This window comes from Melanotaenia boesemani, chromosome 16 (assembly GCF_017639745.1).
Source record: "Melanotaenia boesemani isolate fMelBoe1 chromosome 16, fMelBoe1.pri, whole genome shotgun sequence".
In the NCBI taxonomy this organism is placed as follows: domain Eukaryota; kingdom Metazoa; phylum Chordata; class Actinopteri; order Atheriniformes; family Melanotaeniidae; genus Melanotaenia; species Melanotaenia boesemani.
This window is the reverse complement of record NC_055697.1, coordinates 19051974-19628689: the sequence shown is the minus strand read 5'-3', so window position 1 is coordinate 19628689 and position 576716 is coordinate 19051974. Positions and strand designations below refer to the sequence as shown.

General features: G+C 37.7%; 17 protein-coding genes and 2 long non-coding RNA genes across 30 annotated transcripts; 11 read left to right on the top strand and 8 right to left on the bottom strand.

Moving 5' to 3' along the window:
• The first annotated feature begins 1684 nt into the window (after positions 1-1684).
• On the top strand, positions 1685-94294 carry LOC121656015 (cGMP-dependent protein kinase 1). 2 transcript variants are annotated; one of them, XM_042010971.1, is made up of 18 exons: positions 1685-2323; positions 11007-11173; positions 33561-33674; positions 60929-61034; positions 67515-67578; positions 70985-71062; positions 72370-72464; positions 80994-81059; positions 82732-82806; positions 88313-88409; positions 88509-88648; positions 89913-90002; positions 90240-90381; positions 90842-91005; positions 91188-91310; positions 91390-91452; positions 91541-91607; positions 91704-94294. In XM_042010971.1, the coding sequence occupies exons 1-18, from the start codon at positions 2067-2069 to the stop codon at positions 91800-91802; spliced, it is 2007 nt and encodes a 668-aa protein (XP_041866905.1). In that variant the 5' UTR covers positions 1685-2066; the 3' UTR covers positions 91803-94294. The 2 variants fall into 2 exon arrangements, with proteins under 2 accessions (XP_041866905.1, XP_041866904.1); XM_042010970.1 differs by lacking the exon at positions 1685-2323 and adding an exon at positions 5403-5994.
• Positions 94295-95999: 1705 nt separating this feature from the next.
• LOC121655755 (dickkopf-related protein 1-like) lies at positions 96000-97882 on the top strand. Of its 2 annotated transcripts, none has more exons than XM_042010579.1 (4): positions 96000-96369; positions 96507-96648; positions 96824-96958; positions 97065-97882. In XM_042010579.1, exons 1-4 carry the CDS (start codon positions 96145-96147, stop codon positions 97328-97330), a joined length of 768 nt encoding a protein of 255 aa, XP_041866513.1. In that variant the 5' UTR covers positions 96000-96144; the 3' UTR covers positions 97331-97882. The 2 variants fall into 2 exon arrangements, with proteins under 2 accessions (XP_041866513.1, XP_041866512.1); XM_042010578.1 differs by having other exon boundaries at positions 96000-96384.
• Positions 97883-134934: 37052 nt separating this feature from the next.
• On the bottom strand, positions 134935-384864 carry pcdh15a (protocadherin-related 15a). 4 transcript variants are annotated; one of them, XM_042010341.1, is made up of 39 exons: positions 384466-384864; positions 331418-331529; positions 305892-306010; positions 291751-291765; positions 290479-290544; positions 265552-265712; positions 264448-264603; positions 263718-263837; positions 263518-263628; positions 261197-261367; positions 250120-250228; positions 249875-249987; positions 246348-246554; positions 244222-244356; positions 239513-239662; positions 237908-238101; positions 236900-237032; positions 236548-236627; positions 228886-228979; positions 218524-218652; positions 208850-209155; positions 206186-206416; positions 202903-203019; positions 196964-197104; positions 194352-194464; positions 179709-179818; positions 178962-179102; positions 171426-171553; positions 160982-161197; positions 159090-159178; positions 156544-156720; positions 153701-153919; positions 152332-152340; positions 151511-151630; positions 143672-143693; positions 142999-143031; positions 142786-142859; positions 140342-140456; positions 134935-136388 (listed from the first exon to the last, which is right to left on the bottom strand). In XM_042010341.1, the coding sequence occupies exons 3-39, from the start codon at positions 305980-305982 to the stop codon at positions 135780-135782; spliced, it is 5205 nt and encodes a 1734-aa protein (XP_041866275.1). In that variant the 5' UTR covers positions 305983-306010; positions 331418-331529; positions 384466-384864; the 3' UTR covers positions 134935-135779. The 4 variants fall into 4 exon arrangements, with proteins under 4 accessions (XP_041866275.1, XP_041866277.1, XP_041866276.1 ...); XM_042010343.1 differs by lacking the exon at positions 291751-291765; XM_042010342.1 differs by lacking the exon at positions 331418-331529.
• LOC121655588 lies at positions 213887-235531 on the top strand. The gene is made up of 4 exons (XR_006013246.1): positions 213887-213995; positions 218268-218272; positions 233697-233702; positions 235522-235531. It is a non-coding gene; the product is annotated as an uncharacterized LOC121655588 (long non-coding RNA).
• Positions 384865-411793: 26929 nt separating the features above from the next.
• plek (pleckstrin) lies at positions 411794-419030 on the top strand. Its single transcript, XM_042009506.1, has 9 exons — positions 411794-412020; positions 414390-414545; positions 414796-414977; positions 415286-415377; positions 415475-415659; positions 415844-415948; positions 416482-416565; positions 416657-416726; positions 416834-419030. The coding sequence occupies exons 1-9, from the start codon at positions 411979-411981 to the stop codon at positions 416971-416973; spliced, it is 1056 nt and encodes a 351-aa protein (XP_041865440.1). The 5' UTR covers positions 411794-411978; the 3' UTR covers positions 416974-419030.
• A 9522-nt stretch (positions 419031-428552) lies between these two features.
• LOC121656126 lies at positions 428553-430182 on the top strand. Its single transcript, XM_042011179.1, has 3 exons — positions 428553-428568; positions 429156-430102; positions 430138-430182. The coding sequence occupies exons 1-3, from the start codon at positions 428553-428555 to the stop codon at positions 430180-430182; spliced, it is 1008 nt and encodes a 335-aa protein (XP_041867113.1).
• A 1756-nt stretch (positions 430183-431938) lies between these two features.
• Positions 431939-440569, bottom strand: prokr1b (prokineticin receptor 1b). Its single transcript, XM_042010628.1, has 3 exons — positions 440256-440569; positions 438903-439518; positions 431939-433200 (listed from the first exon to the last, which is right to left on the bottom strand). The coding sequence occupies exons 2-3, from the start codon at positions 439367-439369 to the stop codon at positions 432495-432497; spliced, it is 1173 nt and encodes a 390-aa protein (XP_041866562.1). The 5' UTR covers positions 439370-439518; positions 440256-440569; the 3' UTR covers positions 431939-432494.
• A 10346-nt stretch (positions 440570-450915) lies between these two features.
• LOC121655788 (filensin) lies at positions 450916-461797 on the top strand. Its single transcript, XM_042010629.1, has 8 exons — positions 450916-451289; positions 452725-452785; positions 452889-452984; positions 454986-455078; positions 458285-458398; positions 459191-459411; positions 460168-460259; positions 460396-461797. Exons 1-8 carry the CDS (start codon positions 450916-450918, stop codon positions 461322-461324), a joined length of 1980 nt encoding a protein of 659 aa, XP_041866563.1. The 3' UTR covers positions 461325-461797.
• Positions 461798-463164: 1367 nt separating this feature from the next.
• On the bottom strand, positions 463165-493927 carry pcsk2 (proprotein convertase subtilisin/kexin type 2). Its single transcript, XM_042010865.1, has 12 exons — positions 493399-493927; positions 491616-491720; positions 484889-485002; positions 484328-484436; positions 483011-483048; positions 476993-477069; positions 475979-476067; positions 475321-475496; positions 472497-472712; positions 470580-470680; positions 469094-469321; positions 463165-464477 (listed from the first exon to the last, which is right to left on the bottom strand). Exons 1-12 carry the CDS (start codon positions 493576-493578, stop codon positions 463988-463990), a joined length of 1923 nt encoding a protein of 640 aa, XP_041866799.1. The 5' UTR covers positions 493579-493927; the 3' UTR covers positions 463165-463987.
• Positions 493928-514864: 20937 nt separating this feature from the next.
• Positions 514865-524481, bottom strand: LOC121655581 (otoraplin-like). 2 transcript variants are annotated; one of them, XM_042010336.1, is made up of 5 exons: positions 524460-524481; positions 516401-516516; positions 516094-516233; positions 515677-515787; positions 514865-515557 (listed from the first exon to the last, which is right to left on the bottom strand). In XM_042010336.1, the coding sequence occupies exons 2-5, from the start codon at positions 516513-516515 to the stop codon at positions 515534-515536; spliced, it is 390 nt and encodes a 129-aa protein (XP_041866270.1). In that variant the 5' UTR covers position 516516; positions 524460-524481; the 3' UTR covers positions 514865-515533. The 2 variants fall into 2 exon arrangements, with proteins under 2 accessions (XP_041866270.1, XP_041866269.1); XM_042010335.1 differs by lacking the exon at positions 524460-524481 and adding an exon at positions 516651-516689.
• On the top strand, positions 518161-528878 carry gtpbp2a (GTP binding protein 2a). The gene is made up of 12 exons (XM_042010334.1): positions 518161-518572; positions 519563-519589; positions 519963-520147; positions 520408-520516; positions 520630-520827; positions 521050-521224; positions 524143-524362; positions 524492-524627; positions 524726-524784; positions 524873-525044; positions 526409-526573; positions 526905-528878. Exons 1-12 carry the CDS (start codon positions 518381-518383, stop codon positions 527085-527087), a joined length of 1821 nt encoding a protein of 606 aa, XP_041866268.1. The 5' UTR covers positions 518161-518380; the 3' UTR covers positions 527088-528878.
• Positions 528879-529327: 449 nt separating this feature from the next.
• On the bottom strand, positions 529328-533967 carry polh (polymerase (DNA directed), eta). Its single transcript, XM_042010333.1, has 10 exons — positions 533656-533967; positions 532972-533106; positions 532590-532846; positions 532267-532445; positions 532081-532184; positions 531862-531981; positions 531144-531267; positions 530926-530991; positions 530650-530822; positions 529328-530552 (listed from the first exon to the last, which is right to left on the bottom strand). Exons 1-10 carry the CDS (start codon positions 533790-533792, stop codon positions 529634-529636), a joined length of 2214 nt encoding a protein of 737 aa, XP_041866267.1. The 5' UTR covers positions 533793-533967; the 3' UTR covers positions 529328-529633.
• Positions 533968-534804: 837 nt separating this feature from the next.
• On the top strand, positions 534805-539830 carry LOC121655808 (polymeric immunoglobulin receptor-like). 2 transcript variants are annotated; one of them, XM_042010653.1, is made up of 10 exons: positions 534805-534860; positions 535088-535414; positions 535512-535856; positions 536003-536087; positions 536330-536421; positions 536649-536683; positions 537249-537320; positions 537430-537495; positions 537613-537699; positions 539375-539830. In XM_042010653.1, the coding sequence occupies exons 1-9, from the start codon at positions 534815-534817 to the stop codon at positions 537670-537672; spliced, it is 1128 nt and encodes a 375-aa protein (XP_041866587.1). In that variant the 5' UTR covers positions 534805-534814; the 3' UTR covers positions 537673-537699; positions 539375-539830. The 2 variants fall into 2 exon arrangements, with proteins under 2 accessions (XP_041866587.1, XP_041866588.1); XM_042010654.1 differs by lacking the exons at positions 537430-537495; positions 537613-537699; positions 539375-539830 and having other exon boundaries at positions 536330-536425; positions 537249-537290.
• A 768-nt stretch (positions 539831-540598) lies between these two features.
• LOC121655828 lies at positions 540599-544317 on the top strand. Of its 2 annotated transcripts, XM_042010689.1 has the most exons (8): positions 540599-541271; positions 541475-541795; positions 541903-542199; positions 542301-542361; positions 542515-542609; positions 542719-542753; positions 543340-543408; positions 543747-544317. In XM_042010689.1, exons 1-8 carry the CDS (start codon positions 541226-541228, stop codon positions 543807-543809), a joined length of 987 nt encoding a protein of 328 aa, XP_041866623.1. In that variant the 5' UTR covers positions 540599-541225; the 3' UTR covers positions 543810-544317. The 2 variants fall into 2 exon arrangements, with proteins under 2 accessions (XP_041866623.1, XP_041866624.1); XM_042010690.1 differs by lacking the exon at positions 543747-544317 and having other exon boundaries at positions 543345-543405.
• Positions 544318-546524: 2207 nt separating this feature from the next.
• Positions 546525-555938, bottom strand: LOC121655827 (histone-lysine N-methyltransferase SETDB1-B-like). 4 transcript variants are annotated; one of them, XM_042010686.1, is made up of 9 exons: positions 555533-555938; positions 555354-555376; positions 554242-554328; positions 553563-553916; positions 553256-553429; positions 550087-550288; positions 549924-549997; positions 548786-548976; positions 546525-547419 (listed from the first exon to the last, which is right to left on the bottom strand). In XM_042010686.1, the coding sequence occupies exons 3-9, from the start codon at positions 554321-554323 to the stop codon at positions 547306-547308; spliced, it is 1191 nt and encodes a 396-aa protein (XP_041866620.1). In that variant the 5' UTR covers positions 554324-554328; positions 555354-555376; positions 555533-555938; the 3' UTR covers positions 546525-547305. The 4 variants fall into 4 exon arrangements, with proteins under 4 accessions (XP_041866620.1, XP_041866621.1, XP_041866619.1 ...); XM_042010687.1 differs by having other exon boundaries at positions 555354-555373; XM_042010685.1 differs by lacking the exon at positions 555354-555376.
• LOC121655832 lies at positions 553532-573416 on the top strand. The gene is made up of 4 exons (XR_006013315.1): positions 553532-553542; positions 554822-554824; positions 559265-559272; positions 573228-573416. It is a non-coding gene; the product is annotated as an uncharacterized LOC121655832 (long non-coding RNA).
• Positions 558668-563822, top strand: vdac2 (voltage-dependent anion channel 2). Its single transcript, XM_042010691.1, has 9 exons — positions 558668-558811; positions 560057-560128; positions 560237-560286; positions 560646-560798; positions 560925-560977; positions 561631-561858; positions 562295-562445; positions 562561-562618; positions 562831-563822. The coding sequence occupies exons 2-9, from the start codon at positions 560062-560064 to the stop codon at positions 562920-562922; spliced, it is 852 nt and encodes a 283-aa protein (XP_041866625.1). The 5' UTR covers positions 558668-558811; positions 560057-560061; the 3' UTR covers positions 562923-563822.
• LOC121655826 (neurofilament light polypeptide) lies at positions 565639-568903 on the bottom strand. The gene is made up of 3 exons (XM_042010684.1): positions 567355-568903; positions 567151-567275; positions 565639-566906 (listed from the first exon to the last, which is right to left on the bottom strand). Exons 1-3 carry the CDS (start codon positions 568282-568284, stop codon positions 565652-565654), a joined length of 2310 nt encoding a protein of 769 aa, XP_041866618.1. The 5' UTR covers positions 568285-568903; the 3' UTR covers positions 565639-565651.
• On the bottom strand, positions 571382-573757 carry comtd1 (catechol-O-methyltransferase domain containing 1). The gene is made up of 7 exons (XM_042010692.1): positions 573625-573757; positions 573423-573541; positions 572831-572936; positions 572242-572360; positions 571835-571889; positions 571613-571746; positions 571382-571538 (listed from the first exon to the last, which is right to left on the bottom strand). The coding sequence occupies exons 1-7, from the start codon at positions 573680-573682 to the stop codon at positions 571386-571388; spliced, it is 744 nt and encodes a 247-aa protein (XP_041866626.1). The 5' UTR covers positions 573683-573757; the 3' UTR covers positions 571382-571385.
• Positions 573758-576716: the final 2959 nt, after the last annotated feature.

The window sequence follows — 576716 nt, the reverse complement described above, 5'->3', positions numbered from 1 at the left end:
GAATTGAAATATGAATGAAGTTTTGAAATTTACTGTTTCAGCAGCTGAAGCTTCAGTGAGTTCTATGTGATCAGTATCCACAATGAAGCTAATCTGTTAAACTAGGTTACATCCTAACTGTGAGATGGTAAAATAAAAAACAGGCTTTGATTATAATAAGAAGTCTAAATGAATCCATTCTTCATTTCAGCAGGACCATATGGTCTGTTTCTATTCTCTGTATAAGAGACATTAGATGTTCCTGAATAACATGTTTTTATTAAAAAGCCTACAGGCATTATACGGTCAAAAATGTGAAGCTTCACTTATGTAACCAATTTATTTAATCAGTGATTTTGATAAAAAGAAAACAACTAAATATGATGCAAATCTTATGAAAGAGAAACAGTGTGAAACTCTGTTATATACTTCTAATTGTTATTATATTTCTTCAAAATACAAAGATGATCATCTGAGCACTTTTGTTGTCCTCAGCACTGCCAAAGCTGAAGATTTTGATGTTTAGGTTATTTTGCTGCAGAGTATCATAACTGTTATCTTCAGTTCTCCTTAAAGAGATGGCTGATCTCTGTCCTGTACTTAGCTCTTTTTATGAATTGTTTTTGAGGATTATTTTTTAAAAATGTAAACCTAAATTTTCTTTGTTTTCTTAGAAAGAGAATGATACAGTAAATTGTTTTTAAGTGGTTTTTTTATTTTATTTTGACCCTATAAGGGATTTTTCCATACTGCACTGAGGACAATCAGTTAACTATGTTAACATGACAAATATTTCTTCTTTCCCACTAAAATCAGTCAGAGATTCCAGTTGACATGTTTACACAGACACTACCTGATCAGTGAGATTTAATATGATTGTAACATTTTAAACACTTGCAAAGTGGACCGATTTGGAAAAAGACAGTAAAAAAAAGATTTGATCAAATATCTGTTTGAACGACTCGTTTTGAATCTTTCGACCATTAAAATGCTTAGTAATCTGTAACACTTTCAAAGTTTCCAACTAAAACGTTGTCCTCCACAATTCAGTTGTTTTGTTTCCGCCATTTTTTAAATCTTTCCTGAACTCATCATGTCACTTAAGCCCCACGCACGTGGTTCATGAGCAGAAACATGCACCACAAACCATCAGAATCAGTGTAGACATGCTTATTTTTATTTTTCCCCCAATAATCAAATCGTGGAAAAGTTTAAACTAATTCTTTTGATCAGATTGAAAAGTCATTCTAACTGAGACTGACCGGATACACTGAGGTGATTACATGATGCATTTTATGCTGATTGAATGTCAGATCAGCTCAGAAGTGCTCCATGTACACTAAACTAATGGCACCCTGACTAGACTATTACCCCTCCTTTGCCACCCCATGTAACATTTTTTAGATCCGCCACTGGAAAAAAAACCCAAACAAACAAAAAACAGAAGCCAAAGTATTGGAATATGAAGGTCATGTGCCATAAAGGTGGGTTACTTCCACTTCACTGATGTGGGCATATACCAATAAGTGAACACTGCAAACGGGCTCAAAATCTCTGTCCCATGACGCGAATGCGAGTGCGGAACAATTGATTTTTGCCATAGGTTATGTCAGGGAGGTGATGCGTACGCTTTTGTCGCCCAAAGAGGATGTGCACATAAACAAATATTGGTTGGCAGCAGAAGCGGCAGCGGCGGCTTCCTCTGTGGTGTGTTTGCAGCGTGCGAGGCGGTGAACTGCAGGAGTTGTCTCCGCTCTTCAGTGTCAAGTTTGACGGCCTGCGTGCGACCTCTGAGTGAAAGGGCTGTTGTAATTGCGTTCTTATTCTCAATGAAGGATCTTCAGCAGCTCCCAGGAGACTTGGTGGACCGTGGCGTGGCGCTGCTCCATCAGCCTTCCGCTCCCCAGCTTTAAACGCCCGCTTTGCTTTTTTTCGTCTGAAATAAACAAGTGGGCAGTGAAGGGGACTCTCGGAGCATCATCACCCTGCGCGTATTAAGACAGGGATTTGTGTTTACGAAACCTGTGCGAGTGCTTTTTTGGACACATCGCGGGAGAATCGCGGCAAAGTAAAGTGCAGATTTCAACATGAGTGACCTGGAGGACGACTTCGCCAAGATCCTGCTGTTGAAGGAGGAGAGGATACGGGACTTGGAGAGGCGGCTTGCGGACCGGGAGGACGAAATTCACGAACTTAAGAGAAAATTGCACAAATGTCAGTCTGTTCTGCCCAGTGCTCAACTTATTGGACCTAGGACCCGCAGGGCGCAGGGCATCTCCGCGGAACCCCAGACGCACCAGGACCTGTCAAAGCAGACGTTTCGGAAATATCCCAAATCTGAGTGGTAAGAGAGTTTCAGCAGGCTGTGGTACTTTATTACTCCCCTACGCCCATGTGCCCGCTGTGTGTCCCATCTTTCTCTTTTGCGTTTTCTTTCTTTTCACAGGCGGAATCAAAATATTTTCCATGAAAGCTTTAAATCAATACTCGGCTATTAACACTGTTTCACTTTGACAAATGGATGTGCATGTACTGATAAATTCTACACGCTCAGACACATAAATACACAAGTTAGTAAGTGTCTTAAGTTTCCTCTCTCCACATTTTTGTTTCTTTTTTGCCCAAAAAGAAATACTGTGAGCCCCCCCCCGTGCGCGCAGCACACACACATACACACATCACTTTCTCTTAAGAGAAATTGAGAGCTTTGCCATGAATGAAGGAGCATTTTCATTCTTGGGGCCGATGACGCAGCTTCAAGGCGAGCTCCAGAAAGAGCTCCTAATTGATCAGATCCATCATGGCAGTCCCACGGGACATAGCCTGGAGGAAGTGCTATGCATTATTGGCTTTTAGTAGCTGGACGCTGTGGACCCAAAGTGCATGTCTGAGGATATTTAATACTCCATTAGAAAATGCTTTGTTTGACCATATGCTTCCTTCATCACCTTTAGATGCTCTTTTTAGGTTTACAGTGGCTAATTTAGAGGGTTTCACATGAGGCCTGAAGCTGAAGTCATCACATCCAGTTCCTATCATATTCAGTATCATCTTCATTCTTTTCTGTTTTTACTTAGAGAAAAAATGGTCAGTTTCTATAGTCATAATCCAACAGGATAAATGACTTGTCACTCTCACAGACTCACAAACACAAGAAGCATCAGTCTGCTGGCACACCACAACATGGCAATAGGGTTCAAATATCAAGGATGCTAGACAGTTTACAATCTTTATTTGCATTAATAAAGTACAGGGAACATCCTCATTGTACTCATTAGCAGATGAGATGTTCAGTGTACCTTCAAAGAAACACAGAAAAAGTCCTTGTCATATACAGACCAGACCATTCATAACTGAAGGATGTCATGAATGGTCTGGGTTTCATTGAGAAATTCTAATAACTAACAAGTTTGTATAGCTAATAACTAACTAATAGCTAACACACTGCATTTAAGATAATGGCACATGGACTTATAATCATCTATTGCAATCCTTTCTTTGACCTACAGCCAATGAAAATAGTTAAATTAATCACTTGAGCAGATGATTCATGGGCATTTCTTGAATAGGTTTTCAGTGAACAAATAGGTTAATTGCATGTGACCATAGACACAGAAATAGACGTAAACATGTTTGGATGCACGCAAAGCACTAGTTAGATGATTGCTCTTGGTGCCACTGGTATCTGGAGGAGGCCGTCCATTGTGCAGGGTCGGAGACAGTGTGACCTCCCATTAGAGTCAGGACATGGCACCAGGCGGCGGCCCGCCCTGCTCCTCAGATTACAGCAGCATGGAGCAACGGATCCAGTTTCTATTGATCTGCATAGGAAAAGGGCTGAGCTGGATGACTAGAGAGGTGAAATTTAAAGCGCAGAGGATCTTTGAAGGACAGTGGGAGGGCCTTCTGATGTTGGATAGATCCAGGGATCCAACAGTTTGCAGACTGTAGCTGAGCCAGAGGGCACCTGCAGTTTCCTGATGGGAGTTAGGAAGTCAGCTTTGCTGCTGCTCAAGCTTCTCTTGACAAAGATAAAAAGTAATTTAGGTTTTAATGAACTCAGAGCTGAAAAGATTTTGCATTACTTAGAAAATGTGTTTTTATTAAGAGTACACAAAACAAATCTTTTGGGAAAATTGGGCACACTTGCTTTGTTACATTAAAGTTTCATGGAGTGCTTTGATTTGTCTGTGTGATGTCTGGGAACAGCTTGGCAGTGTTTGTGTTTTGATACTGATATGTTTTTTTTCATATTTGTTCTGGGGACACCTCTAAATACATTTCATCACTTATGTTTTTACTCATATTATAATGACAAGTTGCACATTTTCTATTTAATTGCATGCGTCACAACATTCTTTTTCTTAATCATATTGCTAAGAAGATAGAAATCAAACAATATGACTCACGACACAGAAGGAACTTTAATCATTTTTTAGCTCTAGCAGAGGGATGCTGCCTTGTAATTTTTTTTTACCTGAGTTGATTGTTGAACTTACCACAAGAGGGCAGCTGTGATCTTCTATTAAGTATTCTACCTCCATTCAGATTTTGTTTACAAGCATTATGTTAGGGAAAAATGCCTTATGCCACCACACAACACTCTAGACACAGCCCTAGAACACACCACAGCCCTGGAAATCTCGTTCCCCCAGCTCTCTGCGCTACCTGTCAAACAGAGCCACCCAGCAGTAATTGCTGTTCTGCCCTCAGTAAGCCCCAGTCCTATCAGATTGTCCTTGGCAGTTTATTCTCCTCTGAATTTGTCCAGCGCACATGGGGCCAAATGCTGCTCTTCGAGCTTCAGATGACTCATTGGGATCATGTGGACAGACACCAGCAGCCTCTGAGTGCAAACAACATCAGATTAGATGAGGAATGTGAAGCTGCTGTGAGGAGTCCTGAGCCTGTGGCATTGGCATCTTCATCTCTAATGTTGCTGTTTGACATTTTTAAAGATAACTGCCTCTTGTAGTCACAAAATTTATTTGCTGGGGAAATGGAGCTACATGCTTTCATTGATTTATGTTTTTTAAAGCACCAGTTGAGTTTAAATATATATTTTTCATATGTTGTCCTTATGCAGACAAAACAAGTTCGACACAATACAAATAGAACCGCCTCCTTTCCGAACTGCGCTGGGGTTCATTAAGTTTTCCATCACCTTCAATTTCCATTAGGGCCCCTATCCTCAGCAGCCTCAGGGCAAGTAACAGAGGTATGATGACTGAACTGTGGCTGTATTTGCAGACTTCATTATTTATGTGAGAAGAGAGCTGCTCTTTCTGGAGTGGCAGGCTGCACTGTGCCACGGATTCCTGTAGGCGCCCTTCTCGCCACGCGCTCTCCCCGGGTCGCAGCCTGACGCACTCGGGGAGGACTGTCACACCGCCGAGGGAGGGGAGGGAGAGAAAGCGAGACAGAAGAGACAGAGACAGTAAACTTTACATGATTGTGCCTAAGATGCTTTATGAGTTCACCTTGGCAATAGCGTTTTAACAGACTGCGCGTTCTACCCTCAAATCATCAGCATCGCCTGTGACGGACAGTGCTGAGGAATCTCCTCGCAGCAGAGACAGGAGCTGCTCTCTCTGAAGCTGTTCATGCCGGATAAAGTTTGCGCGCGGCGCGGTAGAGGAGAGAGGATAAAGACTCAACTGTACACCGTTCGGTGAACTTATTGGGAAGTCTCTCGTCGCCGCCGCTTGAAATGGGCACATTGCGCGACCTCCAGTACGCGCTCCAAGAGAAGATCGAGGAGCTGCGCCAGAGGGACGCGCTCATTGACGAATTGGAACTAGAGCTCGACCAGAAAGATGAGCTTATACAGAGGTTACAGAATGAGCTAGACAAATACCGCTCTGTCATCAAACCGGCAACCCAACAGGTCCACAAGCAGAACGAGCTGCAGGAGCAGCATCGGACAAAGAGGCAGGCGATCTCAGCCGAACCCACTGCCTTCGACATCCAGGATCTTAGCCATGTCACCCTGCCTTTCTACCCCAAAAGCCCACAGTAGGTGTCCAAACTCAACTCTGACTTTAAATAATCACCATAATATAATTTAGTCTTAGTTATGTGTGTCTTCGTCTTTTACCACCTGTGTGATCCCTGTGCGTAATGCTACGTATGGAACAGCAGATATTTCAACTGTAGCGCGCACACGGAAGGGGTTCTGATTTCACACCCCCACACAAAAGCAAATGCGCGCGCGCTTTAACTTGCACGCATGCTGGACATACTATAATGTGACATGATGTCTGCTACTAATTGAGCAAAATCAGGAAAATATAGTGACAGTTATCGATAGTAACACGGTCGAAAGTTCAATATCAGGAAGCACGCAGGTAAATAAATAAAGAATAAAAGGAGAAGAAACAGAAATGCCATCCTATAACTGGAAATTAGGTTGGTGGTGGCAGCAGCTCTGTGTTTTGTCCCGGAGTTGGTTTTAAACAAGTTGTAACTTCATAACAGTGTAATAGCCTCTCTGTTTATGTTTAGGCTGCCTTTTGGCTGGCTAATACCTCACTTTTGTTTGCAAAACTCGCAGACATGTCCCTCTGCTCAGTTTGGTGGTCTGGATCTCAAACTTAAGGCCATAATTTTTTTTTTAAAAAACATAACTCACCTGACAGTTTACAATTAAAGGTTGAGCTCTTTGGAGCTCCCCAGTTGGCAACAATATTTATTCTTCATTCTTAAATCACTTGCTAAAGTATATTGAACTTGCTAGATGTATTTCAACACTTAAATGTGGTAGAACATGTGGTATGCACTGCACTAGCACTACATGACAGCACCTGGGTCCAACTGGACTCAAAAGCGGTCTGACTATCACTTAATTATGACGTCCCATCTTGTTTGAATTCATGCTTGTGTTGTTCTTCCTCTCAAATGTAAGTCGCTTTGGATAAAAGCGTCTGCTAAATGACTGTAGAAAAAAAAAAAAAAGATAGAAATAGAACATCAGAAAAGAACTTTGAATTTAAAATATATGGATACTTAAATAAAACTTTGCAATTCTTATCAAGATATTTCCAGCATAAGAAAAAAACACCACTTTCAGATCTTGAAATGTAATCAGAAATTAATTTTGTTATTCTGCATGCACGCACACACACACACACACACACACACACACACACACACACACACACACACACACACAGACACACAAAACTTAAATGATTTTATAAAAGTAGATTGAAAAATGAAAGGTTTTATTCAGCTGAGCAGCAGAAAGATCGTTAAACTTTGCTGTAAAACATTAAAACAGACTCTTCTGTCTATTTTTTCTTTTGGTGTCACTTTTGCACATAATTGTTCAGTCATAGTCGCTGGCTTGGAAATGCAGATGGGAAGCCACACCTGAGTGTCCATTCATGTATACAATCATCCACACTTTAAACCTACATTTGTATGAGATATTGTGCACACACCCTTATCAAAGCATGTGTAAAGTACCAGCTCCTCCAAAAACGTGCTGGATTGCGCTTCATTCTGATCTTTTCAAATACTTAAGTCCATGTTATGAGTGATGACTTTATGAGGTGATTTCATTTGAGGAACAGATTAAGGATTGGAAAACTTTTAACAAAGCCTTAATGTGACATCAGCTCTTGTAATAATCTTCACAAGAATACTCAAAGTATAAAATGACCTTATATCTAAAAGCTTGCTGTAAAAGCAAACCTAATGGCAGCTTCAACTGCCACACATTTTCACACTGTTCACTAGCTAAATGATGGCATTTAGTTTTTATCATCTCTCTTCTAATAAGCGTTAACATGAAAATTGCAGTGGAAAAACAGACAGGCCTTGAAATGCAAATAACCAGAGCAGGTTTAGGCACTGTTGTCTTGTTACTTCAGCGTTACCATTATCTACCAATTATATTGGACACTTTTGCTTCAGCAACTTAGTAAAGTTTATGTTTTACTTTGCAGATAAAGAACAATTTGAATCAATATAATTTGGTTCCATTAGTCTGCCTTTTGTGAGGCATTTCAAATATTCAATTTTGTTAATTGCTTAACCGGGAGCAGATTTAATTTATCCATTTATTATAAAGTACACAAGTGTCCTCGCAGGCAAAAATGCTTCATTACATTTCCTTTGTTTTCATTGTTGAAGTGCAGCGATAATGCTTGTTCCATTTGGCCAAGGGTTCCACTTTTTTTCATTCATTGTTATCAACTTTATCCTTTTTTTTTTTTACAAGGCCCATGGTGCATTCTTTGCACATAAAATATCCATCCCTCTCTCTTGGTGCCTGTGTTACTTTTTTGCCACCCCTCTTCTTTTTTCCTTCTAAAAGAGCATATTTTCTCCTTTTAAGGAAGGCTGAACTTGCTCAGCCCAAACTTCAGTGGATGAAAGCAAATATGTCATTCTCACAAAGCAGTGGGAGGCAGATGTTTTTACAAGGGTCTGGTTGGAAGAGGTTGCTCAACTATGGCCATGATCAGGATTGAAAGGCTCAATGTCTCCTGGGTGTAAATATAACAGAAACAGGGTCAACGAGGCACATTTCCAGTGCACTGGAGGTCAGCTTTCGGAAAAAAACAAAAAAGAAAAAAACAACAACAAAAAAAAACAACAACAAAAAAACCCCCAAAAAACAAACAAAACAAAAAAAAAACAAAACAAAAAAACCCCAAAATCCAGCTTGTTCTTGTTAGAGTTAATCTGCTTTGCGTCTCCACAGCAATGCACGGAATTAAGCCTTTACTGAAGCGTCACCATTTCAATAAGGTCGTCACAGCCCCCTAAACAGCCCTTCTTTATTGAGGGTATCTTGCAAAAATTTAATGAGAGATGAATATTAAAGCCAAATTATCTTCTCTTCCTGCTGAAAAAAAAGGGAAGCTTGAACAAAGATTGTGGGGTGAAAAAATGATAAAAGTGCAAAATCTTTATCCTTCCTTTAAAAATTTGTAGCAGCAATATGTCTAGACTTTTTTTCACTTTAATATAAAACGACACAAAATTCATGTATTTAACAGCCGAAGTTCAAACCAGGAACCTTCTTGCTATGAGGTGATGGTCCTAATCACCACACCACTGTGCAGCCTGTGTTTAAGTCATGTGACTTATTTCCTTTATATAAAGCCAAAGCTAAACTGAGGAAACAGAGTTTGAATATGCTGTTCCCTCTATGTGGAATCAGTGAATCCCTTGAGCATAGAGCTGGTCTTGCTCAATTAGTTCCGACAAATTTTAAATTAATTTGTGTCACGTACATCTGGCTGTATATGTTATGACTGATCCTTCCTTCCTATTATAGACCTGCGATGACCGTGATGGTTCATTTTTCTTTTGTTTTATATGTCTTAAGTTGTTTCTGCAGTATATTTCTCAATGCAAAGCACAAATCCAATGACCTCTGCTATTGATATATTAGCTTTTGAGACTAATCCAAGACTAATAATCCAGCTGATGGTAAAAAAAAAGAAAAGAATCAACGTGCTTGAAATATGTAGATGCTTGTGTTTAGAACTGGGATTTACAGAACGTGGCAGCAGTGAAAACTGCTTTTCACAGTATACTGGCATTTCTCCTCACACTGTTTTGGCAGTTTTACCACACTTGCACACTTTTACACTGTCTGTCTCATGAGAGGCAGATACACGTGACCTTAAAAGTTCAATGTGAGGAGAAGTCATATGCTGACTATAAAACACTAAGATATAAACACATGAATGTGCAGAGGGGTTTGTTTTAATAACACAGATACAGAGCTTGGCACTTGAATAAACCTGTGCACTGCTGATATTGAGGCTTGATGCTCTGTTTGCGCAGTTGTGTGGTTTGTGGGAAACACAGCTGCTGGCTGGCCTTAGTAGAGAACTGCTTCATATATGTCTTCAAGACTGTTTGCCCTTTCAGCAGTAAGCTTTCCAGATGATAAGCATCGACAATGCACTGAAAAAGGGCAGTTCTCAAAAAGGCATGAGATGGTTCACTATATTTTCTGAATCCTTTAAGCTAGGGATAGTGGGTGTTTTCTGTGTTATTAAGGTATGAAAGCTTCCCCTCTTTCTAAGAGTGTTCTCATCTGTCGATGTCACATGTAATAAACCTCATTCATTTAGCTGCCATGTTAAAAACCAGCCTCACAGCGCTCAGTACAGAAGCTCATACTGTGTGGTGACATACTTTAATGAATGAGTGATCCCAGCTCACCCTGGGATCTCACCCATCTCATCACCTCTATCTATCTATCTATCTATCTATCTATCTATCTATCTATCTATCTATCTATCTATCTATCTATCTATCTATCTATCTATCTATCTATCTATCTATCTATCTATCTATCTATCTATCTATCTCAGAGAATCAGACTGGTGTTAGCTCTGAGGATTCAAACTTTACTGCACCTGGCTTTTATTCACTTGCTGTCAACACACTGACACCTTTTCTGAACAAATATCTCCCCATCAGGACAATCAGCTTCGTCTGATGTGTACTCTTTCACTTCCGAGATAATCCTCTTCAATCATAATGTCCTCTGCCAAACATTTACCGTGCTTTTCCTTTTAGCCTGGTTGAAAAGTACTCTTACACAAATGCATGTAAGCTTTAAAGTTAAAGTTAATTTCCTCTCTTCTTTGCATAGCGATTGCAGAAAATGTGTACAGCGGAATACCCTACTGACTCTGCAGTCTGAAGGCCAAATTGGCTTTCAAAAGGGCCGTCTGAATGGCAGCAATCGGCTTCCGTTAGGCATGGATTTATCAACTTGTTCCAACATTTGAAAGGGAATAAAAAGGCTTCACCTTGACGAATTTAAAATGAGCATAAGTTTTTAAAAAGCTGCACTGCTGTTTGAGTTAGGCTGTAATTGCCATATAAATAGTCAACATGCTGAAGAGATCAACATCCTTCAGAATATTTTAATGCCAGATACATTTTTTTGTTCTTGCTTGAGCTCATTACAGCTTATCAAAATGAAATATGACTGTTTGTACAAGACATCTCTTGTACAATGTTGGCCTAATTTTGTTTGACCTTGCTTCCAGGTCTAAGGATTTGATCAAGGAAGCCATCTTGGACAATGACTTCATGAAGAACCTGGAACTGTCGCAGATTCAAGAGATCGTGGACTGCATGTACCCTGTGGAATATGGAAAGGACAGTTGTATCATCAAGGAGGGCGATGTGGGCTCCCTGGTGTATGTCATGGAAGGTAAATGCACACACACACACACACACACACACACACACTGAGGCAAAATATTACATCCACAGGATACCCAAACGCATTCAAATGAACATCACCAGAGAGTCAAAGAGCAGACAAACTAAAAAGAATTGTATAAGTATTCTCTTTAAAAGGGCCTTTCTTGGATCTGTGTGTGTCTGTTTTTAAAAACGTCTTCATGGCAATCACAGAGAAGAAATGAAAAGGCATTATTGATGGGTTTCTGCAGGGTGATGAACTAAAACTCAAACACTTTGTGAAGCCGTATTATTCACTCATGTCACATTGATTTTATATTGTATAATGGTGTGTGTGCCCACTGAGTTCTTTATGCTTCATTTAGTTTTAGCAGTATTGCTTCAGCATGTGGTTTATTTTAATTTTTATGTAAACTGGAGTGTGACTGATGTCAGGAACAACAGCACAACATCCACTCTGACACAGATTTGACAAACACTTGTGTAATTAAGTTGTGTTGTGCCATTGTCCTTGACAAAAGGTTTGAGCTCAGTGTAAATGGCCTCACTCAGTGCCTGGGAGAGTAATTGATCATTATCTGGAAGTGAAAGTAGACATTTACAGACACAGAAGGTTTGGCTAACCATGGCCTAAAATTCTGTTATTGTGATTAACTCAGATGAATTGCTTTAATTATGAACAAGCAAATGAAATACGTTAGTTCACAACAAAATTTCTATTCAGAAGTTGAAACTAATTAAAACAAATTAAACTTGTCCAAATTAAATGAATCCTTAAAAGTACAACCCAAAATTTTGATCTATAATTAGCTCTGTCGGGTGCAGATAAAAATAACTTTCAACTGAATTTAGTTAGTGCTGTTGTGATGGTAGTGTATTTTTATGCATGCCATCAACTTTGCATGGATGATTTTCCCTTGGATAAACATAAATGAGTTATTAAAAAAATAATAATTTGGTCAGTTTTTCAGTGATACATTGCCATCGCCAAACCAGAAAACTAAATACAATTCATGTGAAAAAGTTCTCTGTTTTTCTTATTCTAAAACACTCGTTGAGTGTAACACATCATTTGAGATTTGTGTTTGAGGACATTAAATAGTCTGCGAAGAGTTAGTCAGTTCTTCTTTGGGATGTTTTCTGGTTCTTCAAAATACTTGGCTCATCTTGCCTGCACTGATCTTTGAGGTCTTAGTTCATGTTGCTGTTGTCTTTTGACATTTATTTTGATATTTATTTCCAGAAATTTGTTGGTATTTTTAGAAATTTTCCATTCTAAGATTTAAATATTTCAGATGCCACGAGTTGAAACTCAAGCTAAATGCACGACTGGCCCACAAAACTCCTTAAAAATCAGCTCAATCTCACAGAAAACTGTGTAATAGACATGTAAAGAAGAGGTGTTTGTCTTATTGAACAGAAGTTATTCTGCATCCTGTTTATCTCAAAGATCTTTGCTCATACAACCAAAAGATCCATTATACCTAAATCATTCCACAGGACTTGTTTCCATAAATACATCAGGCTTGTTTAGGGGTCAATGTGCAAACTTCTGGTGCCAAATATGATGAAGATGCAGCAGAGATTTTCTTCTGAAGACTCCTCCATTAAATTCATATTTGATCAGGTGATGCTGCACAGTAGACGAGTGCACCACTCCAAGACTTCATGAAGGATTTGTCAAGCTGAGTTATAAATTTGCTTGTCAAGCAATCCTGTTACGTCATCCCTAAAAGTTTTCTCGACCTTTCACACCTCAACATTACCTCCAAAGGTCCTCTTTTTCCCCCTCCATTTCTTAATTGTACTGCAAACTTAGAAGAGTCTTTGCTGTGCTTGTAGTCTTTTTGTTTGTTATTTCAACTCAAAAGGGACCCACGACTGCCAATACTTTAGGGGAGGCCTGAGGAACCAGTTTGTGTATTGAGCTTTAAAAGTTGTATCGCTTAGCCTTTATTAACTGGAGCAATAACAAAAAAAAAATCACCTTAACCAACAAATTAAAATTGGATTCAAAACATCTAAGGATATCCAGTTTTTTCTTACATAATTTTCCTTTCCAACAGGCAACTTAACTCATAGAAAGAATGTTTTATCTTAAACTTGCCTTTTCAGGACCCCATCATGTTTGACTAACTATAATTATAGTAACAAAAAGACCATGGATGCCTAAACATTTGCCCCACTGAACCACAGATTAAAAACAAGGAATGTAAAATGTATTAATATCCACTATTACATGTCTCTTTGATAAACCTTTTTGAGCACTTATTAGTAACAAATTTATTATTACAGACTAAATCCTCTACAAATTTAAAGCTGAAGCAACATGAAATCAGAAATCAGATCGAGAGAGAACAAAGACAAAGCTTGACGTTGGTTGGTCTGTGTAGAGGTAATGGCATTTAAAGGTTGATATTTCTAGAAATGAATGGGAAAAATTGATTGTTGCCTCAGTTGTTGGCCACCTACCTTTATTATTGGGTTGGTGAGTCATTTCCTAGATGATCCATTTGATCAAACGCTTTTAAAATATATTTACGACAAAACCAGAACACAATAAGGAGACAGCGTCTTTACTAAGCTAAAAAAATACGTTTCAGTTCAGTTCCACCATACAATACAATAGGGAGGTTTACAAGTTGTTCCTCTCAAAATCATCCAGGACTTTCTTTTGTTTAGACTGTGTGAAAAAACACCCTAAGGGTTCAATTTTACTTTATGCTATGCTCTAAAAGGTTTACTAGACATTTACATAACTCAAAAGTGAAAGGTCACACACTTTATTTGGTATTTACAAGGAAAACTTTAAGCAGATGTAAAAAATTTAGTAGATGGTACTGAACATCTGTACTTAAAGCAGGACTCAATGGCAGGATTCTTCTAATGAAATATCTATGCTAGTTTTGCTTAAGCAAACTGTATCTTCCTGCCTTGTTCGTATTCACTTTGACCTTATCTTTTGACAGAAGAGGGAAGTCAAATATGCAGAGTTTATGCAAATCTAATGCAAAACTCAGCTGTGGATTGTACACCAGTAATCTGAGAAGAAATGTTGGCATTTGGGAAGTGTTGGGACTCAAAATCAGGGATTGTATTTTTATTAAACTGATAGCTAATTAAAGAAAACAGGATTATAGCCTACTACATCACACAGGCCTGGTTGAGTACAAGAGTGATGGGTTTAAAAGTGCCAAATAAACAGTTCTTAAAAAGGCAGAGTACAAATCTCTAAATACTGAGCCTTGATATATACAGTCATGGATTTTGATCTCTCCCTTGTGATAAAGGTTTTGAGAAAATGATTTTTCCAGAGGTGACTTGTCATACGAGGTCACCAATGAGCAAGTGTCACGCTGACATGATGAATTGTTTCCTCTAGAGCGCAACAGAAAGAGAGGCAAGAAAGATACATATCTGTAAGAGAAGTAATTGTCGTGGGGCTTTGTGGTTTCCTCTTTGACAGTGATAAAAGAAAGAACACCAGTGTAATTGGAAATAGGGTTTTAGTTCAACAGTAGTCATTTACCACTTAATGTTTGGTTAATTATTTTCCATTTTCACATCCACGGGCGGACTAAGCACATTTATCTGCAGTGAGCATTGGCATCTCTTTCTGGTTGCCTCTTACTTGTTTCTACTTTTTTTCCAACTTCCTTTTGTCTGTTTCTCTCGTGTCAAATTGTGTCCTCTGCCTGCGGTTTTTCACTTGAACTGTCCCCAGCCTTGTTTTGCATTAAAACAAATGCAAAAAGCATTCACAGCCCAAAGGGTGGACGACTTTGCGGCAAGGTCTGTAAAAGCCCATCAGAGTCTGCGACTTTTTAATCCACGGTGACAGGATGTCTGACTGTGCCATGCCATGTCAAACACACAGCTGCGTCAGTTCAACATTGGGCTTCATTTTCTTGGCAAATGAAGTGTTCATTGCTCAGGCAGTTGTGTCATTTATTACAGACTTAGCAGGATATTCATTACAGCTTTGCCATGGCACTGACATGGTTCATTATGCATCCTGTAGCTATATGAGGCTCAAGTAAACGTGAGCATTTCATTTACCTCTAAGAAAAATGCAAATGAATGGTGAATGGTCATTACTGTCACTTCAAAAGTATTTTTAAACATAAGAGTGAATAACTTATTAGCATTTGTGAGAGGCTAGATTGATATTCCAGAGAATATCAAAGTGTGTTTCAACTACCTTAGTACAGTATCACTTGTCACAGGTCCACCTGATAAATGAGAATCAGATGAAACACAAGCTGGGGAAACAGAATGGATCCTGGCATTGGTTTGCCACGGTTATGAGGCTGCCTGCAAACCCACTGATGCCTTAATGAATGTTTGTTGTATTTTGGCCACATTCACTGGGCTGCAACAAACATCTGTCCTCTTCAAAATACTGATTACAAAAGAGAGAGAGATTCATGCTTCCAAGGAGATGGAAGAGGTTGTTAATTGTCATTTCTGAAGACCCCCACAGGTGGCTAATGGTAAAGATAATCACCAGTATAATCACATCCAATTAGTATTTTTATCTAAATTAACCCCCCCTCGCAATTTCTTTTAGAGTTTGCAGCCTGCAGTTTTTGGGTAATGTCATTACACCTAAGTGAAAGAATTTGTAGATGTATTAAATTTAGGTTTGTAAATAATGCTAATAATAATAATAAAGATTAATTTACAAACTAATCTTCATTTTTTTAAGCTTCTCTGCACATCTTCTGGCAACAATAGAGCAGACCCCCCCGGTGCCTCAACTTATGAACATCAGGCTTTCAAAGCACAGAAGATAACTGGAGGAAGACAATAATTTAACATTAACATTTCCTTTTCTTTGGAAGAGCTAACATTTGTGAATTAGGAAAATTTTCAAGACTTTAAATCAAATGGTTGTTAATTGGCATTGATCTGCTAATTTGACCAATTGTTTCCACTACTGTTATGTTTAGAGAGCCGTCAGCCTGGATATGGAGATGTTTAATGCCATGCTTTAAATGATACGTGGACATTTAAAGGATCTTAGCCAGAAATTTGCAGACATACAGTACCAGTCCCATTAAATCTAATGAGAAAGTGTGTCCAAACTTTTAACTACGTTAAGTTTAAATTTGTTTTGTTTTTGTTGGTTTAATCTTAGGCAGATCTACCCGATTGTCCTTGCTGGATAATTTGATATCTATGGTAGACGTAGATTGATTTTAGACAGAAAAGTGAGGCAGGTGAAGAGCGGTACTGCTGCAAACCCCAGATGCTCACGGTACTTTGACAGCTTCTTTGACATACTGCTATATTCAGTGCAACTGTGGACCACTTGGTAGAGGCATTCAGGGGATTTAGAGAGTACCACTAGGATTTGACATTTTGGCCCAATTATTTTATTTGACCTGCTGTTAACTAAAGCAAACACAACATTCTGACACATTTCTTCCAGTAAATTTAAACAAGGTTTAAGTGAGGCTTAAATGGCATTCTTGTATGTGTGAATGTGATAGAGACGAATGTCACACAATTGGATGGTTCCTGGCAGTCATTTCCCTTCCTGCAGACTTACCTTAGAATAACAATGAATAGTTTTTACCCACTGTGTATTCACACTACTTTGCCTTCAGTAGGAGAGTTTTTGTGTTGGAGATAATAAGCAGACGTTATTGTGTAACTAAGCGGATATAAAGAATTTTGTGAAATGAGAAACACATGTTTTTGTTTACATAATTTCTTATAATACATATTTGATCCTGTAATAATCCCCTTTAGCTGCTACAAGCACCTTCTGACATCTCTTTCACCTCAGTTATCTAAAATAACTTTGAACATATTTTTAGTTGATTTTTTCTTATTTTTTTGGAAACAAACTGTGAAATTTATTCATTCACCAGCTGAATTATACGAACCAACAAGCCTAGCAGCAAGTGGGAAGCTGGCCACTTTTAAAGACTCTGTACGAGACAAGAACAATTAATGTCTCTGTTTGAGAGCCTGACAGCTGTTACGGGTTATTGGACTCGTCCTCGCGCTATGCTCTGGGCTGGAGTCCTTACAGCAGGCATGTCAAACTGGTCCAGCAAAGGGCCGTGTGGCTGCAGGTTTTTGTTCCAACCAAGCAGCAGCACACCAGATTTGACTGATTCAATCAACTGATCTCAGTCTTCAGACAGCTGATTGGTCAAACTGTGTGCTCTTGGCTGGCTGGAACAAAAACCTGCAGCCACACGGCCCTTTGCTGGACCAGTTTGACATGCCTGCCTTACAGGGATGCTTTCTGTGCTCAGTCAGGCAGAGTAAAGAGAGACGGGGTCCTTGCTCATGTTCAGCTTGGAGATATAATCAGCAGAAGCACCTGAGAGTGACTCAGCATTGTAGGTGTGAAAGGACACTATGTGTAAAGCAAATTGGAAGCACTATGTAGTAATACTTCTGGTTCCATTGTTATTCCTTATACTTGTAGTTGTAGCGACTACAGTGACACAAGCTCCAGAGGACTTTAAACTATGAGCTGGCTCTTTCTTTTAATTGTGTGATATGAAAATGAAGAATTTAAGGGATTGCAGGGATGTTTGTAAACACACTGCATTGCATTGTTGCCTGGCAACTTAGCTAATGCATACTGTCAAAGTAGCATCTTGGTAGGAAGGTTTCAGCCAAAAAAAGGTGAAAAAAGCTTTGCTCACAGATTTTGGATTAATTGGTGCTAGATGACAAAGCATGAAGCTAATATTTTACACAGCAGCTAGTATACTTCAAAACAGCCTTGTAGACTAATAATGAACAATAACTCACTGCTGGAGCTTAGACTCACCCAGATTGCTTTAAAGGCACCTCAAGAAGCTCAATTTCAATTATTCAGGACTAAAATAAGGTAAAAGATTGACTCTGGGTGTTTGTGAGGTATATATGCTCTGTCTGAGAATAGAAGTTCAAATGAACAAAAAGCCAAGTAAAACTAATTTCAAAGCTTTATGAATCCTCCTATTCTTCAAAACATGCCCCAATACATAGCGACCATTGCCTTAATACAAAGCTCCCCTGCAGTCAGAAAAGAGTAGAATAACTGATGCCTACAGAGGAGTAGAAGTCCATATGAGGGCAAATGTTGTCATGTGGCAATTTAATAAGTTCTTAATTTTTTATAAATTTGGCACCAAACGTGAAGCTAACAACAACCCCTATTGATAAAAGATGGTCAGGATGATTTAGTTGTAAAAAAAAGTTGTAAAAGTTGGTTTAAAAGAGAAATAAAGCAGAATTTAAGGAAAAGAACAACTCTCTTACTTCTAAACATGTAGTTGAATCGATTTTACTTGGGTTGTGTGGTGCAGCCAGCAATACAAGGTACTTTTCATTGCTAGAGAGAAGAGTAGATTCTGGTTAAGCAGCAATTCTGAAAGCCAACATTTCATTGTCTGTTAAAAAACTGAAAATATAACTAGGATGGCTCTACAACAAAATAGACAGACCTCTTCCCCATGTACCCTTTTAGAACCAAAAGGAAGATTTTTTCATGGCACTCACAGTTTCCTGACCTAAACAAAACATTTGTGGACAGACTTTAAAACAGCAGTGCATTCACAGGCTAGCTCAACAGTCTAAAAGAATTAGATGTGTTTAGCATTAAGAATTGGTGAAACTGTAATTGGAGTTGCACACATGAAGAGCTGTTATGATCAGATAGTGGCATTCCTGTATCTGTCCACTTCAATGTGGTCCCCTCTAAAATTCCCCAATGCACTGAAAATGGAGAGTCTAGTTCCATTTTATTAAGAGAAATATCTGTAATGACATTTCTGCACTACTGCTGCCTGAAATGTCACAGAGAAATAGACACTAACTCACCCTCACCCTTAAAAATGTCTGTAACTGCAGTTATTTGCAATTTTATTGTTATTCACTTGATTGATGGTATTGTTGGTACAATACTGAGGCAGTATTGTGAAAGTGCCTGAAGAAAATGTCTCATTTTCTGAAGGCTGGAATTTTTTTCTCTTTTAAAGATAAAAGTGAAAAGACATGACTGTGTGTGCAAAGAAGCAAAAAGAGTAAATAAACTTCTAGATAAACTGCCCCAACTTAAAAGAGCTTGTTGACTTTTTAGAAATGTAGGGATTTATTTACATACAATGGTCCAACTATCTGAAATACTTCCATTTAGAAGAATATAACGTAGCCATTTATATGCAAATGTTGAATGATGTTGCACACTAATAATTTCACCTATGCTGAGCAGGGCACCAACTACCCAAGAAACAGATCAAAAATACTCTTTCTCTGGCAAGTGTCTGATATGATTTAGGTTCTCTGCCACTGAGAAGTTCACTTTCTCTCTCTTCAATTTACTCACATTCCCACAGAAAGACTACAACAAATTTATCAATTCAAAAAGCACAAGCATGAGGCTAGAGGCGTTTCCTTCTTCATACTTCACCAGCTTTGACCCCACACACTGTCGTCTTGAAACTGTCCTTCTCAACCTGCTCTGTTGTGTTCCCTTTATTCCCCTTCACCCTTCTGCCAATCATGGCGCATTTTCATTCTGCCTTTCCTTCATATTCCTTTATATAATTTTTCCCTTTTCATGCATTTTCTATGTCTAACCATTGGGTGATGGCTTTTGTTCTTCTTATCTTGAAACCTAGAATAAAACTTGATCCTTATTGTCCCTCCACAGATCCTGATGAATACCCCTCTGAGACACAATTATAAAGTAATTTGTGAATGATCCCTGAGCTTTTATCCCCTTTGAGGCTAACCTCACTTTTCCAGGTTCCTCAGCTGGAAAGACGATGAAAGTATTGTGTGTGACAATAGAGGAAGAAAAAGGAAAGGCAGACACTGGGAGAAAAAGAGCTTAGAAGCATTATATGAGTTTGATATGCAAATGTTTCAAAGTCTATTCTTTGCTTTGACTGAACAGGTCCTGTATTGTAAACCTGCTGCTGTCAGAATGATTCTGTGTGAGTGTACAGTATGAAAAGGTGATGGTTGTAGACTGGCAGTAATATTCATGGTCTGCCGTGACTGGATAAACTGTGTTTGCTTAGGTTCAGACTGAGAATACAAGACAGGCCAGAAGTAATCTGCTATGCTACTGTGGCAGACAAATCCTTCCCTACACTGCAAGACAAGGACAGTACACTTATAGTGTTTACATGGCTAAAGACTTGTGGAATTGCTGCAGAAGAATAGGGAAAAAAAGACAAAACAAATGTTGGGCATGGTGCTGAGCAACAGTAGCCATCTTTTCATGGACACAAGTATTCAAATTTAAAAGCCAGATTGAAAAATAAAAAACTTCATGTAAATATATCAATCAGAAGATTCAATCACGTTCATTTGGACTACAATTTTATTTTAATTAATAGGGTGGGTTATGCTAATTGTTGTTCCAATCAGCCTGCATCAAAACATGTTTTCCAAATGTCGTGTAGAAATGATCTTTACATCATACCTGTGACCTCAGCCGTACGGTTTGTATTGCATGGTTCGCTTTGCTCAATAAAGTTTATTTGAAAAAAAGAAAAAGTTACATGTAGTAGTAGACAAGATGAGACCAAAACTGAACTAATTGGTGTTTGACACAAATAATCTTCTTTAGATTTTAAGAGTTTAAAATTATTAAGGGGTAGAAACAGAATCACTGTTTCTTCTTCTTCTACTACTATTTCCGGTAACTCAGACAGCACACAATTCTGCACATGTCCAGATGATTTATTCATTCAAACATGTGATGCATGTAAATATACATCATGATCAGAATAAGAGTACAGGTCTGATTGGAACTGTAACCCAACTGAAGAGATTTGGCTCATGTAGACATGGCTAATGTTACTTGAGGGCAATGTTACAGTCTCAGACTAAAGTGTATTTGGTTTTCATTTAAAGGTGTCTTTTTTTTTACTTTGGTCTTGAAAATTATAACCACAATTACTACATTACAAATAATTTACTACTGATTCCTTTAATTTGAACTGCAAATTGATCTATAATGCAACGAAAATAGCCAACAAATACTTTAAAATAAGATGAACATACAGTAATTTTGATGTTCTTACCAAAAATGTGCAGGCTAGCCAAGACAAGATTCTTTTACACATGTACAGTTCAAATAAAATTTGACCAATTATTTGCACAAACATGACAGCAACACCATCTTTGTAGACCGTTTTGCATATTGATTTAGTCACATTGGCACAAGAAAGACTTCCTTGTTTGCCTGTCTCTTCCTCTTTTCATTGCTCACTCAAACTAAATGGAGGCGGCTCAACACCACATTAATACACAAGTCAACATTGCAGAATCAATAGAGAAAATATAGCTGTACCCACAGAGTTAACTATACAGGCTTTTTACTTACCACTCTGGAAGAACAGTTGCTCGTTCTCCATCAGATTTCAGTCATTTAATGACATTTTTTGGCAGAAAAAAAGCAGCATGAATATTTATTGTATGTTAGGGTCTTTTTATTACTTTTTTTTTTTTTTATCTCTGATGCGAAATGCAATTTCTCTGTGGGAGGTGGTGGGTGAGAAGATGACATTCATTTGCCAAGAGCTGCCTCCATTGTTATAATTAACTATTTAGTACTAAACACTATGGTGACACATGTCCCATTTAATAGTACAAAGGGAACAGCCCCTTAGGTTTCCCAGTAAAATGTCTCAGCTGCATAGTACTAAGGTGTTTTAAGACTTTTCTCAATTCTGTTAATATCACAACTTTTTTTTTTTACATATAGCACCTGTATTTCCCACTTTAGTAGTTCTTAATTGCCTAAAACTCATTTGTACTCCTAATAAATATTCTCATGACCTCAAAATGACCCCTTTGAATGGTATTATGGGAATATTGTAATCCTTTAATAATAATAAATCATAATCTAACTTAGTATTTTTAATTTATTCTTTTCATTTCACAATAGTTTCATTAACTCTTCTTGTCATGCATGTGTAGATGGACCCAAATGCAGGCTTATGAACAGGAGGCAGGAAGATGAGAAAAAATAATACATTTTATTTCAAAGCAAACAAAAGGTGCTCCAGTGGCAGGAAATCCTAAGAACAAAAATCATGTAACACAGATTAAATTGGACATGAACACAACTTGGACCAAGGTGTTACATACAGCAAAACAACAATGATGAATGATGAAGATCTGGCTCTGGATAAAGGAAACCAGGGAATATTTATACAGAGAGAGCTAATGACTAACAAAGGGTAGGCCTTGTAAATGGATAACTGAATCCTAGTCTGTGGGGGGAGAGCAAGAGTAAGACCAGACTAGATTAAGACATTAACAAGCAAAACCGAAAACCCAAGATGAGCTTAATTAATTCTAGCACAGAAAACCTTGGAATCAAAATGACTTCATAATATTAAAAACATAAGAAAATCCCACAGACAGCGACAAATCCAGTTCTGCCACCATGTCTTTGCTGTGCAATCATTGCCTGTAAACTAGGGTTGCACGGTGGTGTTCACTGCTTAGCTAGCTCCTGGCTTACAGGGCTCAGCCTTGCTTCCATTCCTAGCTCCTCGTTTATCAGTTTCCCGTAGTGCACGCAAAATAACTTTACAGCCCTATCCAGAAAGAAGTCATGATTGGTTCATCTAGTCTTCTACAAAGAACACATGATCCATTTGATCTCAACTTCCTGAGATTGTGGGTAGTACAGAAATCCAGCAGAAATGCACAGCCAAAAAAAGATGGACAAGATAACAAGAGTAAAAACTTCATTTTTATTGGATGGGGATTTTATCTCTTCAGCATGAAAAAAGCTGAATACATTGAGCTTGGAAAAGCTGCTTTTACCAATATGTCACTGAAGTCAAGTTTTTACAGGACTTTGAAATAAGGGTTTATTTTAAGTCTATCTTCTCTCACTTGAGACTTTTTTCTTATCAAGACCCCTGTGTTAAAATTCTCTTTGATCTTTGATTTTTTTTTTTTTTTTTATTGCTTCCACCAAAGCTATGAAATCCCATTTCCATGGAAATTCTCTCTATTTTATGCACTTTTATGCACTATGCATGTGTCTATATATCAACATTTTAAGATGCTATAAGACTGGACTGATTTTTGTTCAGTAAAACATTGTTATAATTAATTAAATTGAAATAGTTTTTAATTAAAATATGTGCTATCTTAGCTTGTGCCCCTGACATCTTTGTCACTCAGCAGTGACTGCTGCTACTTCTATCACATCAGCTAGCAACTTAGTGGTTAAATTTAGGAACTTTTAAGTCTTCCTTAAGGGTTTTGCTTTACAACATATTTCTTTACCTACACACTGTGCAGCAAACATCATATACACCAGGTGTGCAATTTGAAAGTGTTTCAATTGACATTTAGTTGAAGCAGACGGGATTATTGGTTGGCTCTGGCTGGAATCCACTCAAATGGGAGCACAACACTTAGGTGTATTTTACTGAGAATGCAGCGATCATGGCTACAAGAGTGAGCATACTTCAGTTTTTCTTTACAAAAAGACAATCACCAACTGTAATGTCTCACATGGAGGCTCTGAAACTGTCACGACAGCTCACACACACACACACACACACACACACACACACACACACACACACACACACACACACACACACACACACACACACACACACACACACAAAGATAATCACTTGTAGAATCTGCAACACAACCGCCAGCTTGCTCTCAGTGCAGACTTCAGCAGTTCCGTTAAAAAAAATAAACTGGCTTAATTATTTTTTAAGAAATATGTGATTATCAGAAACTGTGGTCCGGCACATTGTTGTCATAGTTACAGGTTTGCCAGGTTTGGAAGGTAGTGGTAGTTAGTGGATGTGACTCTGGCTGGATATATACTCTCAGTGTACCGAGGGTAAACACGATACTACTGGCAAAGGATTTAGTGAGGAAAGGATTGTTTTAGTGTGTGTAATTTTGTTTAAAAACTTGTTAAACATGTTAAACATGTCTCTTTTGGTGGACAAAACCAACCTTTCCTCACACCACTGCTGCAAGAGGAAGCTTTCACTATTTGTTGTGAATTACAGCTGAATATCAGAGACCAAACGGTGGTCATCACAACAACTGTGTATAACACTAAACTACAGTACTGAATAAATTGGATATCATGCCCTCTAAATAGTAGAATATCAACATTTAAAGCTCAGAACTGCTAGAATTCTTTGAATACTGTCATGTAAACTGTATATATTTTCGTAACTTTCTAGCAACAGCAATCCATGAAATTATTCCTTAATGCTCTCAAGATCACGAGGTAATTATTCTTATCTTGTGATAACAAATCCTGTTTTGTTGTGACAACAGGTTCATTTCTGTCATCATCTCTCCATTTATTGGAGCAGCTGCTGGCTGAATTGATAAAATGAGAATTACTCAGCATCTGTTTGCTTATTTGGAGACAAAACTGTCAGCTTTATTGCAATAATTGCAGCAAGCAAAACTATATTTATGCCTCATCTTTCTAATTCTCCACAACAGACATGACAAAGATCCTGAAAGCGGAAATCAAGAATGATCATGAAAACAGATGCTCATTTTCGAGTTTGTTTTTCCAGTGATCATTGAATAATTATGAAAGAGCAGATTTTTTTAGCATAAAAAGATAAATTAACTTGTTATGACATAACCTCCGTTCTTATCTTAGGATATATAAATGACCAAGTTGTGGTCTTGATATACATTTAATGGCATCAAACATAATTGTAGGCACAGTCTTTAATCCTATATCCCAGCAAATGGTTTCTTAATGTCTGTGGTGATGTAGCACATAACTGAAATGAGAGTATGCTGCAGAAATGAAAGAGACTCATCACCATATTGCTTTGCATGCCATTTAAATCTGTATACTGATGTTGTAGTTGTCTAATTAAATCTGAACTGCATAAAAGAAATGCTACAGTATGTGCACATGGCAAGAACGCTTACTACTAATTACAGAGCTACGATTTAGAGTGTGAATACAAAATGATCATTTTCACTGCCCCCTGCTCAGGCAACCAATCAACTTGTCAACACGGCAGCTATAATCAGATGCTGATGAGAAGTAGAGCACCAGCAATGGAGCCAAGTTTATGATAATGTTTTAATAAAAACAGAGAGGAAAGATGGGCTGGCTGTTATCTTACACCACATGTCCTATCTCTTCCACTAAAAGGAAGTAACTCTGTGGGAAACTGAGGGGCTCTAAAAGTAGTTATATGGTACCACAATGTGCTCATGGTGAATCCGTCTCTGAAGAAAAATGATGTAAAAAGGTTGAAAGCTGCCGCCCTGTGTATCCTGTTGGCAACACACTGGCTATTGTCAGCTGGTCTCTCAAACTTCTCTTAGAAAGCTGCAGCGTCATTTTCCACTATGCTGACAGCATGTAGCCGTGCATGAAGGCACTTCCGTTGAACTCAAAAAGATGTGCTCTCATTTTGAATAATGTTATGTTCGGCTGTGCTTACTAATAGCTTCAGGTGTCTCCCCCTCCCTTTTTTTCCTGCGAATTGTTCTCCTGCTTTCCCTGTTTTTAATATCTTCTATTCACGCCTGCCTTTCTACATCTCTCACCCCGCTCATCTTACTGTGCCTTGTTCCCTGCTTTCTTTGTTCTTCTTTTGGCATGCATTTAAGAGCACTGTTTGACTTCACCTACACCCTGGCACTTCTCATTAAAACCAAGAAGTTCAGTTTTAGTTTCATCTGGCCATAATACTATTTTCAGCACCCTTCTGGCTTGTCCATTTGATCTTCAGTGAACTGGAGACTAAATTAAAATAAATTAATTTTGGAGAGAAGATTTCTCTGTGCAGCACTTCCAAGCATACCACTGCTGTTCGAAGTCCTCCTGATGGGGCACTTAAAAATGAGCTGGTGTGAGTGTGGTTGTTTAGTCTTTTTGAAGTTACCCTGGGTTTCCTTGTTTATGTCAGACAACGATGATCATTCCAAGAAAAAGGAGAGATGTTGTTAGTTGATCACACTGAGATTAAATTTCCTCCTCATACTTCCACAAAAAAGGTTATGGCAAAGAATAATCCCTTATAATCACGTGGACTGCTTATCAGTTATGATTTTGATGGCTTATTTAGTCACAAAAATATTTGTTTTTTAAAAATAAATTAATACAAACACAGTTGAGTTCATTAGGATTTCTTTTCAACTATATAAAATGTCTATAAACGTAATGATATGTTAGATAATTTTTTTTAGAAATATAAAATTAATTCCTATTAACTTTGAGGTGTATATTAATACACAGTCAAAATCCAATATTAGCTAAAATGCTTCTTTGAACTAACATCTTTACCACGTAACTATATTTCTAGTTGCAATCTGCTTTATCTTGTTGCATGATAATGTGATTGGAGTAAGTGTGCAGCAGAAGGCTGCAGCATGCTGTGCAGAAGAATTGTTAACAGGATCAGGAGCGAAGTTGCACCCTGCTGATACACATTGGAAACACAGCACTTCAACATCACCAGGTGGCAGGGGCAGAGTTAACTGCTCACTCTTTAGAATATTTAGTATTTGTCTTCCAGAGTTTAAAGAACACATCTTTCTTTAAACTCTGTAAATCACACTGGAGTTTTTTGCACTCCTGCTGCTTTATCATTGTGTGAACACACAGTTACATAAACTGATATTGGCTAAAACAACACTTGTTTGTTTTTTTTCCAGTGCCTATAAGCTGAGAAAGTTAAAACAAGCTGTTCCCATTTTGAGCCATCCTCTCTAATTAATAACCTCTCAGTGATCAAATTCCCTCTCTCACTGCCTCTTTTCTGTTTGTTCCAGCTGTTGGCTTCAGCTTACATTGATATTTTATAAACTGAAAGGCTTATTTTGTTTCTGACTGAAGGAATGCCTGAAAGCATCTTGTCCTCATTTCTGTAGCAGGTCTGTGATCATTAGGAACCAAGTCTTTCTTTTGGATTTTGGTTAAATTAATATGATTTGCTCTTAATTAGCCTCTAAACCACACACAAATTTTGACTTTGAATTTTCTCTTTGTTATGTTTAGCCTGTTTCTTATTTTTTTAATAACTGGGCAGCCCAATTGTTTTTGCCGATAATGTTTTCTTTGTGTTCTTTAAAAAAACAAAAAAAGAAAGAAAATGGAAAAACACAGAAAACTGCTCAGGGCTAATAAACTAAAGGGATTTCAAGCGTTTTCAATAAAAAATTATTGACTCTAGAAACCACATTTTGTTTCCCTGAAATAAAAAGCAGATTGTGAATTTTTAAACCCTGGAATTTTCTGAGCCCCTTTTGGTCTCTGTAGAATAAATCCCACACTCAAACCAAGAGAGCTTTCAGCTTTAGACTAGTTTCTTCCATGGCTGTAACTTCACTAAACCATTCAGGCTGCAGAAAGAGTGTAACTTATGTTGTTTTAGTGCTTTTGTAAAGTCAAAAGTGTCAACTTGGGTGCTGTACCACCTAAAATTTTCAATGCTAATCACCCTTTATTTAATGTCAGAGGGAGCAGGATAAAACAATGCTCTGCTTAAACTAGGGTCACTGCTCTCCCACTGCTCAAATAGAGAGTGACAGCAATGTGTAATTTGAGCCCCGAGCTGAGCCAGAGGAATATAGTCCATCATGGATGGGATGTCCGTTGTATTCTCTCCTACGGGACTTGAACTCCCTTACATCCTGTTTCCTGATGTCAGCTTTATGTTTCTTTAAAAAAAGACAATAAACTTAGTGAATGGAAGAAGTGGGAAGAATCAAATAGTGTCCTTTGCCTGACGTCTAAAATTCAAATTTATTTATAGCTGGTCTTATAGTTCTGGTGTGAAATGAAGAGGTGTCCTATTTTTCTGCAAATTTAATTTGGGCTGAATTGAAACCTTGTGTCTCATGTTTCCTCCAGATGTACAAACCAGTTGATTTATTTTTATAAAAGCATTTGTCTCCAGTAGGGTTGCCATGATACTGGAATTTAAGCAATTACTTTAACACAGGAAAATATGCAATGGAGAACTTTTTGACACCACAGAGGGAAAAATAACATTTTTAAATAACAATTTGAACAATAACTACTTTATGTTCCTTTAAAATTCAATTGAAAAGTCCATTGAAAGAGCGCAGGCAAACTTCTTGAAGGAAAGGGAAGCCAACCAAAAGTTTGGAAAAGGTCTGTAAAAAGAAAAAAAGCCTATACATGGAATCCATGAAGCATCCAACTAAGTTAAAAGAATGGATTTATTTATTTATTTTCCTTCAAAGGCTCAAACAGTTTAAGGTACACTCCAGGAGGAGCCCAACACACAAACAGTATCTCTGCATCTCTGAGGACTCAGTTATAACTTGCAGGGTTGCTGCTTAGAATGAGGTGGTGGCTCATGATTTATATATTTATATATTATATATTTATATATATAATTTATATATATAATTTCTTTTCCTGTTAAATTGTGTTATTTTATGTATTAGTTATAGCTGCTAGCTGCAGCTTAACGATGACTTAATAATTAGCTAATAATGCTTAAGGCTATTTGCTGGTAGTTTCATTCATGTGTACCACCGTCCAGGTTAATGCTTATGATAACTGTTTAATAGCTCAGTGTTGTTGAAATGGGAAACAGCAGTTTTCTTCAAGATGCTTTGACAAGTTTGTTTTACTGATCAATTTAGTCTCCACTGAAGCATTGTTTGCATAGACTTATCAACATCCTTGGTTTTTCCCTGGGCTTAATCTTACACAAAATGGTTCAATACAACACTTAGTTTTTTTAAATTTTTGACTAAAACTGAGCATTAAGGCCTTTCAGCAGCAGCACTTACTGGTTCAGTTTTTTCATTGACTTGGTCAGTGTTGTTAAAGTCGTTCGTGTGTTCAGTTGGTTGTGAGAACGAGAACCATGTCCCCATCTATCTGTTGGTGTAAATTTGTACGTCAGCTGAAGGAGGTAAAGAAAACACTGTGTCTTACAAATGTATGTTGCAAACTAATTTTTTATTCAGAATCTAATTTTCTTATTTATTTATATTAATATAGATACAGGAATTCACGGTGGTGTGGTGGTTAGCACCGCGGCTTTAAAGTTTGCATGTCCTCCCCGTGTATGCCTGGGTACTTTGGATGAAAGATATTGGATGGATGGATGGATGGATATTATTATAAATAATCATATTTTATTTGTTAGTAGTACATTTATTTATTTATTATTATCATTCAGTTAGATTATTTATAAAATAAATGGTTTAAAATTTGTTACGATACCCTTGTAGATCACAGAGGAGAATTTATATTACACCTGATAGATAAGTAGGAGCACATTAATATTTCTTCTTATCGGTAAAGTCTTTAGCACCAGCGTTCATTTTTAATATAAAATGCAGCCAGTGTCATCTGATCCGGAGCCAAAGTCTGCTGCCAGGTCTGTCCTTATGGTTTGCTATGTGAGACTTACTGCTACGGCATTTAAATGATCAGGTATTAACACAGCTACTCACCCTCAGGCTTGCTGTGGTATATTGACAGCAAAAACCCTAATAGCAGTAAACACGGTACGCATGTTACACATTTTCTTATCACATTTTTCATTTGTTTTTAGACAGCGATGCTGTTGTTAAAAAGGCTTACTGCATGTAAATGTGCTGTATTTTCATATCAGGTTGTCTGCTAAATGGAGCTGTGTGTATTTGCATGTGCTTCTGTTATTTGAATAAGATTTCAATAGCTCTGGGTAGATATGAGAGGTGAATATCAAGTGAATTTGGAGCCATCCTGACTAACAAAGCAGGATGATAAAGCTGGTCTTATTAGACCCCAAAACAGGAAATAAGCTGGACAGTAGGTTTTTATGTGTGTGCATGTCTGGAAGGATGCATGTGAACTTCTGAATGACAGTTTCGAAAAACAGATCACTTGTGGAATTCCAATAAATCAGTAATTGATTTATTTTTTTCCCCCTGGCAATTCCTTTACTGCCGGCAGTCGTTAAGCTCTCCAAAACAAGCACCATGCATCACTACTCTCTTCTCTCAGGAATTTATTTCATGGGTCTCAGTCCACACAGGAAATTATTAGTTTTGTGCGTAGTCAGACATCAAGTTTTTGCAGCCTAACATGTGCTTGTCTTTGATCTCATTCTTCCACAAGAACCTTGAATCTCTGACTGAGTGTCTAGCCTGTATTGATACTTACATTGCATCTATTTTATACTGACGGTAAGTTAAGAGATGTGAAGAGTCCTGTTTTGATATCAGTACAATTCTCTGTTTCTGTTTGACTCATTTGATTTCAGTGGCTTTCCTCAAACATCAATCTAATAGTCAATAAAGTGCAATATTTATAACCTTTATACACACTCAATGGCTAGACAGATACTACCAACCTTATTTGAGCTACAGCTACAGTACAGCTCTTGTAAACAAGCATAAGCTGTTTCCCTTTTCCTCTGAGAAAACTAGAGGTGCACAGGAAGAGATGTATCATACACATGACAATGATAAATATCAGCTTGTTCATAAGGAGCAGAAAATAAAAGAGACAGTTTACAAAAGGGGATGCCATTTTATTTTCTACATGTGATGAGAATTGAATTTAAAAGTATTCTTCCTCGCTGTAAACCAAGAAAACCTTGGCCATTCCTGCTGTAATAGAACTGCTTTACATATTTTCAAAGGAATGTGGAATAGTTCATAGTTTTATTTAATCAGCCAGACTCAGATTCAGACGTTATCAGTCTGAATCTGAAAAAGTCTGGCGAGGTTTCAGAAAGTGAACAGCACAGTTATTAGGTTGTGTAATCACTGGAGTTGATTCGCTTCAAACAAGAGACTTACTCATTTTCTGCATGAGACTTATTTTATTTCTTAAGCTAATAATAATAACAGATGAACAAGCATTGCGTTGTTGGAGACATACATGGGGCTTTTTATGGGAATCTCCAGTTTTCTGTTACAGGAATTCGTCGATAGAAAAAAAAGGCTGTTGAACGGGGACATGGAGAACTGCAGGAGTGCACACAAGGAGATGGTGACACACTTAAAGAGCTGAAGATTTCCTCTCAGTGTACATATTCGTGCTGGGTGTTGATGGATAATATGTTGTCGACTGAGGCGAAATTAAGGGCGCTACAGTTCCAACACGGTGGAAATAACCACATAGTGCAGAGAAGAACGGGTCCTGAAATAAGGTGCAATTTTTTTGGAGGAGTTCTGTCAAAGGGGGTCATGGCCATCTAACAAGATAAGATGTCAAACTGTTTTCTTTGTAGATTATCCGCCCACCCTTATCATCTTGCCGTATTTCATCAGTTGCCTTGGGCAGACTTTTACTGTTTTCTTTGGATTCAAAGTAATGATCCTGCTGGAATACTGAGCTTCCAGAAAGCATAGATCCTTGATGAGGCTTGTCTAAACGCAGTGATGACAACCACCAGCTGAGTCACAGTGGCAATGAGGCTCGTTCAGTGTAAGAGAAAAATATGGATTTATTTGCTTTCAGCTTGTGGTATTACTCTGTGGGCTGCACAAGGATAAATAAACAGAGGTGTTTTCTGTAAATACATTCAGGTATGGTTTACATGATTTACTTAAACATATTAGCCAGCAGGGGCCCAGCGACTTCCAGCTCACTATCATACGGTAACGTCAGCAGATGAAATAACAACTTAAGAAAATTTATATCAACCAGTAAAAGTATCAACCAGACACCTAAAAGAAAATGTTACTAAGAAAATAAACCAACAAGCTAATGTGAACGACTTAATCTGATATGGAAGCACCATAATAGATGAAAACATACTTAATTTCTTTGCTGGACACAGATAAGTCAGCGTCAATGTAGCTACATGTTAACAATACTGGTATTATCTACACCAAGGCCATAGCCTGATGCATCAATACAGAAAAACAGGTTTAAGTTACATCATAGGTGATTTTCTGCTCTCTGAAGGCATCTATTCAATCCTTCAGATTCAGTAGACAGCCATTTACTTTGCTGTCTTGTCTATGTTTAATTTATTATGAACTCTGGGAATTTTTTTTAACCAGTTTCAGTCCTTTTTGTTTTTTTAGTTTCCATCTTTCTGCCTGATGTGAGAGCATTGCTACGTGTGTCATCACAGACCATAACCCTGCATTCTATTTACATTTTAACTTCAAATCTTTCATTTATTATCATTAAAATGTAATTTATCATTCTAGCAAATGATTGAATGAATTACATTCCTGTATATGGAATTGTGCTGAAACCGTCATATCTGTCGTTTGTTCATGCCCTCCAATTCAACTCCGATTCTATCCTGTAAAGTGCTGCCTCTACCAACAGCATGAGGGAAATATGCCTCATTAAAATGTTTACGCATCGGAGCTGATGATATAGTCTAGTTTTAACAGCGACAAAATCATCCTATAAGGAGTAAGGAGAGGTGGTTGGATGAAATGCCTAATTGCAGCACTTTCAACTATGAGTTTGTCTCATGCAACTGAGACAACATATGTTACATCTCTAAAAAACCATTAATCTTTTGATGTAATTGCACCCTCTCATAATTATATCAATGTGGCAGAGGACACAATTCTTTCTGTAACATGCACCTCTTCCATTTGTAGGATTGTCTATTTCAGGTGGTGCAGGATCAATCTTCTTGTGCTTGATTATGCATTGGACTACTATTAGGAAGGAATTACACCAAGGGATATGGTCCAAGCATATATATATCACAAGTTGAGAGTGGAAGCATATCTGTAAACTGAAAAATTAAATACTAAAAAAATTTGGTGCACTGACTTTTCTGAAACCCATCCCTAACACCCTCATCTATCTACTGTTATAAAAACATTTTCTTGTATCTTTACATTGGCACAGTTCCAGTTTCCAGGGTTTGCTTTGATGTCTAGTCCTATTGTTATTCGACTAAATAAGATTAATTTGATTAAAAGCTTTTGAAATTCCAAAGACTTTTGGCCGAATAAAAATGACTTCTGTTGACTTTGGAGGCAAAGTGTGTAAATCTACATATCGTGAATTTATAAAGATTCTTGGTAAATGCCTCAGACTTGTTAACAAGCAAATCATTTTACGAGGAACATTTTCAGTATGATTTTCAATTCGAACCTTAAGGCACAGCATAATGTGTCAGTGAGCTCATCATACTGGTCATGGTCGGAGGCCAGCAGTCCTGGGAGACTCCACACTGCAAAATAATCGTATATTTTTTCTAGCCCAGTGACTTGAGATCACTCAGGCTGGGATCCTTCAGAAATGAGTAAAAAAGCCTCCAACACCTATCATCCACTCCATTTCTTCACTTAGACTAGTTTGCTGTCTACATACTGACTGTCAATGATGGACTCACAGAAATGGATAATCAGCCTGGAAAACAAATGTGGAATTTAAATGGCATTACGCTAATGGTTTGCTTGCTTTTTTGTGCTTGTTGCAGATGGGAAGGTGGAAGTGACAAAGGAGAGCCTGAAGCTCTGTACCATGGGGCCGGGGAAGGTGTTTGGAGAACTGGCTATTCTCTACAACTGCACCAGGACTGCCACTGTCAAGAGTGAGTTTTCACAGACTCCTGAAAGTATCCTCACAAGCCTGTGTTGAATGTCCATATGTTGCCCAGGTGACAGACAACTTCCCCTGCATGCACACACATGCTCACGCTTCAACACACATCCAGTAAAATCTGTTGCCTTGGTGTGAAGGATTAGGGGTCTTTCGGGATCACACTGTCACAGTAGGAATAGGTGTGCAGAGCACAATGAAAGCATTGTTCCTGACTCGTGATCTAACCCTGCCCATCACCAGTATGTGTTTTCACAACACTCAAGTTAAGTGTCTTTTAAGACCCCCAGTGAGCTGAATGTCAAGGTTTACTGCCTCTGCTTTGTCATGTGTCAAATCTCCAGTTTTGATGGATGCACAGTGGGTGAGTAGGTGGTCTATCAGATTGGCAATTTGAATAGTCAGCCTGATAGAGTAAAGAGAGGAGACTGAGAAAAGACAGGACAGATGGTGAATAACACACATTTGTGAGCTAGTAAGATAATGTGTCAAGATGAAAAATGTGGGTTCAGATGAGGCAGGAAATGGGACATAGTTAAAAATGTGTGTTTGGGTGGAATATAAAATAAACCAAAAGGTGATATGAGATGATGCACGGTGTGGTGGGTGAATGCGTTTTTGTGTGCATGAATGCTGCTCAGATCAAGATAAATAAATGTAGGTCAGAGTCTGTGGGAGCTGGAGCAGAAGAACACTGTATCCTAATTCTCTATGACCTGGTGAGAGATATCTACACGTTGTAAGGGTTGATGATTCTCCTCTTGGGGTGAAAATCAATATTGTTAGCCAGGTATAAATGAATGTACGAAGGGCATGGGTTACCTTGGGCTCTCATGTGAGGGCGAGTTGAAGTGTGTAAGAAGTAAGGTTGAAAATTTTGTCGTTGCAAGGTTACGCACCCCGCACTGACCCCTCTCGAGTCCCAAGCATTCATACCAGGAACCAGCCAAACTGACGAAACTACCAGCTCCTGTTGCTATGGCAACAAGTGCCCACAGGGAGATGAGCCAACTCTTATGGGATAAAATATTCCCCTTCCCACTGGCGACAGAGTGTCTGTCCTTTTCTTTTGTGTATTATTTTGCCTGTCACCAGCTCACCAGACCGCGCTTCCTTCTACGATCTTTAGATGAGTACGTCAGTGCCGTTTAATAAAAACTCACGCATGGAACAAATGATGTAATTGTCTACATGGGCACAAGTGTGTTTACAGTTTAACAGGGTCATTGGCACTGTCTCTGAGAATGACTATCTTTGCTTTAATGCATGTCACTACACATAAATGTACATAGGAATTTAGATGCCACACTGGCTGTTAGAAGTGCACTCCTAATGGAAATCATTCAGCTACTAGTGTGCATAGATATTAAGCATTCAATCACACAATTTAATTTGATCTGTGCATGCAATCCTGTAGGAGATTATATCTTCAGAGTGATTTCAGTCACATTATGTAATGCCCTAAGTCAAATGCATGAGAAATTACATCTTTAGAGCTTATATGAACCTATTAGAGGTGTTTTATCCTTAAATTTTATGCAGTATCACTCCTCCAACTTTCAACTTCCAATTTAGTAACATTATTGCTAACAGTAATGATGAAGAGATCCCTGGGGACTGTCACCAGTGAAGAAAGCTCACACAAACAATTAAGTACCATTATGTGCAGCAACTCATTTGCAGGAAATGTGTGCAGTTATGACAGTGTTTTCATCTCAGTCTGACAAGTCAAGAACAGCCCAAAGCGTTTCTAACAGTATTTATTGACTTAATGGTAACATTTGGAGTGTCTCTCCATTTTCAGAGCAGTTTGTTGTGTTTTGTCATGCTGCAGTTAAACAGACATTAATATTTAACAATAATTTATTTCAGCTGTTTTTTGTCTTGATTGATTAAGTATTCTACACAGTTCAGATCTTCAATAAAGTTTGTTTCAGGAATTTCTTTTTCTTTTTTATTGCCAAAGATAAAAATTCAAACTGGTTTTATTTATTTTTTTTGGCAGCTCATAATGAACAAGCCTGCTTTCCCAATTAGTGTGTGATCACAACTATTTTACCACCAAAGGATGTTTATAGCCAACAACAACAACAAACATCCATAAAGTGATAGATTTTGCATTCATTTTCAGATTTGTGCAGGCTGTTTGTCTAACAAGATTAGTTACCCAAAAACAACTATTCATCCATGCATTTTCTGATACTTATCCAGGACTGGGTCACAGGGAGAATGGTCTAAGTTGAAATCCTTAAACTATTCTACAGTCATTTAGCAGATGCTTTTCTCCAAAGTGACTTACATCTAAAGGTGGTTAGGCAGTAGCGTTAAGGCTCTTGCCTAAGGGCCCAACTGGAAGGTGTTAATATTTGTCCCTTGTGGGATTTGAACTATCTGGCCCCCTGGACCTATCCAGCTGCTTGGACCCTTCCTCCCATCCACCTCTTCCAGTTTTGGGACTTTGAAGAATTCCCTCCCCAACTGGGAGTTAAATTATCTCCTTGGTTCACCTTGAAGCCTCCTTCTGGTGGGACATGCCTCCCTCTGGGAAACATCCAGAAAACATCCTGAGCACATGCTAAAAACCATCTTTTAATGTATCACTATCTCATTCTTTCAGCCAATACCCATTTTTAATGACCATAGGTGACAGATTGACATAGATCAATGAAGCATTGCATTACAGATAAGCTCTTCTTGTCAAAACAGTGAGTTGCAATTTCTTTATCACCACAGACACTGTCCCAATTTGTCTGTCAATGACCACAGACACTGTTTGGAAGTTATTTTGGTCATAATAGACTGATGGAATGAGCCCCTGTGATTTACAGACTTGTAAAATGTGTAAAATTTGGAGGATTATGGACACATTAATGCACAAACAGAAGGCTCAGGAGTAAAAAAGATGAAAATTAAGACCCATAGTGCAAGTTTAAACCTTGAGCTTATATTTAAGTATATAAATACTTAACTGCTTTTGGGTTAAAATAAATGGATTGAAAAATTCTGCAACCAGTTGTGCAATTACACATAGTTTAATGAGATTTTGAAAAATTGCAAGTTTGCCTAAATAATGTTGTAATTGGTGGATTTTGTTTTTTAATTTCTACATTTGTATAATTGCAAATTCATGCAGGTAATTAAGAATAATAAGAATATTTCCCTAAGTCCCCTCCATCGTTTTGGTATTGTTTGAGCACTTGCTCACAGACTCCCAGAAGAATTAGATCCTTTAAAGTCAGTTATACAGGCATCTTGAGTAACACTGACTCCCACGCAGTGTTGTGCATCTTTAGCATGCCGCACCAGTCAATATGTTATGTTTAGTTTCCATATAGAGACACTTTAGTGTGGAGCTATGGCATCATTTGGGGTTTGGTTCAGCCAGTCTTGGCAAATGAGGTGGGAATTAACACGCCGCCTGAGAGTTTCCTGAGACTCTACAAAAAATTTCCAGTGCCATAAAATCCATATCGCATCATTTTCACATGACAGCAGTCGGGGAGATGCTGGCTGTAGAGGAAAAAGGAGGAAAAAGGTTGAAGGTAGAGACAAAATAGAGAGATGATAACATGAGAGCATTGACAGCAAAATGAGGGTGAAACCTTCAGGGACTGGAGACGAAATTGTTTTATTTTGTCTGCAGACAAGAGAGTGACAGTGCCCTTCTGGTGAAAAAAATATTCTCATAGCATGAAGACCTGGCCAGAATATCAGTAAACCATTCAGTACCGTGCCACACAAAGTTGTGTGGCATTTCATTGAACCACATGAGAACATCAGGACAAACATCTTTTAAATAACATTTTTATTCTGTTTAATAAAAACCTGTTCTATACAGTTTTATACTTCAAAGCCATATCTATAGCTTAACTTAAAAAAATAATACAACCTGAAAGGGTGGGGACATTCTTTAAATTTGAACAAAATAAAAACTAAGAGACTTTTAAGTCACAAGAGCTACAAACAGAACATATGCGACATGACAAATGCTTAAAGTGAGAAATTTGACAATTTTATGAACAAAATGATCTCATGTCAAATGTGGTGCTTGCTAAATATCTGAAAATAGTTGGAACTGGGCAACAAATAGCTGAATTAGCAAGAAAGTTAAAAAACAGATTCAGATGGGAGAACATTCAGCGAGTACTTAAGTTAAGTAATATCAGGTCTGTAACATGATTGGCTTTAAAAGGGATGTTCTAGAGAGGTGAAGCCTCCCAGAAGTAAAGATGGACAAAGGCTCTCCAATTTGTGAAAAAGTCTGTAAAAAGATTATAGAAGACTTCAAAAACAATGTTCCTCAATGTCAAATTGCAAATGCTCTGAAACTCACCTACAGTGCATAACAACATCAAAGGATTCAGAGAGATCTCTTTGTGCATGAGGGGCAAAACCGAAAACCTTTATTGGATGCCCATGGTCTTTGAACCCTCAGAAGACACTGCATCACTCATTGGCACAATTGTGTCACTGACATTACTAAATGGACCCAGGAATACTTTCAGGAAGCACTATCTGTTCAGCCGTGCCATCTGGAGATGCCAACTCTATCATGCAAAACGGAAGCCATATCTAAACAAGGGCCAGAAGCGCCGTCGTGTCCTGTGGGCCAAGTCTCATTTAAAATGGACTGTTGCAAAGTGGGGAAGTGTTCCATGGTCAGACAAGTCTAAATCTGACATTTTTATTTGTAGTCATGGACACCACATCCTCCGGGCTATAGAGGAGGGAGACCTTCCAGCATGTTATCAGCGTTCAATTCAAAAGCTAGCATCGCTGATGGCATGGGAAGGTGCATAAGTGTGTACGGTATTGGCAGCTTGCATGTTTTAGAAGGATTTATGAGTGCTGAAAAGTATCTAAAGGCTTTAGGAGTACATATGCTCCTGTCCAGACAATGTCTATTTCAGGAAAGGCCTTGTGTATTTCAGCAAGACAATGCAAAACCACATACTGTAGCTATTACAACAGCATGGCTTTGTCTGAGACAAGTCTGGGTGCTGAACTGGCCTGCCTGCAGTCCAGATTTTTACCTATAGAGAATATTTGGTGCATCATTAAACGAAAAATACTTCAAAGGCGACTGCATGTCAGGCAAGACCAAATTTTAACACCACACTCATACCCTTGATGCGCAGACATCTTCAAATTGTCCTGAAAAGAAAAGGAGATTCTGCATCATGGTGAACATACTCAACTACTTTGGGATCTGTAGCAAGAATCACATTTAACATGAAGTCATGTTGTGCATAAAATGGTCAAAATTCTTAGTTTAGACATTTGTTATATTATGCATGTTCTGTTGTGAATAAAATATTGTCTCATGTGATTTGGTGGTCTTTAATTTTTCTTTTTTTTTTTCAAATTTAAAGAACATCCCAACTTTTCTTCGGCACAATTTAGTTTGTAGTTTAAATAGAGGCTAGTAATAAAACTAGTATATCATCACTGTAGAAATTGCTTGATTGCTCATTTGACTGATGTTTATTAATGGACAAGTGGCTTTAGTCTTAATTTATGCCCCTAAATGTTTCTTTATAAGTAGTTTGCCTAGCAGAGAAATGAACGTTGTCACACATTGACAGTTATGTGTGACAATTCTCTTATTTATATCACTAAAATATGGGCCTGTAGTGTTTTATCATTATTTGATTACCTTCAGTGGAAGTATAAGATACACATTTTGCAAAAAACTGGTAAACTGATAATAACACCAACATTTACTAAATAAATATGTAAATCAAGCAGCTTTAGGGAAACAAGGGTTGTTCAGAAGCAGGAATGAGATTACTTGCTGACTGTACTACTCATGACCCATCATTCTATGAGTTCGGTCTCTCTAAAATGATAATTTAGTAGGGCTGTCAAGTTATTAAAAAACTTCAATCAAATTGATGACAAATTCTGAGATGAATTAACTTAAATTAATTACATGCATAAATCTTTGCTGTTATGGTATTAATAAATAATTCAATTAAGTTTTAATTAGGCAGATAAATTAATCTATAAAATTAGAAACATAGAATTTGAAGTTCAAATTATATTTCTTTTCAACCCCCCCCTTTTTTACTGATAATTTGAAATAATTTCCATCCATCCATCCATCCACCCACCCACCCATCCATCCATCCATCCATCCATCCACCCATCCATCCATCCATCCATCCATCCACCCATCCATCCATCCATCCACCCACCCATCCATCCATTTTCTGTAATTGTTTATTCCAGTGCTGGGTTGCAGGGGGCATCGCGGGGCCACACAGAGAGATCAGTGACCATTCATCTTCAGTCTCCCTCCTAGGGAGAAAATAGAATCACCAGTTTCCCCCCCCTTTTTTTTCTCTTTTTTTACTTTGGGAGGAAACTTGATAACCTGGAGAAAATCCATGATGCATGGGGAGAACATGAGAACATGCAAAATTCACAGAGAAAGACCCCAGCCGTGGTTCAAACCAGGAACATTCTTGCTATGAGGGTTGATCCTAATCACCACACCACTGTTCAGCCTGTGTTTAAGCCATGTGACTTATTTCCTTTATATAAAGCCAAAGCTAAACTGAGGAAACAGAGTCTGAATATGCTGTTCCCTCTATGTGGAATCAGTGAATGGGTTATTTTTGTGATTAATCAATCCAATTGAATATGTTTTTTAACATTCTTAAAATTTAGGCCATTATCTCTCCAACTAAATCTCAATTTAACCCAAACCTTATTCTAGACAACATAAAACAAGCCATTGTGGAGGCGTTTTTTATCACAGTAATATCAAAGAAATAATGTCATTTGTATCTCATCTGGTGTTGTACGTTTTCATGTCTTTCTTAGCTGAACCAGATGACAGGGCAATGCTTTGAGTTACGGTATCCTCAAAGAAGTCATGCCTTCAACAAACAAGGAGGAAACAGTGATGAGAAATGATGCACATTAGAAAGGGACTCAGAGATGGATATTAATAACAATGCTGTCTCAAAAAAAAAAAAAAAAAAAAATCTTGTGCAAACTGCACAACTATTACAGATGCAGGTCACGCCACACCATTGCGCGCACACAAGTTTATTCAGTCATAGTGTGTCTACAAGACTGACAGGAATCCTGGCAGTGTTTTTATACCAGTTGTCTCAAAGAAAGTGATGTCACTGCCACTCACTACTAACATAATCAGTGAGACTGATTATCTACAAGCTCCATCATAATAATTGTGGTGTCAGTCATCATTGCAGAAACTGAGCTCTCAGTAAGCTGGATTTCTGCTGATGACTAGATTATAATACTTTTCTAATAATAACAAGGCCATAAATCATACCAAAATACCTGGCTGCTAAGAGCATTCAAAGGGAGATTTAGGTGAGGTGTGGACAGTGTGTGTTTGAAAGGAACCATTAATCTAATGCTGGGTATTTCCCAGCAGCACACACACTTTCTCTCTCACACACAGACACACTTTTTCTGTCAGTCACTTTCTCGCTCATGCATGCAGAGAGGATTCTGTGCAGTACAGTGTTTTAACAAGCATTAAGGTCCATGACAATCACTGTTGAAGGAAGGGGTGGCCTTTTTATTTTACGCTACCACCACCTTTACTTTCATGCTTGCATGCTAATCAGCTGTTCAAAGACATTTGCATATACTGAAAAAAAGAAACTGGCATATTAAAGAAAATGGCAGACACAAATTGAAAGTGAACCAGACGTTGAATGGCAGCTAAAAGAAAAGGTGGTTATTCTAAATCTTTTAACTAAATTTGCAGATTATAGCATTTTCAACCCTCAGATAATTCCATAAAAGCACCACTAGTGCCATTTTTTTCTCTTTCCTTTTATTTTAGGCATTAACCAACTTATCTTTGGAACAGTTTCAGGCATCGTAAAAAAACAGGACTCAGTTTTGCCTATTACTATTTTTGATTGCACAGCAGATTCTCCTTGAGGGGTATGTTATGTTTACCCCAGCGGACACTTCGTTTGCCAAAGAGCACTTGGAAAAACAGTTAATCTTGCAATTATTATTTACTACCATTTTTAGTCAGATAACTATGCATAGATGAAAAACAAACATCCAAATAGGCTTAAAGTAGTGTGAGTGCTTCATCGCATTGCATTGAAAAACTGAGGAAAGCTGCTACATAGAAATTTAAAACAAAATGAAAAATAAAGAAACATAAATAACCCCATATTTTGTTTGGGCCACTACAGTGGTGTTAGTGATGGGTTCCTTCCTATCAAACAGAGCTGTATGTGTATACTCCATCAATCTAAAGAGGTAATGAACCACTGATGTACTGCACTGTATTTGCCTAATGAATAAATGCATTAGATCCATATTCATGTTAACCAGGCTATATTTATACATCATATGCTTGGGATCAGATATTCTTCTCAGACTGACATTTTCTTTCTCCTAATGATCTCAAGTATTTGACATTTTATGCCCTGAATGTCTCCTGACTAATGTTGACTCTCATTATGATGAAAGATTTATTTTTCCTTTAAATAGTGACCAACCAAGCTATGAATGAATCTGCCCTTTAAGATTAAGGACATCATTTACACTAGTACACATTGGCTTGTGGGGCTTTACACCAGCCACCCCTGACTATGAATGAATATGACTATGAATACAGATCTCTATACACGTTAATTCCAGGAATTTAAATCCTGACCATTTATTAAATTATACAGATCCATGCAGGACTATTACATTGAGGACATCAAATTTTCAGTTTACACGTGAGAGACCACAGCCTGACAGACATCACAGAAACTAAGAAAGGACAATGATTAGTGGAAATGACTGTCAGACAGACAACAATTTGTGGTGTGAAGAGAACCACTGGGGCACTGAGCGAGTGTGCAGGTGAGTTATCTAAGTAAGCTAACAACTGCTAGCATTGTGTACACATAATGCAGTACAGTAAGTTTTGCCATCCCATATCAGAGCTTACCAAAACTGAAGACAGCCTTTTAATACTGGAATAATGATCATAACCCAAAACAGAACTTATTAAAAAATCTGCTAGTCATATTAGACATTGTTCGCTATGAAGCAACATTCTATTACTGTTCCAGAGACATTCCAGCAAGAAGGAAAAGGTTGATCATGAGATAGATGAAAGTTGAAGAGACTTTCCCTTATAGACTTCTCATAGTTCTGCCACCATTCTGCATCTTGGCTTGCACACTGGTGTTATAGCTTCTATATTACTGCAGGATTCGGGGTTGCTGCTCATGATGGCACCGATATAGTAGAGGAAGCCATTAACAGCAATCAATTTGACAGTGTTCTGACTCGGATATGCCATCTAGATCTCCATCAAATCTCCAGGTACACTGTGCTCCTGTGTATAATGAATGCAGCACAACCTTGGGTTTTGTTACTGACATGGTCTTGAAGTCCTGTCTTCACCTGTATAAGATACATCCAGGCAAGAGTGCTAACTTTTTGTTAAGCCAGAAAACATTATGTCCCATAAAGTTGGAATTTATGCAAACTGCTGAAATAAAATCTTCACCGTGTTGAAGATCAGAAAAAAGACCAACTAATTTAATCTGAACTAATCTGGGACTTGATTAAAAAACATAATTAAGCTCTAGTAATGTTTGGAAAATGCACTTAATTGCATTTCAATTCAAAACTGTAAAAAAGAAATAGAAAATATGAATGAATACCTTAAAGCACTGATACTACTAACGACTCAGTACTGAAACTGTCTACACTGTCTACAGATTAAGTACATGACAGAAAAATATACTTCTCTGTCAGTTGCTACCCATCTGAGCTCCACATATGCGTGTTGGCTGGGTAATGGTTTGGAATATCAGTTTTCATACTGTATATACAGTGCTAAAGCATACAATTTAAGAGAAAAATCTTGTTTTTCTATACCTGAGAAGTTTAACAAGCAAGTCAATACAGTTTTTAAGGTCAGTTTTTCATGACTTCTGTAGCCAAATCAATATTGTTTTTATTATACAAGGACCTGGAAACATGGATTCATGTTTTTAGCACCTCCTGAACTCCTGCTTCACCTTGTATTTGTAGATAACTCAATGCAAATCATATTTAATAAAGGTCCTTGTATTAAAATGTGCTATACAAAGAAAGGTGACTTGACAGAATATTAAGCAAAAATAACATTGTTCTGGAGACTTCTTAGAATAGTCCTTGTGACAGCATGATAGCTTAGTGGCACAGTATAACCACCCTTCCTTCCGCTGGGAGTGAGCAAACAGTTGTGTTTCTAATCAGTCTGTGAGAGGAAAATGTGCATGTGAGAGTGTGTAAATGTGTGAGTATGTGTGTGTGTGGAGCAGACAATCTCTGCACAGTCTCAGGAATCAACCTGTCCTCAATGAGTGAATCTTGTTTTGGCAGAAGGAGAAAAATTACCGACCTGATTTCTTGGAGAACCAGGCACCAAGTTTTGTCATGTTTAAATAATAAAACATATTACTCGTCAGGCTGTCAGTACACACTTTTTTTTCTCCTGCTCTTTGGTCCAATGGCAATAAAAATGTCTCTGATCTCTTCTGGTATTATTTCTCACATTCTCTTTCATGAATCATGGACACATCTGCCTCATCTATGTACCATAAAACAGAGTTTCAACAAAATGAACATTTGAACATTTTTTCATAAATACCTGAGAAGTTAACAATGAATCCTGTCTACCAGATTCTATAATTTCAGTCCACATCTGGCAGAAAATAGAAAGCTATTTGTTCAAAATAAAAAGAAATATATATATATATATATATATTAGTAAAAATGTGTTCTGATTTTAAAGTGAATGTAAGTCATCCAAGCAGCCCTCTAAACAAAAGCCATTGCTTCTGTGATTGTGCATTTTGAAAACCACTTTCAATTTGTACTTCAGAAATTATTTCCAGTAAATTGAGTCAAAACTTAAAAAAACCGTCACATTTACATGCCTCAGATTTAGCAGCTGAAACATGTTGTTGCAATTTATTACTTTTATTATTATATTTTCTGTCGTTCATTATTATATATTTTTTTTATTATTAGAGACTGATTCTTTGTCACTCCCGTTAAGTTTCCCAGCAAATTTTTGTTGTGTTACTTATGATGCAAGTAAGGCATTAATTTGAAGACAGACTTGAGGCTTTTAGCTCTTAATTTGTTGCTGTCCTGAAGACTGTAAATAAAATGAATAGAAGTCATGTGTCATTTTCTGTAGTCTGTAACATTCCTTGCAGAGCAAACCATAAATATAGGAATCTGTAAACAGTTTGGTGAAGCCATGGTTTACTAAAAGGGAGAAACCTCATCCTGATTAACCTACTAAGCTATAACTGTGCAGTGTCAGATCAAAGATACAGATTAAAAAAACATCAAGTGAAGTGGGTGACAGGAGAGGCAAAGGCAACTGTTTCAAATGTAAGCACAATGTTGTGCTCTCTCATATCAGTATATAAAAAAAACAAAACCCTACCACATTATTTTCAGTATTTTTCATTTCATTTTCATTTCATATTGTTCTAAATTTAGGCAACCCAGTTTCACTGGAGAATGTGTCAGAGCTACATCAATCCACTGTCAAAAAAGACAGTCACACTTTCTGGGCTAAAAACAACATGGCTATGATCCACATTATGTGAAAGTGACACATACATTGCAGACTGTTGTCCCACAGAACTTTGAGCCCCGTCTGACCTAAAGTAAACGTGGTCATCTAATGAAAAAATAAAAGCAAAATTTGTGAAATGAAAACAGTCAATGATTTTCCTTTAATCAACAATGTTTAATTAGATAACCTTGTATGGCAATAATCCCTGCTGCACAAACACTTATTCTTAATTCATCATGAGAAAAATTAGGGTTAAGTTTTATCAGTGTTCCTCTTTAACTTTCTTGGCTGTTTAACTTTGCACATCCATCACATCTGGCGATTTAATGACTTTTACATCCTCATCAAAGAATATAAACAGTTTGAACAAACAAATATTTTCACCCACACAGGCAGTTGGTGAGATGATGCTGTATGCATGATGCATAATGATCAGGGATATGGTAGTGTTGATGTAAAACAACATACGGAAGTACATTACATGCTGCATTCACTTGCACTTGGGCATCTAAGGTTTAAATGGGTAAAGTTCAGTCCAAAAAATGGTTTAAACGGTTTGGGTTGAATATTCATAAATAGGTGGTGAAGAACATAACCATGTCATATATTCCTGAGCCTTGACTGTTATATTTCTTTGTTTTAGACACGTGGACAAACATACCTTGTACATATTTTCCTCTGAGGCTTGACTTCAGGAAACATTTCTGACACAGAAAACATTTTATCAGCTTCATTAACTGTACTGATGTTAGTTTTTTTCCTTATTCCTTGTTCAAAAGCACATTTTTACTAGTTTTATTTATTTTTATATTTGATGTTTTATAAAGGAAAATTAATTTAAAAATACCAAATATGAAACTATAGCTACCTGCAGTAGAAAAAGACTAATATGGTAAAATTTCTAATGTATTCAGTCCACTGGCAAGTTATTTCACACTCCAGTATTTGAAAATGAAAGTAAGAGCACAGTTGTGCACACTTGACTAAGTAGAGTTGTGACTTCAGAGATGCACGTGTGCAAAAAATATGTGTAGACACTACATAGACAGAGAATTACTGGTGTGTTTCAGTGCTATCATTCATGATCAGGCAGTAAAACGTTGATAATAATCAAGTAGATCTTTAACAAGAGAAGTTTAACAAGGAGTGATGGCATACTGCTATACAGTTTTTCCATTTTTAGAGTGCTGACCCTAATTAGAGGTTCAACCATAAGCAGGGAAGGAAAGGATGGATGAGGAGGAGGATCATGCAAATGCTAAAGTTAGAGAAATGGCTAATTGACTGTACAGTTTGTGTACGCTAACAAGCAATTAGAGAAGCAGAGAATTACAGATAACACCAATAGCTGTAAGCTAGGACCAAAGAGAGCCAAATAAATTACAAATTATTGTTCAAAAGACAAATTGTTATCTTAGCTGTGATGACTGAAATTTTGCTGTTAAAATTTAAGGCATGATAATGCTGTTATCTTGTTATTCTACGTTTCAAGCTAGGGACGTTGCCATAGGAGAAAGGATTTTACAGGATCACATCAGAAATCGAGGGGATAGAGTGAAGAAAACAGAAAGAATGACTTTGGCAGACAGAATTCCGTTGGGAAGAAGTTGGAAAAAAATCTGCTCTGTTTCCATGGCTGCCATAGCAACACTGTTGCCAGTGTGCAGCAAGAAATGGGGTGGTAACGTGGTGAGGGTAGCACACTAGCTCCCACCCAGCTGTTTGAAGTCATTGTGGTGGTCAGTGTGTGTATTTTTCTCTGATGTCTGTCTCCACATCTTGATGATATGACTTTTTTTCCTCAGATGTGATTTAGTTGGAATTTTGTGTACTTTTGTGCTCTTGGACTGAGGGTCCCTGCTGCTGTTGTTCTCCTTACTCTATGCTGGAACACAGGTGTGAGCCCGGAGCTAGAGGCTCTTCTGGGGCTCTAGACAACTTGAAAGGTTAAAACACCCTGAGAGACAGCTTTAGACAGCAGCAATGTACAGTTGGTTTTGAAAACAGGCCTGCAGGTGCAGACATTTTTATGCTTGTCTCATGAGACAGTAGGAATAAGATAATGAGATAATGTGAACTTAAATTTTGCTGTTGGGGTAAGTTAGGTAACAGAGGACAGACCTCTGCATTTTGTTGTCTCTCTACTTGTTTTGCATAACTTGCATCATTATTTGCATTGCTTTACCTTCGGGCACAAAGGGCATGTTTCTATATTTATCTTGCCCTCTGAACTTGGTCCAATGGACACAGGGAGTTAAGGATGCAACCAGCACTGCAGTCTGTGTGAAAGCCAATAAAAGATGCAAGTTATCACAAAAAGGCAAAATTTTACTGCAAAAAGAAGCAAAAATAACAACAGATACATGATTATAGAGGTAAAAAATGACCACAACACGATGCAAAATTATTACAAAAAAAACAAAATGACCCCAAGGAGCAAACATAATCCAAAATCACTACAAGCTGTCATAAAAGCACACTGCAAAGAACCTCCCTCAAGTAAAGTCAAACCATTTCTGCTTAGTTTAGTAGTTGTTTTGATAGGTGGGGGAGTCAGCTTGTGCCCAGAAGCCTGTCATTTTATAATTTGTAAGTGAAAAAATGTGACTTAGCATTACTTTTAGACAGCTGCTTCTTGTTTGGAATTTCATAGCACATTTAAACAGTGTGTGTCTTGGGAACAGTTGAGGAAAAAATTGGTTCAGAAAGCTTTTGAGTAAAATGACAGATAAGAGTGTAAATGCATCCATTCATTTGACAACTGTATTTACTGTATTTCAGAAAGTGCTCTTCCTGGTTCTGTTTAACAGAATTCAGCCATTTAAAAACTTCCACCATCCTGTCTTTGACTTGTATGGGTCAGTCATAATTGACAATGAGTTTGCTCATGTCTTTTGTATTAAAGTGCAAAAGTTAAATGTCTTTTGACATTTTGACAATTTCTAAATAATTTCTTCAGTTAAATCACGACTCTATAAGAGTAATAGTTAGTGTGGAGGACAGCAGATTATAATGTCATCTGTAATGTGTTCATGAATATGCCTGCTTGTCTTCTGTGTCATTTCATAGGTACAAAACACCTGAAATGACAATTACAAATTTTTGCTTTTTTTTTTTCCTTTACATAAAAACAAAATTGATCACATGAGCTATTTGATTACTATAGTGATTTTACTAACTTGTTGATCTGTCAATGAGGAAAAAAAGAAAAAAAACAAACCTATGCAGCAGTGCAATCAAAGAGGTATACCATGTGGCCTTTTGTTGCCAAGTTGGTAAACAGTAATTAATACTGAACAAATCCAGGAGAAAAATCAAGATTGATCTTCCATTCAAGAGGGAAGGAGTGATTGCTGTTTTGTAACAGTTTTTTTAAAAAGGGAAGCAACAGAAGACTCTGTATGGCTTAAAGTGAGAGCAAAAACAGGGGGAGAAAAGGACAATTATACAGCTCACTACTTAGTTCTTGATGTAGAACCATTTCCTTGCATTCTTGCCAATGATATTTAATGTCCAGCTGGCTTTGGTCTTAGCTTGCAAGGGAAATACGTAAATGATGTCTTTCAGTGAGGATGTCCCTGATGTTAAAAGATCCAATTTGTTAGCTTCTACTCTCAAAAACAGGCTTAATTTCATGCTTTATGGGAGCTAGATGATGGTAAATAATCAGTTATGTTTATAATTTCTCTTTCCTTTCTGTGTCTATGGCCTCTAATAAATTCAGAAGATATGAAATAGCACAAGATAAATAAAGTAAATCAGAGCGAGATTTTCAATGCTTTTTATTACATTCATCATCCTTTTTTTCTATTTTCTATACCGCTTATTCCAATTCAGGATTGTGGGGAAGCTGGAGAAGCTTTTTATTATAGTTTCGTTTATTCAATGCCACCAGGTTAAGTGTCTGCTTGGCTGTTATTTAATACCAAGCCACATATTTTTTCCTAGAACCATAACCGGATATTTTCTTTTCTGATCTTAACCAAGCTTATTTTGATTTGTATTTAACAGACTTAAAAAAAAAACAAAAAACAAAAAAAAAACGTGTCTTAAATCCATTAGCCACATTTGTTGGTAGAGAAAAACCAAAAGTCATTTGTAAAAGTAGAATAGCTACATAAGGCAGACCGAGTGTTTCTGTATTTAAAAAAGACTTATAATACTTGCATATGGAACAGAACAAAGGTGGCGCAAAGGTAAAACGGCATCTTTGTCTGGCCAATAATTAGTCCCCATGTGGATTTAACTAAGCAAATAGTTAAGGTTGTGTTTTCCTGGTGACTGACTCAAAATTTCCTGGACGAGTGTATGATGAAATTAACTTCAGATATGTGAAAATTACTGCTGAGTGACTTTGAGTTTTCCCTGTTGAAATGATGGATAGGTTCCCTGTGAGTAAATTACTTAGTATCATTACACACAGGTAAAATGAGTCCATCTGAGTGTGAGATTTGACAGAAAAAGTAAAATATATATATTTTTTTAACCTTTGGTAGATTTAAAAAAAATTTTCATCATAAAATGAATAGATTTTTTTTAATGAAGAGCAGATGAAGAGTAAATGAGACATAAAGAGAAAAGTAATGAACAATTTATTTGCCCATTACCTCATTCATTCATTCATTCATTCACCATCCATACCCCATGTATCAATAACTCCTTTAACTGTGTCCTATTAAAAAACAAAAGCTAGTTTTCTCACCTTGTCAGTTACCTGCTTTAGTCCACGAACAAATAAATAAATAAATAAAAATAGTTTTGTACATCAAATGTTTAGCTGGGTTATTTACATTTTTAATTGTGTGACTCAGACAGGAATGTAATTGCTAGACTGGTGTATGAGATTGAATCACAGAAAACTGAATATTCCACAAAGTCGAATGAATTTAGGGTGCTGTGTGAAATGTACATAAAAACAAAGTGCAGTAATTTTCCAAACCATTTGAAATGGCTGCAACGTTACATTCAAGCAAGAACAAGACGTCATCTGACGTCTCAGTCAGCCGAGAGTTGTGTTGCAGTGAATAAAAAGTCACTGCAACACATATGCAAACATCCTACTTTTCCACTTTGGAGTAAACATTGCTGACATCAAATTTAAGATTTGTAAATGTATATTTTTTAAAGAATCTCATTTTTAAAATGTATGAAGTTTTTGTCTATTTTGAATAAAATGCAGGTTTTAAATCTTCATGATCATTACTTTCTGTTTTTATTTACATGTTACACTTTGGGCCTTTTTGGAGCAAGGTTTTTATAAAAAAACTGTAATAACATAACCACAGGACTCAAGTATCTTTTGGATAACAGAAAACATATAAATATATGCCTGTCAATACATCCTTAATTGGAAATGTGACAAAACACTGGACACAACATTGTCCATTAAAGTGCCATGTGGCAGAAGCTATACAACACAATGAAACTGACATTAATGGCTGGTAGAGAGTTAATGGTGTTTGTGAACTGAATGTTAAGTTGGAATTGTCAAAAGGACCAAGAAAACTAGCAAAGAACAAACATTATCATATAAAAAAATTATAAATCTAATGTAATAGTCTCTTAAGATAAGAGCTAATAGTCCAATGTGATAGTTAAAACTTCAGAACTATTTTTCCTCTCAAGAATCTGAACAGAGGGAGATATTTCTAATCTCTGGGCCACCCACTGGTTTGACTAATGTTTCTTTGAATATTCTCTTCCTTCCACAAATACTTTCTCTATGGATTTCACAGAAACTGCACTGAATGCTGGAGTTCTGCAGCGTGAGGAGGTCTCTTGTTAGAATAATTCAAGTTTCATAAGAAAACATGAAACAAAAACAGCGTATTCACATATATTCAGTGATGACTGTGTTCGCTGCTGGAATTTTGGCAGTCGCTCACACACAGACTCAAGCTTGTATTTATCACACTGTGGCAAAGAACGGAGGGAAATCGTCTCTGGATCGCTTTATTTTTGGGTGCAGCGTTTTGATGTTTTTTCCTAAGCAGGTCACAAAATAAATAAATAAATAAATAAATAAAATCTTCTCTGACTGACATGAAATGCAGCATTGAAAATATAAGGAGCTCCTTGTTCTTGTTCGGCAAAAACACACTTGTGCTCATTGTCATTTTAATGTAGATATTAAAATAGTAAGTTTATTTAGTAAGTCAGTGCATTATATAGAATTGTTAAAGGAGCCCTGACAATGTGTGAAACAGCGCTGTATTTTAATACTTGGGAAAATAATTCTGCATATTTCACTGTGGAGTTCGAGTCACCCACAAAACATGAGCCATGTACATAAAGAAAATGTCACCTGATGCAACCTGGACCAAGGTCTAAAAATAACCGACCTGCTGATGAATAGCAAGCACACCTCATTTCCTCCATTTGATTCTCTACAGCCAGACTGAAATTTATCAGGTTATTCAAACTGATTTCCTTTGTGGCAAATAGTTTCTGGTTGATTGTCTTTAATGATGAGGGCAACAAATAATTAAAATTCATCTCACAAACAATCGAGAGAGCAGTTTATAGTGAAAAGGTACATTTTTTTATTAAGGTTCAGATGCTGCAGAGGAAAACAGAGCTGTTGTCTTTATCACAAATGTTAGCAGTTCTTATGTGACACCATCATGAAATGGATTTATTGCTTTCAATGAAAAATATTCTGATTATGTTTATTTGTTTGGGATAAAAACACTTTTCAAAGGGAGCCATTTCTTTTGTTTTTCCTTGTTATTTTTATTTTATTTTAATTTTTTTTTACATTTCTTACGCAGTCATTACACAATGGCTATTACTACAGTTTTGTCCAGTTGATACAGAAAAACATACCTAGTGGTAACTTTTCGACATCCCTCCATTTGTTTTTATGTCAACAAGCACTTGTTGCATCTTTAACATACATGAAGCGGAACTGAGAATTAACTGTTCTGTATTTATTACGATGTCAAATTGTTTTCAGGGTGAACATTTTTATTTGTTGCAACTAAAAAGACTAAATACAGAATCATGTAGCTTGCAGCTGCAGTTTTAACATACTAGTAAAAGCTTTTTCTAAAGCATTTTTTTAAAAGTACTTTTTACTCGTCTCCATTTCCACAGACTCCCACACTCTCATTACAAACAGCATTTTGTGAATTTTCTGATCAAATTTGCTAAGTCATCTCCATGAATGTTATTGTTGCTGCATATGGGATAAACCCAAGTTTATCCCATAGTTGCACCTCTTTTAAATCTTTATAAGGAATCTATAAAGAATTTGAATTACATCTGCTATGATCTGATTTAATTTAATATTCATTTATTGCCATAATTTAAAAACCTATAGAGAAATATTTTTCCTATTCACCGGAGCATTGCGACTGCTTTATTTCTCTTCTCCTTGCCCTATGCACACTCTATGAATCATATTTGTTAATACAGCAGTTATAATTGTTATGAGTCATAAGATTGCTCTCATCCTATTACCCCCAAAAAACTTTACAGCTGTTGACAGTACCATTCTGTCCTTTTTCACATGGAAAATGTGTATTTTTGCCTAACTTAATGGGATGTTTTTTAGCACAGCACTCCAGCTCTTGAGAAGAGGCTTCCTGCTTGCACACATACTATTTTCTACTGATAATTTGTATTCTGACAGTGTGGTTTTAGGAACGGCAGCTTCAGTGTACCTGACTATTGCAGGTCAGTTTACATGGAAACTTTTATTTGGTTGACTGCTTTGCTTGAACTGCTATTGCAATAACTACAGTGCTGCATGGGATGCTATTAAATTTGCTGCAGACATTTACAGTCCTCTGGAGATCCATTGTAATGACTTTTGCCTTTGTCATTTGACTTTTTCCTTTAGCATCAACATTAGGCTGATATTTATACTTGATGTTGAAATTGTTCAGTTACTATAAGATGGATGTTTGTGACATTTGGTTTTGACTCTTATATCATCTAAAGCATTGAATGGAATAACTTTCAACCCTGACCTTTTAGATCCATCATGTATTCCAGATTTAATTTTGTTTAGTGCTTCACTTTATGGCTGAATTCTAGATAAATCAATGATGCCCCCCATTAGTTAGCTGCTTTGTGTATTTATCTCTTATTAGCAGACATTGGCATTTTGATGTGCTAAATAATGTGAACAAGGTCACCAGTGTAAGTACTATATATCAGCATAGTTTTGATTATACTGTTGTGAGTAGTAAGCTGGACGAGACTTTAGTCCTGTCCTTTTTAAGATTCCTTCCAGCTCAGTTTAAACCAAGTATACTTTAAGTGATGACCTTAAAACAAATAGATTTATTAGTTGTTGCCAAGTCAAACATGATAATTCCCAAAGAGTTCTTAAAGAGTATAATGTAACCCTTTTTTGATAGCATAATTTTAGTTTAAAATAGGTTTTGCATTTGTTGCATCTTACAGATTCACCGCTCAAGTTTTCAGACTCTAATACCTGGAAAAAGTTTCTGTAAAATGTTTAATGCTTAACTCCAAGTATGAATAGCTGTGAGCCTGCTAGCTTAAGGAAAATGTTGGATGGATTTTTCTGGATAATGGACTGCTTATTTAAACAGACTGGACTCTATTTATGTTGGACTTTCAAACAAGTCCTGCTGTAAATGAAGGATAAAAGTTGGAGCTTCAAGGTCTGTTAATGTTACATAGATGTTTTAATCTTTGGATTTGGTGTGACAGAGAAAGCCAAAAGCCCATGTTACAGGTACACTCCTATTCATTTGAAATTTCTCACTAACAACAATATTCTGTCTGTGCTCAATATTAGATTTATGAGGCACACTTGGCTATCTTGTATTTTTAATAACGCACATGCTTGGATATACTGTATGATGTTCACTTTTTGTTGCACCGCTGACAATAGGTGTGCAACATAAAGCAATTTGATCTGCTATGCTTCATAAAACAAATAAAGAATGCAAATCTTCTGTGTTCTACACAGCAAAGCATATGGGAGTATTATAGGTGGATGGCATGTGGGAAGATGATCAGCTCAATATTTCTCAAGCAGCAGCTGCTCCAACTATGGACTCCCACATGAGGCTACTGTTGGCAGAACTGGCAGGTGGAGATTACATCTGATGAAGCCAGCTATTTTTTCTGTGGAAAGATTCACTGAGATATGACAGCTGTAACAGAAGCACACTCTACCTTTCTACATGGCAGACATTCAATGCTCAATTTTATTAGAAAACATTACCAACTTAACCTAGAATAAGAACTAATAGTCATAATTTCAGCTATAATTATGAAGAGAATTACAGTTTCTTTTTCTTCTGGCTCTTTAACAGTGTTTGGAGTAAATGACCTGGCCTGGTTTCTCATGCTCTAAAGAGCTAAGCTTAATAATCAGACTTGGCTGATGTTATTAAGGACTTACGGTAAAAGGAGAATTCTCTCTTCCACACCTCCAGCCCTCACAGCACTATGCTGTCTTGAGGCCTGTCAAAGCAAAAATATAGAGTTCATGTCACTTTTTGGTTTCATGATTGTGTTTGTTTGTGTGTCAGTCACACAGGAGAAAAGGTTATTTTTGTCATTTTCCTGGAAGAAAAGAAGGGGAATAACGAATTAAATTGCAGGAGTTGGTAATTCATAGAAAAAATGTTTGCAGTGAGGGTGAAAACCAAATTAAACATCCTCAGACCACTGCTGTATTTATGACAGGAAATTTGGTGAGTGCTCTTATTATGTAGTTTGGAGAAGCCTCTTCTCTTAGAGCTGAATAGGTTAATTTTTTTGCTCAGGTGATCATTTAATCTCACACATGTACTAAAATCATGATACCAGAGACACATTTTTACTACTTCTGAGGTTTGTAAGACATTTTCTTAGCTACATAATTTAATACAGCTGCTGTTACTTTGCTGTAGCAAACTACTGATAGTAAAATATTTGACATAATTATAAAGAAAAATATATTTACTGTCAAAGATTCTTTACACAGGGATGTACACTAAGCATGTGCTTTATACAAAATCAATTTTTGCCATCAAAGTGAATGTTTTACATTTAATTTGTGATAGTTGTCTAATCTTTGAATACCATTTCCATGTAGCCCTACATCACTTTAGCAGAGAAATGTGGATTTTCTGTAGTACAAATGGCAGGTGCATTTAAGTCAAGTGAATTATCATGCATTTGGCTTAGAGTGCTTTGAATCATTGAAATCCCCATTTAATGTGATGCTCACAACAAAAATTAGGATTAAAGTCACAGTGATGCAGAAAGTTTTAATGTTTCGTGACCCCTGATGCTGTGGATGTAAACTGGCATGATCAGGAGAAAAAAATGTTGTCATTCTATGTTTATATAATTTAACAAGCAATAATTAGATTACAAGAGCAAGCACACATGGTACATTTGCATAATTCTCCTGGCTGAAATTCAGTTACAATGAATTATGACTGAAGCAAATGAATGCGTAACTTCCACTGCATTTATCTTTCTTTTTTTTTCCTGCATCCTGCATCTTAATGACAACATCCAGACAAACATTGAAGCTCACTGTTTTCCTTTGGGTTTGACATGGCGGGGCTGATTGTAGTTATGGCAGCATTTACTATCAAAACCATTGATCTATTCTTTAATATAATTAAAGGAAAAGATGGGAAATAAAGGATAGTTATATATAGCCATCCATTATTTCAAGGAGCGATAACATCCATTTAGAGGAGCCTTCACCAAGACATGTGTAGGTGTTAAACACTTGTCAGCAGAGTGCAATAGTGGGGGTAGATTGGCTTTAATTCAAGAAGTAAAATGTAAATTAATTAATTTTCTTTTTTGTGTGTGTGTGTGTGTGTATGTGTGCTTAGGAACTACCCTAATCTGATTTTTGATAAGGACAGCCACACTTGATATTACCTTAAACTAAGAAATTTGCATAAACTTTATTCCTACCTTAGTATATTCTGGCCATTGTATTTATATGTCTATATGTAATGCATCTGTTTGCATAAGAGCTTGTCTGGCAAGAGGCTTTAGATGATTGGCATGTTGGTGTTGTTCTTGCAACATGATATTGTTTGTCGCAATGCCGTCATTGGAAATAATAAATCATGTCACAAAATTTTTCTGATTAAGTTCATATTGGAATTAAGTTGAGGTGGTTAATTAATAAAAAGTCTAGTTTAAAGATAAAATTTGGTTAGCTTTAGGTCCATCCAGGAATCCATGTTGACTTATTTTCTGAGAGAAATTATGCTTCTGGTAAAACTAGAGGATATCCGGAAAATGTTTGTGACTTTGTGTTCTGTGCAGAAAGGTGGAGGTAGATTAGATTAGACTTTATTATCTCACAGTGGAGAAATTCACTAGGCGGAGATGTATGAGATGTATGAGACACGTCAGGTGAATGCGTAGAAAAGAATCGGATGATCTATCAGCTTTTGTGGTTTGGCTTTGTGGTCAACTCATGTTTTAAGATAAGAGCTGAGCTTTAATAGGTGTCTTACGGTAACTAATACTATGCATTAAAAAAGAAACTTGATATGTGGTTGGTCAAATCTACTCTGATGACAAAGAGACAAACGAATACCAGAAACCTTGACAAAAATTAATTAGCATTTTTATATGAAATTCCCTGTTTACTCAAGCTCTTTTTTAAGCTATTTAAGCTTAGGAAATGGGAGGTGTTGTTTGACCAATATGTGACCTTCATCAGGATCATCACAAAACATCTAAAAGTCAATTGTTAAATCACGTATAAAATAGGCACAAATCAGAACAAAAGGGGAAAAAAAGCAAACAAATCAATTAGATAAACCCACATAAATAGTCCCATAACAAAAACCCATTACACAACAGTAAACACAGCCTTTCTGCTAAAGCATCTCAGCCAGAAAGGCTTTCTAGCAGCTCTAAAGACAAACTTCTTCTACAAGTGCCTTGTTTTTGAGTAGCAAAGCTGTAGTATCACAAGGTGAATTTTCAGGCGCAGTCATGTTCCTGGAGCAAAATTCATCTTAGTATTGCAGGAACAACAGCAACATGTTGATATTAGATTGTGCTTGCCATGGGCATCAGCTCACTCACATGAAACACTTCAACACTCTGCAGCACTGTCCGTGTGTGTTATACTGATACATTTTTAAGTATCTGTTTCTCTTTTCTCATTTTTTATATTTTTTGAAGTGATGTATTTTAAAAGTTTTTGTGCCTGTGGGTTTTATGAGTGATACATTCACAATTTAATAGCGATGAAGACTCACTGATCACAGAAACAACACAACTCAGTTTCTCAAAGCATTAAAGGTCTCCATTTCTCCAGCGCAGCGTGCTCACAGCTCCAGAAAGCTGTGAAGTTAATGGTCAGTAACCCATGAGCATTATTAAGAAATTTATCTGCACCCTCAGCACTGGCCAACTAGCTCCCTGAGTCTCACCGCAATTTAACCAAGTCTCCAAATAATAGGGTTACCTACTGCAGTGTCCCGCAGGCTCCCTACATATCTTATTTCCCAGTGCCCTATTCTCCCACTTTCAACCAAAGCACTCTATTGCATGCTACATAGTGGGCAGTGACGTCTAACCTCCCACTAGTTGCTTCTGGGTCAAATAATTTCTCTCTTTAGTCCTGCTTTTACACACAGGATTTGCTGGGCCTGCACTAGTAGTTGAAGTAATTTGTCTCTATTTTCCACATCACCCCAACAGAAATAAGCTTTTTGGTTAGATAAGACGGACCTACATCCGGACATGGTTGAAACTAATAACACCTTCATAGGGCTTACGAGAAGGGAGAAAAAGATTGTAGAAAATGTGTTTGAGCTCTGGAAACAGTGTTTATAATCCATGTTGCCGGTAGTATTACACATGTCTTTTTTATGTGTATGTGCACATAGCACCATAGGTGTATTTTTACTGATAAAAACACTTGCATGTCATTATTTTTTCATCCTTGGATATTTAGTGTACATATTATCTAAGATTTGTATCTCTATACATTTGTATGCCATGCTGTGTGTTTTTGGTTCCTGCTCTAAGAAAGTGTCCTCAAGTAAAAACAGCGTCTCTGTAATGAGAGCATCTCTCCTGTGGTTTGGCCCGATTTTAAAGTGCTGCCAAACTGTTGGTCTGGAGAGAGAAAGAATTGTAGTGTCTGTAAGACTGCATATGCACATAAAAACTACACTTATTGTATATTAATGAATGTATAGGGTGATGTAAAGCACAAGAATATTTTACAAAAAGATCTCCAACACCCAGAATTAACTCCCAATAGAAAACACTTATTATAAGTTTGCAGTTTTCGGTTGTATCACATTTATTAATAGTCAAGTTACTGATTGTGTAAACCTGTAATGATGCACTGAACTTCCATCAGCTGCATTTTGCATTTCTAACTTAATCATTATAGCCAATAGCAGAACAAATATTCTTCTATAGCCATTATTCTTAGAGTAACCAGACATTCGTTTTTTGTCTTTTTTTTTTTTTTAACCTAGACATGTCCTCTTTTTGAGGGCTAAATCAAACAAACAAAAAACATTGTGAGGTGTTTTACTTCCCACATTTGGTAATTATTACATTCTCTCTATCCCCATAGCCGCTTGCAGCATAGATAGAGTGGAGGTGAGTAGGGGAGGGGTGACTGTTTTGGACAGTCTCTCTGCAAGTCCCACCCACTTGCACAGTCTATTCCTGAGAATTACCATCATTGGTAGATCTACTCTCTTCAAACATGTGATTGGTCAGCACCACGAGGAGCACCATGGCTGCCCTCAGCACGCGTTTCACTGTTTACACCATTTGCAACTAGAAAATGAAAAGACAAAATGCAATTTCATGGTCTAACTTCAGAAAAAATACCCAAGCTTTTGTCTTGGTTGTGCTGTATGAAAAGCTCAATGCATGAAATGCAAAGCGGGTTGCCAGTGATCTGAAAACTCACATCAGTTCTAGTTTTTATTTTTTATTTTTATTTTTTTAACCCTGTGCCAAACATCATCTTCTTAGTGTACATTAAAGCCAACCACTATAAGTGGACCTTTCATTTTCATTTCATTTTCAGTTCTTAAAGACCAAAAACACTCATTATCATACACATATATATGTAATTAAGTGGTCATGGCACCACATTCGATACACTACATCTCTCCACCCCCAGTCTTCCCCCAGCTACTGAGATCACTCAAATCTAGTCACCCTGACTTTACTAAACTAGATGTTTTATAATTAAAACCTTAGAAGGTTTAACAAAGAGAAGATGAGCATCAGCAACAAGTAGAATTTTATTGTATATATATTGTTTTGTAACATTACCACAAGTCACCCTGTACATAAGACTCATCAGCATTTCTTTGTGGATCAGATAATGGATTGCTTTTAGTTTCTCTTACCCTCTATTGAACAACTGCTCTTCAAATAAGAGCCTTGTCTCACAGGAGACAATTATACAAAAATCCAATCTCTTTTGCAAAATGGGATTGAATGGGGAAATCAAAATGACATTCATCTGTGGGTTAGACTTCCATTGCTCTGATGAAAACCCACATAGCCTGGTTTTCAACAGAGCCCGCCTTTACAACAGCGCTTTGAGGTGAAAGATATTTGGATCAAAATTGATTGTAGGGGACTTCTGAGAAAGAAATGCGGAGGCTCAAAGCTCCTTAAATAGCAAAAAAGGGAATTTTAAAATACTCAGGTCTGCATCAATCAACAGCCAGGAAGGAAAGTTGAAAAAACGATGACATCTTGCAGAATTTTTGCTGTTTGATTGTCACTCTGTAAAGACTGGTGTAGAAAAATGTACAAGAAGTTTGCATGTTAGCACTGACTTACAGTCAGCATACTTTAAAAAAGGTTGACACAACAAAAAGAACCACTGCTTTACAAAGTAAGAGGATTTCATCTGTTTAAGTCGATGCTCAAATTTGGTGCTACTAAAATTAGACACACTACTGGATTTAAATAACAAAATATCAAAACCCTTGCATGTCAACAACTCAACCTCCATCTAGTATGTCGCAGCATGATTTGCTGCAGTTACCTCAGGGTGAGTGCAGATTAAAATCATTGTAGCAATTAATTCTAAATTATGGCAGATAATTGTACAGAAGAATATCCGGGTAGCTGTGATTTGTAACCTAACATAACTTTCCGTCACACATTTTGATAATTGCTTATGGAACAAAGAGCAATCAGTTATTCCAGGGCTTACATTAATGAAAAAAAAAATCATATTTAAGTCAGATTCCCGACCCTGAACCAATTAAAATGTTACAGCATGACTTGAAGCAAGCCAGTCATGCCGGGATATTCTAAAAATACCTATTAACTCCCAACCACTGTGTAAGATGTAATCATTCAGAATAGCTCCTATTTGCTCCACAGACATGATCAGAGGCTGGAGGAAACACACAAATGAAGATTATCACCACTAAGAGAAGCTAGGCCTAAAGGTTAACATATGTGTTTCTGCTAACCTCTGAGCAATGATATCAGTAGTTCTATTTTAAATTTGCAACACAACTGTGATTCTTTTCCCTTTTCAAGTATATCCATTGCTTTTATCTTGTGGGTATACAGTACAGAAAGCCATTTCACGTCATGTCGTGCACAAACTGGATTTCTGTTGTGTTTTCCAGATCCCCTGTGGATAGATTAGGTCTCTTATGACATTGCTTGTGTCTGCTTTTCTTTCTTTCCAGCTCTGACTAATGTAAAGCTGTGGGCCATCGACCGGCAATGTTTTCAGACGATCATGATGAGAACAGGTCTCATCAAGCACACCGAGTACATGGAGTTTCTAAAAAGGTGAGGAACCACTGCTTATTGTCCCACAATGACAGACAAATGGCTTCAACCGGTCTTTGATCTATAATGCAATGAATGAATTAGCTAAATTAATTCAGGAGGATTGTTTGAGCTTTTTCTCAGAAGGTTATTTACTTTTTCTGTGTGTCAAAATTAGATAACTGAAAACATGCGTCACAGACGATGCAATTCATCCCACTGGAAACATACCATGTATTTTTGCCATTGATTTTTAATGCTCTTATTTATAAAAGAAAGGCCGAAGCAATAATCACTTCTCTATAGAGCAGCTAATTATCATTTAAAAGGACGTTTTTTTTTTTTAGACTTGCATGAAGTATAGGATAAAAGAAAGACACATAAAAGACAGAGGACGACATGCAATTAGAGTATAAATCACTCTAACCCACTCTTCAACTTTCATCCACTTTGGACTTTAAGGCAATTATTAAGATTATGTAACAGCTATCTAATATGATATGCACCAACACATTCTCTCATGACTTAGAAGTTGATCCTACTTTATCTCACTTATACACTCTTCTGTACTTATTTGTTTACATTTTCCCAATCATATAAGCACATATTCTGACTGAAGTATCATTTTACTGTACAAAAGCCTGTGATCATGATTGGGGGGTTAGGGTTGGGGTCCAGGCATCTGCTTTTGATTGCACATCTCCAATAGTTATAATGTCAAAACCTGCCGACGTGCTGCAGAATGTGTTTGCTCTGATGTGCATCACTGGCAACAATGTTATATTTGCATTTGAGAAAATAAACTTTAGAGAATGTAAATGTGTGAGTTAAACAAGTCAGTGAAAAACATTTCCTTCACAGGAGTCAGGGAGCAATCTCTGATGTTCATGTTCTTGGTCCGCCCAACCAATCACATTCACATTTTAGCTAGACCAGGGTGATTTAAAGTCAGGCACAGTAAGCCATCCCTCAAAAACGATTTGGAAAAAAAAAACACCACACTTACACAACCTTTTTTTACTAAATTAGTGGATGCTTATATGATCCTTATTATGTTTTTTAATCCCAAACACACTTACACACATAGAGCAAGTGTGCCAACATAACCACATAATACTGTTTGACATATTAAGGCTCCACTAAATAAATAATGGTATTCATTAGTTTTTGACTGTGTGGAAAACAGTTATATTCCTGAGCTCCTAAGCCACTTCACATTACTACTTTACCACCTCCACTTACCCTTGGAATCCCTCTGAAACTTTCTGGAGCCCCCCTGTGCAAGCCCATCCCACACTTTGAAAACTTCTGCCTTAGACTAACCTTTTTGTAGAAATATAACAAATCTACACTGTTATCTACCTTTGTTGTTGAGAACATAATGATTTCTCATACAGTCATAAAATCATATTACAATCTCCCTTCAAGTCACCTCAGTCTGTTTTGTATCTACCATACACTTTTAACATTCAAGACAGACAAAAATATATTTCTAACATGCTATACGACACTATTAACATTTCACATTAAAGACTGAAGCTATTTTAGTGATAACAAGGGGCCGTTCTCATGATGCCAAATTGCAGTGAAACCACAAAAGTATTGTAGCAAACCACCTTTTCATCCCCACAAAGCCAGGGAATAGCCTCCATGAAACTGATCATGTCTGAAACCAGGTACCAAGGTGGATAGTAGTGATGTGCCAAGCACGAAAGAGCTGGCTCTGAGAGCCGATGCTTTGTAGAGAATCAGAAGGCTTGCATCGAGTGAGAGCGGCTCCCAGTTTTTTTTTCTTTTGCTGCGTGCTTAGGTCTCAGTGCTCAGCCCCGGGTCTGCCCACGGTACTGCTTTATTGGATTGGCCCGCATGGACAGGGGGCCAATCGCATATACATCATACCATTATGTAAAAAACTGGGTGGGGATATAAGGCGACAGCCGACAGCTGTGAGGAGAGTACGTGATTGAGTGTGTCATGTCATCAAACCCTACTCACAGAGAGGAGACAACGGATCAACCCATCCAAAATGAGGCATCTGAGTTTTCTGAATGCCAACCTGCACTGAGGTCATTGATGCTGCTTTCTTGAGTTTGGTTCTCGTTCTGCTTTGTGGATTTGTTTGCTGTATTTTTTTTTCATCTGTGCTGTAAGAGTTTTGTTAAAATATTAAGCAAAAGTAAGCTGTTTTGTATCAAAATAAATGCACAAAAGGAGGCAACTATAAAGCTTCTTGTAAAAAAGTTGAAAACATAAGGGTTTTCAAAACACAAACCATTAATTTTTGAGAAATTAATGTAAATTATGGAGCTAAAAAAGATGCTAAAGTAAGAGCGTTGTGGGAGCCAAAAGAGCCGGCCTTTCTTTGGGAGCCAAAGCAAAAGAGCCGGCTCTCTGAAAAGAGCCGAACATCCCACCACTAGTGGATCGGTTTGAAACCTCCACCATCTGTGGTGTTGTGCAGACACTGTAACCGCACCACTAGAGGATATGATGTCAGTGTGATGAGCGCACGCCAAACACAACAACAATGGCGTCCGTGACCAACTGTCTTGTGGTGCTGTTCCAGTCAGTCCTGGCTTGTGTACAGCTTTAGCACCAAAATGCACTGCTTTTACAACACAGTATTGTACTACTGTATCCTCAACAGCGGGAGCAGATATGTCATTATCTGTGCATGCACTACGTCTTGTTCTAGCTCTGGAGTGTTACTCTTTAATCATTGTTGCGCCCCCCACAGCCTTGTAGTATGTACTACAGCAGTTTCGTGCAGATGTTGAAGCCCTTCTCCCAGTTTTCACCACCGTTTTCACACCTAAACCGGCTTCGGTGCCGTGTGGGCATAGCCTTAGACCAGGGGTGGCCAACGTCGGTCCTCAAGGGCCACAATCCTGCAGGTTTTCCATGCATCCCTGCACCAACACACCTGACTCAAATTAAATGGATCCAACAGCCTATAAGGATCTGCACAATGACTCATTAGTTTAAGTCACGTGTGTCGGTGCAGGGATGCATGGAAAACCTGCAGGATTGTGGCTCTCGAGGACCGACGTTGGCCACCCTTGCCTTAGACTATAAAAACAGCTCAAAGCGTTCATAGTCTCTTTTGTATGTTTGTTAGTATACACCATGTATCTGTATGGAACCTCTTGCTTCAAAGCAGGTCTTGCATAACAGTCCAAGCGTTAAGTAAATATTTAATAGATGTGCTTAAGCTTGTTTTAGACTGTGTGTTTAGCATATAAAGGGATGTCTAGTGGGAGATGGAAGCATTTGCTAATAAGCAGATAATTATATTCCCATTGTGCTCCTCTGAAGAAGATCTAATGATAGAGTTTTAATTTAAGTGAAGAACAAAAATATTGTAGTTCTTGTGAGTCCTCTACCCACTCTTAAACTGCTGCAAAATATGTATTTGCGCTCATAGGATGCAGAGAGGGAACACTTCTCTGTGTGGAAGGAAAAACAGATCTGGCTTTATATTACATACAGCAGTTGAGTGTACTTATGGAGACTTATTGCCTTTCACAAGCATGTATTTCAATCACTAAAATGCATTGTTCTGGGAAATGTAAGGATAGTGTCTAATGGACAAACTCAACTAGTTTACAAGAGGCGTATTTCTGCAGCTGATATTTTTAGGATTGGCGGGCTATTACTCAACCCACAGCCATCTTCCACTTTAGATAAGAGCCTAGCTTTAAGGCATGATAAAAAAAAAACAAACAGTCCACAAAGCTGCTAGTAATGAGCATGGGAAAGCTTTCATAAAACTTTGAAAAAGTGTACCATATTCTAGATGTTTAAAAATCTCCTTTGATTAACGCTCGCACAAGGCAGCAAGTGTAACTTTGAAATCATCACAAAGACTAAATTAATGGAATATCTGCTGGACTGACTGGATCAGAAATCTACAACCAAAGCTCTTCATTTCATTCTACAGCTTCACAGCTTGAGGGTTAAAAATTCTGTATGTTACACATTGAGTCAGGCTGCCTGGTGAGCTAGCAAGTGCCACTGCTAAGGAAGGAGCAACACAAGGATCAGCACAGTGGTCAGGCTCTGGGTCTGGAGATCGAGACAAGATGGTCCAGATTACTGTAATAAAACATGGAAAATGAGGAAGTGTTGGAGGGGGATGGAGAAACAGAGGGAGGGAGATGATATGGGGAGATAAACCCTTTGTTCACCAACATGAGCTATTTTCTCTCCTTGATAAACATTGGGCCAGTTTTATTTAGTACGCTTGATAACAGGCAGATTACATTCATTCAAGCTGCCAGGAAGCACCGGAACAAACATTACTGCCTCATAATGACGTATTCAACCTTTGCTTCTAATGCCTTATAGTTTAACTACACAAGCTGCTGAGTTGGTTCTGTGTTAGCTATATATGCATACTGTAAGAGAATACTACAGTATACAGAGCAACCTCTATAGAAAAATATTGATTTTCTGTATTCCTGCTCCTATTTAGGGCAGACTCATATCACAAGTGTGATTTGACTGAAAGCAACTGAGTGCATCTCATTAAAATTTTTCCTTATTGGCATAATTGGACAAGCAAACATTTGACACATTATATCCAGATAAACGTTGAATGATACTAGAAAAAAAAAGTTTTCAATTATGGCAAAAAGATCAAAAGATGCTATGTTTTTCTGTGTTAAAATGAGCTCGCTCTCAGCCTCAGAAGCTTGTATTTTCCTCCTTTCCACCTACAGAATGGTCCATCAACTTGTTAAATTTATTCTTGTCCACTCTTCCATGTAAAATGACTTTAGCTGGATGGTCTTGGGAGGTTTTCATGAGTGCAGTGCCTGGTTGAAATCTCCACACACATTTCAATGGGGTTCAAATCTAGGTTTCGACTTAATCATTCCAGTAGCTTGCAAATCCCTGGTGGATTTGGTAGTGTGAAGAGGAACCTCACAAGCACAGGACAGATGACCACTCAAACACTCTTGTTTGTGTAACATAAATGTGCATGTTTAACAGTTGTCATGAGGCTATGCTATTTAAAAGCTATGATTGATTTGTGTCTTTTGTTTGTATTGGCATCTTTTATTTGGCTTTCACTCCAAACTTATCACATACTGACACCTAATCAGAGTTTTAAATATAGAGGGTACCTTAAAAGCATCCTTTGAAGGGTTCCTTGAGCTTGTAATGTAACGGTGAAGGGATGCATCTCTATGGCAACATGTCAGTGAAGCTTATCAGGATAAAGTATTTAGCATTATGTTTTTAAATGTCAAAACCTTAAGTCTATTTAAGGCCCAAAAGAAGTAATAGAATTGTAAAGAGAGGAAAAAGGAAAAGGCTCAAGGCTGGACTTTAACAAGAGTCACATGCTTGGGAGTCAGGCGTCTATCCTCCTCATCCAATCTGACCTCTTTAGACAATCACAAACATTGTAAAAGGAGGTTTTCCTGTTGCTGTTTACTCGTGCCATTCTGCACTGGTCAGCAATCTGTGCCACTTAATGCTTACAGATTTCTAACTGGCAATATATAGCCTTAGAGCAGTCCTCTGTGCATCAGAGCAAGGGGCTCTTAAGATTTGACAGGTTGGGAATAAGAACTCTAAAGTGCCTGGTCTTTGCCTGTATGTTCACTGGTAAACAGCATCTTTGCTCTAATGGTAATTTTGGACAACAAAGGCTTTCTCCTGGTCCACCTCCCATGCCCCCATGATTTGGTTAATTTCCTTTAAAAAACAGTTATTGCATGCATTTTCACAACAATAACTAAGAGTTACTTGCAGGTCCCATGATGAATAAAATGTGAAGTTCTTTGAGACCTCTTTGATATAAAGATGTTTGCTCTTGGGCCAAAGCTGGGTCTGAAAGTCCTGGATAATATTGTGGTTGTTTGAAATCGATGTCACTTGAAGATGGTTTTCCTTACAGTGGAATGATTGATTTCAAATAATCTTTTTATATCCCTTGCAAGCCTCAGAGGCACCATCCACCTTTCCTGCGTAAGCCTTGGAGAGCTCTTTAGATTTAGTCATGATGGCATTACACACTTCAATAGCAAGACAACAGGCGGTCTTAGATGTCAGAGGATTAAGTAAGACTTGGCCCACCTGTCACTCCTTAAGAAGGATCTAAATATTAGCACTTTATGTACAAAGCCTGCATGGTTTATTAGTTTTTATATTACATGATTATCAGTTTTATTCATTTAGACTTAGACTCAATGATCATTTGTTGGGAAATATAACCTTTATCTATTGGCACTGCAAAAGGCATGACATGTTTGCTTATTCAAATACAGTATGTTAAGTAAAAAAAACAAAACAAAACAACAACAAATATATATATATATATTCAGTGGTATGCAGTCTCTCTTTTTTTTTTTTTTTTTACTGAATACATAACTGCTAATTTAATTTTTTTCAGCAAATCATGCTACAAATATGAAACTTTGTCATTAATCTATATGGACCTGTTTACTTATCTGCTGAAAAGCTGTTTCTTCTTTTTTTCTTTTCCTGCAGCGTCCCCACATTCCACGGCCTACAGGAAGATATCCTAAGCAAGCTTGCTGACGTTCTTGAGGAGGTAGGGGCCTTATTGTCTTCTGGCATCTGCAGTCCAAAGTATTTCACTCATCCTAATAGATTGCCATAAAGTACAAACCGTTTCTTTTTTGCTGCAGAGGGAGTGCATTTTCCAGTTAATGTTAACTGTGACAGCAATTGGAGATTACTTTGCGAGGCCACAGTTATCCACAGTGGGGATTTGAGATTAATTGTTGCTCTTATGTATGTGCTGAGTGTGGTTAGGTTGAACTAAACGGCCCACTTACTGCGGCAGTTAATTTCACAAACCTGTTCGGGAATTTGGTGCACTGCAGCCACAGGCCATCTCAATTTTCAGACGTGGTCAATCAGTCTAAGCAAGCAGTGGCCTTATGTAATGCATTTTATTTAATGGTGTATTTTGGTACCTTTTATTACTTAAGATAGAAAAAAAGAGACACTCCAACATCTGGAGAGTTTTATGTGAATTTCATAAGTGGACTAAAAGCATCATTGATATGTTCTTTTGATTGTCATCATTGTCATTGTGCAGATTATTATTTATTTATTTATTTTTCGCATTTTGGTATGAGTCACAATACCATGATTTCTTTCCATCTGCACACCACTTCGTTTGATGTTGTCTTCAGTATAATTTATGCAAACACATTCTCTTTTCCACTTTTTATGCTAATTACATTCAGGATTTTAACATGTTGAACTGTAGTTAAGTAAAGCTTTTTCCTAGCTTCTAAGTTAATAAATATGTAAAGGGGAGCAGGTAGCCAACACTAAGCTTTAAAATATAGAGGATCATAAACTATGTGAACTTTTTCCTAATTTTCTTTATCTGATGAAAAAAAAAAAAAAAAAAAAAAAAACTGGGAATGGAGTAAACTAGCTAGGATTCAGAAATGGTTAATAACATTTTTAGTTTAATCATTTGCATATTTTACTCAAAACAAACATAAACTGATGAGCATCCTTGTTTAACAGAGACTGAAAAACCTGCCCACAAGCAAAATAAAAACCTTAAAAGCATAGCTCTCAAAAATTGAATGTACAATTAGTTTTTGCACATTAAAAGCATTTCTTGTTGCTGTTACGTGTAGTTTCAATGGAAATTGACTGCTAAGTACTTGAATTTGTAGTTAAATAGTTATTGATGATGAAAAACCACCACATATTATGATATAGATGAAATTGCCATTTTTTCTTTTATCATTTTGTCATTCATCATTTATGTCTGTGGACTTCTTTTTATTTGAAACCATGAGTTAAGAGTGGATCATTAATTACAGACTTTTATGTAGTGGTTATAAAGGCATTATGTCTCTAAAGTTGTGGTAGCAGTTACCAATTTAAATCTAACATACTATCAATCAACATAAACAAACTAAAGATGCAAAATTCGGTTGCTTTACAAATTTACTTTATCTGTGAATGTAAGATTTTGTTGCATGTACTGGTTTATATTTATTTACTTTTTTTAATGAGCAACAGGTGTCTACAGTGAGCAATCAATATGACAGTGGATTTCCACAAGATTAATTAACGTTGGCTTTTAAAAACGACTGTTGCGGTAGCCTAATCAAGTAAAAATGCTCATATTATGTGCACTCAATTAATTTCAGCTCATTGTGAGAGTCTGTACAGCTGCTCTCTTTATCCATGTTTTTTTTTCTTGTTGTGAATGTGTTAGCTACACATATTGTTTGACTCCACTCATTTGTCTGCTGTCTTGGACTCTACTCTGTATTTTGTTTTCTTTGAAATGTATGAATCCTGTTTGATATGTCTTCTTAACGCAGTGCACAGAGAACAGATTCAAGCACAGCAGACTCATAAAGTGCAGAGAAGAGAATTGACAGCTAAAGATTAGCTAGGCTGGACAAATCACATCCATTAACACATGGTCGCAATGTGCTAATGCTTTTGGGTGGGCATGCCTGAGTAATTGTAGAGACAGTCAATTAGCTATTTGATTGGTTGGTGCCTCTACCTTCAGAGGTCAAAGATTCAAATACATCTTGGAGATTTGAAGTACAAGAAGTAAAATGTCATCCAAGTAAAATATTAGCTAAAGTATACATGTGTGGTGATATTGTAGAGTCTGTATTAACTTGATGAAGTTACTTTATTGTGTCCTTAGACAGATCAAAACATTGATCAAAGCTTGTACAGGTATCTGAAACACACATTATTTATTCTACAGCTGATAAAATACTAGAACATTTATAATGCTCCAAAGTAAAAAATAAAACAACAACAAGCAAACATAGTGTACATCCATGATCATGGCAACATCAAACTTATGTGTGTGGGAAAATATTAGAATCTTCGATATGTGGCAAAGATCCAGAGTTAAATAGCCTGCAGAACAACAGGTTGAGAATTAACTGAAGCAGTAGAACCAAAGGATAAATCAAACAAACTACATATGGCCTTTACAGTGAGCGACAACTCCAAGAAGATTTATGGGAAAATAAATTGGCACAAGGAGGCAGTAATCTGTATGCCTGCTTCAGGAAAACAGTTTTGGTAGCTGACTTAGTAACAAAAAGGACTAAAAAAGGCGAACACAAACATAACATAATACTACTTTTAAATGACATCTGTTGTCTTAGAATAAGATCACCGATACGTGCCCCTCAGTGTGGATAGCTACAAAATTGCAGTATTATAAAAGCAGAAAAAGATTAGCAAAAAACAAGAAATAAGTAGGAAACAAAATTCATGGGTTATAGTGTGATTATAGAATGGATGGCAATGTTAGCTACTGTATGGCAATATAGCTTTTGATCTTCCAAGTGTTATGCTATATATTTCATCTAGACAAAAGCTCTGAGCCTTCTGTGAATTATCCTGAAAAAAAGTTTACATATGTTAGTTTATAAAACCTACAAGAAGATGACCTTAAACTGAATGCATTTTTTACTGAGTTTGTGTTCAACACGTCACACGAATGCAAGTGTAAAAGTGTTTTACTATCTATACAAGTGTCAGCCATGACTGACAACCACTCCAGAGCTAAGTGCATGGTATGATACATTCCATCACCCACAACTCTGAAAAGGATTACTGAGGGATAGAAATTGGATTGATGAATGGATATCTTGCATCTATTTTTACTCTGGAGGAGCTGATTTTTCCTTTAAATTGAAATGCAGTTGCATTCATTTATTTTCTACACCTGCTTCTTCTCATTCAAGAACATATCAAAGTAATATGTGGGTGGAAGGCAACAAAACAGCTTGCCACTCTGGGGTTTCAACAAGAAAATGTGTCTAATTGTGATTTATTTTGCTGCACCAAATTCAGCTTTACTCCCTCTTAAGAGTGCTTAGAGACTGTCTGACTCCCAAGATGAGAAAAAAGACAAAATAATTACAATGAATCTGAGTAACACTTCTCTTCTCCGGTCTGCGCTTACATTTCTCTGACAGACACATTATGAAGATGGAGAATACATCATCAGACAGGGGGCCAGAGGAGACACCTTCTTCATTATCAGTAAAGGAAAGGTGAGGACAGTCCTGCCAGCCCACACAACGAAAATAATCCAAACCACAAGGCTGAGCATCCATGACATACGCAGCAAAAGATGCCTATCTTCGAAGCAAAGGAGGGAATTTTTTTGAGTGAAGTTGTCATCAGTCATGCGGAGATAGAGATATGAGACATGCTGAAGCTCCCTCTTTCATCATCCTTTGCAGCAGCAAGAAGAGTATATCTAGAAAGGAGAATTGAGTCTTTGATTTCCCCTTTCAGTAATTAACACTGGCTTTCAAATGTCCTCCCCAGCTTCAACGCTGTTGGGGAGCTTTCACGTACTTGTATTGTGGAGACCAGATGAGTGCTAGTCTTCCTTATTTATCACTGTTATTTATCCTCATTTCCCTGCTGAAGATGAAGAGCCACTTCTTCAAAACTTGTTTCTAATCCATTTCATTGTTCTGCTGTACCATTTGTTTGTGCTCACCTTATACACGGCAACATCTAGTAGTTCACACTGTTGACAACCTGTAGAAATGATAGTGTTTATGAGCGGTGTCGACTATGATAACGATGACATGTTGTAACCGGAAATTCTTCAAATCCAAGCTGCTGACTCAAATTTGCAAACATTTTTTTTATTGTGCTGCTGTAAAAGAAAAAAAAAGATTGTCTTTTTTACTTTAACTTCCTCTTTGACCCCACACAGCTGTGTCACATCTACACTGTACAGTTTTTCTCAGGAATATATACTTCTGAATTTACCAATGCTGTCTGTTTTCCACAATTCTCACTTTGTCCATAGAACATTCTACCATACTCCACCCTCTGATTCACAGTATCTACCTCCTCTTAATTCCCTCTTTGCTTTTTCTGTGCTAAGACGATCATACATGATTATGAGTTATTATCCTGTCACTCAAGTGTACACAGCATTCCGGTTTGCTGTCGCAGGATACACTGCTACACCTAATGGATGATCCAAGATCCTTCATTAGGTGAAATGATTGTCTCCATCCACTTCCTCAAAAATCTACCCAAGTGCCATTTCTTTGATTTGTGAACTCTTCAGGCACATAGTGCCATTACTTTTAGGTTGTCTTGCTAATTAAGTACTCAGTGGTGCCTCTCAGGTCTGGTACAGTGATGACTCCTACCTGTTTTGTCACTTCAGATAATTTGAAAGATAATTTAAATGTCACTTTTATGGAATGATGAGTATATAAAATTTAATCCCTCCTTTCCTTTACACATCTTTTTGTCTTCAGTCTTGCTCCATTCTCTTCATGCCACACTGTTCTGCTGTTTAGCTCTCTTCCTGCCTTGCTTTTGGCAGGTTAATGTGACCAGGGAAGACTTGCCCAACGGTGAGCCGGTCTACCTCCGCAGTCTTGGAAAAGGAGACTGGTTTGGAGAGAAGGCACTGCAAGGGTAAGCTATTCCTGATATCTTAACTGCTTCCAATAGAAATCTCCTGTTGCATTTAGTTATAGCTGTCTAATTTTTACTCATATGCATATCCCTCCTTATGAACATTCATCTTTAATTTCTCAATATGCCTTAAGCCCTTATCAGTTTTATTCCCTACATAACACTCTTGTAAATGTTTTGAACTGCTTAATGACAGATTGTGAAGCCCCAAAGACATTTTTATTTAATTGCCACCTGAAAATCCTCCTCAGGTTCAGTCAGTAATATCGAGCCTTATCCACAAAATGTCTTCTATGTGTCTCTTATCCAATTAGCCCCAGGGGGAACCAGTAAATTAAGTCTCGTTATCACTGGGAAAAAGTGAAATTAAGTGCTACTCCATCAAGAACTGACAGTTTTCTGATGTAAATTAAAGAAAAAAATAACACTGAAACCATTAGTAAGTGATGTTGATGATATTGAACTCTTACAAGAGAAATAAAACAAAACATATACCTTATCCTTTCTGGAAACATTTTTTTCAACCTGAATGTGAGTAAGAAGCCATACTAACCATTCATGTCTGTCATATAACATAAAGCTGCAGCAAATTCTATAATGAACTTTAAATTTCATTGATTTATTTATTTTACAGATGTTATTATTCTTCAATAAGTTTAAACTAATAAAAAAGCTGTCACAGAAATCCAAGTAGATGTTTTTTCTGCATTCTTTTCCAGTGTCTTAAACTCAGTTAAGCTTTGATTAAATTTAACTTAAAACACTTTAAGATGACAGCTCATGTAACTAGAACAAAAACCTTACAAAGCAATTATTATCATTTAGTTCTTGCTCTGGCTTGCAGTCCATCTCTTCCTTCATGTCCGGTCCTGCTGCAGCGGTGTGTCTGATGTAATCAGGAAAGAGTGGGTTTATTAAAATGGAGAGACGTTTTCTGTCTGGCAATTAAAAAAGAAGAAAAAAAACCAACATTTCTCTTTGTCCGTCAAAACCCATGCAAATGGGCAGAAAATTATGGTTTCTGGATGGGAAACTGCTCCCTTAAGATTATGAGAAACATATATAAATATATAATTAAATGCAGCTTTATCCTGGTGTATATATATTTTAAGGCAATACAGCAAAGTAAGACATTTAGATTTTACAAACTTGAAGCATAAATTGGGACTTCTTTTGCCTCTGCTTCAGTAAATCTTGGTCATAGGGTGGACACGGGAAGCCATAATTTGTGTTTACATATTTTTTGGATTTTGTGTACCTGGTCTTTAAATTGCTTTTTGTCTTAACTGTGTTTGGTGGTCATAGAAATGGTTTTACTGAGCTGTTAGCTAGTTAGTTAGGAGATTCTGGAGTTTCTGTGGATATCACACATATTAATAGTTACATGTACAGACTTGACGTTACACCTGTAAAACCAGATGTTAACCCCTTAACTCCCAGTACCAGAAGGTGCAGACACAATAGGTTAAGCTAAACAGTAAAGCAAAGAATATACATATATATATATATATATATATATATATATATATATATATATACATTATATAAAAACAAATGTTACTGGTACTTTTAGAGTCATTATGTTGTGGAAATACAATGTAATTATTCCATGAAAAAATGCTAAAAACCTGCATTTGTTATTATATCAATATTTCAAAACATTTGTCAGTTCTTTAGCCTTTTAAGCCATGTAAGAGCCATTGTGAAAGGTCCAGAGAGTCACTTGTGGCTCTGGAGCCGCAGGTTGCAGACCAAATTTACATATAGCATATATATACATATATACATATATACATATATTTCATATAGCAGTAGACCTTCTTTTAAAGGAAAAAGACATTTTGTTTGCAACAATGTGATTAATAGCAACATTTCATGTGATTAATTGTGATTAGAAAATTTGAATTGTTGCCCAGCACTAATCTGTTTATTTACTTCCCTCTAGTCCTTTTCACAAGTATAGATGAGAGAGCATTTACTATATCACACCCTCGCCTTATTCATGCCTTTTCTTTTGCCTAAAAACAAAACAAAACAAAAAGAACAGGACAGTATTTATGCTGCACAGCAAAGATCCCTCTCAACCACATGAAGTGACAACCTGTCTTTGGTACTGCATGCACATCTTTTTATACAGACAAGAAACTGCAGGAAAGAAGTCACCTATTGTGACTGGAGGTTTTTGTTTGACTGTCAAATAGTGTGCAGCCAGCTGAAATTTCATTTAATTTAGACAAGAATCTTCTGCCATTTTTCTTACTTTCTTACTAGTAACAGCAAGAAGATTGTCATTCTGTCCTTGACTATTTTAAAGAATTTTCACTGTCTCTGAATACCTTTTAATCACCTGTATGGTGTAGTTCAGCATAACTGCTGCTACTAAATAAACATACTTATGTTGGCAAGAATATACCTGGAATAAGCAGTAACCAATAACCAATCAAGATTTCCAAATATTATACAGTGAAGATTACCTGTGTGTTCTAAAAATGATTTATATATGTTCTAGATTCAAAGATTGCTGCCCTGCAGTGAACTTTTTGTGCTATATTTGTTCTGTCTTGTCATAATTGTACCTTTCCACAGAGGATGTTTTATTTAAACTGAGGGAGTGCAGAGGCAGAAAATAGTCTTAAGTGTACATCTGTGATGGGTCAGGTAGAAGCAGAAGATATCCACTTAAGCGCATACATATGAAGTGCATGTTTGTGATCAAAAGCATTAACATGACAGTAAATGAAGATATCGCCATCTTGTGGCTGCTGAATGTGAAAACGTTCTCATAATGGACCTCAAATGCTTCCCTACTTTAAAATACAAAGAGGCTTAAGCTAAGCTAAAAAAAAATCCCAGCTTAGGTGCTGTTAAAATTCAACCAGGTTTATTTTCAAAGGGAATACTGGAGCTACTGGATGTGATGCTCAGGCAACAGCTGGAGCTGCACAGATGGCTGGGCTTTCCCCATATGTTTAGGCTAATGACTATAGGATATAGAGGATGACAGCATTAAAATGCATGTGGGTCGTGTGAAGCTGGGAAGTCTTGATCTGGATGCAGTGGGAGGAACACGTTGTTCCATATAGAAAATCTGATCCTTTTACATGAATGAGGCATAAAAATGTGCTGTTGATAAATGAGGGGATGACATAAAAAACCAACTTGTATCACATTGAGCAGTTTTGCTGCTTTTGTGTTGAATAACTTGATTTTTCAAGGAATTCACTGATATCTGAGGATACTTTTTCAGTTTTCTTTGGTAAAATTAAAAAAAACTAATGTTTGCATGTGGCTTGATGCATGATATATAAAGTTGTTTCTCTTCATTTGTTTTAAAATAAATAGTACTCAGCAGTTTTGAAAACTCTTTAGATCCCCTTTAAGAGCACCCCCTGATTTGTTTAATCAAGAAAAGCATATCTTTTGTACAAGAAGCACCTCAGTGCCTATTTGGTATTGTTATTATCTGCTGTCATAAATGCCTTTTGTCTTGGAGGGTCTTTAGTGAGATAAGCTTATTCAACAATACCTTTGATAGTCTTGCAAATTTAAATACTAAAGATGCTGGCCATCTCTGCAACAGGCTTTTGATCAGAGGGCTCGTCTGTTGGTCATCTTTCTAATTAAGAGTTAACTGTGTGTGTCCTTGCTCATGAAACTCAATAGCCCCACTCAGAGGTTTCTCTGTCCATCGGAAGATGCTGGCTTTGATCTCTGAGAATTTACAAATCAAAGTCTGCTCTACTGCCACTCACAGTGGTTTCTTGGAGCTTGTGTGAGTGTTAGTGTGTGTTGTGTTTAAGTTAAAACAGCTGAACAAATATCAGATTACATGTTTTCCTCTTGAGGTTGTTTATGTATAGCCCTGAATGAATGTTACTGTATAAGAGTAGTACTTCCCACTAGGTGCTTGTTCCAGGAAGAGGTGTGCTTCCAGGCTCATAAGCTGCTTGGACTTTTTCAGAAACATATCTGATGTCACATTCTTCAAGTCATGGAGAAGTATGATCTTTAACTCACAGAATAGATCTGTCAGTAGTGTGGACAATGTGTGTCCTGACCTCTCTTAACTGGATTTTGTGTGTGTATGCCTGGAGGGATGTCCCTGTTGATTTGAGATGCAGTTAAAAAAAGTCTGTCACTGACATGAAATGTGATAGGTGTCAATGTCAAAACACTTTCAGACCAACCGAGGTGCTATGTTAGATTATCTTCAGTGAGTTAGTGTGGGAATGTTACCTCATAATGAGCCAAATAAGCAGTTTTTCAGTTCAACCAAAAAAAGTTAATTTTCAATTAATTTAACTCAGTAAACAACACTGCACTGGTCAACTGTCTCTTAAATTCATAACCAAGATAAAGTTTATTTATTACTCCTTTAAGACAACATAAACCTGATGCTAGTCCTGACACCACCCACCGGTTTATTGACTCAAAAACTCAGTATTTACTACACGTTTATCCACAAAATCACTATTCCTCTCTATGTTTGGTTTAGTTTAGATGACTGAAGTAAAAAGGAAACAGGTAATTGGTCAGTTTGCAGCCCAGATTCAAGGTTATTACACAGAAACTACTGTTTCTGTTATTTTGGTTTTTTTATTTGTTTGTTTTTCAGAGACCTGGATGCAGCAACAAACATCCAAAAAGAATGTTTGGCTATTTGGGATCAATTACAAATTCTACCTTCTTATATGTCATGTCAATGGTTATTAATTGACATTCAAACTATTTATAAATCATCTTCTTTTGCTACATTTTGTTTTATTGTTATTAAATCATAAGTACAATAATGGGACTCTGCTAACAGTGTTCTTGTCTCAATTGTCACTGATATAACCTTATATAATCTTAATGACAGTAAGTTACTAGATTTTAAGAATACTATTGCCAAATATTTCTGGTGTTTTGTAATCTTTAAATTGCTTCTTTGTTATTACTTTTAGTTTCCGGGCCTTGATTAGCCCGTAATTTTCTATTTCAACAGTTGTTTTTGTCGCTGAAGTTCAACACTGACCATCACTTATAAATCCTGTTGCAAACTGACTCTATCAGCTCTGCTTGAATTATACACAAACTGCATGTAATATCATGCTGGCTTCATAAAATGGTTTTTCATGCTGCACCAGGCAAAGCAGAACTTATTAGTCTGAGCAATGCAATATAGATTTATCTCTTGTCTTCACTCCAAGACATACCATTTTTAATAACCACCTTTCTCCAAGTTACAGTTTGACCTTTTGCCATTTACTATTACCTTCAAGTCTATTTAATATTTTATATTCCTGTCTTATGGTTCTGTCTGTTTCCTCTGTATATTCTATATTCCTTTACAACATGCTGTGAAAATTTTAGACTGTTACACTCATTACTTCTGCTCCCAGTATACCACCACAACATGATAACTGCTAAAGATCTGAATATTTATTTTGAGAAAGTAACAGTCATACACCATGTTTTCTTTCTTTCTTTCTTTTTACTTTTGAAAGCATGCTTAGTTTTTGTTTAATACGACAGTTTGGAACAAGGAGCGCTCTGACACGATTTCCCATGAGTGAAAATTTCTATTTTGGATGTTGGAAACCATGGAGGGTGGCAGTGCAAAAGAGAGGGGAAAAAAAGCAAAGCACTGACAATGAGCTGGAATAGAGCCCAAAACATTTAGGCTAACCAAGAATTTCACAAGACAAATTCAAAGATTATCATTGTTAGAATAATCCAACATGGACAGCATTGACCATGTTGTTTAACACATTATTTAATAGCAGAGCTCATTGCTTAAATATAACACAGCTAGAAAAGCGAATGTGTGTAAATAACAAGTCCTAAAACATTAAAAAAAACTTTTTATATTTCTTACAAATTGCAAAGTAGTCTGTAACAGGAGGAAAATGTGTTTCACAATGTGTGTAATGTTTGTCTATAATGGGAAAAAGGTTCACAAACACTGGTTGAGTCAAAGTGCTTTAGGAAGTATACTAGAAAAACAGAGTAAAAATGTTTCACAGAAAAGTATCACCATGAATCTCTCTTAGTTAATTACAAACAAAAACCACCCTTCATCAAATGCCAAGGTTTTAACAGTGTTAAATGTAGATATGTAAATTAAGTATTGAATAAATACAAATGTTTTCATTGGTTCACATAAAAATGTAAACACTGTTCAACAAAGTTCAGGATTCTTGTCAGCTTTTTTATGGATTAATAGAAAGTGTTTGCAAAGGGAATTTTGGATATGAATATCTGTAGATTAGAAAAGAAAACAACAAAAGTTGGGAAATCTACTTTTTTGTTTGTTTGTTTTGAATAATTCAGTTTTCTATAAATTCTACTACAAATAAAATATGAACATTTCCTTCTATTAAAAGATTCAGAAATACAAATAAAACTATAAAGTTAATTTGTTTGCAAAAAGAAATAATAAAAAAATAAAAACCTTTTTAAACTGGCTGCAAATTGCCTTTCAAAACCTGAATACATTAAACATAACACACAAATCCTTGTGTATATGTCTCAAATCCACATCTTGTTCTTGCTCCAGTCCTGATCCTTGCTAAATGTCCCTCCCTTCAGTCCGTTTAGCTGCTGCTCCTCTTAATATTTTCATAACCCCTTTCTGAGGACACCAGATCGCTGTCTAATTACCATGTTCCTTGCAACCATCTACTGGAAATCAACACCGCAAGCTCCCGTGTAAGCCCAAAAGGCATTCCAGACACAGCATGCAGCTGCTTTTAGTGTGTTGTGCGTGTGCAAACATGTGTCTGTGTTCCAGTGCATTTTTTTCTTGTGCCACAATTAACAAGTGCATACCCATTGTGAATGACTTAGGCTCAGCAGTGTTCAAATGAATCACACTGACAGACATTGCTTTGAGATTGTGTTTCATATAGAACATTGCTATTATCAGTGCTGGGGAGCTCCAATGTTCTTTTCCACAGCTATAGCCGAGCAGCAGGAGACAGGTGTAACAACCCTCGGACTAATATGAAACCCTACAGGTCTCCTAAGGATGAGTTCTGCTTAAATAAATGCTATTTCAACACAACCTGATATGTTAAATTGTTTCGTTGAGTGACCGTAGTTATTAAATGGCACAAGCATTTTTCACTTGTTTTAATGGGAGAAACTGTCACATGTAACAGATCATGGGTGTGGATGTTGCTCATCCTTGATAAAATGCTTGAAGCATGACGAGTTGGCTCATATAGATATTTAAAAATGTTTAAAAAATGTGATGTTACAGCTTGTAAACACACCATATTCAAAGTGGCTTAAATTTTTGACACTCTTAAATAATCAAACCCTATTTCATCTGTTAATACCATCAGCAGGGCAATGTCGGTGGTGCCGGATACTGTTGTGGATGAAGAGGCTGTGTGCAGAATTGTTTGCTAGATTAGTGTGTTAAGACCATGAATACAGATCATGGAGCCCTACCAAAGGCAAATTTAACACTGCATGTGCTACTCTAGCCAGAGGGCCTCAGTGGTCATCTGTTGATATATCCTCTGCCCCTGTCAAACGCTGCCAACCTCTCCCCTGCTATCTCCTCCGCTTTAGTTCTTGTCTTTCAAAAATTGTTGTTCCCCCACCAGCTGCGACCTTTATTCAAAGGGGTCATCAGAAAGAGTGAGTCAGTGTTATCGTGTGTGTTTGTGAGTGTTGGGAGGTTTGTATGAGGGAAGGCAGAGGGAGTTCACATGGCATGAGGAGGAATTGCCACCTCAGTTTATTGAAATAGGTTGCCATATGTCTGTGAGTCCAGAGGAGACAGAGCGTGATTGTCAGTTACTGTTAGCGCTTCAGCTGATCTGAACCAACTCTTTTTGATTCAGAGCAAAGCTTGTTCTAGCTTTTGACTTCCTACACACTAGGATAAATACATCCAGTCACTTATTTTTTCTTTTTTCAAAAGAAATTACAGGTTATAAAATAGTCTGCTTATGGGATATACCCAGAAGAATCTCCTCTCTTTTTGTAATATTTTTGGTTATGTTAGAAAGGATTCCACTACACCTGGACTGGACCTTTACACAAAATTACTACACAGGTGTCATTTGGTGGAGGACTACCCTTGGCAGTGTGCTGCTTCCGAGTTAAGGCTTATCCCTGTGGGACTCTGTGTGCTGAACATTTTTCACAGTGAAGGATGGATTCTTGGAATACGGACTCAGAGGACTCATGCAACTGGGGTGACTCCTCTGAAGAGGAATCATCAGAGGAAGATGAACTTGATCTCAAATACAATAAAGAGTAATGCCTATCCTCCAGTTGTGTGTGTTGTTTGCTTTAAATGATGCTTTCATTGTGTGCAAGTACCACTTAAAGTCAGTTCAGTTGAATTATACAAGAAACTTAACTGTCTATTAGTCCTCTGATGAGGCATTTAAAATTAATATTAATGTGATTTGATAGTGGTCATATGATGAGTGGTAATTTGTTGTCTTTTTGAAAATTCTCAGTTGGGGATTAATAAAGTACGTCTGATCCTTATTCTAAACTGTGTATTCTTATGTTCTTTTTCTCCAGGGAGGACATAAGGACAGCCAGTGTCATTGCAGCAGAGGCAGTTACCTGTCTAGTCATTGATCGAGAGTGAGTATAAATAAGGTTTAGAAAAAAACTTAATGTTTTCTATTCTGTTTCTATTCATTTTTCAAGAATTCATACAATATACATTTGGATACTCATACGAGAGCAAACATCTGTAAGTTTTTTGAAGATGTCAGCAAATCTGGTATAAAAAGTGTCTCAAATCCAGCCTCAGTTTAGACTGATGCTTGGGGAAAGGGGTGTTTTTATTTCTAGTGGCTTTTACTAAATGATCTCAGAACATACAGTAAATATATTTTCTAGATCCACATCTCAGCCCAAACATTTGCTTGCTGAGTTTTCTTGGTACACTAAATCTGTACACTAAAAAATAGTTTTTTAACAGATTACTACCTAAGAAAGCTGTCAGCCTCTGAGCATCCTTAGCTATGTGGTTAAAATAGACAAGTAGACGGGTTCGGCATGGGGAGGACATGGTATCATCTTACCTATGGCCTCCCTCTGGCCTTGGGGAACAGGCACATCCTGTCACAGCCAACAGGGGGTATAGTAAATGAGGCATTCAGCAAAAGTGATTATGCCTATCATATAAGCAGCTAGTGCTATTGTGGCTTGCAGACCTGGTTCATCACGTGTTACCAGCCAGACCAGTTTTGGTGCATACGTTTGTTTGTAGATTTTTTTTCCCCTGCATGATTTTAGTGATTCTCTATATATCCATCTATACTTCAAAATGAAACTGTGCAGCTTAAGTGGTAAGACAAGGATAACGGTAGGAGTCATGGAAAAGAGAGATGTAATAAACACAAGCGACGGGGAGTCACTGAGTCTGTGCAATAGACAAACATTTAAACAAAAGCTCCACTCAGAAAGAGTCAGCTAACAGACTTTATTGTCTCAAGAGAAGAAAAAACACCAGATTTATTGCATCTTCTGCTTGAGAGCTCAAAGGGTCTTTCATGAAAAACCGTCTCAGCAAGTTTCTTTTCTTCAGAGAAAAAAATTACACCCATTAGGATAGACATAAACACAAATGTTTTAGTGAGAAAGCATTTTATTTACTCACTATCATGTATTATTCTGCAAATAAAACCTCATGAAAATCCTTCTTTAACTTTTCCTTTTCAGTCAAACCCTTGAGTTTATAGATTAACTTTGACTCTTTGCTGTCTTTTTTGTTATGATGACATTAAAAAGATGGTTTCCTTGTTTCTTTTACTTCAAAGAGTTAAATGACTTTATTCTGGAAAAAAAAAATCATTGCAGGCAGTTTTGCCTAATGACAATTTACATAAACTCCAATGACTTCCTTATCATTCTGCACAGTATTTTTTATAATTCATTCAGTTGAAAATGAATGCGCTTTCTACTCTGGTCTCAAGCTTCCCACTCACCCACCAACTGCTGTCACAGTGTTTTACATCTCTTCAGGGCAGCTCTGTCTTCTCCTCTGGGATTTTTAAAGGCTTGTCTCTAAAAGCAGGCTGATGAATATTTAATAGTAACTGGCAGTGTTTTTTTGGTGGTCTCGGCCATGCACTGCACACAGATCACCTGCGGTGTACAAACTGCTTTTCCTGGAACCATAATCTGTTAATTCATTACCCGTCGAACAAGAGAATTTATGTAATACTTTAAACTGAGTGCAGATTTTTGTATAAAAGTGTATGAAAAGTTTAACCAAGAGCTTTTTAATATTTACTGTCTGTTTCAGTTCATTCAAGCACCTAATTGGAGGTTTGGAAGATGTGTCTAGTAAAGGCCACGAGGATGCTGATGCCAAAGCCAAGTAAGCCAAATGAGAATTACTGTTTTGCTTAAAATATCTACCATGTATTGAATTATGGTAGATGTCTTAAGCCATCATTGATTTCTAAATATTTTCCTTCAAGCAGCCAGACTTTTTTGTAATTCTTTAGTGGTTTTATGAAATAGTGAAGTTTTTCTTTGAACATTGGCTGCTTTTTTATTTTTTATTTTTTTACCTATTTCTGTTCATTCCTTGTACCCAGAAATTTTAAGAGGAATGGATTTTGTTTGTTTGCTTTTAGTTCAACCAGTTAACTCTATGAATCATTAAAGTTTTAAAAAGGCACATATAACTCATGAGGTTGTGTCTACACTTAACAGACAAAAAATTGTATTTTGAGACGTTTGTTACTGGGAGCCTGCCATAAACACACATTATTTGTTTCCATTTTTAGTTGCATCTGTGAAAAAGGCAACAGTTTTGGCTATTTTTGGATATATATTTTTTCCATCAAAAAAGTGATACCTAAAAAACTATTTTCCAGTTTCTTGAAATCCTCTTGTTGGCATAATGTTTAGTTTGTGCTCAAAAATATTGAACATGGGGAGGGCTAAAGAAGAAAAGACAGGCCTAAAACTATTTGCAACAGATTCACCATACCTGCAAATGATTTCTTTTAAAAAAAACAAAACAAAACAAAAAAAAAAACAGCAAAGACCCCCATCAGAAATGGTCTCGGGTGGCTGTCGAAGAAATTCTTAGAGACGTAAAATAGGGAGAAAAGCCTGAGATATGCCAAGTTACACAAGAACTAGACTGAAAATCAGTGGCAACAGGTCTCATAGAGTGATGAATCCTCCTTGGAGCCCAGATTTCAGCATTACTGAAGCTGTGTCGGATCATCTTGACAGAGAATGGAGAAAAAGGCAGCCAACATCCAAATAAGAGTTTTTAAATGTCCTTTAAGAAGCCTGAAGAACTACTCATAAAGACTACTGAAAGAAATGATAAGAAAGCTTGTCTAAGAATATTAAGAATAAAGGTTGTCATATCAAATATTGACCTTCAAGTTTTTTCCTTATTCTGTATACCATATTTCTTTTTATGTTTGTCCACATTTAAATTCCATTCACCTATTTTGTTTTTTTGACAATATATAAAGAAATTAGAGGTGGCTCAAGAGTTTAGTACAGTACTGTTTATACCAAATATTGCACAGTTTTCCAGTTATTCTCCTTTTTATTTTAATTTTTTTTGGTCTCAGCTGTCTTCTATAAAACAGTATCTTGACTTCTGACTGGCTGCTTCATTATGAACTATTCTCCAGGTCCACTGTGAATGCTTGGTGCCTGTACATGTGTTGGATAACAAGACAATAGACAAGCTACAAACCACAAATCAGAGGTTACGACCTCTGCCTCTATTTCTGGAGGAATTAATATGTACAGTACTCTATTTGTTGTCACCATGGAAACAAGAAATTAACACCATAGACGGAATCTTGGGGTTGTTTCAGCCATGGTATAATCAGATACCTTCCTCAGTCTGCATGATGTTGTGTGTCAAGGTAAGGAGAAACAAGCAGCCATCAGTGACATATTACAGACGTGCGAGACCAGAAGCAGTTTATCTGATATGCAGATTGATGCCCGGAGTGAAGCGAGACTGTGAGAGAACAAGACATGTGACAAGCAGGGAAGACTTCTGTGCAATGCTTTGGGTTTCTAGCTGACTGCTGAGAGTGCCAGTCATCTTTTGCAAGTCAGTGGCATTTAGCCGGAAAAGAGCAGAACACAGCACCAGCTACAGAGTTGGAAAGATGTTATGAGGAAAGAGCGGTAGCATGGGTATAACGAGGGATGTGGCAGCTTACGTCTGGCATTCACTCCCAGTCAGGTACCCCTTTATGGCTCACTGCTGGTGGTGATGGCTCTGCCAGCAAATGTGTGACAAACAGAAACCTGCTCAACCCATTCTTCTTGGTCTTTAGGGAAGTAAGTTTGATTCTATGGAAATCAGTAAGAATTTATACTTTTGCTTGATTTGTTATATTATCATAAGTCCTGTTCTCTCACAGAAAGTCACTTTAAAACAGAACCACTTACTCCCCTGACTCCCTCATCAAAGCTGTTTTCAGCTCTATTAAGATAGATTTTCCTGCTGCGTGCTTTATGTGTCTTGTTCCTGGCACTGCTTCCTCAGCAGAGCACATTTGTTTCTTGGTGAAGAAAGCCTAAGTCAAGATCCCCAAGTAATGGAAACTATCGCTAATTAGTCACAGCAGATAAGCACATTTCAACCCTTCTGTAACTGTACAGCAGGCTACAGCTGGTCTCTGTGAGGTTGACAGGTCTTTTCTTTAAAGGCTGCCTTTCTGCTTTGTGCTGCTTGCACACAATTTGATTGAGGTGGTTCTTCTGTTGGCAGGAGAAGCATTGTGGAACACAAAGCAGAGCAGATAAATTTAACATTTCATTTTACTATTTTTACATGCTTAAAAATGTTTTTCTTTGTTTGGAAGGTGAGACAAGAGTCTACATGTTTTTAAACCTATTTAAATTGTCTTATAAAGGGAAAAAAAGTTTAATTGTTTTGGATTGTCCTCAAATATGTTAACATTGCTTTCATTCTATACTTTTAATGGGGTTGGTCATTTAGAATTGCAATTTTTACTAGCCTGCAATTCAGTTCCAACCTACAAAATTCCCTCCATGATTAAAAATTGATTAAAAAAAAAAAAAAAAAAAAAAAAAAAAAATACCCTGTCTGAGTTTGTATATACCATGTCTTTTGTGGAAGTGTGGAAGTTCAGTAAACAAGAAATACTTGTAAATAAAAATGGCATTTAAGGAGCGCTAGCTTTAAGGTCACAAGTGCTTTCTTCTTCTGTCTCTGCTCCCCAGACTCAGGCTGGGGAGTGCGTAACAGGAAGACTGGGAGCAAAGTAAATGAGAATGATGGCGCACATACACACTAACACATAAAATACTCACACACTTAGGCTCATGAGGATTGCATCATTTTTATGACCTCATCTGTGCAGTGATACAGATTATTGCCCACTGGAGTGCTACATGACCACTGCAGAAACGCTTTCAACTGCAGTGCTGTCATACAAAAGACCAAAAGATACATTAACTGTGTAAATAAACAGGATTATTTTACACTGTTGGATGCAACTGAGTTCATTTTTAGATTTCATGCAAGATCATGGATAACCAATCTTTTTAAGGTGGCTGGATGGTTTCAGTCCCATTGAATCTGCTTGACAGTATTATATTGTGTATCTGAAATTCCATGTCGTCATTAAACCATATTAGATTTTTTTTTTTTATCTAACTACATTTGGCTTGATTCTTTGGTAAATATCTCTACATTCGATTCATGTGTCTTTGAATGACAAAGTGAGAGATTTGTTCTTAATATTACAATTCCTTGCAAAGGAATGTCTGATTTTATGCTTGTCTTTTTAATTTTCTTAAAAAATGCAATCAGTGTTTCTGCTGAATATAATATGATACTCATGATTCTTTCATTAGAAACTGGCTACAAAAGTTTTATTTAATGGATGAGTTTTGAATTATGTTCAATTTAGCACAATTTGTTTTTGTGCCTTAATATATAGCTGTGCTGCCATCAGGTGGCCTTATACTGACACTACTAGTGAGCCATGTTGGGTCTTTTACACCAGTGTTTCTCAATCCTGGTCACAAGGACCCCCTGCCCTGCATGTTTAAGATGTTTCTGTAAATTAACACACCTGACTGAAATGAATGACTTATTAGCAGGCTTGCAAGGAACTTGGCAGGCAGTTCAATTGATCTGAATCAGGTATGCTGGAGTTGGAAACATTTACAACCGGGGTGTCCAAAGTCGGTCCTCAAGGGCCGCTGTCCTGCCGGTTTTCAATGTTTCCTGCTTCACCACATTTGACTCAAATTAAATAGCTCCAACAGCCTATTAAGTTTTGCATAATGACTCATTAATTTGAGTTGGGTGGTTTTGGAGCAGGGATATATCGAAAACCTGCAGGATTGTGGCCCTTGAGGACCGGAGCTGGACACCCCTGATCTACAATATGCAGGGCAGGGGTTCCTGAGGACCAGGATTGTGAAACACTGTTTTACACCATAAATTTTTTTCTCTGATTTCTGATCAATGTTTATCTTAATAGATTTGAGAGATTCACTTTATAAACAGAACGTAAATTCATCATGTTTGTAAAATCCCACAGATTTTGTATATGTCTTCCGTGTCTCTGAACTCTTTAATCCTGCATCTTTGGAATTGATCTTGTTGATAATCCTGCCCCTGTCCCACAAAGTAATTCATTTACTCTTAGTTCCTTCTCTCCGTCCCTCACTTAAGCAGAGATGATTTTTGGATTTGCAGTCTTTCCTGGGCCAGGCCACATGAGGAGAGAGGAGAAAAAAGATGAAAGGATCGCCTGCAAATGTCACATGATAGTAGTAGTGCCTACATAAACACAAATAAACTGTGAGCGTCCTGGTAACCTGATGTGTTTCTGAGAAACATAGTACTCAGTAACCTGCCAACACGTGCCATCACAAGGCCCAGTGGCATGCGGCTTAGGGGAAAGGTTGAATTGTTCTGGCATGCAGGGTAACCGATGAGTCTACTGGGTAGGATACAAGTGAAATTCCCCTCTCACATCTAAAATTGCCACATAATGATAGTTATAAACAAAGTGAGGCAAACCTAAAACATCTTAAATGCCATTTTATTAATTGAACTTAAACTTGGAACAGAACTCATATAATGAGCCACTGTTACATAAACCATTTTGGTAAGTAAACATAATCCCAGATACTGCATGAAGGAGTTGCTGACTTGTTTAAATAAATCTTTCCCGTAGGTATTATTTTTGAAAATGAACATCAAACTAGCATACTTTAAACCATTTTAGTGAGTGTAAAAGCCTGACATTGATGCAATACTCTGATCTGAGTGACCCAGAAAGGCCTGTCCAGACTCAGATCCATCCAAAGCCCACTGATCCAGACACTGAGCTGATGAAACTCTGTCAAGATCAAACAATAACCGGGGAAGGCAGGGGGCATCTGGGGATAAGGGATGGACACTTGGAAACAATCTCCTGTGCCAGCATGTGCAGGTCACCATTGGCATATTGTGATGTTACAGTTACAGAGCCAAGGCATGTCTTCACAGCCAGCTGAGAAGTGTGGATTGTGTTACAGATATCCAATTTTGTTCTTCCCTAGCAAGAATGAGGACAGGCTGGGGGACAGTTAGTCTATGTTCAAAGAGGTCAAAATGATTCGCCAGAGGACTAAACTCAAACATCCTGTTCATGCCTTAGCATTTATACACTCCACATCCTCAAAAACATCCTTGATAGATTACTAGAAGTTAAATCCACTAAGATTTGCAAACAAATGAGCTCAGGAAGAAACGGATATTTTGTCTCAGGTTGTTGAAAGTGGATTATGTGTTCTTTCATCCTTCATCTCTTTTCTAATCCTGTTCCCATGTTTTCTTTTCTCCCATTTTCATGGCACTGCAGGTATGAAGCAGAGAATGCCTTTTTCTTCAGTCTCAACTTAGCTGACTTCAACATCATTGACACTCTAGGAGTTGGTGGTTTTGGACGGGTTGAGCTGGTACGAGACATTAACATGATAAACAGTAATCTTAAAGATTGCGTAATAAGATGTAGAGGCTCTCATGATTTGAACCCTCTTCTTTCTTTCTTACTGCAGGTTCAACTTAAGAGTGATGAAAATAAGACCTATGCCATGAAGATCCTGAAGAAGCGACACATTGTTGACACAAGACAGCAGGAGCACATTCGTTCAGAGAAGCTCATCATGCAGGAGGCCCACTCTGACTTTATTGTTAGGTACACACCCTGAACAACTACCTTGAATGGCTTTATCGATCATAAAACACTTGTATGTCTGACATGTCATGAGGATCACTGCTTTATTACCTCAGAGCCATGATACCTAAGTTTTATTACCAGAACTTTCTGTGTAGGACTTGGTAAAAGTTTCCTACTACATTTAACAAAACTCACAACAAAAGTCACCTTACTTTTGACCACAACTAATTATACAAATTGTAATTAAAGCTAACTGCATGAACAGAATTATTTAAAAAGCCAGTGCACAACACAGTTTTGCCAATTTGGGGTCAAGTATGTTAGTCTGTTTTAACATGGTACCTTGGAAACCTCATAAAGACTGGAGACAGCACACAAGCATCAACAGGCTACTGAACCTAAGCCAAAACACAGTTCCAGTAATATTTCAAGGTACAGGCAGAATCATACTCCCAATAACAGATCTTCCAATAATATTGTATAATTTGATATTTACTTAGAGAAAAAGTTTTTCAAGTCAGCCCTTTCAGAAGAAAGCAGCTGCACCAAAAACACAGGCAGGTCAGACATCACACTGCATGACAAGTGTCTGAAAAACTTTACCTGATAAAGTATGACACCCAACACAGATCCAAATAATTGCCTCTAGAGGATTTAAGAAATCTCTCTTACGTTAGTAATGCATAGAGGGTAGACTTTATAATAATTCTCACGTTTACAGCCATGTTTACAGGCAGCAGTTTGCAGGAAATTATTTAGTATAGGCACTCATTTTCTTGCTGCTGTCTCTCACGCCACAACTACCAAGTATCTTCTGATTGGCCAACTCCTGGAAGCCTGTCACAAGGCAGCATCTGGATGTGTAGTGCCTGTAACAATTAACTATGAAATATTGTCAACTTGTGAAATTAGAAAGAAAAACAACAATAACAAAAGAAAATAACAGATGGAGCGTTCAGAGCAGTCTGAAAACTGAGATTTTGGGTCACAGAGATTGCTGGAGCCTTCATTTTTAAAACTTTGGCTTTGGCTATCCAGCAACTCTGTGTGTGTAAATGAAAATAATAATAAAAAAAAAAAACATGTCAAATTCCTTTTCTTAGTTGAATTTCTGGTAAACTTATACAGAGCAAGGGGTGAACTGATTGTATGTTGCAGTCATTTTGGTTCCTCTATCAATTTTCCAAAGTAACTATTTGCTTTTCTACAGTGCAGCAGTCAATAAATATTCATTAATTTTGCCACTGTTTTAGTTAACAGTTAATTGTTTGTTGTTTGTCAGACTTTATAGAACCTTCAAAGACAGCAAATACCTCTACATGTTGATGGAAGCCTGTTTAGGAGGCGAACTTTGGACCATCCTTCGAGATCGGTAAGCTCTGTCGCCACACTAGATGTAATTGATTTAAATCATTCACACACCAAGGGTGAGGATAGAAAATGACTACTGTATGCTTACTTTTGTATTTCAACACCTAATTTAAAAGTTAATAGGAAACCAATCATGTAGCCCTGACCTGACTGAGTCTTAGGAAAGACATCACTGCTGTTCTGTATATTTAATCCTTTTATTCGTTATTCAGCTCAGGTTTTCCTGCTATGTTTGCAGGGGCTCTTTTGAGGACTCAACCACCAGGTTTTACACAGCTTGTGTTGTGGAGGCTTTTGCTTACCTGCATTCCAAAGGCATCATCTACAGAGACCTGAAACCAGAGAACCTAATATTGGACCACAGGGGATATGCTAAGCTGGTAAGAGATCAAGGTGTAATAACCGACCATCATAACAAGGTTTTCTCTGTCTTTTTTTCTGCCTTGTCTTTTTTTAACAGTTGAGATGATGCAAGTGGGAGAAATGTAATCTTTCTCTGATGTTAAAATGAAGTATAAAAAGAATTTTGAACACACAAGAGCTCACAGGAGCTGTAAACATAAAAATAATCACTCTATGATTCAGGTTAAACTGGGTTCTGTTTTTAAGGCAAACTCCTGTTCCTTTTCCTCCTCACAGAGGCACCTTTGTCTCCTTTAGAAAAACCCAATCTACTCTCTATCAATAACGGCAACACTTATACGGAGACTCCTTCCACCTACACCAAAATAACACATAATATTAATGTAATATAATGAAATACAGGTGAAACTTGTATTAAATAATTATTCTGACTGTATCCCTGATAACATTTTTCAACAAAATATTTCTCCTCTTCAGGTGGACTTTGGCTTTGCCAAAAAGATCGGCTTTGGGAAGAAAACGTGGACCTTTTGTGGGACGCCAGAGTACGTAGCACCAGAGATCATTCTGAACAAGGGCCATGACATCTCAGCCGACTACTGGTCTCTGGGAATCCTCATGTTTGAGCTCTTAACTGGCAGGTACACACAAGCCTGGACATGTTTGTAAATGTGTTTATGAAGCACTCTCGGTGGCTCACATGACCATGCAAAACTCTTTCAGAAACACTGAGCTTTCAGAAAACGGGGTAACACTTCTGTACACAAAGAAATGGTAATGCAGTTTCTATTTAAAAACTAATATCCAGGCCTTTTTTGTACAGTCCTCCATTCTCTGGTCCTGATCCAATGAAAACCTACAACATCATCCTGAGGGGCATCGACATGATTGAATTTCCAAAGAAAATTACCAAAAACGCTGCCAACCTAATTAAAAAGCTATGCAGGTAAGTGTTGGCTCCTCCAGCCAGTTCACTCCCAGTAAGTCATTTTCATGGCCTGATACTCATGGTTTTTCTAATTCAGGGATAATCCTTCTGAAAGACTGGGAAACTTGAAAAATGGTGTCAAAGACATCCAAAAGCACAAGTAAGGGAATTTTTTTTCACTTTCCGATTTTATTTCCCCTCACAGTGTTAAGGTGTGTTATGATGAACCAATGCTGTTTTTGCTTCAGGTGGTTTGAGGGCTTTAATTGGGAGGGCTTGAAGAAGGGGACATTGACACCTCCTATTATCCCTAATGTAAGTGTGTAGTTCTACTATCCTCTCTCAAAATCCAGTTGATGTCGGATATTGTGTTTATTCTATATGTAAATGAGTCTCTTGTCTTTCTATCAGGTCACATCCGCAGTTGACACAAGTAACTTCGATAGCTTCCCAGAGGACAACGAAGACCCACCTCCTGATGATAACTCTGGCTGGGATGTAGACTTTTGAAGTCCTCCTCTCCACTTAAAACCAAAAGAAACTCTTCTTTTGTTGGTTTTTGATGGCTTGGAGACCAGAGGCCATCTTAGAGGACATGGTTGGTTATAAAAATAATAAAAAATGTTGAAAAACAACAAAAACTGCATAAAAATGAAAGTGGGATATGGAAAAGAAGACAAACAGATGGATGGCAAGCCCTCTAGGTCACCGATATGCCTTTATTTCACTGTGGCCCTGGATAAAGCATTTATTATGGGACTGCTGTAGCACTTCTTCAGTGTTGTCTTACACTTAAGTTTAAAGGCAAAGGCACAGAAAGTACAGGGATACACACAAACACACACACAAACACTAAACAGAGGCTGATAATAGAGCCAGATTTTCCCATGGAATAGGGAAAGACGTTCAGTGGATGAATGAATGTGTAATAGTTTGTCTAAATTTTGGTTTGAAGTTAAGTAAGAGTGTGAAAATGCAGAGCACTGTTTAAATACCGATGAAGCAAATGTTAAATTTCTTTCTTAAAATTTTCTCCATGTGGTATTTGAAGAACTACTTGGTAGACTTTGGAAGGGAACATGATTTGACTACAGTAGCTGCCTGGTTTTCAACATGCAGCCACTTGCTGCAGTCCACAGTACTTTCAAGAGATCTACAAACTATTATTTCCAAGTATCAAGTGCTCAAGACTATCTTGAATGTCACAGATTTTCTTCTTATTTAAATTACTTATATAGCATACAGTATGTATGGTACATAGTATTTGAATTTACAGGTTAGGCTGTCACAAATAAACTCAACTGGGATAAAATCAAATACTTAGTACACCTTATATGAGATTAATCTACCTTGAAATGCACAAACACTGTGCATTCAGTGGGAGGAGATGTGACTCTTTAAGTGCCCTGCTTAAAGTTTAATGAATCACACACCGGCACATATGACATGCTAGTATTTCCATGAAGCAATGTGTCATTATGCACTTAAGACCATAAACTGAGAAAATTAGCAGCTCATTTTAAGCTTTAGTATAAGTAACACTCTTTTTTTTTGTATTTTAATGCGCTTTTAATCACACATATAGATGCTTCTCTTGCAATATTCTCCTTTGGTTTGTTGTTCATTTAAATGCCTCTTCCCATTCATCCTGACCAGATGTCCTTTGTTTCCCCCTGTACAGTTCTGACACAACTGTGAACATGGTTTCAGTGTCTTTGGTGCTGTTGATGAATTATAATACGCAATGTTGACAGTACTGGTTATTGTTTTTGTATTGTGATTTCTTTGTGCTTGATTACTTTGTAATGTACTTGAAATCATTCTTTAGAAAATCGGAGACTTGTATAAGTTTGTAAACATGTGTGAAGAATTGTTTTATATCACTTGAATTGTGCTAAGTGGCATTTTCAAGGGATTAAATGAACTATGTTAAGTTCATCCTTACAAATTTACCTACATTGGAGCTAAATTTGACCACATTCACATTATCATAAGACAAACAGGAGTCATCATCCTCTTTGTGAGAATTTTAACATACCTCCTAGAGACAAAGAGCAAAAGGAAACAAATATATATTTTATGAAGACTCAGCTCTGCACCGTGATCTTTCAAGCATAACCCAGCTCATCACCTCCTACATCCAAAACTCAGAACATTAGGTCAAAAGGATTGTAAGTGCCTTAAGTCAATGGCATAAAGAATTAACATCATACAACCTTAGCAATGCTGCATGAACACATAAACACCTCAAAAACATGTCCTCTTAGATGGCTGCTCTTCATCTTTTGTTATACTTAATAAACATTAATCATAATGAAAATAGAATCCTTAGTCATTTGATGGCCATCAAAAGTATATATGAAATCCATTTCCTGCTTATGCCTTTTCTATCTCACGGGAACATTTATGAACAGAAAGATGATCACAAACATGTCCTCCCTGATATGACTGCAATGACATGCTTTTCTCTACTTATCCGCTGTGATCTTTAAACATCAACCACTAATGGCCTGATATGAAATACCAGTGAGCATTAATCACCTGTTCCAGCCATGAAATCTGAGCATTTAGAGAAAGCAAGAATGATTTGCAGTTTGAACATAAATCTCTTGCTATTAGTTTTGACAATCTTTAACTGTAAGATAGCATCAGTCACAATGCATCATGATTCAAATTCTCACTTTATCATTTGATCCTAAATAAGCTGGACAGGTTTGACTTCAGGAAGCTGAGCAGAAAGACACATATTTTGACAGAGAACTAAAAAAAATAGTAGAAATCTTAATTCTGTAAATATATCAAACGTATTTTACTGTGTTGTTTGTCACAAAGCCTTATGTTTGTCATCACTTTCCAAAACACTGGTTTTGACTTTCTTGACTGCCTTCTGCAAAGTTACCTGATGTTTGCCTTGTGTTATGTTGTTTTCTGCTGTAAATTAATTTTGCAGAGTGCCATGTGTAAGATTTTTAAAACTATAGAGTAAAAACCAATAATTTTAAGTGAATGCTTGTCTCTTAATTCTTTTAAACAACCAAAAGCTGTTTATAGAAAGCTTGGATTTTGAAGATTGCTGCAGTTTGCGGTAATTCCCACAAGAGGGCGCTGCTGGTAAGAAAAATGTCACTTAACCGAAGAGCCTCATTTTGGTATGGAACTTGTAAGAACCCCGGTGATCTAATACTTAGTCCTGGAGTTAATTTCAACCTCTTAAATGTAAGTGGAGATGATTCAGCTTCTCCTGGTCACCGTGCTGTATGCACAACAAATTTGTTGGGGGGGACAGGGAAATGGCTTCAGTCATAACAACAGGGTGACACTTTTGGGAGATCAAAGAGGATCAAAGTGCCTCAAAGGAGTTCACCTTACCAGCACTGACATTTAGTAAAGTGGAGATAAAAGCTCCACTTCAAAAGATATGCAGCAATTCAAACGCGCAAAGTGCTAGTGTGTTTGTCTGCTGTCCTTGGAGTACATTGTCTGTTCAAACACACACACACGCACAGCCTCACACGCATAGGCTACAGCTTCACACCCAAACGTGGGCTACAGGTGACCAGCAGATGATGTCCGAGTGCCAAGTTATTTTCGCGCAAAGACAATTGCGCACTTCAGAGCCTGTGCGCCTTCCTTCCTGTCTCCTTAAAGTTTATACCTAAGAATATTCTAGTATTTTCAGACATGCAACTTTAACATTTTATGGCATGGTGTTAACTGTCAGACAATAGGAAAATGGTGAAGTTTGGTTGACAGACTGATAAAATACACGTTTTTAAGATTTCGTTTGAATATAGCACAAAAATAACTAATTGAAGCGATTTTTTCAGTGTTGGAGCCCAAAGGGGTCAAAGAGAGGCAGATCAGAGTCGCCTTTAATCTCAAAGTGCCAGTCAACTCAGAAAGGCCTCCCCGCGGAAGTCCATTAATTCGGTAAACTTTTCACACCCCTTAATGGTCTGCATATCCTACACATCGATGTCCGCTGCTGGTGTAATCAAACACACTTTGGGGGATAATTGCTACCTTTGCAATCAGGAAGATCAAATGAAGTAGTTAATCGACGCAAGTAACTTCAATCACTAGTCTTAAACAAGCCAGGGGGCAGTTAGTCAACTTCGACGTCAAAGGATTTGGAACAACTAAACAGCCCTCACAAACATGGGCTCTGCTCTAATGGAAAATACTGAAAGTATGGAAGAAACGAAATAACGAAATATGAAATATGCTGATGCTGTCATGTTGAGTGACACATGCACAAGGTTTATATATATATATATATATAAAGAAAGAAAGAAAGAAGATTTTTAAATCATTTAATGATATGAGTGGGACTAGATACATTTTAATAGATTTATGGTAAGCCACAAATAGCAGATTAAAAGGAACGACAGACTAACACTAGTTTAGTCTGTCGATTTTTTTTTTTTTTGTGTGTGTGTTTAAATAAATAAATCTGAGCTTAAACTCACCCAGTGACAAGTATATAGGTATATTATTGCATGTCTTATGCGCTTCGGTGATGGGTATTCAGACAGGCTTTGCAGGTCATTATCATTCCACAAACAACTCGAAACGTAGTGCTGTGCAGGGATGGCCATTTCCGTACAGTGGGTCTCTGTTTGAAATTCCACCCCTCCGCCTTTGTTGTGCACAGCGAGGGGCGGGAAGACAAACAGGTCCACATGTATAAAGAGATCATCCCAGGACTGTGAGTCAGGAGACATCCAAGCATCGTTGTGCAGAAACTTTCTGGAAACTTTGGGATTCGGAATCAAGGCTTTTTGGACTTTGTCACTCAAACAGTTTTTCAACAGAGGGACTTTTTTTTCATCTGTTTGCAACTGAACTCAAGATGAGAATCGTGCAGATCCCATTCGCACACCGCTTCTTGGCTGTGTATCTTACGCTGTTTGGATACTTTGGGGACGCTTACGCTGGCGCAGTCCTGATGAACTCCAACGCAATCAAAAACTTGCCAGGTGCTTCGGCTGGCAAAGGCACTGACACTGTCAGTCCGAGTCCGCGCACCTCACCCTCTGGCAGCATGGGACACAAATTACCCGTGGACACCTTACAGGTAATTAGCTCTCCGGTGCGTAAAAAAAGTAAACTCTGTGAGCTAAGTTAAGAAATGCTTTCATGTAAGCTTTACGACAGCACTATATTTTGTGACGGGTGTTTTTTTTTAAAATTATTACTATTATGCTGTAGCAGTCAGGTGTTTGCTCCGATGATGAAGATTGTGGGGGTGATGAATTCTGCAACGACGCCCGAAGTGTCTGCCTCCCCTGTCGTAAGAGCAGGAAGCGCTGCGTAAAGGACTCCATGTGTTGTGCAGGAAACCGCTGCAGCAATGGTGAGCAGAAACATCTAAGCTGAAATAAATATTGACACTTATGACTGTCATCTCGTTGCTAATGATGTAACTGATAATATTTAATATATCTATTACTGATATTTATTAATAATTTGAGTTTTTATTTCTCTGTGGCAAATGAATGTTTTATTTTTTTCCCTTTGCCTTTTTTCAGGTGTTTGTCAGGCAAATGACTTGTATGACACAGATGCATTTCTCAGCACTGGCTGGCACAAACACAATACCACCTTGGAGCATCAAGCCAAAAGGCCCCCCACTGCCCCCGGTTATCAGCCAAATGCAGTCAAAGGTGAGCTTTTATTGGGAATAATCACTTATTTTACACATATTTTATGTTTTTACTGAGACCAATTTCATGTAACATATTTTCTTGTCATTCCATCTTCTATCTCCAGGCCAAGAGGGTGATACATGCCTGAGATCGTCAGACTGCTCGGAGGGTCTGTGTTGTGCCAGACACTTTTGGTCTCGCATCTGTAAGCCTGTGCTGACAGAGGGCCAGGTGTGCACGCGCCACCGCAGGAAAGGCACCCACGGCTTGGAGCTGTTCCAGCGCTGTGACTGTGGCGAGGGCCTGGCCTGCCGACCAGAGAAAGGAGAGCGAGATCACAGTGTCAGCAGGACTGCAGCCCGGAACCTACATACCTGTCAGAGACGCTGACACAACTACATGGATACACCTTCTGAGATGGAAATACGCACCCACACACAGGCACACATCAATAAACCAGTGACAGACACTGAAAAATACTTCTCTGCCTTGAATACACCAAAGATGCTGACAGACACACACAGACACCCAACACCTAAGACATTCTTTCCTGCCAAAGTTGCTGATGCAAACGCATCACCCTGAAGGATAGACATGAATCCTGGAAAAGTGATACACCCGGTGGGATGCAAAACGAACTTGATCCAATTCTCCACCAACTGACGATGAATCGGAAGTTGGGAAGAGACATTTAGATGTATTTGGATAATTGATGTCAGTAGTGGCACAGCTATCTTGTTTCACTTTTCATGGAACTATGTTATTGCAGTAAATTACTGCCCTGTAAACAATATCTTGCTGTACTTATATGCCCTATTGAATTATGTCAACACCAGTATTATAAAGACATGGTGCTGCATGTTTTGTAAATATATTGTAAATATTATATATTGTTTTATAAGAAAATATATAGACAAATATGAATATTTGTTTATTAAATATCTTGAAAAAAAACTTACCTCTTCCTGTCCGTCACTATTGACTAACTTTTCCAGGTCATAATATTTAAGATAAGATAAGTTGAACATTTTATCTAAATATACATTACAAATGTTTCCAGCAATATAACGTCAGCCTTCCTCTGGAAAGCAAGGTTTGTTAGAGAATTCACTCTGCTGTTTAATTCACAACCCAGGAAGAGTGGCTTCTTTAAATGATTGACTCAAAATTCCTCTCCACCTTCAGAACTCTCAATACTGTTGAAATATGCTGAGAAAACAATCACAGATAAAGCAGAAACTCATAGCTAGAGCCTCAATGGTTGACATTCTGCCATGGAAGCAGAGGATGGTCAATAAACGCTATGTTCCTCATCAGATGAACATCAAATACAGGTCAGGATGTGGCCATATCAAGTAATCTGCAGAGGTAATAACAAAGTATGTTAGTGTTTGCTACCTCTACCTTTGGTGTTGGCTAGTGTCTAATTATACTTCGTTGCCTTTATGTTCAGCAGAGCAGATAGCTAGATACCCAAGTTAAAGCCTCTAATTACTTCATCTTACTCAATCTGCACAAGGATTCATGAAATGAGGAGAAGGGCAACACTTTAGTGATGCAACCTGAAAAAGAAGTAGAACAAAAGTAAAGGATGGTGCCTCTGCAACTGCACAGCACAACCCATTTCCTGACATGTTGTGCAATGGATGTGCTCTAATATGTAGGCTATGAATCCACTCAAATACACCTTGGTGCCTGTAATTAGACCTGTTTAGATTAGAAGATGGTGAGGAAATTACTGTACTTTTTGCTTGATTCTCTTCTCAGATCAAAAGGAGCGTAAGGCACTCTTGATATCTGACTGAGCCAGATAACCTCTTTATCTGTTTACACCCAAAGACACTGATCCTAAGTTTGTCTTTGGAAGATAAGGAAGAGGTTTAACCTGACTGTCACTGAAATGATGAAAAATTGCTAAGGACATAAGTCAAATGCTCTTATGAGACACCTTGTACTTTAGTTGAGGAGAACTGTATTTGCTACTGGGTAGTCTATACAGAAATATATCCCTGTATAAAATAATAATAATAATAAAATTATGTCAATGTATGACAAATAATAAAAAGTATGCTATGGTTTATGACAAGAGCTATTCTTCCAGTATAATACATATTTATTATAATAAATGTTAGTTATATTTAAGCTGAATTCTACTTTTAATGAAGCATTGAGGCATTGTGGTTTAAGGAGAGGATCTGAATAAATGCTTCCCCAGAGAAGCGACACATTCATTTAAACAATTTAATATCCATTCTTTTGAGTAATTGAGAGAAATTGGAGCATTGTCAGCAGCATAATATACCACACAGGCCCAGCCAAGTCATGTATGTGGGGGTCCTGGAATCTGTATGAGTATTTGTGAGGCTGTCATCATTACACCAGCCACAGACTAACACAGGCCACAGGCATGTGCCCCAACTCAAGGATAGCCAGATTATGTGTGTGTTGTGTGTGTTTGCGAGTGCTATACACATTTCTTGGACTCCAGAGAAGCAACTGTGACAATATTGCACACTATAATGTCCCAACATGCCGTTTAACAGCTTTTATACATTTATAAACACAACCACATGTGTATACACACATTCTTACAGAGGGAATATTGGGATGTAAAAGGTTTGAAAGAGCAGCACTCTGACCCATGCTGGGACATCTCAACCATTAACATTTGGTGCTGCTGTAGAACAAAGATGTATCAGCACGTACACTAGCACATGTTCTAATGTACTTAAGAAAATGCACCAAATACAGACCAAACCACAAGTTAGCTTATAGTAAACTTTGTTATGCAACTTAATAGGTAATAATAACCAAAGTATTTGTTTACACTACTCTTAAAATGTACTATCTACCCACACAATCTAAGATTAATAATAAACCTTTTATCTGCTTGAGTACCTGCTGTATCTATGATTGTTATTCTAGCACTGCTGCCAAATACCCTTGACTGACATCCCAGAGTTAACAAATTCATGAGTGAACCATCAGAGATCAAAAGCGAAAAGAAACGAGGCAGAGTACACAGACGCAATGCATGTTATTCTGTCAGATGAAAGAGATGGCATACTTCTGGAATGAGCATTTGGATCAAAACCGAGCCTTTGCAGAAACAACATTTCACATGGAGGTGTCAAACTTCTGGTTGCTGGCACTGATCATTGCCTAGAAAAGAAACACAATGCTCACTATTCATCTTTGTGAGATGACAATCTGCCTGACTGAGCAATAAAGGTAAATCTCCCTGTCCTTGGGAAATAATAATTAAACAAAGGGCAACTCATTCAGCACAATGTGTTGAGTGTGTGACTGCAGGTGAAGAACAGGTTTGCTCCGCTTATTTTAGTCTTGGGTGATGTCAACACAGCAAGGCAAACAAGGGTTTCACATAGTGAGGTGATGACGAGCTGTACCTTGATTGGGTTTCATGTTACCTTCCAGAAAATCTACCAGTGACAGTTATCCGGACTTGCTTCGCATGTCTTTGTTGGTTTCTTCTTTCTCTGTCTTTAGGCATATTTGAACCCAAAATTCAAAGGGAGATGGGAACATCAACATCACATGTCAGCATGCTGGGAAACTGGAGTCAGGACCTTTGGAGATTTACTGTAAAACTGTGGAGTAGGTTAGAGACTATTTTAGACTGAATGGCAGATGTGGCCACAGTAACATCACACATTTGCTTTTCTTAAGCCACAGGTTTGATATTTTGACTATATGTGGCCATCTTTATGAAAACATGATATGCATGCCCCTTGTGGTGTACCTTAACAAGACAAGTTAGACCTGTCTAGTGGCATATTCTGTTTTATTGCTATGGGAACTATAAATAGGACAATAATTTACACAATAAACACCATGCTGCATCAAAGAACACTTGAACTAAGCAATTAAGACCATAAATTTATTTGGAAAATGTTTTTTTGAGGAATAAATTAGAATAAGGAATGGAGCGAGTTTCTTCTGTGCCATCTGATATCTTTGTGCAACCAGACAAGTAACATTTTTCTGTCTAGAAAGAATGGAAATAAAATATTAAAATGTTCTTGTGTATTGGTTTCGCTTGAAGGCAACACCTATCTGTTTTTGGGCTAAACATGTCAATTCTCTCTCTACACTGGCTATAGTTTGAGACTTTGAGAAATTATCTTTATTTATTTATTTGTTTGTTTGCTTGTTTGTTTGTTTGTTGTGGTTACTAAGACCAGAATCTCCACTTTGCTTTTGTGTAACAAGATTTAACTAGTTAATTACAGAGATTTTTACAAACTATTTTAATTGCTTCCCCTTCACCTCCCTTCTCTCATATTTCACACTATGAGAGCCAATGCATTCTTATTCCCTACCCACAATATACTGACTCTTGGTCAAGAACGCTTCGTGTCAGTTTTCAACACACAGGGAACTGCCATCCAGCTGCATATTACCACAAGTAATGTCCATTGCATAAGTAACACATAAGCTTTTACAAACTAAAGCATTGGGGTTGTGTTGGAGTTCAGTCGTGTTTTTTCATTGTTGTTTATTTTCATTTTTGATGTCCCACAACTATGAGCTTAAAAAAACCTCAACATCCAAATGTGATGCTAGCAGGTACCCTTCACATTATAAAAGGACTCAGTAGGCTTCTGACCAATTATCAGTAAGCTAAGAGTTAAAACAGGGAGTAAAAGCGCACAAAGAACACAAAATATCTCCCTGTGAAGTATATCTGTTAACAGCAAATGCATAAAAAGTCTGGACCAAATTTAATGTATTGTATCCCAAACTTTTCCAGTGTTCATATGTGAAAAGACCTTAAAGCTCAGCCTGCTCTGTTTCATCTGCTTAAACAACCTGCACTGGCATCTGCTATCATTATTAATGAGTTTCACTTAAACTCAAAATTCCTTGAAATCTCTTACTGAATACAACGGTGTTGCATGTTGTGTGTGTTTTAGTCATTGCTGTTTGTAGTTGCATCAAAAAAGAAGCCGATGAAAATGAAGGTTGACACACACTGACTAGTAGTTTTGCACTCCCCAAAAGCTTTCAGTAAAAGAAAATAGATGTACAAAGAAAACTGGGCGATTACAAGAAAAAATAAGTGGCATGCTTATAAAAATATCTATAACAGATTAATGGGGTCTGGAAGTGAGACCCTTAAAAAATAAGATAAATATCCAGCAAATACCTGGCACAGGGCCTAAGAGATGCATTTAGCCTTTCAGTGGATCTATATACTGTTCATCGAAGTCTCATCAAAAGTAGTCTCCGCTGAAAGGGTAGATGTCAAGAAACCATTTCAAAGAATGGAAAACAGGAAGAAAAGGCCAGAGTATGCCAAATTATACACAAAGTGAGCTAAAAATCTTAAAAAATAATCATATCATAATAAATCAAAATAAATAAATAGGAAGAAAGCTACTCCAAAATTGTTCAGTGTTAAAGAATCCATCCATCCATCTATCCATGCATCCATCCATCCATCCATCCATCCATCCATCCATCCATCCATCCATCCATCCATTCATCCATCCATCCATCAATCCATCCATCCATCCATCCATCCATGCATCCATGCATCCATGCATCCATGCATCCATCCATCCATCCATCCATTCATCCATCCATCCATCCATCCATCCATCCATCCATCCATCCATTCATCCATCCATTCATCCATCCATCCATCCATCCATTCATCCATCCATCCATCCATCCATCCATCCATCCATCCATCCATCCATCCATCCATCCATTTTCTATTTCAGCTTATTTGAATGCACAAACTGCACAAATTCTGATTTTTGTCTCATATCTGTGCCAGCATGTTTCAATGAATTGCTGCATTTTTTTCCTGTTTCCCTGTCAATATATAAAGAAACGAAGACTATTTTAAGAACTTTGCACTGTAATATGATGTAAAGTAAATAAATAATAAATAAATAAATAATAATAAATAAATAATCTTGATATGAGTCCTCTGAAAGGGATCCGATTGAGTAGATGTCCAAACAAAGATTTCTTCTGAGACTGGAAATGTTCACCAGGGGAGGCTAATGGATGACTTCTTTGATCCATCAGGGTGTTCCTTTTATCTTCCCTTAATATTTCTCCTTTGGTCTCAGGAACCTCTCTAATGAAATCATACTATTTCTGAGGCCATTTACCACATGAAGGAAATGTTCCTGTTCTGACTTCTGTAAAGGCCTGAAATCTGTTAGCGTGTTGGACTAAAACAGAAACAAGTCATTATATAAGCTTCCTGTATAGTAACGCAACATGAAACCAAGTAAAGAAATAGCTGGTGGTGTCAATATAGCTGGTGTTTTGCAATGCTGTTTCCCCTTGGACTGGTGCACATGTTTTAGTTTAGCTTTTATACAGTGATTATTTCAGAAAGCCCAGTGGCAGCAGGACCTTAAGACCACACTGGCATTGCAGTTCAAGCTCCACCACCTGGCTCCTTCAGGTGGTTTCCCACACTCTCTTCAGCCGCAATGTCTTCAGTGCAAACAAATAATCTGACCATTGTTTTTACAAATAATATCCCAATAAGCAATGTCTGCCGACTATGCCAGACAAGCAGGGGAGCAAACAGATGCACCAAGAGGGGGGCAGAATTTCATTTGAGGATAAAAATGCCTACTATTCATTATGGTTGGTCCAGAAGCTTGCTGCTGGCGGCCTGAGGCTGTGACTAGGACAAGGGCCAGGGCCAGAACTGGCTCAGCTCCTAGCTGCTATGTAAAGTCTGCCTTAGCCACAACCACATTGCGCAAAGCTGCTTCACACATGTAATTTACTTATTATTTACAAAGTTTCAAAGAAAGTTAAAAAAAATGCTTTGCAGAATGAGATAGTTGTTGGAAAACTAATGCAGTCTGAGTTGATATTCACTAAATGATAAAGTTATAACCAGTTATATAATGCTGAAAGATGACAGGCTTATTGAGTCACAGTAAGTTATCACAGCCGATTAAATTGAAGGGACCACAGAAACCATATGCTTTGTAAAATAAGCTACAGCTTTTAGGAAAAACAATTTAGGCTGTGACTGGCAACATCCAGCACAAATGCATGCCATCAGTAAGAAACTGCTGGTGACCGTTCCTGATTCAGTATGCTCACAATAGACAGGCAATCAGTTTTATGGGAAGCAGGAAATAGAAACTCTAAGCCCATGGTTCATACTAAAAACATCCTCAACAGGAGATGACTGCATCTCTGTGAGACATTTTTGTGCAGGAACATCAAAAGACCCTTTTGTTGTATAATGGCAAAAGTTTACTCAACAGAGTAGCATCCTATCAAACAAAGGCACATTAATAGCCCAAATGATTCAACCATTGTCCCATTAACAGTCATCAGGCTTTAATCAGAGCTTTTCACCACTCACCATTCCTTTATCCAGCCTCCCCTAAGTCAATCTCTTCTCCTTTAACACTCAAACTCTTTAATGTCTATGCTTGTTTTCCATCCTTTCAAAAACACAGTCTTTCACTCCACCAAAGGCAAAGCTGATGCGCAATCTCATTTGTGTAGGGACTTTACAAAGGTGGAGTCCTTGATAAAAGATTGGAGAGAAGGAATGGGCTTTGATCTCTTTAGGGGGCAAATGGATTGGATTGTCTTACCCCTACCAATGGGGCTAAGCTGGGGACAGTGAGAGTTGCAGGGGGTCATATCAAAGGTAGTTATCATCTGAGGGGCCTTCTCTGCAACACATTAGTACTCTATCTAAATGTTGATTTGTTTACACCAACATCTAAGGAGCCCTAAATGAGCTGACAAAAGGGAACACCAAGTGAATGTAAATGAGCAAAGTGGTCAAGTTCACTTTGCTTTGTGGGTGTGAGTACAGCTCATCTCCTCTTCTATCAGAGCACTTGTTGATATATAAAAAGAGCAGCTGAAAAGGTCTTAAGACTGAATATCACAACTTCAACAAACACTAACTCAAATCTGTTTTATTTCCTTATACATTGCATGGTCCTTTTACTCCTAAGACCAAACAGCATGCTCATCGTCTATGTTGTGGGTAAGAAAATGATTGGGAACACCCTATGGTCACAGCAAACATTCATGTTGAGGTTGCTGACTGTGTGTGTGTTCCTCCGTTGTGGGTGGGAAACATCATATTACTGTCACTCTCACAACTCTCTTTTAAGAGAAAGGTATAAATCACACATATGCACACACCCCAACACCCTCTTCCAGCCGCAGCCAGACAAAGAATTAAGTTTATTATGCATGACATCTTTTCCCGTAATTTGGTAAACTGTGGACATCGAAAAGATCTGTTCTCTGATGCCCCTGGTGTTACAAACCACAAACTACATGTATTTGCTTGAGAGAACCACTTTTGCATTTAAGATTATCCTGAAGCCATAAGTATCATGAAAGACAAAATAATAGGGGGTATTTTATCTATCTATCTTTTTTTTTTTTTTTTTTTTTTTTTTTTGGATTGAAGGAAAGCGAAAAGCAATTTAAACAATTTTCATAGCCGAGCAGCACAAGACTGTTATGTTTGTCACGTGTAAAACAGATGTTAAATTACATATTTCCATGTTTATTATTTCAAAATATACCAAGCATGTTGGAGTGAATTTTCAACCATAAGAAGGAAAATTAAACTCTTTGCCTGGTGTAACAGTTTACCACTCTCTGTGTTCATGTCCCAAATGTGGGACTGCAAATAAGCATCTCTCACTTTAGGATGTTTAAGACCAGTAGCACTTGTCTGGGTCACTCCATATCATTAGCAACAGCTTCAGAGATGAACAAATTCTCCTGGCACTCAAATATAAGTCTTGTCCTTTAGCTTATTGCACCACGAATCAAGGTCAAGCCAAAAATCTTCCTTGTTGGTATTAACCTTGATGTTATTTTTGAATCCCTACTAAAATTTGGGTTGACACGTTGATTTAAAATACCTGCTACTTTGTGGATCTTGCACATCAAATGTCCCACTCAGCAATTCCCTAGGGGGTTGAATTGAGCTCAGAAGCCTCAGTCTAACTCTCTGTTATTGAAATGCACATTTCAGCCCTTTTCTATATCCTCTGTACTCAGCCATAAACCACACTAGTTGTCCAGGCTATTATCCTTGTTTTTTTCTGTTGGTGAATATTTGCTATATTGGGATTGCATTTTAAATTTGTACTCTTTTGCAGTTATTTTTAAGCCATCTGGTGTCTTATTTAAACTGATCACATAGTGTATTTTGGTGATCTTGGCAAGGATTGGCCTCTCCATGACTCTAATTAGCATTCCTTCCAGATAAAACAATGATCACTTTAAGACTTGAAGATCACTTGAGCAAAGCTTGCAGGAAGTGATCTGAAGAACTGATAGGACCTCGTGATTACCAAGTAAGTAATTGCAGTCCTCCTTGCATAATGTTTTAATTCAACATCAACCCCATCACCTCATTTTGTCCCATCACTAATCTTGTCTTAAGTTATCTTCAAACTACCGCTTTGCCCTGTGGCTACAGGCCTTATCACTTATTGATTATGTCTCTTAGATTAAAGGAACTGCTTTCATTTCCACAAGAATGTGCTCCACTCTTTGTGTCCATATGGAAGCATTTGCTGGACAGATGGTTATTTTCCCTTCCAGACAAGGTCCTACTGGTCAGAAGGGGATTCACAGAGAATTGGTAAGCAATGATGCTGTAGATAACCAATTGTTATTAGATCCAATTGCTTACTTTGAAGTCCTACTACCAGGTGATCTGTAATTGACCATGCAAGAAGAAAATAACAGGACAAAAACGTCAATGCAGCAACAGTGTGAACTTTTTTTCTTTTTTTTTTTTTACAAAAATTTTACAAAAAGTTTTGCATAAAGTCATTTTAATTTATCCAGATGATTCAGGGCTGTCAAATGGTTGCATTATATTATCCCAAACCCCCTCAAGTCTCCCAGACATAATTCCATGTGCTGAGAAGCTGAATTGCCTGAATGTGGGTTGCACACAAATGACGGACATTTTGTCTTGGGGTAATTACTAATATGCCACTGTTGTTGCCCAGGCTGCCTGTATCTGGCTTTTGGTTTAAATGTTGGGTTTACTCTCCCTGGGCTGTGTGGTTTTCAGCAGCTTAATCACAAAGCCACAAACATCTCAGCCATTTTGATAGGAGCCAAACTGGGAATGCTTCATAATGTAATGCTGCTTTTGCTAGTCCTTCATATATCAGTCTTTCCTGCAGCATCAGCAGGGCAAATACATTTAAGTAATTCATGTTGATGAAATTAAAATGTGATTTCAACCTTGTTATTTCAAAAGGAGTTAAAATAAAAACTGAATACTATGCAAATTGTTTAGACATTGCATTAAATTGATGATATTAAGAACACTGTTTAATTATGGTAGGTTTATTGTGTGAATTTAATTTGCTATCAGAGACAAACACTTTTTGATTCCAAATTTATCTTTGTGCTATTGCTAATTTGAATATATTTTAAGTTATTTGCAAAACATCACATTCTGTTTTATTCACAATTACACTGATATTATTTTTTTGAACTGGGATTGTAGGAAAAAATGGCTTAGTTGTGAGCTGTGAAACATTGCAAACTATTGTTTATTAATGCAGGGATAGACAAAAACTGAAATCATTTTCAAGCATTTTCAGTCTTTGATAATGAAGGAAAGGTAATAATAATAGAGTACTGGGTAATAATGTTTCCATGTGCTGCTGTTATTGGATAGCTTTTTCTTTTTTTGTCTTTTTGTCAGCAACACCAGCTGGAGCATCTGGAGACAGTTTGGAGACACATTTCAGGTTTAAAAAGAGGATGAGTAAGAAACCAAAGCATGGCTTCAAGATTAAAGAGAATAAAATGATAAAAGATCCTTAAATGGACATTTGAGAAGCAAAAGCTTCTGTGAGATAACACAGATCACCGGTCTGGAAAAACACATGGATGGCATTACACTTATCAGGACAGGACAAACTTCTCAGCAATCAAGTGTCCTGAACACAGACGATATTTTCCAGCACACAGGTGTTTACAATCCATTTCAAATGACCTTGTTTACAAAAGCAACAACATTAAAAAAGGATTCCAAGTTACAAGCAATGAGGCAATTAACGCCTGTGTACCACGTCGAGCGCCTCCACGCACTACTAATGGTTTGAGGCTGAGTACCAAGTCTGCTTTTTTATTGTGTTTTCTGGTCACAAGACATCCAAAAGTTTTCTCTAGGGAGATTTTCAAATCTTGGCTTGCTGGAGACACAGAGGTATTTTTGTTGTGCTGTGCATGTAATTTACAATCAAGTTTAAACTTAGAAAACTTGCCAGTGTTGACTCCAGCAGAGCAATCACATAAAGTCTTTTTTTTTTTTGTTTTTTTTTTTTTTTGGTGCACTTTGGATGTTGGGAAGGAGCTGTGAGAGGTTACCATCAGAACTTTGCCAAGTTTGAGCCTCAGAGCTGCTGTTTTTCCATAAAGGAGAATAGCTGATTAATTTGAAGAAACCAGTTAGTTGCACATATATTTTAACACTAAGGTAATTTTTTTCTTTTCGATTAAAAAATTTAAGAATTGTTAATTTAGAATGATTACCGTTATTATCATTGTGGCTGCAGTAAATGTAGTTATCTTATAATAATTTTTATTTCTCATTTGCAATGTGTGTAAATAAACTTTAGGACATGATGTGTCCTCTCTGACTATGACCCACTGGAATGTTAAATGGCAGACATGTTTTACATTTATGTGGTTAGATTTACTCACCATAACAATTTGGTTAGTTTTAAGGAAAGATCAGATTGTTGGTCCAAAAGTGGCTAGCAAAAGGAATCATATTATGGTTGTGGAAAAATTAATCACAAAAAAATGTTAAGTTTTAGCTTAAAGATGCACCAATTAACTTTCCATTTTCTCAGTCTAATCAGCTAATTCAGCATCCAACTTGCATCCTACTTGTACTGTGAGCTCTCTCCAGATAGTTAAAAAAACAGTCTGATGTTGACTCTTGTCTTATCTCTTGCTCTGTCTCTCTTTTGTTTCCTGTGTTCCTCCAATATAATACAATGCTAAACAGCTTTGGTTTCTACCACATCTAAATATGCTGCATCAGATAGAATATTTCTATCAAAGCTTTTCCCAAATTCTTCAGACCGCAAGCCATTTCGTCCCTCCAGAGCCACTAATTCCCCCACAAGTGCTTATGTTTTTGTTGTGTTTACCCAAGATGCCCTACGTTGAACCTATAATGCATTGTTTTTTGTACTGTTTGGTCCACTTGAAACGGACCAAACAGGAGAGGATTAAAGTATGCTTCTTTGATTCAAATCAGAATTCATTTGTACATTCACAATACCCCAAATGAAGCAGACTTTCCAAGCAAATGGACTAGGATTCAAAATAAAAAGCTGTGAATGCCCCTTAGTATCATGGATCATTGGTTTAAAATGGGAAAAGACAAACCAACACTTCCTCCTTTGCTCTTATCACGTTTACTACACTCCATAGAGAGTAGTCTAACAATGAAGTGTAACTTACAGGAGGCAGTCATGCAGTATATTTACATGAAAAGCACCTGTAGCGCCACTATCTATGTCTCAAAAGTTAAACCAAGCTAATGGAAGCAAGGGACCAACATTTGCTGCAAATGGAAGTATAAAATACCTTGTTTCTCATTCAAATTATTTCCTCTGTAAGCATGTTTATGGTCTAAACAATTGTTCTACATATTATTTAGTAGAGTTGTCACAATACTAAAAATTTCAAACTCAATACCGATACTAAGTAAAATCTTTATGATTCAAATGAATTAAAATCATTAAAACTGATTAGCTTTGGTGAACCTCAAGTCTGATCCAGATAAATCCAGGACCTACGTTCGAACAAATTTACCCTGGCGCCACGTGGCTGCCTTTTCATGGACATCTCTATAATCTTTGAGTGAAATATTGTAAAGTATGGGAAAGTCAGACAGCTAGAATCTGTTCTTCCATGTTGAAAGTGTTTGTAGACTGGCTGTCTAGCCTGCTCTCAGCTCATTGGTCAGTCCATGAAGCCCCTCGCTGGTTGGTTGTAGTGCCATGCAACAGCAACAAAAATTAAATTTTTTTCTATTTTCTTGTGTCACGTTGAAAGTTCCCTTTTGCACATTTATGTGAATGAGCGCAACATTTCACATTCACGAATGTCGCTTGGCTGGAGGAGGGTAGCGATTTTCGCCTCATCCCGCAAGTTCCATAGGAAATGAATGGAGGAGTAGCGACGTCGCCTCCCATTTGTCGAGCCCATAAGTGTTTTTATGTCAGTCTCAAAGTCTCCAATAACACCAGAAAAAGTCTTTTTTTTTCTTTCTTTTTTTAAAAGTGCCGCTAGAAAGGTCTAAAAACTTGCCAATTATTGTAACAAGTTGCTAAGTCTACAACACTAAAAACAATATATAAACTGCCTGCTGCAGTGCCTGTTTAAAATGGGTAGAGGTGGCTGTTTTCTATTCATTTAAGTATCGATGCCCGTGCCAATTAATAAGTAACAAGATACGAAATTTTAAAATCTGAGAATCGATTTTTTACACGATTATTTAGTACGACACAATGTTCATTATTTCAATCATAGTTCTATTTGAGAAAAGTAGATAATAAAGCAGGGTATGCTTTTGGGTAGGACATCAAAATAGGTGTTGACAAACAACTGATGTCACATTGTTTATGTATATTTTTGAACTGTCTGTTATTATACACTGCTCAACAATTTATGGGACTTTTTTTGAGAGGAGAGTCTCTTGCCCTGTATGAAGTCCTTTTACACCCACAATGAACCACATGGACATATTTCTCAAGCCATGTTCATTCAGACATCATCTTGTCATCATGTTATTTCATGGTCAAATTAATTAGCCAGATTGGACATTTTGCAAAATTTGGACTCCTTTCTAGCATTGATTAGTGAACATTTGAGTGCAGCTAGAGTATATAAACATTTGAAGAATTCATAGGAAACTAGTGTGTTTACTGATGACAATCCTTTAAGGCTACAAATACAAATCAATAACAAGTCAAATATCTGTTAGGTTGGATGCTGTCACAAAATTTTGTCACAAACAAAAAGTTTTACTTTTGTCCACTAGATGTTGGTAAGGACCTATTGTCCTAAAGATCATGTGAGAAAATGGCTTCAATTTGTATTGTATCACTGATTCTCTCATCCCTGTGTGTCTCTCCATTATTCTCAGCTTTCTCTTCTTCTTCCCTGTGATGTGTCACAGGCATTTCAAGGAAGCAATGGCCCAACTCCTCAGAGATCGTGAGTACATTGTGAGGAATGTGTGTCCTTCCTGACATTACAACGTTCTTTATCAACTAACAAGTGGAGTAGGAGGGGAGTGAAGAGGAAGAGAGGAGGATGTTGGGATGTTAGAAGTAGTTTGGGAGTGAAGGAAAAAAAAGAGAGCTCTTTGTGGCTGCTTATCTGACAGGAAATGAAGCAACTCAATGGCTTTGGCATTTGGCAAAATAGCTTCCTTCAATGGGCATTCACTTGAAGAGGCATCCCTTGACATAAGGCCACATATGTCTGAGCAGCTGACGGTGAGAAACAGAAAGAAAGAGGGAATTTCAAGAAAAGACAGCCATTGGGTGTTTTGGAAGTTCCGTATTTTGTTAATTGCCCATGATAAGATGCAGCAATTTGCCGGTAGTTGTGATGATTATCAATGGCAGCAATTTAACAGATGTTTGTGCACTTTTGGAGCTTTAAAATACATCAGCCTTTTCGGCACTAACTAAAGAACAATGGACACAAATTTCCAATACAGGAGCAATTAAGTACAAAAGGAAAATTTTAAAGTTGAGGAAATAACTCAGCAAAGGATTAATAGGTATAAAGTTCTGTCTACATACACAAACATGAATAAGGGACAGCACACACGCTACAGTTTGAGTATTATTTTTGTTAATGGGATCTAAGGGGAGATCGTTTTCCTGATGTGGTGTAATTGAAGCCGCTGTATTAAAGGGTTGTGTTCCTCTCCTGCTGCTGAGACACAAAGTAATGCAAACCTCATCCCAGTTATTAACCCAGGAAGTCCCCGTGGTGCACTGCACTCTAATGAGAGAGGCCGAAATGTATTTTATCTATTTCATTGAGATGCTGCTCTTTTGACCTCTGTGAAGGTCAAAAGAGACCTTGGTCCTGTGAAACTTATGGTGTCCAAGTGCCTTCAAATTGTCACCTTATAATCTATGTTCATCTTTCTCTTTTAAATAATAAAAAGAAAAATACAAAATTACACAGCTCCTCTAAAGTTTTGTGATATCATTGCTTCTTTAGGGACAGAACTTAAAGTATCTGAAAAGAAAAGAAAAGAAAAAAAAAAGATATGTTATTGCTGACCTGACCCGGCGCTTGTATAATTTGAACTTCAAGAGAAACCTAAACAACAACAAAAGGATTAACCATGTCATGTAAAAGAAACAAATTTATACCATCTTATTATGTGGTTAGAGCATGATTTGTATCACAAGCAGTTCCTTTTCAGTCATTCAGTTACATGTCAATATCAAACTGTTTACATAGTTTTTAATGCTCTAGCCTTCAACTACATAAGAAACCACAATTTTAATTAGCCGTGTGTGGGTTTAGTCTTTTATAATCCGCTGCACCCATGCATTTTCCATTTATTAAGAAATGATGTTTTTATCTGCCAAGATAAATCTAAATGCCACTGTCCACACCCAAGTCAACACAATAGTCCTTCTTCTCTCTAAACAACAGCTCATTGTCTTTAAACAAATTAACACTAATGTATCTTAATTAGGTTGAAATTATAACCCCAGGTTGCCAGAGGGCGATTTCTGACAGGGACTTGTTATTCTTGATCTAACCAAACATCTGGAGTTCCCCTTAATACAGCTTTTATTGGTCCTCTGGCTGGATATATATATTTTTTTCATCTGATCGGCTTTGTTTCCTACAGTGTACCCCCTGAGGAATGCCACCACTGTTGTGTATCCAAAGAAGAGATTAACTCTTCAGCACTCAAAACACTCCCAATTTTCTCACACAGGGCAAAAACCAGTCACAGTTGTATTGTTTCCTTTGCTTTGATGTAGGACTTGAGCCTTGACGGACGTATAATATCATTTACAGTCAAAATCAGGGGTGGTCTTTTATGGGTGTCAACAGCTCACCCGGCTTTTGTCCCATTGATTCCAAAAGACCAGGTTTTTTCATGCTGTTGAACGTGCACTGAATGGTTTAATTGCAAGCAGACTCAAAGAGATGAATATTTGAATCGTGCCAAGTAAAATATGGCTCCATCTGGATTTGATACGACCATAAATAAATGCCATCTGATGCTTTACACTTCAAACAATTACATTAAATCCAGGGCACCTTCTATATTTTGATTGTGGAGTGAAAAGGACACTAATCATAGAGCAGACACGTGGTTAGAAAATATGCAGTTTCATGTTGTGAACATCCATCCCAAAAAGCATATGTTTGTTAATAATAGATGAAACGACCCCCCCCCCCCCCCCCCCCCACACACACACACACACACAAAAACAAAGTATGTACTGCCATACTCGACTCAACAACATTGATACACCAATAGTTCTGATAGCAAGAGTTCATGAAATGTGTCAAAACAGGCTGCAGTTTAAGCTTGAATCTATAATTATATAGATGGTATAATTATGAACCTTATTATGATATGCCACTAATGGTAACTGAGAGTGTGGAGTTACTCAACATGCAGACAGCTAACTACTGTGGAGGCCTGGTTAATTGGTTATGCTCTCTGTTTAGAACAGGAGCCTGATCAGGTTGGCAGATTTATGGAGCAATGCCTTTCTTTCTTTCTTTCTTTCTTTCTTTCTTTCTTTCTTTCTTTCTTTCTTTCTTTCTTTCTTTCTTTCCTTCTTTCTTTCTTTCTTTCTTTCTTTCTTTCTTTCTTTTTTTTATTTCTTTGTACATTTCAACTGTGTTGACAAGAACTGGTGAGAAATGTGTCACAGAGGGTTTGAACAGAAAAGTTATTGCTAACCAACTGGAGTAACAAAACTGGCTGACATATGCGATACTGAAACTTTCACACATTATAAGATGACACAGAACAGCCATGCAGAGACATCCAAACGATTAGCTTTATGGTAGTAGAAAATAAAAGTGTTCAGATCACCAAAGCGGCTTGGTTTTGTATGGAAACAACTGTGGTTGGATGTTTGGTTCTCATGGAAGCCACATGATGGAGAGGTCATGAGAAAGACAGCAAGCCCTGCGCTGTGTGCGATCTCACCACACTCGTTCTCCACCGCACTTTTGATGTTTCCCTCCTTGACTTTTATCATTACTCCTTGAGAGACCTCAACTCTCACTGTCAGGAAAGCAAACACACATTCACTCACATTCCCCTTGCTCCTTCTCCATCTGAGCTTGGCTACTGCCACCCATTTCCAACTTCACACAACTATTTTAACAAGCACAGAAATCATTTGGCGGACACTTTCCTGGATCATAAAATGCCAAATGATGGCTTTGGGATCTCAAGCTTTTATTGATCTGTGTTCTCTGATCAAATGTGAACACCCTAGGCCAAGCCTTGTCAGCTTTGAGGAGAGGAAGTGGGGGGATGGAGGAGATGAGGTTTGGGTAAGGAGGGGGGACTCATGTGAGGCTGAAATGTGATATGAAGCCTGCGTCGCATTAGCCTTAACGGGCCGTGTGGCAGACGCACTGGCACCACAGAGTGGAGAAGACTAGCGGAGGAGGAGGAAGACTGAGAGGAAGATGAGCGAGGCAAATCGACAGACGGACGCACTGACGCATGAGTATGAGGAGCTTATACAGCAGGAAGGAATGTCATCATATCCAATGGAGTTTTTACTGGCACCTCCTCCCCAAAAAACAGTGGGGGATGGGAGAATGATGCTTATCCCTGGATCTAAGTCACCTTTGTACCCAGCACACACACATCATCACACATCCCGTGTCAGCCTGTCATCCCAAAGGGTCACGGTCAAGCTGGCGCTCACTCTGGGTCATGTTATCTCTCTCCTTCTCTGTAATTTCCTTTTTTTCCCTCTCCTCCGTCCCGGAAAGAATGCGTCTCCCGTCTCTCCACCAGTCAGTGTCAGGGGGCAAAAACAACCCATTTCAGTGTCTGAGTCAGTTATGGAGTCTCTAAGGTGCCTGAAGGATTCCAAGAATTCCTGCTTTCGCTCCCTCAACTATGACGCTACCTGAGGCAATGCCATAGAAATCATACCAGACACTTCCTGTACACACTCAGGAATTATTTTCCCGCTGTGTCGTGCTCAGATGAAAATAGTTAAGACAAGGCTGAAAAACAAAGGATAACACATCAACCTAAGTTGAATATTATACAAAACATTCTTGTTGTGCATGTGTGTGACTATAAATGGAAGGAAGAGTGATGAAGTTGGAACAGAGGCAGAAAGAGCAACAGAGGAAAGGAGAGACAGAGCCAGAGCGAGAAGAGTGGAGGGGTAATGACTAGGTCTGCTCAGGACAGACGAGGCGACAGAGGGGGAAGCGTCTCCGATCGTCTCCTCGTGGCTCCTCTTTGGCGTCTGTGATCCTTGGACCCTTCACGCAATCTCCCTTATTACAAGGCTTCCCCTCTCCACACGGGCACCACTACAAAATGGAGCAATTACATTTAATTAGGCTACAGAGGGTAGCTAGCCTGCCCCATCCCAAAACCTCAGAGGAGCAGAGACTTCAGGTAACACAACGGTCGGGGAGAACTTCAAAGAGATGCAAAATTACAGCGCCATTAGTGGAGCCACCGCAGAACTGCTGTGAAGCCAGGGAATCATTTGACCCAGAGAGGTAGATTCAAAGGAGTTAAACTGAAAAGCAGGCCAGTAGAGACAAAAACATGTCAACAGGAAAGATTAAGGGGCAGACTGAGCACTTATTTAAACATTGTTTGTGTTGTATGGTAGCCTTGAAAAATTAAGGTGTCTTAACAATGCCTTTAGTTATGCTGTACCTCTGTAGTTTTTCTGGATGGAAACTCTTTAGGGACATATCAACCACGTGATGGCTTTAAAGAAAAAACAAAACAAAACAAAACAAACAAAAAAACACATTTTGCTCCAAACCAAACAAGAGATAAGTAACTTATTAGACCTTTCAGTCTGGCCTAGACAAATAATACGCAATGCATCCCTGCGTTACCTGTTTGCAATGCTGCCTTCAGCAGGGGGCATAATGACTTCAAAAATTATTGTTGATGCTGACTCTCTTGGTCTCCAACCAGAGTGGAAAATTCTGACTTTCTTTTAGATCTACATTAAAGACCAAATGACTCTTGTTTAAATACACAGCATCCAGAAAGGTGAGCTTACCAGAATGACTGTATTTTCCCAAAAATTTCCTCATTGGCTGTAATGTAATTAGGGCACTGAGTCTAGTAATGAGTAAAAGCATTTTTTTTTTCAGCAGAGACACAAATTAAAGGAACAACCTTCAGTTTGTTATGTTTTTCCAGAAATAAGTGGAAGAGCATAAGAAGAGTGAATGTTTACATCCATACAGATGGTCTTTGTTAGACGAGAAATAAAGCAGCTCACTAAAACTTTCACCTTACTCATGTTGTTTTCACTCCCATCAGTTGCTTTCAGCATTACAAAACTGAGGGAAAAAAAGAACTCCAAGCTGAATAGTCACATTTATTGCAGTAACCAGGTCAAATCTCTGTTGCTATTAAAGCCCCAACGTGTAATTATGCCATATGTGCTGGCTTATGGCTTCTTTCTTCTTTTTTAACTTTTAATGGAGGTTGATAGTGAAGAGAAAGACAGCAATGCCTGGGCACTTATCGTTAGGTTACCACAGCACTCATGCATAACCTCTTAAAGGCACTTTATGAAACAGAATAAATTTGTTTGCATTTTTCATGTTTGTGATTGCAGCATGAGGATAAATTACAGCAGGACCTAAAGTAGCAATGCATAACTTTCCAACTTTAAAACCCCATACTTTGGTTTGATAACAGCATCACAAGGCTGAGAAACCACATTTCACAACTTTTTTTTTAATTTCATGTCGGTGCATTGATTAACAGCAGCATTTTGCTTTATGGCACCACATCACGCCATAGCAACTGGACCTCAACACACTGGCTGTTATAAAATTCAGCATGTTGATTCAGCAAAGAAATTCAAGAGGACAAGAGGGAGGAAAAGAAAGAGAAAATGACAGAGCAAGAAATAAAACAAGAGTTAACATTGGAGTATTTTTTGCTGGGATGGAGAGAGCTCAGAGAACACACAGTGTGCAAGGTGGATGTTGAATTAGCCGATTAGACTGAGAAAATGGAAAGTTTATTAGTGCATCTTTAAGCTAAAACTTAACATTTTTTGTCATAAATTTTTCCACAACCATAATATGATTCCTTTTGCTAGCCATGTCAACAAAGAGGCACTTTTGGACCAAAGACAAAAACTAACTTGTGTAAGTGTTTTTCAAACTGTGCCATTTCCATTAAACCATTTCTGATTCCATCTTTACAATTAGGATAAAAAAAGAAGTTGATGGAAACCAAACATGGCTAGCATCACCCCAGTCTCTTCTCCCACTTCCCTTTAGCTGCATCCCTCTAAGCCTGTCCACCTCTGAGCATTTTTATTGCAAGTGTAGAGATTCATGAAATTACAAATACAAGATGATTTTGTTCTGATTCTGAAGCCATAAATGTCTCTGTAATAAAATTAGAGTGACATTTATGCTGTGTACTGTTGCTAACACATGTCCTGGGTGTTCCAGTCTCAGTTGGACAGAGCTCAGCATAGACGTAAGTGCTCATGAAAGATTAAGAACACTTCAGATGCAGAGGTGGACAGGGACACTTGTGATGATATATATAAAAATATATATATATATATATATAAAAGTATAAACACAGACGTGTGTTGGGCTTGACTTAAGATAACCATCTCCTCATCTGAAGTGAATTCAGGCAGGCTGTAGTTTCTGTTTCTTGTTTTCAAATCCAAATGTACAGGATGCATATTTCATAACAAAATAAAATAAAACCTACAAAACAAACAAACAAACAAACAGAAAAAAATCCAAAACATCCTGCTTTGTTCTTTTTTGCAGCAACAGTAGTAGCAGAATGACCGAATTATCAGGTGTTCTTTAGAAACTGGGATGTAGAGAGCAGAGAGTTGCAAAGCTTTGATTTGTGTGTTTACAAAACTATGTTAAGACATTGAGCTCTGAAACCTCACATCAGTTACCTGCTCATTTTTCCCTCTCTGATTATGCAGTCATAAGAACAGATATTAAAAATGTTGCTCGGAATCCATCTCCTCTCAGGTAAATGTTAATAGCATCCTGTTTGTTTCCCACACTCGGTGAAAATGGCGTCATGTTTATTTGTATAATGAGCTGGGAAGTGACATTCAATCATAAGCAATATCAGGTGCAAACTTTTACACTCAAACATGTCCATGTCCTTTAAGATGTACCCTACATCTCATCTGCTAATGGCTGGGAGGTTCCTGTGACCCTGAATTTGTATTAGTGATATAAAAAATGAATGAATGTCCACTTGTGTTTAGATCATGCAGGACACATGTATAAACCAGGTGTAAACACCCTTTTAAAACTGTAAAGCAGTTATTGGTCTAACTGTAAAGAGTGCTTCTGTGTGCCATCCTGCTTATACAGTTTAGAAAAATGCTGGATCTCTGCAAACTGAAGCAAATCTTGCCGCTCATGTTGGCACAACACCTCTCGAAGCAACAGCAGGTTTTTTTTTCTCCAGCTTTTTGTGGCTGCTCCACTCTGTCTCGCTGCCACTGAAATGTTCTTTTGCACATGTTATATGTGTCTTTTGTAGTTAACTGCGACTCCATAAAGAATTAAAGGACCAGGTCTTTTTTTCCCACCACAAATTAGTCTCATGCCGCGTCATGATTTACTGTCTCCGTTATAGTAATCACAACCAGATCTGTGCTCACAGAAGACTTTGACCAACTGTTGGAAACTTTGACAGACAGCCAGTGGTGCTGTTGTCGTCTGAGCCACCAGTGCTCAGAGCCTGAGAGAAGCCATATTTCAGTGACTGGGCTGATGCTGAATACAGTGTTTGGATGTATTCACTCTCCAGATTTAATATTTGTAGTTTTTTTTATGTTTGTAATGGTAGAATAAATGATCGAGATATTCCTCATAAAATACAGAAAACAACTAATCATAAAATAAGTGGGTGGATGCTACTGCTGAAAGAAAAAGAAAAATACTGCTGGAAAAGGCTGAGGCTTGAAACAAGCACACTGGAACATTCAAATAAATGAGCCAGGAGACTGAAATCCACAAAGTGCAGCAAATTTTCATCACTTAAATTATACATAAATAGCCAGCATGCCCAAACAATCTATCTATATGGGAATTTGAACCAAGTTTTGCCATTATTATGTCCCAAAACCAAACAGAAATAATGATGCTACGTAGGATGACTGAACTGCAAACTCCTCCAGTAAACATTGTGTGGCCATATCTTTATGACAACAGGTTACGATTAAAAGCATTCAGCTCAACAAGGCCTGCCGCTACTTTAAACATCACAGATCTCTTTAAAAAACAGACCTTTAACTTAAGTGCAGTGTCTGTTGATGGGTGAACTATGAATGATATCAATAACTGAGAAAGTGGTAATTAGTTTCCTATTATTTTTCCACAGTCTCCTTGCTTCAATTTATTCAATTAGATACAAACAAGACATGCTTAATCAATGTGTGTACCAAGATTTGAATAGTTTTACAGCAGAGGACACTTTTCCCCTAAAAGTTTTGGGATTTAACAGTGACTGACTAAAGTCAAACAAATCATATTTAAAACTGTGTTCATTCTAGATAATGAAACATATTTGGAGGATGCCTCTTACTGGCAGCTAGATGCCCAAGCCATGAAAGAAATGCCGTATGTGGGTCCGAGTAGGCAGTATGTGTTGGGTCTTGGCTACACAGAGTAATAACACAACACTATGTAAATCCATACTCTTGCTTACTACCAAGTTCCCTGAGGTGATTATAATCAAGTTATTGTGGGCCATGTAATGGACAAGAGGCTACACTGACACCCAACTCCAGCCAGTCTAAATGCCAACTCTCAATCAACCCTGAGGAGACCTCTTTTCTGCACAAACACTGTTGCAACAGGCTTCCATACATGAGGCGTTTAAGCAAAGGTAATTACTTCTGAATTGCAGTTTGGAGAAAGAGTGTGAAAAAGGAATATATCTCACACATTTCTGTCAATATCAACATAAACTAACCCAAATCAAAGATCGTACCTGGTACTTATAATTCATTTTCTTTTATTTTACTTCAAATTGAATTTGCTGGGGCACAGAGCCCAAAGGACACTAAATGTGCAAATGTCCACATTCTTGCAGTCTGAACTTCAGATAAGAAGCCAGTAGAGTGAAACAGACAGGAGCAATATCTTGTCTCTGAATTGCCCATGTGTCCACGGATATGAGGCATGTGTTGTCCAGCTGTGTTTAGCCTGAAGCAAGTCAAGCTTTTTCTGGCAAGAAATATTACTTCAATAAAGGTGTTCCTCAAGTGTTAGGATAAGCTCATATATTCTGCTCTATGGAGGGATACGACTAGATTTATATATCAGAAAATTAAGAGAAATGTAGTGAATCAAGATAAAGAAATATAAAGTGGCCAAAGTCAGGTGATTAAAGGTGAGCTGAAGCAAAAAATAAATAAACAAACACAAAAAAGCACATTTTGCATTGCTAAACAAGATATTTATGCTGAGGATTAAATTTAAAATGTCAGGTACTACCTTATGTCAAATCCTGCAGCCACAAACACCATTTGACATGCTCCCTTTCACAGACCTCTTGAAGGTTGGCAGACCAACCTTCACTCATCAATTTTAGCTTGTCATTGGTCACATATGCATGCCATTAACACAGACAAAAACAAAGCATGGGTGTACCACAACGCCATGATTATTCAGATTTATTAAAATGCAAAATATGATCCCCACACCATAAAAAGCTAAATGGATTGATGTTTAATATAGCAGCATTTCTTGTTGACAAAACATTTCTCAGAATTATGGATGCCGCCATGTTCTTTGACATGAATAACAAGGGTAATAGAAAATATTAAATTTACAAAAAAATACATTAAATAAGAACAACAAATCAGAAAGGCCACAAGGTCATAAAAATATAGGAATGGCCATCTCTGCACAGTGATGCATTGTCACAGTGACATCCTCCTTTGATAAAAAGGTCTGACTTGCTGCTCTCCATCACAACCCCAATCAATAAAACTGAGACAGACTGAGAATACACTGTGCCTCAATGACCTACTATATAATAAATCACAACTGAGACCACCGTGCTTTACCAAACCACACCACATTACTCCTAAAGAGAGTCACTTACACTCAAACCCCTGTAAATGATTAAGAGCTGAGGTCATGATCGGTATTTTACACATCTACAGTCTGGAAATGAACACTTCTCTCAAGTTTCATATTTTTCATATACAACGATTTGCCAGGAGAATACCTTATCATGACATATATAGACATTTTCCATCTCTAAATTTTTAACAAATTTAATTGATTTTGGGTGAGAGGCCTGTGTATTCTGAGGACAGATGCAGCCTTAACTGCTGTGACACCTCATGCTGTTATAAAACGAGAAAGCTTCGAGATTTCAGGTATAACAAACTGAAAGTTTATCTGACAGTCATAAATAAAAGAAAACTATACATAAAAACATGGAAACATTGTCTTATAAAAATTACACAGAGAAGAAAAATGAAGATGATGCAAAACTAAAGAAGACTAAAACACAACCACCAATGAAAAAGAGTAATAGGCTGAAACTACAAAGCAGTTCCCTGCCCCCCAAATAGTAGATAAATAGAGAAATAAATGCAAAACAAGCAAATGAATAAATACTGAAAACAGATTATTCAGAATTTTTATTGACAAAAATAAAATATCAGTGACTCTTTTGGCAGATGGGTAGACTCATGGCTGCTTTGCTAATGGCCTTATAGTGAACTACAAAGGTGTTAAATGTCAATATTTAAGGTGAATCATCTGCAAGGTTTACCGTTTGTTCAAAAACAAACAAAAAACAGAATTAGAGATAGTTAAAATGCCAAGTTTCTCTTTGTCTGAATTAGCTCAGCCATAAAATGCAGGTAAATGCCTTTTGTCTAGTAATTGTGTCTAGTAGCCAACACTTTGCTTTGAACTTAGAAAAAAATTATTTTGGACTCATTTAATGTTTTGCATTTTGGTTATATGTCAATAAACAAAAATCCTGCATAATGTTATATCATCTGCAGATTTATATACTTCAGCCCTGATTAACTAAATGCAATAGGCTCGCTTGGTGGGAACCTGGACAGGTACAGGTTGCATAGCTCTCCCTCTCAAGATGTCTTTCTCTGTTTCTTTTTCTCTCTTGTCCTCCTCTCAGTAAACACATCTACTTTGACACGAGTGGCAATTTTCATTGCACTGATTGAAGAGTAAAGCTACTGCTGGTCCGCCACACAGACTCCTGCCCTGCCTTGCCCCCTCTCACACTTTTCACCATCAGTCATTTAAAAGAACCTCCCCCATAATCTTAATCCTTCAAGTCTCAAGGCCCCTTAAGGACTAAAGTCTGAGTCTTCGGTGTCTCCTCTGGTCTATAGTCATTTACTCTAGAGATCCTAAGCAGCAAAAGTGAGACCATTTCAACTTGTAAAACAGTCACAAAGTAATGTAGTCACACACAGCTTTTCCAGGGGCGTGACTTTGTGCATAAATCTCCACATGTGAGCTAATAAGTCATTTAAGACCCATGAACAACAAACAAAACTTTTCAAGCTTTAATGAGTCGACTGCCTGCAATAACACAAAGAGCCACTTCATTTCTCCTCTCTTAATCTGCCAGAGACCTGTCCCTTTAATAGCACTGCTTAATTGTAATGACTCTGTCTGTTTGTCTTGGGATGACTGAGGCTCTTGGACAGAAGGGAGGCGGCAGGCCTAAACCACATCAGCAAGGCTGGGCAGTGGTGACGACTAACAGCTCATCAGTATTGGAAATGAAGGGCACTTCATCAAAGAGTAAATCAACTAAACTGTCCCCCACAGATTAAAGCCACGAGTGGCCGAAGCCTCGAAGCAATGACTTAAGATAATCTTAACCTCACCAAAGACTTAACTAATATGAAGAGAAAACACAAAACTAACCACAGATTGTGTCTAGACAGAGCCTAATCTACTCCGATGACTTGTTTAAGAGCTTGCAGATGAGTATATTGACATCAATGGTTTAGTTAAGGAAGAGCAATCCACATAAAAACACACAATGATAACTTAATTGATTTATATTCCATATTTAATAACACAAGGGAAGTACAGAAATAACAGTGCAAAAACACTTACTTTTTATTTCTTTTAAAATTTATTTTAAAAAATAAAACAGCCAGGTGTTCTTCAGGACCACAAGTCTCAGCGTCAGAGCTGGTGGAACCTTAAAGCTAATCAGTAAAATGTTATCTCAATAAAACAAACTGGTAAGTGATTTTCTATAACTGTTGACACATTTTGAACTACATTACACCACGATGGATAATTGATTTAATGGAAATGATAAATTTAGTTTTTTCTTTGTTGCCCATTCAGTGGAGGAAACAAGTAACAACTATAGCTAAAATAATGATTAGATTTGATAAAGAAAAAAATTGTTGGATAAAGGTTGATTAATATGCTTTGTATGTCATTTCTTTTAAATTTCCACCCACAAATTAATAACATAAAGTTAAATAGAAAAAAAAAACTACTCATCCATTTAGTGGAAAAGCAATAATGTATAAGTCTTTCTCAACACTGACTCTTTTACTGTAATATAATTTTCTTTTTTTGTCAATGCATATGGCTCTATGAGTAACCTACAACAAAGTTTTTGCAATACTTTCCAGTGGTTGGAATTAGTGGAATGAATATAAGTTAGCTTTAGATACTGTATTTGAGTAGATGGACAGGAGAGCAGCTACAAAATAATAATTAGCTCCAAGGATAACTCCAGACTGTGGCCTGCATGTGATGATAACACCATGTTTGATGAGAGGAGCAAAACAGCAGGCCTCCTTTGCATTTCCCTCACAGCCTCAGTTGATGTTCCTGCATGATGAAAGCATCCCATAATCCCGCTGGAATGACAGTGGACAAAACACGGATAAGACCAGGGAGGAAATTGCAGTACAAACAGCCTGATGAGTGCCAGAGACACGGCCCAATGAGTATGGTCTGATCTTTGTTTGTACAAGACCGAAGCATGCAGATTGAAGCTCAAAGCCTTTGTGTGTGTGTAGGTGTGTGTATGTGTTGGGCAACAAGTTGAGGTTGATGTACAAACAGCCAACAAGGGCAACAGGTGATTCAGGGGAAGACACTTCTACAGAAACAGATTCCCGTGGGATTTGTGGTCAACTTTTTTCCCCTCTGCCTGTTTCCTCTCACAGATCCCATAGGTGTGATCTGAATAACTTTATCTTAGATCTCTTGTGGATTATTGACAGGCAGAAGCTGAGTCACAATAAACATTTATTTTTTTTCACATGAATTGAGCAAGGCCCCAGGTTTTGGATGATAATCTTTTTTTCCTCCCAGAAAGCGTCTAATTGCAATTGACTGGTAAGCCCACACAGAATGGTATGCAGGTATGAATGATGTGTTTACGCAGGCCGTTTTTATGTGAAGTGTATGTTTGCTCTCATATTGCATATAATTTGCCCAATAACACTCACAGCTACTATTAACTTACCACAATGTTACTTCAGGCAAAAATAACAAAAAAAAAAAAAAAACAATCAAGGGATTAACTCTTTATGCTCAAGTTTTCAGCAATGAAACTCAAATGTAGGTTTAGTATGATGAATTCAGCTCTTGTGAACTGCAGACATCCAAATCCTGGTATTCAACTGCTGTTTTCTCAACACCTTGTCACTTGCAACTAGATCAGGAGTGGCCAACGTTGGTCCTCAAGAGCCACAAACCTGCAGGTTTTCCATGCACCCCTGCACCAACACACCTGACTCAAATTAAACGGATCCAACAGCCTATAAGGATTTGCACAATGACTCATTAGTTTGAGTCAGGTGTGCCGGTGCAGGGATGCATGGAAAACCTGCAGGTTTGTGGCACTCGAGGACCGACGTTGGCCACCCCTGAACTAGATGCACTATTTAAAAAAAGCATTTGGCAACAAAAGTGTCTCCATTTAGAGGTTGGAGGGGTGGTGGAAGAATAAGCTACAGACCCAAAGGTTTAATAAAACAAAAATCAATTCTTTTAATACTTTGCCTCTAAGTGACAGCTGAAGCGACAATAGGTAGATACTTGGTCTACAGAGCTGTGGAAAGTACAAACTGAACTATGGACAATACAGTTTACTCTATGACAACAAGCTCCTCCCCATTAATATAGGTTACAATAGCAATGACTTCAGTTATAGTGAGCTTACCAATGGGAAACTGTGTTGCTATGGTGTCAAGTTCAGATACCTGATACTTATTATTTAGATCAGTGTTAAATCCTACACATTGAATGCTACAAGTTACCCTATATATTATAAAGTTGAGAGTAAGTTATTTTTCTGTAACACCCAGTTACCCTTTTGGGTGGCTGAGCACATTCACAACCAAAACAGAATAGTTGTAACTGGCAGATAGTGTCTATTCCCATGAACGCATTGTCCCTCAAAAAACTGCCATGGCTAAATCAGTGGCGCCACAGCCACAGAAGCAGGTAGTAATAAGGCTCTGGATGGTGGCCCATAGATGTGTTAGCTGATGTGTTACTCAGAGGGCCCCTATGAAAAGACCCCAGGCGCCTATCCCAGTGCCTGTCTCCACAGCACTAAGCGACCATTAGGCTGGATTTAAAGGGCAAGACATTTAGGCTGCTGTCATCTTGTGTCAGTCCACCACAGGGACCGCGCCGTGGTTAAACGCGCTCGTAAATAAACACCGCAGGCATACAGGCAAGAAGTTGTGCTGTGGTGCTGCTGCTGCTGGTGGTGGGGGAGTTGACCACAGGCTTGGACTAAGACTCTTTTCAGCGCCCCTCTTCCCTCCTCTGCCAGCAACTCCATGATTGCCAGACCTAGCCTTCAGCTTCATAAGTCATCTGCTAGACTGACAGCTCCCCACACAGTTGTTTAGTCCCAGTCTTACTTTCTACTCTCCATCTTTTCTTTCTCTTCCTCTCCCCCCCACACGCACACAAACACACGCACACATTGACACAAACACACACTTTGCATCTGCTTCACACTGTCCCCTGGCTTTGCTCCGAGGCCACACCACCATCATGGTGGTGGCGACAGCAGTGATGGAAAAACTGAGGGCGTCTTTCTGAACAGTACCGGGGTCCCATCACCCTACCCCTCCCCTGTTCCTCACCCTTTCTGTCTCTACCCTGTCTGTCTTCTTCTGGAGTATGGACCACACAGATGTTCCAAACCACATCCAAGCAGTCTGGCTGTGATGAGCACATTTGCACACAGAGTGTAAGCTAACAATCTGCCAACAGCTAAAATGTGTCTGACTATGGCCTAGCACTAATCTTCGTCTAAGACAACGGCCACTGTAACTAAAATTGAAGCTGCTTACGTAACTCTGCTAGACTTACCGGGAGATGTACACACATAATAGCAAATTATTACATGGAACACAGGATGAGCTGTTGCTTTGGAAACAAGGCGAACAACTTAATGCCTCTGAATTGCCTGATGAAGACTCAAATGACAGCACTAATGTTTTGATCATCAGAAATGAGACCAAGTATAACACTGTTTACTGAAAGGCTTCTGCCTGAAATCACTCAAGAAATGAATATACTGAACAAGAAAGCTGTGGATTAAGAATGTATTAAAGTCAGGAACAGCTTAAACAGTATGATTCAGGCAAACTCCACCAAATAAAGAGGAATTTAATAAGAGTTACTGAATGCCACGTCCTCTTTGAGTAATCAGCCATCTTTACCAGCCTCTTAGACATCAATGCAAGTATGTCTCAGCCCCTGTCATTTAAAACAGCTACTGTTTTAATGCACCAAAAACTAGTCAAACCCCTCAATTACTCTTCATGTGAATACTCTGTGTGTGTGTGTGTGTGTGTGTGCAAGTCTGTGTGTGTGTGGTGCACATTTCTGAAGTCTGTGGTTTGGTATAGTTTGGTGGGTGTGGGAAAGTGTGGTTAAAGCTACACTCACACAAATAGCGGTTTTCTGTGTGAGCAGACAGTGAAATTCTCATTTTAAGACGACAACAACACAACGTGTACCTCGAGGCTCGCCAATGGCCAAACCACACAATGTTTAAATAATTTTGGCTTAATTGCTTTTTAACAAGGCTCCCTACTGCGTTGACATTATACATTAACACTGTGGGTGCTGAAAGCTCACAGTCTGACAAGTTTGGCCAAGTACAACTGCGCCTGACTTACAATAACACAAGAGAAGCACATTATGTGCCGTTTATAAAATTAACAACAAAGAGAGCATAAAAATGTCTCCAAAGATCAATCAAAATCACATTAAAAAAAAGTAGTGGCTTCATGTCCTGGAGTAATGTCTCCACTATGTCTAACAGACTGAGCTCTTCCTGCAGACTTGCACAGCTGGCAGATATAGGATGAGATACGATCTGGCCTTGTATCCAGTGATAAAGTGGTGCATGATACATGGTACTAACACAGGACTACCAGTCATACACCCCTTCATTAGTAGAGCCAGACAGTGTGGAGCATGTATTTTACTGCACACCCAACATTTCGGATAGAATATAACCTTTGGGTGGGATGTCACAGGACTGGGCTCACAGAGCAGCAGTGTGTAAGAGACCTGTCTGTCAGTTAAATCTTACTTTGGGTTTTGAGCACATTTCCAAAATAACAATGTGCAGCATAGAAATTATAAAGCACTCAAGATGTACAATATATAGTTATGGAAGCCCAAAAGCATCTGAGATGACTTCTAAAATGGCATTAAGTCAGAGGGCGCACGCTCTGCACACACAACCGTCAACAGAGATATAGAAATGTCAAAACAAAACATTCGGCGACATCCTAATATCCTTGAATTAGTATGAAAGCAGGTCCCCGGATAGCTTTGACTGTGGTCATCGGGCGCCTGTTTTGGAGAGGCACAGTCTTAAATAGCTGCAGGAAATGAGGAGATGATGATGGACTTCTATTCCTAAGTACAGCTCTACAAAAATAGGAGTGATGTGTTGTTTTCAGCATGCCAGCGAGAAATATGAAAATAATCAGTTGAAAAGAAATGTTCACAAATTAGACAGGAGGGAGCAGCAACAATTCACTGAAGCAAACATTAGCATTATGACCAAATTTATGTGGAGAAAATACATAAAAAATTCAGTTAATCTCATGATTATTTGAGAAATGTCCACTTTGCACCCACAAGGCAAACCAATTAAAATATAAGCAAAAAAAACAAAACAAAACAAAAAAAAAAAACAACTTTTGATACAGAAAGAAATGGCAGCTAAGTTAAGAATTAGTAGCAGCTTCATTAACAGCACTTACATGTTAAATCAAGAGCCATGCTGCATTGCCTCTAATCTACAAAGACTGTAAGTGAAATATATAATCTTCCATTTCCTTTTCATCACTATCTCTCTCTCATCACTTCATTTGCCTTCTTGTCTCCGTGCAGATGTCAAGCTTCAGCTGTGAGCAACAGGCGCCATCTAGTGGCTGTTCATGTATCACACCCCTGAGGATGAAAAGGCTTCATGAATTAATTAAAATGCTTTCAGAGCACTAAGGGCACGTTAAATAAATAAATAAATAAATAAATAAATGATACATTATTTGAACATAAATGCTTACCATCCATATTTAAAACAATGCATGACATCATTTCTCTGTCAAATGCATCACAGAGTAAGAAGCCTCTAAAATGACAACTAGGTGTTTGTTTATGTAACAGTGGCTAATCGGTCTGAAAAATACTAGAAGAAGATAAAAACGCCCAACATTGCTAAGTCATTGCAATATTCATTATCATCTGTCCTGTTTTACGATGTGGAAATCAAATGTTGTCCTAATGTATTCTGTATGAGTGACAGCAGGAAATCCCAGTAACTGGCAGATGATGAACATTTCAACAGAACACTGAATAATGTTCAATAACTATATTCTTCTAGAGGAGCGAAAGCAAAGACAGAAATTGTGAGTCCTTGAAAATATTAGAAAACTCTTCTGTGGTCTCATTTCATGCATTTTTCTCCCTGCAAATATATTTAGACTATGAAAACAAAAAGTTGCAATTCAGTGGTCATTTCTTAAGGTGCCCATTTTTGTGGGATTAACAGCTTGTATTGGATCACGTTGAGGTTTCCAAAGTTACCTTTTCTTTGTATCTGTCTGATCAGTTATGACTCCTCTGCTCTCCTGAGGAAATCTAATTAGTAAGCATTGATGTGCTGAAATGTGAAAAAATGGAGTTAAGTGTAATCTTACAAGGTGGCTGAGCTGCAGGGCAAAACTAAAAAAAAAAAAAGTCAAATCAATCATGAAGAAAATGAATGGCCTATGGGTGCCCAGGTAAGAATGTGTTTATGAATTTAACTAAAGTGCATCCAATAAAGTAATGTCTGATGGGGAAGCTTTGATGAATTTAGCATCGATCAGAAAAAGCCAGAGCTTCCTATAAAAACTTGTCAAGCTGAGCTACACAGAGCTGCAACATCACAGTTTGAAAATGATCTCAGCTGTGTAAGCAGTCCAGAGAAAAACACTAAACAATATAAAACTTAATCTGTGAATTCATTTAGACCATTTTCATTTTAACCAGTATCAACAGCTTTCTGAATCAGTGTGAGCAGCGACATCTCAGAACCAACAAAAAACAAACAACAACAACAAAAAACCACAACACTTTTGGTCTTTATCAAAGCAATGACCCCTGCACCAGGTGGTGCAGCCAATGTTTGATAACACTACTGCACAGCACTTTCTGATATGGCTCTGTTGTAATATCCGAACTGCAACAGCTACAGTCCACCCTGCAGTACTGAGCTACCCCTATATGTCTGTGTGCTGCCTTCAGGGCAGATCTGATCTGATTTAATTGATTTAAAAAAAAAAGTCAGAGTTCACCGATTGACAAAAATAATGGCACAGTGGAGGCCTGTCATGAGCTGTTATATCACCAGCAGCTGTGATGTGTGCTGAAAAACACACACTGCTTCTTTGTTGTTGTTTCAGGATTATATACGGCAGAATTTTACATTTTTATCAGCCTTTTTTATGTGTGTATTCACATCTTAAGCAGATGCTTTTTTAAATACTTCCACAGTGAGATGGATCATTATATTTTTGGAGTCAGGCTTTAGAGAAAATAAAGGGTGCAAACCTCCAGGTCTGAGCACGCAATAAGCAATGGTGATGGATAAGGTATTATGAGGCGTTTCCTCCTGCCTCCGTTTAGGATTTACGATAATCTCCTTTAGAATGAGTCATAGGTAGATTACCATATTGACTGCTGTAGGCCAGGATATCCTATATAGGCTGTGCTTATAGGTTATACTCAGGAGGCTGGATAGTGAACTTGGAATGACAACAGTGTTTACCTGAACCTGAGCAGCACATTCTTCTGTGACTATTAAAGCATAAGCCTCTCCTACTATGCAAACAGAAGATCTCATCTGCATGCTTGTTATGACTTCATCTAACAAACATCAGCTTACCTACTTGCAAGAGTCAATATTCACCTGTGATAAAAGTGTGGCTACCATGTTTGCTTCCTCACACACTCACTCTGGAGAAAAGATCTGCAAACAAGACCAGACAAATTAAATAGTAATTTCAATACTAAGAACAAAGAGCAAAGATTTCTTATAGAGATAACTGTTCCAATTTGGCCAATCCTAACAAAGCCCTTGCTAGGTTTCAAAGTAGTTTTTTTTTCTTCTTTTTTTTGTCTCAAAATAACTGATAAAATGATTCTATTGTTTTCAGAAGTTTGTCAAATGACTCGTAGCTTTTTAATTGCTCTTCTTGGCTTTTTTACATTAGTGATAATTGCATGAGATATAATCATTGTACTGCTTTTATGGGTGTGCAAAACTAATTGTTTTTATCCTTTTTCTGACAAGACTGCAAAAGAAATGCCAATTTTAGTCCCAGCAGGAAATCATTAGTCTGCAGGGTTATAAGTAGCAAACTAATGACTCTTGTGTATTTGAGAGAAAATAACAGTTTGACTGTCTGAATCCTGACTCCTGATTGAGCCTCTGCCCCTGTTTTACATTCACTATGAATATTTAATTGGAAGGCGATTTATTATTGATGTATTTCTGTGAAATTGCTCTTACTTCTTTTTTTTTTTCCTGTCAAACTGAATGTTAACATATCAGGAGCTTTTTGGTTCTATGTCCTGAAGAGACACAGCATTCTTAGAAAACCTATGAATTTGTACACTACAGAGGCATCAGAGATATATGTGAAAGCATGCTTTAGCTCTTTGCACTGATTAGACCACAGGCTAGACAGAAAGCCTCCAAAGGCCAATTAGAATAAGTAAACTGTCTCCATATAGACAGACCGCGACCTCAGTGTACCTTTGTTTGGTTCATACGTAACACTACTAACTTAGCAGACTCCTGAGAGTATGAATAATTACCATCCATAAAATCTTTAGAGATTTATGAATCTCTGTAAAGTACAGCAGTATTTCTGTGTCATGATTTAGTTCCACAACTCTGTTACAGAATTACTGCTGCAGAAAATGACTTCACATAAACACAAACTTTGGCAAAAGCTGTTTTAGAGGTGTATGTATAAATACGTTTAAATGGACCCTGGGGTGAAGATTATAAGATGCAGGAGTAAAGAAAAACTGCTTGCCACTTCTGTGATTAGTTCATAAAACAGAATTTTTGCATATCTTGTTCACTGTTAAACCAAGATCCCTTCTTGTAGAAACAACTTACGGTTAGCATTTTAAGTGTGTGCATCACATTAACCATTCATGTTGGGAAAACTCAGTCAGTCAGTATACCTTTAAGCCCAAATAAGTCACCATCTCGGGAATAGGATAAAACAAGGTTTCTTCGTTGCAAGTTTTTCATGATATTTGTAAATGCTCCTCATATTGTAGTCTTTGATAAAAGTTTTCCATGTGCTAGCGTCAGCTGCCGATGATCGGTATCCAACTTAGACTTCCATCCTTGCCCATTACACACCGAAATGCATTGATTCCTTAAATTGTTTAATGATATTATGCGCTATTGAGGAATAAATATGTAAATCATTTTCAGTCTTTAAATGAGAAACATTGCTGCAAGTTTCTCATGCTTTGTTGACAAACTAAAGATCTTTTGCTGAAGCACTTTGAATTTGTGGATATTGCTTTGGGGCCAAAATATGATTTTAATCACTTGACAACACTTAGGAACAAAAAAACAAAACAAAAAACCACCTCATTCATCATCCTATATTGTTCCTGTCCAAACTGCAGCATGTAAACCTTTAATGAACTATTGTGATACATCAAGATAAATTCAAACCAAAGGTTTAAAAAATGGTTCAATGTGTTGGTTTTTGGTCATTTTTATTCAGCTTTCTATTATACTTGTTTTTGCTACATAGGCACTAAATGTAAAATACAAATGAATTTGATAAGAATGGCATTTATTTTTGCTGGTATTTGGTATTTACTCAGCAGGATAAATTGAAATTTTACCCTGATGGGAGTGCTGGATAAAAAGTCACCAGTGGTGTTACACAACACTCTGAGGAAGTGAGAAATGCACAATTGAGGCAAAGAGTTTTTTGCCATTTGGTTTCCAAGTCAGATCTTAATGGAATCTTGAAAACTTTTTTAAATATCAGGTGTTGCTCACACAATTTTTAACAGTTAAACATGGCTGAAAGGATCTTGCAGCTACGTGCTAAAAGACATTCTCATTTTTCTGTGAACTTTAATAAACTTTACATCTCCACACACTTTATCTTATATTCAACCAGTTGCAACCTGCTTGTTTTGTTATGAGCTACTTAATTTAATCACATTTTTCATTATTTATAGCTTTTTAAGATTTTGTGTTTTCAATAATTCAATGCTGATTACATTATATTGATGCTTTGTTGCAAATAATGACTTTTCCTGCAGCTTTCTGTACAGTCTATTTGCAATGACAGTGAACATTTATGAAACCTAATATCTGCGCAAAACGAGCAGTATTTCATCATTTATAGACAGAAAAACATCTAAATGACAAGTAGTTTTCATTTGAGGAGATGTTGGATAGTGTGTTTGTCAGCTTATAAGGAATATGTCCAGTCTTGGTGCAGTAATTTAAGTGAGATGACAAAACACATCCATTATTCATTGTGGAAGCTTTAATCCAATTTATTAGCAGTTTTCAAAGAGGTTAAAGCTGCTTTGTGTTTGAAGAGATACCAATAGGTTTCTTGGGCAAATGTTTTTTTTTCTTTTTTTGGTTTGATTACTGTTTTCATTTTAAGGCTTACATTTATACTACATACAGAACAGATTTACAGTGCATGAATCTGAACGATAGCACAGCTCTTTGCCCAGACATGTCTGTATATGTATGCTGTTCTTCTGTTTAACAAAGTGCAGAGTGGAGCTGGTGAACACCAGAAGAGACAAATATAATTAGCAGAGGCTTGCATTTTTCTTTTAGTACTACTTCTTGTGATCACAACTAAGTTCAAGTTGTTAAAGATTAAGTCTCGCCCCCCCCCAAACATCAACTTGTTTTGGCTCAGTGAGACAGCTCACATTAACTATAACCAGATATGACCTATTCTGACAGCCCTCTGATGTGAATGTTACAGGATGCAAAACCACCAGCTGATAAAAAAAAAAAAAAAAAAAAAAAAAGAGCACATTGTCCTGTTAGTCACCAATTTGTGACCTAATGCAAATGATAATTAAGATGTATCTTTACTTCTAAAACTCAACAGCATAAACCACATTTACATCTTCAACCAGGTTGCACTTTAAAAGCTTCATTATGTTGGATTTGTAGTGAGACATCTGAGTCTCTAAATGCCTGCACACAAATCCACAAAGGATGATTTATGCACATTTTAAACCATCTCAAGGCTAATGTTTAAAAAAAAGTATTTACATACAAATATTTGGTTATTTTAAGAATCTGGTCCTTTATAAATGCTTTTTCCTGTGAATTTCTGTCTGACTAAAGACTTTTGTGCAGGTCTATTTAGAACTTGTAGGATTTAAGGCAGGTTGCAGTGGGAACAAGTTTCCCTGCTGACCTATTTTCTGAGAATCTTTTCAAGCAGGTTCACTCTGGCATTCAACTCCTGCTTATTTCTGAACATCAGAAAAATATGGAGTACTCTAAATTTGACTGGCATTCTCTTGGTTTGACTGATTGTCCCACACATTTTGTAAATGTCATTCTGCATGTGTGATATGTGTCACTGATAAACACATCAAATCTGTTCTTAAAGTTTCCATTTGGCTTTTTTCAGTATAATTGCTGCAAAATGTTTTTTTTTCTGTCTTTTTTTTCTTGTTAGTTATAGAGGTGAGGGTGAGGCAAGGGTGCTCAGTGCTGCTATTTTGTGATAATTCCTGGCACACTTCTCACAGCTTTTCAGAGATATTGCAACTCTTCATATGCCAATTTTTGGTGACCTGTCATAACTTGAAAGGCTACTTCACAGTGAGGGCCTCATTCTGACAGAGACTTGAATGTAATGAGAACTACAGCTTCCAAATGCACTCTTGCCATTCCACTTTCACTTATTGTTAGAAAATTTAAGGACTGTATTTAACTGTACTGTATTGTATTTAATAACATAAAAGTGGCATACAGTGATATGTGAGCACCTACTTACATCATCCAGCTTCCTAATGAACTTCCATAATGCATTTAAGGCTGTGTGACTCCAACAATTATAATTCACAATTCACAGTAAAATAGGTTAGAGCTTTATTGTTGAATGTGATACCATATTTGGTATTCCTTTCATAATTATGACATAAACAGAGTGAATCTGCATCATGTAAAGGGATTGGAAAGATCACATTCTGTGGATACAAATGTCCATATAAAAAAACACATTGAACATACTGTCATACTTTGCTGATGCATTTCAGCAGTGACAGGCATGTGGGTATCATATCTTTATTTGTTATATGTTATATTCTCCTTCTCTGTGAGATACAAAATAGACAAAAATAATTTACTATATTTTTCAGAAATTTTCAAAAACATTTTTCAGTGATCACAACATGAAATAATCAAGGACAATTAGAATTATCTGAAGATAAAATACTATTAGTAAAATAATTTTCCTTTACTTCATCATAGACCATATTGTATAATCACAAATTCTTGATCTGATCATGATTTCTCTGTAAATATCATTAAAAGCACTGTGACATGAACAACAATCTCTGATCTGTGGCAGGATTTAAACAAAAAGAAGTAGAAAAGATGAAAGTAAAACAAGGAGTCACTCAAATAAGAAAAAGGTCCATCTAATGCATTCAGTAAAATGCTGAAATTACAGTCAAGTAAGGTTCACATAAAATTTCATTGAGGCACTCACTGCCTGTTTGCTTCATATATCTATCTGCTATTGCCCTGTCGGTGGTATATGTTGGGTACAAGTAAGCTTTAAGTGATAATTATTAAATAAAATATGAATATAAGTGCAATCACGTGTCAGGAATCTGAGCTTTCCCAGCTGAGGCACACATTTTATGATGTTTTTCTTAGCAATTCAACAAACAGGAATTTCATTTTGTGCATGGCCAGTCAGAGTTTAGTCATTGGTATGTGCAGGCTGTTCCAAGGTCCCATCCACAATTCTTCCTCATCTGATAATGTGTGGTCACTGTGCGACTCCAGTGTTTCCCTACTGTTTTTGTGGTTGTCAACAGAAGTCTCTTGCTCCTCAATGACACATGAGCTGTTTTTGTCAGCCACAGCCTTGACAATATTGGGTTTGGACCCAAAACTCTTTAGATCTGTAATGGTGGACCCCATTGAGCCACACGTGGACAGAGTGTTGAGATTTACATCCTTGTTAGAGGGAACGCACATACCTATTCCATTTTCTGTGTTGTTTTCACAACCTTCAATGCTAACACCAAGAGGAGGTTCTTCATGAGTCACACCTAACTTGTCAAGTTTTTTGAAATGCTTACTCAGCCGGCATGGAGAACCCATCTTTAGGTTGTTTAGATGGGGTGGCCGCCTAGTTCGGATGATTGTGCCATTCTGTGCAAGGTAGATGCTCCCATTGACATGATTGTGGCTGTTAGGGAGTCTGTTCCGCTGGTTCTCTGTAGTGCTCTCCTCTCCTGTGGAGCTGGTCTCATTCTCCCGATCTACCACAAGTTTAATCCGCTTCTTTCTCCCGGGCTGAGGAGCAGAAGGTGAACAGATAAGTATCAATGTATGGATTACTTGAAAGATACAATATACTGAACACAAGTCAATGAAAAAGACAAAAGGAAAGAAACAACAAACAAAAAAACAAAAAAAACAACAAATAAACATGGAAACAAAAAACTGCAGCTATAGTACGTTCTGAACTCAATAAACATAAATAACCAAAAAATTAGGCATTAGTTGAAGAAATCAAATTTTCATTCAGATTTAGGGTATTGTACTTTACAACAGAGGCTTATTGTTATTTTTCCAGATGGTTTCTTTATATTTGCTAAAAAAAATTAATCAGAAAAAGATGATTGAAGCTTCATATTAAAAAAAGAAAAAAAAAACTCTTAAAAAACTCTGACTTAACGCTGGCTTTTGTAGTTTTCTCAAAATAACTGAAGTAAATCAAGAGAGATGGAAAACCAATTACCCCTTAATGTAGCAAATGTTTTTATGCATTTTGACCAGCCACGTTCCCAATCAGCTTCTACAAAAGTAGCAAGGCCAATACAATCAGAGATGAAAGAAGAATGTGTCCAATTGAGGACTTATCTTTGTTTTTCTCTGGTGTATGGATCTTTGCTCTTCTTCCTTAGTTTCTGGTTAGTGACCTCTCCATTTTCTATTTTTTTTTATTACAGTCTTATGTAGCACAAGCAACACATATTGTAACACAGTCTCATTAATTTGCTCCAAACACAGGAACAGAAATTTTCCAACCATGCATTTTTTTTTTTTTTTTTTTTTTGCAACATTTCAAAAAGTTTGCCTCAGATTTGCCTGGTAACTAAATGGAAATGTGTACATAAAAAAAAAAAATGAAATGGATGTATTGAGATAAGAGTTTTTTTCTTTGAACTTTAATTAAGAGATTGTCACCACAAAAATAAAGCAATAAAATGGTTTTGAAATTTTTCAATTTCAAGATTCCTTGGACGAAAAGTAATGATTTTATCATGTAGAAGATGAGAGTTAGTGGTATATTGCTGCCTTGATTTTTGGCCACCCTGAATCTAAGCAAACATGATAAAACAACCATGGTCACAAAAATACAAACCAGCTAAACTGAGCCATCTGTAGGCCAGCTGTCTTTTGATAAGGAAAATTACTGTTATTGTCAAAGGAGTCTAGTGGCTTCTAAGGCAGGCTAAATGGATATAACAGCTCCACTTTCCCGTCAGAGAAAGCTCTCATAACAAAGTGCTGAAATTATTTTAAATGCAGTGTATACCTAAACTGATTTCTTTTTAGGTGGCTCAAATATATTTTCTTGCTGTCCAAATGAAAAATTATTTGCCAGTCTTTTTGCCTGCTTTTCCAATCTCAAATATTATACAGGTAATACAATTAGAATAAAAAAGTCTCATTAAATCCCAATTAAAACAAAGCTAAGTATTCCTGCAGTGAAGCAAGTAATGCCACATAACTATGATTGGACTAGTTATGAGGTGCTGTCTCTGAATGTCATAGAATACTTGCACAAAATGAGAATGAATCCTGTTTAATGATCAAATCGTTAGAACCTAATTTGTGGTGAGAAACATCAAGGGGATAGGCTAAGAAAGAAGATAGCAATGCAACATGCTAAATCTGACAGTAGAAACAGGAGTTTAATGCTATACAAAAATGCAAAGGCATAAAAAAAACACTCAAACACATTAAAGAGAGGAATAATTCAAACATGTACTGTAAGAGAAAGACTGGGATTCAGATCATTTGCAGCAGAAAACCACTAAGGGTTCTCCTTGCTCAGAAGAAATGAGAAAAAGTTGGACGTTTGAAACACTCTGTAGAGGCAAGCAATATTTCTTCACTCCCATGCAAGGGTAATTGATTTTATTCACTCTTACTTCACAGGGGGGCAATATATCTTTCTAGAAGGCTGTTGAGCTCCCTTCAGACTCCGTATCAGCATCTGTTTCCTCAGTTTCCTCCGAGCCCTTTGATGCAGTGCCGGTCCCTGATCCAGAGCCACTGACTGAAGATTTGTCAGAGGAGATGGCGTCCTCATCCACTTCAGTAATAGGGGAGAGTCCTCCATATGTCTCTTCAGAGGTACTTCTGATCTCAGCGCTGTAAGGAGGACCACTGTAGGGGGCAGAGGGCCCAGGGTCTGCCGAAGCCACACTTGACCTCCTAGATGATGATTCATCACTCACCTCACTACCAGACTCTTTGCTCTCATCAGCAGTCTCAGATTCTTCCTCCTCTTCTTCACTCTCCTCTGTGATTGTATCTTTAGAACCACGGCTAAGGAGGGACTTCTGGGAACGCCGACTCCCACTAGTGGACCGGGAACCAGCTGAACTTTTTACACTCCCCAAGGAACTCTGGTCTGTCATCTGACTGCCAGATAGAGACCCCTCACTGAATGCTGAGCCAGACATCTTTCTTTTGCTGGACCCACGAGATGAAGAGCCTTCAGCTCCAGACCCAGACTCCGCCTCACTGGCTGTTCCTGTCCCTGACTCTGCATCGCTGAGTTCTTCGCTGGATTTTTCTGAAGTTATTTTTGATGAGCTGGTTTTCTGGGATGACCTAATGCTTGAGCCAGACAAAGATGCAGCACTGCTAGCACTCCTGCTAACACTGCCACTACCACTTCCACTTCCACTTCCACTTCCACCAGAAGCACTGCTCCCCTTACTGGCCTCAGTGGCCGAGGATCTCATAGAAGAGTGTGCAGAGGATCCACTTTCTCTTGAGCTGCCTGAAGCCTCTTCCTCTTCAGACTCTTCATCAGAATCTCTCTCTGTTGCTGAACCCTTTTCTGTACTTGTTTCCTTTTCTGTTGCTGTGCCTGTTTCTGATTCTGTATCTCTCTCAGATTTAGACTCTTCCTCAGAATCTGACTCTTTCTCGGTTTCTGACTCTTTCTCTGTAGCTGATGACTTTTCTGACTCTGATTCTTTTTCTGAATCTGACTCTTTTTCACTTTCAGATTCTTTGTCACTAACAGATTCCTTCTCTGTTTCCTCTTCTTCTGATTTGGACTTGCTCTCCTCATCAGAATCCCCAGGTTCTTCATCTGGCTCTTCCTCTGAATCAACAGTACTTTCGTTTGTATCATCCCTATCTAAATCTACTTTAAGATGATCTCTGTCAACACTGCTTTTCTCTGAAGATTCATCATCAGAGCCTTTCTCCTTACTGCTTCCACTTGCACCTGCTTCTGGCTCACTTTCAGTCACACTAATAGATACTTTAGACTTTCTTTCATCTTCACTGGCTGCTTGTGATGCCTCCTCATCTCTCTCGCTGCCTGTGGCAGAGCCATGACTCATACTACTCTGCGACTTCCTCCTGATCTGCAACTTGTTACCTAAGTTGATTTTCTTTAAAACTTTGCTGAGCCTACTGCGGGCATCAGACTTGCTGTCTATCGGCCCCATAGGTGATGGCCTGTCAGTCAGACTCTCTTGGCTGTCAATACGACGGGCTGACATCAGTTTGGCGTAATCCTTGTCCTTCTTACCAGCGCCAAACATCTTGAGCATCTTGGCTCTCTTCCATGCAGATTGGCCAGAAGGGCCGGTGTCAGACGGCTCCTCTCCTCCCTTGCTGGCTGCCAGTAGTTTGCTGAGTTTCATGACAGACTTCAGTCTCTTGGCAGCCTTAGAAGGCTCACCTTCCTCTGCTGGCTCAGCTTGTTCAGTTTCATCCTCTGGTGGGAGGTCCCTAAACGCAACTCTCTTCGGTGGACCTCTGCCTCGCATGCCACCTCTGCCTCTGCCTCTGCCTCTGCCTTGGCCCTAAGACAGTCATATTTTATTAAGCAACCTTTTGTGATGACAAAGCCACAATACTGGAGTGTTACACAAGGCTCACACTGTTGTTTCAATAAAACACAGAACATTCAGCCTGTAAGGATGGCAGTGGATATTCTTGCCATTATAACTGTAGCTCTGACATTCATATTCATGGAAAGGTATTACCTCAGGGCCATGTGGACTGTAGTAATACCCATCATCCTCCATGATCACTTCTCCATATTCATCATACATGGGAGGTATCAGCCTCCTACGACTGCCATACTGAGGAAAGTCATACCTGAGAAACAGATTCATACAAAATGCTCAACAAAAAATTATGTTTAGGATTACACACAGTAAACTGATAGCCATTAGCTTTAACTAAAACATTCAATTAGACTGTAACAAGAAATTTCATGAAAAAATGTATTACTGAAAAAAACCAAACACATTTTGTTATTGTAGGCTTCTATCATAAAGCATAATGAGGCTGAAGATTCAGTGTGAGAGGGAGTGATATTGAGAATCTGCTATGGAGATAAGAATAGCAACATCAATGCAGTCAATGTGTAAGCTTTATTTAACCTATACATGCATCTAACTATTCTAAGAGGATTAATACTGATTTAGCTGTTTCCAGTAATATGTCTGTTCTGTCACAATAACACAAATTTTTGTATTTCTCTGCATTATTCTTAATTCCTTCTCCTACATCTTCATGTTATGCTATATAATTGGATCATGATGGTCCCATTTCTTTCTGCTTTTAGACCTATTTTTTTGTTTATTTAGGGACATTTTTGTTCCAGGTACATAGTAATTGCTTTGGTGATTTGCAGCACATTTTTAGAAAAGACTTTTCAGTTTATGGAGAGCAAAATGGAGTGTGTGTGTGTGTGTGTGTGTGTGGCTTTTAAAAAGCTTTTAAAAATATATCAGAGTGAATGTGCCAGTGTTTTTCTGAAGTCTGTTACATTAAAAGAAAACAAACACAAACGCTGAGATGAGAGCCAATTAACTGAAAAGAAGAACACTAAGAGATTCAATATCTTAAGGATATCATGTTTGCTTCCTCTTTGTTATTTTCCTCCTATTAGTGTTTGCGTTGGAAATAAATCACTTGACAACAAAACACAAAGGTGCATTAGATGGTTCCATATTAACCCATAATGGTTAATATGACCCCCAAATTTGAGGTAATTCTTCTAGATGTTTCTTTAAAGAAAGAAGTTTCCATCTTTATAATTAGCATAATAATAGCTGATTCTCAACTTCTGTGTAACATGAGACATTGTGCTTCAGCTTAGCAAATTGTAAGAAGTATATATCAATGTGTGTGTGTATATAATTTGTTTTTATGTCAAAACTTGTGGGTAGGTGATTTGACAACCATGTTTCCCAGTGATGCAATCAGTTGGTCATCTTTGCAAGGGATACAAAGGTCCAAATCTTCTGGTGGGTTCTTATTGCCAATAATTTACCAAATTTGTGCTTGTGGTTTGATGTCCAGTGCTTGTAGAGGTCGACAAACGTTTGCGATCACCCTGGATCCTGATTAGCTGTTCCTGTCTCTATTTTCTATTAAGGAATTTCACGGTTGCCAAAGTTTTAAAACAAAATTTGAATAATTTGTTTGGTATTTCAGCAATTGTATAGGTGGTGTAAAGTTGCTGCTAATATAAATGGATGATATTGAAGATATTTCATCTCCAGTGCTAGAGAAGCACCTGAAAGAAATAGGCCAGTGGCAAGTTATGTCTGTGCTACTATTGACTGCCATGAGACTCACATGGTCTGCTGACTGTTGGATTAAAAGCTTAACAACTGAGTAAATGTGCCTGTTATTGTAAATTAAAAAAAAAAAAAGATCAAAAGGTCTAATGTAATTGGGATGGTACGCTCATTGGCATTAGTAGCTTTTCCTATAAACATTGTGACATATAATTAAAATATAATGACAACCTCTTGCAGATGAAGGACAGAGTAATTCAGACACAGTAATTAGTATTAGCAAAAGTGACTTGTAAAATAAGCTTGTGACTTACTGGAAATTACAACACTCAACTTTCATGAGGATAGTTTTAAACACCTGTTTAATCTTCTTTCTCTGATCTAAGCCAGTAAAATGCAGAAGCATCCAACTGTTCTGAAAAACTTGCAATGTAATTCCCCAGAGTGGTGCAAGTCACCTGCTGCAGAGCAGGAGTGTCTAATGAATAACAATTTCTTTGCAGCTGTTACGGCTTTAAGTTCTATGTATTTCCTCTTTAGACCATATGGGCAATGTAACAGGCAGCCTAAACACCCCCATCTATTAAGCTATGGAAAACATATTCAAAGTCTCAGGCGCCCAAGTCAAGCTGGCATAATTGATCCCATTTGGTTGGAATAGAGGAGGGAATAATCCAATGGTTTGTAATACTGAAGTTGGAGAATAAATCTAATTTAATTTATTCTAAACTTTTTAAAAATAATCTCCTCTCCCAAGGAACTCAATACTAAGAGGTGGAAGGTAAGGTCATGATAGATAATGATGAGATATTTTTTTAACTTCAAATGAGCCGATGAAGATCAATTGCATGGATTAGAGTACAACTAATGAGACAAGTGACTGGCTGCATGCTCACCCTTGGTCATAATTATAGTAGTCCTGTGAATAGTAGTCTTGGCCTGGGTCGATACCTGATTCCATGGAGAGCTCCTGCATTTCAGAGAGGCAGACAGAGAAATTACTCAGCATTCCTCAGATAAAAACAGCAACAGAAGAGCAGCAGCAGCAGCATACAGAGCGAGTATACAACAGTATCCCTGTGAATTAAGAAAAGCAGGGGGGTTTCTACCTCAGGTCTTAGAAGAGATGGCCTCAGCAGTTGCTGCCAAAGATTAGTACAGAAGAGGGATAAGGTAATGGAAAGAAGGGATGATCAGGAAAAACTCAAACACAGAAGGAGTTCACCACTTCATTTTTGATTAAAAGCCAGAAAAATCTGCTCTCTTTTAAGTTTGCTGCTCAGTCTTTGCTATAAACCAATGGAGAGAAACGTGGAAATACTGATAAAATATTGATGGAAATAAAGCAAGGAAAGATAGATGCTAACTTAACAATGGAGGGGTAAAAATGGCAACAAAAATAATGTTATGTTTTTATTAGATATTGGCTGTTCAAGTGTTATTTGAAAGTGAAAAATAGATTTTAATGTCATACATTGTTGAATATAGATTTTGTTAGGTCTTTTATGTTTTTACTATAGAAGAGCAAAACTCATTCAAGTGCTTATCTATTTTTTCACATGAACTACAGAGAAAAAAACAACAAAAACAAATCAAACCTAAACTGTAATGTAAGTGTTATACGTTGCTTCACTCTGATCTCATCCTAATCTAATTCAGTGTTTTCCATCAAGTCAGCTGAAGATAAGAATAATGGGATATAAACTGCCTCAAGTTGCCATCAGTGACAAAATGTCTCAGCACAACAATAAAATACAAACACATCACAACAAGACTGCTTACCTGTCTGCCAAAGCCTCGCCTCCTGTGTGTTGCAGAAAGGAAGAAATAAGACAGAAAATGAATATGGACTGACAGTAACATTTCAAGTGCTTTTAGATGAATGCAATGTTGAGGCTACAGGACTAATGTGTCTACATTCTGCTGACCAGAGAGGAAATTGCAGCTTTACTTACTGTGCATTTTCATGTGCTAAATTGCAAACAGGAGTTTGCAGATATTGTTCAGTTTTCAAAAGAGAGCCTAAGGCTGCAAACTTATAACGCTGGTGTAGACTTTTCCCTTTGTTATCTCATTCGAACGGAAAGAAAGAAAGATGCAATAAATGCTAAGATCAAAGAGGCCAGTAAGATTAGAAAGTAAAAAAAAAAGAAAAAAAAAAAAGTCATGTTGAGATAATCCACTGACTGATCTGAAAAAGACCTCGCAATTAGGGGACAGATTGCCTTGAGTTAATTAAATTGTCTTTATCATGTCATCATATACTCACTGAGCAACACTTGTAAAGTGCATAAATCAGTCAAGTTCAATTCTATCAATCATAATTATCACAGATCTGTTCCTGAGGACAAGGATGCATCTGCAGTGCTTTTAGTAGAAATCATTGAGAAACAGTCAGTAATGGAATAGCTGGAATAGTTGTATACAACTGTGACTTGTCTGGGCCCATAAATAATGGCAACTTTCACACACATGGATATATGGCCAAGCAATGATGTGACATTCCTCTGGAGAGCTGTAATCTGTTATTATGGGCAGAGGCCACAGGACAGGGAAGAGCCATATGCCACACCTCCCAGGCAGAATGGATGTTGGTAGAAGGATCTGATGGATGACCTGTTGGCTTGCCTGCTGGCCACTGCTACTTCATGAAACATGAAGAAAAATGGGCTAGTGGACAGTAGCCATAGGAGGTTTACACAAAAGAGGCCTTGGTGGGAAATGGGTGATAAAGAAATGTATAAAAGACATGTAATTTAGATGCATTAGAATCAAAGCATGTTAATCATAATATTGTTGAAAATAACTTAACTTATATAAGATGGAAGAGACAATGTTTATGACTATTGAACCAATAGAAACTTTGCATGAACTCGCAGATCTTTGAAAATAAAATAAATAAAACTAATTAGCTGCAGGCAGAATGCTGGCTATCGAGTTAGCTTTATTTGCAACCCTGATAAAACAATAGACTGTTTAATTTTAGTTAGGTGTAGTGATTATGCTTGAGCAAAAAAGCATGCTATGTAAACACAGCAGCCCAAGGGGACCAATCAGTGTATGTGATGTCCGTGTTACGCCTACACCTCAGGCTACAGGGGATCTTGTCGTAGTGTCAGGGCCGATATTATCTTACAGCTTGAATAAGAATAAATAAATAAAATAATAATAATAAAACAAACCCCAAAACCCCTTCAACGATTATTAGTTATCCGGACAGTAACCTGTTCTTTTACACACGGGTTTATTCAGACATTATTTGGACATTATGCTAGGGAGCTGGCTGGGTACAGTCTGCCCAAAGAATACTTGCTTTCTCCTATATTGTCTCTCTGAATAATGTCTAAATTTCAGGACTAGAACGCATGTGTAAAATCTATTTAGCAGTAAACACTTGGTGTAAGAAAAGGTTGCTATGAAACAAAGTATATTTAAAATGTGCATACTGTATGCATGTGAATATTTACAATGCCTATTTTTCTCATATATTTTATGGTTACTGGTTTACTTCAGATACGATGAAGATAATTAATTAGGTGTCCATAAATTTGCACATTTAATATCAAACTTACCTTTTTTTCTATCCCTGATCTTCCCAATTTTCACAAGAGACATATCCCTTTTCTGAATCATCAGTGATGCCACAAAGGAGTTTAATAAAACCAATTATAAAAATTGAATATCAAAAAACCCCACCATTATGGCTCGCTGTTTTTGTGATGACAGGAACAGCATGTAAACTGCTAGCTTTTTTTACAAAAGAGATTACCCCATGTAGTGAACATGGAATACTAAATTATCCAACCTTCGATCTGCTCATCAGGGAGAAAACGTGATGAATCAAACATGACTTTGCTCTGGATGTGAGGTATGCTAAGTCCATTTGCCTTAGGGCATGGAGAGTAAAATAAAAACATGAGGCATATGTAGCTGAAAAATAGAGAGGGTAGAGTGAAAAACTTGAGTACACAGGATAAAAGGAAGCAAGAGAGAAATTGCATTGAAACAAGCCAGAAAACATTAATAGTATGTCTTGACAACCACAAGTAAAGATGAACAAGACGAGGTCAAGGATTGGAAAGCTTTCTAACTAACTGACGGGAGGGGGTAAGTAATTGAGAGAAACACAGACAGGCATAGGGTCAGAATGATGTTAGAGGAAAGGAAAAGGTAACAGTAGCTGACAGTCCCACAGGCAGCAGCCTTGGTTAACGATTGATTGGTTCTCTAATTAGCCTTTTTCACTGTGCAGACGGACATCACAGTGACTACTTTATCATGCTGAGAAGATCTCTGGAGAAGTGTGCAAAGACAGATTTCATGGGGGGTCAGTTCTCTTAATTCAACAAGAGCCTGCTGGGTGCCCTGCCAGCGTATTTAACTTTTACCACAGACGTGCCTGGTTTTGGTACTCTTTAATATTCTTATGTTAATGAGTACCAATATTATGAGTAATAATATCACAGTTATTATAGTTATTATTCTTTAATAAAATTTCCACCTGTTGCCTCTCTTTTTTTTAGAAAGTTCTACAACATTCAAAGTCAATAAATGTTTTAGTAAATGCATTGTCCACAAGTATTCAAGATGCGTCTCTCATTACTGCGGTTTACAACACACTTTGATTCATTTTTGTATGCAGTTAAAAACAATGGCAAATAACAAAATGAGAGTTTAATTCACAACAGCATATTGTAAATATGTTTAATCATAAAATAAATGCTCACCCTTACTGAATCTGCAGAAACTTTTTTTTTAACATTGGTATACCTTGAGGGGAACTGGGTAAATTTTCTTTTGTGAGACAAAGAAAAAAAGAAAAAAAAGAAAACCTTTATAATTTGAAGGAAGGAACGATATCCTACATTTCAATGCACAAGTTAAAAAAAAAAAAAAAAAAAAAAAAATCAAGCAAACATATTAAATTATTAAGATGCAGCCAGTAAGAAACAGACCCCAGGGCTGTGGGAGTTTCCAATATTGGCATTTAGTATAATGTAATTAAAATATTTTTGGCTATGAAACTTCAATGCAAAGCTTATGCTTTTTGCATGATAAACTCAATAACCTGTGAACTCTAGGGAATATTTAACACTGTCAGACATTACACCAGTTAAGTAAAATAAATAACTAAATTAAGTTGAACTCATATTGAATATTCAAGCTTCTTTTATCTCCTAATGCAAACCTATAAGCATATTCTACAGTCAGTGGCAGACCTGAGCACAATTCTTGGTTGCTGTCCAGAACTGATTTCCACACAAAATTATCAAATAAAAAACAACATAACAAAACACTTTTTTCATGAATAATATCAGTAATATAGTTTGATATAACCAGTTTTATATAAAATACTGCTAAATGTGCAAAATGTAAACAACAGAAACAGAAGAAAACAGGCTTGAAAATGTAGAGATGGAAATAATATGATGAAACAAGAAGAAGTCATAACACTGTAGACTGAGAAGAAAAGTGTTCACTGAGCTCAGCCGTGTTCGAGATGTCTGAGTTCAGTTGGCTTATCTGCTCAACCGATTCTGCTATGTTCTGTTGACTTCCTCTGTTTTCAGCACAGTTTATATTTGTAAAATCGATTTGGACTTCAGAGCTGGAGTCAGTCATATCTGGCACACTCTGCTCATCGCCCGAATCAAAGCTTTGCAGTTTGTTCACACTCTCCGATTCCTCAGTCACTTGCGGTTTCTTGCTAAACTTGGGCACCTTGCAATTTTTGTCTACTTGACTGTAGAGGTTGGCAACAGATCTTTCGATGTCAGCTAGATTCTGGATGTTTTTTAGGATCCCTTTAAGCTCTTTTTTACTCCCAACGTCAGTTTCCGATGGGGTAAGACGAGGTGGGTGTTTTCGCTCTGAGACAGGACGAAGAGAGGACACAGGTGGTAGAGAAGTTGGGACAAACTGGACAACTGGACGGGGTTGATCAGTAACAGGTGAGACAGGAGGAAGTGGTGGTGGGGGTGGAGGAGGAATAGGTTTATTGGTTGGAGGAGGAGAGGAAGGAGGGGTAGACTGCTTGTCAAAGTAAAGAGGTGAAGATGGCGCAGAAGGAGTTGAGGGAGAAGATGATGGAGGGGATGTAAGTGGGGATGGAGGACATGGCTGTGGAGGAAGAAAAGAAGAAGGAGGAGGAGGTGGAGGAGGTGGGGGATTTTCTGGTGGGTCTGGTATGATCTCTACAGTGATCTGGCAAGGCTGCACTGTCATGTAGCTGGAGATGCTTGAGCTGAACTTTCTCAGAACAGGGGGTGTAGGTCTCTGATTGGCTGATGGCCATGACTCATTAGACTGGGTGATGATAATACTGGGAGGTATATCTCTGCCCACAGAAATTGGGCTATGTGGGTAATCCATGATGGAAAGGAGCGTTTCTGAAGTCAGCTCCAGCATGTCATCACTCTCCATATCCCTGACAAGGATGGAAGAGATTGAGCCAAGGGAGTCCCTGCTTTGTTTGAGGGTTTGTTCATGGAAGGCTTGTTGCTCAAACTGCCTGGCCTGCTCACGAACTGACAACTTATTCTCCAAGCTGTCACTCAGATGAAGCATATCCGAACTTTTCGGCCTTTGCTTGCTTCTCCCAGCTGCTTGAAGTATTTTCAGCTCCCAATCGGCTTGATCCATTAGACCTTGTCTTCTTGGCGATTCGTAGCCTTGCAGCCCTCCGTGAATGCGAGCAGGCATTGACCATGTGCAGCCTGAACCTGCTGAGTGGGAGGGAGAAAAGGAGAACCACTTTCCAGATGGACTGTCCCCACTTGCAAAGATGTCCGGACTGCCAATGGGACGGTTACCATCATAGATGGGGTTGTGGGTGGTGAGTGGATTGCCGTCAGAGAGGAGGGTCACGTTGCTTTCGGACTTGGGTAAGTTGAAGAGCAATGCTCCGTTGCTACGGGCTGCAATGGTGCGACTGGCAAAGGAGCTAAGAATCCTCTGGCGGTCGGCCTCCTCAATGACTGACTTTTTAGCCCTGTTCCAGTGAAAGGTGAAGGTAAAGAAGAAAAAAGACTTGAAACTGATGAAAACTGATGGTTTAGGGTTCAGCGAAGCAAAGTAAAAATGGTGGTGCAGAAGCAACAGTGCTATTCTATGTTCATTTTTCACCACACTGTAAAGTGACTGATCTTAACAGGAAAACAAAACAATGGTTTTGTTTTTCATTAATTGAATGAATGGTTTTGTTTTGTTTTATTGGACAAACACAATACTTGTTAAATAATAGTCTGATATGGCTAACATTTTGTGGTTGGATTTTGAAGTTATTTTCTCTCTGGAAGCAGCGGAAATTTTATAGTTTTGGGTGTTAAAAGTCTGCTGAATGGAGAAGAAAAACTTAATCTTGTGTTCTTTGAGGATAATTAAATGAAGGTGACCCTTCGAAACATTTTAATCTTATGCAAAAAATGTGCAAATAGTTGTATAATAGTTGTAAAAAGAGTAAAATTATGAAGCTCATAGAAATACTTGGCTTTGTTCCAGAGTGTACAACTGAACAACACAAACCCATACTGGGTGCATTAGTACAATCAGTCACAACACAGAGGATTATGAATAGATGTGAAAATAAAGTGGACACCACACACAAGGAGACAGTAATCTAATGAAAAGGGACATCTATAGGGACATCTCTTCTCATGTGCACTACCTCTAAACAAAGGGAACTATGCTTTTCCTAATAACACAGAAGCAGGTTATACTGAAGTTGTTTGCATATCAAGTTTGTATCTTTCCATGTAAGATGTTTTATATACTTGTGCTGCAAAGAAAGCAGCACCCTGGGTCTGATGCATTTTATTCCTGCAGCAGTTGTAGATATTTAAATATGAGGCTAAATCAAGCAAAAAGCGCAACCACCATCTGAAACACCTTCTGTTTCTTGCTGAACTTATAGAAGTGTTACACTTGAATGTCCTGCTGATCATGTTGAAACTCCTCATTAAAATTAGGACCACCAAGTACTGCAATGCCTTATCCAAGTATTCTTGATATTTGTCATAAAGTGCTTGGTGCTGTGAAACAAAAATAATTTATCCATAGACAGATATGATAAGACCATAATGTAGGGTGGCTCTGACCAGTTAAACAACTTTCAGGGATTTGATTGTGTGAGAAAAAAGGAGAAAATCAAAGCTGCTCTTATAATGTTAATGACGGACAAGGGTTTCAGCATCAGTGTGTAAATATAATTGACGTGATGGCATATTTATTTTGAATTGTGTTTAAATGTCAGATGACAAATACTTGGTATGCAAAAGCTTGAAAAATGGCATAAACTTTTCCACTCCTTCCAATTGCTAACCTTTTAAAAAGTTTATTCACGGTGCTGGTTTATATGCCTACATATGTTTAGCAAAACCTACAAGTAGGAGTGAAAACCAGGGTGCAGCTGTTGGGTGATATTTACACACAATATTATTCATCTTCATGGACCTCATAAGGCAGGATTACTTACTGCAGTCTGAATCCAGAGAGACAAGGGAATAGAAATGATGGAAAGATAAAAGCACACAGATGGTAAGAGGACTAAAAGACAAATGTCAAAAGACTTGATGAGAAATGAGGACACACCAATGACGTGTTGATACAAAGTGTACAGGAAATTTCTGCTTCCTGAGCTTAAGTGCCACACTGACACACACAATATAACTTTGAGCAAAGAAAGTCTTCCAGTGTTTTAAATGCAACTGTTCGGACACAATGTAACTTTCTGCATATAAAGTTTTAAAGTAATTTAAGTGCCACTGTTTGGGACCAGCTCCTCTTCTTTCTGTAACAAGTTGGGAAATGAACCGCTAATAAATGGCACTCTGCTTACAATGCAAATGAGAGTGAGAGAGTTTCTGCTGCAACTGAACAAAAAGCTGCTTGTTGCATCCTGTTGGTTAACATCTGTTGTGCTCGATACAGCTTGACATTAATTTGTCATTTTCTTTTTCAAACACCATTTGCGACAGTGCCAGTATTCTTATAATACACTGTCAATCAAAATAGCTTAAACCCTTAGGGCAGGACACAATTTTAATCCATACTCCTTTGACATGCAGGCATTAAAATATCTTGACTAAAGACAGTTTTTAATATTAAAGGTGAAATTTCATTTTGCTGAGGGGAAAATACTTTGGATTTACTGTATGAGGGCACTCAACATATTGGGGGTATTAATTAAAGCAATTTATGGACTGAAACATACTCTTACCTCGAGAGAGGGACTTGCAAGAATTCATACACATTCACAATAGAAACACATAAGCTAATGTCTAATTGCCAGCTGGCGAAATTGCAAACATCAAGAGTACATTTAGAAAGCAAAGCAGAAGAGAAATTCAATGGATGCAGCCACAAATATGTCAGATGAAGCAATGAGATTTATGAGGTTAACATCCGGAGCTGCTAGTATTAATTTAAAAGAGATGGCTGTTATTTGGATCTCAAACTGTTTTTTTTAATAAGCAGGAAAAAGCCAAGATAAGTATTTAAGCACTTCTTCTAAACAACAGCTGAGAGGAAGCAAACCTGCTTAGCCAGTTCCCATGCCTGCTGACCATGGGAATTACTAGGATGTGCAAGCTGAGAGATAAATAGCAATGGGACATGACTCACATGCTACTGTCGCCCAGCTCTTCATAGAGGTTAGCACTGGGAGTAGCTGCTGGAGCTGCTTTCCCTCCTGGTGGTAAAGCCATCTGAATCCTAGCAGTTTTGGCGCACTCTGCCTGTCGCCTGGGCAAAGCAATTCACACACATCATTAAAGGTAATCTTAGTTTCCTTGCAAAACTTATAAACACACATGTTTAGTGCTTTTCATGAAGTCTCTAGGTTGGATTGAACATGTTTTCATCTGTAATATTTGCAAAGAAAGTTTAACTGGTAAAACTAAAACTACCACTAGATATGGTCATGTTTTAAAAACATTTTGGGGAAAAAGAATGAATTTTTTTAAGGTACCTTTAAACATAAAGCACTTATCTCAAATCTCTGATTTGTAAACACTCTTCTATATTTAAAACTGCCATCTGTGCCATTTGTTATTTTCATGGAACCAGTAGCACATAGCTAATTGTAGACAGAGTTAAGCCATGGAACACTTGATAAATGATATGGCAGAGTTAAAGTATGTGTCAGGATGGCTTTGGGTTTATTTTCCTTCTGAATTTTATTGGATTTTCCATGTGAAGAGAAGCTGTTCTGCTAAATTACACATTCAGGTAGTAATCTACAAGCTGAGTCTGTGTTGTTTCATGTCATTATGTCAGCAACATTATAGGAAAGTTGAATTAATGAGCACAAGCTTAGTTTGTCACACTGTCACAACATTCAGCCCATCTTTAGATAACTAATAAATAACAAGTGAAAGTGTACTTTTTACATAGCCATGCACATAGTGAGCAAAAAAGCAAAAAGAAACAAAAGTATTACTTACTCTTTGAACCTGATGACAGTTTTTATGCAGCAAAAAGGATATACGAGAGAAAGGGAAGACAAAAATGAGTATATATACATATATATTTAGTATTTACAACTACAACAACCTAGAAGAAATTTAGAAATTTAATAAAAAGAGGTGAATATTATTACCAGTACTGTTACTACTTATACTATCCTACTTTAGGAGAGCTTTTAAAACAAATATATGTGCAATATTTAGAAATTTACATGATCCTTAATAAAACCAAAAACCTATATGCTAAAATCAAAACTGATGTATACAAAGATGGATATTGCTCCTAGCAGTGGCTGCAGGGTCACACAGAAAAAAAAGCTAACTAAACTAAAACAGCAACAAAATCTGTTGCATTGCCATCTGAATGTTGTGTGTTTTATATAGCCATTACTAACTGACAACAAAATGTAATTATTCCACATGAGTGAACAGGTTGATATTTTAAGTATTATTGTCATTTCCAAATTTACATAACGGTTTGTTATGTTGACAAACACAAATGAGAAAATTACCTTTACCATAGTGATGCCATCACTGACATCGTGCCATCTGCCTCGACAGTTTGTGTGTTAGGTCTAATGTCATCATCAACAGTTTTCTGCTGTGTCTGGTCCGTGCATTTGGATTACAACCACCCCTCTACCAATCTGCTGTGTCTAAACGTTTGCCAAACATAACCTTTTGCAGGATACCAACAATGATACGGGCAAAGAACCTTGCTCCTGCCAAATGAGAGTTTGTTTTCTTCACTAAATGGTGCTTTAAACAAAAAGCATTGCATTCTTTAAAACTGCAGTGTGGGCATCATAGAGTGCAACAGAGCCAGAAAAACAGAGGGAAGGCTGCTTTGTGTGTGTGTGTATGTGCGTGTGTCAGGCAGAGATGATTAAGTATTGTGAAGACACACTGTGATGATCACAATTGGCTGTAGATGTTTGTCACAAATGAGTGTTAATTAATCAGCTTTCACAGAGCATGAGCAGGGGATTAGCCCAGCAAAGTGCGCAGTCAGCATGTGTGATGGGAGTTACATAGCAAGACAGAGACAAACACATGCATACTTAACAATTGCATTTTCATTAATGCTGTTAGTTTTTTTCTTTTTTTTCTAGCTCTGCTATAAAGGCCACAAGTTGCAGGATATAAATAATGGATTAAATTCCAATGATAAATGTCTGATTTGTCTGTGCAATGCAGTCAAACCTTTGGGCTTACTGTGTGAACGTAGCACTATATCTCCCAAGACGGTCATCAGCTTAATTGAAATGTATTTCTCTTTTAATTTCCTGAAGAAGATGATTAATCGACTGTAGGAGGTGGTAATTATTACTAAAACAAGGGTACTGACTGTTTGTAGGTGACCATGACGATGAGGATGGCAGGGATGCAGCAGAGGATAATGATGATGGCCAAAGCCAGAAGAGCTCCTTCTGTGTAGCCCACAGCCTGTGCAGCCTTCTTAACACTGGCAACGACGTCCGGTGAGCGGATCTCAAGGATGCGGCCGCCCTCTCCCAGATATGGTTGGAACTCTTTATTGATTTCCAGGACATTACCGTCTAGAAATCTGTAATTTATAAAATGCAAGCAGAACGTTGACAAGAAATGCTTTGAAGCAGCTAAGTCCCTGTTTAAAATTTATAATTGCACTAATAAATGCAGGAATCTCTGTTCACTTGAGGGCATAACTGTAAGCCTTTGCTAATAACTGATCCACTTATCTACTTTATATTTATGATGGGCTATTATATGTTTGACTGAGTACTTTCTTTTTTGCCCTGACTCGTGTTGTATGTGCACACTTTTGTAATTTTGCAATTATTTACTGCCTCTGTGTGTAAATGGCCCACAGTCCCACTCCCTGGGACTGTTTCACAGCAGGTTCTGTGACATTCCTGAGCATTCAGTATATTGTGGGCAACCTTTAGCTATACATCAGGACCAGCAGCCCCACAAATTAAAATGCAAAGAGGTTTTTGGCTCAGAGCTCCAAGCCCCAAGCTACAAGCATGTGCTGGCTTGAAGATAGCTCTAGCCCGCAGTGGCTTGGTGGTATGAAATGGCTATTGGTAAATTGTAGCCTCACCACCCCTCACATAATTAATTTTCCAACCAGAGGGAAACATTTCAGGAAAATGAGAGCACCATATCACCATAATCTTACGCTATCGGCACTGTTAAGGTTTCCATTGTTTCAGCTCATTATTTTGCTTTCTAGCCTTTATTATTGCTTTGTGTTTTACTCTCACTGGGCTCACAGTGTCATTTATAACCAAAAACAACAAAAAAAGAAGTCTAAACACTTCACATAGTGTATGGTCAGCAAAGCTCAGAAAACAGATATTCAACAGTACTTGATTGATAACCAAAAAAAAAAAAAAAAAAAAAAAAAGAAAAAGTCAATATTGGACATTTATCACAAGGCTGAGGTTATGATAAATCAATATTTTGTATGCACAGCTTATTTCTTCTACTTAATCAGTCAAACTAAATAAAATAAATAAATGAATAAATAGTTATTGCAGGTTTGAGTATTTAATTTGTTAAGAGAAAATTTCAAGGTCAGTGTAAGAATTTAGATAATTACATTATATGAGATTTAAAAGCAGCAGGGAGTTAAAATTTATTTATCTAATCCAGATAATACACATTTTTTTATGTGTATGTGGAAACAAAGGCCACACAGTGTTGTTTTTAACTTCTCAGTTTAAAGTAAAGCCCCGTGGCCTTAAATTGTATCAACACTGTGTAAAATGTATATGCATATAATAAATCTACCCACAATTATTATTTTCCAGGATTATTTTGTGACAATAAGCTACAGAATAGCTTTCAAACATTTTGCATCACATAAGGGTTAAGTCACTGCCATGTCCAATTACTGTCATTTTCTGTTTTTCTATAGATAGATAAATACGTGGAGATGAAGGTTATTGAATGGACCCTGGCAATCCATCCTCTAGAGACATGAAATTGTAGCAACAGCTGCATTCAAGGTGGAGTGGGGACAGGGTGTAATGCAAAAACCCACTAACAATGCCATTTTTCTCCTTCTGTGATCCAACAGCAAAGCTGCAGCTATATAACATGCAATTACCCCTCAACACCATTAGATGTGCACTGCATGCATAAAAAAGCCTTTTTGTCTCTAATCTGTATTTTTCTGAGGAAGAAGATACTTATTAAAGCAGGAATGCACCAAACTTCTTTCAAAATGTGCTTGGCTCCCTCAGAGGCTGCCACTAACATGATAATATCTGGTTTTGATATATTAACAATATTAACCATATATATATATATACTATTACATCAGGAGCCACCCCTCTCATGGTTTAGTCTCATACTAAGGTTTATGAGAAAGTAACATGAGAGGAAGCCTTTTACAGTGTCAGAAAACAGAATTGGCAGTAACCATGGTTTAAAAAAATAGAGACAGGAGATGATGTTAGGCTGATAAATCTAAAGAAGCCCAAGCATAAACTGGGAAAGCATGAAGGGAACAACTCAGTGGAGGTATTTCTATTGATTGGAAACTCTCATGCTCTGGTAGAGCCAGCGATTGAAGATTGGCGTCTGATTGGTTTGACAGATGGAATAAGAAACATGACAACGGTAAGTGCACTACTGTCCTGTGGTGCCAGCTCAGGCTAAGGCCCTTTTTTTCCCTTATGATGGGTAGATAAGACATCTTGCACGCACATTTCTATGGTGCTTTGCCCTCTTTGGTGTTTTAGCATGCTGTCTTAGATAGACAGACTGGGCACTTTCTAGCTCTGCATCCTGAAATAAAAGGAATAAAATGTTTTGCTGGCATGTCTCCCAGCTCCCAGAACAGCCTTTGAGGTAGTAGCATGATGGGTTGATGGACTGATTGAAACACTCCCTGCTAGTTTTTCATTTTGTCCCTTTCTGACCTTAACCTGTCCTCTTCTTCTCTATACTATATCATCCCTCATTGGCAGATATTGTGCCTCTTCAAGATAATCAGTGTCTTATATAAAAAAGCAGCAAAGGCATTGAGATATAGCAGAATATGAAACCAGGGGGACCTTTCCAAAGAGATATTTGCTGTTTGAACAAACAGCTAAATAGACATTACAGAAAAAAACCTCAAACATAGCAGGGATATTAAGGCATCAGTATAAACCAAATGGTAGATTGGATTTTTTGTAATAAAATTCCCAGACTTACTTAAAGAGCTCTTGGCGTGAAATGGCCCTGTTGGTGACCGGGTCAATGGCGTACACCATCAGGTCCGACTTACTGTAGTCTTCTAGCTCAAAGCCATCACCATGACGTCGTGGTCCAATGGACTCCACAATCACTTTGGCTCCAGGAATCTGATCTTGGATGTGGCGTTCCAGAATCCTGAAATGAGATCCAAAATCTCCAGTTTAACATATACATTTAGTCTTATATAAGCCAAAACTAAGGTTTACATTAATTTAAAATAATATCTGGCAATTTAATTCCCTAAGTATATGACAGCCACTGATCCTAAGTGCTCCACTCTGACAGTGACTGTCCCATTGTGGAGCAACCTGCCTCTCCACACTAGGCTCCTGGCAAAATTAGGCTATGATAATCTTTTTTTGGCAGGGAGAAATCAACACCTTAAAATACAGCTGATAGTGGAAATCTTGGCATGGTGGATAAATTGTTTAAAGACTCAGGTAAAACGGTCTTGGATCCTCATCAGTAGTCAGCAAATAGGGAGCTTTCAAATAGCATCACCGTAAGGAGCTTAGCATAACAAATGTATGCGTTTTTTCTTAAGTTTAAAGACCAGTGCCACTTATGTAGAAGAGACATGGTAAGCTCTGGAAGTACTACTATTAGCTCCCATTTGCCTTTCAGATTAATTTGGTTAAACACTATTCCCCTCAGAGGCAGAAAAAAGATGAGTCACGAATGTCTACCATTAATTATTTGGCCTAGCAGAACACACTCCAGTAGAGAGACTTAAATACACTAGTTTAACTCCCAGCACATCACACATGATGCCCCACTGCTACTACAACCCCCTTACATTACAACAACATTACACAGCAGGGCATTTTAGACACAGCTTCATTAATCTGAAGTGGGGACACATTTGCCATTATACAAATAACCACCATAGACAAGCAGAAGACAGAAAATAAAGACATCAAATGCAAAACAGGTAAAAATAAAAGGCCATAAAAACATTTACAAACTTTATTTCCAGCTGCAAGCAACAACTGACTTATAGTCTGAAAGTGATCTTCCAAAAAGTTTTTAGGGTATAAAGACAGACCTATAAGAACATTTTTTCAAACCCCTAAAATTTTCTTGAACATAAAAAGAAAATGGCCTCTTGATAACTCAGGAAAGTGTCACCAAACAAATTAGGAAGGTGAATGTCCACAGATTTCCTCTGTGGGAGAACATTCTGCCACTGTGCTAAACAGCTCAGTGTGGTGATCAAAAAACTGTTTAAATTGTGCCTGAACAGTGGATACATTCCAAAATTGTGGAAAACCTCCAACATTATTCCCTTGCCTAAATCTAAACGGCCAAAAGAATTCAGGCCCATAGCTCTCACATCCTTGGTAATGAAAAACTTTAAGAGAATCCTTAAAGAAATTCTCTTTGGTCATATTGGTGACAAGCTGGGGTTTGCCCCAGAGCTGTGTTCTCTCACCCCTGATGTACATTATGTATATGGACATTTGCAGAGACAACCAGGAGGACAGTTATCTGTTCAAATTCTCACATGACATGTTATTTTTTTCTCTTGTTGTCTGATTTTGTCACATGGTGGGTGAGACAATTATCTGGAAAAAAAAAAAAGAAAAAAAAAAAGATAATTTACCTCAGGTAACACTTGTGCCTGGATCATGTGTGTGTATATCCCTGATTTACACTCTCTGTGGAGCAGGCAGGTGCTCAGGTTAAGCAAAGAGCATCATTAGTCACTCCGATCATGTCCTCAAAGAGAGGCTTGCCTTGATGCCCTCTGGGAGGCGCTATCTGGCTCCCAGCAGGAAAACAAATAGATATACGCTAATCCTTTTATTCCTCTTGCCATCAGGCTTTTAAATGCTAGTTAAATGTTGTGTTGTTTTTAGGTTTTAATCTGTTTTATCTATTTATTTCTATTGTTTCACTTTTCACAGATGGTGAAACTGCTGCACTTTGAGGCTGGATCTTTTAGCTGTTTAAGTTCTATCCTGAATACTCACTGATCTATGCGTAACGTGGAATGTATGGATAATGTCCTGTTGTTTGCTGCAACTCATGTCTGCAAACTGAATTGCCCCTTGGGGATAAATAAAGTTTTCTGAATCTGAATCTGTCTGATGCAACAAGAATGAGAATAGGAAAAAATAAAGTGACTCACTGGCTCATCCAGGGGCTTAATAGATTCATCATTCTCATCAATAACATACAACTGATGAAAAACAAGATGAAGCAACAAAAGTTCTACATAATATGAATATTTTTTATTGGCATAACTGATGTGACCACATCACTGTGATACTTAAAAAAGTAATGAAAAGAGTATTTAGAGGCCAAGAAAATGTACCATAGAATAATATATTATATTTAGAAGCGTAGCATTACATACATGATTAAAAAAAAAAAGAAAATAAACGTTTTATTGCAGCATGCAGTTTAATATAAAATGTACACATAAAATAATTTCTAGTCATATGCAAACACCAGTGTAGGCTGTTTCTCATAAAACAGAAGCAATATGACTTTTATCTTACTTTATGAGCTCCTCCTTATTCTCTTCCACTAAAGTGGGAGGGACAGTGGACACAACGACTTGCATGTCCAGTGCATTTACCACAGAGACCTGCAGCAAACAGAGAAAGAAAAACGTACTAACAGGTTAAAAAAAAAAGTCTGCTGGAAATTAAGACAATTTTTGATTAAGTCAGTTATTCATGTGTCCCACTGTGAGTTTGGTTGAATGATTGAATTGATTCTTTCAGAGCACTAACTAAGTCAGGCCTTCTAATTGTGTGATTGTATCGGTGCCATGCGGCACACCTCACAGGGCATAATTCTGATGCCACAGTTAAGTGCATAGGCATCCGCCTCTGTGCTCTGAAGCCAAATCTCCCATGTGGCTCCTGTGAAATTAGCTTTCCCCTTGAAAATTAACGAGTGCTGTGGTTAAGCACTCGCTTCTCTCTCATATTCAGGCAATGTCCCAGACCACCCTTCTGTCTCATTAGAGACTTGTTAGCCAGACATATTTCACTGGAACGAAAAATAAGCCTGCCCACAGTCAGGAAAAAATAAGCACTGAATTGGGGGCAAGAGCTGAGTCCAAACAGCGGGTGTGTGTTGAAATTACTTGGAAAAAGGCAAACATACAGGACAGCAGATGCACCTAATGTGTATAAAGTTAATTCTCAAGGCTGAAAGAATTACTTTAATTGGATCATCAGCAAGTGGCAGAGGCCGAACGGTGAGTGTTTTGTACCTTCTGTGAATAATTCAACAGAATAAAATGAAAACATTTAGTGGTGAGTAAACAAAGCAAATACAAAAGATATATTTAATAATTTCAGATCATAATGACAAGTTATCATGATAACAAAACAGCGATTAACTAAAAATGCTCTAATATAAAGCTTGCATGTTCTTTATAGCAGACTTTGATGAATTGGTGGGAGAAAGCTCTAATTTTTCTATCATGACATGATCCCAAATGATTAAGCAGCAGTTTGAGATAAACACTACTAAAGAACATGCACAGTTGAAGCATTATACAAGGATATAAATCCTCTTTTTTATAAAAACATAGCGCTTTAAACCTATTTTCTTGTTAGATGTTCAAGTGACCCTAAACAGGGTTAACAGGGGATAAAAGAAAGCATATCATCATTCATTTTTTTTTCTTTTGTGAACATTGCTTAGAGATGGGAGCTAGAGTTGAGAGGTTCCTAGGACCTAAGAAATCAGAAAACCTTCATGTTAACTCATAAAGATCTGAAGCATTTCTTGCATCAGGTCATAATGAGCTAAGACTACTATTCTGTTTGATGTGAATTCACCTTGATATACTTTCATAGCATATTTTTTCATCATGTTTTATAATCAAGCACAAATATTTAAGAGGTTCTAAGATCTCTCATCAAGTTTAGAAAAACATCAATATTATAATTTCTTTTAAAAACAACTGCTGCTTTTTCCTGGCATAGACAGTTAAATAAATAAATAAATCTTCCTTTCCAACAGATCACTGTCTTACTGTATAAGGTCCTCTGTCTGAGATTGATACAAGTTATTTAAAAGAAAAAAAAAACAACAACAAAAAAACAAAAACAAAAATGTGTATTGAACTGAAATCCCACTGAAATTTCATGCAGGGAAACTTTAACTACACTTTAAAACAAAACCCTTTTCATAGTGAACCCAAAACATTCAAAATGACACTTCCATCAAGTAGGATGTGTGAGACGAAAATGCAGAGTTGAAAATTTATGCAGCAGAGGCTAAGTTTTTTTTAAAAAGCCACACAAAGCATGCATCAATAAATCTCTGCTGCACCAGTGACATATAAGCCAGGGACTGGAAGTGTATGTGCATCTTGTATACATTTATTGATGACCACACACTCAAATGCACACTCACACTGGATACTCACCACTACATCTGCACGGCTGCTGAAACCTTTCCCGTAGTCATCTGTGGCAATGACTTCAAACTTGAAGTAGGACCTACGCATATTTCGAAACATGACTGCTGACTTTACAATGCCAGTGTAGGTCTCAATGACAAAGCTGTCTTGACCCTCTGCTGTGGGAGGGATAATCAGCCGATATGCCATGGCACTGAAATTCCCAGTGTCCTTATCAGTGGCCTGTAACACACATGTAGCACATGATATTAGATTAGACAGGCAAACAGAAATGCTGGTGCAAGGTCTCATGAAAAAAAGACTCAGAATTAGGTTTCCATTACAAATCATCCTGAGCCAACATCCACTAACCACAGACCTTTCTCACAGCAAACATTTAGACCTTTCACATGGAGAGTACAGCTGCAATGAATGAAATAAACAAGGATCCTTTCAGTGCTTCTCTTAACCTTGAAAATGAACCAGGATGCATAACAAATGCCAAGTTTTATGCTGCCACCACTAATACACCTGTGCTTTTTTTTCTGTGATACACATTGTCAGCTGTAAAAAAAAAAAGAAAAGTTTATTGCTTGAGCTCTTGACCATGCCATTGACTGTTTAATTCAAAGCATATTACACCACTGTCCTCTTTACAGTAAGAATTACCGCAAATATACTGTACATATACATTTTTCATCTTTCTTTTAATTCGTTTTTTGCATATTATATGTGGAGAACCTCTGGTTATCAAATGTTCTCCCATATTCACTCTTTTGTAGTTCACAAAACCCTATGGGAAACTATCTGGCTCTTTAGCTGCAAAGTGGTAGACTATGTTTTCCAGCTTGTTGCTGGGGTTGATCAGGTAGTGTACAGTGAGGTGTTTCCTGGAAAACAGCTGCCTGCTGTGTTTATAAAGTGCTGAGAATGAACCAAAAGAAAAGTTGTGGTCAGACAGCTAAACAATAAGCTGGAATTTGCAATAAAAGTGCCATCAAGCTAAATCTTTTTTTTTTTTTTTTTTTTTTTTTTTTAACTTGTCTTGTCCAGCATCGTTGCAAACAGAATGATTGTCTGGCTGCTGTCTGGTGCTGGGCAATTTTACTCTATCAAGCAGGGATTTATACTACATGTATAAAGTCCCTCTTGATGACATGAAAAACTTTATTAAATCAGACTCTTAATGCTGGACTCGACCGGAGGGGACAGAGAGAGAGAGAGATAGAAAAGAAAGTAGAGAGAAGAGGGAGGGGAGAGAGAGGGACAGAAAGGGTGTGGGGAGTGCGGGTGGGGACTTAAAACATTATACAGAAAACCATGTAATCCATACTACTTGCAACATATATTGCTAAGATCATCCTGGCCAGTAGGTCATTACACAACTAGTTGATAATAGTAACAATAATAATAATCACAATAATAGTAATAATAATAATAGTAGTAGTAATAATAATAAGAGTAAGAGTAATAATAATAATAAGAACAGAAATAAAAAAAAAAAAAGAAAAAAAAATATGATAATAGATATAAGTGAAACTGCTGTATTCAAGAACACGCGCAGAGAAACCTGTGTGGATATGCTGGAGAACTCGGCCACATGGCGACGCAAAGACTGTGTGGAGACGTTCAGGAAGGAGTGACCATGCAGAGTGATCATGCAGATGCCACCTCACTTGAACAGAGGCCAGAGTCAGGCCAGCGGTCCCGAGACCCAGGCCACCAGCCCCCCCGTAGGCTACAGATCCCGACCGGTCCACAGAGACGACCACTCGCCCGCCCAGGAAGGCAGCAGCAGGAGACCCCAGCAGGAGCCGCCCCGCGGACACAGGGCACCGGCCCCGGCAGGCCGAGGCCAGCAGTCCCCGACCCCCCCGGGCACCGGCCGCCCGGGACAGACGGGGCAGAGGGCCCGGGCCCAGGAGCGCAGGGACACCCCCCACCCCCACAGGCCAAGGGCCAGCACGCCACCCGGGGGGACCCGGCCCGCCCAGACGGCCACCGCCAGAGGCCAGCCCCACACCCCAGCGCCCAGCCGCACACCCCGAGAACCAGTCCTGCCCCCCCCCCAGACCAACACACACAAACACACACACTCTCCTTCCACTCCTCCATTCATCCTCCCACACATACACCATCCAACCCTTACATACTCTGTCCTCCCACACACACACACCATCCTTCCACCATCCATCCTTCCACACACACACCATCCTTCCACCATCCATCCTCCCACACACTCACCATCCTTCCACCATACACTCTCCCACACCTACCCCATCCTCCCACACACACATCATCCCTCCACCACTCATCCTCCCACACATACACCATCCTCCACCTTCACACCTCCCACACACACACACACACACCATCCTTCCACTACCCATCCTCCCACACATACATCATTCTCCTACACATACACCGTCCTCCCTCTCCTACACCAAACATCCACCTTCACGTACCCCATCCTCCCACACACACACACACCACCCCTCCATCACCCACTCTCCCAAACATACACCACTCCCCCACACACACACCATCCTCCCTCCCATACACCATCCATCCTCCTGCACACACACCATTCTTCCACCATCCATCCTCCCACACACTCCCCCTCCCTGCACCATACATTCTCCCACACATACCCCATCCTCCCCCACATACATCATCCCTCCACCATTCATCCTCCCACACCCACACCACCCCCCCTCCCACACACCACACATCCACCTCCACACACCCCACCCTCCCACACACACACACCATCCCTCCACCACCCATCCCCCCACACACACACCACTCTCTCCCCCCCCCCCACATACACACACACACACAAACAAACACCATCCCCCCACCACCATCCTCCCGCCACCCCACGCCGCGGGGGGACAGCCCCAGCCAGGAGGCGAGGAGACACGAGCCAGGCCCCCACCCCCCCCACCCCGCCCCAGTCCCCCACTCCCCACCCCCAAAACAGCACCTTCCCCCCAGGGCCAGCAGCCAAACCCCCCGGGACAGCCCGCCCACGCCCCGGGCCAACGCGACAGGCCACCCGGCCCGCCCCGCCCCCGGGCCATCCATGGAGACAGGGGCGCTTGAAGACCCCATCGCCCCTCCCTCCCCCACTAGTGAGGGAATATATTATGTGCTGTTTGCAATTAAAAAAAGAGGGTTAAAATTGGGGGGCAGTAACTGCATTGAGGAGGGGGTGGGGCCACCTGAGCAGTCCCACCCACCTGACCTCGCATGTTCCACCCCCCAAAACGTGTTTGTATGTTGCAAATGTTATTTGTGCTCAGTGACTAAGTGGAATTAAAAGCTGGGAGGCATGCTGCCGCTCGGCGAAGCAACGGGGCCACTATGATGACCCCCCCTGCCCCGCCCAGCGCAACAAGCACACCCCCCACGGCCCTACCTGTGTATGTAGTGAAGAGTGGGGAGGGGAGGGGTCAGGAGATGTAGGTCCAGAGGGGGGTAAGCCTCCCCCCTGGAAGACGACCCGCCAGTGGCTTAGGGTGCCCCCGTCCCCCGCCGGCCCCGAAGGGCGTCACAGGCCCAGAGCAGGCACCCCAACCCAGGCACGCCACGAACCCCCCCAGGGGCCAGCCACCAGCCCAAGGGGCCACTTTCCTCTTTCTGAGTGGGAGGGGGGCGAGGCGAAGGAAGGGAACCCCAGGCCCCCGCCCCCAACACCCAGCCAGGGCGCCCCCCAGAGGACACGTCCTAACCCCCTGCAAACGCACACACTCCCTTTTTTTTTTTTTTTTTTTTTTTTTTTCTCCCCAGCCACTCACACACACTCTCACACACCTCTATATACCAACACCTCAATACGTGCACATACCTCCACACACACACGTCACGCACATACCTATAAACACACACACCGGTGCCCACATACACACACACTCTCATACCCCTCCATACACATACACCACTACACACACACTCACATACATACCTGCATATACACACAAGCACCTCCATACATACTCACGCCTCCACCCACTCCTTCACTCCTCCACACACACCTCAACCTCCACGTGCACACACTCATATATACATACCTTCACACACACCCACATCCCACATAGACCTCCACACACACACCCGCACACTACTCACACACACACATACACGCACACACCCAGACCTTCATACACACCCACACACACATACGGCACACACGTCCCTCTACACCCACCCACACACCAGCATACCCACAGACACACACACACACACACCCACACACAAACACACCCCCACCCAGGTTCCGGGGCTGCGACCAAGCACCAGGGCACGGACCAACCCCCGGCACGGCACATCCGGACGGGCCCAGCCCCCCCCAGCAGCGGCAGACCCCCCACCCCCAGGAGCGGGGGGAGACCCGACGCCCCAGAGCCCGGGGCCCCCACCCGGCCCACCCCGGGCCCGACCGGCCACCCGGCCAGGGGCCGACGGACACCGACCCAGGCACCCCGGCAGCCACCCCCCACCGCCACGAGGCAGCCCCACCCCGGGGCCCACCCAATGCCGCCCGCCCAGACCGGAACCCCCAGCCGACCCAGCAGCGGAGCAGCCTAGATCCCCACCCAGGAGACAACCGGAGACCTGAAGCCACCAGGGACCCCCCACCCACATCCGCCCCCATCCCAGCGAAGCCGCAATCCTCCACCTACATTAAGTGATGTAGCCAGTCACAGGGGACCAGAGGGAATGAAAGTCATCTGACTGGTTCCTGGAGGAGGCAGACATTGTCTCAATGCTGATGTGATCTAACAGGAGATTTCTAAACTGCTGGATAGACAAATTATTCTTATCTTTCCAGTTCACAAGAATAGTTTTCTTTGCGATGCATAAGACTGCGAGGACCAAGTTTATGGAGTGTATTCCTATGTTGGTGTCACCCAGGTCGCCCAGTAGGCAAAGTGTGGGGTTTGCAGGAAAACTAGTTTTAAACCATTTTGAGAGATCTTCACACACCTTAATCCAGAACCTTTGGACAGGTGTGCAGGACCACAGCGCATGGATGTAGCTATCAGAGGTGTTCTCAGAGCAGTGTGGGCAGATATCTGATGGTGAAAGGCCCATCCTGAACATCCTGTGTCCTGTATAATGAGTTCTATGGAGAATTTTGAATTGTATTAGTTGTATATTTGAATTCTGAGTCATTTTAAACGTGTTTAAACATATTTGTGACCATCTTTTCTGATCAAAGTTATTAGATAAATCATCTTCCCATTTTGAAGTCGGGAGAGATATCCTGTCTTCTAGCTTTGCAAGTAATCTATATATTTTTGATAATAATTTTGGAGTATTATGATTCAGGAATTCTGCTATTCTGACAGGAAGCTGCAAGTCTAACTGTACAGGGGTATACTTCTTACATATAATTGATTTTAGTTGGTGGTACTCTAAGAATTTATTGCTGTTGATTCCATACTGTGAGACAATTGTGTTGAAAGATACAAAGTTTCCATTTTCTATTATCTGTCCTAACTGTTGTATTCCTTTAGTCTTCCATTGAGTGAAGTTTATCATCTTTTTGTTCTGCAGGATGTCAGGGTTGTTCCAGATGGGTGTAAGTCTACATGGAAAGAGGGAAGATCTGGTTATCTTACAGAATTCCCACCAAGCCATTAAGGAAAAACGGATGTTAAGGCTTTTAAAGCACTTATATGGTTTAATGGTTGAGCTGATGAACGGCAGGTCAGAGATGACTAAGTCCTCACACAAAGCCTGCTCCACATCTAGCCACGGCTCATCCAGATAACTGGGTTTGAGCCACTTGGAGATGTACTGCAGCCTGTTAGCTATAAAGTAGTTATTAAAGTTTGGTAGGTCCAGTCCTCCTCTATCTTTAGTCTGCTGTAAGGTTTTAAGACTGATACGTGACGGCTTGTTTTTCCAAAGAAACTTGGATATGAAAGAGTCCAGAGATTTAAACCAACTGATGGAGGGTTTAGTGGGTATCATTGAAAATAAATAATTAACTTTAGGTAGGATCATCATCTTAATGGTGGCAACTCTCCCCATTATTGAGATGGGTAAGCGCCTCCACCGTAAGAGATCATCTTCTATTGTTTTTAGTAGCTGAACATAGTTTAATTTTGTTAAATCTGATAATCTGGGGGAAATATTTATACCTAAATATCTAATGTTTCCTGTCTGTATTTTGATATTAGGGATGTTTTGTAGGTCACAGTTGATGGACATGGCTGTAGTCTTAGACCAGTTAATAGAATAATCAGATATTGATGAGAACTTATTAATAACCGTGATTGTCTGAGAGAGTGATGTTTGTGAGTTCTGAAGGAAGAGTAATACATCATCTGCATAAAGACTTATTTTATGTTCTATATTTTTGCCCTGGATTCCTTTAATTTCTATATTTTGTCTAATAGCAGCTGCTAACGGCTCTATGAAAATGGCAAAAAGTGAGGGGGAGAGTGGACAGCCCTGTCTGGTGCCTCTCTGTAAGCGGAAGCTTGGAGAAGTTTGATCGTTGGTTTTCACACATGCATTTGGGTTATTATATAATATTTTAATCCACTCTATGAAAGAAGGTCCAAACCCAAATTTGTCTAGTGTTGCAAATAGAAACTTCCAGTTTACCCTGTCGAAGGCTTTTTCTGCATCTAGAGAAATGATTGTGGATTCTAGATTATGTAAAGTAGAGTAATCAATGAGGTTAATTAGTCTACGTGTGTTAGTAGATGAATGTCGACCTTTTATAAAACCTGTCTGGTCCGGATGTATTATAAGAGGGGTTATTTTTTCTATCCTTCTGGCAAGAGCTTTACTAATTATTTTCAGGTCTACATTTATTAAAGATATGGGACGGTAACTGGATGGAAGTGTGGGGTCTTTGCCTGGTTTTAGCAATAGTGTTATATTAGCTAAGTTCATATTTTGCGGTATTTTTTGTTTTTCCTGTATTTCTAACAACATATTATAAAATGTAGGAGCTAGCGTTGTCCAGAATTCCTTGTAAAATTCTGCTGAGTAACCATCTGGACCCGGGGCTTTATTGTTGGGCATATGTTGGAGAGCTTCGTGGAGTTCATCTACAGTAATAGGTGCATCTAAATTTATTTTATTTTCATTTTTTAGTTTTGGTAGATTAATGTTGTTTAAAAATTGTTCAATATGTTCATCTGTTGGATTAATCTGTGATTCATATAATGTTTTATAGAAGCTTCTAAACGTGTCATTTATCTTGTCTGGGTCATGGCTGATGTTTCCGTCTTGATCTTTAACAGAGGAGATTGTTGTTTTCTCCTTGTTTGTTTTTAGTTGATTTGCTAAAAACTTTCCAGATTTGTTACTGTGTTCAAAGTTCTCCAAGCGAAGTCTTTGCACTAAAAACTGTGTTTTTTTATCTATAATTTCTTTAAGCTGCAATTTAGTTTTCCTTATATTATTCATTGTGTGCTCTTCGGGGGAAATGCGGTAAGCCTCCTCCAATGATTTAATCCTGAGTTCTAATTCTAAAACTCTTGCTGTTTCCTTCTTCTTCTTATGTGAGGAGAAGGAAATTATTTTCCCTCGCATTACTGCTTTTCCTGCTTCCCATAGGAGACACGCTGAAGTTTCAGGCATGTCATTTTTTTCTATATAAATTGACCATTCTTTTTTAAAATAATCAATGAACTCAGGATCTTTCAATAAAGAGGTGTTAAATCTCCAGCTTTTACCAATCGGTTTATTATTTTTGTTTCTCAGAGTGAATGAAACTGGTGCGTGATCGCTAATGCTGATTGGATGTATCTGAGTCTCTGAAATGTCGCCATCAAGCTAAATCTAATGATCACAGTCTTCATGATGGTTATGAAACCATTTTATCTGGTAGTAGAAAAGTCCACAAACCTGCCTTTCAACCTCTGAAGTAAAAATTTTGATTGGCCACTGGTTTTACATGAAGGCATCAATTCTCTGAGTGCTTGTCTGTGACCGGTGACACTGATAAATAGGAGCAATCTCTTCTTTTTTCTCTGGCAATTGGCACAGGAGGGGTAGGTGGTAGAGGGCCCTGTCCCAATGACAGGACTGCATAAATCAACGCAGTCAGATATTCTCACAGGGCACAATTTGACCAAATATGTGTAGCAACATCATTTATGTAGGACAAACCTTTAAAAGTTTTATGGACACATGGGGGAGAAACTGTCGCACAGTGAGGTGTGGCTGCATGCTTTCACAATACAGCAATGGGAAAAATGCATGGTTACAGTGGTTTAGCCTACAGTATTAAAATAATAATAATAACACAAAACAATAAACTTTTTTTAGGAAAGAGCTGCTTCTCTTTTGAAGAAAAAAAAAAAGAAAAACACTATCATTTTTGTTACATCAAGAAGAGCAGGCAGTCTAGGGGGAAAATGACAAAAGCAATTTGCCTTCCCACGAGTCCTCTTACTTACTGGTTTGACATAAGTGCCACTTAAAGCAGCACGTAATCATCTAATTACACTCATTTATTAAAAAGTTTTCACTTTACTTTCCCACACAAACAAAATTAGACTTTGGAAAATTCACCAAATTTCAAACCACTTGTGACTATTTGTGTTGAAACTATTTCTGGCAATGAGACAAAAAAAAAAACATAACAGAAATTTAAGTGTTAAAATATAAAAATGGTAATAGGTTCTTTTTATTACATGGCAATCTTTAATGATCATCTCCAGGGAGGTTAAAGGGCACTTGGCTTCATAACTTATTAAGTAGTGCAAACAGTTTACACATGACAGATGCCAAAGAATTCTTGGCCGCTGATAAAGGATACACTTGACTCATAAATGTATAATCTATTGAAAAGATAGACACAGATTTCTAATTTAAGCAACTCAAGGGTTTTCATTTTCTAATGTGATAACAGTGCCACATCTAAGAGTTGTTTTATACTTTAATGGACGTCCCCGTTAATGGTGCTCTCAGTCCAAACAGATGGAAAGGCGTGTAGTCCTCTAAAAACCCAACATTGCAAAGCCATCAGAGCTGCTGCTACATGTTTGTTGATTGGCTAGAAGTTAGCTTGACAGAGCAATGCTAAAGCACCAATCGAAACATCAGCACAATTAAAACCAGCCCGTAGCTTCAACTATTTCACTTATTTCTGTTATTACTAGTAAGTGGCAGCAAAATGGTAAAACATAAAACTACACAAAGTTACAATCAAATTAGTTTACAGTTTGCAAATCATGTATTACACAAATACTCAGTCGATTTTCTCCAGCTTCCTGATGACTCTGAATTGGAATGAGCCTTATAGAAAATGGATGGATGATGATATGATCTGATGAGCTAGACTGTATAATGCATATGTAGAACAAATAACAAATTTATTTTTAACTTTTTTGATACCTACACCTGTAAATGCCTGTAAATTTGAGGAAAATGTTTAATAGTCCACTCTCATTCAGGTTGTACAAAACACTAAATATATACTAAATATTTTTTATTCATCCAGCTTTGTTCTCAATTGTCAGACACAGAAGTGCATACTGGGGCAATGTGAGGATCAATGCCATGTTCAAGGACACATTGACATGTGGAAGAGCTGGGAATCAAACCACCCATTCTCTAGTTGGATCGCTGGTTCAGAGTCATTCATTCATTGAACTGGAGCGACTGGTTCACAGCTTACTTTGATTATATAATACTGAGAAAATACAGATAGACTATATTAGGTTAGAGTATCTGTTCTGTGACTGTTCATTTTGAAAAGAAATGATTTAAAACAGAATGACTTCATGCAGTCTAATATTTGATCCTGAGGTCTGCTGTGGCTGATGTACTGTTTGTAATTGGGATATGCATTTCAAGTAACAAGACTTTTGAAATTGGGAATTATTTGACAGTTTTTGAACACATACAAAATAGCCACTGACAGCAGTTGTTTTTTTTTCCTGCTATTACCTTATTTAGTGATCCAATCTGAAGTTAAGATTGTTACATAACTATACATTTTGTCAATAGACACACTTCAATAATGGTTGCACTTAATCCTCACAAGCCAAACATTGTATACTGCTTCTTAATGACTTCAGAAACAAACATAAGTGTAAATACATGACAGCTTCATGTACTTGTTCGAAACAAAAAACACAGACAAAAGCAAAATAACATCCTAAAACATCCTTGGCAGAGCAGGCTGATCAGCAGGCTGGATGTCCAGCCATGCCTGTGTGAACATTAAGGGATCACACCACTCAGCTCTATCTCATCCCACCTGCTTGTGAACAGAGCAGATAGCAGGGAGAACGAAACGGACAAAGAGATGAAACAAGTGATGGTGGGGGCAGATCAAATTGTGCTGCACAGAGCTGATCTTATTAATTGTCACATCATGGCTACAGGGCAAGTGTTGAAAAAGTTGGAGCACAATCAAGCTAGTCAGTTTCAACCCGTCTCCACATATGCAGATCCAAACACTAGTCAAATCACAGGTCAGATGTTTCCTTACCACTATCTTCAGCACAGAGGTGAAAATCTTGGTGTCTTCCGTCACACCACCTATGTAGTGCTGCCTGGAGAAGACGGGAGGGTGGTCATTCTCATCCTTCACCTCAATGAACACCTTAGCCGTGTTTGCTGCAAAAAAAGTAGATGATGCAAGTATGAATAACATCCTTTGATAGGAATTCTCTTCAGCCACATTTGTTGGTTTTATTTAAAACCAATAAACATGGGACATTTAACTGTAGTCTGTATACTTTACTGCAATTCAAACATCTGTGAAGTCAGATTTGCTTGACCTTCTCAAATAAAGAATTGGGATTTATCTTAGAAAGTTTGTCATCAGCAGCGAGCAGAAGCTTAATATATACCTCTTGTTCAGTCATACCTCTAGATGATCAAATGCTGCATGATTTTGCCTCAAAACTATCAGATGAGAATAACTTTTAGATGAACTTTTTAGATGATCATCAGCTGGTCCCCATTTCTGAGCTTTTTATAGACTAAAATTTATCAACTACTAAAAATATCATATGTCAAAAAAATAAGCTGTTTAAAAGACAATATCATCATCATCATGTAACTTAAGCAGTATGATTATATAGTGTTTGTAATTGCATGCTAAAGAAATTTTAAAAACATTTATTTTTACTATCCATTTGTAGAATATACCTCTGAGGTCTATACTGAATTGTTTTCCCACAGCTGCATGCATGACAATGTAACAGGTATTCAGTTTACACATCACTAGGAACAACTATTTGCAATACTCAGCTTTTATTTGTTCATATTGTTTTTAGGTTTATTTTGATTTAATTTTTACTTTTTAAAGGTGTATCTCCAGTGTTTTTCTCATGGGGATCCTCTTACACCAGAGGCTATGCCTTTTTGATCTGTAGGGTTGTTGCTGTGGAGATCGACCCGGTCAGGGTGGTTGGAGGGGCCTTGGACTGCAGTCCTCGTGTTGTGGGCCCCAACCTGCTCTTATCTGGATGGTTCCTGTGGTGACACCTTCTATAGTCCTTGGTGAAGTGGCTCTTGGTGTGGACAGAGCCCCAAGATATTGTTTTCTCACATCAGCATCAAGCCAAATGTTAATCTTCAGATGTTTATCTCCAGTTTTATTTTTATATTATTATTATATACTATTAGTTAGAGTTTGTGCAGAGAGGGGTGGGGGTTGTGTATGTGCACTGTGATGATGTGTGTGAAAAAGAGAGTATTATTAAGGGTGTGTTCTTGAACTTAGATCTTTTATACGGTGTGTTAATGTGCAAAGGTTTGTGTGTGTTTTTTAAATATGTATTTTAAGTTTTTTTTTATTATGTAAAGCACCTTGCTTTGCTTTTGTATTAAAAGTGCTTTATAAATATAGTTCTATTTGATTTTATCAGAATAAATAAAAAAGTCAAAAATAAGAAGACAGAACATTTACTAAATACTAAAAGTTGCCAGTTAAAAATTGGGTAAGATTGCATGTAATGTTTGAATGCTTAGACGGCTGTAGCTCAGGAGGAAGACCAGTTTTCTACCAACCAAACAGTTAGTGGATTGATTCCAGGCTTCCACTGCCATGCCAAAGTGTCCTTGCGCAAGACACTGAACCCCATGTTGCCCCTCAATGTGTATCTACCGATGTGTATCTATATGAATGTGTGTGATTGGAGAAAGCACTTGGTATATAACAATAGAAGTGCTCTATGAGTGTGTGTGTGTGAATGGGTGAATGTGACATGTAGTGTAAAAGTGCTATGAGTGGTCAACATGTGACTAGAAAAGTGTTAGATTAGTATAGTCCATTTATCATTTAATCGAAAAAAAAAGAAGTCTACCTTGAAAACGGACTCCATGTTTCAATGAGATTACTTGTATAAGCAAAGGTTAGATAGAAAAATAAAATAGACAAACTGCACCAGCTGTAACCAGCTGAATAACCCCCACCTACCCCCTAAAGTGCAGTGGATGCAGAAAAACAAACTAGCATTTGGTTTGTCGCTTTTGGCTTTCTATTGTAGTAGGTATGGATGCGACATGGCAGAAGAATGAAAAAGGCAACCCACAGTCTGAATTAAAATAAGTAATGAAAATTACTATTCTTATTTATTGTGACTCTAAACTAATAAAAATTCCAAAATGATTATAGATAGCATCATCAACAATAGATCCTTATGTGTTACATGCCGGAACGTTAACTGAAAATACTAAAAATACTGAAACAAACATTGTGTCACTTTAAGGAGAAAATGCAGTTACAGTCAGTATAAACCTTCTTCCCCCTAATTTGTCACAGTTATGCCTATATGCAGCATAAATATGTAGTGTGCAAAATCCTTCTAACTCTGCAGTTTAGATGAAAAAAAATGCAGTGTCAAGGACCATTTTTCTTCCTGCAGTATACAAAAATGAAAAGTCGTGTGGCGCTGGAACTAAGGATGCACCAGGGGAATTGGACAAACAAAACACAGCACATCAAATTACATGTACAATAGCAGTAGTGTAAGGCACAGAGGGAACGACTCAAGGGGACGGGAAAGAGGTCTGCAAAGTTTAGTCTTCTCCTTCTCTTTGTAAAAAGTGTCCATATTCCCTTGGGATGAAAAAACATAAATATAGTTTATCCCCTGTTACACTCCACTCTACTTCACTTACTTTCACAAACTCATAAGCATGCATGAAAGGAACAAGTCCATTAAGAGGAAGGATTTGTTCTACAGCAGAGAAAGTTGGAGTGCACCTAAGAGCCCATTATCATTTTGAAAACATACAAGTAAATCTTGATTCTTAGTCTGGATTAAAAAACATGAATAAAAATGTCTGTACTGTATGCATCTATGCATTCTGGTTATGTAGATACATACACAGTGTACCACTCCTAAAAGTAATGAGGTAAGCAATATAACAAAACAGTCCACATACACTACTGTTCAAAAGTTTGGGGTCACTTTGCCATTGGATTCAATAGGGAAGTGACCCCAAACTTTTGAACGGTAGTGTATACTCTGATAATTACAGTAAGTTAAAATAATTACAAGAAAGATGGTTTTTTTTTATTATTATAAAGCCCACATGCAATAAGTAAGAAAGGAGCCAGTGTCTGTCCACTTGCTGAGAAAAGCTCTCCCTTATACTTGAGTCTCCTGCTTTAAAACTGTTGCAGTGTGTGCCTGACAATTGTTTACTTGTAATTACTTTTATTATTATTTGAGAGACACACACAGTAAGGAAAAGATGCAGGAAGAACAGGTCTTAGATTATTCATTGAACCATATTTGTTTCTAACACTTCATCCATCATTATACAAAATATGCATGTCAGTAAACAGGCCATGAGCAAGCCTAATGATATTCCAGCTGAAGTATGGGCACCAGACATAATGCTGCCTCAAGTCTTTGAGTGATGAAACACAGTGCTTTCTGCATGGCATTTGAAATCTCTTGTTGTAAAAGGGGAAGCATCCCACTGCTATTTACACAACATTCCAAAACAGACTACTCGACATTCACTCCCAGTATACAGCAAGGACATGTATAAGGATTTAAAATGATAACGTTCCAATCTCTACCTGAAGCTCATTTCCCCTATTTCTGTATGCACTATACAACTAAGCACAACAATGATTACCTTTGATGAGACACTATCTGAAAGCAGCTATCAATCAGACTCTGTGCTGTATGCAAATACATTTTGATCCAGTACACATGCATTTGCACTTCATCTCGACTATGTCCTGAGTGCTGCTACAAACAGAAGAGACTAAATACTCAAACAACATCCGAAGCCCCATCCACAAGTGCTGCTGTCATTTACCGACACATGCTTTCAAGCACACTAAGACTTTAAGAATGGGAACACACATGAGTTCCATTTACTGAAAGATTCTCATGATTAATGTTTTGCCACCCACCCACATTCTAGCGGTGGCCTCCCTAAATTAAAACAGATGAGCCAGGGGGAAAAAGTATAGATAAACAAACTGGGATAGTAAACGTACAGTATATAATTCTGCAATTCACTGAGTTCTGGTGGTACCCTGTGTTGTTCCTGCCCTTTTAAAGGCACATCTGAAATTAGCAATCTTTAATTAAAAAATATACTGAGCTAAACATAGAAGCTCTTAGTAAAAAAGTCCTTTCAGTCCTGTCTAATGACCCAATAGAAGGTTGTGTTGGTGTTGGTGTATTTCTCTGCAGAGACATGTCTCTCTAGTAGTATTTTTTTATTTTTTTCTTTCCTATCTTGCTTTATTGGGGATGTTTGTGGGCTGTACATTCTGGGCAGATGATAAATAAAAACCAACCACTGTTCAGTAGTTTTGTCCCTCATCTCCCATTTTTTTTGTAGAGTTTTTTGTTTAAATTACACAAGATTCATTGGCTGACTGCAGACTTTGACATTAAATTCAATGGAGTGACATTTTCCTATAGGAGTGTGTAAAGATGTGGATATGTTTGTGCTTTGAAATTTAATCACAAACTTATGCAACAACAAACTTATAGTAAGCTGTACAAACAGTGGCGCAGACTAACCCAAGTTAAAAACAACAGTGTGAATGTCTTGTCTTTACTGATTTCATTTGGTGGAATCCATTTTGTGGATCCTTGTGTTTTATGAATCCTTTCCCTCTGCCTATTCACATCCTCTGGGCCATTTAACATCACCTCTGCTCCACCTCAGAGGAGAAGGATCAGTTCTACGAGGTCCTGGATGAAGTGATGTCCAGGATCTCCAGCACTGAAGGACTATACCTGCTCAGAAACTTGCAAAAGTGAGAGCTGACCATCAGGTTTGACACACCTGCATCAACTATCACGGTAGGGGGAAGATAAATGAGAATGGTCAACGTCCTTTGGAGAAGTACTGTTAATATTGACCAACACTTTCTTTATAAGCAAGAAGATTCACAAGGGGTCATGGAGACACCCACAGTCATAGCACTGGCATCAACTAGACCTCGTCCTTACTAGGAATGCAAAACTTCCACATCCACAGTTATCATAGCACCGACTGTGACATGGACCACCCCCTGGGGACAAGAAAGGTACGAGTGACCCCAAAGAAACTTCATCACTCCAAGAAGAAGGTCCGTCCATGCATCAACACCTGCTGTGCAAGCAAACCAGAGAAAGCATAGCAGCTCATCAAGTACTTGCAGCAGAAGAATCTCACAGAAGAGTCACAAATTGTTGACACAATCGACTCCAAGTGGTCTAAACCTGAGATGCTGTGTAGGCTGTAGCCATCACTGCCTACAGGAACAAGGCACACAAGAGTGCAGATTGGTATGAGGCCCACTGGGAGGAAATGCAGCCTGTTACTGTGGCAAAGAGGAAAGTCCTCTCGGTCCATAAGGCGTTGCCAAGCCCAAGTACACTTGGAGCCCTCAGGGTTGCCAAGAGGAATGCCTAACAGACTGCCCGCCACTGTGCTAACACCTACTGGTTAAACCGGTGCAGCAGTGTCCAGACAGCTGCCGACAATAGCAACAAAAGAGGCCTTTCCAATGAGATAAAAAAGGCGACAGGTCCCTCCGCCATTAAGATCACCTCCCTTAAGTCCAAGACAGGTGAAGCTATCACACACCAGGGGGAGCAGCTGCAGCACTGGGTTGAGAAATACCTTAAACTGTATGCAACCCAAAATATCATCACCAACACTGCCCTGGATGCCATCCCAGACCTTACAGTCATGAAGGAGTTAGACACCCCACCCACTCTGGAAGAGCTCAGCAAAGCCATTGATTTTCTCGCTTGGGGAAAGGACCCTGGGAGCGACGACATACCACCAGAAGTCCAGAAAAGTGGGAAACCTGAACTGCTTCAGCCCCTCCACAAACTTCTCTGCCTATGCTGGGATCAGGGCCATCTCCCCCAGGACACGAGAAATGCAAACATCATCACTTTGTACAAGAACAAAGGTGAGTGCAGTGACTGCAACAACTACAGAGGCATAATCCTCCTCAGCACCGTTGGCAAGGCATTCACCAATGTTGCCTTGGTGCGACTGCAGACCCTAGCCTCCCACATCTACCCAGAGTCCCAGTGTGGCTTCTGAGAAGGTCAGTCAACTGTACACATGATCTTCTCACTACACCAGCTGCAGGAGAAGTGTTGAAAGCAGCAGATGCCCTTCTGTATCACCTTTAGGCTACTGCAGAAGATTGGCTGCCTCCCACAGTTGCTAGCCATTGTCACCTCATTCCACGAGAACATGCAGAGAAGTCTGTTTCAGTGGGGCAATATCAGAGGCCTTCCCAGCTAGCAGTGGAGTTACACAAGGCTGAGACCTTGCGCCAAAGCTGTTTGGCATTTTCTTCTCCATGCTCCTCCAATATGCCTTCAAGGATTGCAGCAAAGGATTATACATCTGCACCAAGGCCATTGGCAAGCTGTTCAATATCGCTTGTCTTCACACTAAGACCAAAGTCACAGTGGTACTTATTCGTGAGCATCTCTTCGCCAACAATGCAGCCTTGACGTCCCACACAAAAGATGATCTGCAGCAGCTTGTCAGTTGATTCTCCCAAACCTGCAAAGAGTTTGGACTTACCATTAGCTTAAAGAAAAAAAAAGGAAAAAAAACTGAAGCCTCAGTAGGCATCGGCGTTTCTCTGCAGCATATGCAGCAGAGACTGTCATTCAAGAGCTGGACTATTTAGCCATTCGAAAAGGAGCAGATACAGAAAAGCCAACCAGAAGCTACACCACCGTTACTTGAAGACAAAAGGATGCCAATGTTTTGTGACTAGTTAGCTGTATTTTGCTTCCTAGCTTTGAAGTACTACTTTCCCTTTTAAATTCATTATAACCATCCAAGGGCATTCACAATAGTTCTCACACAAATGTCAGTGTTTTGTGGCTCTTAAGAGATTCTTTGGGTCCTTGATGAAGCTAAGCTTTTGAGAGATTACTGTGTGCATTTTAACAAGAGAGATTATAATGATGAAGAGAAATCACAGTTTTATTATGAAAGTAAAGTTTGTAAAAGCTTGTAAATACCAAAATCAATCAGTTTAATCCTACTGTTTATAGTACTGATTTCTGAATGTACATATATAAACAAAATGAGATACAATACACCACTGAAATTTGTCAACTTGTTTGACTAAATTCACCAGTTGTCTTAAAAAAAAAGAAAAAGAAAAGAAAAAAGTTTTTTATTCAATGATCTCTTCTGACAAGGCCACGCAGGCCCTCACCTTGTCAAATTCACAATGTTATGCTTCACACACCAGCAATCGGTGATACCACTGTGGTACCAGCAAGAATGTATGTTTTATATTCATGCAGTTCTTACGATTTTCCTTCACTGAGTTCCTTGTAAGGCAGAAATAAGCATGCAATAACAAATGTACTTATGAAAATGTAAACTACGAACAGGTTGATTTAAATGCAGTAAACACACAAATAAATTTAAAAGATAAAACAGGCTGTTGTAAAATTTCTGCAACTTGATTTAACCATAGTAAGTCATAGTCAGAAAAACCACAGGATTCCATCAAAACAACACAATAGAATCTTGTCATGAAACATCTGATATTTCTTACTTTTAGAAGGCACACGCAGGTTGGACATGACGACTATCATAGAGTCTGCCTGGACCCTGAGGACATAGCTGGTCACATTTTCATAATCCAGAGGTCTTGCTGTGGAGATTACACCTGTTTGGTTGTTCACTTTAAAGTGGCCTGAAAGCAAGAAAATTGTGATTTCATGAATAAATAAAAATAAATAAATAAATAAAAACAAGTCTGTGACATGGATAACAGAATTAGTTCTGATTCCTGATCAGCAGCATAGCATTTTTAATTAACTTTGTTGTGTTCACAGTTATGTGGCTCAACTTTAACAGATCAATCTAAAGGTTGCTAAAATGCACATTAAGAAGGGACTTCTGACAGCTACCTTCTTCTCTCTTTACTTTCTTCTGAATAGCCAGAGCTTACCTTACACCTGGTTGCTATTATCCCACAGCCATGGTGTTATTACTATCTCCAGAGTCTATCAACCGTGTTAAAAGCAGTCTACAGCTGTGAGTTTGCCTAAACTGTCTTTTCTACTTCTACATTTTTGCTGCTTACATAGAAGTGGTAAGACATATGAGATATCGACATTATGATAAAACACATAAAAAATGCAAATACAAGAGCACATAAAGGTTTGGTTTACTCTCGGAATCTGAGAGTGAGTGTTTGCCAGAGTGTGCTGGGAAACAACACAATCTTGTACAAAAATCTGAGAAAACATTCGGCTATGGCTGATTTCCTTCATGATATATCATCTGTTGCTCATACCTTGTTCATTTCCTGCAACAATAGAATAGAAGATGGTTTGATTCATAGCAGCAGCAAAAATAGTCCCCACTGGCGTGCCAATTGGCGCCAGCTCTCTAACTGGAGAAAACCTGGAAAGACAATGAATACAAATCATAAGACAAACAGTATTACCCAACAGAGTGGCAACAATCCAATATCTCAGGTGAGGAAGATGGAAAGACGAATATATAGGCTGCTGAAAAATAATTCTGAGGTGTAATCGATTATGGTGACTGTGTAAATATTTGGTGGTTTTATGGATTCTTTTCATGACATTTTACAATATCTTAAAAGGAAGGAACTAATATGCCAGAGTCATGACCTTTTGGCTACAAGTGAAGTAAAGCATCGTCAAGATACTTGGAACTAACTACCAGCTTCATCTGCTCTTCATGTCTGCTTAGCACTATATATAAAGTGTGTTAGAAACATTGTTATAGGTGCTTCCTATAACAATGTTAATGATGTATAACATCATTAAACCTCTGGATAACAAAATGACATCTTTTCTTTCCTGGTAAATAATTATGTCAATGATTTGTCTCTACAGGAGAAAAGTGTAATTTGTGAAAAAAAAAAAAAAAAAAAACCCAAAAAACAAAACAAAACAAAACAAAACAAAAAACAAACAAACAACTTATAAATAAATAATTAAGCACTTCTTGGAGTGGTGCCAGATCTCTCCACATATCCAATAATAGCTACAGAGTAGAGCATCAGAGCGCTGAATTTAATGGCTCAGTCTTTACTTTCACTCACATTTATGGTCACAAAGTTCAGTGAAGATTACGACCCAGTGTTACGACGGTCATAACACTGGCCAGATTCTGCATAATATGGACATTTTTAACTGAAAAATGTTCAATGAACGTTAACTGTTTTTAACTGGATGCACCGATGAATTCTTTGAATACGATGTCCCTCAAGCAGTTTGGAGCAAAGGCATTTCACCCTTTGTTATACTCTTAGCAAAAAATCTCTGATAAGCTATATTTGAAAATTCTTGGTAATCAGGCATACTAACAACATTCACTTCATGTTCCAATTTTTTACAGAATTAACAGTCACCATAAATAAAAGGGCACCCTGCAGTACTATTTTGGTGAGAGATGATTTAAGACAATCATGTCATGCCAGTGTGACAATCTGTTGTGACATGGTGACTGCTTTTTCGCTTCTTCTTCATCTTGGCATATGAGGTAGGCTTCAGTGTTTGGGCATTCATGGTGGTGTGTCCTCTGCTGCAGTTTGCACTCAAAGTTTGACCACAATTCACATCAGCAGCAGGACATCTGAGCCTTGTTGTGGGAGTAACACTTACAACTATAACCTGTAATTGTTGCATTCTATTATACAGTCAGTGTCAAGGTTACAGAGTATCTTTGGCACTATCATGTCAGTCTAACTTACAAACTGAGTAGAAGAAGTTAGATGCCTCCACTCTCTGTTCGTCACATTATTTAATGCTTCTTTTCTTTCTGGCCTTCAGTGACCAATTGGTTAAAGAACCATTAAACTGTGAAAAAGTATATGAAAAAAAATAAATAAAAATGGAAAAACAAAAATGTGATCAGTCAAGGTTTCTCTTCAATGTGTCTAGCAACTCTGACTTAGAGATTTGCAGGTCAGAGAAAGGTTTCAAAAGGAAAACACAGATCATTTCTAAGAGTAGAAAATTAAAACTAACAAGTAGTTAGTTCACACAAAGACAGAGACAAAACAAATGCATTTGCCACTCCCAAAGTCTTTGAGGCAAACAAAGGTAGAAACAGTGTGTTTTTGAAGGGCAAAGATGAAAAAAAACAAACAAAACAAAATAAAAAAAAAACCCATCTATTTCTTGTGTGGGTTAGTTACTGTCATGCTCCACTCTGACAGTTACTTTCCCCATAGACAAACAACCTCCAAGGATATCTCAGATTGAGAATAAATTTGGAGTATAGCAGCCATTCTGTTGTACAGTGGATGATATAGCACAGCACACCATTCAAAGACATAATATTGGGAAATTTATGCTGCACTGAAATGACCAACCTGAATGTGCTCATAAAGCCTCTTGTAAAAAAATACCTTGCCATTATTGACATGTGTGTTGTTTGGATAATGCTTAACGACTTCTTTTCAATTTCCCTCTGGGTGTACTATTGGGCTGTCACAAAATAATTGGTGTCTCAATGGATTTCAGGGGCAAGAGGCAACACAACGCTCCACCCTGACGGGAACCAATTTATTAATGTGACCCTCACATAAGTAGATTACTTGCTTGGCTCAGGAACAGGATGACAAAAACACAAAAGCAAACCTTGAACAATGTGAGCACAGTGATGTCTTGGACAGCTCAAAATGTGATTTCAAATCAGACCCATAAATATCTAATTCATTGGAACTGAAGGTTACACAGTGATTGCTTCCTATGAATTTATTAGGTATATAATGTTTTTTTTCTAGAGATGAGAAATGGTAACACCATCAGACATATAAACAACTATTTTTGTGTCTGCTAAGCCACAGGGTTTGAGTCTAAAATAAGTTATACAAACATTGTATATAACATACAGTAGGTTATAGGGCCTCTTCAGCTGGCAGATTAACAGTCAGAAGGTTATTCTTGTTGTAGAGGCCTGGACTGAGGGCTTTTGACATCAACATTTTGTATTGTCAAGTGGACGATATGAAGCCTGCTACTGTATTTATCAATTAGGTCTTTCTGTTTTTGGTTAACATATACAAAACAGTTCTATTAAAAATAATCTTTATCATGTCTAATGTTAATATTTTATTTTTGCTCTGCATATGTCCACCATTTATTGTGAATGCCAGCTAGTATCAGCCTCGTATAGCATTTTGGAAGCCTGAAGCTGAGTTTTGTGCTATTTCCGTCTCAGCTCTACATGCAGTTACTGCAGCCAGAAAATAACACATTTGGTCCAAAGTGTGGAGCCTGACTTAAGTTGAAGTGGAAGAAAAGCATAAATTACTTTTAGTTTATAATAGGAGAGGCCCTGCAATCATGACAAGAAACACCAGTATTTCCAAAATCCCCATTAAAACACAAATATATTGTAATGTGAGACATCAAACCCCAAAATGATGGAAAATGGTGCAAACAGTGATGGGTTTCATGCAAGGACATTCTTATGTAGTTATCCTATATGGTTTACTTTGTTCTGGTGTGATTTAGTTTACAATAAAAAACACCAGAAAATAGAATTTTTCAGTTGCTTTTTGTTATATTGGATAATTGGGGCATTAATTTCTGGTGAACTGGTTCCATTTCAAGGTTTTTAAATCAGTTAAATTGTCACACCTTAACCAGGATTGTACAGTGAAATTTCTCCACAGTGGAGAAAGGTAAACAATCTGTATGAGACACATTTGCACCACTTCAGCCCTGGTGGGTGGCACTCAGTAAAACGTTGGACCATGGCAAAGCTGGATGACCTGTGCTGGCCTATTCATAGATTTATCTCAGGTTGCTCTTTAGATCTGAGTGGAGTATAAAAGGCAGTTTAGAGCTAGCACTGAGCTGGATGATGTGATTGCCAGAAAGAGGCAGAGCTGACATGTTATCACTTCCTTACAAAGTGGCTCTGCCTGAGGGTTGTAAACTGGTGAGAAATGCCACGGTGGGTGTGAAGGTGATTGAAGGGTACAGATTAGTATAAACATGTATCCCATGTAGACAGAAAGTATGACAGAAAGGTTAGTAGATACTGACAGACCGACAGTCAGTCGGGCAAGCTAAATGAATTGCAGACTGCAGACACATGATAAAGATCAATCTAAGTGGAATGGCTAACCAACCAATTGAGCAAATGCATTCTAATAACATTTGATAATTACATTATAGGAGCTTTAAACTGGCTTATATACAGAGACCTAAAGTAGATTACACTGTAGAATGTGTCACGTGATGACAGCAAACTGTAGTAAATCCAAATGTACTGTTTTAATTTTTTAGATACAACTAACTTTTTTACCATCAAGTTAGTTTTTCAAGAAGATGTTTTATTGCTGGCTTGGAGGCTGTACTGTTCAAGTGATTTCTCCATGTATTTTGGACTTTTTCAAGACAATTCTGATAAGTTTTCATGGGAATGGAAGAGTTGTTTACTGGCAGGATCAACTGATTAAGCTCTCCAAAACCAAGATATCAGCAATATAACACACTGAATCCTAAATGAGTTAAAGAGAAAGCAAAGTGGACGTAGAGGAGGAGTGAGTAATTTCTTCCAACCTTTCTGACAGGTAACATGAGATTGCTAGCTATCAAAAATGGACAAGCTGGAAGTGCTAACACTGTCTCAAAAAGAATACATGGAACACCATATTATATGATTCACTGAGACATGGTTGCATAAACACAGCCTGGACTCTAATGTATCTGTACACTGCTTTAAGACTGTGCAATCAGGCTCCACAAACTCCTGTTAAGAGACAGCCTACATCAGGAGAAATATTTTCGCAGTGGATTCCGTATGATAAAGATTCAGATGGAAAGAGATTACAGATGCAGTTGTGCTGCATATCTCTATGAAGGATATGAAGCTGTTTATATGATGGGAAAGTTCAAATGTTATTTACTTTCTTTGCTGTCATTCCTATATACAAATAAACAAATAACACATTTTGCATGCAAAAGCTTTAAGTTTAATATTGTTTTCAAGAAAAGGGAAAAACCGATTACAATTGGAAATTGGATTTGGTTTGTAAAAATCTGAGATTTTAACTTTCAGGCCACATTGCCCAGCCTTACCTCACCTTGAAAACAAATAAAATAAAAGAAATTATTGTCGACTTCAGGAGGAACAGGAAAAAAAGAGGTGGAGAAGTGGAGGTAATGGAGGAATACAAGTACCTCAGACTTCAGCTAGATAACAGGCTAGACTGGAAATACAACACAGAAGCTTCTACAAGAAAGGACAGAGCAGACTACTTCTGGAGGAAGCTAAGATCATTCAATGTATGTGCCAAGGTGTAGCGTATCTTTTATAAGTCTGCTGTGGAAAGTGCAATCAGCTGTGCAGCCATCTGCTGGGGCAGCAGCATCAGAGCTAGAGACTGAACAAACGTCAAGGAGGGTTGGTTCTGTGTTGTGGATAACTGAAGCCGCTGGAGCAAATTGTCCACAAAAAAATGCTGTACAAGCTGCTGAAAATAATGGATGATTCCTCCCATCCTCTACACAACACTGACGAAACATCAAAGCGTGTTCAGTGAGACACTTCTTCAACCCCAATGCAAGGCAGAAAGACACTGGAGATCATTCCTCCCACTTGTCATGACCCTCCGGAGCAAGAAAATTCAATTCAATTCTTTATTTCAGACTCACAATTTGGTCCATATAAAAAAAAAAACAAAACAAAGCAAAACAGACAAAATACAAAAAGACACAAAGACAAAAAGGCAATACAGAGAGACTATAAATTTGATCTATAATCCATACAAGCACTTTCTCCAGTGCTTCCAGAGTCCAGAGTTATGTCGTACACTACTCTGCTTAGGCGTTGTTAAAACCATAATAATATTTTTAGAATCCTCAAGTTTCATAATGAATTTACAGTGGTCCCTCGACATATCCCGGTTCATCTTCTGCGGTCTCGATGTTTGGCAGATTTTTTTGTATGCAGCACTGCATATTTAAGTATATGTAAATCCTATTTCAACCATTCTTTGTCCAAATTTTACTGTTGGAATCTGCCCACTGTTCTTTGTTTCTTGACTGGGTCAGTAAACATCAATGCGCTCTTAAGATTAAGATTATTAAGAAATTCACGTTGTTAAATATATGTAGGTTTTTGAGAGTGTATAAAGTGTGTGAGAATGTTGAAAATGTTTATTATAGTTTGGGAAAGGTCTATAAACGCTCCACAGAGGGATAATTAGGCCTTAACATGCATTTGAATTGTGAAAAATTAATAAGCTCGTCATTTTGTGTATTTCAAATATCGCGGGGTGTTTTCAGAACATAACCCCCGCAACAAACCAGGAACCACTGTATATACAAAATTTCTAAGAACAGCATATAAGGTGGGCACAGCATGACTGGCACTCGTCCATCAGGGACCTTCAGTAAAGTCATCATTAAATGCAACTTGCAGCTTAATAAATTTAGCTTTACTATAGCTGGAACATAAGTGGGCAGTGTACAGAGATGTACAACAAACTTTAAACAATGCAATTTTAACATTATAAGAGCACATGCTAAATTTATGTGCCAGCATATTTGCCCGTGCATGCAATTTACAATACTGTCTCTGAATATCATCATTGTCACAAATTAAGTCACTTAATTGTCATTTAATTTTTTTTATTTTTTTTATTTCTTTAACTTTATTGCCTTAGAATGCAAAATCACAGGCAATTAACATAACATATTAACAAGCATTAACACGTGTTGAGACTGGGCTCATCCTAGTAGGTACAAAAAAGACAGGAGGCATATGCAGGATGGGAGAAATACACAACATACAGTGCAATACAAAACAAGTATTAGTCAAAAAGAGTAGACACTCTCGACCATCTTTTTGAAAAAATATCCATTTTCAGTTGTAGTTGGGCAGTCAGACATTCCATCAAATAAACCTGTTTTAATTTTTTCGTCCACTGAGCTATAGTTAGTGGGCAAGGCTTAAGCCAATTTAGGGTGATGGTCTTTCGTGCAACCAAATGTAGGACATGCAAAATATAATGCTGATCTTTGGTGAGAAGGTCTTTGACATGTATATCCTTAAAGGAGTTCTAAAAACTAGTTTTTGTTTTCCAGTCAAACTCTCTCCAGAGTTGGCTTCCAATTCCTTTGTGACAGTCAGAACATACATTTTCCCACATCTCATCTGTTAAAACTACATTAATCTCAAGCTCCCATTGGTGTTTAATATGTAGGGTGTTGTCTGACATATTTGCCATCAGTTTTTTTTATACATTATATATATTAATTTCTTTGCTAATGCTTGATTTTCAAACAGGTTAACAAAAAAGGATTCAATATTAGTAGGTTCCCTCATAACCATGTCCCACTCCGAATGTCTTGTTTTATAATCTCTAACCTGTAAGTATCTATACAAGTCGCTTGAAGGCAAAGAAAATTGTTCTTGTACTTGTGAGAATGATTTAAGTGTCTGTCCACAGAACAAATGATGTATAACAATCAGTTCATTGTCAGCCCTTTTAAAGACCATATCTGATATAGATGGTAGGAATTCAATGTTACCTACGATGGGCATGGCACGAGATAGCCCCATTTTACCTCCTAGACGTTTCCGAATTGAGTTCCAGATCTTAAGTGTTTGTAGGATCCATGGATTATTAATCTTGGCCTTTTTCCTAGCATGCTTGCTCATGAATGGGAGAGTGTGCAGCAGGAAGTGAGTTTTGTTCAATTGATACCCATTGAATTTCCCGATCATTAATCACCCAGACAAAGATTGTGCAAAGTTGTGTTGCCCAGTAGTAAAGCTTTAAATCAGGTAGTCCAAGCCCTCCCTGTTCTTTGTTTGTCATCAATACTTTCAAACGTACCTTGGTTTTCGATTTTGCCAAATAAATCTGGATATCATCTTTTCTAGTGTTTTGAATGTGGATTATGGCACAAAAAAGGGAAGAGACTGAAATAAGAATAAGAGTCTCGGTAAGACATTCATTCTCACTGATTCTATTCTGCCCAGAAGAGACAGTGGGAGTAAATCCCATCTGTCAATGTCTCTTTTAATTTCCTACAGTAATTTTCCATAATTTGAAGTATACAATTGTGTGATTTTAGGTATAAGAAAAATGCCAAGGTACCGAAATCCTTCTGTTGATATTCTAAATGAAACCAAGTTGTCTAATTCTGAGGGCCATTCCCCTACAATCATCATTGCTTCTGACTTATTTGTGTTAACTTTGTATCCTGAGACATCGCTATATTCATTGAGGTATTGTAGGTGGGCAGGAATGGAGGTGACCGGGTTTTCAAGAAACAATAAGATATCATCAGCGAAGAGCGCAAGCTTATGTTGCACATTTGCATCATCCCTTATTCCCTGTATACAAGGATTGGCTCTTATTAGTTCTGCCAATGGCTCAATACTAAGAGCAAACAAACAGGGGGAAAGAGTGTCCCCCTGTCGCGTGCCTCGTCCCAGAGGGAAAAAATCTGAACAATGGCCGTTTACTCTGACCCTGGATCTGGGATTTTTGTAGAATATTTTAATCCAGTCGATAAATACATCTTTAAAACCCATATGTCTAAGCGACTGCTCCAGAAACAGCCAGTCCACCCGGTCAAATCTATATTTTCACCTCCTTCTTCTGCATTAAACATAGGTATACAACTTGGAAGATTTGTGTCAATAACCATGAAATAACAGTAGCCCAATACCAATCTCAACACTAAACGAACACAGAATACAGTATAACAGAACATAGTAAGTAAAGAAAACTTCCACATACCCAACCGGCATTTCAGCATAATTCTGTAAAATACCAGTCCGTCAAAGTTCCGGGCAGAGCATGGTAACAGCTCCTCTGTGGGAAACACACTCCGTGCGTGGCTTTGTGCATCCAGCTCGTAGTGTCTTCCACACTGCTAATGCGGCCCTCTGCTTCGCAGTCCTCTTTTCAAGTTTAATCATGTCACTTTTCAGTTTTTGCATCGTTACGTCCAGTTTAGTTAGCGATAGCTTGGTTTGCGAATGTCCTTCTCTGTTCTCCTGCCTTAACTTCTCCAGTTCACACAATATTCGGTTCTCTGCTTTACTTGAACTCACGGGGTTATTAACGTCGGTGTTGCTAATCATAGCCTGCGGCAAAGTTAGCTGTTTTAAATTTTCGTTCTTTTCCATTGTGGCTTCTTGTTTGCTTGAGCTTTTGCTTCTTAAAGATGTTGCCATGTTGAATTTTGCTGTTATGCCGACCAGTTATGTTTTTTGTTAGGGTATTTGAGGTTTTCAGACGGAGACCTATTTTAGGCTGTTATCTCCAACATGGCGTCACCGGAAGTCTGATTTATTTCATTTTATTTAAAAAGAAACTAAAAGGTAATATTTTAAAGATTGGAGTGGTTGGCATATTCAGTGAGTAATATATAATGCAACTTAATATGCAACTGAGCGGGACCAAAGTAACTTTTCATATTTAGAAAAAGAAAACCTGAAGGAAGACAGGAGTGGTAGAGATAAAAAAGAAAGATACTGACATGTCTATAGGCAACAGAAAGTCCTCTTGTCAACATGAGACATGGTGAATGACATGCCACTGAGAGGCGTGGGTGGCTCACAGGTGTCAGCAAGCACTCTGCCCCAGGGCCACTGGCAGAGTGATGCTTACGAGAACAGGCAGAGGCGGATAAAACTTGTTATGTGCCACAGGCGTCGATGTTACCATGTTTACCATCTACCACTTTCTGCCTCCCCTTTTCTTTCTAGGCATTGCAGTACAGACTGAATATGAGGCAATGGACATGCCGGGGAGATGCAAGGAGTGACCTTGCTTGGGCCCATGTACTAGTTCTTACACTGTGGATTGCTACTTCAAGGTCTCAAACAATATCATGTGCAGATGTGAGTCACTTGATTGTAAGCAAGAATGTAAATAGTGCACAAACAACCATAAATGCATGCTTAGAAATATACTACAACACATTTCTGCTTCACCATTGATCGTGGTATTCTACTGTTTGTCAAGCAGTTGAATTAGTTAAATGGCTGAGGTAATATAATCATGATGATATGATGTAGTATGTGCTTGGAAGATTTTTAGTCAGCTGATGCATCAACCTGAAGTTAACTTCTCTTTTCCTGCCTGGATGTAAAATCTAAAAGTGAAAGACAAATGATTAAACTACATCACAAATTAGTATTTATATATTGGATAGGCATTTCAACACCCCAAGAACATGCCGGCAGAATGTATCCAGAGCTTTGGGCTGTGCACTTTAATGTGCATATATATATATATTTTTTTATTAATATTTCCCTTTACTTATCGCTTACTGCTTCTTATACTCATTTGAGTCTTATATTTCATTTTGTATTAGATCATTTCAAATTTGGGTTACAAATTACAAAGAAATAGTAATTAGTGTCAGCTTACACATATTTATCTAGAAAATTAGTCTGAGCCAAAAATGGTAAATCATGTTGCTTTCTTCAATATGCATCGACCTTTATCTGATATTTCGGCTGCATACAATGAGTGTGACTTTGTGTCTGTTAGACAGTTAAGTGATGCCTGTCTATTTTGCAGACAAGTGAAAGGTCAGCATGCCTCTGGCGTTTTAAGGCTCACTGCAGCAGATTCAAACCTGCGGGCTGAAAATCAATCATGCCTTTCAGAGGCATGAAAAAGCTCCACACCTTAGGGCTGTGATTTAGAAGAGGAGTTTGCATTGAGTCATGATGTTTGCATATACGGGAGAATACTGTACAGTTTACAGCTTAACAATTTAAATGCCTAGCAATGAGCATATATGAGTATGCTTTGAGCACATTCATCTCTTATCCATCTTGGCAAAACATCAGTACATGAAGGAATGTTGATTAATGAGGTGATGGCTGGGAAGTGCAGCGTGGCTGTTTCAGGTTTTGTAGGGCCATTTATGAGTGAAGAACACTGACTATGTCACAGCAGTTAGGAAATTTATGCAGGTGTATGTCAAAAGATGTGATCTATCATGTCTCACAGCATAAATATTGCCACTACTATTGATGAACAGAGAAACAAGAATGGAAAGGGAAACTTTATCTAGTTCATCCAAAGGCAACTTGTTGAAACTTGTGAAGAAGCAAAGACAAGGAGATTAAAGTAATGTTGCTGTTTGAAATAATGCTAAGTTGAGACACTGAGACAATGAAGTTTCTTCAAGTAAGTATTTGCTTATTTAAGCAGGACAATACAAAACCACAATTTTGATTAAAAACTATGAAAAAAAAGAATCCAGGTGCTAAACTGGATTTTCCAGCAGTTCAGAATTGCCATCCATTAAAAACATTGGAGCACTGTGATGTAAAAATTACACCAAATGAAACCTTGAACTTTGGAGTAGCTAAATTTTTTTAATTAAATAAAAACAGGGTTGTGTTTTACTTATAAAACTACAGCAATTAGTCATCTCATTTCTAAGTTGTCTGAACATGTCTGAAACAGTGGTGAAAATCTCAGGGGGTTAAATTTCTAAATTTTCTTTGGGCTGAAGCGATCATGTACAGCCTTTCAGTACAAAATTAATGAATATTTGATGAAATAAAGCAAAACTTAACTTCAACTGTTCACTGACTGAGCTACCAACTATAAAAAGAGGAGAAACACAAAGGGAAGACAAAGTGAAACAGATAAAAGGAGACACACATGTTTAGTGGAAAGACTGTGAAGGAGTGCTCAGAAGAGAATGAGGAGAAGAATGTAAAATGGTACATTCAGAGGCAGAGACACAAAAATCCCCAACGATTTTTGAGGTAGCTTTAGAAGCAGAAGTGCTGTGGGGGTATAAGCAGCAAAGAAAACACCTTAGACCACAGGTTAGTATCTCTGGACAAGAAAAATATCATGTAAAAGTGGGGTAACATTTTCCTATGTTAAGACTTTGTCAGACAGCTGCCTACCCATCAGTCAACAGCCACACAAGGAAATATAAATGTGCAGTTTGCTTTCTTTGGGCCCAGTGTTTAACACTCTTCCAAAGGTTGTGCAGCCAAGGTCTGTGTAAAAATACATAAATAAATAAATAAGATTAAGGTTTAATGATACATTTTTTATTACCCCAAAATTACTTTAATATAGCACATTACCTAGAATAACCCACCATATTTTAAATTAAATAAAAAATACACTGGGGAAAATTGAATACACAACTAGTTAGAATTTAGTAGTGGGCAACTTTTGCTTCTAATCATGCAAAGTTATTTACACAAAACCATGGTTCTTTTTAATTTTATTCAACAAGCATGAAAGTCTCAACAATAAAGTGTCAGGTCAGACTCTATCAATAAAGGTCATAAACAAGGAACACAACGGTGGGAAGATGGAAATGCAAATGAACAAAAACACAATTTAATTCTGTCTGATATGAAAATCATTTAAATAATCTTGTGGTTGTGGGAGAAATATTCCAAATAGCAAAATCAAAAAGTGAGAAAAAAACAAACAAAAAACTAAATCTTGCAGTACAGAAAGACTCCGATCTGATAGAAGCAAAGTATTCAGAACTGAACTCCACTATGTGACTGAACTTCTTCAGTTTGCTCTTGTTGTATGCTTTTATTCAATGATAACACCTGTAACTGAATGTCTCTTGACCCAGTGTGAAATGTCAAAAAAGTCTAAGATTTCTCAGTCCATGTGTGCAAAGGTGAAAAGACACATCAAATGGTCCAGCAATGCCATGATAGTAAAAAATAGGGAAAAGACAACAGTCTAGATGTTTAATGAAATGCACACAGAAACAGAATATATTGGAGTCCCATGGTCAAGCAAACCAGACACACAGTGAAAAAAAGAAGTGAGGTTTGCCTTGTTGAGGTGATAAATAACAAGATTATCCCAATAAGTAAAATCTATCAAAACTGAACATTTGCAAGTTGGGGCTAATTTTTTTTGTCTCAACTAAATAAATATTATCAGTCTCAGCAACATAAAATCAATTTTTACTCCTCATATGCATCAAGTTAGTATATGCTTCCTGCTGGGCTGTTAGTGCACACTTGACTGAATCTAGCTTTATTGTATACATGCGGGGTTAACGAAGGTATTTAGATTCATCATCATCTGCTTGAGGCCAAAAGATGTGAAAAAGTGAGATTATATCCAGGGTTATAAATAAATTTTGGGGTGGTTAATCCAAGTAGTAGAAAATTTAAAACATAATTTTTGCATTTCCACAGAAACACCGTGAGATGCTCTTTTTTCCTCCAGTACTTCTGAAAAGCAGGTGGCAACATGCTGCTACAATAGCAACAACAGCATAAGCCATTTATTCTAGCCAACAATGACTGGGAACCCTCATTTCCCTCTGACAGATGGAGGGGTGATACCATAAAGCAGGAGAAGAAATCATTAAGTCAGCCAAAGCCCTGCAGAGTTGTTTTTAATTGCATGCTCTGGAGCTGTAGGCATAGCTTACCTGATTGCTGCTATAACTAACTGCCATCACAGAGACAAACGAGACCTTCTGTGGACATTTAGAAAGTGATTTGTGTTCAGAAGGTTTCTTGGGGAGAGGACAATGCTGAGAGAAGCAAAGAGTGAGCAGACAGTTCATAGCAGAGCAAGCAGACTGGATACTCTCCACTGGAGAGAAGCTTGTCCAACAGGACAGGGTTGAGCACCTGGCTAATGCTTTCATGACTTATGATTTACTGCAGATGTGCCACTGTGCGTGGTTAGCATTGTCAATGTAACACCATACAGCAGTCTGCGCCTGTGGTCCCGACCTTTTGTGTGCATTTCAGACAAGCCACTCATTCAAAACGTTAATCAATGCCCTTTCAACAGCTATGCAGCTGTTCCATTAATACATCAGTAAATAAAGCTGAGCACCAGAATAATATCAGCGCAAATAGAAAGTGCTGGATTATAAACCATCATGCATACACACACTGATCTAAAGAAGGAAATGCACACATGGAGACACACACAAGCATGGATAGATTAACAAAAGGCCATGACATGTGAAGACAAACATGTGCAGCGAGACATAACACCTCAACTGAAGTGTTGACAGGTTGGCCAGGACTTACATTCCCAGTGTTATGCATAAAGGCATATCAAATTAAGTAACAAAGCACAGTCTGCCAACAAACAAGCAAGCAAATCAATCCACTTAAAACAAGCTTTACTTTAAGCTCCTAATAACTGCTTTGTGCCAGGCAACTTTGCCATCAAAAGGCCTTAAAGCCTTGCAGTCTGGCAAGGATCCTCTAAACACTGCAGAACGATACCTGCCTTAATTCTAGTGTTGCCTCATCCCAAAATATATTTCAAAGCAGCTGCAACCGACATGTTATTAATCTGTTTATTTTAAATAGAAAAAAGACTTCTTGGCCTCCCTCCAAGTCACAGCAACATCAGTAGAGACAAATTCAGTACAACTGCGTGTCACTTGTGAAGCAGCCTGTCATTTCAGAGCATTATGGATGTTGTTTCCTTACCCTGCATTTTCTCTGCTTCTTTAATCCTCACAACTGGTAATCTTGTCAAAAGTGACTCTTAACATCGTCAGAGGGTAGGTCTGGTATTCCCTGAGACTGAAGCAAATGCTCTTTACTTTGGAGGTTTTATGCAGCATCCTCTGTACCCTGAACTCCTAATATATAGTTCTATATAAAGCTGGAAACTCAGAAATAACAATGATGAACTGATAACTATCAATGCTACAAACTATTATATTCATGAGGAACAGGGAGTTCACAGCAGTTCAAAGTAGAATGTATAATTTACCAAATGATTAAATATTGATCAAAATATTACAGAAGGTCAATGGAAGATGTGACTGCAGATGTAAATGTGTGTCAAAGTGTTCTTGTCCACCCTTTGCAACCATTTTCAACATCTTCCCCTTGTCTGGCAGTCCAGTCATAGCTGCTCTAATGTGTGTGAGGTTACATGTGCAGGCAGCTGCATCAACAGTATGTCAAGAAGACTTACCTGTACTCTTCCTCACTAAAAATTGGAATGCGAGAAGGCTGAAGTACAGTGATCTCAACCAAAGTACTGTTAGTCTTGATTGGCTCTCCATCATCAAAGGCTATCACGTACAGCTACAGAGGGAGAAAGAAAACCAATGTAAACAATGCAAACATGCAAATCCAAGCACAAAATTATGGCTGCTCTACCAAAATTATTCTCTTTTTGAGATTGTGGTCAGCTACTTTTTGGTATACATGTTCAGAATCCTAATAAAGACAGGCTGGCAAAACAAGATCTGGCAAGCAGCCTGCAAAGAGAGGGAGTATGAAAATGTATTGATTTTCATTCATAGACTGTGGGAAGGGGCTGGGAGAATGGGCCAGCAGGGAAGGAGAGATTTTAAAGAAACAGGGAACAAAATAAACAGAGAAAAAAAGGAGACAGAGACAGTCAACAGAGAAGGGCAGCAATACAAAAGCACCGCACATACAACACCTACCTCACTACAGGCTTAGATCATGTTTACACCTGGCATTAACATGTGTCTTGGGGGATTTAATCTTAAGAGGTCAGCTCTGAGCATACCAGTTTACACCTGGTATTAAGCTGTGTCTCAACATGAGTCTCCTGTGACCACTTGTGAGCAAATCACACTTTTTTGCTCTATATGTAAACTAACAAAGAGCTACAGCACACACACACACACACACACACACACACACACACACACACACACACACAAATGATGTTATGATTGTGGATTTACTCTGTTCTGCAAAGTGCATAATTCACAAATTAAATTGTATTGTTCTGGATTTAGATGATGATGTTTCATATCTACTTAGGCAAAAATAAAAGGAAAATTTTGACAAATATTTTCAGTTTATACAATGTAAATACATATGACATAAAGGAGAAATTAACACTGTACAATGTTAATTCATTGTTTTTCATACAACCATTATCTCTGTGTCTTTGTTCAAAAACACACCTATCCTCCTCAATGCTCTTTAAATTCCACTAAAATACCATTTCTATGAAACAGATATATGTAAGGCCTAGTTCTATATTATGTATGTGAGGACCAGTGTTGGGCTAGTTACTAGTTTGAGTCAGGCCAGGAGATCATTAAAAAAAAAAAAAGTAATATAACAGCTGCTCAAAAATTAAATCTATGCTGCACATTGAACCCTCCAATCTTTCTCCTACTCTTTATTATATTTTTATTTACATATTTCCTTAGTTATTCGTGGGCATTGTTACTGTCTCTCTATCAAGTGAAGTTGTGCATGTGTGTGTGGGTAAGGGTGTGCTGGTTTGGACGACCGTGGTAACCAAGGAAACGGTGCGGTGGACATTAATAAAGGACTGTTGCATTTACGTTTCCATTCTGCCTCCAGGGATTATTGCTTTGTGGACAGCTATGAGAGAATGAGGAGGACTTCACAAAGGAAGCAGACGAAGCCTCAACCTGCAAGTGATGATGTTTAAAAACGACTTCACCAAAAAATAACCCCAACAAGTGGAATTTGCATCACTGCACATGTGGTGCTGCATCACCCCTGTAAACAGGAAGAAGCTCACAGCTGGTGGCCAAAATGTATTAATTTAGCTAGAAACGGACAAACGCACCATAGGGTAACTGTAACTGAGTTACTTTATTAAAAGAGTAATGCATTAGATTATTAGCTACTGACAAAAGTAACTGTGTTACATTAACATGTCACTACCCAGCATTGGTGAGGACTATGGAGCAGGAACTACAGGACGGGCTTAAAACTTTGGTGCTGCACACTTCACCAACAACAAGGACAAATAAGGTGAAAGAAGTTTTCTGTGAATGACCTTTGAAGTGTGTTGGAACTCAGTTTTACATAAAAATCACTTTTTATTGTTATCAGATGGGCAAAGAAAAAATTAATAATAATAATAATAAATAAAGACCTGCAAACCAAGCACACACCGTAAGTAGGTGTAGGTGATACTTCATAGTGGGACAGGACAAACTTGCAATTGCAGAGTTGTATGTGACCATAGTATGCCAGACCAGCTCCGAATATGCTCTCTGGATCTCAGTCCATCTTATGCCTTCCATGTTCCTTCATGTCTGTACTTATGGCTGTTTGCTTATGACTAGGTTACCGAAGATACATGATAATATCAGGTGTAACCAATAAAAATAAGCTTTGGAAAAACTGAGTTTATGCAGGAGCACTTCTTCATTTGCAGTTGCAGTACAGGATCTGACTTTGAGGATGCTTATACTCATAATTAACTGTGCTACAATCATATCATATATTTATATTTAGCTGTTTCACCAGCTGAAAACTAACAACTTGGAACTGTTTTATCACCTTATATGTCTCACTCTTTCACTGTTGGCAAATTCAAGTCAACACTTTTTGCTGACAAACAACCACAGCTTCCCCCTTCTGTGCTATATGTAGATGATGTGACTCAGCTTGGATTCCCTGAGAGCTCCCTCAAACAACAGATTCTTTTAACTAAATATAACCGTGCAGCCCTACACTGATGCAATATATGCATTAAAACCTGGAAAAGAAAAAAGGCAACGCTTTAAGTAGAAGTACCATTTTGTTATTAGTGCCATCATAAACACTGCCACTGACCTTGAAGGTGACACTGGGTTCTTCATTGAGGTTGACTTTAGTGATGACTCTTCCAGTTTCCTTTTCCACATCAAAGATGCTCCCACTGTACGGTGACCTTTCCAGATCCACTCTGTAGCGGACAAAACTTGCTGGAGTACCCTGCAGGAAGGAGAAGAGGCTCATGAGGCTCATGCAGTAAGTCTAAGTAGAATCGACCAAAATAGAGACAGTCTTTTTCATATATAAATTCAACTTCAGGAGAAGGAGAAAATGTGTGTCAAACTAGTAAGCTTGGTTTTGCAAATCCAGAAATATTGTTTCATTTGAGTTCATTGAGCAGTAGAGCTATATGAGAAAAGCTTGCTCTTTTCTTTGTAAGCTAAAGAACTGTCCTAATACGTTGCTGTGTCCTTATCTGTTTAAACAACTCTCAAATGGCCATAGCCCCTATTAGTCAGGTCCTTATCAGGCATCCTTACAAGAACTCACTGTGATTCCTTGAAACATTTTCCTTTCATCTTAAACACAAACCTTCTTCATTAAATGCATCCCTTTGGTGCAGAGTAGCACACTTGCATTCATTAGTGACACCCTACACTTTAATATGACCCTTTGATTAAGATAATTAAGGGTCCTGATTGCTAATCATCTCTACAGATCATCTTATTTCAATTTAATCCCTCTGGACCTCGAAATAAAGTGGTTTTTTTTATTTTATTTTTTTTTATAAATTTCATGAAACTTGGCTATACCCATGATGTGACTTTGCTCCCTAGGGACAAAGTAAAAACTTAAGGCCAAAGAGAGCAAAATTCTGTAGTAGCAGTGGATCCCTTGGGAGGCTCTCAAGTACAAATGTTTTTCTAAGAGGTTACACAACTATCAGAGTGAGTTTACTGAGCAGATTTAAAAGAAGGGACAAAAAAGAAACAAACCAAAAAATTATCTCTATAAGCTCCACAAATTGTTTTCTAATATGCAATAAACAGAGGTTAAAAAAAATAAATAACTAAAACAACCTTCAGGTCTAAGATCAAAACATAGGTGGCAACAGTCATTCTTTTGTTTTTGTCTTTCCTACCTTTACCATTAGCATATACTCTAAAACTGAAAAGTCAAATTTAGGTCAGTCACATCAACACAGTTCTTTACTAAAGGATAACACGGAGATTATAAAATGGAAAGTGTATTTACAAAGTCATTTATATTTAGCTAATGTGAAAATAAGACTGGGAACTTGATATACTATTAGACTACTTGGAATAATTGCTGTTTACTTTAAAATAAGAAAAAATAGTGACTGGAACTACTTGATGATATAAATACCACATGTATTTGAACTTGCACACAGTAGCAAGGTGCAAACACAGCAAGTCTCACATCTGCAACTCCCTCAACTTGCTCATTAGCAAGAAATTCTTTAGAATACCTGCTGCTATGTTTGCACATTGTCTCAATCGTTTTGCTTCAGCGATTTCACTGGAGGGAATGGGTGGAAAATCTCCAAGATGTCAAGCAAATTTTGTGGACATTTGAGTTCTCACATGGCACCACTTTTGAACATCTGCAGAATTATTTCATGAGTCCGGTGTATATGTGAAATAACCATGAAAATAGGGACTGAAAAAACTAATACACTTTATTAATTAATTCACTTGTTTAAGCTTCTTTAAAAATCCTTTCCTCTTAAATATCAAATAGCCTCTACATGAAGTAAAGAACTAATTTGACTCAGAAACAATAGCAAAGCTTGCTCTGCTGTGTTGAACTAAGCCATAAAATACTTTCATTTTGAGCCACAAAGAACAGTTTCCACAAATCTCGCTCTTAGCAATTAGAGCCTCACTGGAACATTTGTCTCCATGACTATATTTTTTTTCAATATGGTATTAACCTTGAAGTTTGAGAGTTAAGTAGTTCGACAAAGATGTGTTTTTTTTTTCTAAAAGCCAATCGGGTTTCAAAGTATAGATGCTTTATAGAATCCTATCTTTCATTATTTACTGCTCACATACAGTATGTTTCATCAGCACTTCAAATCTGTTTTTATCTTTCTTCACCAGTTTTAACATGTAATAAGTGTGCGTAAGAAAAAGAGAAAAAGATTTTAATGAAGTACTATGAGCTCTTATATTCAAGCCCTTTAAAGATTGGGCTTGTTTGAAAATCTAATCCCTCTGTTTGTCACACATTTTGCCTTGCTACTCTCATGCCTTTAGCATTGCCGTTATCCTCCTGGCAACACAAGAATGATTTCTTACATGAGCTTTAGCACTGCTTGATACTTTCTAATGTGAAAAAAATATTGCATTAGATACAGATAAACAATGAAAATGAGATATTAAGATCACAAAAACAATATAATTTCTGCATTATAACAACAACATGGTTGGGCAAGAAGAGCAGAGGAAGTGAGTATCTCTCTCTAAAAGAGAAAGTGAGATGTACAGCAGCCACTTTATGGAGATGTACCACTACAGCTGAACCTGACAGGCATCTGTATCTCTGTGGTCATGTGTAGCAGAGGGGCAAGAAGCTTATTCAGCCTTTGTAAGACCCCACCAGCAGGAGGGCCACTTAGAATCAGTAAGTTCAGTCATGCAGGAATTAAGCATTCTTAAGAAACTGCACCATCTGTATCACTTGTTGTCTCTTCTGTATTGTGACACTTGGTTCCTCAGTTTTCAGATCCCCTTTAACATCCCCTTGCAGTTAGAATTAGCATAAAATGCAGATATGTACTGTAGCTTTAACACTAGAACCGCTTTTAAGCTTTTTTATTATTCAGAAGTAGAGACCGCCTCAATAAATAAATTATTAATTGATTAGCATGTGGGATTACTTACTAGCTTACAATACTCACCAACATCAAACAAGAATCATTGTTTACATAGGTATATACCATGGTCTGGGTGAATACTCAATTCTGATTGGCTGGAGGGTGTCCATTAAAAAGTGATAATGGACACCTATAAAAGAAGTTCCGGCCAAATAGACTTATTGTTGTAAATTATTGCGCTGCTTAAACGGTAGTTGGTAATTGTGGCAACAGAAACTCAGACACCGGGCTGCAGACGCGCCAGATCATGTCTGTGACGGCGCATTGTTGTGAAAGCAGGTGCAGGTTTATTGGGCTCCGTCAGTCCAGGTGAGACGAGAATGGAGCAACATTTTGTCATCCCGCAACGTCCCAACCAGCAGTGGTCAGGGTCCACAAACGTTAAAACTCCGTCCTTCAAACGCCACTATGGACATGCCAGTATCTTTATGAGATGTTGCGATCAACGGCAATGTTGCTTTTATTTTTAACTAGGTCGTCGCCTGTCTTTCTTTCATGATTGCCTTATGTGGTGGGGTGGTGTTGGTAAGGCGAAAAAAGCAATAGTTTCTATACAAAAAAGAAGAAGGTGACAACCCAACTGGGGAGTTAAAACCCACAATAAACCTAAAAAAGGGTAGGTTCAAATAAAATGCACCTTGGCAGGTGGATTCCCATAAAAATGACATTTTATTTAAACAATTACTTTTAAAAAAATTAATAATAAAACATAAAAACTGACAATTTCCCAAAACAACCCTATATGCCGGGGTTTAGATCGTACGGAGGGCAGATGGACTGGAGGTGCTGGTGGAAATCCAAGCAGTGACAAAACAGCAACCTCTCACGCACAGTATAGCGTAGGGCACGCTATTTCACTTGTCTAAAAAGAGGAAAACACACCAATCATATGATGCAGATTAATGTCCTGCTCCGTCTGACGAGCAAAAGCAGTCTTACCAGCACATCCCAAAATGGGGAGGGAGAGAGAAGAGACCAGGAATACTGCGACAGGTCCCAATGAGCTGCCCCAGCACCAAACTCAGTCACAACCCAGCAGTGCACCACAAAGGTGAAACTGCCCGTCATGCAGCTCTCCACACAGCTGTGACAATCAGCACACCGCAACGCTGCAAAGGAACATGCGGGTGTAAATACCCAAGGACCGCCACGGCCCCAGCAGAGAAGGAAAGAAATTATGGCACTTAAGACCGCAGGGGAGGTAATGTTGACACTTTGGCACGCTAGCCACAGAACTGTCAGCGTACAGCTCATACTAAAGGGAAAAACACCTGCCCGGATATAAAGGCACTCTACTGTGCCCCGCAATTACTGCCATATTTGCTACACCTTGTGCCTTCAATGGGAGAGCGAGGAGATTGGAGTAAGAAAAACCTACTCCACCACACTTACTTTACTTGATACAGAGTGAATGGTAGATAACATTATAAAAACGATTTAGGATAGACTTACTTGCTTGATCTACATTTAATGAATAGAGTGAATGGTGGATAATATTTCTTGCAATAAAAACGATTTAGGAAACGATCTGTGACTAAAACAAAATGTCGCATCATCCTCTGGACACACACCCGCCCTCTGAAATGATATTTTGTCACGTAACATAACGTGAAGCAATCATCCCCCTTCTCTTCACTGATTAGGTCTAATACAACAGCTGGTTGTTCTACAGGTTCTGTGTCATAGCCGGTTACCTTGGCAACGCGTAAGAACAAAATCGTCCACTCAGCCGCTTCTTGTGAATAACTTAGGTGATTTTAACGGTGAAAAACAACATTAACACAATAATAATTCATTTAATATTTTTTTCTTTCGTAAGTGACCATGGTATAAGCGGGATAATGCCCTCCGAGGTGTCCATTATCATATATATATATGATATGGTATAAGCGGGATAATGCCCTCCGAGGTGTCCATTATCATATATATATATGATAATGGACACCTCGGAGGGCATTATCCCGCTTATACCATGGTCACTTACGAAAGAAAAAAATATTAAATGAATTATTATTGTGTTAATGTTGTTTTTCACCATTAAAATCACCTAAGTTATTCACAAGAAGCGGCTGAGTGGACGATTTTGTTCTATATATATATATATATATATATATATATATATATATAAATTTTTTATCACTTATTTTAGGGTGAACAATTAGAAAAAAGTATCATATGCTGGAGCCACAAAGCAGACCTGATACTGATTTATTGTATCGTATGTCAGAAATACATGAGACAATGTTTCATGATTAATATTTTGGAAATATTTATATGAACATTAGATTTTTGACTCTTACAAATAGTTATGGAAAGGTTGATAAAATTAATCAAATGATTAAGGAAACAAGTGAGCGACATGCTTTAAACACTTGCTGTACACACTTGCTGTACACGACCTACAGACTGCTCACCGGCACTTCATGCATATTCTTGTGGTTTTGTTTTTTGCCCACTTGCGTTTGATGCCACAGTTTGCCATCTTTCTGCTGCTTGCTGGTGATGGGTCTACGATGTGCTCACTGCACTGCTGCTCAAAGAGCTGAAGGATGAACGCTGTGTCCTTCTGGCATCGATGCAGATCCGGTGGAGGATCCAAGCATTCAGTGGGGCAATGTCCAAAGCATTATAAGAAACACAACAGGCTATGGAGCAACACTAGTTGTAGCTCAAGATGAATACTACTTCAGCATCTTGTTAAGGATTTCCACTGCTAACTTAGTCCTGTTGTAATTAGAGGAGCGGATTATTTCTCCCTGATCTTTGTCTCTGTAATTAATTTGTTGGTGCATAGCAAAACTTCTGCATTTATTCTTCTGCTCCTGTTAGTGTTTTTTTTATTAGTATCGAATCCATTATTAGTCTATAAGCAAGATCTAGGCTATATCTATTCTGGCATGAACAATTTAAAAGGCTATTATTGTTTCATCAAATTGATAAGCTAGGTTGTATCAGTCATTCATAGTGCCAGCACCCGGTTGCCTAGCATCTGTGATGCTGTGGCAGGTCTCAGCATTTTACATTGTTTTCTATGGGGTCAAAATGACTCCCTTGGTGGTTCTAGGTATAAGTAAACAATCTTTTTATTTTGTATCCAGACATTTCAAAATATACTCACTGGTGGATCTTGATCCTCAGCAAGAACAGTTGTGATGACTGTTCCTTTTTCTGCATTGGGAGCAACCAAACCCTTATATAGGTCTTGAGTAAAGATGGGGGAGAAGTCATTCATGTCCTGGAATAAAAAACAGAAGGAAAAAAAGACAGACTGAAAGTTAAGGTACTGATGATAAATTTCTAGCACAGTGTTCACCTCAACATTACATTTCTAATGCAAATAAACATAGTTTCTGCAGAAAAATGCATAGTTACCCTCCAGCAGAGGCAGCAATAAGGAGTCAGCTGGTGTAACAGGACTGTGGTGGTAAAGATTTTTCAGTCACAGCCTTGTTTGGATTAATTTACAATATGTGAACTGACCATCATCTCTCAAATATTTGAATATACTCTATGTGAATCTAATAAATCGCAATATGAATTAAAAAAATACATACTTGTTTGGGTAAGTGTCTTGGGTCATTAATTAAGATTTAAAACTGAGAAAACATTGACTATCCCACAACTGCAGTGATATTACACAGACACATTTTAATCTTTAGGCTATACTTAGATGGCCTATAGAAAAGTATGACTATTTAAATGGCTGTTCAAAGGCTTAGTTGAAAAATATATACTATGTCCTGTTCAGAAATTCTCACACCACTGTGCTCAAATGTTAAAGTGTTAATGTTAAAAGACATCTTCCAGTGGAAATCAAGTGCTTAGCCTTGTTAACGACTCTACTTTTTCTCTTCTCTTAATAGGCTTAAGGACATATTGAGGGAGAAAAAGCAATCAACACCATAACTGAAAATTACAACCTTGGAACTGCATGGTAACAAAAACAGTCTAAAAAATCACAGAATAAAAGAGCCAATATTTATTATATGACAAATGTCATCAACTCAAAGGGCTGGTATGAAAAGAAAAAAAAAAGAAAAAAGAAATCACAACTGTAAACACAGATGCAACTCTAATAACACAGCAGTAACTGCTGGATAAGAGTCAAGCTGAATAGAGTTAAGCTGAGGTGGAAGGTGAAAAGCTGTGGCTAGGTAAAGGGTAGAGATCAAGTTTAAGATAATTAGTATATCTAGTATTTCCCACACAGTGCATTAACTCAGCTTCCCCGTGTACCCAACATGTATGTGCACACACGTATAAAATCCTCCCCTGTCCTCATACTGCACCCATACACACCAAATCAACACATGATAATGTAGAGGACTTAAAAATAAACAGATACATATGTATAGTAATGAAGTAAATAAATAAATAAATAAAAATTACACCAGTGTAGCTATATGTACAACTCCAGACTAGCAATAACCCCCCCCCCCCCCACATTATCTATAGACCTGTATATCTAAGAATATTAAATATAGTAAAGTTATCCATTTGAAGGTATGAATAAATTTTCTGTAAAGGAAAAAAGGAGCACCCAATCAAACGAGGACAGAATGAAAGCCTTATCTTGTCTGAAAGACTTCAATACACCATCTGATATTCAATAGAAAAGTTCTACCTTTAAGTGTAGACTTCAAATCAACTGATTTCATTTAAAAACATGTCCTATTACCAGAAAAAACAGAGAAAAAGTAAAAAACAATAACCATGAAGACTTGGCAGCTGAAAAAAAATAGCATAAAATGTTCTGGCATGTGTAAAAAGAAACTCTGATGTGGCCCTTGCTGTGAATCACACAGCATGAAGACAGTGGAATCAGAAAAGTAGATACTGATCACAGCATTTATCATTTTTCTCTGTTTAAAAAAAAAAACTCTTTTAGCGATCAAATAGTTTGTTTTTCAGAGCCACTGAGAGAAGTTAATCATACTGCTGCAGCTTATCACATAGAAATAAAATCGTGTTAACTGCAAAACCTCGCTTTAGTATGTGAAAATTATAACTCAGTAAGCCATTCACATGTGTCCAAAGAATAATTCAACTCTATAGAATAAGTATGGGAGCGTGATCTTCCTTCTTCTTGGGTTTTTTTTCTTTACTTTTGACCGTTTTGGCTGAGCCACAGGCAACAGTCTGTGTTCTATGAACTCAGTGGTGGAGGGTAGTCTCACTTTGATCTATACACAGGTTTAGTGTTTTCTAGCAGAAAATCTATGATCCAGAGTTTGCTTTCAAACACAAAGCCTCATCCTTGTGTTACAAGTGTTCACAAGGGGAGCTGCGACAAGATGCATGCACATTTGTGCTTGTTTAAAATATGCTTGTACTAAAAGTACACAAACAAAAATCAATCAATAAATAACATAAAATAAAGAATATTTTATCTCCATACACACAGAGGCACAATCCCACAGACTTTTCTCAAGTACAAAACAGAAGAGAAAGTATGAGAGATTAATTTGGAAACGTAAGAAAGATATACAGTAAAAGAGACAACAAGAAAACAATAAAAGGGAATTAAACACATATTACTTCAAATGACTATTTGGAGACATCATATGAGAAAAGAAGCAGAATCAGTGGAATCGGCCCCATCCCTGGTCCCCTTGAAGCTTGCATGAATTCATTGAGCTTATTTTAAGTCATTTCATGTGACTTGATATCAGTGGCTGTGCAATTCCTCCTTCTATCAAACACTGTTTGTGAGCGACAAAACTCAGAGCACAACACAAGTTCTCCTTATCAAAGAACAAACCCACTAGGTTAGAAGACCTTCCTGAATAAGGCATTTCTGCTCCTTCCTGTGCAACACTGACAGCTTAATTCTGCCGAGTTTGAACGGTGTACTGAATTCACAAGCATAAATGAATGTGCACACATTTTAAGGAATTCTTAAGAGCAAAAACGCACAACCATAAATTTGTATAGTACACACGACGAGTATCACAACACAATCCCTTTGTTTGCTCAGCTTTTAATCACTTAAAAAGCAACAAAGGGAACATGAGCTCTCATAAAACTGGGCATAATTACTGTCACAAAACTAATGAGTCATTCAAAGATGGAATAACAATGTGTGGGTGACAGAAACACCTATCTGTTAATTCTCTTTCAATGGAGATGCAGTAGGGGCAAACAGGTCAGGAGGCTAAACTGTGTTTTAAAAAGGTAATGCAATCACCTCATGTACTGACTGGCGAAGCGCAGTGCAGTTCTGTATCTCTTCAAATCCCTTTTGTGTTACAGTCTTTGATCGCTATTACTACTGTAAAGCTATGCTAATGATTCACCACGTATTCACTGCCAGTGCTGCACGTCCGGGTAAAATGAGGATAGATGAAAGGCGAGCAGAACACAGAGAAGTAATGATAGACTGGGTATCTGGGGGCTCTTACCGTGATGCGGACTGTGACAGTAGCTTGCCCCGGGGGCATTACCCCTCCTTGGTAGACAGCTTCCACCTGGAAAGTGTAAGATGTCCCCATGCCCATAGCCGCCAGGCCCTCAAAGTCCAGGGTCTGCAGCACAGCCAACTCCCCTGTGACTGGGTTCAGAGAAAACAGCTGCTTGGCAGATTCAGTCTTGATCCGATATGTGACATTGGAGAAGAGGTCTGCATCCACAGCCTGGGGAAAGGAGGAAAAAAAAAAGAGGAGTGCATACTAGTCAATAGAAGAGAGTACTAGGCTTGCTTAATAGATTCTCAAAATTGTGGCCATACCATTAAAATAGAAGCTATCAGGTATTGGTTGTAGACAATTAATTTTAATATTTCTATTTCAATTATGCATATTTTCTGCTGCAAGGGTTTGCTTCCATCAATCATTAATCAGGCACCAATAAAATTAAGCCACTGAGGGGAGCTTAAGTTCACTGAATTAAAACACAAGCCTTAAAGCAGAAATAATATCCACAGGCTACTCCAAGAGATTATCAGATTAGACATAGATAAAACTAGAATTATTCATTCCATGGCCAAAGGTTATAGAGATGATTTATAAAAAAAAAACTTTGCTCCAGCCTGAAAATGACCAAAATTAACAATGACTTAAAAAACACTGCATAACTGTGCTGTCAGTTTCTAAATGACATTGACTTTTATTTTGAAATTAGAAAAAAAATTAAACCCTTACTTTTGAAAATGGAAGTTTTTACATCTGCAGTGGAGAGATAGAGACCCTGCTTACACCACAATGCTGAGACTATAAAATGCCACATTTTGGTTGTGTTCTGGCCTCTTGTTTACATGTAACAGAGTTTTGTGTGGATAAAACCAAAAAGATTTGTTAACAGCCTCCAGAGTGAAATTTTATTGCAATGCAAGGCAAGTCAAGTCAGTTTAAATGGAAACTGGATTCTTTTCACGACGATGGCGTTTTCACGTCTTCTTGCGCTTGTGCCCTGCTTAACCCATGAAAGGACAAAAACCACAATGGCGGACGTCTGTGTCATGTTTGTGCTGCTGCATTTTTTGAATTTATTTGGTCTGTTGAAGCAAAACCTGTTTCTGGTAGAACATTTATGCCGCCAGTGAAGATGCTTAGAGGAGACCTTTTTAAATGCTGACAGTGCACTTTGAGCTCTTTGCAACTGTTTTCCAACTGAACTGAACTGAAATAACTATGTGGATAAGGATGCGGTGCACACCTGGGTGTGTTGTTGCAAAGTTTCATTGCCCACTAGAGGCCTGACATGTTCACTACATAGTTTCTGGTCCTATTGGTGTATTCTCCTGCACTGAGATAGTTTTCATTTTGCTGTTGTGTAAATGCATTTTCTTTTTTCCAAATATGCAAGGGAAAAAGTTTTCAGGGTCAGGGAATGTGCAGAGTTATCTGTGAGCACATGCAGAGAGAGCTCAAGTGTCTGGAGCAGGAAAAGGGCTAAAGAAAAGGGGAAATGTTAAATATTGGCTGTCTCCAGGGACACTACTGGTGGGAGAACAGTTTGATGTTTGAATTTATTACTAGTTCACAGTTTTCTTCAGTAAATGTAAGATGTTGTAGAACTATAATGTATAACGGTATTATATTGTCCTTTAGAATGCACACAATTGTTAAATATTCTTAAGTATTCCTCTTTTTTGAGAGTCACCCACAGGACCACAGATCACCATAATTCTGGTATCAGCTTCTCAAGAAAGACTTTTACTAGTCTTCATGGACTCCAGGGAGGGAGGACTCTCCTTCACCTGTGCCCTTCTGTTTTATCTTAACCTATGGGCCAAACCAAACTAAAGCTAATATTATTAGAAAAGTGGGCTACAGGAAAGCATTTCATTATGAGAGTAATTCAGAACAAAAATCTGGTCAGTTTTATAATGAGTATTTTTTAAGATTATCAGGATCCAGCTATAAAAAAAATCAAGCAAACAAAAAAATCAGACATTCTGACATTTTTTCTTAGGTATCTTGCCAGCCATCCACGTCCTTTTAGTGTTGAGGTATCGTTGTCTACGACATTATAGTTTGACACTGCCACTGAAATTCAAACTCCCCACCTTCTTCTCCCGTCCTCTCCCATTTCTCACCACCCAACACCTCCTGCTATATCCTATCTGTGAGATGTCACTCACAATATGCCTGCAATTATTCGCCCTTCTACTCATGTTTGCTCTGCGTGCATAAAGTTTTCCATACACCTCACTCCAGTGCAAACATGTGCATATCTGACAGTGTAGAAGCTGAAGGAAAATTTCTCCCATTTTTAAGTTTTTCAAAATTCATGGCGTATTACTGTTTGTCAGAAAAGATGTTTTTTTTTTTTTTTTTTTTTTTTTTTTTTAACCAAAGCTTGGATATGAATAGAGAAGAACAGCTTTAAGCCTTATTCTGTCAAAAGCTCCCAGAGGCGTGGAATGTCTATAGTGGAAATGAGTCTGCTATGTATAAGGCTGCATTTTTCTGTTTGTCTAAATGTTTTAGTCTGGAAGCATTTCACATTTTAAATCACTAAACTGCCGACTCATGAGGTTTAAAAAATACTTACAGTCTGATACTAAGGGACACATGAGACATAAAAATAAAGAAAACAAGACAATTATTTTGGTAAATACTTACGCTTAGCCTCAGCACCACAATTCCAACAGGGCTGTTCTCAGGTACATTCACCACATAGGTTTCCTGGGAGAAGACTGGGCTGTTGTCATCTATATCCTCCACCTGGACCAAGAGAGTCAACGTGGTCCGTCGAGGGTCCACTGCTCCATCTGATGCCTCTACTACCAAGTTATATTGGTTCTTTAACTCTCTGTCAAGTGGTACTCTTGTGTAGATGCTTCCATTACCGCTGATTACAAACAAGTTAGGATGATTCACAATCCGGTAGTAAACCTGGCCATTAGCGCCTGCATCTGGATCTGTTGCCTGGGGAGAAAGAAAACTATCAACAGTGGCAAGACTAATCAAAGTCAATGTGTCATTTGTACAGGAAAATACAAAATATTAAAATCTGACCAGCTTGTCCTCATAAATTATCTGCTTGAATTATTATTATTATTTTTTTTTTTTTACTTCAGTTTGAGTCACTTGGTGTCAGCTACCTGCAGCATTTGCTGTTTTCAAGTAATAATTTAATGCCAGGTTTCCAGTGTGAGCAAGGGCACTACAGTGAGCAGAGTTAATTGCACCAGCACATCTACAATTGATGAATATGGCTGTGCAAACATGAGCTGGACAGACATGGTGTATTATACAGCTTAGATAATCAGATGGAAGCATAGTTGGCTAATGATCTGTAAAATGAAACATAAACTAGTCGGCTGACAATCTGCAGGAAACAATGAGAATTAATTTGCACACATTGATAATATAAGACAGGTAAATGAACAACATATATTAAAATAGAAATGCAGAAGGATTTCACTTCTTGTAAATATCAACTGAAGAGGCCTTGATTCATTACACGATTCATTAGAGCTTGGCTTTATCTTAACACCCTGAGTGTTTGTATAGCTTTCAAGTACAAAGCCATGTAGGCTTCAGTAATGCAGCAGAGCCAAAACAACTCTCACTTTTTAGGTATAATTTAAAAGCATATTCTTTCAATAAAGATTTAAATAAAAGAGAAAAAATGAAAGATGAAAGAAACAAGCTAAAGAGAGGCAAAGATGTTTATTCTAAAATGCTGTAATTATTCAACATGGCTAAACTAAGTTAGTTACTTTACTAATTTTAATGAGCCTAAACATGCATGTGTGATTTAACATTATCCTCTGTGGTGGTGCTTCATTTTGTATGCAAATCAGACACAGAGAAGAAAAGGATGAAGTTCAAAGACTGACCTAAATCAAGTTAGATTTCATCTACAGTATTTTCTAGTAAAAAATAAGGACAAAGAATCACAGAGGAAGAATAAAAAAGAAGTGTATAGAAGCAGTGGGGGAGGAAGTAGGATAAAGACGCACGACTGCTAAAAGCTAATATTAACTTTAGCATTAAACCCAAATAAAACATTTTTCTTTTGTTTAGTTGATGGGGAGGTCAACCAATGACATTCAAAATGCTGATATAAAAAAGTTATGTGCCTCTTTTTGAGAACTTTCTGCTCGTTAGATAGATAGATAGATAGATAGATAGATAGATAGATAGATAGATAGATAGATAGATAGATAGATAGATAGATAGATAGATAGATAGATAGATAGATAGATAGATTGATAGATAGATAAATTGATCACGCACATTTTTTTTTATCATAGTAATATAAAGCTTTCAGTTGTGGAAACATACATATTTTATATGTGGTGTCCCCATTCACATACTTATGCTGATATACTGTGTCATTTAGACTTGATTTCAGTTTGGATTAATTTGCTTTAACAAATAACACAGTCTTAACCCTCTTACAAAAAATTCTTGCAAATTCTTCAAGTAGTCTTCAGAAATAGTTCTTTGGCATACCAGAGCCATGTGTCCCTGTTTCCTTCCCTAAAAAAACATTTTTTGGATGTATGATGGCTATTTCTGAAGAGGCTTCAGTGAACGGTACATTGATCAACTGTATGGTTAATGCATCTCTCAGGTCCTGTGTAAAGTCTGCTAGATTTTGGCTTATGTCTTAAGAGAATTATTTTCAGATACTTTTCATCTGCTTACACTTCTTCTTTAGTCCTTAACTTCTTCAATTTCCTCAGTATTCTTAAGTACATACTACATATGATTCTGAAATATATGGCAAGTTTTCACCCAATAGCTCTTTGGGATTTATTTTGTTGTCAAAAAATTCTATGTTATGCCCACTGAACTGTGTTATTTTGTGCATTTAGCATATTGCAACCAAAGAAAGTGGAACAAATGATGTGTCTTTGTGACAGGCTGCTGATAAAGTGCCTAAAGATACAAATTTTACATTGGTGCTTTGCTAATTTGTCAATTATGTGTCAAATCAACACTTAGTCCTTGTGTTAGATGCCTTTTTAGATGCTTCAATGACTCACAGGTCAGTGCTAAAGTGAGTGGCTTAACAAACACAAAACTCTGTAAATTGTCAGGTAAAAGTACAAAAGTGAGTAAAAAAAACAATCAATGTCCAAAGAAAAAATTTAAAGAGACCTTCAGAAAGCCTGGAAAACTATTGCTCAAGAGCACTTTAAAAGATTACAAAAAGGTCTGGTTGCTTACAAGAAAAATAAAAAAATAATGAGGGCTGTTCAAGGCCTTGTGCAGTGCTTTAGATTTCAGTCTAAAGTGTCCACTTACATTGGAGGCAGAGTGGGTACAAACTGCAAAACTTAAAAGTGGACGTTGACGTCACCATCTTAACACTAAAGAAAAAGAGCTTCCTGTAACCAAGTCAAATAGCATTGTTTACTTTTTTTTCTTGAACCATCTGACACATTTTGAACTCACTGATTAAAAGATAATTTGCAGAACAATCAACAGCCTGACTGGTCAGGAATATTTCACATGATGTGCCTTTGGTTTGTCTTACACAAGACCTCATGGATTTGTCCACCAGTCCTCCACAATCTGAGATTACGGCCCTGCTTAACAGTAAAGAGAATGAGCTATTATATGGTATTTGTCAGTGTCAGAATGGAGGAGTCTGCAGTCAGCAGTGATAACCTGAAATATTGTATTTAATTTTTGTGTGTGTGTGTGTGTGTGTAAAATAAGAACAGATGGGAACCAGCTCCAATTACAGCAACGATAATCCACAATGCTTTACAGCAAGCAGTAAGCTACTTAAAAGCATTATACATTTGCACTGCAGTCATCTTCTATGTTGGCAGCTGCCTGAAGCCTTGAGACTGGCTGTATTATGACTCCCTCCCTGCAGGTGAATTCAAAGCAGTAACAAATAGTGAGCTGATTTTAGAGTGACTGCAGATTTAAATGTAAAACACTCGAGTGAACAAACACAACCAGTCAAAGTTTTGGACACATTTTTTTCGTTAGATTCAATGGGAACATGTGGCCAAAGTGTAAATAACAGACTAACTCCAGCAGTGTGAATCTCATCCATTCCCTTGTCTGCCACTCGGATTCTTAGAGTGTTATGAGACAGTAAGCTGTAGGCTACTGTTTTGATTGGGGTAACATTTGTTACACAAGACAAGACTTGTGACGGACATACACTTGCACAAAGCACAAAAATCTGCACAGCACACGATGTAATTCAGGCCTGCGGAAACAGGGCTAACACTTACTGATCATTTGTCAGCCTATCAGAGGGAGTGATGAAACATAGAGAAACAGTCACTGAACATTAAATGCTGTATATTAACATTGAACAGTCTGCACAGACTGTTACTTGTCAGTGTTAACAAAGTCAGGTATAGTCAGTTCCATATATATGCATTTGCATTTGTAATCTGTTGCTGTGGACCCACAACATGCAGTCAAAGGAGTTCTTACTAGATGTGAAACAGATCATCCATAAGCTGGAAAAAAGAAGAAATCCATCAGAGAGGTAGTAGAATGTTAGGAGGGATTAAAACAACAGTTTGGTACATTCTGAGATAAAGAAAGCGCACTGGTAAGCTTGGGGACACAGAAAGGCCTGGATGTCCATGGAAGAAAACAGATGTGGATCTTTGCAGGATCCTTTTCATAGTGATGAAAAACCCCTTTACAACTAGGCCTGTCGCGATAAGCAATAAGTCAATTAATTGAACGATAAGAAAATAAGAGCACGATAAGTTTGCTGGCCGCGATAATTTTTTTTTCGTCCCCCCTTTACCATAGACTGTGTATGACAATAGGTTTCACTATGGAGTATTTCGACTAAACGCTCTGGTTTCTTGCGGAGTGATCTCTCTAGTGTCACACTTGACTGCAGCATGTTGCAGCACGAGCCGGTAAGCCGCATTTGTTTTGCACGGCTGCCAACACGCAATGGCCGTGAGACTTGCGTATTTAAGTGGCTTCTCACGCTCTCGCGCTAAACCTCCGATTCTCATGCTGAAATATGTAAATAATAGATGCAAGCATCTCCTCTTTTATTGTTTCGCTGCTTCCCACATGTAAGCAGAACACACACATTCTAGCTTACGACGTCAGTACAAAGCCCCCACTTCCTGGTCTACCGTAATAACCCCTGTAATCCGCAGGCACATTACGCAAATAGAATCAGCCTATATACTACCGTATATGACAAAATACACATTAAGAGCAATGCCGGCTAATCGAGAGGTTTGGGAGGATTCCCAGTGGGCCGCATAACTTTTGGGCCGGTGTCCCGGCGTATGTGAATGTGGTATCCCAGCTAACTGCTGGGTTGTAGTTACTTATAAGGCCAACAGAGGGCAGAATGACTTTGTTTCACAAGCAGTAGATTTTGAAGAGCAGAAGAAGAACACGGGTTTTTGTTCGATGTAAAGTGCTGAAGTTTGGTTCGTCATTAAAACCGGCATGCTTGTCTACTTGTCTGGAGTTTATTTGAAGATGCAACAGTGAAAAAGGCGCTTTTATTTATTTAGTTTATTGACCTTTGAAAATGTGTACTTGCATTATTACGGCATATGTCACTATATTAGTTGAGAATGGTCTCAAAATGACACATTAGCGCTTTGCGCAATATTATCGTTTATCGCGATAATTTCTGAGAAAATTTATCGTACAGCTAAATTTGTTATCGTGACAGGCCTATTTACAACATCCAGCCAAGAACACTCTTCAAGAAGAAGGTATATCAGTATTTAAGTCTACCATGAAGAGAAAACTTCATGAGGGCAAATACAGTGGTCCCTCGTTTACTGCGGGGGTTACGTTCTGAAAACACCCCACGATAAATGAAATCCGCAAAATGACGACCTTATCAATTTTTCACAATTTAAATGCATGTTAAGGCCTAATTATCCCTCCTCGGAGTGTTTATAGACCTTTCCCAAACCATAATTAACATTTTCAACATTCTCACACTATACCAACAAATTTATGGGTGTTGTTGCTGGAGATTATTAAAAATCTAGATGTACACACTGGACTTCTCAAACAGCTTTGACTCAAAGCACTTTCTCAAAGGAAACACAAACAAGGGAAAATCCCTTAATGAATTGTGTTGTTATAGGGCATGTTCAGTGTGTAAATAAGTGCATCTTAAAGTTGAACAGTTTCTGGGAAATTCTCACTACAGGGATGTTTTCATCAGTAGGCAGTACAGAAGCTATATACAGCTTTTTTGACTCCAGGCACGACTGCATGACTACCTCCTAAAGATCTAAGGGGCCCACTGGGTTTGTATTTTTCAAGCATGTCAGAAATTTATTTATGGTTTAAGCTTGTAAGTGATTTATGAAATGAGTGCAGCTCTTTTGAAATTTAATCTATAACTACCTGGAGGTCAAGCTGGACAATTTAAGAGGAGCTATAATATACTCAGTTCTCCTGGATTTTCTTGGAACATTAGTTGTAATGCCTGAAGTAGAATGTAGTTTACTGCAGGTTTATAATGTGTTTCTTTATAATACCTGCTGCAAAGCTACAGCTTTAGCCAATTCATGGCCAAATTAGTCTGTTAATGAAGTGCTATTTATTATATGTGACACATGCTGGTTGAACATCATACTTAATATTAGGCCATTATTTAAATAACCACAGTAAACAAAACCTAATATTCTCCTTCATGATATGTGGAGCAATGGTTTGACTGTCCTTGTTGAAGTTGAGTAAAGCAAATACAGATATTTTCATGGAAATGTGTTTATGTGTCAGACATAGCTGTTTAAAATATGCTTTAAGACCAAGAACTATGCTTTACTGAATTTAGAGATTAGTTGCTAAACAGTTTTTCATTGATTTTCTGTTAAACATTCTTAGGACAGGTCTAAAAATCATTACCACGACAGAATGGGAATATTAGAGGTGAAATAAATGTGTTAGCATCAGACCGCCGACTAGCTAGCTAACTGTTATGTCTGCATCATTGAAATGTGCTTGAATAACAGACTTTGGGCTGTTCACTTAAATTGTACTGGGAACAAAAATGAATAATTTCATGAAGTGTAAAGCTAAAATGTGGCACCATCACAAACCTGGTAACAAACAAGCTCAGAGAAGGAGATATGTGCTCTGTGGATAGAAGGGCTATTGCTGTACCATGTTGTCACTGTACATATGCTCATACACTGCACTTACAACACACTTTTTATTAATATTTTGAATACCCAACAGTGCAGTAGAGAGATTCGACGGTGCACTTACGAGAATTTTTTTGAGAGCAGAAATTTTGGAAGCAACTTTGATCTGTGGGTGCTGTGTGGATTGGTTCCGTGCAGAAACACAGGAACAGACCTGAGACTCACTACAAACACTCACTTCATTTTTCTCCTGGTTATTATTCAACCTTTTACTAGAGAGAGCTGAGACTTAGCAGATCTCAAAGAAGACTTTGATACATTGCTGTGATTGCTGTTCTTACCCCAGTTGGTGTGCTCATGCTTCCTCGATATCTCTGCTGAATCCAGCATGACTTACCTGACATAGAAATGCAATTTAAAAATGTCGACAACTTATTCCAAAGCTAAAAGATGACTGACACACTTTAGATCTACAGTGTGCATCTTTGATTTCACAGCTTAGCAATTTACTTCAGTTATAATGAGCTCTCTTTGATCCATTAGTGTTTGAAGTCATCTGAGATCTGTCAATAAAGGTGTTGGGGAGACCCACCCCTGCATCTCAGAGTTGCATCTCAGCTCGTTCTCTTATGGTCTTGAGGGATTATTTTATTTACTTTGTGACAGCTTTAATCATTGACATTTGGCTGATTGGCTGAGTTGTTAATAACCTATTTTTCTGAGATGTGACAAATAAAACATAAATCAATGTCTGCTTTATTCAGACCTTTCAAAGGGCTCCATTCAGGGCAGTTGATTGAGAAATTCCAAATGCAGTTTTTCTTAAGCAACGCCCTAACAAGGTTGATAAAAGAGCAACATGATTCTCTGTGTCATCTCTGTAGCTACAAAGATAAATGTTATGTTATGTTATTTAACTTTGATCAGGTTCCAAAAAGTGAAGATATTAAAGCTTTTCTGTTTGAGCATTTCTTTTTTTTAAATGAAGGCATGACATGTTGCCTTGTTTAAAGTTTTCCTAATGGAAATGTAAAAAGTCAGACATGTGAGTGGTGACTACAGCCAGCAGAATTAGTGGAAAAAAATCAATTCATAAATGCCACATAATCTAATGTTCTACAGGACTGTTATAATCTCTAATTGAAGTTTACTATATGCAAGATGTTATCATAGCCTGTGCCTTTTGTATGTACAGTGATTTTACAAAACAAGCTCCTCAAAATTCCTCTCCAAAAAAAAGCTGCCATACCTTCTTAATAAGCTAACACAGGATAAGTTACAGCCTTTCTATGTGCATGGAGAGCAGAACTAAATACTGTAAAGAGCTTTTCTTCTTAGTCAGAATCTTGGCTCAAGCTGGCCAGATGCCAGCTCAGAAAACCTTCCAAAGCAGGACAGAGGGAGAGTTGGTGTGATAGACTAAGCCCCATTCTAGCTGCTGGATGCATTTCTGAGGAAATACTTGTGAAGGAGACTTGAGGCTGCACACAAAGATCCAGCTCCCTGCATGTATCATTTTTCCCTTTTTCCCAGTTGTAGATTCATTTATCCTCCTACCAGTATAACAGGATGCTTATAGATGAAACTACATATTCTGAGAGCTGACATACCTCATTGTTATAAGAATGAATGCTTACCCATAGTCTTTTATTTACATGATCAATTACACCAACATAACAAGGAGCTAAAATGACACAGAGATGAATACGGTAATCCAAAATTGACTCATCTTTATAAACGGATAATAATTAAAAACAGCAAGAAGTTTTATATCTGAAAAACATATATTTGGAAATATCAGCACCTACACAAAGATACAGGTAGGGTTTAGAAACCTGGTAGACTGAGGGTCATTATGTTACATCTGTCTGCGCTGCTCTCAGCTTCTGCAGAAAGAAAGATTTGGTGTATCAGGACACAGATGGCGCCACACATAAGTTAAATGTTGGCAGGGTGAAACTTGCTTCAACCAAACAACATGAATCAACCAAACCTAAAGATGGAAACTGCTGAAAAGATAAAATAATCTCAGAACACTCAAAACAAACAAAAGAACACGAAAAGACAACATTTGCACAGGACAATCTTCATTATTTTAACACTTAATTTTACTCCATCACAAAGCAGATCTTTGTCCACTTGAGCTTTGCTCTGCTTTGAAACACATGTCAAAGGACCAACACAGCCAAGAGCAGGAAACACATACTTCTTTTCGCATATTTCTAGGACTGCCATCAAAAGTTAACAGAACATTTTATTGTGTAGAACTGTGTTTGCCAAACCCAACTGCATAGAGGTTACAGAAATGCATTCAAGGCATTCCTATCTTACTCTGACAAAAGTTTTTTTAGGGTATGAGGATAAACTGCACCTCTACATCCTTCTTAACGTGTGTACCTTTTAAAGTTTAATGCTGAACTATGAGCTATGCTGCATTTTGAACTGTTTCAAAACAATGAGTTGGACATAAATGTGGAGATTTGTATGATAACTTATGCTCATCAGTGTGAAATTGTAGAAGAAATATACATGTGAAAAAAAAAAATTAAACAAGAAGCCTGGATGGCTTGTACTCCCTCACTTGCCATGTTGAAAGCATATGCATACTGATAGATGATGTCAGCTATCATAATTTCATGATTAATCCCCTGACAAACATCAATCCAATTAATCTACAGCAGTAATTAGAAAAAATCTGGCTGCTCACTGAAGCTTAGCCAAGGCAGCCAACAGGGAGGCAGCTTTGGTGGACCATGTTGTCTAAAGCCATGTCAATTTTAATGGGTAGCAACAATACAAACTGAGCTGATCATTCTTCTACGGCCACTCAGAAAAAAGATTGGACTTCAACAACTGAAGAATAAATAGTTCAGTCACGGTCTCTAGAGTCAATGTGTCAAAGTGTCCTTGGGCAAGATATTAAAGCTTATTTCGCCTTCATCGTCATCAGTGTTGAGTGCAAGTAAGAAAACTACTTCAAAGGTAAAGACTGAATAGACTTAACATTGATGTTTGAATGATTGTGTGAACCAGTGAATGTGGCTTGCAGTGTAATGCACTTTGAGTGGTTAGGAAGGCAAGAAAGGTCGACATCAGTCTTGTGACATCTCATATATAAACATGATGACATGCAACAGTGAAAATTACGACAAATAGGCAGACATTTCATTCCAAAAGGACAAAATTATTGTTTGAATGAAAAATTAGACTTACCTCAACTTGTCCTACATACAAATTGGACTGTTCTTCCCGGACTGTAAAATTAGTGGTGATGTTGAGGTTAAATGCAGGATCGTTGTCATTGACATCAGTGACCACTATGTTCACAGTAGTAGTGGATGTCTAAACGGGGGGGAAAAAAGGACCAATTTAAAAATAGTTTATACCATGCATTTTTTTGTGAAACAAAGACCATAAAAAATAGAAAAACAGAAATAGAAATTGGATAATGCCCCGTGTTAAAATTTGGAACAATTCAGTTTACCTCAAAAGATACACTTTAAGATAAGTGTTAAAAAAAAAAAGACTGAAAAGAGATATAGCATGCTATTTTATTTTTTATGCATATTTTTGAACTATAAGATAACCCCTGCACAAGGGATACTTTACTTGTGAGCAGACCCAATAAATCAAAGATGGGAGGAAAAAAAATTGACTTTTTTTGTTTTATTTTTTCCCTGAAATGTCATGGTTAATACTTAAGCAACATTTAAAATGACATTTTGGACATTATAGTGAGAGATTTCCAGTATGTAACAAAAATGTCTTCCAACCATTACATTAAAATAAAGAAAAAAAGAAAAAAGTTTTATTCACTGGTTCACCTCCTCGTGTTTGATCAAGATATTTGGGGAGAAGGCTGTTCCGTGCATCTTGTGGATTTAGGGTCACCTATGTGCCCTCTGTCTCTTTGTGTATTCCTTTTTTATGTTAAAATAAAAACAATACCAGACTCCCTATTTTTCCTGGCACTAATACCAGTTTGTTAGACTGAACAGTATGTTTAATTCAGGTTCAGATTCAGATTCAGTAAACTTTATTTATCCCCAAGGGGCAATTCAATTTGTAGGCATGAGTCGAGCAAAAGGCAGGACATAATCCACACATTCCACATTACACATAGATCATTCAGTGTTCAGGATAGAATATCAACAGCTAAAAGATCCAGCCTTAAAGTGCTGCAGTTTTACCATCAGTGGCAACAGTAAAATAAATAGCTAAAAATAGATTAAAAACCTAAAAACAACACATGTAACACCCCACACTAAGCTAACTAGCATTTAAAAGCCTGATGGCAAGAGGAATAAAAGCGTTGCCATATCTATTTGTTTTCCTGCTGGGAGTGAGATAGCGCCTCTCAGAGGGCATCAAGAGACCTCTCTTTAAGGACATGATCTGAGTGACCAATAATGCTGTTTACCTTCTGGAGCACCTGCCTGCTCTACAGAAATCTGGGATTTGAACACCCATGATCTTGACAAGTGTTAACAGTGCTGGACAAGCTGTTTTTGTCCTTTACTGACAACCCATAAAACCAATACATAAAAGAAAAAGTTAAAAGACTCTCAATAAAAGAACAATAAAAAAGAATTTAGTTTCAGCAGCAGGTAGATACGCTGTTGGCCTTTTCTTTTGCAATAGCTTCAGTGGTTTTATCAAATCTGAGCTCGGAATCCAATATTACGCCCAATTGTGGAATAGGGATCCACAGTTTCAAACTTTTCTCCACTGATGACACTGACATCATGCTGAAAGTTTTTTTTCCTGAAGTCAGTTATCATTTCCTTAGTTTTTGTCATGTTGAGATGCAGATAATTGTCTCCACACCATGTGACAAAATCAGACAGAACCCTGCTATGCCCTGAAGTCAAATCAAATGAAATCAAACTTTATTTACAAAGCGCTTTCATGCTGAAGAAAACACAAAGTGCTTTACATTAAAAAAAAGCGATTCATGCATATTAAAAATAAAACAAACCTTTACACACATCAAAATAGATTACATAACAATAAGAAACACTCATTAAAGTCTTTCACACAGTCGCACACACATGCATACACACAAAGCAGAATAAAAAGTGAAGATTTTTGGAATTACAGTTTAATAATGTAGAAGAAAAGCCCCTAAATATCAACACTTTTGTTAAACTACTAGTATGGTTTTTTGCTGCAAAGAAAAGAAAAAGGCAGCCAAGTGTTAGAGTTTACAGATGTTTCAAGGTTCTTTCTTTGCATTCTTAATGCATGAACTCTTGTAATGCTTGTTGGTTATCAATCAATATTTAACAATCTGAAAGCATACACATGTGCTAGCTGGCACGGATACAAGCTTAATTTACTGTGACTCTCATGTATGGTCACTATAACAACAGCTATTTCTCCAGAAAAAACAAACAAAAAAAAATAATAATAATCAAATTTAATAAAAGCACTTAATAAAAATGTGTTGCAGTATTTCCTAAGATGGTGCAGAAACATTAAGAGAAAAAGAAAACACATATTCATAAACAGCATAAATGCACCATTACACAACTATTAGATTGTAAGCTTAATGCATAAAATTAGATGCGTAACAGCTTCATCCTTTTGATTATATTATCCTTTTGTATTTTACTTTAAACAAAGGTTTAACACTCCAAGGACACAGACTAAAGTTATTCAACAAAATTATATAAGTAGGAACTTATTGCATCATACGAATACTTAATTTTATATTGTGTTTTACTCATCACACTGTTTATACTAAATTAAATAATTATTTGTTAATCATTTCTATTCTCTATTTGATGTGGAGGCTTTGATTGCAAAGCTCACTGGGCAAAACCAATTCCCCCCAGCTTTATTTCATGTTATCATTCATTTGCAAGGCCAGCATGGACAATTGTGCTGCTGTTAACCTTCAAACAATGACATAGTTCATACACATACAGCACTTCTATAAATCAACACAGGGAATGGCTGAATATGCACAATCTATAATCTCTCAGTGCCCTGAGGCGAACATGCCTGCAAATAACAAAGTGAATGGCCTCCTTTTGGGAAAGAAAAGATGGGTGGTTGGGGGAGGAGCCGGAACCAGCAGGATAAAATACTCCAGAGAAGACAGCTGTTTGAAGCTTCCCAGGCAAATTAGATGTTTGGTGCATGTCATAAAGAAACGACCTAGTTAATGTCACCGTCATCTCATTGTCCATTGGGGAATCCGTAATCATTGTTGTTCTTTATTGGAACTTCTTAGATGTGGATAATGATATAAGACTACTCCTGGTAACCCAACCTGAAAACAGTCCATGCCTCTGCAGCTAACGTATGATTAAAACAGTTGTAGAATAAGAAGATACAGTTTAAAGTGAAATGTCAGGATGTTTATCCTCAGCTCCCAGTGATTTCCCATGAAGCAGTTATCATATCACTGATGATGCCAACCAAATAATAGAAACGGGACAAGCAACAACGACAACTATTCACATGTATCCAAGCCTCAAGAGTAAAAAGAAGACAACAAAGAAGAAACCTGGAGACAAGGCTCAGAGTGATCTGGAGGAAGCCAGAGACGGATACAACTCTGCCATAAGACAGATATTGGCCAAAGCAGAGAGGAAAGGAGCAGAGCTACTAAAGACAAAGGATCTCAAAGATGACACTTCTGATAGCTCTGACACTGATAGCGAGGAAGAAGAGAGTGAGGGCCTTTCAGAAGAGTTCTACCCAGCTACCACAAGTACAGGAACCAAAGAGGATAGCCAACAAGTGCTGATAGAACTTGAAAAGAGTGTAGATCGATGTCTTTCATATTTGGAGGAAGCCAGCAGTCAAGAGGACCGACAGGCGCTTGAGGACCAGTTACAGGAACTTCGGATACAGAAGAAGAAGCTGCAGAAGAAGCTCTCTAAAAAGCCGCAGGCGACATATTTCCTCCGCCCAAGAAGAAGAAAGTCGGTCGGCAAGATGTGTCCAGTGGTCGTCCGAGGACAGAACTTGGAGTATAAACCCTGGCAAAACACTGATTTGTCTGACATTTTGGAGAAATTACCGTCTCTTCACGATGGAGCACATCCGTGGATTTCTAAATTGGAGCAGATCTGTGTGGGAATACAGCTGGCTACAGGAGATGTAAAACGACTTTTGGCTAACATCTTAGGAGTTCCTGCTATGGAGGACATTCTGCAGAAAGCGGGACTTGTTCGTTATGTGGGGACATCTGTAAACGACCCAGAACTGTTTGCCGCAAATCGAGGCAGAGCATGGAGAGCTCTAAAAGAGACATTTCCAACAAATGTCCACCCTGACAACATTTTTATTGAGCCATTGGGCCAGGAGGAGAATCCAAGATCCTATGTCTCTAGAGCTCATCAAACATGGAGAGATGTAACAGGAAATGATCCAGATCTGAACCAAATGGAACAATCGATTCTGCGGGCCAAGATTCAGAAGGGGCTGCCACAACCAGTGAGAAGCAAGCTTGCAGAAGTGGTCGGTCTTAATAGCATGACCAAAGCAGTTTATACAGACCACATTACTCACCAAGTGGAATTGTTCAGGAAGAAAGAGCATGATCAGAAAGAGCAAGACCAAGAGACTCTCAGGAAACTGAATCAAATACAGCTGGTGGATTCGAAAAAGAAGGAGAAAACACAAGCAGTGGTTATCCAGAGCCTGCCCTCATCAAATCAACAATCACCACAGCAGCAGTCTGATAAAGTACAGTTCCAACCACCTCAGTCTGCACCATGGCCTCCAGTCAACTGTTTCCCATCACTAGTTTATGGCCCGCCACAGACCTGGAGAGAAAATTTCGGGAGTGGAAGAAATTTTGCTCCACCCTTTCAACAGCAGCCTGAAATGTGCTATAATTGTGGTTTACCTGACCATTTTATTCGCAACTGCACAGCCTGCTGAACTTGTAGGTTTAACTGAAGCATATCCGACCAAACACAAAGATGCACAATCCGTGGCCAAGTTTTTGTGTCATGAGGTCATAAGCAGGTGGGGACATCCAGACAGGATATCCTCAGACAATGGCAAGGACTTTGTGGATAAAACTGTGAAGTTAGTTTGTATAATCAAGTAGGGAATTAGATATCATATACTTACTTAATTATCATCTATATTCAACTAAACCTATGTTATGCCTCATTTTTATGCTTGAAATATTTTTGATTCAACCTGTTATTATGACAAAGATACTGGTCATTGTTCTTTTTCTCTCTTCTCAGTACACATGGGGACGACCACCCGGTGGGTGGTTAGTTATTCAGAGGCCCCAACATTCTGAATGGACTCAAAAGTATATATAAGGACACTAAACATGGACAGTGAACCCTGAATGTCAACGCGATGACATCTGCGGACTGAACCATCATCACCATATCGATTTACCCATCTGGAGGTTTCGGAGCCATATATTTTTGTTTGCCTTATTTTGTTTCAATGTTTACTCATATACTGTATTAATCTGAGTGTTAATCTGAAGTTGTTGTGATGTTATGTGTGCTATTGCTATGTATTTCCTTTTTAGGTAGATATAGACGAGGTTTAGCATTAGGCGAATAGATAATATTCTGTGACTCTTATTATGTGGATACATATGGGTGACCTCGAGTGCTTATTTTTTTGTTTCGGGAGGTGAGAATTGCTAGGCAGGACTTAGGCCCGGAGGGGTCCGATGGGTCGACTAGCCTCTTTTGGGCGTTTTATGATTTCTTTTGGGGCTCTCATATGTGTTTATTTAATTTGAGTCTTATATAGTTCGTTTTTTTCGGGACTGTTAATTCCAGTCCCGAAGGGGGGAATTATGAGGTATCTAAGCATAGCATTTGTATGGTACACACTTAAGTTTTTACCATATGGGGTTCTCTGTCCTACAGACTGGATTGACACACAAACATGCATTCCATGCAAATGAGCATCCTATAGGCAAACTCTATGATTGGAGGACACAGCACTGAGGAATTTTCTTTGTTTAAACCCTATATAAGACAGAATGACACATCAAGTCTTTAGGTCTTCGTTCTGGCTTTGGGACCTCCAGATTTTGCTGCAGAAATCTGTTTTGATGTCTGAACTTTTGTAATAAACTTCTTTTTATTATTCAAGTCAGCGTCCAGAGACGTTTTTGCCTGAAAGACAATTTTTCCACATCTCCTGATCAAGATACATCAATGCCACTGTTGTATTGAGATTGACTCATTTTTCATTTCACTGAGGACCTCAGGATAATTAGTATCTTCTTCCTAATGTGAGTGTTCTAACCCATGACAAAAGAAAAAAAAAATCCCACCTCTATGGACATGGATGTTAATTAATGAGCTGCTATTATTTATTTAACATGAAATAGATGAGGCTTTGTGATGTCTCAACTTTGGTGCTGTGTGAAAGATTCAGAGGTGGCTGATAATGTTTCTGTGTGATAAGTGATAATCCTGACCAGAGACCCTACTGCAAAGACAGATATTAAGAGAATCAAGCTGTCGGGAGCTATGTACTTTTTCCTGCCATGGGCAATCCAGCGTGCTTGGATGAAATTTAGGAAGCTGAAACTGCTTGGCAGCTCCGATGATAGCTTTTGTTAGTGAGAATACACAATACGTAATCTTTCAAATACAGATGAGTACATTTTTTTTCATGCAAGAAAAGATGAGGAGCTTTTGAAATAAGTTTTTTTTTTTTTTCTTTTTGGTGTGTGCTTGCTAATTTAGCTGTACACAAAGGAGGCTTTCTTCAATCCTTGTGTTAGGTTTCCTTGGTGACCAAATTTCTGTGTAAATTACATATTAAAATCCCTGTTGTAAATTTTCTTGTATCTATTACACTTCATGTCATTTCTGTTTATCTATCTAAATTTAGTAGTGGAGTGCAAATGTATGAGCATGTCTGGTTAAAGTTTCAGTTACTGTGAAGAACTAAACAAGAAAAAGATTTTCAAAAGTAGCTCATCCAGATTTCCAGAAGGTGAAAAGTCGAAGATGCTTAATATTCTGATCAAGATCATTTTTCCATTTTAATTTTTTTCATTGGGATAATTGCAAAGCTCACTGGGCACTGAAATTTTCTTTAAAATAACCATTAAATAATATTTGTGTGTGGTCCTCCAGACATCAGCCTGACCTTTGCAATTTCTTTACAGTCTGAGCTGAGTTAAGAACAAACCACTTGAGAATGTTTTGCTTTTTGCTTATCACCGTTTCCTGCTTTGTGAGAATCAGTTATTTAAGCCTAGTACACACATAAGGATTTTTTTAAATTTTATGAGATTTTTTATCGGTTCGAGACCTCACATGTGAAGATAAAAAATCAGGCATTTAACAGTTTTGATCGTACTGAGTGTGGTGTGCTCCGATAATCTAATCACAGAACAACACACACATAACGATGCTGTCCCGCAACCGTTCTACAATCTAGTCCTACGAGCCGGACATCTCACGTGACCAAACGTGATCTAATAAAAACATATGAGAAGAACTGGGAAACACAACACACAGCATGAAAGAGGATATATAGGACTAGGGAATGATGTTGGTCTTGGGACTATTGTTAACAGAAAAAGCCAGAGCTGAAAAAAATAACAGACTGGAGACAGCTCGCTCTCTGATTGGCTACATTCCGTGCCACATCACCATCCACAGAGTCACAATACATGAGTCGTCAGCTTTCCTCACACATATGAAGATATTGGGTCGTAAATATTGAACATGTTTAATTGGGAAGAGGCAAAATCAGGACAAAAACAGCCCAATAATCTTTATGTGTGTACCAGGCTTTAGGTAGCTGCATGGAGGAACCAGTGGCTGCTAATAATTGGAATACGGCCAAAGGAATCAGAGTATTTATACAGCTTTGAAATTAGTATTAACTGCCCTTTTTCTTGAAAAAGCCAAAGCCCTACAGGGTAATTAAGATCTGAGGCCCTGATAAAAGACAAGCTTAACCTTGTCAGAGTACCCAAGCTTTTGCATTGTGCACCTTTGCTTTTTCCCCCACTCTCCACAAGTGTACAGAAGAAAAATAATCTTGCTTGAGGTGCATTTTGATCTTTTCCCTGATTCAGGTCTGAATGAGATCTTTACCTCTGCACTCCCACAAACCTTCACTCCTCTCTCTTATTCAATTTCCTTCCTGTTATGACAGCATTTCTTCCAAGCTGTGACTTGCAGCCCACACAAATCAAACATCAATATACTCTGTGGACATGATGTTTCACAACACAAGCATGTATTGTACAGGAAAAGGTTGTCAGTTTGTCTATCAACATGAATGCAGAATACCAGCTTGTGGTTACTTTACTTTGTGAGGGAAAGCTTCATCTTACATTTATTTCCTCTTTCCTCCCTGACCCTGTCACTAACCATATATTGCGTTACTCAAAATATGTTACATAACACATGTAGGACATATACAGTATAGGACATACAGTTTTGGTTGCCAGTGGCTTATGAGTGTGGAGATGAGAGGGGCAGTAATCGACATCAGTCTTGTGACATCTTATCAGTTAATTCATTACCTATCACACACTGCATAAAAAGGAAACTGCATTTCACCTCTACCTGGAACAGACAACTGCTGGAACTGAGCCAACTAAGGCGAAGTCTGATTGAGTTAAGACAGTTTATGTTATTATCAGCTCCTCGTGGGAAACACAGCAGACAACATTCATACTGGACATCTCTGTTAAAGCAAAGTAAAGACCCAGAAGTCTTCTCAAGTGGTTGCGATGAAACTGAAAGTGTCACAGCTTTTGAAAGGGGACTGTAATGATGTTTAAAAGTTTTCTATCCATTATCAATATAAGCTAACTCATTCTAATAATATAGCAACATTGCGAGGGCCTCGACTTGAAGATAGATTTATGAAGGACTGTTGGTCTTAAAATTCTCAACTTGAAGAGAAAATTTTGCATTTACTAGAAAAGGGGCCTGTGATGGACTGCAACCTTGACTCAAATCTACACAGATTTGGATTAAGCATGTAGAGGAAATGGATGGAAATATCTTGATAATTTAATAATGAGTGTTGTCATTTTAACATGCTATTTCTAAAATGACTTTTTTGTATGTACATATACATGTAAAATACTGTGCAAAAGTCCAAGTGTAGCCTTGGACTTTTGCACATATTTTTCTTCCAAGTAGCTAGGCTTTCTTGTAATCTTTGAAAATACTTTTGATTGATGGTTCTCCAGGTTTTCTGAAGGTCTTTGGACATCAACTACTTTTTTCAGTCCAGTCCTTGTACCTGACCATTTTAGATTTTTTTTTGTTTTTGTTAAGTCACTTAACACTGACATATGAATAATTCAAGCATAAAAAAGCTGTGTGCAGTGTGTCCTTAAAAAATCTAAAAAAAAAAGTGAAGGGCAAATGAAAAAGTAACAGGCTTAAAGAAACAGTCAAAAACAGATAAACAGTATCTGAAAGTAATGTCCCTAAGAAAAAAGGAAAAAAAATCCTGCTAAGACCTGTCACAAGATGTGATAGATTCATCTGACCCTTCACTTGATCCATCTACTGTTCACTGAAGCCTCATCAAAGATGTCCTCCAGAAAAACAATTCTTGAAAAAGAGAAAGGGGGAGAAAAAGCTGAGGTATCCTAAATTATCCAGGACTGAACTGAAATTCAGTGGCAATAGGGCTTATGAAATGATAAATCTTTTTTGGAGCCCAAGATCTCACCATTATTGAAACAGTGTGGGATCATCTTGACACAGAATGGAACAAAGAGCAGCTGACATCCAAAGAAGAGCTTTGAAATGTCCTTCATGAAACCTAGAGAACTATTACTGAAAGTACTGGTTCTCAGAGGAAATATAAAAATGTTTTTCTGATGAGTTCAGACTATTTTGAACAAAAAAGTCAACTAAAATTTAGATTTCCGAGTTAAAACTGAACAAAAATTAATTTTTGCCTTATAAACTGTATTTCCATTCATTTTTGCTCATGTTTAAATAAACTTTACTCTTTACTTGCTTTCAATGAAATATACTGTATTTGCAGTGAAAAATTAATTTGATTGGTCAAACAAGATATACGTCAGTAGTAAAAATGACATAGCAGCCATTTTTGCAGTATAAACAGTGAGGCTACGTGCACCACTGTGTAAACAAACTTAGCACTTGCCATTCATCTTTTATTTGATTGTGTTTAAGCCACAATCTTGACTAACTTTTGGACTAACATACATGACTCCCAAAGGTTCCAAATGTTTAAATGAGGGTATGATCGTATTCACATTGATTAATTGTAAAGTGATTTTCATCAACAGCTTAGCAAAGAGCCAAAATAATGATTTTCACATGCAGATTAAGAAGGAAACTGCTGTTATTAATAGTGTTGCACTGGTTTAGTTCTCCTTACTATTAAAACTACCACAGATTCTGACACTGACATCTGACATGACTCTCAGTATTAAACTCTGAACTCAAACAAATTATTATCAAAACTAAATTAATAACTTTAGTTCAGTTTGTCAGCATTTTAAGCTTATAAGTGCTTTTGAGATGATCTTAATTTGTTCAGTAGTAGATCAACAGCCCTGGGGAATCAGGTCAGTAGTATATTAAGAAAGAGGTTGTGCCTTACCCCTCCAGGTTGGCCATCTGAAGCTGTGACAATCAGACGGTACTGATCAGTGGTCTCTCTGTCCAGAGGTTTGTCCAAAAGAAGAAGGCCAATCCTGCAGAGAGGTCGGAGAAGACACTTGTATTAGGATGGTAAAGGAGGCACAATGTGCTGCTCTGAATCATTCCCTGCATGCTGTGTTCATTTAAAGAAATGGGGTCAATACTTTTGCTAATGCAATAGAGTAACATAGAGGAAAGCGTATTTGAGAGTTTACTTAATGTCAAATTTGACAAATTTATAAAGCATGGTCAATGATCAAAGAGGATGGCTTCAGTCCGAAGAGCAGGTGGGAGTCTAAATGCTTCCAATCTGTCTTTCTCTTTGTGCAGCTCCCAAAGCACATGGGCTACAGACAGAAAGATTCATGTTTTCCGTCTAATGACTGCAGCAGGCAGAGCAGGCCTCCTGCTCATTCACACGGTATAATTTGGCTTTCTGGCATTCCAAACACAAAATGTGGATGGATTCCCGTGCAGAACGCTGAATTATCTTTGTTTGCACACAAGACACATGAGGGCAAGTCGTGCCACACACAAACACACACATTTTTCTGCTGCACTCAGGAGAGGCTCTGCCAGAAACCAAAGTGGAAGAAAAGATGAATGCAGCTGAACGCACCGCTAAATTAATGCCCGCAGCAATTTCCTGCTGTCCCCTGCTACTTCACATTTCTGATTTAAAGCTCTTGTGGCCACACAGTCCAAGCAGAACCTGACCACTACGTCTCTCCTACTTCTGCAGCGCATGACACTAAACATTACAGAGTCTCACGTTTACATCAAACAAGCAAATTACTGAAACCTTTATCAATACCATCTTTTTTTTTTAAACACATCACAAGGTTATAGTGAAGACATGCCATAATTCCTGGGTCAAGAAGAATCCGATCAGCTCACCAAAACACCATAAAGGAGGTGTACAATCCTTGCTGATTTAAAAATCCCTCTGTACTTTACAGAAGGTACAGTACCCTTTGATGTGAATACGATAATGATGATTTCCTGTACATTAGTATGGAGATAATGATAATGATCTTGATGGTGTTGATGACATAGATGAGAATGATTAATGCTGCCTTTGTAGCCTGGGGAGTTTAAACCTCGCTACAGCAGAAGTGTTGGACTACACTTGAGTGAATGAGTCTGAGAGGTTCACTGATCATGTGTGATAATGCCCTGCCTCTTTCCCCAGCCACCACAAATGAAAAGATGTTGTCAGATCTATGGGACACTATTAACAACCTTGTCTAGAGTGTCAGCAGTGTGGTCCAGAGGCTATCCTCCTTGGTGACAACAGTTAATCTTTTATCCTGCTCAGATCGAGTCTCTGTATGGTAAATTGGAATTGATGCAAAAAGTGCAAGTTCCCGGTGATATGAATGTTTTACTTGAAGGGAAGTCTGGCTTTCTTACTGTATTTGCTTCAAAATCAATCTCACCTTGGAAAGTATAAAGTTAAACTTTTTCTGAACTCCACTTAATTTTTATTTCAAGCAGTCGAGGTCAGTAGTAATAGTAGTATATCTGCCCTGGCTTACCCTCAGATATTAATGCCTCTTAATGTGTGTCAGTTTGAATGAAAACACTTAAAAACCTAAAAGGTACTGTAACATGCTGTAGACTCCTAATTACGGAACAACTGGAGCTATTAGTTTAAAGTACTTAAAATAGCACTTTAGCTTTTATTAATTGAGCTTGAGTTTATTATGTTGTTTGTGTCTGCTATTTGATTCAGTCATCCACTAAAATCCATTTAAATAAAAAAAAAAAAAAAAAAAAGTTGCTCTTTGGGGCAATTATTGTTACGCGATTAAAATATGATTAATGGAGACTAATTAATTATACACCCTCTCATTAATTACACACACACACACACACACACACATATATATATATGTGTGTGTGTGTGTGTGTAAAAGGCACCAGCACATATTTACCCAAAAATATTGTTTTCTGACGTGCTAAATATATTAGTCTCATGTCAGTCAGACCCATGTCACTGTCACGAACAGCCTATTTCAGTTAGATACTGTTTGCCTTTATTATATATAACTTTTCAGTATTAATGAGGTTTGCTAGTGACACAGCTATAAATGTACTAGTCATCAAAGAGCCATGCACACATCTATGAAGATAGATCAGGTTCAGATATCTAGTGAAAGTAAAACAGCAAAAGGAAGCAAGGGGACGTCTTCTCTAAATCATTGGTGCTGTGCAAATGTTTGAGACACAAGTCTGATCATTTAGGGGCCATGAATGTGGTGAAAGAAATTTTGTTGGCACAAATGAGATATTTTTAAGGTCTTGATTTTATGTAATGTTGAACTGATTATTACAACTAAAGTGATCATCTAATTTAAAAAGCAAAGAAAAACACAAGTGACTTGTTCTTTCTACAATACAGTAAAAGCGGGCCAATTTTAGGCATAGCCGTGAATGGTGATTAATCATGTGTGTGTGTGTGCGCCATGTGTCATGTCATGTTCTGTATGTATACAGATTTCATGTAATTTTTTTTCATACCGATATCATGTCAGCGTGGCAGTTGCGCAGCTACTCAGGAAGTAAAGCTAACTAGTCACAAGATGCCTCTCCTCTCTCAAGCAACTACTACAAACTTCTACAGAAGCTCACCATGCTGGAAACAAAGATTCAACGGTTAGAGAAGAATGTGGAACTTAATGGATTATGTGGAAATGACACAACTTTGCAATTGACAAAAAACAGCGGACAAGATCTTGCTAACACACAGCTAATTAGCACAATCATGACTGGGAAGAAACACGAGCACAGTGTACAAGGTAATAACTCTTTCACTGATAGTCCTCCCTGGAATGCTCTTGGTGCAAAGCCAAAGAGTAAATCATCTCATGGGAAAAAGGGAGGACAAATAACAGGCAGAGCCCAGTTTACTAAGCTTAGTGACGAGAATGGCTGGCCTGCACTACCATCCAGACCAAGAACCTCCTCAACCCTGCTCCTTAGCAGGACACAGTTATGGCCAGTAGTCAAAAGGAAAACTAACAACAAGCCTCCTCCTCAACAACCAGACATGCAACTACAGAACAGGTTTGCTCCGCTGCTGCAGGATTATGGATCTACATCTGATGACCTGCTTGAAATCTCCCTACATAACTGGGAAAGACCAAAGAACAACTCAGAAGGTTGGTGACTTTGTTGTGAAAGACTTGAAAATGTGTGTGCAAACATAAAACGTATTGTGTGCTTTACCAAGGATATGGTATCAATTGTGACAGACAAAATTACGTAAATTATAGGTGCGCACCAAACTGTGAAAAAACCTCCTACTGCATGTTGGGTCGAAAGATGTTGTATAACAAAAATCTGAGGTGCTGAACTGCTAGAATTATTTATTTATTTAATTATTTCTATAAATTGTCCTGTCCAGCATTGTAGCAAACAGAATGAGAATGAGAATGGCTGCTGTGTTGTGCTGAATAAATTTGCTTGCCAAAAAGAGCTTTATAATCTGATCTTTCTATTTCTTTATTTGTGTAAATATATTGTATTATCTTATTTATTTGGGATTATGGAATTTATGTAATCTTGCTGGACCTGACCGGAGGGGACAGAAAAAAAAGGACGGTAATGGAGAGAAGTAAATAGGAAAGTGGAAAAAAGGAGAGGAGACAAAGTTACTGTAGATAGAGGCAATGACCTTCAATCTAACTTAACACCAGACAACCAACTGCTACACCTGTACAGAAACACAGCAGAAAAGTTCTTACAGCTTTTACAGGTAAACTAAGCTGACAGCCATTAGAAGTTCCTTAAAAACAATAACCAAGACAACAACATAATGTATCATAACAACAACTAAAGTACCAAAGACACACACATTAAAAAAAGACAAGAAAAACTTTTAAAAAAAGGAACTTGTGTATAAACCCACTGGACAACTTAGTTTGAGGAATGAGGAGAGAGCAGAAATTAGTGTGATTGTGCAAAATGTGACCACGCCTCCACAGAGGCTAGAGGCAGACTAGGGCAGCCCAGAGACTTGGGCGATCAGCTGCAATCCCGGAGCACAAACCCAACACAGGTCACAGGGCAGAGGCCCTGGTGGGCCAAGATTGGCAGCTGTTGACCCCGCCAGGCATTGGTCATCCAGGGCGGCTAGAGCGAAGGGGTCCGCACCCCAAGAGCCCAGAGGCAGCAACCCCGTCAGATTACTGTTGTGAAACTATAATCTGAGGTGCTGAACTGCTGGGTTTAAAATGGTATGGAATGGGGACAGGACCATCTCTTGTGGCACCCCCGTGCAGCTAATGGTTTCTAATTCCTCAGCCTAACATACTGTGGCCTGCCTGTGAGGTAGTAGTGGATCCAGGCCACAAGTGGAGCATGCACTCGGAGTTCCCCAAGGCTCCATCTTGGGGTAACTGCTGATCAAAATCTACATGCTCCCACTTACTCAAATTATGAAAAACAACAAAATCTGTACACAACCATCTCACCAAGACACAAATTCCTTCAGTTAAATAAAGACAAAACTAAATTAATAGTTGTTGGAGCTCAAAAAAAAAACATTAAAAGTTAGCACTCAGCTTCAAACAGCTAAGTTCAAAACTAACAACAATGCCAGAAATCTGGGTGTGTTCTCTGTCCTCAGACCTAAAATTTAGCAAGACAGTTGTGAAGTTAGCCTTTAATCACTTAAAGAAGCTATTGATGATTAAAAGACTGATGTTTCAACAAGATTTAGAAAAACTTGTCCATGCATCCATGCATCTGACTTTAGTAGACTAGACTATTGTAATGCTGTTCTTGCAGGTCTCCATAAAAAGTCCATCAGAGAGCTGCAGTTAGTCTAGAATATCGTTGCTTGAATCCTCACTAAGACCAAGAAAACGGATTATATACTGTAACTCTGGTCTTCCTGCTATTAGTTTACAAAGCACTGAATGGTTTAGGGCCAAAATACTTGTACATTCAGGATCTTCTGGTTCATTATGAAACAACCAGATCCCTCAGGTCATAAGGGTCAGGTATACTTCCAGAACTAACATGGAGAGGCAGCCATTCAGCTTTTATGCTTCACACATGTGGAACAAACTCCCAGAAAACTGCAGATCTGTTGAAACTGTCTGTTGTTTTCAAATCAAGGTTAAGAACTTTTCCATTTGCTGCTTTTTTTTTTTTTTTATCAAAACAACAGTTAATTCCTCACACTGGAATTTAATTTCTTACATTTTATCTCTTTATTTGTTTTTATTTAATTCCCCTTTATTTATAAGAAGTGTTTTTTTTAAAAGTACTTTTTATGCTTCTAGCACCCCACTGTAATGCTTGTAATGTTTCACGTAAAGCTCCTTGAATTATCTTGTACATGTAATGTGCTATACAAAAAAACTTGCCTTGCCTAAAATAAAATTTGAGCAGTTGCCCTGGATGCAGTTAATGACTAATCAGCTGACAATAACAGACTACACCGTTTGAGTTGGGGAGCATTAAGGAGACACCAGGTAAAACAGAGTACTTTAGCAACATAAAGTATGCCTTAATAAATAACCAAAACAAGATAAAGAACTTGCAAATGTTAAAATATGCTTATTATGTACAGCACTTTGTTTCAACCGTCGTTGTTTTAAAGGGCTTTATAAATAAAGTTGAGTTGAGTTATTTGTCCAAAACCTTGTAGAGCACTTTTGTTAATACTGCAGATAAAAATAACTAATTTCTTGGGAAAGAATTTTATGTAGAACTGACACATGAGAGGAGACATAGTGATGACTGAATATGAAGTATTTCCACTGCCTTCCGATTAGCCCGCAACATATATCAGGGGTGCTAGATTGAAAAGCTCATTATTCATACTACCTAGATTGAAAAAAAAACCCTACACTTAGCCAGAATTTTAACATGCAGCAATTCAAAAATCTTTTCAGTAAATCACATGACCTTGTTGGGCAGATACAGGGAGAGTATGAAGTAGCATTTCATATATATTACAGTCATCAAGTGTAGCAGCTAATCATTTCTTGATTTGTCTTGTGCTACATCAGCTCCTGCTTGAGGTTATCATTATATTGATAGGCTCCTGGGAGCCTGTGACGTGACTGATTTTTTTATTTTTATTTTTGGCCCCACATTGAGAATGCCCTGAAGGAAAATGTGCCTATTTGTTTTAGCAAGATTTCTGTCATATCTGTTTTAGGAAATTGCATTAGCAAAGCCAACAATAACAATCTCCCCTTCTTTTGATTATGCACAGTGCAGCAACACAGCTTGTTCTTTCGTAGCTGGGAGAATAAGGATGCAGACAAAATAGGCTTCAATCAATTAGGGAGAAATATGTCTGGCAGGGTCCTGCATTTTCTGTCTCCCATGTGTGTTTCCTCTCTTCATATTTGCTTGCTTATTTAATGGATTGAAAAAGGCACTAACCACTCCAATATTTTATGCCTTTTCCTCGTTCCATATTAGTAGTTGAGTGGGGAGGTTTTTTTGAATGCTGATGTTGACTGAGGTTTGTGCTCCAGTCTCTGTCTCTGAGATATTTGCTTGTTTTGTATGAAAAATAGGGAAGTTAAAAAGAGGACACAGCTGGAGAGAAACCAGAGAGATAAACTAGAATCAGTCTTGTATCATCAAATTAAGTTTTATTTTCTCTGATTAATTATACTGAATTACTCTTCTCTACTCTTTCTAAACCATGTGTTGCTTAAACCCAATGGGTACAAATTAATGTCACCCACTGTTCTATTTCATGTTACACTGCAGGTTACAGCAGAACACTAATCATAGAAGATAATTAAATGATTATATGATTAACATATGATTAACAATTTGTCCTTCTTTTATCTCTACCTTTAGAAAATTGCACCAACAATCAACAAATGTTTAAACTTAAGTAGAGTTAGTAGTGAATAGACACACTTTTGATATAATAACATTTATTAAAAAGATAAATATTAGGTGATAAATCAGCCAAAAGGATGTACTCCTTTTATCACATTTACAAAACTCTTGTTCTCTCATTCCTTCTCCCCCCACCACTATCGTTTGCGCTGTTTCATCTCATCAGAGAGCAGCTAATAATGATAGACCGAGTGGCTAATTTGATGACTTTCTGCTTATCAAAGTGAAGGAACAGTGTTGCCTGTGTCGTTTGATTGTTTTTGTTAAGCCTTTGCAGTGAGGGAAAGACATGAAATAACAGTGCTGTCAAAGACTTTCATAGTTAATTTGTCCTTTTGAACCAACCCTTGAATCGTATGTTCAATGCAGCTTTTGATAAACCAAAGGTTCTTGTTGGTACAAGATCAAATCCTCAATAAACTTTTAACAAATGCCAGTATTAAAAGAGGTCCCTATCAGCACAATTAGGATTAGAATCCATTGCTTTCAACTTGTTATTTTAGTTGAAATGCAGTTTAGCAGAGCGTTCTCTATTCATTCATCAAACTTCATTATCATTCATCATTCATTATTGCCATTCAACATGTGCTGGGAGATAGGTTGGCTAAACCATCCACACAAACACAGTCACACAAGAAATATATATATATATATATACAGCCTTCGCTTTATGTGTGACCTGAATGTTGCTGAACTCTGAAAGAAAACTAATGACCCAGGTGGGAAACCTTGCACTTACGTTTCAGAGAGGTTGAAAACCTTCTGAGAATCCCCACTCACAATGCGGTACCTGATTGGATCGTTCTCTCTGTCTGTGGCCTGAAGGAGAATGAAAAAGCATGGTCATGTAGCTGAAGGGCAACATGGCAGCTGAATCAATAAATACCTAAAGACTGCAATAAAATAGAAGCATAACATGAGGTGGACAGTCAAACATGAGAGAAAAGAAAAAACAAAAACAGCTCATTCTTAGCAGTTTCCAAAAAAATCAAACCAAAACAAAACAAACAAACAAAAAGGGTCAATAATAAAAAAAAAAAACACTACACAGTCACAATAAAAGTGTATGAAGGAGTGTATTTGTGTTTCACCTGAAGATTTAGAAGAATCGCTCCAATCCTCATGGCTTCGCTGACCTCTAGGCTGTAGATAAAGAGAGGGAAGCGTGGAGGGCTTTGATTGTTGGGTGGCAAGACCTCAATGTAGACTGTGGTGATGGAGCTCCTGAGAGACAGAGAAACAACCAGCCTCCAGCATCAGTTACTGTCTGAAAACCTGTTGAGCTGTGCTCATGTCGTTCACCCATAACAATGAAAAATGTTGAGAACAGATACAAATCTTGTATCAAAGCTCAATATGAAGACTTTAACTGTAGAGTTTTCTATTCTGATTCAAGCAGATATCAAGGTTGCTTCTTTTTACACAAAAAAGTCAAACAGGGCAAATCTGTCATTCATAATTTGTTCAAGAGTGCTTGAAAAAAAGGCATTGTGTTTACAGAATCACATGAGCATGGAGCTGATTGCTTCAATTACCTATTCATTTACTTGTCAGCTGTCTTTGCAAGAGCTTCAACTAAAGTACCTGTATAATTGCTCTTGAAGATGAGTAACAAAAGTACACATAAGTGCATTTTTCTACTGTTAACTTGTAGCCTAATGTAACTGACTACTGAAATGTGCTTCAGCATTTTTCCAATAGGAAAAAATAATAATACTGACAAAAGAAATCCATTCCAACCTTAAATTCAATATCTTTCAATTTAAACCAAGATAAGAAATTTTGTCATTTTGCACAGAGTAAAGACAATACAAAGAGGAAACAGTGCATGAAAAACTTCATAACACAACAGCTTCTCAGAAATGTACTCTTCATTATTCTGCCCAGGGAAGGTGTTTTGAGTCTATCAAAGGCTTAAGTAGGAATTTCTTATTAAATAAGACTTGTAAAACAATTCATGCTCTAATGCCCTACACCTTGAGAAGATATACAGAAATTAAACTGACTGCACACTACAGAAGAACAGGAACAAATCTCCTCCTCATTAAAATGTATTAACTGTTCATCCCATTAATCATAATACAGCAGTGCTTCTGTACCTCCTCTGGCTCTCTGGTGCGTTGTCATAAGCCTTGACAGTCAGCGCAAAAGATCGTCCAACAGTTAAAGTGACACCCGGCGCCACAGTGATGCGTCCAGTCCGATTATTAATGATGAAATTTCCTTGGGCACCAGCCAGTATCTCATAGGTCACCAGACCATTTAGTCCCTCATCAGCATCTGCTGCAGTTAACTAAGAGAACAGAAGGAGACAGAAAAGAAGATACACTTTATAAGCATGGTGTGTCTGCATTCTCTTCTGCACTTTGTAGTTTTTGGGGTTCGCAGCCAACATGATTACTGAACCAGTCAAGCAGTAAATGTTTCTCAGTCGGGGATGTGGCTGACTTCAGTCAGCTGACAAAGTTTTCACGGTTTCACAATGCGGTAATCTGATTTCAAGCTGCTGACTTTAAGGATCAATTGTATGTGTTCCTCAAGATAAAATGGATTATAAATTTGCAATACAGCTGCCAGGTATTGTTCTGTTAAAGATATGCTGAAAAATAGCGTTATGTAAATATATCTCTTTTATGTGCTTATATTAAACAAATTAGGGAACCACTGTTACCTTCCAGCCAATTTGGGCATCCTGCTGCTTGTAATTATGAGCCCTCACAGTGTAGTCTTCTTCATATCTTAAAGGCCTTGAAACTTTAATCCAAGCTACCCCGACCTCCTTTTCTATGCTCCTGACACTGGAGTAAAGCTGTAGCATCAAATAAGCAGCCGACTTCTCGGGAGGCCTCCGGCTCTCATAAACAGCTTATAAAAATCGGTTAAGCGGTCACAGCAGACTCACTGTGACCCCTGGCCTCATTTCAGGAAGGATGAAATGATGTGGTAAAAAAAAAAAGAAAAAAAGAAAAAAACAACAACAACAAAAAAAAAACCCAAAAAAGACAAAAAACAATTAAAGCTGACCTTTTAAACATCTGACATTTCTTTTTTTTTTTTGTAGAGGCAACGTCCAGAGAACCGATCAGCTTAAAAACAAAAAGATCATGCACCATGAACCAAGAAAGAGGCAAAATGAGGTTAGATGTGCATTGTGAAGACAATATGTGCATGTAAATATGACTTCACATATGATACTTTGGACTTAGAAATACATTTTTCTTTGTGTGTGCATAACGGGGAAGAAAAAGATTAAGACCTTTAAAGTCAGTGCACTAATGAGAGCCAAACAATTATCCCAATCCAGAAAAACAATCAAATCCGAATTTAATAATCAGAAAACAATCATACTTTTAAGCCAAATCCTTTTTATGCATGACAGAGGATTGACAAATGGTAATCACAGAGTCCATCCACAATGAATTACCCAGGGCTGTGCACTGACAATAGAGATAAAAAAGTCTCTGACTTGCCTGTTATGACTGCAGATGAGACAAAGGCAAATGTTCCTGGGGTTTGCCTGTCAACACAATGCACTGGATTGTTGTGGTTATTCTCTTTGAGCATGAAAGCGCATCTGAGAGAAATTCTGTGTGATGGGGACAAAGACGTAGGGGTACAGAAGAGTGCCAGAGCAAGAGACCGAAAGAGAAAGAGAAAGGGAAAGAGAAAGGGAAAGGCGAGAGAGCGATTGTTGGATTGATTACCTGTAGCACTGTCTCCCCTGGCTGCATGTCTGTAAAGACTTCAACGCTGTAGGACACCTCAGCAAACGTGGGGGTATTGTCATTGGCGTCAATAACCAGAATGTTGACAGTAACTGGGCTACTTTGCTGAACACCATCTGATGCCACCATCTGTAAACACAATAAACGGAAGCACTTATTATAGGAACTAAAGACCCATAAACAAAGTCAATTTGCTTCGAGGAATAACTAATTACTTTTTCTATTTAAACTTCAGCATAATTGGCTTTGATGGGTCAATGTGTCATAAAACAGCCTGTTTTTATCGTCACAATAACATGACTTTAACTTTGCCAATGAACATCTTCATTTTTCATTCCAATGAAGTCGGTAAACCCTTTAAAGATTACACGAGTGCTTGTTTAAAGTTTGCCTAAAGGACAGTTTTGAAACTGAGAAAACTACATAATTACTTGTCCGTGGAAGTTCTCTGATCTTCAGTACTTGACAAAGGAGTAAAAACATGAACTGAGCAATAACAACAAATGAAGTGTAGAGAAAAGAGGCGATCTAAACAACTATGGCAGCAGTAAGAAATACATGTTTCACTACTTGGGGGAAGCCGCTCAGATTATACTGAACATCAGGAGGCTGCTGTTGCAGCACCAAAACACTCACAGTGGAGCTGTTTGACAGAATCATATGATATCAGAAAAAACAGTGTTTTCTCTCCTCGTAACACATTTCTGTTCTGCAGCCAGCCGCAGGAGAGAGATGCCAGACAATTTTTGGGAGATGGAGGGGAAAGTACATTTGGATTTCCTGAGTCTTTCTAACTTTAAGCAGACACAGTCTGTACTCACATACATGTGTAAGAACTGACTGAAGTAAACAATGTCATGCAAGTCTGCTTATCCCTCTAATCCCCTCTCTTGCACACACAGTAAAAGTAAAAAAAACAAAACAAAACAAAACAAGACAAAACAGACAATCTTCTAGGGAGACTGGTATCTGTGTGAGGCGGATGTTTACTCTTCGTCCGGTCTAGGGGAATTAAAGTAATTACGCATTTAATTTGTGACTTGCATTTAAGCAAAGATCTTCTCAAAAGCCATTTTAATATATAAATTAACTTCAAACCTAAATCCATTTATCTTGTAAACATGTTAACAAGCTTGTGAGTAATAACTCTGAAAGCCTTTACTTCAAATATCTGATTACATTAACAACTTTGATTATTTTTTTCTAATTTTGAACATTGTTTTCAGATAGCAGAAATATTTTAGAGACCCCAAAAAAACAACAAAACAAAACAAAACAAAGCATGAGTCTTTTATCCCAGAAACGTTTAGTGGTCCATTTGGTTTCTGTGTCTGCTGTGCAATTCACTAAGCCTTTAAGCATCCATTGTGTAAAACATGTATAAACCAATATCAATACACACAAAGCTTTATAATATACTTATGCAAAGCATGAAAGACACACATTGTGTTACAGTATGAATACAAAGACGAATGGAGTAAAAAAGAGGAATGTACAGTGGATGTGTGAGTAAAACACTCTTCTAAACTCAACCTGAACAGACATCTTGTTAGTGTATGTTAAAGCTTGAGTAGCATGTCTGGTAATTTGAGAAATATAGTGTCATACAGATAAACTTGGCTCAAGTGGGCACTTAATACTGTAAAAACCTCTGTTTACCCACTGCTTAATGTCAAAATGCCTGTTATGAAAAAATAATAATAATAATAAAAGGTTTTGGTCAAACATATCAAGGCGAATATATAAGAAATTACAGCAATCATTTCAATGTTCCTGCTTTTAATAGTGATTATGGAAACAATCTCACAATATGACACCACTAAAACACCAAAACACAAAGCCGGATGTTGATTGTTGACATAGTTAACAGCTTTTGTCCGAAAAATCTGTTTATTGTTTTGCCTGGATCCAAATCTTTAATTCAGCTCAGTGAACTAAGTGGACTAATTTGTCTGGCACTGTGACATGAATGAATTGTTTTTCTAATAAAAGAGAACTGGTACAGCAAGCCCCAAGCTCTGCACTGTAAGAGCCGTGCTTTAAACTAGCCACACTTGCTTTCTCCCCCAAGACTACACAATGACAAATAAAGGAACACTGAACTGTATTTACATTGCTTCACTCTAATATTAAAATCTGGAAAACGAGGAGCCAGTTTAGAATTATTTAAAATTCAGGTAGATATGTAGTATGACTGGTTTGGAAAATCCAGGACACCCAGAGTGGATGAAATATCAATGTGAACCTGGTTATGGTCTATTGTACATGCACAAGACCTTCTGAAGGATTTTGTCATCTAATTTATGTTAAAAATACCCTAAAAAATATTGTAATTCTTGACATAAGAAATGAGTTATTCTAAGCGAGGGATATCATTGAATTGCTACCACATTGTCTGATTTATTTATTTACCACGAGTTTGAATAGACATACATCTGCCTGCTTCAGCCCTAGGTAATTTATATGACTCATTCCCCTTTTTAAGTTTTTCTAATTGTAAACAGCTGTCCCAACTTAACATGCAATGAAAACAGAAAGATGATGTGGGCATCAGTAAAATCATCTGTGATGACACTAACATTCCTTAATAACATAGTTTTCTATGAGCAAATTCCAACAGAAGAATTATAGTATGTAATTGTTGCAAGGTAACACTTATCGAGACTAGGATCTTTAGCTTTTTATTAGCAAAAACATTAACTGATGACAGAAATAGATGGTAGCTAACAAATGTTAGAAACCTAATCCTGCCTTAATCTTTTCAGAAATATCTAACCCACTTACCCAAAAGTGTTTACTCATGGGTATTTGGCTAGAAACATGCAACAGACATGAGTCATGGTAGAGAGGAGTAAATATTCCACAACATGGCCTCATTATATAAAGAAAAATGGCAACAGAGCTGGCTGCCTGCATGATAACAGCTTCCACTGTAAATTGTTGGCAGAAAGGATCTCAAGGCTAAAAGCTTCTTAGCTTAGCTTGTACAGAAAACTACATTGTATCAACACAGACAGCATGAGAAAGGATGACTGTGTACATGATATGAACATATCCTAGTTTCATAAACTGCTGATGTCCAAAGCACTTCTACCAAGCAAACCCTGTATAACATTAAAACACAGTCAAATGAGTCATTCTTTGTCACAAACATCTGCAGTTCCCTCAGAGCACACTCTGAATGCTCTGAGGGAATGCTCTCATATTCTGTATGAAAGTAGCTCTTATATTTCCAGAAGTAAGAACCTTTGGTAAACTAGACTGATGACCAAGTGTGTAGTGTGAATAATCTACAATCTTTAAATTAGTATAACACTGCACTGTGGATCAAACACTGACTTGAAAGTTAACTCAATTTATGGCTATGAAAATGCCAAATATAGAGTTTAATGATGCAATACAGAACTTTTGCAATTTTCTCAGTGACACAGCCCATATCAACGGCTAATTCAGCATCTATCTTGCATCCTACTAGTACTGTGAGTTCTCTCCAGCCAGTAACAAATAATCTTATATTGACTCTTGTCTTATCTTTTGTTCTTGCTCTTTCTTTTCCTTTATTCCTCTGATTTTGTCTTCTTGCATTTCTTTGGTAATCAGCCAAGGTGCACATTGAAAACGGCTGACGTGTTTATATCCGTTTGCTAGTGTGTGGCGCTGTGCTGTGACATTTGTAGAAACCATATATCAGTTCTCCAACTACTCCTCCTTGTTTTTAGAAAGGTAAGACACCATCAGTATCTAAGGATAAATAAAGGCAGTCTTAATATAAAATCCATCATAAAATTGGTTAGAAGCTGCTTTCTGACTGGGTAACAAGTGTTGACTCTTGTGGTTGTATAAGCAACTCAGTTATCTAAAAGTCTAAAGGCCCATTTTTCCTCGACACAGAAGACAGATACACAGACAGACAGGTCTGTTCGTCTCCTGCATGGGTTAGTCATCTATCGCCTGACACAGAAAATGAAGCAATACCACAGGAAATTGCAGGGGCAGTGCTGAGCAGAATGCCTGACATGTGACCAACAAAAGAAACGAACCAGAGAAGAAGAAGAGGAAGACTCAGAAAAAAAGGGCGGAAGAAGGATGAAGACAAGGAAAACTGTAGAAATTGCATGTGCTTTTGAAAAAAGACTATTAGGGCCTGTTGGGCAGTTGGAAACAACTTTGTAGCGATACATTACTGCTGCCAAATGGTATCTGAAACTGACATTGGATCATGGGAATGAACTTGGACCTCAGCACTGCCCACTAGTGGAGGAATTGCTTAAAAACCATGACAACGTAAAAGATGCTTGGAAGTATGAGGATGCCGACGTATGACAGCGTTTGAATGTGACATCCCTATTTACATACGTAAGGGAGAATAAATGGGACTTAAGAAGAAATGATCTTACTGAAACAATATCTTCATTTAAATTTTGCACATGTCCTTCTTATTTTCTTGACAAAACAATGGAGATTATGTTTCCTTGATGTGCCAGTCTGTTAAAACAAATGAACAGACTGTCTTAGTTTGATGCTTCTTGCCCCTTAAAAACAGGTCATATTGCTCTGAAATTGTCAAGTCAGCTTTGTGTCCCCAAGTGCCTCTTAGTTTAGCACTAACCTGTGACTTATACTGGAAAATGTAGGTCACTGAACTTGGAGGCGGTCATGCAGATAGTTAAACTGAGTTGGAGACTCACCGTGAAAGTATAGGCTGACTGCTTCTCCCGATCCACAGGTTTGAGGAGCCTTAGGTAACGGATTATCCCAGCTGGGGTAAGGCTGTAAATCGTGGTGTAGTCATCCAAGGTAATCTTCAACAGTGGGTCTTTCGTCTTTGAAAGGAAAAGGTACGTCAAAAGAAACATGGTACCATGGTAACATGAGTGTTTCATCACTGTTTTTTTTTTTTTTTTCTCCCCATGGCCGCAGGTGTGGAGCTGAGAAACCTATCAAACAGAAAATTTTTATGTGCCAAAGAGTTCAAAAGTAATCTGCTGGCAGGTGTCCCATCTGTCTTTAGAAACCATTCGAGAACAGGCAGATGACAGAACCATAAAAAAAATATGTCTTTTTTTACAGCATAATTGCATCAGTGACAGGTTTTTTCTAACTTGATTTAGTTAAGAGGACAAAGAAACAAACAAAAAAAAACTTTTACTGTATGTTTGTAAAAAATGAGCTGTGACAGCTTTTGTTTAGTATTCAACAAGAAAACAATTAGAAAACACTGCATTAAGAACAATTTACCAAAAGCACCAAAGATTTGTAATCATTCCTTTGTCAACAAATATAGTCGAGAGTGATCCATTGCTGCAAGCCAGCTTCGATTCACCATCTTCCATCAATGAGTCTTCTTCAGAGAGTTTGGACGGGGTGGCTAATTGGATTTGTTGTCTCTGTCTCCACTTTGATTTGTTAATCTTCTCCACAGACTGAGTAAAGAGTTATATTGAAAGATTAACCAAAGGAAGTGATCATTTGTTTTGGATGTGTGTGTACAGTTTCTTTTCCTCCATCAGAGTTTTAGTTTGTAGATTCAGAAGAATTCCACACTGTGTCGAATGAACACAAAAATATGCACACACACACCAGTTTCTGAACTCTGTAAAAGAAAAAAGTTAGAACACATCCTTCATCCAAGTATACAGACAAGAACCAATTCCTTAAAGAATATTTTTGAAAAGACAGTAGAGAATAACTGAATACATTTTAACTTATAAATTCATTTCAATATATATAAACCCAAACACTTCAAACAAACTTAAACACACTTAGATCCAAAAGTCAAAGGATCAGCTAAATTATTATTTGCACACACACCAACACGGATCACTACTGGAGAACTAATTTGTATTCATTAGTAATTAAAATATTTTTTTCTCCATAATGGAGTTATAATTAAACTGATGACTATGAGTTAAAAAAATATGTCCAGTAGTGATGAATGCCTTTAATTTGTTAATATTTCATAAAGTTATGCATGCAATCAAAGAAGGGATGTCCCATGTCAGTTTGCAAATAGAGGAAAAAGCTGATCAAGGTTTTGTTCATGAATCTGAAATAAATTAACAAACCCTGATCCTTTGCTAATTGTAACTTATTGCAACTCAAGTATGCAAGCTGTAAAAGCCAACTCTTTTAAAAATAAAAAATACTGGAAATGTGCGCCACATAGTGAGCTAACAGATGGCAGCCATCAGTTTAAAGATGACATGTATACTGACAGTGTGCTACAGCAGGGGAATTAGGTTATTTTTTTTTAGGTCAATTACACAAAGAGAGTAAAATAAAAGTGTTAAACCTTAAGTAAGTAGAGATTAAACAAAGGTATCTCTCCAAAGGGACCTTTGTATATAAAAGCTCCTAAGGAGACTATATCAAATGTGAAGCCAGGTTTATGCATAGCTATTAAGCCATCAAATTCCTAAATGAAATTTGTGTCACTGATATTTAATATTGGCCTACTTTAAGTTATAAAGTCTGTGCAGCTGTGTATAATGTAGTAAAACATAAATATTGGATTAAACTCTGTATCAGTAGATACTCAATATTCAAAATGACTTAAATCGGAAATTAAGAGCAAAATAATTAGGACAGGACATCCCTTTGTTACTGTTTGTCATTCCATTCAAAAGCACACAGTTTACCTACAGGTTTAGCACCAGGAGCAAGCTACAACAATAAAATAAAATTGAGCATTTTCTGTTAATAGACACCACAAAAAGATGAAGAAATATGGATCTTTAATCAGTTTTTTAATGATTTGTATGCACACATACTTGAATGGACATAAGATATGAGTAACCCACAGTTTTATATTTACCTCTTCAATGTCGTTATCCAAAGCGATGATTTCCAGGGGGGTGCTGAGGTTAGCACTGGCGGAGATAGTTGTACCCACTGGGGAGGACTCACTCACATATCCCCGATAGGTTGCAAATTCAAAATACGGTGCCTGGTTGTTCTCATCCAGGATTTCAATGATGAGGTCAGCAAAGGCTGGCAGGGGATGACCATTGTCCTGTTCTGCCTATAAACAAATGAATAAAATGGAATAAATTTCCCTGTGGGAGCAATTCCAACATAACTACTGGTCTGGAACGTTATTCTGTCCCATTGCAGGCACAAATATAAAGAGATGTTTTCTCAGTGTCATTGCAAATACAAAAATGAAGGTCAACAAAATTTAATCAAGGCCCCAGTTAGGATTAGAATTTTGTAATTACCATGGCACTTAACACAAATACCATTATTTGCTGCAAAGAGACCAAATTAATGGCTCTTTTGTTCCAGCAAATAAGTGACCATTTGTTAGGAGGTTCACAGAAAAAAAAAAGGTCAAAATTAACCACTTACCTATTAACTATACTACTTCTTCACAGTCAATGCAGTGAGAGAGAAAACTCAAAAGGAATATAGTAAAGTGTAAGTCACTTTAATAATGGGGGGTTGTAATGTTATTCTCACTTACAAATTCATAATTACTATTATTTTTCTTTATTTCTGTTATAGTGTACACTGCTGTTTCGACTGTTTGGCTGCCAAATTGGAGGAGGCCAAGCAAGCTGCCAAATCATTTGAAACAAGCCAATAGCAGACTTACAAGCACATAAACAAGCAAACAAATAAATAAGTTCCTCCAACATAAATTCAACAGTTTTTATTTGAAACGATCAAATCTTAGAAAATGCTAGATCATGCAGTTTAACAAAAGAACATGGTGAGTATCACGTGATGACTCAGGCTATGGATAAAGGGTTAAGCATATCCAGGTGAAGACTTTGTGTTTCATGGATCGCCCATTGTTTAAATGCAGAAACATATAAATAAGCTCATGTAAGCCTAATTATCACACATTATCTTTATATTTCATTTATATTTTCATTTATATAGGCAATCAAAGTTAGCACAAACAATTTGTCAAAACTTCTCAAATTTCAAATAAAACCTGATGTTTTGCCTTTTACCTGCAGATTCTGAACACAAGACAAAGAATCTGTTTACACAGATTACATGCAAGCTAAGCGGACATAAACATTTTAGTACAGCTAAGATTTTGCAAGAATACATTATTATACCTGTATGTATAATCAGTTTATATTTAATTGACATGTCACAGAACATATTGAAGTGTGTAAACCTGTAATAATCACCAGAATGGAAAACGTTTCCCTTCATTTTCCTGCACACCTGGTTGGTGACAGAGCAGCTTCAGTAACACAGTAACATGGTACCTTAGTACAAAGCAGTGTCCCATTGGGCAGTGTCAAAAAATTTTAAGAAGCTGTAAATGAACTTGTAATTATATCTGACACCACCACAGAGACCAAACCAAATGAATGAGATCCAGTTGGGCTTTCACTGCAATCTCTCCTCTCTTAAGTACGTATGTCATCACTGCCTCCCACACTGGCAGACTTCAGAAACATGAATGCTTTGAAAATCCATATGGAGAGGGGGACTGAGGCGGCAGTTTAAGCCAGAACCTGGAACTAATTTTGCACATTAGCTCCATTTTCACCGTCCTTGTGTTTCAGAGTGTGGATGGTAACATGTTCATGTATGGATGAATGGAAAACCACATGGGTCAAAATATCTTTTTCTTCTTGTTTGTTTGTGGATACCTTTATAAAAAGGGTTCTTGTAACATAACAACATTGAGACATCCAGTTGTGCTCCTTTTAGCCATGGTTCACACTTCTTATTTCTACCACAATGTAATATCAGACTATCTTTTCTAAAAATCCTCTGTATTATATTGTTGTCTGAGTGATAATAGCGATTACCCACACTATACCAACCCCAGAGATCCGGTCTGCACACGCACACACACCTGGGGAAAAGTGCTTTCATTGACAGAACTGATGTGCATTCTTAGATGTTATCTCTTTCCTTGACATTTACACACATAACACACATATTTCTGTCTGTGAGAGACAAGACGGGATGCAACATTACATTGTTGCCTGGTGATTCAGCTCTTTTGCAGTGTCCCTTTTTACTGGCGATGGTGCTAAATGACCTGCTCTCTACATCAACAACACACAGGCCAGCTTGAAACTCACTGCTACCAAAAATCAGCGTTTATCAATCAATCTTGATCCTTCTATCCTGATTCCTTCATTCTTTAAGTGTCATACTGCACCTCATCTTCCCGTCTTTATTTATTTTTATCTAATTTACCACAATATTTTGCTCCATCTCCATCCGCCATTCTCACTTGTCTTCATTTCCTCCGAGTCATCTGGGTGGATGTGTCTCGATCAGGATCAGTGATGACTATTAAAGAACAGATGTGTTTTCTGAAATATGCCTGTGACTCTATGGGTCACTTACCATCTGTTTAACCAAACGCATTAGGTATATATTTCAAATAAGCCAAATCTAATGTATCAGTACACTCTCCGTTCCTATTATCTTGCTCTTCTAAATCCTAAAAAAAACAGCTGCTCCTCCTCCAAATGACTCAGATAAATACGGCTCCAAGTAACCACCACACACATCTACCATCTATGTTTTTTTGTTCCTTCTTCCCTTTTCAACTCATTCCATTCCACAAAATCCAGTCCAAAGCAGACAGAGACTATGTGTCTTTGCTCTTCATTTTTTTCTTGTAAATAAAAGGTTATAAGTACTCAGATGTGTCGGGAGGTTAGTGACAGGTAGATGGAAAGTTCACATGAACCGTTGCTCTGCACCAGCATCACCGAAGCAAGCTCTGAATTAGGATTCATGAGAGTAGAACAGCCTATCCTCTAGCTAAGTCCATAAATCATAACATCTTTCTCACCCACGTTTCTTAAGCCGGTGAAGATAAAGTTAATGGCCTTCAGAAATGAGATTATTTGAGGTAAAGCAAGTAAGAGTGCATAATAAAGCTATCAAAATGACTTACACTTGAGGTGGTACAAAAACAGCAAAAATATAAAACATAATAAAAAAAAATAAAAAAAATTGGAGATTTAAAAATAGGTAAAGATAAAAAAAAAAGGAATTGGAGAAATAAATTATTTACTTTGGGCTGAACCATGAAAAAATAAAGATGCTACATAACTTTAAGCAAGTTATTTTTGTCTTTTTTTGCTTTGATCTTTAAAAGCTTTAGAAGTTTTTTTTTTATCTAAAAAAAATTCAGAGCTATCCATTTCAAATTCTGCAGTAATTCTCCCTATTGCATCACACTGTTTTCTTTTACATTGTGCTGAATAGGTAAAACCCTACAGTAAAGGCCGTAGGGTTCATTAAAATCCTCAAAATAAATCTTATAGCTGACATCCTACAAATATCAATAAAATAAACACTGTTTCAGAGAATCCAACAAAAATCAAGTCAAACAACTTTATTTCTCACCTTGATAATGAGTGTGAACCTCTGGTACAAATCCCTGCTAATCGGTTTCAGAACATTCAATTGTGCAGTGGTTCTGTTCAAGGTGAAATACTCGAGATATGTACTTGGTTGACCTGCAATAAAAAATTAGAAAGTATAGGGTTACATCAAGAACACCAGAGAGAACAGTCAGAGGACGAGACATGGCAAACGGATCCAAAAAGCATTAAATGTGAATAGTCAATGAGGATACATGAGGAACGTACCAACCAAGATGTAGTAGAGAATGCCGGGTCTGTCTGATGGTGGCTGTATGTTTCTGTCCATGTCCACAGCCCGAATGGGTGGGGTCACGTTCAAAGGGTTCAGTTTGCTCTACATATGCCAGGAAAATCAGATAAAAACACATTTATTTTATCTTAATGTTGCAAAGATGTCATCTTCAAAAAAAAAAAAAAAAAAAAAAAAGGCAGGTTTAGTGTTTGCTTTTCATGCACTCTGCTTTTATATACAGACAAATATTCTAATATGGAAGATTCTGCTTATAAATAATTATTCCCCCAGAAAATATTTTTTGTGCCTCACACTAATATTTTGACTATGGCATATAAACTGTACATTATTCACAACTCTATGTTTCCACATAAACCAACATTCTCTGGAGAGACTGATCTTGTCTCTAACTGGCCCATAAAGATGTTTCTGCATGTAAAGGGCACGAGAGGAGCTGCTGTGATTGGGTGTCACCCCAGCTTCTATTGCTGATAGCATATTCCATTTATGGAGGAATATATACTTAGCATAAACGTTTGCAAATTTGTGTTTGGTTGATTATGTTTTTGTTCTAACAATGCTTCTTTGCAATGAATCCAATGTAGTTGAACAGCTATTTGTTTTTTCCCTTTTAAAAGGAACCACATTTGTAAGGAAAACACATTGGTGGGATGAGTAGCGGAGTTGAGTGTGTGGGTTGCACACATAAAAATCTTGCGAATCCATCTCTGCTAATGCCAAACAGCTTATTCTGCTTTTGACGTTTGTTTAAAGCTTCTAGTTCCTCAGGTGCACAGCAGTCAGCTGGTTTATGCTTGGGACATTCCACATTTGACACCAAGGACTCTCTATTCAATGAATCTGGAACAGATTACACACACACACCAAATCTCCTGTCTCATAGTAGTGCTAGGACACCTGCCATGACTGCCCTTCCACACCATGCCCATTTGCACTGATCTTGGCAACATATGCACCTATGGTACCTGGACATGTGGAGGAATGTTATGTTTAGCTTTAAGTTTGTAACAATGCAGGCTGCATCTCCCTCACTGGCAGAACAAAACTTGCCATCACTGGAGGTACTATCAAGACAGATGTCAAGATGAGACTCTCCACAGTCTGGGACAAAACTCAGTTATCCCAGGTGACAACGCTCGCCATCACAGAGCAGGGCTCATCAGGGACTATCTCCAGAATTTATAACAGAATAAGCTGTTTTGAACTGGCAGAGAAGGAGGCAAATTTTTCATTGGCACAACTCTGCTGCTCATCTTACAAATGCATTTTCTTTACAAATGTGGCACCACTTAAAAATTAAATCCACAGGTTTTCTAGTGGTATAAAATTTAGTGCCAAAAAGCATCATATTTATAAAACTCTTCCCTCACCCAACCTCCCATCTCTCCTGGGTAGGCTGGGTAGCTGTTTATCTGAAACTCAGGTCCACTACCAGAGTTCTGGGGAGCTTGAGAGTCCTATCCAATGCCTTAGCTGTTCCTAGGGCTTCTGGATGGAGATGTCTGAGGTTTCTCCAGGTATCTGTTGGAGCCACTTCTCCAGTGTGGGGGACACGGCCCCCAGTGCTCTGATAACCATTGGTACTACTATTGCCTTCACCTGCCAGGCTTTCTTCATCTCTTCAATGAGTCCTTGGTATTTCTCCAATATATATATATGTATGTGGTGGAATATATAAGTGAGCATTAAAACCTCCAAAACATCAGACATTTCTGATTTATCCGATATTGTCTGGTTCACTGATGTTGGTCCTTGCCTTCACAGCCACAGTCCTTAGCACACTGGCAAATTATTTTTTACTTTGTTAAAAAAAGAAGGTGCTCTTAGATCTATTTCTAATCAGCATGCTCATAATTACGGTTAAATAGTAATGAACATCAAGGGTCATTTGTTTGTGGTCCTTTATGATACTTCTCCTGCTCATGCATAATTATAAACAAATAGTAAGGGTGTTTTACACCCACATTTTTTCACCAACATTTGGGATAGTGGGAATATGTTTAATTATTTGCATTTAGGAATGACTCCACTCATGCAAAATACTTTTATAACCCTGTTACAGTATTTGTGAAAATGTAAATAGGCCCATGTCGAACTTCCTTAGCACAGAGAGGCACATGGCCAACAGCTTTCTGGTAGAGGAATCCCTCCCCTAGGGGCATATTTTTATCCCTTAGCTCTGGAATAATCCTTACACCCCTCTCCAATCAGCCCTCTCGCTTTTACAATGTATGAAGGTGCACTAAATCAAATCCCCCTAGCTCTGCACAATGATGATTAGCTTTAATACCCTCCTTCAGCAGTCATTATCCTGGGGACTCCAGAACCCACACTATACACCCCCCCCCAGGGCAAAATAAATAAATACAGATCAACTTAATAATGCTTGTCAAACCATTGTCATTAATTATAATACACTCATCAATTATGTGTAGACAAATCTCCCGGTGGACAGACATGTTAGCGTAACGGTTCAACTGCAGAATGGAGAAAAGCCAAAAACTGACTGCAAACTGTAAAGCCAGGCAGTACGCGTGAGATTCAAGAATTTCACACTTCTCTCATGTTTTCATGCAACACATACATTTTCTCACGCAGAGGAAAACAAATTTACAACTGACACTGTTGCAGCATGAAAAGAAGAGAATGACACAAAAAGAAGCAATAATGATGTTTACAGACCAATCAAGAGGAAAGTGAAAAATATCCGTTATAAGGAACATAGAGTTGTATACCTCAGGACCTGTATGAACAAATAACTGTATTTAACTTGGTGGGTAACACAAAAAATCTGTAGTACATGGAAATTAGCATCGCAAGAGCACATTATCTCAAACTGTTTTTCTTTTTCTACCTTTTAAAAGAGATATCTTATTGGTATTTTTTCAAACAGGGTTGTGTGATCATTTATTGTAGTTCGCTTCTTATCTGCAGCAGACGGAGGTCAGAGTTCTCTCTGTTTGGAGATTTAAAAGGGATTAGGAGGGGGGAAGCTACGTTGACACATACAGATTTGGGCCACCACAAGAGTGAATTTTTAGCTATCTAAAACAACTCAAACATAAAAAATTTCATGGTGATTCAAGTTATCATATTAATGATATCAGCACTGCATCTCTTCTGGATGAGACAAAGCACTCACATTGTGTCAGATTGCTGATCATATTACATGAAAATATATAGCTTGAACTCCTAAAATAAATTTGAGATCTGACTTTCCTTATTTTTTTTAACTAATAAACTTCTGTGGTCTACTAGTACTGTTAGTTTGACTCCCCCATCAGAAATCCTTCTCTAAACTAAGAGAGCTCTGACCATTGTTTACAGAAGGTAAGGACCTATCAACTCAAAAGTACTTTCCACAACCCCACATCCAACCATTATACTGTAGATTCCATATTAATAAAGCGGGCAAGTACCAGTCAGGTGCTCATAATCAAATGCACTCAGACGTGTTTTTAGCCAAGGAAAAAATCAAAAGCAATGATGCAACAGAAGCAACTGACCAACAGACTTGGTAATAATCAGTCTGGGAAAGGTTATAAGGCCATTGCCAAACAAATCCAGTATTTAATAAGAAAGATTATTCTCAAGTGGGAAACAATCCAGACAGCTGCCAATCTTCCCAAGAGCAGATGTCTTAGAAAGTTCACCACAATGTCAGACTGCAACGATCAGAGAAAGTGCAATAGACCCAAGAGCAATATCTGAGACTCTACAGGCCTCATTTAGCCTGCTATATGATATAGTTCATGACAGTATAATTACAGTAGTAGCGGTTTAAAAGTTCCCATCCAAGCTGAAAGCCAGCCGAATACCTGCTGGCTTCCAGCCCAGTTCCATTCCAGTTCCAGCCAGCTGCCTTCCAACTTCCAGCCGCCAGAGAGGCCCCCTCCTTCTCCTGGGAGTGTCGATGTTTTAATCAAACTCCACCCATTCCTTGTAATATAGGGTAGACCCAGAAGATGGCGCTTCTCTCACAGACTTCTCATCGCCCGTAGTCTGTCAGATTTTATCTGAATTTACACTGACCGGCAGAGGCGCCACTCAAAGCACCTCTGATGGCCAGTCACAATTCATAAAAATGCATAAAACTTAATACATAATCATCGTTTGACGTGGAATGTGAAATTGTAACATGCTTGTGCGCTGCCAATTGTTTTATTCAGAAATGAATGCTAGTAGGTTAATAAAACCTTTCAAATACTGGATCACAGCCCCTAGCTCTATTCTCAATAGGATGTATTTATCATACTGATTAATCTTTTAATATTAGCATTATTAACATAGACAAATCAGATTTGGATCAAGCAACACAGAATCTGTTTGAGGTAGCTAGGAAGGGTTATTTTATTCTCATATTATTTATTTCACCTCCATAAGAAGACAGGGCGACAGATAAAAGCCCCACGCAGGATCGGAGATAATTTCTTCCACTTCAATGTGTCTAATCGCGGGGGGACATCCAACACTCGCTGTGCTGCGACTTCCTGCTCGCCGGGAATCCCGATTACGTCACCCCTCCAGGTGGGCTATTCCCCGACACGCTCTGATTACCATTCCAAAAGGTACTGTATGCAGCCCCCAACTTGAACATGCGCCTTCTTCAACATTCGCACTTGCTCCAGAAAATTACCATCTCTTAGGCTCCTCCACCACCACTTTGACTGTGGATTGATACGTAAATGAGCCGCAATGAGGCAGCTGAACAAGTGACCCAGTTTTGTGATTGTTGCACATTGGGTAAGAGTGGTCAAACGAGTCCAGTTTGTGTTGTCATGCTACCAGAAATTCAGTAGGCTAGTCGGTCCTAATGCAGTGAATTTCCATGTTAATGTTGCCAAATTCAATAGCATAGCAAGAGATGAAAAAAGAAACAACGATATTTCTTCAACATGTTAACCAAAATATTTACCTCTTAAAGCATAAACCAAGTATTTACAACAAGCAGTGTGCTTTTTAACGTTAACGTGTGCCATAGACTACTGCACCGCGGTTCCTCCTTTCGAGTCTTCTTTTTTATTATATTGTTGTTTTATCATCTGAATATACTACAACAACACAGAGAAAATATATGAAAGTTTATTTTACGCTGGTATTTGCGCAGCAGAGTTTTCTGCCGCCGGATTTGTAGTCCAGGAACGGAGAACACAGCTGCTGCCAGGAAAGGTGGATTACATTTTGTTAAAGCACAGCAATCTCCGAGTAGCCTATTATAAATACCCTCTCAGTGGCAAAATAAAACACACTGGTCTGGTTTAGTCTTCACTCTGAAATGGTTCAGTCAGAGGAATATAAAGCTGTTTTAAAAATGTTGAGCAAGCTTAAAATAAACATTCATAGGCTATCTATGTGTTTTAGATTAACACAATGATAAAACAACAATAGGCTATAATAATGGAAAAGAAGCGGTGCAGCATGGCAATGATGCGTTAATGGCTCGGGTCGCGGGTTAAACATCAGTCTGGTTCGGATTTAAATGGAATAAATACATTGGTGACGAGTCGGGTTCGGGAGTCATTCTAACGGGTTAGGGCAGGTATGCGTAGCAAAACAGAACCGTGCAGGACTCTGCTCTAAGCAGTTCGGACTTGGTTGACCTGGAACCATTTGACAATAAAATCTGGAGCCATCCTGCAACGCGCTCGCTTAGGCGTCCAGTTAAACCGTGTTTATTCAACCAGTCCCTACTTCATTGCATTCATTCTTTCCTCATAGCCTACGTGCACATTTTTTTCAAGATTGTTTATGTCAGTTTTGTTTTGGAAAATGAAAAAGGAGTCTTTGCGCAGAACTTATAACATTATTCTAATCTTGCCACTTGCCTATTTTATTATTGTGTATTTTTGTAATAACATGTAAATTCACTGCATAGGAACCAACTAGTCTACTGAATTTTGTGTGACAACACTAACAGAACTGTTTTGACAATGCAACAATTACAAAACTGCGGCTCATTTACTTATCAATCAATAGTCAAAGTGGTGGTGGAGGAGCCTTGGAGATGGTAATTTTATGGAGCAAGTGCGAATGTTGAGGAATTTAGCCTTTGTTCAAGTTGTGGGCTGCATATATGCAGCCCACAACTTGGTATACCTTTCAGAATGATAATAAACAGAACAAGACACACCAAACCAGGAGCTAAGACCACGAAGTTCAGCATCATGCTTATCTATCTTTGGCGTTTTTACACCAACATTTTTATACACTGGATAATGATAATAATTATCGATTAAAGTCACGGATAAAACTGCTGTTGTTAAAACACACCCATCTCTTACAAAATCTAAAATGTAAAACAAAAAAAACAACAAACAAAAAATCTGGATCACTGTAGAAATATCTTTATTCATTGCTGATCATCTGGCCATTGAAGCGTTTTTATTTGGAATTGGGAACAAATATTTTCCACCCTGTTATATTCTGTTCCACTCTGTTATGTTCCATTCCACCCTGTTAGTAAGGTGTTTTTTAATTTTTTTTTTTTTTTACTAAAAACATTGAGGACTGTGAACCTTGTTGCACCATATTAGGAAGTGAGGAACATTAAATTGATTTTGCTTTTCTGTTCCCAGGTCAAAAGGAATGTAATTATCTCTCATTTGAAATACTTGATTATGCTTTCCTTCTTGCCTTTGTGGAAACAGAAACGTGATAATCTCTCACTTGAAAGCAAGCTGGGCGTACAATAGTGTGATGACGATGAAAACTCACATGACCAATGCTCAATAAAGGGTACATGAAAATGTGAGAAATGGTCAAAAGCACAAATACCGTTTGTGGTGAGTGAAACTACACAGCACAGTCCACAAGGCTCTTTTCAAGCACACTCCTCCCCCCAAGGAGTATGCTTGAACAGCTAACGGCAGGTAATGGCTGTGTTTACAAATGTAAAGGTGCTAATTGTTGGCCATTGAATTGTTAATTTCAAACCGGGCAGCCTTTTGGTTGTACTCTGGGCATGGTAGAGGGGTAAGAAATCTCTGGGTTTTCTAGTGTTAAACACTGGAACCGTCGCCAGCGGTCTTTTGATGACCGCCAGTCACGCTACCATGCTTATAGTGTATTAAAAACTAAACGGCTGAACCTGGTATTTTAGGACTTTTATTATATAGTTGTTGTCTATAGTTTTACCTGCTTACTTGTTTGGAAAAGTAAACACATCAATATTTACGAGCAGTTTAGCACGTCTAAACTTCCACAGAGCCGCTCAGGGAGACTCTTTCTCAGCCAAACTGTCGTATATCACGGCTATGGAGTTGTAATAAATGGCCGCCCTACTCTGCTTCTGATTGGCTGTAAGATCACAAACCCTGTGTGATGATAGGCTGCTGGTTCCTGTCATTCCTACCAGCCTTTGCGCATGTGCCTGCTTCAGACAGCGGGAAGGCAGCTGTCCCACCGCTGAGACACAGTTGTATGACGTTTTATCACGTTTTATCACTAGATCGCTATGAATAAAATCCAGGGACACTTCATTTCACAGTATAAACCATTTATTTACTTATCTACTTAGGATAATAGCACTTTGAGGCCTAATTCAGAATATAGGTTGGGCTGGGTCCGGACTTTTGTGATCCCTGCTTTACACATTATCAGTATTATGTTATTTTTACCTGCCGATATTACGTTATGATTTTGTCAATATTCAGTTACGCAGCAGCTGTATCAACCCCCACTGTGAATAACTTACGTTGCAGTCAAATGACCGCTGGCAGCGCTCCTCGGGATGTTTAGAAAGCTCGCTGCTAGTGACATTCACCACTTAGCCGACTTGAGGAGGTTGTGCTTTGCCTCATAACACCATTAGCTACACATGTCGGCTTTTTTGATACATTTATTTGACGCCATTTTCAAATCAAATCATTTTTTAAATGTTGGCAAAAATGCAACAAATGAGCGACACAGCTCATTATAAACTGTTTAGAGCAGGCATGTCAAACTGGTCCAGCAAAGGGCCGTGTGGCTGCAGGTTTTTGTTCCAACCAAGCAGCAGCACACCAGATTTGACTGATTCAATCAACTGATCTCAGTCTTCAGACAGCTGATTGGTCAAACTGTGTGCTCTTGGCTGGCTGGAACAAAAACCTGCAGCCACACGGCCCTTTGCTGGACCAGTTTGACATGCCTAGTTTAGAGAGCAGCAAGATCAAATCACTGCTCCTCCCCGTGGACAAAAGAGGGATTGCAGCTGTTTTTTTACTTGGGCTGCTTAGGGGCAGAGCCTCGCTGACGACGTCATTGCGGGGGATTACATTACCCCCACAGACCTGTGAAGGATCGGCCAAGGATCAGTCAAGGACCAGTCAAGGACCAGTCAAGAACCAGTCAAGGACCCATCATGGAAACAGGGGAACTTTTAAACCGCTACTACTGTAGAAGTACACTTAACAAATATAGCTTGCTTGGAAGGGCTGACAGGAGGAAGTATCTTCTCTCTATAAAGACCATTACAGAATGGCTTAGGTTTATAAAGTTGCATCTGAACAAACAACAAGCAAGCATTGCTCTAAATGCAGAGATCAGTTTCAAACTAAATTAAAATTGATCTTTCACATCTTTTTCTCTAAATTAGTAGGTTGGATAATCAAAAAATTTATGACAAATTTCACCTTCTCTGGGACCATGAATTCTAAGCTACCTGGTGCCTTTTAGTAAAAGTTGTAAATGAAGAGTAGCTCCAAAATAACAAACAAAAAAAACTGTAGTTTATGACAGCAGCTGGCAGACACAGTAACAAAACATGGCTGTTAATTTCCTAGTTGTGGCATTCTTAAGAACAATTTTCAGTGAGAAATTGGATGTAATTGCCAAAGAGGATGGACACCTACAAGACTTTGGTGCAGCCAAGCAAGGTTTTTAGAGACAGTTCGATGACAGGGTCAGCTAGTCTTTCCCCTTCTGGAAATGTTTACCACATTCCTGGAAAACAGTTGGGTTTTTACTATTTAGAAATGGTCTCCCATTGCCATCAGTTCTGCCATCACATGGTAAGATGCAGAAAACGGAAGTACATCTGCAATGCTCGAACATTTAAAAAGGAGGCACGGCAGATTTTCATAACAAGCTAATGCAAGATTTCAAAGCTGAAAGTGAAATAAGATCCATTTATAATAATCATGAGGTACATAATCCGATTGGTCGACTAGTCGTTTTAATAGTCGGTGACTAATCGACTATCAGAATAGTCATTAGTTGCAGCCCTATTTGAGAGTGATAATGACATACAGAAAACAATTATTTCATGTTTTTTGCAACATAAGGGGTTTTTTAAAGTTATAAACTCAGGAGTTTACTTCCCATCCAGGGTTTTACACATTGTATTTGCATTTTTGACTCAGTCTTTGTCAAACTGAGGACATGTATTATGCCACTAATGTTCATCACTATGGTGATTCTTAGCTGCTCAGTCATTTTTTCTCTGCTTTTTTATTTCATTCATTCATTCATTCATTCATTTTCTATACTGCTAATTCCAATTCAGGGTAGCTGGGAACTATACCAGCAATTAGCAGGTGAGACGTAGCTACACCCTGGACAGGTCACCAGTCCATTGCAATGCCAACATATAGAGGCAACTATTTACGCTCACACTCACTCCTTTAGAATTTAGAGTGACCGATTAACTACATGCATGTCTTTGGATGGTGGGAGGAAACCAGAGACCCTGAGAGAACCCACGCACACACGAGAAAAACATGCAAACTCCTTTGTCATGACACCCTCTAGACATTAGGATATATACCTGCTGGAAATTAGTTTTAAATCACTTAATTACTTAAAATAATAATTTTCAAATGTGTTTTATCTTTTTTTATTGTTTCAAAAATACATGCCTCTTGGTCATGCGTGCTTAACAGTTCTGCAACTCTCTAGTTTAATAAATTTTACAATATAAGTACAAGTTCTACATAAAAAGCTGAACAACCAGCGGTGACTTACAATGTGACTGCCTTATCCACGGCCAATTCCGAGTATATGCAGCACATACACATATTGCACATGTTTGTTTTTCATTACTTGTCTCATCTTATTGTAGGCCTGAAGCTAACAGTTCCAATATTTTCAGCCATACTATGTACAATATTGTATATCCCACTGTGATTTTATTGTAGGCTTTTGGGTTTTATAGTATTTCATGCTCTGGGTTAATTAAATTTAATTCTATTAATCTCAGTTGTTCAAATTATATCACCTAAGCTTCACCCATACCTGATGCAGTAATTTTTTCATGAGTGGTTAAGAGCTCCGCTAAACACTTTCCACATTTTTATCACACTTGAGTTTCATCAGAACAAACGTGTTATTTCTAATGCAATCCACTCTTTAGTAAAACAGATGTAACATTGTGAGGATCATTTCACATTTACATGATAAAGAGCATTTATACAGGAATGCACATTCAAAGTTGAGTGCAATTAGTGTTTCTAATTCATGCATCATATGATGTGTTTGAAGTACAGGAGGGAACCAGAGACATGATTAGAATCCTCATAACATTCAAACTGTCATGCTCAGAAGGTATAACAATGCCAACTGGATCATAACATTGTATTATGATATTAATTTCATGCACAGAATTACTCAATAAATATAAGACATATTGCTAAAAAAAACAGATCTACATGCAGTTTTTATTGGTTTACTGCTTACTCTCGCCACCTCACTCTCAGATATTTTATTCTCAACTGCCATGCTATCTTCCTCTGTCTTCTTCTACCTTCTGTGAATTCTGGAGGTGCTTTGCTGTCAAAGTCAGCTCACCTCTCAGCTCTGATTGCAGGTAAAACAGAGCAAAAAATCCCAATGGAATAGGAATGCTGAGGCAGAGATAGCAAAACCTACTCTGTCTTTAGCTGAGGAAGCAAGATGAGGTGTAAGCAGGCAATTAGGGTATTCAAATGACGCATCACAAATCTGAATCAAATGTGCATAATACATAATACAGACAAAAACACAAGCTTGCTGCAGATGGTATTAACAGAAGGAAAAGTATTGACCTTGTTGAGCAGCAGTGTTTTCACACTTGCCTGTCTGTCTGATTCTTACCGGTGCAGTAAACTCAGGGATAGCCACACGGTAGGTGAGAGGGTTGCAGTCACGAGTGTTGTTCACCAAGATACAAGGCAGGAACATGGGGCCCAGATCATCTCCATCCAGGACGTCCACAGTCAGTGTCGTAGTAGCTGTCAGTCTGTTTGGGGGGTATGGAGCGCGGTCCTGAAAGATACACAACACTTCCAACATTCAAAATCCCAAATGCTTTGCTGCTTTGTGTAATGGGGCAGCACACAAGCTACAATCATTAAGTATCTAAAGCTTTATGTTGTGGAATGAATGATTCTGTATTTATAATTTTTCTTACTTAAAAGAGGGATTTTTTAGAACAAATTACAGTTAGCTAAAGACAATGTTGCTTTTTAGCACTTTTGTAAACAAAGTGGGAATACTGAATGTGCTGTTGCAGACGGGGAGGTTTCCTGCCAGTCACCACCAATCCCAGCTTTGCACTGCTGCAACTTCTCATTGTTTTAATTACCAATGAGTTGAGACAGCACTGGTCACATCAAGGAAGCCAAAAGTGAAACTTTCTCCCTGTAAATACTGAGATCTGCTTGACAGGGAGTTTTCAAATAATCAGACAATATCTATGTTTACATGGACACATATTTCATCTATGCAATTGAAATCAATCTGATCGGAGATCATAGCTGATATGTTTACATGGATGGTAGATGAAGGGATCTGATCAGTTGTATTTACATGGACAGGTTTAATACAATTGCAATGCTTTTGACATGTGCACTGCCTACTAGTTTGGAAGAAGTGTTGTCATTTATTTTTAATCTTTTAACTATCTAAATGCTTAAATATCCTTAACATGTTCAGTTTCTAAAGTCTCGTTCTCTTATGCAGCCGCCATTGTTCAAGTTTTCCCTGAAATGCATTATATCACGTGACCCCCACGTGGTTAAAGCATGCGCAGAGACAACGTACCCTACAAAACAATCGGAAGGAGCGTATACATGGATATTTTTTCCTGCTAATCCGATCATGACAAGGTTTAAACCACCCTTCTTGATCGGACTGAAACTTCTTTCCAACTGAGGCTGATCAATTCAGCTTACATGTTTACATGATGCATTTTTATTCTGACTGGACGTTTGATTGGATTGAAAGTGCTCCATGTAAACATAGCTATTATAATCTGTGTACATTAAAAGGAGAATTAAGTCCTATGAACTGATAAAGTTAAACTCATGAGGTTGAACCTGATTATGTTAAACTTGGTGATGATGGAACTCTATGTTCAAAGAAAAATAGCTACAGAATTTCATGAGATCATGCTTTTACAGCTGTTTAGAAAACAGTATTTTTACTTGCTAACGGTGTTTTTTGACCAGCTTTTACAATCTTATTGTTCAACATGAGCAACTGGAAAATTATTATTACAATGTGAATCCTAATAACTGTTCTTTTTTTGGATGACATGCATTCAAGACATGTTCGAAATAGTGAGACCAAACTCCTGCACAATAAGGTGAGCATGACAAATCCTTACTGTAGATTCCAGCCTGGGTATTTCTCTAATTGGTGTCAGATTCTTAGCTGGTAGCTTTGCAGTTGCTCTTGGTCAACATGCATTTACCTTTTGTCAATATGACTAGACAAGGAATATAAACATGCCCTCATTATAATCCACACTGCCTTAATGACATCATTAGGATTACTTGCTTAACTATTTTTTTTGAGGAAAACGCATCCCATCAAGTAAAATCCATAAATGAAATTTGATATGCAATGCTAATCCACTTCACATTGAGTTTTAATCCCAGAACATGTCAAAGATAACTTATATCAGAAGTAAGTTTCAGTAAAGTGTCAACACTTTCTGTATTGACCATTGTGAGCTATTTCTGAATTTGTACTACTTAAAAATAGGTTACCTATAACTGACTTTCACTTGAGAAAACCTCAGGTTTTTGTTATCACTTACATAAATGTTAAAACTTTTAGTACTGGTAAATCTGAAAATAAAAGTGAAGTGAACCTGATTTTGACAAGAATTTTAGAAAAAATAGTTTGCCTTTAAAATACACACAGGAGGGATTATGAAGTTTACAAACTTTAATACATAAAAACAACTTCTGTAAGACACCCACAATGTAACAACTAAAACATCTGCATATCCTGAGATATTAGCTTAAGGGCATTAAAAGTACTTTACCCTCTGAGTCAGATCTGAGGCAGACAACCTCAGAAAACACATGCAATTCAATAACTATTTTTAACTTGCAGATGCTGCCGGCTTGCTTGTTTCAATATCTGCAATCAAAAGTAGCTGAGATCATGAAGGTTAGTTTACTTACACTGGCTTGGACCAAAACCAGATAACGAGTTCTCTCCTCATAGTTTAGCCTCTCTGCCAGCATAATGAATCCTGAAAGGGTGTTTCCAACCCTTACTGTGCTGTTAGATTCCTTAAAATGACAAAGAAAGGGGTCATGATTGTAGAGGAAATTTTCAATGTTGCAAGGAGCCTTTATTATAGTATGACCTATCCATATACCGGATCTTTGGGGTTGTAAAGGATGCTGTATTCTATATGTCCATTGGGCCCATCATCAATGTCTGTAGCACCGTTATTTCCTGAGAAGCCGGTGAAAATGGTTGTTCCGACTGGTGTGAGCTGGAAGGAAATATGAGAGTAGAGAAAAAGAAAAGCCAACTGCTCAAACAGCCCCCTGTGAGCACAACATCAACTTAGAGCAGAAAACCTATTCATGTGGCCAGTACTAGTGCCTCTACATCCTATTAATATAGAAAGAATAAAAATGTAAAATGTTGCAGTCAGCAGCAGTCTGAAGGCTTCCGTGCAATGCTGACAGAATAACAAAAAGTAAGTATGAGAACCACTGCTGTTCCCCAGAGCCCTCAGCAAAGTCCACAGGACCAGGCAGCAGGCGGGATATGCTCTTCAGGAGAGTTGACATCAATGTAGAATGACTCACTATACTCTAGGGGCAGTTGCATATGGCTTTTTTAACACACAGTGACAAGAACTTGGAACATGCAAACCACACAAACTAAACAATAAAGACTGTAGAACTCAGCAGGTAATTATTTAATCTCAAAAATATATGATTGAAAAGAATGAAGATTTGATGAATTGTCCAGTTACCAGTTGTATAAGCTGAACAGAGTAAGGAGCAAGAAACAATGTTGGCATACTGCACATAACTGCTGCAGAAGGCAAAGGAACTGCAGTTGCAATTATTACTCAATTTCTGCTCCCTTACCTCATTTATAGCAACATAGTAGCGTGGCTGCTGAAACTGAGGGGCATTGTCATTCTTGTCCCTCACAACAATCCGTACTTCATGGAAAATGACAGTACCAACCAGCTCATTGGTGCACTGCACCTGAACAACAATGGTGGTGATGTAGTTGGGAGGCTGAAAAATAGAAACAAAACATATGTCACTGAAGCGTTGCAGTGAAAGTGATTGTATAGCTCTAAATCTCTCTGCCTACAGCTGATTCAGGTCATGAAAAATGTAATAAATAGCACCATCAGTATTCAAAATTTCCACAGCATAAACATACTGAGTACAGATAATAAAATGAGAGATTTAATGTTCCACTAATTAATCTTATTAATTATCATGACCTTATACAATAGAACTGGTAAAAAGGAATAAAGACTATTGTTATAAATATTTTCGGGATGTTCTTAGCAGATTTTTTTCCCCTTTACATTCAATGTAAAATCTTATGTCATGTTCTGTCCAGGGCAGAACAGAGAGCAGCACCACATATAAGGATTCAGTATCATCTTAATTTAGCAACAAGGGTGAACTTGCCGTAGAATAAAAGTAACAAGCTATTCCTCGAACCACAACTTATCCCCTTATATTTTTGCTTCTACCTTGTCTACCTTTTTCACTAATTGATGGGATAGAATTCCCATCAATAGCTTAACATCCACCTCACTCCACTTAGTCCGGTTAATCTAAACTGCCTCTAATGTGTTAACCCCTCTGCACCCTAAATCTTATCTTGTACCATTTGGGCTTATTTGTATGCGTAGCATGTTCACAGAGTACCCTGGGGAGCTGGAGTGAGGATTTTGTGTACAGGCACAGACATGCACATAAGTGTCTGCATTTATTTATACACTTATGACACTTAGCACTAAAGGGGGGATTATTATGCTTTACTGACACAAATTGCTTGAAATTACCCATAATTAAGTTGTTAAAACATCAGTAGTATCTAGTAACTTTTTGGGAATTTTTATCTGTTGCTAAAATGAAGTTCCAAATGAAATGCAAAAAAATAGGATACTTTTATTTAAAAGTACCAATAAACCTGTGTGTGGTCATCATTTTCCCTGTACTTACATCTCTGTCCAGAATACGCCCAGTGCTGTTGAGGTAGAGTCTCTGTCGTGCTGGTTCCAGTATCACCCAGTAGTCATAGTTGTCAAGCAAGGTTAGTGAGATGGTTCTGCCGGGGTCCTGGGCTCGGCCATTAATTTGCATGTTTTCCACCAAAACAGTACCTGTAAAGGCAGAGCAGTCTTTATTTAGAGAATGGCTCCAATCTGAGAAATACATTCACTTTAGAACGCATTTTCTTTTTATATCAATTGGTTAATTTGTTGGTTAATTTAAACATTTTTCCAAAGCAACAAAAAATCATTTGCTGTAGTCAGCTGATCATAACTTTGTTCAGTAAACATCTTCTCCCACTAAGGCAGAGGGAATTTTCTGGGATTGTTATTTGATAAAACTTTAAAAAATTAGGAATAAGGTTTAGTTTTTCTTTTCATAAATAGTTTTAAATACATATCAACTAAGTAAGGTTGTTGAATCACATTTCATTGCATCATGATAACATTATCAATTTTTCTCAATGAAATTGTGGATTTAATGTTCTGAAATGTAACAAATATTGTGAGAAATTGAAAGGTGATGTAAAACAGTGGTAAACATGCTTACATTAAATATTTTTTCCAATTTTATTTACAGGCTGTTGATGAAAAGAACAATTCTATACTTTAAAAGAATGTCAGATTTTATCTATGCCTTCTCTATGTTTACTAGATTTAAATAAACACTTGTTACAACTAAACAAAATACTGACTAAAATTAGGAGTTGCAAAGGTACACTGTGCTGAAAGTGTCCATTGCTCTTGCTGATTCTGGCGGGTGCTTTTATAAACTTGGCTCACTGGGTCCCTTAATTACCACACTACTTGGACTGGTCTGTAATAGGGCACAGTGGGGTGTTTTTGACAGCTGCTGGGATAAATAATTAAATTTATGTGTTAGGGATATTTGTGTCACAGATATTATACTGTGAAAATAATTACACAGCACCTATTAATTAAAAAAGGAGAAAAATAAATAAATTGATGCTTGTTGATATCCATGCAAATTGCTTGACTCAGGAAATGGATCCATTTCTCTGATTATGTGAAATTTATGCATATGTACAAATTATATCAAGTTATTTATTTGCAATCATAAACGTCTAATTTCATAATTAATATAAAATAACTTAGATCTTTGATAAATCCTTCCTCTTAGCATTCATCTTGTTTCATGTGTAATTAAGCTGATGATTGAAAAGTTCATTGTTTTCTCCATAAAAGTGACTTTTGAGTGCCAGGCAAGTAACCTAAAAAACCAAGAAAAGAAAGTTTCTTGCATGCCTTGTTAATTCATCAGCTGTAAAACTTTCCAGGATGGTGGTGCTTTCAATGTGTTATTTTAATTGCCACCCGTAGCATCTTGTACTTCATCATTTCATAAAGCAGGTTCAACCATCTAGTCATTAGTCACACAGACTCTCAATGAAGGAGAAGCACATTTGGAAGTATGATGGAGGCTTTCTCATTATAACTTTAATAGCCACGGCTGCATTTTCATACTCTTATTAATGACAATGTTTCATGTTTGCAGTAGTCAAGGTTTGATATATTTGTGTGTTGTGATCACAAGGACTCATAATTATCTGTCTCACTTGGACTAAACTCCAACTGAAAAACGATCCTTCTAAGAATTTAATTTAAAAGTCAAAAGAGTCCCATGCTGCTAGTTCATTAATCTAAAACAGAGCTTTTCATAAATATATCTTTCAGTAACTTGAGAGGTGAACTACATCTTTTTGAAAGTCTCAGGTTTTAAATGGTCAGGCTGGTAATATTACGAGGGAGGACAGATAATCTGCCTTCTTTTTCAAATTAATTGAACCACAGCTTTTCTGCAGTGACAGGCAATACTGCCCCTGCTCTGGCTGTTTCCTTACTCAGTCTCATCCACAAAGCAAAGTTGGCTCACTCATCAGTCAAGATGATAGCCTGGAAGACATGCTCAGAGGAGGAACCCAAAGTTCCACATGTAGTATACCGGATGTAATTCACTTCTAAGTAAACAGAATAGAGTCTCTTTAGTGGCCTGTGGCTCAGTTAGTGTAATTTATAGTCAGAGATGCCTCTGATCTGGACTTCACAGTGGACTAATCCCACAGGGACAACACAGAGGGCTTACTTTAATCCAAAATATCAATAATGCTGGCATCCATAGAGGATGGCAGCAGATAAATGTGGAGGACCCCTTCTGATAGGTTTCCAGGCACAGTATGAAAAAGTTAAATGGAACAAGCTCCAATACAGTCATTAACTTGGATAAATCAGAGTTTTCAATGTAAATATGAAATAAGTGTAATGTGACTATACTTCTTGAAAAGAAAAAGTGGTTCATCAGATTTGATCTTTAAAAAACAATGAGCGGAAATTCAAGAGTATAGCATGAGGTCACACAGCGTCTCTGTGTTGATCTCCATGTTTACCAGCCGGGCCGGCCACGTGTTCATGTACGTTCGTGTGAAACCTGCCCCCCTATAAAACACTGGAGCAACAGAGCCAGCTCATATTTTCAATGGAAAATGGTGGAAAACCAAACTTAATGTTCACCTGCCAATGACCAGAATCCGATGTTACCTCTAAAAAAAAGTTACAGTTGTTGGGGAAGAAGTTATCGAATAAAGAAAGGGACAGGACCTGGGTTAACATTGGCCTTGCATTTCCAAAGTGGAGAGTCCTGTAAGAGCTGAAGTGGCTACAGCTCTTCTTCTGGACAGTAAGTAACAACATAAATGTTAAAAGTTACTCTGACATGTTCCACAAAATGGTGATAATGTTTTGCTCAGTGTTTGTACTTTGCACACTAGTTTGCAGACGAGAGGAGTTAGGATGGAAAGAAGTAGAGGGAGGTGTTGCTCATGACACTTTGGTTTAAAGGCACAACAGCAAACCTTGCAGTAAAACGATTTAGCTTTTTAACCTCTTTTAAGAAACCGGAACGTAAAATAGAAGAAAAAATTAACACAAATTACTCCAAATGAGTACAAATCTGGAAACAGCGTACATTTTTTTTTTTTTTTTTTTTTTTTGCCTTTATGCAATATTTGACTAAATTTCCCCTCTGATTTCTTCTTGGTTTGCTTTCTACCTCCCTTTGTTTATGACAACATATAATAATAATGTTTGTTATTTCCATGTATTCATATGAAAAAGCTGATATAAACTTTATATGACGGGCATTTGTCTGGAAGCGGTAAAAAGGTTCTTCCTGCCTTTGGATTGTGGTAATTTTACATGAATCCTTGCATCAGTTCAGTTTAGAGCTAACAGACAGACTTGAATAAAATAAACATTTTATGTTCATTACATCTCTTATTAGCATTCACAAACTTAATAAAGATGGGAAGTTTTTACTCCTCATAGGTTCCGCTTTGTTTAGCATATTGTAATGTTTATAAAACATTTTTCTTGTTTTCCGTCAGTAAGCCAAAGGGAAAAATATATTACATCTGGGGCCCTTCCTAAAATGAAAACAATATTAATATGCAGACAGGGGAAAAAAAAATCAAGTAGTTTTCACCTTTCTTAAAAAAAAAAGAAGAAATGTGCAGTTTTTACTAAAGCCTATGCACAAAATCATTATATCACACACCTATTAGGCCTCATATGACACTAAGAGAAGGGGAAGATGGATGATCTACACCTGAGATACTTAATGGAAAAACATCACTGCACTCCCAAAAAGTGATGTTCAAAGCAATAACTTTGGAACTGACAATGAGTGAATATGTTACTGTTTCTAAGTACAGAGGAGATTTTTCTCAAAGCCCCCAACATCTAACATTTTCTTTAAAATGTTAAGCTGTCTAACTGAGTTGCTTTCTGCCTGTCATATGTGATCACTGTTGCCACAGACTTGTGCAGGCAGACACTCTCATAAGCACACAAAACAAATATGCGCCAGCTGTCAAAGTACCCAGTGGGTGGCATGCAAAATTAAAATATCATATGTGCTTTAAAGCCAACACCAAATGAGTAAAAATGTAATATCCCTGCAGTCTTGGCACTGCAAACGCTTCATAGCCACTAAGTACTTTTGATGTCATTTAGGATCGAAAACATCCTTTTGTGCATCCTTCTGGTATATAAACTGGGGTCAAAAGGAGAAAAAACAATAATAAAATAAATAAAAATAATAATAATAATGCATTTTATTTATAACACACTACATGTGTGACACAAATCTCTAAGTTCTACACAAGAAAAAAATAAAATAAATAAAATTTATAAAATTACTATATAAAAGAAAAAAAAAGGTTGACCCCAAACATCATCACAACATATACTGTGTATTCTAAAAAGGGTTATTCTCTAGATAAATGTTTAGTTTTTGTTGTTTTTTCTCTTTTGCTTGTTTTTGCATACAAGTAGCCTAAAGCATACATTAATTAAAGTGCAAACAATATTCTGCCCTGTCCTAAAGTGATTTGATTTCAGCTAGAGAGAATTTATTTTCCACCATTTTGGCAGCTAATTTGCACGTGTGGGCTGTTCACAAAGCCTAAAGACAAACACAATTTTCTCATATCAAACTGTCAGAAAATCCAAAGACAAATGATAGAAGCCTACTCTCAAGTAGATGCAGCTTTAACTAAGTCTGAAACCACATGCTGTTTTACTACCAAACTTCTGAGCATTTCCACTTGGAAAAGTTGCAAACTCTTCACACATGATACAGTTTTGGTTTACAGTGAGATTTAATAATCACCATTTCCATGTCTTTATTTACCACATTTGTTGTTTTCATTTTCATACTTTCTCACCACCGAGATCAGCTGTTAATTAAAGCTATCCGCTCAACTGAAAAGGAAATGCCGAAGTGACAACTTTCCACTTTATGCTTTTCCAACCATGGCCACCTTGAATGTTCGACCAATCACACAATACTTAAATAAAGCCCCTTGAGAAGAAAGTTCTGCTTGACTGACGTGTCAAGAACAAGCTGCAAGATGTCCCGACCACATCTGCGAGAACAAAATGCATTTTGTTCTCGTGGCTTTGAGGAAAAAAAAAAGTTCTTGCTTCTCGCGGAGTATAGTTTAACAAAATTATTATTTTTTTGTTTCTTTCCTTTTTATTTATTTATTTATTTTTGTGATAATGCCATTAGATTATTATAAATTATCTCTACAAAATGGTTTCAAAACAGTGAAAGCGGATGAATTTCATATCATTTCAGTTTCACCCAAATCCGTCAAAATGTCAGAAATGAATCCAGTAAATAGGTTTTGAAGTTGCAGCTTACATAAATGACATCCATCTATCCAGTTTCTACCACTTATCCTGGGTCAGGTTGAGGGGGTTATATATATATATATATATATATATATATAACCAAAATTTGATGTTTTTTATAATAGCCTTCAGTGTCTTAACATGATGAAATAAGCAGCCCCTCTGATGTTTAAATGAAAGGAGATATGCTGCTAATAGTCACATACAACAAACCACAATCAAGTCAGGGAGACTTAATTGCTGAATAATCTTTACACTCTTTACATCATCCTAAATCCAGGATATGATGTAAATCTTCTAACTATTACAACTACAGTGTAACTGATAATGATGACAAAATAAAATGAACCTATTGGACAAATCAAATGTTTTTTACAGAATGATGCCTACTGCTTTTCTTGAAACTGTTTATGGAGTTCAACACTTGACATTAACATTTCATAAAATGCAGTAAAGCAATGACATGTCCAAGGACCAGGTCAGTTAAAACAGTTACCGACGTTGCCTGGCCAGGTAGTTCAGGAACTTTTACTGGTCCCTCGAATTGCTTCAGGGCAAAACCTTTAAACATGAAACTCGTTGCCAAGGTAGAAGGGGTATTCATTACTCTGACTATAAAGTAAGACCTGATTCAGTTCAACAAAGAATGGAAAGCCTTTCTCTATGACTCAAGTCCATCAATGCTTAAATGGCAGATAGCTTTGGATATATCCACACTGCCATGGTGATGAACAGGTGTGAAAAACAAACAACACAAAGTGACCAAATGGTAAAAAATAAATTAATTAAAAAAATAATAATAAATGTAAGATAAAAATGTAAGTTAAATGTAAGGTTGGTCATGCAAGATTTAATACCTACCAATATATATATAATCAAATAGTTCCATCTACCTACAATACACAGCTGCAAACTACACACTCCAAGTACATAGATACTGAAATCCATACATTAGTACAGACTTTTCTCCTCAGTAGCTCCAGAGTCCAGTTAAGAAAGCAACCTTTGTATATGTTGTTCCTAAAGTGTGTTGTAATTATCAACAAGTTAAAAAAGAGAGAAAAAAAGATAGGTATATGTTTATCTATCTCCCTTTTTGTTTGTTTGTCAGTTTTCAGTGTGTTTAGAATTCCTTTCATAGCCTGATTCACATATCCTGTGGGAAGGTTTATAAAACTCCTGGACATGAAGCACTGCATGCTTGTAATCAAATGAGAATTCAATTCAATTTCAGTGAGGCCTAACAATGACACTAGCTGACACTAGCAGCACTTCAAATGTCTGCAGTTAAGCCAACAATGGTCTAATCAGGTGATAAACCTCTGAGGTGGTGGCTAATTGTTGTTACAACTCAGGTAACGCTGTGTGTGATATGTCGACTTTAAAATATAGGTAGTATCCATGGCTTAAAGATCTAAAGGAAAGAAAGAAAATGTTCGTCATGCCAGATGACTAACAATAGGTTAGCCATACAGCACGATGAATTTAATCACCCTCTTTGTAATCCTTTGTGACTTTTTGATGTCTCAAGAAAACTTTGTTTTTTTTTAAAGTTTTTTTCCAATATGCATTGGCTACTGAACTCTGCATCTTTGCACATACAATTATTTATTACAATAAATGTCAGGTGCATGTATTAAGAAGCACCTAACATAAGACAACTTGGGTCAGAGTTGTAATACTTAAAACAGGTCGCGCTTGAAAATGACACCTTATGTCTCAATGAGATTTACCTGTATAAATAAAGATGAAATAAAAAATAAAAATCAATGTACTTAGCAATCCTGAAATTCATCAATCTAAAAATATAAAAAAAAATGTCTTAATTGAGACTTAGATCCATACTTTTTACACTTTAATTATGTCAACAAAACTTTAAATTTAAGCCTTAAGCCTCCTGTTTTTATGGAATTCTGATTTTTCTCCGGGACTTGCTCCACTGATATTGCATTGGGGGAGTTAACACATTCACACAATGATTGTTTGTATGATGTCTTGAGTGTTCAAAGTGCCAATTTCTTTAAAACACACTGCACAACCACACACTGGCATAACATAAGAACTATTTTTCTTTTTCTAAAGTTTTGAAGTAAGTGGAAATTATTCTCCAGTAGAGCTTAAACTGTTACAGGACAAAGAACTGAAAGTTAGATTTAAACACTGCGTTTTTCAGCAGTGTTGATATATCTTAGTATTTAGTAAAGGAGGTCCCCTTTCTCAACCAAGTCATAGTTCAGAACTGTACAAACTGTCTTAAAAGAATGCAGGGCTCAAAAAAACTTCTGCTGGACTTATATTTGTTGTTCAATGAGGACAAAAGTAGCTCCTGCGAGTTTTATCAAAGACTGGGTTGACAACAAACAGGTTACCGCAGTGCAAGTAAAATCTAATTTACTGCCTTAACCTGATAATATTGTTATGTGTGCATGTATTTACTGCTTTGAAGAAAACGCCCACTCACAAACAGAGGGCATAAATCATTTCTCTTTCATAAACACATCATCAGATTCTCCATCATTTTCAACATAACTAACAAGTAAGAGTGCTAAGAGGTCAAGGCAGATGGCTTGAGAGTGACGGTCTTGGTTACAGGACATCAAGCCTCTTGATAATATCACATCCATGATGACAAGCGATGAATGAGTATGAATGAATGAATGAATAACTTTATTGTCAGTGTACATTATACAACGAAATTGAGTGCAGTCCTCCTCGGTGCATATGTAAATAAATAAATAAATAAAATCAAATAAAAACAAAATTAATAAATTACGAGATAAAAGTGCAAAGTTAAAAACAAACACACACATCCATACATCCAACTAATTCATTCATGGCTCCCTAATATTGCACAACAAAGTTGAATGTTGCATTAAAAAAGGCACTCAAATTATGGCAGCATTTAAAACTACAATGGCTCTTGGATAAAAACTGTTCTTTAGTCTATTTGTCCTTGCTTTAATTGTCCTGTATCTTCTCCCTGAAGGCAGCAGTGCAAAGAGAGAGTATCTGGGGTGGGATGAGTCCCGTAAAATGTTTTCTGCTTTTTTGAGGCAGCGGGAACTGTATAGTTCCTCCAGAGATGGGAGAGGGCGGCAAATGATCTTCTGTGCTGTGATGGTCACCCTCTGGAGCGCTCTCCTGTCCGCCGCTGTGCAGCTGGAAAACCAGGCACAGACACAGTATGTTAAAACGCTCTCAATGGAGCAGCGGTAGAAGGACACCAGCAGTTTCTCATCCAGGTTGTTCTTCTTTAAGAGTCTGAGAAAGTACATTCTCTGCTGGGCCTTCTTCACTAGAGCAGTGGTGTTAGCGCTCCAGCTCAGGTCCTGCTGGATGGTAACACCCAGAAACTTGAAGGTAGCCACCCTCTCCACACAGTTCCCGCCGATGTACAGAGGCTGAATGTCCGTTTTCTTCCTCCTGTAATCCACTACCAGTTCCTTGGTCTTGGTGGTGTTTAGGACCAGGTTGTTGTCCCCACACCAGACACAGAGCCTCTCCACCTTGTCCCGATAGGCGGACTCATCCCCCCCGGAGATAAGCCCCACTACAGTGGTGTCATCAGCAAACTTGATGATGGTGTTGCTGGGGTGACTGGAGGTGCAGTCATGGGTGTAGAGGGTGTAGAGCAGGGGGCTCAGCACACAGCCCTGTGGGAAGCCAGTGTTGAGGCTGAGGGCTGTGGACATGTGGGCGCCTACTCTAACCCTCTGAGAGCGGCCTGTCAGGAAGTCTAAAATCCAGAGGCAGATTGGAGAGTCCAAGGGTCTCTAGTTTGGACTTCAGTCTGTGTGGGAGGATAGTGTTAAAAGCGGAGCTGAAGTCTACAAAGAGCAGCCTCGCGTAACTCCCTGACTGCTATAGGTGTGATAGAGCAGTATGGAGAGTGATGGTGAAGGCGTCCTTTGTGGATATGTTTGCCCTGTATGGAAACTGGTGACTGTCCAGTGTAGGTGGGAGGCAGGAAATAATGTGACTACGTACCAGTTTTTCAAAGCACTTCATGATGACCGGGGTGAGTGCAACTGGTCTGTAGTCATTTAGGCTGCTGATTGTGGACTTTTTGGGCAGAGGGATAATGGTTTAAACTTCAGGCAGGCTGGGACAGTGGACTGGAGTAAGGACTGGTTGAAGATCTGGGTGAAGACCCCCGCCCGCTGGTCTGTGCAGTCCTTCAGCACCCGTCCAGCAATGCCATCTGGCCCAAGCAGCCTTCCTCGGATTCACAGCCCTCAGTGTGTGCCTCACCTCATGTTCCTCCACAGTGAGGGAGGGGCAGCTGAGGGCTGGTGACTGTGGTGCAGCTATCTCCAGTGGCTCCATCTCGAAGTGGGCAAAGAAGAGGTTAAGCTTCTCTGCTAGCGAAGGGCCCCCATCGACAGCAGCGTGGTTCGGCCTGTAGTTGGTGATATGCCGGATCCCTTGCCACCCCTGTCTTGTGTTGTTCCTGCTGAAGTTGTCCTTAATCCTCTGCCTGTAGTCTGTCTTAGCCCGTCGGATGCCTCTCTTCAGATTGGCTCTTGCAGCACTGTATAGCTCCATATCACCAGACCTGAAAGCCATATTTCTCTCCCTCAGCAAGTGCTGGACCTCTCTGGTCATCCAGGGTTTCTGATTGGGATAGACCTGGATGCATTTGTCCACAGCAACAGTGTCGGTACAGTGTTTGATGTAACCTAGGACTGCTGCTGTGTGCTCCTCCAGGTTCGGGTGGTGAAAAATGCCCCAGTTGGTTCTCTCAAAACATTCCTGCAGCTGGTGAGAGGCCTCTTCAGGCCAAGTTTTAACAGTCCTTATTGTGGAAGGAGCCTGTTTCCTGAGGGGGGTGTATGCTGGTGCTAGGAGTAGGGACATGTGGTCTGACTGGCCCAAGTGTGGGAGCTGTATAGCCCTGTAGCCATGTTTTATGTTGGAGTAGACCTTGTCCAGTGTCTTAACTCCTCTAGTGGCACATTTCACATGCTGATGGAACTTAGGGAGCACAGTTTTTAATTCAGCATCGTTAAAGTCCCCAGCAATAATATGCACTGCCTCAGGATGCTTGACTTGCCAGCTGCTAATGGTGCTATGGAGGAGCCCCAGAGCAGAGTTAGCATTAGCATCTGGTGGAATGTACACGGTGGTTACCATGACAACAGTAAACTCCCTCGAAAGGTAAATGGGTCTGCATTTAACAGTCACGTACTCCAGGTCCGGGGAGCAGTGACTGTCTACAGTCTTAGAGTTAATGCACCAGCTGTTGTTGACATATATGCACAACCCCCATATTTTGCTCTTATGGGAGTCCCTGCTCCTGTCGTGGCGGTGTACAGTGTGGCCTGCTAGCTCAATGGCTACGTCCGGTATGGATGAATGAAGCCAGGTCTCGGCGAAAAACAAAACGCAGCAGTCCTTGACGGGCCTGTTCGTTGCCGCTTGAAGCTTCGGTTCATCCATTTTGTTGGCAAGGGATCTTACGTTGGCAAGAAAGACGCTAGGGAGTGGTGGCTTGTTCAGGTTCTTGCGCAGCCTCACCAGCACACCTGCCCGACAGCCCCGTTTCTGCCTTCTATCCCTACGCTGCCTTCGCCTCCTCCCCGAGGGGATGGTAATCCACGGAGAGCCGGGGTCCTGGCTATATCCACCGGGATGCCGTGGGAGAGGAAAAAGTCGGCTGTAACCGCTTGTCTGCTCCGTGACCCTATCTTTAGAAGCTCGTGCCGGCTGTAGATGTTGTCCGCCTAGCAGAATGTGCTCCAGACGAGTAACAACACATACACAAACAGCCATACAAAACACCGAAAGAGAGAGCACTGAGCCACTGCGTCCATGCGCGCCACCATCATAAAAACTGATCAGGTAGTTTGAGGTTGTCTCAGCAGTATCCTCTCTGTTGTTGAACAGCACATGCTGTTCTCTGTCTGTTGATTGAAAATGAGTTCCATACTAAAACATATGAATGACCAATCATTTTAACGTCTGCTCAGCCTAATAAGAGGATTAAACAAACCCATTATCTAATTATAATTTGCTGGAAATTAATTGATAAATCCTCTGCATCTTTAATACCAGTGGAATGCAAATTACCAACCAACACACATACAGTAAATCCAGCAATAAGGACAGTTTCATATTGCAGGCTTCCTTAAAATTACATTTGACAAAATAATGACGGAAAAATGTTAACTAGTAAACACGCATAGACATATTTTCTTAGAATAAATTTATGCTATAACCCTCTTTCAGACGATAAAAGATATTGATTAGACAAGAAGAATTACACATTGTATAAACAGAGAATGAGTATAAGCCTTCCTTTCCTTTTTTCAGTTTATTAGGGCTTTACTATTACAACTGGATTGCAGTTTCCAACCTGGTCTGTGCTACAGTAAAATGTGAAGAACGAGCAATGATCACTCTGCTCTAAAGTCTCTTCACGTATATGAAAGTTGAGGCTGCAATGAAAGAATGCTGGGATTCCCTTAGAGAGATGTGAATTAAAAAAAAAAAAAAGAAAAAGAAAAAAGAAATTCTTTGATGATACTACTAATCTAATGTGACAATTCCACCATATTCTGGGAAAAGTCAGCGGCATAATATAGTGAGGGTTGTGTGATCACACTACTCACAAAAAAAGCCATTTCCTTATGAAAGAAAACAGCACTGTGGAGGACGCTAAGATGTTGTGATTTTGTCTGATAACACATAAACATATTTAAATGAATTAATAAAGTTGACTCAGTTTATAAGACAGAGTTTTTCAATTATATTTAACCCCCCAAAACAATCCAAAAACTTGCCAATAATGATAAAGTGCAGTGTAATACACAAAAGGCCTGTTTTTATGGGTTAATGAGGATACGCACAGAAGTTTACTAGAGGAACAGAGGTAATTATTCTTATCTCTACAACGTACTGTAATTGCTGTCTTTATTTCCACATCAAACACTAAAATATGTTACCACTTCCAAAGACAAGAAACACATTAACACATTAATAAGGCCATGTAGACAGGGAGGCTGTTGCATGCAAGTCTAAATCTTACAAATAAAGACACAAGCAATGTTGCTGGATGGTGGTTATAAACTGTGGTACATTCATAAGGACTTGTGAAGTACATACATTTTATGTACAAAGGTAGTCACAGTGTACTGTGTGAAGTGTATAACAGAGCCTCACTGAATATTCTATCCGCCTGTTTTGCTCTCTAATCCACAAGGAACAGGTGTTGTGCACTAATCCTGGCCTTTCAGCTACACCTTAATTATATATTGATGACCTAGCAATCATCATACCTGGATGTGATCATACCTTTGTACAGGGAAAAAAGTCAAGTATTGAAACTCTAATCAGACATCTGCAGAAAATGTTTTGGAAAAAAGTAGAAGTCAAACTACTGCAACATGTCCCTATTCATGTATTAGTCACTAGAACACTAAATGTACTTGAAAAGAAAAAAGTAAAAACATGGATGCACACACACTTTACAAATGTATATGTAAACAAGGCAGCAGGGGTCCTCTCATCCAAGGAACAGATTCATAGATTCACACCATCAAATTGGCCACTTGGGTACATCCCACTTGGGTGATTTGTCCATATGTTTCAACTTCTGCTAAGTTGCAAGTATTCAGCACAGCAGAAATGTCTAAAAAACCCTAATCAGCAGATTTGAAGCTAACCTTGCGAGAATATCATCACAGATTTTCAATGTGGGCTAAAGAAATGGGCCATTTCAAATCATTCCAATTACGGATAAAAATGCTTGGGAATGAACCTCAGATGCACTGACAAAGCTAATTATGTTTTTAATGTCAAATATGGTTCAATTTGACATTAGGGATAAATTATTTAAAATAAAAAAAAAGGAAAAACAGGAGCAAGACATATACAGCAGCATTGAAAAAAATGTGATCAAGGGAAAATAAAGTGATGTCCACATAAAGAAAGAAAGAACTTTGTATAGTTTATATGGTTAGTTGTATATTGTGACACTATAGGTAAACCTGCAGCAGATAATGGGATTGTCAAGACTTAGCATCTAGCCACCAGCTTTGGTTATTATCAGTCCATGAAATCATTAAGACTACCAGTGCTGATGTTTCGGTGCGTAGGGAGTTGGGCGGTTATCGGAGACTTAAACCCAGGTCTTCAGAGTTTTTTTTCTTCCCATCATTACATGTGGGGGTTCACCCTGTCTACCAAACGACACCCCTCCCTCGACATACACTAAGGTGTAACTTAAAATATACAATAATCATCAGCAAAACATTGGCCATAGTTTATGAAGTACACTGTTGTATTGACAACATGACTAAGCAATTTGACTGTCTTCTCCATATTCAATGACACAAGAGCTTGTCATTCTGATGGCACTGACGTCTTCATTGACACAGATATTTACGTAAAATTAGTCTGATAATTTCTGAAGATGCACCATGATTTCAGATGAAGTTTAAATTGTTTTGTCATCATGTGTTATATTCCCACTGTAATGTAGTAATGGGCAGGTTCCCTGTTACAGCTACATAGTTCATGAGTACGTGATTCAGTAGAGCTGATTTTAAGGTTGATGAGGTTTACATCTGGTTTATTAAGCCTGTATGTAAGTTACACATATGAAACTGACACTGAAGAGCCAAAACAGACTAATTATTAAATCAGATACTGTGTCTCTATTTCAGCACAGTGGGGTATCACCATGGCAAGTGCTTGAGTCAGTCATTCAAAGCTTTCACTCTAGCTTCATCTTTGTTTTCAGATCTAGAAAATTCTCCATCAGTAGGCTTTGCTACCTAAAGTGTAACTACACCCCCTACTTTTTGCATAACTCCACCCACTGCTGAATTTGAAAAATTGCAAGGGTTTGGGTTGGTAAAGGTTGGTTGATCAGCAAACAGAGAGTGGGTGGGTCAGGATGCACAGGCAGAAATGATTGACAGACAGCAGCTCAGCTCACTGGCAAGATGCAAAGAGAGATTCACTAAACACCTACGGCACAGAGCGGTCTTTAAGGTGGAGGACTTTTCTCCTCCTGAATCTCCTCAGCTACACATAAACAAGGTGGTCCTGAATCGTATCAGTCCGAGTCATTAGCGCTGTTATGCTGGCCTGTCAACAGCTCCAGCAGACTTTGGAAAGCTGTGGAGACTCGCAGCAGGTTGTAGCAGCTGCAGGAAATGCCGCTGTACTTTACCATTGCCACAATTTGAGCTGCTGTCTGTCGCCAGATGAGGATCAGCAGGTAAAGAATCAAGTCCAGTGTTACTTTTACACCCCTCAAAAGCACAAATCCATCTCATTGCAGGAATATTTCATCAGAAACTCTGTGAAAGAATAGAATTCTGAAAATAGCAAATCTAGACATATAAGTTCACATCTCTTCATATCCGTTGGTGGGTGTGTTTTTATATGCCTGCAAGGCGAAGACCTTTGGAGATTTGGAGGGAAGGGCTGTGGGGTTTTAAAATTTTCTCATGATGTAGACAACCTCTCTGTGTCACGAAAAATATAATCTGGTTTCAGCCTGTAGAGGGAGTTATGAGCTACTTTTTACCCACAAAATCCCACTGTGCGGGCTGCACGGTGGTATGGTGGTTAGCACCGCAGCCTCACAGCAAGAAGGTCACTGGTTCGAGCCTCGACTAGGGAGAGGTTTGAATCTGGGGGGTGGCGGCCTTTCTGTGTGGAGTTTGCACGTTCTCCCCATGTATGTGTGGGTTCTCTCTGGGTTCTCCGGCTTCCTCCCACCGTCCAAAGACATGCATTTAAGGTTAACTGGCCACTAAATCATCCCTAGGAGTGAGTGAATGTGTAAATGGTTGTTTGCCTCTCTCTGTGTTGGCTCTGCGATGGATTGGTGACCTGTCCAGGGTGTACCCTGCCTCTCACCTGCTAAAATGCTGGGATAGGCTCCAGCTTACCTGCGACCCGTAATGGACTAAGTGGTAGATAATGAATGAATGAATAAAAAAAAATATCCTATTGTTAAAATGAATTTAAAAATACCAATTTTATCAACAGTATATGTGGTTTTCATCACAATTAAGTAATACTGCATTGTTTACAGCTCAAAAAACACATTTTTGGGTGCATTATTCTGTTAATCATTAATAATACTGAATGTGAACTGACCACATAGCATTAGCCAAACCTAGCAGCAATGTCTGGAGTTATTTGGCTAAAATTAATTGAAATTAAAACAAATAGTAGAGACTTAAGAATCTCATAACATTGCAAAATATGCACTTGAGTGAAAAAAGTGCAGCAAAGGTGTTATTATGCTTAGGTGCATGTATACATTTGCAGACGGACGGATGGACAGAAATGAATGAAATAAGAATATCAATAAAGAGTTAAGAGATATAACAGTAATAGTTTCCAATTATCGGAAAGGTTATAGGTTATGTATATGTTATATAATAATTTGCGCATAAATATATATAAAAACACAAACGATTCACCTTGGATTTATGAGCTGCTGAATATGTATTCAGAACAAGTTAAAACTTCATTAACCTTTTCTTTGTAAAATGGTCAAGAAAGAGTCAGAACACTGAAAAAAAAGAAAAATATGCAAAACAACCACAGCTATGTTCCAAATAACCACTGTGAATGTCAAAGGCTGCTGAGAGTAATACTAGTGGTTCTATTTACTTATTATTTGAGGTTTCTATATAGGACATCTTAATTTCTTCTCAAAAGAAGCAAAAGTACTTAAAAGGAAAGGTAGAACACTCTGTCTATTTGTGGAAAACAGTGTAACACTTTGGCTCATTCTCTTGATTTCAGGGATCAATACCTTTTCACCACTCCTGGTAAAAGAGCTACAAATGATGCCTTTGCCATCTGTACAAGGCAACACTGAAAGCTGCATCTATCAACTTGCACCCCTGCTGGCAACTTCTATTGTTCGAATCCTGCAGCATTCAGGGCTATAGGTGTTGGAAGATTCATCAAAGTGAGCTACTTCACTGTGCGAAAAGCCCGTTGCTGGGCTATCCTTTGACAAAATGCTATTGCCTTTCAGGCACATTTAACAAAACACATCAGTGGATTCCTCAGGTAGTTTTAAATTAATTAAAGCAACTGACCCTAAAGTTAAAGTATATATTAGATTTTCTACAACTAAGTGCTCGCCATGGTTGCTGTGTCAGACAATATAGAAAGTATATGACAATAATACTAAGAAAAGGAAAGAGACTTGTACAGTATGTAAGGAATGAAGAATGGCTGAACCGATGTCATTCTGTATGGAGAGAAACAGTGTGATGGACAGAAATAACTTTAAGGTAAAGAACTAATGAGTCCTAAGTACCTGCGAAAAAGACGTAAGCTGGTTCATGTAAATTGTTTAAATTTAACATATTAATCTCTTCAAAATTACTCAAGAGGAAAACAAACATTTCTGGAAGAGGAGATAAGAGTTGGAGGATGAGGTGAGAGACCTTTAAGTAGACATGATATTCAACTTTGAGACTATATTATTCAAATCTTTTAATGTCATGTCAAGTATGCACTAGCTAACTGATAAGGGACTATAAACAGAAGCAGATTCTAAATATGAGACAACTCTCAAACACTTTGCATAAGTGTTTTACTTTGTTCATCTGACAGACTCCGGTGTTGTTGCCACTTTATTTTGTCCCTTTTAACTGTGATTTTGACTTTTGTACAAATTCTGATAACAAAGCAAGAAAGGGACCTTGTTTTATTTCTAAGAGGGTAGTTTGTCACATGAAAAATGAATCTCAGTACTTTAGCAACAAAAGAGTATAAAATGGTAAAAATATTTGTGCCCCAGTTCTTTTAGATAGTGACACACTCAGAAGTTTCAACGTTAAGCAGTTTCATGAGCTTCTTATTTAAATTGTTTTATTTATAACTCTGTCCAGGTTCTGTTTTCAGCACCTTTTTTATTTTAATTGAAAAGAGGAAAAAGTGAATTTCACAACAGCTGATACAGAAGCATCCCTGATTTATAAATATTTCAAGTGTTTAAGTACTGAATGAAAACGTTTCATTAATCACAGCATAGCTGTGGAATAATAACAATCACGATAAATCACATTTAAAAATGTAAACACCTAGTTTGGTCTGCGGAAACCTAGGTGTTAAACCTGAAATTGTGTTTGACATCATTTTAATTGATTGTTCCGTCTTCATTTTTTTAATTAATTTATTTATTTTAATTATCAAACTTCCTGTCTAAATGACATGTTTTACAGATTCTTCCATCCCAGTCTGGTTAAAATCAGAGATCATACTGATGAAACAACTTTTTTTTGGCAACGCACATGCAGGGATTTGGTGCATCATTGCCACCAACTGAAAAGGAGTAGGACTGGGTTAAAAAAAATCAATTCATCGATTTTAATAAATTTCAATTAAATTAAATTAAAACTGTGTGTGGTCTGCTCGGAAATGTAATCACGGAACAACACACACATGACAGTGCTGTTCAGCAACTCATCTACAATCTAGTCCTCTGAGCCAAACAAACGTTGAAATGTAGAAGAAGAACCAAAGCAACTATCGGCAAAAAACGTAGAAGAAGAACCATAGCAACAACCGGCAAAAAACGTAGAAGAAGAACCATAGCAACTACCGGCAAAAAACGTAGAAGAAGAACCATAGCAACTACCGGCAAAAAACGAAGAAGAAGAACCATAGCAACTACCGGCAAAAAACGAAGAAGAAGAACCATAGCAACAACCGGCAAAAAACGAAGAAGAAGAAACAGTTACAATCGAAAAACACAACACACAGCATGGAAGGGGATATATAGGACGAGGGAATGGTGGTGGTCTTGGGACTATTGTTAACAGAAAAAGCCAGAGCTGAAAAAAATAATAGACTGGAGACGGCGTGAACACGGACTTTATTTACTTTACTCTGATTGGCTACATTCCGTGCCACGTCACCATCCTCACAGTCACAATGTATGAGTCGTCGGCGTTCTTCAGAAATCGGCACTGAAAGATTAAACATGTTCAATGTTCCCAATTGTCGGCTACGACCCGTTTCAGAGCGGGTTAATCGGCTCGTAACACACCACAGACCAAATGATGATTGGACAGGGAAAACTCACGATGATCGGGCGTTTGCCGGAGGAAGAGGCAAAATCGGGACAAAAACAGCCCAAATATCGTTATGTGTGTACCAGGCTTAACGCTGAGACAGCAGCACTCACACTAGCAGCTAATGCTAACTGGCGCTGTCATGTTCACAACAGGAAGTTATGTCACTACGCACGTAGTTTAAAATAAATCCAATATGGTCTTTAAGTCACATTTTGTCTAGAACAGGTTTACACTTTGTCCTTTTATCAAACAGTCTGATGCTATTTATCTGACAACATGTCATAGCTGCTCTTTGTGTGCACAGTTGTGAGCACACACACACAGAGACAGATGTACGCACACAAAGGTACCATCAGAGGACAGAGTGCAGGTGTCAGAAAACACTTCAGCCAACTGAGAATCAGGCAGAAAAATTTGTTTTCTAGATTCTCTCAGGCAGGTGGGGACAGAAACATCTTGCTCCAGTGAGGAGGAGATGGAGTATTTCTCCTGCTCCAGTGTTACGCCGATAGCGTCATGGTCGTCATGGCAATGTCCACAGCGGAACAAGGCAAATCTACATCACCGTAGGAATTTCTGGGTCGTATCAGGGCATTAAATGGATCCAATATTCTTCATAGGTTTGTTAACATCAACACATTATCTGAATGTGAAGATCTGAACTTTAAGAAGAATTAGAGCGACTCCACTGAATGAAACCGTTTCATCAGGACATTTAAAAAGTTTTTTTTTTGTTTTTTTTTTTCATGTCCTGAGGGCCTTTTTTGTTTGTTTGTGTGTTTATTTTTTATTTTTTTTGTTTTCATCACAGCATTTCTGGATGTGAATCTGGGTTTAATCAAAACTAAATCGAAATCAAATTAAAATAGGCTGTTTGAATCGAATCGAATCACAAAATTAGTGACGATACTCAGCCCTAGTAAGGAGTGTGAACCAGAATGTCCGATGAGACGACTTGGTGTTTAATTGTGTGATATTTCAAATGGGTCACATTGTGGATGGCCATTCTCTATATATAAGGTTTGACAATTGTATATAAGTATAAGTATATAAAAGTATAAAGCAGTTTTTGGTAGATCTGATTCACTGCTGTGTCTGGGCATCTATATCCCCAAAATCAGCTTCTCTCACCAGGATTGTGTCAAATTTTGATTTTTAAAATGGCATGAGTAAAAAGGTGTTTTCTGGACACCTGATGATTAAAATTTAAAATGTTAGGCTTGAAAACTATCAGAATAAATTAGGAGGAAAAGTGGTTTTTCGGCCATTCGGTGAAAAGGCACCTACATGCCCAAAATGAGTTTCTCCCGTGGAGGTGTCAGATGCAATGCCAAAATTGTGTTAGTAATATGACATGATTAATAACTTTGTTGTTTATCCATTAAATACAAATAATTAACGTATTAAGAACACAGATAAATCTTCTTGCATTAATTAAACATTAATTATAATTAATTAATTACAAAAATTAGCGCATTTAATCACAGTTTGCATTCCAAACAACGCGGAACATTTGTCACGGCACGGATTCTGGTACACCAAAAACAGCACACACATGTCAGAGCTTGGGTGCTATATTTAGCGCCCAAGTTTTCAGACTAGGGATTCTATTAAAAAAAAAAAAATAAAAATAAAAATAACGAATAGCAACAAATCTAGAGACTTTTTCTGGCGATATTAGAGACTTTTTGACATCGATGTGAAAGGATGGAACGTTTATTCTGAGCAGTGGTGCTGACTCAGGCCCCTCCCCCGTCCAAAAGCTCTTAACAGCCTTGGTCCTTGCGCAATCCCAGCTCACAGCTCCAGAGCAGGAGATGTTTATCTTTGCTGCGTTACCACTGGCCGATTCCACCATGGCTCACTATCAGATAATAATGCCTATTAATGAAGAGTGTGGACAAAAACAACTAAAAATTTAAAAGTACTGTAACATGTTGTAGACTCTTGATCAAAGAACAGCTGGCGCTGTTAGTTAAAGTTCTTAAAATGACAATTTAACTTTAGTTAATATTCATTCGTGACCAGGTATATTTTCTGCTGTTTTGAAACAAAATGGATTGGAATGGATTTTTCCAGACATTACTAGAGCTCGAGTTTACAAAATTAATGTCTGTGTCTATTGTTTGATCCATTTGTCCACTAAAATACATTAAAAAAAAAAAATGTTGCTTTTTGGGGGCAAATATTGTTATGCAGTTACAATGCAATTAATCAAGATTAATTCATTATAAAGCCTGTTATTAAATAAATTATTTTTTTAATCAAGTCCCACCCCTAACATATGTATACACATATATACACACAATATTTTAATTTGGTTATATAAACGCATTTGGAATATTTTCAATTCCAAAGGGCAAATATAAGGGATACATAGCTGAAAAGATGAATGACCAAAAAGCCACATCCATATTTCTACATAAATTTGATGGCTGTTGAAATTTAAATTTCAATTTAAATTGCAAACTTGCACAGAAGAGTGGACTGCTGACCTTGTAGCCAGACTGTGTTTTCTGAAAGGAATCTACTTAATAAATCTTCTATAGACAATGGGAAAGACTTATTTGCTGGCAGATGAAATAGGATAAATAACTAAATAAATAAATAATACACATGCCTCAACTAAAATATACTTGGCAATTTGTAAAACCTAAGCATAATTTTATCTATTCGGTTAACACTACACTAAAAAATATTTTATAATTATTTAGAGCTATTTAAAGTTGCTCTTTACATTCTTGTATTTTATTTCCTGCTGCAGCTGCACACATAGTTTCCGTAATGTAATTATGTCACTTTATTTTGATGCAGCCTATATCACAATAAACGGATACTGGTTGAATAAGATATATCTCTTCCAGCAGGTTTATTTCTAACCATAATCTTGGGCTGCCCCTTGGAGGAAAATTCAAAAATAAAGTGGCAGTGTCTGTTTTGTTTTTGCTCCATCACAACAAGGACACAGTGAACAAAGACCTGCTTTGTGGTAAAGTGATACTGAAACTACTTTTCACACTCACTTCTTTCATTTCATTTCCAGTAAACTCTGATATATATATATATATATATATATATATATATATATATGTGTGTGTATAGATAGATATATAGATAAAAAGATGGAGAGAGAGAGAGAGAGAGAGAGAGAGAGAGAGAGAGAGAGAGAGAGAGAGAGATTACATTCAGATGGATGTAAGCCATCTTTCAACTAATCAGCATTTAATCTAGACATAATGTCATCAAGAGGAGCAGCGTTCTCACATCATTTTGGAGGACTGTACTTAGGTCCATTTCTATATCCTTACCATAACCATAAATTGATTGTGACTGGGCTGCAGCCTGGCATGTGAAAGAGTGCTGCATGACATTTTAAATGTGACAGCTGACTGGCATTACATGAATATAATATGAATAAAAACACTATCTATAGCAGCAGCATTAATTTCATAATGCGCCAATTATTTTCAGTGAAAGTTCTCAACTACAGGCAAGCCAGTCTAGCACTGGACTCTTCTATGAAGCCATGCTATTGTAACAGATGGACTAGGTTTTGAGCTTTTACACATAGAAGACAACAGTATTTCTGTGGTATGGTGATCTGTGTTTCTACACAATTTTCCAAGTCTTTGTGTAACATTATGCTGAACTTGCCTTATAATTTGTAGCCCACTTATTTGCAAAATATGGAATCTCTACTTATCTTTATTCCTGAGAGACTCTGTTTCTTGTAGGTGCCCTTTTTTTATAGCCAGTCATGTTATTGACCTATTTGTACTAAATTAATTATAAGAGATTCAATGTTTTCAAACTGGGCTTGTAACCTTTGTTAGCTGGCTGGTAAAAATGATAATGAAAAAAGAAATAAAAAGTATATTTAAGCTAATCGAAGGGTACAGACTCTTCTTTTTCAGCATTTGATCTCTGAGTTTCTGTGTTGAAGAAAATACGTTGTGTAGTTTGATTTCTTACTATTCTATATTTAAAAAGCACACATTTTAGTGATACAGTTACTTGCATGATCTGCCTGTAAAGGATATTTATTTTGATTCCTTCATTCAAGTCGGTGCCAGCTTTCATGAAAATGCAATTATTTATCAGCATTTAAAGTGACTCTACCTTGGCAGCACACTGCATAAAAGAGTGCTAAATTGACTTCCCTTTACTAAAGCCCTTCAGTGACACTTATTTCTGATATCCTGCTACTGTTCAATATAAAGATGGTTGAGAGGAAGCTGATATGCTGCAGGCAACAGTTGATACAAATCATAAATTTGCAGAGACAAGATAAAAGCTTGAAGATGGCATCCTCATATATAGACACTGATTTCCCACTGCTGTTCCAGGAAGCTTTTTTGTCAATGAAAAAATCCCCACTCCGTCTTTCTCTGCCCATTTTCTCTCTCCACATATGCAGCTGGCCCAACACTATCAGATAAAAATCTTTTCAATCTGATTAAATGCTTTTGGATTTAGCTCATAGGCTGAATAAGCAAAGGCACGCTTAGAAAATAAGCTTTGTCTTCCCAACAAAGATCCATTCCTAAAGTGAATGTGACTTTATATGTGGTGTATGGCACCTGTCAGTGGATCTGCAGAAGCAGTGGCTAAGATAAATTAAACATGTTACGCTTCATTTGAGGAACTGGCTTGCAATCCCCTTGTGGCTTTTCCTTTTTTTCTGAAGTAAAAACATTCCAGATAAAAACACAGCAAAATGAAATGGGGAAAAAGGACCAAAAAAGGTGCTCATTTCTCAGCATCTTCATGTAGTTGGTTTGATTTGGTTAAATCTAATTATAAAGTGACAATTAGTGAAAAAAATTTGATGAAGTGCTATGACTTCAGTACTGAATGTTCATAAGCAGCACACATTTTCCACAGGGGATCCTATAGTTTGTTGGCTGAAGCCTCAGATTAGATATATTCTTTCGAGAATCCAAGAAAAAAGGGATTACATATTTTTCTCTTATTTCTCTTTTGACCCTGAAAACAAAGCTAGGCACAAGTAATTATTATGTTATCTTTGCTATCTTTACACATCAATGAACATAAAGGCAATGGTCAGAAAAGATGGGATTTTATAATGTGCCATTTGTATGGCTTCTGTGTGACAGAAAAAAAAAAGAGATGAAACACATTAAGAAGGATAATTGCTTTGGTCAATAATGGCAGGTCGCCTATTTTACATTCCATTATGATGAAGATGGGCTGTAGCCCATTTCTAGACAAAGAACACCAGATAAATAAAACGCCGGTGGAGCCAGAGGAGGCCCATATCCCAGGTAAATGAGAGCTTTATGAGAAAGATTAGCGCAAATCCCTCACACAGTGCACGGGAACATGTGGGGTGAGACAGGCTTTCAGATACAGACTTGGCTACCTCCATCTCACAAATTCCCCTGCTAATCGATCAAAGCCCCAAATCAGAGCTGCACACACACAAGGAAGTGTTATGCAGGAAGGAGGAAGGAGTAGCTGAAACCAAGTGATGGCCTGAATTGTTGGCCACTGTATTGACGAATAAGTGCCTTGATTTGACACACAGACACCCATTCATACACTTGGTATGTATATGCACACAATTTTTCTCTAAAAGACACATAGCCACCCGCAAAGCAGCACTGTAGATACACTTTTACAGAGAAACAACATCTGTAAAATGCTTTTCTGACTATATAAATAAGCTTTGGATGCCATCTGTAGTGAGAGCTGATCATTAAACTCTGTTAACCTGCAGTACTAATATCTGCAGGGAGAACTGAGAGAGACAAACACACACCTGCTTCATTTAGAGGAAAGCATTTCTCATTCCCTTAATGAACATATAGCTCCTCCCCAAGCAGCAGTCAGCATCCCTATGCCATACACACATATCTGCAAGAACACATCCACAAAATGATAATACCAAACACTCAGCAAAGATAACCATGGCGATGAGCAGAAAAAAACAAAAAATTCAGAAAATGAAAAATGGTTAAAGAACAGGTGCGAGGGATGGTGTGACCAGAAGGAAGGTGAGGAAAGAAAAGAGGAGGAAAAGAATAGTTTGATCTGACTCATTCAAGTGCTGCATGTCTTGTGTATGCTTCAGTGATTCCTGTGCTGCTGTAGCGCAGGTAACACAGTAAGTACAACCTGTGCAGGGAGCATACAACTCATTAATGAAGCCCCAAATCAGGTTTTTGTGCCAAACACCATCTGTATTCACCAAGAACCACACAGATACGCCTACACATTTCCACTTTACTTTGCATGAGCAAAACATACAAACTGCAACTACAAATAAATAAAAATTCATTTTTAATTAAAATGTGACCAAAATTACACTTCAATGTGCCTATCATAACATCTTTAATAACCAGCTTATGCCAAGAGTCCTCAACTGAGCCACTGCATACTATTACACTATGGAGCTCAACAGTCTCATGAGGCAATATAATAACGTACATCATGTTAAAGCAACACTCACTGTAGTACAAAGCCAGTCCAACCAGAGTTCAAGTTTACATAAGCACAGCAGCATTCATCACTCTGCATCACTGGGATAAGCATGACCTGGAATACATAAACATCATGGGGAACTGTTAGGTACGTACCGTTAGGACTTTCTTCGTCAATGGTCACTATGGTTGCTGGGGGGCCTGGTCGGGACAGCTTACATTCTGTACGTACAAAAAAAAAATTAAATTAACACCAAAAAATTTACTCTTAATCTAATCTAGTTTAAAACATAAATAATCTATGCTTTGTGGCAGCATTAGCTTATGTTTTGTTATGCAAAAATAGCATGCTTGTCTTTTTTCACTACCAACTCCGGGCAACATGTGGTGTTATAACAGTGTGTCTGCAGTCTTTATTTTTATTACATACCATGAAATCTAATACAATCAAGCCTCACAGCTATGAACGCAATGATCCTGAGAGGTTGATGATTAGGCCACAGGGTTACAAATGAGATTGGTTGCTTTCTGTCTGAATGTCTATTTGTTAAAAAATGGCTAAATTAAATTTCATAAAACTTTAAAAAAAAATTTAAAAAATAAGCAAAGAAAGAAAGTTTGGAGTTTACCAACTATCTATCATTTTAACTGAATGGACTTAACCTTTTTTGTCAGCTTTGGTAAAATAATGTGAGTTCAGCTCAGAGGGAAAAATTCCCAACCAATCCAACTGATTCTATGTAATTAAACCCAGCTTTGCCACAAACTTTTTAAGCTATTAAAAGCCTGTTTCATAAAATGTCATAATGCAACTCATACCAATTTAGGCAAAGGGGCATGCTTTCAAAAGAACAAATACTTTAGTTCTGCTTACTTTGAGAAAAAAATTATTTTAGAAATGATATATGGTACAATCCAAGTATTGCCAACAGCAATATGATAACCAAAACTGCAAAAACAGACACATTAAATATTATATTGTTGTGAAGAAATAAACATTAAACTGCAATTATATTTCACGATGTCTAATTCTGCAGTAAAGTGGAATCATTGACTGTTTTAGCAGAAACATAAATGGGACACCAGACAAAGTGATTGTGGAAAACATGAGGTAACATCATAAGCAGAGCACAGGTGAGTGCAGCTTCACAGATGGAGGTCACAGCAGCTAGATGGTACAAACACATGGGACACAAGTAATGACAGCCTGACAGACAGCACCAGATGGGGCAGCAGGGGAGCTATGGAGAGGAGGAGTCAGGAGAAAGGAAAGTCTATTCTAGAGAAAAACAATGTGTCATGCTGCTGATGGGAGGAAAGTTTGGGATCAAATGTATATCAACACAGGGAAAGAGTGGGGGAAACAACAAATCACATGAAGGTAATAATACAAAATGAAAATAGAAAAATAGATCCTTGCCCTCTTACCCTCATACTGCCAGTCTGTAGGGGTCAGGGGTTAGTTTAACCAGAGGAAAGCAGAGCAGAAGCATGAGAGGGAAAAAAAGCATGAAAGAGTTAAGGAACAGCTCTGAAGTTAGGAAAGAAAAGAACATTACTGCAAAAAAGAAGGACTATTAGACCATAGAGGAGAAGAGGCAGAAGAGGAACAAAGATTTTGGGGTGAAAACACTGAAAAGCCTCTCATTAGAGAAATGGTGGATGTTAGTGATCCACACACAGTTTTGCAGATGGTCCGCAGCTCTCTTCTTACTGCCAGTAGCTACTGGCTGACAGTGTTTTACAAGAGAAGCAGTGGAGTGCATTACAAATATGAATTCAGCGCAAAGATCTTAAAAGGACAAAAAAAAGAAAAGAAAAAAAAAAAGAACCCATTTAGGTGGTTACTCAAATCTTCTTTAAAAAAGAAAATTTAAAAGGCACAAGGCAGCAACTATAGCCTTAAACACAGAGCATTTATCCATCTGTCTTTTAAATTTGCTCTGCCTCCATCTTCTAAGATATTGAATCTCAAGCAGCTTGCTATAAGGTGGTGTCATCTTAAGTCACATGTAATCAGAGATGGACAGAACAACGGCACATCAACAGTCACCGCTCTAGCGTTTCACACCCACCTTCTGTTGCAGACTTTAGTTGTGCAACCATGCACCTGTTACCAGGTGCAAAACAGTGGATAGTTTTCCTATTAAATATGCATGCCCATGGGCCTTCACTAATGTAGTGGCTTTAAAAGCACATATTAATCAGACATAAAAACCTAGATGTGGTGTGTCTGCATTCATATCATGTCTGTTTCTAAAGTTTACTTCCACACAAAAATTAGCAAGTATAAAAAAAAAAACAAAACCCCGAAGCTATAACAGAAAATCTTTAATGAAAATTATTCACCCCACTTCAGGTTTCTTCTCCCTTTTATTATGAGCAGGTCTTACATTCTGAACATTATTTTATTACAAAATATGTCTGGAGCTCACATTTATAAACCATGCAGAGATCCATGTCCTTGCTGCTTATGTTACTGTCACTGTGAGGATCCATTCTCACAATGTTAAAAGGCAAACACGACCATTCCTAATCCCAAATCCAACATGCACCGATATTGTTAGGCTAATCCCTAATACATATTCACTACTCATATTCAGATTTGTAATTTTAAAGCAATTAGCAAATCTGTACCTGCATGCTAAAATAATATCTCCTAGTAGCATGATGAACAGAGCAAGTGGGTCACGCCTTGAAATGTGAGTCATAAACAACAAGCATAGTTAAAATAAGTATGCAAATCTGCTCTGAGAAGACATCATTTTTGTGAAGCTGAAGGGTGTGCGCGTTTGTGTGTGCTATAAAAGTTACTTGTGCACATTTTGAGAAGCTTTTCAAGGGATCACAGAGGGTATGTTCAGATAGCTTTTCATGTGTGTGTTCATCTAGAAATATATGTGTGTGTTTTATTAGTGCACATGTGTGTGCAGCTGTAGCTGGTGGTTGTGGGAGCAAGTTCTGAAGAGTCTGGTTTAAAGACAAGAAACAGCCAAGCCGAGATAAAGAATAGCGCCTACATTGCAGTGACAACACCTCTATACGATGATCACAGCACAAACATGTTGCATTCAAATGCATCTGAATACAAATACAAAAAACTCAAAAGCAGCAACTTCTGCTCACAGTCATGCTTGCTACAAAATTAAAATGGTCCCAATTTCTAGCTACATTAATACATTTTAACAGTGGGTGATTTTTGAGAGATTATAAAAGATGTTTTCTGGCCCCTACACTTCCCCGTGGCTCTTTGGCATCACACAGGAATGTGTCAAATCTCCTGTGCACCCACTCCTTCAGTACACACTATAGTAATGCAGCTAAAAATGCACAGACTGAAAGTAAAAGAAGACAGCCACATTCTTGAATTAGCATTCATTGAGGTGTAAAGAGAATAGCAATTAAAGAGGATAATTGGACGTCTAGTTTAAACTATGTAAAAAAAATATCCATCTTATATAAACAAAAAAAAAAAAAAAGATGGAGTGTATACAGTAGCACATCTGTGACATGTAGCGGTACAAGCTAAAAAGCAGATAAGGAAGGAATGTGTGAATATTTTATAACCCTTGCCCCATCTCCTGAAGATATCTGATGCAGTTTAAAAATGGTAAGAGGTTGAAAACAACACAGAGTTGTGGGAGCTACAGAAAAGACACGACTGATCGCAGAGCTCAGCAGGAGGGGTATGCAGCAGCATGATGCCCCATCCTACAGCGGTCTGTAGATTATCAACAAGTCACTCATCAGTCAGGCTTGTATTTTGAACCTTTATCTACAGCAACCATGTGACACACTTTTTCACACTTTTAGTTACACATCATATTGTTCATATTAAATAACTACATCTTATTAAACTTGAAAGATGTAGTACTGTATCTTATTCAATGCAATGCATTCATAATGTGCACATTTGCCGAAAAATAACTGTGCAGATGCCTAGTATATTGACAATGGCAGAAATCAAACCTAATTCATTTTGATTATCAAAAGAAAAGCCACACACTCTTTGCCATTACGCTTCGACTCTGATGTGGCTTTCTTCCAGGAACAGGTGTCAGTAATGTTGGGTTTCAGTAGGAGCAAGTCTATTAATAAGTGTCTATGGACAATTATTAATAAAAGTATTAATCTAAAACATTACCTACAGGGCACCGCTGCAGAAATTCCAGAGCTAATAACTATACCTTAATATCAGTTTCGAGGGTGTGTCTCTATATTCATCAGTCTTGGACTGAAATTACATGCATAGAACAGACGATAAAGGCTATGAATGAAAGTTAGCAGGCTTTGTCCTCTTGTGAGGCCTGGGGGGAAAACAGAGTTGCTGTTCTTTGGAGCTAGGGGAGGGGTGGGGCTAGCTTGATTTTCCAGGATCAGAGTAGGGAATGGTGCCACCTGGTCAAAGGTATGGCCAAAGGACAGAGATCGAGAGTAGTCTTGGGAGGTTATCCCGAAGTTGGAGGAAGTTGATGGGAGTGGCAACCTAGAAAGGAAATTTGTTCCCTTTCAAAGTAAAGGTGTTAATTTTAATCCACAAATGAGATCTTTGGTTCTGTGGTGTCCCATCAGTTTTGTGAGTAAACTAAAGGAGACATTGGTTTTAATGATTTTGTCTAAAAGTAAAAGATTATCCAATAGCCTTCCAAGAGTCTAATAATTCCAATAATTTTGAAAGTGTCAGTGGAGTTGTGATGGTTTCATTTAATATGTACATGTGCATGATGTAGACATCTCAGTTACTGATGTTTTAGCACCCTCTTTTGGTGTCTGTAGGATTCAGGAAGTTCAAGCATTATGGGTAATAGACAGTTTTCCGGTCTTCTTGATGTTTGGCTCACATAAGCCTGTACGTGTTTTGTTTCCTTAATAAGCACATGTAAGGCAACTTTATGAGTATAAAAACTTCCATAATTGATAACGTTTTCGCAGACTTGTGTGCTCATGTGGAATTGATTTCTATGTGAATTAGCATTAGCATACTAGCGTGCACGTTAGCATGCTAACAGGCCAAGCAAATCGTTTTCCATTGAATTTAATGCAAGTTAGCATTCGAGGTTAGCATTATGCTAACGTTCACATGCGGGATACAATTGTGTAGTTTCTTTTCATGTGTTATGTTGTTTTGCAAAGAACGGTTGACTAACCAGTAACTGTTGTTTAGATAATGAGTGAGATGAAACATTAATGTAATTCTCTGTTCATTTCAGTTTTACAAAAGAGAATCTCATGGAATAAAAGCCTTGAAGTTACTCCATGGACTGTTAACTGTCTGTCTAACAAGATAAGCATCCAGCCAGCTCCACATTTTGTGAGGACAGAACAGGAGTCAAAAGTTTTAAGAAGACATTATTTAGAACAGATTAAATAAGCAGCATCCAATCACTAATTAGTAATCACAGCACTGTACACGTCAGGAAACATACTCAATAATAATCAAAACCTTGTAATTTTGACCTTGTGATAATTCACATCAAACTAAAAAGATCATCTCACTAATCAACCAAACAATGCCGCCTTGAAGATGTAAAACTTCCATCACAAAATGATTACTGCTAGACTTGAGACAACTTAGGCAGAAAAATGATTGCAGTCAAGCCCCAATCAATTTCAGGAAGCTTGAGGTGGTACAAAACATTTTCTTCTGCTAAACTGTAACATGTGATAAAAGGTTGGAGAGGTGAGGAGCAATAATCGCACATTATGTCCTGGCCAAGAACAACATTAAAAACATGTTCCTTGAATTGTGTAGGTCCACCCAGTACTGAATGCTTAAACAGCATGTTATGTGGCATAAGATATCTTGGGAGTGTCCTGAGGTGCGTGGCTCATTGGCTGCAGAGCATTCAGACTAACCAGTCCTTTTATTAAGTACACCTGTTTAATTGTTTGTTAAAACAAATATCTAATTGTCCAATCACATGGCAACAACTCAATACATTTGGGCATGTGGACATGGTCAAGGTGACTTGCTGACGTTCAAACTGAGCACCAGAATGAAAGAGGAAGAATAAGGGGTTTAAGTGACATTGAACATGGCATGATTGTTGGTGCTAGACATACTGGTCTGAGTATTTCAGAAACTGCTGATTTACAGGGATTTTGATACATAACCATCTCTAGGGTTTACAGAAAATGGTTTAAAAAGAGGAAATATCTATTGGGCTGCAGTTCACTAGACCAAAATGCAGAAGATCACACCAGATAAGAACAGGAAACTGAGGCACAGGCTAACCAAAACTGAACAAAGTTGAAAAACATTGCCTGGTCTGATGAGTCTCAATTTGAGCTGCAACATGACATTCAAGGATATTAGGGTCAGAATTTGGTGTAAATGACACAAAGTATGGATATATCTTGCCTTGTACAAACAGTTCTGGCTGGTACTAGTGATGGTAAGGGGAATTTTCTTGGCACACTTTGTGCCCCTCAGTGCCAATTGTGCATTGGGTAAATACCACAGTCTACTTGAGTAGACTGTGGTATTTAACATAAGATTTGTGGAACATAAGATTTGCATCATGGATGTGTAGCAGCAACTGCATGATGCTATCATGTCCATATGGACAAAATTTCTGAGGAATGTTTCCAAACTTCTTGTTGAACTTATTCTTTTGCCATAAAGACAAATTCTGAAGACAAAAGAGGGTCATCTTGCTAGTGAGTATTTATTCACTGGATTCGCTGTTAAAGCCTGCATAGATCAGGCTGTGGTTTATGGCCTTACTCTTTAATCTAATTAGGCTCATTGGAATACAGATGCCAGTTTAACATTAGACCCGGATAATAGACAATAGAAATAGCTTAGCCCGCTTAGCCTGCCGATACCCATCAACTGCCTCTGGAGTGCCACAGGCCAAAAAGGCCCGATAGGACTCCTTCTTCAGCTTGACGGCATCCCTTACTGCGGGTGTCCACTAACGAGTTCGGGGGTTACAGCCATGACAGGCACCAACGACCTTACGGCCACAGCTGCGGCTGGCCGCCTCAACAATAGAGGCATGGAACACAGCCCATTCGGACTCAATGTCCCCCGCCTCACGCGGGACATGGTTGAAGCTCTGCCGGAGATGGGAGTTGAAACTCTTAATGACAGGGGACTCTGCCAGACGTTCCCAGCAGACCCTCACAACATGCTTGGGTCTGCCAGGCCTGATCGGAATCCTCCCCCACCATCTGAGCCAACTCACCACCAGGTGGTGATCAGTTGACAGATCTGCTACTCTCCTCACCCGAGTGTCCAGAACATGCGGCCGCAAGTCCGACGACACGACTACAAAGTCGATCATCGAACTGCGGCCAAGAGTGTCCTGGTGCCAAGTGCACATGTGAACACTCTTATGTCTGAACAAGGTGTTCGTTATGGACAGTCCATGACGAGCACAGAAGTCCAACAACAAAATACCACTCAGATTTAGATCAGGGGGGCTGTTTCTCCCAATCATGCCCCTCCAGGTCTCGCTGTCATTGCCCATGTGAGTATTGAAGTCCCCCAGCAGAATGAGGGAGTCCCCGGAAGGAGTGCTCTCCAACACCCCCTCCAAGGACTCCAAAAAGGGTGGGTACTCTGAACTGCTATTTGGTGCATAAGCACAAACAACAGTCAGGACCCGTCCCCCCACCCAAAGGCGGAGGGAGGCTTCCCTTTTGTCCACCGGGGTAAACCCCAACGTACAGGCGCCAAGTCAGGGGGCAATGAGCATGCCCACACCTGCTCGGCGCCTCTCATCGGGAGCAACTCCGTAATGGAAGAGGGTCCAGCCCCTCTCAAGGACAGTGGTTCCAGAGTCCAAGACGTGCATCGAGGTGAGTCCAATTATATCTAGCCGGAACCGCTCAACCTCGCGCACCAGCTCAGGCTCCTTCCCCGCCAGAGAGGTGACATTCCACGTGCCTAGAGCTAGCTTTTGCAGCCGAGGATCAGACCGCCAGGGTCCCCGCCTCTGGCAGCCACCCAGCTCACACTGCACCCGACCCCTATGGCCCCTCCTGCAGGTGGTGAGCCCACGGGAGGGGAGGCCCATGTCACCCTTTCGGGCTGAGCCCGACTGGGTGGGGCCTCCGTGCCCCACCTCCAAGCCTGGCTCCAGAGGGGGGCTCCGGTGACCCACGTCCGTCCTTGCTTTTTCATCATCATAGGGGGGATTTGAACTGCACTTCGTCTGGTCCCTCTCCTAGACACCTGTTTGCCATGGGTGACCCTACCAGGGGCATGAGCTCCCGACAACATAGCCGCTAGGATCGTCAGGATGCACAAATTCCTCCACCATGATAAGGTGGCGGCTCAGGAGGAGCGGTGTCCCCATAATAACACAAAATAAAAGCCTACATACAGATTGCATACAACCTGATAAAACCAAATAAAAACCAAACTTACAAGCTGTTTGGAATTTTTTGATATGATGTTCAAATGAAAATTCTCAAACAACCTCTAAAGCAAATCATCTTTACAAGGCAGATACACTGTTACACTGCTGAAACAAGAAGGCTGAGATGAGACGGATTCTGCTCATTGACATTTACTTTCAAAAGGCATTTTTACCTGCCACTCAATTCAATAGCCTGTGCTTTCCTGTGGCTTCCTCTGTAAAAGCACCTTCTTAACAACCAATAAATCAAACTGCTGCTGCCCAGGAGTGTAAATCTAAAAAAAAAAACTTTAAAGGACACCTAACCTAACAAGCAATGTGGTCCAAGGGTAAGTACTGTGTCATTCAACCTGGCATAGCTTTACAAGAAATCCAGTGACTCGTGTAATGTGACACCCCCCCTTTAGGTAACATTGAAATTCAAATATTTTCAAAAACTGCAGTGAAACCTGCTTGTCAACTTTACAAAAAGTAAAAATTATCTGCAGAGGGTAAAAGTGAAGAGGAATGAAGAGGAAATTAAAAATATATTTCTCATCCTGTAAAGGATGGCAAACTGCCAACCCAACACAATGTTCCTCTTATCATAAAATGTCTCATACTTTATGTCCATATGGAATCATAAATGCTTCTGCCCTTGCTGTAGTGATGATAAGAAAATGTCTAACAGAAAATGACTGACAGAGAAAGAAAAATCTCAGTGGGCCTGCCATTACAACCAAATTACCAGTGGTCCACTTAAGGGAATGTCTGCTGACCCCTGGTTTGACCAGGATCCACTAAAAACAAACAAAACAAAAACTGTTGGCGGAAAGAATTATACACAGTCCCTGGGATGGCAGACAGCAATATAGAAATGTGGAGAAAGAGCAAACCTGTTGGAATAATATAGTTTATAATACATGGACCATCCCATAATGCAGAGTGGCATTCTGAGGGAAGTTCAGTAGTGCCTAGCAACAGACTACTGTCTGGGGACGCACACTGCCAGTTAATCGCTGCTTATGAGCAGGAAGCAGGTCAGATCAGTGGAGCAGGTTGCCTTACAGTAAACAAGACTAAGGGTATTTGTCTGCAGGGGTTACCTATCTAATTAAACAGCCATAAGAAATTTACATTTCATAATTGCTCTCTTGTTTCAAATTATGACATTGTTTGTTAAAACTTACTTGATTATCCTAAACTCCTGTGTTCAATAATAAGGCATTAACACTACTAATCTGTCAAGCAGAAGCTTTAAGTTGTTATCATTGCTATGTTCAGTGTGCCAAAGTACATTTTCATCTCTCATTTCCATAGTCACACAAAGCACTGGCTTATTATTTGGACTTCAGTGCAGTTTTAAATTAACAGACACTTGTGCACAAAGCACTCATTGGTTTATAAAAATACTTGTTTAATTTCTAAATTTGCTCAGTTTGTCCACAAATGCTTTCAGAGGTAGTGTTCCAGTGAAAGTCTTTCATACCTTAGAAAGACTCGGAAAGCTTAACGCTAGGGCTGAATGATTTTAAATCTAAGATGCAATTTTTACCGTTGCAATTAGCAAATTCCAAGGAGAGCATTTAATTTTCATGTTACACAGCACTTATCAAGATTTTAAACCTGCAGCATCCACAGTATTACAAATCCACTTGTTTCACTTGCAGTTCCTGTTGTCTTCCGTGCGCAACAGTCATTTGAACATCATGTGACAACTACACTCAAAAATGACTGAAATGTTGTGAAAAAACCACATAGGATAGATAATAGTGCAACTTCTGATATCCAGAAGAGCATTTACTGAGTGGAGTAACTAAATATTTTTAAAGTTCAGTTCTCAGATAATGGGATTATGTTAATAAAACCAACAAAGAATATTGGATCCATTTCTGAGCATTATGAAGTGATATATTTTCTGCCATGCATTCTCAGACATTTCTGCTAGTTGGGGTGTACTTGACTGTGTGTGCACGCTTGGGTGTGTGTGTGAGCACTGGAGAAGGATTCCTCCGTGTACAAGACAGAGAGCATGTAGAGAGAGAATTTACATATTGTGGTGTAAATAGGATAAATAACATCAGAATGTTTAGTTTTTAATACAAGGACAAAGTATAAACCTGTTCTAGAGGAACTGTGACCCAATGGCCACATTGGTTAATGAAGCCATTCATATCAGAACTTTGCATCCTTGCATTAGAATATAGAGCAGTTTATATTTTGTTGTCACCTCATCTAGTAATGTGCTGTCTTATTTCATAATCATATTTCTCCATGAGCACTTAACGGAAGCTGGAATAAATTGCAAACTGTGATCGCAATATTTGTCAAAAATAATCGCAATCAGATTTTTTTCAAAATCATTCATTTCTAATTGATACCCTCTCATAACTAAAGGAAACTCTTCATAAATCCATCATAGAGTGAAATTTAGCAAAGAAAAAATTGATTCCTGCTTCTTGCTGGTTTAGTTCTCTGGCACCTTTAATTAGCATACAGCTGACGTAGACCATGATTGAATGAACAACTAGACTTCTTTTGAGATGATTTTTTTCTCAAGCTTGTTGTGAAATTTTACAGAAAGAAAAAGGAGATTGACAAGAAGTTAAGCTGTTCAACAAATAATCAGGTAAAGATGTAGCTTTTTGTCAAAGCTGCATTGCTGTACAAAAAATAAAGAAAAGCCTAGTGATATGAAAAAAGTATATGAACATGGCCTTGACTGATAAATGGAAGAATATATCTCCTCCATCTTTACAGCATTACAGAATGGGGGCTTATTAATGCTTTTGCACCTTCATGCAGTTTGTTTTATGTTTAACATGCACCTAACTTGAGCTGTCTGGTGTGGCAAGTTATATTTATTGGTTGCTTACAGCATCAATTTAATTAAACTTCACTAGTTTCATAAAAGTAGATTATTTTCATCTTTATTTTTATTTATTTTTTTATCTATTTTATTTAATTTAAATTTTTTGGTCAGTTTAATATCCGTCACTAAATTCCAGTGTTTTCTTTTCCTCAGAGTGATTATTGAGGGTTTGGACAGAGCTGGTCAAATACATTTCTTTTGTATAATATACATTTTACTATTATTAATAATACGCATATTTTGTCATAAAATAGTACGAGTTCTTACAAATTTTAGTCCTTACACAAATAAACTACAGCATGCATTTCCAAATGTGTACTATTGTGAAATTTATTTTGTGTTATGGTAATCTTATAGCTTTTATGTATTTCTCAAACATAATTAACCCGTTGCAGGATTATAGTAGCCATAGTAACTAACTTCAATACAGCTAATGCTTAACCCCACCCAATGCAGTTGAGATTCTGAGTCAGTTCTGCCTTGCTCACAACCAAAATTGAAACACATCTCCACATGAAAACATTTGGCAAATCACTATTCCATGAGAGAAAAAAAGCAGCCGAATCGATGTGGAGACAGGCTGTGCGATGTGCTTCCTTTTTGCACTCTGCCAAAGCTTAGCATAAAGAATGCAATCACTGTCTTTCATTCTTTGTATTTCTCCCTTTTTCCTTAAAAATTGTTAAAAATGTGGCTTTTCATGTGTGGCTTCTTTCTGTAATTGTGTGCATGTTCTCATTTTTAGTGGTCACATGTGGGATAGAATTTTTGTTTATGGTGCGAAATAGATGGGAGATGGAAGGCAAGAAGGGAAATGAGGAGAAGAGGAGAGGGGGCAGCTGCTGTGACTAAAAGTAGGAAGAATGCCAGAGAGACAGAGGTGGAAATTAGAAATTAATGCCTGAAGCATCGTGTAAATTATTAGTGGTTGATCACGGAGGACAGAGAGGGGTACTGATGTGTTATCCCTTGCAGCCTCTCCTTCTTCACTTAAGACCCCTCTAGTTGCTCTCCTGTCTTTATCCCTCTGTGAGGTTAACCACACAGACAGAAGAGCAAAGGTTGCAATCACACTCCAAGCACACAGTTCAGCACTCGCATGCTCACATAGTGAGCTGCAAGATGGCCCTGTTGGTACAGACCAGCCCTGTCTTACCAAAAAGACCCCCCTCCCTTCTTGTGCAGCCCAGAGCCTGATTACAGCATAGTGGTGAACAGATTAAAAGCCTCCCCCCCCCTGTCACTCCACTGCTCTCTAACTCCACAGTCCTCTGCTGCTGCCAGACACTGTCTGCACATCTGGCCCCTAATCAGACAAACCCAAAAATAGACAAACAATTGTGGGTCAGAATGAATGTGCAGATGGGGAAAAATGGGAACGCGAGTCACAAGCAGAGATGGGAGCAGAATTCAAAAAGAAGGAAGGCCGATGGCAGAAGTCTCCACAGCCATAATACACTAATACACACCTCACCAAACACACACAAAGACACCTGAGCAGAGTTTATCATGTGTGCATACAGGCATTTATTTTTCAACATCTGGATTTAGTAAATGGAGGATGTGGAGGACTGGACAGAATATGTTGTGCTTTAAAAGGGGACTTAAAGTACAATTTGTCCATGAATGTGGGCTGTCAAAAATATGTTTCTTTTGTGAGAGATGATTAAGCTTACGGTGCAGCAGAGTCAGAGCCAGATGCTGCAGGTTAAGAGGGGAACATGAAAGGAAGGCATATGGAAAAGAGGATTATTAATGGAATCTGAAAGCAGCAAACATGTTAAGGAATCAAATTTAAGAACAGAAAGCAGATGCAATGTGGGAAGACAAATTATGATAGAATTAAAGGAGAAAAGTATCTGATTTTTCTCCTTTATTGTGGTAGGGACTACTCACACATTTTCGTTTTGACATGTGCAGAAATTTCTTAAGTTTTTTTTCAGTGAGTGAGCCATTTAGTCAATTACACAAAAGTGACACAAAGCAGAACACATAAATAAGGTCCCTGCATGAAGAGATTAATGTGAGAATAATCAATCAATTTGCATTTTTTTCTCCTTTTTTCCATTTTCATCAGTTTGTATGATGAATGGAAGAAACACAGAGATTTCTGAAAGCCAGGCTTATTTTCTCAGATGGTGTTCACATTCATGTTAATCAGAACTATGAGATTTATTAAATCTCTTCTAAATACACTTGAAAGGTACTGTGACATCCACTAAATATATCTTAGCCCCTCGTAGATTAACACCATCTAAAAACTAGCTGCTATTTTAAATAGAAAAGACAGAGAATAAACAGGCTAACAGAGCCAAAAGCCAAGGATGCCATGATTTGGGGAGAGTAGGGACATTTATGGGTGAAATGATGACAAATGTCATGGTGGGGGATGTTAACATCCTAAATTCTAATGCTAAGATCATGCCTGGCCTACGTGACTGGCAAACAAGGTAACAAGCACCACATCCATTCTGAGATATAGTCTTAGTAAAACTCAGAAGGTCATTTGCTGGAACACACTGATCCAATCAGAGCTCAGTTGCAGGTCCTATAATTGTATGTGCAAGAAGTCACATTACAGGCTGCTTCCAAATCCACAATCAGCGGAAAAAAATTCTATAACAAGGTTATTGATTGATTGCTTTATTTTGAGCAGAAAAAAGTATGTTCTACTATCAAAAATACATATATATTATATTCAGAAAAGAAAGGAAAAGAAATAAATATAAACCAAATATATGAAAGAAATTAAATTTAAAGGGCCCATATTATGCAAAATTCACTTTCTAAAGGTTTTCTAAAAGTCATATGTGTCCTCATAGTGTGTGTATGAGGACCAAAAATGAACAAATCTGTCACCTCTCTCACTTCCTTGCTCCACTTTTTAGCAAATGTGTGTTCAAACAGGTGAGTCTAAGATCTTTCCCTTTGTGACCTCACAGAGGGAAATAACCTCTACCCCTGGTAGTGGATACTGCCATTGACCTGCCCCCCTGGCTAGCTGAGGCTGCCCTCTAAAATCACAAAGCGGGTGCAAATGAAAGCCGGATCTTCTCCCAGAGAGGGGCGTGGCCAGGCACTACTCACGGACATTTATAGGTTCTGATCATAGACTGTATATAAAAGATGGACAGAGCCTCTGTGACGTCACCCGGAGGTTTCTGGAGAGCAAAAGTGAAGCTCGTTGGACAGCTCGCAGGGACAAGTCTAATCACTTGTTCTTTGTTCCATTTCTGAAATTTCTTTAAAATTTAATCAAAATCTGTCTATAACAGAGCTACTCAATTCGGTCCTACGAGGGCCGCAATCCAGCAGGTTTTCCATGTATCCCTGCACCAACACACCTGAGTCAAATTAGGTGGCTCTAACAGCCAATCAGGTTCTACACAATGACTCATTAATTTGACTCAGGTGTGTTGGTGCAGGGATACATGGAAAACCTGCTGGATTGCGGCCCTCGTAGGATCGAATTGAGTAGCCCTGGTCTATAACCTTTTGAGTTATGCTACTAACAGAAAGACTGACATAAAACAGAAACACTGAACCAAAACACGTTTAAATATAGAAAAATATTGAATAGTTAATAAGTTATTTCAACTATATCATTTTGTCTTTTTTAAGGTATTTTTAAGGACAGAGTACAAATTCAGTTGTGTAAGTACTGTATATACTGTAAGGTCATAAAAACCCCTTCCCCTGCTCAGCAGAATATTTTCTCTCTGACTCCAGATGAAAAAAAAGGAACCATGCCAAGACTTATCTAACCTACACTAATGTAAACTGAGCTAAAAACTACTAATATTGTACTACTAATAAACAAGAAACTGTGCTAAGCCTGCTGAAGAACTGTGGTAAAACCAACAAACAAACTAACTGGGGTAAAACTATTGATACTACTTATAAACTCGTTATAAACTATATGCATATAAAATGTATGTATATATTAGCAAATATTATTTGCATAACCCCATTATTACAGCTAAATTACTGTTGGGAGCACACAAACAATGAACTGCCATTAAAACAAAATTGGCTTTTGGTTTTAACAGACACAAAGAGGCAGATCTCTGGAAACTAGAAAGTCAAAGATCTATGATCTAAAAAGCTGTGTTTTTGGCCAGTTTGTCAAGGTTTCTGTAAGCTTGTTGTTCAGAGGCTTAACACTTTGACATGTAATTTAACAGAAACAATGATGTGATTCAATGAGTAAAAAAGAAAAAAAGAAAAAGACAATTAGCTTTTCCACAATGCTGGACCTCTGAAAGTGAAAAGAAACATGCTTCATCTAAGCAATGCTATAAGTGACAAACAGGAAGGCGGAAGGTGATGGGCTCAGAGGCTGCTCATACCTCCTGTGTCCTGTCCCCAGCTGTGGATGAGCAAAGAAAGGATTGCCATTCCTGTCCCCAGCCATCTGACGAGCCACCACCCCCGTCGCATCTTCTGTCAAGCCTTATTGCCTGTCCACCTTAACAGAAAAAAAAGAAGTATGTTAAGAAAAAAAACAAAACAAAAAAAAAACAAAACAAAACAAAACACCATTCATGTCTCGCCAAACCCTCAAGGCTTCTTACTGTGACCAACCAACAACCAACATTCAGCTCTACTTAGATCATTTTCATAAGGTTAGTAGTAGGGATGTGCACAACTTGTCGATTAATTGATTAGACAAGATAGTGCACAAAGTCAACAGCTTTTTTTTAAGTGGACGTTTTGTTTGGAGAAGTTATGTGTCAATGTGCAGAGACATGGTGGTGTTTACAGTGCTGTGTTTAAAAAACAGCGTGGCCCCTTTAAGAATGGTCAAGCTAGAGAGGAGAAGAGATGCCTAGCGCAGGCAGTGTTGCCAAATTGGGTGGTTTCCTGCCCAAGGCGTTGGGCGTAAACAGATTCACAAGACTTTCCTTACATTAACATTCCAGAGGGTAATAAACTTTTGAAAAAGTTTTCTATGTCCACCAGAGAAAAGACATAAGAATGAGGAAATATCTACCTTGCCACTAAAATATTGTCCATATGTTGTTGATAAGCTATTTCAATTTGTATTTAGATATGCAGATCGTCATCAGGATTGGTGCAATGTTTGATCACCATGATCTGAAACTTCACTCACCATTCCTTATTGTTTGAATGTTTAATAACATTCATTGTGTTTTGCTTTAATTGTGTTTTGATGGCTGATAATGTTTCTGGACAATGACCATCAGTTTATTGTTTTAACAATGACATCACTGAAGACTTTAACATCTGATAATAATAATAAATAATAATAATACATTTTATTTATAAAGGCGCCTTTCTCACACTCAAGGTCACCGTACAATAAAACACAACAATGAATAAATCCAAATAAAATACAAGAAAAACATAAAACAGTGATTGCAACAATGTACATATTATAATGAGTAAGCCAGTTTAAACAGATGTGTTTTCAATTTGGATTTGAACAGATGAATAGAATCAGAGTTGCGGAGGTCAGGGGGGAGTGAGTTCCACAGATGAGGAGCAGAGCAGCTGAAAGCTCTACTCCCCATGGTGACAAGGCGAGCGGGGGTGAAGATGAGGTGAATTGCAGAGGAGGATCTGAGGGAACGGACCGGTTTGACAACACGGAGGAGATCAGAAAAATATGGAGGGGCGAGGTTGTGTATGGCCTTAAAGGTTAACAGCAAAATTTTATAGTGAATGCGATGGGTGATGGGGAGCCAGTGGAGCTGCTGTAAGATGGGGGTGATATGATGGATGGATGGGGTTCTAGTGATGATTCTGGCTGCTGCATTCTGTACCAGCTGAAGTTTATGAATTGATTTCTGGGGAAGACCAAACAGAAGGGAGTTGCAGTAATCCAAGCGTGATGTGACCAGGCTGTGTACAAGTATGGCGGTGGTGTGAGGGGTGAGAGAGGGGCGTAGGCGGTTGATATTGCGGAGATGGAAGTATGCGGACCGTGTTATGTTATTAATGTGTGATGTGAAAGAAAGAGTGCTGTCGAGGATGACACCCAGACTCTTTACCTGAGGGGAGGGAGAGATGGAAGAGTCATCAATGGGAATGCAGAAACTATCAGATTTAGAGAGGGTGGATTTGGTGCCAACTAGTAACATTTCGGTTTTACTGCTGTTTAATTTGAGAAAGTTTGAAGTGAACCAGGACTTAATGTCATGAAGACAATCTGTGAGTGAGGTAGGTGGGAGAGTGGAGTTTGGCTTTGTGGAGAGATAGAGCTGGGTGTCATCCGCATAACAATGGAAATGTATGTGGTGTTTTCTGAAGATATGACCAAGGGGGAGGAGGTAGATGATGAACAACAGGGGCCCCAGGACTGAGCCCTGGGGCACACCTGTGGTGACTGGGAGTGACTGGGAATGGGATGATTTCAGCTGTACGAACTGAGTGCGGCCAGAAAGGTATGATTTGAACCAGTTAAGAGGGGTGTGGGTAATGCCAATAGAGGAGAGTCTAGTCAGAAGGATGGAGTGGGAAATAGTATCGAAGGCCGCACTCAGATCGAGAAGGATAAGAATGGATAATAAACCAGAGTCAGCTGCTAGAAGGAGATCATTGGTGACTTTTAGTAATGCTGTTTCAGTGCTGTGGAGTGGACGGAAACCAGATTGAAATTCTTCATATAGATTGTTAATGGATAGATGGGCTCGGAGTTGTGAGGAAACTATTTTTTCCAGTAGTTTTGAAATAAACGGCAGATTGGAGATGGGACGAAAGTTGTTAAGGTTGTTAGGGTCCAAGCCGGGTTTTTTAAGTATTGGGGTGATGGCAGCAGTTTTTAACAATGGGGGGACCAGACCAGTGGTGAGGGAGGAGTGTATGATGCAAGTAATGAGCGGCGCCAGTGAGGAAGCAGATGCTTTTACTAGGAAGGTTGGGATGGGGTCTAGTCGACAGGTGGATGATTTTGATTTCCTTATTAATTCAGTGATGGCAGTGATAGGGGGGAGAGTAAATGCAGAAAGAGAGATGGAAGGAGGCAGAAGGGGAGGTAATGGAGAAGGATTATAAGAAACATTTGGAGCGAGATGTTGATGAATATTCTGGATTTTGGATGTGAAGAATGAGATTAGACTGTTACAGAAAGCAGATGAGGCCATGTGAGGTGGAAGGGAGTCAGGAGGTTGTGTAATATTGTTCAAGAGAGAAAATAGAGCCTTTGTGTTACCTTCATTAGAATTAATTAAACTAGAATAATAGGTGGATTTGGCAAGTTTGCAGCAGTCCCTATAGTAAGTGATGTGGTTTTGATACATTTCCTGGTGGATAGTTAAACCAGTTTTCCTGTAGAGTCGCTCCAGTTGACGTCCTTTGGTTTTGAGTTTTCTGAGAGCAGGGGTAAACCAGGGTGAAGAGCAGTTGAAAGTGACTGATCTAGTTTTTAGAGGGGCCAAGTTATTGAGCAGATTCTGAAGACTGTTATTGTAATGTGAGACAAGATCATCAGGGCTAGAGAAACTGTCAGGATGGGGTAGAGCGTTAATGGCAGTAGAGAGAGTGTCCAAGTTAATGTCCTTAATGTTACGGAAGGATATGTCACGTGAGCGCTTGTTTTTTGCAAGAACCAGACTGACAGAAAAAGAAATGATCATATGGTCAGAGAAGGGGAGCACATCTGTTTTGCAACCAGTGGGAATTAAACCTGAACAGCAAACTAAGTCGAGAATATGACCTTTTGAATGAGTTGGAGCAGTAATAAACTGCTGGAGACCAAAACTGTTAAGACAAGACATAAAATCCCTGGTGAGAATATTATTTACATTGTCCATATGGATGTTAAAATCTCCAAGAATTATTATGTTGGGCGATCGTGAGGAGAGATCAGCCAGAAATGCAGAGAAGTCATTTAAAAAGTCCTTATTGGGCTTGGGTGGACGGTAAACTGTGGCGATGAAGGTTGGAACAGGACCAGGCAGCAGTAGGACCATTGATTCAAACGAGGGAGCGGAAGGGGCAGAGACCTGTGAGACTCTCCACTTCTCACGGGCAAACAGCGCGAGACCACCTCCACGGCCGGAGTCACGTGGTTTGCAATAGTAAACAAACCCAGGCGGGTTAGCTCCATTTAGGCAAGTGTAGTCATTTGGCTGCTGCCAAGTTTCAGTCAAACATAAAAAATCCAACTCACGGTCGACGAGAAGATCCTGGACGAGATGTTCCTTGTCAGTTAGTGAGCGGATATTCAGAAGACTGAAGTTTACGGTGGTGTCAGAGTTGGTAGCCGACCTAGCTAGGTGGGCTAGCACACTGTGATCAGCAGCACGACCGGTGTTCCGATGAGGGCGCCTGGATGTGGACCAAATGGACTTTATCTGTTTGGAGTTGTCCGAGTGGTAGTTCCGCCGGGAACCCCGGTGAATGGTTCTCCGCCGGGGAAAGACAGCCAGGTCAGGATGGAGGTGTAGGCATAAATCTGAGGGTTCATACTGCAGTGGCCAGCAGGAGGCGACCTCAGCGGCGGTGGAATGTGCAGTCATCGGAGAAGAAGAGGCAGAGGTCACAGTGGGGGCGTTTGATGTAAATGTAAACAGTCATGCACGTGTGCAAGTTTGCACCGCGTGTTGCATATTAGCCGCAAGTATGCGGCAACCCGACCTGTTCGGATGAAGGCCATCTCCACAAAACAGTGAGGCACGGTTCCAAAATAAATTAAAATTGTCAATAAAACTAACATTATGGGAGCTGAAGATTGAGTGGAGCCAAGTATTAAGTCCAAGTATTCTGCTGAACCGGCCAGCGCCGCGGGACAACGTGGGAATGGGGCCTGAAATGAAGACACTCAGTCTTACAGAGTCGAGGAAAGTGAGAAGCTCAATGAAGTGTTTTTTAGTGATTTCTGAATGCTCGTGTGCTGTATCATTAGTCCCCACGTGAATTATGAGCCTGTGGACTGTGACAGGAGCTGACTGCAGGATGACCGGGAGTTTACTTAAAATATCGGAGACTGAAGCACCAGGAAAACAGTGTGTAACTGCATTGAAAAATTGGATGTGTTTTATGATTGAATCTCCAACTATCACCGTAGTAGGAGAGAAGAGTGGCCTTGGTGGGGACGAATGTAGGATGTCCTGGGGTTGTGAAGATATTTCAACTGGATTGTATTTTCTCATGTCGGAGACAGGCTGTGGGACAACAGACTCGAGCCCCGCGCATTGCGTTGCCAGAGGTGGTGTGGAAGAAGGAAAAACACCCCCGGAGCGCCGGAGCACAGCCTCCTTGAGGAGCCTGCGGCGGCGGGAGGCCGAAGACATAGGCCGGGATGTGGAACGCTGAGGGATCCGGTGGTGTTCGGACACTGGGCCAGGAGATGGACGAGTCTCGGGCTCCACCAGAACTGGAGCAGCATCAGCCAGCCCATCACACAGCAAAGCAGCACAATCTGGGGTACTCCTCCGGAGCGCAGGGAAGTCAAGAGAGGACTCCAGGTCTGGAGGGACCTGTGCCGTTCTGCTAGTACGAAGGGGCGCTGGGGAGTCGATAGCCAGGGCCGCGTATCTGTTCGACAGGCTCAGGGGCGGCGATCGGGACGTATTTTCTGATATCCTCTTTGGACTGCGGACAAATACCTCTTCATCTGATATCAACCCTGGCCTGGGAGTTGAACAGAAAGAGGGCCGTGGGCAGATGGATGGATCCCACGGAGCAGTGTCCTGAAGAGCAGCGCTGAGTGAGGCAAGACGCTTGGATTGTCCACAGGCCACGTCCATAAGTTTGTGGAGGAGTGCTTCTTTTTTCTTCAGCTCAGCTTTGAGACGCCGATTGTCCTCCTCAAGGTCAGTAATAATACCAGCAGCTTTTTTAAGAAGTTCTGTATCATTGGTACTGTTATTTGTAGCATTTACTTTGCATGATGTGCTGAGACCAAGTGACACGTCTGAGCTGGGTGACGCCATTTTTGATAACTAGAGATGTAATAACAAATGTTTATCTGATACTTTTACAAAGGGAATCAGAAAGGTTTAGCACTGAACCAGCCCACGTAGGTATCTGATCGCCAGCCAAACTCACAGAGCCTGCCATTGGTTGAAATGGTAAGCTACACTTCCTTGTGGGCGTAAAATGCCTTCCAAGTTCTGAGTTCTGAAGATGCTTCAAAAACGTCTTCGGTGTGATGTCTCTGGGGTAAGAAGTCTCTTCAGAAATGGAGAGAAAGAGCAGCAGAAAAATTTGGTTTTTGCCATGATGTACCTTATATATATATAGTTAAACTCTGTTTGGTTTATGTTCTCCCTTTCTATACTGATTTTTGATAACTAAACAGACTGCAACATCAGGCTTCAACCAGTTTACCAAGTTTTTGGCTAATCAAAGCTGGACTCTTGACCTTTTTGCCAGAACACAACAGACAATTTTCACTATCCACCACCTCTTGACACCACCAATCCAGTAGCGTCTCAGGATGAGGCCGAATAAGCAGACAGAAACTTCAGGCCCAAACCTGCAGACCATCCTGTGTGACAAACCTTCAGCCTTCATGAAAGATTAGCCAGGATCCAAACCACCCATCCAGGCTTTCCTCCTGTGTACTGGAGTGCCACCAAAACGGTCGTACGTGGGTCGACTCGATTCAAACGGAACCAGACGAGTCCTACGAGTCTTATTTCAGATTAACTGCTAAGAAGTGGCTGGTTGCCTGACAGAGTCGGTTATAGTGAAAAAAATTGCTTAAACAGATTAGACACTTTTTAGCTTCATCGGATTCAGAAATCCTTTTCAGCCTTCCCCCTAAAGAGTTTAATTAACACCACAGGTTAATTAACTTCTGTTTTTATTTTGCTCCACACCTTACATGACCTTACAATAAGATTCTGGTTTGAACCTCACACTTGCATTTTATAGTGTTTGTTTGATTCGTTTTTTTCCCATTTTCCTTTTCATTACATTATGCATATTTAGACTAGTCAATAAATATTTACATGTATTTTAACTAGTTGGTTTGTGATTTTTTTCATGTTTTGGTTCCTTCAAATGAGAACTTATGTTATTAGCATCTTGAGACTGATTTGATTGGATTCACTTAAATTAATTAATTTAGTTAATTTAGTGGTTTTCCATGCTTCCATTATAAAAAGCCTGGATGGTGCTCCAAGGTAACCGATAATAATTAATATTTTATATTGATTATTAAAAATATCATTTTATTTAAACATTTTTAAAGTTTAATGACGCTACATCACTGCAATACCATGAGTAATATATTTGGGTTTAATAAGTTTAACAAACTAGATTTAAAGTAAAGTCACCAAAGGAAATTTCTGGTTGTGTCTTGCAGTTCATCACAGATGCAGCTAATGAGAGGAGGGATGAGTGTCAATATGAGTAATACAGGAAGCTGTCTGAAAAATTTCATGTTGCACCTTCCTAATAAGGCTTCTTCTTAGAGCAGGTGATAAGCTCTAAAATCAAATCATATGCTAAGGGGTATGAAAAGCAGCGCACATGCATCAACGCTTTATATAAATAAAAGCATGTTTGAAAAATTTAAATGTTTGACTCACGTTATCAGAACTTCTGTAGCTGTAATTCTGTTCTACTTCAGATATTTTCAGACATGAGCATCTAAGTCTGGAGAATCAACATACAGTTTCGCCACCATACCTAGTGAACATAACAGATTATCTCAATGACATACTCTGGAGTGAAACTCATGTAGAGTACAGGAATGAGAATGCTGCTAATGAATTATCTATAGCGATAACATTTTTTGCTTTCAAATGAATACTACATGTTAATTATTGAGGAGTACAAGACATACAGTGAGACAGAAGGTTATGAATGAGCATTCATAGTCACCATTTTTTATCAGTTACCTACTCTATTTACACATGGATTCGTTTGCATATAAACTGTCATTTTTACAGATGCATTATTGTTATTTTTCATCCACTTTTATTTTAAAACTTCTGCTAAAATATGACTTGTCAATTCTGAGTATACATTTTCTTTTTGAGAGTTCTGGAAGTATACATAAAAACTCTTGTAATTTGCTTAAACGGAAGCCAGTCTTGCAACTTTCCAAAACTACAAAAATTAACAGAAGCTCTTTACTCAAAATGAAGTAAAGGTTGCTGAAATATTTTATGTGTACAAACACATAATTTAATTAAAAAGAAAATCCTCTACAGATAACCTACTTTATCTAATGTGACAGTTAATGCAGCCTCCCACTCTTCTCACTTCTCACCAACCTTTTAAAAAGATGGCAACGTGCTTAGCTTGTGTATGAATTACAGCACATTTTGGAAAAAGAAAATGTCCATATTTGTGTCTTAAGTAATAGTGAAGACCTCCCACACTCCCATAGTAACTATTTCCTTAAATAGTATTGATCTACCCCTGAGTGGACAGCATGAAGGTAAAGTGAGGCATTTCTGCAGCAGGAGAGAGACCTTGCTATTGAAGGGCAGCACTGGGCCTGATTGTCTTAACGGATACTTGGATGCATTGTGTCACATTTTTTAAAAAATAAAATAAAAAAAAAACACTTGGAGTCTTGGAGCAAAGTTGCCAATATGGCAACGTTGTCAGTGGGTGTATTTGTGAGTTTGATGTTTACTGCCTGTGACACTGTTCATATGATCTAGAAACCTTGTATAAAAACCACTTGAGCAGTATGTGATATATGTGTGTCAGGTTCTAGTCAGCAACAGATCAAACAGGTTGACGACAGACTTGTGAGGGTAAACTGCACAAAGTCTGGTCTGACTGCTTTGGACATTAGCACTATTACAAACAGTCCCATCACATACAATAAAAATAATTTCAAGGTGGGAATGCAGGTGTGAAAACATTTAAACATTCACGAAACTGTATGTCTGTACTTGCTTTCCTCTAAATCTGTAAAGACATACACCCAAACACATTTTATACCAATTCAACATTTTGTATGTGCACTGTGCAGACAGCAGGATACTGTTGCGTTCTCCTCTCTTTCAGTGCAACAACAAGAACGATTTCACACTGGTTTCCCATTCAGTGACTGCCCTCTCATCTCTCTAGCTCCCAGTGGTGTTCCCTTTTGAAGCAGATTTGATTCCTCACATTTCATACATCCATTTTTCTTAAGGGGGTTAAGTATGATTGCTTTGATCCTTTTCACACGAGAAAAACTCCGACCTGAACCACCAGCCACCCTGAAGAGAGAAGTCATTGCTTCCTGCAGATTACCGCAAATCTTCTCCTGGTTGATGTGGGAACACTGAGTGTCATTTACATTTGCTGACAACAATGCTTCTGTAGGTTTTATGAACAGGGAGACTGGAGATTTCTGACTGAGTGATGAAAGAAAAATGGCTCCAATACTTTGTTTAACAGTCGCCTCATTGGTCACAACATGAATGGAAATTCATACTTTCAGTAACAGCACAATGCTTTGACAAAACTTCACCGGCAACAGTTCAGTTCTACTCTGCTCTACCTTAATGCATACCACATCAAAGTAATTCAATCCTAGCTCCTTGCAAGCTGAGTGTCTCTGCTTAATAATAATATTATTTATTATTATTTTTATTATTATTATTATTATACAGAATCTCAGCCATCCTATATGTTTGGTGGAAGAGAAAGAGATTAAACTTTGGGAAAGGACAGAAACCCCACACTGGGAAGGAAGGGGCTAAAAATACTTCCCTATCTCCTTAAAACTAAAATATGCCCTAAAGGTACTTTAAAAAAAACAACAGAAATTGATCAGTTCTCTGTTTTATATTGTGTTTATGTTCCTTAGATTGGATCTTATACACCAAAGTCTACTTTTCTTGTCTATTTCTGTACATGTTCTTTGGCTCAAATCACTACTTTTTTCACCTTTAAAGCCAAATTAAATCCCAACATCTTTCTTGATTTCAGTTTTTTCTTAAAAGCAATAAGCCTTTATATTTCTGTTTTACATCGTGATTTGAATGGATTATTGTGGCTGTACTGTAGCCATATGAAAAGCAGAGCTACAGGAAAAGGAGAGATTTTTTTTAATCATGTGCATTTCCCTGCAAACAGAACTCTAAATTTGACTTAATAAAGCTAACAGCCTCCTACTGGACTGAAAACTACCTGTATTGGTTGTATCTGAATTTCAAGCTGAATGTTCCTTTTGTGAGTGATCTGCATGAGTTTTTGTGAAATTTGTTGTTGCTTTACCTGCTTCACAAAGAAGAAAAAAGAAAAATCACACATCTACAAAAATCAATGAAAGTGCCAGACATCAGATGTGCATAGTTAAAAGTTGTCACTGAAGCAGTCATGACACCTCACTGATGTCTTCCAGTTGCAAAAAGAAGATGCTGATGTGCCTATTTGTTGATTACTGAGGGTGGAGGATAGTACTGAGCAATATATCGAGATTTTCAAATATATCGACTCTTTTTCACACAGGATATGACGAAAGAGCGTTTATACTGAGACAGCTTGTTTTGATTTAAAAGTATATTTTTATTTTTTTTGCATTTTGCACATGTGTTTTATGTTAGGGTCATTGAAAAGTATTTATTCATTTTGTTTTAAGAGCATTTAATTTAAAATACAGCTACTTTAATTTCAGTCAACCATTTTAATGCACATGTGTTGCTGATCATAATAAAAATGCATTTAGCACTCAAGGCTGTAAATTACAGCTGTCTCTTAGATTACTTGACTAAAAAAAATCTCTATATATTGAGTTATATATATTGTATATTGTGATTCAATTAAAAAAAAAAACAAAAAAAAACAAAACATTGACATATGAAATTTGGGTCATATCGCCCAGCTCTAGTGGAGGATATTTTAGTGGGTCAGTACAGTCCCCGTTAAAACATGTATGTTAATGGACTTTAGCAGCTTAAACAGCAGGAAACAGAAATAACTCACAGTTATGGGACAGATTTTAACACTCCCACAACTCCTGATCTTGAATGTCAACTAAGCTATCACACACAATCCACAGTTTAATTGTTAAATAGTGCTGTATAAACTTGGAAAATGCCTGGAAATCATTTGTTTCTCATATCATTGTTGCACATAACATGAAACATGTAATGAATGCATCGAAGGCATTCAAATATTTTTGGATCCCTTTTCAACAGTGTTTGAAATTAAAGCTTTAGATAACCAGTATGTCTTTAACTTGGTATCACTTAGAAGTCTGCTAAAGTCATTTGAAACTGAGTCTCAGAAATGAAAAAGAAAATAAATGAATAAAAACAAACCTTCCAGCTTAGAGAATATGCAAAATAAATAGAACTTTAATTGTGCCTCACAGCTGTAAAATTAAACTCTCAATTTAGAACTATACAGCTAGCTGGAAAGTCTTATTCTATAACAGGTTTAGAGATAGGAAACTCAAATCACAAAGTTGTGCTTTGAGTAATCTGTGGTAATATGCAGTGTACTCCTAGTATAGATACAAAAAGTGAACAAAATATAATCTCTAAATGAACAAACATGAATTTAGGACTTTTGTAAAAGCAGACTTTAGGTCAGGCCTGAGTGACTGGTAAGTACATCAACTACATATAGAAAGAAAACTGCCTGTGGCATCTAAATATGAGAGTAAAATGAAGACAGCATCGCTCAAGTAAGATCAGTTTTCATTATGATATTAAATCTAAGTTCAATATGCAGGTATGAGGAAAATATAGAGATCTTCTGTGTGTAAATTGTAGCATTGCAAGCTCATAAAAAATTTATAAAAAATCACAACAAATTAAATGTATTTTAACATGGATTATGATCACAATGCAGGAGCAAACATTTGTTTTAATAGTGCTGTATTTCTATGTTTTGTTTTGTTTTTTTGTCCAGAAGTTTATTTTATTGTCAGTGAATCTTTCATGCCTAAAATGATATGGACTTCGTTCAAATTAAAGTGCTGATATTTGTAAGGTTTGTAGCACATAATAAACAAACTAGCCAGAGAAGCCGTTTGGCATGCTATATCCATTTCCCTGTTGTTCAGCCCAGTATCAGTGTTGTCAACATAGTAGAAAAAAACAGTCATCAACAGTCATCATTCACAGAAACGGATTGATAGAAAATATTTAATTTACAATCTTTGATGTTGTAACCACACAATTTCTTCATTTGTTTTCCTGAAAAGTCAGCCAGAACAGGTTAATCTATTGTGCAAAGCTTAGAAGACATTATCTACTTTGAAATCTTAAACTGATAAAAATTCTAAGAGCCTCATATCAAGTGGTGAAAACCAACGTGACATCTTCATTAATCTCACACCAGTTTCCTCCTCTTTCATTATCGTGCAGATAATGAAACTTCAGACTCATCAGTTTGACATAAACACCAGATTCCATCTTTACCTGCTCCTCCTCATCACCATTTACAATAAAGTCAAGCCAATTAATTGATTAAATGACCAGATAATAATATTAAAATAAAACAAACATGTAGTTATAAAACCTGAAAAATTGTTGCTACATGAATTCAATTAGATTTTAAAGGATGTTATTTTTACTAATTATAGCTGGAGTGAACAATCTGCCCTGCATAAAGTATTTGTTTAATCTTCATGTTTACAACCTTACCACATCCTCATTAGATTTATAATGGCAGCAGATTGTTCTGCAATATCCAAATTTCATACAGCTGCTGAACACTTGTTGGGTTCTGTCACAGGTTGTCAAAAAACAGAAAGTGCATGATGTTTAAATGATATGAATGACCTTAAACAAACCAATAAACCAAGCTGGTCCCCAAATTATGAACCAAAGAGAAAGAAAGTAAAAGAGGAGTAAAAATATAGGAGAAAAAATATGCATCATTAAGTCCTTCATGAACATTGTTTGATGACTGCAAAAAGATTGATCCTCTTGGTATGTAGTGTCTGTTTTACCAAAATAAAGCATCACTGAACTGATTTCCTTATCAATACGCCAGTTACTTTTTCAATGTATTACTGGTCTGAACTGTAAATGTCCAAAAATCCTAAAGTATGCATCTGAAATTTTCATTTCAATGTGATCAGTTGAGGAGTTTAATTTTATCTGACTAGATATTTAGTTACATAAAAAGTGAAACATAAATTAAACAAGCCTAATACCTAGAGTAGGCTTAGACAGATTAATTACCTTTCAGTTGCTGATAGTTTCTCTGCTGAACAGCTAATTAAATGATTCCTGTTTTTACAACTTTATACGCTGAAAAAATATTCAATTATTAACAAAAATAGCTGGAGCCTAAAATTGAATATGTTGCATTTATAGCTCTTTGTGGTTTGTATCCCAGTCACCTTCACATGTCCACAGTAACAGCCGCATGCTCCAGTACTGACCTTACTGTTAACGGGTTCAGTGCTTAAAAACACTTTAGCATGTGGACAGGCACACTTTACCCACTGAGCCACAACAACCCATTATTAAGAGCATCCAGTACACAAAGTGGGTAATTGGAAGGGGGTAGTTATGGTCTTCCAGCTGCAGTGTTCATCAATTTTTAGACCTAACCAAAACACTTTACATCATAGGTACGTAATTTACCTGAAACTGTAAGCTGATATTCACAAGGCAGCAGGCTTTAAATCCAATACATAAAACATCTGTCACAGCAACATAACACGACTCTGCTGTGTAACTCAAAGCTACGCTGCTTAAATGAACCTGACACCACTTCAGGCAAGGCCACTCGTGGACAAACATGTGCACATGCATATTTAGACAACTCACACAACTCAAACAGAATAATTAAGACTTAAAATATTTTTTTTCTTCTTAATAACATAACTATACCTGTGATACCTTGAAATTTACTGAGAAATGTTATCAGACGTAGCATGGGAGCACGTTATCCAACGTGACTGTTGTATAGTAATATAGGATTATTCAACATGTTCAACTAAATCACAAATCATCAAGGGTGCTGTAATGAGTAAATACCACGAGCTCTGAGACTGGCCTACACATGGCTAACACAGAGCTAGAGATTCCATTCAAATGCCAAACAGAAAGAGATCGGACTAAACACCCCAGTAAGCATCCGGTGCTAGAGCTTTATCTCTCTCCTCTTCTGTGTTTATCTGTGCAACCCACCTGCAATTCACAGTGACAATTCATCAGCTGATTGCCATAAGGCAGTAGCTTACTGAGACAAGGAGACTTTTAAGAGGACTGTACTTCACTCTGTGCTGCTGGCCCAGATGCTGGAATTAGTTATTGAAAAACTCTTCAAATTTGAAAACTGCCTTTTAATTAGCTCTTAAGGTCACAATGACCAAAAGAAAAAATACTTTTACAACTCATTAATTTTTCCATTTTGCGTGCCACCATGCCATCTTCCCAAATGCCAAAAAGCAAAACAAAAACAAAAAAGAAAACAGGAAATTAATTTTTTCCTCTACAAACCTTAATTGAACTCGCTTTAAAGTGCAACATTTCTCATGACTCATTTCTAAATGTGCCTAAATTACTTAACTATATCCTGTATTTAGCAAAACCTGTTTTAGTGTTCCACTTCTAGCATACATTAGTTCAGCCACAATAACCCACCTTCCTGTTTCATTACAACTTAACCTATCAGGAGATCATTATAATAACTGTTTTTTGACTTTTGCAATTATATGTTACTGCTTTATGAGGGTGGAAACTGGGGAAAACTATGAGATGCATGAACATAATCATGTATTGCACAAATAAGGCTACTTTAAAATATATATATAATTATTCAAAATTGAACTGAATTTATTAATTGTCAAAGGGAAATTATTTTGTTGTGTTAAAAGTCACTGTGTTAATTATGTACGGCTACTTCTGTCAGAAGGAAAGACCTCCTGTAACAACACTGTTGTACTAATAAGCAAACAGAGCATTTAAACAGCAAATCTTTCTTGAGGAATGCTGCCTGTCTAGAAAAGTAAAACCAGAAAACTCCTTTAAGATCAACCCAAACAGTTATTCTTTGGTCTGAATTCACAGGCAGCAAACATGTAAAATGCAGATGATGAATCCAGTGCACTTAATTTGCCAAAGAAACATAAAAGAACTGCAATTGCTCAGGCTTATTAAAATAAGTAACAGACGATTGTGTTTAATTGTACTGCCTGCTTTCCAATTCTGACACAGTGCGCTGAATTGTGACCAAGTAAAATGGTTATTAACACAGTGCTGAGCATAAAAAAATTTCCAAATACCAAAAGTAATGAATACTGATATCATTATGAAGAGCTTATGCATCAGAGAATTTGTCAACAGGCTTCAATAAACCTCCATCATAATGCTCTCAAATTTAATTTACTTGTTCAGTCACCAACTGTGCTGGTGCCTCCTGCTGCAGGACGACATAATTTCTACTATAAGATGAGTGATTCCTGAGTGAATGGTCATCATACAGTTGTGGCTGTGACATCGAGTGGCCCTGAGTGCGAGCACTGATCTCTGTGTGCACTTGACATAGAAAGGAAAAGCTATTATGCAGTTCGTGTTCATTCAGTTTTTACTGTTAATGCAAATCCTCCCCTATAACCCACCTGTGTCAGGAGGTGTGCTCTAAAAAAATTACCCATGAAAAAGCCTGCTGAGCAGACTGGTTTTAATGTTAACCACAGACAAAAACTCAAGGATGTTTGCTTGAATATTGTGACTGGGAAGGCTGACACTAATGGAAAAAGTGCATAAGCGCCATTATGTGACACTGCGGTTGTGCTCGCAGCAAATGAAAGATTTAATGTGGGCCTCAAGTGCTCTTGTGATTATTGTGATAGACTGGGATGGTTCAAACATAATAAACCCACTGCACCTGCTTATGTAATGTTCTCTCACAGGTAAAAAAATAAGCTTGTTCCAGTCAGAAAGTAGGGCTCTTGTTTGTCACGACAGAAATAATGGCAAAGACTGACTCAATAAATATGTAGCAATGTGGTTGTGGTGGCAATGAGCAGTATTTAAAAAAACATGAGACATCTTATGGTGACTCAAGAAGACAAATTACCTAGTCAGTGCAGTTTACTGTAGCTGCTTTCTGAACAATCTAAAAGTCATAGCAGAGCAAAACATGCCCAAGTCCAGTAGTGTTTTATGAAATTATAGAGCAACAAAAAAAATTGCTTATCATTTTAAGGTTCTGCCCTTTTTTTTAGAATCAAAGCCTGCCTCTAAGTGTGCAGACAGATGGAGAGAAAATAACTTCCATACGCAGATTTAGTTAGAAGCTGAACAAGTACTGAGAACTGAACATGAGGAAGCATTAGCACAAGCATATCAAGACCAGACAAATGTTTTGTTTTAGAGAAGAAGCTCTCCCACATCATCCTCTTAATGAATTTTACAAACACAACTCCAACAGTGTGGGTCAATTATCTGGTGTTAATATGCTGCAGCAATTTCTTCACTGCTTGTCATAGCGCAGTGTGATGATGCAAGCATCAGCATGGGAGAAACCTTTTCCAGAAATATGGTCTTTTCATAGATCCTTTCCTCAGTGCCTTCCACCTTCACCAGAGGAACTAGGGGCTAAACAGTGTGCCAGCCAAAAAACTGAAGTCCTACAGGGCCACAGTAAGGAGATAGGATTTTTCAGATTACGTACTGACAGGAACATGCACATTTGTTAGGCTTTTGCACAAAAATTGCATACCCATAATGAAATGAGTACATCACTGCAACCACAAGGTCTATCTGAAAACTTTTGGAGTCACAGTAAAGGGATCACTTGTTTAAACAGGAGTACATATGTTAGTGTGAAGGCTATATTAAGATGGCACACAGCACAAATGAAAAAAGCTTCAGGCATGCCTAAAAAAAGATAACCTTTTGGGATGAAGAAGAATATCCTTTTCGAATGATGCAGCTGTAGCTCTAAAACTTTATCAACCACTTGAGAAGCTGGAACTGTTTGTACACTCAACATTCTAACGCCGACATCTTTCTTGGAAGCTTCAGGATGAATGAGTGGTTAGATCTCACATTGTGACAAGAAAGTAGTGGAAACAGAGCAATAAAGCAATCTCTCATGTACAGTGGTTATGCTCAAAGCAACAAATGAAAAACATATGGAACCCCAAAGAAATGTCTAATTTAGATTTGGAGTTAATACACGTAAGTGCACTTTCTAGGTCACAGCCTGCAGATGCAATAGTAAAGATGTGATTTTGAGCAATGAAACATTAACATCCATCTGTTTCACAGCAGGTGTCCTCTAATGCACAAATACATGCACCCAAAATCCCATAAAAATACAGCTGAAGCAGAATTTCTAGTATAATTGTTTGTGCAGGCTCAGCGTGGCAGTACCGACACTGCAACGAACATTGCCAGAGACGTGACACACTTCAGCAACCTAATCTAACCTGAACTGTAGTCCTTAGTGATAATGCATCAGACTCAGGGCTGAAATAGTCTTTGATCCCTGGAGGAATTATCCTTGGGTGCTGTTGGTCAAAATACACCTAATGGCAGGCCTGCACGAATGCAGACAAATAAATTAGCAAGAAATCTTACAGTTATCAGATATTTTATATGAACATATAGCAAAATGCAACAGCCAACATCAAGGTAAGTTTAACATAAAGAATAAAATCGTGAATAGTATAAAAATGTTCACTACTATATTTTTTTATATGATAAAAGAGACTGTAAAGCCAAAAAAGACTTGAAATCTGAGCGTAATAAGCTGAATTCCATTGCAAACAGGAAAAAAAGTGCAAATGTTGTAGCCATGTTTGAATAAATCTTCAGCATAATAATGAATTCAGCTGCTGCATCCAATGTCAACACAGCCTGGTGGTCCACTAAAGCTCCCACTTTCTTTAATTCAGGGCAAGAGAAACCCAGATCTAAGAGGCTCTAATCCCTCTGTCTTAGTCATCTCATGACCGCATTATAAATCTCTAAACCCTCGTTCAGTTTGGTCTGTGCCGGAGCCACAAGCACTGCATCTGCTTAGCATCAACAATGTCCTATCCATGTCACAAGGCACACTGCTCTGCACAATAGCAACCACTTAGCCACATGGTCTTAAATACATGCAGCTGATCCCAGACAAAGGATTGTATTTGACTTTTTATAAATCCTTCACCCCGGTGTCTGACGTTTACCCCTACTAATCGCAGAGTGGCTGTGATTGTCACAAGATTTGTCTCAAAGCTTTAACACATAATGGAATGACTAATCCTCACAAAGAATTTAAAAAAGAAAGGTATTGTTTAAATGTGTTCATTTTTATGCATTTATATACATATCTTGTTACAAAGACAAACATAAAAAGAGATGTGCCCATAAAATAAAAAAAAGGGATCAAAATAACTTAAATAGGCAAAGTCAGCACAACCACTCATGCAATCTTTTTTTGAAAATATATATCTGGCAGCTGAGTTATGCTGTATAGATTTATGGGATGGACTCCACGATAAGATCTCTTTATCCTATAATTGTAGGGAAAGTTTCAGATACACTGTCAACTTGACCAAGCTCTCTGAAATAAGACCTACATTTTCCAGGTAAATAGCTTGTTTAAAAAGTTACAGACCACACAGCACAGTGAACACCGTAACGTCCTCTGACTCTCCCAAATACCTAAAGGGATTTGGTAAAAAAAAAAAAAGTGCTTTTATGCCTCAGAACAACCCTGTGACTCAGAAGAACATTTTGAGAATTTCTACATACATCTGTATTAAAATGAGAGCAGACCTTCACATAATTTACATAGTTCATTTTACACACTTTATTCTTTAATGAAAAGCTGTTCTGATGTTTAAAAACACACCTTTGAGAAAAACCATTGCTGTAGACTTAAGAAGGCAATTGCTGATATGCAAAAATGTCAGAAAGTTTAGATATTGATCAATACTCAGTTGGCATTTTAAAATGACTCAGTGAGGTTAATAGAGCAGCTCCTGGCTTTTAGCAGTATTTGGGGATAACATCTCTGTTTCCATGCACATTGCACTGAACACTAGAGATGTGGACAAATTCTCAATCCTAAGACAAAGTGTATAGTTCTCCATTAATAATCGAAGTTGGTGTAAAATACAAAAGAAGTAGTAGTTAGATTAAGTAGCTCCAGCGAAATACTGAAATTCCTGTGATGCTTGATGGAGTAAAAAAAAAAAAAAAAAAAAAAAGGGCCAGTAGACAGTTAAAAATACACAAAACAAAGTTTTTTAATAGAAAAAATCTGGACTTTCATTAGATTTATGAGTTTATCAAGAAGCACAAACTTGTGATACATATGCAGTGTGGAAAAATCTATCTCGCAAAACTGGAGTAGGTACAACCCATACGATTCAACGTGTTGGGTGCTTTTGTCATTGATGACTAAAGCAGTGAAACAGGCTAAATTATTCAAGATGAACATTTAGGATTGCATTTGAGCGTCAGGATTTTCAGGTGCTTTCTATTATCAAGCTGTTCCAAGGAAATTAGTACAACGTCACAGTAGTGATGTGTCATTTGATCCTTTAATGTCATTGTTCTGTATTCTGTAGTTGTTCCACGACCACAAATTTCAGTGATATTTTCTGCTTTTCCCATTATAAATTATGACTTATAACAGGAAGTTGTTGTATTTTACCAACCAATTAATTTTTCAGCTGGTAAAAATGATACAAATGAATATGTCAGTCACACACAAAAATAAAACTGACTACTTGATGTCACAGTGCTGCTAATGAGTGAAAGGATTTTCCGTCACATCTGTCTGAGCTTTTATAATATCCTCAGTAACATAAGATGATTATGATAGATCTGTAGCTGATTTACCCAATGTGGCTGCAAACCATTATTATTATTGTGAATAGCCAGCCACATATAAATAATACATTACGTTGAAACGCTGCTTGCAATGCAAGCTCTTATTACAAAAAAACTGTGCTTCAGTTGCTTTCCATGCTATGGTTTTCTTCCTGTTTTCTTTCCCTTCCCTTATTTTCATTGCCTTAAATGTTTTCTTTTATTAAAATCTTATTTTAATTGGGCAGTACAAACAAATTATAATTATGCATTAAAAAATGATCTAAATAATATAAATTAACTCGATGGCATGGGGTTGAGTGACACAAGTGGGACTGTTTTGATGTAATAGTGAATTCAGAGAAAGTCATGCTTACACAGCAGAGCATGTCATGGTCTAAAGTATGGCACATGGGATTTCTGTAACGGTAACAGGAACCACAGAAGCAATGCCAGCTGACCTCCGTCACCACCGCTGGAACACACCCAATCTGACTAAAGTCACAAAATAAAATTAATAAATAAATAAATAAATTTAAAAAATTCTAATAAATAATGCAAATGGCCATGATTCAACTTTCAATTAGGGGTTTTATTGCTCTGTTCATCGTGGTGTAAAAATAAATTCAGTATGAAGTAAATTAAGAACTGATGATGGTGCTCTCCAAGTCAGATTAAATTCATGGTATATCAGGTATTTCTACTGAGTTATATTAGCTTTACTGCTTGTACAATACCTACTATATCTCCTATATTAAAACTGACCTTTTTTCTGAACACACACTGTACTGATTTACTTATGAATTTATCTATTTATTTAAGTATAAGAGGAGTTTATGGTCTTGAAATAACCCTTTACCTTTAGCATGCACTCTAGACTTGTAGTGATGAGATGAGGGCAAGATGTTGACACCTGTTTTAAGAGGCTGAATTCAGAAAAATCATAGTCGATAAGAAGCATTAATACTTAACTAGATTTCTCAAATATAAGTGGACTGGCATGTAAGGTATAATAAAATTACAACTAACCGATGTGAGTTTGACTGAAAGTGAGAAGTAAGAAGACAGATGCAGAAAATCTTAACTGATTGGGGAGCAAAAGAATACCAACTCAGGGCTGAGAGATCATATTAAAATGGAAGTTGTCAAATGACACAGTAGAATATAAAATAAAAAAAAACCCAGTGCCATTTTCATCATCATAACAACATACTGGTTCATTACTAATGGTTTGCATTCACGTTTCATTCGTTTTTCCTCCACTACAGGTGGTGAGGATGAAATACAGAGTTTACTACCTCTCATATCTGACACTGAGTTGCTGATCAGATAATGGTGTTCTCACTGTGCAGTATCTGCCCTTCCCAACACGGAAACAGAGAGGCTGACAGTAAATCATAACAAAAGCCTCCTACCCACAGCATCTCCTCTTAATGTGTGAAATGCCATCAGTGGAAACTGAAACACCAGGACTAAGGTGAAAAGAGAGACAGGCACTTGGCAGTCGTTCCTTTCTACTCATCCTCTCACTATGCACTTGGGCCTAAATCATTTCAGGCATCACTACCCACGAGTCGCTTATCAAATAATATTGAAATGTTGCCTGAGGTGTCCATTGTGCATACGAATAAAGTCGTATTTGCAGGATGATAAGTAAGTTATGATAATACTGTGCTGTGGGAAAAATATTCTTTATAAAACAATGAAATCCCATTTTAATAATTCACTGTTACTTCGCTTTGTGAAACTTAAGAGCCAACATTTTACACTGAATTTTAAATTTCAAAAAGGCATGAAAAATATTTGGTCAAACTTAAATCTAATATAAATACTTGTGTATTTTTTCAGTTAACCATAAATCAAATGACTTTGCTCTTGTCACCTCACTGAAAATGCTGACTCAACTATGAACTTCCTCCCATGCATAGTTACAGAGCTGTACAGCAATTTACAGCTGATGCGTTTTGCCTTTTTTAACCTTTCACATCTCTTTTTCTGAACCAGTGCATACATTGAGCACTTTGCACAGATATGAACTTACACATCACTGAACATGGGTACAATGCATCTCTCCAGCTTTACAAGTCCTGCTCTTATAATCACTATGACTGGTTTTGAATTGTATTTAGAAAATGTTCAATAAATGCATAAATAAATAATGGCCAATGCATGAAACAATTATATTTTCAATTTAGGATTTTTGCTGTTTGTTTGTTTGCTGTTTTTGTTTTATAAAAGATCATCTGGTTCAGATTAGGGGCCATGGAAACAACTACTTGAATTGCCTCTGACCTGGTAAAGATTAAAATGAGCAAATCACCAGCTGTTTCTGGTCTAAGCTAGTGATGTTAAGCTCGAGCCCGTCTGCTTGAGTCTGTGTTGACCATATGACATGGAGGTGTCGCAAGCATTGTTCCAATACCTTGATGCAGCGGGACAATAGTCAGGTAACCACACCAACCTTCGTTTCATTGTTTACGCATGTCGAGCTACTCCAGGCATTTCGAAAGGACTAAGGTTGTTAAATCAGTCAATGCTTTAAAATGTGCAGATTTTGCTAGCAACCATTTAGCATTTCAGATTGAAGGAATGCTTCACATTATTAGCTTTTGGGAATCAAACATCTGTGCGAGACGCTGTTCCTAGGGTAACTTCTTAATGAGCTTTAAGTATGAGAACGGAGCGGGTGGTGCCTTCAGTATACAGGTAGACTATATTTCCTTTTCTTTATATTGTTTTTTTTTTTTTTTTTTTTTAATAACCTTGTCAAAAGCAGACTTTCTAAAGTTAATCATATAAACTTCGTCAGGAAGCATCTGCAGCTGCAGAGGAGCACGACAACCTGTGTGACCTTCGACAGCCAAGTTGGTCTCTCATCACTATCAGCATAGATTTTTAATGTATTTAAAGCTGAATGATTGTAATTAAATTCTTGTGTTTCTTTCCTCTCTCTCACCTCTTGCTGGAGAGGTGTATGCTAGAAGAGGAGCAGACTGAAATCAAACATATAGATATTTTTTTTTAAAAATAAAAAGCTATAAGAATTTACAAAGTTGCACAAAGATTTGCCTCAAATTTTATTTTAACACAGCTGTATAAATACAGTAACACAATCACTGTCTCAGATGCATAAACACCCCTTTTCTCCTACTGTCAACACTGATAGAAACAGTAACTCTGGGTTGAAAGCATATCCTGAGTCACAGATGAGCCATGGAGCTGCGTGACAGTAATGTGGTCATGAGGCCTTGTCAATGCTTCCCCTCAAATGCATCACAGACAGCCAGCCAGCAGATGGCGCTGTTTTTGAACGGAACAATGTGTCGACGCATGGAGTCGATCTCACGGCAGTCGTGACAGAGTGACACTTCAAACAAGTCATGAAAATGTCTGTTATTCATATTTCTGTTTTGCAACTTGTCAGAGTTCACAAGTAGACAGAAACCTCACTTAAGTCAGAGTCCCCGACAACATTTTCCCTCACCCCTTATATAATGTGTCCTTTAATCAGAAACACATAATCTTTAACTGAAACATTCTTAAGTGCATAAATAGATACTGTTGCCATTACTGGTTGATTCAGTTATAACTGATGATCAGATGTAGCTTACACACAAGCTCGTGATAACTAATAAAGTCTAAAATTAGATCTTTATAAAATTCCCCAGATTGTAATATACTTCCATTACTCCAGAGCTTTAGAATTAGTGTAGTCCTGTTTGTTACAGAATGAGAAAACATTTTGTTTGAGGCACCGATGCAGGAGACAGTATTAGATCGTAAGTCAATCATGGCAGCACAGCAGTCCTTGTTAATTACTGTTTTATCAAACACTTGTGTAAGCATATGTAATAAAAAGCTAAACATGAAATGAAACTGCTCACCCAAAGTGATCTGATGTGCCTTGGGCTGTGTCATTATTAAATGTTGAGCCTGAGATTCAATGCTAAACAATTTGCAGGATGAAGTAACAGTGGAACCCAGTTATTTAAAGGGTGGCTTCATCTTAAATAACCTGCAACAGCACATGAAGTTGTGGCTGAAGAATAGTCTCATTTTGACTATCACCTACATGTACGACACCCTTAAGGCTTTTCTCATCTTTTACCTAAAATTGGCCTGAAAAAAAGCTTCACTTTAACACTGCAAGATTTTTCAACATGGCTGAAATGATCCCCTCCAGTTGATTTCAGTTACCAGAGTATTTTATGGCCCCTTAGTTAGGCTCTATTAATACTTAAAGAGAAGCTTCCCTGAGCTACATGTCCTCTGTCTTAACAATAAAAATGGTTAATACCTTTTGTCATTCCTGACACCCATACTAGAGGTAAAGAGCTAATTTCTCACATCAACTACCACAGGAGAAATGAAGGAGTAATTTAACATCCAACATGTTTCCCTGTAACTTAACACTTGCCTAAAGAAAACCTCAAAGGATCTTAATCCCAATTTAATGCCATCTTATGCATGTCTCCGGCCATGCTCAGACTGCAGGCAAATCAGATTTGTTTCTCAAATCAGATTTTTAGAACAGAGACATTTGCAAGGGATCAGATTAGACTCTGTTTCCAGACATGATGAAGCTTACCATAAAAGGTTGCCATATTAATAACACAGAAATCAGTATCAACAAAAATATGTTGGTGGCATGGCTTTGTAACAATAGGGTCTTTCAAACTTTACATATAAAAGAGTCGCTGTAAAGCTTCAGTATTAGACTTTCAGGGACTGTTCAAGGATTTTTGTTCTCTACGGCGTCCACAGTAGACTTCTGCTATAGCTGCAGATAATTGCTGTCAAGATATATCCTGGATGTGAAAAAAGAAGGAAAAAAAACACTGATTTGGCATAATAAAAGAAATATATTCATTTATCAAAATATTTTTGGATCCACAAATGACCATATTTGGACATGGTGGCCTCTTTCTATCTACTCATATCTACTCAAAATTATTATTTTCCGAAGGACCACAAACACACTGATCAGTAAATTTAGCTAATGCCACTTTAATGACTTGTGGTAAAATGTTTTTATTTAGAATTTCATGAGGGAATTCAAGGCCTTTTCATTGAGGGCCTCTTGGGGAATGAGATGTATTTGACCCACTAGCTAGCTCCCGTCAATAGTATTACATTTCAAGGCACTTTCTTGTTCTCTTCAAGACTTTGTTCACCTTTCATAAACAGTATACGAGCGCACATCATCTTAAGCATTTTGCAACACTCTTGGCTACCTGCAGTGCGTAAAAAGCAATCCCCTGAAGACTTCCCAGCGGACAACACACAGCACCTTTGCTGACTTTTTTAAAGTCTGCAACCTCTACCTGTTTAAAGGAGGAAAATTCTTTTGGCATTGTGTTGTACTCTTGGATTTACAGAAAAAAATAACTATGCATACACACACAGGATCAGATATGGAAGAGGGACTATTTTAAGTTATATGTCTAACATGCAGGGCTACATGCATCAGAACTGGATTACCTGATAATAAAGGACACTAAAGCCAGTAATGTCCCTGCGGGGATGACTACACATGTTAGAGCTAAAATTTAGCAAACACACAACCCCTTGCTTCTGATATTAAAAGCTGCTTAAGGAGAAACCACTTTGAAACCATTTCTCAAACAAATAGAGTTTTGACAGAAACAGTCTAACTTAAGGTCTACCTGGTAGCGTTCCTGATGTTTTTCTACAATTCAGTAGTAAAGTGGCAAAAAATTGAACAACATTCTCACAGAAAATATTGTGACTTGTCAGAGAAAGGACAACACAGGACTAACAAATATCAATTACTGCATGTCCAGTCAAAGGGTCACAGAAAGACAGTGAGAGAAGCTGTCCATTTGTACACAGGACATTAAGAAAATATCTATGCAAAGAAATAAAGCCTGTTGTCATTCTAAATAGTCTGAAACAGCAATTGGTTCACAGAAAGCATCTAGTTTTAGCACCAAATGTTTCAATTAAAAAATAAATAAATAAAATCAATGCTAACACTGCCTCATAAATCATCCACATTCAGTTAAGTGTGGCTGAACAGAATGTGATGTTTTGTCAATGGGAAAATGGGTTCTCTTAAAAACTCTCTGTCTCTCAAGTAAAAGCCGTCACAGTCACGTCGACTTAAAATTGCTTTAAATGGCACTTTGCATGCCACCTCTATTTGTAGCGTAGTTGTTTGAATACATTAGAAAATCAGTGGGGCTGTTTCAAAACTGTAATACCTTTAGATGTTCAAGGGTCAAATCAATCCAGCTGCTGTGGGTCGACATGTTTGTTTATTTATTTGTATGAAGGAGCCCCATCAGCTGCTGCTAGTCTTCCTGGGTTCCACGTCTAAAGCAACAATAAAAGAAATGACATTCAAAAAAATCTTTAATAATACAATTTAACACCCACAACTCAAAAACCACCAACCCACCCCATACCTCCTATCACCCCACACCTAAAAGATAAGAAAAATTTAGCACTAACAAGAGACAAATATCCACACAGGAAATCACACTAAATAGTATTTTATAAAATCAATACATTTCATGTTCTCTTATAATCTGATTTATGAAATTAACAAAAGTAACTCTGAGATGATTCTCAAATGAAAAAATAGTTAAAATTCTGTATGTACTTTTTAAAGCTAAACTAAATTTAAACTTGCTTTACTGGTACATGTTTTCAGGTAGAATGGCAACTTATTCCACAAAGAGGTGGCCCTGTATAAAACTGTTTTGTGCATTTCACATGCTCTCAGCTTGGAAATTAGCCTGTCTAGTGATGTGTCTGTATCTGATACTGATCAAGTTTATATTTGAGTATAAACTTTGGAGGCTGAGCCATACTTTATGTACAGTACCAGTCAAAGGTTTGGACACACTTTCCCATTATATCTACTGGGAAAGTGTGTCCAAACTTTTGACTGGTACTGTATGATAAAATGAGACCATGATTCTAGTAGATAGTCTGTCTTCAACTTATAACAATGAAAGATGCTTTGTGCATAGAATCAACGCTTGCTTTAAACGAACAATGCATAGCTAAACATGCAGCTTTATTCTGCAGGTCTTTTTCTGATGCACTAAACCAGATAATAGAACACTAGTCAAGATGAGACAGAACTAACAATTGTATAACCTGTCTGATTCAGTAATCGGTCATTAAAAAATGCACATCTTGTGATAGTAGACACCGCTCTGTCCATTTTAGTTGCAATTTTATGAGATCACTTTAGCTGTTCATCAAGGCTGCACTAAAGCTGCACTAAAACCCAGTAAAAATGAGCCAAAAATTCTCCTTTGATCAATTTGAGACAACCAAGTATCAATCATTTGAGTTAGTGCTGTACAGATTGAGTGGCCCACTTTATAGAAGTAATATGAGATAATATGAAGCGTGAGTGAAGTTTTGTAGGAGAGACCATTTTCTCCTGCAGCGCAACGGCTGCTCTTCACAGTGGCAGAGGGAGTTATTGCAGGATATCACCCACTAATCTGAAGTGAGCGCTGATGCTTTCTGTTTGTCTTAGAAAACTTCAGTCTCAAGAGATTAGCCGTGAAGATCAGTGTAGAGTTGAGGGGAACCTTATGGATTACTCATTTCACGACGGGGAAGCAACATGATACGGCGTGTATACTGGCAATGATGCAAACCTCCAAAAGACAAAATATTCTGTGCTAAAAGCTGAGCGCATTTCACAGGGAGAAAATTGAGAAATAACGCGTGCGTACTGCAGTGCCCATGCGGGTATTTAACGCGCCTGGACGATAACGACAATTATTTGACAAACAAAAAGTAAATCTCTTACCATGTTTTAGCTTCGAAAGTACTCAACAGAAATCCTTTCTTCTCTACGACAGAGGCACAAATACCGGCTGGCAGTGCAGCTACAGCCTCCTCACAGGGGCTCATCAGCACTCTGCTGCCACGGTGTCTTTAGCGCCCGACACAGCAATCCGCTGGGTCTGCAGCCAGGATCTAATGCGAGATAACTGCATGGATCGAGTGGCCCCGATCAAGTCACTCGTTCTCTACTTCTGTCTCTGTGGACATGACGTGAGTGGCAGGTAATCTTATTACAACGGTCATGAAAGGTGAGACCGGCTAAAGCTCCGATGCCCCTCCTCTCACCGCATCTACGCGATGTGCACCTGCCACCCTCGTGTAAGCGCTCAGAGACAGTGGATCGTATTCAACAGGATGTCTCGCGACATGTCCCCGCCTGGAATAAGAAAGGAGGAAAGTCAACAAATCCCCTCATTCATTCACGACTTTTTTTCCAGTCCAATCCGCGATTATTATTATTGTTCTGCATACACGGTAGTTCTGAGGGTCAGCAAAGGCTTTTCACTGACAGCTGTCATTTTATTCAGAGTTAAATCCATTAGTGGGGTCCATCTGCACCAATTGGAGTGGAGCTGAGAGGTAATACCACTGGAGGCAGTAAGCTATAATTCACCTGTCACTTAACAGTCATTGGGCCTTTCTTGCCTAAAGCTTAACCACTAAAAAGAAGAGAGAGAGAGAGAAAAAAAAAGCTTTCCATCAATATACTCTAATTGGGTGCTGTGCTGATTAAGTCCCAACTAATGGTTTCAGGGATATTCAATAAAGCAAGTCCCACATAAGAGCCACAGCTGGGGGTCTTCTTCATACAGATCATGTGAAAATCAGCACAACTTCAGAGAAATCCTCAGACAATAGAAAATTAACTCTCAAAAAGTAGGTTTAATCTGGTGAAATCCTAACAACCTTCAATTATTTGTAAGGACTTAGAGAGACCGTAGTTTGCGGACTTCTAAAGAACAGACTGCATCAACTAAACAAAAGAAAAAAGCTATTTTGTTGTTTTGTTTGTTTGTTTGTTTTTTTTCCTAATTATTGGGTGATACTGTATGTAAGTCAAAAGGCGTGAAGCACGTTTTGAACTTGAATCTTTCTTTCTTTGCATATTAAGTCTACCCCCCCTTGATGGGAGAAATTTGTTTGAAAAAGCTAATCTACATGTATATAAACATGGGCAGCTTATCCACATGAAGTCATTACAAACTCCACTTGGCCTACTGTGTTCTTAGTATGAGGAAAAGCTCAGAGCAGGAGCTCTCTAATAATCAGCCCCTGCCACAGCACTAATTCTCCCTCTCATCTTGTCTCTGGAGCCCCCATAGAAAACGAGGGGCCAGGGTTCAGGCAGGAGAAAAGACACTCCACACAGAAGGGTGATTAGGAGGTTTTAAAAAGTCTCATGCCAGAACCCCAACAGCCATTTTAGTGAGAAATTGCCAACTGGATATCAAACATATTCAAGTTTGGGGTCATGTGTGGGTGTTTATGTGTGTTTTATGTGTTAAGTACATTTAAATTTGTAGTATTTTTCTGCAAGTAAAGGCATATCACTAATAAGTAGAAAAAAGAAAGGAACAAAGTGAGAAAAAGTGGAACAATGACTACAGCCACTTGTCTACGTTTCATAACTAGCAGTTTACAAGTCTTTTACTCTTCATTACTCTATTATTTCTAATATTAATTTCAAAATATCTGTTGTATATGCACCCATCCTAATAATGTTTATACAGAAAAGAGTGCTCAACAATAAGCCTCAATCATCAATATTTTCTTTTTTTATTAAAAAATTGTTCTTGAGCAAGTTCAGACTATATAAACCTAAGACTTGTTTGTGCCTCTGCTCTTACAAAGGTGTATGATCATCCATGCCATTTGTTTCTAATTAGCACAGATAAACACTCTCACAGTTCCCATAAAAAAACATGAGACAGCAGAGGTGTGTGCACATGGAGAGAACACACTAACAAGAAAGGTTAAGAGAGGTGAGGAACTCACAACTAAAAATCTGAGGATGCTGACACAGATAACCTGAACTCTAGCATCAGAGATCTTTCCTCAGAAAATTTGCTCAAATTACCCTTGGACAAATTAAAAAATAAGAAAACACTCGTAAATGTCAGAACCCCATTAGAAGCGCTGAGCTTAAGCTGTATGCATTCCATTTAAAGCTTCCAGCCCTTTTTTTTTTGTAAATCTAATCTTGAGGGCACAAATTACTTTTGACCAGGAGCAGTTGAATTTACTTGAAGGTGCCATGTTTTGTCCTGGGAATATTTGTGGCTTTTTCCTGTAAAACCAGGGAGGCCAGAGGGTCCTTTTGTGCAGGCACTTCTCATTTGCATTGAGTTGAGATTTCAGCCACTAAACAGTTAAGTCTTTTTAAGGAAATTTCTTTCAGTGATGTTGCATTAATACAACAATCTCTTGTCTCCATTTTCATGCTCGTTAAGTTGAGTATTAAAAAAGAGACACAGGGTGTTGTACCAAGCAGTAGTTTAATTATTCCCTGTTAATGCCTTCTTTATTTAATGGGGGTCCTAAAAGAGCAGATGGATCTTTACAGACTTGGATCTGCAGTTTTTGGGTAATTGTTGACACAGCATCTGCAGCATTATATAGAAATGTGCAATTCAAACATCCATCCAGTCAATATAGGAACACTTGAAAGTGTATGTGACTGATGTTTCTGTGCTTTTTGGATTTAAGTCAACTGGCAGTGTGAGCATTTTTATTTGAGCTCATTGAATTAATGGCACATTAAATCAAAGGCTAAGAGAGAGGGCTTTGCAAGCAGAAAATGAACACAATTTCTTGGATTTTTTTTCTTTTTTCTTTCCAAAAACCCTTTGATATTGTTTTACATAAAAACTTAAAGTATTCTATGATCAAGCTCATGAAAGCACAGCCACCGGTGCCACAAATCATTGTAAAGTAAAAATCAAGAGTAAACATATGCTGACAATACCAAAATCCACACATTATTTGGAATTTCATTTCATTCAGGACAAATTGAGCAATTCTGTTTGTTCAAGCATCATTTTCCTGGACTGTGTTTATCCACTCAGCCATTAAGTCCTGAAACCATTTGCCTGTGAGCTTTCTGTAAGCAATCCCGTAGGACTGTGTGCACACTTGTAGAAATGCAAACACACACACATACACAGAAATATGACGACCTAAAACTGCAAAACAGCTAAGAGGCTCCAACCTTAAATCTATTTCAAAAAAGCTATCCACATGTTGTTAAAGGCCTTTGGATATTTTTGTTATCATACATTTCAATTGCAAAAAGATATACACTTACCTGGCAAAAAAAAAAAAAAAAAAAAAAACTGACACAATGAGTAGCTTCTCATTGGGTTAAGAACTGTCCAACGGTTCAGGTCTGGACCACCATGTCTCAAGAAAATCTAGCGTAGCATAGGTTTGCTTCTTAAGCCCCTAGGTGCCTTTTCCTCTCCCAGTAAATTTTCTGGGGCCATGTGAACTTGACTTAATCATACTGCCTCTATGAGCACCAGTCAAAGTTAACTCAGCTACCACCCACACAAGTTCACAGACAGGCTGATATTAGCCATAACTTTAAAACTCTGCTCGACAGTTTCAAGTAATGATCTGTGCAGGTTGTACCCAGGAAAACCTTGCTGTGGTCTTAGTATCACTGGCAAAAGTTGCTAGTTAATTAGGTTAGTTAACTATAAGTGCCCCCAAAATCTATTTTTAAAAGTTCATATTAAATCTACATATCTTGTGGGGTTGAATAGTAGCTATGACAGTGTTTTGAATTGCCATTCATATACTCGCCATAACTAAGCTTTCAATCTCCACTGCAGGGAGAGAACCAGCCATGATTGGTGTCAGCATCATTCACCTCCCATCCATGGTCAAGCAGTGTGGTAGTGGTTGAGTGTGTGTTTCTGCCTATGTATTTATTGAGAATACAACAAGAGATTTAGATATATATTTAACATGTTTAGTTGTAATATTTTGATTTAGATTCAACAATAAGATCTAGATGTAATATTTAGATTTTAAACTTTGAATGTGACCTGTTTGTAAGTTGTTAACAATTATTGTATTTTTAGGTAAATTTCCAATTTTAAATAGCTAAAAAATGTGGTAAATATAAGGAAATTGAGATCAGCATTTAAAACGCATAAGCTAGTTTGAAACAAGATTTTTACACATGACCCCTTTACACCCCCTAACCACCACCACCACTGCACCCCCTCTTCCAACTTAAACCAAAAAAACTGCAACTAGAACAATATTTCCACAAAAACTGACTAAATTTGCAGAACTAAGTGGTGATATGAGTGAGAGGTTGTTGGTCATATTGAGGGAAGTTGTTGGTGCTCTCCATGGTGCTGAAGATAGTGCCTCTGTGCAACAGCAATCCAGGCACTCCTACTGATGAGCTGCTAAGCATGAGTCTAACTTATTCATAAGTAACTATCCCTGTAATAGGTTACTGTTATTAAAATATTTAAAATATTAAAATAATTAAAATATTTCTCTTAGAGAAAAAGGAAGATATCCACAGAATTTACTTGACAGGTGAATGTTTGTTCCTGTCAAGCTGCTGGAAGAATGGTAGGTGGTTAGTTCAGACAGCAGAATGGCCAAAAGGAAAGTTCAAATTGCCTCCACAGCTGTGTAAGCCACCCTTTTTAGGAGACAGAGAGCCACAGCCACACACACACACACACACACAAACACACAGAATTCTCTTAAGGGCATTAGTGCCTTTAACTTTGGCCTATTCTGACTGCAGTTTTTTCTCGAGCTCCAACAGACCCCACTATAAAAACTGAAATTGTCTCTGTTCAAATTGGAATGCTGTAGGGTGTCTAAGTTGTATATGTGTCAAGGGACATTCATAGTGTGTCATTGACAGCTTGTGTAATATGGAGAGGTCAGTGCAACTGAGACAGCAGGCAAGTATTAGGGAGTGAGGCTACTGGACGAAGGGAGGTTAGAGAAAGCCAAGAGACAAGATGGTTATGTGTACGCAAGGAAAACAAACCAAAGAGAGGTCAAAGAAAACCAGTTAGCAAGAGATAAGATATGAAGTGAAGAATGTGAAGTGACATGGAAAACAGATGACTCTACATTATCATCCCCAGAGACAATTAAAGTAGAAAAATATGAAAAATTATTTTTGTCCTGCTGTTTTTCAACCTTTCAATCCATATATAAAATATAGGATTTTGACAGAGCATTGAAAAGAAGGATTAAACTATGCTGGAAAAAACTACTCAATAATCTGTGAAAGTTATTCATGTATTATTGAAATAAAAATATTGAGACTGATGAGGCCAGAGCATCACTGCTGACTCATTGAAGCACAAAATGTCCATGGGTTTAAGACTTTGCAGGGGGTGAATTTAAAATTAGCTGACCAGTTGGCAGAAAATATCACAATGTGGTATATCAATTCATCTCATAGAGGCAGCAAATATGCAGTTTTACAATGTGATTCTAAATCCATCCTCTAATCTCACAAAGTACTATCCAGCTGAGTGGAAAAGAGCATGATTATGCAGTGTTTCAAACTGTTAACAGTTTGAGCCAATGTCTAAGTATTTATATTAAAAGATCAAGTCTGTATTTTATTGCTGTTTTTAGTTCCCTGGGGAAAAAAACACTGAAATGAGTGAGGTAAACTGTAATCAGGCAAACAAAGGTCCATCATTTGTAAAGAGCTGGGAGATAATTCACACACAAGTTTGTTACACAAACCACAATCTACTCAAATTTGAACTATAGCAGTGGTAAAAGGTAAACTAGGTACAAGCAAAAAGAAAACAGAAACTGCATGGTTCTTACTGTAGATATAATTCTTTCTTTTGGTTGCCTTGCAGCTGTGTGACAGCAGATACTCATGAGACAAGTCTCACATGGACATAAAAGCTGAAGGAGTTTGGTAATTGGATCACATGGGGACTAAGGCACTAGCGCCAGATCTGTTACTTGGATTCCCAGAGGCTATAGAAACCACCACTGAAGGCTGTAATGAAAATCTTCCCTCTTTTTTTTTTGTTGGTTTGTTTTGTTTTTTTTACTCCTTTTTTTCCTTCTCTTCTCCTCTTCTGAGCCCACATGGTGACCTCAGGAAGAGAGCCCTTTTGAAAGGTACCTCAGGTTATTATTTTTACAACCAGACCTCCTGAGAGTCCATTAGCACCTAGAAGAGCTGTTGACCTCTGCAACGGCCCAGAGAGACATTAAACTTTCAAACTGAATAGAATCAAATCAGTTGCTTATAATCCATCAAAACTTAATGAATGAAGCTTGAAGAATTGGATCGATTAATTGGCTTAGTGAGTAATCTCTATGGGAACTAATTGGTGTCAAAGCTTGTGCACAGTGATAGGATTGTGTCTTTTATCATTGATTGAATCAATACTCAAAACAAGACAGTAGAAAGCTCTGTGTCAGATGAGATGGGCCCAACAACCCTTCGCAAAAATATAAATTAAAATTTATTTCAAATACTGAAGTTGATCAAAATTATATTTTGATCATACACTGAGTATGTATATTTTATGCACTGTGCTAAAAAAAATAAAAGAAAAAAGGAAACTAATAAAATATATTAAAAATGGCATGGCTAATGCAGAAAAATAATCTATCTCAATATCTGATCTGAGATTTCATGATTTATTGTCATTGTCAAATAAAACATAATTTTGTTGGAGCATCAACACTGTGTAGCACAAAAAAGGTGAAAACACACACACACAAAAAAAACACAACCAAATTCTGATAATCTTGTTCTCATTTTATTGCTGTCTTTTGGAACATCACTCCTTATGTCTGACAGTACAGATAAGATGCAGGAGATAAAGGACATAGATGCTATTTGGAGATAAGACAAAGACTGCACAAAGATAAAAAAAAAAAGAAAATAGAACAAATACAGTAGGATGGCAGACAATAAAAGCCATAAACCTTCCTTTCGCTGACAAATGCCCTTGACCTGTATGCAAATGGCCATACTGTTTATAGAATACAAAATAAATGAAAAATAAAACTGAAACTCCAAATGAACAGAATTCAGTTCATTGTACTTAGATTTCATATTTTCTCTCTAGACTACAATCAAGCCATCTTTGCACCATAATAATGTGTCATTTCAACGTGCAAACACCCAGAGTGGCAGCTGCGAGTTTATTTCCATCCAAAGTTTCTTCCTGCTTCTTAAGCGTAAGTGTACACCTGTCGATATGAATGCATGCACATGTTAGGTCAGGTAAGGTCAGACATTTATATGTGGTTTTCATGCAGGCAATCGAACCAAAGGTGACTTGACAAAGAACAGAGTGGAAGAAGTCTGGAAAGACACCACCATTTGCATGCATATTCGTAGTTTCTTCTGTGGTCCTTCCGTGTCTTCTGTGGACATTACTGGGCTGCAGCAGCTTTTGGGCAATGAATGTGCAGACACAAGCCAATGAGTGCCAGCGTGAGGTCTATAAAAACATAGTAATCAGTTCGAATCCGCATCTCCTCCCTCCTTTGCTCTGTTTGTGTGTGCAGGTCTATTTTGTACACACAGACTCTTGGCAAAACAGACACTTTTGTACTAAATCAATAGTAGACACACCTTCCCACAGAAAAGTGTAGACATGTGTGTAAATGTGTACATGTTTATTAGTTTAGAAGATAACCAATGTGACATAAAATGTTTTATTTCTTCATGTTAGTGCTTTGTTCAACAGTTGCTGTTGTATGTCTTTTATTTTCACTTTGTAAGCATTTGCTTTTTCTACGTCTTTAGTGAAGGAGAGGCCAAGTTGGAATGTTGTGTTTTGAAAATTGTCTGCCTTTAAGACAGAAAATGTAACAAGAGCATTACTTTTGTGAGGGCGTTACTAGCTTTCTCTTAGCTGCTGTAAAAATAACCAAATAGATCCATTCAGTCATTTATATTTTATAATAAAAATCTACTACCATTGTGATATGTACAGTTTGTCAGTTTCTTAAACAAACCTCTAATGGCATATTGGTTGCTTCTTTCTTTTGTCAGATACTACCCATGTACAGTAAGTGTTTATGACAGTACGCTGGATAAAGTGTGTTGTGGGTGTAGTTTGCCCAGAAACCCAAGGTTTGTTTTTACTGTTTTTGGTTAACAAAACACATGAACTGGGTTTAGGGACATCCTACACAGGTTGAATCAAGTCATCTTGACTGGGTGAAGTTCCTTGAAGATGTTCGCTCTCATCCAAACGAGCTTTTCACAAGTTCTGATGGAGATAGCGTAAGATTTCAATTAGTAGCCTGTGAAACCACTGATGTATTAGATTCTACAACCATTGTGAAGAGTTGTTACTCATCAGTGGTTTAGGAACATCTACCTGATTACAATGAAAGACTCAGTGAAGAGTAGAATTTAAGGATTAGACATTTCCCGTTCACAATGTTTCCAGAATGTTAAAAATGTCTGCAGGTGCTCCAGCAGCGTTCTGTGTTATGCTCTCCTCAATGATGCAAAAGCAGTTGATAGCTTCACTCCTGAGGAGGGAAACTATAATGATGGTGCTTCAGTCAGTCACACAAGGGATTTTTTGCCTGTGTTTGGTGCATAGAAACCAACTGCAGGTCATTAAAGTTCCAGCTGAATTTGAACTGGTTTATTTTCTCTGTAAATTGTACTGATATGTTGTAGCTTTTTATGTTCTAAACTGGCATAAATTGAACATAAATATACCCCACTTTCAGGTTTTTGGGTTTAATTTTTCCATAAAGTTCCTATGTTGTTTTTTTTTTTAACAAAAATAGCATTATTTTGTTTATTTAATTTAATTAAATAAATCTTCCAAATGGCACAGATAATACGTTTTGTTTCCTTCAGCACATGGACAGCAGCATACAACAACCGTGTGATTGCTTCTGTTTGTGATTGTTAAAAGAATAACTTTCAATCCCTGTTTCTGATTAAACAAGCTTCATGCTGTAGTAATAGAGGAATGGCTTTTGTCACAACCATATTTTTGACTGCGCTACATGCACTAATATGTATGCGCATGCCGTGAGAAGTCGCAGTGTACGCCCGGACATAAGGCTCCACTGAAAGCCTTGGTGTAATTAGAGCACTGGCTAAGTTCTTTCAGTAAGTTCAAGATGAAAATGTAAACATTGTGCGACCATAATGCCTGCAAACCAAAAAAAAAATATTCAAGCCAAATAGGTTTATTTGTCCGCAGGGTTTCCAAGCCTCTTGACTGTCTCTACTGTATCATTAAACAATTTTTTTGATCCAGGCCACTTCATTCTGCTGTGATAAGTATGATAAATAAAATGCATGACATTTGTATTTTTATATGAGGATGTGTGTTTTGATGTGAAAATGCTTTTAATAAGAAAAATTAGAAAAAGGAGATCTCACACAGCTAAAGAAATGTTTTTGAAAATGTTCCGAGACAACAGCATCAACTAGAGAAAAGGCCAAACCGCCGCAGGAACTCTTAATCTAACATGGAGATCTTCTTTCTAAGGAAAGTAAACCAGTTCAACTTCGGTGCATAAATTATATTTTGGTATAACAATTTAAAGTTCCTCTTTGCACAAAGACATTATTCCATGTAATTTCATCTTATTGTGTAATCTGCAAACACACAGTTCATGCCTTTCACGTTCCCTGAACTTATTAAAACCAACCTCCAGTAGGGCTGAAAGTCAATTTAGCACGAGATGCAAAGACACGCACATAGAGACTCACATGCACAAAGCAGAAAAGGGCAGGCCGTCAGATAGCACAGCCTCTGTCAATTGCCGTTTGCGTCCTGTCGACAACACACATCCGAATGAAATTGAAGATGAGTGAAAAAAAATAGTCATAAAAAGCACACTGCTGTTTTCAACATCCATTAAGGGAAGTGAGGCAGTAGAAAATGTTTACTGATCACTGTTCTGTCAGTGAGATGTATTCTGGGCTTTTGGAGGGCAATTATATTAATGTTACTGTAAAGCTGCAAGAACACTGAATTGGATTGTCTCAAAAGCACCCCTCCCTCTCTGACTTCCTCATCTATTCTGACAGAAATCCCATGAAGAGGCAGGAACTGCTTTGAAACCCAAAATGTGATTAATCATCAGATAAAGAGGGAGTCAGCATCTTTGGCTAAGAGGTTTTAGAACAAAGAGTACCTTCAAAATCTATTCCATAATGTTCAATATTTCAGACATTTATTAGTCCATTTAAAACAATTAAACAGAAGCAATTTGTGCGGCCTCAGCTCTGATTGCAATGCTTATCTTAGTAGCATATCAGCCTATACTTGAAGGAACTTACTACCCTGGGGCGGGGGGGCATATGAACCCTATCAAGTTTGCAACTCTGCCCCAACCTCTGTGCGTGGTACATGCCTCTCTTCCCGCACCACTGCCTCTCCATTTATTCAGTCTCTCAGGTTTACAGTTTTGTGTGTTCTTCAGCGTGCACACAAACCGTGAACCTGTCACTAAGTAAATATTTTGCAAACCTCCATTTGTTTCTGAGTTTGTATCAATGTAAGGTGCTGGGCTCATTACCTTCAGAAGTGGTAGACTTAAAGTAAATTCAAACTTTTTTTTTTTTTTTTCAATTTACACAACAAAAGGCATGGAAGATTCTGAGAGAGCAAAGAGGCCAAAATAAATAAATAAATAAATAAACAGTGCAAGATATGCAGGGAGAAATTCAAAGCATCAACTCCTCCTCATTTGTATTTGGAAATAAATAAATAATAAAAAAAAAATTACATAGGGCTGGCCCACATGCCTCAAAGCTTTGACTGTTACCATGGTAATCCATATCCAAATCTGAATAATCTGTTTATTTAATACTATCTGTTGTTTACCAGAAAAACTTCAAACCGTCTATGAAATGCAGCCAATCATACATTTTCATTAATGATATCAAATTTACTTAGGCGTATGACAAATCACAACAGTTTGGAAAACTATCAAAGGTTATCAGTCTTGTAATTGTGAGCAGCACGCTAAGCAATGAGGTTATCAGCTGTGGTTTCTCTGCGACCCCTTTACAAATGCACAAATATCTGCAAACACTCTTGATAAACTGGTGTGAAAAGCCATTTTGCAACAATTTTATCAATGATTTACATCAGTCTCAATTTGTGTGTGGTACCTTCCAGCAGGCATACATTTGCACCGTACTTAGCGTCTGCAGAACACCTCACAAATCTGATCCCACATAATTGATTTCTGATGTTTTGCTTTTGTTCTGAAAAGTGTGGGTACTGTGTGTTTTCTGAAAAATGCATCATTCTTGTTCATAATATGTATATATTCTAAAAAAATTTTGGTACTAAACCCCACTTCATTTGTACAGTAGCTTTCAAACCAGGGCCGGTTCTAGGAATGCATACATGAGGGGGCAGGCATAAATTTGAAGGGGGCATTATGAGTACATACTTCAGCATTTTCTTGTTGTTGTTTTTTAAGTGTTTCTTTAACGGAACTGTGCTGTTAGTGGAGTCCAACTTCAAAGAAATGGATTGCACTTTGTCAGGCCTCTACTCTAAGACCTGTCCAGCTTGGGTGTCCCACCTGAAACCAAAGCTCCTGCTGGTATAGCTCTTAGAGTCACTGAGGCACGCAAACCCCCTGACCACAATAAGGTGGCAATCCCTCAGGGGGGGGAACAGAAAATATCAATAACAAAATGACGTAAGAAAAAAGAAAAGAATGATCCATTATCAAAGCTTTAACAACCAACAAAATAACAATTGCCCTATTGGACAGCCATTAGATGTCTAAGCATTTTGAATAAATTTGAAACTAATAACAATAAACTCAACTATCTGTGTGTTTGTTTCTGTCTGTATATAGACCATAATGATTAAAGAATCATAACTATCAAGCACAACAATAACAGAGCAAAAAATTAAACCCCCTACCAAAATAAGGCAGTGAATCTTCAGGGGGAAATAATGATAATAATAAATGAAAATGACTAAAAACTAAATGATCCTTCATCAAAATTTTAAGAACCAACAAGGCATACATGAAGCTCTGAGCTGAACTGCTGAAAGCAGCGGGAATGTAGAGTGAAACTTTCTGTTATTTTTTTCTTCAAACTAGCATGCTGAACTAAAGGCTGGGCGGAGCTTGAGGGGTCTCATATGCGCAGCTCGTTTTCCCTCAGTCTAGTACCGAGGAGGCAGTCACATCTATGGCCCGTGCGTGATTGATCACTGCTCCTACTAACAGGCGTAGACACGTTTAAATAGAACAGAAACAAACCCCAGTTGACAGAATAGATGCAATAAATACGTCTGTTATTATAAGTATTTATTCAGTATCGCTACAACACATTTAACAGAGCTTTACTCTATAAGTTTTACCGCTGGAGCTCAGCAGCCGCTCTCTCTACGAGGGGAAGAAATATGACACCGCAAGATCAGGCTGTATGTCAACTCATTTGCATACTAAACACTGATTGGTTGTTTTCTGTGGTGGTGGGAAGGACTTGTTGAAGACAGTACAATGGATCCTGTGAAGCTCCGACACACAGAGTTCAGTACAGAGGGGAGAGAGCGTTTGGAGAGATTTGCCCATTTCGGCGCATTTGATTGAGGGGGCAGAATGTTTGTTTGAGGGGGCACTGCCCCCTCTTGCCCCTGCGTAAAGCCGGCCTTGTTTCAAAGACAAGTGTAACCTAAAGTGTGTAAAAAAGCAAGAAGGGTGAAATAGACTGGCTATACATAAGTGCAGTTTACATTTAGAAGTAACATAAGGTGATTATCTCAACTACATGTACTTTAATTATTTGTTAAATTGGATGAAATTCCTAAATTTGAGGTTGTTTTAATTTATTATAATGTATTTTATAATTGTATTTTTTCATGACATATGCGGCTGACTTCTTAGACTGGACTTTAATGTAGTAAAATAAAGATTTAATAAATAATAATAATAATAGCAATAAAAGGGAAAAGTCAAGAAATAAAAACAGAAATACTGAAAATGTACAAAAGAAGCACTTTAAAACTAGTAAGGCACAAAAGCAGACAAGGTGTCTACTTTTTATACCCAAACTAAAACTCTGTTTCCACAGGAAAGGACCCTAAAAGGAAAAACTAAACAAGACGTGATTAAAGAACGCTTACCCTTTCTCTATTCTTTAATGTTTCCTGTGTTTGTAAAGATTACATATCCTGTAAAGGATTTTGTTTGGTAAATGCCTCTCTTTCCAAATGAGGATACAATTATTGATTGTCAATATTTGTTGCTGGGTCTGCACTTTAAGGAACAAAAAAAGCAAACTACAAAAATAGGCATAATGATGATCAGACTCAATTTATACACCACAGGGATATGAAGCACATCTTGAAATGCATCAATTTCCAGAGCCTTAGAATCATCTAAGTAGCTAAATGTGAAGAGTTCCTGATATTAAGAACATGGACTGTAATAAGGGATTAGATTTATACAGCATTTTTCAAGGCATTTAGAGCGCTTTACATTATGCCATTTTTCATTCACTGGTGGTAGTAAGCTACATGTCAAGCCACAGCTGGCAAACAGACAACATGCAGAGTCTTCAACCACCACTGAACATTTAGTCACATTCATACACCAGCAATGCAGACACATTAAAGTGAAGTGTCTTGCCCAAGGACACAACAACAGATTGACAAGGATGAAACAGGATTTGAAACGCCAACCTTCTGGTTATTGGACCAACCTGCTCTACCAACTGTGCCCACTTCAAGTAATACAGGTACAGGTAACAGGCACCATGTGTGAGGTTGTTTTTATGAAGTGTGTAGAAAATGGCAGGCTTGTTCATAAAATACTTGGTGGGAAACTGGATTAACCACTTATCAACATCAGATCAACAAAACAGAGCCAGCTGATGAAATAAAGCTGTTGTCACAACAAACAAAAACATATGTTCTTTCAGTAAAAAGGCACATTCTTTTATTGAAATAAATACTTCCCGAGCTTCTCTATCAGCTGTCATTGTTCAATTATCACTGCATCTAAAACCCATCCATGGCAGACGGTATGTTGTTTTTATTGGTTCAAAGCACTGGGGCCATGGCTACAACCACATGACCGAAAACATGGTGGGGTGAACTCAGTCTTGATTGTGATCTCATGAATCTTACAAAAACAAAAAAACAAAAACCTGCTGCTTCATTTCTACATCTTGATTAAACAGGATGTCATGGAATGAAACGCTTCCATGCAATGTAATATGGTTACCAGTACAGTAACACCTACCAGATATCAAATATAATTTAGGTTTATTTTCTGTGCATGGTTTACAATTCAAATATTTGTTGCAGTTTGTTTTGCAGCAAGCGCTGGCATTGAATTAGGTACAATGCCTAGATTTCTTACTAGCTAGGCGTGGGCCACTGACTGTCAAGGGGATGGTCAATACTGACAGGGAACCCTTTAAATATTTACCAGGTGAACCCTGGACACACAGTTTTATGTTATGCCAAGAGATTTGCTTGAGACAGAGCATCAGCAAATGTCAGGGTAAATCATCTTTAGGATATAAATAAAACATAGCAAGGCAATGCCTTGAAAACCTCAGTAGTCCACCCTGTCTGATTCAGTATGTCTAAGAAATGCCCCACTCTCGTCCACTAGAGAAAAAAAAATCACTGTTTAATCGACTAGCTGAGTGGGACTTTAAAAGGGCACTAATGCACATGTGCTTGCATACAACAAAAACACTCAAAAACTACAGCAACATAAATATCTGAGATATAAGTACCTGTTTTGAGTGCCTGTGAACACACCACATCTCGTCTTTTATTCAAATTCACATCTGCAAAGCAGAAAGAGACATTAGAAAATCCACTGAATCTATCATGTAAAACCAAATATGTGCCACATTGTCAGTCAATCACACATTATCTACCCACCCTTATGTGAATATGAGTGTTATTCACAATCTCTGTCTCAGATAATCCCTCTTATTTACCCCACATTTTCCATCAGTCTCGATTATAGTGCTCAGTGTTGCATACAGCAGGGAGCTTACAAACACCTGAAGTTGTCATATGCAAAGATGGAAAGTAGGCTTTTACTACACCAGCGTTTGAACTGTGGTGCATCCTGGGTGATTATCTTTTATCTGACTGAAGTCTAAATGGGCTTATTTTGACACAGCACACTGGTTAATAAGAGAAAGTCTATGTTAAGTACCCTGTTGCATGACTGAAGAGTTAATACACATTAAAATATTATTTTTTGAGCAGTAAACAACATTGTATGACTATATAATTATGAGAACCACCAATGCTGTTGTTAAAATTTTTTTTAATGAAAATAAAAGTGATTTTGTGGGTTAAATTTGGCTCAAAACACCATACTGGTTCAAACCAGATTTAGTTTTTTTCAGCATCAAACCTGACGTACAGGCAATTCTTTGTGATTCTCTTACAACAAGAGAAGAAGAAATCTTATCTCCTCCTCTCCGGATGCAAAGAGGGCAGGCCGTCACCCTGCAGGCACAGAAAGTTTCAGATTTTTACTGAGTGTCTGCATTTGTCATCAACATTTTAATTCAGTGGTCCAGATTTGTACTTTTGAAGGCTTCATGATAAATGTTTGCATTATACACTTTCCACAATTTTATTTATTTACTTATTTATTTTATTTGTAGAGGTTGAGATGTTTTTTTTTTTTTTTGCCAGCCAGACATCATCGCCATACTCCTCTTAGGGTATGCAACCTGACAATGAATGTGGACTTAATATGAGCTAAATGCTGTAATGCTGATGCTATTGCTAATTTTCAGAGTGCAATATTATGCATTTTCTTTGCCTGTACTATGAATATAGATTATATGCTGTCATTTCTAGTCAAACTGACCACTCGAGTTACCTTTAAAGATGGATGCCAAGAGTCAAACTTGTTGAGTTATCTGGGAGGAAAGAAACGTATGGTGCTCTCATTTTGTGAAATGCCTGCTGAGCTGACCATGTCACTGAAAAAATCCTGCTATGTGTATTTGTGATCCTTGCCCTGCTCACCCCAACACCCTACCACATAATTTAGACAAAAACAGTTTGTGAATTTAGTGGCAATTGGCTGGTATGTCGGCACCACAAGGACTGACACAGCTATCTGGAGAGGGGGTGGCTGAAAACATGCACGGTTGGATGTGTGGTTTGTAAAGTTACTAAGATGCAGTTAAGGACAGCGTCTGTTATGTTTAAATATTTATTTATTACAACCCCACAGGAGGTATTTATTATATATTTAAAATATTTAATTGGATAAGCTGTGCCACCCACTCCACCAAGTTAAGCAATATGAGACATAGCCCTCCTTATCTTCCAGTATGCTATTTTTATCGTCTTTCTGCTGCTGATCATTAATACCAGCACTGGATATATGTCATATGATAAAGTAGGTACAACATGGAACATGGAAGTCCAAAAAATATGAAGGACAAAAACTACAAAAAAAAAAAAAAAGGAAAGAAATACAGAAATATATATAAAGAAAATATAGAAATTGAAATATCTCAATTAACAAATTGATATGCCAATTAATTCTACAAAAAATATTAAATGTTCTTGCCTTAAGAAACCCAAAAATGTGACATAAGTTTAAATTCACAGTGTCATTTTTAACTGTTTTAATTGGACTGCATGAAAACTCCTATTTATTTACTTTTTCATTTAATTTTCAGTTTAATTTACTTATTTATTTGATGCATTTTTAAAAAGAAAAATAATCTTATCTTATTTTTCTATGCATGTATTTATTTATATTATTTTCTTTTACCTTTTCTTTTTCATAACATTATTTATTTCTGTATTTTAAATTTGTCTAACTTTTTTTTATTCATTTATTAATGTCTTCATTATTTCTAATCTTGTATTTTCTTCCTTTATCTATCCAAATATATTTATTTCTACGTCTGTTTTTTACATTTCTGAATGCATTTCTGATTCATTATGTAAATGAGGGAGCCGGTATTTCACAATGTGTCTTAGGGGCAAATCCTATTGGTCAAATAGCACTCAGCAGGTCACAGGCTCAAAGTGCAGGGAGAACTAACACAGCCAAGCCTGCCTGGCTCAGTAGAACATCCGCAGAAATGGCTGACTTTCAACAGGAGACTGTACTGGACCTTCGATATGTCTTAGCAGAAAATCACACTGACTGTTTGTTGTTTCATGTGTAACTGAGCCACTGTTCCAGCTGAAGACAAGCACAGTTAACAAACAAACTAGCTGAAGGAGCTGATAAAGTTGGCTGTGCTACTCAGAAAATGTTGCCTTTATCATTGAGATGAAAACTTTTAACATCCTGCGAACGTTCGGTGAAAGTTGCAACAAACCATCGCAGAACTTTCCCGGAACCACTGATTCCTCTTCTCCCTGGTCCACCACAGCTGCTGCTGCCTGAGAAAAACGTGCTCCTCTAGGATTGTAGAGCACATTCAACAAGCACAGTGACGTTTCACTTATCTTGCTTTAAGTCATTTTAATGTAATTCATCATTGTATTATTATTTTATTGTGATTTTTGCAGTTTGTTGCTGCCTTTTATTACTTTTTAATACTTTCTTTGCACAGGCTGTAATGCTTTTAAGTTTTTATGTAAAGCACTTTGAATTGTCTTATAAACGAAATGTGCTGTACAAATAAATTTGCCTCCTCAATTCATAATTCAAGTAGGTCAGACATTTGAAAAAACATCAAATAAATAAGTAAATTAAACTGAAAAAATAAAAGGAAAAATAAATGAAAAGGAGTTTTTATATGAAGTTAAAGTAAAATAGTTGAAAATGACAACAATAAGGAAAACATATAACATATGTACAAAATTATTTTAAAAATATTTTTCTGTAATTTGATGGCATATTAAGTAATTAAGTAAGTAATGGTAATTAAACCATTTTTAAATTCTGTATTTATTTATATTTTGGGCAGTTTCAGGCCTCCATAAAAGTGTCTATATGAATGCTTGTGGGGAAAGTAAGCACAGCCCAGGCATTGGCAGCTAGAATATCACCCATTTAATAATCTTGTGTACTTGAAGAGTAATCTTTAACAGGAAGGTATCCCCAGTTGTAAATGGCTGACTTTTTTTTTTATCAATCATGGGTTCAATTGCTTTGGTTGTAAGATGTGTGAAGGTTTCCTACTATGTGTTTTCTCTTTAAATCATCAAACATTGCAATGAGTTTCAAATCTGGCCTTTGATTTAGACATTAAACAATCTTAATTTCTTCTGAGAATTTGCTTATGGATTATAGTTTCCTGAGAATCATCATGTTTATGAAAGACCCACTTTCATTTGAACTTTCATTTTCAATGAGATGGTCTCCCATTCACAGGTAATTTGTCTGAGTGTATCACTGTAACTTTTAACAATATTTATATGTGCAGTGATGCTTCTGGAAACCCTGCAACAGTCTGATGTTTTAATTTAAGTTTGGCAGAAATTAGGCTGTTTCTGCTTGCATCAGCTAACCTGCAGACGAAAGCCCCATGCCCATAGTCAGCTATACAAAACAGTGACAGCCAAGTATAAACAAAGAGAAAAAATAAATAAATAAAAAGAAAAAAAAAGTGGAGTGACATGGTAAAGTAGTGTTATAGGCTCTAACATCAATAAAACTGCCTGTTTTATAACATATCTAAAAGAATGAAAAAAACGTAGCTCATCAGAGCAACTGTGAGATACAGTTTCAAGGAACCTTAAGGGAGAGGATAATCACATGTCTCAGCAGCTTTAGCAGATGCTCGTATATGCCCCACTCACAGACTGCCTGTCAGATCACTAATTTTGCTTTAATTTCTGGTTCCATTTGTCTTTGCATGCGTCTGTGGCTGTATGGATGGGAAAAAAGACAGCAGACGAAAACAAAACAATGGAACGACAAGTAATTGTCCTTCTCCTCTACAATGATGGGCTGGACTAATGAAATGCATTAACTCAATCATCATAGTCAATACAGTCTCCCATAATTACATGCTCTCTTATAAGCTCTTTTACATCAGTTGAAGAAATGAGCAGCTGACAAGGTCCAGCAGTCAGAGCAACAAAGGCAAACACTTTCTCTGGAAATGAGTTACAGCGTTTATCAGCGAAGCTGTGCTGATGTAGTTTGATGACAGCTTGGAGGATCAAGGCTCTGTGCAGCCAGTGTCATTGTCACTGCATGCTGAGTCTACTTCTGATGCTGCCTACTCCCTTCCCACTACTCTGTGATCCGGAGGACAAGATTCAGCTGTGCTGCACCATGCAGTTTCAGCTTGGATTTCCCTATGAGCTTACCACGGAGGGAAGCTCTCTTATTGTTTAGCACTTCAAAGACAACAAGAGAAAAGAGGGGGAAGCAAGAGAGTGCGAAAGCAAGAAAAAATGAAAAAATAAGACAGCATGAGAAGGGAACACGAAAACAGAAAAGAAAGAGGGGAAGCAGCAGCAACTGACTCAGGGACTTGGAGGGGAAATATTGTAGGAGAAGAAACAAGAACAGAGGAGACAGGCAAAGGTTGAATGCAAGAAGCTGCCTCTAAAGAGGCTACACTGTCAAAAGTTGAATGCAATATGTTTGTTAAAAAGAGAAAATGTGTTAGGTTATGCAGATAACTGCTCTGTTATGATTTAAATAACGGCAGTACAGCGCAAATAATGAAGACACACTCATCTAATTTACTATTTTGTTTTCGTCCATGACATGCCAGTATTGAGGTGTACAGAATTTATGGCTTTTCCGTTGATAGAATTATACTCAAAATCAGTTATTTCACAATTCTGACCGAAGACCAGCAAGTCACCATGCTCAAACTGGAAGTTTGTCAGCTAGCCCCCCAGAATAATACAAAACCGCCTAAACCTCCATGCAGCTTTTTTTCTTTTCTTCTGTTTTTTAGAACAAGACAATGTTCCCACTATTCTCCAAAAACTGCTCAGAAATGGCTTGAGAAATACAACAAAGAGTCCAAAGCCTCCAAACTCCAAATCCAATTAAGCATCTTTTCGATGTGCCGGACCATGCCCGATCCACAGAGGCCCCAATCTGAAACCCACAAAATGAAAAGGATTGGCTGCCAAATGTCCCAGTGTCAGAAACCATTAGGCACCCCCACAGGTCATCTCTCCATTTCCTGACAGGTCAGAGTTGTTTAACTTGTCTGAGACATACACAGCATTAACGTTTTAAAGTACACTCTATAAAACAAAAGTAATGGAAAACGGCACATTTGCATTTTTTTCAATTCTGTGGGGCAATAATAATGACTTATGATAGGTTCCATGTGATCAGAACACTTCCAGTTTAAAGGATCAGGGAGAAATTCTGTTGTTGGAGCTAAGCTAAAACCTAGTAAAAACATGGCCACAGAAGAGAATTTAGAACATCCTAGCTCCTACTTGTCATTGTCTGCACAGTGGCTGGCTGACATCCTGCTACAAGTCATCTGCGACTAACAATGCAACTGGTCTATCCAAAATAATAAGAAGACAGTAAAAAATGAGTAAAAAGCCTGAAAAAGGCAAAACAGTTAACATTCAACTTTTTAAAATGAAGGAACTATTCTGAGAGCTAAAGAAAACCATACTGGGGTAAAGATATGAAAAAGAGGGGATCTTTCCTATGTATCAAGAATGTACTGTTCCTAGGGACAAACTGCAGGGGAGGAACTTTTATGTCCTAAAAGCAAATTCCTTGTGTGTCCAAATACTCCCATGACATTTTAATATAAAAAATGGATTCACACACACAAAAAAAAGTAAAAAAAAATTGTAAATTTAATCTTAACCTCCCAAAACACCTAGGTACAGCCTTGAATCAAATATGCATCAGGGGTGCATCACAGACATGTAGGAGAGAGTTTGTCTGCAACCTGTTAGAGTGGCGTAACCGAGCCAAGCAAGATTCTCCAAGTGAAGTCGGTTTCTGCAGGTTATATTTTAACACATTACTAGATGTGTAATGAATGAAATGTCTGCTGAAGGTAACGCATGATGGTGGTTCAGTGTCTATAAACTGGTTGCCGATAGTGACTCGCATGTGATCACTTTGATTAAAGTAAACATGAGACCAATTTATAAAGCATTTTGATGTGAAAATAATATTTAGAGAGTCATTTGAGGGGCTAAAGTTTCAATGACAGTTCAATATCACAGCAAGGAGGCTGATCAATTTAACCATATTTCATCCTTACTGTCAGACTGGGAAAATAACAAACAGGCTACAATAAGAATAGGAAGTCTAAATATAAATGCTGGTGACTTCTATGCATGGGATGAATGATTTCTGGTTTCATGTTAAATGCCTCTTATGGTTCTGTGTAATGCTTTTCAAATCTTCATGTTTCCCAGCTGCAGTGAAGTGGCATTAAATGTTAATCAACATTATTTTCAGCATATTTTCAGTAACAGCCTTCAGGTTATAAGGTTAGATATGTGAAGCTTTACAAATGTAGCCAACTTATGTTATTTATTTATGATAAAACTAAACATGAGATACAATAAAAGAGAAACACATTGTCACTATTTTTTTTAGCTACATCAAAAGCAAAGTCAATCCTCAGAGCAATTTGGTTTTCCTCAGTATTGAGAAAAAACAAGCAAAAGCACTGAATTTGGATGTTTGTTAGATAGTTTGCTGCACGGCACAGTGGTTGTCATATTTAGCTCTCCTAATAAATAGCTGATATTTCTTAAATTAAGCCTAAATATTTTCTTTGTTTTCTCAGAAAGGACAATAATATCATGAAGAATTTAAAAGTGATTTTGTAGATTTTCACAGATGTCCAATGTCACCCTGCTTTGGCCTCTAACCTCATTCACCACCACGTGAGAAATTTTCTAGATCCGCCATTGCCCAGCTTCCATCCCATTTGTGTTGTGTGAGATAATAAATACCTCATCTACATGACTGAAAAGGTCAGTGTTTGCCATTCTTTATCACAAAGGCTATAACACAATGTCTGTGGGGTTAATAATAACAACATAAATTAGCATCACTTGCCCCTCTGGTATTGTAGTTGTATTGTACTTATTTTAAAAACTTATCTTCACTATGCAGTCATATGAAAAAAATCCTGCAATCTTGCCTGTGTTAAACTCTGAGGGTGTTATGAGGACACACATAAACCCTTCCTGTTTTTTATTTACCACCCCTAAAGTTAATTGAACTCTAGCAAGCATGTTGTACATTCTGCTGTCATAGAGATTAACTTGAGTTGTGTACAATTTGAACTTGAAAACAGACTTGCAGAAATGCAAATGATGGGGTATAAAGTGCAGAAACTTTGGGACATCCACATTGTTCCAACACCTACTTGATTACCTGGATAATAGCTTGGCAGTTATGACAGGGAGATGGCTTAGATTATTCAAGCATAACACATAACACAATACATAACCTCATATGGGCAAAAAAAGTCAAAGTGAAAACTTTTTGATTCACTCTGAGATTTTCAAATCATGGATAACTGGTTTATGAAAAAAAATGTATGGAAAACAAAGTAATTAAATCTCTTGTGTCAAATCAAAATAATTTGTTATTAAGTATTTCTTTGAAGATTGATAATTTGCTTGTCTTCCAATATAAATTTAGCACTTTCTCCACAAATAGATAAATAAAAATGCTAAAAGGCCACAGAAAGTGAAACCTTTAGATTATCAGCCACACACTGGAAGTTACTGACTATCACAAATGCAACATGCACTACACCATAGTTTATTTGCCATGCCTCTTTATCTATGTCTTGCAGCTGTGGTCATGTAACAGAAGGACCACCTCAAACAGCTTCGGAAATTACTCTATCAAGGTCTGTCGTCATTTAGGAATCTTGTTAATCTGCAGACTTCAGACAAATGAAAGCACAGCACAGAAGATGAGAAGAAAAATGCAGCTTCTACTGTAAGGTCAAAATTTCTTTGTGTCATATTTTCAAACAGAAACAGCAAATCAGTTTTTTTTCTGCACTTTTTAAAACAGTTTATTGTAATTAAAAAACAGTTAATTGCTGTGGTTTATTAAGGACAGTAGAAGAAAAAGGTAGATAGATAGATAGATAGATAGATAGATAGATAGATAGATAGATAGATAGATAGATAGATAGATAGATAGATAGATAGATAGATAGATAGATAGATAGATAGATAGATAGATAGATAGATAGTGATTATATGAAATATGCAGTTAAAACACATAAAGAAATGGAGTGGGCTGAGAAGACAGAGGGGAAAAAATGCGACAGTGAAGCTGATAAATGCCACAAACTTAGGGAAATGTTCAGCAGCAGCACAGCTAGCAGCACATGTTCATGTCAATGTTAGGAGCATCCAAGAAGTAAGTGGGGCGACATGTGATGATGAGGGCCAGAGAGATGAGCTGGTGGATCCAGGGTAAGTATGGAACATGAGAAAGGAGGAAAGCGTTACTTGCTTGAGCTGATGTTAGGAAATGTTATTCATATATATATATATATATATATATATATATATGTTTTTATTATCAATTTGATTTATATAACCTGTTTTTCTTTTGTTTGTTTGTTTTTTTCTTTGTTTTTTTCTTATTCATTCCATCATTGGTTTATTCAGGTTGAGCTTAGACTGAGGGCAGAGGATGACACCCACTCCACCTTAACCTTAAATTACTATAAGCACCCCAAGTCAGACAGTCACAGCCTAGAGTTTATTTTTCCTTCTTCTTCTTCTCACCATCAGAAGACAAATTAACTTACAGTACAGAGTGTTTAAACACAAAGATGGCACATACAGAAGATGGCTCACATACTGTGAAGAGAACCATACATGTATTGTGCAGCACATTTAGCATTTGCCAAACCAACTGTAGGCAATCCCTTCCCAAGTGGAATTCTCCCCACAGGAACCATATCAGTCAAAGAGTTGAGGAAAATGAAAGGAGCAACATGCACAAAGGTTGTGCTGAGGCATATCTTTTGAGGGCATCTAAATTAGATATAGCCAGCCTGATACAAGTCTTGTAATACCCATGCCAAGTGACACTGTGTATATCCACATTCTCCACTATAGAAAAATAAATAAATAAGTAAATAAATAAATAATTAACACAGAAGCACTCAGAGAGCACAGACCTCCACCACGTAAAGAATCCTTTAAAACGTTCCTGGATTTCGGCGGTCATCCGGATCATCCTCAAAATCTAATCACTTATTTCTTATTCCATTTCTGAGATTTCATGAAAAATTTATCAAAACCCATCCCTAACTTTTTGAGTTATGTTGCAAACAGGCACACAGACAAACCAACCCCTGGGGGAGGTAATTAATTAAATGGTTGAAACAATATATTGATTAACTGTCACATAGGATTTTTTTTCCAGCAACAAACAAACATACTGCCAATTGTCAGAGTTCACTCCATCCTGGCACTTATGGTACATCATAAAAATTGGGTTAACAAAATTTAAAAGTGGTGTCTTTAACGTTAATATTCTTTGTAATTAGGGGATCTCCTCTGATGAGTTTAAGACTAAAAATTCACATGTCAAGCATCTGTAACTTCTACCACCCTGAGCAATGCATGTGTAATATTAAAACTGAAAAAAAAAAACATATTTTTTCCTTTCAAAAACTGCTAGTAGGACATGTTGTCAAACAACATGACTGAGGTTTTACTTTTCTCATGGTTAAGCTAACAAGATATTATTAAGTACCAGGGTTAGCTTGAAGTTAAGTTTATCTTCTTCTCAGCTATACAAAAGCAATTTCCCTCAAATTAATATTTCATTTCATTTCATTAACTTAATTTCATTTTCAGTGTATGAGTTTGCAGCTTTTAGTCTTTACACCTTTCAAAGACCTGGAATGTAACAGTTTGGAAAATGTTTCTTCAGCAACGATAAAAGCATGCAGGTCAAAAAATCCAGAGCGGTCATCAAAATAAGTTTGGTTGTTACTGACAGTGTGGAAACCAGTGGGAGCTGTTTTTTGTTCTCCTTGGTATAAAACATGTCAATGATAAAGAGGTTGAAATGTGGAAAGTTGAACTGCAGGGATGCTGGCAATGATGAATGTTTACCAAACTGCAGATAAAAAGCTCTGCATTCCAGAAATCCTTTTTTCTTTCTTTCTTTCTTTTTTTTTAATGCCTGTTAACATCAGTATCGCTATTTTCCAAGTATGTCTATTTGTCTAAGGGTAAATTTAATCTCAAGGTCATCAATGGGATCAGCTGATTAACCCTAAAATGGGAAAGTGATTTTTATGTACCAGAGGTAGAATAGACGTTGAAACTTTTTTATAAGAACCAATTAATATTTCCTTTTGTCTGGTTCAGTGCACACAAAACTGTCACATATTTTCTTTAGTTCTTTTTTTTTCCTTTTTATTGATTTCATTTCAGTAGTTTTTCCACAGAATTCATAAATTCCTTTACAAGTCCATGCAACATCCATTGTAACTGTGCTTTAAAGCGGTATTTGATGAGTTTCATTTGCACATAGACATTTTATAATCAAATATATGTGTAATAATTTTATTCAACATGTTTAAATGTATTTTGGACAAACTCTTTGAAGCAAAACCGTTATGCAACCCCTGATGTAACCCCTGACCACTGGTGGCTGCATATTTTTAAAAATGTTAATAAAGATCATGTATGAATGAATGACTTTGTGGTTTTTCTTTGTTTCTTTCTTTCTTTCTTTCTTTCTTCCTTCCTTCCTTCCTTCCTTTCATGCATATTCTTGCATTAAAAGTTGGCATAACTTACAAGGAAATTGAATGTTTTCCTCTGTGCTCTGATATCTGAATGAGGAAATTAAATATATGTCTGATAGCTGCCTTAGCAGGAGGGTAGAAGGTAGGGTAGGGTAGAAATCTGACTGATTTGAGTTTATTCTCTATATTACAGAAAAATAAAATTATCTATCATGCCAGGGTTTTTAGACAAGCTAACAGATACAATTCCCCTGTGCCACATTAGATCACCCATCAGCACCCTGGGACCCAGCAAGTGGCACTAACAGTCTGACAGCTTTGGACCTGTGGTAGCCATTAAGCTAAGATATGCCTTACTATCAACATGTGTCATGACTGATGTGTTTTAATGGACAGTAAAAGCCAGGGAGATAGTCTGGTGAGAAAACAGACTCACTCAAACTGCCACTTTGTGGAGAGGATAGTTCAGGGAAAACTTAAATGAGTGAAGACATAGAGACTTAAAGAGTTAAAGAGAAGCTCTGTAAATTAAAGCAGAATAATGCCATTACACTCTATTGACTAAGTTAAAAGACTAATGAAATCCTCTGACTTTTATCTTATCTTCCCCAGCACAGTGGTGATCAATTATGGCTGCTTTCCAAAGTTAAGCCCAGAGAACACATTTCAGTCTGAATAACTCACTTGCCAATTTCAAGATTTCATCAAACCATTTAGTGTCTGAAAATATCAAGGAAATGTCACCATTAAGTCGCCCTAAGTTTCAGCCGGTTGTTGCTATGGTTCTTCTTCTACGTTTGGACATTTGTCAGGCTCGGAGGACTAGATTGTAGATGAGTTGTGGGACAGAATTCTTGTGTGTGTTGTTCTGTGATTAGATTATCGGTGCACACCACACACATTATGATCAAAACTGTTTAATGCCTGATTTTTTATCTTCACATGTGAGTTCTTGAACCAATAAAAAAATCTCTTAAGATTAAAAAATATTTATGTGTACCAGGCTTTACTCCTGTGGCCTTGTTTATGTTTCTTTTTGTGCTAAATAGTCCAAGAGAGCAGATCCTCCACAGAAACCAATGCTGTATATAGATATTTTGGCAGTACTGCTCCCAATTTGTACCAAACTTTGTTGGGTTCTGCCTTGGCCCAAGCTCCAATTCTCTGCATACAATCAAAAACTTTGAGTTGATCAACTTTGTATCATCTTTATATTAAAAAATAACTGTGACACCCTCTACTTTTTAGCAAAAGTCACAATATGGTTTGTGAAAATTTCTCAATAAAAATCTGGTACTCATTACAGGTGGTGCCAACAGAAACTGGAGAGTACTCCTTAACTTGCAAAAGCTAATGGAGTATGTGCCTCCAAATGTCCCTTGAATTTTTTGGTTTATGTGAGCATATCATGTAAAAAGTCTGGCTGGAGGTGAATATGAAGTAAAGGACATTGTTGTTAATAAATTCATTAATGAGTCTCACCACTAACTGACCAAATGAGCCAGGTTATTTGTCACCAATAACCATATCGAACATTGATCTGGATGGTTCATGATGGAAGCTGTTTGGAAAAGAGTCTTCAAAGAGATAAACTGTGAGCAAACCTGTCGGTAAATCAAACTCTTGCAAAAGCCAAAAAAGAAGTAGAGCAAACACATATTGTCAATCAAGAGAAGCCTTCAGTATAACTGCCCTGATCTGAACAACTTTCTATTTATTTATTTATTTTATTTTACCCCAAACACATGGCTTAAAGCTGAGCAAGATGAATTTTCTCATGGTTGCAACCTTGCTAGGTAAAATACTAGTGTCGTCATACTCAAACAGCTGAAGCAGGCTGATACAAAAAGCAATGATAAAAGAATTAACAAAAAAGACGAATGATGATGAAAGATCAATGCAATGTCTTTTGAGTTTTAATTCTACTCAATCTTACATCATAAACAGTCAGTTCATATTTCAGAAATGTAAACTGTGATGTGTGTACCATTATTATTTAGTAGCCTAGTGTCATTGCATAAGATTTAATGAAGGCAAGCACTACAAGCAATAAGTGTGAAGGGACTGTCATCTGGTGCAACTCTTCCTAAATCAGACGCTGCAGATTTATTTAACATGTGTGTCCTGTTCTCTTTAGATGACTTTAGGGATTTAATGAAACAGAGTTGAAAGTAAAGCCTTTCAAGTAATACAACAGCTGTGGGCAACAAGTACTACAGGAATTATTCCGATTAATTTTGAGATGACTGCAGGCGCTTCTACTTCTGTTCCCATTTTAAACAAACATTGCACATGTTTATGTCACACCTCTACTGGCTGGGGAATGATTAATCAAAATGTGTATTTACAGTTAAGTGTCATAGTGTAATTGCTGTTATTTGTTCCAGTGTTTAGTTTGTTGTTAATAAACTCCCTGCTGTGGCAGTGGATTACTGTTGCATCACTTTACATTAGGCATAATTAAATTACTGGAGTGCACTAAATGCCTGTCTCACAAGCATTTGAATTGCATGATGGGCCATTTAAAATGCCTAATAATGAACTTTGAATTAAGAGGATATTAAGATTTTTCCCCGCTAGATAATGGTCATATTAGAAGTAATTATTGTTGTTGACCTTACTTTGCAGGAACACAAAGCTTAATTCGCCTTAACAACCGGAAGATGGCAACAAGGAGTCTGTATGCTGGTGACCATGTTTTCCAGCTTCACAATGTCTGTTTTGACACCAGAATAAAACCTCAAACAGACCTGCTAAATAACACAGGCATTCGTTGTTCAAACACCAGATCAATGCATTGTTCATTCTTTTGCAATAAAATTGGCACTTGATGCAACTGACCACTGAGTTGTGTAGCATTTTATAGAGTTTCATGTAATGTGATTTCATCATCATTATATACATGGCGGTTTTATAAGAAAACCAGGGGAAAAAAGGGGAAACATATGAGATTGTGGGCAACTGATTGTTTAGACACTGGTGGCCTTTCCAGAAGTGGCCCAGATTTTTTCTTTTCCTCTGGCTTCTGCAAATGAAAATCGATTACAGGAAAACTATAAACATAAATAGACCCCAACAATTTCTCTTGTATTGTGTGGCCCTATGGTCACAAAGGAAAACATCTATAAGGCTAGGTGACATGTCCAATTTAGCTGTAGGAGCCATCATACTAAACAATAAACAACAAACAACAAACAAAAGCTGTTAAAAGGAAGCACATTTAAGGGCACAAGAGGCTCAGAGAATGGATTGTGTGTCTGAAACAAATAAGTTGTAGAGTACAGTATTTGTATTTGAGCAGATTGTCAATATCTTCTGAGAAGGACTCCCACTTACAGCAAGCCTGAAAGGGTTGATCGGGGCAAAAAAAAGGGAGTAAATGTGTTGTCTTTTTCAATTAAATTAACTGATGAACAAAATCAATGAGTCTCTTATTAATCACAAGTGACATGCTCTATTTGTTAATGTAAAATAATTAATAAATTAATTAAAAAGGGGAAAGCGTTTAATTAAAATCTGACATCAGCACAACTCCACAGCTAATATGCTTGGATTACATGGTGTGTGTGGCTACCTGACAATCCAATCCTGCAGAGCACCAGGGGGGAAAATCCTCCCTTTTTCAGATTCAAAAATTCATTAACTGAGCCTCAAAATGATTAGGTCCATTGAGAGGAGTTGTTAAAAATATTCAGAATTTTTATGACACTCATGAATTTTATATATATATATATATATATATATATATATATATATATATATATATATATATATATATATACACACACATGCACATATATAAAACAAAACTTGCTCATACATATGCAAGCCAAATCTTTTTACATAGACAAATGAATAACATACTTACGGTATATATGGGAAAAGTACACGTGAAAACTATCAAAAGGCATTAACATATGCTTGTAAAATGTGCTCATAGTTCACAGCTGAATGACTTTCTTACTTGCATAAAATTAAACTTAATGACATACAGTATTGAAAGCCTTTCTCTTTCACACACACAGATAGAAACATACACACATTGTTGTTTATGCATTGTTTTACATATATAACAACTATTGAAACTATTTTCAAAGACTATGGAAAAGTCGTTATACAAGGTGGCAGAAAAGGAACTAAAAATGAAAGACTGTCAGTTCAGCTGGATGGTGGCTGAACAGCCTACACTGATGTCAGCTCATCAGCATATAAGTATATATAAATCAGCACGGCAATTTTACTCAAAGTAAGGGCTGGGATATACTTGCTGTGTACGCAAACGTGCACATCAGCGCTCTGCACCATCTGTGTATGTGCTTACTGTGGCACAACAGCAGCAGGATGAAGCCAAAATGCTTGATACTGGAGGTAGTACACAGAACTTGGACTCTGAAATAGTGAAAAGTCCAATCTGCAGGTCCCATTGTATTTCCAGGGCATTTCCGTAAACACTAGTTTACCAGTTTGTTGCCAACGAGTGTTTGTCATTGTGTAACGGGGAAGAAAAAAATCATAAGATGCCAGTAGTTGCGGAGAAAGTCCAGGAGGTGCTCTTCATACCTTTCCACATTTGTGTTTCTCTGTGATGCTGTTGATGCTTGTTCACATGAGCCCCTCTAACGTTCAAGTCACTATTACAACTTGCACATGCGACACGTTACCTCGCTTTAACTTAAGTGGCCTCATGTTCCTAGTATGTCGTTGTTAAAAGTCTTGCTACAGCAGATATATTCCAGCCCTAATGATTTATAACATTTACTCATCCCCAACAGTTTGCTTCTACAGTTAATCAGCAAATTTCTAATGTCATAGGCTGTATTTACTTGTCCACTTATACGGTGTTAGCAAAGCAAACATTAGAAGATGGTCATTACTAGATGCTCACCTTACATAGTATTTCTGTGCATTAAACAGATATCCATACACCTATATTTGTTTAAAACAATGTCTACAGAATCCCAGTATTTCCATAACCTGCCAACATATAGCAGGTCTGACAGATTTGTGTAATATGATTGGATTATTTTGTATCATACAACCACTATCTTTGCTGGTTGTATGACAGCATACAACTAGATGGTTGTTATGTAAGTCTATTAAAGATTTCTAATACTGTAAAGATTTTTAAGTAGGAGATCTGTCCTAATGCAGCAAAAATCTACCTAAAGATATTCACTTGCTCAGACCATTGCTTAACACATCACTCCAAAATCTCCAACAGACGTTATAATTTGGCTGAGACAGTTTAACGCAAGTTTATAGTTTGTAGTTGACATTCTCATACTTTGACAATTGGTCAGTTGGACAAAAACCATGCCAGCAAAATGCTTAACTACCATTTTATCTGCTGACTGTGGTCAAACATTGAATTTCTTTTCTTTTTTTTTTGTTTTTCTTTTTTTTCTGACCAATTTAAAACCATGTGTAAGCATGGCAATCTCTAGCAGGCCTTTAAAATCCATCATCAGCCTAACAAGAGAAACATGGCAGTATTTTAAATGTCACAGCCATATCTGATAAAGGCTGTGTTCATTTTATTGGACATTGAGTGTGAATGCCATCTCACCAGAGAGTGATAACAAAACTTTTATCTAGTTTCTGTTTCCAAAATGCTCATCTTTTTTGTTGTGTCTACTTCCCTATCACCCAAACCATTTGATTCTGACAGATGCCCACCCTAAGGTCTGCCTCTTTTGAAGATTTCCTCCAGCCAATTGGGAATTTTGCACCTCTTTTTTCATATCAAAATTCCTGATAAGTCTGCAAAACTCTTGTTTTTGTCCAGTCTGAAATGATCCTTGACAGTGTGTAAAGATGTTTACTTCCCATGTGAATTACAGAGAGACCACACTGAGTCAAGTGGTTGGAAAAACAAATGAGCTAACAGGCTAAATAAGCCTATGATTACTAAAAGAAGACATCATCTTATTACTCAGGTCATCAAAGGAAAATCATTTTTAATGGAAGAAATGTCACTCTTCCTATTTTAATTCCAGGATTATTTTTTTTTAAGATTATAACTATACATTCAGTACTATATGATATACAGTATCATACTGGCTTTAACTGCACAATGCCATTTGCAGAGTATGGGGCTTCTGCCAGCCGATGTGGTCCTTGTTTGACTGTGTTAAAGTCGGTATGCAATCACATGGGGTTTAGCCTGAGTGCTGGCAGGTTGACAGACTGTGAGCATGAGGACTGCACTGAGTTAAAGAATCCCATTTCTCACCACATCCATCAGCCAGGACCTGACCAGCAAGTTTTTTCTAAATATACACAACAGCATCGGCAACCATCACAAGCAAAAAGGCTTATTCCTGAGAATTTATATATATATAAAACAAGCTTTTAATTCACTGCATGCATAGATCCGCCTGGCCTAGACTAAGAAAAATTAGTAAAACACTCAACTTTGTAGAGGGCAACATTGTCAAACAATAATGACTGAGACAAAAAAAAAAAAAAAATGCTTGAGAAATTGTCATTGCACCTGCAAGATTTTAACACTGTGCTGAAAGTGATAACCTTCACATAGGGGTGCAAGGTCATTTGCTCCCCAAGTCTCTTTGCTGAATAAAAAATGTCATATTTAAAAATAATAACAACAAAAGAAAAAGATGTTTCTTGTTTTGGGTTTTATGAGAATGACGACTGCATGAACTTCTAGTTTTCAGATGCAAATTAAAGTTTTGGTGTATAAAAAGCCTTCCAGTGTTGGCTTTAATCAACATTGGTAGGAGAATCCATACGGGAAGTTCAGGGGGCGATGGATCAGACACAAGCAGAGGACACTCTAGCAACAGTTTTGATTCAGTGTCCGCTCTAATGGATGTCCTCTTCAGTGAAGAAAGTAAGAGTAAGAGGCTTTTTTTAGAATGGTAATATACTATAACCATGAATAAATAATGAATACCTGTTCAATTGTGAACATCACCATTTACAGCATCTTTCTCTCTTTTAGATAAGTAGTGGTCAAGAGAAAGTGACTTTGAATTTTCAGTACTATATTGTATGATACCACATTCATGCTGTACTGATAATATACTAATTTAAACTGAAAAGCCAACTTCTGTGTAATAATATACTGTCTTTGCTGTAGCATACTCATGTTAAAAAAGTTCCAAAAGTCATTTCATACTACAAGAATCAGAACTGTGCAAAAATGTAATATATTTGATTTTGTTCTGTTACAATAAACATTCTCCCATTTGTGCTGTTGCAGCTGATATTAAAGATATTGGATATTAAATGAAAAAATGAATAAAAAAATAAATGGGATTTTTATATTATTATTTTCTCTAAAAAAGTAATGCTGTTTCATACTGATCATGAACTCTGAATCCAATGCCTGAGTCAGGATTACATTCAAAATACCAAGATGCAATTTAAGGGTCAATGTGATGTAAAGAGAGTTCATTATCAACTAAATCGGTTACTGTAATGTGTTTTTAAGCCAGTGCACTTTTTATCGCTTTAAATCTGTTCAGTTTGTCTGCTGATTTACTTCAGGGGTTTTAAATACAACATGCTCAGAATATAAATTACAATGTTAGCTCTTTGAAAAGGTGTGTCCTAAATAAGTATGCATATTGTTGTAAACTTCCATCAAAGCAGGACTGCAAACCTGATTACTGTGAGATCCCTGTTCTATGCAAATAAGATCATGTTTTGCTTTTGCCTTTTGTGAAATGATTGAATCAGACTGTTCCGACAGGCAGGATTTCCAGTCCCCAGTGGCTATATATATGTATATTTATATATATATATATATATATATATATATATATATATATATATAGAGAGAGAGAGAGAGAGAGAGAGAGAGAGAGAGAGATAAAGAGAGAGAGAGAGAGAGAGAGAGATGGGGGAAAAATCACTTATTTCACTGGACCACAAAGTCATTTTCTGTATTCAATATACAACCACTCGCTGGTGAAGTAATGGACCTTGACTATATGCATTTGCACACTTCTGTCAACTAAGAGTGTCATATCCCAGGAGCAGAAAACAACTAATTCTTCATCTTATTATGTGTGAAATAAGACACATGGCATGAAAAGATTAAGGTTTACTATTAAACAGAGCAAAATGGAATAACACACACACACACACACACACACACACACACACACACACACACACACACACACACACACACACACATACACACATACATATATATAAATTTTTATTTAATTGAGGCTCTCAAATTAACATCAAGTATTTCCAACTTTGCTGGTGTTCACTTTCCCAAGCTAAAACCTTATCCACTTCATTAAGGCCCATCCCTTCTCCTTCCCTTGAGTGTGTATTTTTCAAACAGTGTTCTGAACTTCTTGCTAGGCTGGATTAATAAAATATTTGCTACAAAATCTCAAAATAAAGGAAATTCACCATGGATTAGGGACCACAGCAGTTATCACTGGGAGAGAAATTTATAATGAGGTACACTATTTTTTTCTACGCTCTTTTGCTCAAACCACAGCCTGCTCTGTAGCCTACTGTGGTGCTTTAAAGTTGAAGCAGATTGCACCAAAAAGGAAACATTGAAGCCAGGAACCAAATAATTCTTTACATCAGACTGAATTTGCATTGATTTCTCAAAAAGAAAAAAATTGATTTTTTTTTTTCTTTAGAAAGAATGAAGATAAAGATCACTGTTCTGATGTGCAGTGTGTAGTGTGTAGTGGTATCGGCCTCGGAAAATAAAGATTGGAACTTTTGTTTAATCCTGACTAAATGAAACATTTGAGGGATTTTCTCCTTACAGACAAACAGTCCCTCTCACTCCAAACGTGGCGGTCTGACTGGTAAAAACCCAGGACTCAGATTTATGACTGGGTTTTCAGCTCCACAGGTCAACAAATGGTAACTCTCCAACCTGGACTGGGGGAGTACTTTGTTAAGTTATATCTAAGATCTGGGAAGTTTCTGAACTTTAATCTTCTGCAGCACAAATCTGCCTTATAACGAATTAAATGTTTTTTGGATTTCAGATGGAACTCATCACCCAGAACGTTGTCCACTTTGAAGCTGTTTCCATCTGAACTTTTTTTTGTTTTTTGTTTTTCTTCAGCTGATGAGCAAAACCCCCTAACTACAGGTTTCAACTCCTAGTGGACCCTAGACACACCAAGAACTGTTTTTTATTACACATTCATTCCCCAGCAAGGAGAAGACAAAGACTTTGATTAAAGAGTAAAGATTCTGTCTTTAATTTAAATTAATTTTTATATATACATGTGTGTTTTATCTTGATAGTGCATACCATGCATATAATCATTATCATTTTGTACAAAGTTTAATCAACAAGCTTGATTAATTTGTGATGTGAAACTTTATCAACATGTGTTTGTTTAAGGTATAACTTCTTACTATTTTTATTGTGTCTCTTCAATGATTCATTGATGATTTTAACAATGTTTCATTCAAGGCTTTAACAACTTGGACAGACAGATGTATTCACAAATGCTTAATTTGATGCTCTTTATGAAATGACCAGACTAGCCTAATCTGTTATCTGAGCTGACCACCAAAGTCCTGAATGCTTATTGGTCAAAATAATGGTCCCACATCCTTCTGTGGGGCGTGTCATCACACTAAGACTTTTGAACTTAGAACAAAGGAATTAGTAGTAGAGAGAGAAGAGGATTTCTGATGAGGAACTTCTGATGATTTTCGGGGGACATCAAGGTCTTCAGACTGGTTCCCTGCACGACCTGTTTTTGTACAGACCCAGAATGGACTTAGGCCGGGTTCACACTGCAGAGCATAATGCTCAATTCGGATTTTTTGTGAAATCCGATTTTTTTGAGAGTCCGTTCACATTTCCAATTAAATGCGACTTGTACGTGATCTCCTGTATAAACATTATTCACACCAAAAGTGTCCCGCATGTGTAGAAGACATGACGACGTGACAGTGAGTGTTTGCGGAAGTAAACATGGACGGTAACAGCAGAGCTTATGTTGCAATTTTTAATTTATTATCCAACCGTAGCCAGCACATTTTCGATGGCATCTTTTTAAGGAGGAGATTGCAAAAGAGGAGAGCCAGATTTTTGGCCATGGCATTTTGTGGAGCAGTGGCAGCAACGTCTATACAGAGAAACGTGTGGGTACAGAGTCGCAGTCAGGAGTGATGGGAGAGTGATGTGAACGCCTTCACAGATAAGACTGAAGTCTACAGTCATTTAGCAGATGCTTTTATCCAGAGCGCATGGCAAAAGATCAGATACGTATCGGATTTAGGACCACATATCCAAGTGGCCTGGGTCGCATTTGAAAAAATCGGATCTGTGTCGTACAAACTGTCATGAAAAGACCAGATACATGTCGCATAGGGGCCAAAAAATCGGATTCGGGTCACTTCAGCCTGCAGTGTGGATCTAGCCAGAGTAGCCAGGACTGCTACAGAAGTCTCTCTAGAGAGAGAGATGAGACATGAAGAATTAAGTTTGCCATGATGTAAGAACATCATCAGATACTAAAGTTTTGAGCCTGCATTCAAGATGCATGATTGATTTTGTTCCGTTTTGGACTGATTAACTCTGTTTAGTTCATGCCTTTTTGAGCTGATACTTTTTTTTTTTTTATTTTTAATATTGATCCTAGATTTTCATCTTTAATTTGGAAAACTGGCTAACTGGCTGACAAATGCTTCAGAACCAGTTTTACAGAGTTTCTTTTTGGACTGATCCAAAGCTGGACTTTATATCCTGTGCCATACCACTGCAAGCCATCCACTGTCCATCATCCTCACCACCAGCTGAGCCGCAGGAGAGTCCGCATCAGCAGAGCTGCCTGACCCAAACCTTCGGACAACCACGTGACTAATCTTCGGGTATTCTTGGGAGTCGTTCGGGATTCAAACCAAACAGAACCACACGAGTCCTGCTCGGATCAATTCTCTGCTTGTCTGCTCAGAGAATGGTTGGTGTGTCCAGATTTGGCCTCAGTGAAGTTGTTCTACATCTTAGGTTAACTTCCAGCTTTAAACAGTTGACATTCAGTTTTCCCTCTTTTTCTTTTAGGATTCAGAGATCTTTTTTTCTCAGTTTTCTTAAACATTAGTTGAATTAACACACAAAAAAAAAACTAAAGTTAACAAACACAGGTTAATTAACTTTTGTTTAATTTCTTGCATACATTTAATTCATTTTGACACATTACATAATCTTGAAATAAGATTCAGGTTTGAACACCATATTCTGCATTTTACAATGTTTGATTCATTTCCCTAAATATTTGTAAATATTTCCTTTTCATTTGTGCATGTTTAGACTACTAATAAATATTTCATATTTATCCTAAACTGGTCTGGTTATTGTAAACTCCTCTTTTGAGTCATGTTATGGGTCCCTTCGAATTAAGAATACACGTTATTACCGTCCTTAGACTGATTAATTAATAACTGATTGATTTGACTAGCTTGAATTAATTAATTTATTAAATGAATTAATTTAGTAATCTAATGGTGTTTACACAGCCATTAGATTAGTATAAAGCTATTTGTGTGGTGGTGCTCCTGAGACATAATCAATATTTTGACCAAAAATCCATCATTTTATGAAATGATTCAAATTAATAATTGCATTAAACATCTTTAATGTTTAAAGTGTATCAAATATGACAACAAATATGACAACTCAGCCACAAACACCCCCATGGCTATACACAGCAGAGCATGTGCAAGAAAATTTCTGTATTGTAGGTTGAGTATCATTTCTGTAGAGTTGAGCCAGCAATAAATATCATCATGTGTAAACCAAAATGTCAAAAAGTGGAGCAAAAACTGCAACCCATCAACCATGATTCTCCCATTACTGCAAAGAAAAGGACAGATGCAGTATGAACTGTGTTCTACCCCCACCCCCCACCCCCCCATATGCATTGTTTTCAATTTGTTAACAGAGGACTCAAACAACTACACACTATTCATGCAGACATAAGTCTACTTCTCTGGGAATAACTGTCTAATTATATAGCCCTTTCAGCAGCTGTCTGTAGTTTGTTAGCCTTTTCAAGCTGAAAGGCTTGTATTGGACTCATTACTCAGTGCCATGACATATACTATGGTATTTCAGTACACAAGCTCCTCTCAAACCAGTGTCTACTGTTACAGAGAGAGGTTAATTATATGATGGTGGCTCTAACTGACTGACTGCACCACCCAAGAATCTGACTTCTCTATCAGCATTTCAAAAACAGGTCCAAAGACACTGTCACAGACCGGTAGTCCCTGCTATGTCAGGAGGCCATAAAAAAAAAAAAAATAACATTGATAGAAATCTCCACAGATACTGACACTTTACTACTTAACTAAGCAGAGGACTGTGAGGGCCACATGATGGGGCCGAACAAATTAGGATGTGTGCTGACTGACAGGACCCAATCACTCTGTGAATATGAGTATTTTCAAAATGATTTCCAAAAGCCTTTAATTTACTGAATTTGCATTTGGACAAGGGTTACCACAACTCTGCCTCAAGATAAATTGTGAAATAAAACGAAAACAGACATTGTTTTACAAGCGTAGATGGAAAAATATTGTGCTTTGCTTTTTCAACATATCCACCACTTTCAATCTAATTTATCTCAGCTGGTGGATTCTTTAATGCCTGAACCACATTTGCATCTTCTCAGATTGTCCCGTCACCCAGAGAGACATCTGCAAAATGCATTAGATGTTGTTTTGTTCAAATTGTTTTAGATGTATGGTGCTTTAGCAAATCTAACCGGATAATAAAAACAACAGCAAGGAAAATGTTTTAAAAGTAATGGGTTAGAAAGACAAAATGTGATGTCTCTTTTAATGCTAGCCCTGCATCTTACTCCACCACCAAACTCTCCAGCATCCATATAGGGACTCTGCCTGAGGAAACAGGGAAATGCTCCTACTCGATAGTTTATATCGTATCATTTTGTGACTACATATGGAGAAATAATGAAAGTCAGGACTATGAACACAAATTTCTAGATTACAGAATTTTCTTTTTTTATGTCATTAACACACAGTGGGAAATTGGAGGGCGGTCGACATGCCATGCAGACAGGGTAACTGAATAGCACTGACTCAAAACAGATATGACCAAAGTGAAGCAGAAGTGAACTGCCATTTCTTTTCACACATTCCAGCCTTTATCGACATTTGAAGGCTACACGGAAATTGGATCTTTTGTATTTTGTGTTGACAAATGTTAGAGATGTAACAATATCCTTTCTTGAGATGCCTACCCATAACAGCTGATGGCAGGCAACTTTAATGCTAAGCCTGTCACATTACATTGGAAGATAAAATGATTAAAAGATAAAATTTTAATGATCTTCACATCTTCATCATGTGATTTTAACAGGTGACGGTTGGCAGTTTCTGATGCTTATGCTCCTACCTTTAGTTTAAACAGTATTGGGAAAGCAACTGTAGCACCTCATTCAATCTGAAAACAAAAGCGGCGCCACACTGGTTTCGATTAGGTCAAGCTCTGCTTCATTTGACCTGATTATCAGCAGGTGTCAAAACCATAATGTTCTCTTTTTATGATGAATGATTTTATTGTTTTTTTTTACCTCATGAGTTACAGAAACACTTTGAATGATAATCGGTGTAACAGCACCTGGTAGACACTCGTATAATAGTCAAAATATCTAAGGAAGAAACCCATAAATAATAATAATAATAAAAATAAAATAAAATAATAATAATAATAATAATAATAATAAATCTTCTTACAAAACAAAAAAAAGCTTACATTCAAGTGAACTAATGAGGTGAAACTGAATGGGTCTCCAGTAGAGCTTGCTGGAATGGGGTAGGTTTATTTATTGTCACCTAATATTAAACGTGTTCACTTGCAGAACAGAACAACAAATACACACTTAATATAATACTTTATAATATATACATTTAATCTCCCCTTTGGATTCTGTATTTTTGCCCTTCAAGAAGCTGCCCTAAAAAGATAAGTTTGGTTTTGCATGCCAAAAATCTGAGATGAAAACCCTGTGATTATTTAAACATGTTTAATGAAGTTAAAACCAACTTAAAACGTACTAAGAAGTCATTTTCTGCATTTAGCTAACAGCTGGATAGTGTTTTCAAGCAGAGAAGCATACTGAGCCCCTCTAGCTATGATGTTGTGAGACTATCCTCTAGAGAAAACATGATTGGAAACATAATTTACTCAAACAGCTAAAAATAACTTTCAATGTTAAAGCAGGAAAAAGAGGTTGTTGTTTTTTTTTTTCTTTTTCCAATAAAGTTCTTCTGATTCACTTCATAATTACCTTTTGGCCAAGCACAAGGAATGCAACTGCAGTAAGATTAATCACTTTTCAATTTCATCTCCTCATGTGCAGAAACTTGGTCTTTTTGCCAGTTTTCAAAACACGAGGTACAAAAGAATGAGTCACCAAGGTAACCCAGAAAATGGAAAAGAAAGAAGCTTGTTGCACTTAACCCTTTAGGCGCCAGAGTCTTTAAAGTTTTTAGGGCATACTGTAAAAGAGAGAGAAACAGATGTTGACTATGAACCAGAGTTTACAATGGTAGTAAAATTACCCATCTAATTTCATAGGGATGGGACTTTAACAGGTTATTTACTATCAATTAATTAGAGAAATATTAATGTGTTAAAAACATCAATACATTTAATTGCAGTTTGCGTTCCAAACAACGCAGAACTTATGTCAGTGCATGATTTCCTGGTACACTGATCAAATTGAGACCCACGTTAGAGTTCGGCTATATTACTGTTGCCGGTTTAACTACTTTGGCGCTGTATTTAGCCAGTTTTCAGACCCCGCGAGCAGCTTTATTTCAAAAAAGCGACCAGTGAAAAAATCTAGCCAATTTTTCTGGTGTTATTGGAGACTTTTGGAGACTGACGTAAGAGCACATATAATTTATTGAGCACTGAGGTCCCATCCCCATCCAAGAGTTCACTAGAGCCTTGGTCCTCAGCGGCAGCACCCAGCTACAGTCAGAGATCCATGACCGGACTGAAAATGACACGTGCAAAGCTGACACTGGCTGATCCCACCTTGGCTTACTGATATTAATGCCTATTAATGAACAGTGTGGACGCAAACATTTAAAAAGTTAAAAGTAGTGTAACATGTTTTAATTAGAGAACAGCCTGAGCTGTTAGTTAAAGTACTTTAATGTTATGTCTGTTCAATTTTGGCCAGGGATGTTTTCTATTTATTTTTGTACTGTTTTGAATATAAATGCATTTTTCTAGACATTACTAGTCTAATATATTAATATATTAATGTCTGTGTTTATTATTTGATTCAGTCATCCACTACAATCCATTTAAATAAAAAAATGGAGCAACCAATGTTATGTGATTAAAATGCAATTAATCAAAATTAATAATATGACAAAGCCTCTTATTAATTAGATTAATATATATTTTAATCTGCTGTTGACCGCTGCTGATGAGCGCGGCCATTTCCTGACGGCCAATTCACATGCCTGCTATCTAGCGGTGGAATGCGATAATAGGTTCAAGCTCTATAGTGTTAACATCTGGGAGTATTTTAACCCAAATCCTGATGTTTGTCTATAGTTTTGGTACACAAACCTGATTAAACAGCAGATTAATATAAAAACTGGAATTATAATTGGAAAAAAATGGAAGTATAAAAAGTACAAACTCAACTCTGCTTTACTGAATGGAAACCTTCAGATTCTCTTTTACCCCTCCAACCCAGGGCCTCTGCTAGCCATTTGGGTGCCCTAAGCACAACATCGTTCTGGTTTGGGTAGAAGGGCACAAACAGGTCTTTACTAAGTGGAATATCAGCTTCAAGTTGTTCATCTGTTGCCTTCTTAAATCTTCTGAGAGTGGGGTCAACATAACAGTGAGTGTTGTTCTGTGCAGTATGACAGCATAGCAATTGATCTGTGAGGCTTGCATCAAGGTTATAACTCAACAGTGACATCAAACCTGGCTACACGACGGAGTGTGTCGCTGACCTGGTGAGCCCAAACAAAGTGTTGTGTTATGTTGGAGTTTAAAGGAATTTGTTTGTCGTTTCAGGATTCCAAACATAAGAACCCAAGTGCAAAAGAAAGCAATTTTCTTTCTTAAACTGCAATCATCATTAAAAATCCATATTTAGAATTGAAAAGAACTCTAAACGGTGCATTAAAATTCATTGCATTCACGTGAATATAATTGTGTTACATACCTATAAGTGTTATGTATAACACAGCGGTGTTTTAGCTGCTTTAAATGTGCATCCACAACCAATACCAATGCTTTGGTGCTTTTTTTTAACAAATAATACTACCGTTCTAACCCATTGCTCTTACTATCTACCTACTCTCCCACAAGTGTAATTAAATTTGGCTAGCTAACTAAAACAATCAAGCAATTTCATAACCCCATCTCATCTATTGCATCAGTGGAGGAAAATCTATTGCAGCTTCATTTATGCTACTTTTTGAGCCATGATCTCCACAGATGGATCTTTTTCTTTCTTTTTTTTTTTGTGGTTGTTCTTTTGTTTCCCTGTTAAAACTTTTGATCTCCTTGTGTGGGTTTGCATTATTAGCCTTTTAGATGTTGGAATGAAAAAAAAAATAGATTACAAAAAGAAAATGGGTTCCAGCCAAGCTGTTGTTGTCTTCGGGGACCCTGGCTGACTAACCACTGCTTTTGAATACAGTTTGAAGTAAATTACATTCATTTCTTTCCAGCAGCTTTTAAAAAGCTGATATCTCAGGTCTGTTATCAACCTGCCATCTGAGTTCAGACCTTCTTCTAAAATGTATAAATGTCATTTATAAGGTTTTGCTTTACCATTCACCTTTACTTCTTGTTAATAATTGCTTTGTGGTGTTGGTAGTTTAAGCTTGTGCTGTGGCAAAGAAGAGAGCATGAGCCACACATATTATAAGTTATTCAAAGTAATTCAGTAAAAATAAATAGGATTTCTGCTCACCACTAACCTCAACAGATTAATTTCTATTTAGGTCAGGTTTGTGTAAATCCTATCTGGGTGGAGTTGTCCACAGTTGTATTAAAAGACAGCACCATTTTTTCACTGTATCTTAGAGTGGTAAATAGAACAAAGGCGTATAATGAAGCCAATGTGGCTTATCACACAAGATGTCACTGAACGCAAATAAAAGACTGTAGTTCTTGGCCAATTTCATTATGTGCCGTTACTGTAGATCCAATATTTGAATACATTTGTGTCAGTATTGATTGAGAAAATATAAAAAAGTACTACAGTTAAGACGAATATAACCACAAAATATGCATAAATTACAGGTACATCAAATGGTCACAAGTATCACTACTAATAAAAACTTCTTTTTTTTTCCCAGGTAAAGTATTGTCACGCTGAAACTCAAACTGTACTAGTGCTTCTCCAAGAGCAGTACTAGAAATTGTTACTCTGTCCTTTAATACATTCCTTAGTTTTCTAATTGACAGCACCAAAGACAGTGAAACAGGTCAAAATGTAGGTTGGGGTTGTGAGTGTGCCTGTTTTTTTAAAAAGCAGAACATTGATTAGTGAATGTCATTATATTATATTACTAGTACATCAAGTGAAAAAGGACTGCTCTGTTTTGATTACGTGGGAAAGCTGGTCTCAACCCAGCACCAATGAGCACAAACCTAATTTAGCCATGGATGCATTACTGGAGCGCTGAGCAGCTGAAGAGCCAAATACCTTCCTCAGGAGCTGGAGATCAAACAGAGCTAAGAGGAGAGTAAAATTGGTACCAACCGTGTGTCTGCAAGCACATTTTCCATAGCTACTTTATTCAGTGATTATATGTCATGTTAATTTTGTGTTTACAGCTTGTTGCCCTGCCTCCAAAACAAATGTCAGTAAATGCAGACTTTTAAATAGACCAAGCAGCATCTTGATGAAAAATATACTCTGTGCTTTTGCACATACACATAAGACAAAATGTGTGCTGCTGTCGTTTTACAATGACTTCGTTTTTTATTGTTTCTTAATGCTTTGATTAATTTTATGGGCTGTGGATTGGATTTAATTTAGTTTATAAAGATTCATCAATTTAAATTTCTTTAATCATAAAGAACTGCATGGGCTCCATTCAGCCATCTTGCTTATTTCTTGCTTATTTCAGTAACAGAACATACATTGGCAGAACAGCTGAGATGAAATCTCTTACTGAACTGTGAAATTAAAACATGACCGCAATATTTTTTGCCCACACCTACAAATGACATGGTCACTGTTTAGAAAAGCTAATCCCAGAATATGGCTGCTCACATCCGTTCTGCCTATTTGCATTTTGTAAAGAAACATTCATTCTGAAACAGCCTCAAATATTGTCTTTTGTTAATGGAATTCCAGTCAGCAAACATAATGGTACAAACAGCTACACAAACGGTAAAAGGAAAAAAAAATAAAATAAAATAAAAAATCAGGCAGTATTTTCTTGAGCAAAAGATATAAATGATCAATGTCTTGTGAGGGCAGCCAATAAAAACAATATCTTAAGGTAACTTTACCTGCTTGGAAGCAGGGAAAGAGAAAACTTCTGTTAGCCTCTTTCTTATTGTTGAATCAGGGGACAAAGGCCGAAATATGAGCAGCATGACGCTGCTTTATTTTAACTTCTGCAGCTGGTGTAATCGGCAATTTGGTTTTGCACTTTCACAGTGTTAGAACGGGGGATTCAGCAAAAAGAGTTCTTATGCAGGTCCTTTATTACTAAGACACATTTGATGAGTGTTTCATAGAAAGGTTGCATATGGCGTTTACTCACACACATGCATGCAGGGAGCTTATCAAAACTGACTCTTGTTCCTCAGTTACCAAAACACTCCACTACACCAACACACAATGGACTCATTCATTTTGATAGAATTAGCTAGTTTAACTGATATCTTCTCAAAGAAACCAATCAAATGTTTTAAAAAGTCATTAAATAAACCTGTCTAATGCTACAGGGTTGTTTCCATCCATGTGATATTGTTTCCCGCAGGGTTTAAATTTAAGTACAAGACCGACAACCATCTTTCTGTTTAAATCTTCAACAGTTTATTCTTCTATTTTCCTTTCTAGTACAATGAGATTTAGCCATTCAGAAGTAGAAAAAAATGTGATTCAACATAATCACTATGAAATTGATTTAAAAAGCTTCAACAGCTTCTTCTATCTTAGACACTAAGCAGTATAAAAAGTACATAACTACTCTATTGAGCAAGAAAAAAGGGAGCACTAAAAGAGTGACCCAGAGATAGGACTAAATAAACATGTGCATTTGTGTGCATGGGTTTCCATATTATTAACTTCCATATCTCTCTACTTCTATTTAGACTACTGATGTTGCCACATGAAAGGAGTTTGTGTTATATATGCAATCATCTTCTTCCTTCATGCTTCATTGAAGACCTGGACACAGATTTCAACTATTGCTGCCGGCCAAGAGGCTTAGTCAAGCTCTATGATGACCTGATGCAGCTTCAAGCTTTTGGCTATAAATCTACAACATATCATGGCTGAGCTGATGAAATGCTGCACTCTCCACTGTAAGGTCACAACACTCCATGCAAGCTTCCAGAAGTAAAAGGAAAATGTTTTCTAGAGTAAATCTGAATGTTCACTCATAACATATATATATATATATATATATATATATTTTTTTTTTTTTCCAGTAATACATAATTTTTATTCTACCCTGAATATCACTCAATGGCCAAATTTACTTTAAAAATATTTTAAAATTCTAATATTTCATGAAATTATGAATACACATTTAATGTTAGAGATGTTTTGAAAATATATATTTTAACTTGAATTGTTTATTTATTCCATTGGCTTTCTGTTAACATACAGGGTGTACAGAATTATTAGGCAAGTTGTATTTTTGAGGATTAATTTTATTATAGAACAACAACTATGTTCGCAATGAACACAAAAGACTCATAAATATCAAAGCTGAATATTTTTGGAAGTTGGAGTGGGGCTTTTTTAGTTTTAGTATCTTAGGAGGATATTTCTGTGTGTGCAGGTGACTATTACTGTGCATAATTATTAGGCAACTTAACAAAAAACAAATATATACCCATTTCACTTATTTATTTTCACCAGGGAAACCAATATAACAACTCAAAATGTACAAATATACATTTCTGGCATTCAAAAACAAAACAAAAACAAATCAGTGACCAATATAACTACCTTTCTTTGCGAGGACACTCAAAAGCCTGCCATCCATAGATTCTGTCAGTGTCTTGATCTGTTCACGATCAACATTGCGTGCAGCAGCAACCACAGCCTCCCAGACACTGTTCAGAGAGGTGTACTGTTTTCCCTCCCTGTAGATCTCACATTTGATGAGGGACCACAGGTTCTCTATGGGGTTAAGATCAGGTGAACAAGGAGGCCATGTCATTATTTTTTCTTCTTTTAGACCTTTTCTGGCCAGCCACGCAGTGGAGTACTGCCAGAAACTGGCAGTAGGACTGGGAGTTGAGCTTGACTCCATCCTCAACCCGAAAAGGTCCCACAAGCTCATCTTTGATGATACCAGCCCATACCAGTATCCCACCTCCACCTTGCTGGCGTCTGAGTCGGAGTGGAGCTCTCTGCCCTGTACTGATCCAGCCACGGGCCCATCAAGACTCAATCTTATTTCATCAGTCCATAAAACCTTAGAAAAATCAGTCTTATGATATTTCTTGGCCCAGTCTTGACGTTTTATCTTGTGTGTCTTGTTCAGTGGTGGTCGTGTTTCAGCCTTCCTTACCTTGGCCATGTCCCTGAGTATTGCACACCTTGTGCTTCTTGGCACTCCAGTGATGTTGCAGCTCTGAAATATGGCAAAACTGGTGGCCAATGGCATCTTGGCAGCTTCACGCTTGATTTTCCTCAGTTCATGGGCAGTTATTTTGCACCTTGTTTTTTCAACACGCTTCTTGCAACCCTGTTGACTATTTTGAATGAAACGATTGATTGTTCGATGATCATGCCTCAAAAGCTTGGCAATTTTAAGAGTGCTGCATCCCTCTGCAAGACATCTCACTATTTTTGACTTTTCAGAGTCCGTCAAATCTCTCTTCTGACCCATTTTGCCAAATGAATGGAAGTTGCCTAATAATTATGCACACCTGATATAGGGTGTTGATGTCATTAGATCACACCCCTTCTCATTACAGAGATGCACATCACCTGATATGCTTAACTGGTAGTAGGCTTTCAAGCCTGTACCGGTTGGAGTAGAACAACATGCATAAAGAGGATGATGTGATCAAAATACTCATTTGCCTAATAATTCTGCACACAATGTATACTGCATTTTAACATAGCTGAATGTGTAATATAATTGCTCTCATTTGCTTTGTTTACTGTTTCTGGCAGAGTAAGTTTAAATTAGTTACTGAAACACGAATAATTGTTACTTTCAAGTCATTGCAGGCATGCACTGATAAGATGCACTGATAAGATTCTGATTTTACAGGATTTTCCAACACTGCCTGACAAAATATCCATACTGTGAAGAGAACAGCCGTGATGTGATTTGGGCCATGATGACATTTCAAATAATCACTCATATCTAATTTCTTATTTTAACAACACACACCTTCCATCTAGATAACAAACCACCAAATGTTCAAACATGTGCGGCCCCATCTTTTATGGCAGAAGGTTTGGAAAAGCAAGATGGCTGGTTGATAAGCTGGCTGACCAGATTTTATTTCTTTTTTGTGTGTGTTTTTTCCAACCTTACAATTGACACCTGCTTATGGTGGTCCAGGCAGGCCGCCATAAGCGGTGCCCTCATTGCTTCTTTGTGGAAAGCTTATGACTATAATTTCACCAACTGCTGGGATAGTGGTAGCGGGTGCCTCAGGGTTGACGCTCAGAGGACCCCCAACTGAGCCACTTTTATGCTGTACTGCAAAAGAAAATGTCTTTCCATAACTGACTGACACCGACTGAGTGCTGAAATGACACCACTGACTAGTTGAATAATGCATGACAAATGAGTTACTGATAGGACTTTCACAAAGTTAGATGGCAAGAAGGAGAAAATGTGCAACTCGGGTAAATGGAAACAAAGGTAAGAAAGTTTAATTGCATCCTGTGCACCTTTTAAATGTCATTCCTTGATCTCTTCATGCTTTCAACACCTAACTATAGCAGACCAAACAGAATAATAGTTATTAAGTGACACATCTTTTATCAAGTTTATTAATTAAACTTTTAGTTATGAAGAAATGCACCATGTTTAAATATTCTTTCACTCCCTGTTTGCTACATCTTGGCTCAGAGACCACGGTATCTATCATATGTTAATGTCATTGCCATTTACAAATTATATGATAATAAGAAGGTGCATGTGCCATCTGATGTCTGTCAGAAGGGAATTATTAAACCTTTTTTGGCAGTCAATGGAAGAAAAGGTCCTCACAACAAATATGTATCCACTGCTTCTCCAAAAGAGAATTTCAGGATTTCTCAACTTGTGTCATATTCACCTGTATCTTGGATATCAGATATCAGTTTAAATAAAAAGGACATGACACTAAACCTCTGCATAAGTGCAATATGAAACACCTGATAAGTGTCTGGCAACATTTTGAAGAGGGTGCCGACAACTTTGTTAGTTTTGCTTCCTATGATATCACCTGTACCATCCTTTTCAGTGATTGTGTTATATGCGAACTGAGGTATGTTATGAGAGGTTTCTTAAAATCACACCAATTCTAATCAGACCTGACTGATTAGGATTGGCGTGTCTGAGCTTCAGTAATCATAAACTCAGATTTTGTCCCACATCCCAGAGCTGAATATTTACATAATTTATGTTTATTTGCATAGGGGCATTTAAATCTGATAGGCATCACTGTTTGTCTCTGCTGAAGTTCACAGAAGAGCTCCTAGAAATTACAGCAAGAATAAGAGGAGAGGGAATAGATTAGAATGAATTTTAGCTAATTAAATTACTTCCACACAATCTTCCTCAGCAGCTATCTCCATTGTTTAACTGGATTTTCCTTTGATTGACTGTTTCTTTTCTTATTACACTGAAAAACTGAAAAACAGCTCAAATAATTTGTAAAGACCAGTATACGAACAGGACAGCTGCTATCCACTTTTTAGAACAGCTAACAACAACTTAACTATGTTCTAGCCTAACAAAGATTTTTTCTGAGGGTTTTTCTACTGCAAGTTCTGACATTTTGTTGTCACATTTTAAAAAGCTACAATTTGTATTCTGCCTGTTTCTAACAGGCACTGAATCTGCTGCCATTCACAGGTAGACCAGTGCCTTCCTGCAACAACTCAACTCCCACTCCATTTCAAAGCAAGGCTTTTCATCATCAGCAACACCCCAGAAGAAATACCATTCCTTAATCTTGTCAAACACGTGTTATTGATCTGAGCTTGATGGTTGCAAATTTAAGAATTAGTCTTGGATTTTGCCTTGCCAGTTTTTTTTTTTTTTTTTTTTTTTTTTTTTTTTTTGCACTTGACAGTTCAGGCAAGGCATATGCTTGACATATGCATCTTTATCTTGTTCTTCGTAGTTATTGATATTTCACATTGAAATGCAAGGGAAAATAGGATCCAGGTTGAAGATTGCTGGAGGTTTTCTTTTAAGCTGCAAATGAATTAACAGTGATATTTACAGCAGGGAGTGGAAAAACTGAAAGAAGCAATTGCTTAAGAGTGTGGAAAAAAATCAATGTTGACAGTGAAAAACTTCCACTGGAGCCTGTTGTACGGTTTCACACTTACGTTTTCGACATTAGTGGCGCTCTTTAAAACCAACTTGTATTAACTGATCCTTCAGGAGTTGTTCATTTTTCTGCTTATTTGCTTACAGGCTTGATCATTTTCATCTGGCAAAGAATACAGGCAACCATTTGTCAGTACTTAAAAAATCCCACAAAAATCAAGACCCCTTTCTGTTACTTCTTCATTTCCCAAAGCAATGGAATATCTGTATTACTCACTAGACCCGGACAGAATTTTGCAGACCCTTGCAATTTCACATGACCACAACAGATAAATCTCCCCGCTTGGCTGGCCATGAATTGACTACAGTGTGGCAATCTTTCTCCTGGTGCCAGAGGGATTGAACTCTTTGAAACTTTAAACCCATCCCTCTTGTTTGGGAACTTATTTTTGTGGCATGAGCAAACAGAACATAAAAGAGCTGTTGGTGTATGGCAATAACACAAAGTACAATTTAAATTTAAAAACAAAAAGTGGTTTTAAGACTATATGAGTGTGAACTGAGTCATCAAAAGGTGAATGTAATGAAATGCAAACATGACAGATGTTAGATTATTTTTGCATAATTTGGATTCATCTGCATGCAACTAACAGCATGTAAACACATATGCTGTATCTTTAACCTTTACTTTGAAGGCATATCTGTAACCTTCAATAAATTAACCTTTAGTTTCTTTTTCAAGCTGGTTTTCAATGCTTTTCCAAACACCTCAATCATCAGACACTATCCCACTGAGTGAGCCATGACAATGGGCTGCCTATGGAGCAGGACACAGGCAGAATATCAATGGACTCAAGCTGGCCTGAGCCACGCTACCCTTCATCTCTCATTTCCCAAATGTGTGCCTCTGGAAAGAACAGGGCCAACCCTAGATTGAGGTAGACATCCTACAGCAATGCCTTTTAAATATTCCTTGCACACTTGAAAAGCATTACCAAAGCCTGCAGCTTTTGGGAAAATTTTGCACTCATATTACGACCGAAAGGAAAGGAGAGGAGAGAAGAGAAATCGAGAGGAGAGGAAAAATTTCTAAATACATCCTTTAGATTATTGGATCATGCAGCTTTTTTCTCGATGCTTTCTGTACTGTCAGCAGCACCATGCACATATTCCAGTCCAGTGTCAATATATGACTGACTCCTGCCAGATAAATATCTCCAGCAGCGTACCATGACACAATCAAATGAAGACGTGTCACAGTGTGCAGTAGAACTTCAACTAATTCACTGGTCATTGTCTCCAAGAGTACAGAGGTAGACGGGGCTTGAAATTCATGTGATAACCAAGAATACATGGATTACAATAGTTCCAATGTTTGTACAGATAAATGGGTTGAATTGGAACTAGATGCTGCTCTCTTTCTGTGCGCTCTGTTGGCAAAAGTGAACGCATTGACGCTCCAAATTGTATATTTCCTAAATTGTAATTCATGCATCCTACTAACTGAGCCGGTATCACGAAATGATGTCTCTCTTTACAGACTAAGTGCAAAGCCCTGCCCTTTTTCTTTTTCTCAACCTCAAACTGAATGTTTTTCTTGGCTTAGATTGAGGACCTCTTAAATAACGGTACGGCACACATCTTAGCTCGGAATATTGGGTGTTCAGATCAGGGAAGGTCGAGGCGTTTATATTACCATACATGCTGTCATGACAAAAAAATAAAAAAAATGAAAAAATCCGAATTTTTGAGATACTGATCGTCTCCGAACAGGTGCATATTCTGCAAAAACCACTAACCCGGGCGCCTTTGGAGAGATGTGCGAATGTTGAACGCGTCCTTATGCATTAAGGTGCCCTTGATAAAGTTGTGGTGTGTACACAACGGCCCCGTAAATACTTCTTTTACTTCTTGCTTTTTAGAACACGATTGCACTTGCGCTTGAAGGATTTAACGGCATTCATAAACGTCCAAACACAAATACATGCATTCTGACTGCATTTCGCTATCTGGGGCAACTTCACATACTTAATCCAGAAAGCTTAAAAAAAACTCATTAATGACCAAAAATGATTTCCTTACCTTTATTCCAAGTGCACCAAATGCCATTACGCAAATGTTCGAAGGACAAGGACAAGATGTAAGGGCGAGAAGAAGTAGGTTAGACGGCACAATACTTAATCCTGTTCTTAGTGTCCTTGAGACGTCGTTAACTCTTTATCTTTGAGAGGATTGGATCTTGGAAAACGTCTATGATCTCGCCACTCCAGCGTGCGCCTCACTTTCTCTTGCGTAGATAACAAAGTTGTCCATGTATATTAAACCAAGGCAGGGAGCCTTGCACACAAATCTAAACGTTTTACAATGCAAAGAAAAAGTAGGGGAGAAAAGGCACGGTCGTCAACGATGTGACCTGCTCATCATTCCTGACAGGTGGTAAGTCCAACCACCCGTTTTTAAGATTCACACATCATCTAGAACGACGTGGAGACGGCCGAAGGCATAAAACGATTCTCCGGGTGGTTAAAGTGATGATCAGTGATGGTTTCTCTCCCAGTTTCTTATTTCTTGCGCTTTGGCGCCACCCAAAGTTGTGGTGAAGCTTGTTATCCAAAGTCAGGAAGTCCCAGATGCATTATGTCCTAACAGTTTGGTTAGGACACAATAAAAAACAAACTCCAAGTCCATGAGCCTAAATTCTGTAAGACTAGGGTTTTGAGACACATTGTCAGTAAAGTGTTTTTGTTTTTATAGACTTCATTGTTTGGCTTCAGAATTTAACATTTGATTTGCCACATCATTTTCTTCTGATCATTTAAGAATTAAGTACAGATAAACTAATCCAGAACAGTACCACCATCTCATTTTAATACGGCCAACAATATCAGTCTATGAAAAAAAGAAAAGAAAAACAACCTCATTGTATCAAAGCAAGTTTTTACTTATTTATTTTTTATTTTTTTAATCAATTTCCATTCAGCAATCCCCATCACTCCAGTCATGCTCTCCCACGACTATTTGCTCTACCTTCATAATTACCCCAGCCACTCATCATGGCACTTCAGCAGCCTTCAGCCATCTCCTGACTTCACACCATCTTGACCTCCTTCCTAATTTTCCAATTTGCACTCCAGCTTAAAAGCATACTCCTGTTTTCCTGACAAGTTGTTAACCTCCATTTCTCCCTGTCCTTCTTGTTTCATTCATTTGCATGTCTTAGCTGATCACAAGTTGACTGACCCTCTGATCAAACCAGAGCTGCACTTAATGTGGTGAAAGTTTTCTGAACGCATGAGCATAACACTGACAGACACATGACGTCTTGATGGATGTTTTAGTCTAATTAATTTGTCACTTTTAAACCAAAATTTATATTCATTATGACACATTGACTGTTAACAAGACAACAAACTATTGATATTACTATAAATTATACCACTGTATCTCAAGTGCAGTAGTATAGTTTTGACTTTGTAAAAGTCTATTCTATCAGAACTGCATAATTTAAGAAATAGTACAAAGAGTAATATTGCATTGTATTTCAAGTAGAAAAAAAAATATTTTCACTTTTCTTCCAACAGTTTTAACAACAGGCAACAATCTACTGGCTGGAGCTCGCCTCTAATATATGATGATCATCACATGGTTTGTCCAATCATCTGTCAAGAATTTTATGAAATCTCCAACTTTTCCAACATTTTCCAAACGGTTCTGCATAACAAACCATGTGAAATGTCAGGTTATTGTTCTGCAGCTTCAGTACTCCACGCTAGTGATAAACCCACCATTGTTGTTGGCTTTTGTTTTAGTTAATTGTTTGTTAGAAGGAATTACCATTGCAGGATCTTACTTAAATGCCCTATATTCATGATTTAGTATCAGTGAAGCATGAACCTTTTACATTTTTAGTAGATTTCATCTGAAAATTGAATGTCCCCAAACCTTTTGTTAGTAGTGTATGTCGTTCAAGTTAGGAGGGCACAGTCGGCTAAAGACACCTGTAGGTTGCTTCGCTTAATCTCTCAGCAAGTCATAAAGCTTATGTCACTGCTACCTTCAATTCACCAAAAATATGCTGGTGGCAACAAAAACATCTGCGGTTTGTCCTTAATTAACGGCAGTGTTATGTACAACATCTCACCTAAAGTTTAGGAAATATTTTAATACTTCCTTTGTGGAGTTTTTTTATTATTATACACATCAGAGTTGCTTAGTCTATTTCTGGTTTTAAGTCTCTACTCAAGACCCACTTTTTTGTACTGGTGTTCAAACAAAATTGAGCTTGACATCTGTGTGTTTTTACTTTTAATTCCAGTTTTATCATATTCTTTTATTTTATTTGATTTTTTATTGATTTTTATTGTTTTATTGTGTAGTGTTTTATTTCAACTGTGGAGCATTCCATTTGTTGTTGTGCTATTGTTCAGCCCTTTGGGCAGCTGCTGTAGCAGAAAATGTGCCATATAAATAAACTTGAACTTGAACTTGAACCTGAACTTGAACCTGAACTTGAACATGCTTTGAAATCCTGCTACAGATCATTTTGCAATCCCTGTGTTTTGCTATCTCGGAAATAAAAGAGGTTTCATTATTCTCTAAATGTTAAATTGCTGTTAGGAAATTTTGTATATTGTTTAATGGTTTAAGGCACAGTTTGAAGACAAGGAAATTGTTTCTTGCTTTTTAAAAGTAAGCAGATAAATAAGAAAACAATGTTAATGTCAAAGTCCAATACCGACATTGTTATTAGCCTCTTGTTGGTCTAGGGCGTTTGGGTCGATAACAAAACAAAGCCGGACAAAACTTAAATAGTTAACAAAACTTTATTAACAAATCCAGGTTCCGACTAATCAAGTAACAACAAAAGGTGTCCTAAGTTTGGTTATATAAACAAAATAACAATTACTATTTACTATTATCTGAACGGAAACTTAACCAAAATACTATACACAGTTCTACATAATTAATTCTAACGTAAAGCTTTCTACTACAATCTACTCCAACTATACAAATCACAACACAAAATGACTACTCACAAAAGGTGAGACCCCCCAAGAGCACAAATCATGACCAACTCACCACCAGGACGACAACGCATGCACCAGAGGGATGCAGAGGAAGGCCCCAGCCAGGGGGACATCTGCTGCCAACCCTGCCAGGCACTGGCCCTCCTGAGAGGGACAGAGCACAGGGCCCTGGAGCCCAAGAGAAACCCACTCCCCAAGACAGAGGCCCTCCCCACTGCCCAGGAAAACAAGGTCCACCTGGACACCCAACGTGGGCCAGCACCCACCCAGGGCATTACAGACTCCACCTCACCTAAAATACCCCTTCCCTTCCCTCCCTCCCTCCCTCCCACCCCAACTCCCCAATACCCCACCCATCCCATACCCCAATACCACCAATACCTGTCTCTCTCATCCTGTTCCCTCACTCCCCAAAACCCCTCTAACCCTTTGCACACAAGCAGTTACCCACATCAACACACATGCTAGCACACCCTTCTCCTACTTCCCCCAGTCACCAACCCCGGTGGGTGGCCCAGGCTGGCAGAAGAGCAGTAGGATTGGAAAGAAGGAAACACACAAGTTAGTTGTAGGAAACTTCCAACCAACCAAATGGCTCCGCAGGCGCAGTGAGTAAGTCCAAACACAAGGCCCACTAGCCCCAGATCAGCACAGACCACCCCCAAAAAGGTATACACACACACACACACATATATATATATATATATATATATATATATATATATATATATATATATATACACTCTCACACATATAAACATCTCTACGCAACAAAGGCCACATCTCATACACATTAGGACCACCCAGTCCTCCAACACACCTAGTCCCTTGACCTTCCCCCAACCCAGCCCTTCTACCCCATCCCCAGCCCACCCTGCACATGTTGAAAAATGGCTGCAGCTCTAGTGGTGTAGTAATAATGCTGCTATTAAAATGGCAACTTCTTTGGTAAAATATAATATTAATATTATCATTTTTTTACAGAAAATGAAGAAAGCCAGGATGCATTTAAGTAAACTGTGCATGCCAAGAAATGTGGATCAGAGCTACAACACTCAGGGTCTGTAAATCAAAATATCTAAATCGTTAGAATATTGAAAACTGATAGAAAACAGATTAGACTGAGATCAAATAGTGCTGTTTATTAAATCCTACAGAGAGACCACTTCAGGACAACAAAACAAAACCAATTTCTATTTACTCAGCAGAGGACCAAGATAAGCCAAATTTATAGGTTATCACAATATTTATAGAAATATTCATCACTTCTGCACAGTCCTGTTTTTGTGTGATGGAAAAGAAAATGCCTGGGAAGCAGAGGCACTTAAATGGAATACACACATAAAAGAACTGCATAACAATGGTAAATTCAGGTCTTAAGAAGAGTTAACTTGTTTTAACCTTAAGGGCAAACAGGATTTCTGGGAACATCTACAAATGAAAAACTGCAAAACCCAGATTCAGTGTGACTCTGGAGAACTGCAAGCTTAAATGCATCATAAACATGCCACAGAAATGTCGCACAGCTTCACATTTTTACAGGTTAACAAGCCATTCTGTCAGCAGTTAACCCTCTGATCTAAGCCCGTTATGACAGAATATCGTCTTTGTGGAGAAAAAAATAAATAAAAAAACTTTATTGATATTTTATTGTTGTCTCAATTTCCATATGTGATGATGCAGGTTCAGGTGACACAGATGGTGTTTTTAGTAGTTTTAATTACCAGTGCAGAGCAGGTAGGGATTCAGGTTAGGTTACTCTGTTCTTGAAATTTGTCATGTTTCATGTACTCCTACCTATATTTCTCTGTGATTTGCATTCTTGTTAGTCTGATTTCATGCTGCTCTCATTGCCAACCACCCAAAATATCACAAGTGTAAAAAGGAAAATGGTCAAATGGCCACTTGTCTTTTGGATCAGACCAATCTGTTCTAAGTTGATAAAAATATGCAAGTAATTAAAAAGTGTTAGGAAGCTTGACAGTATAGGTTGAAGCTTTAAGGTTGTAACATGAAGAGTGTGGGAGTGATTTCTGCTTTGTGACTAAATTATGAAAATTCCAAAGAGGATCAATATAGAAGTTTATATAGTGTGTCTTTTCTGGATTATATTTGTATTTACATGCTGTGACATTGCTGCATTAATAAGTTATAGAGTGAAAAACAGATATTTCTGTTTGAGGAAACCATTTGAACTTTGGAATGAAAGACGAAAGGTTACTTTCTTTCACCAGTCTTGTTACCATGGTTTCCATGCTAGTTATAACACTGACATTTACATACCCTCCTGTCATGAGGATGAATTCACAGGTACCAAAACCAAGTTAGTCAACCAATACTACTCTCTTATGGCTCATTGGACAAGTTGGACACATCATACATAAGTAAAGTCAAAAACCTATTGAATGCAGGTGTTATAGTGTGTGTAATGTTTACTAATTTGCAACATCTGTCCATTAGGACTTTTATGAGACAAAGCTGTAATAGTAAAAACAGTTTCCCTTAGGCATAATTATATCCTAGAAAGAAAAAAATTAAGATTTAATGAATATTTACATATTTCCAGGTAGAAGTATTGAGTTAATGTCTGACACCGTAACACTGCCGTGTTACCTAACTGTCTAATTTCCACTGAATAAACTTTGGCTTGTCAAATAACTGACACTAGAAAAAAGTCATTTTTAAAGTCAACAAGTGTATCACATGGAGATGTTGATCATGTCAGACTCAGAATCAGATATGCCTACTTGAGTGATCCTAGACTGGGAAATTGCAGTCTTACAGCAGAATTTTGAATCAGAAAGAAAATTGAAAGTAAAAAAATAAACAATATGATGCAAAAATAATATATACAGAATACACTTAACAAACACAGGCCAAAAATAGTAATACTAATACATGTGTAAAAACATATATATATATATATATATATATATATATATATATATGTATATAAACTGGTTTTAGCATGTAGACCTCCAATGCAATGGTGTTAGTATTATGGCATTATCAAAAGCTATTCAATGATTACAATGAGAGAAGATTAGTGTGAGCCCAAAAGTAAACACTGGAAACAAACCAAATCAAAAAACAAATATATGCATTATTTTGTGGCCTTGGGGTGGTTTAAGAGGCAGAGCAGATTGTATGCTAATCATTAGGTTGGTGGTTTGATCCATAGTTTCTCTGGTGCACATGTGAAAGTGTCCTTGGGCAAGATGCTGACCCCACAACTGTCCCCAATGTATCACTGGTGTGTGTCATAAAGTATAGTATGTACAGAATGAAAAAAAAGAAAACACAGAGTGAGCCTGGGGCCATTTAAACTGTGTGATGTCAATTAGTTAAAAAAAAAAAACCTGAAATTTACAATTCATCAACCATTTTTTAATGTTTTGGATTTCTTAAGGACGTGCCATAGACCAAAGCCTCTGATAAAAAAAAAAGATAGTGATAACAATGACAGAAACAGAGTATCACCTCAATGAATAATAAACTTTCATCTAAACAAATGTGCTGCATGCTGTGTTTCCCCTTGGGTCTCATTCTGTAACATGAGCAAAGAAGCATTTTTGCAACTACACAGTGAAAAAATCTGATCAACAATGTCTAATCAGGGACATGCCTTATGTTATAATACAAAGTAAAGATCTGTGAACTTCTAGTACAAATATTATCAGGGATTCTAAGTAATTTTTTGAATTTGAGACAGGTATTAAGCAGCTTACGCTTCTATACACAAACTAAATGACTCAGCTCAACAGCACTATTGAACATAATTAATCACCATGTTGAAGCTGTAGAAACCTTATTATGCAACACAAGCTTGTTCTCATGAAAACGGTCCTTGAGGTGTCCTTTATCGATTGTCAGGTAAGTTGGAATCATTCGCCCATAAACACTGAGCTTAATCTTAATAACTCAGTCTGTCTTTTTCAATCAGGACTTTGGCCATAACTGCCGTGCAATGTTTAATCTAATTAAAATCCATTTGTGGTTGTCTGACAGATCCATTAGCTGTCAGAATTAGAGGATATAGTGTTGTTGTTAAAGCACAAATACCAACAGATATCTCACAGAGAATTAGTGCTAAATGGCTCAATATACACCACTTGGCTAAACCACAAATCTTCTAGTAAGCTCTCAATGAATAAAACATGTGGATTATATCGAAGGAATGTTGAGGTTTTTCTTCTAACAAGTTGCTGTCTTTTCTTTTTATGTACATAAAGATGTCAGATATGTGTCCTTTTACAATGCAGTAGCCATGTCTGACAACTTGAGTCTGTTTGAAAGTTGAAAACACTGCTCTGATTTACATAAAGAATATTACTCTCGCTCTCATTTTGCAGCAGTAATACTTTTCTCACTTACTCTATGTGCTTTATCTTTTGGTACATGTGCCCCGTTGTTTCCTTGATTGCAAGCACAATACATTAGTCTGCAGCTTCATTATTATTTTATGGCTCCAAAATTTATTGAAGTCCAAAAAATGACATTTTAAGTCATTAGTTAAAATTCATGGCAGCATGTGATTTTCTTCATGTATGCAGTCCTCATATATACTGATGGCAGAGAATTAATTCACCAAAAATATGAAAGATAAGGTGGGAAATAAATGGTGATTTTACCAAAAATGTTTGTTTCAAATGTTTGTTTGCTGCATCTGTTTTAATATAAAGAAACCGATCTGTTTAATGTCTAGGGTGAGTGGTTGGGGGGGTCGGGTTGTTACAGAATAATCAATTAACATGTTGGACACTTTGAACATGACACAGATACTGCAGTACAGAACAAAATGTGACACATTTAGTTAATATGCCCAAATGTAGTACACATTGTGCCAAGACTGTGTTAGAAATATCCAGCTTGCTTTGCCAAATGTAATTGTCTGCCATACAAAATGAATTATATCGCAAATGTCTTGATCATTTTTGGTGATGAGTCCATGAATTCTGCTGTGAGATAATGAACTGTCTCTCTTCCCAGGTAACCCTCTGCTTGATATGCATGAACAACATCGGGCACAAATATTGAGATTTTTTTTTTTTGGCATGAGCACCAAATCAAACATGAGCCTTGCCAATGACAGGTGGCTGTCTGTCACTGTTGGTTAGAAGCAGGTGGTAGGTCTTTGTAATTTATTGTATGTGTAGCTGCTGCATCCAAATTTGACAAACACTGCATCACAAATGTTGAGCAGAGCCCTAACACTTCAATAGGGGCCCTTTGGATTGTTCTTTTAACTCACAGAGGTCTGGCTGTTTTTGAATACTTTTGATTTACCTTAATATAACATATGTTTACCATTACCCCCCCCCCCCCCCCCCCCCCCCCCCTTTTTGTTTTTTTTTATTTGTTTATTTGTTGTTGTTGTTTTTTTTGTTTAGTTTTTTTTCTTCTTCAGCATAACCTATATCATCTGATAATTATTTTTTCACTTTGGTTTATATTATTAACGTACTGGAAAAAAAAAACCTCCCATTTAAAAAAAAAAAAAAAAAAAATCAACAAATCTGAGTTAAAAAAAATATTCTTTTTATTGCAATAAAAACCACAAACATGCTGAATGAACTGTGTGGGATCTTGTAAAAGTAAATATTATAAATATAGGTTGCAAAAATTAATACAAAAAGGTCAAATTTAAAAATAATGAAGCTATATACAAATATTTACATACATATACAATATATACAATATTAAATTTTATTTATATAAATAAATTTATTTCCACTCTTCAAAACAAACTATTTTATAAATTAGACAGCAAACTGCAGCTGAGGTTTTATTCCTATATTGTCAAATAGTGCTAAATGTAGCATGAGAGGTAAAATTTAGATGTAATTAGACTATAAACAAGTATTTTGTAATATATTTGTGATAATGTGGCTTAGGCAGTGGAGATCTAAATTTCATCTAACTCCTCCTCACATCTCCTCTCTGGGCAGACTCTGTGTAGAGAGTCCATTTTCCTCTTCACTGCATATCTGTAGAACAATTATGCAGAAAGAAATAGATATTGTTTTATTTAGGATGTTTATATGGACATGATGCACACTTAAAAAAAGGGGGGATCTCTGTATTTATTATTTCACCCTGATCTTCTGTAAGCTACACATATACCTAGATATAGAACATTAGATTTGTATAAAACAAGTTTACAATGTTTACAATTAGGCAATACACAAAACAAAATTTATGAATATTCATGATAAGTTTCAATTTCTTCTTCACAGTTAAAAACTCCTGCAGTTAACTTCACTGACTCATTGTAATTCATATATAAAGAATCTTCAGCAATTCTTTATAAATGGTTACAACCAACACAGGATGTCATTCCACAAAAATCTGAAGTGTGCCATTAAATAATTATTTATTAAAAATGCACATGTGCTGGTTGTTGATTCAGTACCCTTATTATCTCATAACAGTTCTGAATTATGCAGTGCATGACATATGATGTGCCAAATAGAATCCATAATTAAATACTCTTCAATAATAGATTAAATGCAAATTGGAATGCCCCCAAGTAAAATAATTATGGTTGGGAACTTTGTACAAAGCCACAAGAAAAGGTATTTACTTGTCATTTGTTAAAATTATTTTACCAGGTTTTATATACTATGTAAATATTTAATCTTTTTGCGTTGAATAACATTATATGAAGGCTAACATTGCATCTTTTGTGTTTGAATTTGACCTTGATGTGACATAATATTCAAAGGGACATGATTTAAAACTGTAAATATACAGTTGGTACATATTATATTGTTTATTAAGAGTAGCATAGGCCCATTACACAAATGCAAAGCGACCCCAACACAAACTCAACATCCATGACTCATTTTTAACAATCTTCTGTGACATTGTTACTGGGAAAACTCAGACAAAGCCAAATTATTCAAGACCCAGGTAAAAGGGAGACTTGAGCAGCTTCAGGATTAATCGGGGGGAAAGGACTTTGAAAGTTGTGGAACATTAAATTCATACCTCATAGATCACTCGTTGCATTTCCATCTAAAAATTGAAATAAAAATGGGAAATAATGGAATGTAATTGAAACACCTAAATTTTGAAAACTCTCATGAGGTGTTTTTTTCAGGTGTGTCAGTGCAGAAATGTATATCGCAAAAGTGTAATGAAAACATTTTTTTCGCATTTAAACATGACCGGACGTGATGTAGGGGGTTCACATTCCAAGTAAAGATGAATGTATGTATAGATGTATTCTCCATCCACCTCAAAGTGGAGCGTAGCGGGACGAGATTTTACCAGAATTTTAGCTTATGTCTGAAACATAGGAAATGCCTGCAAACTGTCGCTTTTATTTAATGAAAAACTGTAATGGAAACGCAGCTACAGACGATGAGTGTCGACCTCCATCAGGCCGAAGCTTTGACAGTGCAGAGAGCTTTGCAAAAGGAATGGAATACAGTAAAAGTATGTAAATTATGTACTTATGTATTTAAGTATGCAACATTTCATAATCAATCAAATCATTTTATTTGTTCCAATCAATTACAATAGATATAGTTATCAGTATGTTAGGTGAAAATAAATATAAACCCTTATGCAAAGCTTTGTAATTGTAATTGCTTAATTATTTAAGAAATACAGTAAAAAAACTTTTTGACAGACTTATAATAAAATTATTGACACTCATTTTTCTAAAGTTCATTTGAAGCTATCTCAACCCTTGTTTGTTGGCAAAAAAATGGAAGAAAGTTTTTAAAGGCTTTCCTTGGATAACCAGGACATCTCACTAATTAAACGATTTATTTGTAATGAATAGAGACATAGGTTTTTGAAATACTTAATTTCACAAAGGGTAATATTAAGGACTTATATAGGCCCAGTCGCCTCTTGAAGGCAATGATGTAAATATGTTACAGTATCGTGTTAAAAGAAAGAAAAAAAAGAAATTCTGAAATAAAACTTGGAATTAACATCAAATTCACAGACTCATCCAAACACTAAACAAACAAACAAACAAAACAAACAAACAACAGCAAAAAAAAAAACAACAAAACAAAACAACTAAATATTCAGTTCTATGTCTGAAGGCATTCTTGTCACATGAAGAACAATGAATTTGACTTTGTTGCATTCGATTGTTTTATTTTATCACACAGCAAGAACCCGAAACATATACTGTATAATGGTACCAGTTAAAATTTTAGCAAATTAAGTGGTTGCCATTATAAATTATAAAGACATGGTTCTGCTTAGATAAAGCACTTATATGGCTACTGTTTGTTGCTTTTTGATTTAAAAGAATGCTAAATTCATCCTTCTATAAACCTTATTTAGTATTTTTATTGACAATGAGTGTATATCCATGACCTGAGGTTTTGGTGTTTTTTTGCTTTTTAGCTCAGAGCAGGTTAGTTTCTGTTAACTTATAATATAATTCACTCTGAAGGAAGGAAAACTAGACAGTTTAAGCCAGAAAAAAGTCAATACATGTTTTATATAGAACCACAATATCCAGCTCTCCGAATCCCTGCTCAAAGGAGGTTGTTGACCTCAAACCGAAGTATCAATGGATGAACCATATTTGCATTTAATGAATCATGGGAGCACACTGTGTATGAGTTTCAGAACTACCTCACATTATAAGAATTAGATTTTCCAGGTTTTTTTAATGGGAGGAAATGTTGAGGCAGGCCAAACATAGTGGAGAAATTATTTCATCTAGCCTTGGAAACACTTTTAAATCAAAGAGGATAAACTGGAGGAGAGGGCTGAGAACAGAAGCAGTCCTATTAATCAGTAGATAATGAAAAAATGTGTTGATATCAGAGATGGAGACTCAAGTCTGGGACTCAGACTCGAGTCACACTTAAAGAACCCACTGCGGTGAAAATCATGTTGTTCACATGTCCCTGTGGCATTTATGTGATGCTAGAGGACATATCTTGTGAAAGATTTTACCAAAATGGCTTTTCTGAGTATTTCTGCATTTAAATAATTGTGAACCAATAGCGGGCAGAAAAAGGCGAGCTCAGACAGACCGCATTTACACACCATAAACCCACAGGGCGAGGCCACAAGCTCCTGCCCTGCCCTTTCCGCCTGTTCTGACTCTGAGGACGAAGAGATGGCAGATTGACACGTATGTGTAGTGGCGGGTGTTAGTTTTCATTATTTACTGAAAAACTTTGCTGTGAGAGAGCAATGGATTCTCCGTCATCACAATATAACAAACCACACGTTGGTTTTCAGTCAGCACTTTAAGTAAGACATGGGTCTGCATAGCTCCTAAGTTACATACCATTTTTTTTTTTTGCACCGCCAATGATTGGTCGGTGCGCTAGCATGCATCAAGCGGCAACCTCTGGCGGTAAAATGTGAAGCCTATGCAGAAGTGCAAAAAATTGCAGTTTACCCCTCATCCACTAGGGGCTGGCTCCAAAACAACCAACCCCTTTAGACTCCCATGTTAAACAAACCAACTTCACAGCAGAAATAAACATGTTTAAAGCCTGGTATAAAAAAAACATTTTAGGATTAATAGGTCAAGTTTGCCTTCATGACAACTGTGAGGGGGGTGAATTTTTATATAACTCATCTGTTTGGATGTTATTTAATGTTGAAATTCAGCATAATTAGGGGTGTGTCCTTTTGATTGACAGGTATCCAATATTCATGGCAAGAAGGGAGTGTGCAGCACAGCCGTGACTTTTAGCCGGCTAACAGTGCGCCTTAGCTTTAGCCTGCTTACCTTCATTAGCTGGTTAGCTACCATTAGCTCTGGGTTAGCTTGGTTAGCTTTTAGCAACAGGCAGGAATTCTGACACTTTGAAAGCAGTCCGTGACAGACAAGGCATGACGGATGAAGAGTCAGAAGATTTTGTTCGAAAAACAGAAACCTTGCCATATACTCTACTGTACAAAAGAGAAAGACAACCCTGGGTTCATCCTATTTTACAAACAAGGAAACAGTAAGGCATAGCAAGGCAGTTTATTTGTATAGCACATTTCATGTACTGGACAATTGAAAGTGCTTTACATAAAACAAAGACATTACAGATATGTAGAAATAGTAAAAGGCATCAACACATAATCACAATAAAATAATAAATTACATTAAAATGATTAAAAGCAAAATAAGTTAAAAAAATTAACATGCAGATTTCATACATAGGCGCATGAGAAAAGAAGTGTTTTTAACCTGGATTTAAAAATGTCTACATTTGGTGAAAGTTTAATCTCCACTGGCAGCTTGTTCCACTTGTTTGCAGCAAAACAGCTAAATGCTGCTTCTCCATGTTTAGTCTGGACTCTGGTTTGGACTAGCTGACCAGAGTCTTTGGATCTAAGAGCTCTGCTAGGTTTATATTCTCTGAACATATCACAGATGTATTCTGGGCCTAAACCATTCTGGGTCATTTGAACACATCCAAGGAAATGTATCAGCCAGGTCTGTAGCGGGAGGCTCCACATTCGACATACCTTCGCGTATGAAGATTTGACTCAATCCATTTGATAACTCAATAGCTTGTACAGAAGCTACAATAGAGTCAATAAATTCATCATTCACACGAATGTCTTGCAGTGTTTCAACCTCTTCTCCAGCTGTGTTATCCTCAAAGAAAGTTGCTCACACTCAGTGCAGCTCACTGATACTGCAGGGTTAGGAGACATCATTCCACTAGTTCTCTGATGGCAATCAACTAAATTTTATCAAAAAATATATTCGTTCCAGTGATTTTTTAAGTGACCAGAAGTCCTTGTTCCTAAATTTCTTGCGGGTAAAGATAAGAAAAAAGAAGAAAAAAAAAAAAAAAAGAATAATAATTTTCATCATTTGATGGTGGACCTCAAGACTGATCCAAATAAATCCAGAACCTACATTCGGACAAATTCACCCTGGTGCCACGCAGCTGCCTTTTTATTTACACCTCTATAATCCTTGCGTGAAATATTGTAAAAAATGGGAAAGTCAGACAAAGCTAAAATAATCTGTTCCTCCATGTTGAAAGTGTTTGTAGACTGTACTGTGTAGCCTCCTCTCGGGTCATTGGTCAGTCAATGAAACCTTTGACCCTGATTTAAAACTGCTGAGAGTTTTAGCAGGCCTGCAGTTTTCTGGGAGGTTGTTGCACATATAAGGAGTGTAAAAACTGAACGCTGCCTCTCCGTGTTTAGTTCTGACTCAGGAACAGGAGGTACATCCTGAGGTATTGCAGAGGTTACATTAGATTAGGTTACATTAGGTTAGATTTTCTTAATTTTGAAAACTTTATAAAGTTTTGCAATTTAAATTTAATGTATAAATGTTTGCATAATCAAGCCCCGGAGATCCTCGAACAGCTTATAGTCCCAAAAACAGTGGGATCAATCACACAAGGAACTTCCAATAGATATGTGAAAGAGCCTTGGAGAAAAACAGCTCTTGGAAGGTCAGTTTTTTTCTGTTAAGGTTGCTAAAGTATGGATCTCTTTGTCCCTGAATTGAAACAGGGCCCAGATTTAGGGGCTTCTAAAATGAACTAAAGACGGTTTTGAAGAGGGATCAAGTCTGTATGCATTTTTAGACTGAATGTATTGCTTTGTGTATTGTAAATGTAATGCATTTGTATTGTAAAAGACCATCTAGGGACAGACATTGCAAATTAGCTTTGGCTATAAATTTTTTGGTGTGATACATGTTTATTTTATACACTTGTCCCTATCAAATAAATGAATAAATCAATGAATAATAAACAGAGCAATCTGGTTGGTTTATAACCAGAACCTAAAGATCCTGAATGTATTTTGGCCCTGAATCATTTAGTGCTTTGTAAACTAACAGCAGGATTCTGAAGTCAATTCTTTGAAAGACAGGAAACCAGTGTAATGATCTGTGGACTGGAGTTATATGATCATCTTTCTTGGTCTTAGTGAGGACTTGAGCAGCAGCGTTCTGGACTAACTGCAGCTGTCTGATGAACTATTTTGGGAAACCTATAAGGACAGCATTACAGTAGGGGATATTCTCCACAAAATAAAACAGTAAACAAATCAGAATTGAGAGCTCAACTTGAACCAAAGAACACGTTAAACAAACCCAACAACCAAATGTGAACCCACAGGCAATGACAGGTTTTGAATTATCTGGGGATGAATTAGCTTGTAAACAGAAGCAGTCCCAGGACTGAGTCCTGTGGTATGCCACAAGTTAGATGGATCACTGCTGTCTCTGTAAAAGCAGAGTGGAAGTAGTTAAAAACACTGATATTCACAAATGGTATAAGTTGTGCAGACATAACTTTCTGCTGAGCCACAGATAAGAGCAGTTTAGAATAGATGAAAACCTAAGAGAGGAATAAAAGATTAAAGATTATGATAAATATTCAAAGACAAAAAAAGTGACTTTTATGTAACTGTCATCACCTACAAGAGGAGTGTAATAAGGTTAGACAATAAAACTGTTATTGGCCTATCAAGGGTAAACCATTTCCTGTTAGTCATATTTTCATTGGATTTGGGCCCAAATCAAACAAATAATTGCTACAGCAGCATTTTGTTTTGTTTTTTAACTGCTAAGCTAAAGGTAAAATATTAATATATCTGACCCTTTCCTTATGGTATGCCTGACATAAAATATATTATCGCTTACATTTTTATTACTATCTGAACTCTAATGCTCTCCATTTAAATTACCATTCAACTTTCATAATTACTTTAGCATGCTTCCATTCCCACTGAGTTCTAAAGTCATTAACCTGCAGGGTGAGGTGCTGAAGCTTCTGCAAACCCCAGAAAACACAGTGTGTATGCTGTGTGTGCTGAGAGCACCATTATCTCCAGAGATATTTGATTTATATCCTGCCTCAGTCTGTTGTTTGGCATCTTCTCATTCCCTGCTATCCTCTGTCCCCCTGAGTAGGTGAATAGCAGGCTTTCCCATCATAACACATTATTTCCATGCCAGTGCTCTCACATAGCCTCATGGACCGACTTTTAATTAAAAGTAGATTACTCAAAACAGCAGAGAATCATAAAACAGTTTAGAGATCAATATATATATATATATATATATATATATATATATATATATATATATATATATATATATATATATATAAATTCTATGGTTGTGTGTGTGAAAAACAAGTAAATGATCACCATATTTGGGTGTCATTTGGGTGTCAAGAACAGAAAGCAGTGTAATAACCTATTGTCATATTTGGCTGGTTGCTATGACAGACTGATCTGTTTTTATTTCCCCAACAAAAAGAGATTCAGTCTTAATGTAAATTATTGCACCGCTGAAACAATAATTCATACCAGCTTTAAGGGGGAGAAGAAAAAGACAACTGAACATTTTTTTCCCAAATAATGTTAATACATTGGCTCCGCCTGGAACCATAACTATAAATGCCAGCATCCATTTTTAGAAGCTTAAGGGGCATGACTAGACAGTGTCTTCCAAAGGTGTTCTCAAAGTATCAGATATCAAATAGGATTTATTTAAAAACTGCCTTTTGGGCACACAAACACAGACAGACATACTATAGACATAGACCTTATCAGTACTTTTGTTTAGTAATGAGAAAAAAATCACCTCAGTGGGTTTGGGCATTTACTCAAGTCAATATCCTTTAAAAGGTTTTGACAAAGCACATGGATAAACTCTTTGGTGAATATTGCTGTTTCACTTGTTAGAAATACAATATAGTTGAATAAAAATCGGTATATATATATATATATACACATCAATAAGGCCTATATATAGCCATCAGAATATGGTGTGTGCACTTAGTTATTTGGAAATACATGGCAGCATTGCCCACCCAAAAATAATGGGCCGAAATAACCATCAGCAAAAGCAACTGTGGGGTGACAGATAAGAATACTTATCTATGCAGAGCAAATAGACCATAAAAAAGATCACATTTACATAGTTTTGCCTTTGAACTAAACTCAAGAAGGGAGTTGCTGGCAATGACACAGAAAGTATATAAAAAATTGTAAGTATAAATGAGTTAGTTTCTTCCTCAAGGCTGTTAACAGCGCAAAGGGTGGTGGTTATGATTGTAATGTGGTGTAGGCCCCTGTGGGGTTCTCAGCACCATCAGTCTTATCTGATCCCCAATGAAACTCTTTACCCATTAATTTTCTCTTCATTTAATTGGCAGATGGCAAAGCCTCCACTTTTTCTTCCTCTTTCTGAGTTTGCCTGCAGGTTTATTAGTCCCACCACAGCGGGTCTTCTTCTCCAGCGACTCATTCATTTCACTTTGTTGTCAATTCAAGTTGTGAAGTTGATGTTTTTGCCCTTTATTCTGCATTTTACTTCCTAACTGATGATCAAATCATGAGATAATTTGAAAATGTCTTTAAGAAGAATTTCATGTCATGTTACAGATGTGAGAGAATTAGACTCATTTACAAAGACAAAAACACAATCCTCTTTTTAACCCCTAGCCCCTATCACTGAGCTCAGTTCCTCTGTTCTTTGTGTTCACACCGAAGGCTTAGATGTCTTTCTGGGATAGAGGAGTACGGTGAAAAGGATGGGGCTACTTGGGCCTACTTACAGAAACTTTTTCAGAGGCACATAAAATAATGCATAAAAACATGGAATAATTCAAACAACACACAAAAACAATTGGAAAGTGCTACAGTGCTGTAGGATATTAAGAGCCTTCCAGAAGTGCATCAAATGGACAAAATAAGAATAACAAAATACATCTAAAAACAAGAGTGCCCTAGTCAGAGTCCAAAAAAGTGGGTCTTCAGCTTTGATTTAAAAAGGCCAAAATCAGTAGAGATGCAAATATTGGGGGGCAATTTCTTCCATAGTCTTGGAGCAGCAACTGCAAAGGAACAATCATCCCACTGTTTTTATCTCAACCTTCTAGCAAAAAGTTGACCCGAAGAACGCAGGGCCCTGCCATGATCATGGGTAATTAAAATCTCCAACAAGTAGGAGGGCGCCAGTGTCACTGTAGAGCGTGAATGTGAGGACCCAGTTGCAGGACAGAGAAGCAGGAGGCAGACAAGCACAGGAATAAAGGTTTTAATTTAAATTAGCACTGAAAAATTTAAAAGGATGAAACAGGTGAGGCACGGCGGGGAGACACAAAAAGGAAAAACAACAAATGATCTGACAATCAGAGACTGATATCAATGGGTATATAACTGGAACACAACTTACAGGTGGAGTGAGTTAACAATTACAACCAGGTGAGCAGTACAACTAAATCAAAAACACAGAGATCATGACAGCCAGGCCATTAACAGCAATTAAAACAAACAGAAGTTTAAAATCAATTCTATAACGAATTGGAAGCTATGGAGCAACGACAGCACATTGCTTATGTGTTCATGTCTGGATGTGCCCGTTAAAAATCAGGCAGCAGCGTTCTGTATAAGTTGGAGGCATGAAACTGAAGACTGGCTGAGGCCAATGTAAAGGACATTACATTTTTAAGAGTGGCCTAACCACAGCATTTTTTAAGGCAGCTGGGTCAGACCCTGAACTAAGACAAAAGTTTATAAAAACAAGCAGGTTTGACCCAAAAGAAATAAAAACCGTCTTCAAAAATTTTGCCGGAAAGATGTCTCAGGGACAGTTAGTGGGTTTAACCACCTTGGTTAGACACAGCAGCGAAATAGCCTCTAACAAAACAGCATATTGTGCAGGAGGAGCAGACACATCATCATCAGGGGAGGTATGTTGCTGATATTCTGCTTGACAGATGCCACTTTGTAAGTAAAAAAAGAGGTGCATGGGTTAATACAAAAGGAAACTGTAATAACTTGAGCAGTCAAGCTGTTTATTTATATATTATCTTAAATAATTACATGGGTAATTGTGGCAAATTACAACCATTCACAAATTAAATGTTAATTTATACCACATAATGTGCCCATATGAAGTCCCAAACTTGTGGATTGATTTATTAGATCTATCATCAGTTCTTCCTGGGAGCATTGGAACATTAAAAATGTATTGTGTGAGCCAGATGCTGCTGTGCAAGTAGTTATACTCCTAGATCCAACTCTTTTCATGGAACTAACTATCAGGTTTCTGTGACAACCAGCTGATTAAAAGCTGAGTTCTTCGATGACTAATGTAACAAGTTAGTCTGGATACCAACTCTTTCAGGAGAACAACAAAATGAACAGTTTCTTTCTCCAAAGAGCACTAAAAGAATCACACAGAAAATATACATTCCCTGTGTACTGCAGAGTTGCCATCCTTGTCACTGGGTGTCCAGACCAGATAAGGAAAACATCGGAAGGACTGTGGTAAAATGCATATAAGTGGGCACTGCATAAGTATGTTTTTGTAAGCAAGCGGAAAAATGACATTTTCTTTTGATAAACTTAAAATTCTATCTCTTCACTAAATAATAATTGTCACTACTAATTACTTTTTTGCCACATAAAATAGACAAACTTCTCCTGAGAACCTAGCTGCTCAGGGAGCTTGCTTCCTGATTATTACAGGGCTAAAAGCTGTGTGCCAGTGTGTGTCCCTGTTGTCTACACAGCACAAAAATGATAAACAACACTGCAGAAGGTCATGTTAGGAAGTGTGGGAGCATAGTGCGAAGGGAGGGAGGTGGAGAGATTGAGTGTGCGATGGAAAAGCCATCAACTGCTCCCACCACACCCACCCCTCCCATTTTCACCTTAGTGCACTCTTTAGCAGAATTATTGATGGTCCTTGTGAGGTACAGGGGATAGGGATGAAGATTTCTCAATCCCTAGGCTACAAAACAAGAGCTATGGCAAAGGGTGTGGTAGCAGAAAGAACAACACATGTAGTATTTATTGCTGTGTACAATATGAGGAGAGGGAGAGTGAAATATAGGAGCAGCGCAGTGAATCTCACACTACACTGATACTCTTGTATTAACATTGGTGGATGAAGCAGATGTCTCAATGACACACTGAAAGTTATGAGACAGCAACATCACTGCAGGCTGTTGTTTTGTACATAGCAACATCCATGTCATATAACAAGATAAACAACCAATAATTATATTCATACCTCAACCATAATAGTGTGGAACTTTTTTATGCTATCCAAAACCTTTAACTTCCATGTCCTGATTTATGTGTCTGGACACATGCATTTTTAAATCTTTTTTTTTTTTTTTTTTTTTTTTTTTGAATCATCAAAATCATCAGCAGGTATTTCACAAATTTAATTATAATCCTTTTACCCCCTGGGAGAGTAAAATCTTTAGAAAAGAGAGTAGCTCTTGAAATTTAATTGGAATCAAAATAGAGATGTTTTCCTTCATTAATTCCTAAGTGGGATTACATGCCAAAAATATAGAGAGGCTAGAATGTACCTTAAGTCTAATTGACCAGATAAAACAAATCTATTGATTAAACAGAAATAAAACTCTGACATATGCATATACATACAGCCATATGTATACACACACATATATATATATATATACATATACATATGGTTGAAAAGCAATGTCTGACTTTCATTGGTTAAATTTCATAGAAATTTTATTTATTATTACTTTTGTCAGATTCAAATTATTTCTGTGAACATTGTGAGTTTTTCTTTCATTAACCAAAGGGTACCAACAATTTTGTCCACGCCTGTATATATATATATAAATAAATTGATCTGTTTTCCTCAGTTTCATCTTGCTTAGAGTACCTTAGTACTTCCCAGCAAAAACTATCTGCTTTTCTCTCCACCACAGGCAAGTCCAGTACATCATAATGTATGTTTGTTATTCAAAACTATACATGCATGTGTTTCTTTCCTCTGGCTTTGGCTGCTCCACTTTTATATGTCTCATCCAAATAAGACCAAGGTTTAAATGTTTTGCTTTTACACATAAAAGCTTTTGACTTATTTCGATTAAAACAAAAGTTTGTAAATGTGGCGTCCTTTTTCCTTTTCATCTCTTTGTTGTCTCAGTGAAACAAACATTTCACACCCTCAGCAATGCGGTGACTCTCATGTTGGCAGTTAATGAAACCCACTGCTCCAGGATCCATCAGCAAACCCATAAACAACAGTCTCCCTGATGTTTATTCATAGGACAGGAAGGAGAGGAGAGCACTGAGCCAAGGAAGATAGACAACAGTATGGCCGGAGTCCATTTTGACAAATGCCATGGCCATAAAAATGTCCCAGTCATCTGTTTATAGGAATGAGATCATCATCAGAAGGTGACTTTTCATAATATGTTCTTATCATAAAATGTCAGTAGACATAAGTGAATGACTGAAGTAAGTCAGGAGTTAAAACCCTTGTCAAAGGCATTGTTGGCCACATAGCTTAATGAAGGTTATTTGCTTATTTTTGTACTCCTGTTGTATCTACTATACTTAATCAGTTAAATGAATTTGATAATCTGCAAAGTAGTTATGATAACATGAATACCCACTATGTATGAGGTTTCATCTATCTTTTTTATTACTTTTTTGTGTGTATTGTTTTTAACTATACCAATTATTTGCTTCTATGACCTTCCTCCCCTTTTTCTAATCATAGTGGGGTGCTTCTATGATGTTGATCAGCTTATTTTATTTAAAAATGTACTTACAATGCCCTCTAGAGGTCCAATAAAAACAACCCCACAACCGTGCTATTACTGTAATGACCTTCCCTAATTAAAATTTCATTGACAAATGGAAACGTGCTGATGCATTTAAATATTGGAGAAATTTGGTTTTTTAAAACAGAAAAAAAGGACCAAGAAAATCTTTGATAGAAATCTATACTAAAAACATCTCAGTTCTTTATCCTTGCATTCAGTCACCCAGCACCATTATCCCTGCCAAACCGCTGCATTGGATCTTGAGGGAGTGACTGACACATACACATATACAGCTGAGTCACTGTAATGATGAAAACTGACACCATAGAAAAGATTTCCTTTTATGCTATGGCGTAACATTTTGTCAAACGACATGCTATGACACATTATCTGAGACACAGTGAGTGAGGTTTAGTAACAGGGAGGTTTGGGCTGCAGTCTCTTTTTTTAGGATTGCTAAATGCACTCCTAAAAAAAGGAAGTTAGAATTTAAAGTGAGGCGACCAGCTGAACAGCTCTTCTTGGTGTGAGTCATAACACAACTATAGGCATGTGTAGTACTGTATATCAATCTACATTAAGAATTTACTCAGTAAATTAAGTTAGTCAAATTTAAGATGACCATTTTGATCAACTAATTCCCTCAAATACAGACTAGAAGCATTCAGAGAGCGCAGACCTCTGCCAAGCCGTTGTATTTTTTTGTTTTTTGTCTCTTTGCTCATGATTGTGGGCTTTAGTTTTTGAGTTATAAGCTCTAAAGGCAAAATTATCCATATCCCCCTAATGGGAGGGGCAAATTTACATCACAACCCGGTAGTCACATGACCATGAACATGAACCCAACCTTCAGTGTCTAGAAAAATATGAGGCAAAGCTAGTGGCTGTAGGTCTGAATAAATGTCCCTATATTTACCAACCGTCATCATTTTGTTGTACCTCCAGAGCGCAGTGACAAAAAAGACTATCTTACTGTTAGGGAGCTTTTAACAAAAAACATTGAGAACTTCACAAAAACCACCAACACAAGTTTGTTATTATTACTATAACCAGTCATCTCATAGTATTTTTTTACATCTATACAAAAACAACCATAAGTTTGAAAGTTTCATCATAATAAATGTTTTACTCACCAGTCACAAAATGACTCAAACACATTTTTGAACGTTTCGAAGGTCTCTAACATTTTCTGCATTAACAAGCGTGATAGCCACTAGCCAGCTATCACGTCTTTCGAGGTAATTTGAAGAATAATCTCCTGCTGTCTGTGGAACAGCTATGTTTATGGCAGCCAACAACAACGCAGCTTTCGGGATATTTAAAAGAAACTCTAAGAAAATCAAATACAAATCCATGAGGATCGACAATGGTGTTACAGTTTAACAATCTTTTAGTTTTTACCAACAACAGACCTGAATGTGACAAAGTTAAGTGCTGTTCCTGGATGTTTGCGCCTGCACTGTGCCTGTAAACAATCCTTAAATCCTTTTCCTGGATCCAGGTGGTAATCTGGATCCCCTCCAAAATCTAAACAGTTGTTCCTTATTCCATTTCGAAGAGTTCCTGAAAATGTCATCAATATCTGTCCATTAATTTCTGAGTTATGTTGCTGACAGACAGACAGACAGACAGACAGAAAAACATATACTGCTGAAAACATAATCTCCACCTTGGCAGAGGTAATAACTTAAAGTGATAAGCTGCCACATTGAATCTGAGAATACTTGAAGGATTTGAACCCCTGCTCTCCTGTTCCAAGGCCAGCACCACTAGTACATCATCTGTATGTCTTCTCAAAGACATTCACATATAGACATTTTTTTACCAGAATGCAACATTGTACAAAAATCTAATATTATGTTGTACTGTATTGTAATCTATTGGTGTAGTGATTCATGACGTAATACGATATAGTGTTAGTGTGGTGTTTGTGTAGTGGGGGTTACCACTTTAACTTTGATGTTGTAGGTGTGGCCATCACACCATGTGTAGTATGTTCTTAAGTTTGCTATAGTTTTTCTTCTTACAATCCATAAATTCATTGAGCCATATGAATAAATAAGACTTATAATGCCTTTTTGTTGTTTTTAAGCCTCTCCACCAAACTGCAACAGACAAAACGGATATTGAGCAATTAGGAAAAGAGGAAGCTTTATTTTCCAGAAATAAGTGATGTATTATTCATGTCAACTCTGGGGTTTTGCCCACTCATAGTTAAATTTACTCATACTTATCATACTCAAGCTAAATATGGAGGTGCTGTGGTTATCACTTTTTATTTTGAGCAGAAATGTGATTATGACAAAGTTTCTGGGTTTATTTGTGGCGCCATTGAAGACACACAGGGCTGATCATGCTGTACAGAAAAGTGAAGGAGTGTGAAAAATGCAATGCAATGCAAATATATATATATATATATATATATATATATATATATATATATAACATTGTAAATAGAAATACAAGACAGTAGAAAGTAGTTTATGTGTGAAAGGGAATTTATCATTGTTACATTTATAAGACAATAATAAGAAAGATAGAGTAGAACAAAAAACATATCAATTGCTTGAGAAAGTTTGAATATAATGACAAAAAAAGCAAAAAAAAAAAAAAACAATAAAAACAAACAAAAAAAAAAGAAAAAACACCAAAGTTCAAAATGAGTGGGTGGAAGTTTAAGCTTATCTAATCCAACCCTAATCAATTATAACAGTTTTCGGTCATTATACCTTAATCACATTCATTATTAATAACAATCTCTAGACAATGCATAATGTTTTAATGGAACAATAGTGATAATGACACTATTCACTATATGTCTCATTACAGAATACATTTTTGTCATTTAGCTATGTAGTAAAAATGATCGTACTAACAACACTAACTATCTGATAAAATATAAAATGTTATCATAGAGCTGTAAATTAGTAGTAGCAGGAACAATAACAATATTAAAGCTGCAAGCAGCGATGAAGGCCCTCGCACCTCTGGCGCCGCTCCGGCCTATTGCACCGCCACCTCAGCCGGCAACCTCCCTCCCCAAGCAAGTTCGCTCTGGCTGGCAGCCTTACGCTCAGTCATCCCCATGTTTCTGCCTCGAGTGGTCATTGTATCTCTCTGACCATCATCTCATACATCAATGGGCCAAATAATGACATCAGAAGTGTTCATGACCATGTTCTGACCAATAATGTGAAACAAATCCAAACAAAAGCGTGGTTTTAAGATCTGCAGATATCAACATGGCCATTAGGTGGTGCTGTAGTGTTTGATCATGTACAAACATCTTCAGTTTGGAACTTTAATGACAACTGCCAAGTGTCACGTCCTTGGGTCAACCGAGTCCAGAGTTATAGCCACTTCCTGTTTGATGGCGAGGGACTGAAACCTCAGAGGCAGCCATTTTAATGATGATGGTGTAAGAAGATTGTGATATTTTCAATAATAAGGTCTCCAAGAATGATATTGATGAGTTTGACTACGTTTTTAAAGCTTTCAAAGGTAAAACATGTGGTACTTCCTGTTTCCAGAGGGCGGGGCTATGGCGTTGACAACATCTGGACATGTAGATGTGGTCAGCATGGAAATGATATCATACGTGGACATTTTGGTCAAGATAGGTTGTTTCATATGTAAGTTATATCAGTATCGTCTGTCATGGCGAGATATCAAAGTTTGAGGCCACGCCCCCGCCATGCCCTTTCTCCTTTGAGAAAGTTTTGCATAACTTTTGATCACACATGCCTCTGGAAGCTTCAGAGTGATTTTGAGGTAAATACGATAAAATCTGTAGGAGGAGTTCGTTCAAATGCAATGGCAAGAAACAGGCAAAAATGACCCTGAAAATGACACGTTTTACAAAATGGCCGACTTCCTGTAGAAATTAGCAAATAGGTGTAATGGACAGTTTTGTGCATCCTGGCATGGTAAATCAATGTGGTGAATTTCATGCATGTCGGTCCACGTAGGGGGCGGGGCTGGTTAATCAAAATATTGTAGGGGGCGCTATAGAGCCACTATGTCACTATTCCAGCATTTGTCAATTTGGCTGAGTTCCACGTCTGAATACGATCCTTCCTGCCGAGTTTGGTGGAGATCGATGATACACCGGGTGAGTTACAAGTACTTCCTGTTTGGTGGCGTCGGACCAATATTCGCCATGGTTACGTTTGGCGAAGGAACTTGAGATTTTTGCTGTAGTATCATGAAAGGGTTTGACCTGTTGTGAAGCACTTTCAAGTGTCTGAGGTTCATGCCTGAGGAGAAGGACCCCGACAACTGCAAAAAAGCACTTCCTGTTGAAAGTGGGCGGGGCTTAGGGCTAGACCGGAAGTGGTCATATGGGTCTGTTCGGGACCGGACCATGACTAAGCCCTGTGAGTTTGATGGTGATTGGGTGAAAAATGAGGGAGTTATACTGATTTATGATGTCATGGCGTCTTATCGAAGTTCGCCATGGCGCCACGGTCTCGCCTTGCAGCGTAGAGCAACAGTCTTCACCGGATATCATCCCCAACTTGTTTTCAGGTGTCTGATGCAGTTTGACCCCGGTTGTGTTCAAAACGTCAGAGAAGTGGGTCTTCGAGTAAAAAACATGACTTCCTGTCACCAGGGGGCGTGGCCTATTCATAATCCAATAATGACCATGTAGATGTCTTGAGGATGGGACTAGTATCATACGTGGCCGTTTTGGTTCAGAAATGTTGTTTTATGTGGGAGTTATTTCAATATCGTGTTTCATGGCGAGACATCAAACTTTGAGGCCACGCCCCCTGTACGCCGTTACTCCTTTGAGAGAGTTTTGCATAACTTTTGATCACACATGCCTTCTGAACATCCTCAGCCATTTTGGTGTCAATACGATAATATCTCTAGGAGGAGTTCGTTCAAATGCGAGGTCAGTAAAACGCCAAAATGGCGACTTTGACCCAAAATGGCCGACTTCCTGTTTTTTTTAGAGCACTACTCCAAGAGGATTTTTTGTTCGCCCGAGCATTTGGAACAAGTGCACTGATTTTCATGAAGATTGACGACATGCACTGGCGGGGCACTATAAATAGGTGGCGCTCTTGTTACATTTTGCCCAAATAGTCCCGAGCACCCCAAAATATGAAATTTTTCACATTCGAATGGGGGGGTACGCAAAATTTGGTGAGTTTTGGGGTATGTTGAGACCCCCAAAAATGCAATTCATTTGACGGACGAATAATAATAAGAAGAAGAATAAACGCTTGCATTACAATAGGCCTTCGCACCGCCTTCGGTGCTCGGGCCTAAATATCAATCATATTCAGCATACATTGGTATGTGTTAGCAGTGTCAATCATCAGGTTTGATGACTAGTATTACTCCACCTTTCTGTACTGTTCCAGTACCATATCTTTATATAGTGATTTCAATATGTGGATATTTAGGCATTGCCTGTGTTTCTTCCTAAGACACAAGACACAAAGATTTTATTTTATTTTATTTATTTTTTTGGTTTTTTTGAGGTTCTCACCAAGTGCATTTTTATAAACAATACCCTCGATCTATTTGGCTGAACACGTTTTGTATATTGTGTGTTAAGTATTGGCATTGTATAATAAGAGATAGGTAATAAAACTTCGTGACATAGTCGAAAATTAAGTTTAATTTAGATGTGGAAGTGGCCAAAGTTGGAGCACTTTCATCATAAGTTACTTTGTGCTCCATTCTGTTTCATTCCAGTTTTACTGTGACTGAAGTAAAATGTTTTGGTCAAGTATTTCACAAAAATGTACTACCTAAAAAGGTAAAAGGTAATAGGAACCAACTAACCACCAACTGTCGTTAATAATATCTTAGACAACAGGAAGGTTGTTGACCAGTCATCATGATCACACCTAACAGCACAACTTCCTGCTCGTCTCTGTGTGAGCTTGTGGTTTTGACAGAAGTGTAGAGAACAACCCATACGCGCACCGAGTGAGTGACAAATAGAGAGACAGACTAAATTTGGTGAGAAATGTTTTTGACACTCATTAAAAAGTGACAAGTTGCAGTCGACAGCATTTCAGAGCCCAACAATGGAGCCACAAGAGATCAGAGAGGGATATCTGGTGAAAAAGGTAAGACTATCTTCATTAAAGATACTAACACGCCGTTTTACATTTTACTAAACCTCTTTACATGTTTCCTACTGATAAGCAAAATTTAATAATATTAGAACAATATTTATATCTTAAGTAGTCTAAAGTTTGGAGACACTTTCACATTGGATTTAATTAGAAAATGTCTCCAAACTTTTAAGTAATATGGAATCTTAGAAGAAAAGGTTTGTTTTTGAAGAAACACACTCTTTGTAGCTGCATTGCAGAAAAAGTACTGCACACAAGTTATATAAAAGCATTACAAAGATGGTGACATAGGTGCAACTCAAGCTAGAACTATTTGAGTTTAAACCACAAGTGAATGTCCCCTGAAAGAGTAAAAATAAAAAAATAGACACATGTTAGAAATATTCAAATATACAAACATCTAAAGTTGTAACAAAACAATAAAGGGGACTAACTGAGATGACAAAGATATATGTCGTAACCGAATGAACCAACATTTAGAGACAGGAACAGGCTGTCACTTCAACGTTGCAACACATAAATGCACACTTCTGTTCTCTAGCTGAAACAGAAACCAAGTTCCTATTTCTCTTCAGAATCAAGAGTGAAACAATAAATGATTAGTTGAAACAATATTTGGGAATTGTATATCAAATAGCATTATGCTTAACTAGTGGGGGTAATTCAAATAAATAAATAAATAATAAAAGAAAAAAAAAACGTCTTTTCTTTTTCTTTTTCTTTTGTTTTTTTACTTTTAGCCAAGACTTTCTTCTCTCTGGAGACATCTAACCCGTCCACTAGAGGCACATTTATAAGATGTAACTGCTTGTGTTTTCTTGGCTTTCTCTTGGTTTGAATTTGGTGTTGTCAGACATAATTTTATTACCTTGTCTACAAGTATATTTTTTTTTTTTTGGTTTTTTTTTTTTCTTATTAACCTTTTTTAGGGCCTATTTCAGAGTACATGGCAGTAAGCTGATCATTTTGATTACATATCTCTCACCTTAATGGTTATGACCAAAGATGGTATGCTCATAACATAACATGTGCTGGTTCACTGGAGATTGTGGGTTTTCACTTACACCACACTCAATTTGGTTATTGAAGCTACACTAAAGCATGCATCCTGCTGGTGTGAAATTCAGTTGGACACCTTAAAAAGTTAAATTATTTGCTATTTATTTGAAGGAAAAAAGACATTAATCTTTGTGGGAAACTAGCCACAAATAAATGTGTTATAACCAACCTGTGGATAAATTTGATATAGGTAATTGTTTAATCAACAAAACACAAATCTACAGAGCAACAATTTAAAAGTATACGAAAAACAAAAGACTGTTTTATAAAAGTGAGAACAGCTAGTTCTATATGGAAAACCAGTGCAAACCAGTTGTGGCTATTTGTGGAGTGGGGACATTCTAATTTGCTGTTGGAACAGATAAAATGAGAAGTTAAAAAGAAGTTAGCACAAGTTAGATGGAGAATGTGATAGAAACAATGTAAAGCAAGGCACCATACAGACTGTTACTTGAGAATTCCCTTTCTTTTTTCAGATTTATTCATTAAATTATTTTAACTGATCCTTGCAACATTATATTATTATTAAAACTGGTCATTGCTTAGCAGAGTAAGCATCTTTGCTGGTGGGTGAAGATGTGGGAGGGTGAAATGAACATATTCATAGACACTGAATGAGGAAGAACACATAGTGTCATGTCTTACACTTTTGAGGTCACAAGAGCTCTTTTTTTCTTACAAAACTTTAAAATGTTCCATTTAAAGGGACACACATGAGTTTTCGGGGGGGGGGGGGGTTCTACTAGAGGTGGCCTTTTATATTTGAGGGGTTTTCTAAACAAACTTCCTATAATTCAAATAACTTCACAACAATGAGATTTAAATCCAGGGTTGGCCTTGGCCAGGGCACTGCATAACCCTTAGTTTTCTTCAACTAAGCTGTTCTTGGCAGGATGCTTTGGGTCATATTTCTGTTAAAAGGTCAGCTTCATAATTTAAATCAATGAATGCAGACAGCCCAACACAAGAGAAAAACCACAAAAAACATTGCATATCCACAACCAGTTCCACTTATCAGACAGCAGCTTGCAGAATCTCCGCATCTTGGGGTTGCCAAAGTCAGCAAATAAAACAGAAAACAAAACACAGCTCAGTAGAGGAGCAATTCATGTTTAAGTGTTGCATACATGGTGCTTCTCCTGGTGGTTATATTTGGAAAGAGGAGAAGATGAGGAGAGCAGTAAGCAAAGGTTGCTAGTGATGTGACTTGCTAGGCATAAATCAAAGTGTTCAGTAAATTTACAGCATACACTTCCTTTGAACTTTTGCTTAAGGCTGTCTGTTGTCTTATTGATCTGCAGGGTACAGTGTTGAACTCCTGGAGGGCAGTGTGGGTGGTGTTGTCAGATGATGGGGTGGATTTCTATAAAAAGAAAACAGACCGTTCACCGAAAGGAATGATCCCACTGAAGGGAGCCAAACTCCTCAGCCCCTGTCAGGATTTCAGCAAAAGGATGGTAAGAAACAGTCAAGCACAACAGTCAAGAATGAATTAGAATTTTACTGAAGGATTAGCCCTATAATAATAATCGGGAATCAAGATAATATGAAAAATATGAAATAACAGCTTACAATCAAATTTTAATTGCTATTTTTGTCATTTTCCTTCAGTAGCTCCTTTAGATGGTGAATTTTGTTATATCTGAGGGAAACTCTCTGGAGAACACTGGATATAAAGATGTAACTAACTGAGCATGTTTGGTTTAGCTGGTCTTCAAGATTACCACTGAGAAAAATCAAGATCACTTTTTCCAAGCCTCACACATAGAGGAGAGGGAATCCTGGGTAAAGGACATCAAGAGAGCTATTACCTGCCTGAATGGTGGGAAAAAGTTTGCCAGAAAGTCCACACGACGCTCCATTCGCCTGCCTGACACAATCAACCTGAAGTAAGTTCTGTGAAATCTTCCAGTTATTTGAGGAATACTATTATTATTTTTACTTTTCTTTTGTTTTGTTTTTTTTTTTTTTGTTGTTTTTTTTTAACAACTGACACATGTTAATACCAGTTTCATAGCATTTGTGTTTTTGGTGTTCTTGCTAGCTGGTCTTGCTTACAGCATAACAGATAAAATAACACAATTTGATGCAAGTTTCACACAAGTTCAACACATGAATTTGACAAGCCCATGTTTAACTCTTATTTGACTATTTCTGAACAAGCCATATTGACCTTGCTTACATTTTGTCTTCTCAGTGAGATTTACATGCTGATGAAAGACCCGGATAATGGAGTCAGAGAGCAACAACTGCAGCAAGAGAATCGAGTATTCAACCACTGCTTCACCGGTATAACAAGCTTGTTTTTTTTTTTTTTTTTTGTGGAGGAAGTTTGCTTTCTTTGTTTAACCTTCCAATTTTTCAATGCTTCTCTATTTTTGCACAGGTGCAACTGTTATAGAGTGGCTGGTTTCCCAGGGGAAAGCAAGAAATAGCCCTGAGGCCCTCATGTTAGGAACAGGGCTTCTGAATGAGGGATTTCTCCAGCCTGCAGGCGACATTTCAAAAGAGAGAGCAGAGAGTGGAGAGCAAACATCGTTCTTAGATGATACCAAAGCGCTTTACTACTTTGTAAGCACAGTGAAACAAAAACTACTATTAAGGGAAATATTGCCTTTATGGAAATGAAAGTTTGGCATTTGTCAGAAAAACCACAGTAGGAAAGTTAACATCAGTACAATAGTTAGAACGAATGAGGAAAAACGATATGTGTAAAAAGTATGGGTAATAATTGTATGCATGACTGTACTTTCAGGCTGACAGCGGGTTCTTTTGTGAAGGCTACTCCAGTGATGAAGATGTGCTTGTGAAGGAAGAATTCAGAGGAAACATCATAAAACAGGGCTGTTTGCTTAAACAGGTGAAAGTCACAGCAACATCCTTACCAAAACAGGCATCCTTACTTAATCTACAACAGTGGTTCCCAACCTGGGGTCGGGGACCTCCCAAGGGGGTCCTCCAAAGAGCACAATTGAACATTAAGAGCCATTGTGTTTAATGTCCACACATTGGCCCTATTTTAAGGAAAAACAAACTTGGGCTATATGTTGTTAATTCAACTTTGGCTTTATCGAAGGACAGGACTTAGTCAGACTACATTATTTATGATGAGAATCTTGTTTTTTAAAGCATAAAACAAACCATGGTTTTAGCTCGGGGTGGGAAAGGGGGTCCATGGCTTTTAGTATGGGGAGAAAATTGGTTGGGAACCTCTGATTGCACAGATAATGGGAAAAAAAAGAAAAGGCCTCCTGATCAGAAGCCATTGCTCTTTGTTGTCTTGTACCATTAACACGCGGAAAAAAGAGGAAGTCTGCTTCACATTTGATATGACTTTAGCAAGACCATGTTTATGATTATGTGTTTTCATATTAATATCATGTTTCAACACAGGGACACAGAAGAAAAAACTGGAAGGTGCGAAAGTTTATAGTGCGAGACGACCCTGCTTACATGCACTACTATGATCCTTCAAAGGTAGAAAAGCTAACTTGGACAAACCTGCACTTGTTGAAAACAAATTAGAAATGAGAAAAACTTTATCTTTTGTCATCACTCTGTATGTCAGGTTGATGACCCTCTGGGCTCAGTTCATCTGCGTGGAGCGGTGGTTACAGCTGTGGAGCATGTTCCTGATGGTGAGTGAGGCTGTATATCAACAGGATGCATAACTTGTGTGTCAGTACAGTTTCACTTCAATTTACCCATTTTAACTCCTTTCTCCTTTTTCTTGTCGTGGTTTCAGCAAAAAAGCACGACATTGATGGCAACCTCTTTGAGATCATCACTGCAGATGAAACTCACTACTTCCTCCAAGCTGCAACAGCTGAAGAAAGAAAGGAGTGGATCAAAGCAATACAGGCCGTGTCAAAAAGTGGAAAATAACAGCAGCAGGGGGATATCTGCCAGCCACATTTCTGACAAAACTGCACTACTATTAAACCTTAGTGCTGTTTTCTTTCTATGTAAAGTAAATGGCAAGTTTCACTTTTCTGCGTTCTATAAAACTACTCAGTGGATGTTTGTGCACTATAAGCAACATTAATCATTTAAAAATATATTAATTAAATGATCCACATTCAATAATTAAATCATAATCAGTCATTTGTGTGTTATATGTTCAATAACGTGGGTAATAAACTAGGAAAATGTTGGTAAGAGTGTTATGGTTGTATCTGGTTGTATTTATATATATGGACATGTAAATGTGCTTGCTGGTAAAACTCTTAAGTATCAGCCTTTAAAAATGTCTCAAATCTAAAAAAAGCCCCTTGCAACTGAAGGCTGGTAACAGAGCAGAAGAAACTCCTTTTCTTGGCACATTTTTCACCCACTGTGGTTTTCTGGTTTCCTCCTTGTTCATATGTCTTTCAAATGTTTGAGATAGTTAGAGCTATCACACAAACACACTCTATTCTGACTGTGAACTAGTTCTGAATCATAGTTAAGACCTTGTAGTTTCCAGGCCTGCTGCAAATGTGTGACAATTTATCTGCTACATAAATGACTGGCTTGAGTAACAGCGAGCCTATCTCACTGTCTTAAAGAGAAAACAACACCAGACAGGAGTGGCTATTTCCTACTTTGGGAATTTAAAATACTTCAGTCAAATTAATAGTTTAATTTAATTTAATTTAAGTAGAGATTAGTGATATGCAAGATGGGCTCATAGTGCTCATTTGTTGCATGTTTGAGCAGGTGGTGAATATAATATGACCAAAAGAAATGCCTAAAATCTATTTAGATGAAATCAGCATTGTAACAAACCAGAACCCCTGTTTCCTTCTGTGATCAAATTCTCTCGCAGATGTTTGCTCTAGCCATCATGAACAGTTTCACTCCAGTGAATCAACTTGAATAATTTGAACAACACTTTCCTTCCTGTGTGATCAGACACATGGGCACCAAACACCCACTCGTGCATTTAGACAGCTGTTCAGTTTGTTCCCACTGCCTACTCCTCACCACAGACCAATGAATTGTGCAGAGGCCCTTACTCCTGTATACTAACATTAAGCAAATATTAAGTTCTTGGGTTTGATTCAGCATAACAGTATATTCTCCAAAAGTTATTGCTGCATTTGCATATTTTATAATGATCACCAGTAATGTTTCTAATTTTAGTTTATTATTTGTTCTTAGAAGAAACAGAAAAAGAAAAACAGGTTTTTCCCAATCATTTATAAATTGAAGGCATTTTACAGTTCTAACACTGGAGGGCGCTATATATCAATCTAACTTTCTTGCTTTGTGTTTTTTTACATCCTTGCATAGAGGAATGCTGTTGCAAATGGTCAAAAGCCAATGAACTTCATTTAAAAAAAGTGAGAAGTAGATTTGGCATGCTGCTTCTCACATTTTATGTATATATACATTGAAATTTTAAGATTATGTGGTCTATGAGTGAGCCTCAGAGTGTTGCATGTGTCCTTTTTGATAAAAAAACAGATGCCATCCATTCAAGCTCCTGGGAAGACAGGAACTCATTTAAAAAGCGGAAACTAATTTCTCTTATTAAGTTCTAGCTTGTAAGGTTCTAATGAGCCTTTTTAATTAACCATTAAATCATCTTATCCTGATTGTACTATAAGCACAAGGAAATTGAGAAATAAAGTGGTGATGAGGGTTAAAAAAGCTTAGTTCATTGTCAGTATGGTTGTGGTGCAATGTTAAATGACTCATAGCAATTTGCAAAAAGTCAACGTGTCTAATGTAGCACAAAGCTCTGAACACATCAAATGGAACATGCTAATAGAAGTGGGATCTCCAGAACTGCTGGAGAGCCAACAGTTTATCACATTCACTTTGCAGCTCCAAACTCGGACTCAATCATATCATTTTGTCTGATAATGTTACAAACTTCAGGTCACATGCATTTCTTTACAGAGATTGTCGCACCCAGTGTCATTTAATAAACCACTCTGGTCACACCATCACCCGTCTTTAAAATTGATCTACTCCCCTTTAAAAACCTGCAGCATTGCAGAAGGACAGGAAGCTGTCTGCTCTCTGATTGGACAGTGTGATTAGTCACCATCCAATCAGATGGATGTAAAAAGACAGACAAAATTTGCAACCACAACTTCAGAGTTTTGCACTCAGTTTTGTGCTTCACAGCTGTGAAACAGGATGTTTGCAAAATAACTTGTTATCTCTTTTACAACCATGCAAATCTTATTTTGCACATTCGCAAACTTTTTTATTTTCTTTTTTTTTTGCAGGATAACAAACTTGATTTACAAATACAAACTCTGCAGTTACAAAATCTTCATGGCTTTATAGTGAGCCCATAGTCACACAGAGGTCAGAGGTCAGAGTGGTACAGAGTGGTACGGAGAGGCCAGGGGGATCTTTAGCTGTGGTGGTATAAGTCTATCATTAAACATCCTCCTGAAACTGATCAGCACATTACGTGGCAGGTTTGAGGTGTTGTTCAGGTCATGTGCCTCCAATATGTGCGTATTTTCAAGACTCTGTCTCTACTATCTTAAAGTTATATTGTGAAAATCTGTAGTCTTTATGTTGTGTTATTTGAGCAGAGCAGATATATTCACAGCATAATGTTGATTCAGTGGGTTATTTTATTGAGGCTTGGAAAGGTCTGTGTCACAAACAGATAACGCATTTTCACCTTGTTTTTCATTAACCCCCACCACCCTTGATCCCTGCGGTGATGAACAAGCCATTTCCAAAGCCAGCAAACCAGAACACTTAGTTTTCCATTACTCTGAGGTCTCTCCATGACTCTGAAGGGGTTCATTGGATTTGTACGGCAAATGTCCAAGTCACAATGAATGACCAGAACAAAACAGCACACAGAAACAAGGTTTGCCAAGACAAAAGAGGGCAACACAACAGGCTAAGAACAAGAGGCCACCCCTGAGGCTGAGCAAAATAGCACAAATAAATATTTTTGCATTAATTGCATGACGACATAAAATATAAGTAGATTAGTTTTCATTATAATTCATATTCATATAATTCACATATTCATTATAAATAATGTTAAATGATAAAAAATATGTAAAGAATACACAGAAAAGTTAAAAAGTAAATGAGGAAATATGTACATTCTATTTTAAAGTATGACTACTAAATAAGTCAGTGCTTATGAGCTATTTATAATGGAAACTTATAGGATCACATTTAAAACGAGGGGTTAAAAGAAAAGATAATTTGCAACATAGCACCCCTTTTTTGCCCTAGGGATAAGATACATCTTTGGTCTTGCTTTTATTTATGCCCTAAGCATGGCCATTCAATCCATGTGTGATGATGAGCCTTTAGACCCATGCAGTAATTGAAAGACCCGTTGGACAAAGATTTAAAGCCTTATAGCATTTTAGCTGGTGAGATTGTTATTGATGGCCTTGGCAGGGTGTTGCTACGTGATGGGAATGTTTTGTTTTGTTTGCTCATCTTCCTCCCAAACTCTGGTGCCCCATAGTTGCTAAAATCAGGATCTTGACAGGCTGTCATTGCTAGTGTAAAGCCACATTAACTACTGATGACACAGTCAGATGGACGGTTTCTGGTTGAGTTTGTGCCTGGTGGGGCTAAAGTCAGAAACAATATATTGATCCCTTTGATGTGATGATAAGTTAGATTGGAATAACATATTCATTACATGTATTTATTGTCATGCTCACAAACTTCATGTAAAAAAGCCGCAGGCACTTTATATGATACACCACACTACACTGAAATTGCAAAACCACATTTGGTTTTTATGAGAAAACAGTTTACTTAAAAAAAAAAAAAAAAAAAAAAAAGTCATACCTTCTGTTAAGCTTTGTCTACCACTACACTGAACAGTTGAATGAGTATGACTATATCGTAAGCTACACTGCCTGGGGAAAAAAAAAGCTCACTCTCTAATATTTTGTTGGACCCACTCAAGCTTTGACTTTCATGCATTTTCTGTGGCATTGCTTCAATAAGCTTTTGCAAAGTCACAAGATTTCTTTTCCATCCAGTGTTGCATCAATTTTTTATTAAGATTTTGTATCGATGATGGGAAAGTCTGACCACTGCACAAAGACTTCTCCAGCACATCCCGGGTTCAAGTCTGGACTCGGTGTTGGCCAATCCATGTGTGAAAATGATGTCTCATGCTGCCTAAAACACTCTTTCCGACATGAGCCCAATGAATCACGGCAGTCATCTTTGAATCTGTGCCATCAGAGAAGAAAAAAAATCCACTGATGGAAGTAGTCATCTTATCTCATTCTTTGGGCATATAATGTTGCTGACCTGACTAACTGCAGCAACCTTAGATCATGGCATTGCCCCACAGGCTTTTACAATAGGCAATAGGCATGATGACTGCATCCCTTCATCTGCCTCTCTTTTTTTAGTTTTAAGATGTTTTATTAACATTTTCATAAAAAATAAAGAAAAGAAAAACCAAAAAAGCATATTTGTTTACATCACACACTGGTATTCATAGTATCATACATACATGTTTGATACAGTAAAGGAAAGTGGATAAAACGGATGTGTCTTCATTTAAACTCTTAAAGGAACAATATTGATCAAACTGCTCTTTACAGAGCACAATTTAAGCCTTAAATCAGAATCATTATTCATGACCTGGTAACGATTTCCTGTCACCGGATGCCTTCTGCCTGCAAAGCTGTAGGCCAGGTGACGGCAGAGAAACACTCAGATGCTGCATTAAATCGCTGTCCAAGAGATGCAGGTCTGTCATCTAATAGTCATTTGTCCACTGAACATGTTGGCTCCTAAGACCTACCTACTCGTGCACAGTAATAACCAAAACATTTCTGCATGCTAAGTCCTACACTGGAGAAAAAGATTTTCATGAATGGTGTAAAGCAGGCTGCCTACAATACAACAGACCTGTGCTAACAATGCAGATATGAAAATAAGTGCATGGATAATTGCAACTAATATGAAACATGGGAGGAGAGGTGTGTTTTCTTTTCTGACAGTTACATGAGGCAACTTATTTGAACCTGATTTAAAAAATCCAAAGCCGGTGAACTTAACTCTACATGTTTACACCAAAACAACAATGTTTACGCATTTCTTTAAATACATGTACACCCACTACAAACCAGTTAAATCCTTTTCCATTTCCTGTAAATGTGAGTTTATTATCAGTGCAGAGGGTTAAAACTTACCAGTAGGGGTGTGCAATACTGCAAGATTTGTCTTGACCTGATACCAAGTCAATTAAAGGCTAGTATCGTCAATACTGACACTTTTTAATAGGGCTGTCAAAATTTACAAGTTAATGCAAAGAGATTAATCTGTGGAATTAATGTATTCATTTTTAAAATTAATAAACAACACTTAAACAACAAAGTTTGTTCACCATAAATACACAAAAATTATCTTGGCGAGAGAGGAAGATTTTGGGCTTGCGGGTCACAGAGGTGAACTGAAGCCACCTAAAGCCACTTTATCCTCCTTATTCATTAAGATTCTGATAGTTTTTGAGCCTTACATTAAAGTACTGATGTTATCAGACTAGAATTGTTGGTATCAATATTTGGATTGATCCGCCCACCACTTCTTACCAGTCCCTTAAACTTCTTCCAGACTCTGCGATAACCAGAGGATTTTGTTCTTGTTCTCAAGGCTGCAAAAAAAAAAAAAAAAAAAAAATATTGCATCATTTTGTTCTTATGTCTGTTTGGGATTTTTTGTGGCTTCTTTAACACAACAGCCAAGCAGAACTTTGCTTTCGTGGAGCATTTGAGAACAATTGTGTGAGGTGGGTGTGGTTAAAGCAGAAAAGTGTGAATGGGAAAGTTGTAACTCCCTTATTTCTGCTGATGCGAAAGGCTCAACAAATGGATAGAAACACGGATACCGCTGCATGCACAACCCTCCCCAAACTTTCTTGTTAAGTATCAATTGTACATTGCACATTAAAGCACTGACAGTCTCAAGCTGTCTTGACAACAGGTTTAAAAAACAGTCTAATCAGTCATTCCACTAGGTCCCATTTCAATGGTAAGTCCACAAAATTGAATAAATTTTTAATGTATATTACAAAACTAAATATTGTAACACATATTTAACTACTCAAAATGTACATTGGTCAATCTTAAGTAATTTTATTTAATTTTTTACATTGCTTTTAAGACAAAGGTGGTTCCATATTTTTCAGTCCTGTTACCAAAACTCATGTAACATGTAAAAAGTCTGTTTAAATGCTTGTCAACTAATTCTTTTGTTTTGCCGCCAAAAAAGTGTTTATTTTAAAGAAATAGTTAGTCACATGTTCAAATTGAATGTTTACATGTAATGTCCTGTTACTCTTCATATGAGAAAGAAGACTGAAAATAACAGGACTACGGTTTTAGCAGAGCTAGCAGAGTGCATGGAAAAAAGCCACATCTTACAGTTTATTTTAATGCATATTTATACATATAATCTCCTGGGGATGGAAATTGCACCCATTTGGTGGAATGGCTCTAATTTTGTTTTTCTCTAGTAGTCAGTTTCAGAACCTCCATGTGGGATGTTACACTTGGAAGATGTGTATTTCTCTTAGGAAAAAGTGAACTTCAACAGTTATTGGGCAGTCTGGGTAAAATCAGCATGCATACCTAGGTTTCCACAGAGTCTGAATCAACTAAAGCTGATGAAAACCCTTATCTACTCCAGAGTCATTTGATGTCGGTCTGAATACCATTACCACTGCACTCAAGTATAAGCCGGTTTTTATGTCACAGGGTAGCAGTGGTAGATCCCACAGCCAGTTCCACTTAGGAGCACCAATCAGTCAACACACCAGTAGGTTGAGATAAAAGATGCAGTTTATTAAAAATAGATGTGAAAGGAGTCCAAGCTAAAAGTCTTTTGCAGTGCAGAGCCTAGCAGGGTGGGACAGGGTGGTCCTCCAAAACTCCTCCTGCTCCTCTGTGCCCTGTCAGGAAAGTGTGGTCAGGAAGAAGGCAAGTGCGTAGATGCAGACAATGTCATTACTAACTAGCCTTTGTCCATCCAGACCAAATGGCCAAACTGTCTGATGCCATAGGTCTAAATGCACTGCAAACAAAAACAAACTAAAATCTAAAAGCAAAATTAATTAAACCAAAGGAACTTCGACAAGGGCAATGGCTAAAATAGTCGTCCAATTCTGGACTTGATAAACAACATGAATATGAGAGAGGTACTTGGCTGAACGGAGAGGTTAAGTGCACTTCACCCCTCCTCAGGTCTGACAAGGCATTCTTTATGGTATCCTTCTCTGCAGGGTTTTGTTGGCGGCCTGTCACTCGTCCTCAGCGTTTCCCAGTTACATTTACCTGCTGAACGGTGATAGGCTGTCTCAGAAGTTATAGTTTTTCCAGCATGTCTGTCCTTGTTGCAACTGGAGGACACATGCTACAGACAAGGTGAATGTTGTCACTGCTTAATCAGATTTTGTTTCTTTGTTTAAATTAGTTGTTATATTCTGCCTATTTGGCTTCTATGACTTTTAAGATTTGTTTTGGTTTGTAGAAAACGGCACCATTGATGCACAGGTCATTCAATGCCATAGATATAAACAATGTTAAAGTTTTTCCTTTTCAGTTAGCCCTCATATAAATATTAAAAACAGAGTTAGCTAGTGTCACCTCCCTGATGTTAAAATGCACAATTCTATTAAGAGAAAAGGCATACTTTTCTTTAAATATTAACACATGATCGAGTTATCCTAAAATACCTGAATAATCTAGAATAATATTTATTTGTCTAAATAATATAGACCTACCTGAAATACATACCTGAAAAAGGCTCTGTGAAAAATTAAATTATTACACTTAGATGGTATAGCTGACACAACAAAATCAGTTTACACTTACCTGAAGAAATACCTAGCTGAAATAGCTGAAAGAATAGCAATGGAAATAATATCAGTATGCACTTATCTGACATACTTACCTGGTAAAGCTGTGAAATGTCATGTATGTATTAAAATAAATAAACAAACACGACTAAGCTATCTCTTGTATCATATAGGTAGATGGAACAACAGTCCAGGTGTGGTTCACTTCCAAAGTGTTTTCCATCTGTCCGTCTCATGGTCTGCTGTGGCATCTGCCAGGAACAACAGGCAACATTCGAACACAGGAAGACACTGTGTCTTTGTCAGCTGTGGACATGTCGTCTTTGGTACCAGCTGAGGAGTCTGACATTACATCCTCCCCATTTGACAATGTCACTAGTGTGGTGTTGGACCACAGCTAACTGCCAACTAGCTTTGGGGCAATTAACCAAGATTTAAATAAATATTGTATAACAAATTCAGTATATGCATGCACTCATGTGGGGATGTGTCTGAGTATGTAGTGAATGTGATATAAATTATATATAAATATATATATATATATATATATATATATATATATATTTATATATTAATTTATATTATATTATAAATATATGTCTGGAATAACATAATATGCAATAATCAATATGGACAACAAGATCTGTTCTACATGATTTATTGTAAAGTAACTAATAACTGTCCTTAGTAATTAGATATTAGTTAAGATTCTGCATTATAAATCCATGGTTTGGTATTGGAGTTTGTATAAATAAGTGGTTCTGCATGTCACAAAATAAATGTTGACACAAGTACAAAAACCTAAATGTAATAAAAAAAATTTAATAAACAGCATTTTCTATCAACACCTTTCAAGTCAATAGGGCAGTAAAGATGCACACATGTTGATGTTTGTGTGAAGGTGTATTGAAGCCAATCCTGATTTATCAAATTTATACAAAAAATTTGCATACATGTTTGTCAGATGGGTTTACTGATCCATGATATATTTATTTGATAATTTGACTACAATTATACTTAATTAACCAGTAAAGGTCAAATGTTGTGCTGCAGTATAAATAATCAAATTAAAAATTGTCTTCCTATAAAAGTATTGCTGTGAGCAGCAGTGATGTCATAAATTTGTAGTTAATTGATATAATAACAAGAAAAGTAGAACAATATTTCAGCTTGTCAACAAGACCAGTTTTAGAATACTATGTGGACATTATGGGTGCTTTTTTTGTTTGTTTGTTTGTTTTTTAATAGGTCTGCTCTACCAGTGATGCAAATCAAAGGTTATTTTCTGTTTTTGTTTGTCTAAATCATTTTAACAGACTTGGTACTAAATGTAGAAGTGAACTGTTGATGAGAGAAAGGAAAAAAACCCTTTTAAGGAAAAGAGTTCTTTCTATGTTACTACAAATGGATAAACAGCGCAATCTGAGACATTTAGCAAGGGGAAGAAAAGAATAGCAGTGTCTTCTTGTTAATGTCAAAAATAGCATCCTGGACAGGATCATTGTGCTGGATGTGCTTGTCATGGCAGTAAAACTAGTCAACCTTTTAAGGCAAGCTTTTACTACACCTACCAGTCTCTTCGGGGGGTAAGGGCTGTTAACAGATTCAGAGAGATGCACATCTCTGCTCAAACAGATGAAAGGTGCCTACAAAAGGATTAGAATTTAAAAGCATCTCTTGATCTGTTGATCTGCCCCTTCCTCTCTCGCTTTTTTTTTTTTTTTTTTTTTTTTGCTTCTTCTGATGACATCCTCTTGGATTTATTTAATTCATCAGCCAGCCTGGGCATTCAAAACAGCCACTGTGTTGATATCCAGTTACTAACATTTGACACAGTGCTGTAAAGCAAAATGCTGCTGTATGGCAATGTTCTTGGATGAAAAAAAAAGTTGTGAATTGAGGTTTCTCAGTCTAGAGATTGTGCTGAGCAACAGCAGCTCCAGGAATGTACATAGTAAATGTTACTGTGCCATGAAAATGTACCAGAGGCATAGTCAGAAAATTATCTAGTGCTACTTTAACAACGAAATAAGAAGTCACTGATGTGGATGGGAAGTATAAGCCTGTGGTCAGATTTTGGATTATGTGAGCAATGACTATTATTCTGAAACATATCAGGTCTCATGTCATTATAATTTTTCTGTGTTAAATCAGACCATGGTCTTTTAAGAGAGAAGTCTGGGCTTCCTTGCTCAGGCAGCTGCACCTGCAACCCGACCCCAGATAAGAAGTAGAAAATGGATGGATGGTCTTTACCAAGAGCTCTAGGTGCTATAACGATAAAATGTTTAATAATGACATACCTACAGCACAATGTGAATTTACACACTGTGATTGCACTGTGAGGCAGGTTTTCACTGTAGATGGAGGCACCTAATAAAATACAGCCAATGCTTAGATAACACAGATAGTTTGACATTTACATTATGATATTCAGTGGAGTCCCCTCCTTGTGCAAATCCTGGTTCAAAGGAAACTAGAGTTCAGGTTATAGCTGTCATGGAAACATGAAAAAAGAAAGATTGAAGAAATGCAGGGCATTTTTTTGCATCAGTCTGAACCAGAATCTCACAAGTACTTCATTTGCTGATATGGCACATGACTTTTGAGTTTGAAATAAATAAAAACCACACAGAATCTTTAAGTGCAGTGACCCTAACATGTATACACACACGATACCCTAATCGATACGATTTATTTATTTATTTTTTTTTGTAGGTTACTTTACATAGAGAGTAGATGCGGCAAACAAAAGGCTTCAATGAAGAAGATGATTTAGAGAAAGCTTAAGAAAATGTTACATGTGAAAAAAACACATAAATATGTAATTGTGTGTTTTATATGTTTGTTATTATCTCAAATAAGGCATGACTTTCACACCTTGCTAGTGGTTCTACTCATGAATAATTTTATCTAAAAAGATAATAGGAGAGTGTGATCAGTGATTCAGAGAAAGAACAGCATGAAAAAATTATCAGCCACTGTAAATGTCTACAAATTAGGTTATAGTATATACTGAAGCAAAAAAAAAAATGCATTTGTTTAGACTAAAGACTATCAAGATAATTCTATTTCACCTGCCATTTGTTATTGGCTTATTTACAAGAATAAGGATATAAAGATTTATCTCACTCAGATGACATTACATCCCTGTATGCTGTGTATAACATGAAATTTCAGGGGCAACATACCTCAGATCACAGTGTGGGTGATGAACATGTTCTTGATCTCTTAAAAATGCCTTTCATTTAAATTAATTGTAGAAATTGTGAAACTGATCAAGGTTTTTTTCCTCTCAAAGCCACGAAAAAGGTAGAACAATCCCTGGATTTTACATAGATGTTAGGAAAAGTGGATCCCATACTTCATTTTGAGATTAAAAGAAATTGAGTCAAAGAATGTCAGTCTGCTGTGACTCCTCGTGAAAGGTTTGTCTCTGACTACACCAGTTTGTTAGAGTTATTGATGGCCATCTGAGACCTGAGGCTTTGATACATGCATGGTAGCTCATGAACCAAATTAAACCATTGTGCTGAGGCATGGTTTGGTTATGTAAGATCCGAAGCAGTTGAGGGTTTCAGACATCAGTCTGTATTGTAATACTCTCATCCATCTGTATTATCCAAGTCGCAGTGTAGACGGCCCTCAGTGAATGATGGGTATTTCTTCAGGTAAGTCTTTATTTTATAACGTAAAGGAAAAAGTAAGTTAAGCTATCACATAACTTAATATTTTCAAGGTGTCTAATACATTAACTTACATTCAAACTGTGAAAAAACATCTTACATCATTGTGGCACAACATTAGCTGTTTTAGCTTCCACCACAATGGAAACAGGGCTCTTTGTCCTAAAATGGTTAGAGGCATGGTAACCCACTCAAGGGTGCAATATCCATCAAGCTGAAATGTATGCTGATTACTAAAGCTGATAGGTTTTGCCTCTGAACAGCTGTGATCATCCATCCATCAATTTTCTGCCACTTATCCGGACTAGGGTTGCGGGGGAAGCTGCCTAAGCAGGGAAATCCAGACTTCCCTCTCCCTGGCCACATTCACAAGCTTGTCCGGGGGATCCCGAGGCATTCCCAGGCCAACCAAGAGATGTAGTCTGTCCAGCGTGTCCTGGGTCTTCCCTGGGGCCGTCTCCCGGTGTGATGTTCCTGGAACACCTCACCAGGGAGGTGTCCAGGAGACATCCTGACCAGATGCCCAAGCCACCTCATCTGGCTGATTCTCATCCCAGCCGCTTCACACTCAGTAAGAGACCTCATTCTGGATTATTACAGAGAGTTTAGGCAGAGAGTTTCAACAGGTTCAATAACATCTGAGTGGCACAGATTAGAGGTGGGAATCATCACAGGTTGCACTATCTCAGTGATCCTGTTTGCCCTGGCTATGAACATGTTGGTTAAATCGGTTAAGCCAGAGTGTAGAGGCCCTAAATCTAGGTCCGGGATTCAGCAACCGCCAATCCTTGCCTTCATGGATGACCTGACAGTGATCACTGAGTCTGTGCCTGTAGGAAGATGGATCTTAAACGGGCTGGAAAAACTGGTGAGTTGGGCAAGCATGTCATTTAACCCATCAAAGTCAAGGTCCTTGGTTTTGAAGAGAGGCAAAGTGGTTGATAAGTTCAGGTTTTTGATCTCAGAAACACCAATCCCCACCATTTTAGAAAAGCCTGTGAACAGCCTTGGGAAGTGGCCACTGCTCCTCTATGAGTTCCCAATCTCCACCATAGACCTGGAGAAGAAAGTCAGCCGCTACTTGAGAAGATGGTTGGACCTACCACAGAGCTTAAGTAACATCGCCCTCTATGGAAACACCTGCAAGCTGTCACTCCCCCTTAAATCCATTGAGGAAGAGTTCAAAGTCTTGCGCATGAGAGAGATGTTGCAGTTTCGGGAATCAAAAGACCCAAAGGTCTCAGGGGCAGGGGTTGCAGTTAAGACTGGCAGGAAGTGGAGAGCAGAGGTTGCAGTGGAGCAGGCAGAATCCCATTTACGGCATGGAGTCTTGGTGGGGACAGTGGCCAGAGGAAGAGCCAGGCTAGGAGCCATTCCATTCCCCCGCTACGATAGGGTACTGGAAAAGGAGCGAAGGCAACTGGTCCAGGATGAAGTGAGAGCAGCTGTAGAGGAAGAGAGGTCCAGCAGAGCAGTGGGGATGAGACAGCAAGGTGCCTGGACTAGATGGGAAAAAGCTGTGGAGAGAAAAATCTCTTGGACTGACCTTTGGAGAGCAGAGCCACTCCGCATCAAGTTCCTTGTCCAGGCTGTCTATGATGTTCTTCCCAGTCCATCTAATCCGCACTGTTGGGGTTTGGCAGACACACCATCATGCCCCCTTTACCAGAGAAAGGGGACCTTAGAACATATGTTGAGTTGCTGCCCAAAAGCTCTGGGCGAAGGCAGATACCGCTGGCATCATGACCAATTGTTAACGGCCATTGCAGACAGCCTCTGTTGTGCTATTGCCACCTGCCGAAGGTCAAAACCTAGGAAGCACACCACCAGCTTTATCCGAGCTGGAGAGAAGCCAACAACAATATCTAAAGAAACATCAGGACTTCTCAACGCTGCACAGGACTGGCAGCTGACAGTGGACCTAGGCAAGCAACTCATGTTCCCCCAGCATGTTGCTAAGACTACTCTTAGACCTTACATCATTTTGGTGTCAGAGGCAACAAGGAATGTTGTCATGCTGGAGTTCACCGTGCCATGGGAAGAGAGAATAGAGGAGGCCTTTGAGCGAAAGAGGGACAAGTACCAGGAGCTAGTCAGTGACTGCCACAGACAAGGCTGGAAGGCTAGGTGCTTACCTGTGGAGGTTGGATGCAGAGGCTTTGCAGCACAGTCCCTCTACAGGGCCTATAAAGCACTCGGCATCACAGGTGAAAGGAAGAGGAGAGCCATCTCTAACAACACAGAAGCAGCAGAAAAAGCCTCCAGGTGGCTCTGGATAAAGAGAGGTGATTTGTGGGTGAGCTGCCAGGGCACATGCTGAGGCCTGATCAACCTCTGCAGGACACCTGAGTGAGGGTGTCTGATGTTCGAGAGACCCAAAACACCCAGTGACCTCAGGCTACTTACTAATGATGTGCCCTGGCTTTGCATCGGAAGATGTATCATTACAACTAGATTATTTAGAAAGTATAATATTCTTCCAGTCTTATATCTTAGAGACATATCAAGAAAATGCGCCCGTTTACCTCAGCTAGTATTTTTTTATGAGTATTTTTTTTTCTGTTGGACTCTTTTTCTAGTTGGACAGTATAAATTATAAATATTTTCATTTACTGGATTCAGGTAAATGGTCTCTCTGAATGGTTAGGGGTGGTGACTTGTCCATCTCTAATATTTTATTTATCCATTTTCTGTACCCACCTATTTTGATACAGGGTCGCAGGGGGGCTGGAGCCTATCCCAGCAGCTACAGGGTACAGGCAGGGCATCAATCTATCACAGATCTCTAATATCTTTCAATGTAATGTACTTCCATTTGCATTCTGTGCACATAAAATAGCTTCCTCTTTGTATTATATAGGCTTATTTTTTCCTTCATACATGTTAAGCATGAATGATTGAATTAACTCATAATTAAATCTGGCCATTGCATAGCAGAGTCAGTGCTGTAGGAAAGAGTGCAGTGTCATCTGCTGTCAATCATATGTATAAAGAGGTCCAGATTAGCATATTCATAGATCCCCCATTCACTGAATGAAGAAAAAGATTAGGAGTTTTGCAACATATGAAAGTAAATCTAACTGAAAGACTGATATGAGTGAAGTCATCAAATGTCATTTTGGTTCATTAAGCAAGACTAACAGTAGTACCATGGATTAACAAAGGATTTGTTCAAACAACAGGATTTAATATTACTTAAATGTTTAACTGGTGTAAGATTAATTAAAATGTCTTTACCTACTTCAATACTTAAATAAAAAATGGGTTATTGTACTCAAGGAAAATTAAGGCTTAAATAATAAAGGCAGTCTTTGCTTCCAATGTGTCATCATTTATTAATATACCCACACAAAAATTTTATTTATCAGCAAATAAAGCATGCAATATATTGTTTCTTTCAAAGGACAAATAATGAAAGGAAAAGTATTTTAGCTTCAAAAGACAAAGAAAATGGCATTGTTAGGTAGCCATTTATTATTAATAGCCCAATATGTAGACAGAGGCATAAAAATAATAAAAAAGTTGGTCAAAAGAGATAACTTACAATCACTTTACACAAAATAGATACAAACAATATAAATATTAACCATATTAAATAATCTGTAAACAGTTAGTAATCACATTTCCCATGTAATGCAGTTTATACAGATTTTCCAACATTTTTCAGGGCACAATATAAAGCCACACCATGGAACAACAATTACAATCTCGTCACACAGATTTTTCTGTATACTCTACTGCTAATGCAACATGTTCTCCCAGCTGAAGTACTGCTGTTTAACTTTGCTTGGATATCATTCGGCTTCACCTCTGTCTAGAGCAAAAAGCTCCATGTTGAAGCCATCACTGTCAACAATGCAGACTTTGGATATCAACAGTCCAAAATTGTAAAAACAATAACTTTCTTCTCTTCACCTCAGGTGAATGCATTCAATCTCCTCAGTAACAGGCATGGAGGAGGTCCTCATATCCATTTCATCTACAGTCTTAGCGGGGACATATGTTGACCTCCAGCGCAGCAGTACAATCTTCTTTAGGTACTTAACTGTGTTATTCTTTACACTGACAAAACAGAATGTATTGATTATGCTATTGCTCATTGCAATACACTCAATGATGTAAAAAGCCACCAGTGAGTTTCTCTGGCGGGAAATGAGGGTTGGATGGAAGTCTCGCAGAATGGTGTAGCCATAATATGGTGCCCAGCACAGGATGTATGCCGTCAAGATTCCTATCAGAACCAAGACTGTCTTGCGGCGACAACGCAGCCTCTTCCGTATCTGCTCGGTCTGGAAACCTGGAACATTTTTGAACCAGAGCTCACGGGAAATGCGGACATAACACATTGCCATAACAATCACAGGTCCAACAAACTCCACAGCAAAAACAAACAGGAAGTAGGAACGATAGTAAGCTTGCTGGTCCACTGGCCATATCTGGGCACAGAAGACTTTGTGAGTGGTTGGGGTGGTGCCGCCATGAGGGTACGTGGTCTCAGATGCAAAGTAGGCTGAGGGAATTGATATCAGAATGGGAACAATCCAGACCCCTGTTATTAGACAGTAGGCAGTTTGGTACTTCATTCGAGGCCTCAAAGGATGGACTATGGCCATGTACCTGAAGGAACACAGACATAATGTTCTATCATTGAGGAGGAAGTCAATAAACCTCTGAAACAATGGAATCAAGTAGCATTTTAAGCAGTCTGAGTGCTGTGTGTGCTCCATAAATTCATCAAATGGTTTCCAGCTACAAGTGGAAGATTAAAGTTCAATACATAGTGTGCCATTATTCAGCATACTGAATATTTCATACTGGCAGAAGGTAATTTTATGGATAGAAAAATGTTGATGCTTTTTCAGCCCTGCATTTCCAACAATTGAAACAAAAAAGACCTATTTTTTATATCAGTAGGTGAACTTTCCCAGTATGGGAACTTGTGTCATTTTGTAAAATTTATAAAATTATCATTTTAAAATACACCAAGAATGAATGATTCTTCCACCTTATCATAATATATTTTTATTGTGTATAGCTCTTCAGTCAAACTCAGCTGGTTTTATATGTTAGATATGTATGATGGAGACTTAATTTGACATTTTTTAAACATAACCAGTGCTGCAATGATGCTGGGACTGTGTTACCTCCCCAGTATCATTGCAGCACTTTCCTTTGATCTGATTTTGAATTGTTCAAGAGAAATAAATGTGTTTGTGTCCAGAGAGGAGATGCATCCAGCATGGATGGTATAATGCAGCTCAGTAATGGTCAGGTAGTGTAAAACCACCTGGATATTTACCGGATTAGTCATTATAACTTATAATGGCTAAAAATGCTAAAGAACTGACTAATGTTTTCAAATATAGATATAATAACGGTTTTTAGCAATTTTTCAGTTTTTTTCATGAAAAGATTTTATTGAATTTTCACAACATAATGACACAAGAAGTAACAGTAATATATATTAGTCTATTCTCTTTTTGTAATAGTTTTAGTTTTTTTTTTTTTTTTTAATGTTCTTCGAAAATGACAAATTTCCTATAGCAGATATTCATCAAAAATGATAAGTTGTCCTTTCAAAGGGTCTCCTAACATTTACAGCTCTAAACAAGTTCTATTAAGCTGGGCTGAGTGGAATTGGATCTTTGGATTGGAAAGGTTGCAGACCCCTGCACTGAACAAATAAACAGATTTACCAGCAGTTTTCTCTTTAAACAGCAACAGGTAAAATATTTCCTATAAAATCAAATATTTATGACAAAAAGGATGAACATTTCAGGATTCACTAACTAAAAGGTAAAAAGTCAGCAGGATGAATTTAAAGCTGTGAAGCTGCTTCCTTCTAAACACAAAAGGAACAACATCTGATGAATATCAGCATCAGGTGAACAGACAGAAAGCAGGATTACAATCTCACAGCTTCTAGATGGTGAGGAGAGAGAAACATTCACAATATGGACAATAACTTCCATCCATGCACCTTTACTGCTTCATTATCCAGATTTCTTGCCTATAAATTCTCTAATTTTACATTCTTTGCTTGACTGTTTAGCTTCACCTACTGCGCCTGCACCCTCCGCTACTAGGAATTAGGGGTTAACATCCAGTTTTATGGGTGTAACGTCAAGTCTGTACATGTAACTATGAATCTCAGCTTATAGCTCAGTTAAACCATTTCTGTGACCACCAAACACAGTTAAGACAACAAACAATAACAAGACCATGCACACAATTTCTGAAAAAATATGTAAACACAAATTATGGCTCCCTGTGTCGACCCGGTGACATGAACACTGACAAACAACACCTCTACTGAAAGCTCACATCTCACAGATCCCAAAACTGTAAGTTTCATCTCACTCTAACCAAGATTTTCCAAACCATAGGCAAAAGAAGGCCCAATTTATGATTCATGTTTGTAAAGCACAGAGATGAAATTTTTTATCTTTGCTGTCCTCCAAAACTTACATCCACCAGGACAAAACCGCATTTAGTTAAAAAAAAAAACTATTTTAATACTAAGCGATAATTATTTTTTTTTATTTTTCGTGTGAGTTAGTATCTGGTCGCTGTTATGTCTTTTTGATTTGTTTATTATTTAAAAACTCTTAATGACTATTTTTTTTCTGTGTGTGTGTTTTTGCTTTTGTAAAAGTTGTAGGAAATTTTCTGGTGTGTTCATGTACAGGTATAACAGTTTGTTGTCTGGTGATGGTGTGGATTGAAGGGTCGTTGCCTTCTGTCTGATTTCTTTGTCTCCTTTCTTCTTTTGCTCTTTTTGCTATTTTCCATCTTTTTCTGTCCCCTCCGGTCAGGTCCAGCAAGATTACATAGATTCGGTGATTCAAAGTAAATAAATAAATAAATTAATCACATTATCAAGAGGAGCCTTACCCATAGGCCTCCCCTTGGCAGAGCAAATTTGTTCAGCACGATACAGCAACCAGATTATCATTTTGCTTGCTATGATGCTGGACAGGACAAGTTAAAGAAAAAAAAGAAAAATGCATTTCTTATTGTCCTTTGGGAGTAGTTTCCCATTCAAAAATCCCACTTTTCTGCCCATTTGCATGGGTTTTGATGGACAAAGAGAAATGTCTGTTCTTTTTCTTTAAATTGGCATTTAATCACCTATTCAGTGGATGGAGTTCAACTATTTCATATACGCAGCAGTTAAGGAGCAAAACTATAAATTATGTATCTGTTTCTTGCTACCTATGTGAGGCAGGTATTCACTATTTTTAAGCTCACTGCTTCATCATAACTTCCTTCAGCTGTTGAGGAAAATATCTAATAAAGTGTCACTGACTGGTGGTGATCGTGTACACTGCCTTCTTAGGAATGTTGCTGTAAGACACCAATTGCTTTAGTAACCACTTGATCAATGTGATGTTAGTCTAATGACTTGCACATTAAGAAGCTCAATATCTACTTTGTAAGTATACACATAGATTTTCTGTTTAATTCATTGATGTGTGATGAATGTTTAAAGAACTCTCCAGCCTGTGCCAGAGGGGGACTAAATAAATCCAATGAATGGCACAGATCCACATGACTCATGAGAGAATATGTACCTGCTGTATTTTTAACAGATCATCAAAAAGACTGTTTCATCTTGAGTTTTTTTTTAAGTTAATTATTGATGAAAAATAAACCAAGACATATTTTTTTACATCCCTTGATGTGAACAAACAGAAATCTTTTTGTTTGATAAGTCATACATCAACATAAATCCTAAACTAGACACAACTTTAACGGTACGGATCCTGTTTACACAATAAAGAGGACTGCACCACTGATTAATCCCAGTGAGTGAGAGAATAAACAGCATCTTTAAATGCTGTATCTTGTTCTCTTAAAAAATTCATAATCCAGAAGAATGAGTTTTGTATCTGAACCATCATGAGCATACATGCTGCCATTTTACATATTCAGTGCATGCACATTCAAATTCACCAGTTATATGAAATCCTGTTCATTTTGGTGATTTCATTAATGTCAGATTAATGAAATAGTTCAGAAGCGTATGTTGAGGAGGCTTTTCTGCTGCTATGGTCGTCACTTCTGGTATAAGTATCTTTAAATTGTTCTAATGTTTTAAAAAATACAAACTCTGCACATGAGGCAGGTTTGGCTTTATGCATGAAAGATGTCCAGTTTTGAGTTGTAGCTTTGCATTTGAGTTAAAGTGGAGATGACATTGCAACTCCTATTGGCATCTCTGATGACAAAATGGGTTATCAATGGGCCTAAATTGCATTACAAGTTACTTACAATATAATGTAACTTTACATTACAGTGTACAACACACCTTAACAGCAGTTGGTGAAACTGGTGTAAATCTACTTAAGCTGCATTCAGCTCATTACAGCACAAAATGTCATTACCAAGCAATTATCATTCTTTATTATATTTTCTTCCCAGACTACTTGGTGGTTTGTGAACAGCTTCACTAAAAGGTTTAGTCTTCACTAAAAATTCATAGAAAAAGTATATTTAAAAGGTGGGAGTGACTATGAGATGGAATAAACCACTGCACTTTTATTGCTTTTAAAAAAGAACTAAAAAAATGGCTCATAACCAACCAGATGTGTCAACATAGGTGAGGTTTAATGTATATTGTGTATTGTAAGTCTATTATTGTGTATTTATTGTAAAGGCTATTGGTTATTATTTGTTATGTTGTTGTTTTTAATGTCAGAGGACTACAGATGGAAAGTAGCTTCTAGCTAAATCTGGCATATTTACACAATGTCATTAAATAAATGTACAAAGTGTTAATTAATGTGCATTGTCCTCATCAAATAAACGAATAAAGTAAAGTAAAGTAAAGCCATTGGTTCATTGAAGAGTTTTCTCTTTGACGCGAGAGGCGTTGTCAATTTTGCTCCTCTGTGGACCTTTGCTACATCACATAATTCTGTGTGCTTTAAAAGGAAATCCATCCATCCATTTTCTACACCTACTCAATTCAATTCAGGGTCAGTAGGAGAACTGGAGCCTATTGCAGCTGTTATCCGGCAAGAGGAGGGATAGACACTGAGAATCCCTCACAGAGACAAACAGACTATTTAGATTCACCAGTTAACAACATGAGTACAATATTTTAGCATTGTGTGAAACTGTGAGGAGTATTAACCAGTGTCAGTAGGTAATAAAAGCTCAAATTTGGAGCCTGGAGTGCTGTGGTGGGGTTATTTTCATGACAATGTCAATATATGATGCAAGTTATTTCCTTTTAAACTTTACATTTATTTTAAGTTGCTGTTTAGTTCTTTAAAGCATTTAAAACACCAGACTTGCTTCAGGCTTTATGAACATGAACATAGTGCAGGCACAAAGATACCTTTAAACTAGATGTAACAAAACACACACACAAAATCTCTAAAATATTTGTCCTGCTGAGATGTTTTTGTAGTCCTCAGTAAAAACTCAGGCAGTTTTATGGAATTATACTCTAGAAAGGAAATAGAAAACATTTTCTGAATAAATTATGAGATAATGAAGAAATACTTTGATATATTAATAATGATCATTTAGCAATGATGAGCAGCTTAAATCTTTATAAGATGTAATTTCACTTCATCAGAAAAAGTAAATATTTAAGGGGTAATAAATAAAAGATGGAAAAGAAGCTACAGTATGTAGTTATTTTTTTAATGGCCCTTGCTCTATTTTATTGATATTAATTACTATTTACTTCTTAATGAATTGTTTTAATCAGAATGCTCTCTGTGAACTCCTCCTATAGCCTCCTTCTTCTTCACTGATTTTGAACATCAACAATAAAAAAATAATATTAATAACAACCAGTAGGTAACTTTGAAAAATGCCAACACAAGACTTATTCAGTATTTAATAAAGTAGCCTGCTGTATGTTGCTTTTCCCTTCAGAAACAAGCAGAAGAAAATATGTTGACATTTGTTGATGTCAAAACTTTAAAAGCTTTTTTTTTTTTTTTGTACTTCCCAGTCAGATAAATGAAAAAAGCACCAGCATCTCTATCACTCAGGATTTCTTAGATAGAGAATAATAACAAATAGCTTTGATTAACAAAGTCAGTCAAAATCAGATTTCTGTTATTTTCAGCTTTAGCTGTATTAAGGTTAGATGTTTCTTTTTTCCTTCTTTCTTTTTGTGTAATTCTTTGTGGAGATGATACTGACAGAAAAAAAGATTGTGGTGAAGCCTTATTAAGTTCTCACTAGACAACTCTGGGGCATTTTTGCAAGAGACAGGGGCTTATCAAACATCGTCACAGTGACATATTTCTAAATTACTCACACAGAGAAATTCTAAAAAATAGAAACATGCTCACCTGTCAACTGCAATGGCAAGCAGTGCATTTGTTGACACATAGAGTGACACAGTCCGGAGATAGTTCACTGAGGCACACAACACCATTCCATGATCCCAGGAGAGCTGTTTTACCACATAATAGTCTACCAGGAATGGACAGCACACCACTGCCACGATGAAGTCTGAGATGGCTAGATTTGCAATAAGCAAGTTGGTGAGATTGCGGAGCTTTTTGTAACGTGTCAGTGTGGCAATGAAGATGAAGTTTCCTAAGCCGCAAACAAGCATGATGCACACAAGAACAACACCGATAACGATGGTGGCCACAAAGAAAGCCTGGCCTTGTGTTGTGTCTGGGATCTCATCAGGAGAGATGCCATAATCCATATCGTAGCCTTCTATATAATGTTCCATCTTGCCATCAAGGAGACTGTCTTGCATCTCTGCAGAAGCTCTTGTCAGGTGGCTGATGTTTGTGTCGCTCATGTCTTGGAATTCACTTTAGTTATGGTTCATCAAAACTTGGATTTGAGAACAATCTATCCAACAGTTTAGGTGTAAACTGCTGATGCTTTGCTGTGCATGTCAATTTTCAATGGTTTGAATCTTCCTTGGAAGCAGAGATGCATCTTCACCTAGAACAGAAAGTTCTCATCTCAGCATTACTAATGCACGGTCAGGATTTCTCAAAACAAGTTACACAATCTTGGTGGTTCAAACGTGTAAAATCTCTACTGTGTTTTCCCGATGACATATAAGTGAAGATTGAGTGATTACTTCTTGAAGAGACCTTTATGTAGTTCATTTGGACCCTGTGACTTTATAGCAAGCCAACAACACAGACTAAACACAATGACAGTATTGTCCACTTTCTGTAAAAGTGGTTACTCAAATCCCACGGCATGCTGTGGGACAGTAAAACTACAATGAGAATGAATGAATAAATAAATAAATAAATAAATAAATAATATAATATAATATAATATAATATAATATAATAGTAAAACATATTCTCAAAAAGGCACCACAACCTGGATGAGGACTCAATTCAGTAATTAATTAAAGGTGAGAGAGACAAGGATATGACACCTTCGGTTAATAATATTGAATTAAATCTCTTTGTCTTAAAATTGTGACTCATGCTTTCCACTAATGATAAGTAAAAATATAATAAATAGCATGCAAAACAAGTAAATTCATATATGCTCAACAGGAGCAAAAATGTGCTTTAAAATGCTGGTTCTGAGAGATTTTATGAAAGTAAACATTTTACAATCAAATATAATTAATTTGTAGACATTTTAAACTAGTTTTAATCGCAAGTATATTCATTACAACAACCGAGCAGATTGTATACCGTTCAGGTACTTACCAGCAAAAGGTGTTGTGACTTTTCTGAGCAATGTAGCCGGATAATAAATATTTCTTTCTTGGAAAATACTCTGAAATCCTGTGTGAAAGGACAGTTCGGTCAGTAGAGACGCCAGGTTGCTACATCAGCCGCCCACCTCAATCTCCGCATCTGCTGCCAAACTGCTCTGCGCTCCCGGCGGCGCGTCTTAGAAAGGAAAAGTCGCGCGTGCTTGTCCTCGCTTAAGTAATAAATCTGACGACGAAGTGCGGTGGACAAAGCGCACATACGTCTTTCAGTACGTGTGAAAAAATTTGGGTGGCGAGCCTCTGAGTGTGTGTGGGTGGTGGCCGAAAGTTCACTAGTGTGATGAATGTCCATTAATCAACATTCATCCCAAGATTTTAAGGGTGAAAGAGGGATGAAGGATGCGGAAATGAACGCCTTATTCATCAGACATGTTTTACAGTATGTAAGTAGACCTTTTCTTTTCACCTTAAAAAGCACTGCAGTTTATACATCATTTAAGCATTTAAAGCAGTTAAACATCACAGATAATATCCTGTTCTGAATGAGCACGTGCATGGGGTGATGGTCTTCCTCAGTGGGGAAGCACTGAACTAAAGCAGGAAAAATGGTATTCCAGCTATTTCATCACATTCACAGTACCCTAAAATACACTAAGCGAAAGAGAGCATTTTCCTCACTACTAAAACATGTTCTGAATTTTAATAATCGGCTTCAAGTTGCTAAAACTGCTTTTCCCATAATAATTAAATAAATAATAGGAAACTGGATCAACAATATATCTATTGTCCATTAGGTGGCAGCAGAAACAAAGTGCAAATACGGTATTATAAAGAGCAAACATGCTTATTTAGAAGTTAGGTTCTTTTAAAGGTCTTTTAGAGCACATTTACATGTTTCAGTGTTCAGACAAACATGTTTTCTCATACAGTGTATTTCTGCCAGACCTTCATTCACCTTATTTCTAAAAAAAGTAAGAAGGTGCTTAGTCTACAAGAGAATAACTGGTTGGGGTTTGTAACTCTGTAGACCTTCCATATCAGTGGTTTGCAGCCGTTTTTCTCCTGGAACGTCCTTCATTTAATTCTACACATATGCTGTGCCCCTTTCCTTGCTGCCAAGTCTGTACAGGAACACACACATGTGCACTCACAAAAAATAAATTAATGTACAAGACTTTATCGGCACCCCACTTCAAAACTATATGTCCTACTTAGAGGGGGGAAAAAAACACACTTTGGCCACTTTAAGTTTACATAGCCTTCACCTGGGGTAAATTGATGTGGATGTGATGTGCTGAAAGCCTTTTATTTACAATTTTGTTTGCTGACAAAATAACTTGGAACTATAAGCTTTGCCAGCCTGGATGCAACAGCCTGTGCTTGACAGTCCAAACATTTTGTTTTGCTGCACCTGAGAATATTTCTTTGACATTTAATCAGCATGAAGGTGAGTGAGTGAGTGCATCATCACAGCTGAAGTATGCCTCCTCTTTGAGGCTGGAAAGAAAACATCCACTCATTCTTCCTTTTGATAAATACATTACAACATCAGTAAAACAAAACTTAATTTCCTTACAAAGCATGTTAACATGTCAAGTTAATCAGTGCATACAAATACACACAGTGCCATGGTGCTGTTTCATCTGCAGTGGATATTGTAGCAGCTTCTTGTTTGATTTCATTTTTACTTCGGCACTCCAGTTTGCACATTACAAGTGTCTTGTTCCTTCCGGCTGCAGCGAACCTCAGAAGAGGCTGGTCCGACAGGTCCTAGGACGGTCATGTGGATCCTTGGCCAGAGCAGGGGGCTGTACAGTCTGAAGTATTCTGAAGTCCCCAAGTCCGCAGTCTGTTCTGCAGACATTTTGGCCCAGTATACTCGCTGTATGCAAGAAAAAGAGAAGCCGACAGTATCTCCACACACAGAATCCCACTGGCAGCTCGACGGAGGTGATCACTTGCTGCAGCGACATGGGACAAAATACAGGAGCATGTAAACCCACAGATTCTAGCTACTCCACCCAGGAACCCAAACACAAGCACCTGAATATTTACAAGTTAAAAGTTGTTATAAGTGTGATCACGTGCAAATATAATTGTGGAGTAGGCTCCCCTATGATCTTTGTGTTCAGCAAGTTTGTCAGAATTTTTCCTGTGAATGGCTGCCTCACAGGACTTTCTCACTTAAAACATAAGTGTGACTTTAAGCTGAACAAGGCCAAAAGCAGCTGTTTAAATTACACACCTCAGTCGTTTTATGCTTTAGTTTTGACCCTAAGTTCAGCTTCAAGACAGATATGTGTTGGGATAAAACCTTTTTGAAAGAAAGACGTTTCATAAGATCATGTTCTATTTTTACCTTGGTTATGTTAATGTCCCTGGGAGTAGTGGCATTGTGTCACTTGAAGCAGCCATCGCAAACATCATAGGTTTGCACTGCACTCAGTTTGCTTTAATGTTATATAGCTGTCACTGCCCATGTGGGATCTGAAGTAATTATCTTCATGTAATCTGACACAATGTCATTTCCCCCAAGCTTTGGAAACAGTATATGACATGTCAACTCATATTAATCTCTCATATAAACTCCCATGAGCAAATTTTGTTTTCCTAGTCAATCAAGTAATGGTGCCTTTCACTAGCATTTGTTTGGGTAATGACAGTACTGGCAGCATATTGTGTCTTGTAACCATCAGGAAGCCTCTTACGTTTACATATTACTAGTTTGCCACATGCCACATGCATGATAGAACTGCCACCTTGCTGTACTATAGGCTGGGTCTTTTCGTTGTGAAGTTAATCTCAATCATTTGTTTGTATATGAACAGACAAATGTCCTATATATGGTTATCTAGCCCAATTTTAAAAACATTTGTTCTACCTTATTTGTAACTTCTAATCATGGCCATCAGTTATGGATGAATTGGCTCAGTGTACAATGTATTTTATGGGTTAAAACCAGTAGTCCAGATTGTTCCAGGTCCTTGAGTATTTTTTTTTTTTTTCATAGTCTGTACCAACACGTATAGATTTTTCTCTCTAAGTTTATTCTTAGCACCTTATCTAGGAAGTAACTTAACAGGTATATAATGCACTGCTGAATTTGGGAATACAAGATCTGTGACACTCCTATCCACACAAAGTACAGGTTGTGTTTCAGTATTTTAAAACCATTGTTTTATTGTTTTTTTTTTTGTTTGTTTGTTTTGTTTTGGATTTGCTTTTTGTTTCCTTTTTTTTTTCGGAAGGGTGGTATCTAATACAAAATGTGTTTTAATGTGAGAGCTCCTTGTTTTTGCACCACTTAGATTCTGTAATTCTGTAATAATGCAGAATAAATATGTCCATGTTCTAATTATCAACAATATAAGTATGCCCAACTCCTTGCCGCAAATCACAGTTGTTTATGAAAGTAATTAAACAAAAAGAAAGAGAAGAAGAAGAAGATAAAACAACTAATTTAAAGTCAGATAATTGCCACATTTCTAGCTGTATTAGAGACAATTATCTGCAGTTCTGCTCACAACAAGAAATCTTTTATTTATTTTCTTTTTTCTGTTTCTTAACAGAGATGTTGTGATTCTAATTAAATTTTAGTTATTCACTTCAGGTTGATTGTGTGGTAAACTGTAATAGCACTTGGAAAATACTGTAAAGGCATCAGTAAGGCATTATAATCTGACTGTTAAGGGAGTGTGGACAGAGCTGTGCAAAGCTTTCATCGCCTTATGTCTGTGGTCAACCATCCTGAACATAAGATTAACACACAGAAAGTGGCACTGATGACTTTTTAGGATCAATTTCATATTAGGGTGGAGAGCTAGTATTGCTGTTTTCTATAATACCTCTGACAATCATCTGTCAATAGCAGCAGGATGACTTTTTTGTGTTCTCTAATACCAAGTGTGACGGACTGGCAGATACAGTGACTCCAGTTTCTTGTGTAATAATGAATAATAAGAGACACAAGTAAACCAGCAGAGAGATCCTTTTGTCATCTAATGGACTAAGAGGAGAAGAAACAATCTTTCTGGTGCATATCCAAACCTTCAGTTCACAGGGGATGAAAGAACTGTCTTTGCATGTTCCTATTAGCTTTTTATCACCCTCTAAATATTTGTTACTGGCTCAGCCTTGCTAGTGTCTGTCACTGGAGCTCAGGAGGCCTGACTGGGAGGATAAACACAAGGCTTTCATTTCCAGCTATGGACAGCTCTCTGATCTCACCCGGTCCTCAGATTTATTGCCAATCGTAACCAGCAAATATAGATGGAAAGTGGAGTGTTATACAGGCGTTCCTCATCCAAGCATTCTCCTCATCCATGGAGAATATGCACAAGACCTTTAATCTATGATGTCTGCATGAGGGTGGACAGTTGGGAGGTAGTTTATTGCTCAGTGTTAAGAGGGAATAAGAAGTAGTGAAACTGAATCCAAACAAGTCCACATCTATAGCTCAATTTGGAGCAGAAGCTGTTAACCAGAGTTTTGGTTCTGTTGAGGGCAGAAGAAATAGGAAATTGTGGATCTGTTGATCATTAACCACCTCTGTGTGTATAGAGAAAAGGTTTCTTTTGTAAATTATAAAGACACAGGTGCATAAAGAAAAAATGCAAAAAAGGATAAAAAATAAAAAAATACATGGTTGGTGGACATCACTGTATAGTCGTCTTGTATATGATACATATAGTCTAACCCTAACCCTTTGAAAGCCTCAATTATCTGAAAACACACTGTGTACACATGTGTCATTAATGGAAATTACTTCATTTCCATGCAAATTTGCATGATATTCCCAGTTCCCAGGGTTGACAGGAAAAATGGTCTCAGAAGATGACCTGAAGGCAAGCCAGGCTAGCGAAGAGCCAAGAACCTGATTAGGAAGAACAGAGGTTGTGTTGCAGCCTGGCCAGGAAGGCATTGGATCTGTGGCTTAGACAGTAGAGCCAAATGCAAAACAAAAAAAGCCCAGAGAGGAGAAAAGTGGAAATTGCGGAATCCCAGAAATTGATAAGGTAGATAATGACGCTCAGAACAGAGATGCTTTTCAGACTACCAAACACAGTGGCCAAAGAATTCAGAACAAAAAAATACAGACAAAATCTATATAATAATGAGAACTAAACCACAGAAACATAATTCAGGAACCCTTTTACACAAGGAGCACAACCATTGTCCTGATAGATAAAAATGAATTGTGGAAGGAAATGAAAAACAATGGTTGACGAAGAAATGAACAGGAAGGAATGAAAAAAATCACAAAATGATGCAGAAGAAGAGTCAATGCATGATAAACAAGATCTAACCAAATCAAACAGGAAACTGGCTAAGAATGGAACTGACTTGAAAACTTTCAAGTTGCTTAACTAAATTGTTTTGGACTGATTAAGTTTACTAGTTTTCCGTGGCAGTGTGCGCCCTGTACACTTGGCACATGGTGTTTAGCTTTGGTTGCAGTTTGAGGCTGACAGAAGTAAGGACTGACCATCTAAACTTTATTGCAGGTAAATGATCAAATAAATTAAATCTATTGTAATTTATTTATTTATTTATTTTTGTTGAGAATTGCAACTGAATAGAATTTAAGACTGTGATTCACCTACAAGAAAAGATATTGGTGCAATATTTTGTCAGCCAAGCCTCACTAGGGAAACAAACATAATTTATGTGTTTTTCTCCAAAATGTAGTAATTTTACAAACCACGATTAGAAATTCTGAAAGGGCAATGTATCATTAGCAAATCGTTTTTTCTAGGGCAGCATCAAATGTGTAACATGACGTGAACCATGACCAATGAATAGTAAAATGCAAAACCACACTTAAAGGGGTATTGCACCCAAAAATGTGTTTTTTGATCTGTAAATAACACATTATTACTTAATTGTGATGAAAACTACATATACTGTTGATAATTTTTTTTTTTTTAAATGGGATTTTGTGGGTAAAAAAATAGCTCATAACTCCCTCTACAGGGTAAAACCAGTGACATAGAGAGGTCACGAGAAAATTTTAAAACCCCCACAGCCCCTACCTCCAAATGCAGATAGACGGCTCCTCGCCTTGCAGGCGTAGAAAACCACCCCCACCAACGCATTGAAGGAATGTGAACTTGTATGGTGTAGATTTGCTAGTTTCAGACTTCTATTCTTTCACAGAGTTTGTAATTAAATATTCCTACAATAGGACGGATTTGTGCTTTTGAGAGGTGTAAAAGTAATATCGGTCTTTATTCTTTACCTGCTGATCCTCATCTAGCGACAGACAGCAGCTCAAGTCGTAGCAGCAGTAACTTTGAGCGGCACTTCCTGCAGCTGCCACAACCTACTGCGAGTCTCCACAGCTTTCCAGAGTCTGCTGGAGCTGCTGACAGGCCAGCGCAACAGACTGATACGGTTCAGGACCACCTTGTTCATGTGTAGTTGAGGAGATTCAGGAGGAGAAAATTTTTCCACCTCAAAGACCGCTCTGTACCGTAGCTGCTTTGTCAGTCTCGCTTTGCATCTTGCCAGCTGAGCTGCTGTCTGTCAATTATTTCTGCCTGTGCATCCCGACCCGTACACTCTCTGCTCGCTCCCCCCAGCCCTTGCAGTTTCAAGCATTTTTCAGGAGGAGTTACTCAAAAAGTAGGTTATGTGGTTACACTTTAACTCTATTTATGTGCATGAGCAATGAATAATGCCACATTTGCTAACTTTCACCTTTTAAGTGTATGTGGCTGAGTCATCAGTGTCACAGGCAACAGATGTAGCAGGAGGTCAAATGGTGACATCATGCAGTGAAATTTAAGCAGCTTTTCCATTTTCAAGAAGAGAAATGAGTCAAGAAAGCAGTCACTGTACAACTTTATGGTCAAATGTCAAAGGTTTTGAAACAAAATATTGCATGTTCTGAGATCATGCATAAAGTTTACACATCATTACAAAACAACAGGCACTGTATGAATGCTTTCTGAAATAGTAACAAAACTCACATTTTAGACAGAAAATGAATTCCTTTAACCAGGAAATAAGGAATAACATAAAATAACAAGGGCTTAAATCTTTCACTTTGCATTTTCTGTTGCTGTTTGTTTGTGTTAAGGGAGACAAATGGTTTGTTAAGTTTTAGAAAATATTATATTTGAAATACAGTACAGCTCAGTTGGCAGGAAAATGTGTGCCCATTTTTACATTTAGTAGATAAGGCCAGTGGTCATAAGTAAAACTCACTTGTGAATGTGTCTGCAACAAAAATAAGAAAATAGATAATGGGTACATAAGAAATGCAGACATTAAGTCTAATTGTGGTTTCAAGACTAAATAAAATGGCTGCAAATTTCTTGACAACTGGTTTTGACACCTTGAAGTGACAGTCCTAGTGCAGGTCTTCATCCATCTAGTTGTAAAACTGCTGGATGATAATATAATGATAAGTAGTTATGACAAATGTGGGAACTTGCTCCAAACACAAGGTAACCACCAATGTTTGTCAAGCAGATTGTAATGATCTACGTTATTAATTAGTGATGCCTCATGGTAAGGAATGTTAAGATGAGTTTCTGTTGCACAGCTCTCTTCCTCTTCTTGTGTGATGGATGATGAGCAAATAATCTGGATGGGATTCATTTTAACCTTCTGTAGGTATATTTATTAAACTTTTTAAAAGAAGTGCCAAACATGTATGTCGGCTCTGTCCGTTCAGTTTCTCAGTTGCCACAATAAGACTGTAATAATATAACATTTAACATCAAACACTTAACAAGAAAGTTTATTTTAGTGTGTTTTAGACAGGTTTTTAACATTGTTTACTTATGACAAAAACAAACATAAAAAGTAGTCAGGTTCCCTAAAATGGTGGACAAAGCAAAGCTGTCACATGTGCATTCTCTATTATCTCAGTGGACCCTTTTCTGAATTTGTGCATACATCACTCTCACATTTGCAAAACTGCTTCCAAAGTGCAGAATGTGCAGCTGTTAAATGAATTAGGTTCTGTGTTTGTCTAAAGGAAATCGAGCAATACCGAACAGCTATTGTGTATTTTACTTTTCAGATCGTTGAGGTGAGAAGGCATGCGATCAGGGAATAAATTTTCACCGGTTACCCATTAAGAAACACCATCTAGCAGATTATACACGTATGCAGTACTCACTTGGCCATCTGATGACACCAAATACTAATGTCTGTCTGTGGACATGAAGATGAAGCTGACAGGCAGAATTGTCAAGGTATTCACCAGCTGTCAAGATATTCACCAGCACCCACCATATTTCCTGCATTTCAGTAAAAGCATCACTGAACCACTTGTTCAATAAATGCATTAACTCTACAGCTGAATGAATTGGCAATAATTAGCGATGTTTACATGAACAAATCATCTATCTGTCGTCTATCCGAATGAAATCAATCCGATCAGCGATTCCAGCTGACATGTTTACATGGATGCTAGATAAAGTGATCTGATCAGTTGTGTATTTACATTCTGGAGATATTTAATATGATCGTACTGTAAGAATGTTGTCATTTAGTGTCCGAATTACTAATGAAGGACCACAGAAATGCAATAGTAGACCGCCAATGCCAGTTCTATTGCACTGCTTCCCAGCATCTTGATGTTCCCCGCCGGTGTCATGCCATAAAAAAGCACCCCCTCGAGAAGCGTTGTGACAGCCAGTCACCTGTAGATGGTGTAAATTCATGTTTACTACCCTTGAGAACTTACCAACAGCAACTATCAGCCTGCATATTGATTTCTAAAAATTAAAACAAAAAGAAAATTGTAATTAGAGAGTATGTACATTGTCTGACTGTTCTCTCAAAAGTAAAAAAAAAGACTGGGACCAACAGGGTCCGATTTACTGGGGTGCTATCTATCTATCTATCTATCTATCTATCTATCTATCTATCTATCTATCTATCTATCTATCTATCTATCTATCTATCTATCTATCTATCTATCTATCTATCTATCTATCTATATCTATCTATCTATCTATCTATGCTTACTTTATTTTTCCGTGTGTCTTCTTCTTCTATTATTATTATTATTTATTGAAAAAGAAAAGATACAGAGAATTTGCCTGATCTATGTGGAAATAAATCATAAAATTATAAAACAGGGTATTTGCAGTGTTCATAACAGCATAATGTATCATTTTAATAAAGTCATTGCGATGTCATGGTGATCAAACGTTTAACTGTCTTAACACATACATACGCTTGCACAAAATCATCACACCCACCCAGCAGTCTGCAAAAATGTCTCTGTTTGGATCAACATCAACAGGCTGGTAGCGGCTGCTGTTCATGAGAGATTAAATTTGGTTACATATACTCAACAACAGCAGAAACCTTTGTTCTTCTTCATAAGGATGAAGGGTAGTGAATATAAGCAGTATACACATTTACATGCCATCCACAGACAAGTGGCTTTAACTCCACTCTTCACAAGGGAGAACAGTTTGCAACACTTGCAAGATTGGTTCGTTTAGCCTCAAAAACGTAATAAGAGTTGTTCAAAACAACTTCTTAGTCTGATCAGATAACTTTGCTCTTTTCCTTAGCTTCTTGATCCGCCTCTTTATAGGACATTTTACTCTAATTGTAAAGATGATACCCGCTGATCTGGTATGGAACAGCATGCAAAAAGCCTATTTTTGCCCTCCAGACGTAGTTATGCGCAGGTGCGTGTTGACATATGCATACGTTACGAACCTCTCCCATTTGACTTGGATGTTCTTTTGGGGCATAAACTTATCACATATACCACTGAGCTGGGAGCTTTTCTGAGGCAAAAATATGCTGAAATGCCATAAAGTCATTTGATCTGTATTTCCTTCAGCTGTTTTCCAGAAACCCTTGTTGTTCAGTCTCTCACTTTCATGGCCCTCTGAGAGCAAGCCATGGAAATAGCTCGCTTGTATCTTTCTCATCCTTCCATCACTTTCTTTGAATCTCTCATCTGAACAAAAAGTCACAATAAGACAAATGATGTAAACAAAATGAAGAAGTTGCCATGGCAAGTCTCTGCTCTCCAACTGATATATTCGGTTAAGATATAGACTTTTACTATCAGGACATTGAATCTATACATTTCTAGTTCCTGGACATATGATGAACATCAACAAATAAGATGAAATATTTGCAAAATACCTTTGAATTTGTGAAGTAAAACACACAAAAACAATTTACTTAGTCATACTCAGCACAGTGTGACTAATACTTATGGTAAGAATAGTTCTCCACAGTCCTCAAATGCTGCAGTGCACGAAATTTCCCCCATGCAGTGGCCCAGAATCCAGAGCACCATATCAAACAGGGATTTAGAAAGCAGCTGACTAAGAACCAAAATAATGGTGCGTTACAACCCAGTGCTTTCTGGGGCCAGCCAATTGTTTGTTTTTGTAGTTCTGCTTTGTCATCAACAGTACAGCTTTTCAAATCTCTACCACAAAGGCAACAAAAATCTCTGGAAGGCCCCAGACTCAAAGCATACACAGTGAGAGCCAGGGGGAGGTTTGAGGGGCTATTTCGGCTCCAACCAGTGCTGTGCAGCATTTAGTCTAGCATGAGACAGACAAGGGTGAGCACCCAAGTTTTCATACACTAAAGGTGCTGAAGGGGACCAAGCACTCCGGGGATACCATCAGCCCAGAGGAGAAAAGAGCACCACCATGTTCAGGACCAGCTACAAGCACGAGGTGCACAAGGCAAAATATGAGTGCTCAGACACCTTGGATGAGGGAAATGAGGACTCTGAAAGCTCTGCGGGCATTTCAGCCATCCAGGGATGGGAGAGCCTTCAGGAGCTCAACAGCCGCTTTGCCCGATACATCAACAGAGCACGAGTGCTGGAGCAGCGCAACGCTGTGTTCCGCAAGCAGCTGGAGACACTGCAGCGAATGGAAGAAGCCAGTGGCCTGGAGGAGGCCTTCACAGAGCAGATAAATGTTAACAGACAGCGTATCAGAGAGCTGAACTCTGACCGTGCCAAGCTGGAGCGAGAGCTAAAGGAGGCTTGCCGCATGCTGGATGAATTCACCAGCAAGTAAGGGTGTGGGTAGTGGTTGGTCTTATCTGTGTGTCAAAGCTTTAGTTTTACTGTCCAAGATGAAGTTTTTTTTATCATTAGAATAAAGAGAGGATGATAATTAAATTAATATTTAATAAATAATAATAAATAAAGTAATTCTGTCATTACCTTCTATCATAAAACAAGATTCAAAATTGAATTGAAACTGAAAAAAATAAATTTATTACTTCTTAAGAGAGACACTGATCAAAAACAGAAATGCAGCATCTCGTTCTTATATCACTGGATGCTCCGCAGATCATATTGTGTGTTCGTAAGGGGCTGATTGTGAGACTAGTTCCAATTAAATCTGTTCACTGGAAGGTTTGTCATTCATCGAAAGGAAAAAATTTATAATGCTGTCTAGTGCACATAATGAATGTTCAGTTTATTTCCATTTTATATAGAATTTCCAAGGGCAACGCATTTGATAGTCTGAATGAAACTAAAATATTTAGCATAGCCCTTTAAAACATTAGAAACAGAATGGAAATATATTTTGCAATTATGAACCACTGCTGTAATTACAGCTGGGCATTGAGGGCTTGAAAATCAGTGAAAGACAGAAGACTTGTCACATAATTGATGGGTTATTTAAGCGTATTGACCAACTCTAACTGAAATTAGCTGGTTAACCGAGGTGGATTTTGTCATGTGTTATATTGATTTGTGGCTCTTCCACATTACACCCAAGGGTGTGATTTTGCACTTTAATATAACATTGTGATTTTTACCAAGATTTTGTATTGCGACGCACCAACTTCAAATTTCACCCAAACGCTGCGTCAGGCTAAGACATGAGGCTGTATCAAAAACGTGTCACGCTAAACCAGTGTACTTGTCACAATGTTTTATTTTTCTTTATCCATATCACAATCATAAGAAACAAGCACTAACTTCAATTGATGATGTTCCAGATGTGCAAGGATATATATGAAACAGTGCATTTAGATAACGTTAATGGTATAGACAATGACGGTGATGGTTAATAGAAAATTTCTCCCCAAGCTCACCTTGTCTCCATGCTCCAGGCCCAAAACCAACACAGGTGAGCGTACCCCTTAATGAAGACCCCCACCCACAGTGCCACCCATGGTGCCACCCACAATCACCAGTGATGTCACCTCACATGTGCACACATACATTATAAGGGAAAATAAATAACCTGACATATGGCTCTTACATTTTGTATTAACACTAAAATCAAATATTGAAGTAGGAAATCCTTCCTGAGCCTGTTCCTATGAAATTAAATTAAATGTGTTTATCCTAGAAGAAAGTTCATATAAGTTTCTTAATGTTAAAAGGATGGCCTTTTTGTCCTTACTGTCTATAGGCGCTTGCTAAAAGGAAATCAGTTGGTATCTCTGTGTTTAAAGTGAAATGCACATCAAGATGTTTTGTTTCTCAGATATAAAAATGAATGTGATTATCAAGAGCGGCTGCGAGCTACATTGGAAAATTTAAACAAGGTATGGTATGAATGAAATAACATTTATTTTCACACTCTTGTTTTGACTTTTAAGCTCAGTTTGTACTTTCCATTGTGAAAGCCTCATGTTTCTCATGTCGCAGGAAGCAGATGGTGCTCTACTGAGAAATTTGGAGTATCAGATCCTGTCTCAGTTCCTGCAGGACGACATCAATTCTACCAGAGACAGACATAAAAAGGTATTCCTGCACAAATACCATAACCACCATAGCAGAACTCATGTGAGGTGCAGTTAAGGCAGAAAAAACATCTTGCTTAATTTTTAAACTAAATTGTTATTGAAAAATAAAAACATGCTTTTTTTTATCTAGTTTTGGTCTTTTTTGAAAATTAAATGTAAAACGTCTTTTAGCAAACCAGTGTTTGTAGTTCATCACCAGTAGATGCTTTACTTGCTAAGAGCAGATATACTGTAGAAAATGCAGGGGAACTAATGAAAATCATTCATGCTTCCTGCGTTTTAGGTCTACAAAAGAAAGGATTAAACTAAATTAAGCATCCTATTATCACAATAACAACAACCTTTACTTACAGACCTTTTTTCAGATTTTACAAAATAGCATGCTTCAGAAAGTATAATGAGAGTAATCCCATCATCAGATTGATTACAAGGGAAAGTTGGAGTGAAATGCAAAGTTAAAATATGTCTGAAATTTAAAAATTCTTCAAATAAAATTAAAACATATTTTGTCCTTTTTCTCTCTCTCTCTCCCTTTTCTCCTAATGCAAATCATCTCAGAATATAATTGCTGTCTGTTCTCTTTAGTTTCCACCTGAGGATCTTGAGATATCAGGATGTGCATTACTGAAAAGTACTGAGATTTGCCTGGGAAAGAGGCTATTAAGGGTCCAAAAAGTAATCTGTAAAATCTTTTCACAAACAGTGGAAAGGAGTGAAAAAGGCTCAAATTGTCTTAGCGTCTTCAGTTTCAAAAAGTCTGGAGTCAGTCAGCATAGTAGTAATACTTCATGAATGATGGCAGTATAAATAAAAAACAAACCAAAAAAAGGACATTAGTCATAAATAAACAGTATGAAATAAAAAAAATATTGTACCTAGTGCTGTAATCTTACATATTAGCCTTCAAATAATATCATTATATGATATTGATCTGTTATGGAACAAAATGAAAGGGTGGGACTAAAACAAAATAATATATTTTTTTCATTGACAAAGAAAAAGGTCTTGTAATAACTTTTATCAGCGGCTTGTAAAATGGTCAATCCCAATTTGGTTTTTGACTGTACCTTTGATCTCAGCCAGTTTATTGGTTAACTCACTCACATTCAGCCCATAAACCATCACATCAAAGAGTATTAGTTCAAAGAATTTTAGATAACACTGTGTGTCTCTTACTGTTGCTTTTGAACACAGCTGACCTCAGGCCACTACTCTTTTAAATGACAAGCCTGAACGCCTTGAAATAGGTGGCAGGGGATGTGCTGTGATGTTCCGAGGGCTTTTTCAACAATTTACTTTGTGTGGCATGTGTGAAGAAAAGCTTTGCAGAGAAAATGTAACACTGGTCATGAAAGGCACTGACATGTGACTAAAAAGCAGAGAACAGACAAAACAAAAGATTACCCTCTGTACAGCAGAAAGGGCTGAATAGTCCAACACAATGGCTGCAAAACACTGAGGCAAAACAAGACTAATATGTTCCATGCACCAACCCTACTTTTGACTTCTTTGCCTGAGCTAGTTTTGCCTGTTTAGTTTCATCAATTGCTGCTTTTGATGATTAATTAATTCATGACTATGCAATGTTTAGACAGGATATGAAAGGGCACCACTGTTACTGTATTATGTGGAAAAGAATAGGGAATCATCCCTTGTGAATATTAGGCTTGTGGTGCTGAGCTTTCCAATATCCCCCTATAGCAAAAAAAAATATGTAGCTGCCCTCTATCAGACACTTACATCATGCTTGCACAAATTGATTTGATAAGAAAGACCCTTTGTTGTTAAAAATAAATAAATAAAAAATCTTGCACCTTATATTTCAGCTAAATGAAAAGCTTTTATTGAAGTCACTTTAATTTATCCAATACACACTAGGAAAGTTGAAGGATTTAGGGAGCGCTGGTTTTGCTGTGCAAAATAAATGAGTTCTGGGATGTATTTCTGATTGCTGAATTGTTTCTTTTACATTTGCTTTTCTTAAAACCCCTCTCCACAGAACCTTGCAGAGATCCAAACCTATGTGAACATTTTGCAGCAAATCAACCAGACACTGCCGCTTCTTCCCAGTGTGTCAGTTGGCATCTCCGAGGTGAGGTCACTAATGTCGTCATTGTGTGTGTGTGTCCTAGAGGAAAACAGATAGTTTGCATGTGTGTCAGCCCTGTTAAATCTCTGGGGTTGATGAGGCTACTGGCCCCTCACTCCAAATGGATGCCTGTGCCTGCATTTGTATGTTTATAAGTGTATGGGTGCATGTGTGACAAGCACTGACAGTCAACCCTTCATTAACACTTAGAGAAAGCAGCCGCATGAAAGTGTCAGGACACATAATGAAGCAAATGCAGTGAAGAATGGCTGCCCATGCTAATTTTTGAGTAACTGTGCTACAGTGACGGGTGTTTGTGTGGCAGATTGGAGATTTAATTTTGTAAACTGTTGTCAGAGGCAGAGTGCTCCTAATACAGAAATTGTTTAATAAGTTGAGTTAAGGCTTACTAGGTGATGACAAAGAGCCACCGTTCCTAGCTACAGTGCTGAGCAGATATCTGCAAACACAAAGAAAAGTTTAAGACAGATTATCTGTGATCTCTGAGGGCCAGCTGCAGATGCTCTAGGCCAGGCATGTCAAACTGGTCCAGCAAAGGGCCGTGTGGCTGCAGGTTTTTGTTCCAACCAAGCAGCAGCACACCAGATTTGACTGATTCAATCAACTGATCTCAGTCTTCAGACAGCTGATTGGTCAAACTGTGTGCTCTTGGCTGGCTGGAACAAAAACCTGCAGCCACACGGCCCTTTGCTGGACCAGTTTGACATGCCTGCTCTAGGCTGACAAACCAGAAGAAAAAACAATAAATTAGTAAAATAGATTTCACAGTTTTTCTATTAGACACAACTTGTTTTAACATCTACATATCCAGTTTTGGATAAAATGTTGGTATGAATAATTTATAGATTATTTTAAACAGTGTGAAACTGCACACAAACAGGATGTAAATCAATAGGAAAATACAATACATATATACATGTGTTCTAAACAGATAATATGTTTACATTATTGAGAATCATATGTGGATGGGATGCACTAATATGGCTAAGTCTAAAATTGCTATGAAATGTGACTTCCAAATGGTGTCGCCTACATTAAAGTAAGTCACCACCTTTATTTCACTGGTTTATAGACTTGTTTTAAATCATTGAGTTCATTATGTTGTCAACCATGATTTTTCTATAGTCTTTTCCAAGCACTTCTCTTTTCTTTCATGTAACAACATCCTAAGATCAAGGAAGGGTAGAGAATTTTGTTAGGATTTAGGAAAAGTCAGTGATTCTCAAAGGAAATCTGATCACATTTACATTTAGCTATGATGTTTATCTGCAATAGTAAAACCAAAGGTGTTAAAAGTACTGTTTATTCCACAAAAATATGTTTTAATCACAACGTTTCATGAAGATTAAATAATATCATAACATTCCAGTAAGATATTACATCATTATCTCAGGTAGGTTATTTGTAAAAGGAAAAAAAGCCACAAAAATAAAAGTGTAGTCACAGGTTGCTTACTTTTACCCTTGAGTCCTCAAATAACTTGTATAAATTCCAGTTAGCACAACTTTATGAAAATAATGAAGCATCACTTTGAATATTCTGAACTTGAATATTCTTTACTTCATCTTTTTTTGTCATCAAAGATGGCCTGTTGACACCAGTGCTAAAAAATACAATAGAACAAATGCTCCTTTCCTAAGCAGTAACTAAAATGAACAGGCTCATTTCCATTTGATTACTTCTGGATCTGTTCCCATAATTAGGAACCTTTCTTGACAAAAATGCAGTCTTACCAGTCACCACATTTAACAAGCCAGTGTTATTTGAATGAAAACTTAGGAAAGGTTGCCTTTGGATAGAGCATTTCAATCACGTCGAGCCTGCCCCAAAGCACGTCCTGCTTTATCAAGTACTTTATTCCAAATGGGACCATGATTTATAAAAACAAACAAAAAGAACATCTTAAAAAAGTCTATGCCACAATGCACTTAGAGGATTCAGCTCTCTGCTGTCCAGTAAATGCAACTTTATTGCATTTCTGTCTGAAAACAGTGAAAGTAATCTCCCAGCGTTTCTAATCAAGCAAACTTTTTTAAGATCCTTTTTTAAAGACATTTAAGATCTAATCTGACCTTCCAAGTTAATGTAAAAGTCTGTAGCTGCTGTATTTAGTGGCTTCTGATGTTGAAAGACATCCAAATATGTCCAGATATATTTTAATGTGAACTTTAAGTTGCTTTAGGTTATGGATTAGCAAGCCTTGCAATGAAGTATCTATTGAATAGACACAAATTTCTGTTTTAACTTGATCATGTATTATTGTACTAATTATCTAGAAGTGACTACATAAAAGTGTTGTACTTCCAAATAAATTGTCATTTACCAGTAAACCCCATTAATTTCCCAGTGTCTGTTTGTGCTACAATGCATTGTTAGTTTAAAAGTGGAGAACTTCACAAAGTGACGACCTCCAATGTAGAAAATTTAAGCTTGACCTACAGGTGTCACAGAATGCATGTTAGTAGTACAAATAATAACCTGTACAAATTAATGAAATGATGACAACTAAATGAAAAAGTCAGAGTTGCAAAAGTTAAGTTCAGAAACCAGTGAGTCATATTGGTTATGTCCATCTGAACCGGTGCCATTTTCCAAATAATTTAATCATTTGTTCAAAATAAAATGGCACACCAAGGTTCATTAGCTTCAGATTGAATCTAATATTCTAAATGTCATCCTAAATTGACTTCATTTTTATTTTCTTCACTCCTTTAGAACAAGCAGCAGACATTATTTACCTTTTAAAGTACACTGGAATCCATATTGTCTGCAGACTTGACATTTTATAAACTGTGCAACAGTATGGACCAGTTATTTCCCAATGCATCAGCTTGCTGGCTAATGAGATCAAAACATTTTGGATTTTATATATTATTTTTTAATTATTTAACATGAACTACAAAACCAAATAATATAACCTTATGCAAGAATTCCGCTGCTGCCATTTAATCCTTTGTGAAGCTCTGAAAGCAGTTTCCTATTCCCCATTATTCGTGATTTATTAGTTTTGGAAAGTGCACTTCAAATTGTGACCAAGTTCTTTTTACAGAGTAAAGGAACAGGAAATGTAAGGGCTGTTAGCCATACAACTTTTATCATCCCTTTCAATAAAAAAGGTTTTACCTTAATTCTGAAAATGGCATGCAACACTTCCCATGTGATAAGTGATTTGTGCTGGTTGTGTGAAGGAGCAGGAGAAGTTGCTGGCTCAGAGGAAAGTGCCTGGCCTGCAAAGTCAGCTGGAGGATTACAAGAGTGCCCTCTGTCAGCTGCAAGCCCAGAAACAGCGCCTACAGGCTGAGGTAAGTCACCATGACAACAGGCCCTTTAATTACATGAATCCCCATATTTTTAACCACTAAGCATATATTTACCAAGTGGTAGATTAAAAGGGATTTCTCAAAGGAACAATGTCTTTCAGTTAAAAAGAAGACTTATATGACTAAGACCAAACCCAGTGGATGGATGGATGGCTTTAATGATCAATAGATCACAATTGCATGTTATAATGACACCAGCACTCACTGGTGCCATTATCTTTAACCTGATCTAAAGACAACTTCTGGAAAAATAAAACAAACGTTTTCCTTGAAGTGATGTTTATCATTGTGAAGTAATAACATATTTTAAAGTATTTTCTTTATTTCATTTGCGTCTTACTTAACTTTAACTTTCCTTGTTAATCAAAAAATAAGATCTTTTCATTAAGAAAGGTGTTGAAAGACCTAAAAGAAGTCGTGCAAATGAATAGCTGCTGTACTGTAGATCTACCACTCGATGGCAGCAATGACTGGATTATTACAGTACAGTTACTGTAGGTTCAGTGAGGACAGACAACTGCTTTAGCATAAGAGGAAACCAATATTAATCACAATGTGTTTGTATTCCTGTGCAAAATGTGTTTTAATTTCTTCAATTTTAGATGAGAAACACTGATCAATTTGTATTTCACAGATGAAATTCATATTCTGTTGAAGTCATAGTTTAGTCCGTCACATTTGCACTCTGTTAGTAATAGTGTGTGAACTTTTCCTAAGTCATTTTTCATATGTCATATATAATTTCTTAATCCCTGCATAATTGTTTTCTGTCAGACTTCAATGTTGGAACAGTCCATCAAAAACACACAGGATAGCTACGACAATGAGATCCAAATGTACAATGAGAAAATCGAATCCCTACGAAAGCACATCGAGGAAACTGAGACATCCCTGGAGAAATTCACCAGTGAATGTCGCCACCTGGCCATGTACCAGACATCTCTTGAGAATGAGCTGGAGAGGTACAAGAGGATCATTGAGAACGAAGACAATAGGTAGGCTCCACCACCCTGGTCTCAGACACCTTTTTTTTCTTCTTTTCACCTCTACTAGGATATATATGGATTATGTATGGACTAGGATATATATATATGTATATATATATATATACATATATATGTATGTATATACATATATGTTGCAGAGGGAAACTGAGCTTTTTATTGTCTGCGGAAACACCTTCTGAGAAAAATATTATTTCTACATAGCATATCAAAAGCAGAAGGCTCTGTTACTATTACAGGCTAAACTTTAGACATTCTGAAGATAGGCCTGAATTTTACCAAAGATATGTTTGACCAGCCAGAAGTCCCAGGTGTTTAAATTTTGATTCATTTAACTGGTCAGTTTTACTTTTATATCTTTACTGTCTAACTGTTCTGCTATAACAATACATGGTCTTGCTCACACAGTTAAATCTCCTAGTTGTTTGGTGGCCTACGAGGAGGAAAGGTTTGAACTGAACCACGTGGCCTACGGGTGCTTTTTCTTTATGGCAGACCAGAAATCCACCAGCAGATGGGACTGTGTGATAATTAATCTTTTTTTCCTACTGAACTTCTCTTTCAATTCTAACGCTGTCAAGCATTGCTTTGTAAACTGATTCCTGATTTTAATGCTTAGGAAATATGTTAAGGCATAGCTGATATTTACCCGTGTCCCATAATGGACTAAGTGATACAGATACTGAATGAATGAATGAATGAATGAATAAATGAATAGCTGATATTTCACTTCTCTCTTTTCCGCAGGTTGAATTCCGCAATTATTGGGACTCCCATTACCCTGTTTACCAGCAATTACCGCTCCACTCATACACCCACCCCATCAAGCAGGGGTAGAGGTAAGGATGCTATGTACATGTCACAGCTTGTTAAAATTCCCTTTTAAGCTTTACTTTAATGTCTTTTAAAAAGAAAAGTCTGAAGAATAGAGTCTCAAATAATCTGTTCCATTAAGCTGACTTCTTTTGTGTCCAGATATCACTCAGGCTATCCAAGATATCACAAGCATCAAGCCCCGACAGAAGATACTTGCTAAAAAGGTCCCGAAGAAGAAAGAACTGACCCCAAAAGATGTGATTGACAATGGCAAAGAGGAAAGAAATGATGGAGCCAGTGGAGAGGCTGGAGATGAAGAAATGAGGGGAACCCCATCTGAGGAAGTACAGGAGGAGAGGGTGAAGAGAAATGAGCAGGGACCTATTTTGACTGGAGTGTCTCCACAAGATGTCCCAGATGGAGCTCAGATTAGCAAAGCATTTGACACTCTTTGTAACATTGTCAGAGACAGAATGAGGAAATATAAGAGGCCCGAGCCAATCGCTGATTTTTACACCAAAGGTCGTTATGTCCTTGTTACCGGTGATGGCAGCTTCCTGGATCCCTGCTTCTACACCTCTACACCATCAGCTGGCCATGTCGTTGTCACTATCAGAGATGGAATGAAATGGCCATATGACCCTTATGGATATGACACACCTACTCCTCCACCCCCTCAACCCATGATTGACCCCAGGCCTCCCAGTCCCACCCCGCCCTCTGATGGTGAAGGAAAGGATGACACCAAGGGTGGGAGAGCTAAGGATAATGGAGGAAAAGGTAAACATGATAATGGGGAGCCTCAGCCTTACTCAAAGAGTCCAAGCCCTGTGCCTCCGCCATCTGGCCCAAGCTCTCAAGATCCTACCCCTCCAAAGCCTGCTCCTCGTGGAGCCAGCACCAGTTCAGATTCTAGCACTAGCACCACCAGCTCTAGCAGCTTCTCCCCAAATGCCATGAGCTATGAGAAGCTGGAGGTTGTAGAGTCTGTGGAGAAGTTCTCTGGTGGTCGTAAAGTTAAGGGTTATGAGGAGACCTCAGTTGTGGTGGAGACCATGATTGAGAAGTCCAGCAAGAAGAAACACTGAAACCACATCGACTCAAGCACAGTCCAGGCCTTCTAACAAGAAGATAAAACTGATGTTGGTATCAGATTATTCTGATTTGTTCCTCAAAGCCTTGTGGTAACACTAATCATTTTGTCTCGTAGGGAGACCAATCATGCTTTAAGACCAAAAAGCATTCCTGATAATCTGACATTTATAGCTCTTCCATTTGCTTGCGGTCACTGGTCTTGTTTCCAGAACATGTTTGCTAGCTTCCTAAGTGCTACTGATGTTGTTCGACTTTCACCCATGCTCATGCTATGAGTCCTTTACTGTCTGAAAACTTGGGACGAGAAAAAACTAAGTTCTATGCCACCATGAAAGATAAGAAACAATAAGTAAAAAATAATAAAAAAAAATAAATAAATAAAAACTTTGAAGTTGTGCTGCCCTTCTGAACGCCAGAAATCTAACATTTCCCCTTTAAGCTCATTTGTTTAATTGGATTCCACTGCCCACCCTCAGCACAATTTTGCTGTGTATTATTTTGCTTTGATATAAAAAGATAATAAAAGATTGAAACATCAATCTACATGCCATGTGATGTTTGTGTCAAGTAGCCCACATAATTATCCCATAGATTATTAAATTATGTTTGCATATAACTGCAGACAAAAGCAAGAGATAGTTGCCGCAATGTCCCTTACATTTCTTCCGGTCTCATTTTAAAGACACCACATCATGTTCATTTACAAGTTCAGAATTGTGCCTTTTCTAAAAGGGGGTTTGCATTAAATGGGGTTATAACTGGATTTAGTTGGACTGCAAAAGGACCTTGAATAGCTTTTAAACTCACACAAGACTGCTTGTCACATTCTGTGTGAAATTTTTTTGCTCCTGTCTCTTTAAGACCGCCCTTTTCTTAAATGTCCCATCATCTCTGATTGGTCAGCTGATTTGTCAAAAATGAAATAGTGGACACTAAATGCTAATCAATGCTAGAGGTGGTCTAAAGATGCTTTCCAGGGAGCATTATCTAATTGGGTTCCATGGTGATGTGAGTAAGAGAAGAGAAGCCTGCAGAACCATTAGAGTTTAGAGCAGCTCAGGAGCGGCATTGTCTGTAACTGTCAACAAAAAATGTTGAGCTATTTAAAAATCCATAAGAAACTCATTAATTTCTTGTCTTTCAGGCATTCATAATATATGTAGAAAAACATAAAGTTGAACTCAGACAAACATAAAGTATCCAAGAATAAATCATTAAAAATTGATTGACCAGATCTGTAGAGTTCCCAATGAAAGATTAGTTTTGAGGTCAAGTTATTTGTGGTTGATTTGAACAGAAAGTTTACAGAAAATATATCCACTGAGATATTTACAAGTCCGTCTTATACAGCTTATAGAAAATATAACATCTCCAAGTTGTCTCTTCAACAGAGAGTCGTTTGTAAGCCCTCACTATGTTTTCAGCTTTCTCTTCAGATTGAGCACTCAGAAGCCATGAAAACAAGCTGTGAAAGCTCTTTCCTGTCCAAGTAAATTTTGAGAGTTGATTTGACAGACAAAAATCATGAAGAATTATGCACACTTGGAGTTGTAGTTCTGACCATTCGACGAATGCAAGACCTACTTTTGTCTCCACTTAACTCCACTTACATCAGCGGTTTGATGTCCAGTGCTGCCTCTTGGTGCTTTTCAGGATGGGAATGGTGGGTTTGTACTAAAGAGCTTCTAAAAAATTTTTATATATATATATATATATATTCTCTAAATGTCCTCTGAGCAATGTATTTCTTTCAAATAGTATTTGTCCAACAGATGCTTTATAAGAATTTCTATAAGTGAGAGGTGTATGAGTAAAAGTAGCTTGTGCTCCACGTTTTAGTGAGCATTTTCTCTTTATTGCACAGCACAGACAAAAAGAAGCATAGTGAAAATGAATCATTGAGTGTGGATGCCACATGGGCTCTGCTTTTTATAATATACTTTTAATCTCACAATAATTTATTCCCCATCCTCTGCCTTATTCTTTTTTCCAGTTCTTTGCTTTTTAATAGTTATGGGCATTGAAGCGACAGAGAATGTTTACTTGGCTGTTTTAAAACACTCAAATACTTTAATAAACAGCTGAATAGATTTATTGTAGTTTACGCCAACGATTATGAAATATGAACCGATAACCACGCTGCAAAGTAAATTACACATTCCTTTCCTCATTTATAGAAACAGTGCATGTCACAAAAATATAAACAGAAAGGAGTATCACTGCTCTGTTTGCGAGATATTAAACTTTAAGTAGAATGACACAGAAAATCATTTACAGTCACAAACTGTACAACATTTGGCAGAAGAGAGGTACAGGGAAATAAAAGCAAAAGCGTGAAAGAGTGGCTTATATTTGGTTTATATACAGTTCTGTAGAGTGTAAAAATTCTGTGATATAGTTTGCCTTGTCGTTGTAGAACAGATTATCAAGGGGTACGCTTTTATCATGATTGTTACAAGAAACATTCATTAATGGGGGATAATTGAAAGTCTTGATAACAAAAAGCAGAGAAGAGGGAAGGAGAGGGAGACAATAATAAGACAAGACACAGAGAGGAGCTAAGGAGATGTAGTAAGATTTAGAGGAGGACAGAACCAGACTGCAGGAGAGGGTAAAAGACAAGAGAACGTGAAGTTGGAAACATGCACAGGAGATTTTAGTTGTTTTTACTCATCAGACTTTTCAGACTTCTCTCTACAGCTTCATCCAGCTCCTCCTCCAGCTCCTCCTTTTTGGACATGGCTAGTTTGGACTGATAATCACGCACGATCTGGTCTATATAAGGGGCACTTTGTGTTCCATGCAACATAAGAGTCCATTCCTTCAGGACTCCACGTTGTGGCTGTTCCCCCTGAAAGCCCACCTCGAGTACCCAGGTTCCACGAGGGTCTTCCCCCCAGGTGTGAGTGGTCATGAAAGGCCACTTGTCAAATCCCACCTTGGAGTCGTCGTCACGGGGCCTTCGGCTCAACAGTATGGACTTTGTACCCATGGGTGAAGTCATGTTGATGTTGAGGTCTCCACGGCGGCTGGCATTGACAGTGACTACCGCCTGTACATGCTCCAGGTAGCGGACAAAGTTGTCCTTTCCCTGACAGGCTTCAGTGGTGATAGCCAACAACAGCCTGTTGCCAGACTGGATTTTACTGAAGAAGGAAAACCAGAATCAAAAGGTTAAAACTGCATTTCAAAGAAACAGAAAACTTCAATTGAAACATTTAGTGTAAAAAAGAAAGGTTAAAAAAATAGTCAAATAAAACTAGGCCGCAGATGACCAGAAGATGGCATCCCTGGGGTTAAGACTGAGAGAACAGGCAAAATGTTTCTTTCTCCCTGCTCTCCTTAGGAAATCCCAGTAGACTTTTATCCATCAATTGACCTAATTTGCCATGGAACCAACCAACTTTGACAAGAACGAAGCTGCTATTTTTGTGGCGCTTTATCTTGTGGGAGTGATAAAATACTTTTATTTATAGTCAACAAACAAGACAACATTTGTGCAGAGAGCACAAATTTATAATTCCATTTCCATGAAAAAGAGTAAATGGTGTGATGAAGAGTGCCAAAACAGCTACCTGGTCTGTATAACCATTAGACAAAACATCTAATGTCTGTCTAATGGTTATACACCACTAGAGTGAAGAATTATACAGATGATAATGATGAAAAGGTTATATACAAAACCAACCATAAATTCTGGGTCATTTTCAGTTTTGTTTAGTTTTTTTTCTTCTTCTTTTTTCTGTCTCTTTTTTTCTTTTGTTACGCAGCAGAGTGTAACAAGAAGACTGGTTGCGACATTGCAGTTGCTTTGTGATTTGTAAGACACACTGCTTTCCCATCTCTGTGTATGATGAGAAGACAGAGTGAGAACACAGCAGGGCAGAGGTGGTGGCCAAAGGCTGTGAAGAGGCTTAATGACATTATTAGAGTTTGAGGCCACATCACAGGTGGTGGCAAATGGATAAAAAGCAACAAAGACACAGAAACTGAGTGAAAGAGATGCGTGGAACCACTTAGTTTAAAAAATGATTAATTGAGCACTATGCTGTGCACAGCAAGATGAGTGCAGGTGAGCTGCTGAGCACCGATGAAGTAAATTGCCATTCCCAGAAAAGAAGGACAAATTATGGTTAAAAACTGAACAGTAAGTTGTTTAGAAATTTAACAAAAGGCAATTCTACGATGGACTGGCGACCTGTCCATGGTGTACCCTGCTTCTCACCTACTAATTGGTGGGTAGGCTCCAGCTTTCCCGCCACCCTGGATTGGACAAAGCAGTATAGAAAATGGATGGATGGATGGATGGATGGATGGATGGATGGATGGATGGATGGATGGATGGATGGATGGATGGATGCTTTCCAAAACATATTTTAGTTAGACTCAAAGAAATAAAATAATTAGGGGCTTTTCTAGAGGCTAATGTGTAACTGGACAACAAAGAAGCTTAAAGATGTTTCATCAACAGATGTGGGCTAATCCTGTATTATTTCTACTGATTCCTAGTGTGGAATTTCTGTTAATAATAAGTTTCAAACCTATAAAACACAGTCAAATCAGCACTTGGTGTAAATGAAACAGACTAACTAGCAGGTGCATTTTGAAAAAAACGAAACAAACTCAAATCCATTAAAAAGGGTTTCATCAAGGATAAATAAAAAAAGAACACATCTTCACAACATCCAGTTATCCAGGGGTTGGGCATTTTAATATACTTGTATACAAAAAAAAAGTCATCATGGGTGTAGACAGAAATGGTTTTAGAATTTTATGATAAAAAATGTGGACACAACTTGGAGTCGTTCTTGATTCAAGGCAGAAAACATCAACTGTAATAGCACAGCTACCATCAACATTGGGCCACTTGTGTTAGCTGATAATATTACAAAAGACAGAAGTAACTGGTTGTAAAAGTGTGTTGAGATGTACTGTACCAATGGATAATTACTCAAAAGACACTGCAGAAACAACCAAGAGTATTTGAAGGAAAGGAAGTAGAATATCCTCTTTTAGCCTTTTATGACAAACATAAATCATGTAATTTTGATCTATTGATGTCACAGAATTTTGTTCAATGGTCACATCTTGATTATTACATCCCATGTTAACATGTTCATCTTTGAAGGCCAGAGGGACAGCGGTAGTTCAACATCAAGTCCTATCCAGAGCACTAATCCCTTCAAATAATTTCATTTTCCAATGTTGTTGCATTGAATTACGGTTTCTGTCAGCTTTCACTTGTTGTTTAACCCCCTGATTTACATTTTAAACCCTGCTCTTCCATTGTGGTTTTGTTGGTTTCTTCCATCAAATCAATTCTGAAATACACCAGAGGCAACACGAGGAAAATGTCACTGTCTAAAGATATAATTATATGTGGGCTCCTGTGAGTTAAAATATAGTCAGTGTAAAGAAACAACTTCTACATATTTTAGCAAAAACGGATTACTAAATTTTCATTATTATTTTGTTTTTATTTATTATTTTTAAAACGTTCATAACTGTCAGTTTAAATGCGTTTGGGTAGAATATTACAGAGATTTTACTTTTGACTCACCCAAAAAGGTTTTAGAGTGAAAAAGTTGCACTTTTCCATCATGTGAATATGAGAGAGTAATACCTGCAGTTGGTCATGGAGTGAGGAGAAACCTTGCTCTGAAGGGCAGGACCTGTGGAGATTAAAGCAACCCCACCGCACAGCAGGCCACTGTGCTCCAGCTCCACTGATAATGAGAAGTTCTCCTCCAGCTAAGTAAGCCACAACCAGCCAGAGCAGCTATCAGATCAGTGCTGAGCAGTGTTTGTGAGCATGGCTATGTTGGTGTTTATTGCTTTTCTCTGATGATCACTATCATCAGAGGTGGGCTTGTTGTAATTATAGCTCTACCACAATAGAGGCAGCAGAAGCCCCACAGTGCTGCTGTGGAAACGGGGAACTAATGAAAAATATGACACAGCCAGTGTTGCTGCTTTTAACACACAGCTCAAAGCATGAAAAAGATCAATGTTTCTGTTGGTATTTCTTTCCAATAAATACTGGCCCATTGAGCATGTAGTTATTTTTCAGATATACATGGTTTCTCCGTGTCTGAACAAGGAGCTGATGACACTTCATGCAGCTAAAGCCTGAATAATTAGGGAGTGATTGAGGTTACTAACATGTTTGCATGTGATGCTGCAGTATAAGCTGTGTGGTGTTCCTTTGTTTTATCTGCCAATCGACTTTAGGAAGGGACATACACATACAAGCACAAATTCATGTTATGGCCTCATAATCATCATCACACTAATCACTAATAAGAGACAGAAACAAGGAAGAGGGTATTGGTGATAAAATGTACTTAGGTCTGTGTGCTTAGGTCTTATTTTTTTTAACATAATCCGCACATTGGCAGTGTCACTGCTAAAGTACTGGGTGCTTTAACTGGAGCAAATAGCAGGGATAGCTTTGGGAGAGGCACCAGGCATCACACACCAAAGCTCAAAGCCTCAGGATATGACAGATGAATGGATAGTCGAGCCCCTGCAGGGTATGCAGTGGAAACAGGGACAAGGGAAGAAGAGGAATTGAAAACGAAAAAAAGACAAGATAACAGGGATGGAGGCTTGGAGTACAGAGGAAAGAAGCCAACAAGGCTACAGATGATGAGATGCTGGGAGTGAGATAGTGTGATGCAAGGGGAGATACTGAACCGACACAGGGAAGATGAGAGGAAGGATGTCTTAACCACAGCTGCATCTGGGAAAGATGGATGCACAGAGGAGTCCCAGAGCAGAATGGGCTGTTGTCAAAATATATAATTAAAAGCATGATAAAGGTTACATAATAATTACCAGGCTGAAATTTGTTAAGCTTGGGAGAGCATGGGTGATGGAAAACCTAGACCTGGATCCCACGCTTAAAAAAAAAAAAGAGTCTGAAAAGTATTTTGAAGGCTTTCCTTCAATGTATCAAATGGCTTGTTCGGCAAACAAAAGGTCTGAGAGTCCCAAAGCTCAAATTCAAACCCAAAGAGAATTTTTTACACTAATCCTGTGTAAACACTGTGCTTATTGTTGAGACTTTCCTTCAGTTACATTCTACATAACACATTTGCTTAATTCCAGTAAAGTGTGTAGTTGACACACCTGAAACAAAAAATACTTAACTGCTTTACACTGACTGTTTCTGACCAAGCAGATGATCAATCACAGCAGACTGAGCCTAACAGCTGGAGGGTGTTACAGATACAAGACTTAAAATGTAGCATGTACTAAAGGAGAAGAACTGTGTTGTTTGTCTTTTAACCACATCCAAACTATGAACCCAATATCACTGTTTACAACAAAGCTTAAACATCCAAGTGAGGTAAAAATGGGTGTGTGTTGAAAGACATTTAGTAGCATAAATTATCTCACAAAAATCTTTAAATAATGCTTTGTTGGGAATCATTTGCTATTATATGCTAAACTCAGATGCTAACCAGCATACACTATTATGTTATCATATCTAGAAGATCATCAGAATGATTGCACAGCTGATCTAAATATTACAGGGTTATAAAGTGGTTATTCCCATTGCAGAAATTTTATTAAATTAAGCCGTATTGGGATTACCCAGTAATTAGATGAGCATGTCTCCTGCACACAGCAGTGCTTTCCTTTGAAAATCTTGGAGAAGGCATTTAAAGGTTGTAGAATATACAATGAGCACATGCACTCAATGTTTTAAGTACACATAAAAACTACATAATTAGTAAAAAATAAAAATATGACTCACTGGGCTTCCTGAATGGATCCAGCTACACAGTGGAAGCGCTCTGGCACAGTTTTCCATTCCTTGGCCATTTTCACCATGCCTCCAGCATCCAGCACTCCATAGCCAAACAGGTGGTTGAACTCCAGGCCCACACCGTTCCTTCTCCACTGGTGGACTTCATCATGAAGCTGATTTCGCTTAGATGTCAGGACTGACAGGTGCTGCATGTCTCTCCATGTCAAGTTAGGGCTGAGATGGACAAACAGGTATAAGAGTGTAAAGGATAGAGGTAGGTGGTAAAGGAGATTTGTAGATTAATTGAGGGCAGGCTAACCCGACAAATAAACATGCATGGGTAATACAGAAAACAAGTAGAGTAAAACAGTAGTTTAACATCATGATGTTTGGTATTTCTTGTGCCTGTATTTTTTATTTATTTTTTTTTTCTAGTGTTGGGTAATGGCTTTGTTCTGACTGACTTATTGATTCCTGTTGTTGCATGGTTCAAGTGTGTTTGGGCAGTAAAAAGGCTTGTGGCATATTTGCAGCCGGACAGGGTGAGCATCCGGTCCTCACAACAGCAACATCATTATTGTGTGTACAAAGCAAACAGGGTTTCTTTACTCAGCTCCATGAGCTGCTGTTGGTTAATGGCTAGAGAGTCTTGGCAGCCCTTAATGTGAAAAATGAAGCGCTGAGAGAAAAAAGAAAAAAAAAAATCATCTTAGGAATAAAGAAGTTATAATTCTTTAGGTTTTAGATTTGTCATGCATGCCTAATTATATGTGGGTCAGTTTATTTAAGTGGTAATCTGTTCCCAATTCAAATAGCTCATAAAATAGCTCAACTTACACTAGAGCGTTAATGTGTCATGATTAACAGATGCCTCGGCATCACCATTAGACTAAAGATAACATTTTCAGTTTACTGAAAGGATGATGAGGCACTAGTCTCTGTTTCATCATACAACACGGCCTCTGCTTTAAGCGTACAGGAAGTGAAGTAATAAATAAAACATAAATGCTGAGTCCTCTCAAAGGCAGAGAATTTTTTTAGCCTTGAAGTGAGAAATAAAGAGCACTGATCCCAATGTGATTAGTGTCCTTGGTACAGTATTGGTGTTGGAGTCTGTACTGTGTAAGAGCAGATTTACTTTCATCTGGCTCACAGTTGTGATAAATAAATAATTTTGTGAGAAGTAAAGCAACTGTGAAAAGAGGAGAAATAATTTGTGTCTTTAAGGACTTCAGCTGCTTGGAAAGAAATTCAGATTAAAGGGTATAGAGATGGAAATTGACAGGTGAAGTAAGAAACATAATATATAAAAGCTCAAGGTTGTTCTCTGAAAATAATGGCAACACATACAAAAATTATACCTTATGGTTGGAATATTTTCAGCAGAGTGGCCTTGAATAAGGCAGTCTCTTAGTGTTTTATGTAGACAATCTATCTAAACCAAGAATCACAATTATCACAGGTCTGTGGAATGGTATTGTGGAGCACATACTTAGCCTCAAGAGCCAAAGCAAAGACGCCTGCTGCCTCTGGAGCTGCTGCTGATGTTCCTGAGTGACGCAGCGTGCAGTTCCCATACAAGTCTGTAGTGGCCTTAAATAATCGAAACACAAACAATGAAAATTGTTAAGTTTTGTAAAAAAATTTCAGGTTTCAACTGTTTTTTTAGGAAAACAGCAGCATCTCAGAGTAACTCTTTTTCTCTAAAGATTTTAGAATATTCTGGGAAAGCATGTTAAGCTTGGGAACACATCCACTCCCATTACAACCTGGCATTGCTTTAAGCATAGCATAAATTGTAAAAAAGAAAACAGAAAAACAAAGACTGAACAGGGCTGATGATTGTATGTTAGACAAACTGCAGAGTCAGCATGTTCACTGAATAAACATTTATTTATTTAATCTGGGGCTTAATTAGAAACGACAACAGACTGACTGCAATTAGCAGGAAAACCCATGAGAAGATCATGGGCTTTGTCTATAGCCAAAGGTGATTTGCATAATCACTCAAACACTGCTGTGTTTTACACAAACAACTTATTAGATGTTCATCTAAAGATACGGTATGTGTGTGTGCTAAAGCACAGTAAGAGCATTTATTATAACACCATCACACCATCCCTCAGTAGAAGAAGCAAACATGACTTTTCAAGTTTCACTAATCTTCTTTGGTACCATGAACCAGTTAGAGTTCATGTACTGATGCCAAAATTTGCTACCAATATTTATTTAATTTAACCCCTTAAAATAATGCAATTTTCACCTAAAACAGGCTTTATGGATAAAAGACTTGGCTAACTATTTTACTGGACTACATTTACTGGACCCTTGCTGACGTAACAGGATCATTGTTGTTGCTGTATCATCTGCCAGTGAAGTACTGTATAGTTTCAGAAGTAAAATGCATTTGCAACTAGTCTGAAATAAATGTTTAGGGAATCTACAGTTGTTATTGTAGCCGGGAATAGTATACATAATTTAAATCTCATAACCTTAGCTTAGTAAAATACACATATATTTGTCACGACTCACCCACGAAAATCAGTTTTTTCTTTTTTCTTTTCTTTTTTTTAAATCCAGCACAGCTTTCTAAAACTGTTTAAGAAAATTGTTACTTTTATACATTTAATATGCATTATGTTGCTTGGAGTTGGGAGCTAACCAACAGTGAAAGCTAAAACAAAATTCCAAACCAACATTATAAGACATTATAAACAATATAAAGATTTTTTTTACTTTGCTATCAAATTCACATTATAGCAGATTTATAGTTAACTTAAGAAAGAATGAGCTAATAATACTTTATTAGTACATTCTCTGTCAATTCCAAACATTTATTGTGCCCCTATCCTGTCCCTAAAACTACTTGCTAAATATTACCACAACAAGTTAAAATGAATGCGAAGCAGAAAAATAAAACAACAAAGATAGGAGTTGTATTTAAATATTTTTCTAAACCTTTATGTCGTGTAGAAAACAATACATAAAGATGCTTCATCATAACACACCCACTATGTCTGAAATGTTGGGATCAACAGAGTTTGGTCATCAACAGAAAAAAATTAAATCTGTATTTTGAGGATGGTCATCTTGAAAGAACTATTTCTCCACATGAACTTCCATTATTCTTAACCATCAAGCAATTTTCTAGTGTCATTCAATCTTGTACAAGATCTAGGACACACATGCGCTGGGTAAACAGAAAAGAAGCCGTTCACAGTTCCATCAATGAATGAGAGAATATCTTGAAAACATTAAACGTGCAAGAATAATTTGAGTAATTTCTGGATGCTTAAAGACCAAAGACTAGAGAAAATAAAAAAATAGCCTATTAAGGACCTAATATGAATTACCTAATTTCATTCATGTGAAACACATATGGTAAGTGATGAAACACAAACACACTCACAACGCCAGCCTCTGGGTTCCGCTTGCGTCCATTGCTGAATGTAGATGCCAAAGTGGAGGAGCAGCTCTCATCATACAGGGCAGTCCGCCCATCATTGATGGCAGAGTTGATGGAGATTGTCCACATACTAGAGGCATAACCATCGCAGTTGCAGTCATCATAGCTACCACCATCTCCAGATGCCCAGACATAGATGCTGCCTTTTCCTCCGCGCCCCTTAAAAAGCCATTATCACATAATAACAGTGAACTGAAAATATGTCACAGTTCTGCTTATTACCTTCATTTATTATGTAAAATGATAACTAGGAACAAGGGAATTTATACTGAATGTAATTATATAGGAGGTGTAATGTATTCTATTTTATTTTTTTCCTTGCGGTTTTTTGAAGGGTCGTGTGTGTGTATGAATTGCTTATACACTGCAGTCCAATCACACATCTCTTTAAACCATGTGAGGGTTTTCTAATTGTTCCTGGAATAATTTACTTGAGCCACATTAGTCCTGTTATAAGGAAAAAAAACTGCCTAATTACAAACATCATGACAATGGTAATGTTTGGTAAATTGTATATTATATTTGCAAGTTAGCTACAGCAAATCAGATGGGTTATCATTAGGATGGCACATTTGAAGCAAGCATGTGATATAAGCCAAACTTCTGACACGAAGTCCAATACAATACAGTCCAATGGACACTGGTCCACAAGGCTCCAAATTTGAACGTTACAACTTTTGTTGCAAATTTTTCCAAACCTTTTTCCCTACAGAGATGCAGCTTAAGTTTGGATAATTGGCATGTCAGAATTCTGTGATAACATAAAGTTCTGTGCCTCACAGAAAACAACAGTCTAGGGACATGTTGCATTTTCACGGTCCACACCATGGACTGTAATACTACTCATTCAACCCAAGTGAACAAATGCATGTATTACACATTTGCTGGTGAGATCTGTGATGCTACTTATGAAAATTTTACAAATCAGCTCATAACCAAGGGCACAGAAGAAACACACTGGCACCAAAAAAGAAACAAGGTAGCATGTTTTTTTTCTTTTTGTTTGTTTGTTTTTTTCTGCCATATGTATAGCAGACTAAAACGTATTCAATGAAATTCTAAAATTCAGCAACCCATTGAGGCAAACACGCATATTGAAGTTTTCTTCACAAAGGTATATAGACATAGTACTCAAGGCAGACAATGATACAATTTTCTTTTATATCTTTTATAATATTTTCTGTACTTTAATATGTAAAAACGCATTATGCCCTCCAGGGAACTAGCAAATAAAAATTGTATGTTTGTTATTGATCAAATGCCTTAAAGCATAAAACAACTGACTGTGGATACACACTGAGAGCATCATGTTCACCAACTGCTGCACCTGTGTCTACAAAAGGCTGATGGTTTCCCCTCACAACAGAGGATCAAGGAGAGTTGGAGAGGCATGTCCATCCCTTTTCCTGCTTATTAATGTCTCTCAGTTTGAATTGCAAAAAGAGATTTGTGCATGAATGAGATCACATCTGTGACTTGGGCCTTTTGCATCCTGCCTCTTGCACAAGTCTGACAAAGTGCTTTGATTTTGCACAGAACACAGCATTAATTATTTCCATTAAAGCCTTATTTAGGTGTTTGTAGGAAATAATTTGCTTCTGAATTTTAGGTTTCTCCGTGTGCATAATGTCCATTATGTTCAGCTGGAACTGAGGGTTATGAAAGAGATAATTGGAATCTGTCAGATTGCAGAGTAACTACCTGATTAGCAATGTTTATGCAGTCAGATATTGCAGTGAGCTTTGCTCCTATTCACCTTCTCTGCCCAGAATGTGGTCGCATCAGACCAGCCTGCACCTGCTTGCTCATGGTACATGATGATTAATCAAGCAAGTAATTGGCAGTGGAACTGTTAGCATGGCAACTCTATATTGTATGTATGTGTGTAAGTGTGTCTAAAGTCCTGGATCTCAGGGTTTCACCTTGCTAAAATGTCCTCTAGCAGGACATGGAACAAAATGTCTAATCAGCCACAGAATCACCTGAACTTCACTCATGCTGTCTGGGAAGCTACAGTTAATTAATAAGGAAGTACTCTTTAAGTGAAGCTGAACAGAGTTAAACAGTGGCACCCCACATTAGGAAAGCCATGATGGATTGACTGTAGGATTGCATATTTTGTTTCTAAATTAGCTTGTCATCATAGAGTGCAGGGAAACTTCAGGTAATAGACATTTTTATCTTTCTGTCATTAGAATAATAATTTGTTGTCCCCAAATGGCACTTGGCCTATGGGCATCAGTCAAACAAACAAACACAAAAGAAACAATACCTGTCTGCAGCAGTGCTGTAAGCCTGTACAACGCTGCATTTTGACATTTGTTAACATCACCAAGATGACATCTCAAACACATTGAGGTCATGTTGATGTTTGGGTATAAATAGTCTATAAGTTGTAGGTTATGACAGTTGTAACATTGCAATAAATGAATTTGCTTGATCTTTAACAGCGGCCAGTTTTCCCAGAAAAAGACTGAATTGCAGCAAAAAAAAGCTTATGCTGTTCACTTTATCTGTCAGTGGTTTTAGTGTTGAGACTGATTGGTGTATTCCTAAAAACATAATAACACCTTGCACACTTGTTAGTGGTACCAAATAATAATAATAATAATAATAATAATAATAATAAAACTCTACCTAAAAGAGGCAGACAAATTTGCTGTGAAATTCTGTAAAACCACATTTTTTTTATTCACATCTAAAAAAGGTTGGCACATTAACAAGTTATTATAAAACTTTCAGTGCAGTAAATGTGATGCCACTTTACCTTATTGACACCATCAGCCATTGCCTGCAATGTAAGCTCTCGGGGTCCATCCACTGTTTTGCCATCATCGGTTGGTCCCCAGCTGGCACTATAGATATCAATAATCTGAGGCATGTGACTGATGGATGATGCTTCGATGATGTCAGTCATAAAGGGCTGGTCAAGCATCCTGATACCTGCAAGAGCAACAATCCTGTTTTTATTAGTTTACCAACCAGTATAATACAAGCATACAAACAAGCTCTTAAAAATGGCAGAAAAGTGTGGTCAGCTTTGTAGCACATAAATCAAACTTATTTCGCATTCTCTTTTATACTGAATTACTCCCACAATACATTTCAAGAAAAATCTCCATGAAACAGAAACAAAGAGCTGTCTGGATTAATGGTATTGTCCTGCAGTAAAATCCACTTAACCTCCTCAGTGTGCAATAATTCTGTTAGTAGAGATGAACCACTTAAACACACTTCAACAATGAAGCAACATTTTTCATGACAACCTGTATTTTATATGAGCTGTGTTCAGTGCTTCCCTCAGTAAATCACCCTTATAAGACCTCTGAGCCTTCCATCATATCATCGGGGCTGTTATTTAACATTGTTGTCTTGTCATTGTTTTCCCACTCTTTGCCAAACTGCAAGCTTAACCTGACACACACCTGCCACCTTAGAGTTGTAGGCGACTCCCACACCACAGATGTTGTTGTTGGCTGCTGCAGAGACCTCCCCAGCACACCGTGTGCCATGACTGATGACAGAAAAATGGCAAAGAAAAAATAGGATTTGCATGAATTTACATGAATTTGCAAGTGATATCTTATGGGTTAAGTCTGTGGTAAAATCATCTGTTAACCGCACCAGTTTTTGTTGACTTTGTATCTTACTTGAATGAAGATGATGATAACAGAATGGTTGAGTTTAGCATTTTAATGTAGTCATAAATCAATTATAATCAGAATAAAAACCTATTCCTTAGCTCAGGGACAAACAGCAACATTTCTAAATGAATAGCCTGTAGTATGTTTGCACATATAATGTTTTGTGTTTGCAATTAAATGTGCATCTATGCCTCCATCCCATTACGTCCCACAGGGACACTGCAGAGAATCAACCCCTCTTTCCCAGCATGCCTTGCTACAGTCAGGCAGCTATTTATAACAACCGGCTGATTAGCCAACGAGAATTGCCCGACAGTCAGCGACTGCTTCTATACCAAAGCACTCCCTCCCCATTTCTATACACAGGCCCACACGCATATACATCTGGGCAGATGGAGAGAGAAAAATCTGTCTGTGCTTCTGTGCTATAGATGTTTTGTTGAGCCAGTGGATCACAGTGTGATTGGGAGATGGGAGGAGGATAAGGTGTTATCAGACAGAAGGTCACCGCTCTGTACACTTTTCCCTGAAAGGAGACTAGACTTGTGATGGTCCTCTCTTATCTACCTTATCAGCCCCAAGTGAGCAGTTAAAAATAGGCTTTGTGTTTTCTGTTGTCTTGTGCTGGACAACAGCTTTGTTTATATGGCACCATTATATCTTAATGGAACTACGTGGAGAGAAAATCAATAGAGGAGAGCTACTAGGCTCCAGGGAGAGCACACACACACATGTGCACAGAATAACATGCTGAATATGTGTATGTATAACCAGGGATTGTCTGGACAGCATTACCTGTTAAACCAGTCATCTGTGTAGCGCGGAAATGGGAATGGGTCATTGCTGCTGAAGTCATAGCTGGCATCGGCATTCTAAAAGAACCAAATGGATGCATTTACAAAAATAACAACATCAAGGTAGAAAAACAACAAGAGAGAGGGCAGTGAGGAGCATTTCACCGAGAAGTGCTGACCATTTCACAGTCTGTTCTGTCCTCTGGATACACCACTTTGGGGTAATTCTGAATTCTAAACATTCATAACCCCTCATGTGGAAGGTACACGTCGCTATAACAAATCCTACTTTAACACAAACACTGGACATATTTGGAAAGAACGTTAATTTTTTTTTCTCTTTTCTAGACTAAAATGTAAGACAGCAGCTGAAGTTGGTTTAGAGCAGCGATCCCCACCCCTGGTCCTCAAGGCCCACAAGCAGAGCTGGAATTACACCAGGGTTTTGGTGTAATAACTGGAAGATTTAATTAATTCAATTAAATAAATGAATAAACACAAAACACTGACAAATTAATGCTATTCTTCTCAAGAAACACAAGCCTTATTGAAACCTTACTGAAAGATTGAAATGCTCCGCAGAATGTCTTTATAGAGCTTCTCTGCTTTTCAGTGGAGCCAAGCTCCCCTTAGCTCCCCCATAATTCAAACTCTGCCCACAATCCTGCAGGTGCTTGATGTTTCCCAGCCACAACCCACCTGATTCAAATTAAACAGATCTCTGACAAGCTCTGAACAAGTCGGCTATAGAGCCATTAATTTGAATCAGGTGTGTTGAAGCAGGTAAACATAGAAAGTCAGTGGGCCTTAAGGACTAGAGCTGGGGATACCTGGTTAAGAATAAAGAAGAATACTGGAAGAAGCAGATAACCTGAAGTCAATAAAATCAAAGATTTAAGACTGGAAGCACTTTAGCATTTATTTAAATTTAGTTCCACTGATTTAATCTACATAGCTCAAATTAACAATAAAGATAATCTCAAGGGCAAAAAGTTCTGTTTAAGTCCACATATATGAGCCAAATTAATACAATTCAGTCGAATCATGGAATAGTTTTAGCATTTTGCATTATCTTAATATGATTCTCTCCAAGACAACCACAAACTGTGCTGATTTTTGCATCATTTGCATTTCTTTAGGTGTGTCCAGGCCAAATGCAAATTGAACTGTGTGGGCAGTGCAGTTACATATAAAGAGGCTCTTTTTTGGGCTCAATTTTGTGCAGAGGCAGAGTGAACGGAAGCAAATATGCCTCCACCTGGGTTATAAAACTTTCATCTGAATAATTTGCATGAGACTTTGTTTGACAGCTAGAAGATCAGTCTTCTGACCAACCTTTGAGATATATATTCTCACTTAAGAAACCCGGCATCTATATTATGTAACAGGTAAAAGTCAGCTCATTGATCATGGTAAATACTATATACGAGGGTAACCAACAACACAGAGGAAATATTTGCATTGCAAAATGCTGCCAAAACCTTCCTGCAGCTAAATTTGAACTAGTAAAGCAAGGCTAATTTTTACTTTGTATTTTGTACACAAATTAAACTAAATTATATACTATTTAAGACAATCTCTGTTTTAAGGGAACATTTACATCTCACTGTGATTTTAGCATATTGTTTTTAGTCAGGTTGCATCTTTTTTTTAATGCAATTTGTCATATTGAGGTCAGTTTATATTTCCTTGCATTAATTCTAAATTTCCTTGTAATCCTTCCGAGTGACATTTCAGTAGTGTGTACTAAATCAAATCATCACTGCTGAAAGATGAAATTAGTCAGACCAAGTGTTTTACTGTATTGTAGGGACTATTTAAAACAGGTAGTTTTTATTGCAAAGCATGTCTCCAAAACATTAAATTTGCACTAAAGATTATTATTCTTTTGAAAGAAGTATTTGTTGCAGAGCAATACAGTATTTGTTTTACAAAGCTGTTCCTAATACGCTGACAGTTTAAAACATTCACATTAACACTGACCTGAGTGCCTTGATGTTATACTTAATTACGAATCTTTACTCCGCGGCAGTAATGTGTGGTCACAGCAGGGATTTCAAGCTGAGAAAATAATGGCCCATTATTTAATTCCACATGGCCAAAAGTAATAGGCTCAGAAGGAACAACAGCGGAAAAACAAGAGAAAGGAGACGCAGGAGACATATCTGCCAGAGACTCATTAATGGAGTCAACATTGCAGCCAGAATGGCCACATCTGCAGGAAACGCAAAACAATTCCACAGAAAGCACAGGAAAGGAGGATACGCTTGGAGTAAGACATCAGATAGTCAGATTGTACTGTAATCTGTACTGTACATGTCACTCAGGTCAGTGGGACTGTTATCTTTTTGTTTTCTATAGCAGGTGCTTTGTGTGTCCATGTGAACAGAGAACCCACAGCCTTGTTCATCAGCCATAGGCCCAAACACATCGGATCAGTGTTGGAGACTCTGTTTCTTTGCTGCTGCCTGGCAGCTCTACCAGCTGACATTTAGAGGAGATGACTCAGTCAGCAAAAGGAGGAGGCAAACAAAACAAGCTTATTGACCCAATGGAGAAACACTGTAATTATGGAAGTGTGGAGCAGGTAACTATAGGAAAGTAGACATGCTTACAGCGACAGGGGTTACACAAAGAAGTATCCATTGAGGTAGGTCTGCTTAGAACGAATGGGCAATAAATAGCAGGGTGTAAGAATGACTTTTTTTTTTTTTTTTTTTTTTGCTTCATCTTTCTCTGTACTTTTCCTTCCGTAAGACATGGATGTGTCACAGAGAGTAAGAAATATTTAACACATGCTGCAGCAAAAGCATTTTAAAAAATATTATCCAAAATTGCCTTTAAAATAGTGTTATCATTATTCATTATTCAAAGAAGAAAATTTCCTAACAGAGAACCCCAACAGGTTTTGCACTCATGTCAGAGGCAGAACACTTTTTTTTTTCTTTTTTATTAAATGGAGTGTAAAGTGCTGAGCCTTGGTAATAAATAACACAGGGGCAAGTGAATGGATCACTTACTGGACTTCTCAAGCTCATTTCTTTTGCCATCAATCAGACTTTACTCTTTCTTGCTGTCGTGTGTGCAACCAGGTGCAGAGTAATTGATTGTGCTGAGTCTCTGCCACCTCACCTTTTCCCAGGTCCCAGCAGCCCTTGGTGGTTCACCTTCCGCAGAGGGAATGACATTGAGAGGGCAAGGCTCAAACTTGCTATGGTGAAGCCAATGTGTGTGTGTGTGGGTGTGTGTGTGTGTCTGTGTGTGTTCAATTTTACACATTTAAGTATATCTATCATAGCACCATGGCCTCAAAGCAAGAAGGTCACCGGTTGGAAACTTGGCTGGGGGAGAAGTTCAAACAGTGGCCTTTCTGTGTGGCGTTTGCATGTATGCGTGGGTTCTCTCTGGGTACTCTGGCTCCCTCACACCATCCAAAGACATGCATGTTAGGTTAATTCACTCTATGTTCTCCCTAGGAGTGAGTGTGAGTCCATGGTTGAGTGGTTGTTTGTCTCTCCGTGTTAGCCCTGTAATGGACTGACGACCTGTCTAGGGTGCACCCTGCCTCTCGCCTGTGAATTGATGGGATAGGCTCCCGTACACACACACACACACACACACACACACACACACATATATATTTATATATATATATATATATATATATATATATATATATATATATATATATATTTGTGTGTTTGTGTCCTACCTAGTGGTAATATTTCCATCGAGCTAGCATGGAATTTCAACACATCATGTGCCAACACCAAATATTGTAATATGAGGTTAAAGTTGTTTTTGATTTCTGTGCCATCATTTTGGATTAAAAACATTGGCAAGCATGGGCTGTACGGAGGAACAGTTTTATTGTATTTGTGCTTTTTTAAGACTTATATTTACACTTGATTTTCTTTCTAGTCCTAAGCATGAAGGTGGCTTAAGAAGCAGTAGATAAGTTCTGTTATTAGTTTTTGGTTTTTCTTTTATAGCAATTAAATCACTTTCAAATTTAATCAGCCACTTGACCTATTTGATAATAATGAATCATTTTCATTCTCGGATGTTTTGAAAAGATTTATCTTCATATGAAGTTTAAACGTAATTGTAATGTTGCTTTAAATTAAATCTGAAATTAAAATTAATGTTTTGCCTTTCATTCATGTTCTGGACACGTTTTCGTTCTGAATTATACTTTCTGCTGATAACGACAGAATATTAATAAAGACTAAACTTCTTTTTGTATATCTCAGACATGACAATCTATGTATCACAAGAATGCAATACTCTGCCAGGTGTTGATAATGTAAAGCATAATTCTGTAGAGCTGATGCAGGATCTGCAATGTGACCTTTCATGCTTTTGGAAAGATGCTTTGAGGTGAAAGCTGTAGAAAACTAAAACACAGGTAGGAAGGTTATTGGTTATTTCATAAAAAAATATATATCTGTGAAAATCCTCCTACTAGTCCTGACTTTCTTTTCTCAAAAAATTTAAAGGGAAGATACATACCATGCTAAATGGTGATGTGAAATCACAATATGTTGTAATGAGCATTCCCCAATTTGTACAGAGAAACAGTTATAAAAAATAGAGAGAAATGGTCTCCCACAGACCAATTACACTGCTACTTCGATATCATCCAGGTCCTTAGAAACCAAGAACAGTGCCAATATTGATCAGGCACTGGCAAGTATAAAAAAAGAACAGCTAAATGCTACACCACTAGCAGCATCTGATCTGTTAACAGTTGAAATGTGTATATCAGCTATTATATTGTGTATTTTCTGTAAAGATGTATTTATTTATGCAATATGACTACTGGCATTTGCAGATAAATGTCCCATGAAATTGAACTACCGCATTACATCTCATCTCATCTCATCTCAAAGATACAGTTTCACATTTAATTCACCATATCAAAATCTACCTTATGAGCTGTTGCTGCGTAATTATCAGACCAAATGGGAAACGTTGAAAAACAAACACAATCAAACACTCTGGCATAGACTAACATTTGGCTGTTCAAAGCAGACACACACAGAAGTGTTCACCACACATTTAATTCAAATTGAACTAAAAGATGTGATGAACCCATGATGATATTTTATGTAATTTCTTATTCATCTGATAGTAGGAGGTCTGCAAAACACCATGACAACAGTACAAAAAGGAAAAAAAAAGGTTACACACGATGTATGATTTTTTCTGCACACACTTCAACTCACACAAATACACACTTAAGATCTATGCACAGCATGATCCATCACTTCAATGAAGCATGTTCCTGCATCACCACAGCTGAGTCTCAGTGTTATTTTTGGGCCATGGCTCATCTCTGTTCACAGGCAGGCGCATGCAAAGGCAGACAAACATGGTGGTAAGTGCAAAGACGCATACACACAGAGCAAAGCACACTCATGCCATCTGAATGTAACACAAAGAGCGCATATGAGCTGAAGCAGAGATGCGATCCAGAAGGCAAATGATTTCAGCATCATCGGTACATTTTAAAAAAATGACTAAGACTGCATATCATCACAGTAACTGATATAAGGGGATGTTTCAAGACCAACAAGGCAGAAAAGAACAGTCACACAAAACTGCTAACACTACAGTGAAATCAAACTCAGCCTTCTTCATTACTGTGTTCTGTTTAACAATACCTCTTGTCCTTTTAAAGTTTTATCAGTATTCTAGAGATAAAACATCACATTATGCAGCGCCAACTACGCTGGCATTATCTCTGCTTGTGACAGATCGGCCTGCCATTGTGCCTGCCACAGCGCACTGTGCATTAACATTAAACAGCTTGGCTGGCCGTCTGCCTGTCTCTGAGTCCTCCAGGGATACAAGGAGACTCAGCAGCCATGAAGGCAACTTGGAGAGCACCTGTCACTGCCAATGAGAAGTCACATGAAGCCCCTAAAATCAACCACCTGAACCCCTGCTTCACTTATTAACAGCACTTCAAAGGAATGAAAGAAATTAGGACATTCAGTAACACTCAGTTACTCACATAATTTGATGCCAAGTCTGGATGTAGATAGTCAATGCCTGAAATGAGATTGTGACATTAATTAGTGATGTAATGAAACCTGGGAAAAAGTGCATAAGAGGTTACATTTTACCTTTAATGTTTTTATTTATTTTGAATTATTGTGAAACCAATTAATTATTTTATCTCAACAAAAACAACCTCAAAAACAATCAAAATAGTTCTGCAAATACAATGGAGATTACATTCAGCAGATACTTTCAACTTAACTGTTTACCTCCTCCAAAGTTTATCTGGATTTCATTTTTATTTTCCAGCACAAAGTATTTATATCAACTAATTATTTATTTTGGTAGAAGACAATCAAGGTGGACTTGCATTGTGTGGTGGAATTAATAAATATGTGTTTCTGTTCTATTTTAAGTCCCAATCTCAGCTTTACATACTTCCCCTGAAATCTTTAAAGTGTGCAAGAGGCCCTTTGCTGCTCACCAAGAATGTATACTTGGAGTTACTCCTTGAAGAACAGGAGTCAAATGATGAAAGTCTAAAACAAAGGCTTAAATCAGTCAAAGAAACTGATGAAAATTCATGAAAATATGCACATAAACAGAGATGTGTATGTAGTTCCAAGGGAGCTGACAGCCAAGTTTCTGTTCCTCCAAGAATCATGTTACACCACCTAATGTTACCCATATGTCAAGCAAACGTGCAGAAAGAACATGTGCATTCCAGAAGAGAGAGAAACTATTAGATTAAGCTTTTATGTTTTACTATTAATTTGGCTGAACTTAGATTCTTTAATTCCTAATGGACTTCCTGAGAAGCTGGTCCTCATGTTTTGCACAAACCTCTTAATGACCTATAACTTTGCGAGCTAAAGCAGGGAAACCTCTAAAACCTGCAAGGAAATGGACCTTAAAGATCAGGAAAACTCATTCTGATTGACCAAGTCTTTCCTAATTACAGTTCCTTCCTTCTTTTAGCCCACTGATTTGGGAAATTTTTATAGCTAATTAGATGAATGATGAAGTGACTTGCAATTACTTGCAATTACCAATGTTTTGATATCAAAGGCTACTATCTAAAATAACTAGTTTCATCACAAAATGAACATTATATTGGAAATGCCTAATCAATCCAAATGAATATGAACATTTTTTATAAAAACATATCAGCTATCATACATTTTCCAGAAAGTAGCGTCTTGTTATTTCTATTGTTTGGTTAATCAAACTACTTAAAAAGAAAACATTAATTTAAAAAAAAGGCGGGAAATATATCTTAGGATAATTAAGTGTTCAGAGAGCATTGACAAAACAAGGACTTAATACTCACCATCATCCATGATTGCAATAGTAACTCCTTTGCCTGTGTAGCCTAGTTGCCAAGCTTCAGCCACATTAAGATCCAGCCCAGGGGTCCCATCTGCCTGGCCTGTGTTTATCTAATCACATAAACAATATGGAGAACATCCATGACTCATGGCACCCAGGTGAGTCTCTATTAAGATATTAGTCAACATGGAGGATATGTGCGTGTGCAGGAAGGTAAAGTCATGGATAAGAACTGCTTGGGGATGAGAGAGTGAAGGTTAAAGGAAGGAGAAGTAAATGTCAGCAATAGGGTACATTCATCTGACTTGCCAGATGGATGAAGTCAAGCTTGTTGCTGCATAAAAGTCACGCTTGCCATTCACGGTAAACAAGAGGGGAGGCAACTGGGCAGTTTGAATGCAAAGATTAGATGTCTTGGTGTTGGCCAGGCTAATTTAAGAATGACTAACAGCGTTGATTCAGAAAGCAGTGTGGAGAATGCCCAGCTAATTAAGGTGGAAGAAATGTGGGTTGGTGCAAAAGGTCAGGCAGTATGCATGCAGCTAGTTGGCTGATTACTCACCAAATACCACTGCTTGGTAAATAGAGGATCACTCATGTTGACTTCTAAATCATTGATATTTCTGTAGCCACGCTTCTGTCGACTAAAACCTTCTTGTTCAAAGACATTCTTCACCTTGTAATAAAAACAGAAACGACAGGTCGATGTCAGTTTAAAGTCAACCTTGATCTCAGAAAACATTTCATGAAAGAATCAGATAAAGAGCACAATAAAAATCAATGTGTACATAGTCCCTGTGCAGTCATATTTGAGTAAAAACAGATTTTATTCAGGTGGCTGGGATGTTTGTGTGTGTGGGTCCATGCATAGAGAATCAAATGCTGAGCTGTGTCAATCAAAGCTTCCAAACACACCTGCCATAAAGTCAGTGTCTTTTTTTCTCCAGCTTGCTCAAAAGTCACTAAAATTACATGGACAACTAATATGCCAGTTTCTTTATCTTTTATAAATATTCCAATTTCTCCAACCTGCTCTAATTTGAATTTATATCCAATTTCTGTTCTGGTTTTGTATAGTTTATCAAATAGGAACCTTTAAACATTTTAACAAAAGAGAGGTAAAGGAAGAAAAACTCATTTAATTTTTTTAAAGCACTTTTAAATTTAATATCAACATTCTGCTTGTTAACTAGGTTTGTGGACGTTAATTTTATCCAAAGTATTAGGTGCTTTTCTGTCAGTTTACGAGTGTTTTTGGTGTGTTGCTTTATAATAAAAAACAGAGGTTGTAATTTGATTGCAAACAGATTACACAAATCTATACTGTAAATGCCCTCATTGACAAAAATTCAGTAAATTCTGCTTTTTGTGAATAAAAGTTCCTGACTGTGAAATGAAATGTTTCAGAGCAACATTTTGAAAATGTGTCACTGACTAATTGTTCCTCTTATGCTTACCCTCAGCAAATTCACTGTAGCGTGACTCAGAAAACAGGCATTGTCCGGCATGTTTATCACCTCAGATAAAAGAGCAGAGCAGCACTTAAGATGTCCTTCTAAAATGGCCAATGCCTATTCATCCAGATGTCTCTTTTATGGTATACTCGTAGTAATCAGAGTCCACACACACACTGTAAATCAGCACGTCACTTAAGCTTTTAAAGGACAGCTTATCTCTCAAAATAAAGCAGCTATGTTTACATTTAGAGTGGATCATCTGATGGTTTTGATCATTATTACATAGTAGAAATAATTGTTGGCTATTCTGCTAGTTTTTTGGTTGTATGTTACATATGTCATCATATAATTTCACAGTCACATCACATTTAGATGGTTCCACATTAGCGCTGCATTTTCTCTTCCCCATCTTTCCTCCCATCATCAATTTATTCCATCACCTGGCAGACAAACTGGTATTTCCCTTGAGACTGCATGTCATACTGCCCACTCACTACATCCAATAATGCCCATGAACAAATGTCGGTGTCCGCCTTTGCCAACTGCCTGCTCACAATGCTTCATTTCATTTTAAATCAAAGGACTGGGCTGCCTCTCCTCTCTCCTTGTCCTCATTTTCTCCACTCTTTTTTTTTCTTTATTTCTTTTGTGGATGTCTTTCAGTGTCATGGGTTGTTTCTAATTTCTAGTCATTAATTCCATTTTCCACTTTCCACCTATGTGCATTTTCTCCCTACTTTCAAGTATATGTTAATTAAACTTTCAAAATATTTGTCAGTCACATGTGAAAAAATGTTAAGTAGGAGAAACAATAGATGGATGGTTGGATGGACTATTGGATGAGGGCACGGATGTGTGGACAAATAACCATCTTAGTAAAATGATAAGACAGGACAAGGTCAAGTAAGCACAAAGAAAGATGCAAAGGAGAGATACAGGCCAATTGGGTGAGTCAGAAGTGGGTCAATGAGTCCAAAAAGAAGAGGGCTCTTGGAATTTCATGCAAAGCAAACCTTGCTGCTGCTCGTGTTTTTAAAGTGTTTATAGCAAACCTTTTAAATTTATAAGACTTATACAAAATGGGTTTATCTTTTTTAAGATCTCTCTGGAATTTGGTCAAACTAACAGATCTTTTCACATTATCTAAATGTATGCGTCATGTTCATTCATCCAAACCCAGTCCACTTAAAACATGAGTTCTAATTTCCAAAATTTTGATGTAAAATGAGAAGTTGAACATATTTTACTACGAGCAGGCTGCCGCAGATGTATTGTTGCTTGAATTTACTTAACAATACTTTCTTTATTTTGTTTACAGCCAGATAATCTGTCTGTTTTATTTTGTGTTTATATATAATTCCAGCCTTCTCCATATTTTTATCTCTTTAAATGACCTGTAAAGAGGCTAAATGAGGGTAAAGTGACTAAATAAAATCAACCAAATTGTTCATATTTTGTGGTATTATCTATCTTCGGCAAGTGTTCACATTTGATAACTTGAACATGTGTGAACACTTGAAGAAACAAAAGTTGTCACTGTCCAAATATAGTTAAATAAATAATCCCATTACAATTCACTGGTAAGGAGTGTGCATCAGAATGACAGATGACTGAGTGGTTAATTGTGTGATATATCAAATGGGTCATCCTGCAGACATCCTCTGAATTTAAGGCTTGAAAACTGGATAAGATAAGGAGTATCTTATGGTTTTTGGAGGATTAGGTTCGTAGCTGTGACAAGGCACCTATGTGTCCAAAATCAGCTACTGTTGCAGCAATAATGTCAAATTCCAATTTTTTAAATAAAACTTATAATAACTTTGTTTCTAGAGTTATTATAGTGGAACAAACTGCCAGTGGAGATTAAACTTTCACCAAATGTAGACATTTTTAAATCCAAGTTAAAAACATTTCTTTTCTCATGCGCCTATGCATGAAATCTGAACCGTAACTTTTTAACTTATCTTGCTTTTAATCATTTAATGTAATTTATGATTTTATTGTGATTTTTGCTATTTGTTGCTGCCTTTTACTACTTAATATCTGTAATGCTTTTAATGTTTTATGTAAAGCACTTTGAATTGTCCTGTACATGAAATGTGCTATACAAATAAACTGCCTTGCCTAGACATCTGATAATAAAAATCCTAAAGGTAAGGCTTGAAAACTATCAGAAACTTCACACAAAGGAAGATAAAGTGTTTTTTGGTTGATTTTGGTTCATTGCTGTGACAAAGCACCTACATGGCCAAAATAAGGTTCTGGGACAAATGCTTTTGGATGGGCTCTCTAGATTTGTTGCTAGTTGCTGTTTTTTAAAATGGAGTCCTAGAGGGATCTAAAAACTCACTAAATATAGCTCTGACGTGTGCGTCGCTGCTATCAGTGTACCGGAAACTGTGCACTGACAAATGTTCCATGTTGTTTGGAATTCAAACTGCGATTATTTGTGTGGATTTTTTAAATGTGGTATTTATTTATTCTTTGTTATTAATTAATTGTAATTAACACGTTAATGTTCCACCCCTAATTTATATACATATGGGTTCCATGTACTATGTACAAGTGAATCACAAAAATTATAATTTGTCTTTGGAAGATAGGTATAAATATTTTTCTAACTATTTGTAGAATTGAATTACAGATATGTGTTATTTATATCGGCTCTGTGGTCAGACATTAAAAGACCACTATATTCAAGTTAAAGGGGGATCAGACTGATGGAAGTCTGGATAGAGCTTCCAGCCCAATAGACCACACACCTTCTACAAGCCCACAGCTCACACTCTGTCACCCTGCAGCTCAACCATGGACCTTAACATAGCCTCACCTCCTCCACATCAAAACACACTGAGACCTCCTCTGCCTCCACCTTTGGCCTGTCTGTCTCATGCAGTCAGGTGAAGAAATAACTGGAGAAACTGAACCGGAACAAGGATGCAGGACCAGATGGGGTCAGCCCCAGGGTTCTGAAAACCTTCTCATAACAACTATGTTGGAATCCTCAGCACCTTTTCATCACCAGCCTGAGTAAAAAAAAAAAAAAAGTTCCTGTGCTGTGGAAAACACCCTGCCTTGTTCCAGTACCTAAAAACTACTAGCCATCTGAACCAAATGACCACAGACCAGTTGCCGTAAAAATAAATAAATAAAAATAGCCTCAAAAGACAACAGACTAGACTGGGAATGTAACGCAGAAGATCATTCAATGTTTGCACCAAGATGTTTGATATCTTTTAAGTCTGCTGTGGAACATGCAATCAGCTTTACAGTCATCTGCTTGGGCAGCATCACCAGAGCCAGAGACTTAAAGAGTCTGAACAAACGGATCAAGAAGAATAGTTCTGTGCGGGAGATAACTCTGGAGCCGCTGGATCTGATTGTCCAGAAAAAAAATGCTGCATAAGCTGCTGAAAATAGTGGAAGATTCTACAAATCCTTAAGTATTATTGGTTTCTTTGTTTAAAGAAATAAAATAAAAGATACAATGTTGTAATTTCCCTCTGGGATAAATAAAGAATTTGTCATTTATTTTATTTTTTTATTTCATTCATATCCAATCTAAGTATATCCAATTTTATTATCAAATGTTAAAACAGCTTGCTGTAAGCTAATGTTTCTGTCTCTGGAAAAGGTTGACAAGTTGCCTTTTTAAAAATGGCTTCAAAATCTGTAACTTGACCATATTAAGTAAGAAATTGACTATTTAAACAAAAAATATATAAAAGGAAATTAAGCCTGTCTGTTATAATTAGCTCAGCATATGACTCAAAAGTTTGTTCAATTCAATATCTAAGGTTATATAGTGGCTCCTGGTGTGGACGGATCCCAAGATATTGTTTTCTTACAGTAGTGTCAAGCCAGGTCATATTCTTATTATTTTAAGCGACAGTTGCTTTCTTTTCAATTTGCAAACATTGTTTTCATGTGCATGTAAATCACTTTGTGCTACTTTTTTATGAAAAGATAAATAAAATTTGATTTTATTTGTTTCACAAGTTTGAGTAACTTTTGCAGCAATTGTACATGTTATGTGTATATTCTTAATTAATTAATCTAACTTGGTGTAAATACTCACATTTCTAATGCAGCCTTGAATAACTATTATTTAATGAGAACAAAAAAGAGCTTTCATGCTGCCAAGAGATGCACAGAAATCCACAACTGCTGTGTCACATATAAAAATGTCCAGCATCAACTTAAAAACTAACATTTCCATTAGCTGTATTAGCTCAGTGGAGTGGCTAGCATTTAATTTTATTAGCACCTCTCACAACTGCAATTAGAGAGGTCAGTTAATGTGTCTGCAGCAGGACCTCCATTTTTAACGCCCCCAACAGTGAAGAGAGCTAAACACAGAGTTAGAGAAGATAAAAGTGGATTGAAACAAGCAGAACCATTCACAGCCTTTTACTGTGCAAACAAACTAATGCTGCACCATCATTACAGCCATAGTGGACATAGACATGTGGCAAACATCCCTGGTGAACCACAACCAGGTGAACAATTGTAACTAGATCATTATCTGAACTGTTTTTATTTTGTTTGTTTGTTTTTTATCTGTTGTAAAATTGAAAGTTGGCATTGTCTAAATGCATAGAGCTCAGCATGCAGACAAACTGTTGGATTAAGACAAAACCTTAAAATCTTAGTAGATCTCTGTATTACAATACAGAAAAAAATATTTAATTTAGTAAGTCCAATGGCATTGGATTGGTTACATTTATTTTGTTATAATTTTCTAATAATGCATGTTTCATGGGATTTATTAATTTAAATTTGATGATTGTATTGTCCTGTTTAATTAAACAAAAAAAACATGTATAAAGAGAATGCCATATGTTGTAAAAATAGAGTGTTTATCTATTTATCTATTCATTGGCATCTTTAGACCAAAAGGAACAGTAACAAAAAGAAATGCAGAAATCAGTTACTAACACTTTTCTCTCCAATATGTCATCATGAGCAAGATTAACGTGTTTAGACTTGAAAAATATTCTTTTGGCAGAATATTGTTAGAATCATTCATTTTTAACAATTAAAAAAAATAGATTTTTTTTAATTATCATTTACCATTCATACCACAGCTTTAGCTACTGTTGAACCAGCTTGTTGTATTTCATTTGTCACATACAAAAATGTAGAATAATGATAAAAACATGTTCAAGTATAAATAATCTGAAATCCAAAGTAATCTGAAATCCAAAGCCATGACAAAAAGGCCAGTCTTAAAAAGAAAGTCTTTAAAGAATTTTGAGCTTCTTATTGAATTTGTGGCATTCCTAGGGGTTTTGAGTTGCCTTTGAGATATAAACACAATTGCATTTTCCTTGAAATCATACAAAAAAACAGAAAACAGTGAGGATATTCCACTCTGATGCAGCTTATGATAGTATAACAGTAGATTTCTGAGTGACTGCTGCTGCTGTAACTGCTGTAATTATACATACAATACAGCATCAAACCAGATGTGGAGACCAATGATTTTGCTACTGCAGTAGCTCCAGTCGTTCAGGAGCAGTTTCAGTTTAACTAGATGAGGAACATTGTGTTCTCTTTTATTCATTAGAGTTTGTCTTGCTCTGCAGTTATCAAGTGCATTTTACTATGTTTTGTTTGCTTTGTGTGTACCGTCTGTGCTTTCTGCACATCAGAACCTGTAAAAAAGTCTTGACTTTTGCAAGACTGCTGCAGCAGGTATGTCAAGCTATCTTGATCTTAAAGAACATTATTAAACATGGATACAAGCTTCAAAATAGCCACTGTCATGCAAACTGAGTGGGAAGTCATACTGCTCTAGGCACGTACAGATATCTCAGCATCCGTGCTTACCCTTCTGTCTTTTTGGAGTCGCTGTTTGATGCGGGTGCTACGTTTGCTTCGTCTCTTTGAAGTGTCCTGAGGATAGAAGTGAAAGAGGCTGTCTCCAAAGGGAAGCTGGATTTTACAAAAGAAAAAGAGAGAGAAGAATGTGTCAGTAGCAGAAACAGACATAGGAACAAACACAGAAGGGGGCAAAGTGTGAATAGCAAATCAAAATACAATGGACCACAAATGAAGGAGAATAACAGCAAGTCAGATCCAGAATAAGGTCACTGGTTCCCTGGCTTTCACACAGGGCCTATTTTAAGGCATAGGGAAACAGTGCTGGAATCAACCATGATAAATCACACAGGAAGGGAAATGAGATGCATCATCCAGAGCTTTCCCTCTGGCACAGTGCACAGATTAAAGACCTCCTTATGCTTTGATAACAGCCAGGGTGCAGGTCAGTCCTCAAAATAAATGCTTTCAGATGTGCCTGTCAGGTCTAATGTGGCAATGTTAAACTTATGAAAGAAGGAAGATTATTCTTATCTTTAGGCTACACAGCTTTTTTGGTTTAGCTACTGTAGACAAAAGCCCTGTATGTAGAAGTGCTAAGGGACATGCTGCACTTTCAAAGAATCCCCTTTTTATATATTTAACTTTTGTTTAGCAATGACTGATCCCTAATTTCATTGTGTTGACATTTCTACATGTTTTCCCTGTTTGGTGTCCAAGTTTGGTTAATTAAGCAAGAAAAGAGACAAATTCAAATAACACAGATGTTGTTTAATGGTGCACATCCCATTAAGACAAATATAGCCACAAATTACATAACCTGGGAGGCAGTAGCTGTTGGAGATGGACTACAAGCACATAGAACTGCTTGGTGCTGCTTTACTACTATATAGACAGATTTTAATGAGTTACAAATTGAAACATTATTTGTTGTGGATGTAAAGGAAAAAGACACAGCAAGAAAATCTTCATTCAGAGCAGCTCAGACACCACTCTGTTCACTGCTACGCCTCACTGACTAAGGCTCCAGCCAATTTCACCCACACATTTATTTTGACATGTGACAAGGAACACACACTGTCAGGGAATTATTTCCTTCGGTCTACTATAAACAGCTTGTTATACCTTTTGATATGCTGCAGGAGATGCCCTGCATTTGTCAAGCTAATTAATAAGATGAGCTGTTTCAGGTTAGTTTATCTGCAGGGGAAGCCATGAGTAAACCAGGCTATGTACTCTGTGCAAGCAAAAGAAACAAATAAATTCTATTTAATGTTTTTAAAAAATTATATTTCAAGTTTTCTTTTTTTTTTTAAAAGATCATTGCAGATCACTTGACAAAATGAAACCTTTGTTTGAGTTGACATACTAAATGTATAAGGAGGCAATAAGATGAGATCCCCACAACTTCATGTTGTGAAAGAAACCTAGCACATCTGATGCTTTTAGCTGTTTCCTTTCACATATACATCCGTAAAGAACCCTGATCTGCAATATATATGAGCCTAATTTGATTTGACCCATAGGCCAATGGGCAACCCTACCCATGGGCCTGCACTTTAAGTGAGAATGACGTAATCAAATTAAGATAAACTGAAGTGGGGGGAAAAAAAAGAGGAGCTCATTATAGTCCATAATGGACGGCTTCTGTTCCCAAATATATCTGTTATGTCTGACTATATTCTGGGGGTGTCAATGAATCTAAAAACGGGCTTATTATAAATAGTACATTTCTAACTATTAAGCTTCTTACTGCAAAGGCTGCGTGACAGTTTTCTCAGAGCATCCCTACCTTTCGTGCACTCTGGAACCCATGTTGTGTTGCAAGTTGGTGCGCCTCATCCTGTGCGTCCTCTTGCAACTGAACCAAAAGATGGTCTGTTAAGACTCCTTCTGCAGCCTGCGTCGCAAACAGCGCATTCAACAGCACTATAAATCCCACGGCTGTCCCATGACGGGGAGATCCACGCATCGTGTCTGGCTTGTGTCAGTCCTCTTGTCTGCCTGCCCGTCGGAGTGAAGTCGGTGTGCGGGATGCTCCTCGTTAGAGATGGGAGGAGAAGGAAGAGGAGGAGGATGTAAAGGGGTCGGATCAACGCATCTCTTCGTCGTCAGCTAATGAGACCACTGGAAGTTGTATTTTTACCAAGATGCAGCCGCTCTCGTCGGGTGCTTCGAGTGGGTCGGTTGTTTGTCGTTTGCTGACCCAAGCTGCATCCTCAGCTTTCTATCTCTTCTCCTCCTCCTCCTCCTCCTCATTTCATGTGGAATTCATTTACCTTCTTTGCTCGGGTAGTCTCGTGTGTGACGTTGTACCAATGGGCTCTGGCGGGTGTGCACCGCTGCTTCCTCTCCCGGATGAGCTCGGGGACACTTTTCAGTACCTTGGAGAATTCTTTAGAGTTGATAAGAATTCCATTGATTAGGAGAACTATCGGTAGCTTGTCTCATCCGAGGAAGAAACATAGTAGTCCAGAAGAGTATCTTACAGTGACCTTTATTAAAACATGCCACCATAATTGTATCCTCAAATAAGAAGATTTGTATGACACTATTTTAAAATATTGGCTTCTTTTCTGCTGCAGCGCTGTCACACATCGGCTATGACCTTTTCTCTAACTGAAAGTAAGGACAGTCCTCCTAGACTGTAATTGGCTTTTTTTGAATGTGAGTAGATGGCAGCAGCTAAGGGATGCCTCTTCCAAGGCATTTTCAGTAAAATGAAGCAGGTCTGCTGCCTCATTCATCCTTCCCTGAGATGTGGTATTGTGCATATGTGAGAAAGTACACAGCAAGAGGAAAAACGGAGTTCCTATGAAAAGGAACATTAGTGCTGCTGCATGACTGTTACTTCTAAAACCTTTTCAGTTCAGATGAAGGGACTTGACAGTGATCACCTAATGCTAAAGATGCTTACTGACTCCCCTTCATTTAATAGCCCTTTGACAGGTTCTCCATAACTCTGCATGTGTTTTAGTGCATGAGCAGTGAACTGAGTGCAGTTATTTTTCTTTTATTATTATTATTTGTGTTATTTACTTTTTTGTTTAATCAGTTGCTAAAACTTTATTATATTTAGTTGTTTCAGTGCTCTGTGCTTTATATCTGAACAAAAGGATCTTGAGCAAGATATGAACGTGACTCATGCAATTCCCCTATTTTAAATATTAGGTCCAGGATCAAATTCTAGAGACAAATCAAGTAAATTACAACAAATAAAATGAGGCATGCCATCTAAAATCTTTTGTATTAGCTGTGTTTTTAGACCTCACACATATTTCTCTGCTATGCATGCCTTTGTGTAAGTTCTTCTAATCTATTGCTATAATGTAATGTCATGTGTAATGTTTACTAATATTATCTGAAATGTGTGGCAACAAGGGAGCACATTAGCATGTACATCAGTTTTCTCAAATGTCTTGGAAAAAATAATGAGGGTTCATTTTCTATAAGTGGATGCACTTCACTAATCCCTGTGTCCAAGCTCCCACCAGACCTCCTCCCGCACTCCAGTCACTCTGTAGCTCTACAAGATTATTTATTTAGCTCAGGCAAAGCAGGACGTTTATCTTCTTAATCAGTATAACATTCTTCACAGCAAAACCTTAGTGATACATAAATATCTATGTTTTTATTATTGTTTTAAACTATATGTTTTTGCATCATATATGCATGAAACCAGAAATGAAAATTCAAAACCTTCATGATCAAAAAAGTTATATGGGACAGCTGATCAATGCAACACAGAAACATCAGGGAATACCTCCTGGAAAACCATTTGGAAAAGTTTAGGCACATAAAGCTCTGATAATGTACCAACAGGTGACTGGACCAAGCCTTTATCCATTACTGTTTACACAAACTTAATCAGTCAGATCCATTAACTGCTATAAGTAGACAGTAAATAAATAGATGTTACAGTTGTTGACTGTTATCACATCTACAGCAGATGCTGACTGTTACAAGCCCCAGCTACTTAGCAGACTCTGTAAATTTGATTCCTGAGTTGTATTTCTGACTTGGAAAGTCATCTTCCCAACCCCTCCCTCAAAACAGAACATGGCTGCCTACCTCACACAGGTATACAGTACGTGCATTCAGTTATTTCCTCATACGTGAATTGCTGTTGAACAGATTGGTCACAAGTCAGTTCCAATACACTCAAACTACTGTTGTCTTTGTACAAAAAGACGCTCAAAATCTTGAGGAAACAGACAAAAGAATTTCACTACTGTATAATTTTAACCCTTTGATGCACAACATGGGTCAAAAGTGACCCGGCTGGGTTTTTATTTTTGATATCTTTCCAATAAATTAATCTCATCATTCAGTAGTCAAGGTATTCCTCAATTAACTTGTTTTAGATCATCATACAAGATTATTTTGTTTTTTCCATTCTTACTTTTTGAATAAAAAACATTTTTGTATCACTACCCCTCTAATGCGCAACATGGGTCCAAAATGACACATATCCATTTTCTATGTTATTTCTTGTATGGCTCAGTGTTTCTATGATATATCTTTGAAATAAATTAATTTTATCAGTTACTCTTCCAACTATGTAGTAAATATCTTGTTTTTGTTTACCACAGATAATCATTTTCATTTTTCCTTTCTTTCTGTATGGACAAGCACAGCTTTTGTATTTCTACCTAAACTTTACATACATGGGTCACAAACGACCCACATGCATTTTCTAGCTTTAGCATTTGGAGGGAAAAGAAAAATCACAGCTCAGCACTGATCCCATCTCTCTCTTGATACATGGAAGTATTGTTTTTCAATCATTCTAACATTATCTCAAAACATATTTGATGACAATTGTGAACTATACATAATATTTGATTAGGTTTAACTTACTTTGAGATGAGTACATTATTTGTTAGAAAGTTACAAGTAATTATTAGCTAGCTAGCGGCGCTTGCTAGTGCTGGCGGTGGGGGGGTGCTGACAGATTTATCTAATAAGATAAGGAATACTTAGTTCAAGTAGTAGTTAGCTAAATATATGTGCTATATATATTAATGTGCATCTGAAAATATTATTTTGTTTTTTGTTTTCTTTATCCAGAGTATGGCTGTTTGCAGATTTACTGCTGAGAAGGTTTTAGAACTGCTGCAACAAGAGCCAGATGAAGCTGAGAAGGCAATTTTTTACAGATTCAGAGTCTGACATTTCTGATGATGATGACCCAGAATATTTACCACAGGATCAAGCTTGAGTTGTGGGGGTGTCTGGAAATTCAGCTTTCCTGCATGAAGAGTCCTCTCAAGATTCAGAAGACTCATCAGATGAGTCTTCTGAAGAGGAAACTCAGTCCAGTAGGCTAAGTAAAAAAGGATCATACTGGCATGAGAAACCCCCCACTCATAGCAGAACACGCAGCCACAACATTCTCAGGAGCTGCCCAGGCCCTCCTCCCGGATCAACCGCTGTTTCGCCAAAAGATGCCTGGGATATGTTCATGAGCAACAACATCATTGAGGAGGTTCTAAAATGCACCAACTTAGAGGGACGAAGAACAGCCACAGCAAAAGGGAAAGAGTGGAGAAACATTGATAAAGAAGAATTCATGGCCTTTATTGGTTTGACCCTCATTGCAGGGGGGGAGAAGAGCTGGGATGTGGCCTTGCGGGAGCTGTTTGTGGATCCGCTGCAAAATCCAATTTACAAGGCCACCATGGGGATGAGGAGATATGAAGATATTCGCCGTGTCATACGGTTTGATGACAAGAGAACCAGGGCTCTGCGACTAGAAACAGACCATATGGCGGCCTTTAGGTATGTGTGGGACTGTTTCCTGGCCAACTGCAGGACACAGTTCATCCCCAGTGACTGTGTCACCATAGATGAGCAGCTTGTGCCATTCCGAGGCAAGTGCAAATTCCGCCAGTACATGCCCAGCAAGCCTGCGAAATATGGAATAAAAATCTTCTGGATGTGTGATGCAAGGGTACCCTATGCAATTGATGGAACTGTTTGTGTTCTAGTGATGTGCCACCAGTTTACAGTTGTTAAATTACTGATACAGCTCAGCTCAATAGCCATGTTATGTTATCAGAGGTATGTATGACAAAATTAAAATAAACATGTTGCAAATATTAACTACATAAATGTTTGGCCCCACTCACTGCTAAAATAATTACTTTAAACAAATTATTATTATAGTTATATATATTAAGTCATTTAATTTTAATTTTAATGAACGGGTCATTTTTGACCCATGTGTGTAAATTTGATGTAGCAATATAAAAAGTATTTTTGCTGATAAAGTATGAAAGAAAAAATGGAAATAATGATATGTGGTAATCAAAAACAAAACATTTAAATAATACTTGGAATATTCAATCATAAAATTAATTGATTTCAAAAGATACAAAAAAAAAACTCAGCCAGCATGAAATAACATGAAAAATGAATGCGGGTCATTTTTGACCCATGTTATGCATTAGAAGGGGTGTGGATATGTTGTGCATCAAAGGGTTAAGGAAATATGGTTCATGGAATGGGAAAACACAAGTATGCAAACATATGTCTTCTATAAAATTAGGACTGAGTTATTCTACTAAGTGCCTTAGGACAGTCAGCCTTTTCTGTCACAGCCTTACAAGAGTGCAATAGCATCCCAGCATACATTAGCTGTAGCTGAATACAGCTGTAATTGTTAAGTCGTGTTTAAAACGGTGGCTAGTTAGCAACCAAAGCTGTCAACACTAAAAGCTCTGTCAGCTGCAGCTATTTGTTAATGCCAGTCTGTCCTTGATCTTATTTGTTGGGAGGTTGTCTTGAGTTATGATTCAGTTGCTGTTTCTCTATGGTGTGTAGATTTTGTTATTATAATTTTTCTTTTTTTTTCTTTTTTTCTTTTTTTTTTGTTTTCATGTGTTTTAGCTCATTGATTAATATTTTTAAATAGAATTATATTTGTTTTCCCTCACAATTTTCTGTTTTTGTTTTTCCTTATTCCAGGGAATCTTTGGTCAGATCTGACATATTTACAAAAGTGATCTTAAAAAAAAAAAAAAAAAAAAAAAAAATCTTTGTCCCTGACAAACAAGCAAGTAAACATAGAAAGTAGTTAATATGTGGAATACTATTTACAGACACATCTATCTATTTTGGTCTAATTAAACAAGCTTTGCATAACACTGTTCAATATTTATTCTTGTACAGTTACAGTGTTGGCATGCACAACTTATGATGGACTGAAGTATTATCAAATGGTAACAATGCCTAACAGTCTCAATCATCAAACCCCACTTGTTTTCTGACATGTTGTAAAGCAACAATGACACAAGTTTTGTGCCATTTTTGGTTCTGCCGCCTGACCTGACCACATATGTGAATATGCAGGTATGTGAGTATGAACATATTGATAGGTATATGACCCCTTAATACATACATGTCTATATTTATTTATTTTTTTATTTATTTATTTATATTTTCTAAAAAGAAAATAATCAAAAACTACAAAAATTAAGAGCTTAATGTAACAAGTGTGAGGAAGATAAAATTATGATTATAAAGTGGGACAGGAATAAATAAGTTTTAACTTCATCCTGCTCCGTTTAAGACTCTAGTAACTATTACTTTGTCTTTAAACTCTTTATTAATTTGTGTTATTTTTTGCTTGAAATAAAGAACTATTATACAATTAATTATGCTGTAGTTGTGAACGATGAACATTGTTAACAGAACTGCCCATCCAAAGGGCCAGGTAATTTTTTATAAAGGAGATCTTTCCTCAGTAAACAGGTGGATAAATAAAGTCTGATTCATATATATTTGACTAAAACACAAACTCATTGATTCATTATCGCATGGAAGCTGGAGCCTAACCCAGCATTTAACAGGTCAGAGGCAGGGTACACCCTGGACAGGTCACCAATCCATCGCAGGGCCAACACACAGAGACAAAAATCATTCAAGCTCACACTCACTCCTAGGGAGAATTTATATTCACCAATTAACCTAATATGCATGTCTTTGGACAGTAGGAGGAAGCCAAAGTACATAGAGAGAACCCACGCATGAGGAAAACATGCAAACTGCCCCCCAGTTCGAACCTTTCCCCAGCTGAGGCTCGAACCAGCAACCATTTGCTGAGGCTGTGTTGCTCACCATGTGATGTGTTGTTTAGAAACTATTTAGAGAAAAATATGTTAAATCAAATCTTTGAAATGCTGTTTATTAGAGAGCAAATGTCAAAATGGACAGCTAGGTTTAAAAGCTGACATGTAATATTAAGGTTAATGAGTTGTAATAGGCTCTGAGAAAAATTGCAAAAGAAATTTAAAATGATGCAAAATTGAAAATTGCATCATTCACTGAGAAAGTTAAAGTGCTATGATCGGCCCCTTATATGTAGAACCATGTCCAGCTCCAGTCCTTAAGGGGCCACAATCCTGAAAGATACCTTTAAGTTTGTCCCTGCTCCCACACACCTGACTCAAATTAATAAGTAAATTGTAAACGTCATGGGCTGTTGGATCCATTTAATTTGAGTCAGGTGTGTTGGAGCAGGGAAACATTGAAAACCTGCAGGACTGATTTTGGACACCCCTGAAATGTCCCCTGGATTTAAAGAACTAAATCAATACATACAACCAAAGTTACAAAAGTTAAAATGATTGAGGACAAAAATTAAAAAAAAAACAGAAGTGAAGATTCTTTGATTTGAGCATAAAATTGTTTGTGTTGTTTTTAATTAGATTGCAGCAAGTGCTCAACTGCAAATTAAAATTCAACTGCTCATATTAGTTTTAGGAGGTAACTTTAACTATAATTTTAATGTTTTTGTGCAATTTGTTTATCTGAACCTGAAGATGAGGAAATGTGTTGCCTTAACAGATTGTTGTTAGATGGTCTCGCTCCAAATTAATGGAATAAACGTTTATTTCAAGCTCTGAGACCTTTGTAAATCGGTAATACATTGTATGATTAGACAAGCTCTATGGATTTACAGTCCAGAGACACAATTGTATAAACTGAGTTGTTTAGATACATGAACATGAATCTGCAGCAGAGTTGGAGGAGGAGCTGAGAAACAGGGATCTTTAATTTTTCATACTTGCCTGAGGCCAGAGTGGATGCAAGCTGCTTGTCAGTTTTTCAGTTAGAGCAAGAGAAATTAGAAAAGCAGCAACAAACTAATGTCCAGGTGATAATAAAAGATTATACACAAGCATACACAAAATACACTGATAACAAAACAATTTCAAAGTGTTAGACAGCCCACCTTTTAACAAAACAGTACAGAAAAAAGCATATTGATCATCCATTCTGTCATCAAGGTTGTGCTTCATTGTTGAAATCAAATACAACCCAAACAAATCAAGCACACTATACAGTGTATTTTATGTGCAGAGTTCATTAATAGTTTATGGTATAAGAGAGATGTCACTACTCTAGACTCATTAAAATGCTGCGCCAACACTCAGTGCAAATAGTCACTGATAGCAGTAGAATAAACTTGTTGGGCAAATCTTAAATAAAAACATGTGAAGGAAATGTGAGATTATAAACACATGAAACTGTTTTTGTGTCACAGAGAAAGACAAAGATTAAAAAAGACAAATGCTTAATACCTTTCTTATCCTTTGCTGTATCCCTGCTATATTTCAGAGCAGTTTTGTACTACTCTGTCAGGGCCATCTGTTGTGTGACAGGATGGCTCTGAGCAGGGGATTGTGGTTACTACAGTACATCCACATTGATTGCAAGGTGCAGATAGTGTCAGGAACTCCACATCTGATGGTTTCGTTCACATTTTTTTGCTCTGCCCCTGTTTTTTGTCTCTGTCTGTGCTGCTCTCCTTACAGCTTAGAAAGCTATTGCGTGCCTCTGCTTCTAAGAGATAAAATTCCAGCCTCCAGTTGTGCTGATATCAAAATCAACAGACAAAACCAGCTTTTATAAGAGCAGAAAACTGGTGTGGGATGACATATCATTACCTCTGTGTCTCCTACTTTACAACCAATTTTGCTTCAGTTATAGCCTTCTGAACACAAGACATGAAATAACAGGTACAGTCACATACGCTGTTAATGGAAACTAGGATGTACAGAAGTTTCTCATTTTATTAAAAAGGAAAGAAAAATTACTACAATAGTATCCATGACACTTATTAGCTAAAAGCCAATATTTTTTTTCTTCTGTTTTATCTATGGTTTTATTTGCACATCTTAATCATTGTTATATTTGCTTGTCTTGGCTTATATTTCATGTAATTTTATTGTTTAGTGACACAGTTTGTGACTCAAGGTTTGAAAAGTGCTAGATGAATAAATATTTTTTCTCTCATTTTGTAGAATACTAAGCCATCACCAAAGCTTTTTAATAGAATCTAAGTAATCTTCTGACTTTATAAACTTTTATATCTCCAGCCCCAAATAAAAAAAAGTTAGGATGCTGAATGAAATGTTAAAAAGATCAGGATGCTATGTTTTTCATGAAATAGTAACATGTCTCACTTTCAACATTGTTTCTATGTTCTTTGCGAAAACATATATGTTTACAAGCTTTCCAAATAGTTGTATTCTTCATTTATTCAACACTCCAAGATTTTGCAATGTTGGAAAGGTACGTAAAGCCATATGCACAAAAGATAAGCACTTTCCACCAGTTGGTTGGAATTGGTTTCCTTAAATACCTGCAACTGATGCACTACATTCCAAAAGCCCAAACCAGGTATTTGATTCCAGACTTAGACAAATAGGCTTGATTGCATACACTAAAGTAGTCTGCTTGGGATTTATAGCACTCTGTGGAGGTGGGATTCATTACAAGTAGTCTTGGCCAATACTGTGCTGTGCAGATCTATTACTTATATGAGGGCAGCTGGAGAAGCAGACAGCAGGTAGCAGAGGGACAACAGGAGGTGATGTTGGGTTTAATGTGCTATGAGGTGTGGCAGAAAGCATGACCAGCTCAGGTGGAAACACTGGCTCGATTTATCATGGACCACAAGTCAGCGCAGAGGAAGATTAAATTGAACTCATCACTCTGTGTCTTTCTCACTGACCCTCATCTTTTATATCACTCTGTCCTTTCTCTCTCCTTTACTTTCACTGCCTCTGTCTTTCCAAAGCTGATCATATTTAACATTTTCTCTCTCTTCAGTGCCTAATGATGTCATGTTTTCATGTAAGTGTTGTTTACATCTTCCGTAAGACACGAAGGGCTAGCTAATAAGCAACCACACTATAATGTTTATATTGTTTGTTCAATGATAAAACCAGTAGCCTTAATCTTTCTAATGTATTTGTTACTCCAAAGTGTTACCTAGGTTACTATTCATAGGGCTGCACAGGACTGTTCTCTTACGTTCACTTTTAGCTTCCATTCCTGTCCATTCATGCTGCACTTATGTTCTTCTTCAACACATTCAAACATTCTGCCTATTAACACAATAAATATATTGATTTTGTGCCCTCTCTCATCATTCATTTAATGTTTAGAGTTCCTTTTGTATTGTAAATGTTCAAATTTTATTTGTGAACTCCATTATTTGTTCTGGTCAAAGTTAAAGTTAGCACGTCATGTAACAGAAGTTTAACACTGTATTTAGTGACATCATATAAACATTACCAGTATCTAAACTCACAAACCACACATGAGCTAATGTTATCTTATCTTAAAGAATAATTATATTTATTTTTCTTTGGTATTATTGTTTTACTGAGGGGAAATCCAAATATTAAAATTTCTCTTAAATCAGAATCACACTAAAGTATTGATATGAGTTATGAGTTTCATTTTGTCTCAGTATCTTTCATATTTTGACAGTGCTAGAAAAGCACAGCCTTTCCTATGTTGTATCACCAGCCATGATGTTTTATCAACCAGCTGGAAAGAGAAAGTGCACAATTCATTTTCTTCTGAGAAATCAGGAATAATAAAAAAAAATAATAAAATAAAAAAAAATGTAATGTAATTTCCTCCCTACTCATATCCCTCTATAAATCCCTAGATATAACAAACTCACTGGATTTCTACAAAGGCTCAGAACCAATATGATAAAAAAATGTGCTGTACTAACAGTGGAGGGTTGTTAAGAAAAAGAAAGAAAAAAAGCTGCTGCAGCTTGTGACCGTGCAGTGTTCACGCAGCTTTCCTGGGAAACAGCAGTAGAGGTGTGAGAGCTGCCACCTGCTTTGATATTCGGAGCTTAATCCAAATATAAATTTTGTTTAATTGGAAAAGCAAAACAACAGTGTGAACACAGATTATGCATAATCACAATAATTATTTTCATGCTGTGTGTTACTTACTTTGATGTGAGTATTCAGCATTTATTAATGAATGCATCACCTTGGAGGGAATGAAAGGACATGTAAATTAGCCTTAGAGATGAATCATATTTGCGAGAAAAATGATGGAAAGATATTCACCCGGACTTGGTTAAATGGCTTACTCATTGTGACTTTGAAGAAAACAGCACTTTTCACATTTGGCCAGAAATCTTCAAAGTATGTTGTAAAACTGTAGTGTTTTCTCATTCATGTACAGTAGTTCCATGGTTATGTGTTTTATATATTTTTCTTGTTTCTTCATGTTGTTTGCGTGTAGCTGGGCCACAAGTCATTTGTGAAGCAAATCTGAACTAATCTTTTGAAAAGTTGCTAAAGAGATGTAAAGCAGACATATGTACATTCATTGACTGGTTTGAAGTGAATGAATAAGAGTGTGTAGCTTTGCCAGTTTTTGTCTGTATAGGTTACACTGTTAGATGTTGTAACAAATTTTCCTAGCACACATATTCTAAATTTGCATCGCATTTGTATAGCAACTACTGACAGTGAGATAACACTCATCATACCTTGTGTTTTAGCTGCAGTTCATAGTCCTTCTTTGGTTAGGTTTAGGCAACAGATCTGGAAAGATTTAGGCCCTCAAACTACTGAGTTAGGATTAAGAAATGTCATGGTTTACTTTAAGATCCAGCTTTTAACCCTTGCAGGTTCCTTGGTGTTACTATAGCCATTTTCATGCAGAAATTGGAGATTTTCATGAACATGTGTTGCCACTATCTTGAAGCTAACTTATAGGGTTCTAAAGGTTAGCTTTTAGACACAGTCAAGCCCCCTTATACTGTATTTCAAAATTATTGAAGCTGTACTGTTCAATTAGCACTATCAGATATTATTATCAGACATTGTTAACTGTTCCCCACACCCTGTTTCAGACCTGAGTGGATTATTTGTCTGAAGTTGTAGCTCCCTAACGATGAAATAATCTTCTCTTGTTTCATTGTTGTACTGATTGTTTCAATTTTCAGGCTTTGTAATTTGTGTTACATTTATGTAACACAGGGGAACAGCTTTCTGGAACTTGCAAGAGGTAACAGGTGATGCAGAAATCAGGCCGGGGAAGTTCTGGCTGTACCGGTTGCCTTTACAACACAATAAAAATGCAGACGAGGATTCTTGATGTGTTGATATGAGTGCTGAATGCATCTTTAGATATCCACTGTAGCAAAGAACAAGTAGAAAGTAATGCAACACAAGTCAGGAAAAACTCTCACCAGCACACAGAGTGGCAGCAAATGTGCTGGCATGTCTGCTGACACATTTGTACATTGTCTCACCAGCTGTTGTTTCAAATATTTTCCCAAGGGACAGGGGGTAAAAACTTCATAAGAAGTTGGGAGTGAATGTTTGGGGCATAAGATTACAGTGTCAGTGTGAAAACAGCTTATTTGACTGGTTTTGAGTGCCAACACTGAGATTTCTGCAGAATAGTATAGACTGTTTACGACACAAACAATGATGGAAGCAGACTGCAATAATGTTATTGCTGTCACTGCTGTGGCAGCTTGAAAACTGATTTTCACTTCAGTGTTTGGTGAAAAAGTAAACAACATCATTAGAGTTGTATTTCATTGGAACCCATTTACCAGCCGTCGCTGCTCTTTGTTACATAATGGGTGGATTTGTCAAAAGCACACAGTAATCAGTGATATTAGAGGGTGCTTTAGAGTTTGTGTGTAAGCAGCAAGTTTGTGTGAAAGCAATTCCCCTCACTGAGACAAGAAATTGTGCCCAGTGAGTTTTCAGAAATGGAGTTGATGCCATGACTGCAGTAGTTGAATTGTGGTGGCTAGAGTGTCCCAACATGCCAGAACTGAACACCCCAAACAAATTTGTTGCTGATGATTTTGTGAATAATATCACCTTAAACATAAATTTTACCAATAAACCCTCCTGCACCAGACTGAGTTCCCAGCTATTCATAGCACTGCCAACTTTTCCATTTCCTTTCATATGCTCATTTAGTCATCAAGGAAGTCAACCATTTCCCTTCTGATATGTGAGCAATAATTGGCTCCAGTCAGGTATGACATTTGCCAACACATAAAACTAAATGCAAATGCCTATGTAGAGTCTGTAAAGACACTCTAAACTTTGAGGTACATTAGGAAAAAATCTTATCTTAACTAAAGTCATTTTTTACCCCATGTTTTGCTCCTTGCTCTTAGTATTTGCATTCACATGCTAAATCTAACCTGGTCAGATATTATCATAAGGGGAGTGTGCATGCATCCAAGCAAACAATTCAGATTCTGATTTAAACAAAAATCTAAATGATAGGCCAAGACACTGTTTAATGACTACAGAGCTAAGAGTAGCTCAATAAATTTGTCAGGTGTTAGGAAAGGTGGAAATCAGTCCCAGGTACACCCTGCCTCTTATTCCATGACAGCTGGAGCTACAGCTCAAATGTAACCCTGAATACAATAAAACAGGAATGCAAAATGAATAAATGAATAAATATTGGGAATGCAATATAAAATGCTCCATATTAGCTCATCAACTTGTTTTTCAAAGAGACAAATTTATAATGTCTCTGTGACTACAGGAAGGAGACACACCAAGTGACCTTGGCAGGATGTGATGACAGAGATGTTGTTGCACGCAAACAACATATGCAGCAGTCTCTGTGTGTGGGAGGATGCTCTTTCCATTTTAAAAGGACATTAGGGCTAATGGTAATGGTATCTCAGAGGTTTCCAAGCCTCTTTCCACTGTGGACCTATGGACTTTCATAGTCCATTAAGAAAGCAAACAATGGATATTTTTCATAGGCCACACAGGGCACAGGGTAAACATCACAATGCTAAAAGAAATTTCAATTCATTGTTCTTCAGGCATTTAATGTTCAAAGCTCTGGTATTATCCTGTACTCAAACTAATAGCTAGGAAGGAATGACTAAAACATGATGTTTTCCTGGGGGAAAATAAAATAGTTAATATAAACATCTCCTTTCATTTAGACATCTTTTAATAATCAGTTAATGGCAGCAAAGATAGAATGACTGCATAGAAACACTGTGTAAAGAAACCTCATTGTATGTGTGCCTGAACTCCTCTGTCTTTTTTCCATGAGCGGAAAATGGGTATTATGATTATGCTCTGAGTGTGTAAACACAGCATACGTAAGTTATAGCAGTGACTCTCATGGAAACATGGAGTTGGACACCTCTCCTCAGACTCTTAACACAGATGTGAAACCCAGTAATGCTTGATCCAACCTGGGATTAGTGATGGCCACAGTTTTTTTGTAGCTCATCCAAGTGATAAGCCTGCTATTCTGTCCACTTACTGAGAAGTCAGCACATCTGTTCAGTCCAGTGCTGATTACTTTATTCAGTAGTCTCTAAGGCTACTTATTCATCTAAGTAAAGTTTAATTCTTTTCACTTCATAACTTTACTGAGCAGAGCCAATATACTGTTCACATTGATAAAAGCTGTTAACCTCCAATATAACCAGTCAGCTGTGCAGTGTACTGCTTCCCTCAACACCTTCACAAATCTATCATGTCATTGTAAAAACAGGCTGTGGGCAGTATGTGTAATTAACCCTGCACTGGCCGCTCAAGTAGGGTCAATAAAAGTACGAGCTGAAATGCATTTAGAGAGACTGAACGAGCATCTCATTGGTCATTCTATCCCTACGATTTGAAAGGATACCTCAAGTAATCAATACAAGGACCATTAGGTTTAACAAACCTGGTCTGTTCTCAAACTGTCACCATTCTCTCTGGGAAAGGCTTCTTACCTGTCAAAAGTTTGGAGGTAAGGGGTTTATACTTAAACACTTACTTGTTGCTTAATACAAAAAAATAAAATAAATAAATAAATTTAAAACCTCACACTAGTATATATGCATTGACACAGATAACTTCTTAAATAAACCTCAGATTTGTGAACATGCATGTGTTCAGGCCAAACTGCTAATTTCACATGCAGCAAATAGAGCAACACATGACCTCTTTTCCCACAATGAGAATTTCTGCTACAGCAGTTTTTATTATTTATTTATTTATTTTGGCTTGATCACTGTCAGTTACATCACTCCCCGGCAGCAACCTTTAGGCAGCTGCCAGACTGAGATACGGGACTTGAAAGAAACCTAATAGATGAAGGACAGCTGTAAGCAGTCCATCAAAATTTGACATTCAAATTGAGGACTACGGTATGTTTAAAAATTCAAAAATCATTTTCTGGTAATCATAAATCACAAGTCTTAAGTTACAGTGGAACCGTGCAGCTAGAGAGAATAAATGTGTTTGTAAATCTGATTGTTATTTGATTACTGTTCAGTAAAAATATATGATAAATTTTAAGTTACTAATATGTGGACAGTCTGCTTTTGAAGGCCAGTCCACCCGCTTGTTGTGTTTTACAAAGCCTATTTCCCTTAAAGTCAAATTTCTCAATCGAGGGATGAATGCACCAATGTTTGATGCACTGGTGGATCTAGAAGATTTTATATGGGGTGGCAACTGAGTGTGAACAGGTCTCACCAAGGTGGCACTGGACATTCTCAATGTAGTAAGGTGATAATCCCCTATATGTAATGCAGTCAGAAAAAGATCCACAAAAACACTTTAAAACTGTTAACTTTATCTTTATATCTTCTAAGAAAATTAAAACAATATTAACACTTTCATTGAAAAATGTTTTCTCAAAGTAAGTACAGATAAACTTAAATTACAGTACAGGCCAGAAATGAGCCATCTCTCTTAGGAGACCTAAAGACAGCTGTGCTGTGCAGTAAAATATCTCACAAATATATTTAAATATACTATTTTTGCAATACCAAGGACAACTAAATTACTCAGTTTATCATCTGTTTTTTGTTTTGTTTTTTTTTTTTGTTGTTTTTTTTTTTATTAATAGAGAGTAACAACTAGAGTAAAGATTATTGTACTATGATATGTTATTATTATATTAGATCTTATAGGATCTTGTGCAAATCCTTTAAGATTTGCATTATATTTGTCGTTACTTGTAAAATAAATTGGCTACATCAGTTGAGCTGTATCTACAGAAGTCAAGTCTGACAGTAAGGATGTAATGTGGTTAAAACAGCGACTCTCCAAACATTTTTTCATATCTAAACTCTTCAAAAACTGCTCTTGTGTTTACTGTAATTAAAACTAACTAACTGGGGAAATATGCTCCAATAAATGACATATGAGTGACTCAATAGCGGCAAGCAATTAATGGATGTATCAAGCCGTGACCGTCCTTTGTGGGGGCAGCTTGCACTTCCGTAGATCTACCACTTATGTAAAGAACTTACCACTGAAAAATATCAAAAAAGAGTTTGAAGAACACAAATTTGCTTTTAGGAGGAAAGGAAAGCAAAGAAATGGAGTGCATCACAAATATTCCTCTGTTAAAATCCACAAACATGTTGCTGCTCTCACACATGTGCCTATGAGGAGAGACACTGCAACACCTGATTTTATGTCACCACTTAATTGCCTTACTTAGCCTTGCTGCTTTTGTAATGGGTAATTGGTTGTCATGACAAACACTCAGGCTATTCATAGCTCGCAGACTTCAGCAAAAAAGAAAAAAAAACTCTGCAAAAACATTTCAAGGCAGCATGTAGGAGATTTCTGATTAAGCTCTCCTCAACTAAAATAAGGAAAATGATAGCTTGACTTTTTCTTCTCTCATACTCACATAATGTGTCAGGTTGATGCAGCAGTACTCCTGCATCACTTTTTCACACAGGGCCATGTAGTTCTAGACTTTTTTCCTCCATTATTAATAAACCTTCATTGAACAACTGTGTTTACTTGTGTTGTCTTTGACTAATATGTAAATTTGTTTGATGATCTGACATGTTTAAGTGTGACAAACATCAACAAAAAAAAAAAAAAAGAAAGAAATCAGGAAGGGGGGAAAACACTTTTTCACACCACTTTATATGAAAGGAAAAAAAAAAGAAAGAAAAAAAACTTTACCTCTCAAAAGTCCTATAAGGGGATTGGGGGTAGGGTCATGGTACTGTTACCATGGTAACAAAACAGCCTGGTTTGTCAGAGGAAAAGTCGTGCTCATTTTGAATATTTCTGAGTTCAGCCTAGTTTCGTAAGGGAATACAGCAGAACTTTTTAAAACCCAAACTTGTTTGTTACTACTCAAAGCACTGAGGAAGTTGCTGCTCATACTCTCCCTCACAGACAATCTAACGTCAGAAAAGTGGACAGAAGGTATTTGCCACTATTTAGTGATCTGGTGCAGTCAAAAGCTTTTTTTTCTTATTATTATTTGGTCTCACACTATAAGACCAAAGCAGAATCAAGCTGTGTATCTATGTATAGTCACCCAGCAGTTGTGGCCTAACCTTTCTACAAGTGTACCTATAGGACAAGTCCTTAAATAACAGGTCCATATAATGCAAACCTCTCCACTTAATAAATGTTATGTCTTCTCCAGCATCTTTTTTCTCTTCTGTGATGCAGTAATTTAAATAAAATTGGCTGTAGATTTTCCATCAAACCAGTATTGCCTTCAGTACTTTCTTCTTCAAAGCACATGCAGAAGCTCAAAAACAGAAAGGTCCCTATGCTAACAAACTTTTATGGATGCCTGCAGACTGAGTCAGAATCTCCACTGCAAAGGTTTAAAAAGCTTACAAAGATACAGGTCACATGTGGGGGCTGCACCATAAACTCTGTACAGATCTAAGGAAGAAGTATGATTTAGTCATAAAATTATCATGTCTTTTGATTGTGACTTGAAAGTAAGAACCTGGAAGGAATTCCACACAAACATGGGGAGACAATGTTTTATAATGGTATTGATTATAAAAGCACGTATTTTTGCTTGTTATGATTAAACATTTTAAGCATTTGTGTCATTGTACATCATTTAATGACACACATAATTACAAGGGTGGATGTAAAAGCCGGGGGCATTGTGTCATTTCAAGAATACATGGCATAATGTGACATGCAGAAAGCCCCTAAAAAAAGGTGTGAAAACACCGCCTGATTTGGCTTGTTATTTATATGTTATTTCATTAGATTTGCCGGGAGATCTTTTCAGCCAACTGACAAATAGTTCAATATTCACTCAGGCCTGTGCACGAAAGCACTATGGTAGCTTTTTGTGCTTGAAACAGCAAAAAATCTAGAATATGTTTGGATATAAAATGTGGGACACTTAAATATTAATGCAAACATACTGTGAAATGCTAACTGATAGAAGTCTGAAAAACAAAAATAATCTCTGATTATTCAGTGATGATTTATTTCCATCTTTTGATACCATAGATACACACTCATAATATAATGTTTTGGATATCATTTTGGATAATTCGTCTTATCCATGACATGTTAAAAGTAATATCAAAATTAAAAACAACTTAGGGTTTCTGCATAACGAAATTCTTATCATTTCTATTTCTTTCAGTTTAATAACACCCTACCTAAAAGAATGGCCACATAGAAATTATTACATGTTCATGTGAAGTTTTGACTGGATTATGGTTGTGAGTCTAGGACCCCTGTTCAGACAAATGCACATGAACCTCTCCCTCAATCTTTGTTAGTTACCATAGTGACTGGCAAAACAAAAGGGGAAAGAGTGGAAGGAAATTGCATTTCACAGATGGAGAAGGTGCAAACAGGGTTGTGCCTGAGAAAAGGCTCATTCAGGTGTGACATAAATGTGGGTGCTGGCTGAGTTGATATAAGGGATAAAGTTATCTTTACCCTAACTGTGAGGGTGCTTTTCTCTTCTTAACCTCAACAATATATACATAATGGATCATTTATTCTTGGAGATAATACAGTTCTTTGGAAGATCTACATACATCTACAGTGATTTTGTCTCAGTATACACGCTTCCAGTTCTTTTTCTTCTTCTTCATATTTTGAAAAGGGGTAAACATCAAATAATTTAGTCCTGAGCTGTTCGGAGGCTGGAACTCACATTAAATAAAATACGCTATTCCTGTTGTGTAGTAGTGTGACAGAAGCAGTGGGGGATTATACTAGCTTGTGCCATTACATAAGTCAGAGATATAACAGAGAGAGAGCGAGAGAAAAAAAAACATAAATCTAAGGTAAATACTGCCAGAAAGATTTTATTGTGGTTGCCCTTTTTCTCTCTGTGAATTACTTCAATTGTCACCGACACCTTAAAATGTGGCAGCAACACGCATGGCACGACCGGCTGATGGGCACATGTTAGGAACACAAATGTAAATTGACAAATACATTTTGAAGTCAGGGGATGGAAATCAGATGAAAAGGACAGCTGTAATCCCCAGGCTTTAACAGACACTGATTAATCCTGACTGATTGATTGATCATTCTAAGAAGCAGTGAGCTGACATTTTCTGACAAAAATTTGAGACGGCAAACTTCACTTTTTAAGCACCATAAAGACACAACAGATTAAGTCTGATTTAGCCTCCAGTATACACAAAGAAAAGAGTGTTCCATCACATGAGAATAGCAAATTAGTTTTCTGTTCTGTCATTGTCCTGAGCAAATACTGTTGTTTTTTTCCTCAGGGGAACAAAGCCACTTGTTTGTTCATGGAAAGAAATGAGCTGCTTCAATCAAAAAAATATTCATCCTGAGTCATCCAATGTCTGGAGAGCAATACATAATGCTTGCTCAATAAATCTTCTCAATATTTATTTTTCTGACCCACTTCAGTTTTGTTCAGTCTAAGACTGTGTAATTTCTTCCAAAGCCAGCTTATGTGGAGATATTCCTTCACCGCAGTGTTCAAGTGTTTTGTTTGTTTCCTAAGACTCCCCGTATTCGTGAATGTTTGTGGAATCGCTGCTTATCACCCACAGAGAAAGGTCAAGAATGAGTTTTTGGTTATGTAAAATGAAAGACTCATCTTTGCCAATTCTAAAATGTCACACTCGGATGTTAACTTGACCTGCAGCTGTCGCTTTCTCAACGCCACAGGGCGCTATGCCACTGGCTGTAGAGGTGTGGGTGTTAACGTGACACTGGCTTGGAAAGAAAAAACCATGAAAGACAGAAAATCTTCCTTGGCCTTCATGGGGTGCCAGCTCCTTTAAGCTCACCCACAGGATCTGCACGTGGACTCCCAGGCTTGAACATGCATCAGTTTCCTCTGACACCATCACTATGGTAACACCCTAAAGCTACAGCTGTCTGTTGAAAGATTGACTAAACTTGTTGTAATTTTTGTATTTTTAATGAAAAGACCTACACATACACTCAACTTTAAGTGGCAATCAGTTGAAAAGATGCTGAGCTTTCTGTCACTTTGGGACAGCTGATGTTAACAACCCCTGAATTTAGCAATCAGTACCTCTGATAATATTATATAATGATCCCACTTTCTTTCTGTACGAACCTAAGACTAAATATAATTTATTTTCAAAATGGCATTTCCTCTATTCCCCTAAAAGTGCCCCTGATTTGTCAGACTCCTTAGACATGCCCCAGGTATGTTCCTGCTGAGTGACATTTTGTGATAGAACATTTGATGCAGGTTAGTATTGATTTTGGCTGAGGGAAAGACAGGGAAAGATCGATTGTATGTGTGACAGCCCTATTTCCTAAACTTGTAAGCTTATCTTTGTAGGAATACTTCAGGTCAGACGGATATAAACAATGAAAATGACCTGCTTGCATAGGCCTCAAAAATCAATGCATTCATCTGCCATGTAAGAGCTTCCCTGAGATGGCAGAGAAATTAAATGGCAGTTCTAAATAACATGGCTGAGCCTTCTCTTATCAAAATTAAATGTCTTTCATAATCCACTGTCACAGATGAAAAAGATTTTATGTAGATGTTATATTCACCACCATATCTCGATGGGTGCTATGACGCAGAAAGACAAGACACAGATTATTCAAAACCAATCCAAAAGGAAAAAAAGAAAAGATTTGAATAATCTTTGAGAAAGAGCCTGTGAGACAGTGAGAATATGTCAGGCCATATTTAATCATGATAGTTCTTTGGGAGCTATGTGTGTGGGAAGCTGGGTGGATGCACATGAGACAGACAGACTGTCAAACAGGAGGCTAAATGTAAAATACTTATAATTATAATTTTGTCACTTCTATCATTTCAGCCCTTCTGGAAATTTTGCAAAAAGCAGTATGAATTACAAACAAAATTTTGCAAAACCAACACATTAATAAAAGAAAACTTCTTATTTGTGTCTATTGTATCCTTAAAACAGAGTATATAAACAATAAAGGCAAAACTAATCAACGAAGATTGGCAAAAGCTGGTATTTTAACAACTTCATTACACAAAGTTCATTGGTAATTTCGATTCTCATCTCTTTGGTAATGACATCATTCAATTAGTCAACAAATAAATCAACCAACTGACTCTTAATGCTGTAAAATTAGCCTCAAAACCAAATTAGGAAACATTGACCTTTATGGGAGCTTTTGCTTTGTGTGTGTGTGTGTGTGTGTTTTTTTTGTTTTTGTTTTTTTGTTGTTTTTTTTTTTTATGATTGTTCAAGAAATGACTGTCAAGTGATGACCTAGATATATTCTTTTTTTTTAAGAGAGCTGCATGAGCACAAAAAAAGAAGAAGAAACATTTTGTTCACATAAAGAGACCAACTGCATTTTTATTTAATCAATTATTCATTAGATTTATGCACAGTTGCACCGTATATTACCTGTGTGTTGCAATGCCATTCCTAAGATTTTTCAGAGCTGGGTAATAGGCAAAATAGATATGGTAGATAATGAATGAATTTCACATTTTTGTGTCATGTTTTGTGCCTTTTTTCTCACCCACAGCCACATTTTGACTTTCTAACCTTTCCTTGTCACATGAATCTCTCACATTCTTGTCCTGCAGGGATACCTGCTTTTCTGTCAAACCCATACTTCGTCAACTTGTTCCCATTTGCAATGCCACTTCTTATAATTGTCTAGCTTTGCTTATTCATGGTCAATTTCTTTTCTTTTCTTTTCTTTTTTTTGGGGGGGGGGGGGTTTGTGTTCCAGCTGCTATCTGTACCTGACACTGGTCATCTTAATCACAACCTGTACCTGTCCACCTATCTGTGAATCTGTGACCGTACTTCATTAACATAACTCAGCTCATGCTTTTGCCTGAACGTCTGTCTGGATTTGCTCTGCGGACACACACTGACGCCTCTTGCAATTATTTCTGTTAGATTAAATGTCTCTTGAGAGAGAAACAGAAAGGGAGAGAGTGAGAAGCAGGAAACTTCATTCCCTGCTGTTTCAGAATAAACCACAGTATATGACATGTTATGATTTTTGGGAAACAATAAATGTTTCTCATTAAAGCATCAAGGAAGTTGTCAATCTAATAAAATAGCTCATGGAAAGCACATTCTGAAAATGATCGTGTGAACACTATAAGAAAAAAATGTCTTTCTTTTGTATTAACATGGAAAAATATTTATTGAGGTGAAATATCTTATGCAGCAAACAACACAGACTGACTCAAAAGCAGCAGCAGTATCTGTCATGAAGGGCTAAAAGAGTTAGATTCCAGCTGAAAGCAACACAACAGACTATAATGGTGCATTATCTAATGCATGTGCTTGAGAGAGCAACTTTATGTCCTTCATAAAAGCCAGCATTACTAAAAGGAAGACTTATGAGGCATTAGTCTCCAGTGCCTTAATCACAGTAGAAGTCCATATCCTGAAAAATAAGGAAAACATAATGTTCATCACTTCCTATTATGCCATACAACAAAGTCAAAATAAAATTAAATTAGATAGTGCTGAGTTTAAAATAAAACAAATAAAAAATGTGCTCACAGTTGTTTGCATCTGTGTTGTCTTGTCTGTAAACTTGATTGTTTCCTTCACCACAGTTGCAGGAAAATATCCAATTCTGCCCATCTGGTCCACATACCGCTCACTGTACACCTGCCAGTGAAAAAAACACGGCTTCTTTAGCAAATAAACGTGCATACTAAATGGTCTGTACTTATATAGCGCATTTATCCAAAGCACTTTACATGTATGTCACATTCACACATTGATGGTAGAAGCTGCCATGCAAGGCCTTTTGTTTTTTTGCATGCAAGGCACTAACCACAACCCATCAGAAACAATTAGGGGTTTGGTGTCTTGCTCAGGGACACCTTGACAAGAGCTTGACTGGCCAGGATCAAACCTGGGTTGTAGGACGACCACCACCATACTTTTTTTTTAATACAAGTATGCACATACACTTCCAGACCAGAAGACTCCAGTGCCCTCTTCTGGTATGAGTTTAGAATACACATAAACAGTCTGACCCATCTTGACGTTAATGAATCTGCAGTCAGGGGCAATGAAATCATCCAAGGCTGTAGCCAGAGAAAGAACATCTAATAAAGCAAAGAAAACAAAAGAACAAAGGGTCATGTAAGTATATAGCCTAATATTTTTAGAAGCTGCATCCATTTTATGTGTTAATTTTTTTTATTTATTTTAATGCTTAACTGTTTTCAGGGTGCATTCTACACTTGCACAATGCTTTGATGTTTTCACTTACATGAACATTCTGCATCTCCACAGATCTTGCTGTCTGCCAGTTTATCCATGAGGACGGCCCTTGCAGCCTGGTGCAGTAATCCCACACAGAGCAGAATCACCAGTGCATAACTCATGCTGACCAAAATAGAATTAGAATAAAATAATCAAGGTTTATTCTACAACAAGATGAAAAACTTGACCTTAAAGTGCAAATCACAAAAAAGACAAAATTACATAAAAAACACAGTGTTCAAAAATGAATGCACAACCTGATATGATGGAGCAGAACCGTGAAAGAGCTGTGTATGTCGAGGTTTTTAAAGGATCTAAAGGCTACAAAATCCCAGAACTCTTCTCTTAGAAAGGAATGAATGGGCTGAGCCCCTACATCAGAGGTCTCCTGACCAATCAGTGTTGAGTTTCAGAAACGCCAGACTCTGGAAGTTTTCATTTCCCACAGGGGAGTTGGTTTACTTTTCACATGTCTGATTTACTTTGCAAGAAGAAAGAGTCACAGTCGATGTAGATTCTGCAAAGCAACAAACGTGAGATTCAAAGTAGTTTGGAAAATGTTCCCTTGTGTATATATATAAATATATAAAAAATGCACGTCCAACAGAGCTGAAGAATTGTAAACTAGAGATATATGTAAAGTGAAGCAAGAAAAATGTGACAATATTGAGAAATAAACCACTTACATTATATAACCAACCACTAATTAAGTTTTATAGGCAAATGCAACTAGCAAACGAGCACTACCTTTCTAAATGTTTGCAAAACTAGATAACCAGTTAACAGACATCATATTAGCAAACATTTTTAAATGCTATCAAAACCTAGACTGTCATGCAGTGGATTGCCAAGGTTTTTTGTAATAATTTATGCTTGTGAAGAATTAGGTGACTGAACGTTACCTGGGTTTATGAGGACAGAAATCTAAAGAATAAGTCCACCTTCAAAATTACAACCATTTGGAGTACTGTGTGGTCAGTAACCTCCTTTTGCAGGTATCACAGTTTGTAAATGCACTTTGCTGCCAGGTTATTTTTCCTTTTTGTAGCCAGCAGAGTTTCTTTCAGTTTTATCTGAGGCACTGGTTGTAACGAGGCCACAGAAACAGTCCACCATATACAGTAGTGGCAGGCTGTAAGATGAAGGAAGGTACAATATACATGAAATGCCATAACCAAGTGGCTGGATTATTGTGCAAGACCATCTGTCCCAAGTATGGATTGGAAATCCAAAAACTGAAATGCTAAAATGTGAAAAAATAACACCAACAATAGAATCTTGTGGAAGTGTGTGTTGTTGTTGTTGTTATTGTTGTTGTTGTTTTTGTTATTTTTTTCTTTCTTTCTTTAAAAACACTTTACAGTTTCAACTCTGGCTTAAAAACATTACTTGAATTTCTTTTGTTTTATTTAAAGACTGGAAAAAGTTTTTCGTGCTAATCATCTTCCATGATTGTAACTGACACATAATATAATCATACTAATACAAATATGTGCATTTTGTTTAAATTAACATGAAGCTACAAATGAGTTACTGAAGCCTCTAAATGCCATTGCCTTTGTAAACAAATACGTAGCTCCTTTTTTGTCTGATGCAAAGCCTTGCAAAGCAGTGTGCATATGTATCATTGCTATGTCAACCGCGGTAGTTAGTTGGGCGGTGTTTAAACCTTATGCTGTCCAGTCCAAGTCAGTAAGCCAATAGAACCGCCTGCTCGCTTTTTGCAGTTACTTAAATCAGGCACACCTCTAACTGACGCAAGCACACTATAAACTCAAAAGCACAGTCCCGGACGGCGTTGTTATTGTTCGGTTAGAAGAGTTTCAGGGAGGTCGATGCATTGTTTTGGGGGATGTACACCACCATTAGCAGGATAATTTAACATAAACATCTGTACATGCATGCCTGACTTGGGGTGTATTTCGATATCATAGCATTGCATTTTACCGGTAGTGGTAAGCTAACAAGTGAGGTCCCAAAGAAGCCGATGGATGCGCGGGTATCGGAGTTATTTAGCTCAGGAAATGGCTCTGGGTCTCAAGGTGTTGCCTCAAACAATAAGCCGGGAAATACCTATGGGGCTTCCTCCAAAAAGGGTTGTGGAAAGAACAAAAAAACAAAAGCTCGATACTCTCGGAACTTCAAACCAAGCAATAACACCCCGTATCTACCTCCAGAGGTGAGACTGAAATTACGCTCAAAAGTACAGCTAGCCCACTCAAGCTAATGATATCTACGAAAGATAGAAACCAAAGTCTCGTAATATCGGAAAAGGAAAAAAAGAAGAAGAAGACAGTTTGCTTAAATGTGCAACTCTAATGGTAGAATTGTGATTACATTTTCTGTCTCTGGTTAGCTTTGCTACTCTTGACATTTCTATGGGCTTACAGTGACACGTAGCTAGTTGGTAAATGAAAGTGAATTGGGTATTTCTATTACGCTGAAATTAACACTTTTATATTTATTACATACACACAATATGTCGTTTACATAAGTTTCTTAGTAGTACACCAAATGCGTGCTAATTAAATGTAACTTGGTGGCTAATATTTTGCTAGCTAGCAAAAAAGGAACAGCTGTGTTTGTAAATAGGGGGTGGGTGTACCACAGTCAGCCTAAGGTCATGTCGCTGTTAAAGCTCCTGGCATTCACTCAGGAAATGACTTAGTACACAGTAACTAATGATTACTATGAAAATGTTGTTTTAGTTGTTAAAACTTCATCAGTATTTAACGTGGAGCCAAATAAGACCCGTGGGGCTCTGGATCAGATTTCTTGAAAATATTGCTAGAAGTTATTGCTTTCAGGTTTTGATCGATTAATTTAGCCAGAAAACCATTTTCACGAGCTCATGGCTACATCTGAACCGTGAATATAACGAGATCAACATTTCTGTAGTGATCATGATTTTAATTTGTGCCACATGTATCGTCATTAATGACAGATAATTTTACCCTTTGTTCAATCACACAGAGAGCTGCTGTGTATCAAGACTAAGTGAGCGGTTATTCACTTTGTATGGCTGTCTCTGGCTGCCTACCTATTCACTGCTTATTCAGTTGCATTGCTTTCGGTTTTGTCTTTAAACAAATCAACTGCTGTCACACTTCTCTGCTGTCTGACTGCTGTTGTTCATTTTCTGTCTCTTTGTTCATCTCCTGTCTCTCAGGCTGAAGAGGGGAATATAGAGTACAAGGTAACCAAGTCTGTTGTAATGCACCTTGATTATTTTGAAAGTACTTTGGTTATATTCTTTAAAAATGAACTATTTTTTGAAGAAACATATAGTTCATGTTAAATTTATTGTTTGTTATTACATTCAGTCAGTAATATATTGGCTCAGCTCCCTCATGGAAATACAACACCACAGTGGATTAGCAGGAACCTTTTTAGTATCTGAACAGCTGCTTTCCAGCTACATCACAGACTTTACTTTAGCTTTTAAACAACTCTGGCCTACAGTTATCATGTTTAAATCTTGTTATATGGAACATGATGATTTAACCACTCACTAGACTTAGTTTATATTTCACAGTTTGGGTCAAAGACTTGATTTTTCTATTTTTTAGCTGAAGCTGGTGAACCCCACACAGTACCGCTTTGAACATCTGGCAACACAAATGAAATGGCGGCTACAGGAGGGTAGAGGCGAAGCTGTCTATCAAATAGGTGTTGAGGATAATGGCATGTTGGTGGGACTGTCAGAGGAGGACATGAGGGCGTCTCTAAAGACACTTCACAGACTTGCAGAGAAGTAAGTCCAGGGAGAATCTCTATTCACTCTTTGTTAAGATGTTACCTTTATCATCCCAGTTTGGCATTTATTTGAAAACAGCCCTTGTCCTTAACCTAAACTACTGCAAAATGAAACCTTAGCACAAAATTAAGATGTCGGTCTCCAGCATGAAAGCAGTGATCCACTAATTATACTATAAATAAGGAGTCATTAGTTTCTTATGCAGTTTAAATGCAACAATGTGTTGCTGTTATTTATTTAGTTATTTTGTCTGTCAGAGTTGGAGCTGACATCACAGTCCTTCGAGAGCGGGAGGTGGATTATGACTCTGATGTGCCTCGCAAGATTGCTGAAGTTCTCATTCGCAAGGTGCCAGATGATCAGCAGGTTGGTTTGGCTCCTATAAAGACATTGTATTTGACTTTGTATTATTATTATTTTGATAAATATCTGGCTTTTAAAATATGACCCTCCCCCCACCATTTATTTCTTTACTGTAGTTTTTAGACCTGCGAGTGGCAGTGCTAGGTAATGTGGACTCTGGCAAGTCCACATTATTGGGTGTTGTGACACAGGGCGAGCTGGACAATGGACGAGGAAGGGCAAGGCTCAACCTCTTCAGACATTTGCATGAGATCCAGACTGGACGCACATCAAGTATCAGCTTTGAGATCCTTGGCTTTAACAGTAAAGGAGAGGTAAGAAAAGACAGCAAGATATTTACTATATATATATATATATATATATATTAGTGTATAGATAGATAGATAGAAATTTCATTTGTAGTAGTAGAGTTAGAAGTTAATAACTTTGCTGTGGTTATTTCAGCTGTATTTTTACTGTAGCAATGTCTCATTCAAACAAACTGCTGCTCCTGTCTCTAATGTTTATGACTATTTGCTATTTTTGCTTTTTTCAAGGTTGTGAATTACAGCGAGTCTCGGACAGCAGAGGATATCTGTGAGAGTGCCTCTAAAATGATCACATTCATTGATCTGGCAGGTCACCACAAGTACCTAAAAACCACCATCTTTGGCCTAACCAGTTACTGTCCAGATTTTGCCATGCTGGTTGTCAGCGCAAACACTGGCATTGGTGAGCTTTGATTGATTTAAGTTGACTTTATGATAATTTCATATGAAGTAACAGCATAATTATCTGTCAGACAGTGCTAAAAGTTAGGAACAGTTTGACAAAAGGGCCAAACACCACACCTCCACCCAGTGGTGAATTTAACCAGCTGTAGCTGAGCAAATTGCACACGTGATATCTGAGCTTACATAACAAACTTACGGCCCCTTCACTCCCCTTTTGCCTGGGCATGCTAGTCCCAAAATATCTCAAATAGGATCCATTCATAACAGCACTAAGTGAAACCCAGAAAGTAGTTCTTGCAAATTGATCACTAAGCTAGCAACTTTGATGACTTGGTGGAAAAGACAACACAGTCACCAGCAAATTATGACTTAAAAACTTGCACCTTTTGAATGTGAGTAAAATTAGTTGTTTTCTGAGATTACTTTCCGTTGTTTTCTTTTAAATGAGGAGACGATTTACATTCAATTTAATGCAAATTTAAACTCTAGCCGAGGTTGCTGTGGGTTGCTAACTTTTCACAATATCTTCTGTTGTATTTATTTAAGATTTCATTTGTTTAGAACAATATCTGATTTCTTCACATAAAAACAAAAATGATAACCCGTAGTTGCGCGTTGTATATCAACAGCTTGTTTGTGCTGTTGCAGCCAGACGCTTTGTCAGAACAACAAATGAGGCTGAAAACAGGAAGCTTGTGTCCAGGAACGACTTACTCTAAAACCTGAGCTGCTGATGTTAATGAAACGGGCTGTCATCAGCTTTGTTATAAAAAATCTTACTTTTATTTCTGAAGAAAACAGTTCGTATTAGAAAGCATTTGTCAATGTATACATTATCTTACTTCTTGTTTAATTGGAGGTATGACTTGGACAGACTATAGTGTAAAACGCTTGCAACCTTCTAGAATGAATCTTTATCCTTTTGAGAGTAAACAAACTAAAACACATTTGATCATGAAATCTGTTATGTTTTCCTTTTGCAAGCAGACTTGTACAGTATATGAAATCTGAGCCTCTTGAGACAACTCTTAACACTTCAGCTCCCAGCCTCATGGGGTAATTAGATGAACTATATCCAGCCCCTGTAAATACAGTCAACTGGTTCTTTCTATTCCTGTATTACACAAGGAAACAAAAATAATGTTGAATAATGTTTTTTGTTGATGTACTTTCGTTACTTTTAAAAAATACCTTAACAATTATATGCAGTAACGCTGCTACAACATATCAGAGCGACATTAAGAAAAATGTTTTTTTCACAGACTTTGAGAATAAGGTTGTAATATTATGAAAAAAAAAGTTGTAATATTTTAACCAGTTTTAGAAGGGGGACGTTGTTAAAATAAGAGCCATGCAACATTTTGTGAAGTTGTACTTCATCATAAGTTTAACAAACCAGGAGATAATTAATCTTTTGGCACATCAGCACCACATTATCTTTAGTATTGAGACTTCTGCAAGAAAATGAATCTATTCCACAGAAAAAAGAAGGCGGACTTGGAGGAAATCACTGCTTTTGTGGAAGGGAAAATGGCTAGAACTGGTACAATTATTCTTGTAAAATTACAACTGTTTTCTCATAGTATTACGACTTTATTCTTGAAGACTGTGAAAAATTATTTTTCTTTATGTGGCCCTAATACTCCATCATATGCTGCATACCGCAGCAATTAAGTGGTAATAAAATTAACATAAAACTGCTATGTTTTGTAGGCGTATCTGGATGTGCACTTAAGTAAACTAAAAGTGTTTCATTATTAATTGAACATTTTTTTTAATTTATATATGGGACTAAAACTCAACATGCAATGGTACATAACTCTTTAAAGCTCAAACATTCAACTTCTCTGATAAATTTTTAATCTTTGAATTTCCATATTGTAGGTATTTCTGTGTTTATATCTGGGGCCATGCTGGAAAAATGGGGTCAAGAATGAACACTAGCTACGTCATAGACAGGATAGGACATGCTGTCTGCAACCCAAGAGCTGCAGCTTTAATTATGAAACAGTGTAATGGATCTGTGCAATGCATAGAGATCGTCTTCAGTTGTGTGTGTGACCAGCCAAAAGGCCAAAGGGCATGTAGTCATATATCATCCTGTGATGTTTCACTGTTGCCTGTATCATGAAACATCCAGACAACATTTATTTGAAATGCCTTGAAATAATCAGGGACATTAAATTCTCTGATGGACAGTTACCAAATCTGCTTAAAAAATCAAACTTCTCCTAAGTTGGCAAGCAGTCGGGGTATTTTAAGTCTTTGTTAGCTTGTGAACATATCTCATGATATTTTGACGACATAGCTCAAATTGAGACCCATATCATAAGTGTGACATAACCTACTTCACATATCACTTAACACCAAGCACCAGCTTTAATTACAATGTAACTCAATCCATTAGACATCTCTGGGAGACAGAATTTAGTTTAGAAGAGTCATTACCTTGCATTTTGGACACATTTGAGACATTGTTGCTGTATGTGTGCACTGCTATCCCATTTGTCCCTACAGTGACATAACAGTTATACGTCATGGGAAAATCTACCTAGTCTTATCAGCCTGTATGCATGGTCTGCCACTTAAATTAACTGCCATTATATAGATAAGTAGTGTTATCTTGGGTCACACCCGTCCTTAACTGCACTTTAGTGAAAGGCCAAACTCATGCAGATAAAAAAAACATTATTTATTTATCTTAGCTGAGGTATACTCTGCATCAATAGTCATTCTCCCTGCTTTAAGTAAAAAATTTCATCTTTTTTTTTTGTTATTTATCTTTTTAATAAAACTTACCCTGGTTAAGTGTGTCAAATAAACAGTCTTCCTGTGCTTTGACAGCTTTTCAGTGATCTGAAAGCAACTAACATTTTACTACTATTCCCACTTTCTTTCCTTCCTATTTTCTTCCAGCTGGTACAACACGAGAGCATCTTGGCCTTGCCATGGCCTTGAAGGTGCCCATCTTCATTGTTATCAGTAAAGTGGACCTCTGTACACGGGCCACGGTGGAGCGCACAGTACGGCAGCTGGAGCGTGTCTTGAAACAGCCAGGCTGCAACAAAGTGCCCATGGTTGTAAGCAGTACAGACGATGCTGTCACAGCAGCACAGCAGTTCGCCCAGTCACCCAAGTATGACATGTGCATAATGGTTTTGTTTGTGCTCTCTCTGTAATTCATAAAAAGTTATAATAGCGGAGGTTAGAAACCACACAACAGTGTCTGATACCTGTCAATGTACTTGTCCTCTCTTTCTGGCAGTATCACCCCTATCTTCACCTTGTCCAGTGTGACTGGTGAGAGTTTAGACCTGCTTAAGGTCTTCTTCAACATCATCCCTCCTCTTAGCAATAGCAAGGAGCAGGAAGAACTTATGCAGCAGCTAACTGAGTTTCAGGTATGTCTGAGATGAAGTACATGATCAGCTGACTGAGATATTCATGCCTCCAGATGTAGCGTAAAAACATGGATGATTTATGCTGTCAATTATTACAGGTTGATGAGATCTACACAGTTCCAGAGGTGGGGACGGTGGTGGGAGGTACTCTATACAGGTCAGTGTGTTGAAATGCTGATTTAAATAATGTCACATTAATTCTTGCATGAAATCTCCCTAACCTATGTTTCTCTTTGATCATGCAGTGGTATTTGCCGTGAAGGGGATCATCTTGTGGTAGGGCCCACAGATTCAGGCCAGTTCAACATGTTGACCATTGGCAGCATCCAAAGGAATCGCTCGGCATGCAGGGTACTCAAGGCTGGCCAGGCTGCTACGCTCGCCCTGGGAAACTTTGACAGATCACTGTTACGCAAGGTCAGACTTTTCCCCGCTCTGACACCTCGTTGCTGTCAGTCTCGAGCGAACCACTGTAGAAACAAACAGGAAGTTGAGATGCCAGTGTTCGTTTTTCAAAATTGCATTATTTGCAGAGCAGTGTCACACTTCCTAAGTACAATTTCACACATTTATTATGGTCTGTAAATGTGCACAAATAGATATTTTCTTCATCTTCATATGGATCCATTCATACAGTATAATTTACATTTGTAACATCTGAAAAAATAAATCACAATTCCGAAGGCATGACAGCTTTTATTTTGCCGTGACAGTGTGCCACAATCATTTATGTAGCAGAAATCCTGAACACATTTAGCTTCATAATAGCATGAAGTAGTCGTTCTGAAACTGGGAGTCGAGACCCCCATGGGGGTCTTGAGATAATTTCAGTGGGTCGCCTGATAATTGAAAAAATATATATAGCCTACATTTATCAAATAAATGTGGGATTTTTACCAGGGCTGTCAAAATTAAACCATTAATGTAGAGATAAATCTTTTAAATTAGTACCTTCGTGTTTTTTATTTATTTATTTATATTTATTTATTTATTTTTTAACACATTAACACAAACCAGCTAAATCAGTACACGTGCCATATTACAAATCTGAATTTGACATTATAGTCATGGTCATGTAGGTGCCTTGTCACAGCAGTAAACCACCACAAACCACTTTATCCTCCTTATTTCTAAAGATTCTGACAGTTTCCAGTCTTACGTTTAGTGGCTGCAAGATGACCCATTAAGTCATCGCACGGGGGTCACGAACACCAGCGTGTTATCTTGGGGGTGTGTCTCAAAAAGTTTGAGAACCACTGGCATACAGAACATACCTGGGAGGCTGAATAGGCTAACTTAACGTAACAAGTCAGCAACTCCAACAAGCAAGTTACCAGTATGCAAGTTCACTAATCTTCCAATCTCATTCCACATTATTGAATTTTTCATCCTCAGTGTCGTATATGAACAACTTCGCCAACTGCTGCTCGATTACCGATTTACCGCTGCGTATTTTAGTACCTGCAGTTTGTAACCTGCAGAATTTGGTTTGTGTTCAGTCTTTCTTAGTTGTCTTTTAGGTAATGTTTTAGTTATTTTTTTCAGTGGTACAGGAGTAGCATATACCGTAGTTATCACAAGTTTAGAGCGCCCTTTCACGGTTGTAGACGTTAATGTTTACTCTGAGTTCATGTCAGTTGGTATGAATTAACTTTTAAAAACATGTTATATATATATATGAGTCGCACCTGACTATAAGTCACAAAACCAGCCAAACTATGAAAAAAAGTGTGACTTACAGTCCGGAAAACACGGTAACTAAATTAGTTTTTTTCTTGCAGGGAATGGTGATGGTGAGTCCAGAGATGGATCCCACTATCTGTTGGATGTTTGAAGCTGAGATTGTGCTACTCTTCCATGCCAAGACCTTTCACAAGGGCTTCCAGGTTACTGTGCACATTGGCAATGTGAGACAAACTGCTACTGTGGAAGCTCTTTATGACAAGGTTAGTTCATCCACTGACTTGCTCTGAAAATGGAGTTCACTCACTTTGTAATTATAGCAAAAGTCATAATGATAGTTATCTTTGCCACCATGGAGATTGTGTTTAGCCGGATTATTTTTAGAAACCTCATTTATTGTGTGCAAAAGCGTCCCTCCTTTATTTACCAAGTTAATTACGCATACTATAAAAGTAATGTTTATTTATATCCTTGAAACCTTCAACATAGTGCCTTTTATTTCTAAAAGTTCAGAATCCATGAAACAACACGTGTTTTTGTACTTCTGTTTATAATGCTGTCTTCTCTTTAATCTCCTTTTTTACTGTACCAAAGGAGGAGCTGAGGACAGGGGAGAAGGCAGTGGTTCTGTTCAAGTTCATCAAGCACCCAGAATATCTAAAGGTGGGGGCTAAGGTGCTCTTCAGAGAGGGGGCAACCAAAGGTATCGGCCATGTCACCAAGCTGCAGTCCGTCACCCAGTTCCGGCCATCCCAATTAGAGGAGGATGAGGCCTAAAATTTTGCTAAACACCCACAACCTGAAACACCGTCCTACCCCTAAACAAGGTGCTTAACAAAAATCCTGCTTTCTGAAAAGGCCACTCTGCCCTGTTCCTGCACAGTCTACCGGATTTTGTTGTTTTATCATATTTTCCCAAAGCCTTATTTCTATCTGTCTTTATCAGCATTTTAAATAACTGCTGATATTTTAATCTGCTTTCTAGAGTTGAGGTTTAGAGTTGCTCTTGTGTTTTTGGCACCGATATAAAGGAAACTCCTCAACTCTCTGTACAAAATATAAACCCAGCAACATCTACCAAAGTGTTTTTGAGAGTATACATAGTTGCAATACACAGATCCTTAAGTGTCACGTTGGAGATTTTCACATCTATGTTTAGGTGCTGCTCGCTAAGTTTACATCTTAATGCACTCCTAATCAAAAATCGATGTTCACACACATTTGCACTGAACTATAAATGCCAGTGTTGATATACCTGAGGCAGATAACTGCAAAGTATGAGATGCTTTGACATGAAGGTGTATTTGGTATCACTTAGGTGATAAATCATCAATAACCCAGAGCAGCTACTGTTACCAGCATAGTGCCTAGAAACCTCTGATATTGCGATTTGAATGCACCTAGACTATATCCTCCAAGATAAAAGCAACAACAGTGAGAGAAATTCTTGGGTCATTGAATCAAGCTGACAAGGGCACTTTTAAGAACATGAAGGGGAGAAATGTGAGCTATGCGCCGTTAGAACTTGACCTAGTTTGTAAGTCAGTCTGCCAAGACAACCCGCATTGGCAATCACCGTTTATCTGTCACGTTTGTCTGAGAGAATTATTTTTTATTCACAAATATTGCCTCACGATAGCCCGGTGGGATTGTGACAGTCTTCCTGGTTATCTTTCAAGTGCTTTAGTTACTCAGGACATTGTAGATATTGTATTAGACAGCATTCCACTTTCACAGAACTACTCCATTGGAGGCTTCTGTAGTTGATTTGGGGGGTGAGGAGGAGAAAAAATAGACCATGTTTTATCTCCCAAAGGTGTGTTTGATTGTGCATTAGTGTGTGAAGCTGCCTGTTGACGCAGCTTTATTTAAAGGAATTTATATTGGAGGTACTTGATGTCATCTATTCACTAAAGTTACTGATGTCACAAGCTTTGATGGGTTTTACACAGTGCCTAGTGGAACTACCATGTGAGTAGTCTTCCATTACAGCCCAAAGTTTTACAACTTAGGAAAGAAAATCTACTTAAGTTGGTGCTATTATTAGAAACAACTTTAATTATTTAAAAGAAGACTTTGAAAATGAATGTTAATCAATATTTTGTTCGAGGCTGTTGTCTCACCGTCTGTCTTATATGTTGACCTGATTTCTGAACACGTCCTAGCAACATCAGTGATACATGACAACTTTTCAATGCACTCTTTGGTGGCATCCACTGTGTTGGTGCACCGTTTATGTGCGGAAGACAGAAATGTTTAAGAATTTATTTCAACCAAATTATTTTGTAGTATTTATAAAGAGTTTGGGTTCTAGTGTGTTTTAAAGCTTCACAGTTCTATTTTATAGATTTCTAGTAGTTTCCAATTTTTTGAAAACTTGTTCACATTTTTAACTATTGCGGATTTTAACACCGGCACATCTACACTGTTTTAAAAACAAGTTTAAGTCCATTTTCCTTTGAATTGAAAGTGTAATATTTTTTCATTCTTTGGGTAAATTGCAATATTTATGTACAGATCAAATTTGTGTGTCATGGTGTACATAAATAACTTTTATTACCTCCTGAATGGCTGTTTTGTGTATTTATTGTGAAGAAAATTGCTCAACTGTGTCATCATACACAATGTGTTTAATGGCTCTTATATAACAGATGTGACTCACTGCTAAAGGTGGAGTTTAAAAGGCAACATTTCCATTTTATAATGTGGCTCCTCCTTACTGTGTTTGTCATCTGATGCAACACACTGCAAGCATTTTATTGATTATGGTGAGTTCTTGATCATACATCACAGAACAATAAACTGACTGTGGCTCAGGTGGTAGAGCAGGTTGTCCAGTAACTGAAGGGTCCAGTCATCTGTTGTTGTGTCATTAACTACCAGCTATTTTGTGAACTCTGTTACTCCACAATTTTGTTGAAGTGAAATTTCCATAGTACATCTTTGGCTGCTGTCACCAGTGTGACTGGTGTTCGCTTTCTTTGATTAGCTGTCTTCTAACTACTACAAACACTATAAACATTTACTTACAGGTTTGTTTGAATTCATGATCGACTTAATTTGAATTTAACATTAATCCAAAGAATAAAATGATCTTAAATAAACAATATTAACTTATCAAATCAGTAATGCAGCTCTACCTGCAACTCTCTACTTCCCTCTTCTGGTGTGTCAGAGTATTACAACACAATGTAAAGTACATTGCAGATACATTTCCAATGTATCTTTAATATTTGCTGCTATTTATTCAGAACGACCCATTGTTTGGCGTTCCTTAGTTTGAGCAAATATGTAAACACACAACACAGCTCTGTCCCAAATCTTCAGTTCTTCTTAAAGAAAGCATCCAGAGTACCCGTATTTCCTCCTTGAGAGCGATGTCTTTTGGGTGCAGGTCCTGACTGGCCTCTGTTTTTTGTCTTGCCTCGCAAAGACTGGGTTGTGCCTCCTGCTACTACCCTGAGAGGGGTTACAGAAGTACTAGAGGAGGAGGAAGCGATGGTTGCTGAACCTGTAGATGAAGACATTGAATTCTGGAGGTCCAGGGCAAAGTGATAGTCATTGTGTTCAGGCATTTCCCACACCAGCACCTCTTGTCCACAACGTTCACAGCATAACAGGTCTTCTCTGGTCACATTGGGAAGGGGGTGATGTAACTCTGGCTTGATCTCTAGTTCTTCCCTAAACTCTGAGCTAAGCTTTGACTGCAGGCCTGATGTGACAACATTAGAGTCTTTGCAGTCATCTTTCTCAATGAGTCCAGGTTTTTCTCCAGATTCGGGGCTGTTTAATGAGAGCCGTGAGCTTCTTTCAGTGGTCTTCTTATGGAAGAAGGAGGAGATACCAGAGCGTGGACTGGCTGAGTCCATTTTGGAGTGAGAAACACTCGTAAAGGAAGACATAGTGGGGTTGTTTTCTGTCTCCAAATGACTATCGGTGGCACATTCTTTGTCAAGGGTAAAAGTGACTTCGTTTGCATCTGTACCAACTTCCTCTTCTGTGTTATTTTTAACCTTTTTCTGTTTCGCAGCCACCTTTTGAAAGAAGGACTGAATAGTGCTAGGTTGTTTGCATGGAGAGCCATTTTTCAGTTCAGAGCATGGCTGAGTGGAGGACTGAGAGGTGGAGAAAACACTCTGAGTTGACGTGACATCACCGGACAGAAAGCCAGCAATCCTCCCAGCTGATGGAGCATCACTGAATTTGCTAGCTGAGATGTGTAGCAGGGTGAGAGGTGGAGTCCTGGTTGGGACATGATGCAAGACAGAAGGTATAAGTCACACAGCATTCCTTTAACGAGTACTTGAAATATCTCACAGCATTATTGCACTTTAATTACCACGCCGCCTGGTGGTTTCCTGCTGTGTTGAGACTCTTGATAATGGCAAAGCTGTCACTGGATATTTTGGTGGCCTCGTAGCGAACCATTGCACAACAACGGGAGAAGCTGCTCGGCCTCTTGTCGCCAAGCTGACGCACGCCAACTGTCAACAACTTTGCCACTCGACCATTCTGCAAGTAAAACAGTGGTTATGTTACATCAGTGTAAAAGCTGATGCAGAAAAGGTGAAATGCTGTAATAAATGAAAAGAATACACATCCAACTTTTTCTCACCACTTCTCTGTCTTTGGTCAGTCTCTCTTCCAACTCAAGAGCCAGTTGATGAAGCCAATACTGTACCTACAAAGAGTTATATTATGAAATGAGAAAACATCTTTCAAAACATGTTACATACATATTCTTTATCAGGTTTACAATGTACATTTCAGGCAATATAAGATTGAGAAATACTTCAAAATATGCTGGTTTCTTAGAGTAAAGTTGGCCTGTACCCGCTCTTTAGTAGCCAGGGATGTTTTCCCAGGGAAGTTTTTACTGCAGCCAATGGATTTAGGAAGCTGTCTGGGTTTCACAGCTTCAAACTCAATGCCCCGACACAAGTCATACAGCCACTGGCTGCAAAGCAGAAAGATTCAATGAGGCTGTTAGCATTTAGAAATATTACCAATGTTCAAAGTCCAGTTTGTTCATGAGATGCCTGATTTTTTTTTTTTTTGCTTATGATAAACACAGAAATTAGCCATGTGGCATGGCCATTATAACGTTTCTTGCATCTAGGGTAACACACCGGCTGACCAAATCACTGACATATTTATCCTTATCCTCCTGTCTGTTTAAAGTCTTTCTGCTAAATTAACAATACATTAAGGGGTGAACTATAACCTGGATAAGTATAAATCATAACATTTGCCATATTTATTGAAAGATCATACATAAGGAAGTAATTGATTTACATGCTGAGGTACATAAAATGGATGTAGACAAAAAAAGAAAAAGAAAACAATGCACTTTGGGAGAATATTGATCTACAGTAATAATAATAATAAAAAAAAAATCACAATTCTTCATTCAGCAATGGTTTTCTCACTTACTGAACTAGAACTATGTCTGTATATATAATGTGGACCCAAGGGGATGGAAAGAGTGTCCAAATTTAAATATAATGGAATTTTCCTTCATCTTTGTTTGTCAGTCATGTATTTTTCTTACCCCGTTTTTTCTCCAAAGTGCTGACCCAGCTGTGCCTGAGAGAAGCGAGTAAGATCTCCCATCTTTTCTACTCCCAGTGCTTCTGCAATTGAAGCACCAAGCTTACCCCCCAAGTTACGACTGGAAGAGAGAAACCAGTCATTCAAGAGTGCATGGTCACTTTTTGGAGCAATTTGTGAGGACAAAATTTCATAAGGCAGAATGATAAGTTAAACTTACATCTTGCCGATGGGCAGGGAGTTGAAAAGTTCTGTCACAGAGTCCAAAGGCAGAATGGTTTGTCTGTTAGGTTTGTTTAGACCACAGGCTAGCTTTGCCAAGACCTTGAAAAGCAGACAGGGAGCCATAACAATTGTAAAAATAATTTTTAAATTTACATCAGACTCACACTAGAGTTTACACTACCTTATTGTGTGATATTCCTGCTGAACAGCGGAAACCAGTGTCTTTTTCCACTGCTGCTCTCATTTCCTCAACAATAAGTGCACCCACAGTTAGCTGCAGCTCTGCAGGGCTCTGCTCTCCTAATGAAGGGCTAGGTAAGGATGCTATCCACTGCTGGAGACCTCTGGACCTCTGCTCCTCTAAGGATCATAAGGATGATACAATTTAAAACCTACCTGATGTATGGGACTTTCAATAAGTGTAACTTTCAATAAAAGGTGAAAAGATTGAGTGCTGATACAATTAACTGTGTAGCTGATTAGTCAAAGTTGGTTATAGCCCACCTTTATCTGAGATGGGTTCTTCTGTAAATTCACCTGGACTGGAGCCATCTGCAGGGGATGGGTCCAGTCCACTCTGGGGGTACCCCTGGACGTAGGTGGTCTTGAGGAGGGAATCCTCTATTTGTTTGTCATCCATGTTTTTTAGCCGTTGTTGCACTGCAGCAGTTAGATCCATGTAGGCCTCATCAATACTGGCCCTCTCAATCACTGCAAAGCGAGACATCACCTCAATCACCTCCACACTCCCTTCCCTGTAACTACAAAATGGTGAGTAAGTTATTACAACTGGAATTGTAGGATTTACTGAATTGAAATGCATTTATTATTATTGCTCCATACAAACACAAAAAGTTAGGGGGTTGTGTGCATTACAAGTACTTACTGTGTCAGGTCTGCTTTGCCGTGAGACTCGCGCACTCGTGCCACCTGGAGATCTGGGCACAGTTTTTTGGCATCATCCACCCACATGTTCCTGGTTACACCATGAGCCCTGGCCTCGTAGCTCACAGCTATGATACTAATAGATGAAAACAGTTCATTGACAACCACATTTTTACAAGCCATGTTTACACTATAAATTATGTTGGAATTATATCCGAGATGTGGGAGATGAGGGCGGGTGAGTTACCAACACAGAGACAGCTGTTCAAATGGTCAATGCAACTGAAAAGATGCAAGCTGAGTGGATACACAGTGTGTACTGAAAGTCATTAACCAAAGATCACTGGAGGCCACAGCAAGACCAAGGAAGTCAGGTACAACCCAGTCCTTGAACAGATAGGATGGGTTCAAAAAGGATCCCAGATACTCTACATAATGGTCGCCTCCTTTTCGGTGTGCACGCATCTCATACATGTTAATATAGTGTAGTGCAGCGAGCTTCTTAAGTTGGACTTAAAACATAAGTCTAACTAGTCTAAAGACAACCCCGAATTCAAGAAGAAATAGATGTCTGCATTACTTCCGGTTTTGATGCGAGTACTTCGACATATCATAAAGGTATCCTGAGGTTAAAAAGTTTTGTTGCGTTGACTATAAAAACAGTTTCTCTGTGTCAGTAACTCACCTGCCTCCTTTCCACGTTTTGTACTGGGCCACCACACAGGGAGTGTTCCTAAGAGCTGGATTGAGCCGCTGCTCCACCTGAACGTAAAAACAGTCCATGTCGACTAATGCCACCACTCGCTCCTTCCCGTACTCCATTAATAACGAGGATAGTCCTTCAAATATACGTCCACTAACTGTAGTAGCAGTTAATTTAACTGTGAGGGAAGTTGGTACTAAAGTTAAACTATGCGCCAAAACAGCTCTGTCGCTTTGTATTTCGCGCAGAAAATCGTAGTTACGTAAAGAAACGTCATCAAGAGGCTTCTTCTTCTTCTTCTTTTTGTTTTTTTGGAGGGTGGCACCTTCCAATCAGGTGCATTACTGCCACCTACTATGCTGGAATATCATCAAGAGTAGACATGGGGCCACTGAGTATATCACCAAAGCAGTAGAAATAGTAATAAAAATAGTAAATTATTTATTTATTTATTAGTAGAAATGTTTATACACGTTTGTTAGTGGTCTATGTGTCCACCTCTAGAAACTAACAAACAAATAAACAAACAGATAAATAGACAAATAAATAAATGAGACAGAGTACATAACATAAAGAGTGTTGACGGAGACAGATTGGGACAACCCAGTGAAGCCTTTTTTATTTATTTATTTTTTCTTGTTGATTGTCTTTGTGCACAGATCTCAGTTTTCTGTTTACATACTACTGCAGTGTTTCTGTATAGTATATAATCAGTACAGTATGTGTATTTTGTAATTTTGTATGTCTGTATTTAACAAGGCTCATTTGTACATCAGAAGCAACAAAAACGCAAGTCTAGTGTTTTAACATACTTAAATAAATTCACCACCAGTATTTATTTTGCGTTGGAAATGCAGTATGGATAAAAAGTAAATAATGTTCAATCGCTGTTTTCTCTCTCTCTCTCTCTCTCTCTCTCTCTCTCTCTCTCTCTCTCTCTCTCTCTCTCTCTCTCTCGTAATTTTAAATGATTTATTCATTTATTTTATCATAACAAAACTTAAATTTAAGGTTTGAAAGCCATGCAAACCACAGCTGGTGGCAGAACGTAAAGGAAACTCTGATTTGAGGAAGTAACCTGATTTAAGTAGAACCACAAACACTGTGATAGGGTTAATTCACAGCCAGCACTCATGCAAACATGACATTTCTATATATTCTTCACCTAGTACTTGTTGGACTTATCGGTGAGTTAACTACACCTCATAATTTTTCCTACAAAGAGTTTTATAGTCTTATATTACAAATAGAGTCTTATATTTAAAATGATGGTTTATTGAGTTAAGCATTGTGTCTGAAAAAAATGTACAATTAGGCAATGATGCTCACTTGTGGGGGGAAAAGTCACCATAATGACTTAGTGATTTACTTATTGGATTTGAAGGCACCACTAAGTCTGTTTTTGATCTTTCAGGGTTTCACTGTCAAATTACAACAATCCACAATGTGCCAGTGAGGACTGGAGGCTCCATTTCCATCCCATGTCTCTATGAGCGAAGTTACAGAAATCATGCAAAATACTTGTGTAGAGGATTTTGGTCACTGACTTGTTTTGAGATCATTAAAACAAACGAAACAAAAATGGCTCGGGGAAGATTTTCCATCTCTGATGACACAAATCAAAGAATCTTCACAGTGACTATAAAGGATCTGATAGATGAAGATGAGTATTTCTGGTGTGCTGTAAAGATCAAACATAAATTAGATGTTAAACAAAAATTTCAGCTGTCAGTCAGCTCAGGTAAAATCTCTTTAATGTCATTAACAAATGCTTTTCTTGAATTACTTACTGTGTTTAAAATAATTTAAATAAACTGTGCTTCATGTACTTTTTTCAGGTACGCCAAGTCTATATGTGCACAAGCAGGAAATAAAAGCATTGAAAAGGGGAAATGTGACTGTTGTATGTCACTGTGAAGACCCAAAAATAACACAGTGGTGCAGACTGGGCAGCACCTGTGTAAAAACTCAGACTGGATTAATAGATGGAACAACAGTGAAAATAGATAGAAGTGCCCCCGATGTTTTCAATGTGATTATGAGTGACCTGAGGACAGAGAGCAGTGGCTGGTATTGGTGTGCCTGTAATAACCTGCAGATGCCAGTTCATATAACTGTTCATGAACTACCCACAATTACAACTACACCAACTACACCAACTCTGTTGATTTCCAAAACAAAAAGTAAGATCCATGTAAAACTAAATTTTGGTTTCATATTTTAGCAAACTATCATGAGATAAAGTGAAGCACTGAAATAAATAATATGTTAGTGGAATAATGAAGACATAATATTTTCGCATGACAGTTAACGTGTATGTGCTTCACAGGAGATGTTGAACTGCACACAGCTCAGACCACACACACCACCATAACCGAAGCAGATGGTAAGCACCTCCAAGATGAACAAAAGAGGTCAGTATTTTTTACTTTCTCTCACTGTAATAGTTTAAGTGCATTCAGGTCTGATTGCTGCACATAAGTTCTTCAAATTCTTGCAACCCACAAAATAAACGTGATTATATTCATCAGTTTAAATTTTTGTTCATTTCTTATGGCAAAGCAAAGTGTAGACAACATTATGAGTTGTACCTTGAGTTGTTATGAAAATACTCTTGTGTAAGCTGAATGTAAATAGCTTTTGTCTGATTTTACAGTTCCACTAAGGTCATAATCATCATCACCACCCTGCTGTCACTGTTTTTTATTCTACTCGCAGCCTGTTTTGGTTGGAGGATAAGAAAAAAAAGTAAGTTATATGATAACTCGGTGAAAACAAATTAAACAGGGAAAATATATGTTATTCCTTAATTTTATTCCCTAATTTATTTTGGGAAATAAAAATACATAATCTTTAAATATCTTAAATTAAAATGTATTTGTTAATGTTTATTTATATAATTTTATTTAATCATATTATTGTTTAACTTATTTATTTGTTATTTATTTATTTATCTATTTATTTATTCTTTGCAGACAAGACTGAAGATGAAGTGTGTGACATTGCTATAGTAAGTTGTGGCCATTTACCTAGACTATATGTTTTTATTACCATGTTCTTCACTCTAATATTTATTATATGCTCTGTAAATATATATTATATTATATTATATTATATTATATTATATTATATTATATTATATTATATTATATTATATTATATTATATTATAAATGTTCCTATAACAGATTGACTGTGCAGCATTAAGGGACATGACCAACAATTCTAATATGGAGTGCTGGAGTGGACTGAAGATGCTGTGCTGTGGTTGATTGTTAGGGATCTAAATCAGTTGTTTGTGAACTACTTTTAATCGCCATCAGGAGGAGGAGAGAATCACCATTGATTATGCAGGCAGTTTTAATGATTCATTAAGAGTTAACAGTTCATTGGCCCTACCACCAAACCAGGAAGTGAAGCTGTGTTTCAGGATGTTTTCAATTGAGCCCCTGTAGAAGGTGATGAGATGTGGTGTAGAGAGACACCTGGAGACATGGATGTGCAGTAGAACATGAGAGAGCAAATAAATTAGATTTAATGTGAATCTAACATCTGTATTTCAAACTTCTGTTTCAGGACGACCTTTTTTATTCTGGTGGTCTCTATGCTACAGTTGATCATAATCAACCTGCTACAGTCCAGTCTGAGGTAAAAACCATCAGAACCATCATTTTTTTATATTTGTTTTTGTTCCTTTTTTCATTTATATTGTCTCAAAAGTGTATCATTTAGAAGTAATGAGGTATATCATTAACAGGACTATAGCCACAAAGAAAATGTGACATACAGCACCATTACAATAAAGGATAATGTGCAGCAAAAGGTACAGTATGTGATCAATTCAAAGTTCATACAGACCCATGATGTCACTGGCAAAAATGTTTTTACAATGATTAGTTGATAGTTGCTTAGCATTTCTTGCCTTGTTTTCACTTCTCAGAGTACAGCACCAGAAGGAAGTGTGATATACAGCACACTAAAACATAATGTGCCCAAATAAGAAGAATGGTTACGGGGCATTAATATGGCAAGTACTATAGCACTGATGAACTCATAATGTGCCTTCATTTGTCTTGATAGATCAGTCAGTCCATTCCTGTGTATTGAAGCTATAATAAAGAAACAAACGATTTGAATTCCACTCACAAATAACCTTGTTGAAATTTGGCTTATTTGGTCACACACTGTAATAGGTGAATATTTTGGGTTCCACAATGTTGTTTATTGTGGAAATCACAGTTTTATAATGGATATTATTTTTGTGTGCAAACTCTCAGCTCTAGTTTCAAGCAAACTGGACAAAAGCCTTAGTTTTGTTCATGTGTAAGATTTTGAGATTTTGTTTAGTTTAATCTTTGCTTTAATTAAGTTAGACATTTGTCTCAAAAGCTGCATCAAGCTGAGAAATACTGGGGATCTTTTATGTCTTCCTTCATCAATGGAGCAAATAAAAAGTCTGGAGTTGATTCTAAGTGTGGAATTGTTATTTAGAAATGGTTGCATGCAGTTATAAATACTTGGCTAGACCTTGTTAAAGAAATAGTTTAAGTGTGATGAACATGCATGGCATGATGTGTTTGGTTGACACAACCATGTGAATGCTTGCTTCAAATCACCTCAATGCAGCAAAGCTGGTTGGGCAGTTCTTTCTATTACAGATAGAGGCTGACCCTCAATATTGTGTGAAAGCAAACTAAGTGTATTTAAATGAAAGAAAATGAAAATTATATAATGAGTAAGTTGATCATGTGATCTCAACCTGAATAATAATAATAATAAATCGTTATTTGTATAGCACTTGAAAAAAAAAACAAGGTTTACAAAGTGCTGAACAGCACACAGCAAAGTGAGGTAATAAAATCAACAAAGTAAAGACACATGCATGAGTACATTTAGACAGACAGACAGAAATCTGACAATAAATAAGTCAGAAATAAAGGAAATATGTAAATAAATGGGTTATAAAGAGGCCAGTTGATATAAGTGTGTTTTAAGAAGTGATTTAAAAGATGATACTGGTGGTGCCAGCCTTATCTCCTCAGGCAGGTCATTCCAGAGTCAAGGGGCTTGGACCGAAAAAGCTCGGTCACCTCTGGTCTTGAGTTTTGACCCTGGCACAGCTAAAAGGGACCTGCCTGAGGATCTAAGGCTGCGGGGAGGCTCATAGGGTGTCAGTAACTGTAATGTAGCTGGGGGCCAGACTTAAACAAGCTTTAAAAGTAATCAGTAAAACCATAAAATCAATTCTAAAACGTACAGGGAGCCGGTGCAGCGAGGCTAAAACAGGGGTAATGTCTTGTCTTCTGCTAAAACCAGTGAGAAGAAGCAGCTTTTTTCTTGCTGAAGATAAAACTAAAGTTAGAAAGACCATTGAACAAATACCAGTTGAAGACTGTTGTAAAGACCTGGCAAAGTATCCAAAAGAAGGAACCCCATTATTTAATCATTCTCATGGATTTCAGACCTTAGTGTGTACAAATGATTCCCAAAACAGTATTAAATCTGAAAAACAGATTTCTGATCATGTTCATATGTCAAATTTATTATATTTCCTCTTATGAATGAGCTGTAATTCCTAAAATCTTACTCCAATTTAAACATGAATAACCTTTAGGCATATTTTTTTGTAGCTCTGACTTAAATATATTTTTATAAACAGTTATTGAATAATAACAAAAAGTGTTGTGTCTAAATGTTTCCAGATCGAGCTGTATGTGCCTCATCATCTAAACCATGATGGATGAGCCATGACCAGTGGTGCTGATGGAGCTACCATAAAAGGAGGAGGAAATTTATTTTTCTAATGCTATCTTTCTAATGCAAATGACTGCTTAAGGTTGTATAATAGTCTAATGTGCTAATATAAACAATAAATATAAATGCCCTCTGTCAGCATTACTGGATTTTCTCAAGGACAGAGATTTACCATATCACTTTAAGCAGTCTGATGTGTCTAGATTCTTTACATTTTATCATAAATGAGAAAAAAAATCTGATCCAAATCAGCTTAATGGAGTATCATTGTGTGTTTGTGTATATTTAAAATATCTCAATTCATATTTATAAACTTTCAAATGTGTTTTCCCAGTTGTTATATTGTTTAGCAGTCTTTAAAAATCTCAGAAAATTTTTTTTTCTTTATTTTGTTTGACCTATAATACCTATCATCTCTTACTTACTCTGTAATTGTAGATGAAAATCAATAAATTTGCATAATGAAAAAGGAAAAATTTTATATATACATACATATATATATATATATATATATATATGGTTTCTGGGTTCTCCGTTAAAGACAGGGTGAAAAGCTCGGTCACCTGGGAGGGGCTCATAGTAAAATCACTGCTACTCCAGCTCAAGTGGAGCCAGATGAGGTGGCTCAGGCTGGGGCTCCAAAAAGGGGCAGTAAAGGGGAAGGATTCTAGGGGTCCATGATTCACAGGGGCCCAGAAGGGCCCTCAATGCGACTATAATACTAACAAAATTATCTAATACTCAATTACACTTACAATCACGCAAACATTTTAGTTACAATGCATTGGTATCACTAAGTTTTTTTGTTTTGGAAACATTTCTGAACGTCCATCCCCCCCTCTATATTTCCCTTAAATGGTTCAGTCCACCTTCTCCTTCAGCTCATCGAACAGACAGCAAGAGGATGGCAAGACGGCAGGGTACCTCAAAAATTGGGAAGTTTAAAAAGAAAAGAAAAAAAGCTGAGACTGGAGAGAGAAGGTGGGGGGGTTCTGACCTCACACACACATACCTAATGAAAACTGTAACTTCAGTATTCTGTAAAATGAGAACATACAATATAAAAACGTAATTGTGAATGGATTAACAATAATAAATGAATAAAGAAAACTGAATATACATGTGATTATTATGTGAGTATATATGAGTGATTACCATATGCAGCTAAATTTCTTTCACACATGTCATGTCTATAACACTTAATAAGTATGTTAGTTATATGCTGGAATGTGAGGCAAAATTATTGAAACAAAAGTTGAAGATGGAAACCTTTTTGTTTGGCAGTTAAGAATTAAACACCTCAAAACAGATCATTATATTGAGCGGACATGAGGAAGCAGATCTTATCAATTAATCTTAAGCTTAAACTTCCTTCAACATAAGCAATGTAATGTGCAAAAGGGCCTGTTGCAAAACCTCAAGTGAAAATACACTTGCTTCATAGTTTCCATCATAATGAATCACTGAAATATGGAGGTAGCTTTAACCTACACAAGAAAGGATGTGGACGCAGAAGATGACCTTGAGACAACCATATTTAGGCATTTGTTTGTTTTTAATCAGCTTTCGTTGTTGGAAATTCTGGTTAAACAAATATTAAAAGTTCTTTTTAAGTAATTGATTATTAATGTGGCCAAGTGTAATATCTTTTTCTGTCATCAGCCAGCTGACGTCAAACTATTGTTTCTGCAGGAAGACTGATTGCAGCTGTCGTTAATTACCACATTTTGCAGAATTAGGAAGTAGAGTGGTCAGTGTTGCAGAGCACCAGTCGTTGAAGTGTCTGTTCACTTGTCGAAATGGCTGTTTCTCTCAGCATTCTTCTTATTCTTACTGGAATAACAGGTCAGTGGCTTTGGTTTGATCTTGTGCTGATTTAGCCTATATCCACATTTTATCTGTGTTGTGCTCCTCATGTCTGTTTATGATATTACTTTTTGTTATTTGCAGTATCCAAATTGTTTTCTTTTTTATTATTGACATATATAATTTGACAAAACAGAAATATAAAAGTACAGAGTTTCACTAAAATACTATTTTTTTCATAGGAATTCACAGCATAACTAAAATTAGTAAAGTATCAGTGAAAGCTGGAGCTTCTGTCACCATCCCCTGTCTCTATGATTCTAAGAACAAAAACAATGTGAAGTACTTGTGTGAAGGATATTACTGGGTCTCCTGCTCATATGTTACTAAAACAAACCAACCACAGGGTTCAGGAAAGTTTTCAATCTCTGATGAAAGAAACAAAAACATCTTTACTGTGACCATCAAACATCTGACACATGAAAACACTGACTACTGGTGTGCTGTGGAGCTCAGTGATGGGGGTTATGTCAGGCAGTACTTTCAACTGTCAGTCACCTCTGGTAAGCTTCCTTTTTCATGCATATTTAAAATCTTTAAGAATATTTAACTGTGATGGTCTAAAATTTGCAGCAAAGGTTCATTTCATTTGTATATGTTTCCCATCAAGGTAGGCCCAGTCTGTATGTGGATAATCAAGAAGTTACAGGATTCAGAGGAGGAAGCGTAACCATCAACTGTTCCTACAGTAACCCTGGAAAAATTAAATGGTGCATGCTGGATGGCAAATGTGTGACAGAGCCATCTGGAACAATTGATGGAACACCAGTGTCCTTCAACACAGGAGTCCGAACTGTATTTGCAGTGACAATGAAAGAACTAAAGCTACAGACCAGTGGCTGGTATCTGTTTGTCCAAGGAGACATTCAGTTGCCAGTGCATCTAACTGTGACTGAGAAAGCTACTAGTACGTAATCACTGACTCAACTTGTATTACCTAAAACTATTTGATGCACCATCATACTACACATGAGGATGAGTAATTATTATGTCTGTTTGGAATCATAGCCACGCCCAGTCCTGTTACTGAAAACAAAGCAGTTCCCACAATTAAACCAGAACAAAGCAGGTCAGAAGTTTTCCATTAATATGCTGCTTTATATTGCCATGATGTACTCAGAACAAACTGTTCTTTTAGGGTAGTTTTTATTATTAATTATGTCAAATACATCATCATTACTTATTAGGCTAAACTTACACTCTACTAAAATGTATATTGCAGGGATTCTGTTGACCTGAAAAAAGTCCTCATTCCTCTGAGTTTGCTGGTCTTGACTCTAAGTGTGGCTTCGTCCATCTGGTTGATACTGAGATGCAGTAAGTTTGATTGAGCTTCCATTTCCAGTTTCTTCGTAATTGTTGCATTTTTATTTAAATTGATCATGGTGCTGTGTCACAATCCATAACAGCATTTTTGATATAACAGGGCAGGCCAATGGAAAATCAACAGCCACACAATTGGTGAGTATTGCTAACAGCGACACTAACAATTTCAGAAAATATTAATGTTAACTTCTGCTGAGTTGCTTAACAGGATCAACAAATCCATCCATCCATCCATTATCTTGACCGCTTATTCCATTTCGGGTCGCGGGTGAGCTGGAGCCTATCCCAGCATTTTAACAGGTGAGAGGCAGGGTACACCCTGGACAGGTCACCAGTCTGTCGCAGGGCGGATCAACAAATCATCATGTAGAAATATGAGATTCTCCTTTTTTCAGTATGTGTGACAGCTAATCTGTGGCGTTTCTTATTGGTTTAAATGTGCTAATTACAAAATTTAAAAAATGCATTTTAGTGATGAATATTTCAGCTCACAAAATAATGTAATTTTCATAATCCTCATTCTTATAATTGAAGTGTTTAAGTTATGCAAAGCCATATTTTGGAAAGTCCGGACATTTAACGTGTCATTTCACACAAAGAATAGGAAATCATTTTCTCTGCTATCAGTTGCAAGATTTTTTTTTATTAAAAAAAAAAAAGAAAGAAAGAAAACTGAATGAAAACCCATGTTAAAGTTTTTGTACAATTTTCATTTCCTAAGGACAGTGATGGTGATGGGGACGTCACTTACAGCTCTGTGATTGCTATGAAGAAGCAAAGCATGAAAAGGGTAACTATTAAGAGACAAGACATTACCTAAAATGACTTCTCAGGTCTGTAAATGAGTTTTGATTAGTTCTTGTTTATTTAGTAAGAAAAAAAACATGTTCTGTGTATTCTCTGGGAAATAAGCATGACAATGCATGTCAAAGAAAAAGGAAGAGCACCTCAAAACTCAAACAGCAAGATCATAATATCAACTTTTAATTATATTTCTCATGTTTCCAAGGTGCCTTAACATTGCTCTTCAGTTTGGACTCTTAAATGATTTACTAACCCAACTCGAGGTACTTTCATGTCTCCTGCGCTTCACATTTCTAACTGTTATGTTGACTCTTCTTCTAACAGAGTGAAGCAAAAGAAGAGGATGTTACATACAGCACAGTGAGACAATGCCAATCACACATTTAAAATTTACATCCATTTATCTATTTATCTTTGTTTCCTTATTTTAGATAAGTGATGCAGTGTATTGTCTGCTGCGGCTTGTTTCTCCTTTTATTTCCATCTTCTCAAATGTTTACTTTAGTATAGCCATAAAGAGTTTAATGAAGCAATATATCATTGTCATCTTTTTATGTCAAGACCTTTGACAATATGTTTTTATACATTTTTTGTTTTTGAAATCCACCTCATTATAAATTCTTCTAACACCTGTTGGGATAAGTGTGTAAATTAAACAGTTTTGTTTTTGTCACTTTTGTCTTTCTACAAAGGAAGAAGCTTGTTGACTAAATAATCTCTCAGTAAGGAACGTCATAAAGTCATTGATCCGTCTACTAACACATCAAGCTCCACTTAGTGCACCTAAAAAAAAAATAAATACACAAGACAAGTTAATTAAAAAAGACAATTTATTTTACCCTGGAATTTTGTGTAATCGGTTAAAGATATTCCTGGCTAAAATATAGCTGACCGGTGTAAGATAACAGCTGTATGGAGACTATGAGCCAAAATAGATGGTTTTGTTACTCAATCAAAAAACTCCACAAGCACAAAAGACACATCCTCCACTTCAGGTAGAAGGTGAAAGGTGTCAATATAGTCAAGAAGAGTGCTTTGCAATCACGTCCTCGCTAATCACTGTGTTGCAGAAGACACCGCTGCAAAACTCTGAGGTTTGATGACTTTCATATGAAACTGTGCTGTAATATTACATAATACATTGCATATGTCTGGAAGTTTTTACCTCTCCAAACGTACACAGAGCTGGCTGCATCCTTCAGTGACAATGTCTGGCTCACCACACTTGCACATCTTACTGACATTTTCACTGAGCTAAACAAACTTAGTCATATGCAAGGTCGCAATACAGCGACGGATGCAGCTCCATCTCTGCATCCGTTTGGGCGTCTCTGGTCTGAAAAACATTAAAGACCCCTGGAATTATGGACTAATGTTATTTCCTTAACCTTTACAACAAATAAGTTTCTTGCAAAATGTGCACTTTTTGCAAAATGCTGCTGTTTTATGGAAGAAGGTAAAATTACATCTTTATAGATTTTTTTTTTATTATTTTATGTCTTTAAAAAAAAGCCTAAGTTCAACTTCACTTTAAATCTCACCATGTAATGATATAAAAAGATCAGAAAGTAGAAAAAGTGAAGAGGATTTAAAAATTGTACAGTGAGAAGAACTCAGACATATGTCTTCACACCTAATGTATTTTTGAATAAAGCCAGTAAAAGTACTGCTTTTGGCTGGGGTAACGGTAAAGTTTAGCAGGTTTCAGTTCACTTCACAAAAAACGAACATGTTGCATCATTTAAGAAATTCTAACATCTAATTTCACTGGTTCCTGTTTCAGGAAAGGTGAAATTCCCATCCAATTTCAGAGAGTTTGAACATTGTTATTACAAATAACCTCCAACATTCATGAGTACTCCGACATAGTTTAAATCATCAGTATAATAGCTATTGGTCCATTATAATGGGATATAGCATTGGCAAATGACAGCATATCTTCACATATCAGAAGAGATCTGCATGATCCATGACATCTTTAAACAGCTGATTTAATGTACAACAATGTACAATTGAACTTTCTGTTCACAGGTTTGGTAGTGAAGTGCAGATAATTACACAATCAAGGCAACCAATGCAGTAAAAGCTGAAAAAGTACTAACAAGAAAGTAAATCGAGATAAAATGATAATCTAAATAACTAAGATGAATATGTATTAATTGTGTAACAGATTATTACACAGTTGTAATACATGCATCTGCAATATACATTTTTTTAAACAGGGTATATTTACACACTAAAAATAACAGCAGCTTGTAACCACAGCAGCAGGGTAGCTTCTGTATAAGGATGACAGTGTTATAATCAGTCCACCTCTTCATTGAGAAGAAACACCACCAAAACTATTAGATGTAATACTATAATACAGCCATTCAAAAGTGAAACTTTCAAGACACTTTCTCTGGCATTTGAGAGATGTGTAAACCAAAATGGGAAATTTGGTACATTCATGACAAGTGTGAATCATCCTGTACAGTCATTATGGGGTAAGTTAGCATGTGATTTCCCAACAGGGAAGAACATTTCCGTTTTCCTCAGCTAACGTACATAAATATCACTTACTAAACCAAGACAATGAACACAGCTCTATCATTAGATCAAAGCTCCAGCTGCAGAGCTCGTTTTCTCTGCTAAAAATCGATCTTACAAAACCTTAATTAGCCAATTTTTAGTATTTAATAAAGGTAGTTATAAAGATGAGTAATTAAGAATACATTAATATGCGAGTCTGCCACTAATTTGGCTTTTGTAAAATGATCCTAATAATGTCTAAAAGTAGAATTGTTTGATATTTTAATGTTTAACTGTGGTTGGATTTTAACTGATGTCTTCTTGCTTTCTGCAGGTAGTGTTAGTTGCATTTTACTCTTATATTTTGCTTTTCCTTTGTGCCAATGCTTTCTCTCTTTCAGCAGCTGTATGTGTTTTGCCTTCTGTTTACTGGAGAAACCGGTGCAATGTAAGTTTACTTGTTCTATGGTGAAATCATGCAGTGTGCAAGAATTTGGCTCTGTGTTGAGAGGAGTTTATGTTCTGTTCTCAGAAGATATACTCCAATATATGTGTGTACACATATGTGTATACACCTGACAGACCAACACAAATGAGGAAATTTTTATTGTTTTTCATGAGAAAAAAATGATCAACATGGGAGTTAATTTACACAAACATATTGGCCGTCACACTAAAAAGATATTTGCAAGAATAAAAAAAATTTGACTAAGATGCTAAAATTTTCCGTTCATGTAATTTGAAAATATTCCAGTACTACCAAATCTGAAATAATTCACAAATATTCAAACAGCATGACAGTATTTTGCTGATACCGCTAAACACCTTCTCCCATTCCCTCAAAACGTCCTTACACCTTAAATATTTTACTTAAAACAGCAATGAACAATGTAGCAATACAGGTAGACAGCACAATAAAGTTGTCAACCATGGTGAGTAAAAGTCACCATTTAAATCTGTACAACTTGAACTGTAATAATGAAAAATAATATAAAAGATGCTGACTTTCTTCAACATTTGCTTCTTTAAACTGCGACCTGTATATGGTGACACGAACTCTTATCATATGGACATGATGTATTTTGGAAGAAAAAAATCTAATCATAGATTTGTATGTGATTTACAAATCTGTTTGTGATGAAAAAATGCACCAGGTAACTATAACTTAACATTGCTACGGTTAATTACAGTGAAGAGAGGAAAAAAAAGAAGAAGACATGCTTGAATTATCCAATAGCCAAATTGATAAAAGGGCTGAGACAGTTCCATTAGTCCTTATAGGGGGATGAATAAAATGCAGATCAATTTTATCTAGAAAAAAAAAAAAAAAAAAAACTTTACAATGAATTGCCTGTGTACATGTCTTTGTAGGCTATTGGGGGTCTGAGTTATTCTGGGCTTTTCTTGTTTCTTTAAACTTTAAGAACTTGGCCATGTGTTCCAGTCGTACAGAGCCGCGGTGGATCCATTCCTTGCTTTGAGTGCTCTGTGTGACAAATATTATATAAGAGATAAATAAGACAGAAAAGAGAATCAGTGAATTATCCTGCAAAGCTGCAGCTTACTTTTTTAAGGTTTTGTGTATACATACATACATACACATACATATATACATACATACATTTTTTATGCAGGTACTGGTAAATAATTTTTTCGCCAATACTGCCACCTAATGACCACAGCAACTAGACCTGGACTTAAAATTACTGTCATGACATAAAACACAGTGCTAGTAAAGGTTTACATAGATTTAAAACACATACTGCGTCAGCATTTTGGCTTAGTGTCATGATGATAGTGTAATGTGCATGGTGCTTATGTTTATCTGGGGTTGTAATTCCCTACTTTCAAGACCTAGTAAGGAAATATATATTTGATTTTTCCAAGTTGTTTTCAAATACTATATGTAGGGTTGGACATCAAGCATCGAGCATTGATTGGAACCAGGATTTACTTTCCAGTTCTCCCAGAATCATTAAAATTTTTAAATTTCGATTCCTACTTTCGATCCCTGGTCTGCTGACTGGAAGATGAAGCCGCTGAACACCAACAAAGAAGAATCCACTGGAAGAGTTTGCGGTACCGCCCAGTGATTGGCAACATTTGTGATTGGCATGAATGACAGCCTGTCATTGCAGAATTTTTCAGGCCGCAAAGAAAAGGAGCACATACGTTTTGGCTAGTCAAGCAGGGAGCGCTTGTTGTGTAGCTCCCGGTGTCATAAAAATGCCAAAACATACCCAACAACACTGGGTTCACAAAAAAGGTCAAATGGCTACCAGATCGCAAATTTGATTTTATATATGAAGGAGTTTGCAGACAAACATTCATAAGGACTATACCGGAAAATACATAACTTGGAATAATTTTGTGGCAAACTATTTTTGATATTTTTTAACACTAGACCCTTCTGTGGAAAAGTAATATAATTGATCATGGAATAGATGTAACATCATTACCATGAAACAGGTAGTCCCGTTAGCTTTGTTGCTAGTCATAGTGTTTCTCTGACTAACTGTGTTTTGGTGTTTAGAAGTACTGTAAAATAAATCATGTGGCTCGATAACAGAGAATCAAGCTTTCTAACAAGGCATAGCATGCCTATATTGACAACAGTGTTTTAGAGTTTATCGAACAAAATGGCGACCGGGTCGCGGGCAACCAGGTGGGAATGATGAGGTTAAAACATGTACATTTTTTTTTTTTTTTTTTTACCCTGACTCTTAAAAGAAAAGGAATCGATAATCATTAGGAAGCGGAATCGAAACACAGAATCTTTAAAAAAAAAACAAAAAAAAAACAAAAAGAAAAAAAACAATAAAAAGCTAAAGGCAAACAGAAGTGATACTGACCTCAAACACAACTTTTATCAAACTGCAGTCAACCATTTCCACCTTACATTTCTGCTGGACTCCATTTACTTCAACATTGATGCTCTGATCAGCCTTGTAATGGGTTAGATGTGGGTAAGGCCAGTTCTTCAGATACTGTTTCATGAAACCCTTATGAGGGTTGTCTGGGATGTCTTCTAGAGCATCTTCCACTGTAAAAGGGAAAACAAAAATTCTGTCACTCTTTTTTCTCGGACGCATATCTGCGAGTTTTTTTGTGGGTCATTTTCTGTCTTTTGTCATAATCTCACAATCAGAGCATTCAGGGTTCAATAAGGATTGTGAGGATTTCTGACAGTATCCCATGTTTCACTGCTAAATTAATTATGAGCCCATGGTCCAAATGACACAGAAGCTCAGTGATTTTACAGAATGACTCATAGTTAAAAAAATAAAATAAATATGCAGTGGGTACTATGTGATATAGAAATAGTTGCTAAACAAAAAAAGCACTGCAGACAACATAAGTGGCATAGGCACTGCAACATTTGCAAGTCATACAATTTAGTAAAATATAATTTCAACTGTCAAGGTCTATAGTGAATGACCAGTTAATTCTGGACAGTCTAGAGTGGAACCTTGCATTTTACCAGGGGTGTGTAGTCTTTTTAGATGTTTTTGCAACAACAGACGGAAAGAAAAAAAAAAGTTATTTGATTCAAAACTTTTCTTGTAGCCCAGACCTTCATCTCATTAAGAATCTTTGGGATATGCTGCAACAAGACTTGAAAGCAAAGATCTGACTCCCCAGTCATCAATATGACAAACTTACAAAAACTATGCAAACGACAGCAATGCTCGCTGTAATAAATATATTAAAAGTGGTCTTACTAAATATTAAAGCTGTTTTGTTGGACAGTCAGTGTCAACATAAAGCATGGAAACTAAAAAGGACTGTCCATCTTAAGACCATTTAATATAAAATACCGTGTCTCTACGAATAAAGGTTCTACACAGGATTTAAGATTTTATTTGCTCAAACATTTGAATTTATTAATTCCTTTTTTTTTCTCAAAATGATTACCTGGTGCCATTTTGACCAGAACTGTATGTAGGGAGAGGACAGTATAACTCAAAGTATCATTACAGTCAAACTTACATGGTTTGCACACAAGGTGAAGTGAAGGTAAACCAACATAAAGCGGAGTGTGATCATCTAGAAAGACCAAGAACCTGGAAAGATGAAAAAATATTTGTATCACATAAGACCTTTCATAAAGCATAATGTATTTTCTTCAGTAAACACTCATTCAATTACATACCTTAATCGGTTCTTTCTGCTGGGAAGCTCAGACAAAATACCAGGCATGAAGCAAAGCTTGTCATCTGGAGATTGGATCACTACACGGGCACCAACATAAAGCTGATCCAGCTTGGGTGTGTTCTCAAAGGCGATATGGTGCCCTGATACAAGGCTCTTTCCTTTCTCTTCAAAACCAACTTTGAACTTTAACCGTCCATCTTCTGCAAGAACACAAAAAGTCGCTGTCAGTTATTTCATTACAGGTTATAAGTTAGTGTGAGCCATGTCAATATAAACTTGAGGATTTAGCAAAACAGACGTTTTCATTCTACATTCCCTTCCAAAAAAACAAATCCACATGACACCTTTTTTCTGTCCTCAAAAAACCCACAGACATGATTGAAATGCTGTCAAGTGAATGCAAACCAAATTGTGGACATCTACCCCTGCCACGTCAGACAATCTGAAGGCAAAAATATATATATTAGAAAAAGAAAAAAAAATCACCACTTTTGGAAAGAAGGGAGATGATGAAGACGTTGAAGAAGACGACAAAGACGATGAAGAAATTTTTTAATCGCTTTTTGACAATGTCCATTATTATGATCTTCTCCACCATCATTGTGTTTGGTATTTTATTCACTACTGAAATGGACATTGAAACTCAGAAGTTAACTTTGAACTACACATACCAGTCGATGTGTAGCCTAATTCCAAGCTAATGGTATTGGGAAATTTACACATAGGAATATGTGGGCAGTGATGTTTGACAACGTTTGATACCAACATTCCTATTTACGTACGTAAAGAGAGCAAAAATTAGCCTTCTGGAACTGACCCAAAGTCTATTGTGGTGAAGATGCAAACAATACATAAAAAAATTAATGGGACTTATATGTATTTTTTAATAGAAAAAAGGTTTCACAAATCAGAAACTGTTGCAATAAATCTACAAGCTCTAGATATGAACACTCCATGTCTTGCAGTTTTTTAACAGGACCTGATCTCATCAGGAAAAAAAATCCAATAAAATGACCTCTTATTCGCATTTTCAAAAATAGCATAAATGTTTCACAAATCATAAACTGAACTGTGTGTTAATGAATCTCCATGCTCAGTAGAATAATTCAGAACAGGACCTAGTGTAATGTGGTCAAGGTCCTGAAAAAAGCATTGGCATGACCCTTTTTTTAAAAAAAAAAATCACAAATCAGAAGCTAACTTCAGCAACGTCGGGCAGATGTTTGAACATTTTTTTACCCACGCTCAGCAGTTTAAAAACTTAACGGCCTGATGTTATTTCTGACTCTGCATGGTCACACACACATGCAGGTGAGGAGTATCGGACGTGCAGCATCATGATGTTTACGGACACATGGTTAACTGTGTTAATGCCCGACACTGCCGCTATGCTGGACGGTTTTAGGCTGATAAGGGTGGATAGAATGAGGGAGTGGTAAGAGGTAGAGGGCTAGCAGTGTATGAATAATAATGAGAATAAGAAACTTTTATTAGACACTCAGTAGGGAAATTGTATTGTTGCAGTAGTATCGGTGCAGTAAGTAGAAGCATGCAAGTGATTTATAAAAAAAAAAAAAAAAAAAAAACACACAAAGTGATTATATGTACAGTATAAAGTCTGACACGGTGACTCTGTTCAGTATATAAATATGTACATAAACATGTGTATAAATAAAAAGACAATTTACATGTGTTCATTGTAAAGTCTGACAGCTGCAGGGAAGAAAGACCTGCAGTATCTCTCCTTCGCACAGCGAGGATGGACCAGTCTGTCACTGAAGACAGGGTGTCCTGCAAGGTGTGTGACTCATGGTCCAGCATGGATGTCAGTTTTGCCAGGACCCTTTTGAGTCCAGAGAACAGCTCAGGACAGAGTTGGACTTCCTGATGACTTTGTCCAGCTTCTTCCTCTCCCTCTCTGTGATGCTGCTGCTTCAGCAGACCACACCATACAGGATGGCTGATGCCACCACAGTCATAGAATGTCCTCAGGAGTGCCCCCTTAAGTCCAAAAGACCACAGTTTCCTCAGAAGTCTCATATTGTAAATAATGAACATTTGTTTTAATATATATGATCTAATGTCTCATTTGTTTTTTTATTTCTTAATTCTTCTCTTTTGTGTATATATCTCAACAACAACTTTGTCTTATTTTACTGCTGGTCCTTCTGTCTTGCTGCTGTTGCACGAGGATTTCCCCTGCTGGGGACAAATAAAGGTTTGATCTCATCTTATCTTATTCCCACTAGCGGACAGGTAGAGAGCGCATGTCGGAAAACGTGGCGTAAATAACAAATAACCAGACCTCACAAACTTACCCTCCATCCCACCAATAAAACTCACGTACCGTAGCCTACATTTCTGTGCTATCTGCGGTTTAACATAAATCTAAACTGCAGCTGGATCCATCAACCACACATTTTCCAACATCCAGAGATCTGGCACGGCACTGGAATACTTTAAGCCCTGTGCTACTGCTTCAGCTAACATTCGTAGCAGAACGAATGTTGCCATCTTCACCACACTGGGAGCAAAAAAATATTTTTGTCTGCTTTTCGGGTAGCAGTGAGCACACCTGTGAGTGTGCGCGCATGCATGTCTGTGCATGAAAAGGGGCAGAACTCTATGTGCAATAAAGAGAAGTGAAAAATTGTAAACACGAGAAAAAGACAACGTATAAGTTTTTATAGACAGTGTTATGTGAGAGTGCTAGAACGACCTCAAACTAAATTTTTACAGCGAAAACTACAACACAGAGATAAAATAACATCACTTCCTGTTGTTGGGGTCAGTCATGTGTAAGAAAACAATGCGATACATAATGCTCACAATGTGAGGATGTGTGTCCCAACACAGAAAGGGTTGTGAACATGAGATCAGATTCATAAATCACCTTCAGATTGGATTATAATGTCCTTTCACCGAGCGCTTTTTACCAACTGTCTAAAGACCCTTTAAGTGAAAGAAGCACAGCTCTGGGACAAGTTCAATGCATGAGACTACTTTCTCTAGATTTATATGCAAAGTGAATTATTGCTATATCTTATGTTGTTGCAGTTCTACAGGCATTCAAACTTAAAGGCTTAAACTCTCCCAGGGAGGTGCACAGAGAAACATTCGTGGGACTGTGCACAGATAAACAAGCTAAATCTACTACTCTCTCTTACCTTTTGTTACTACCTCCACTATTTTTCCTCGTTGCCACCTCATGGCTCTCTTCCTGGCCAGGACTACCATGTCCAGTTTGAGCTCTACCTCTGGCAAATCTGGGCGGACCTTTGTGGTTTCACTGGAGCTATGGGCAAAAGCAGATGATTCAACAACGGGGCCTCCTTCTGCAACTGTGGGTGGGGAAAAGAAATGGCGCAAACACAAGCAAAATGACAATTATATTTTTAAGCTATTTATTTTACCACTGCATTTCATTGGTGAATGGAAGTGTGTTCATGTGGTAGTGCTAGTAGTTGGCCTTACCACTTTCATCATTACTGCTTGTTCCTGGTGCAGATTTACTTGTTCTGTCACACTTTGGGGATTTTGAAGGTTTCGGTTTATTGTTTGAGACTGAAAAATCTGAATCATCAGAGTCATCTTCTGGTTGCCATGACATATCAGAACCCGGACTGCCTGGGGACTCGGCTTCACTGTGGAACTGCTGAGGTGTTGGGTGTTGCAGAGCATTGATTGTGCATTCAGGTAGCCTGTTCAGAACTACCACTGCTTTTTTCTTCACATTGATAAAGTATGGATCGCTTTGACATCGTCTTGTCTTTCTGGAGGTTTCATTCAAAGAGTGAATGGACTTGTGTGTGGATTTAGTAAGGTTTTCTGGGGGGGAAAAAAAGAAACCACTAGTAAGAATATGGTGACATGATGTTGTACTTTAAAAAAGAAAATAAACTAAATTCATGTGATTACTTTTGATGAGTAGCTGTTTTTTTAAGTATTTTATCAGTCAAAATGTCAAGTTATTGCACAGTAACACATTTCAAATATGGTTTAAGATTTCTTTTGCGTCATTGCTGTATATGAAAGTCATTACTGATGCAGAGCCAAAAACAATCAATAAACAATAATAATAAAGCAGCACCTTAAGTACACATTGTGGAAAAATGCAACTTTATGCTTTTTAGTAACACAAATATGCACAAACCATTATGATTTTCTACTATCCCCATGTAGTTCTTAAGCGCTAGTGTCCTTGGATCCAAGTCATCCAATACGTCCACTTCCATAACCACTGCAAAATATTTAACAGCAATAAAATGAGGCCCTAAACTTTATAGATGCCTAAAAACACTTCACATTTACACAATAGACACACTAAATTTAAGGAGAAAGAACACATTTAACACTGAATTGTAATACCGGGATCAATAAAGACCAACGTTCAAGTACCTATCATCACTCATATGTGAGTGACACTGTGCAGAGATAACATATAGCTCTCATCGCCACAATGCAGGGTGGAGTGAACTGTACTTAGTCTTAACCAATTGACAATTAACATCTTTTTAAGATAGAGGAGATATTACAAGATTTATGACAGTTTTTAAAGGTAAATCATTGTTTTATTTATTGATTTCTTCTTTTACATTACCACCTGGTAAGGTTGTACTTGATTTAAATATTTCTTGCCATGTCCATGTTGATAATATTCAACATTTTTCTCTGTAAATCAATCAAACCTCACTCACTTTGCCTGTATTCACAACCAAAGCAAAGTACTTAAGTATGTTGTATTATCTTTTCCTAAGGTCTGCAGTTCACCCATGAGGTCAGAAATTTGCAAGTTATCTTCATACTTCACCTAAATATTTTGGGAACACCACCAGTTGATATATAAATTAATTATTTACAGTATTGTTAATAAGTATTGGGGTGATAGTATATATTTCGGTAATGCACAGATGTATTCTTATGATATATTTTGCCTATTCTTAACCCCGTTGCCTCTACCCTCCACTAATGTCACTAATGTTGAATTATTGACGTTTTCAACGCTTCCATTCCTTTTGGTATCCTTAAAATTGGCCGTTTTCTTTTACAAGGCTTCAATAAAACTGTATAATTTTCCATGTCATATTAACAATGCTATTGTTTTTTCTCTTTTGCATTTTTAAATTTAGTATGAACATTGTAAATATTGTATATCATCGTAGATAGCTTTAACTAATAAGGTGAAGGATCTGTGTGACTTTATTTGTTTATGTTTGCTGCAGCCGATGGACAGTGCTATTGTTCAAAATAAATGACAATGTTTACAAGACTATTAGGTGTAAACTCTTCCTTCAGTACACCACCACCTGGTCCATTCGGTGAATAGTAAAAAAAAGACATAAATCATTTTTCAAATAGAGGATGCTAATATCAATGCTAACTGTGCATAAGATGACCAAAAATAGTAAGTTATAAATATGGTGTTGATAAATGTGCATACTTACTGGAGACGTACGCACACACGTTCTTCGGTTTCTTGGATTAAACTTTAGTTTATTTGTTTAAGTTTGTTTTTGGGGGTTTTTTTTTATAATAGTGTCTTTTGTTTGGCGGGTAATGATAGCATTAGCTCGTTTGCCTAGCTTACGTTCGTAAACTTGCAGATGCTATAATAGCTCAATCTAAATAACGGATACTCCGGTCAAAACTTGCAGCTTACCCAATTTCACGTCCTGAATTTTTCGCCTTAAAGCAACAAAAGTTTAGTCACACCACGATTTAAAAAATATTCTATTGTAGATAAAATATAAGAAACCGTATGGTGGCAACTGGAATTTTTACCGAGCTAGTTCCGTTAGCCTACAACGTTGGTGCTGTTGCTGCTCCTCCTCCGCCAGCTGCTTCTTCTTAGTTTTTTGTTGGTGGTTGGCACGCAACGATTTGGCGCATTTCCGCCACCAACTGGTCAGGAGTGTGGTTCAGAATATCGCTCACGCTTAAACAGTGTTGCAAATATTTTATAAGCATTCTTATTCATTTACTCATTTCTTATTCATTTACTCATTTACATTATATATATTTCATAAGCATTCGTATTCATTTACTCATTTAACTAACAACACAGCTTACAGACAGTGCATTCACAAACAGGACACAAACTCGTACAGGGTTACTGAGTTCAATACTGAGAAAATACCAAGGGACCTTTAAACTGTTCTGGGTGTCCGGCAAGGGAGTTGTTGTGAATATTGTTATATTCCCTTACTTATCTACTCACTCCAAGCAGAGCAGAATTTCCCAGTAACTCAGAAAAATTATTAAAGAACAGACTTTGTGTAAGAACTGTGGGAACAGGTAGAAGGGAGTCAGCACAGAGACAGACAGATAACAGGACAGGGAGAAGTGTTTCTTTTCCCCTCAGCTCTGACGCACCCCAGAAGGAGGACCTGGAGGAATCAAATCCCTGGAAGGAGGAGGGACGACACCTTTGCAAAATACACATTCACATGAATATGCACAACATGCACGCACATAGCCACAATGCATTGTATCAGTATAAATGAGGAGGATAACTTAGGTAGGCGGGTCTTTTGGCTGAACCGAAGGGTCCCGACACTCCGTGTATTAGTGGACCAGAAGCTAAGGCTAACAGACCTCCTCTTAAGAGATATGTATTGCTCTTTTATTACTGGCTCAACAAAGAATTGTCAATTCTACTCAATCTCTGGTGTTTTTGCCTTCTTTTAAATACGTGGATTTTTGAACACCCTTCCTTCTGACGATTTATTTACAGGTGGTGAACAAATATTTTAAAACAACAACAGGAATAATTTCCTCTCAAACAAAAGAGTCTCTCCTAAAAACTACAACAACACTCTAATGGTTTTAGAGTTCAGTTCTAAAATTTCTAGAGAAACAGCACTAGAGAAATCAAAGAAAGTGACTCTCACAGTGCTGTCACCACCATCCAGATGCTGATCAACACTCAGATGGGGCTGGTAGGCAAATTGCAGAGGGTCCAGCGGCTCCTTCATTCGCGGTCTCAGGTTAGCCAAGACCAGCCTCTCCAACACCTTCATCACATTCAATGTGAGGCCCACTGGTCGATAGTCTTTCTTGTTCAATAGTTGGATTTGGGGACAGGAACTGGAACTCTCCTGACTCAGGCTCAGATTGAATAAGTGCTGCAGAAGGGAGACAGCTGTGTGGCGTCTTCAGCTTTTCTGCTTGTCTCCATCCAACCTGTGTTCTACTTCATCTCCATCCACACATCCCTCACATTTTTTGTTGGAATGTGGTCTCCAGCTTCCCCTGGTAGTTTTCCTTACTCCTTCTCAAGGTTGCCCTGAGTTCCTGTTGCATCCTCCTTTTTTCTTGAATCGAACGCTCTCTTTTTGTTGATTGCGAATAGCCTTCAGGGCACTGGTGATCCAAGGCTTATTATTGAGGAAACAGCGCACAGACCAGATGTTCTCCCTGTGTGGCTGACAGAGAACATCCCAGTCTGTTGACTCAAAGCAATCCCACAGTATTTCATCAGCATCCTCATTCCAGCTCCTCATTGTCCTTCTGTGCACAGGTTGTTGCTGAACAAGTGGGACATACTTTGGGATCAACAGAAAGAGATTGTGGTCTGACCTGCCAAGAGGCGGGAGAGCTGTGGTAGTCTATGCATCCTTGGCATCCCAATGCTTTCACAAAGATGTGAAAGCATTGGGATGTTGGGTCCTTGGCAACACTGGAACTGATGATGTCACAAGCCACCTCAGCCCTGGTACTTACCATGGGACTGTCAGCAAGACTAGGTCGGGCCTCAGAGACATTTGGAAGACCTGAGTGAAATGGAGTCTCCCTCCTATATGCCTTCATCTGCCACAATGGTGCTGTCTGCCTGAGGACTTTCCTGGTCTTCTTCATTATTATTCGATAAATTAATAGGTAATATTAGTTTATTTTGTGTCAAATGAGTAATTCAGGTCGATATTTATACAACCTGTTTTTATAACAGTTTACATTCAGTAGGTGTAGAGCCCATTCAAACTTATAATGATAATGCTTTTCTTTTATACTTTTAGACTTTTTACAGTAAAATGTTTACAGTGTTTTATGGAAAATTATGTTTTTTTTTTAAGTTAAAAGGCAGTCATTTCGAAATTACATGATCTAAAACCTCAGTTATAATTATTTTTTGAAAATGAATTGAAATTTAGTTTATTTTTTTAGAATATATTGGAATTAAAGCAAGGAACCCAGCAGAAAACAGTTTTTTACTCCTCAATAAATGAAATAATACACAGAATTTAAACAGTTAAAGCTCAGCTTTTGCATTGTTAATCAAATATGAACAATATGCACTTCGTACAACTACGAGAGGAAATGATGCACATCTAGAATGACATTTTTAAGTGTAAGGAATATTTAAAAGTAGACAAGTTACCCCACCTCTTCTTAGGCAGCACATTTTCAATATTACCACTTTATGCAGTGCAAATTAAAATTAGTTTTATGTAATTTTGTCCAATCAAAAAAGTGCTGTCATACATCATTTACTTGAAACAGATCCCTCTTCAGACACCTGACTTCTTGTGATGTAAAACCTTTTCTCTTCAGGCACTCTTGAGGCCGCCCGAGGTCCTGAGCCGGGATATGATAGGTCAGGATTTCGTTGCAGTGCAGTCTCCTTCAGCTCGCCCTCCACCCGGTGACGCCTTCCTCGGTCGTGTGGTGTCAGGAACAACTCCACTAAAGTCACCTTAGTTTTTCGCTAGCTCAATCTTCAGCTGGTAAGGGTGTAATCTATTTAGTCCGGCACTGTTTATATTTTTTTCGAGAACGGTTAATGATTTTTCATGATGCTTTATACACACCGGCACTCTGCAGGCTAGGAAAGTTAGCTGTGCTAGTCGTATTTAGCACGGTATGTCTACCACATGTCGGGCTAAAGCAGGCAGGATTGCAATGTCTTTCACTTTCATTGTAACCGAAAATGACTTTGTGTACTACTAAGCGAATTCGAAAATTCATTCACATCTTACAACGTAAATGTCGGCGACTTTGGAGAACGTCCGTGTGGCCTAGCTCTTAGCCTAGGAGCAACTAGCTGACTCCCACAGCAAGTGAACAAGCTAATTAGCAGATCCCGATATATGGTACCGGTTATATATGCCTTGTCACGCACAGCTGTGTCTGTCAACTTATGTGTAGTGATAATTTAATCAGACATAAGCCTGAACAAGGTGTCCCAGTACGCCAAAATGGCTCCCTTCTCATTCAGTAACATTGCGAGTTGGCTGTCCAACCTGATTTACGGGAATGTTGTGGTTTAGAAAGTCTGTCATAGAGATGTCATTATAAAAAGTAAAATTAATTACCCTACAAACGATACAGTTTGAGTATCTACACTTGCCCTTACTATTCTGCAACACGAATCATCCTATTATTAAAGAAAAAAAAAAAAAAAGTCAAACACAATCTTATTAGTCATATATGTGGGATGAGTTGAACCTTATGCAGAGACCAATACAGCTACATAACGATAACAACAGCAATACAGGTCACCCATCTAGTCATTAACAGATTAATTTATAACTAATTGTTATGAAAGTTCAGTAATGTCTAGCTTCACTGACAGCAATGTAAACTGCAGATAGTTGTGTTCAAGTTGATGTCCTAGTGCAAGCTTGTCTTAATTTTCTTTAATGGTAAATGTGTTAAAGTGTTTAGCGTCATACTCTGTTACTAATGGTGCACCAAAAATTCTTGATCCTTAATAAAATTACCTTGGTTAATTACACTTAAGACTGGCAGCACATGCCAGTCAGAGTATACACAAATATTTTTTCAGCTTTTTGCAAAATGGTTTTTATCAAGCAGATAAAACAGCTGACATTGAGTTTTCAGCTTTTTTTATTTATATTTTATACGCTATTCATAGAATTTATATGTTATCTATACAGTGTAATTAAAGTCCATTCTAATTTGTATGCAGGAAACTAATTTCACTTTATTTTTTTTACTTCTATCCTCAGTTACAATGGCCGTGCCTCCTGCATATGCTGATCTGGGCAAGTCTGCCAAGGACATCTTCAACAAAGGCTTTGGTATGTTATTATATGGCTTGATCAAGTCATGCTATGATGCTGAAGCCCACAGGTGTCATGTCCAATTGATATTGTAAATTAGATATAAGCAAAACATTTTTCCTTCAGGATTCGGCCAGGTGAAGCTTGATGTCAAGACAAAATCAGCCAGTGGAGTGGTAAGATGAATATTACTGGTATTATTAATTTTGGGATAAGTACTGCTGGTATTGTTTTTGTTTCCAGAGTCAACTTTAACATTTGCAGTCTCTTGTCATGTTAGGCCAATAATCCAAAACTCAATATAAATCAGTTTTGAGTGATGCTAAACACAACTTTACAAACTGAGAAGCTGGCTTCTCCGTTAGCATTAGAAGTTTAGTGACATTTCCTTTCATATGGCTGCATTTGTTGGCAGTAAACCCCACAAACATTAATTGATAAAAGCCCAGTCGAGTTTGCTTTTGTCTATGGTTACTTAATTCAGTGTAACACGTTTCTTATGTGATTACTAATTCTCTAAAATTGTCTCCAACAGGAATTTAAAACGTCTGGATCCTCTAACACTGATACAAGCAAAGTTGCCGGCAGCCTGGAAACCAAATACAAGAGGGCAGAATATGGCCTGACCTTCACTGAGAAGTGGAACACTGACAACACCTTGGGAACAGAAATTACTGTTGAAGATCAGGTTAGGAACATTTCTACTTAAGTTTGTAAACAGTGGGTGCCACAGATAAGTGTGTATCCATTGAGCTTGATGGATCAGCTTTTAATTCTTTTAATATCAAATGATTTCTGTTATTGCCTCTTACAGATTGCAAAGGGGCTGAAGTTGACTTTTGACACAACCTTCTCACCAAACACAGGGTAAGATGATGGTTAAAATTAGTTTTATGTGTCTTTTACTTGAGGAGTTACCACGTGTAGGTAGGGCTGCCTTCTGCCGCTCTCCATGAGTAATTATGGCAACCTGATCTTTGCTACACATACTTCTGACAAGTGTCCCTGCCAGCCATGTGACCCAAGCCCCAGTATAGATCAAGTATGGTGAAACACTTCATTGTGATTGGCTGTTACCTTCTATGCCTTTTTTTTTTATGTAATTGCAGTGTTGGGGAAAACATAAAAGACTTTATTTTATTTGGTGCTCAAATCTTCTTGAAATCCAAAATTTGTTTGGTTTCCTAATTAGAAATCAAATGAGGAGAAGGGAGCACAGCCCAAAAGAAGCGTGTCATCTTTGATACTGAGTGTGGTGAGACTGGAGTCATGAGGCTTTGTTGAGACTGGCATGTATAAGGCTGCAGTGTCATTCTTAGAATGAAAATAAACATGAGAGCGGAGTGAAATGCAAACCAAATAAGAGTAGTGTCATTGGATAATTTCAGTAAATGAACCAAGAAGACTTGAAGCGCTTTTTTTAATGGACAAATGACATGCTGTAATCTGAACCCCTTTCAAATCCGACTTGAATTTAATTTCTGTTGGAGTTTTACCAAACCACCTTTTCTCCTCAACAGCAAAAAGAGCGGCAAAGTCAAGACAGCTTACAAGCGTGAGTATGTTAACTTGGGCTGTGACGTTGACTTTGACTTTGCCGGCCCTACCATCCATGGCGCCGCTGTCGTTGGCTACGAGGGATGGCTCGCTGGTTACCAAATGAGCTTTGACACTGCCAAATCCAAAATGACCCAGAACAACTTTGCCATTGGGTACAAAACAGGGGACTTCCAGCTACATACCAATGTGTAAGTAGAAATTTGATTCCAGTTAAGTTTGGTTGTTTTGGTTTTTTTTGTTTGTCTATTTTATTTTACTCAGTAATGGGATAAAGTAGCTAAATAAGGCTTAAACTATCATGTGTGAGAAATGCTGTTCAAAGCTTTGCATATTACAAAAGCCATATATAACATGATCGTGCAGGATTGTCTGGGTTTTTAACATCCTACATTGTATCTGACATTTTTTGATATTGCTAATGAATCCAGAAGGCTTTGAATGGCTGTCTGTCCTGTGAGTGGTGGCAAAAGCCATGCAGTATTCCTGTATGGGTGAATCTGTGCAGAACTGTAAACAAGAAAAAATGGGAAGCATAGAAAATGTTTGAGTTGTTTTTGAAAAACCTTAAACTACTTTAAGTTCCGGTAACATAAGAGCTCTCCTTTTGGTTTATGATCTTTACAGCAATGACGGCGCTGAGTTTGGTGGATCTATTTACCAGAAGGTGAGTGACAAGCTGGAGACTGGAGTCAACCTGGCATGGACCGCTGGCAGCAACAGCACACGCTTTGGTATTGCAGCTAAATACCAACTGGACAAAGATGCCTCCATCAGTGTAAGTGAAGCAGAGTATTTCAGAAGAGTTGATTCGGCAAAACAAAAAAAAATGTTGTACAAATTGTCACTGAAATATATTCCTTTTTGTTTCTTTTTTTCTTCTAACAAAACAGGCTAAAGTGAACAACAATAGCCTCATTGGTGTTGGATACACTCAAACTCTCAGACCAGGTGAGATATTTAGTAGTGGAGCAGTTTTTGTATCTATAAATGCCTTCCACACAGCTTTTCAGTTTTGAAATGGCTTTTTTTATAATTGGATTGATCTACAGTGGGATTAGATATGGCGACAGCTAAGAGACAAAGTGCCCCTTAATTTTTTTTAAGTTTTATTTTGCATTTGCATACATAAAAGCTCATTTGAGGCTGTCTTCTTTGTGCAGGTGTGAAACTCACCCTTTCTGGCCTGGTCGATGGGAAGAACATCAACGCAGGAGGCCACAAACTGGGTCTGGGCTTGGAACTAGAAGCCTAAGCTTTCCCCACACTGCAAGGGACTAGGGAATATCAGAAGAATCTGGCCTTAAATGTATGTCCAACTCAAACCAGCAAGGGGAAATCATGGAGAGATTGGTTCAAAGGCTACAGCAACAAACCTAAGTACCATTTCAAGGTGGTGCTTTTGTCACTGGTACATTTTACCTTGTGTTGCTTTTTACTTTTGTAGTTGCATCAGTTCAGGAGACTGTTGTTGGCGTATTATTTATAATTAATGTCATTGTTCCTGTCCATCACTGCCATAATAATTTGATCAATACAATCGCTCTATTTGTCAACAACTCTGTGTGGCGTCACTGTGATAATCCCAGACACTCCGTTTTTCTTTTGTGAAAACATTAGTTTGCGGATTCGTGTGGTTGGTGTTGTCATACTTTTTCTTTACATTCATGATTATCTGATATTCCTTGCCATTTAACAGTTCCTACTTTCAGACCATCTGAAATACTTAATTTGTTGTTTTTGCTCATATTTAAATACTGCTGCATCCTTTCTCCTCATGCACTCAAGGACGCTGAAGTTCTGGTTTGTGTCGACTGTTGGGGTTTGGGATGTTCTGGTTAAGCTACACATTTTGACCTTCCCTTCAACTTGGCAGTTTTTGGGTTGTTCAAAAGATGGATCTGTAAGTTTGAGAGACATCTGCACTCATGGTCGACCAAGCAAGAATCAGTTTTTGCTATTTCTGTGATAAGACAACAGAGGGGCACACAAATAATGCTCACAGTAATGCCAAACTATTATGGTCTGGAGGGGGTGTAACTTGAAGTTGCACACATCTGCTCTAGAAACCTACTTCCCTGTCTTGGGTGGAGTCGGAGCCAACAAGAAGTCCTTAGGTGTATGTATAAATTTTCAATAAAGTCTTTGAACTCCTCAGATGTCTTTCAGTGTTGTATTGACGTGTCAGTTACATATGTTGGGTTCAATAATAAGTCTGAAGTAATTTCAGAGATGTGTTTAGTTAATGGTTGCTGATGTCCACCTGAAATGTCCCAATAGGAGCTTGTATGATAAATTTAACGTAAAGGTTTGGCATGGCCCTTAGAAATGTTCCAGTGATCGCCACATTTCATACTTGACAAGTTATTTTGAGATCTTAAGTGGAAATGGATTAAAGAAGTGCTACATTCAAAGATTTAACTATTCTATTTTTGGAATTAGTTTTGTATGCCGCCGGTACTTCAGTGATGACATATCTGTCTGCTAAATCTTTCTTGAGAGGCATTGTTAAATTTGGTGACGTATATCAAAACTTTCAGTTGCAACGTTGAACTAGAAAGCCACACAAGTATTTTCAAGAATATCTCAACGTCACTTTGAAACCCAACTAAATCTTGAAGTGATGTTTTGAGGAGGGTAAGCAAGGACCTTTGCTAACCCCTATATTAAGAATTGGTTACAACCTTATATGTACCATGGTAAATGTACGCTTGATAAACACATGAAAATACTGAAAGAAAATGGGAAATCAGCAACTCAGAATACAGTAAATGTCAGTTTGTTTTCAAGCAGAAAGCAAAATGTGCATAAGTAGAGTTAGCAAAAAGAAATGAAAGTTAACCTAAATTCCCTATAAAACAACTAAAAATATAAAGAACACTGTAATATCCGCATAGACATCAGCTACTTGTAAAGATTTAGAAGTTCACAGGAGAATAAAACGGCCTGGGTGGCCATTGTATTCATGAGCTAATGTTAATAGTTTTGATGATGGCCTGAACATAGTACAGGGACATACAATGTCAAGAGACCCTTATAGCAGGACACAAAGACCTTGTAAAGACACACTGCGCACCATGAATATGACACAGTCTTTGGATGATGTGTCTTTATTGTGGACAAAATATAGGCCCAGTTGGCACCTGGGAAAACTGGAAAAGCTGGACAAAGCTTGTGCATTTCCCTAAACAAAAGTAATGTACTTGAACAGACACTAACGTGAATAACTTGGAAATATTTTGAGGCTGTAGTTTCTATATATGGTCATATCTAATGTCTAATGCAGGTTTTTTTTTTTCTTTTGCCTGTTTTTGTACATTTTCTATGTTTATTAATTTCAGAGTTGATCTGTTACATTATAGGACCTTCAGTATTTTTTCCACAGTCAGGATGTTCTGTTAAATGTAAAGATCTCATAGTTATCAACTGTAGTTTTAGTCATTTAAAGAAAAAACGGTAGGATAAAAGGTCCTGAAAGGGCTGGCATAATCAAACAGAAACGTTATGTTGATGTAAGCAAGTTTTATTTGTTTCATAAATTAATATTCACCTCCACAAATAACCAAAATAAAAGCATCTTTTGATATTGCTTTTATTTGTCAGCTCATACCAAAGCAGAAACATTCAATATGCACCTAGCATTGCTTTTGTGGGGAATCAGGACATTTCAATGCATCACAGGCTGGTTTAAAGTTGAAAGACAAAGTTGTTGCAAACATCAGATGAATCAAAATAAAACAGTTATGCTGAAGATAAATTGCAGCATTTTTCTTGTTTCTTGTTTGTGCTTCTCTCAGCTTGTACTATAATGTTGCATCTGCAAGCCCCCTCTGTGCTTTTGGTTCCATCGCTGGCGTTTTCCTGTATCTGCAGCTGTCCTATTAATGTAAGGTGGCTTCATCCTTCACTACAGCATCAGTTTTGATTTTAGTGCTCTTTCCTCAACTTTCTCTGCCTTGCCACCCTGTCTGTTTTCCGTGAAGATCATTTATTTTTTGAGTCTTCTGAACCACTTTGTGTCTGAATCGGGCTGCTCTCTGATACCGCCTGATGTAACTCTTTGTTTACTACTGTCACACTTGGGAGTGCAGTTTGGACTGTTTGAGTTTTATCTCCACTGTGTGACTGCTGACTGTCTACTTTAGGAACACTTATCACTGTAGACTGAGGAGATGAGCCACTGTCTTGTTCTTTTTTGCTCTCACGTGTGACATCCTGAATGTGTTTTGCCAATTTTTCTCCCTTCTCGGTGTCAACTTTACTGATTTCTTTAGTCTCTTTAAGACTTTTTTCTTTTTCCTCATTCTTAGTTATTTTAGATGCACCGGCCTTTTCTGTCTCTGTGGCCTGGGAGCTCTTTTTTTCTGCTGAAAAATCAGCATTTTTCTGAACTGATTCAGATGCCAAATGCTTTATTTTATCCTGCCCTTGAACACCACTATTCTCTTGACTTTTGTCAGATTCCTCTGAAACTTGGGCCAAGTTTTTTTCATCAGCAGGCTTACTATCTTGAACTGTGATGAAATTTTCTTCCGTAGAAGATCCTTGTTTTTCATCTTCGGACTTATTCAGGGCTTCCCCCTCCACTGGGACCTCTGGTTTTAACTCATGTTGTTTTGAAGCGTGATCTGACTGATCTTTTAACTTAATCACTGCAGCTTTTTTCTCCTTTGCATTTTCATCTGCTTTATGACACTCATTTCCTTCCTCATTAAGGCTCTCACTCAGTAAGATGTTGCTGTGAGTATTTTTATCTCTGTCAGTATCTATGTTCTTTTGAAGTACTTCAGTCTCCTCTGACTCATCTTCACTTTTTTTAATTTTTTCACCATCCTCCATCACACCGGGTCTCTCTCCATCCCTATAGTCATCTTCACCTGATTCTATTTGATTCTGCTGACTATCAGACATCTGGATTCCATCCTCCTCTCCATTGTCTTTATGATAATCCTCCTCCTTGCTGCCCCCTTTCTCACTTTTGCTGGACTCCTGCTCATCTTTACCCACTTCTGTTTCCTCTGATCCTGTCTCTTCAAATTCTGACATCTCAATTTCCCTTGTGGTCTCTGTTATGATCTCCTCTACAAACTTGTATTGGGGCTCTACTCGTCTGTGTGGCCCCCCTGGTCTGCTGAAGCAAGGGAGGCTGTAAACAGGGGACTGATGGTAGATGTGGGGCAAAGAGATGTGGGAGTCGGACATTGAGGATAGCCGAGCTTCTTCACCACAGAGAAGTTTCCTGCAGGATAGAAAAAAAAAAAAAAAAAAAGACATTTCATCTGCAAAAAGCCAATGGACTGCACTAATATTTTATTAGTTTAACCAGCACATGAACAATAAGGATGACGAATGTATGAAAACTGCATTGGAGTTGCACTTATAAGAAATTGTCATGACTGGCTGAAAATGAGTGAGAAAACTAACTGTAAACTATAATTCAATAATCTTGTATAAAATGTTCTATTGTGGTGAGTCTTTAATACCTGTAGGACAGTATCTCCACATCCAAAGCCATCTTCACATTTAGGAGATCTTGGTACTCCCGCAGGTAACCAGACATGTCAAATTTGCAATTTATGAGCTCATTTTCAAGTTCTTTAATTGTATTCTGGAGCAAGAGAGGAAAGAGTATCAGTTCGGGATATTACGTGCCTGTGAATACTGCACAATAAAGAGAAACGTCTTACCTGATAGTGAATAAGTTCCTCCTTGTGACGGTCCTCGACATCATGAAGTTGCTTCTCCAGCGCTTCTCTGGTGCCTTTAGAGCTTTCCAGCTCGATGCTCTTTGCCTGCAGGCGCCTTCTGTATTCCTGGATCTCCTGCTGGGACGATTTTAAGGTCTCTCTCTGAGCTTCGGCCGCCTCAGTTAATCTCGCAAACTGAGATCGGAAAGTTTCTTCTATCTGCTGGACGTCGGACAAGGTGTGACCTTCTAGCTGTGCCCTGATGTCCCGAAGTGCCGCAGTGACGTCAGGGTGGCCAAATTCATAGTCTTTCATATTCACCTGCGCCTCCTGGATTTGATTAAACATCTCAGAGACTTCAGTCTCATGGTTGCTCCTCAGGAAGTGGATTTCATCCACGAGGGACTGCGCTTTCTTGTCCAGCTGTAGTTTAGCCTGGTACGCTTCGTTGATGTCCTTCCTCAGGACCATGATATTGTTCTCTGCCTCCGATCTGGTTAGCGTCTCCTGCTCATGTTGTCTTTTCAAGCTCGAAAGCTCTTCCTCTAAATTTTGATGCTCAATTTCAATTTGATGCTTCTGGTGAGAGATATCTTGAACCATCTGTCTCAGTTTCCTGAGCTCTGGCCCGTACTCCTCCTCCAAACAAGATGCGGGTTTTGCTTTCCCTCTGATCTCCTCTATTTCCCTCTCCAGAAGGTGGTTCTGGTGCTCCAGCTGGTGCACTTTCTCTATGAATCCGGAAAGGCGATGGTTCAAGCCATGCATCAGTTCTTTCTCATTAAACTTTCCAGATAACGGCTTTGTCGAACTCATGTCCGCGGACGTCCTTCTAGTCACGACGCTACCGTCTACTCCAAAGCGTTTTGGTTTGTGCGGTGAAAACAGGTCTTGAGCGACTGTCTTCGGGAAGCCGAACCTGCTATCCATGCTGTCTCGTGCTGTCGATGCGGATCTGATGCAGGAAGGCTGCACACGCGCTTTTATAACCGGCCCCCATCTGCCTGGTATGCAGAATGGAGCTGTCCGCGGTGCTGAAAAGGTGTAGCATCAGCTGATGTCTTAATGAACGCTTACACCACAGTTTGTCGCAGACTGCGATCATCTGGGTGAACTGACTCTAAACGTCTGTCCAAAAATAAACCTTCAGTTCTTTAATAGTATTAGTATAAAATTAGTAGTGTATCAAGTAGGTTTTCCATAACAGATCCATTTTCATCTACAAATTAAACGTTTTATGCATAAACTACACCATTTCTTTATTTAACAGTTGGCTCGTGGCTCAAGACATGTTCTCAACTTTCATTGGGTAATGAATGCGATGAAAACAAATTTAAAACAAACAAAGAGAACTGTAAAAAAATAATGGTTTATGAACAGCTAGTCAATGAGCTGAGAAACTGATTTAAACTATTTTAATGTAGTCATATTTTGCTAATGATTTTATCAACTCATTTTCCAGAAGTCTGCTCTGATAACCCAATATGAATCAACCCATAAGAGCCCGACGTGACATATTTGTTACATACAGTTTCTGAGACATTTTGCTTCAATTTATGGTATAAACTTTGCTCAAAATCCTGTTGAACACAATCTGATACTTGTCTTCTGTCCCCTAATAGATACCCAAAAGCAGAAAACTGCATTATAATATTTTTAAAATATCACATAGTAATAAATGGTAGAAAGTTAAACTTCACTGTTCAGCTATGTGCGGTGAAGTGTAACTTGCTTATATACAGTACCAGTTAAAAGTTTGGACATACTTCCCATTGGATTTAATTTAGACTGTTACTGCATTTGGAGGTGGAAAATAAATGGCACTCTATTTTTAATCTCCCAAGCCATGGTAATGTCATGTTCTTCCTATGCTTACATGTAATCTTACAGCATTTGTAAATGGTTCAGGACATTTTTCTAAAATGAGCCTGAAGTGTTTGTAGGCTGTCCTTCTTTTGTCAGTTATTTCTTCATGAAGGGTATTTCCCGTATTATGTGACAACTTATACATATAGTGTGTTTTAATTATCCTTAAAGTTAATGAAAATTTGATGTGTTGGGCAACTTCACATCACATTTTCATCTCCATCTACTCTGTTTCAACAAAAGGTTTTGTGGTAGTATTCTTTGGTGTTGTCTTAACAATTTAACTTGTGAATCTTATCCACCTGTAATGTTTCAGCCTTTTTTACCCTCTTACATTTGCACAAGAGAGAAAGATTAAAAGTCAGCACTCAGCTTCAAACATCTAAGTTCAAAACTAACAACCAAGCCAGCAATCTGGGAGTTGTCATGGACTCAGACCTCAATTTTAGCAGTTATATTAAGACAGTTGTGAAGTCAGTCTTTTATCACTTAAAGAAAATATAAGGATTAAATGACTGATGACTCAGCAGGATTTAGAAAAACTTGTCCATTTATCTGTAGTAGACTGGAATACTGTAATGCTGTCCTCACAGGTCTCCCTAAAAAGTCCATCAGACAGCTGCAGTTAGTCCAGAACGCTGCTGCTTGAGTCCTCACTCAGCCCAGGAAAGTGGATCATACATCTCCAGTCCTCAGATCTTTACACTGGCTTCCAGTCTGTCAAAGAATTGACTTCAAAATCCTGCTGTTAGTTTACAAAGCACTGAATGGTTCAGGACCAAAATACATTCAGGATCTTCTGGTTCGTTATGAACCAACCAGATTCTTCAAGTCATCAGGGTCAAATCTACTTTCTGTTCCCAGAGTCAGAACTAAACATGGAGAGGCAGCGTTCAGCTTTTATGCTGCTTACAAGTGAAACAAACTCCCAGAAAAATGCAGGTCTGCTGAAAGGGTTAAAACTTTTCTATCTGCAGCTTTTTATCAAAAATTCCCCAATTTTCCTATTTTCCCCTCAAGTTTCCTGCTGAATATTTCATTAGGTGCCAAAATTGTTACTTTTTAAGTGTTGAAATTGTCTGAACGACATCGTTTTCATGTCAGCTTGTGCTGAGCTGTTGCAATTTTGATGTTTGAAATGATTTTGTTGAGGAAATTGCTAGAACTGTATTTATAAAAGACAGCTGTTGTATTGTTGTTTTGTTTGATTTGATGTTCAGTAGCCTGACAGATGTCTTCACATTTAAATTCTTTTTTTTTTTTTTTTTAACCTGTCCTGTCCAGCATCATAGCAAGCAAATGGACAATCTGGTTGCTGTATCGTGCTGAACAAATGGGTAAGGCTCCTCTTGATAATCTGATTCATTTATTTTTTTATTTACCTTGAATCACGGAATCTATGTAATCTTGCTGGACCTGACCGGAGGGGAAAGAAAAAGATGGAAAATAGCAAAAAGAAGCAGAAGGGAAAGAAGAAAGAAGACAAAAACATCACAGACAGAAGGAAATGACCCTTCAGTCCACACCATCACCAGACAACAAACTGTTACACCTGTACATGAACACACCAGAAAATTTCCTACAACTTTTACAAAAAACAAACAACAACAACAACAAAAAAAAGACAGAGCTGCTAGTCATTAAGAGTTTTTAAATAATAACCAAATCAAAAAGACATATCATGAAAGTAGCACAACAGCGACCAGATACTAACTCACAGGGAAAAAAAAGAAGAATAATCTCTTAGTATATAAACCTACTGGAAAACTCAGTGACTGTGTCAGCATGCAGAGGATGAGGAATAAGGAGTGATCAGTGATGAAGAGTGGTGTATGAGATTGTATAAATGCGACCACGCCTCTACGGAGGTCAGAGGCAGACCAGGGCAGCCCAGAGACGCGGGCCTTCAGCAGCAGCCCCGGAGCACTAACCCAAGCTACTCCACCACGAAGACGACTCCAGCCCCACCTGAAGGGCAGCGGAGGAGAGCCCCAGCAAGAGCCCCCCACGGTCTTGGGGCACAGGTCCCAGTGAGCCAAGATGAGCCCCCCCCACCCACACCTGACCCAGCATGTTTAAATTCACATTTAAATTCAATGCTTATATCCAGTGTCTGGGCCAGTTTGCAACTAAATAAAAAAAAAGTACAACTCAAAATTCCGCTTTTAGCGTTTAATAGCAATAGTCAACCCATCCCCCACGGTGAGCATGCTCAGTTCAATCCTCTGGTCCTTGTGCAGCTTCTTATTGAGAGCATCCAGACCCTGGGATGTGAGGTCACTGGGAGCAGGATTCACAACTTTTCCACTCCATAACACCTTAAAGTTCAATAACAACAGAGCTTTGTTAAAATGTTGTTCACTGTCAAAGTGTTGGTGTGAAGTTTACTTACATTGTCAATTGCAATGATCCCCCCTTTACGTATAAGCTCGAGGGACTTCTCATAATAGTTGTCATAGTTTAATTTATCAGCATCAATGAACACAAAATCATATGTTCCAGCTTCTCCAGCTGCCAAAAGTTCATCTGAAAATTCAAAAATGAAAATGAGAATCTAATTATCATATTTAATTTTATTAAAGAAGTAATAAGTAAGATTTATAAAGGGACTTACTCAGTGTCTTCATTGCTATTTGATGGTGTATATCTATTTTATTTTCAACTCCAGCCTGTAAAAAAAGATTAAGTTACACATACTGAGTTGTGCAGGGACTTTTCCTCTATAGGTGTCTTTAAAGAGAATGTTTGGGAAGGTTTAAACAGGAATTGATTTTGCTGCTTGGCTTTGCATCTTTGTCTGACACAGTTTCCTGAGCAGACACCTTTAAATGTCCAGCCTGCAGGATTTTGTGGAGACACAATATAGTACCTAAATGTACAAAATGCTGCCTACTGCACCAATCTGCTCTGACAGAGGCTACAATCAGGCTTTTAAAACCTGCAAAAAAACAAATTCTGAAGTTGCAAGTGCATAGAGCTGTCTAAATATCATCTTTATGAAATACTTATTGCTGTTCTCACCTCTTTAAAAAAGGGTTTGGCAATCTCTATGTAGGTGTCTTCTATTTCACAAGCTACCACACGTCCATTCTCTGGCATAGCCAAAGCCATACTCAGTGCATTGTACCCTGTGTACATCCCTGCATGATAAACACAGATTGAAAAGATGTTTTTGTTGTTGTGATGATCAAAAGATAAAGTTTTGACGTGTGTTGTAAAGATATTAATCTTACAAACACGTAATTATAAAATTCAAAGGATAATGAAAGTTTTATGTTGTACTGTAAGTATAAGTTATTTGAAATCAAAATCATAATTAATATGAAAAAATTTCCCTCTGTAAATTTTCCCAATTTAAAATCATTAAATTCTGGACAAAGAGTATAAGAAAGCTTATATTGTCACCCATGATCCAAAACAGTAAAAAAACCCTGATAATTAATGATAGCAGCAGTCATATATATATATGTATATATATATATATATACATATATATATATATATATATGTATATATAAAATTAATCATCAAGTAAAACTAGTAAAGCCACAATAAGGTTTGGTAGCTTTAAAATTTGTATTTTTCTTTTATGTCCTCTTTTTAAGCTTACCAATTTCAACAGCTTTTGTAGCATTAATCAGTCGAATAAGATTTGCCATAAGCTGTGCTTGTTCACTGGCCACCATCATTCTATTCCATGTGTCTTCAAGGGTTCTCTGTAAAAAAATGTTTTAGTAAATAGTCTGAATGGACAAACCTATTCCTCTGCCTTTAAATGCATGTAGTTGTGTAAGTTTACTGGCACCGTGCTTCCCTCTAGTGATCAAAAGCGATATTGCTTTGATTCTGAAATTACTGCTTACCTCTATGGTTTATTGTACTTGTACATGATTATAGGTATTATCATAAAAGAATGACACAGATCAAACATAAACTAAACAAAGAATTGTTAAATGTACACAGATTTCACTGTGACATTATCCTTTTGTGATGATAGATGATGATAGAATTTTGATTATGAATTAATAACATAATATATGACCAAAAGTAAGTCACTCATTAGTTTCTCATTTCTTTTCTGGTAGTTATATACTAAATCTAGTGTACCTTATACACCAAACTTTGTGTCAAGTCAGTAACTCACCATTTATGTCAAAGGTGACACAAAAGAATCGGACATGATAGTTCTATGATTTCCTTACCAGTCTGAGTTTGGTGAGGACTGGGTGCTCCCTCAATGAGTTGTTAACCACATACTGCAGCACAGGATCGTTGCTTCCTTCGCTGTGGCTCTTCCCTATTAGAGCAGACTTCCCCACACCTGATGAACAAGAAACAGAACAGCACCTGAAACAATCAATCACATTTCTCTATACACAAAACCTTGTTTTGGTCATCTCATACCTGTTAATACACCAACAAGCCCAACACAGACAATCATTTTAATGTCTGCAGTCATCATGTTGTAGGATTGGGACTTTGTTAAGGAAAGACTGAACAGCTTGTGTTGGAATCCACCGAGTCCGTCTGTATTTGTTCTTTTTGTGCAGTACCACCTGTGTTTGTTTTAGTTAACCTTTTGAGATGGAAGCTCAGCTTATTGATTTTTCAGCTGTATTGTGAAACCGTGAACATTTTGCGAGGTTGCCTAATTTAGGAAAGCAAAATGACCTGAAAAGGCAGAAAAAAAAACCTGTTAATTAGAAACAGTGACATTAGTAACTTTAAAAAGGTTTCACTTTTAAGAATTTGCTGACAATTGCAGTTAACTTTTTTTTTTTCCTTTTTCTAAAACATAAATTATGTAATACATACCAGTGTGCGTGCACTCTGTACTTGATGAAGCCTTGGGGGGAAAAAGGGTGAGCTAATAACCTATTGCTGTTAATGACAATTTAGTTGGTGTCATTTTTACTGTATAAAAATATTTAGAAAATATTATGCGTGATTTTATTATTTAAATGTTTCAAACAGGAAATAAGCAGCATCTAGCAACCTGGTCTAACCTTTTAAAGGAGCTTCATATGTAAAAAAGTTACAGAAGAGTGAATGAATGTGTCAAGTTGTTTTACCATTTTGCAATTTTCCCCAACTTGAAAGGGAGAGTAGCTTGAAGCTTTGAACTAGGCTTCACTCAAATGAACAGGCAGTAAACAGTTATTTCCTTTTTCTTTCCTCTGTTCTCTTTATTTAGACTTCAGCAGTTAAAACAGTTAATGAAATAAGCATTTATTTGCCATCTATCAGGTGAAAAACCTTCAAATAGAAACAAAGGAAAGAGTAGAGCTGCCAACCTAATAATAAAAGAAATTGAGACATTATCACGTTATATTGTAAAAATGGGAAACATATCAAGGTATAACATGATAAGCTTTATTGTAAGAGAAAGTACTGTATGCAGTTGCGACCTTAAATTTTTGGAGCAAGCAGAAAAATTTCAGTTCATTTGTCAATGATTAATTGTTCCACTCGGATTTATTGTTGTACACACTTGAATGTAGGGCAGTGATCAGCAACATGGTACATCACCTGTCTGCATGCAGTGTGTTTGTCTGTGTGTGTGTGTTGCTTTTGGTTAACATGTACCAGGGGTTACTCCTATGGCTGTTTTAGTAATTTAGATAAAGTAGACATTTCGCTGATCAACTGCATGTGCAGTTTCCTTATTCAAATACAAATATGGTCTATTTTCCACATTTTAACCACAAAATGTTTCACGTTATAACGTCATAAGTTATAACTTATGATGTTATAATGTGACAACTTTCATGTTTACACAATACAACTTATTACATTATAATATTTTTCACATTTTTACAATAAACTATCACATTATATTGGTGGCATCTCTTCTGGTTTATAGTGTGCCATTCCTTTGATCAGATTAGTCTAAGCTCCGGCATGCATGAAGTCACAGACTTTATTTCCCCTCAAATAAGGCTGGACTCGACAATCTGTATTAAAATTTCTTAAATTTATCAATCACACTACGTAGGTTCCCTTATCATAGAAGCTGCAGGAAGCATGCAAAAGTAGACCTAACTTTCTTACAACAAACACTGATCAAACAGCTCAAACGTTCAGTCTGCAGAATAATTATTTAATTTTTATTTTCAATAAAAAGGCTGACATTTAAATTGTCGTCACTACTTTCTAGACAACGATGCTTCCACCTAGTGGTAGAAAGGTGGAAAATGTTTCGTCTGCTTATATATTTGTTTTACAACTTTACTCGCCATGAACATATCAAACATATTAGGGCTTTGTTTCCTGTCATACAGTGAATGGACTTATGATCATGTTTAATGATATGGATCCATTCCTGGATATGGGCTTTATCATTTCTATATCTGCATGTGTGAATATAATGTTAAATAATCTAAAATAATCAAGTTGTTGATCAAATATTCCAGTTTATTATCTTTAAAAAGTATTCCATCACTCACAAAAAGCCAGTTTATTGGTTGTATTTTGACATTTTTTTCCTGAAGCAAACTCTGGAACAAGAGCCTGAAAACCAGAACCGGTTCACACTGAAGGAATATGTGTTCTGTTGTTTATATATCATTTGAGCTAAAAGCATGTAAAGTGTTTCCCAAACTAAATATTTGATGTAGGAAGAGATCTGATAGACACATTGCATTCAGGAATTTCAAATGAGTATTATTATTATTATTTTTTGCTTTAAATAGAATTGGGTGGAGAAAAAACAATTTTCTTCTTCTTCTTCTTTCCTCTCGAAAATGATCAATCTTGAAAGATGTATTTCCTTTTGGGTTAACATGAAACATTTTCTAATAAGAGTCCTATGTTAAATTTGTTATGTTTAGTGTGGCTTTGGCTCCAGACATGTATTAGAATAAATCACATGCTGCTGATTCATTGTTTTGATGCAACCTAGGATTTGTCTGCTTAAGCTATAGTTTCCTGAATAGATGTTGTGTTTTTCATAAGTTTCTTTCTTTATATTATATTAATGACAGAAGAACAAAGAAATGGCTTGTTTGACTAAACTAAAACACACAGTTGCTTATTTAAAGTTTTTCATGAATATTTTCTGTAAAATTCTGAATCAGCAGAATTTAAATGAAATACTAAAAATGGACATTTGCCCAGTACTTGTATTACTTGTGTTGCCTCATCAAACCAAAGGCACCAAATCTGGACTTCAAAAACAGGTCATCTGGATGGCTGTTGATGGCCTTAGTTGCCTTTTTGTGCTTTTGGAAGGCAGCCAAACAAAAGCAAGAGCAGGACACAGTCTTACCATAAAAAGATCAAGATTGTAGTCGTTTTATGTCTTAAATGAAGAAGAAACAGCTGCTAAGAAACTTCAAAAGTTGGTAGCAAATACAGACATAAAAAATACTGAATTTACTTTAATTCGGCATTCACTTTTGACAGATTTACAAAATAGATTTGGGGCAATGTGGGATTATGTATCTGAACCTTCAACGTGTGAACTAAGGAAGTTAGGGATCCAAATGAAGGAAGAT

What these genes read in the sequence shown, in the direction of transcription:
- LOC121656015 (XM_042010970.1), top strand. Translation starts at nt 5,690, where the DNA reads ATGGGCACATTGCGCGACCTCCAGTACGCGCTCCAAGAGAAGATCGAG. An exon ending in TTGCTGACGTTCTTGAGGAG is followed by an intron (nt 67,579 to 70,984) that starts GTAGGGGCCTTA and finishes TTTCTCTGACAG; the next exon opens with ACACATTATGAAGATGGAGA. An exon ending in CTAATTAAAAAGCTATGCAG is followed by an intron (nt 91,311 to 91,389) that starts GTAAGTGTTGGC and finishes TTTCTAATTCAG; the next exon opens with GGATAATCCTTCTGAAAGAC.
- LOC121655755 (XM_042010578.1), top strand. Translation starts at nt 96,145, where the DNA reads ATGAGAATCGTGCAGATCCCATTCGCACACCGCTTCTTGGCTGTGTAT. An exon ending in TACAGGTAATTAGCTCTCCG is followed by an intron (nt 96,385 to 96,506) that starts GTGCGTAAAAAA and finishes ATGCTGTAGCAG; the next exon opens with TCAGGTGTTTGCTCCGATGA. An exon ending in TCAGCCAAATGCAGTCAAAG is followed by an intron (nt 96,959 to 97,064) that starts GTGAGCTTTTAT and finishes TTCTATCTCCAG; the next exon opens with GCCAAGAGGGTGATACATGC.
- pcdh15a (XM_042010341.1), bottom strand. Translation starts at nt 305,982, where the DNA reads ATGCGACGGGGGTGGTGGCTCGTCAGATGGCTGGGGACAGGAATGGCA. An exon ending in TGACGAAGAAAGTCCTAACG is followed by an intron (nt 265,713 to 290,478) that starts GTACGTACCTAA and finishes CTGCCTTTACAG; the next exon opens with GTACTGTTTTGGTGGAAAAC. An exon ending in GCAGCCGTGCAGATGTAGTG is followed by an intron (nt 159,179 to 160,981) that starts GTGAGTATCCAG and finishes TGTTTGCTGCAG; the next exon opens with GTCTCTGTGGTAAATGCACT.
- plek (XM_042009506.1), top strand. Translation starts at nt 411,979, where the DNA reads ATGGAGCCACAAGAGATCAGAGAGGGATATCTGGTGAAAAAG. An exon ending in AGGATTTCAGCAAAAGGATG is followed by an intron (nt 414,546 to 414,795) that starts GTAAGAAACAGT and finishes TGTTTGGTTTAG; the next exon opens with CTGGTCTTCAAGATTACCAC. An exon ending in CCTGACACAATCAACCTGAA is followed by an intron (nt 414,978 to 415,285) that starts GTAAGTTCTGTG and finishes TTGTCTTCTCAG; the next exon opens with TGAGATTTACATGCTGATGA.
- LOC121656126 (XM_042011179.1), top strand. An exon ending in GGACTAGATGGGAAAAAGCT is followed by an intron (nt 430,103 to 430,137) that starts GTGGAGAGAAAA and finishes TGACCTTTGGAG; the next exon opens with AGCAGAGCCACTCCGCATCA.
- prokr1b (XM_042010628.1), bottom strand. Translation starts at nt 439,369, where the DNA reads ATGAGCGACACAAACATCAGCCACCTGACAAGAGCTTCTGCAGAGATG. An exon ending in CTTGCCATTGCAGTTGACAG is followed by an intron (nt 433,201 to 438,902) that starts GTGAGCATGTTT and finishes GTGTTCCTTCAG; the next exon opens with GTACATGGCCATAGTCCATC.
- LOC121655788 (XM_042010629.1), top strand. Translation starts at nt 450,916, where the DNA reads ATGTTCAGGACCAGCTACAAGCACGAGGTGCACAAGGCAAAATATGAG. An exon ending in CTGGATGAATTCACCAGCAA is followed by an intron (nt 451,290 to 452,724) that starts GTAAGGGTGTGG and finishes TTTGTTTCTCAG; the next exon opens with ATATAAAAATGAATGTGATT. An exon ending in CATTGGAAAATTTAAACAAG is followed by an intron (nt 452,786 to 452,888) that starts GTATGGTATGAA and finishes CTCATGTCGCAG; the next exon opens with GAAGCAGATGGTGCTCTACT.
- pcsk2 (XM_042010865.1), bottom strand. Translation starts at nt 493,578, where the DNA reads ATGCGTGGATCTCCCCGTCATGGGACAGCCGTGGGATTTATAGTGCTG. An exon ending in TTACCAAGCAGTGGTATTTG is followed by an intron (nt 484,437 to 484,888) that starts GTGAGTAATCAG and finishes TTATGTGATTAG; the next exon opens with ATAAACACAGGCCAGGCAGA. An exon ending in GGATCCATTCAGGAAGCCCA is followed by an intron (nt 464,478 to 469,093) that starts GTGAGTCATATT and finishes TTCCTTCTTCAG; the next exon opens with TAAAATCCAGTCTGGCAACA.
- LOC121655581 (XM_042010336.1), bottom strand. Translation starts at nt 516,515, where the DNA reads ATGAGTTATGCACTGGTGATTCTGCTCTGTGTGGGATTACTGCACCAG. An exon ending in TGGAGATGCAGAATGTTCAT is followed by an intron (nt 516,234 to 516,400) that starts GTAAGTGAAAAC and finishes TTGCTTTATTAG; the next exon opens with ATGTTCTTTCTCTGGCTACA. An exon ending in CAACACAGATGCAAACAACT is followed by an intron (nt 515,558 to 515,676) that starts GTGAGCACATTT and finishes CTTATTTTTCAG; the next exon opens with GATATGGACTTCTACTGTGA.
- gtpbp2a (XM_042010334.1), top strand. Translation starts at nt 518,381, where the DNA reads ATGGATGCGCGGGTATCGGAGTTATTTAGCTCAGGAAATGGCTCTGGG. An exon ending in GTGGGAGGTACTCTATACAG is followed by an intron (nt 524,785 to 524,872) that starts GTCAGTGTGTTG and finishes TTGATCATGCAG; the next exon opens with TGGTATTTGCCGTGAAGGGG. An exon ending in TGGAAGCTCTTTATGACAAG is followed by an intron (nt 526,574 to 526,904) that starts GTTAGTTCATCC and finishes ACTGTACCAAAG; the next exon opens with GAGGAGCTGAGGACAGGGGA.
- polh (XM_042010333.1), bottom strand. Translation starts at nt 533,792, where the DNA reads ATGGAGTACGGGAAGGAGCGAGTGGTGGCATTAGTCGACATGGACTGT. An exon ending in CACTTTGGAGAAAAAACGGG is followed by an intron (nt 531,268 to 531,861) that starts GTAAGAAAAATA and finishes TCTGCTTTGCAG; the next exon opens with CCAGTGGCTGTATGACTTGT. An exon ending in GGAAACCACCAGGCGGCGTG is followed by an intron (nt 530,553 to 530,649) that starts GTAATTAAAGTG and finishes TGTCCCAACCAG; the next exon opens with GACTCCACCTCTCACCCTGC.
- LOC121655808 (XM_042010653.1), top strand. Translation starts at nt 534,815, where the DNA reads ATGACATTTCTATATATTCTTCACCTAGTACTTGTTGGACTTATCG. An exon ending in TTGGAGGATAAGAAAAAAAA is followed by an intron (nt 536,422 to 536,648) that starts GTAAGTTATATG and finishes TATTCTTTGCAG; the next exon opens with ACAAGACTGAAGATGAAGTG. An exon ending in CTGCTACAGTCCAGTCTGAG is followed by an intron (nt 537,321 to 537,429) that starts GTAAAAACCATC and finishes TATCATTAACAG; the next exon opens with GACTATAGCCACAAAGAAAA.
- LOC121655828 (XM_042010689.1), top strand. Translation starts at nt 541,226, where the DNA reads ATGGCTGTTTCTCTCAGCATTCTTCTTATTCTTACTGGAATAACAG. An exon ending in TGTGACTGAGAAAGCTACTA is followed by an intron (nt 542,200 to 542,300) that starts GTACGTAATCAC and finishes TTGGAATCATAG; the next exon opens with CCACGCCCAGTCCTGTTACT. An exon ending in AATCAACAGCCACACAATTG is followed by an intron (nt 542,754 to 543,339) that starts GTGAGTATTGCT and finishes TCATTTCCTAAG; the next exon opens with GACAGTGATGGTGATGGGGA.
- LOC121655827 (XM_042010685.1), bottom strand. An exon ending in GATAGTAGAAAATCATAATG is followed by an intron (nt 553,917 to 554,241) that starts GTTTGTGCATAT and finishes TTTCCCCCCCAG; the next exon opens with AAAACCTTACTAAATCCACA. An exon ending in TCACCTTGTGTGCAAACCAT is followed by an intron (nt 548,977 to 549,923) that starts GTAAGTTTGACT and finishes TCCCTTTTACAG; the next exon opens with TGGAAGATGCTCTAGAAGAC.
- vdac2 (XM_042010691.1), top strand. Translation starts at nt 560,062, where the DNA reads ATGGCCGTGCCTCCTGCATATGCTGATCTGGGCAAGTCTGCCAAGGAC. An exon ending in CAAAATCAGCCAGTGGAGTG is followed by an intron (nt 560,287 to 560,645) that starts GTAAGATGAATA and finishes TGTCTCCAACAG; the next exon opens with GAATTTAAAACGTCTGGATC. An exon ending in TTCCAGCTACATACCAATGT is followed by an intron (nt 561,859 to 562,294) that starts GTAAGTAGAAAT and finishes TGATCTTTACAG; the next exon opens with CAATGACGGCGCTGAGTTTG.
- LOC121655826 (XM_042010684.1), bottom strand. Translation starts at nt 568,284, where the DNA reads ATGGATAGCAGGTTCGGCTTCCCGAAGACAGTCGCTCAAGACCTGTTT. An exon ending in AGGAACTTATTCACTATCAG is followed by an intron (nt 567,276 to 567,354) that starts GTAAGACGTTTC and finishes CTCTTGCTCCAG; the next exon opens with AATACAATTAAAGAACTTGA. An exon ending in GTGGAGATACTGTCCTACAG is followed by an intron (nt 566,907 to 567,150) that starts GTATTAAAGACT and finishes TCTATCCTGCAG; the next exon opens with GAAACTTCTCTGTGGTGAAG.
- comtd1 (XM_042010692.1), bottom strand. Translation starts at nt 573,682, where the DNA reads ATGATGACTGCAGACATTAAAATGATTGTCTGTGTTGGGCTTGTTGGT. An exon ending in GCTTGTTGGTGTATTAACAG is followed by an intron (nt 573,542 to 573,624) that starts GTATGAGATGAC and finishes CTTGTTCATCAG; the next exon opens with GTGTGGGGAAGTCTGCTCTA. An exon ending in TACAAAAGCTGTTGAAATTG is followed by an intron (nt 572,361 to 572,830) that starts GTAAGCTTAAAA and finishes TTTATCATGCAG; the next exon opens with GGATGTACACAGGGTACAAT.